This window comes from Homo sapiens, chromosome 9 (genome assembly GCF_000001405.40).
Source record: "Homo sapiens chromosome 9, GRCh38.p14 Primary Assembly".
Taxonomy (NCBI): domain Eukaryota; kingdom Metazoa; phylum Chordata; class Mammalia; order Primates; family Hominidae; genus Homo; species Homo sapiens.
In genome coordinates this window covers 38,835,203-39,411,918 of record NC_000009.12, presented here as the reverse complement: position 1 = coordinate 39,411,918, position 576,716 = coordinate 38,835,203, and the positions used below count along the sequence as shown (strand labels likewise).

General features: G+C 39.8%; 2 protein-coding genes, 5 long non-coding RNA genes and 4 pseudogenes across 11 annotated transcripts, besides 4 other annotated features; 3 read left to right on the top strand and 8 right to left on the bottom strand.

Annotated features, from left to right (window-relative positions):
• Window positions 1–35,002: 35,002 nt before the first annotated feature.
• FAM74A1 (family with sequence similarity 74 member A1) lies at window positions 35,003–40,854 on the bottom strand. Its single transcript, NR_026803.2, has 2 exons — window positions 40,309–40,854; window positions 35,003–35,079 (listed from the first exon to the last, which is right to left on the bottom strand). It is a non-coding gene; the product is annotated as a family with sequence similarity 74 member A1 (long non-coding RNA).
• A 9,102-nt stretch (window positions 40,855–49,956) lies between these two features.
• Window positions 49,957–56,252, bottom strand: SPATA31A1 (SPATA31 subfamily A member 1). Of its 2 annotated transcripts, XM_047423731.1 has the most exons (5): window positions 56,001–56,252; window positions 54,730–54,824; window positions 54,101–54,161; window positions 53,243–53,845; window positions 49,988–52,786 (listed from the first exon to the last, which is right to left on the bottom strand). In XM_047423731.1, the coding sequence occupies exons 1-5, from the start codon at window positions 56,228–56,230 to the stop codon at window positions 50,110–50,112; spliced, it is 3,666 nt and encodes a 1,221-aa protein (XP_047279687.1). In that variant the 5' UTR covers window positions 56,231–56,252; the 3' UTR covers window positions 49,988–50,109. The 2 variants fall into 2 exon arrangements, with proteins under 2 accessions (NP_001078921.3, XP_047279687.1); NM_001085452.4 differs by having other exon boundaries at window positions 49,957–53,845; window positions 54,730–54,787; window positions 56,000–56,250.
• Window positions 82,920–83,464: an enhancer, noted in NCBI's record as "NANOG hESC enhancer chr9:39328452-39328996 (GRCh37/hg19 assembly coordinates)". NCBI's record gives its function as "activates a minimal SCP1, AML or CMV promoter by ChIP-STARR-seq in primed H9 embryonic stem cells {active_cell/tissue: H9 hESC(primed)}" and the evidence as "EXISTENCE:reporter gene assay evidence [ECO:0000049][PMID:30033119]".
• On the bottom strand, window positions 85,962–90,610 carry LOC105376045 (uncharacterized). The gene is made up of 3 exons (XR_929611.3): window positions 90,402–90,610; window positions 90,096–90,312; window positions 85,962–89,985 (listed from the first exon to the last, which is right to left on the bottom strand). It is a non-coding gene; the product is annotated as an uncharacterized LOC105376045 (long non-coding RNA).
• A 33,141-nt stretch (window positions 90,611–123,751) lies between these two features.
• Window positions 123,752–347,209, top strand: CNTNAP3 (contactin associated protein family member 3). Of its 2 annotated transcripts, NM_033655.5 has the most exons (24): window positions 123,752–123,939; window positions 144,913–145,023; window positions 172,733–172,926; window positions 218,644–218,791; window positions 233,559–233,762; window positions 234,417–234,601; window positions 235,827–235,970; window positions 240,289–240,550; window positions 245,843–245,986; window positions 261,942–262,113; window positions 267,573–267,679; window positions 271,281–271,400; window positions 278,784–278,987; window positions 293,660–293,816; window positions 302,632–302,759; window positions 308,005–308,175; window positions 309,204–309,422; window positions 311,769–312,008; window positions 323,272–323,496; window positions 325,070–325,203; window positions 326,096–326,183; window positions 332,999–333,229; window positions 333,463–333,534; window positions 337,908–347,209. In NM_033655.5, exons 1-24 carry the CDS (start codon window positions 123,855–123,857, stop codon window positions 338,027–338,029), a joined length of 3,867 nt encoding a protein of 1,288 aa, NP_387504.2. In that variant the 5' UTR covers window positions 123,752–123,854; the 3' UTR covers window positions 338,030–347,209. The 2 variants fall into 2 exon arrangements, with proteins under 2 accessions (NP_387504.2, NP_001380308.1); NM_001393379.1 differs by lacking the exon at window positions 311,769–312,008 and having other exon boundaries at window positions 278,787–278,987.
• On the top strand, window positions 150,077–150,619 carry LOC100420437 (ubiquitin specific peptidase 12 pseudogene; annotated as a pseudogene).
• RN7SL640P (RNA, 7SL, cytoplasmic 640, pseudogene) lies at window positions 220,559–220,819 on the bottom strand (annotated as a pseudogene).
• On the bottom strand, window positions 256,211–257,897 carry RBM17P1 (RNA binding motif protein 17 pseudogene 1; annotated as a pseudogene).
• Window positions 357,050–357,250: a silencer, noted in NCBI's record as "peak7241 fragment used in MPRA reporter construct". NCBI's record gives its function as "represses an SCP1 promoter by STARR-seq MPRAs in K562 erythroleukemia cells {active_cell/tissue: K562}" and the evidence as "EXISTENCE:reporter gene assay evidence [ECO:0000049][PMID:32103011]".
• Window positions 372,315–385,263, bottom strand: VN2R3P (vomeronasal 2 receptor 3, pseudogene; annotated as a pseudogene).
• Window positions 377,811–378,011: a silencer, noted in NCBI's record as "peak7240 fragment used in MPRA reporter construct". NCBI's record gives its function as "represses an SCP1 promoter by STARR-seq MPRAs in K562 erythroleukemia cells {active_cell/tissue: K562}" and the evidence as "EXISTENCE:reporter gene assay evidence [ECO:0000049][PMID:32103011]".
• LOC124902157 (uncharacterized) lies at window positions 413,156–462,281 on the bottom strand. Of its 3 annotated transcripts, none has more exons than XR_007061492.1 (4): window positions 461,826–461,912; window positions 461,407–461,590; window positions 446,826–446,979; window positions 413,156–413,976 (listed from the first exon to the last, which is right to left on the bottom strand). It is a non-coding gene; the product is annotated as an uncharacterized LOC124902157 (long non-coding RNA). The 3 variants fall into 3 exon arrangements; XR_007061491.1 differs by lacking the exon at window positions 461,826–461,912 and adding an exon at window positions 462,070–462,281 and having other exon boundaries at window positions 413,157–413,976; XR_007061493.1 differs by lacking the exons at window positions 413,156–413,976; window positions 461,826–461,912 and adding exons at window positions 443,544–443,947; window positions 462,070–462,281.
• Window positions 443,584–444,131: an enhancer, noted in NCBI's record as "OCT4-NANOG hESC enhancer chr9:40134136-40134683 (GRCh37/hg19 assembly coordinates)". NCBI's record gives its function as "activates a minimal SCP1, AML or CMV promoter by ChIP-STARR-seq in primed H9 embryonic stem cells {active_cell/tissue: H9 hESC(primed)}" and the evidence as "EXISTENCE:reporter gene assay evidence [ECO:0000049][PMID:30033119]".
• A 46,084-nt stretch (window positions 462,282–508,365) lies between the features above and the next one.
• On the top strand, window positions 508,366–510,758 carry LOC105376044 (uncharacterized). The gene is made up of 4 exons (XR_929609.2): window positions 508,366–508,511; window positions 509,675–509,789; window positions 510,141–510,348; window positions 510,569–510,758. It is a non-coding gene; the product is annotated as an uncharacterized LOC105376044 (long non-coding RNA).
• Window positions 510,759–538,269: 27,511 nt separating this feature from the next.
• On the bottom strand, window positions 538,270–563,370 carry LOC105376043 (uncharacterized). The gene is made up of 4 exons (NR_188596.1): window positions 563,244–563,370; window positions 560,601–560,680; window positions 554,565–554,613; window positions 538,270–540,499 (listed from the first exon to the last, which is right to left on the bottom strand). It is a non-coding gene; the product is annotated as an uncharacterized LOC105376043 (long non-coding RNA).
• Window positions 563,371–576,716: the final 13,346 nt, after the last annotated feature.

The following is a 576,716-nucleotide window of genomic DNA, read 5'->3' as shown; positions in this document are numbered from 1 at the left end:
CACCCTTAGAAATAATACCTTCAAAAACCATGGCCCTTAGCAATAACAAAATTAGAAATAAAGCAATTAGCAACAATGCCCTTACAAAAATGTCCTTTATAGTGGCATTAACAACAGCACTCTTACCAATGGCACCTTAGTAAAAATGCTTTTAGTATCAACTCCTTAGCAATAATGACATCAGCAACAGTGTTGTTGGCAACAGCACACTTTACAGCAATGCCCTAGCTACAAAATACATAATATCAATGAACTTAGCAACAATGGCTCCTGGAGAAATGCTCTGAATGGTAATACTCATAGAACCAACACTCTTAACATCAGTACCATTAGCAAGAAAGGGGTAAACAACTGACCTTAGAAATGACATTCTTAATAATGTCCTTAGTAAAAAAATCATGCGCATCACCCCTATAACCAGTGCCCTTAGCAACAGTGCTCTTATCCAAACTTGCCTTACCAAGAGTTTACCATTGTTTACCTTATAAACAATGGCCCTTAGCAACCACACTCTTTGCAACAATGTCCTAACAATATTACTATTAGCAAAAATCCCCTAAGACCAGCATTCTTGACAACAGCCCTCTTGGCCCTTAGAAGCAATGACTTTAGCAACCAACAGTGAGCCATAAAAATAAAGCCTTGGTAATAATGCTGTTAGCATTGACCTTAGTAAAATGGTCTTAGCAACAGTCTTTAGCAAGAGTGACTCTAGAAATGTCCCCTTCCCAACAATGCCCTTTGAAGAAAATACCTGTAACAACAATGCCTTTAGTCACAATGCCTTCAGCAAAAATGTCCCTTGCCAACATTAACACCCTAGGAACAATGATCTTAGAAACAGTGTCCTTAACAATAATATACAAAAACATTCTAAGCAATAGTACCCTAAGCAACAATATACTTAGCAGTAATACCCTCAGTAACAATACTCTTAGCAACACGAGATTTAGGATCAGTGCTGGTAGAAACAGCATCATGAGAAACACTAGCAATAGTAATAATGCCTTTAGCCACAATGACCTTCAACAGTTCTCTTATGAACATCACCCATAACTACAATGGCTCCAGGAACAATGCACTTAGAAATAACTTCCTTAGCAACAGTGACCTTACTATCGATGCCAATTGAAATATCGCCCTTAGGCACGTGTTCCATGGCAGCAACATCATTAGTAACCACAGCTTTTGTAACAATGACTTTTAGCAAAAACATTAGCATAGTGCCTTAACAAAGGCCCTTAGAAACAATGCAACTACAGGCCGGGCAAGGTGGCTCATGCCTGTAATCCCAAGCACATTGGGAGGCTGAGGTGGGTGGATCACTTGAGGTCAGGAGTTTGAGACCAGCCTGGCCAACATGATGAAACCCCATCTCTACCAAAAATACAAGAATTAGCTGGGCATGGTGGTGCACGCCTGTAATCCCAGCTACTCGGGAGGCTGAGGCAGGAGAATCACTTGAACCTGGGAGGCAGAGGTTGCAGTGAGCTGAGATCATGCCACCACACTCCAGCCTGGGCAACAGAGGGAGAATCCATCTAAAAAAAAAAAGAAAAGAAAAGAAAAGAAAAGAAAAGAAAAGAAAAGAAAAGAAAAGAAAAGAAAAGAAAAGAAAAGAAAAAAGAAACAACGCAATTATCATCAATTCCCTTGGCAACGGATCCTTTAGAACATAATGCTCTTAACAACAGCACCCTTAGCAACAACATCCTTGACAACAGTGTACTTAGCAACAGTGCCTTTAGCTAAAATGGCCTTTAGTAAAATCAACTTTAGCAACAATGCCCTTATAAAAGATGCCCCTTGTAACAGTGTCCTTAGCCAGAATCCCTTTAGGAACAATGCCTTTACCAAAATGTATTTGCAACAATGTCCTTAGCAAGAGTCCTTTTGTAACAATACTCTTAGAAACAATGCTCTTACTAACATTCCCTTAGGAACAACACTGTCGGTGACATTAATGCTCTTAGCAACAATGACCCTTGAAATAATGCCCTTCAAACAATGTCCTTAGAAGCAATTGTACTTAGACACAATGACCTTTCATAACAAATGCCCTTAATAACAACCCCCTCAGCAACAATGCCCTTAGCCTCAGTTCCTTGAGTAACAGTGCTATTAGCAGTAAACCCTTAGGTAAGATGCCTTTACCACAGTGCTTTCAGTAATAACGTGTTTAACTTCAACACCCTTAGAAACAATGTTCTTAGCAAAAATGGCCCTTAGCAACAAAGCTCTTATGGATTCACTAAGAAACAGTCCCCTTAGCAACAGTGCCTTTAGCAATAATCATTTAGCAACAAGACACTTTACTAAAGTGCCTTGCAATAATGTACCTAACATCAACATTCTTAGCCATAATGAGTTGTAGTAAAAATTATCTAAACGTGTTTTTAGCATCAGGGCCCTTAACATCAAAACTCTTAGATTTAACGACCATAACAATAATATCTTTAACACAGTTCCTTCGCAACAGCCCCTAACAATAGCCTTAGGAACAATGCCTTTACTAAAATGCATTTAAGTTCAACGGCCTTAGCAACACTGTCCTTGGCAATATTAGATCTTAGTGGCAATGCTCTCAGCAGCAGTGGTACTCAGCAATGATTTCTCTTACAACACCCTTAGCAACAATACCCATAACAGCAGCACACTTTAAAAAACAGGCTTAGCAACAATGTCCTTAACATCAGTGCCTTTTGGAACATCAACCTCAGCGACAGTTGCACTTACTAAGAGTGCCTTTAGCATCAGTCTCCTTAGCAATACCACCATTCAAACCAACACCCCTTAGCCAAAATGATTCTAATAACGGCACACTTTATTTTCTTTTTGACAGAGTTTCCTTCTTGTTGCCCAGGCTGGAGTGCAATGGCGTGATCTCGGCTCACTGTAACCTCCGCCTCCCAGGTTGAAGCCATTCTCCTGCCTCAGCCTCCCAAGAAGCCAGGATTACAGGTGTGCACCACTACGCCCAGCTGATTTTGTAATTTTCGTAGAGATGGGGTTTCACCATGTTGGTTGGTCAGGCTGGTCTCAAACTCCTGACCTCAAGTGATCCACCGGCCTCGGCCTTCCAGAGTGCTGGGATTACAGGCGTGAGCCAGCGTGCCCGGCCAACAGCACACTTTCAAACAACACCTTAACATCAACATCCTTAACTCTCTTTGCAACAATACCCTTAGGATTAAGTCCCTGAGCAATAGAGTCATTAACAGCAGTGTATTTAGTAGCAATGCCTCTTTACTGTAATACACTTAACAATAATGAACATAGTAACAATGCCCTTAGCCATAAAGGATTTTACAACAACAACCTTAGCAACGACACTCACAGTGACAGTGTCCTTCAAATGAGTTTCTTAGAAACAGTGGTCTTAGGATCAACATTTTAGCATGAATGCTCTTTGCAACAATTATTCTAGGAAAAGTGCTTCTAGCAACTAGCCCTTTAGCAACAACACACTGAACAAGAATGCTCTAGCAAAAATGTACTTAATAACAACATCCTTAGCAAAAATACCCTTAGCAAAAATGAGTCTTAGTAACAGAGCCTTAATGTCAATGTCCTTAGCTACAATGCCCCTAATATCATTGTCAGAGTGACAATATCCTTAGCAACAATAGGCCACATCAACAAAACACCTAGCAGCAAGTTCCTCAGTGACAATGTGCTTAATATAAATATCCTTTATATTTATATAGGATAAAGGACTCACAATGTCCTTTAGCAACTCTTATAGGCAATGGCCTTAACAATAATATTCATAATAATATTTTCCTTACAACAGTACTTAACAACCTTTGCACAGCACCCTTGGAAAAAAGCCAATTTAGCAAAACCTTTCTTGGCTACCAACCATAGCAACAATGCCCTAAGCAATAACACCTTTAGTATCATTTCCCATAGAAACAGTGGCTATAAAACAAGGCCATCAGCAACAGCATGCTTAGCAAAAATATCTTTAGAAACAATACTCTTGGCATCAACACCTTAAAAACAACCTCATTATTATAACTGCCTTTAATAAAAATGCCATGAACAACCAGGCCCTTAGCATTGGTGCAGTATCAACAGTGTCCTTAGAAACAGCACCATTAACAACAACTCTGTGAGCAGCACTATTTGCAGCAATGTCCTTATTAACAATGTATTTAGCTAGAGTACCCTTAGCAATTGGCTCTTAGCAACATCACATTTGGAAACAGTACTCATAACAGCAGCTCCCTTATCAACATCACTTGTAGCAAAATCTGTTTTATTTTCAACACTCTTACTATCAAGGCCTTTAAGAACAATGACTCTAAGAAAATAGCCCATAACAACAATTTCCTTAAATTCAACACTCTTTCCTTAGGAACAGCACCTGTAGCACCAATGATCTTAGCAACAGTAGCCTCTGCAATAGTGGCCACGGCCACAATGTTCTTAGTAACAGCACCTTTAGCAAAAACATCCAACAACAACATTAACATCAATGCCTTTGGCTGGGCACAGTGGCTCATGCCTATAATTCCAGCACTTTGAGAGGTGGGATCGGGAGGATTGCTTTAGACCAAGGGTTCAAGACCAGGTTGGGCAATGTAGTGAGATCTCATCTCTACAAAAAGAAAAATTAAAAAAATTAAAAAGCTAGCTACATGATATGGTTTGGCTGTATCCCCATCCAAATCTCATCTTGCATTGTAGCTCCCATAATTCCCACGTGTTATGGGAGGGACCCAATGGAAGGTAATTGAATCATGGGGGTGGGTCTTTCCCATGCTGTTCTCATAATAGTGAATAAGTCTCATGAAATTTGATGGTTTTATAAAGGGGAGTTTCCCTGCACAAGCTCTCTTGCCTGCTGCCAGGTAAGATGTGACTTTGCTCCTCTTTTGCCTTCCGCCATGATTGCGAGGCCTCTCCAGCCATGGGGACTGTGAGTCAATTAAATGTCTTTCCTTTAAAAATTACCCAGTTTTGGGTATGTCTGTATTAGCAACATGAGAACAGTCTAATACACTAGGCATGGTGGTGTGTGCTTGTTGTCCCAGTTGCTTTGGAGACTGAGGCAGGAGGATCACTTTGAGCACAGGAGTTCAAGCCTGCAGTGAGCTGTGATCACGCAACTGCACTCCAGCTTGGGTGACAGAGTGAGACCCTGTCTCAAAACAAAACAAAACAAAACAAAACAAAACAAAAATGCCTTTAAGAACAGCATGTTTAACGAAAGACCCTCAGCAATGACTTCCTTAGCCACAACAACCTTGGCAAAAATATTATTACTACCATTCTCTTAGCAATTAAGTCCTTAAGAATAATACTCTGAGAAAAAAAGTGCTTTTAGCAACAGTTTCCTTAGAAACACTAGTCATAGCAGTAACACCCTTAGCAAAACTTTCTTTGCACAATAACTTCAAGGCCTTAAAGAACAATGCCCTTACAAAACTTTTTTGACATCAACACCTGCCTTATACCATTTTGTGTTGCTCGAAATAAATACCTGAGGATGGGTAATTTATACAGAAAAACTATTTAGTTGGTTCTCAATTCTGATGGCTGGGAAGTTCAAGATTGGACATCTGTGTCAGGTGAGGGCCTCAGGCTGCTTCCACTCATGGCAGAAGATGAAGGGGAGCTGGTGTGTGCAGAGCTCACATGATGAGAGAGAGAGAGAAAGAGAGCAGAAAGGTCTCAGGCTCTTTTTAACGACCAGCTCTGGCAGGAACTGATAGACGACACACTCAGCCTCAAGGAAGGAGATTAATCTGTTAATACGGGATTTGGTCATATGACCCAAACACTTCCCATTAGGCCCCATCTCCAACATTGGGGATCAAATTTCAACATGAGGTTTAGAGGGGACAAACATCCAAACCATAGCAATACCCTTAAGAATAATAACCTTACCAATAGTACCCTTATCAAAAATGCCCTTAACAACAGCTTTCTTAGCAACAGTAGTTACTAACAGCACTCATAGCAAAACCTTAATCTTCAATAACACTTTTAATATCAATGCCTTTAAGAATGACAATCTTGACCAGATATGGTGACTAATGTCTGTAATCCCAGCACTTTGAAAGGTTGAGGCAGGAAGTTTGCTTGAGGCCAGCAGTTTGAGGTCAGTCTGGGCAATATAGTGAGATGCTGTCTCTACAAAAAATTTTTTAAAAAAGTCAGGTATGGTGACCTGTGCTCGTAGTCCTAGCTACTTGGGAGGCTGAGGTGAGAAAATTGCTGGAGCCCAAGAGTTTGAGGTTAGTGAACCATGATCATAACACTGCACTCCAGCTTGGGCGACAGGGCTAGACTCTGCCTGTTTTTTTTTTTTTTTTTTTTTAAAAAAAGAGGACCTTCAAAATTGCTTCCATCAACAATTACCTTTGCAAACTTTCCATCAGCAGCAATGCTCCTAGCAAGAACATCTTTTGCAACAATGCTTTTAACATATCTCATTTTGCAACATAGAAACAAACGCAGTTAGGAACAGCATCCTTAACAACAACTTTCTTTACAACGATATTAACACAAGAGTCTTGCAACACCCTTAACAACAAGTTTCCTTTGCAACAGGGCCATAACATCAACACTCTTGGTAACTGCATTGGTACCAAAACTTATCTGTGACAATATCTTGAACATTAATGCCTTTAAGAGAAATGCCCTTAAAAATACCTTTAGCAAGCATTTCCTTAGCAAACACGCTCCTAGCAACAGAGAGTAAGTTTTGTAAGGGCATGTGAATACGAAGGCAGAGACTGGAGTGATGCCAAGAAATGTGAAAGATTTCCAGGAGCCATCAGAAGCAAGGAAAAACGCATGGAAAAGATTCCGAGTGCTCAGAAGGAAGCAACCCTACCACCACCTGATTTGGACTTCTAAGCTCCAGAACTGTAAGAGAAATTTCTTTTATTTTAAGCCACCTCGTTTGTGGTACTTTGATATGGCAGCCCTAGGAAACTAATACAATTCTCTTAACAAAAAGGCAACAATTTCCTTAGCAATAATAAACTTAGAAATAATGCCTTCTCAACAATGACTTTGCCAACAGTGGCCATAGCAGCCACACCCTCAGCAAAAGCAACTTAGTGCAGATTTCTTAGCAAAGCACGCCAAAACACACTAACAAACATATTAAGAAAACACAAAACACACTAATACTAACAAAGAAAGTGCCTTTCTAAAAACTGCCTATCAACAATCTTATCAACACATTTCATAGCAAAAATTTCCTTAGCACCTTTGCCCCTAGCAATGTTGCCTTTAGCAACAGTTTTCGTGGCAGCAGTGACCATCCAACCTTGATTTAGCAAATGCATCCTTAGCAAAAACTTTCTTGCAACACCACCCTTAATACTAACACCTTTAAGAACGATGTCTTTAGCATAAGGGCCCTCCCAACAATATCATTAGCAAAAACTTGGCAAAATGTGCTTAGCAACCGCACTCTTTGAAAAAGTTCCATTAATAGCAACATACTTAATAACAATGTCTTTAGCAACAGTGGTCATAGGAATTGCTCCTTCTGCAAGAGTGGCTACTGTAATTGTGACCAGAGCAATAATGGCCATATCAGCCATGCATTTAGCTACAGTGGCAGTAACAACTATGTCCTTGGTGGCAGTATGTGTGGGGAACATTTCTTAGCAACAACACCCTTATCTAAGAGGCCCTAGGAGCAAAATCCATTGCAACACTATATGCAGCAACAATGTCCTTAATTATTAGGTTGATGCAAAGGTGATTGCGATTTTTGCCATTTCAGTGGCAAAAACCGCAATCACCTTTGTACCAACCTAATACAATTCCCTTGGCGACAATCTTAGCAACAACACCCTTGGCAACAAAGCTCTTAGCAATATCCTTAGAAACATTGTCTTTAGCAACATTTCTTAGCAATGGTGCCCATAGCAACAGTTCCCTAGTAACAGCAACCTTAGAAGAAACTCCCTTTGCAAGAGCACATTTAACATCACTGCCTTTAATGAAAAACCACTTAATAAAGAAGTCCTGGCTGGGCGCTCTGGCTCACGCCTGTAATCCCAGCACTTTGGGAGGCCGAGGTGGGCAGATCACGAGGTCAGGAGATCAAGACCATCCTGGCTAACATGGTGAAACCCCGTCTCCACTAAAAATACAAAAAATTACCTGGGCGTGGTGGCAGGCGCCTGTAGTCCCAGTACTCGGGAAGCTGAGGCAGGAGAATGGCGTCAACCCGGGAGGCGGAGCTTGCAGTGAGCGGAGATCGCGCCACTGCACTCCAGCCTGGGCGACAGAGCGAGACTCCATCGATGGCCTGATGGCCTGCAGGTGTCTGTTGGCCTGCTCTTCCGCCAGTGTGCTTTCGATGACCAGCTGCTTGTGTCTTCTTCTGCTGATGTGTTCCTTATGATGTCCAGCTGCTTGCGTCCCTGCCTTGCTAAGGTCTCTGGTTTTTATAGGCCCATGATGGGGGCATGGCAGGCCAGGGTGGTCTTGGAAAATGCTACATTTCGGCATGAAAGCAGAAGTGCCTGTCCTTACCTAGGTCCGTGGGGGTGGAGCCCTAGCCAGGGACCGTGCCCTCCTCTACCCAGCACTTCCCTTCTCCCCTTCCCTATCATTTAAAGGGACCACGCTCTTCCCTTCCCAGCACTTCCATATCAGTTTGGTACACAGGTAAACTTGTGTCATGGAGGTTTGTTGTACAGATTGTTTCATCATCCAGGTATTAAGCCTAATGCCCATTTGTTATTTTTCCCGTTCTTCTCTCTCCTCCTATCCTCCACCCTAATGTTTCCCTCTGTGTGTCCGTATGCTCTCATCGTTTAGCTCCCACTATAAGTGAGAACATGCCGTATTTGGTTTTCTGTTCCTGTATTAGTTTGCTAAGGATAATGGCCTCCAGCTCCATTAATGTTTGTGCAAAGGACATGATCTTATTCTTTTTTATAGCTGCATAGTTTTCCATGGTGTATATGTACTACATTTTCTTTATCCAGTCTATCATTGTTGGGCATTTAGGGTGATTCCATGTCCTTGCTGTTATGAATAGTGCTGCAGTGAACATATGTGTGTATGTGGCTTTATAATAAAATGATTTATGTTCTTTTGGGTATATGCCCAGTAATGGGATTGCTGGGCTGAATGACATTTCTGTCTTTAGGTCTTTGAGGAATCATCACACTGTCTTCCAAAATAGTAGAACTAATTTACACTCCCACCAACATTGTATAATTGTTCCTTTTTCTCCACAACTTCGCCAGCATCTGTTTTTTTTTTTTTTTTTTGCTTTTTGCTTTTTAATAATAGCCATTCTGATGAGAACACATGGACACATAGAGGGTAGCAACACACACTGTGGTATCTCAAAGGGTGGAGGGTGGGAGGAGGGAGAAGGTCAGGAAAGATACCTAATGAGTACTAGGCTTAATACTTGGGAGATGAAATAATCTGTACAATAACCCCCCATGTCACAGGTTTACCTGTATAACAAACCTTCACATGTAACCCTGAACTTAAAATAAAAGTTAAAAAAATAATTACCAATTAAAAGAAGAAATTTCAGGTTTTTAAAAAGAAATTGTAACAGTTCTGCTGAACAATGTTTCAGGATATCATTTTCTCTTAGAAAAACATGTATTCTGCTGCTGTTGGGTGGAGTGTTCTATAAATGTTAGGTATAGTTTATAATGTTTTATTATTTTAAAAAATCACCATTCTGACTGGTGTGAGATGGTATCTCACTGTGGTTTTGATTTGCATTTCTCTAATGATCACTGATATTGAGCTTTTTTCATATGATTGTTGGCCGCATGTATGTCTTCCTTTGAAAAGTATCTGTTCACATCCTTTTCTCACTTTAATGGGGTTGGTTTTTTCTTGTAAATTAGTTTAAGTTCCTTATAGATGCTGGGTATTGGACCTTTGTCAGATGCATAGTTTGCAAATATTTTCTTGCATTCTGTAGGTTGTCTGTTGACTCTGTTGATAGTTTCTTTTGCTGTGCAGAAGGTCTTTAGTTTAATTAGATCCCATTTGTCAATGTTTGTTTCTGTTACAATTGCTTTTTGTGTCTTTATCATGAAATCTTTGCCTGTGACTGTTCTGAATGGTATTGCCTAGGTTGTCTTCCAGGATTTCTATAGTTTTGGGTTTTACATTTAAGTCTTTAATCCATCTTGAGCTAATTTTTTTATATGGTGTAAGGAAGAAGTTCAATTTCAATCTTCTGTGTATGGCTAGCCAGTTATCCTAGCACCATTTATTGAATAGGGAATATTTTCCCCATTGCTTGCTTTTGTCAGGTTTGTTGAAGATCAGATAGTTGTAGGTGTGTGGTCTTACTTGTGGGTTCTCTATTCTGTTCCATTGGTTTATGTGTCTGTACCAATAATAAATTTGTACAAATAAATTTGTACCAGTACTATGTTGTTTTGGTTACTGTAGCCCTGTAGTATAGCTCAAAGTCGGGTAGCGTGATGCCTCCAGCTTTGTTGTTTTTGCTTAAGATTGCCTTGGCTATTCGTGCTCTTATTTGGTTCCATATGAATATTAAAAGAGTTTTTTTATAGTTCTGTGAAGAATGTCAGTGATAGTTTAACAGGCATAGCATTGAATCTGTAAATTGCATTGGGCAGTATGGCCATTTTAACAATATTGACTCTTTTTTTCTCTCTCTCTCTTTTGAGATGGAGTCTGGCTCTGTCGCCAGGTTGGAGTGCAGTGGCACAATCTTGACTCACTGCAACCTCCGCCTCCCAGATTCAAGCGATTCTCCTGCCTCAGCCTCCCGAGTAGCTGGGACTACAGGCGCACAACACCATGCCCAGCTAATTTTTGTATTTTTAGTAGAGACGGGGTTTCACCATGTTGGCCAGGATGGTCTCAATCTCTTGACCTCATGATCTGCCCACCTCAGCCTCCCAAAGTGCTAGGATTACAGGTGTGAGCCACTGTGCCTGGCCAACAATATTGATTCTTCTTATCCATGGGCATAGAATGTTTTTCCATTTGTTTGTGCCTTCTCTGTTTATTTGAGCAGTGGTTTGTAGTTCTCCTTGTAGAGACCTTTCACCTCCCTTGTTAGCTGTATTCTTAGGTATTTTATTCTTTTTGTTGCAGTTGTGAATGGGAGTTTGTTCCTGATTTGGCTCTTGGCTTGACTTTTGTTGGTGTATAGGAATGCTAGTAATTTTTGCACATTGATTTTGTATCCCGAGATTTTCCTGAAGTTGCTTATCAGCTTAATAAGCTTTTGGGTTGAGACTATGGGGTTTTCTAGAAATATGATCATGTCATCTGCAAACAGGGATAATTGACTTCTTCTCTTACTATTTGAAAGTTCTTTATTTCTTTATCTTGCCTGATTGCCCTGGCCAGAACTTCCAATACTATATTTAATAGGAGTAGTGAGAGAGGGCAACCTTGTCTTGTGCCAGTTTCCAAGGGGAATGCTTCCAGCTTTTGCCCATTAAGTATGATATTAGCTGTGGGTTTATCATATATGGTGCTTATTCTTTTGAGGTATGTTTCTTCAATACCTAGTTTATTGAGAGTTTTTAACATGAATGAATGTTGAATTTTATTGAAAGCCTTTTCTGTATCTTTTGAGATAATCATATGGTTTTGGCCTTTAGTTCTGTTTATGTGATGAATAACATTTATTGGTTTGTGTAGGTTGAACCAACCTTGTATCCCGGGGATGAAGTCTACTTGACCGTGGTGGATACGCCTTTTGATCTGCTGCTCAATTCGGTTTGCCAGTATTTTGTTGAGGATTTTTGCATCAACATTCATCAAGAATATTGGCCTGAAGTTTTTTGTTGTTGTTGTTGTTGTATATCTGCCAGGTTTTGGTATCTGGATGATGCTGGCCTCATAGAAGGAGTTTGGGAGGAATCCCTCCTCCTCAACTTTTTTGAATAGTTTTGGTATGAGTAATACCAGCTCTTCTTTGTACATCTGGTAGGATTCAGCTGTGCATCTGTCTGGTCCTGGGCCTTTTTTGGTTGACAGGCTACGTATTACTGATTCAAGTTTGGAGCTTATTTTTGGTCTGTTCGGGGACTCAATTTCTTCCTGGTTCAGTCTTGGGAGGGTGTATGTGTCCAGGCATTTATCCATTTCTACTAGATTTTCTAGTTTATATGCATAGAGGTGTTCATAATATTCTCTGAGAGTTATTTGTATTTCTGTGGGGTCAGTGGTAATATTGCCCTTGTTGTTTCTGATTGTTTATTTGAATCTTCTTTCTTTTCTTTTTTGTTAGTCTAGCTAGTGGTCTATTTTAATTTTTTCAGAAAATCATCTCCTGGATTTCTTGATATTTTGAATGTTTCTTCATGTCTCTATCTCCTTCAGTCTGCCTGTGTGCAGTTCTAGTTTCAGTCTGTTTTAGAGATCAAGCTTGAATACATAAGAAGAAAGAAGAAGACTGAGAAGAAGGAGAAGGAGGGGTGGAAGAGGAGGAATAAGAGAGGAGAAATAAGAAGGAGAGAGAGAGGGAGGGAGGAAGAAGGGAAAGAGGAAGGATGATGAGAGGGAGGGAAGGAAAGAGGAAGGGAAGGAAGGAGGAAATCAAGTTAGGCAAATCACCGCTAGGTCATCCTTCAGGTCCTGAGCTCCATACCAAGTTCAGGGGTACATGTGTAGCTATTGAAATGGGAAAGGTTCCCTTGTCCCTTTTGCAGGGCATGTGATGGAGGTGTGGCTTGCTTCTTCAGTGCTTCAGTGCCCCACTGGTCAAACCTCTAGGGGAGCATACAGACAGGCTGTGGGGCTTCAACCCCATGGCAATGTCTAGGGGTGAATGTTTACTACTCTTATCCAACGTTCAGAGTCTTCTGTTAGTAACATTATGCATTTTGACCATGATTATCAGTGTAATCAGTAGATAAGGCAGAATGTGTTTACTCGATCTGAACCAAACTGGAACTCTGCAATTGGGGTGTGTGCAACTGTGCACCTTCAAAATGTCCATGTTGAAATTTTAGAGCAACTGATTAATATGACCAAAAGTACTTAAGAGAAAAGTTTCAAAACACTAATTCTAATTATACCAGCTCTTGTTCTTTTTTATGTTCATGCTTAATATTTTCCTTCTTTATTTATTTTATTTTTTATTTTTTTGAGACAGAGTCTTGCTCCACCCAGGCTGGAGTGTAGTGGTGCAATCTCAGCTCACTGCAATCTCTGCCTCCTGGGTTCACGCAATTCTCTGCCTCAGCCTCCCGAGTAGCTGGGATTACAGGTGCCTGCCACCGGTCGTAACTAGTTTTTGTATTTTTAGTAAAGATGGGGTTTCGCCATCTTGGCCAAGCTGGTCTTGAACTCTTGACCTCATAATACACCTGCCTTGGCCTCTCAAAGTGCTGGGATTACAGGCATGAGCCACCATGCCCAGCCATACTTAATATTTTAATTTCAAATTTTATATATGAATGTATGTATGTGTCAGTATATATATTCTATGTACATATTGTGTGTGTGTGTATATATATACACACACACAGAGAGAGAGAGAGGGAGGAAGGATATAAAAATTATATCAAAGAAGAATGTAGTGCTATTTAAACCAAAGAACACACGCACAACTCTTACTATTATAATCATAGAAAAAAATTAACTGACATTAAAGGGCATTTTAAATGTTCATATATTTTGTCTCTTTTACTCAGCTACTAAAATACTCAAAATGTGGTAAGATTCTCTAATGTTTATATAGTAGAGGTTTTTTGTTTAACTAGTTGAGTTGGATTGCTTATCATACAATTGAGAGCTTCGAATATCAGAACAGTTACTTACATGCCAAAATTGCTTATGAATGTTCTGTCATGTCAAAGTTGTTCCATTACCATATAGAAGTAAACTCTGATCTGTATAGATACTACCAGATGGGTGTGGTGGCACATGCCTGTAGTCTCAGTTACATGGGAGGCTGAGGTGGAAGGGTCACCTGAGCCTGGGAGGTTGAGGCTGCAGTGAGCTGCGATCACACCACTGTACACCAGACTGAATGACAGAGTGAGACCCTGTCTCAAATGAAAAATAAAATGATATTACTAGAATATACTTGTCTAAACTTTTACTTTGAGAAAACAGAGAATCAAACACATTGTTCTCACGGTGTTAACTTTCAAAGAAATGATCTGTAATTTATCTGGTGGAATTCAATGCAGTTATTTTGTTTATAACATTTTTCAAAAGCTACGGTTTTCCCTGGGTGTGTGTGGGCACAATGCCATTGCGATAACACTCATCTTTTGCAGAGTGCTGAAAGAGTGAGCCAGGACAGCCTTTCGACATTGAACAAGGCAATTCCCAATCTCTTGGTGGGTGAATGGAGGAAGAGTGATATCCTGATTGATGCCTCCACAATTACTTAAAAATATATGGACACTCTAGAAAATTACTCTTTTTGGACCATCCCCTCAGGTCCCTTAAATATCTGTGTCCCTTAAATATCTGTGTCCCTTTACTGAGCAGCAATTTGGGTCAGAAAAAATGGGCTCTGAGGATGCTCAGAAACAAAAGTGTTTTGGGGAGTAAGATATGGTTCTCAAGGCCTGGAGAGGCAAACCATGTCCAGAAAAGGTCCCTGATGATAGAACTCCCTGAGTATTCTTGCAGAAATGAATATCCACCAGGCTTCTTCTTTTTTTTTTTTTTTTTTGAGATGGAGTCTGTCTCTGTCGCCCAGGCTGGCGTGCAATGGTGGGATCTTGGCTCAATGCAAGCTCCGCCTCCCAGGTTCACGCTATTCTCCTGCCTCAGCCTCCCAAGTAGCTGGGACTACAGGTGCCTGCCACCATGCCCAGCTAATTTTTTTTGTATTTTTCGTAGAGACGGGGTTTCACCGTGTTAGCCAGGTTGGTCTCGATCTCCTGACCTCGTGATCCACCCGCCTTGGCCTCCCAAAGTGCTGGGATTACAGGCGTGAGCCACCGCGCCCGGCCCCTTGTTTTTCAATCACAAGATATGAGTCATTGCAGGAAACAAATAAAATGGAACCAACACAGAGAAAGGTAGAGATGGAAGAGGTAAGACTAAATTCTAGAGATGCTGCTTATGCCCTAAGGTCTGTCCTTTAGCATTTTGTAACATGAGTTAAAGTACGTTTGAGTTGTGTCTTTGTCATTTGCATCCAACAGAGCCCTGGCTGTGTTCACTGAATGGATCTAGTCTCTGAAAATTCACCGACATTTTTGGCTTGGCGCTGTGGCTCATGCCTGTAATCCCAGCACTTTGGGAGGTTGAGACGGGAAGATTACGAGGTCAAGAGATCAAGACTATCCTGGGCAACATGATGAAACGCTGTCTCTACTAAAAACACAAAAAATTAGCTGGGTGTGGTGGTGCGAGCCTGTAGTCCCAGCTACTCAGGAGGCTGAAGCAGGAGGATTGCTTGAACCCAGGAGGCGGTGGTTGCAGTGAGCCAAGGTGGCGCCACCGCTCTCCAGCCTGGCAACAGAGCGTGACTCCATCTCAAAAAAAGAAAAAAAAAAATTTCAGGGATATTTATGTAGTGACCTGTTATTTAATTTTTCAATAATATAAATCTGTTTCAAGAAAAAGAAATTTTAAATAAACTCTTATGATTTTCTTTCTCCTGAAAATTATTCCAGAACTTAAAAAAAAAGAAGAAACAAAACAGAGTAAGTACATTAGCTTTATTCAACATAGCATCTTGTCTAGTAGTAAACTACTAAAAACAGTCTCCTGAGTGGAAAAAATATAAATTTTTGTCTATAGCATCAGCGTTGTCCTGCGTGTTCTCATTATTTTCTCCAAATAAATTGGCTCAATATGCTGCTAAGTATTACCATTTATGTTTATTTTGAAGTTCTATATCTTGTCTTTCCTGTTTCATCTGTAAACAGGCAATTATTGCCTCAGTGTGTATTCTGATACATTTTCTCTCTAAATCTATTGTCCAACATCTTGCATATAAAATCTGGCTTTTCTCTCATATATCAAAATCACAGGTCACATAGTCTCAGTGCCAAGAGTTATAAGAACAACTACTTTATTTCACTCCCATCTCTGTGAATACAAAACTTCAATCTCTAAAGTATTTTGTATCTATTTATAACACTATGTTCCTGGTTTATTATTATATTATTTCATTATTAGTTCTTAAAAACTTAACAAGGTGCTGAATAATTTTGTGAAATATTCCATGGAGAACTACCATTAAAATAGTGATTACTTTAATTATATTTCATCACCTCATTTCACAAGTCATTACAAAACTTCTTAATTGTTTAAAAATGAATGTACTTGGGTGGGGCACAGTGGCTCACACCTGTAGTCCCAGCACTTTGGGAGGCCGAGGAGGCCAGATCACCTGAGGTCAGGAGTTTGAGACCAGCCTGGTCAACATGGTGAAACCCCGTCTCTACTCAAATTACAAAAATTAGCCAGGCATGGTGGCACACGCCTGTAATCCCAGCTACTCAGGAGGCTGAGGCAGGAGAATTGCTTGAACCCAGGAGATGGAGGTTGCAGTTAGCCGAGATCATGCCACTCCAGCCTGGCCGACAGAGCAAGACTCTAACAAAAAAAAAAAAAAAAAAAAAAAAAGGAATGTGCTTATCAGTCCAAGGGAAATAACTATCAAATTAGTCACTGCCCAAGTGTACGTCTTTTAGTGAACACAAATTGAGAATTTAGCACTGAATCTCCAAAGATTTAGTTTTTATCTAGGTTTTGAAATTGAATTTTGTTTTGTTTTGTTTTTTGTTTTGAGACAGTGTCGCTCTGTCGCCCAGGCTGGAGTGCAGCCGCGCAATCTCGGCTCACTGCAGGCTCCGCCCCCCGGGTTCACGCCATTCTCTCGCCTCAGCCTCCCGAGTAGCTGGGACTACAGGCGCCCGGCGAATTTTTTGTATTTTTTGTAGAGACGGGGTTTCACCGTGTTAGCCAGGATGGTCTTGATCTCCTGGCCTCGTGATCCGCCTGCCTGGGCCTCCCAAAGTGCTGGGATTACAGGCGTGAGCCACCGCGCCCAGCCTGAAATTGTATTCTTAAGTCTCAGAAGGCTGAAGCTTTCAAGACAGGAAGAAGACAGGGATTCCCGAGTTGAACAGAGAGTGGGCCGGGCGCAGTGGCTAACGCCTGTAATCCCAGCATTTTGGGAGGCCGAGGCGGGTGGATTCCGAGATCAGGAGATCAAGACCATCCTGGCTAACACAGTGAAACCCCATCTCTACTAAAAATACAAAAAATTCGCCGGGCGTGGGGGCTTACGCCTGTAATCCCAGCTACTTGGGAGGCTGAGGCAGGAGAATGGCGTGAACCTGGGAGGTGGAGGTTGCAGTGAGCCGAGATCAGGCCACTGCCCTCCAGACTGGGCGACAGAGCGAGACTGTGTCTCAAAAAAAAAAAAAAAAAAAAAGGCCGGGCGCGGTGGCTCACGCCTGTAATCCCAGCACTTTGGGAGGCTGAGGCGGGTGGATCACAAGGTCAAGAGATCGAGACCATCCTGGCCAACATGGTAAAACCCCGTCTCTATTAAAAATATAAAAATTAGCTGGGCGTGGTGGCAGGCGCCCGTAGTCCCAGCTACTCCGGAGGCTGAGGCAGGAGAATCGCTTGAACCCGGGAAGTGGAGGTTGCATTGAGCCGAGATCATGCCATTGCACTCCAGCCTGGGCAACAGAGTGAGACACCCTCTCGAAAAAGAAAAAACAAAAACAAAACAAAACAAAAAGATAGTAAACAAGAAAATACTAATGTAGTTGTTAACTTTGAGAAGGCAGTAATTTAAGACATGGATGTGAATGCAGATAATGGAAGTAAGGAGAGATCAGTGTAGGCCACAGTCCTGTGCTGAGTGCTGTCTTTACCTGTCTTGTAGGGATGGCTCAGACAAAGTCTTAACAAACAGGCAAATGACTGATTTATCTTTTTAGATTCTAAAGTTCATAAGAATAATAATGAGCTTTATAGTTGACAATAGCTAACTAAAATTTGGTCTAAGGGGAAAAGAGCGCTCAATGTTAATCAGTCAGTTTAATCTTTCTGTAAACCCTCTCAAAAAGCAAAATTGAATTAGATCATTGTGGTGCACAGATTCTTTTGGTATGTGTGTCCCACCTATAATAAAGTTCTGGGCCAGGCGCGGTGGCTCACGCCTGTAACCCCAGCACTTTGGGAGGCCGAGGCGGGCGGATCACAAGGTCAGAAGATCGAGACCATCCTGGCTAATGCGGTGAAACCCCGTCTCTACTTAAGAAATACAAAAATTGGCCGGACGTGGTGGCGGGCGTCTGTAGTCCCAGCTACTCAGGAGGCTGAGGCAGGAGAATGGCGGAGCTTTCAGTGAGCCGAGATCACACCACTGCACTCCAGCCTGGGCGACAGAGCCAGACTCCGTCTCAAAAACATAAATAAATAAAATAATAAATAAATAAAGTTATTGGCCAGGAGCAGTGGCTTACACCTGTAATCCCAGCACTTTGGGTGGCCGAGGTGGGTGGATCACCTGAGGTCAGGAGTTCAAGACCAGCCTGGCCAACATGGTAGAACTTCCCTCTCTACTAAAAATACAAAAATTAGCCAGGCATGGTGGCGCAAATCTGTAATCCCAGCTACTCAGGAGGCTGAGACAGTAGACTCGCTTGAATCCAGGAGGCAGAGGTTGCAGTGGGCCGAGATTGCACCACTGCACTCCAGCCTCGGTGACAGAGTGAGATGCCGTCTCAAAAAAAAAAAAAAAATTTATCTGAGGACTGACCCCACAATGGTGAGCCCTGCCTGCCATGTTTGTGTTATGGAATCATGTCCCATACCTGACCCTATTTATTTAAAGGTAGAACAACTGACCCAACCACATTTTCTCTTTAAAATGTGGGAATTGGGATTGAGAGATACTGGTCTTTCCCTATGGGTCATTTCAACTTAGAATATTTAAGTTTGGGATCGTTGGTGCTTCCATATTTAACCAGCAGCTTAGAAAAGCAGACATAGTCAATCTGTGGAAAGAAAAGCTGAAGTGATGTGGAGAGAGAAGTTGTGAAAAGCGATCAGAGCGCCTGGGAGAGATTTACTTAGGGTAGCTGGAGCTGTTCCTGGAGCTCTTTCCAGACTTTGGTTCTAGCTCTTGAAGCTACCAGGCTTCCAGCCTTTAGAATAATTCCATTTTAACCTCAGAGATTTTGCGCTGGTTCAACACCAAACAAAAGAACACTGAATAAGACAGTAATGTGAGTAGAAAATTCTATGAAATAGAAAAGAAACTTAATGATGCGTCATAGGCCATTGATATTCACTTTCCTCCGTCCCATGTATATAGATCACTTCGCCTCTTCCAAAATTCTTATTTCATAATAAAGATTAACTAGTTATTTAAAAGTTAACCATAGCCTATTTATTGTTTATTAACAAATGTGTTTAAAAGGATCAGGTGCTAAACCTTGGAAGAATATTAAGGCAAGATGTTATGAGATCACAGAAGCTTAGTGCTGAAGGGTGCATGCCTTCACGTGGGTACAGATTCCTCTCTGAGTGCTCATTCACCCATTGTGGTGTGAGCCCTGTGTGAAAACTCTTCAGATGCAGACATGAATAAGACAAGGTGTCTGCTCAAAGTCAACTAGAGGAGACAGTAAGCAAATAATTAGAATGTGGAACATGCCATAATCGAAGTGGATGGGTGTCATGGGAGCACAGATCATGGGGTATCTAACTTTGCTTTGGAGGTTAAAGTATAGCAGTCGTGAAGACTTCAAAGGGGAGGTGGATTTTTATTGGAACTGTTGAGAATAAACAAGGATATACATATTTTCAACTATGGCCTGAGGGTATATGAGCTTTAAGAGCTGAACTGTTGGGGGCATTCCAGACCAAGAGGAAGTCGTGGGCAGAGGCAGGAAGGTGAAAGGAGTATGCTGATTTTGGGAGAAGCATAGTTAGTGCAGAGGGGCTATGACTCAGGGCACACAGGGTGGCAGAGTGTGTCCGGGAGATGAAACTGGCTTACAGGCAGGAAGTGAGGAACAAAGGACCTTCTGAACTTCTTATGGAATTTAGACTTCTATAGATAACAGAGAATCACTGTATGAATACACTCTCATACATTCTTTGAGAGAAAACACATTCATTTTTGAGAATCCTCATTCCTGAGTTCTTCTTTTTGTCTGTGGTACAGCTTCCTGCAGCCCCATCCACCAATTACAGACCTATCTTCTTAGTGTGAGTCTAATGTCTCCTCCATGGGAGGGAGCTGTAGAATTTAAAGTTGACCATCCTGCTCATGCCTGAGTTTTCTCTCTCCTGCAACTAATGCCTTCCTCTCTGTCTGAGACCTGGCATGTCAGGGTAGAAGGCCCTTCACCCTCCTTCTCTTGACAAACTCTGATTTATTGACATCTTACTGAATATCCAATGGCTGGAACTGGGATCAAGCTCTTCAGTGTGGTCTAAAAGCTGGGGGCAGGAGAGACCTCACTCCCTTCAAACTCACTAAGATATGAGGTGACCTCATTATACCACAGGCTTTTGTCAAGGCCACAGGGACATAAACTCAGGTCACTTTTGTTTCACAGGCGTTATTCTAATATTTGTGTTTTTTTGTTTGTTTGTTTGTTTTTTGAGATGGAGTCTCACTCTGTCACCCAGGCTGGAGTGCAGTGGCACGATTCGGCTCACTGCAGCCCCGCCTCCTGGGTTCAAGCGAATCTTCTCCCTCAGCCTCCCGAGTAGCTGGGAGCACAGGTGCACACCACCACACCCAGCTAATTTTTGTATTTTTAGTAGAGACAGAGTTTCACCATATTGGCCAGGCAGGCTGGTCTCGAACTGCTGACCTCATGATCTTCCCACTTCGGCCTCCCAAAGTGCTGAGATTACAGGTGTGAGCCACCACGCCCAGCCTAAATTTGTGTATTTTTAAACTAAAGTGTCAAACTACATTTATCGCCCTCTTCTTAGTTTGGAAAAGTGCTTTGTTTCTGTTAAGATTGTTTTAGGTTTTATCTCTTCACCACACACAGGCTGCTCCTTCCAGTTCAGTATTAGCTGAGGATTTCATTTCAGTCCTCATACAGAGCAGTGATAACAGCTGAATAAACCAGAGCTGAAAGTGGGCCCATGTCCCTCTTTCCTACCTTTCTTTCACACCTGAGTCTGATTGAGTGCAGTATGCAACTTGGATGAGCGTGTATATGCAAAGTGCACGTCAGCAATGACCATAGCTGGAACAGGATGGAGCTAGCCACCTCTTTATCATCTCCCTGCTCATTCTTTGATGCAGAAAACTAACCTTGTCTCAAGCATGTGTAAATAATTCATGCAAAGTTACAAGACATGGTTCAAGTCATGTCCCCTCCAACCACATCAGCACCATGAGCAGTCCTTGAGGGTCTTCAGATAATAACAACACTAAGAGTTAGCATATGTTGAATGCTGTACTATGTATATCATTCTAAGGGGAGAAGCTATGTAGAACCAAAAGTAAGCACAGGCAGCTTCAAGCAGCACAGAGAAACACAACACAGGAGGTGGCTTATTTGATTGTCATTGAAGTTGTGAAAAAGTGTTAAAAACAATAAATACAATAGTTTAAAAAAGAAACAAGGAAAGTATTATATACCATAACAAAGTGGGATGTACTCCGGAATGCAAGCCTAGTTCAACAGTCGAAGATCAGTCCATTATACCAATGGGTTAAAGAAGAAAAATCATGTAATCTTATCAATAGATGCATAAAAAGAATTTGACAATATCTAACAATCATTCATGATAAAAACTTTCAGCAGGCTGGGTGTGGTGGCTCATGCCTGTAATCCCAGCACTTTGGGAGGCCAAGGCAGGCAGATCACGAGGTTAGGAAATCGAGACCATCCTGGCTAACACAGTGAAACCTCATCTCTACTAAAAATACAAAAAAAAAAAAAAAAAAAAAAAAAATTAGCCGGGCATGATAGCGCGCACCTATATCCCAGCTACTCAAGAAGCTGAGACAGGAGAATCGCTTGAACCCAGGAAGCGGAGGTTGCAGTGAGCCGAGATCACACCACTGCACTCCAGCCTGGGGGACAGTGTGAGACTCTGCCTCAAAAAACAAAACAAACAAACAGACAAAACAAAAACTTTCAGCAAACTAGCAATAGAGAGAAACTTCTTCAAATTGATTTTTTAAATCTAAAAAACCCCTCCACTTAACATGATACTCAAGCCTGAAAAGTGAGATACTTTCCCACTAAGAACAGGAACAAAACAAGGATGTCTCCTCTTATCACTCTTATTTAACTTTGTGTGGAAAGTCCTAACTAATGCAATAAGACAGAAAAAAGAAATAAAAGGTATACAGATAAGAAAGGAAGTGATAGCGGGGCGCAGTGGCTAACGCCTGTAATCCCAGCACTTTGGGATATCGAGGGAGGCGGATCACGAGGCCAGGAGATCGAGACCATCCTGGCTAACATGGCGAAACCCCGTCTCTACTAAAAATACAAAAAATTAGCCGGGCGTGGTGGCGGGTGCCTGTAGTCCCAGCTACTCGGGAGACTGAGGCAGGAGAATGGCGTGAATCTGGGAGGCAGAGCTTGCAGTGAGCCGAGATCGAGCCACTGCACTGCAGCCTGGGAGACAGAGCGAGACTCTGTCTCAAAAAAAAAAAAAAGAAGAAAGGAAGTGATAAAACTGTCTTTGTTCATATATGCCATGAGTGCCTATGTAGAAAATCACAAAGAATAAACAAAAAACTCCTAGAATGAATTCTATGTATATAATCTTTTATAAGTTATTACAGCAAGGATGAAGGATACAAAGTTAATTTAAAAAAGTCATTTCTTTTTCTATATGCCATCAATGAACAGTTGAAATTTAAAATTAAAAACACAGTGCCATTTACATTAGCACCAAAAATGAAATACTTAGGTATAAGTCTAACAAAATATGTGTAGTATCTATCTGAGGAAAACTATGAAAATCTGATGAACGAAACCACAGAAGATCTAAAAAATCAACTTACTGCATGTTAATGAATAAGAAAATTCAATATTGTTAAGATATCAGTTCTTTCAACTTGATCTACAGATCAGTATTGGGATCAATGCAGTACTTATCAAAATCCAAGCAAGCTACTTTGTAGATATTGACTAGCTGACTCCAAATCTATAGAAAGTCACGAGATGCAGAAAAGCCAACATAATATTAAAGAAGAACAAAATTAGAGAACTAATGCTTACTGACTTCAAGACTTACTGTAAACTTACAGTAATCAAGAGAGTGTGGTATTGGTAAAGAATAGACAAATAGATCAATGGAATAGAACACAGAGTACAGATAGAGACCCTCACAAATATAGTCAATAGATCTTTGACAAATAAGCAAAGGTAATTCAATGGGAAAAAGATATGCTTCTTAACAAATGGTGTTAAAACTACTGGACAACCACATGTAAAAAAATGAATCTAGATACTGACCTTACACTTCTCACAAAAATTAACTCAAAATGGATCATAGACTTAAATTCAAAGGCAAAACTATAAAACTTCTAAAAGATAGCAGGAGAAAATACAGGTGACCTTGGGTTTGACTATGAGTTTTTAAATACAACCCTATAGTGTGACCTATAGAAGAAAAACTTGCTAAGTGGGACTTTATTATAATTAAAAAAATAAAAAAACTTCTACTGCATGGGTGACACTGTTAAAAGAATTAGAAAACAAGTCACAGGGAGGGAGAACATATCTGATAAAGGGCTAGTATTCAAAATATACAGAGAATACTTGAAACTCTACAATAAGAAAACAAATAATCCAACTTAAAAGTGGGCAAAAGGCCGGGCGTCGTGGCTCACACCTGTAATCCCAGCACTTTGGGAGGCAAAGGTGAGAGGATCACGAGGTCAGGAGTTCAAGACCAGCCTGAACAACACAGTGAAACCTCATCTCTACTGAAAATACAAAAATTAGCTGGGCCTGGTGGCACGTGCCTGTAATCCCAGCTACTGAGGAGGCTGAGGCAGGAGATTTGCTTGAACCTGGGAGGCGGAGGTTGCAGTGAGCCAAGATCACACCACTGCACTCCAGCCTGTGTGACAGAGCAAGACTGCATCTCAAAAAGAAACAAAAAAAAGTAGCTGGAATCATACAGTATATATGTTGATATTATTTTTCCAGCTATATTATAAACTCCACATGGGCAACGTATATTCCCTACCTTATATAATGTATAATATATACAATATGTACCTGGTATAATGTATAATATGTACATATTTAATAAACACTCATTATAAATATTCACAAATAAATATACATAATAAATGTTCTCTAATCAACCACATAGAGTTTTTTTTAACACCTTTGAATAATGCAATAGGAACAATCTATTAAAATAAAACAGAAAAATATTCAAATTTAAATGAAACAAAGCAACTGCCAAATTATTAAATCCAAGTTCCTTATTTTAGGGGTCAAATGCAAATATTCTTATAGCTTTTATTGCACATACATGTTGGCGGTCATGGTAAAAGAAGATACAACTCTCAACTTCAATAAAATGTATTTCAATATTCAATAAAATTTCAATATTATAAGGAAACCAAAATGTTGTGTTAGTACCAGGACAGTTGCGTGTGTACGTACTTGTGATTTCTTTTTCTTTCTTTCTTTTTTTTTTTTCTGAAATGGAGTCTTGCCTTGTTGCCCAGGCTGGAGTGCAGTGACGCCATCTCAGCTCACTGCAAGCTCCGCCTCCCAGGTTCACGCCATTCTCCTGCCACAGTCTCCCGAGTAGCTGGGACTACAGGCGCCCGCCACCATGCCCGGCTAATTTTTTGTATTTTTTTTTTTTAGTAGAGACGGGGTTTCACCGTGTTAGCCAAGGTGGTCTCGATCTCCTGACCCCACGATCCACCCGCCTCCCAAAGTGCTGGGATTACAGGCGTGAGCCACTGCGCCCGACCCATACTTGTGATTTCACGTGCACAGTGAGAGTTTGACTCTTTCATCCTCGCCCAAATACTTTTTCATCCCATGACTGTTGGGCTTTTTTTTCCCTTTCTTTCTTTCTTTTTTTAAGATTGCAACTCTATCAATACTGGGATGTCTATTCAAGCTAGCTAAATATGTTGATTAACTTCTCCACTCCCAGCACCTCCTAGAATCCCACTGCAATAACAACAAATAAGAACAAAGGGGCCGGGCGCATTGGCTCAAGCCTGTAATCCCAGCAGTTTGGGAGGCCGAGGCGAGTGGATCGCTTGAGGCCAGGAGCTCAAGACCAGCCTGGCCAACATGGCAAAACCCCGTCTCTACTGAAAATATAAAAATTAGCCAGGCGTGTTGGTGCGCGCCTGTAATCCCAGCTACTCAGGAAGCTGAGGCAGGAGAAGAGCTTGAACCTGGGAGGCGGAGGTTGCAGTGAGCCCAGATAGCGCCAGTGCACACCAGCCTGGGCCACAGAGTGAGACTCTGTCTCAAAAAATTAAAAGGAACAAAATGAACCCATTTATACAAAGACTACAAGGGTGGAGAGACTTGGATAGCATGCAGGATATTCACAAGCAATTCTGGAAGAAAAATGGCAGATGAGTGCATTCTGTTATTAAAATCACAGCTCAGAGTCCTCCCAGGAAATGGCTGCGGTGTGTAGGGAGCTGTCTTTCACAGTGATGAAAAGAACTCTAGGTTCAGAGTGGGCAGGTATCTGGAAGAACATTTTTTCGCCAGCATCCCTTTATTTATTGATACGTCGATGAGAATAGTACCACAGCCCAATGACATTTATCATTTCAGTTGGCAGTGTCTCTGAGAGCAAGCTGCAAGATTTTCAAGCCTTCACTGAGTCTTCTACTGACATTTAGCTTAATCTTGACAAGTATATCTGACTACTGCAATGTGTTAATGATCAAGGAGTATGTCAAATTATAACATGTCTGCTGCAGGAAATTATGGGGCAATACAGACAGTGTGCACTGGATCAACCATTATCTATGCCTGGTGTTATGACAAAAATGATTGATTTTGGCATCAAAATTAAAGTGTTCGTCTGGTTCAACTTGTTCTTTGTACACCGTCCTTCATTATGACAAGCACATATAGCAAAAATACTGTCTTCAATATGAACTGTTGATTATTGATTAAACAGATCACATTTGGATGGGCTGCAGTTTCTGCATGTCTAACGGATGGGATCCTTCTGAGAATGCTAGAGTAGGGAATCATGACACCGAGCCACTTCAGTCATAGACCTTATTCTTGCACTTTTTTTTCTTGCTGGCAATTTTACATAGCAGGTTGAGAAAGCTACTCTATGCTAGTATAGACTATACACCAATAATTTTGATAATGAGTTCCAGGATGTATTTTTCTCCTTATATATTTTCCTTCCTACCATGATACTAGTAATTTATAAGGGGTCTGTGTAGTTTGAATGTATTTGAATAACTTTAGCTCTACTGTTTGATTTGACCCAAAGAAGCGAAGAGGACGTAAATATTCCCATTTAGAAGCCCAAAGTCAGTGAGATGAAACCCAACATCAAGAAATTGAAGCAAAGTTACTTGTGGATAAACAAAGCATTAGGTAAGTTGTCTAGAGCATAATAATTAGATTTACTGGCTTTCAAAAATTTGGATTGCAATAAGAGGAAACTTCATGCTATTTTTACAATTTTCAGTACAAAGGGGTGTATATCTAGAAACAATAAAGTTGACATATTTGAGTACCTTTTCAAAAAAACGTAACCATAACCTATTTTTTTTTTTTATTAAAAGGACCAGGTGCTAAACCTTGGAAGAATATTAAGGCAAGAGTATTAAGGTATTTTAATTCAGCTTAAGTATCATGTTAAGTGGTGAAATTCAGATGTAATAGAATGCATAAAAGTGTTAATCACCAGTGCTTAAGATGGCCCACAGAGGTTGTTCTACCAGGCATATAGAAATCTTTCTCACTATGCCTGTTTGTGAGCAGGATCAGTGGTTTTGCACTGCAGGCACACATTTCATTTTGTCAAATATTTTTGCAACCTCCCCTCTACTTAATAGTTTAATCACTACATCTATACAAACTACTTGGTCAATGAGGGCCCATTTTACTTGTGTCTTCCAGAAATATTTTGCATTACCCCAAATGACATCTTCCAGCAGATCTTCCTCAGATATAAAGTTTCCAAAAAACTGGCAAATAAAATTACTATCTTCAGAACTTTTCTGTATTTAAAAATAACAATAAAAAGCTATGAATTTACATAAAATTCAAACCATTGTGTTTATAGCCACAGTCCTCCACACAATTTTCATGAGACCATTGGTAAAATCATATATAAGCAACATTCCTGTATTCCTAGAAAGTGTTTATATTTCAAAAGCACTTTATTTTTCCTCAGATATTCCCCTGAAGAAATTTGGAAAGAAATTGAAATTGCCTGTGGTTGTAGCCAGTTCACCTGTAAAGAATATAAAATTCTCCCCATGAACTGGTCATCCCAGTGTCACACTTACAAGTCTGAGAAAAGTGCAAGAGGTTATTCGGAAGTATTCCTTCCTTTTTCAATTTTCTCTTTAATTAGAATAATTGGTAAGAACTAGCAGAATTGGTATCATGTTTTTCTTAAATGTTTGGTAGAATTCTTCACTGAAGCCATTTAGACCTAGCATTGGAGTCTTTGTGGAAAGGTTTTAAATTACAGCTTCAATTTCTTTAATAGATACCGGGCTATTCTGTCTGTTTGTTTTTGAGTAAGACTAGATAATTGTGTCTTTGGAGACATTTGTCCACTTCATCTAAGTTGTCAAATCTGTTGGCACAATGTTGTTCATAATTACCATTTATTATCTCTTTAGCATCTGTTGAATCTGTTGTTATGTTACTTCTCTTATTCCTGATAGGTTGTTTTTGTATTCTCTCTTTTTTTCCTGATAAGCCTGAATAGAAGTTTATCAATACTATGGACCTTCTCAAAGAGACAGAGTTTGGTTTCATTTATTTCCTGTAAATGATTTTTCCTGTTTTCTATTGCATTGATTTCTACACTGATGCTTTTTACTTCCTTTCTTCTGCTTACTGTTGGTTTTATTTTCTTTTCTAGTTTCTTTTTTTTTTTTTGAGATGGAGTTTTGCTCTTGTAGCCCAGGCTGGAGTGCAATGGCAAGATCTGGGCTCACCGCAACCTCCCCCTCCTGGGTTCAAGCGATTTTCCTGCCTCAGCCTCCCGAGTAGCTGGGATTACAGGCATGCATCACCACACCCAGCTAATTTTGTATTTTTAGTAGAGACTGGGTTTCTCCATGTTGGTCAGGCTGGTTGAACTTCTGACCTGAGGTGATCTGCCTGCCTCAGCCTCCCAAAGTGTTGGGATTACAGGCATGAGCCACCATGCCCAGCCTCATACCTGATTTTATTGTGCTTTGCTTTACTGCACTTCTCAGATACTGCATTTTTTATAAATTGAAGGCATGTGGCAACCCTGCATTGAGCAAGTCTATCAGCACCATTTTCTCCAATAGCATGTGCTCACTTTGTGTCACCGTATCACATCTGGTAACTCTTGCAATATTTTAAATTTGTATTATTATGTCTGTTATGTGATCTGTGATCAGTAATCTTTGATGTTACTATTGTAATTGTTTTGGGGTGCCACAACTGTGCCAATATAAGATGACAAACTTGCCAGTAAATGTGTGTATTCTGACTGCTCCACCGACCATCCCCCATCTCTTTTTTCCTCTCTTCAGGCCTCTGTATTCCCTGAAACAGAACAGTATTGAAATTAGGCCAATTAATAATCCTACAATCGCCTCTAAGTGTTCAAATGAAAGGACGAATCACGTATTTCTCACTTTAAGTCAAAAGCTAGAAATGATTGAGCTGAGTGAGGAAGGCATCCTGGAAACCAAGATAGACGGGAAGCTAGGCCTCTTTCACCAAACAGTTGGCCAAGCTGTGCATGCAAAGAGAATGTTCCTGGAGGAAATTAAAAGTGCTACTCCAGTAAACACACAAGTGATGAGAAAGTGAAACGGCCTTATTGCTGATATGGAGAAAGTTTGAGTGCTCTGGACAGAAAATCAAACCAGCCACAACATTCCCTTAAACCAAAGCCTAATCCAGAGGAAGGCCCTAACTCTCTTCAGTTCTATGAAGGCTGAGAGAGGTGAGGAAGCTGAAGAAGAAAAGTTGGAAGGTAGTAGAGGTTGGTTCGTGAGGTTTAAGGAAAGAAGCCATCTCCGTAAATTAGCTTTTAAAACTTTTTTAAGCAGGCAATCTCTGACTTTGCTTCAGTAACATTTCCTTCTCCTGCTCTTTCTCATTTTCCCATTGCTCATGCTTATACCTGCCCATCTTTCTCTAGTATTAAAGTTTGGATAAATATTTGATCTTTGAATACTATTTTATATTGTTATATGCCTCTGATTTTATCCTCTGGACAAACTTGAGAGACAGTGCAAAAATTTCTTTATATCTTTATAATATAAAGAATTATGGCAAATTTTAAAAGAAGTACCAGCTTTATTGAGGTATAATTTACGTATAATAAACTGCACCCTCTCCACCCCCTCCCCTCACTGTCTACCAAAAAATGTCTGATGATATCCTGGCATTCTGACCCTGCCTGGAAAACACCATAGAGAAAGACAGCAATGTGCTTCCTCGCTCTGGAGTTCTATTGGATTTTAATGGCCATAGATGTATTATGAGCCACACAAACCAGCACTAAAGTAGAGAATTTTTTCCAGAAAAGGTGTGCTAAAAAAGCATGTAAATGAAAGCTTTTATTTGTTTTATTTTCAGCAACCAAGACATAAAATTATTAGGTAGGCCATGATACACAAACACTAACCACTGTACCATCCTTTGATGTTCATTGCAATGGATTCAATGTTTGTGCCCCCCACACAAATTCATATGTTGAAATCCTAGCCCCCAAAGTGATGAGATTAGAAGGGAGGATTGCTGAGAAGTGATTCAGTCATGATGGGCCCTCGGAAATGGGATTAGTGCTCTTATCAAAGAGACTAGGAGCACTGGCTTGCCCCTATCACCACATGAGGACACAGCAAGAAAGCACCCATCTATGAACCACAAAGCAGGCCTTCACCAGACACTGAATCTGCCAATGCCATGATCTTGGACTTCCCAGCCTCCAGAACGATAAGAAACACATTTCTGTGGTTTATAAGTCACCCGGTCTATGGTATTTTGTTGTAGCATCCCAAATGGACGAAGACATAGTTCACTGTCAGTTCAATTGGCCATGAAGGATTATGGGGCCTGTGTGTCCCTGGCACTGTGATAGGAACTGGGGAGAACACAGAGGGAAATTAATAATACTTCAGCCTGTATTTTAATAACTTAGAGTTTAGTAGAAATAAACTGAAAGGCATAGCAGGGTGAAAAAAAAAAGTGTAAGTAATGTACTAATATTTGTTGAGCCCCACCATATGCTAGACTCTATTGTCTTACTTATACCTCTCAGCAAACCTATAAGTTAGGTCCTATTAGCTGATTTATAGATGGCAAAATAGGCTCAGTGAGGTCAAGTAACTTGCCCTATGTTATAGAGTTATCAGTGGGAAAGTTGAAAGTGGTCAAGGGCTATTTATAGTCAGGAGAAATTAAGTGAGTTTAGAGTCATTCCTTTTCTGTAGCATTACATTAGTCCTGAAATAAAGCAAAATGTATCAAATTCATATACCATATATAAATATATATTTTATTTTATTATTATTATTTTAAGACAGAGTTTCAGTCTTGTTGCCCAGGCTGGAGTGCAATGGTATGATCTTGGCTCACTGCAACCTCCGCCTCCTGGGTTCAAGTGATTCTCCTGCCTCAGCTTCCTGAGTAGCTGGGATTATAGGCATGGACCAACACATCCGGCTAATTTTGTATTTTTAGTAGAGACATGTTGGTCAGGCTGGTCTCGAACTCCTGACCTCAGGTGATTCACCTGCCTCGGCCTCCCAAAGTACTGGGATTACAGGCATGAGCCACTGCGCCTGGTCCTGTATTTTAGATAAGAAAGATGCTTTATCTGTCTCCCATTGGAATACACTTTTGTTGTTCGTTTTTTTTTAACTTAATTAAACTTGAAAGCCAACTTTTGTCAAAACAGAAGAAAATAAAGCAATTTTTAAAAAAATCCAGTGTTTAAAATACTTGTCATTTATAATATATGCATATAACAGAAAAGTAGAAAATAATTCTGCATTTTAAAAGCTTAGCTTCTACATGGCAAGTGTGGGACATAAAGTTGATACTTGACCATTAACTGGATATATTCTAGATTTTCACATTTAATGATAATGGATGTGTGCGTCTCATGGTCAAACTAAAATGATTTATTTTTTACAAATTATCTTTATCATTAGCAAACCAGTCTTACTTTTATTAGTCAATTATAAGTCCACAGAGATATAGGAGCTCAATTTGTTACAGGGAACTTGAGCATTCCATGGATTATCTGAGCTGAATTTGAAGAATGTACTGTGGAGATCTTCTATGTGATATATATAAAGGACGTAGGTCAACTACTGGTTATTATTTAGAAAATACTTTAGGGAAAAAAATTATCTTCTGGGGCCAATAATTGAGTTCTATTAAACTACAGAGGTAGATAATTTTGAAATGAGAAATCAAAATATATTTTGATTTTATATTACTCATATTTTCATTTTATTCATAAAGTTTTTTGGAAAAAGACAACAGAAATTGTACTTTGTTGAGAAGACTCCTAGAGCCAAATAGTCACAGACTCAGAATACACAGAGACAAGCAAAGATGGTTCCAGCAAGCTCTAAGGACACAGACATGTGAAAGAGGCGCTGAAGACACACGAGGACTGATGCATGGTAGATGTCATCCTGATATGGCTGGGCTTCTGGACTCACTGCCTCCTCCTTCTAGAACCCAGCACCTCCAAGGCTGGGAGAAGAGAAGTTTGGGGTCTATGGGAAATGACCTCTGGAAGTGGCTGTGACTGTTTCCAAAGACAAATACAATCTAGATTCTCGAAACAATGCAAATGAACAAAAAATGTGAGTTTAGCAGTTAGTGAAACATTAAGATGAGATACAGGAGTAAACACATTTTTTTCCATAAAAGTAGTGGATGTTAAATAATGAAATACAGTGGTAAAACAATTACAGCCTGGAGGCTTTAAGATGTAAATCAAAAATGGAGACCAGTGGTGTTAATATCATATGAGAGGATTAAATATGAGCTGCTGGTCCAACTGTGTTCTGCAGGAATTCAGGCAGATGGATGAGAGACAGGCTATGAGTAAAGCATTACCACAGCTGGGGGTGCGGTGTATGGAAGCTCATCCTAGCTAGCACTTGGAGAAGAACTCACACATTGCAAACATATCCGGTTAAAAACTGGCATTTGCTGCAACTAAAAAAGGCAAGTGATGGTCTAGGTGAACTGCCTTTTCTTTCTCTCCTTCCAAAGGACAAAATTAATTTTTTTTTTTTTTTGAGACGGAGTCTTGCTCTGTCACCCAGACTGGAGTGTAGTGGTGTGATCTCGGCTCACTGCAAGCTCTGCCTCCCAGGTTCACACCATTCTCCTGCCTCAGCCTCCCAAGTAGCTGGGACTACAGGTGCCCCCCACCACGCCTGGCTAATTTTTAGTATTTTTTAGTAGAGACGGGGTTTCACCATGTTAGCCAGGATGGTCTCAATCTCCTGACTTCGTGATGTGCCCGCCTCGGCCTCCCAAAGTGCTGGGATTACAGGTGTGAGCCACCGCACCCGGCCCCACAAAATTAAATTCTTAATTAAGGAAACTGTTTCTTTTACATCTATTTTTTTCATCCGAAACTCAAATGCCAAATATTTAGCTATTATACATGTATTCATTTTCTTAGAATACACTCTATCCAGCTTGACATTTCTTTTAAATTTTCCCATTACATAATTAGATTCTTGATCCTCATTTATGTGATGTTTCCATCATGTGCTGGGTTTTATGCTCCAAATACATGTCCTTTCATACTTTAATGGACACAAATGTGCTTTATAAATATTTTGAAATCCATTTTAAGGTAATTTATTGAGTGAAAATTCTGTGCTTGGTATTTTATTGGGGTCAGTGGTGGGGTAGGAGAAGGAAAGGTCATGGCTTTTGCCCTCCAAGGAAGTTGCAGGGAAACTGTCTCTGATTTCATTATCAAAGCGAGGCCCCTTTCTATTTCTCCATTTCAATACCTTTTCTACTGACTTCAGATCTATCAGATGTTATAATTATTTCCCACTTGTGTTTGTGTAACTGTGTTCTGACTATCCACACATTAGGTGTGGGCTCTGTGAAAGCAGGGACCATATTGATCCTGTTCAATGTCATACCATATCCCTAGCATAGAACTAGTAGAGGCATAACAAAGATCTGTGAAAAAGTAAATGCATGCATAAGTCAGTTGATCAATTAATGTACATCACTTGGCAAAAGAATAAAAGGATCACGAGAGCAGAAGAAAGAAGACTTTATATTTTGCAGAAGAAAATTTTCTGTGTCTTCAAATGATCACAAATATAATTAATAAAGTTGATGAGGCTTTCTTCAAAATGGTGCTTGTAGAAAAAGTGAGAGAAAGGCAAAACAAGAGAAATAATATGGATATTTAGCATTCTGGATGTTTGCTAAGTGACAATTTAACCATAAGAATACACTTCACAGGCCGGGAGTGGTGGCTCACACCTGTAATCCCAGCACTTTGGGAAGCTGAGGCAGGCGATCACGAGGTCAGGAGATCAAGACCATCCTGGCTAACATGGGGAAACCCCATCTCTACTAAAAATACAAAAACAAAATTAGCTGGGCGTGATGGTGGGCGCCTGTAGTCCCAGTTACTCAGGAGGCTGAGGCAGGAGAATGGCGTGAACCTGGGAGCTTGCAGTGAGCTGAGATCACGCCACTGCACTCCAGCCTGGGCAACAGAGTGAGACTCCGTCTCAAAAAAAAAAAAAAGAGTACATTTCACTCCATTGTCGAGAGAGAGATATATATATATATAAAATACATATTAAATTATGTGTGTGTATATATATATCTTTTAAGACCAATTTTATTGAGATATAATTTATAGACAGTTAAAGTCACTCATGTTGTGTATAATACAATTAGAATTTTGACAAATGTGTACATACAGTTGTATAATTGGTGCCACAATCAAGATATAAAATATTTCCATTACCCATAAAAAGTTTCCTCAGTCCCTTTTGTGGCCAATGAATCCCCACCTTCCTGCAACCAATGGTTTTCTTTCAGAGACTATAGTTTTTTGTTTTCAAACTTTCTGTGAATAGAATATTACACTGTGTATTTGATAATTGTTTTCTTTCAATCAGCATGGTGTTTTTAAATTCATCTATGTTATGTATATTACTACTTCATCCTCTATTTTTGCTTAGTAGTATTCCTTTTCTAGCTAGAAAGTAGTATCAAGATACTAAAATATATTTGTTCATCACTTGTTGGTAGGCAACTATAAATAAATTTATTGCCATAAGCATGTGTATACAAGCTTTCTGTGAGCATATGTTTTCATTTTTCCTGTATAAATTTCTACAAGTGAGATTTTGGGGTCATATGGTAAATCAGTACCAAAGTATTTTCCAAAGTAATGTATTATTCTTCATTTTCATCAGCAATATGTGGGAGTTCTAGTTGTTCTACATCTTTACTAATATTTGGAATCATCAATCTTCTTAATTTTAGTCATTCTTTTTTTTTTTTTTTTTTTTTTTGAGATGGAGTCTCGCTTTGTCTCCCAGGCTGGAGTGCAATGGCACAATCTTGGCTTATTGCAACCTCTGCCTCTCAGGTTCAAGTGATTCTTCTGCCTCAGCCTCCCAAGTAGCTGGGATTACAGGCGCCTGCCACCACGCCTGGCTAATTTTTGTATTTTTAGTAGAGACAGACAGGGTTTCACCATATTGGCCAGGCTGGTCTTGAACTCCTGACCTCATGATCCGCCCTCCTTGGCCTTCCAAAGTGCTGGGATTACAGGCATGAGCCACCGCGCCCGGCCTTGATGACGTCTCTCTTTCACTTTTGTTCCTGACAGTCCAGACTGCACAATTTCGGATGTGGGAGACTGGGTGATTTCTTTGATCTTCCCAACCAAATATGACTTACTTAAGGATTTTACCTGTAAAATACATTATTAAAGGTTAAGAGAAGGGTGACAATGGTGGCCTCCTTAGCTTAACTGAATGGTTATGGTTTTTAGTTGTAGTTGCAATCTTATGCTTGTGTGGTTCTTTGATTAGTGTTTGCTTTCTCTATCCTATACTATTAGCTTCATGAGAATAGGAAAATTATTCCTCTTTGAACTCACCATTGTATTCCCAATTCTAGCACAGCGCCTGGGATTTCCTCTGTATGTGTTTTTGAAATGCACCCAATAGATCCACAGACAGATTTTAAAAATATAAACATAGAAACAAATCCTTCTGGTCTTGAAGCTTGAAACTTACATTTGTTTTCTCTGAGTTTCTTCCTCAGGAAATGGACTCTCAGCTCTCTCAAAAAGTATCAAAGAAGTGAAATTCATCAGACCACTGTGTCGAGACAATGAGATGCCAGATGCCAGATTCCTTATTTGTCATGATTGCTTCCTTAGCCCTCCCTAGTTCCTGTTTTCCTGCTCATAGTTACATTTCTTCCTTGCTATATAATCCCCTAATTTCGGCTGGTTGAGGAGATGGAATTGAGACTGATATCCCATATCCTTAGCTGTAGCATGCAATTAAAGCCTTCTTCCTTGGCAATATTCATTGTCTCAGTGATTGGCTTTCTGTGTGCAAGTAACAGAACCTAGATTGAACTCCTGGTATTTCAGTAACATTTTGTGTGTAAGAAAGAGGCTGGAGGAAGGAGAGTAGGGGAAATAGGAAGAGTGTCTTAATATTTTTGTTGCTATAACAGAATACCACAGACTGAGTGATTTATAAAGAAAATAAATGTATTTAGCTCTGAGGCCTAGGAATGCCAAGAGCATGATGCTGGCCTCTGGAGAAGGCCTTCTTGCTGCCTAACAACATGGCAGGGGGCATCACATAGTGAGAGAGCAAGAGCAAAAGGGCTTATGATAAGGAACCCACTACTATGCTAGTGACATTAATCCATTCATGAGGGCAGGACTGACATAAATCTATTCATGAGAGAAGAGGGATTAAGTTTCCAATCTACGAACTTTTGGAGGATACATTCAAACCATAGCAGAAAGACAGACAGAGATAGATATGGAAAGAGGGAACAAGCACACATCACACATACAAAAACTGGACAATATTTTTGTAAATGAAATGCCTAGAGCCTCTCTCGTATATTGTATTTGTTGGTATTTTCTCAATTTAAACTTATCACTCCATAATTTCTCTTTTTCTTCCCCAAAATGATGTACATGTTTCTTCCTTATAACCATAAAACACAGTAATTGTTTCCTGGAAAATTTTAAATGTCTCACTACAATTCAAGTATCATACTTACTATATGTTTTTTATCTTCTGTATATTTTGAAAATGTAAGAGCATTATTGTCTTATACAAAATAGGTGCTAGCAGAGTGAAGAGACAACCAAAAATAACTCAATAAGAAATGGACAAATGATCCAAATAGACATTTTTCAAAAGAAGACATACAGGCCAACAGGCATATAAAAAATGCTCAATATTACTAATCATTAGAGAAAGGCAAATTAAAAACACTTTGAGATATCACCCCATACGTGTTAGGATGGTTATTATAAAATGACAAAATATAACAAGTGTTGGAGAAGACTTGAAGGAAAGGCATCATGGAAAATAGCATGGAGGTTCCTTCAAAAATTAAAAATGAACTACCATATGAACCAGCAATCCCACTACTGGGTATATATCCAAAGGAAATGAAATCCGTATGTCGAAGAGATATCTGCAACACCATATACATTAAATCTTATTTATATATTAGCCCAAGATGTGGAAACAATGTAAGTGTCCATCAGTGGATGAATGAATTTTAAAAAGTAGTATATATACACAATGAAATACTATTCAGCCATAAAAAATAATGAAATCTTATTATTTGTGACAACGTGGATGAACCTGGAGGACATTATGTTAAATGAAACAAGCCAGGCACAGAAAGACCATATGATTTCACTTTTATGTCGAATCTGAAAAAGCTGAACTCATAGAAGTAGAGAGTAGACTGGTGGTTACCAGGAGCTGGACTTGGGGTGGGGAGTGGGGATGTTTATCAAAGGATTCAAAATTTCATTTAGGAGAGGGGAAATATTCAAGAAGAGATCTACCGCACAACATGGTCACTATAGTTAATAACAACATATTGTATTTTTGAAAAAAAATGCAAAGAAACAAAGTAAGTATTAAATAAAAACTGGTTCTTTGAAGCTTTGGCACTGTAATATATGAAGGCCAGAAGCCACATTTATATAGTTCCGTTTCTTGAGCATCCAAGACAATGGATGAGATGACAGTGTTGAGGAAGACAGGTCACTCACTGCGAACACTAGATTCAGCTTCTCCCCCTGCTGTTTGACTCATTCTGCAGAAGGTGAGAATTTATCTGAAGGAGTTTACATATTTTTATGTGACAATGTATTCCTGAGAAGATACCAAATTCTTTCTTCTACATCAAAAATACAGCATGAAACTGACAAGAGAGCACATAAATGATGATTTTTTTTTTTAAGTTTCCAGGAATATCACATGTATCATATTACTGAAAAGAAAAAGAGCATTTTATGCCATGAAAAACTTTGGATATCCTTGAATAATGTTGACTAAAAACAGTGAGTTTATTTAGTATTCATTGTGTCTATATTTGGAGTGTATATTTTTAGTATTTGTCATCTTGCTTATCAAACTCCTGAATCTCACTTAAAAAGTATTTTCCAAAGTTTTTGAAATTTCTCCACAAAAGAAGAAAAAACAAAAAAGCAAGTATTGGAAGTCAAATAGGTTTGAGAAATATTATGACACATGTCCTTCTTGCACATCATAAAGCCTCTAACACTTTTCATAGTAAACCAATAAATGAAACTCAGACTTCTTGCTTTGCTTAATCAAAAAATTAAAGTTTTCCAAACTTCTTTGACTACAGAATCTTTTGACAACACAATATTGATCATTGCACACTTTGAGAGATATTACTCTACAAAAGTCACTGCACAGCACCACTAAAATATGGTGACCGATAAAATGGGCAAAGGTCATTCAGTGAAAGTTTCAAAGCAAAGAGAATGAATGAATATATATATATATATATGGATGTCTACTTTTTGGATTACAGTTTTCAGATTATGTTTGTTTTAAATAAGCCAGTCTGCTTTCATAAAAATTATACTTTTAAGCCATTTTCTGATGAGACATTTGTCATCATGAGAACAATGTAGTAAAAGTTTGTTACACTGGGGATTAAGATATTAGAGTTTCCATTCAAGATTCCCTAATACTGGAAGAGGTTCACTTAAATTCCATGATTCTATGAGAGGAGTCAAATCTGAGGTGCAGGCTCTGCACCTTCCCAGGCCTGCAGGGGCTTTGCACCTTCTTGCAGAACATTTGCCAGCTGTTATCGCTTCACTCTTAGGTCACTGCCTTCAGTCAAGTCTTTTTTTTTTTTTTTTTTTTTTAGACAGAATTTCGCTCTTGTTGTCCAGGCTTGAGTGCAGTGGTGCAGTCTCGGCTCACTGCAACCTTCGCTTCCCGGGTTCAAGCAATTCTCCCATCTCAGCCACCTGAGTAGCTGGGATTACAGGCACCCGCCACCAAGCCCAGCTCATTCTTTTTGTATTTTTAGTAGAGATGGGGTTTCATCATGTTGGCCAGGCTGGTCTTGAACTCCTGACCTTGGGTTATGCACCCACCTTGGCCTCCTAAAGTGTAGGGATTACAGGCGTGAGCCACCATGCCCGGCCCCAAGTCAAGTCTTTTTCACAGCCTTGGTTCACCATAAAACTAAGGTGGACAATTGTCATGGACAGAATTGTGTTGCCTCAAATTTATGTTGAAGTCCTCACCTCTAGTACCTCAGAATGGGGCTGTATTTGGAAAGAGGACCTATAAAGAGGTAATTGAGGTAAAATTAGGTTATATGGGTGGGCCCTAATCAGTAAGACTGATTTCCTTGTAAGACAAGGAGATGTGGACAGAGACCACACACAGACCACAGGACAATCATGTGAGGACACAGTAAGAAGGTGGCCATTGGCAAGGGAAAGAGAGAGGCCTCAGAAGAGACCAAATGTGCTGATTCCTTGACCTTGGACTTCCAGCCTCCAAAACTGTGAGAAAAGAAATTTTTTATGGCTGCATAGTATTCCATGGTGTATATGTGCCACATTTTCTTAAAAATGATGAGTTCATGTCCTTTGTAGGGACATGGATGAAATTGGAAATCATCATTCTCAGTAAACTATCGCAAGAACAAAAAACCAAACACCGCATATTCTCACTCATAGGTGGGAATTGAACAATGAGAACACATGGACACAGGAAGGGGAACATCACACTCTGGGGACTGTTGTGGGGTGGGGGGAGGGGGGAGGGATAGCATTGGGAGATATACCTAATGCTAGATGACGAGTTAGTGGGTGCAGCATACCAGCATGGCACAGGTATACATATGTAACTAACCTGCACATTGTGCACATGTACCCTAAAACTTAAAGTATAATAATAATAAATAAACAAAGAAAGAAAGAAAGAAAGAAAGAAATTTATGTTACTTAAGCCACTCAGTCTGTGGTATTTTGTTATGGCAGCCCTAGTAAACTAATACAAATATTTTTAGGGACAACAAACCATGGACTTTGTTATTCTAGTAAGATGACTTTAGCACTATTACCTACTTCTACCTTGAAGTGGTAAAAAAAGGCAGTGAGAAGCATTTCCATGGAGTGTATAAATCGTGTCCCGTGAAACAGAATTAGCTAATAAGGTTAACACCTGTCAGCTGTATATGATGCTGCGTCTCCAATCTCCATCCGGACAGCAAAGGGGAAGGCATGGACAGGAGACCTGCCTTCAGAAGAGCAGCTGACAAAGGGGCCCACAGCCTGGGGACGGTGACGGCAGTAGCCCCCCGAGGCCTGGGATCCCACAGCACAATTGTGAAGGGAAAGTCTTACTTGCTGGGCCCAGATGTGTAATTTTCTCCCACCACTGTTTTTTTTTGTGAAAAATTCTTAAATAAACATGGTGTTGGACATTTTTCTGACTAGGAAGTTAGGATATTTGCTTTTCTAGCATCTTTATTAGATGACTTTTTATGTTTGCAAAGTCACTCAGAAAAAACTTCATCCTCCCAACACCTCCCTGGACCACAGTCCCCACAAATGACATTGAACTCACAACATAAAGGAACTCACCACTAGGTAAATAGGTGCTTGACTGTGATTTAACACCTGAATTACTAAAATTGATTGCAATAATTATCCAAAGAAAAACAGCCAAGTGCAGCAGTAACGACAGCCTCTGAACTCTCTCCACATCTTCTTGCAGACAGCGTCTGAGCTGTTTCCATGTCTTCTCCGGGACAGTCTCTGAGTTTCTGAGCTCTTTCCACGTCTTCTCCGGGACAGCCTCTGAACTCTCTCCACGTCTTCTCTGGGACATCCTCTGAGCTCTCCACGTCTTCTCTGGGACAGCCTCTGAGCTCTTTCCACGTCTTCTCTGGGACAGCCTCTGAGCTGTCTCCACGTCTCCTCCAGGACAGCCTCTGAGCTCCCTCCACATCTTCTCTGGGTCTCCTGTGGAGTCTGATCACCTTTCAGTTAAGGCATCTCCTGTGAGCAGCCCAGTTGGCTACTCTGAGTTCTGGGGGTAGCTGTCCTTGGTTTCTCTGAATTGCCCAGAAACCAACCTTTCTGTTGCCCATCGTAGTGCCTACGTGGCTTAGCTGGAGCCCTACCCTGCTTTTGTTGCCCAACAAATGCCTATGTGACAGAGCTAAATTCCCATTCAGCTTTAACTGCTTAGTTTTAGAAAACAGGATGTCTGGGGTCAGAAGTTCCTTCTTAGGACTAAACTGGCTGAAGCTGGCAAAATCCGCAATGGCAGCTTGACCTCTGAAAAACCTCTAGCTTCATTATGATCCAATTTCCATGCTAAATGACACTCCCACTGGCACCTTGACAGTTGACAATCACCATGACAATGGCCAGAAGAGACCAAAAACAGGCAGAAAAGAGGTGGCTCTTTGATTCCAAAAAAACCTACCTCCCTTCCCAAGAAAAGCTATGAATATTTCTCCCTTTCCTCTGTATACCCAGCCCCTTCATTAAGAATCCTCAGTTCTCAGGCTCTGAGAAGTTGATTTGCAGGCTATGCTCCCACTTCTGCAATTCCATGGCCATTGAAAAAAGCCCACACTGTTTGATACTCACTCTCGGTTTGGTGTATTGGCTTCACACCAAACAAGAAAGAGCTCCTTTAGGGGTAGTCAGGACCCTGATTATATTCCCACATAGAAACTGTTCCCACTCACTACTGGCACAGCAGAACACATAAACTGTCAGATGGCTCCATTTCAATGATTTGACTTGTAATTCTCAATTGTTTCTGTTCCTAAGATTTTAGGACTTTCTATCAACTCATAAAAAAAATCTTTAAAAAGGTAAGGCAACCTTCAAATCTAAGATGCTCAGCTTTAAACTAGTAAGTTCTTAAGGATGTTTTTTTTCCTTCAAGGAAACTATTCTCCTCTTTGCTGAGCAATAATACAGGTTTTAATATTAAATAAGTACACAAAGTAAAAGAAACAGACAAAAATGTCTTCATAGCAAGGCTGTTAACAGATTTCTTTCTTTGTTTTTTATTTTTGAGATGGGGTCTCACTCTGTTGCCCAGGCGGGAGTGCAGTGGCACAATCTCAGCTCACTGCAACCTCTGCCTCCTCAGTTCAAGTGATTCTCCTGCCTCAGCCTCCCAAGTTGCTGGGATCACAGGTGCCTGCCATCACGCCCGGCTAATTTTTTTGTATTTTTAGTAGAGACGGGGTTTTGCCATGTTGGCCAGGCTGGTCTCAAACTGCTGACCTCAGGTGATCCGCCCACCTTGGCCTCCCAAAGTGCTGGGATTACAGGCATGAGCCACCGTGCCTGGCCAGATTTCTAATATACGTAAAGAAAAAAGAAAAATTTTCAAATATTTGTTTAGATAAGTACTGATATTTAAAAAAACAACCAAGCCTAAATCCCTAGATTTACAATTTTTAAAAAATAAGAAAAGCAATGTAATTCACAGAATAAAATCTTTTGGAGTAAAGTAATATAACTCTAACAAATTGGTAAATCTAGGCAAGAAATGACTTGCCCAAGTAACAGACCTAGTAGGTGGAGAGTTCATCTGACTCCAGAAACCACACTCTACAAAATAAACTTATTGACGTGAAGAATGTATATAATCTGTAACTGGTGTGAAACTGTGGCAGAAATACAAAGAGCCGTGGTCTTGCTCATGATGTTCAAAGGCAATATTTGAACTGAGGGATGGCTGTGTGAATTGAAGTGGTCACTGGAGAAACGTGTTTGAGATTGTGAACCATGGGGAACAGGGGGTGGTAATTCTGGATTTTCGGCATAGAGGAGAAAGAAAGAACTGCAAACATCATTACAGTGAAGGAGGGTGAGGCCCTCCGAAAACTGATTGCGTTTCACCAGAAACACTGATCCAGTGGGGGCAGCTGAAGCACGAAAATGATTAGAACCAGAGTGATGTCACCCACTTTTCTTTCTTTCTTTCTTTTTCTTCTTTTTTTTTGAAACAGAGTCTCGCAGTCTCGCTCTGTCTCCCAGGCTGGAGTGCAGTGGCGCGATCTCGGCTCACTGCCAGCTCCGCCTCCTGGGGTCACGTCATTCTCCTGCCTCAGGCTCCCGAGTAGCTGGGACCACAGGCGCCCCCACCATGTCCGGCTAATTTTTTTGTATTTTTAGTAGAGAGGGGGTTTCACCGTGTTAGCCAGGATGGTCTCGATCCCCTGATCTCGTGATCTGCCCGCCTCGACCTCCCAAGGTGCTGAGATTACAGGCGTGAGCCACCGTGCCTGGCCGATGTCACCCACGTTTCTTAGGAAAGACGTTAGCATCCTCTAAATCCTCACCAACTGTGCCTGGCGCAGCATTATTTTGCAGTTTTCTGGGATTTACAGTTGGCATCATTTGCACAGCGGCAGCGTGACGTGGCTGTGGAGAGCACAGAAGCTCTGTCCCCACGGAAGTGGGCTCTTCTGGTTGCAACATGGTGGAGGCCAGCCCGGCCTCAGGTGAGGGAAGATGCCACAGCAAACCTCTGAGCAACCAAGATGACAAGCACCTGCTTGGAAAAGGTGACAAGCCACAAGGCCATAGGCCCAGTTATAAGGATGAATTGTGTTACACGAATGGTTATAAACCTGACCGACCTCAGAAGGTATATGGAGGAGGCAATTATCAAGCCCCTTGGTGGTCTGTGGCTGGATGCACCATACTTTGCCAACGGTGTGAGCATGGCAGAGAATGTAGGTGTGTATATAGGGGAAAACCTCCAGAAAGTTTTTTCTGTGGGAGTTCTTTGTAAAATAATAACAATGCAACTAGAATTATATTGCAATCTATAAAGGGAAATCACTCTTAGGGATCAACATTGTAGAAAGACAACTTGTTTTTTGCTTCTTTGCTCAGTGTTAAGAAGTCATCACATCACTGTCACCCTCCCCACATTCTGTTCTGTAGTGCCCGATTTGTTGAAAGCAGTATGAGGCCTGTTTTAAACATAAATCTATTCTAAATCTAAATTTGTAATACATTCTGAAAGTCATTTAGACAGTCTTTTGCCTGGAGATTAAAAATTACTTTATTTCTAGCAAAGTGCTCTGACGTAAAATATTTTAACAACAAAGAAGATCTGTGTTTGTTGTTTTCTCCATTATCTAATTATTGATATCCATTTCATCTGGGCACATATAAATGGTAAAAATATTTACAAGCTTTGAATTAGGTGAATCTAATTAAAAATAAAATATAGATGTTAATAGAGCCTGGAAATATTGTCAATATCTTTTTAATAGATTGAGCCCCGTTGATTATTTCTTCTGGGGTAAAGGCTCAAATTTATTCTGTGAAATTAGACACTCAAATCATCTGAGGCAATATATGGCAGATGAATATACACTGATTGATGGAAATGTTGCTTTAATGCACATTGTTCATTGCAATTTTGTGTAGATTACTGAACTATGAATTACTATTGAGGAACAGCACATTCAACGTGTCATAGCAATCAACTATTTAGTATGGACATTTTCTATGTTTCTAGATTTTCTGGCCACTCTGAGCAAATTCAAATCAAATGACTGAAGTATAATCACTTATTTTAACTCTGTTAAAACAGTCAACTTGAAAAGTATATTTTTCTGTATGAATTTTTTTTTCTAATTGACTCTATTTTGTTCTGATAACTAAACTTATTTAAGTTGCGCTGTTGAAAAAAACTATAGGCCAAGCGCGGTGGCCCATGCCTGTAATCCCAGCACTTTGGGAGGCCGAGGAGGGTGGATCACGTGGTCAAGAGATCCAGACCATCCGGGCTAACACAGTGAAACCCTCTCTCTACTAAAAAAAAAAAATACAAAAAAATTAGCCAGTCATGGTTGCTGGCGCCTGTAGTCCCAGCTATTCAGGAGGCTGAGGCAGGAGAACGGTGTGAACCCAGGAGGCTGAGCTTGCAGTGAGCCAAGATCACGCCACTGCACTCCAGCCTGGGTGACAGAGCAAGACTCTGTCTCAAAAAAAAAAAAAAAAAAACAACAAAAACAAAACTATATATATATGCATATGTATAATCTGAAGATCCATGTCGATTCCATTATTTTACGATGCAGTGACATTATAAGGAAGTGGAAAAATTAAGTTAAAATTTTTTAATTATGATGAATATAGAAAGGGGATTTCTTGTTGAAACAAATAGGCTAAAAGAGCCTTGATGTCAGCTATGCCTCTCTTAGAGAAAAGACTGTGACCCTGTCATCCCGTTGGATAATCTAGTGATATGCTTTAACAGCTATTGTTAAAATAGATTTTACCAAGGCAAGGACAACAGTTTGCTTATGAGCAATGAGAAGTAAGTAGTCTTACCAGAGTGCACCCTTTGGAAAGTGCTGCGTATATAATTAGTGAGGCCATTCATAATTCATTTTTATTGTACAAATGCTGATTAAATGTATACCTTCTTCCACTCAAATGTTAACGTGTCCCTTCCTCAATACATTTTATTAGGCTATGTATATATCTCAAGCATAGATTAATTTGTTTTGTAAGATTTCAAAACATTCCTTTTTTAGCCCTGTAATGAATATAAAATGGATCCCTACTGCCCATCTTAGAGAATGCGTGTTTCATAGAACTGTTTAAAAAATAAATCCTTTTAAATTGCCCATCTGCTTAAGCTATGTTTGTGGAACATTAGGACTAAGTCATGTCTGACAAACATGTGTCATACTACTATTTGAGGGCATTACTGCATTTTAAGGAATAAAATAATATTATTAAGAAGTATAATTTTTCCAAGTGATACAATAAGAATATTGCTAGAGATTTGACCTATTTGTGAAAAATCTTTGCATGATTATTAGCTTGCTAAAAATAAAATGAACTCTGCAAACGTGATCCAAGCTGTTCTGTATGAAATTATGTGCTAGTTGCACAGTCCCCTGGGAGACCAGTGTGAGTCCAGATGCCTCTTTGCTGGTTTGTTTCATTTCTGGGGTTCATTTTCTAGAGGTTTTTATCATATTTTCAAAGTACAGAAGTCAGGCATCTCAAATTCAAGTCTTGTCTCCCCCAAACTTTAAAAAATATATGACATTGATGTAATTTGGCTGGATAATAACAAACTGAACAAATAAGATATTTTCTTTCATTGAAGGTTGGTAACATTTTCTTCACTTAAAAATTTTTGGTTGGGCACAGTGGCTCATGCCTATAATCTCAGCACTTTGGGAGGCCGAGGCGGGTGGATCACCTGAGGTCAGGAGTTCGAGTCCAGCTGGCCAACATGGTGAAACCCTGTCTCTACTAAAAATACAAAAATTAGCCGAACATGGTAGTGCACACCTATAATCCCAGCTACTCAGGAGGCTGAAGCAGGAGAATCTCTTGAACTCCAGAGGCGGAGGTTGCAGTGAGCCAAGATTATCCCACTGGACTCCAGCCTGGGCGACAGAGCAAGACTCCATCTCAAAAAATAATTTAAAAAAATGAATTTTCTAAATTGTGGGTCAGAATTCAAGCTAATGGAAACCTGTGGAAGAAAGAATTTTGCAGGTCTGCCTGTGGAATCCATAATTCTTTTCAGAGGCAGCGCTATTACAAAAAAAAAAAAAAAAGTGTGAGGATGTCCCCAAGCAGAAAACCGCCTTCACTGCAATGTGGGGAGTGCAACTGATATCCCGGCTGTGCTGCTACTGTGCTGAGTGGTTTTATATCCACTGAGAAGGACGTGTCAACAGGTGGCTGCTCAGGCCCCTAAAGAATGGATGGATGTGAGGTCTCTGTGAAGCCTCTGGGCCAGGTCTCTGAGGAGTATCTGTGAGGGGCATCTCACCTATGGTGAGGACGCTGTGTGAGCGCTGCATGGGAGGCCTCAGTGCCAGGCTCCTGGTGAGAACTCTGAGTGAGGTCTCTGTGGAGCCTCAGTTTGAGGTTTCTGCGTGAGTTCTGTGTGGAAAGTCTCTAAGAAATCCGAGTCAGTTTCTGTACGAGGCCTGTGAGGCCACATGAGGTCTCTGTGGGAGGACTCCATGGGGCAGCAAGAGGGCTCCATTGCCTCTTGTGAGGCCTCTGTATGAGGCCTTTGCAGAAGGTCTGTGTGGGAGGTATCTTCCAGAGGTCTCTGTGGGGTCTCTGTGGGAAGTCCCTGTGTGAAATCTCCGTGCTAGGTCTCTGTGTGAGGGACCATGGACTATATGAAGTCCCTGTGTGAGGACCCTGTGTGAGGACCCTGTGAAAGCCCTACAGAATCTCTGTGTGGAATGTTTGAGGGAATTCTATGTGAGAGGTTTCTGGGCAATGAGTGTGGAGCAACCTGAGGCCTGTGTGAGGAATCTATACAAGGTCTCTGTGGAGAGTGGGAGGTCTCCAGGCAAGGTCTCTGTGTGAGGAGGACTCTGAGAGAGGTCTCTGTGAGGCAGTGGGGGGTGCCGTGTGCCATTTCTGGGGCTGGAGGCCGGAGGTTGCAGTGAGCTGCATGAGTCTCTGCATGAGGTCCCTGTTTTATGACTCTGTGTGAAGTCTCTGAGGTCTTTGTGGGGTCTCTGTGTGAGATCTCCCTGTGAGAACCATGGAAGGTCTCTGACATTTGCGGGAGGTCTCTGTGGGACTGAGTGAAGTCTCTCAGCATGGCCTCTGTGGGGTTCTCTGGGTGAGGACTCTGGGAATCTCTGTGCTAGGTCTCTGTGGGGCACCATGAGGACTCTGAGAGCTCCGTGGGGTCTCTGTGGAGGCTGCAGTGTGTCTCTCTCTGTGGCAGTGAGAGGTCCCCGTGTGCTCACTCTGTACGAGATATCTCTGTGAGGTTCCTGTGGGAGGTCTCCGTGGGTCTCTCCATTGCTGGCCTCGCTGCATGTCATGGGAGACTGAGCTGCAGAAGGGCTAAGGGGTTGTTGTTTCCTGTGTTCTTGCTGGTCTCTCAGTGTTGCCTGTGGCGCTTCTCCTGGCCTGAGCCATGGGCTCCACGTCCAGCTCCTCCACATCCCAGAACTCGCATCTTGGTTTCCTGAGGGAACCCAGCAGCAGCCAGGCATGGCCCATCCTCAGTGGTCAGGGTCCCAGCTCTGTGCCACACTCTCCTGAGCTCCCGGAGGACCGGGGCTGCTCTCTGCTCCAGGTCCCAGCTCCTCCTGCTGATCCTGGCTCCGCTGTCACCGCTGGGCCCACCTTGGAGGCTGCTTCAGTTATCCGGGCCCCAGAGAGGACCTGGCCCCAGGAGAAGCCACAAGCTGGGGACTGTGCCCACTGCCCCCTGCACCCCAGTGCCGGCCAGTCCCACATGTTGGGGGCAGGGCCATTTCCATTGTCATCTAGATCAGTGGCACTGCCTGGCACTGGCCTCTCCACCATTGAAATGAGGCCCCCGGAAGTGGGCCTCTTGCACGCCTGTATGTGGCACAAGGCAGAGAAAACTCCCTCTAGAGACCTGGCTCCTCCTGTCCATGATTTGTGGAGACCTCCTGCTTTCCCATATGGACAGGGCCCAGAGAGGAGGAAAGCTGTGCTGAAAGCAGAGGGAGACAGCAGGGATGGCTCCTGTCCTGCCCATACCCTGCCCATTCTGGACAGGTCACTTCCAGCTCCCTTGTATGTTCAAATCCTGCCTGCCTGCATCTTCCCTTGCTGGTCTCTGGAACAAGCAAGGATGTCAGGAGCCAGGGGAGATTTGCTGTGTGACCCCAGCTCAGCTGCTGGGCCCTTGTAAGTCGCCACCTTTCCCCAGGGAGCAGTCCTGGGGCTACGTGTATATTAAAGGTCACCAGACTTCGACTCATGCCTGGGGTTCTCTAGTCCTTGCTTTTCCACCTATTGTCAACACATCCTTTAAAAAATTCAATAGGTAGGCCAGGCACCATGGCTCATGCCTGTAATCCTAGCTCTTTGGGAGGCTGAGGCCGGTAGATCACCTGAGGCGAGGAGTTCGAGGCCAGCCTGGCCAACATAGCAAAACCCCGTCTCTACTAAAAATATAAAAATTAGTCGGGCATGGTGGTGGGTGCCTATCATCTCAGCCACTTGGGAGGCTGAGGCAGAAGAATCACTTGAACCCAGGGGCCGGAGTTTGCAGTGAGCCAAGATTGCACTACTTCCCTCCAGCCTGGGCAAAACAGTGAAACTCTGTCTCAAAAAAAAAAAAAAAGTTCAATAGATTATTATGTGCAAGCTTATTGAAGATGTTAAGAAATTCATCTTCCTTATTCACTTTGCCTTCTCACTAATATGGCCCTCCGTGTTGGGGGTAAATGTGGTTTTTCTAGGGGTCTGTGATCTGGGAGCTGGAGCAGAGACAGACCCTGGGGTGTGGCCAGGATGAGACACTAGGCCCCTCTAGGCCTGTCTAAGGGGTTGGAATGTCAGAGTCTCCTGGCTCACGGCACCACTGATGGCTCCCTCACACACGCCACTTTGCCTCCTTTTCAATTCTCTGTCTGCATCCCCTGTAGCTCTACAGAGTCCCACCATCAGAAGCCTCTGCACACACAGGCATACCCTACTCCATTCACCCAGAACTACTTCGCTGAAGCTGAGAGACATGTAGGTGAGATAGACAAAGGCCGGTGACCCAGGAGCAGGGTCATTCACTCATCTGGGGCAGGGGAGTTCACGGCCCTCAGCAACCTCCATAAAGGCTGCCCCCCTGACCCCCTAGCCCCCACCTACACATGCACAGAGCTGGAAGGTCTGTCCCCACTGCCACTCCAGAGTGCGAGAAAGGGAGAGGCAGTGGGATGCGGACTCTCTGCTTTGCATGTTGGCTGAGCTAAGAGAGCCCATCTCCATCCCAGCCTTTGTCAGGGAGAGAAGGGGCTTCCCAGGGGCAGACGTTATCTATTCTCCACCAGGATACCCAGGGTCAAGACTTCTCCCACTTCTAAACTCAGGGCCCAGCACTCTCCCACCCAAACTTCCACTATTTTGTGACACATGAAGGTACTCGGCTGTGGCACTTCCTGGAGCCTGCATGGAGATGTTCAGTCCCGTGACATCTCTGCAAACCTTCTCCCTACAGCTGCATGAAGTTTGAGGTAGAGTAAGTAGTGGAAAGATGGGTTGAACCTTATTTCAGAGTGGGACCTTCATAGGTTTTTCTCATCTTGTTTTTAGAATTTTTTGTTGTTTGTGTAAAGACGGTATTACGGAAACATAAGGTTCAGTGAAGGAACTCAGGATGAAGGTGGGCTTACAGCACCACTGTCAACATCCCTCCATGTCCTGTCGCTTCTGGAAACCAAGCCCACACCAAGCATGGCACAAATAAAAGCCATCACCCTCTTATGAATAAAAAACCATATATATTGTGGTATATTAAATGTTCTGCATGTACTAACATGAGAGAAAATATTTTTTCTCTACATAGAGTGAATTTTTTCTTGGGGACTTCTTTTTCTCCAGGGAAGGCTAAAAAAGAATTTGTGACTGACCAAATCAGATACCTTCCCAAAGAAGACAGTGCCTTGGACAGTGGTGATGGTGGCTAGAGGCACCGGATGTCTTCGGCCAGTGCTGAAGGGGACTGACTGGGGATACAGCTTTCTTGGGGTGCAAGATTTGGGGATGTCGCAGGCCCCATTGCTCATTGTTGCACCGCACACTTTTCAAGGGCTGTTGATTTCTGATTTGCCTGTCTCTGTTGGGACAACCCTGGCTCTTGAGAGTGGCTTGTTGACTGCTGGCTGCATAGCTCAGTATTCTGCCGTGTTCTGAGTAGAAGAGGTGCCTGTGGTTGCAGGGAAACCCACAGACTGGGGCTTGAAACTTCTGTTTGTGCTGATTTACCTTCGAGGCATGGCGCGCATGGCAAAGTGACATTTTCTCGTCCAGCATTTGTCCAACTGCCGTCATGAGACCCTGAGCTTCAGCACTGCTGCTGTACACACATGATCTGTTTTTCACTGTTTTTTGGCTCTCAGCAGTGACTGGTGCTGGCTTGCTTTTTTTCTTTGAAAAAATCCACTGAAAAAATTGCTTGATGTTTCCTCCAAAGTGGCTTACTGAAGGAGGCTGTTTCTTTGATGGCAGTAGCTGGACGCCTTCATCCTGATGGGTGTCTTCTGTTTTCCTGACTGGGGTAAGTTGAGGAGTCCTCAATCCTTCAAGCCTTTCTTCATGTTTTTCTAAGTTGGGCTTCCTAGACTTCTCACTCTTGTGAATAGGGGGAAACATTGGCCTTTGGTTCTTGCATGAGCCTTGACAGTTTGGGTTTCTGGGCTCCTCGTGCACCAGTTTGCTCCTTCTGGCTGCCATAAGGTCATGTAGCTCCTGGGAAGCCCGCATGTTCCCAGCAGGCATGCTCTGGAGATGGCCCTGGGGCACTTGAGAAACCAAATTCTCTGAAGCGTGGGGCACAACAGATGCTTGCCCATCTGGAAGGAGCACAACAGCGGCACAAACTTGAGGCTGGGTCTCTGACTTTGTGGCCATTCCAGGCTCAAATTCATTAACAACCTCCTCCATAAGACACAGCTTTCTTGGATCTTGGGAGACAGACACTCTAGGGTGTAGAGAGCTTTTGCTGGTCCCTGGAGCCTCGAAACCATGCATATCCTCACTTGTGGCTTGGAGGTTTGCCAGCATACAGGTTTCCAAGGGGACTCTGCATTGTGGCACTGCCTCCCTTGTCTCTCCAGCCTTTGAAGATTGGGCTCCTAAGCTCCTGCTCTGCTGGGTGCTGCCTGTGAGGCTGTACGTGAGGGGCTTAGATGGCCACCTGCCCTCCTGTCCAGCTGGAGGAGGCTTCAAGGGCCCATGATCATTCCAAGATGGGATTCCTCGCGGTGCCCTCTGGAACTGCTTCCATGCAGGTGAGGAGGCCAGAAGACTCTCTGGCATGTGATCAGATGCTTTGGTCAGCACCTGCTTTCTCAGACTTGCCATTGGTGGCTTTCTAAGGAACATGTCCACCTCAACTTCTGAGCCAGCCCCAGATTCACAGGTGGCTGAGGAGGGACCAGCAAGCTGTGTAAGGGACAAGGATGAAACCTTTTCCAGTTTAAAGCACTGAATGGGCTTGAGGACCCTGAGGGGTAGACCCCACCTGTGTTTGGCCCAAAACCTCACAATATGGGCTCCCAACCCCTGCTGAGTACACGGCTCGAGGAAGGAAAGCACCTGGGCTGTGTTCACACAGGCTTTCCCACTTTTCGGGGCTGCTAGATTGCTGGTTTTCACATGGGTGTTGGACACGGGAAGAGCCTGGTTGACAGCAAGCCAGGATCGACGCACACGCACGGGGATCAAGCCCTCGTTGGTCTGGCCCAAGTTCCTGCCCATGTGGGCTTTCAGGATGTTTTCTATATGAGTCCTCTCTGTGCATCTTAATAAATCACTTCCCGAGTCACTCCTCAAGGGCTTCCTCAAGTTCCTTTCCGACTCCTCAGAAGTCACCCCCAGAACCTTCCGTGGGAAGCTTTTCATGTCCCTGGATAGATTTTGTGGGGTCTCACCCAGAATTTGCCCCAGATGTGGGCACGGGTCCCTCTCTAGCTGGAACTTCACCTTCTGTGCCTCCTTGCTGCTTTCACCTGTGGACATGGAGGACTGCCAGGGACTGGGTTTGCCCTTGGCCTGACTTGTCCCTGGTGATTCGTCCCGAAGCTGCATCAGATCCAGAGACTCTTGGATCCTTCCCAGGTTGCCCCAGTGTTGGATGATCCACTTTTTTATGTGTTGCTCCAGTTGTCTCCGGAGTTCAGGACTGACTGGAAAGTTCTCAGGCAGAATGGATGTCAAACTTTCCTGGGGAAGGTTAGGAGTGGAGACACTAAAGACGTCCTGAGATTTTTGGACCCTAGAGGGTAAAGCCAACCTACCTTCTAGTTGTCTCCTCAACAAAGGCCATTCAGGGTGCTGAGTTTCAGGTAGGGAGAGAGCTTGCACTTTATTCTGCGATGCAGGGCAAGCTACTCCAGTGTTCTTAATCAGGGATGGAAAAGCAGGAGATAGGACTGGGAAAGAAGATTGAAGATGGGCCTGAGCCTCGGCCTGAGCCATAGGTGTGGGCCGGAATTGGGGTGTGGATGAAATAAAGGGTTGGCACTCGGGCCCCAGATGGGACGGGGGCTGGGCCTGGAAAAGCAGTGGGGACATTGTAGTCTCCCTTTGAATTGGGCAGACATTGGACATTTCATTGAACAAGAAAGGAGGAGACTGTAAAGTATAAGACCTGTCAGTTACCCAGGCGTTAGCCACCAGGGACTCGCTGTGCAGAGAGGGGAGGCCCCAGAAAAGCTGGCTATAATTCTTCCAAAAACTTTCCTGCCAGAGCCTAGGATCTGAGAGCTTCTGAGGTCCGGGCAGCTGTTTCGAGTTCTCTCCCATGTTCCAGAAGGGTTTTGGGTTTGTGGTGTCCTGCTCAGCATCCAATGATTTAGCCAAATTCCGCAAAGAATTTAAGTGCTTTTCTGGGGTCATTCGATCTGTAAATGATCCAACATTTTCTTTTTCTTCCCAAATGTTGACCTTGGCTGTTTCTGTGACTTGTATCCCCACGGCATTCTGGCCATCAGAGCTGAGCAAAAACAGGCTACCAGCTTCCATCTGGTAGGTCTCTGGTGGGTGGCGGGAAAGATGATCTTGCTGGACTGATGAGTTAAAGGCGCACGAGGTTCTGGCAGTCTCCTGCCACCGGGAGGAGGCAGAAACATGACTGTTTGAGCCACCAAGGCCTGAGATGGCTGGGACAGAAGCCACCAAATCCTCATGTGGAGACAAGCTTTGAGGGACGGTGCCCAGTGGAAGTGCCACTGAGTCACAGTGAGATGGAGTTATCAGTGTGGAGTCCCGCAGGGGAGGAGCAGTGAAGCCTTTTGGAGGAGGCGGAGAGCAGGCCAGAGGATCAGGGGTGTGTGGTGGGTGAGGGAAAAGTGCAGGTGGCTCGGGTGAGGGGTGTTCTAGGGGAAGGGAAGGTTCTGGTGGCTGGGAGGCACTTAGGGAGGAGACTGAGGTGGTCATTGGGCCTGGTGATGGGGTGGAGGCCAGATCCTGAGGATGCTTGGCTTGAGGATCCGGGGAAGCTAACGGGGAGAGAATGGGAGCAGCATCTTCCATAGGCTCATGAGAGGACTGGGAGGCTCCATCAGGTGCTCTTTCGCCCACTTCACCTGGGGGGTCTGGACCGGAGAGCTGACCAAAGTCACCTTTGTCAAGGTGTGGCCCCAGGAGGCTGCAGGAGACAGGAGACACGAGCTGCAGCCAGGAGCCGGTGGGGCCGGAGGGCAGAGTGGGTGCTCGGGCCACAGCCCCTCCACCACCCCACACCCTGATTGCCCAGTTCTCCTGCTACCCCTCGCCCCAGGGTTTTACTCCCATCCTCTGTACCCCTGGTCTCCCCATCCCAGGTCAGCTCCAGGCTGCCTGTGGCCCTGGGGTCACGTCCCAGCCCTGGTAGGAAGGATGCAGGGAAGGGGAAGTGCCTCACCTCTGCAGTTGTGAAAGCAGGTCCGAAGTCTCCTGCAGGCCTCTCGGGCACTCTCTACCAGCTGGAAATCAGGAGACTGGGTTAGGGCAGTGAGGGAGGGGCCTGGGTTCTCACAGGAGGCTGAGTGGCTGTTTCTTTAGGGAGGACCATGGGGAATTAGACCCTGGGCCCCACCCATCTGTGTCCAAAGCCACATGACCCCGACGTTAATAGCAATGCATGGAGGACAGGGCTTTTTCATTCACAAAGGGCTTCCACACACGGACCCCCCACCCCCACAGTCCTCACAACTGCCCTGTGGGGAGAAAGGACTGAGGTGGTCTCAAAGAGGAATCAGCCTTAGCAGAGTTGGACTGCTGTTCCCAGGGAGCGGGAGGCCCCCTCACCCCCCTCCGCATCCAGGCAGGCATTGGTCTCCCCAGGACACACACACTGCCCCCTGCTGGGTAACGCCCAGTCCCTGGCCCACCATGGCTTCATTCCCGCATGGAATCTGAGAAGGACCCGGGGTTCTGATTTCCTTCCTAGGAGCCCCCACCTCAGGCTTCTTCAACTGACTTCTTCAGAGTCAGTTCCCTCCGGGACAGATGAGATCAAATTAACTCTAGTGTGCTCTGGCAGAGCCTTACCTCTCAGACTGTGGTTTTTCATCCTGCCTCTGGGCCTCCGCCTCCGCCCTACTGGACACTGGGAGACACGATGACGTACGGAGACAAGATGACGCGGAGAGACAAGATGACAATGGGAGACAAGAAAGGGTGAGAAGCTAGGACCGGCTCTCCCTCTCTGCCCCAGCCCAGCCGCAGCATGCTGCACTCAGGAACCGCATGGCTCTCTCTGTCTTGCTCAGGGAGCTCTGTGTGCTTCCTCCCACTCTTGTTTAAATGGATGATAAACTGCTTTTCTTCTTAGAAAAACAGCAAGAGGGGGCTGGGCGTGGTGGCTCACGCCTATAATCCAAGCACTTTGGGAGGCCAAGGTGGGTTGATCACCTGAGGTCAGGAGTTTGAGACCAGCCTGGCCATGGTGAAACCCCGTGTCTACTAAAAATACAAAAATTAGGCAGGCATGGTGGTGGGCGCCTGTAATCCCCAGCTATTCAGGACTCTAAGACAGGAGAATCGCTTGAACTCAGGAAGCAGAGGTTGCAGTGAGCCGATATCACTCCATTTCACTGCAACCTGCACCACAGAGCGAGACTCCATCTCAAAAAATAAAATAAAATAAAATAAAATAAAATAAAATAAAATAAAATAAAATAAAATAAAATAAAATGAAAATAACACACACAAATAAAATAAAAATACACACACACACACACACACACACACACACAGAGGGATTTTCAATATGAGGTCCACCACGGACACCTTCAGTCCCTGTTCCTCTGCTCCAGGAACACCCAAGTTCAGGCCCGCAGGCACTGCTGAGCTATCAGGTAGGATTCTGCTTCCCAGGAGACCAGAGGAGACACCAGGCCCTGGTGGGAGGCCCTCAGGGGCCCAGCACAGGCCCCAGATCACCCCACACAGGGGAGGCTGGGCCCTGAGCCACCTGCACCAGAAAGGGGCTGATGAGCCAGGGCTCAGGGCCTGGTCTCGGACAGAGACCTCCCCAGTCTCATGACTGGTACTGGTGCTGAGTCCACTGGTTTGATTTTGCCTTGATGCCTCCTGTGCTCCCCCACAGATGGACTGAGAGCTTGGGATGGAAATCCCAGTACACTATCTACCCCTACCAACCCCTGGCTGCCCTGCCTCTCCCTGGAAGGATGATGTTCTGGTCTCTTCTGAGACTTCCCATCATAGAAGGCTCTCCACTGGATTTGGAAAAGTGGAACTAATAATAAAAAGAAAGGAGAGAATCAAGCTCTGTGGGTTGGGACTGAGGGTTCCTTACCTTTCTCTTCCCAGGCGATGGTGAGGGTGGGTCATCACAACGGAAGTAAGATAAGTAGGGGAGTAATAGGAAGAAGAACCCCAGGGCAAACACCAAAGTGAGGAAGATATCCAACACCCATGGTGTGGAACTGGGGGCGTTTAGCGATGAGGCACTAAGTAATTTTAAAGGAAAGGGAAGATTCTCCATGTGAATAGGCGCGTTGCTTTCAAGCAACTGAGCTCTGGGCATCCCCGTGGGGACTAGGGACTGGGGCCCAGGCCTGCGTCACAGAGGTGGGGCCTTGATGTCACAAAGGGCTCCTTTGTTGGGGAGGCGCATAGGGAGGGGGAGGTGCAGCAGGAGGGGGAGGAGGAGGGAGAGGGGCAGGGGAGGGGGAGACTGAAGCACAGCCCCTCCCCACCCCCCAAGCTGGGGATCCCTCCACCATCCCACCTTCTAGATCCCTCCTTCCCACTAAGTTTTGTCAGTGATAGCCAATTTTCTATTCTTTCTCCCTGGAATATAGATATTACCTGGTTCCTTTTATCTGTTGGAGACGGTGGCTTGAGGTTACCTATTTTATAGCCCTTGAAAATCTGAAGTTCTGAAATTTTGGCTATGTACCAGGGATTTTTATTCTCAGAATCTCATTCATCCTCAACTCCAGCTTTCCCACACTATGTTTTTGTCTTGTATCAATCCAGGGACAAAATGTAAATTTCTTTTACTCTTATTTAGTTTTGCAAATTTTGAATAGTAAGTTTTAAAAAATTATTTCTATCTCACTTTCAATCAAAGGGAACTACCCACATACAATTAAGATTTTTTTTTGTCTTTTAAAATTTTATGTACTTATGTATTTATTTTATTTTAACTTTCGGGATACATGTGCAGGACATGCAGTTTTCTTACATAGGCAAATATGTACCATGGTGATTTGCTGCACCTATCAACCCATCACTTAGGTATTAAACCCAGCATGCATTAGCTATTTTTCCTGATGCTCTCCCTACCACCGGCCCTCCCTCGACAGGTGCCAGGGTGTGTTGTTTCCCTCCCAGTGTCCATATGTTCTCATTGTTCGGCTCCCACTTGTAAGTGAGAACATGTGGTATTTGGTTTTCTGTTCCTGTGTTAGTTTGCTGAGGATAATGGCTTCCAGCTTCATCCATGTCCCCGCAAAGGACTTGATCTCATTCCTTTTTATGGCTGCATAGTATTCCATGGTGTATATGTACCACATTTTATTTATCCAGTCTATCATTGGTGGGCATTGGGTTGATTCCATGTCTTTGCTATTGGGAACAGTGCTGCAATAAACATACACGTGCATGTATCTTTGTAATAGAATGATTTATATTCCTTTGGATATACAATAATGGTATATCTGCCACAGCCTCTGTACTGCACTGTGGGAATTCTGCCCAGCGCAAACCACCCAGTCTCCCTAGCACTGGTGGGGGAAAACCACCGGCTAGACCCGCAGTAATGGCAGTCACCCTTCCCCCCAGGAACTTGGTCTTCTTAGGCAGACTCCAGGTGCTGTGCTAGCCAGTGGGGATTCCATGCCAGTGGGTCTTAGCTTGTGGGGTTCTGTGGGAGTGGGTCTGCTTGGCTCCCTGGCTTCAGCCCTCTTCTCATGGGAGTTGATGGATCTCCTGCTTCACTGGATTTCTGCGAGCCACCAGAGTACGCAGAAACTCCTACAGCTCAGTACCTGCCCAAGTGGCTGCCAGCTGGAGCCCCTGCTATGGGTCTGCACAGCTTTGTGCTTGGGACCTAAGGCCCTGGTGGTGTGGACTCACAAAGGGATTACCTGTTCTGGGGTTTGCAAAAATCTGTGGGTAAAGCACAGTTCCCCGGTTGGGTAGCACAATCCCTCACTGCCTCCCTTGGCTGGAGGAGGGAGGTCTCTTTGCCCTGTGTAGCTCTTGGGTGAACTGTCGCCCAACTCTGCTTTTCCTTGCTCTCCATGGGTCACACCAACTGCCTAGTCAGTCCCAATGAGGGAATCTGGATACCTCAGTTAGAAATGCAGAATTCACTCGCTGTTTATGTTTGTCTCAGTGGGGGCTGCAGAGTAGAGCTGTTTCTACTCAACCAACTTGGCCCCTCCCCCCAATTAAAATAATTAATATTCAAAATTTGTAATTCTAATTATGAAACAGTTATAAGTAGTTAAACCTTCAAGTGGTATTTCTGTAAATGTATAGCATTCACAGTTCTGGACTTGGTAATGCTTAAAGTGCACGATAACTTATGGGACTGCTACATAGGCATACCTCAGAGATACTGTGGGTTTGGTTTCAGGCCACTGTGGAGATGAGCTCTTTAGGGCAGTGCCCAATGGAAGTGCCATTGAGTCACATTGAGACGGAGTCAGAATGCAGTCCAGCAGTGGGGGAGCAATGAAGGCTTTTGGAGGAGGTGGAGGGCAGGCCAGACAATGGGGGTGGGTATGATGGGTGAGGGGAAAATGCAGGTGGCTTGGGTGAAGGGCGTTCTAGGGGAAGGGAAGATTCTGGTGGCCAGTTCTGCAATAAAACAAATATGGCAATAAGGCAAATCACACAGAATTTTTGGTTTCTCAGTGCATATAAAAGTTAGGTCTATACTATACTGTAGTCTATTAAGTGGGCAATACCATTATGTCTAAAAAAGTCAATGTACATACCTTAGTCAAAAATTATTTTACTGTTTAAAAATGCTATCGATCACCTGAGTCTTCAACATCATGATCTTTTTGCTGGTCAGTGGCCTTGCCTCAGTGTTGTGGCTGCTGACTCATCATGGTGGAAGCTGCTGGAGGTGAGGTGGCTGTGGCAATTTCTTAAAATAAGACAACAATGAAGTTTGCTACATCAGTTGACTATTTCTTTCAAGATTCCTCTGTAGCATGCAATGCTGTTTGATAGCATTTTACCCACAGTAGAGCTTCCTTCAAATCGGAGACAATCCTCTCAAACCCTACCACTGCTTTATCCACTAAGTTTATGCAATTTTCTAAATACTCTGTTGTCATTTCAACAAGATTCACAGCATCTACACCTGGAGTAGTTTCCATCTCAAGAAACCACTTTCTTTGCTCATCCAAGTTCTCATTTGTTAAAATTTTGTCATGAGATTTCAGCAATTCAGCCACATCTTAAGTTCTCTTCACATCTTTTAATCTTAGTTCTCTTGCCATTTCCACCACGTCTGCAGTTACTTCTTGCACTGAAGTCTTGAACCCTCAAAGTCATCCATGAGGATTGGAATCAACTTCTTCCAAATTTCTTTTAATGTTGATATTTTGACCTCCTCCCATGAATCACAAATGTTCTTAATTTTAACCTCCTCCCATGAATTGCAAATGCTTCTAGAATGGTGAAACCTTTCTAGAAGGTTTTCAACTTACTTTGCCCAGATCTATCGAAGGAACTACTATACATGGTGGCTACAGCCTTATGAAATGTATTTCTCAGATAATCAGCCTTGAAAGTCTAAATTACTCATTGATCCCTGGGCTGCAGAATGGATGTTGTATTAGCAGGCATGCAAACAGCTTTAATTTTCTTGTAGTTCTCCATCAGAGCTCTTGGGTGACCAGGTAAATTGTCAATGAACAATAATATTTTGAAAGAGATCTTTTTTTAAAGCAGTAGTTCTCAGGTGTGAGCTTAAAATATTCATGTCGTAACAGATGTGATGTCATTCAGGCTTTGTCCCATTTATAGAGCACAGGCAGAGTAGATGTAGCATAGTTCTTAAGGGCCCTAGAATTTTCAGAATGGTAGATGAGCTTTGGCTTCAGGTTAAGCCCCTAACAAAAGAGTCATCCTGTTCTTTGAAGCATTGAAGTCAGGCATTTATTTTGCTACCTGGCTGTAAAAGTCCTGGATGACATCCTCTTCCAATATAAGGCTGTTTTATCTGCAGTAAAAACCTTTGTTTAGTGTAGCCACCTTTGTTGCTTCTCTTAGCTGATCTTATGGATGACTTGCTGCAGCTTCTACATCAGCACTTGCTGCTTTTCCTTGCAGTTTTATCTTATGGAGAAGACTTCTTTCCTTAAACCTCATGAACCAATCTCTGCTAGCTTCAAACTTTTTTTCTGTGGCTTCCCAACCTCTCTCAGCCTTCAGAGAATTAAGAAGAATTAGGTCCTTGCTCTCGATTAGGGTTTGGCTTAAGGAAATGTTGTGGTTGGGTTGATCTTCTATCCAAACCACTCAAACCTTCTCCATATCAGCGATAAGTCTCTTTCACTTTCATACCACTCATGTGTTCATTGGAGTAATACTTTTAATTTCCTTCAAGAACTTTTTCTTTTCATGCACAGTTTGGCTGTTAGGTGCAGGATGCCTAGTTTTTGGCCTGTTTCAGCTTTTAACATGCCTTCCTCACTCACCTTAATCATTTCTCACTTTTGATTTAAATAAGAGATGTGTGACTCTTACTTTCACTTGAACACATAGAGGCCTTTGTAGAGTTATTAATTGGCCTAATTTCAATATTCCTGTGTCTCAGAAAACAGGGAGACCTGAGGAGTTGGGGGGATGGAGGAAGGGCAGATCAATGGAACCATTCAGACACACATATGTATCAATTAGGCTCATTGTCTTTTGGAGCATGGTTTGTGATGCCCCAAAACAATGACAATAGTAATATTAATAATCACTGATCACAGATTACCGTAACAGATATAATAATAACAAAACATTTGAAATATTGCAAGAATTACAAAAATGTAACACAGAGATACAAAATAAGCACATGCTACCAGAAAAGTGGCACTGGTAGACTTGCTTGATGCAGGGTTGCCATAAACCTTCAACCTGTAAAAAATGCAATATCCGAGAAGCATAATAAAGTGAAGTGCAATAAAACAAGGTAAGCTTGTATATGTATGCATGCACACACCAGTACGCATCCACCTATCCACACACAAATCTTTGTACAAACAAATCCTGTATTTTCAATTCCAACAATACATCATTTGCACCTTAAAAATATCTGTCAACCTTGTAGTATCCTTTTCTGTCTTTGTTATCAGGGTAATGCTGGCCTCATAAAAAATGTTTGTATTCCCTCCTCTTCAACTTTTGGAAGAGTTTGTGAAGAAATGGTACTAATTCTTCTTTAAACATTTGCTAGACTTCTCCACTAAGCTATCTGGTCTTGGATTTTCCTTTTTCAGGAGCTTTTTGACCACTGACTCATTATTTTTACTCATTATTTGTGTTGATTTTCTATTTCTTCATGTTTCAATCTTAGGGGATGTATGTTTCTAGAAATTTCTCTATTTCTTCTAAGTTAAACAATTTGTTGACACATAGTTGTTTAGACTGTTATTATCCTTTGTGTTTCTATGGTACCAATTTTAATATCTGCTTTTTTGTTCTAATTTTATTTATTTGAGGCTTCTCTCTTTTTTCTTAGCCTAGTGAAAGGTTGGTCAATTTTTACTATTTTTATTTTATTTTATTTTATTTTTTTGAGACTCAGTCTGGCTCTGTCTCCCAGGCTGTAGTGCAGTGGCGCAATCTCCGCTCACTGCAAGCTCTGCCTCCTGGGTTCATGCCATTCCCCTGCCTCAGCCTCCCAAGTAGCTGGGACTACAGGCGCACGCTGCCCGGCTCTGCTAATTTTTTGTATATTTAGTAGAGGCGGGGTTTCACCATGTTAGCCAGGATGGTCTTGATCTCTGACCTCGTGATCTGCCCGCCTCCCAAAGTGCTGGGATTACAGGCATGAGCCACCGCGCCCAGCCATTATGTTTTCTTTTTTTTTTTTTTTTTTTTTTTTTGAGACGGAGTCTCGCTCTGTCGCCCAGGCTGGAGTGCAGTGGCGGGATCTCGGCTCACTGCAAGCTCCGCCTCCCGGGTTCACGCCATTCTCCTGCCTCAGCCTCCCAAGTAGCTGGGACTACAGGCGCCCGCCACTACGCCCGGCTAATTTTTTGTATTTTTTAGTAGAGACGGGGTTTCACCGTTTTAGCCGGGATGGTCTCGATCTCCTGACCTCGTGATCCGCCCGCCTCGGCCTCCCAAAGTGCTGGGATTACAGGCGTGAGCCACCGCGCCCGGCCTATGTTTTCAAAAAATCAGCTTTTTGTTTCATTGATCTTTTCTATTGTTTTTCTAGTGTATTTCATTTACTTCTGCTATCATCTTTGTTATTTCCTTCCTTCTTCTAATTTTGGGCTTCATTTTTTTTTTCTTTTCTATTTCTTTGAGGTTTATTGTTTATTTGAGATCTTTTTTCTTCATTTAGCACTTAACCTGTATAAACTTCCCTGTTAGAATTGCTTTTGCTTCATCTCATAAGTTTTAGTATGTTGTGCTTTCATTTTAGTTTGTCTCAAGATATTTTATTTCTTTTTTGATGTTTTCTTTGATCTATTGGTTGTTCAGGAGTGTGTTGGTTGATTTCCACATATTTGTCACTTTTCTAAGTTTTCTTCTGTTTTTAATTTTCAGTTTCATGCCACTGTGGTCAAAAAGAATACTTGATAAGATTTCAATCTTCTTAAATTTGCTAAGACTTGTTTTCTGGCCCAATATATGACCTGTGTAGGAGAATGTACTGTGTATGCTCAAGAATAATGTGTATTTTGCTGTTTTGGAAAGTAATGTCCTGTATATGTCTGGTCCATTTGATCTATAGTGTAGTTCAAGTCATCTGTTTCCTTATTGATTATCTGTCTGAGTGATCAATCCATTGTTGAAAGTGGGTTATGGAAGTCCCCAACTGTTATTGTATTATTGTTGTCACTTCTCTCTTCAGATTTGTTAATATTTGCTTTATACAATTAGGTGTTCCAATGTTGGGAGAATATATATTTGTAGTAATTATATCCTCTTGATGAATTGACCCTTGTATCATTCTATAATGACTTTCTTTCCCTCTTGTTACAGTTTTTGACTTAAAGTCTATTTTGTTTGTTGTAAGAATAGCTACTCTTTCTTTTTTTTTGTTCCCTGTCTTTCCTTTCAGTCTATGTGTGTCTCTAAAGGTGAAGTGAATCTCTTATAGGTGGCATATATTTGGTTATTGTTTTACTGTCCATTCAGCCACTCTGTGTCTTTTCTAATTTGGTCCACTGACATTTAAAGTAACTATTGATAGGCATTTTGCAGTTTCTTTGTTCTTTTATTTCTCTCTTGCTGTGCATGATTTGATTATTTTGATTATTTTCTGTAGTGGTATACTTTGATTCTTTTCTGTGTCTTTGTATTAATTCTTTTTTAAACATATGGTAAAATTCTCATTTGTGTAACTATTACATGTTTTGTCTTTGTGATTATCCTGAGGCTTCCATAAAACATCATATGCTCTCATGTGCCACATAAGGATGTTTTGGTCAATGATGGGCCACATATACAACGGTGGCCCTATAAGGTTATAACATTTTTATTGTATCTTTTATATGTTTAGATACATCTGGATACACAAATGCTTATCATTGTATTATAGTTGCCTATAGCATTCAGTATAGTACAATGCTGTACAGATTTGTAGCTTGGAAGCAATAGGTTATACCATATAGCCTGGGTGTGTAGTAGGTGGTATTATCTAATTTTGTGTAAGTATACTCTATGATATTCACACCATGACAAAATTGCATAATGAGGCATTATTCAGAACATATCCACATTAAGAAATGTATGATTATAGTTATAATGGTCTATTTTAAGTTGATAACAACTTAACTTCAAGCATATACAAAACCCTACACTTTACTCCCCTCCAGTTTTTATGTTTTTTTGATGTCAGCGTTTATTTCTTTGTTTATTTTGTAGTTATATTTATTTGTAATATTTTTTGTCTTTTAACCTTTTAAAAGTTAAAGTGATTATACTCCATCATTACAGTATTAGGAATATTTTGAATTTGACTGTATAGTTACTTTTACTGGTGACTTTTTATAACTACATATGTTTTTGTGATGCTAATTAGTCTTATTGCATTTCAGTTTGAAGAACTCCCTTTAGAATTTCTTATAAAGCAGGTCTAGTGACAATGGACTCCCTTAGATTATTTTGGGGGGTTTCTGAAAAAGTCTGTAAGTCCTAGCCAGAGCAATTAGGTAAGAAAAAGAAATAAAAGGCATCCAAACTGGAAAAGAAGTGAAAGTGTCTCTATTTGAAGATGACATGATCTCATATAGAGAAAATTCTAAAGGCTCCAATTAAAAACTGTTAAAATTAAGAAACAAGCAAATTTGCAGAACACATAATTAACATTAAAAAAAACGTGTTACGTTTTTATATACTAATAGTTGAGTATCCCAGAAAGAAATTAACAAAACAATCTCGGGCCGGGCACAGTGGCTCACGCCTGTAATCCCAGCACTTTGGGAGTCTGAGGTGGGCAGATCACAAGGTCAAGAGATCGAGACCATCTTGGCTAACACGGAGAAACCCTGTCTCTACTAAAAATAGAAAAAATTAGCTGGGCGTGGTGGCGGGAGGCTGAGGCAGGAGATTGGCGTGAACCCGGGAGGCAGAGCTTGCAGTGAGCCAAGATCACACCACTGCACTCCAGCCTGGGCGACAGAGTGAGAGTCCGTCTGAAAGAACACAATCTCATTTACAATAGCATCAAAAAATTAACTACTTAGGAAGAAATTTAAATAAGACAGTAAAATTTGTATATACCAAAAACTATAAAACACTGATGAAAGAATTTGAAGAAGATACATATCCCTATTACTCAGCGCGATCTATAGATATAATGCAACCCCATCAAAATTTCAATGGCATTTTTCAAAGAAATGGAAAAAAGCAGTTGTAAAATTTTTATGCAACCTCAAATGACCCCAGTCAAAACATCCTTCAGCAGAAAAAACAAAAGTGGAAGCATCACATTACCTTATTCCAAACTAAATTATAAAGCTATAGTAATCAAAATAGTATGCTACTGGCATAAAAACAGACATGTAGGCCAAGGGAACAGAATAGAGAGCATAGAAAGAAATAAATCCATGACTTTACAATCAATTGATCTCTAGCATTGGTGCCAAGAGTACACAATGATAAAATTTAGTCTCTTTATTAAATGGTGTTGGGAAAACTGGATATCCACATGCAGAAGAATGAAACTGAACCCTTATCTCACTGTACATACAAAAATTGTCTCAAAATGGATGAAAGACCTCAACATAGGACCAATATTGTAAGACTCTTAGATATAAATATCAGAGAAAAGCTCCTTGATACTGGTATTGGTAATAAATTTTCAGATTTGATACCAAAAGTATAGACAACAAAAGCAAAAATAGACAAATGGGAGTAAATCAAACTAAAAGCTTCAGCACAGCAAAGGAGACAACCAATACAATGAAAAGATAACCTAAAGAATGGGAGAAAATATTTACACACTATACATCTGATAAGAAGTTAATATCCAAATAAATTAGGAACTCAGACAATTCCAAAGGATCTTGTATTAGTCTGTTTTCATGATGCTGATAAAGACATACCAGAGACTGGGTAATTTATAAAGAAAAAGGTTTGGCCAGACACGGTGGCTCACGCCTGTAATCCCAGCACTTTGGGAGGCCGAGGCAGGCAGATCATGAGGTCAGGAGATTGAGATCATCCTGGCTAACATGGTGAAATCCTGTCTCTATTAAAAATACAAAAAATTAGCCAGGTGTGGTGGTGGGTGCCTGTAGTCCCAGCTACTTGGGAGGCTGAGGCAGAAGAATGGCGTGAACCTTGGAGGTGGAGCTTGCAGTGAGCAGAGATCGCGCCACTGCACTCCAGCCTGGGTGACAGAGCCAGACTCCATCTCCAAAAAAAAAAAGAGGTTTAATGGATTCACAGTTCCACGTAGCTGGGGAGGCCTCACAATCACAGTGGAAGGTGAAAGTCATGTCTTACATGACAGCCAGCAAGACAGGATGAAAGCCAAGCAAAAGGGGAAACCCGTTATAAAGCAATCAGATCTCATGAGACTTATTTACTACCACGGGAACAGTATGGGAGAAACTGCCCCCATGATTCAATTGTCTTCCACCAGGTCCCTCCCACAACATGTGGGAATTATGGGAACTACAATTCAAGAGGAGATTTGGGTAGGGACACAGCCGAATCATATCATTCTGCCCCAGCTCCTCCCAAATTTCATGTCTTCACATTTGAAAACAAATTATGCCTTCCCAACAGTCCCTCAACATCTTAACTAATTTCAGTATTAACTCAAAAGTCCACAGTCCAAAGTCTTATCTGAGACAAGGCAAGTCCCTTCCAGCTATGAACTCATAAAGTTAAAAGCAAGTTAGTTACTTTCCAGATACAATGGAGGTACAGGGAGCAGGTAAACATACCTGTTCCAAATGGGTGAATTTGGCCAAAACAAAGGGGCTACAGGCCCCAAGTCCAAAATCCAGCAGGCCTGTCAAATCTTAAAGCTCCAAAATGAACTCCTTTGACTCCATGTCTCACATCCAGGTCACACTTATGCAAGAGGTGGGCTCCCATGGCCTTGGGCAGCTCCACCCCTGTGGCTTTGCAGGACATAGCCCCCCTCTTGGTTGCTTTCATGGACTGGCATTGTCTGTAGCCTTCCTGTGTGCATGATCAAGCTTTTGGTGGCTGTACCATTCTGGGGTCCGGAGGACAGTGGCCTTCTTCTCACAGCTCCAGTAGGCAGTACCTCAGTGGGGACTCTGTGTGGGGGCTTCAACCCCATATTTCCCTTCTGCACTGTCCTAGCAGAGGTTTTCCATTAGGGCACCACCTCTGCAGCAAAATTCTTTCTGGACATCTAGGAGTTTCCATACATCCTCTGAAATCTAGGCAGAGATTCCCAAACCTCAATTCTTGACTTCTGTGCACCCACAGGCTCAGCACCATGTGAAACTGCCAAGGTTTGGGGCTTGCACCACCTGAATCCACAGTCCAAGCTGTACCTTGGACCCTTTTAGCCATGGCTACAGTAGCTGGGATGCAGGGCATCAAGTCACTAGGTGGCAAACAGCAGGGGGCCCCTGAAACCAGCCCAGGAAACCATTTTTTCCTTTTAGGCCTCTTGGCCTGTAATGGGAGGGACTGCTGCAAAGGTCTCTGACATGTCCTGGAGATATTTTCCCCATTGTCTTGGTGATGAACATTTGGGTCCTTGTTGCTTATGCAAATTTCTGCAGCCGGCTTGAATTTCTCCTCAGAAAATTCGTTTTTCTTTTCTATCACATCATTTGGCTGCAAATTTTCCAAAGTTTTATGCTGTTTCCTTTTAAAACTGAATGCTTTTAACAGCACCCAAGTCACCTCTTGAGTGCTTTGCTGCTTAGAAATTTATTCTGCCAGCTACCCTAAATCATCTCCCTCAAGTTCAAAGTTCCACACATCTCCAGGGCAGGGGCAAAATGCTGCCAGTCTCTTTGCTAAAACATAGCAAGATTTTCCTTGACTCCAGTTCCCAACAAGTTCCTCATCACTATCTGAGACAACCTCAGCCTGAATTTCATTGTCCATATCATTATTAGCATTTTGGTCAAAGCTAGTCAACAAATCTCTAGGGAGTTCCAAACTTTTTCACATTTTTCTGTCTTTTTCTGAGCCCTCCAAACTGTTCCAACCCCTGCCTGTTACCCAGTTCCGAAGTTGGTTCCACATTTTTGGATAACTTTACAGCAGCACCCCACTCTACCAGTACCAATTTACTGTATTCATCTGTTTGCATGCTGCTGATAAAGGCATACCAAAGACTGTGTGATTTATAAAGAAAAAGAGGTTTAATGGACTCACAGTTCCATGAGGCTGGGGAGGCCTTACTTATGGTGGGAGGCTAAAGGCACATATTACACAGCAGCAGGCAAGACAGAATGAAAGCCAAGTGAAAAAGGAAATCCCTTATAAAACAATCGGATCTTGTGAGGCTTATTTACTACCACAAAAACAGTATGGGGAAAACCGCTCCCATGATTCAACTATCTCCTACTGGGTCCCTCCCATAACACATGGGAATTATGGGAGCTACAATTCAACATGCGATTTGGGTGGGGACGCAGCCAAAGCATATCAGACCTGAAGAGATACATTTCTAAAGGACATACGATTGACAATAGGTATATATTAAGAAAAAGATGTTTGCCATCACTAATCAGCAGGAAAATGCACAATGAGATATCACCTCGCATCTATTAGGATGGCTTTTATAACAGTAAAAAGGTAACAAATGTTGCTGAGGATATTGAGAAACAGAAACCCTTGTGCTTAGTTGATAGTTGATGGGAATGTAAATTGGTACAGCCATTACAGACAACAGTATGTAGTTTCCTCAAAAAATTAAAAATGGAACTCCCATATAATCCAGCAATCTCACATCTGGGTATATATCCAAAGTAAAGAAAATCACTATCTCAGAGAGATATATATACTTACATGTTTATTACAGTGTTATTTACACAGCCAAGGTATGGAAACTACCTGTGTCCATTGACAGATGAATGGATGTTTTAAATGTATTACACACACACACACACACACAGACACACACACATATGTAATGGAATATCATTTAGCCTTTAAAAATGAGGAAATACTGCCATTTGTAACGAGATGGATAAACCTGGAGTTTATTATGGTAAGTAAAATAAGCCAGGAACAGATGCAAAAAAATCCTGCATGATTTCACTTATATGCATACTAAGAAAATGTCAAACTCATGGTAACAGAGTAAAATAGTGCTTACTAGGGCCTGGGAGTTGGGGGAAAAGAAAAAATGTTTGTCAGAAAGTACAAACTTTCAGTTATAAGATGAATAAGTTCTGGAGATCTAATGTACAGCATAGTGACTAAAGTCAATAATAATGTATACTTGAAATTTGCTGAAAGAGTAGATCTCAAGTGTTCTCCACCACACAAACACAAATAAAAAGGTAACCAGGTGAGGTGATGAATATGTTAGCTTGATTGTGGTAATCATCACTTCACAATGTATATGTATATCAAAATAACACACTGCATACCTTAACTATATACAATTTTTCTTTGTTAATCAATAAAACTGGCAAAAATATCTTTTACATGTTGCCTTGACTCCATTTCTTATTTTGTCAAAATAGATAGTCCTCACTGTTTGCATAAGTTTAGAAACTTGTGCTACATCCAGAAGTCAGGAGTGCAGTAGGGTGAACTAAGTTACTGATTCTTTAGGAAACTTAGGGTGTGAGGTGGGACTGGAGTTCAAGGTCTAGGAGCTCAGTCTGGTCTTGAGCAGCTTCTTTTTCATTTTGTTTTGTTTTGCTTTGAGACTGGGTCTCACATTCTTGCCCAGGCTGGAGTGCAGTGGCAAAATCTGGGCTCTCTGTAACCTCCGCCTCCCAGGCTCAAGCAATCCTCTCACCTCAGCCTCCCATGTAATGGGAACCACAGGCATGTGCCACTATGGCTAGCGAATTTTTTTGTATTTTTGGTAGAGATGGGGTTTCCCTTGCTGCCCAGGCTGGTCCTGAACTCCTGAGCTCAGGTGATCCACCCACCTTGGCCTCCCATAGTGCTGGGATTACAGGTATGAGCCACCATGCCTGGCCATGAGCAGCCTCTTCTGATATCCCTAGTGTGTTCTGTACACATTTTCTTTGTCTGAATGCGCCTTTCCTTTCTCTCTATTGGTCTACAGATTTTTTCCTTCTTTAGGATATTATTAACTTGAATTCAAATTTTTATCAAAAATTGGACCTAGCTCTTTTTATTCATATTTTCCTGCTATATTTTTTACACTAATTTATTTTCGATAGGTTTTATTGAGTGTTTTTTTGACACTTAAAAATTTTACCTGACAATCTTAACCTTTGATTTATGTAATTATTGTTCCATTATGAGTTATTTCTGTCATCTCATTTTATGATTTTTCATACTTTCTTTACTGTTTATTTTTTCCTATTGTACCTTTCACTCTATAGATCAAATCTTTTTCTATTTGTTTGAAATCTGGAAATTTTTAAGATTGTAATGGTGGTTATATCATTATTTATGTTAATTTTCTCAATTTCTGATATGTGTCAAAATTAATATCATCTCAGCAAACAAGATAAGTGCTCTAGCCTCCTCTTGCCACCTCTGGTTTGCTTTCTCTGTTACGACAGCACTTTGTCTAAGGGGGTGCTTTCTGAAGTTTACTTGGGGTTGTTTTCAATATGTTATGTTTTCATTTATTTTTTAGAGTATGATAAACACCACTACCATTGATTCTGGAACCCTCAATTCTAACACCACGGTGTATTTCTCTTCTTAGTGGAGTATGACCTCTAAGCATTTTCAAAGGGATTTATTTGAAATAAAACTTTTGAGGCCTTACTTTTTAATGTCTTTTTCTGGGCTTTCATATTTAAAAGATTGTGGCTGCAAATAATTCAAGGATTAAAATTGGTTTCCTTTTAATCCTTGAAAAATATTACTTCATTTTATTCTTGTCTCCAGCATTGCTGTTGGAAAGGCTGACACCAATCAAAACCAATTTTTCCCTAAAGGATGATCTGTCTTCTCATCATTTTGACAGGATGTAACAAAACAAAGGAGTCTTCAATGTTCTGAGTATAAATCATTTTGCAATTATAAACTTAACTTAATATTAATGCAATACAAAAAGAATTAAAACCTTCTTGAGACATGCAAGTGCACAGGAAAATTAAGTATCATGCACTCATTCAGGAAGAAAAGGTGCAAAAGAAATCTAATGAAAGAGATGGTCGTTAGATGCAAGTGTGGCTGAATGTAGGGATGCGATGCTGACACGTGGCAGCAGGCCTGGCAAGCTGTCTATCCCAATTCAACTACTTCAGAAAGAGAAGAATATTAACTAGGCTATCTTGGTGATGTGCTGAAAAAAGTGCTGTGTTTCCTTTTTAATCATTCAAAACAAAGGTAGTAAAATTCCCGGGAAATAAGAAATAATGCATCATAAATGTATAAAAGTTGAGGAAAATACTATATTTTTATGAATTTAAAATGCCATCTCATTTAGATTGTTATGTCTTTCCAGAAGTGCTTTAAAATTGATGGCACATAGTAAAAAATGGCATAAATTCCAACAATTAATGGAAAAACATTAATCCATCTTCTTGAGTCTTGGAACCAGGATTCTTTTGGGAGGCTTCGGTGTATCTGTGTATCATTTCATTGCCTTCACACAAATCAAATCACGCCACCTGCGACTGTGGTTTGAAAAAAAAAGAAAACATAATAATGATGCTGTCAATTCACTTGAGATTCCATGATCAAAATTAACCTACGAACAAAGCACAGACTTTATTATAATTACAAAATAGGATGTAATTTACATAAAATGTGAAAATATAAGCATAGAACGAAATTTGATACAAGTCGAAAGCTATGACAGGGACTGTTGGAGGGGAGGGAAGTTGTACACTAATCTCCACATCCTACTGAGCCAATCAGTGGTGTTCAAATTGGATGGACCATATATTATCTAAACAGTATATTATTTAAGCAAAGAATTAAGCACTGTAAGTATATTATTTAGAGAAAGCAAATTTTTAAAAAATCCCATAAAATTATATATTAAAGACTAAATTGGAAATATAGTTTTAGAAGAAGAAAGTAGGGTAAAGGAGCTATATTCTCTACCGTTCATAAAAAGTCAAGGGATATTACTTAAAATTGTTAAAACAAAATTAGGTGATTGTATAATATTATTTACAGTTCAAGAGAATAGCATATAGTAAAAAAAGAAAATGATAAACCTTGCCTAACTCTGAAAAACAGGACCAAGGTCTATGGAAGGAAAAAAAAAAGTTTCTGGTTTTCACTGGTTTTTTGCCCATCAAACTGTTTGAATGATTTTCAATGCACATGTGTTGGTTTAATTTTAAAATGTTCTTACTTACAGATCCCCTTGAATTACGTGTAAAATTAGGTTTCCTTTAGTCAATGGTGTATGAAAAGTAATCAACTCATCTAATTGAAGTTAGACATTAATAAATAATAAATTGGGGAGAATATACTCATTAAAAACAACCAGAACATAGCACTTGGCTCTATGTTCTGCTTATCTAGGAAGTGGAATTCTTAAAATTAAAACAAAATAATAAGGAGCTTCACATTTTCTTTTTCTTCTTTTTTTTTTTTTTTTTTTTTGAGATGGAGTCTTGCTCTGTTGCCCAGGCTGGAGTGCAGTGGCACGATCTTGGCTCACTGCAACCTTCACCTCCCGGGTTCAAGCGATTCTCCTGCCTCAGGCTCCCGAGTAGCTGGGACTACATGTGCGCATCACCACGCCCAGCTAATTTTTGTATTTTTAGTAGAGACGGGGTTTCACCAGATTGGACAGGATGGTCTCGATCTCTTGACCTTGTGATCCACCTGCCTCGGCCTCCCAACGAGCTGGGATTACAGGCATGAGCCACTGCACTTGGTCGGAGTTTCACATTTTCTGAAAAATGTTAGAAATAAAAATGCAAGTGTTTCACTTAGATAAAGCTCTCATAATCACTGGTAGACTAAAGTCAATTTAGATTACCATTTATATTTTCAAATTTATAATATGACCAATATTGCCATCAAAATGTTCAGGCACAGAATGGTTTAAAGTAGCTGTCTTATTATTTCTCAATATTCTCTTTTCTTCTATGATTGGCATCACCAATCATGGTTGGAGCATCTTTTTTTTATTTTATTTTTTATTTTATTTTATTTATTTATTTTGAGACGGAGTCTCACTGTGTTGCCCAGGCTGGAGTGCAGTGGCGTGATCTCGGCTGACTGCAAGCTCCACCTCCCAGGTTCTCACCATTCTCCTGCCTCAGCCTCCCGAGTAGCTGGCACTACATGTGCACACCACCATGCCCAGCTAATTGTTTGTATTTTTTAGTAGAGACAGAATTTCACCGTGTTAGCCAGGATAGTCTCAATCTCCTGACTTCGTGATCTGCCCGCCTCAGCCTCCCAAAGTGCTGGGATTACAGGCTTGAGCCACCGCACCCAGCCATGGTTGGAGCATCTTACCAAGGAACTATACTTGTAGTTTTTGAGTGGAAACAAGGGAGAAATTTTATTCATGCCTTGACCTAATTAATAATGCGTAACTAGATTGTGATGGCCATTATCAATAGAACTGTCATCCGATTCAAAGAGCACTGGGCCGGGCGCGGTGGCTCACGCCTGTAATCCCAGCACTTTGGGAGGCCGAGGCGGGTGAATCATGAGGTCAGGAGATCGAGACCATCCTGTCTAACAAGGTGAAACCCCGTCTCTACTAAAAATACAAAAAATTAGCCGGGCGCGGTGGCGGGCGCCTGTAGTCCCAGCTAGTCGGGAGGCTGAGGCAGGAGAATGGCGTGAACCCGGGAAGCGGAGCTTGCAGTGAGCCGAGATTGCGCCACTGCAGTCCGCAGTCCGGCCTGGGCGACAGAGCGAGACTCCGTCTCAAAAAAAAAAAAAAGATTCAAAGAGCACTGTTTGTCTCCTCTAATATGGAGAAATGCCACAAATAAGTGGGAAATAATTTAATGACTGTAGTTCATTTTTAATCATATAGCTGAGTGATATTTTAAGTCTGACAAGAATAGATATTTGAACAAAAATAGCCAATTCTCTGTTACATAATTTAATACATTTGTGTTAAGAGGTTTAGACAATAAAGTTAATTTTGAAATGCATTATAAATAACTGAGTAATTAGCAATCATTAAGTTTATTTTTAAATAAGTATTTAGATAACTAATTAGCAATCATTAAGTTCATTTTTAAATAACTGTTTAGTCCACAAAAAATAAAAAATATATTTTAGAAAGGGAGGGTATTCCAAAATCTGTCTCAGGAGCATTCAATCTCAAATATATTTTAATGAAGCAGAAATGTAAATACATGTTTAGATAATTTAGGTTAAAAAAGGTAAATTTTGGTTGCCTGCTTAACTTTTATGAAACAGATATTTTTCATTCAAGTCCAGCATATATTTTGCTATGACTTTCACATCCTTTCCTCAGAGACTATTTACCTAAACATTAGGGTACCAAAGGAACTAGGAAACAAAAACTTGTTAGAGAGAGAAATTTTAAGTGAGGCACACATTCTGGTGATATTAATTTGTTTTTGACATTTTATTAATATTTTGAGAACACTAAGAAAATAAAATCCAAAGGGGCAAGCAGGTATCATTGTCTCAGCCTGGGCCCTCTTTTGTCATCCTCTGTAAGATGGCAGTCATCAAAGAGCGTGACCCAAGAAGAAAGTAAAACAGTGGAACAAATGAGCATTTCTCTAAATACAAACAGTAGAGTCCCTGAGAAAGAATCCTTTAAGGCCTTAGATTTCTTTAAACATTTTTAGATAAATAGTCTGGCCTATGCAGAACAAAATGAAATGGTGATAATGAACAGGATAGTGAAGTTTTGTACTAACTGACATAAACGACGAGTTGATTAATGCTTAGGATAGTGTGAAAGAAGAATTGAAAGCAAAATGCAAATCAAAAGAAGAAATACCCAGACAGACTCTTTCCTAAAACATGCATCATAAAATATTTAAAAGCATCTGCTTTAATGCATGGGCTGAGTCAAAGTAAGGCAAATTTTCAGATATCTACAAGAGCAAAAAAAGTTTGAATCCAGAGGTGTGAGTGTCTCATCTGGCATTTGCCCTGGGGTGTCTCCCAGGAACTATTGGCCCAGAACCATGAGCGCCTAATTCAGGAGACAGAGACTGATGCCCATGCAGGGAGGAATATAGGCTAAAATGCCTCCTGCATAAATCTAGGATTTCTAAAGAGAAGCATGTTAAGTGGGGCTAGGAAAATCCCACTCCCATAAGAAGAAAGTGAAAATCTATGCTTGTCTTGGTTTCAATAGGGTAGACAAGAAAAAAGAAAAAAAAAATGGTAATTTCTAAGTATAAGTCAATAGACATATTGGTTTGGATTTGAATTCACACTATCTATGGGCCTGAGAAATACCAGGATGGAAATTAGCCTCTGGCAGTGAGAGGTTAGGCCAGCTGCACTTCCTGGGTCGAGTGCGGACTTGGGGAACTTTCCTGTCCTACAAGGAATTTGTAAAATGCACCAATCAGCCTCTGTAAAACACACCAATCAGCAGGATTCTAAAAGTAGTCAATAGTGGAGAGGATTGAAAAAAGGGCACTCTGATAAGACAGAAACGCAACATGGGTGGGAAGAAATAAGGGGATAAAAGCTGGCCACCCGCAACCAGCAGCAGCAACCAGGTGGGGTCACCTTCCAGGGTGTGGAAGTTTTGTTCTTTCGCTCTCAGCAATAAACCTTCCTAGGCTCACTTTTTGGTTCCGTGCCATCTTTAAGAACTGTAACACTCACCAGGAAGGTCCACAGCTGCATTCTTGAAGTCAGGGAGACCACGAACCCACCGGAAGGAACCAACTCTGGACACAGTCCTGCAAACTAGTTAATCTGAGTACAATCATAAAGAGAAATATATTTTGCACTAATACTGGGAAACAGATTTTGTAACACAGCTTTCATTGTTGTTAAGTGAAGATAGTATATTTTACAATAAGCAACACTGGGACCACTGATCTCCATAAGGGAAAAAAATGAAATTGAAACTTAATCCTGGAGAACAAACATAAAAATATATTTTAACGGATAAAGATAGCTTCTCAACATTTTTAGAAAAAAACCTGGGAAGAATTATTTTTTTCTTTTTTGAGATGGAGTCGCTCTGTTGCCCAGGCTGGAGTGCAGTGGCGCGGTCTTGGCTAACTGCAAGCTCCACCTCCTCTCCCATGTTCATGCCATTCTCCTGCTTGAGCCTCCGGAGTAGCTGGGACTACAGGCGCCCGCCACCCCGCCTGGACTAATTTTTTGTATTTTTACTAGAGACAGGGTTTCACCGTGGTAGCCAGGATGGTCTCGATCTCCTGACCTTGTGATCTGCCCACCTCGGCCTCCCAAAGTGCTGAGATTACAGGCGTGAGCCACCGCGCCCGGCCATATCTTTTATCTTTACCTGGGGAGGAAGAACAAACTGAAAGAGGAAAAATTGATTTGATAACACAAAAATTTAATACTTCTGTTTATTAAAGGATACTGCAATGTGAAAAAAAATACCCAAAACTTGGCAGAGCTATTTGCAACACATCTTACCTAGAAAGGTCTGGTATCCAGAATATGCCTCCTATAAATAAGTGAAAAATAACATGTCTGTTGAGAAGTTAGCACAAATATCCCATAAGCATGTAAAAAGTGCTCAACCTCATAATAATCATGAAAATGAAAATTAACAATTAGATATCCTTTCACACATATTGACAATTTTTTTATGAAGTTCCGAAACGTGTGGTATTGGCAAGGATAAAGAAACATGGAAGTATTCATCCCACACACTAAAGTAGGACAGCCATTTGGAAAACAGACAGATGCTGGCTCATACAGCTGATCATAATGTACCCTATGACCCAGTGACTTCACTACAACCTAGTGCAACCTAGTCAGCCTGTTACAGGCCCCAGAAAAATTCTTGCGTTTGTTTACCTAGAGATATATGAGAATGTTCCCAATTTCAAAAACCTGGAAACAATCTAGTTATCTCTCAATATGGGTAGATAGTGGACTGGGTAACTAAATGATCATATATTCCGATAATAGAGTACCTCGCAGCACTAAGAGTGAATGAACTGCAGCTATTCACATTCTCAAATACAGCACTGCAATGAGATACTACTGCATGCGTATTAGAAAGGCAAAAATCCAGAACCCTGACAACACCAAATGCTGATGAGGATGTGAAGCAACAGGAGCTCTCATTCAGTGCTGATAGAAATACAAAATGGAGAACAGTTTTGTGGCTTCTTAGAAAACTAAATCTACTCTTATTATACGACCCAGCAATCTTGTTTCTTGGTATATATCCAAAGGAGTTGAAAACTTATGTCCACACAGAAACCTGCACACAGATGTTTATGGAAGCTTTATTTATAATTGCAAAAACTTGGAGACAAGCAAGATTTCCTTCAGTAGGTGAATTAACAAACTGTGGTACATCCAGACAATTGAATATCATTCAATGATAAAATAAATGAGCTGTTGGCCGGGTGAGATGGCTCACGCTTGTAATCCCAGCACTTTGGGAGGCCGAGGCAGGCAGATCACGAGGTCAGCACATAGAGACCATCCTGGCTACCACGGTGAAACCCCGTGGCTACTAAAAATACAAAAACTTAGCCAGGTGCAGTGGCAGGTGCCTGTAGTCCCAGCTACACGGGAGGCTGAGGCAGGAGAATGGCGTGAACCCGGGAGGTGGAGCTTGGCTTGCAGTGAGTGGAGATCACGCCACTGCCCTCCAGCCTGGGCGACAGAGCAAGACTCCCTCTAAAAAAAAAATAAAAAAATAAAATAAATAAAATAAAAAATAAAAAGAGCTGTCAAGCCACGAAAAGACACAGAGGACGCTTATATGCATATTACAAAGTGAAAGAAGCCAATCTAAAACGGCTACATACTGTCACTTCCAACTATATGACCTTTCTGGAAAAGGTAAAACTATAGAGATAGAAAAAAAAAAATCAGTGGTTTCCAGGAGTTAGGAGGAAGAGAGGAATGAATAACTAGAGCACAGAGGATGCGTAGGGCCCTGAAAGTACATGTATGATATTTTAATAGTGAATACTTGTCATTGTAAATTTGTCCAAGCCCAAGTGTGAACCTTAATGCAAACTATAAGATGTATCATGTATCATTAATTGTAACAAATGCAGCACTCTGGTGGGGGGCGTTTATCATGAGAGAAGCTATGCATGTGTGGGGGGCAGGGAGTATATGGGAAATCTATACCTTCTGCTCAGTTTTGCTGTGAACTTTAAACTGCTCTAAAAAATAATGTGTGTGTACATGTGTGTATATATATATATATATATATATATATGCATACACATGTTTGTGTGTATGCATATCTAATCACAAGAAACAATACATAGTTGGCCAGGCACGGTGGCTCACGCCCGTAATCCCAGCACTTTGGGAGGCTGAGGTGGGCAGATCATGAGGTCAGGAGATCGAGACCATCCTGGCTAACACGGTGAAACCCCGTCTCTACTAAAAAAAATATAAAAAATTAGCCAGGCGTGGTGGTGGGCACCTGTAGTCCCAGCTACTCGGGAGGCTGAGGCAGGAGAATGGCATGAACCCGGGAGGCGGAGCTTGCAGTAAGCGGAGATCACGCCACTGCACTCCAGCCTGGGCAACAGAGGGAGACTACGTCTCAGAAAAAAAACAACAAGAAACAATACACAGTTTCACTTATTAAAAAAGTCAAACATGTGCAAAACTAAACAATATGCAAGTCTATAATGACAAGCAATGGAATGATTAACAGGAAGTTAGGGATAGTGGTTACCTCTTGTGGAAAGAGTGAGTGGCATTGAAGAAGGGCAATGGGAGTTTCTAAGATACTGGAAATATTCTATTTCATAACCTGAAGGAAGGGCGCATATGCTCATTTTATATTCTTCTTAAGCTGTACACACACACTTTTATATTTATGATCTATTTCATTAAGTAACAAGACATATATATGCATTTGTAAATAAGTGAGATTAACACATTTTTGGATACATATAACATATCAAAGTTGACTCAAATAATTAGAAAATCTAGATGGAAATCATACCATTAAAGTAATTGAGTTAATAATTAATAATTCTACAAAGAAAACATGATGCCTAGATGATGTCACCAGTAGCTCCAATGTTACACTAATAATCTGCGAGGGGAAAAAAAAGAGACCATTCTTTAATTCATATGATACTAGGATAACCTTGCTATGGTGTACCTCATCCATGCACACAGACAAATAGTGTAAACAAAATACTAGGAGGTATACCTAGCAAAGTATAAAAACCATGAACAAGCTCGGTTAGTAATGCAAATTTAGTTCAGTGTTAGAAAATCTACTGAAATTATCTCCTTATCAACAAATTAAAGACAAAAATTATATGATTGTCTCAAAAGGCCTATAAAATTATTTTACAGCTGGGCACAGTGGCTCACGTCTGTAATCCCAGCACTTTGGGAGGCTGAGGCGGGTGGATCACGAGGTCAGGAGATTGAGACCATCCTGGCTAACACAATGAAACCCTGTCTCTACTAAAAAAAAAAAAAAATTAGCTGGACGTGGAGGCGGGCGCCTGTAGTCCCAGCTACTCGGGAGGCTGAGCCAGAAGAATGGTGTGAATCCGGGAGGCGGAGCTTGCAGTGAGCCGAGATCCCGCCACTGCACTCCAGCCTGGGCCACAAAGTGAGAATCCCTCTCAAAAAAAAAAAAAAAAAAAATTTACAAAAATTAAATTATTGATATTTCCACCTATGAATAAAGGGTAACTTCCTTAACCTGATAAAAGGAGTCGACAAATAACCTACAGCACCTATCATGTTTTGTGATTAAAAATATTGAAATCACTCCTTTTAAAATCAAGAAAAAGACAAGAGTACCATTGTCACTAAACTGCTTCCAAAGCTTATACGGAAGAGAAAAGGGCCCAGTATAACTAAGACAATCCCATAGAAGACTAAAGTGTGCGAAGGTGGGAGGTGGAGCTTATGTGAGTCTATCTCGTACCAGATTTGCTGTGAAGTTATAATTACCACAGCAGGAATTGCTATTGTGAAAGTGTATGCTTGTGTGAAATCTTGATGTATGCCCTGGCTAACATTACAGAACAGTCAGAAAGGGTCTATATGATCCATGGTATGAGCAATTGGTATCCATATGGGAAAATATCAGAATGCATCTCTATCCCAAAAATGGATCCCTATCACACAAAGGCCAGATCTAAATGGACAAAGGACTTAAATTTGAGATGCAAATATTTAAAAATCTTTTAGAAGAAAATATAAGAGGGTAACTTATTACATGCCACACCTACTATGTGTACTTTGTACGATGCAAGTGTTGGATATGAGTGTAGTATGTAAGTGTAGATGCCTCTAAGCAGTATATGCATGCTTGCTACTTTACACACGTGAAACACTGGGAATGGGAGCATGAGAGGAAACCCTAGGTCATTCTGGTCTCCAGACTGCTGCTCCTGCCCACCCCCGGTTCCAGCACTCCCTTCCCCATTCTCCTATCCAGATCCTCTGTTCCAGGCACAGCCACTTACAGCAGCTCAAGCCAGTGGCACCCACGGAGAGGCCCTCTTCACCCTACTGCTGGGCTGTCATGTCCCCTTTCTTTTCTTTCTGAAAAACAGTTTTCTCTGCCTATGACTCCTCATGTTTCACTCTCTCTAAAGCACACGGAAGCCTGGTTCCCTCCTCTGCTTTATCAGACCTGTTGCTGTGAGTTCCACTAGTGACCCTGCATGACAAATTCGGAGGTTTGCTCCCTTTTGCATAGCATAAAATGTTTACCTCGTGACATACTTGATAAATACAATTTTATAATTGTTAAGCTATCTATATATTCTGTATCTGTTTCAAAAATTATTTATAGGCGAGGCAAGGTGGTTCATGCCTGTAATCTCAGCAGTTTGGGAGGCTGAGGCGAGAGGATCATGAGGTCAGGAGATCGAGGCCATCCTGGACAACATGGTGAAACTCTGTCTCTACTAAAAATACAAAAATTAGCTGGGTGTGGCAGCATGCACCTGTAATCCCAGCTACTCAGGAGGCTGAGGCAGGAGAATAGCTTGAACCCAGGAGGCGGAGATTGCAGTGAGCCAAGATCGTGTCACTGCACTCCAGCCTGGCGACAGAGTGAGACTGCGTCTTCAGCCCCCCCAAAAATATAAAGACAATGTCAATTATGCCACACATAGGTTGTTTTTATTCCATAATATTGCTCTCCATATGTGTAATATGTTTCTACTTCACACATAGTTTTGATCAAAGATTAATCTATTGCACAGATATTTTTCTTAGTAATTAATAAAACTCAGCTTGGATTTCTTTAGCTAGATAAAACACCTTATACTAAGTGAATCAATCAAAGCTCTTTGTTGGAGTGAGATCTGAAAACTTTCGCTCAAGCTGGCTGCCTCAGCTTCACGGCATCAAATAATGGAGGGAGAAGTGGAGGCTGACATGCAGCAAGAATGACTGTGTGTGTGCTGGAGAGATATTTTGTTTAATTCATTTACAAGATACTCATGCCACACTGCTATGTGCCAAACAGCTGTTCTTGCTACTTGGTAAAAATTAATCATCTAATAGTTGAAAAGTTAATTGTTGTAATGTGACTTCAGTACGGCCAATCTCCAGGATTGAGAGCCAAAAAAAAGCATCACCATCATGATTGAGAAATGGAGTTACTGGCAGTAATGGAGCAAACCACGATTCTGCACTTGGACACAGAATTATTCCTGACAAGATCCTGGCTCCTAACTCTTCCACCAAAACCGAGTCTGCAGCTCCCACACTGAAATGCTGCTCATTTCACCCCAAGTGTGTTCCAGCCGTTCCTTCTTCTTCTCCTTCCTACCAGCTCTGTAATGTCTCCATCACAATGCTAAGGTCAGGGTCAATGGCACTTCGTTTCAGAAACTTTCTGAGAGCCCTGGAAAGTAATCTCTTCTTGTTCTTATTCTATGATCTCCTGCACCTTCTTTAAATCACTGATGATCATTTGTGTAGATGAGTTGTCTCCGTGTGTGTCTGACCTTTCTCCCAGTTGGTGAGTTTTGGAATCCAGGAAACATTTTAGTAAAGTAATAGTTTTTAGTAATTTAGTTCACCTCTGTGCACCCTACAGCCGTTTCTCACATGTTGGGGCTGCCCAGTGAGCACTTGTTGAGGGAAACTGCAGGGAGACTTGCAGGTCAGCTTCACTGAGCCAGAAAGTGAAGCAAACTGAGAGGGCAAAGTGCAAGACACTGGCTGAAATATATGAACACACTGGGGAAACAAACATTCCCGGCCTCTGTGGAGGTGGAACACAGTCGCTGAGGTCTGTGATTCAGCAGCACCCACCTGGCAAAGCATGCTCAGCATCGGGCTTCGTTCTCCCATAGTGCTTTCATGGCAAGGAAGAAAAGCTATACATACTAACATGGGCCAGCTGGAAACCACAACTATATAGTATTTCTTTTCAGCTTTTCAGCTGGAATTCCGAAAGAACTCTGAGGTCATGTAGAGTGCGGCATACTGTTAGATGGGGCCTGGGTGGGCTTGGTGTTACAGGACCTGCCCCAGGTCATGGTCTGTGGTGCGGAGGGAGGGTGTGATTTCCCATCCCCTTCTTATCTCTTTGTCCCATACTTTTTGCCCTGTACACACATGATCGTCCTCAATATCTTAAGTGGGATCTCCCATATAGCTAAAATTGATATTGGCATCTGAAGTATGCCTAACTTAGCTGAATATTTGGCCTTTGCCTTTAAAGGATCTGTAAGCTATTGGGATGAGACCAGGGAGAAAAAGGAAGACCATAGATAACTCAAGCATAATCTGCCATCCAATAATTTCATGACATGCTTATCCTTGGAATAAAGTTGGACTGTTGTCAGGAAACTGTCCCACCATTTTTTTTGCATGTAGAGACCTCCATCGCTATGGCCTCCATTGTAATGGGCTGTCATTGGGTTTGAAAAAAGTCTACATGTTGATTTTCATGGCAATAAAAGAGTCAGAGGTGCAAGCTGGAGCAAGGTGCTCGCCAAAGCTAGGCCTTTCCCCTCCCTCAGGAACTGGCAACAAGAGCAAGAGTTAGCTTCCTGAATGTTTGCATTTCAAAGAGACAGCTCTCAGGTCTTTGGGGAGACAATTCTGGGATGTAGATTTACACTTCAAAGGCAGAGAAAAGATTTATAATTGCAAGCTTTCTAAGGTTCTAAGAGGGGATTCAGGGCTCTACCTGCCCATCACCAGGTTTTGCCTGAAACAAACAGTAAATTCTCCTTGCAAGTGAGCTTTCTCAGGCAGTCATTTTAAGGAGGGCTGGGGTCATCCGTGGGACATCCTTGTGCTGCTGGAAGCCTCACTAGAGTTTGGTCCTCTCTTTGGACAGGGGTTTGGAAGGAGTAGTTAAGTACTGCGAGGCCTGCGTTCTCATGACCAAAGTTCACAAATGCCCATTTCCTTCTTTCTTTCTTTTTCTTTTTTTTAATATTTAAAAATCTTTATGTGTCTATTAACACCTTTTGGAAATTTCCATCCCTTTCAAACTATGTTCCAGTCAAACAAAACAAAGTGTGGCCCAGCAGCCCTGGGGAGTCTCTGGGTGAAGGGGAGATGAGCACACAAATGTTGAGAGTTTGAGAACCCCTGGCCTTGATCTTTATGATAGTTGGTCAAGTGGTCATCAGTGAAATCCACAGGGATTCCCTGAGAGTGTATAGCTTTGGCATGATGGTTGCTGTAATCTGAAGGGGAAAGTAGAAGTTTACATGTGAGTACTGAAGAAGCTTGAGACTGTCTCGCTCTGTCACCCAGGCTGGATGCAGTGGGGCCTTCTGGGCTCACTGCAACCTCCACAATTCTCCTGCCTCAGCCTCCCCAGTAGCTGGGATTACAGGTGCCTGCCACCACATCTGGCTAATTATGTTTTTCTTTAAAATTAGTTTTATTTAAAAAGTACAAGTAGCATCTTACTTTTACTTTTGCAAAAAGTAAAGAAATGGTGTTTCGTTGCAAAAATTAAACAAATAAATTTTGGATTGTAGAAAATTCATTAAAAACTCAAATTTTAATTTATTTAAAATCTATCTGGTGCTGTAAGTGTGGCTATTGGCAGATCTCTTTTTATTTATTTTTATTGATTTATTCATATTATCAATAACTAATTTTTAAATTATTATTCGTGAGCCCTTTCCCATGACAGCTTCTTGGAAATTTCTTTCTCTCCCATTAATCTAGTATGATCTCTCAGGCATATTTATTTAAAGTTCTTCCTCTCACTATTCCCTTCTTCACCATCATGCCTAGGTTAGTTACAAAGAACTAATTTAATGACCCATTTATTCTGAAGGGAGGCACAAGAAGTGAAGCTTCTTTCTGAGGCCTGAAGGGATCTCACCTCCTTAAATCTCTGTTTTCCTACCCCTACTTCAGATATTATTGAGACATTATATTTTCTTCCTCTACCTTCAGAAACTTCAGTATCAACAGGTCCAGATCTGCCTAAGCCCTCAGATGAGTCTGCAAACAATCATTGTGTCAACATTTGACTCATGCCTTGCAGATGATCCCAGGCACCGCTGTCTTAACCTGTGAAAACCGCAAATTCTTGGCACAAACAACTTCTTCTGCACATCCCTCCTCCTCATACATACAGTAAGGGACTTGGCCAAATTCCAACACAGCCTCTATCAGCTCAGAGCCACGTCCCTACGATGCCCCATACCCCTCTAAAGCACCTGCCTGGGAACATTCAATTCTGCCAAAAGAATTTACTGTTTGTCCCACCCAAAACTTGACTATAGGCCCCTGACCTCCCATTTCTAAGAGCTTTAACTTTAGAAAACTTGCAATTATGGCCAGGCGTGGTGGCTCAAATCCCATCACTTTCGGAGGCTGAGGAGGGTGGATCTTGAGGTCAAGAGAGCAAGACCATCCTGGCCAACATGGTGAAAACCCGTCTCTACTAAAAATACAAAAATTAGTTGGGCGTGGTGGCACACACATGTAGTCCCAGCTACTTGGGAGGCTGAGGCAGGAGAATCACTTGAACTTGGGAAGCGGAGGTTGCAGTGAGCCGAGATCGCCCCACTACACTCTAGCTTGGTGACAGAGTGAGATTCCGTCTAGAAAAAAAAAAAAACACAAAAAAACAGAAAACCTGTAGTTATAAACCTTTTCTCTGTCCCTTTAAATCTCCTATAACACAGAATGTCTTTCTCAAAGACTTAGGAGCTATCCCTTTGGACTATAAGGATCAAGAAGGATACAGGATTGTCTCCTGGTCTCTGTCTCTGCGTAGGAACCTAACTTTGATAAGCACTATTAGCAAACACAGATGGCCTCATCACATTGACCAACCTTTCCCCAAACATCAGTCCATGCTTTTCCTTTAGCACACTCCAACATTTGCAGAGCCTCTTGCTTTTTGTTTCAGTGGAGTTGAGGCTTTCTAACATACTATAAATTGATATGTCTACTTATTGATTAGAAGACAGAAATTAATCACTGGATTTCATTATCACGCTGACTTTTAGGATTAAAAGCAGCCTGTGGTTACAGATGCAACATCTTTACATTTCGAAGAAAAACAGGAGAGATTTGTCTTTGGCTCCTTTGGACCTCACTGAGTAATAGAAAAGAGAGAATTGAACAGGTTTGGATGATACAGCACAAGTCAGTTTAAAGTTCCAGGCAAAGAAAGCAACGGTTATTTTTCACTCCAGAGAGTGAATCATTCTTTGGGGCCACAAAAGAGAAGATTTGAAGAATAAGCAGGGACATCTAGAAGGTGGCTGAGTGTACTCCATCGGGTTAAATTAAGCTATTTTGTTGTTGTTGTTCAAATAGCTTCCCCACACGGTACATTTCATATCTAAAGTGCTATTCCCTCTCCCATCATTTTATTACGTATGCAATATCTGGCTGAGAACCTCTGTCTTGCCCTCCTTCTTACTGGTTAAGAACACAGACAGTCCTCTCTTTGCACAGCAGTGCAGGGCCATACAAATCACTATGTAAGCTAAAGATCTGTAAAGTGACCTAAACAATCCATGTGAAACATCGACTGTTCTGTGTCATTTAAAAATTTTGGCCAAAACATTAAAAATCTCTTACTGTTGGTTATAAATGTATAAAGAAATGAAACATAGTGAAATTAGTACTTTTTTTTTTTTTTTTTTTGAGATGGAGTCTCGCTCTGTCGCCCAGACTGGAGTGCAGTGGCACGATCTCGGCTCACTGCAAGCTCCACTTCTTGGGTTCAAGCGATTCTTCTGCCTCAGCCTCCCAAGTAGTTGTGGCATGCCACCACACCAGGCTGATTTTTTCTATTTTTAGTACAGACAGGGTTTCACTGTGTTAGCCAGGATGATCTTGATCTCCTGACCTCATTATCCGCCTCAGCCTCCCAAAGTGCTGGGATTACAGGAGTGAGCCACCGTGCCTGGTTGGGAGTACTTCATTTTTACACTGTAATTTAAAACATTAAACAACAGCCAATTAAAGTGCTTTATTTATTTATAGACGTATATCAAGCCCAGTTTGAACAGTGCTTGCCTCCCTCTTGTCGTATAGCTTATGATAAGGAGCCAGCAGTGTTTCTATGCCTTGGTGAACTGTCGTGCTGTTTTCGGAACAGCATCTAACATTGTCAACATTGTCATGCAATATCTACAAGAGTTCCTTTAATATGAAGTTTGTTGCTGTCTTTGCCGGCATCACTTCCTCTGGGGCTTCTTCATCCTTTTCATCACAGCTGCGTTCCTCATTTATGTCAGAACACTGCGTTGCGCCGAGTTCCTCTTGCTGCATTTCCTGTGGTGAGCCAATTCTATGATTCCATTTACATTGTATTTGAATACACTTCCAGGGTTATCACATTTTTTATTTCTTTGCTGCACATCAATGGTTGTTGACCAGTTTTTTCTTCTGATTATTCATATTTATAAATGTCACATGGGTTTCTCACTGGGAGACAAGGAGTCAACACGATTGCAGACTTTGCTGTCTGTGTGCAAACTAGCAGATGCACAGTGAGCAGTCACTGACAGGCTTTGAAGGAAGTGAATTGTGTCCCCCTAAAAAGATATATTTGAAATCCTAATCCCCAATATCTCAAAATAATATGATCTTATTTGGAAATAGCACATTTACAGAGGTTCTCAAGTTAAAATGAGGTCATTAGGGTGGGTCCTAATCCAATAGACTAACTGGTGTCTTATAATAAAGGAGAATTTGGATACAGCTCCAGACACACACACAAAAAAAGACGATGTGAAGACACATAGAGAAAACAGAGTGATATATCTATAGATCAGACAACAACAAGGATGGCTGGCAAACCCAAACAGGAAGGAGAGGGGAAGAAGGATTCTCCCCTAGAGCCAGCAGAGAGCATGAACCTGCCAACACATTGATTTCTGACTTCTAGCCTCCACAACTACGAGTCAATACATTTCTGTTGTTTTAAGCAACCCGGCTTTTCATACTTTGTTGCAGCATCCCCACAAGATTAATACAGTCCCTAATCATGATGCTTGCCTGTTATTTACTCACATAGGCATTTGTGGAATTAAGAGCTGGGAACGAAGTTTGGATTTTATGCAGTTGCTCACAGTTAGCATATTGTGGTAACTGAAATTGTAACCACGTTTTTGGGAGACTAGTGCTATTTAACTAAACTATGTTAATTAAACCTGTGCATATTCAAATGTGCAAAGCCAGGACTGTTTTTACTTAGTTCAGGTATTTAGAGGGAAAGAATGTTTGCCTCTTTTCAGGGCCTTAGAGCATGCCCTGTGCCAGCAGGCCCCTTCCACAGCTACTTAACATCTCTTCTCATCTTGCCAGCCACCTCTCAACTCAGATGACCAGCAAGGCCATCTTTGACTATCAAAATGAAGTAGCCCCTCTCCGCTTTTGACTACGTTCACTTGCTTTATTGTCTTTATAGCATTTTTATTTACTAAAATAACATTTTTTTCATTACTTGATTTTTTTCTTGATTCAGTACTTCTAAAAAATGCAGATTAAAATTCCAATGACAAACCAAGTTAACTAATGTTAAAAAGTGTGATACTGGCCAGGCACGGTGGCTCATGCCTGTAATCCCAGCATTATGGGAGGCTAAGGCAGGCAGATCACAAAGTCAGGAGATCGAGACCAACCTGGCTAACACGGTGAAACCCCGTCTCTAACAAAAATACAAAAAATTAGCCGGGCGTGGTGGTAGGCACCTGTGGTCCCAGCTACTTAGGAGGCTGAGGCAGGAGAATGGTGTGAAACCAGAAGGCGGAGCTTGCAGTGAGCCGAGATCACGCCACTGTACTCCAGCCTGGGTGACAGAGCGAGACTCTGTCTCAAAAAAAAAAAAAAAAAACAAACTGTGATACTATTAGGTATTGTTGAGAATATAGATCTATCAGAACCTTTAACTTCTCATGGGAGCATAAATCGGAAAACAGTTCATTTTAACTTAGTGTACAAATCTTTTGACACAATGATTTGAATGTTGGGTTTATACCTTAGAGAAAATCTAACTCTTATGTCCAGGAGACTCATACAAGAAAAGGACATCTACTTTTTGTAACAGAAAAAAATGGATAATAACCCCAATCTAATAAAATGGAATGCTCATTATAGTATTATCCTGTGATGGAATACTCTAAATCAATGCACAGAAAGTACAGATAAACATATCATAAGAATGAATCTTACAAATTTAATATTGAACCAAAAAGCAATTTCAGAAAAATATATTCAGTGTGATCCCATTTGTTTAAACTGAAAAACATGTAAAACAATAATGTTCAATGTCCTTTACTAATGCATTTATTTTGGCAAAATTATAAAGGCAAGAAATGGGACTAATTAACAGGACAGTGTTAAGGACTCTAAAAATATGGGTAGTTTTTGATTCTTAAGCAGGTAATGTGTACATCAGTGTTCATTTTATTATTTCTTACACTGTGTTCATGACTTACACATAATATTTTGCTAGTTTTAAAACATAAGATGTGATAATAATCTAAACAGACCAAAGGAAAAAATGAATATGTTAAAAAAAAAGACAGAGAATGAGCCCTGTCTGATAGAAAGCATAACAAAGCAAGTAGAAGAACTCTCACGAATGCTTGATCCAATAAAGCTAGGTTTGTGCTCCACAACACTTCAGCATTTTAATGTGATTTTTGATGTTTGCTTTTTGCAACGGTGATTCTCAGTTGCCTCCCTCCTATGTCTTTACAAGCTGAAATCAAGTGAAGCTACTTCTGACTTTTTCTAAAACTAAAACCCAACATGAAGGTCTGCGTATTCTTTCACATGTGCACGTATGTGGCACTTTTCCATGATGCAACAGCAGCGGGTCTCTAGCTAAGCTACAGCAGCAGCTCTAAGAGGCAGAGGACCCTGAAATGAGGCTGAAAGAAAGAATAGTCCATAACTGACATCAGGCAGGCTGCTGTTGTAAGCAAAGAAAGGAGGCTCACAGGGGCGTGGACTCAGGCCAGGTCAGGCTATTGTGGGAGAACACGGAGCACACGTGTCAGCTGGAAAGGGGCCGGCTCAGGAGACAAAATAGGCACGAGAGGAAACCGAAAAATTGACATACGTGACTATCCTTGTAGAAATGTATAAAGGTTTGGATTATTTTGCTTATCGAGTTATAATAAACTTATTCTAAAAATGTTTATGTAAAGTATTATGTACATTTTTGTTTTACCTTATAAAGATTATTTATATTTGAATTGTGTGGTTTTGGAATGACAGTATTTATAAAGTTGGTTTTGACATTCTCTACGATGCTTAATGAAGAAACTGACGTTCAAAGAGATTGGTTAATTCCCTGTGGCCAGTGGCTGAGCTGGGACAGAGTTCAGGTTTTCTGATTCTCAGCCTATGTTGTTTTCTCTTCATTTTAATGTGAACCTAAATAGGTATAGGATCTAGACAAATATGACATGTAGTGCCTTATTTCTTGTTTTCTCTGTAATGAATGCCAGGTGAGATAACTTTATTTACAAAAGCCCATCCAGTGGCTCAGGTTGCATCTGTAGTTGCCTTTGAATCATTTATTCAACGTCAGGATGGTAAAGTGAGGAGCTTCCCCAAACTGAAGCAGAGTGGCATTTGTCCCAGGTTGTAGAGTGTTCCCTGCCATAAATAAAGACATGCTGGTTCTTGTTATTTATACAGGCACTGGGGTTCCCATTAGCTCTTACATTTCATATGCTTAGAGCAAGAAGCTAGAGAGTGACTTAGGATACAGTGTAAATATATTAGTAAATTAAGACAGTTCTGCAAGATTTTTAGGACTTCTATTTTTCTTCTATTCATCATTTATGAAGTATTCTTGCTGGAAATAGTTTATGTCTCTCTATCTTGCTGAGTGATGAATACTCGGCCAGGATGTTAAAATGTGGTTTCATGAAGTATGTTGTGTTTCTGTCTGTTCTTGTTTCCTTCCTTGAAATGTGTAAAAGTGAAAAACGTATTAATCATAAATCAAGCATTCATCATAAGCCTAAAAAAAGATAAAATAATCAGTAGTATCATTGACTAAAATTATTACTCACCAAAAGAAACTCACTCCAAAGTTAGCACAATACTAACAGAGAATCCTAGTTTTGCCAGGAATCACTGAGGCATAGTACCTCACATGGGAAACATGGGAAGTAAAACCACCTGAGGAGCCACTTGATGGTGAGTCAGGCTGTTCCTCGAAGAGCAGGCTGTGACTGCCAAACTTTGTAGGTTAAGGAGTATTTATAATGATCTTTGAGGAAACTGCAACTGACAATTGAGGAAAAAATATGTTAGTTCATGACTGCAAAATACATGACAGAATCACAAAAACTATTTTACAAGTTTAAAAAACAAACCTGATGCTGATGCAGGGCAGGCAAACCCCAAAGTGGGGCTTAGCCTGCAAGGGTTCTTGGCTTCACCCAGGAAAGGATTCAAGGGCGAGCCAGTGGTAAGGTGGAAGAAAACACCTTTATCAAAGCAACACTGTTGCAGCTCCTGTGGGGTCACAGCTCAGTGACTGCTCCCAGGGTTGCCCCATAGGCAGGGTGCCGAGAGTAGTGGCTGAGCCCAGTTTTGCAGTCATATGTATACCTACTTTTAATTACATGCAGATTCAGGGGTGGTTTGTGCAGAAATTGTTAGGAAAAGGGTGGTAATTTTTGGGTCATCAGGTCATTGTTGCTGAAAGGGGTGGTAATGCCTGAGTGTTGCCATGGCAATGGTAAACTGACAGGGCACACTGGTGGGTGTGTCTTACAGAAAGCTGCTTCCTCTCTGTCCTTGTTTAGCTAGCCCTCAATCTTTTGTTTGTAAATTAGCAAGAGAGTCATGGCCTTGGCGTTTTATCCCAGAAGTACAGTGGACCCCAGAGCACTCTAGACCCAGGAGCCAAACCAAATCACAGCATCCCACAGTTGTGTCCAGCCCTCCATCACTGATTGGCTGCAATCCAACAAGTGGCCCAGAGGGGAGGGTTCATTGAAAGCTCTTTGCTAAGTGACAGGCCTTTAAGGAGGAAAAGGCTCTTAAAGATTGGTATGGGATGGGGGAAGTGTTTGTGGTCACCACGGCACCCCAAGGCTGTGGCCTTCTCTGAGCACCCTGAGACTCAGCCATGTCTTTCTCTCTGTTTTCCCACAAAACCAGCCAGTGCTAAAGCATATCCTCCTGGCCTACAAACAGTGGCCATGACTTCCAACTCATCCAGGCTACTTCTGATTTAGTGTTAGGCCGCCCACTTGATGTGTATGTTCCCATGCTGTGTCGACCCTATTGCTTAATGAAAACACACAGCACTTGTTTGCTTCTCAACTTACTTCTCATGAAATATTACTACTCCTCCCCACCCAATCACAATCCTTTGCTGCCAAAAATCCCTTGCTACCCTGTACATTTTGCCCAATAAGGGAACCCCTCAGCACACACACACAATGGCCTCCTCAGAAGGCTGAGTCAGCAGAATCGCATGAACCAGGGAGTTGCAGGTTGCAGTGAGCCAAGATTGCGCCACAGCACTCCAACCTGGCGACAGAGCAAGACTCTGTCTCAAAACAAACAAACAAACAAACAAAAAACAAAAAAAATGCCTCACTCATCTCACTTATGTAATCATGACAGTACCATTAATTGTATTATCCCTATAATACAGATGACAGCTGCCAAAAATATACAGAGAAGGGTTAATTAAACTGCATAACATTACTCAGAGAATGCATTCTTTTTATTCCATAGGTTTTTCTATTACAGTACTACATACACAGAGGCCTTCCATTGGAAATAACTTATAGGAATTATTGTAGGCCTCTTTGCACTTTCTTCAGCTCTTGGTTTAGGTCTCAAATTGTGAGTGATTTCTCTCTTTAGTGAAGTTGTAATGCAATTCATTACCATAGCAGAAAACACAGAAAATATTACCTATTTATTAACTGGAAATGCACTCACATCTTGTATTAGTCCATTCTCATGCTGCTATGAAGAAATATCCAAGACTGGGTAATTATAAAGAAAAGAGGTTTAATTGATTCACAGTTCCACATGGCTAGGGAAGCCTCAGGAAACTTACAATCATGGCAGAAGGCACCTCTTCACATGGTGGCAGCAGAAATAATGAGTTTTGAGCAAAGGGGAAGCCCCTTATAAAATGATCAGATCTCATGAGAACTCACCCACCATCATGAGAACAGCATGGGGGCAACTACCCCATGATTCAATTATGTTCACCTGATCCTACCCTTTACACTTGGGGATTATGGGAACTGCAATTCAAGATGCGATTTGGGTGGGGACACAGAGCCAAATCATATCATTCTGTCCCTGGCCCCCCTCCAAGTCTCATGTCCTCACATTTCAAAACACAATCATACCTTTCCAACAGTTCCCCAGAGTCTTAGCTCATTACAACATTAACCCAAATGTCCAAGTCCAGAGTTTCATCTGAGTCAAGTCCCTTCCACCTATGAGCCTGTAAAATCAAAAGCAAGTTAGTTACTTTGTAGATACAATGGAGACACAGGCATTGGGTAAATACACCCATTCCAAATGGGAGAAATTGGCCAAAACAAAGGGGCTACAGGCCCTATGCAAGTCTGAAATCCAATAAGGCAGTCATTAAACCTTAAAGTTCCAAAATGTTCTCCTTTGATTCCAGGTCTCACATCCAGGTCACACTGATGCAAGAAGTAAGCTCCCATGGCCATGGGCAGCTCCACCCCTGTGGCTTTGCAGGGTACAACCCCCTCCTGGTTGCTTTCATGGGCTGGCATTGAGTGTCTGTGGCTTTTCCAGGGGCACAGTGAAAGTTGTCAGTGGATCTACCATGCTGGGGTCTGGAGGACAGTGACCCTCTTCTCACAGCTCCACTAGGTAGTACCCCAGTGAGGACTCTGTGTGGGGGCTCCAACCCCACATTTCCGTTCTGCACTGTCCTAGCAGAGGTTCTCCATGAGGGCTTTGCCCCTGCAGCAAACTTCTGCCTGGGTATCCAGGCATTTCCATACATCCTCTGAAATCCAGGTGAAGGTTCCCAAACCTCAATTCTTGACTTCTGTGAACCCACAGGCTCAACACCACATGGAAGCCTCCAAGGCTTGGAGCTTGGACCCTCTGAAGCAATGGCCTGAGCTGTACCTTGGCCCCTTTTAACTGTGGCTGGAGCTGAAGCATCTGGGAGACAGGGCACCATGTCTCAAAGCTGCATAGAACAGGGGGTCTTGGGCCCATGAAACCATTTTTCCCTCCTAGGTTTCCAGGCCTGTGATGGGAGAGGCTGCCAAGAAGGTCTCTGACTTGCCCTGGAGACATTTCCCTCATTGTCTTGGTAATTAGTATTCCACTCCTTGTTCTGCAAATTTCTGCAGCTGGCTTGAATTTCTCCCAAGAAAATGGGTTTTTCTTTTCTATCGCCTTGTCAGGCTGCAAGTTTTCCAAACTTTTATGCTCTGCTTCCTCTTGAACACTTTGCTGCTTAGAAATTTATTCCACGAGATACCCTAAATCATCTCTCTCAAGTTCAAACTTCCACAGCTCTCCAGGGCAGGGGCAAAGTGTTGCAGTCTCTTTGCTAAAGCGTAGCAAGAATCACCTTTATCCCAGTTCCCAACAAGTTCCTCATCTCCATCTGAGACCACCTCAGCCTGGACTTCATTTTCCATGTCACTATCAACATTTTGGTAGAAGCCATTCAAGTCTCTAGGAAGTCCCAAACTTTCCCACATCTTCTTGTCTTCCAAGTCCTCCAAGTCTCTAGGAAGTTCCACACTTTCCCACATTCTTCTGTCTTCTTTTTTTTTTTTGAGATGGAGTTTCGCTCTTGTTGCCCAGGCTGGAATGCAGTGGTGCAATCTCTGCTCACTGCAACCTCCACCTCCCATGTTCAAGCCATTCTCCTGCCTCAGCCTCCCAAGTAGCTGGGATTACAGGCATGCATCATGATGCCCAGCTAATTTTATATTTTTAGTAGAGATGGGGTTTCACCATGTTGGCCAGGCTGGTCTCACACTCCTGATCCCAGGTCATCCACCTGCCTCGGTCTCCCAAAGTCCTGGGATTACAGGGATGAGCCACCACACCCAGCCTTTACTGTCTTCTTCTGAACCCTCCAAACTATTCCAACCTCTGCCTGTTGCCCAGTTCCAAAGTCACTTCCACATTTTAGTGTATCCTTATAACAGCACCCTATGTCTGTGGTACCAATTTACTGTATTAGTCTGTTTTCATGCTGTTATGAAGAACTCCTCAAGACTGGGTAATTTATAAAGAAAAGAAGTTTAATTGACTCATAGTTTCACATGGCTGGGGATGCCTCAGGAAACTTACAATCATGGCCAAAGGCACCTCTTCACAGGGTGGCAGCAGAAACAATGAGTTCTGAGTGAAGGAAGAAGCCCCTTATAAAACCGTCAGATCTTGTGAGAACTCACTATCACGAGAACAGCTTGGAGAAAACCACCCCTGTGATTCAATTATGTCCATCTGGTCCCACCCTTGACACATAAGGATTATGGGAATTACAAGATTACACATTAATCTTAAATTACACATTAATAAGTGTGTAATGAAACATCCCCTTTTTTTATTTGAGTTCATTTCAATAGATATGGAAATAATAGAAAATGCATCTGACATCAAATTCCTGGGAAGTACAGACAAAAAAAAAAAACCAAAAACAGATCTTTAAAGGTATTTGAATAAGTAAATGTTGCAGCCAAACCATATCACTTGTTAAAAATGCACGTTAACCATTGAATCAAAACCATATATAAGCTTAGATAATTCAATTTCAACCAGATTATTCCTTTTATTCTTTAAATGATGGAGAACATTATAGCCATAGGCTCGTGCTGACAATTTTTCCTTAAATGAATGAAAAGATGAATTTATTTTTCTCAAAGAATTCTGTACCATTATAGGAATAAAAGATCAGCAGTTGTAACAGGGAATGGCCAAAAAGCCTGAAATAACATTGCTGTTAAGAATTAGCTATTACAAAATCGCCCCAAGAAATCTCAGTGCTCCACAAACTTCACATGGTTGAGGGCCATAATTATTATAAAAGTTGAACTATGTTAATTCAGAGATCACTGTCATTATTACTCTCAAGGATCCGAGAGCCATGCATAATCCCAGAACATTGCATACCTAATCAGGAATGGAGAAGTAATGTCCTTTTGAATTTTATACCTCTGGGGCTGCCCATAAAAATCTTAGGATTTTGAGCTCTTTGAGGGTCATGATGTTTACCTCTATTCTCTTTCTGTCCACAAACATCTAAGATATCAGTAATGTTATTCACTAATTTGCTGACAAAGAGTAAATTGAATAAAATTTAAATATATTTACTCTGAAAGTAATAAAATTTAAATATATTTACTCTGAATATATGATCTTTAGAATAAACTAATTTTTCAGTGATTCATTCTGCACAATTTTAAATCTTTTTCATAGTAACCTCAGTTTGTGTGACTTTAAATGGGAAAACTCACATTTTAAATGTATAATGAAACATCCTCATTTTTGATTTGAGTTCATTTCAATAGATATGGAAATAATAGAAAATGTCCCTGAGGTCAAATTCCTGGGAAGTAGAAGCAAAAAAATACCAGATCTTTAAAGGTATTTGAATAAGTAAATGTTGCAGTCTGTACTTTATCAGTAAGCTATGATACAAAAAACAATGCATGGCAGTTGCTTGTCAATTTTGTGATTTATTCAGAAACATACATCTCTGCATACACTTACAGTTTTATACAGTAGTGCAAAACGTCAAAAGCACTGATGTTGCTCAAAGGAAATGTTAAGGAGCTAAGCCTCGCTGCAAATTCCTTCACAAACCCGTCCAATCCTGTGAGCGTCGAGCGGCCTTCACATCACAGCCTGCATCCTGACAGGCCCGTGAGACCCATCCCGCTTCATGGAACGTGAGTCAGCAGCTCAGGGAAGGACAAGGACATCTACATAATTGGCTTGAAATATTCAACTTTTCAAAATTTTATATTTTCATACATATAAATATATATTCTTAAAATGTATTTTTGTTTTTCTATCCGAACAGAAGTGCAATAATTCTTTAAAAATACTTCTAAACAGACCAGGGCAGTGGCTCACACCTGTAATCCCAGCACTTTGGGAGGCCGAGGCAGGTGGATCACAAGGTCAGGAGATTGAGACCATCCTGGCTAACACGGTGAAACCCTGTCTTTACTAAAAATACAAAAAAATTAGCCAGGTGTGGTGGCGGGCGACTGTAGTCCCAGCTGCTGGGGAGGCTGAGGCAGGAGAATGGCGTGAACCCGGGAGGCGGAGCTTGCAGTGAGCCGAGATCGCGCCACTGCACTCCAGCCTGGGTGACAGAGCGAGATTCTGTCTCAAAAAAAAAAAAAAAAAAGATAGAAAATAGCATTAACCTTGAAGGACGCTTTACGCCAAATGGACCTAATAGACACATACAGAAACTTCACCCAACAGCAGCAGAATACACATTCTTCTCAGGGACACATAGAACATTCTGCAGGATAGACAACAGGTTAGACCACAAGACGAATCTTTGCAAATTTAATATTAGAATCATATCAAGTACCTTTTCAGACAACAATGATATGACACTAGAAACCAACAATAGAAGGAATTCCAGAAAATGTACGAATACGTGGAAACTAAGCAACATGGTGGTGAACCACCAATAGGTCAATGAAGAAATGGAAATTAAAAGAATTAAGCAACATGCTCTTGAACAACCAATAGGTCAATGAAAAAATTAAACAAGAAATGTAAAAATATCTTGAGAAAAACAAAAATGGAAACACAACATACCGAAACTTATGAGATCCAGCAAAAGCATTTCTAAGAGGAAAGTTTATAGCAATAAACATCAAGAGCAAAAAGAAGAAAGATCTCAAATAAACAACTTAGTATTATGCCTCAAGGAAATAGAAAAAGGATATCAAATTCTTCCAATGTTAGCAGAAGGAAATAAAATAATAAAGATCAGAGCAAAAATAAGTGAAATGAAAACTAGAAAATGACACAAAAGATGAACAAAACTAAGTTTCTTAAAAATATAAAACCAATAATCTTTTAGCTAGACTAAGAAAAAAGGAGAGAAGACTCAAATAAATAAAATTAGAAATGAAAAAGGAGACATTATAACTGATACCACAAAAATACAAAGGATCATAAGAGACTGTTACAATTACATGCCTTTACAAAAATCATTTTTTCATTGGCAACAACATTGGAAAATGTTATGCTAAAAGAAATAAGCGAAGCCAAAAAAGACAAAAACTTCATGTTCTCAATTATATGTGGAATCTAAAACAATCAAACTGAAAGAAGCAGAGAGCAGAATGGTCATTAGCAGAGGCTGGAGGTGCGGGGTGGAACGGATAGATATTGGACAAAAGGTACAAAGCCTCATTTATACAAAAGGAATAATAAGGGTTTTTTTTCTTTGAGATATATTGCAAAACTTGGTGAAAATAGTACATAGTAAAGAATTCTACATTTTAAAAATCACTAAGAGAGTAAATTTCAAATGCATTCCCCATTAAAAATGACAAGTATTTGAGGTGGTGGATGTTAATTAGCTTGATATAATTATTCCAAATTGTATTCATAAATTATATCACCATTTTGTACTCCATAAATATACACAACTACGATTTGTCAATTTACAATTTAAAAATAAAAATCAAAGCACAAAACAAAACAAGAAAACACAATACGTGTGTGTGTACCTATGCATGTGTGAGTCCATACAAGTGCACACACACACCCCCTTCACGTCCATTACTTTCCAAAGTGGACAAATGTGTAATTATTTCTAATTAATCATTAGAAATACATCAAGGAACAAGTACAATAAGGCAAGTAAATTTACTGATATCCCATCAGAGATAAGTGGGACATTGCAAATTAACAACAATGGAGGAACAAACCACAGTTTATTTTCTTACTTTATGAGACATCCTTTTTGAATTTTGAAAAATTATAGAGAAGTATCTTTAATTTGGTGTAGATGCTTAGTTATTCAAAAGGGAACTCAGAAAAATTAGAAGCAGACCACTTCATTATTTTTCACAATAATAACCAATATGAAACTTTTCCTGGAAGACTAAAATCTTACCACAAAGAAATTAAGCAAAAACATTGGGCACTTCTTATATAAATACAGCCTGTTTTGAAATGGTATGTTTTTTAATTTTTACAAACATTTTCACTTGCAGATAATTTCGCATGTGCATAAAAGTTGAAAAAATATGCAAAGAACTCCCATATACCTACCCTTTACCCAGGTTTATCAATTGTTAACATTTCATCACACTTGTTTATTCTAGATAGGTATTGATATAGATATACACACACATTTTTCTGAATTATCTAAGAGCAAGATGCAGACAGTATGCCCCTTTATTTCTATACACTAGTGTAGATTTCCTAGGAACAAAGTCATTCCTTAAAGGAGGAAATTCAGTGAGGCCTTCTGCAGTAAATGACATTCTGAGCCAGCTGATTTGGCCTTGTGACCAATATGAGGGACTATTTAACTTCGTATTTTTTTATCTCCTTCTTTATTTACACCCAGTTATATTGTTTTCCATTTCGTTTACTCGCATAAATGTCAGATTTGTCCATGTGATTTATCAGGTTTATCAGAATATCAACTTGAATCTTTTCTTTTCTCTAACATTTATCTAAATATCTCAGGAGACTCTCATCCTTCCTTCTCTCCTTTATTCCATTTGCAAAGTTAAAAAAAAAGCCTCAATTATGGCATTTCAGTATTCATAGTAGTACAGATAATACATTTATATCAAGGAAAAGAAACGCATTTTAGGCCAGGCGCGGTGGCTCACGCCTTTAATCCCAGCACTTTGGGAGGCCAAGGCGAGCGGATCAAGAGGTCAGGAGATGGAGACCATCCTGGCCAACATGATGAAACCCCGTCTCTACTAAAAATACAAGAATTAGCTGGATGTGGTGGCGCGTTCCAGTAGTCCCAGCTACTCCGGAGGCTGAGGCAGGAGAATTGCTTGAACCCGGGAGGCGGAAGTTGCCGTGAGCCGAGATGGTGCCATCGCACTCCAGCCTGGCGACAGAGCGAGATTGTCTCTCAAAAAAAAAAAAAAATGCATTTCAAAGGTAAGGAGACATAATATAGAATTTGTACACCAGATTCTGAACTTATGACTATTTTTAAAGGATAATTTGAAAGTTATACCAGAATATGCTGCTTCTTGATTTGGTCTTATTTTGCTCTTTTTATTTCTTGTTTTTGTTTGTTGTTTGAGGTAGGAATTTAGTTGGTTGAGGACTTTATCACTTCTAATATAAACATTTAGTAATAAAAATTTTCCTCTCACCTCTGCTTCAGCTGCATCTTACATATTTTCATATACCTTATTTTTATTTTAAATCAGTTGTATGCACTTTAGTATATTGTCAACAAGATAATATTTCTAAAATAAAAACCAAGACATCAAGGGTTTACTTTCTGAACATTTCTTAACATTAAATCAGCACAGCATCTTCCCAGATCTTTTCGTTTTTGGATGGCTCCATACTTTATTCCCTACCTACCTCCTCTTTCCTTTAAAGAATGATTAACAGGTTCCATAGACAATATCAAATAAAACCCGAAACATAACCAAAGTAATTGGAAGTAAAAGAGAAGGAAGGGTAAGATAGTTAACATAAACATGAACCAGTTTATACACTTTTTAATAATGTTTTTCTTTTACTTAAAAAATAAGTAGAGTGTAAAGGTAGTCCTTTGTTTAATCACTGAATCTCAAACTGTTTACTACAGAATAAAACAAGTAAAATAATCATCATCCATTATAAGCTTAATCAAGATGAGCACTGTTTAATCCTGATTAATTTATAACTAATTTTCTGCTGCTGGTACACTTTTTAAAAACAGCTTTGTTTAGCCATAATTTAAATTTTGTGTAATTTACTCACTTAAAATGTTTCATACATATTAATATATTCATTCAGTTGTTCAATCATCACCAAAGTTTCATTTTATAACATTTTTGGTACCCTCAAAGAGTCCCAGTACCCATTAGCAGTCACTTCCCATTCCTCCTCCACCTTACATCATTAGGCAACCACTGTCTAAACTTGCCTGTTTGGGAGATTTTATATAAACGGAATAATACAAAATGCACTCTTTGGTTCTGGTTTCTTTTATGCAGCATGATATTTACAAGAATATAATATTTTCACCCAGGTTGCAGCATGTGTTAGTACTTCATTCCTTTTGTTGGTCAATAACATGATATCATATATATGATATATGATACACCATATTGTATTTATCCATTCATCAGTTAATTAACATTGGGGTTGTTTTTACTTTTTGGCTATTATAAGTAATACTGTAATAAATATTAAAATTTTTTTAAGAGCTTGTGAAGAATGGCACTAATTCTTTAAATGATTGGTAGATATTATTCTAGAAATGATATTTCGTCAACATTATCTAATATGTTGACATTCTTTTTTCATAGTACCTTTAATAGTTCTTTTTATTTCTATAAGGTCAATAGTAATGTCCCTCTTTCATTCTTAATTTTAGTAAGTTGAATCTTTCTTTCTCCCTGTAAGTGTAGCTAAAGTTTGTTAATTTTGTTAATCTTTTTAAAGACCCAACTCTTGGTTTTGTTGATTTGCTCTACCATTTTTTCTATTTCTTTAATTTCTATTTCAATGTTTATTATATCCTTTCTTCTGCTTATTTTTCATCATGATCTCATCTCTGACTCATTGGTTATTTAGAAGTATGTAGCTAATTTTTATAAGTTCTGCTTTTCCCAAAGTTCTTTCTGTTTTTAATTTCTAATTTAATTCCACTTTGATCAAAGAACAATCATTTTCTACTTTTTTTGAGGTTTGGTTTTTGGCCTAGCATGTGATCTATTTTAGGAACTGTTCCATGTGCACTTGAGAGTAATGTTCCGCTTTTGGGTGTACTGTACTGTCATCTAGCTAGTTTATACTGTTACTCAAATCCTCCATATTCTTGCTAGCATCTATTTAGCTTTTCTGATTATCGAAAGTGAGATACTGATGTCTGCTATGATTACCATCTCCAACTATTATTGTTGAATTCTACCTTTAATTCACCTTTAATTCTACCTTTAATTTTTGCTTTGTAGATTTTGGAAAAATTTCGTTCAGTGCACATAGGTTTATAATTTTTATACCTTCTTGATATATTGTCTCTTTAACATTACAGCATGTCCTTCTTTATCTCTGATGTATCAGTCTGTTCTCACAGTGCTAATAAAGACATACTTGCGACTGGGTAATTTATAAACGAAAGAGGTTTGACCTGGCTAGGGAGGCCTCACAATCACGGTGTAAGGCAAGGAGGAGCAAAGTCACATCTTACAATCATAGCGGCACGCAAGAAAGCATGCTTTATAAAAGCATCACATGGCCGGGCGCTGTGGCTCACGCCTGTAATCCCAGCACTTTGGGAGGCCGAGGCGGGCGGATCATAAGGTCAGGAGATCAAGACCATCCTGGCTAACACGGTGAAACCCCGTCTCTACTAAAAATACAAAAAAATTAGCCGGGCGAGGTGGCGGGCGCCTGTAGTCCCAGCTACTCGGGAGGCTGAGGCAGGAGAATGGCGTGAACCCCGGGGGGCGGAGTGTGCAGTGAGCCGAGATCGCGCCACTGCACTCCAGCCTGGGCGACAGCGAGACTCCGTCTCAAAAAAACAAAAAAAACAAAAACAAAAACAAACAAAAACAAACAAACAAACAAAAAAGCATCACATAACTGGTCTGAGATAGTATCTCATTGTGGTTTTGATTTGCCTTTCTCTAATGACCAGCGATGATGAGCTTTTCTTCATATGTTTGTTGGCTGCATAAATGTCCTCTTTTGAGAAGTGTCTGTTCATATCCTTTGCCCACATTTTGATGGGGTTGTTTGTCTCTTGTAAATTTGTTTAAGTTCTTTGTAGATTCTAGATATTCGCCTTTTGTCAGATGGACAGATTGTAAAAATTTTCTCCCATTCCGTAGGTTGCCTGTTCACTCTGATGATAGTTTCTTTAGCTGTGCAGAAGCTCTTTAGTTTAACCAGATCCCATTCGTCTATTTTGGCTTTTGTTGCCATTGCTTTTGGTGTTTTAGTCATAAAGTCCTTGCCCATGCCTATGTCCTGGATGGTATTGCCTAGATTTTCTTCTAGGGTTTTTATGGTTTTAGGTCTTATGTTTAAGTCTTTAATCCATCGTGAGTTAAATTTTGTATAAGGTGTAAGGAAGGGGTCCAGTTTCAGTTTTCTGCGTATGGCCAGCCAGTTTTCCCAATACCATTTATTAAATAGGCAATTCTTTCCGCATTGCTTGTTTTTGTCAAGTTTCTCAAAGATCAGATGGTTGTAAATGTGTGGTGTTATTTCTGAGGCCTCTGTTCTGTTCCATTGGTCTATATCTCTGTTTTGGTACCAGTACCATGCTGTTTTGGTCACTGTAGCCTTATAGTATACTTTGAAGTCAGGTAGCATGATGTCTCCAGCTTTGTTCTTTTTACTTTTGCATCTTTTAAAGAAGCTGAGGAAGAAAGGAGGGCAAGTATACATTTGTAAAGTTTGTGATATTAATCTTCTTATCTGCCATTTCTGGTTCTCTTTATTTTTGTACACCTGAAAAACCATCTGGTGTCAACCTCTTGGTTGGTCCAATATAGATTTGCTTCTGCTCATATCCTTTGTGCCATTATTGTCAAATATATTACATTTCCATAGGTTACGAATCCAACAATCTGTGTATATACATATCATTTTATGCAATTGCATTTTAAATCATTTAAGGAAAGAAGACAAAATATCCAATTATACTCTAACAATTATCTACATAATTCAATTTACCAGCCTCTTTGTTTTCTCATATGGGGTTGAACACGTATCAGGAATCAGCTTGGAAATCTTTTGTTAGTGTTAATAAATATCAAGATAAATCTTCCAGCAACACATTTTCTCAATTTTTGTTTATATGAAAATGTCTATTTTTTTTTTTTTTTTTCGAGACAGAGTCTTGCTCTGTTGCCCAGGCTGGAGTGCAGTGGTGCAATCTTGGCTCACTTCAAGCTCCGACTCCCAGGTTCACGCCATTCTCCTGCCTCAGCCTCCCGAGTAGCTGGGACTACAGGCGCCCACCACCACGCCTGGCTAATTTTTTCTATTTTTAGTAGAGACGGGGTTTCACCATGTTAGCTAGGATGGTCTCGATCTCCTGACCTTGTGATCCACCCACCTCTGCCTCCCAAAGTGCTGGGATTACAGGAGTGAGCCATCACGCCCAGCCAGAAAATGTCTATTTAATCTTTAGTCTTAGCATATAGTTTTGCTAGATATAAGATTCTTGGTCTCTTATTTTCTTTAATCACTTTTAATATGTCATTCCACTTTCTTCTGCCTTCTATTACTTATGATGAGCAATTAGTTTTTAATCTTATTGGAGTTTCCTTTATGTGATAAATCTATATATGAATATCAATTGGATCCTGTTGGTGAACTGTGTAGTTCATATTTTTCTATATCTATGCTAATTTTCTGACTAGTAATTCTGTCAGCTAGTGAGAAGTTTGGAATCCCCAACTATAATTGTAGATTTGTCTATTTCTTCTTTCAGTATTCTCTGCTTTTGCTCCATGTATTTTAAAATTCTGTTGGTTTATATACATTTAGGATCATTGTGTCTTCATAGTAGCTTGGCTTTTAAAAATATGTAATATCTTTCTTTGTCTTTAGTAATTTTCCTTACTCTGAAGTCTCTCCATCAGATATTAATATAGCAATTCCTGCATTATTTTGTTAATATTTGCATATTATGTCATTTTCATGCATTTAATTTCAATTTACCTATTTTATTAAATGTAAAGTAGGTTTCTTATAAACAGCTTATGATTAGGATATTTTGAAATCTACTTTGCTAATCTCTCACTTTTTATTAATGTATTTAGATAATTTTAAAAAATAAGATGCTTCATTTTTTACTAAGTTTTAGGTTTACAGAAAAAAAGATGAAAGAAAAAAACAGTTCCCGTATACCTCCCTGCAGTTTCTCCTATTTTTAGCATCTTACATGAGTGTGGCACATTTGTTAGAATCCATGACCCAGTATTGATACACCATTAGTTACTAAAGCCCATAGTTTATATTAAGCTTCACTCTTTGTGATTGACGTTCCATGGGTTTGGACAAATATATAATGGCATGTATCCAAAATTACTGTGTCATACATAACAGTGTTACTATTCTGAAAATCTCTTGTGTTCAATTTACCCCTAGTCCCCTTTCCCTCAAACTCCTGGCAATCACTGAGCTATTTACTGTGTCTGTAATTTTTCATTTTCCAGAATGCCATGTAGTTGGAATCATACAGAAATTAGTTCGTTAGACCTCGAACTTCGTTCTTCTCCTTCAATATTATGTTGGCTGTTCTGGATCTTTTGTCATTTCATATAAACTTTTGAACCAGTTTGTGGATATCCACTTAATAATTTGCTGGAATTTTGATTGGGGTTCCATTAAATCTACAGATCAAGTTTTGAAGAAATGACATTATGACAATATTGAGTCTTCTTATCCATGTACATAGAATATCTCTCCATTTATTTAGATCTTCTTTGATTTCTTTCATCAGTTTGTAGTTTTTTCTCACATAAACTTTGTACATATTTTATTCTATTTATACTCCATTTATTTAGATCTTTGATTTCTTTCACCAGAGTTTGTAGTTTTCTTATATAAACCTGGTACGTATTTTATTCAACTTATGCCTAAACATTTCTCTTTTCAATGCTAAAGTAAATGGTATTATGCTTTTAATTTCAAATTCCAGTTGCCCATTGCTGGTATATCAGAAATCAATTGACTTTTGTACATTAACATTATATTCTACAACCTTACTATAACCACATGTTAGTTCCACAAATGTTTTGGTTGATTTTGGGGGGATTTTTTACATAAACAGTCATGCCATCTGTGAGCAGAGTCTTATTTCTTTCTTCCAAATCTGTTTAACTTTTATGTGTGTTTCATGTTTTATTGCATTAGCTAGGACCCTCAGTATGATGTTGAGTAAGGTGAGAGCAGGCATTCTTTTTTTTTTTTTTTTTTTTTTTTTGAGACGGAGTCTCGCTCTGTCGCCCAGGCTGGAGTGCAGTGGCGGGATCTCGGCTCACTGCAAGCTCCGCCTCCCGGATTCACGCCATTCTCCTGCCTCAGCCTCCCAAGTAGCTGGGACTACAGGCGCCCGACACTACGCCCGGCTAATTTTTTGTATTTTTAGTAGAGACGGGGTTTCACCGTTTTAGCCGGGATGGTCTCGATCTCCTGACCTCGTGATCCGCCCGCCTCGGCCTCCCAAAGTGCTGGGATTACAGGCGGGAGCCACCGCGCCCGGCCGAGCAGGCATTCTTGCCTTGTTTTTCATCTTACCAGGAAAGCATCTAACTTCTTACCAGGGAATATGATGTTAGCTGTAGGTTTCCTATAGACATTGTCACTTTGAGGAAGTTTCCCTCTATTCCTAATTTGCCGAGAGTTATCGTTAATGGATGTTGGATTTTGTCAAATGTTTTTCTGCATCTGGTGATGTGATCTTGTTTTTTTTCTTTTTCTTGTTAATGTGATGAAATATATCAGTTTATTTTCAATTGTTGAACTAGCCTTTCATAATTAGGATAAGGTCCACTTCATCATCTTTTTACACATTATTGGATCCAATTTGCTAATACTTTGTTCAGGATTTTTGCTTAATGAAAGATAGTGCTCTTTGTTTTTTCTTTCTTGTAATGTCTTTGGTTTTGGTGTATGGTAATAATGACCTCATAGAATAACTAGGGAAGCATTCTGTATGCTTCTATTTTTTGGAAAAGATTCTGGAGAATTGTTATAATTTTTCTTTTAAGTGTTAGAATTTACCAGAGAACTCTCTGGGGCTTGGTACTTTCTATTTTATCAGCTTATTAATTATTGATTCAGTTCCTTTGATAGATATAGGACAACTCAGATTGTCTTTTTCTCCTGGTGTGAATTTTAGTAGATTGTATATTTCAAAAAAGTGCTGCATTTTATGTCGTTTATCAAACTTATGAAGTTGTTAATAATATTTCTTTATTTTTTTAAATGTTTTAATGTCCATAGTATCTATAGAGGTGGTTCTTCTTTAAATGTTGATATCAATAATTTGTATTCTTTTTCTCTCTTACTCTGGATAGAGATTTACCAATTTTATTTATCTTTTCAAAGAATCAGATTTTTATTTGTTGATTTTTTTCTATTGATTTTTCTGTCTTCAATTTTATTGATTTTTATATTTTTCTTCTCCTTATTTCGAGTCTAATTTGTTCTTCCTTTACTAGCTTCCTAAGGTGAAAAGTTAGATTATTAATTTTAGACCCTCCTTGGGATGCAACATGTACATTCAATGCTATAATTTTGGTCTAAGCATTGTTTTACTGCATTTCACACACTTCCGTGAGATGTAAGCGAAAATGAAAAGCTATAACCACCCTCTATAACTTACCGCAGTAGCTTTTCCATCCCCTTAATTTTTATCTCTATGGGTCTTCAAATTTAAAGTTGTATTTTCATTTTCATTTAGTTCAAAATATTTTACAATTCCTCTTGAGACTTCCTTGATCCATTTTTTATTTAGAAGTGTGATGTTACGCCTTCATGTATTTTAATGTTTTCCAGTCATCTTGCTGAATTTGATTTCTAGCTTAATTTCACTGTAGTCATAGAGCATAATTTGCATGACTTACATGCTTTTAAATAAGTTGCTTTTTAATGGCCTAGATAGTGATGTGTCTTTGTGAACATTCCATGGGAGCTTCAGAAGCATGTGTATTCTGCTGTTGGGTGAATTATTCTACACATGTCAATTGGATTAATGTCACTGCTGACTTGAATTATAATATGTCTTCCCTAATTTTTTGCCTGCTTAATCTGCTAATTACTAGTAGAGAGATGTTAAAGTCTCAAAGTACAGTAGTAAATTCATCTATTTTTCCTTGAAGTTCTATTAGTTTTTGCCTAACATATAGTGATGCTCTGTTTTTAGGTGTGTAAACACTAAGGATTGTTATGTCTTCTTGGAGAACTGACCGCATTTTTATTATGTAATTACTCTCTTTATTTCTGATAATTCTTCTTGTTCTGAAGTGGGATGTGTCATTAATAGAGCTACTCCTGCTTTCTTTGGATTACTGTTAGCATGCTATTGTTGCCAGTGGGCTGTTTCAGGTTCTTGACTTTGCTGCACAAAAAACTTTGAGAACGAGTCCAAAGTAACAGTAAGCAAAAGAGTTTATTGCAAAGCAAAAGTACACTCTGACAGCTGATCAGAGCAGGCTGCTCAAAGGTGAGACAGCCCTGTCTGATGCAGGGGGATCGCCCTTTATGGGAGATTTACATGATTATTCATGGAGGGGTGGGAAGGGGTGTTCTGATGAGTATGTTATGGGTAGTCCCCTGGCTGCACAGGTGCTGTGGTTGTACATGCTAGGACTTAACATTGCATGTATCATTAGCATCTTAAATCTCCACCCAGGGGTGTTTTTCTTTTACTATTATAGTGAATATAGGTCAGTCCAAGGACACTAATCATGGGTTTCTGTGCTTGTGTGAATTTGGGAATTCTCCCTTCTATTTTTCTACCTCCTTGCTGCAGGATGTTCTAATCCTGAGCCCATGATGTGGTTTGTGCACTGTCGGGTAGTTTATTCTCTCCATCTATTTAGCAAGTTTGTTCTCCTTTAAGGGAGGCTATGACCACCCTTTATAATTTACCTCAGTATCTTTTCCATCCCCTTAATTTTTATCTCTATGAGTCTTCAAATTTAAAATGAGCTTCTTGTAGACAGCTGGGTCTTGTTTTTTGATTTACTATGACAGTCTCTGTATTTTAATTGGTGTGTTTTAGACCATTGACAGTTAAGATGATTATTGATATAGCAATTAATATGTACCATCTGTGTTAATGATTTTTCTTTGCCGTCCTTGCTCTTAGTTATTTTTGTCGCGCATAGTTTTCTACTTTTTGTGTTTTAATTGAGCACTTTATATAATTTCATTTTCTCTCCTCCCTTAGCATATCAATTATACTTTTTTAAAGTTTTAAAACATTAGTCCTAGAGTTCGCAGTATATTTTTACAACTAATCCAAGTACACTTTCAAATGACACTATACCACTTCACAGGTAGAAGATATATTAATAACACAATATTCCTAATTCTTCCTTCCTTTCCCTTTTATCATTGCTATCTCTCACTTCATGTCTACAAAAGTATACAAAAGCATATATATATGCATACATAACCATATATTGTTGCTGTTATTATTTTGAACAAACTATTATGTCTTTGATCAATTAAGAACAAAAAAAGAATGTTTTACTTTACTTTTACTTATTAATTCATTGACTCTCTTCTTTTATTTATGTAGATTGGAGTGTCTGACCTACATCATTTTCTTTCTGAACTTCCGTTAACATTTCTTGCAAGGTAGGTCTACCAGTAACAATGCCTTCAGGTTTTGTTTGTCTGAGAAGAACTTTAGTTCTTATTACTTTTGAAGGATAATTTTACAGGGTGCAGAAATCTAGGCTGGTGGTTTTTCTCTCAACCTCACTCTTCTTGCTTGCATGGTTTCTAAGAAAATTTAAGAAGTAATTCTTATTTTTGCTCCTTTATATGTAAGGTATTTTTCCTCTCTGGCTTCTTTCAAGACTTTTTTTTTCTTATTTTTGATTTTCTGAAGTTGAATATGAAATGCCTAGGTGTAATTTTTCTTTTCATGTATCCTGTTTGGTGTACTCTGAGCTTTCTTGATCTCTGGTTTGGTGTCTGACACTAGTTTGGAAGGAATTTTCAGTCATTATTGTTTCAAATATTGCTTCCATTTTTTTCTCTCTTTCCTGTCCTTTTAAAATTCCCAATATATGTATTAACTCCTTTTGTAGTTTTGTTACAGTTCTTTGATATTCTATTCTGTTTTTACTGAGTAATTTTTTTCCTTGCTCTTTAGTTTTGGAAATTTCTATTATCATATCATCAAACTCAAAGATTCTTTTTTGGCTATGTCCAGTCTATTAATGAGCCCATCAAAGCCCTTCTTTATGTCTATTACAATGTCTTTGATCTCCAGCAATTCTTTTTTGATTTTTTTCTTTGTATCCCCATCTCTCTGTTTACATAATTCATCTGTTCTTGCATGTTGTCTGTTTACTAGAGTCCTTAGCACATTAATCACAATTATTTAAAATATCTGCTTTGATAATTCCAACATTCCTGCCATACTTGACTCTGCTTATGATGCTTGTTCATACTTTTCAAACTGTTTTTTTCTTTGCATTTCAGTCTATCTTGGAATTTTTTTTGTTGAAAAGTGAACACAATGTACTAAGTAAAAGCAGCTATAGTAAATAGGCCTTTAGTAATGTAGTGATAGAGTGTAAGGGGAAGGGGAGCATTCTATAGTCCTATGATTAGGGCTCAGTCTTTTGGTGAGACTGTGCCCCTTGACTGTGAACTTCATCAGTGCTTCTCAGTTCCTCCCCGACTTTAGATGAGACATAATGGCTGAAGGGAGGACGAAGTTGTATATTTCCCTTTTTCCATGTGGAAATCTAAAAGGGATTGTAGTTGAGTGTTTCTCTTCCCCCACATGAAAGGCCAGAAGGAGATGGAGTTATTTATTCCCTTTTGTGCATGTGGAAGGCTACAGCCAGTTGAGTATTTTCCTTCTGTCACATATAGTAGGCTCTGATAAAACCCCAGCAGATTAGGCCCTAGTAAAATAGTTTCTCCTGGTGCAGGTCTTGTGAAAAAGAACTGAATACTCCAGCATGTTTCCAAATGGTTCCTTTCCCCTTCCTCCTGCCAGAAGCATGAGGACATTTTTTCCAACATTCACTGAGAACCTAGTAGAGTTTCTGGAGGCATAATTCACAAAAGTATGGAGACCTTCAATGAGTGTACCCACTTGAAGTTTTTAACTTTCAGAGTTGTTCACATTGAGCTCCAGCAATTTGTTAATTACAGTTTCAGGTTTTTCTACTTCAGCACTGGTGATTTTTTTGTGTGTGTTTTTTTGTTTTTTGTTTTTTCTTTGGTGGAGTTTTGCTCTGTTGCACAAGCTGGAGTACAATGACATGATCTTGCCTCACTGCAATCTCCACCTCCCGGCTTTAAGCAATTCTCCTGCCTCAGCCTCTTGAATAGCTGGGATTACAGGTTCCCGCCAACATGCCCAGCTAATTTTGGTATTTTTAGTAGAGATGCGGTTTCACCGTGTTGGCCAGGCTGGTCTTGAACTCCTGACCTCAGGTGATCTGCCCACTTCGGCCTCCCAAAGTGCTGGGATTACAGGCGTGAGCCACTATGCCCAACCCAGCACTGGGTCTTATGGAGATTTCTGCTCATCATTTCTGCATGAGTTAAGTTTTGCTTCTATGTATCTGCCTGTCTGTCTCTCCAATTTGGGGGTCCTTGGTTTGCTCTCTGATCTCATTTCCATGACAGATCTGAGAAGAGGTGTTGAGTTTTTTGTTTGTTCAACTTTTTACTAGTTGTTAGGATAAAGTATGACTATCAAGCTCCTTACATACTGGTTTAGAACCAGAAGGTTTTCCTCTCATGTTTGAAGGACAGTTTTGCTAATTATAAAATTTTCAGTTGACAATTTTGTTCCTCTGCCTACACTCCTTTTGTTTTATCATACTTGGAGTTCATTGAGATTCTTGGATTTGCATATACATGTCTTAAAAATTTGGGAAATTTTTGATCCTTATGTTACCAGAAAGGAGTCCCGATACAGACCCCAAGAGAGGGTTCTTAGAGCTTACACGATAAAGAATTCAGGGCGAGTCCACAGTGCAAAGTAAAAGCAAGTGGTGAAAGAACAGCTACTCCATAGACAGAGTAGGACATTCCTGAAAGTGAGAGGAAGAACACATCCATCCTAGGTACGATGGTTGCATATATGGGGAGATGTGCTCTCCTACAAGAGTTTTTGATAAAGGATTAATTTTCTTAATTACCATATTTTGCAAGAATCAATATTATTATCTTTAATGAAAAATTAGGAATGCCCTTATTCTCCAGATACTGAGATACCTGGACACTCCCAAGTCTGGGTCTGTTTTAGTAAGCATCATTAATTTGTTCACTGATTCATAAACATCTAGAAGCTAGGAAAATGCCTAATATTCTGAGAATGCAGTCCAGCAAGTCTCTGCCTCATTTTCCTAGCCCTCACTCAAAATGGAGTCGCTCTGGTTTGAACGCCTCTGACACTTATGTTGTCATATAAATCACTGCCTCCTTCTTTCTCTCTTCTGTTTCTGGAACTTCTGTAATGAATAATTGGACTACTCAATGGTGACTCTTAAATACCTTAGACTCTATTCACTTTTTTTTTTTTTTTCCTTTTTGGCCCTTAGACTCACTACTTTTAAATAATCTTTCTTTTTGTTTGCTGCTTCTTTCCACTGCCTGCTAAAGTCTTCTGTTAAAGCTGTCTCATAAATTTTTCAATTCACTTACCATATTTTTCATCTCCAGAATTTCTTGTTGGTTCTTTTAAAATAATTTCTGTCTCTTTGTTGATATTCTCCTTTTGTTCATATATTATTTTCTTCGCTTTTTAGTTATTTGTCTATGTTTTTCTTTAGCTCCTTGAGCATAAGATAGTTGTTTAAAAGTCTTTGTGTAGTATTTCAAATGTCAATGTTTCTTCAGGGACAGTTTCTGCAGCTGTATTTTCTTCTTTGATTGGGCCATGGCTTTCTTGTCTCTTTGAACACCTTGTAATTTGTTATTGTTATTGTTATTGTTATTGTGGAAAATGGGGCATTTAGAAAAAAAGGCATTTCCTCTCCCAATGTTTGCAGACTGAGTCTGTGTAGGAAAAGCTCTTCAATAATTAGAAGGGCATGTTCTTTGACTTTAGATCAGCCTGGTCTGAAGGCTTTCATCTTCTGTGGTCTTTTATCAGACTTCATTTTCTCTGGGCCTGTGTGTGCTTTTATTTATTTTTTCCTTGTGTATACAGCCTTTTAGAAAATGTCTTAATTTCCCTAGGGGTCATAGCCCTGCTTCTTCTCAGAGTCAAGAATATTCTATTTTATTCCTCTATCTGTAATCTCATGCTCCAGGCATTTGCAGGTCTATCATGCATCTCACAGCAGCATTCACGAGCTATGTCTGTTGTCTCTCATTGGTTTTCATAGCCTGAGATATGAGCTGTTCTGATCTTTGCTGTCTGACCTATGAGTTAGAAACAACAGAGACTAATCCAACATGGAGCTTCCAGACAGGTTAGAACATTTCAAATAAAGTCTGGTTTACCCTTCCAGTTCCAGGGAAGGAATTGGAAGCTCAGCTATCACTTTCCTAAGACCATTCTGTGCAGTTCCAGGGATGGGATGTGGCAAAGCCAAGTAAAAATGCCACACAATTTTCTACTGCTTTGGATGTGGCTCCGTTTTGTTTGGATGTTCGTGTGTTTTCTGTAAACCTTGAGCTGTTTTCCATAGTTCCTAAATGTCAGTTTAACCAATTTGTAGTTTTTTCTTTAATGTTTCCATGGGGGACAAAGTTCTAAAGTTTTCTAGTCTGCCATTTTTCTGACATCACTGAGATTAATTTTATGCCCCAGCATATGTTTTTTTCTAGGTAAATATTCTGTGTACATTTAAAAAAAATGTGTATCTGACAGTTGGTATTTGAAATTTTCTATACATGTCAATTAGGTCAAGTGGTAATGTTGGTCAAATCTTTTACACTCTTACTGAATTTTTGACTTCTTGTTGTAGAAGTTTTTGATATAGGGGTATAAAAATGTCTGACTAGGCCAGGCGTGGTGGCTCATGCCTGTAATCCCAGCACTTTGGGTGGCTGAGGTAGGTGGATCACCTGAGGTCGGGAGTTCAAGACCAGCCCGGCCAACATAGTGAAACCCCATCTCTACCAAAAATACAAAAAATTAGCTGGGCGTGGTGGTGGGTGCCTGTAATCTCAGCTACTCAGGAGGCTGAGGCAAGAGAATCACTTGAACCTGGGAGGCGGAGGTTGCAGTGAGGCGAGATCGCACCATTGCACTCCAGCCTGGGGAACAAGAGTGAAACTCAGTCTCAAAACAAACAAACAAACAAAAATCTAACTGTAATTGTGGAAAGAAAAATGTTTATTTTTCTTATAATCTTTATATTTTGCTTCATGTATATTGAATGTACATGATTTGTTATATAAACATTTAGGTTTTTTATTTCTCTTGACAAACTGACCCTTTCGTTATTTTGAAATGACTTTATCTCTAGTAATACCCATTCAACTGAAATTTACTTTGTGTGATACTACTATAGTCACTCCAGATTTCTTTGAGGTAGTGTTTATTATATATTTTTTCGTCTTTTTACTTGTGTTTTTCCATTTAAAGTATGTTTTTTTGGAGGCAGAATACTGTTAGCTTTTGCTTTCTTTGAATCTAATCTGTCAATATTAGAGTTTTTGGGCAATTGATACTAATGTGATTATTAATATGGTTAGATTTAAGTTTATTTTCTTAAAATGGTTTTTCATTTGTTCCCTCTGTGCTTTGTTACTTTTTCTCTTTTTTAGCCCTTTTTAAAGGATAATTGAGAATTTCTTTAAGAATTTCATCTTATCTCTTTGATTGGCTTATCAGCCTTTACTCTTTGTTGGCATATTTTAGTGGTTGGTTTAGGGTATGTAGCATATATTTTTAACTTTTCACAGTGTATATTCAAGTTATAGTATATTACTTCACATATAAAATTTTTGAATAGCATACTTCCATTTTTCTCCTCATAGGCATTGTGCCATCACTGCCATAAATTTGACTTCTACATGTGTTATAAACCTCATGCTATATTGTTATTACTGTTACTTAAACAATTATATTTTAAAAATACTTAAATGATAAGAAAAACATTCCAGAGTTTTATTCATGTAGTTACCATGTCCAGTGTCCCACAGTCCTTTGTATGCATTTATATTTCCATCTAGTATCAGTTTTTCAATTTTCTTCTGCCTAAAAACTTTCTTTAACATTTATTGTAAAGTGGCTATGTTGGAGATGAATTATTTCAGGTTTTCTAAGTCTGAAAAATGTCTTTATTTTCATTTTTTAATGTTTTTTTCACTGCATCTAGAATTTTAAGTAGAAATATTCTTACTTTAAGTACTTAAATAAAATTTCTAGTTATATCATACAATGATTAGATTTTTTAAAAATATTTTTTCACATGTACTTTGAAGTTTTTAATTTCTGTTCGTACAATGCTGCCATTATAATGGCACTTAAATATCACTACAACCCAAGCATTTTTCTGAGTGTCCAGTACGTATCCATTCACTTAATGTTCACAGGAAGATTTGGAGGCATGCCCTGTTATTATCCCCACTTAAGAGGCCAAGAGAGTACTTGCCCAGAGTTGCTCAGTTAGTAAAACATGTTCCATAGGTGAATAAAACTTTGCCTTTGCAAACTTTAAATGTTGAAAGATAGGTTTAAAGGGTGATTATTGCTATTATTTTTTAAGTTTTATTTTAGGTTCAGGGGTACATGTGCTGATTTGTTAGGTAGATTACACATCATGGGGGTTTGGTGTACACATTATTTTGCCACCCAGGTAATAAGCACAGTACTAGATAGGTAGTTTCTCAGTTGTCACCGTCTTCCCTCCCTTTACCCTCAAGTAGGCCCCAGTGCCTGTTGTTCCCTTCTTTGTGTCCATATGTACTCAGTGTTTTGCTCCCACTCATAAGTGAGAACATGCGGCATTTGGTTTCCTGTTCCTGTGTTTGTTTGCTTCGTATAATGGCCTCCAGCTCCATCCATGTTGCTGCAAAGGACATGATCCCGTTCTTTTTTATGGTTGTGTAGTATATTCTGTGGTGTACATGCACCACATTTTCTTTCTTTCTTTTTTTTTTTTTCGAGCGGGAGTCTTGCTCTGTCACCCGGGCTGGAGTGCAGTGGTGCGATCTCGGCTCACTGCAAACTCCGCCTCTGGGGTTCACGCCCTTCTCCTGCCTCAGCCTTCCGAGTAGCTGGGACTACAGGCGCCCACCACCACGCCCGGCTAATGTTTTGTATTTTAAATTGAGACGGGGTTTCACCGTGTTAGCCAGGATGGTCCCCATCTCCTGACCTCGTGATCCACCGGCCTCCACCTCCCAGAGTGCTGGGATTACAGGCGTGAGCCACCGCGCCGGGCCTATGCACCACATTTTCTTTATTCAGTCTACCATTGATGGGCATTTAGGTTGATCCCATGTCTTTGCTATTGTGAATAGTGCTGCAATGAACATACACATGCCTAGGTCTACCATTCTCATTACTGGGTAGAATAGTAATTCTGTTTTGAGTTCTTTGAGAAATCACCAAACTGCTTTTGACACTGGCTGAACTAATTTACATGTCCACCAGTAGTGTCTAAGCATTCAAAATGGTGACTTTTTGTTTGTTTGTTTTTGAGAAAGTCTCACTCTGCTGCCCAGGCTGGAGTGCAGTGGTGCGATCTCGGCTCACTGCAACCCCTGCTTCCTGGGTTCAAGTGATTCTCATGCCCTAGCCTCCCAAGGAGCTGGGATTACAGGCATGCACCACCACGCCTGGCTAATTTTTGTATTTTTTGTGGAGAAGGGGTTTCACCATGTTGGCCAGTCTGGTCTCGAACTCCTAACCTCAAGTGATCCGCCTGCCTTGGCTTCCCAAAATGCCAGCATTACAGGCATGAGCCACCGCACGCAGCCTCAAAAGTGTGATTTTTTAAAGAGCAAATAAAATACATCAAAATTAACTTATATCTGAAAAAAAGAAACCTAATAGACCAGTACTTTGATATGTGATTCAACTAGAGCTTTCATAAAAAAACTTTAGGCTCCCTAAAATGGCTCTTTATTGGATTAGTACAATTGGCTGAATTTTTGTTTAAGGGTAAAATTTGCCCAAGAATGTAGGGCTTTAAAATTTATTTGCCGGCGGGGTGTGGAGGCTCACGCCTGTAATCCCAACACTTTGGGAGGCCGAGGTGGGCGGATCACGAGGTCAGGAGATCGAGAGCATCCTGGCTACGGTGAAACCCCGTCTCTACTAAAAATAAAAAAAAATTGGCCGGGCGCGGTGGTGGGCGCTTGTAGTCCCAGCTACTCTGGACGCTGAGGCAGGAGAATGGCGTGAACCCGGGAGGCGGAGCTTGCAGTGAGCTGAGATCGCACCACTGCACTCCAGCCTGGATGACAGAGCGAGACTCCGTCTCAAAAAAAAAATACACACACACACACACACACACACACACACACTCTCAGCCGGGCGTGGTGGCGGACGCCTGTAGTTACACACACACACACACACACACACACACACACACACACACACTCTCTTAGCCGGGCGTGGTGGCGGGCGCCCGTAGTCCCAGCTACTCGGCAGGCTGAGGCAGGAGAATGGCCTGAACCCGGGAGGCAGAGCTTGCAATGATCCCAGATGGCGCCACTGCACTCCAGCCTGGGTGACAAAGCAAGCCTCCTTCTCAAAAAAAAAAAATAAAGAACAAATCATATGAAACAAAAAAATAGCAGTTCTAACATGAATGTGAATCTGTATTTAATGGCAACTACACTTAGGTGTTTATGAGAGAATATTAAAATTTCATAAATTTACATTGAACGCTTAAGAAAAGAAACATATTGGCACAAAACTCTTTGAACCATGAAAAGTCCACTTTATTCAATATTTATGTGGAAATTATTCTGGCATAACTTCATTCTACACTGCTACAACAGGAAACTATAGGAACATAAGGACAAAATGCCAACATTTAACTGCAGCCTTTCCTGGGAAACATAATATGTTTAAAAAGCCTTTAGAGACAAAGAAGAGTCTATTTAATTTATGGCATGAAAAGAAATGTGACAACAAAGCATTTTGTAGTCATGGTTATCAGTCTTTGAAAAAGTTCTTAATAGGATTTGGGTTTATTTTAATTAATGAAAATAAAATATGAATAATTTATTGAACTCAGTATATTATAGCAGTGGGAACTTCTCATAAATTATTCTCAGATAATTTTCACAAGCTAATCAAAAAAGACATAATTCTGTTTATTATGAAAAATGGGATCCAAGGTTTCGAGAGAACTTTCGTGTCTTGCTATTGTTTCTAAAGTCTCCCTCCAGACCATCTCATTTCTGAGTCACAGACTTTCCTAAATAACAAGTGCAGCCAAATATGTTATCACTTCAGGGTCATTTTTGTTTGTTTGTTTTCTCCCTTTCTCTCTCTCTTTTTTTGTATCCTTATACCCGGCAGCAGTTTCTTTGAAAATTTGGACCAGAAGGTGCATAACAAGTTGTTCTGCAGAAGTTCTTATCTGATATTCTTAGGGAGCTATCCTGCATGTAATCTTCATTTTTTTTTCTCTACCATCATGTAGGCATACTCAGTGTAGACTACCACAATCCTGGATACCTCTCTGCTTAGATTTACAATCTCTGCTAAGATTTGCCACTGCAGAAAGTGTAGTAGTTTCACTACATATGAAAAAAAAGACTGCCTTCTAACTGCGTACTTATTTCTAGCTTCTAGATTGCACATTTACAGTGTTTGCAAAAGCAATAACTATTCTTACCGGTAGGAGATGAATTACACACTCCTTCTTCTTCTATAATAAGAGTTATCTACCTTCTGGTCAAAGTGCTTCCTTAAGGCACTTCGAAGCTCATCTGCTGGCAGGCATGAAGCGTGCTGTTCCCCTGAGCCTTCACGAACTGGATCTACTCAAGACAAAACAGTCTCTGCTTCATTATATTCAGAAATTCAGGCTTGCCATGAGGCTGTTTAGTGTTCTGAAACACAAATGCTGGCAAATCAAAAATTCTCCCAAACACGTATCTACCAATTTTTGCTCCTTAAATAGGAACAGTATTTTCTCATATCCTTAGATTAGCGGAGTTAAAAAGATGCCCCAAACATTGAGTCCCATTATTTTAAGCTTGAAGTTTTATAATTATAGCTTTATCCTTGCCCCATGAGAGACGCATTCTCTATCAAGCCATTCAAGCAAGGATCAGTTTTCAGTTTAGATAAAACTACAAAATGAATAAATTCACTTCTGACATTTAATTAATGCCTTTCTTTACTCTCTCCTACCCCTACACTCCACCCCTTATAGTACTTGCCTCCTCTCATTCTCCCCATCTCCAGCCCAAATCCAGATGACTTCTGCTATATTAAAGTTTGCTTTCAGGAAAAGATCTGAAATCCGTAAGCGGTTTCATACTAAATATTAGCACACTTCAGTGGTAGAACATTGATTTGCTGAAGTCTGGGGTTGATTTCCTAGCCCCTAAAATCACATTCTAACTGTGACTACCTGTTCTTTCTATAAGTTTAACATAGATTTAGGGTGAGACTTATCTTTTTATATAAACGAAAATATGTGGGAGAATGCTTTCTTTGTTTCTTTCTTTTTTTTTTTTTTTTTTTTTTTTGAGACAGAGTCTTGCTCTTTCACCCAGGCTGGAGTGCAGTGGCGTGATCTCGGCTCACTACAAGCTCCGCCTCCGGGGTTCAAGCGATTCTCCTGCCTCAGCCTCCCAAGTAGCTGGGACTACAGGCACTCACTACTATATCCGGCTAATTTTTTGTATTTTTAGTGGAGATGAGGTTTCACCATGTTAGCCAGGATGGTCTCGATTTCCTGACCTCGTGATCCGCCCACCTCGGCCTCCCAAAGTTCTGGGATTACAGGCATGAGCCACCGCACCCAGCCAAGAATGTTTCTTTCATACGTGAGCACATAGGGTATTTCATGTATTAGCATTAATGTTCCTTATCAAATATGCAATCAGGGGCTCTCTATAGAATCAATTTCAATAAAACAGTTAAGCAATTTTTTAATGGAGTAGGCATTGATTATAATTTTCTCCTCTTCTGACTTTTCAATTCTTCCCAATTAGCCAGTGATAAGAAACTGGAAAGAAAATTTCAACTTGTTTACCATTCACTTGTTTTTTTTAACCTACTGTAGTTTGGAAGGATTAAATTTTAGGCTAGCTGATTCATTTCACAAAAAAATTTATAAAATTTATAATTCATTTCGCACAAAAAAAGTTTTAATAAAAAATATTTCCCTTTGTATTTGAGCTCAACTTAATTCCCAATTGGCCCTGAAATGTGAGAATTGTTTTCCTAAAATATTGATGGATGTCAGAAGGCCACAAGAAGTGAGACCTCATCTTTTTTGCTCTATGAGAACATCAATCTTTCTATTTCTGTGAAAAATAAGGAAAGGTAGGTGGACTCTGGTGATTTCCTGATGTTGAAGTTAATAAAAAGCTCCATTCAAAACTACGATATTCGGCACAATTAATCTTCCCTGTTAATATAAACAGAAGAAAGAGTAAACTATTTGACCTCAAAGCTCTGGTTTAATTTCTAGCAAGTACGATTACTTCGGTTCACAATTTAAAAAATAAAAGCTTTAGATTTCTATTCCAAGCCATTACTTGATAAATCATTCATTAAAGAACATGAATGCACAAAACAAAAATAAACTTTTTTTAAAAATTTGGTAAGTGTCAGTGTTCTAGGATGTGCTGGCCATTCTTTGTGGAGGTCCTCAGAACCACCCTCTACTCTTCCAGCCCCAGTGTCACCCTTCCTGCCCGAGTGTCACCCTTCCTGCTCGAGTGTCACCCTGCTCCCCTCCCAGCTGACTTCCAGTTGGTTTTGGCTAATGAGAGACACCCACAGAAACAGTAAGGTTTCAGAAGTCAGAGCTCAAAAAGTTTCTTCCCTACTCACTCCTGTTTCCAGGTTCTGACAAGAAATTCTTTTACTTCTATGACTGTGGCTCCTGCCAGACCTTTGTGTTCCCCGGCTGCTGCCTTCTGGGGATCTGGCAGCAACCGTTCCTCCCTCTGCGCCTCTGCTGTAGGTAGTAAAGGCTTTCTGCTAGTGCTTGTCTTTGGTTGCCACAATGTCACCTGGTGGGTCCCTTCACTTTTCTTTTCAGCCTGTCCCTTTAAACTATCTGAGCAAATCATGCTTTCTTTCTGGGCCTTGACTAATGCAGTAGTGCATTTTAAAAATCTGACTAATATCACATTGCATTGCTTAGAAAAATATCATAAGAAAAATAATTCTTTGAGAAGTAGCATATTTGTGAAAGTAGATCTATTTAGGAATTAAAATGCTATTAGATTGGCAGGCAAATGTTATATTTTTGTATTCTCACTCTATTTTCTAGAACTGAAAACTAAGTTCTAGCTTAGACTGCAATGCACACGGTATACTACAAAGAGAGATGATAAAATTGCAGGATGAGAGTATAAAGTACAAGGTAAAACCTTATTGAAACAAAATAAGCACAACTCTATGTACAGGTTGTATGTGTTTATATATAAGAGCCAAGGCCGGGTGTGATGGCTCACGCCTGTAATCTCAAGACTTTGGGAGGCCAAGGCGGGTGGATCACTTGAGCTCAGGAAGTTCGAGACCAGCCTGGGCAACATGGAAAAACCTTGTCCCTACCAAAAATACAAAAACTTAGCCGGGTGTGGTGGCACTCACTTGTTCTCCCAGCTTCTCAGGAGGCTGAGGCACAAGAATTGCTTGAACCTGGGAGGCAGAGGTTGCAGTGAGCGAAGATCACACCACTACTGCACTCCAGTCTAGGCGACAGAGCGAGACTCTGTCTCAAAAAAAAAAAAGAAGAAGAAGAGCCAAAACAAGGATACATAAGGATACATACCAGCCTGTCAGCCTGTTTTGTATCATTGGTTACCTCAGTGGGGTTGGGGTGATGGTAGTGGCAATTATTAACATTTTCTTTATACAATTCTTTTAAAAATGTTCCTTTTGTAATTCAAAATATTCAAGAACAAATTTCAAAAGAGTCTGTCTTAACAAACATTTACATTCTTATAATCCAGAAGCTAGTCATCAAACACACCTCAGTATCATCATTTGTTCCAATATAAATATACTCACTTCCTAAATATGTGCTATTGCAAAGTAGATCTTATTCCTTTCTTATTCTGGTTGAATCATACAACCATTATCCAGATTGAAATAAAAAATATAATTGTATTTATTATCCATGTTAAGGTTAAATAGAAGGTAAGAAGTTTCAAAGTTTAAATTGCATTATCATGGAAAGTAGGGAAGAAAGGAAATAAAGCAGCAACACATAAAACATTTATATTTGTGATATTCGATATTTTTTCTGGGACATCCAGTGTTCTAGTTACATCGGCCATCTCGAATTCATGTCTTCATTTGTTCAGTAAGTGTGTAGTGTGTGATGATTGTGACGGATGCTTCTCTACTAGGCAAAGTAATTTTTAGAGCCTCACTACTCTTAGTCTGCAAAGTTCATTGCCAGCATTATCACCACAGCAAGTGTCTATGCTGATTTAAATAATAACCATATAGCAGCAATTATAGCCACATAAAATGCATTTCAAGACACACATTTATGTTTAAGGACTTCAAGTCCCCTAACCAAACAACTTAAGTAGAATAAACCTAAATAAGTTTTAAGTCAAAAGCAGGGGAATCAAAACAATTACAAGCCTCCTGTCTTAGAAGAAAATGCTGATGCTTATTGGCTTAACCATATAAAATAGTGTATATACATTTACTAGACATGAACAATTTGGAACAAATTTTGAGTGTACCTATAAGTGTGTAAAATGTATATTTTATGTATTGGGAATAATATTCATAAATATATTCCTCCAATGTTGTAAAAAATGCATGCACCCTCACTACGCTAGTGATTTTACAGTTTAATGAAGCCATTTTGTTTTAATTGCAAATGTCTACCACCGTAGAAGTTTCTTGGCCTTTCTCCATTAAGCCTAACACTTTGAACACCCAAGTTCACTTTTTTTTTTTTTTGTCTTGAGACGGAGTCTGGCTCTGTCGCCAAGCTGGAGTGCAGGGTGCAATGTTGGCTTGCTGCAACCTCTGCCTCCCGGGTTCAAGCAATTCTCCTGCCTCAGCCTCCCGAGTAGCTGGGACTACAGGCAGGCACCACCACGCCCGGTTAATTTTTTGTATTTTAATAGAGACAGGGTTTCACCGTGTTGGCCAGGATGGGCTCCATCTCCTGACCTCTTGGCCTCCTCCGCCTCCCAAAGTGCTGAGATTACAGGCATGAGCCACTGCACCCGGCCAAGTTCACATTTTTAAAGACTCCATCTGATGCCTGACAAATTGGTATAATAATAGATTGACATTTGTTGTTTTACTCTAGGTCCAATTTAGAAAATGATTTCCATTTTCTCTCTTTCTGTCTCACTGAAGGCAACTGATCTGTCAATCAAAACTTTAGATTTATAATTTTTTCTGTAATAAAAGACGTGCTATTTACAGAGTTCTTGTGCAAAAGTAGTTTAAGTGAACCCAATTAATAATTCAAGAATGACTTTGTAAGATTCTTCATCTATTACATTTGAATTCATTTTACATTTTACATCTATTACATTTGAATTCATTTTAATGAAAAAGCCTTTCAAAGTTGTCTTTCTAAAGGGAAGATTAATACACTATTTCTTAGAGATACCATCTAAAAAAGTATCTTTCTTTCTTTTTTCTTTTTTGGAAACTCGCGGTGGTGGTAATGTGAGTGAGTTTGTCAATCTTTGCCCCTACTGTGAATTTGAGAAGCAGAGGAAGAGAAAAAGAGAAAGACCCCCCCCCCCGCCCCCTGCCTCCGCCCCTCCCTCTAGCACACAGTAGGCGCGCAAGGAGTGCAGTGTTAGCTGCTGCTGGACTGAGCTCCTCATCCTACACTTGCAGGGGTTGCTCTTTTGGACAGAAAGCTGGAATAAAACGTAAATTTTAGACTTCCACCAAGGCCAGGACTAGGGTGAAGGGACTAACGCACTAGTCTCAGGAGCAACTGTTAAGTAACGCTAATCCTGAATGAATGAAATAGTTTTAAAATTGAATGTAATCGCAAAGAAAAAAAAACCCATGATAGACAAAATATTAAAACTTTAAATAAAGGCTTGCACTCGCACAACCCAGGCTCACCGGCCTCTCCCTGCTCCTGGCCCGGTTTCCCAGCTTGGTTCTCTACAAGTCAGAATTCCTAGCAAAATCAAAGTGTGCGCGCGTCTGCCCAAGTACACGCCGCAGAGTTATTTCTGCCCCATCTTCCCTATTTGAACTCAAACAGGACAGCATTTTCCTGGGTGCAGCCCCTGCGTTGGGTGAACAGCGCAGTGATAAAGCCTGGCGTTCTCCACCTGCAGGCGGAGGCTGACGGCGCGGTCTTTGGCGCGAGTCCGTGCACCGCGGCCGCCCCGCCCCGGTGGGAGAGAGGGACGGAGGAAGCTGCCGGTATAACGGGAGGAGAGCGCCAGGCGGAGCTGGGGCGTCCCTCCCGCTCGCTTCTTGACTCGCGTTGCTGCCGGCCGCCTCCCGCGCCTAGTGTCCGGGACGCGCCTGAACCTGCCGCCTCCGTGCCTGGGGTGGCGCCGCGCGGCCCCGAGCGCTCCAGAAAGCTGCGGCGCGAGTCCGCGGGGCCGACCTCGGAGACGCAGCTGGGGCCGGGCGCGGCTTGGCGGGAGGGTCTGCAGCGCCGAGGGAGGCTGCTGGTGCGTGAGGAAGAGAGCTAGAGACTGGACAGGGGAGGCAGAGCAGCGTCAGAGCCGCGCAGGGGACGGGAGTGAGAGCAGGAGCGACGCAGAGCGGCCGTCGCCGTGCCCGGGTCTCAGGGCGCCTGGCTGAAGTGAGCATGGCTTCAGTGGCCTGGGCCGTCCTCAAGGTGCTGCTGCTTCTCCCCACTCAGACTTGGAGCCCCGTGGGAGCAGGAAATCCACGTAAGTACAGCAAATGGTTTAAAACTTGCGCTAGGCTGTCTGGAAAACTTTGTTTTTTTTTTTTTATTATCGGTAATATTTGGAAGTGGAATTGCAGAACATGCTCCTGAACATGAAGAACCTTAAAAAAAATTTGGAATTGCAACCCGAAAAAGACGATTTTGTTTACAATAGACTTTCCTCTTGTGGGGGAGTCTAAGATATACCATGCATGTTTTGACTTTTTAATCGATGTACTTGAATATTCATTGAGAAAGTGGACGTTTCTGTAAAACCTGAAAAGCATCTTAATAAGAGATTAGCGTGCAAATGCTGTCATTTATTCCTTTTTAGGATTGTAATATTTTGTAGGAATTAAGTCTAACAGGGAAAAAACTGGCAGACATTACATCATACTGCATCAACTTAGATGTTAGCAGCTTACAGTTTTGCCGACCTTGGCAGCTTCAGAGTTAAAATGCTAATTAACTTCCATGCAGTATAGGGACAGAGCGCCTGTAGGTGAAACTAAATTAATAACCTGTCCTAACTACTAAGGGAATAACACTTGAACACCCCTGTCAGGGGCTTCGTTTCTCATAGTAGAAAGTTCTTGCTTAAAGACAAAACTCAGCCAGTCATTTAGGTGATCTTGAAAATGATTCCTCTCTGGATGCTAATATTTTACATTATTTAATTTGCCATCAGGTTCCCTGTTTTTTATTTTCCTTAATTTGGTAAACACCTAGGAAGCCTTTATTTCTAGAATGGGCTATGATTCTAATGTAATGATGATATTCCAGACAGATGAGCAAAACATAATGTACCCATATTTTATCACACATAAAAATGTTTACACAACATTGCACATTTTTTTTTTGGCTTGGAGTAAATCTCTAGCAGAGAGTTGTCTTTCTTTCTTGATTAATCAAACCATGAGATTAGAATTTTTAAAATGTCTTCCTCTTCCTTCTCAAATCACTTTTATTTTTCTTTCAGTGGCATCTCCCCGCTGTCAGCCTCAGCCCTCTCCTACCAAAATCTCTTTCGAAATAAGTTCCAATAAACGCCAGTGGCCATGTTTGGAAATTTAGATTATTGCAGGATAACCAAGGGTAGCTTTCAGCAGTTCTCCTAAGCTGTCATGAAAAGTTTGCCGTAGCTCAGTGCTGTTCTGCCCGCGGGCTCAAGGGTGGGTTGGTTCTTCACACACAGGGCACGCACATGGGTTCATGAACTCACTGTGCATCATGATTCAGTTGCGCCTCAGTTAATCCTACACTTGGTGTGCCCTTCCAAAAAACAAGCTCCGGATTCCTTTGGTCAGATGCTGTACCGTGTTTCAGATTCAACTTTAATCTGCTTTTGTGAGAAGGCTTTGTGAATAAAACGTTGTTACTTAAATCAAAATCCTTGGGTCTTGTAATGGAAACTGCCGTTTGGCTTAAACAAACATATAAATGAGCTACTTATAGAAAGGCATGCTAGAGTAATTGACCAATCAACTGGCAAAATACAACAACAAAAAAAGTCACTAGAGGTCACTCTTACTATTGAATAAACAGGGCTTCAAAAAGACCTTCCTGGAGAAAAGCAAAGCAATGAAATCTGAGTGAGACCCTGCCACCACCTTTCCTGTTTTTGTTGCATAGTTGTGATTACTTTTTATTCTCAGGATTAGTTGTATTGGTAGTTATTTTGCTTGGAATCCAGTGGAAGGATTACAAAGCCCATAGAAATTAAGCTCTTCTCGTTTATAGTGAACATTCTTTTTGGAGGAGGGGAGGGCAGGGACAGATATTCCAAATGGACTCAGCACCAGACGGGACTCTCGCGAGTTGCTGAGTGACACGTGAAATTTCAATACTACTACTGTGGGTGTTTTCAGTCTTCTTTCGTTGATGAAACTTAGTATCCTCATATCTAATAAATTTTACTAATTTTAAATTACCTTTTAGATCAAGTAATTCTTCCAGATAAAACTATGTAACTGTAATAATTATACCACCTTCAATACCAAGAAGAAAGTCAATAAGGACATCTAAAAGTTTCCTTCTCATGTAGACACCATGAGTTGCTCACGTTATTCACAGCTGGTTTTCGAGAAGCACATTGGCCACCCACGAAGGCAACCTGTTGATGATGGCATGAAATGGCTCTTCATGGGAAGAGCTCTATAGGCCGGGCACAGTGGCTCGCGTCTGTAATCCCAGCACTTTGGGAGGCCGAGGTGGGTGGATCACCTGAGGTCAGGAGTTGGAGACCAGCTTGGCCACCATGGTGAAACCCTGTCTCTACTAAAAATACAAAAATTAGCCGGGCGTGGTGGCAGGCATCTGTAATCCCAGCTTCTCGGGAGGCTGAGGCAGGAGAATCGCTTGAACCTGGGAGATGGAGGTTGCAGTGAGCCGAGATCCCACCATAGCACTCCAGCCTGGGCAACAAGAGGAAAACACAAAACTCTGTCTCAAAAAAAAAAAGCTTTCTAAACATTTGGCATTTTGGGGATTATGTGCAGTTTATCTGAATGTTATTTGACCCGACAAATACATGGGAAAGCTTTGTTAGGAAGATTCTGCATGAAGGGAAATATTTTCCTAACTTCAGTGCCCATAGACTTGCAGTGAGTGAAAGGTCACTTACTGCTCTCATTGAGTCCCTGAAAACAGCAGGAAGCATCAAGAGAAAGATTGAACGCTGGGCACTGATCCCAGGGATACACAAACAAATGGCTGGGCAGATTTTGCAGAAATTCCTGTAACTGGTAAAATGCTGAGTAATAGCCTTTGATGTAACTTTTCAGTGGGTTAATTTATTCATTACTTAGCCTAAAACACTTTTAATTTTAATTGCCTCAATTTTTTCCCCTAAATGGTTATGTTTTGCAAGTTCGCCAGCCAGCCTGGGGAAAGAAGGGTAAGCCTACTATAGAGTGTGTGTGGGTTAGTTAGGAAACTCACTTAGATGTGAAATGTGTCAGGAAAGAGATCTCACAGAGTGTAGGAATAATTATTTTTACAGATGTTTCATTTTGGACCTTTTAGTAATACCATTTAAAGAGAGATTCTGCAGATGAGTAACAGACTCTTAATTTTAGTGTCAAATGGTACTCTATAAAAAATGGAGTTCAGGCCAGGCGCGGTGGCTCACACCTGTAATCCCAGCACTTTGGGAGGCTGAGGTGGGTGGATCAGTTGAGGTCGGGAGTTCGAAACCAGGCTGGACAACACGGTGAAACCCCGTCTCTACTAAAAATATGAAAAAATTTCAGGGCATGGTGGCAGGTGCCTGTGAGGAGGCAGTGAGCTGAGATCGTGCCACTGCACTCCAGCCTGGGTGACAGAGTGAGACTCTGTCTCAAAAAAAAAACCAAAAAATGTAGTTCAGTTGCCTTTATTCATTTTCACCAAACTCTATACAAACAGTACGGAGCATAAGTAGCCCATGGAAGTGATAATCAATTCCAAGACATTGGTTTGATCATGAAAAAAGAAAAATCAAATTACTTGGCGTTCTTCTTCCTCTTCCTCTCCCCTTCTCTTTTTGAACAATTCAGTCCAAGGTCATTCAGTTCAGCTTAGGCATCCATGCTGGGTAGTGGGGAGGCCCAGGACCGTGGCAGAGCATTCAGAAACCAGCAGGGTAAGGAAAGCATCCACAGTGTAGCAAGGGTGGGGACCTGGAGAGACAGGAGACAGCACTGGTGGTGACCTATAGCAAGTTGTCAGAGGTTGAGTGGAGTGAGGAAGGAGGCATTCCAGATTGACGGAGGCTAAGAAAACAAGGCAACTAAATACTACTCTGCATTAAATGCTTATGTTATAAAGGACATGATTGGGAATTGGTGCAACTTGAACAAGATTGGGGATTAAATATTGGAACTTTATCCATGATGACTGGGATGATCATATTATGGTTATATAGGAGAACATCTTTGTTGTAGGAAATGTACATTGAAGTATTCAGGGGTGATACAGCATATTAGCGTAGTTCTTCCATGTTTTCTGTAAATTGGTTTCAAAATCAAATGGTTACTTTAAAAAACCATTCAAAATTGTGTTTAAAGGAAACATGGACCAATAGAAAAACTCAGAATAAGTAAATGTAGTTAAATTGATGCATTTTACCTAAGAGATGTAGATTAAAAATAAAGAGGCTGAAAAAAAAACAGTTATGAGAAATAACAGTTCATTTATGTATGTCTCTAAATCAAATTAGCCTGGATTTCTGAATGACAAAGATGTGATTGGCACTGGGATTGTTCCCCATTCTTTTCGGGAAGTTTATTGCCTAGGACATCTGTATCAGTCTTCAAAGTACTTTTTAAAGCTTGAATATCTGAATGAACCCGTCAGACTGACTGTTATCTGGTCTTCTGTAATGGGCTTCCGCACCTTTGACGAGACTCTTAGCTGAAAGGTTGCTTGTCCCTAGGCCCGGTTGCTCCACGTTGTAAGAGCATTTGCAAACGCTTGGTTGTACATGATTGTGCACATGTCAAGTCTGCTCTGTCACTGTAGAAAAAATATTCCTTTTCACTTGACATATAAAGCATGGAATTGTTTGTTTTAAATGTCTTTTGTCAAGGATTTCATATATCTGCTTGATGTGTTGTACTGTATAAAAGACAAGTGTGAAATTCATTGCTTACTATGATAGCCTTAACAGGACTACAGTAAATCTAGTTTTCTAAAAAATGGAGTATATGCTTAGCTTGGTTAAAATTTTATAATGAAATGACTACTCTGGTAATAAAAATTAAAAAATATCATAAAGTGGGGGCTAAAAAATGATACTGCATGTGTTCCAGTTAATGAACATTTTTGTTGTAATAATACGAAGAGTGATTGAAATCTAAAAACATTTGAGATTTTAAAATAGTTTTAACCTTATAACTACAGGATTGTAATTTAAGTAGCATACCTACTTAATAAGGCAGCAATTAAAATTATTGCTAAGAATTAAATTACCAAGAAGACATGGTCTAGTATGTATTGCCTGGGCTGTGGTTTGAATTACTTTTGATTAAGTATAATCACATTTTTTGAGAGTATAAAAACAGAGGATATTACTTGCTTCTAATTCACAGATGTGTTTATGAACCATTGGCAATTAAAGCATTTGCAATTGAGGCCCTAAGAAAATTTTAGGTTAAAATAACATGTTGAGTTATGCCTTATAACTCAGTATATGCTTATACTTTATATGCTTTACGGAGTTTTGAATATATAATATATATATATAATAGTATATTTTTCCAGGAAATATATAACTTGTAGTTCCTTGACTTATTTTGTAACTAAATCCCATGGAAAAAAGTTTATTGAATGTCATTGTTTCTCAGGCAAATGTAGAGTTAGGAAAATGATATATATACATATTGGGAATCTTTTAGAAGGCTTGGACTTGGTAGCTCAAATCTTCTACAACCTTGAGCTTCAACTTTCTGGCCGGTTCAAGAGATCTCTTCACTGTCCTTTTCATGTAAAGTCAATGTTTATGGAACACTAGACCAAAATGGAAGGATTCCTTTGGAAACTGAACAAACAGTTGAATTAGTCTTTGACTTGATGGAGTGATTTGATCTAAAATATTACCTAACCGTTTTAGATATCTGTTCAATCAGAGCTGCCTCCATATACGCAAATGATAATTTGTCTTGGATTTTTAGATATCTTAGCCCTCAGACAAGCTAATAGAGTTTAAATTGAACCTGGTGTTTTAGGGACAGTTGAATTGTTGGGATGCCCAGGAAAACAGTCACATTTTTCTATAAGTATGTGTTTATTTGGCTGGAATGTGGGTGAGGAAGAAGTTATATGTGAATTAAAAGAAACATTGTCTCAATGTCACATGTTAAATTAAATTAAATTACAGGCAGAACTAAGCGAGTTTACGATTGCTGCCGCTGGGAGCAGAGACTATTTTCAGCTTACATTTATAACAGAAGGAGGGATTTAAAATATAGTATTATGCCTACCCTGATACAGCTAACCTCCTCCACCCGCCCCTCCACACACATACAGCTACATGCTTACCCTCGAACTATGAAAGAAGGGTGTCTCTCAGGCATCCTATATTTAACCCAGCTTTGGACACGTCCCTGGAGTCTAGTCTTTTTGAACACAGCAGTGAAGATAAGGAATGGGGAGGGGGCTTTGATTTCAAGACCACTAGATATAGTAGATTCCTAATTTAATTTCAAAGACAAATCAATTATTAACACAAATACAAAGAGAACAGTATTTTAAGCAAAGCTTCTGTTGTGGCAGATAACCTTTTAAGGTGTCTCCCAGTTGGGTTTCTATTTTAGATGACTTTTTGAAGAATATATCTCTGTAATAGAAATATGTTTGATGATTCTCATCTTTAAGAACTTCACATTTGCTATAATTAAGATATTTATGAATTTATTGTAAGAAGATTGGTAGAAAAAGTAATGCAACATCAAATGGGAAAATAAATATATAATATTATATAGCTGTTCAAATATAGGGTTTATGATTCTTGAGCTAATTTGAACTGCTGTACAACACCAGGAGAAAAGTCCACAGCTGTGTTAAGAAAGCTCTTATAAGCTTATGAAATTTTATAGCACAGGCTGTCACAGAACCTACAATTTACAAACATTTGTAAAAGTTAGGAAAGTTTTGGGTTCCTCAATAGAAAATGATGTTGCTTAGCTTTAAGAAAGTAACTAATTTATCTCTTTTTATTCTTGTCCACTAACAAAGGAACCCAAATGGTCTTTTAAAATTATAATAAAACTAAGCTAGTAAAATATCACATAGATTTTGAGATACTGTGAATAACCATAGAAAATAACAATTTGTTGTTCTTCATGTATAAAAATAAGCTTAACATGCTTATCAATACATCTTGAACCATAAGAGATTTATTTCAGCAGTGTTGCCAAAGGGCAAGCAATGCCTGCTGCCCGTAGAAAACTTTGAATTCCCTAAGCTCAGGGCTCCTCACTTGTCATGTAACCCACTGCGTGTGCACACATCCATCTGTGCCCATCCATATTCCCCCAGAGGACTTGGAGGCAAGGAAATTGATGCAAATATGCTGATGCTCATATTGTTTGCTATGCTGTAAGTAATACAGTCCTTTGCTTTGACCCAGGAGTCTTCTGCCGCAACGATGAAACAAACTGGCAGACTCATTTGTTAGCTTGCAAGTAGGGTAAAATCTCTCCTCACGGTTCTTCACAGTGTACTTGTCTGTGCAATGGTCATCTTCTTCATGAATATAATTATAACATGATATAAGAAATAGTGAGCTCTTACCTATAGATAAGCAAACATTGCAATATAAAAATAGCATATGTTATTTCATAAATCACAGTTGACACATTCTAGAGAAGAGATTGGGCAGCCTTTTTTGGATGTCACAGTTGATTCTACTGTCCTCATTTCTTCTTCTCTTTTCTGGGATATGAGGAAGAATTGCTGTGACAAAGCTCATCTCCTGGGTGGCCAGGGTTGATTGTCAATTTGTTTTGTTCTTGGAAGGCTAGGCAGATGTCCTCTACCTCCTTCTTTATGCCATGTGACGTTCATCCCTTTGATTTTCCTGTTGCATTTTATTTAGTATTTTAGAATACTGCCCACATTCCATTCTGGAAAGTCCACTCTCCCAGCCAGAGTTTTCTTAGACAGCTGAGCCTGTGATGGGCGTTTGTGCAGGTAGCCTCTTTTAGAAAGTGAGCTCATAAAAGAGGGAAGAATGGAATAGAGAAGAAAAATCCACCAAAAGGGGGTGTCATTGAGCTGGTCACTTCTGTGAGCAACTGGGGCATGAACTCCCTGGGAAGCTCTCAGGAAGCCGGTAGAATGTGTTTCACAGCTGTGCCTCTGAGAGACAGCAGGGGGAATGCATTTATCCCAAGTCCTGTCCAGGGATTCAGCACTGCCCTTGGGGCGCTAACTCCTGGCTCTAAGGAGAGGAATATGAATGAATGGGTTGCGACTGGGTTTCTGCAGGCATCACAGAGGCCAAGAGACAGAGAACTCGAACACTGAACTTTTTAATTTTTTATTATTTTATTATTATTATACTTTAAGTTATAGGGTACATGTGCACAACGTGCAGGTTTGTTACATATGTATACATGTGCCATGTTGGTGTGCTGCACCCATTAACTAGTCATTTAGCATTAGGTATATCTCCTAATGCTATCCCTCCCCCGTACCCCCACCCCACGACAGTCCCCGTTGTGTAATGTTCCCCTTCCTGTGTCCATGTGTTCTCATTGTTCAGTTCCCACCTATGAGTGAGAACATGTGGTGTTTGGTTTTTTGTCCTTGCGATAGTTTGCTGAGAATGATGGTTTCCAGCTTCATCCATGTCCCTACAAAGGACATGAACTCATCATTTTTTATGGCTGCATAGTATTCCATGGTGTATATGTGCCACATTTTCTTAATCCAGTCTATCATTGATTGACATTTGGGTTGGTTCCAAGTCTTGTTATTGTGAATAGTGCTGCAATAAACATACGTGTGCATGTGTCTTTATAGCAGCATGATTTATAATCCTTTGGGTATATACCCAGTAATGGGATGGCTGGGTCAAATGGTATTTCTAGTTCTAGATCCCTGAGGAATTGCCACACCGACTTCCACAATGGTTGTACTAGTTTACAGTCCCACCAACAGTGTAAAAGTGTTCCTATTTCTCCACATCCTCTCCAGCACCTGTTGTTTCCTGACTTTTTAATGATTGTCATTCTAACTGGTGTGAGATGGTATCTCATTGTGGTTTTTGATTTGCATTTGATTGCCAGTGGTGATGAGCATTTTTTCATGTGTTTTTTGGCTGCATGGATGTCTTCTTTTGAGAAGTGTCTGTTCATATCCTTTGCCCACTTTTTGATGGGATTGTTGGTTTTTTTCTTGTAAATTTGTTTGAGTTCATTGTAGATTCTGGATATTAGCCCTTTGTCAGATGAGTAGGTTGCAAAAATTTCCTCCCATTCTGTAGGTTGCCTGTTCACTCTGATTGTAGTTTCTTTTGCTCTGTAGAAGCTCTTTAGTTTAATTAGATCCCATTTGTCAATTTTGGCTTTAGTTGCCATTGCTTTTGGTGTTTTAGACATGAAGTCCTTGCCCATGACTGTGTCCTGAATGGTATTGCCTAGGTTTTCTTCTAGGGTTTTTATGGTTTTAGGTCTAACATTTAAGTCTTTAATCCATCTTGAATTAATTTTTGTATAAGGTGTAAGGAAGGGATCCAGTTTCAGCTTTCTACTTATGGCTAGCCAGTTTTCCCAGCACCGTTTATTAAATAGGGAATCCTTTCCCCAATGCTTATTTTTGTCAGGTTTCTCAAAGATCAGATAGTTGTAGATATGCGGCATTATTTCTGAGGGCTCTGTTCTGTTCTGTTCTATATCTCTGTTTTGGTACCAGTACCATGCTGTTTTGGTTACTGTAGCCTTGTAGTATAGTTTGAAGTCAGGTAGTGTGATGCCTCCAGGTTTGTTCTTTTGGCTTAGGATTGACTTGGCAATGCGGGCTCTTTTTTGGTTCCAAATGAACTTTAAAGTAGTTTTTTCCAATTCTGTGAATAAAGTCATTGGTAGCTTGATGGGGATGGCATTGAATCTATAAATTACCTTGGGCAGTATGGCCATTTTCATGATACTGATTCTTCCTACCCATGAGCATGGAATGTTCTTTCGTTTGTTTGTATCCTCTTTTATTTCCTTGAGCAGTGGTTTGTAGTTCTCCTTGAAGAGGTCCTTCACATCCCTTGTAAGTTGGATTCCTAGGTATTTTATCCTCTTTGAAGCAATTGTGAATGGGAGTTCACTCATGATTTGGCTCTCTGTTTGTCTGCTATTGGTGTATAAGAATGCTTGTGATTTTTGCACATTGATTTTGTATCAAATCAAGATACAAAATCTTGAATTTGAGATTTTGCTGAAGTTGCTTATCAGGTTAAGGAGATTTTGGGCTGAGACGATGGGGTTTTCTAGATATACAATCATGTCATCTGCAAACAGGGACAATTTGACTTCCTCTTTTCCTAATTGAATGCCCTTTATTTCCTTCTCCTGCCTGATTGCCCTGGCCAGGACTTCCAACACTATGTTGAATAGGAGTGATGAGAGAGGGCATCCTGTCTTGTGCCAGTTTTCAAAGGGAATGCTTCCAGTTTTTGTCCATTCAGTATGATATTGGCTGTGGGTTTGTCATAGATAGCTCTTATTATTTTGAGATAGGTGCCATCAATACCTAATTTGTTGAGAGTTTTTAGCATGAAGCGTCTTTGAATTTTGTCAAAGGCCTTTTCTGCATCTATTGAGATAATCATGAGGTTTTTGTCTTTGGTTCTGTGTATATGCTGGATTACGTTTATTGATTTTCGTATGTTGAACCAGCCTTGCGTCCCAGGGCTGAAGCCCACTTGATCATGGTGGATAAGCTTTTTGATGTGTTGCTGCATTCGGTTTGCCAGTATTTTATTGAGGATTTTTGCATCAATGTTCATCAAGGATATTGGTCTAAAATTCTCTTTTTTGGTTTTGTCTCTGCCAGGCTTTGGTATCAGGATGATGCTGGCCTCATAAAATGAGTTAGGGAGGATTCCCTCTTTTTCTGTTGATTGGAATAGTTTCAGAAGGAATGGTACCAGTTCCTCCTTGTACCTCTGGTAGAATTGGGCTTGTGAATCCATCTGGTCCTGGACTTTTTTTGGTTGGTAAGCTATTACTTATTACCTCAATTTCAGAGCCTGTTATTGGTCTATTCAGAGATTCATCTTCTTCCTGGTTTAGTCTTGGGAGGATGTATGTGTTGAGGAATTTATCCATTTCTTCTAGATTTTCTAGTTTATTTGCGTAGAGGTGTTTATAGTATTCTCTGATGGTAGTTTGTATTTCTGTGGGATTGGTGGTGATATCCCCTTTGTCATTTTTTATTATGTCTATTTGATTCTTCTCTCTTTTCTTCTTTATTAGTCTTGCTAGCGGTCTATCAATTTTGATGATCTTTTCAAAAAAACCAGCTCTTGGATTCATTGATTTTTTGAAGGGTTTTTTTGTGTCTCTATTTCCTTCAGTTCTGCTCTGATCTTAGTTATTTCTTGCCTTCTGCTAGCTTTTGAATGCGTTTGCTCTTGCTTCTCTGGTTCTTTTAATTGTGATGTTAGGGTGTCAATTTTAGATCTTTCCTGCTTTCTCTTGTGGGCATTTAGTGCTATAAATTTCCCTCTACACACTGCTTTAAATGTGTCCCAGAGATTCTGGTATGTTGTGTGTTTGTTCTCGTTGGTTTCAAAGAACATCTTTATTTCTGCCTTCATTTCTCAATGTACCCAGTAGTCATTCAGGAGCAGGTTGTTCAGTTTCCATGTAGTCGAGCGGTTTTGAGTGAGTTTCTTAATCCTGAGTTCTAGTTTGATTGCACTGTGGTCTGAGAGACAGTTTGTTATAATTTCTGTTCTTTTACATTTGCCGAGGAGTGCTTTACTTCCAACTATGTGGTCAATTTTGGAGTAAGTGTGATGTGGTGCTAAGAAGAATATATATTCTGTTGATTTGGGGTGGAGAGTTCTGTAGATGTCTATTAGGTCTGCTTGGTGCAGAGCTGAGTTCAATTCCTGGATATCCTTTTTAACTTTCTGTCTCGTTGATCTGTCTGTTGTTGACAGTGGTGTGTTAAAGTCTCCCATTATTATTGTGTGGAAGTCTAAGTCTGTTTGTACGTCTCTAAGGACTTGCTTTATGAGTCTGGGTGCTCCTGTACTGGGTGCGTATATATTTAGGATATTTAACTCTTCTTGTTGAATTGATCCCTTTACCATTATGTAATGGCCTTCTTTGTCTCTTTTGATCTTTGTTGGTTTAAAGTCTGTTTTATCAGAGACTAGGATTCCAGCCCCTGCTTTTTTTTTGTTTTCCCTTTGCTTGGCAGACCTTCCTCCATACCTTTATTTTGAGCCTATGTGTGTCTCTGCACGTGAGCAGGGTCTGCTGAGTACAGCACACTGATGGGTCTTGACTTTTTATCCAATTTGCCACTCTGTGTCTTTTAATTGGAGGATTTAGCCTATTTACATTTAAGGTTAATATTGTTATGTGTGAATTTGATCCTGTCATTATGATGTTAGCTGGTTATTTTGCTCATTAGTTGATGCAGTTTCTTCCTAGCCTTGATAGTCTTTACAATTTGGCATGTTTTTGCGGTGGCTGGTACTGGTTGTTCCTTTCCATGTTTAGTGCTTCCTTCAGGAGCTCTTGTAAGGCAGGCCTGGTGGTGACAAAATCTCTCAGCATTTGCTTGTCTGTAAAGGATTTTATTTCTCCTTCAGTTATGAAGCTTAGTTTGGCTGGATGTGAAATTCTGGGTTGAAAATTCTTTTCTTTCAGAATGTTGAATATTGGCCCCCACTCTCTTCTGGCTTGTAGAGTTTCTGCCGAGAGATCCACTGTTAGTCTGATGGGCTTCCCTTTGTGAGTAACCCGACCTTTCTCTCTGGCTGCCCTTAACATTTTTTCCTTCATTTCAACTTTGGGGAATCTGACAATTATGTGTCTTGGAGTTGGTCTTCTCGAGGAGTATCTTTGTGGCATTCTCTGTATTTCCTGAATTTGAATGTTGGCCTGCCTTGCTAGGTTGGGGAAGTTCTCCTGGATAATATCCTGCAGAGTGTTTTCCAACTTGGTTCCTTTCTCCCTGTCACTTTCAGTTACACCAATCAGACGTAGATTTGGTCTTTTCACAGTCACATATTTCTTGGAGGCTTTGTTCGTTTCTTTTTACTCTTTTTTCCCTAAACTTCTTTTCTCGCTTCATTTCATTCATTTGATCTTCAATCACTGATACCCTTTCTTCCAGTTGATCGAATTGGCTACTGAAGCTTGTGCATGTGTCATGTAGTTCTCGTGGTTTTCAGCTCCATCAGGTCATTTAAGGTCTTCTCTACGCTGTTTATTCTAGTTAGCCATTCGTCTAATCCTTTTTCAAGGTTTTTAGCTTCTTTGCGATGGGTTCGAACATCCTCCTTTAGCTCGGAGAAGTTTGTTATTACCGATCATCTGAAACCTTCTTCTCTCAACTCGTCAAAGTCATTCTCCATCCAGCTTTGTTCCGTTGCTGGCGAGGAGTTGCGTTCCTTTGGAGGAGAAGAGGTGCTCTGATTTTTAGAATTTTCAGCTTTTCTGCTCTGGTTTCTCCCCATCTTTGTGGTTTTATGTACCTTTGGTCTTTGATGGTGGTGACGTACAGATGGGGTTTTGTGTGGTTGTCCTTTCTGTTTGTTAGTTTTCCTTCTAAGAGTCAGGACCCTCAGCTGTAGGTCTGTTGGAGTTTGCTGGAGGTCCAGTCCAGACCCTGTTTGCCTGGGCATCACCAGCGGAGGCTGCAGAACAGCAAATATTGCAGAATGGCAAATGTTACTGTCTGATTCTTCCTCTGGAAGCTTCGTCTCAGAGGGGCACCTGGCTGTATGCGGTGTCAGTCAGCCCCTACTGGGAGGTGTCTCCCAGTTAGGCTACTCAGGGGTCAGGGACCCACTTAAGGAGGCAGTCTTTCCATTCTCAGATCTCAAACTCCATGCTGGGAGAACCACTACTGTCACCAAAGCTCAGTCGGAAATTCAGAAATCACCTGTCTTCTGCATCATCCATGCTGGGAGCTGTAGACTGGAGCTGTTCCTATTCGACCATCTTGGATCCAGACCTGTCTATTTTCTTAGCCTTATGAGCTTTGTCAAGAGAGTGCAGCTTCTTCTGGTTTTTCTTATGAGTATACAAATATCTCTTTGATTGCATTTAGCAATGTTTGAAAGTCTTAATTTGTTCTGGGCTTTAACTTACTTTGCTTTATATTGCCTCCTTTTAATGTTCCTTTTCATTGTAAGTATTCCTTTTTTTTTTTCCGGTATGGAGTCTTGCTCTGTCACCTAGGCTGGAGAGCAGTGGCACAATCTTGGCTCACTGCAACCTCCGCCTCCTGGGTTCCAGTGATTCTCCTGCCTCAGCCTCCCGAGTAGCTGGGATTGCAAGTTCCCGCTACCATGCCCAGCTAATTTTTGTATTTTTACTAGAGATGAAGTTTCACCATGTTGGCCAGGCTCGTCTCAAACTCCTGACCTTGTGATCCGCCCATCTTGGCCACTGTGCCCAGCCTCACTGTAAATATTCTTTCCTTGGTTACTTTGCCCATTTCTCTCTTCTTCAGTGGAACATGTTTTTTCTGGATTTCATTTGGGTAGCTTTTCACATTTGATGAACGATGTTGTCCTCAATCATAACAACAGTGTCTCTTTGTATAGTGGTTGCTCGGAGGTCTACAAGGTAGTATTATGTAACATTTCCCATTGTGTTCTAAATACTCTTATCTTTTTAAGTTAAAAAATTGAAGTCAAAGCTGCCTCTAAAGTCACACACATAGCTTGAAATAATAGAGTTGAAATTTGGACATAAAACATATTGCCATGGGATAATGCCTGCTGTTTTCCTAAAGTTTTAAAATTATCTTTTTGACATCTCAAATAAACATTTGTCTATTGACAGGGCTCCTTCCTTGGGCACAATAAATTCTAAGATGTTCTGGTTATTATTTTCTCAAGGATTCTGACACTGCCCCCTTACTAATCATATTAGAGCCAAGTACGGAGTAGTGAACAAGTTCTGATAATTTGCAGGTATATTACTTTGGGCTGAAAAAAATCTAGCTGATGTCATTGGTCTTGTTGGGATCTGTCTTCAGAATGCAATTGGAGTGCATCTCTTAACCCTTACTTAAGTATCACTGAAGTTCTCTTTCTTCAGCTCCCAGATGCTCCGTAGCCTGCTCTGGCCTGTGAGGTCATGACGTCCCTTTAAGATGTTATAAGTTGAACACAGTCTTCTTTCCATCCCTCTGTAACATGTCTTGGGAAGAAGCCATATCCTTCTCATACCTTACATTCTCATTCAGACGCTAGTTCTGTCAACTCTCAGAGGTGCATAGAAAGAATTATTATTATTTTTAATTTTTTTAGCTTTTAATTTTGTGGTTACATAGTAGGTGTATATATCGATGGGCTACATGAGATGTTTTGATACAGGCATGCAATGTGAAATAAGTGCATCAAGAAAAATGGAGTATCCATCCCCTCACGCAATTATCCTTTGAGTTGCAAACAATCCAATTACACTCTTTAAGTTATTTAAAAATGTACAATTAAGTAATTATTGACTATAGTCACCTCTTGTGTTATCAAATACTGGGTGTTATTCATTTTTTCTATTTTTTTGTACCCGTGGAAAGATCATTTATTGCCCTTTATTAGCAGCTCATCTTTATCACTTATATTCCCACAGCTGTGGATACATTCGTAATAACAATTATTAGTGATGACATCTCCACATGATTTTCTTTTTAAATTATATGCACCTGTGTTGTTGTATTTTTTTCTGTGTCGTGTCTGATGTCTTTCTGCAGGACTTAATTTTGTTATTTGGTTTCCTCTCTTTCTACTTAGCAGTAAGTCTCAAAAAAATAGGTTCATCTTATTCTCATATTATATACTTTAGCCAAAAATCTATAGTTTAAAAATAGGTATTGAATTTATCACAGAAGTATAATTTAACTACATAGCAAGAAATTTAGAAATAAAAGGAAAGAGAACAAGATCATCTATTCAGCTTCCTCAGGGAAAAGGAGCTGATCTATGTTTAATCCCTTCTGTGTTTCCAGAGCTGTGTTTGTTGGATTTAACACCCATTATCTCATCTCAATCCAGCAGATCTCTTTGTCCATTATCTTCTCATATGCAGATTTTCCCATCCCATCTCCTTCATCTCTCCACATGTTTAAATAGTTCTTATATTTATTGTTGTAATGACTGTAGAGTAGATCATCAAATTAAGATGCTTAAATTTATGTAAACTTGAGCGGGCATGGTGGCTCACGCCTGTAATCCCAGCACTTTGGGAGGCTGAGGCAGGCGGGTCACGAGGTCAGGAGATCGATACCATCCTGGCTAACATGGTGAAACCCCGTGTCTACTAAAAATACAAAAAAAAATTAGCCTGGGCAACAGGGCAAGGCTCCGTCTCAAAAAAAAAAAAAAAAAAAAAACTATGTAAACTTTCCTCTAGGTCTTCATTTGTGTTGTGTCTTTTGTAGTTCTCATAGAATAAAGTCCTTGGTCCTGGTATGTTAAAATTGGTATGCTGTTGTTATAACTTTATATTTGTAGTGCTGTAAGTCACTTGAAAACACCAATGTCAGGAGGTATTCAATGTTCCTATGCTAGGTTTTCTTTAACAAGTCAAAATATCATCTGGAAGGAGAGACAACGTGTAACCCCTATCTCCTACCCCCTGTAAATTCTAATTTATAGAATTTAAACCTGTTTCTATGTGTCTTCTTCCAGGCCTCATCTGTTCCCACAGGTAGACTGTAGGAATTGTCTGTCATGTCCCGGGAACCAGACACTCATCAGCTGGTCATGCCAGCCTCTCTTCCTCACCCCAGAATCATCAGTCAGCAGGCAAGGCTCCTTTCTCGGGAGTGAGGTTCTCCTGTTCCCTCTCATCCCCATCTGCCGCCACACGTGGCTGCTGTGTGGCTCCCCGTGAGTGAGGTGCTGCTCCTTCTCCAGAGGTGTAATTCATTTTCCATGAGACAGACCTCAGTATTTCAGAAGAGTAAGCCTTACTGGGGCCTTCACACATGTGAGAAGCCTTCAGAGCAGAGACAAAACTTGAGTTGAGCCCTGAAGATAATAAGTGATGGGAACTCGCAGACAGGAGGGGCTGCAATGTCATCGGGTGAGCGGTCAAGGAGCGTTGGTGCATGCATCCCACATTCAGGAAACAGTGAGAAGACCACTCCGATTAAAGGAGGAAGCACATCTGAGAAATGTGTAGGGGATTTGGCTGTAGTGCAGAGAGTGACAGGAAACAGGCGATGGAAGGAATTGAATGCCAGGACCTGAAATTTGAATTTCAGGACAGGTGCAGTGGGGATCCATTGGAGCTGGTTGATATGGCTGTTTGTGTGACTTGCACTCAGCAATAGTTTAAAACCGTTTCTGCTCTGGTGATACGTAAGGTGTGTGTGTGGCTGGGGACAGTCAATAAGGAAGCATTGGCTGTAAGGATTAGTTAGGTCGTTAACATGAGGACCTACAGTGAGATGATGATCATGATAATGGAAAAGCTGCCATATACACACAAAAAGTACATAATCCTTGGCAATTTATTGGCTGTAGAGGGAAGATAAGGGTGGGGGCTCAGGACAGTGTACTTATTGAGCATTTTTCAGTTTCAGGTGACCAGAATCTAAGATCAAATAGACTTGAACAATAAAGGGAACCAAAGTGTCTTGATTGAAGCCAGGCTGAATTTAGGCAATCAGATTCTTTCATCAGCAGTCTGCCTCTTTCCTTCTTGCAGTTTTATTTTCGTCTACAACTGGCCTCATTCTTGGGCAGCTCTGTCTATGCCATAGCTTCAGGCATACCGTTTACCAGCTTAGAAGCGTGACTGTTTTCCTTTATTTCTGTTCTTAGCAATGTTGAGTTCTACAGATATTATGCCTTTATTTGTTTATTCTACTCAGTAGGATAAGCTTCACAGGAGCAGAGACTTTTTCTGTTGTTTATGGTTATATCCCCAGAACATAGGGGCACACCTGGCACAGTATAGATTTTCAACAAATATTTGTTGAATGAATGAATGGGTATTTCTCCCAAGAGTTCAAGCCGAAAGTCCCAGGTTCTGCTGTTATTCATTCGAAAGTCCCAGGTTCTGTTCCCATTCATTCAGCATGGGCTTCCTGACCATCCTGGAACCAGTCCTTTCCAGTAGGACAGGCATGGCATTCAGTTGCCAGGCCTGAGGCGTGTCCCTGTGCTGGCCCCAGGTGGTAGGGTGAGCCCCCTTCAGACCCCATGGAGTGAGATGTAGGGAAGACAGTGACTGAAGATAATCGAATGGAGATCAAGACCATGTAAAACAGAAGTTTTTATATGGAAAAAAGTAGATTTTTACATTGACCATTACTGCTTATGTTCACTGTGAGTAAAATGTGCTTTTTCCGAAGCATTCCCTCTAGATAGCAATGCACAGATCAATTCAGATTCATAACAAGATGAACTTTTGGTACCTTCTAAATAAAAGCTTTATTTAACCTCTCATTAAGATAATGTTAAGGTACATTAAGAACTGAAAAGACAGGTGATGAAATGGGAAGAATGGAATAGCGCCGTATCCAGATGAACATCCAGACGTGGCCTGAAGAAGGTATGGGCACCCCCTTCCCTGTTTGTGATTCGATTCCCGAGGCCGTGCTCCCTACTGACTCAATATGTGGAACCAGAGAGAAGCCTGCTGTGGAGTTAGTGAATTTGACCTAATCGAGACAGTCTGAGAAAGGACAGGAATCTTTTTTTTTCTTTTTTTTTTTTTTTTAGAACAAAGAGGTTTTCTATACATCTGTGATAACACAGTAACCATCTGTTGAACTCTTTAATAGTAGGCTTTGTGTTTTTCTGATAATTCGAAGGTGGTTAAGGTGCCGTCCCCTCATATTAGCAGTTCGGTGGCCCCTTCCCCTCTCCTTCCATCCTTAGGTTCCGCCAACACAGTGGTTAGCTCCTTTCACAGTGAGGAGCAAGTGCAGCCACAAGCATGGGGAGAGCCACAGCCTGGCAGAGTGGCTTAGCATCACGAAGCCCTTCTGAGAAGGAATTGAGTATCTGTGTGATTCAAAGGGATGTTAATCGTATTTTCGTTGGAACTCTCCTGCATTTCCCCTAAAATATCCAATATGTAATTCCATATAAACAGTGTGTTCATTTCCTATGGCCCTTGTGAGAATTGACCATAAACTGGCTGACTTAAAGCAAAAGAATTTATTCTGTCATAGTCTGGAGACCAGAAGTTCCGCATCAGTATCCCTAGTCCAAAATCAAGATGGGCCACACTCCCTACGGAGGCTCTAGGGGGACATCCATTCTTCGTTTCTTCCGGCTTCCTGTGGTTGCCCGTGTGCCTCACCTTGTGGGTGCCTCACTCCATTTTCACACCCTCTTCTCTTTTGTGTGGGGCTCTGTTCATCCTCACCTTTATCTCTCTTACAAGGGCAGTTCTGATGGTATTTAAGACCCAGCCAGATAATTCAAGATAATTTCCTCGTCTCAGGGTCTTTGATCACATCTGGAGAACCTTACCTTCTGAAGTAACCTTCACAGGGTCCCGGGATTGGGGCATAGACATATCTTTGGGAGCCACTGTCAGCCTGTCCTAACACATGTAAGATTCATCTCTGATAAAGGCATTCAACCACAAGTGCAGTGTGGTTTGGTCTTTTAATAAAATCCTTTAAGTAATACTGTAATGAATTCGGAGCTCCATCCGGAGATGCCAGGAGGTGTCCTCATTTGAATGTAAAGCTCCTCCCCATAGCATCAGTTGTCACCCCTCCTTTTGGCTTTTCCCATTTCCTCTGCAGATACGGACAAAATCTGTCCATGTATTATACATGCATTCTTTTTTTTTTCATTCTTATTATCAGATCCCAGAATAATGAATTGCTGTTTGAAAATGCATGGTTTATGTTTATCTTTTCCAGAAGCACTTTTATACGCATCTCTCCCTAGTAGTGTTTGCTCTTTCAGAGGCTGGTTTTGTTCCTAAGCAATTAAGATGCTTCCCTGTGTTTTGGAATAAATAGTAGTATCTAAATATTTTGCTCTTCTGTTTATTTCCTATAACAGATATTTACACATCTCCCTCCCATGTTAGATTCTGGACTTCTTGAACCTAGAACCATGTCTCTCTTTATGCCCCATAATGCTTTGCACATGGTAGGTGCTCAATACACTTTTATTAAATAAGTGCAAGAATTAACATACTCAAATGAAATGCTGTTTTGAAAAGTATATCATCTCTGTCTTAGGTAAGGGCAATTCCTCAAATTGATTTTTTAATCATTTCATATTCATGTGGTAAAAATTGTCGTAAACTAGCACATCTGTGAATGCAATGTTGATTTGTATACAGGAAGCCCTTAGGCTAATTTTAATCTTCTGCTGTCTTTCATGAACATAATACTAAGAAATGGTTTCTGTCCCAAACCCTTCATAGGCACCATGCTGGGAATCACAAAGCATGCTGGGAATACTTGTCAAGGAGAAGTGGGAAGCTAAGAGTGATGCCAGGCAGGGGTCAGGGGACAAATCAAGACCATAGAGTGGGGAGAGAGGAACCTAGGCAGAGCTAATCGCCGAGACTAAATCAACAAGCCTAGGGAAGTGCAGCAAGCCAGAAACCCTCTGGTCTAGCGTGATTTGGAAAGGCAGAGCAAGTTCCTGCAATGCTCAAGTTATCAGGCAAAAAGGAGGAGCCTCCATCTCCTGTAGGCAAGTAGCCCGCAGTGATTCCCTCTGGAGGGGTCTACAGAGTGGGCTTTTTCCAGTTCATCACTACAGGTGTTGCCTTTCATGGGTCCTGGCTTCACGCAGGTAACTCTGACCTGAACACCTGGTGCATTTCACTTTTCCCATCCCCCACAGGTTCTGTGCTGGGGCACTGTGAGAATTTCTAGCCGCTATTGAGGTTTGGGCACACAATTCACACTACCTCTGTGTGTGTGTACCTAAAGAACCTAAGCATCAAATTGAGTTTAAAGTAGTGTTGGATGGGTGATGTACCCAGACATCTTGCAGAATTGAGAAAATGTGGGACATTAGGGAACTTTGAGGGCTAATGGACCTGTTTTATGTCTTCATTATGGTGGAGGTTACAAGGCTGAATGCATTTGTCAAAATGAATAGAGCTGTACACTTTAAAAACATCAAATAAATTCTCTGGAATTTTACTCTCTGTAAATTATACTGCAATGTAAATTTTAAAAATTGTAAAAAATTAAAAAAGGAGTGATGATTGCCATACATCCTAGAATATATTCATATATATTTTTGGACTATTATTTCTCCCAAGCTGCAATCTGAGTGTTAACCATATCACGGTATTTTTCCCGGCAGCTGACTGTGATGCCCCACTGGCCTCTGCCTTGCCTAGGTCATCCTTCAGCAGCTCCTCAGAGCTGTCCAGCAGCCACGGCCCGGGGTTTTCAAGGCTTAATCGAAGAGATGGTGAGTCTGCCTTTTTCCTTGTATTGCTCCTTGGTGACTCTCATTGGATTTTCATTTAACAAAATAATTATAATTCATTTAACAAAATAATTATAATTATAATTATAATTGATTATTACTTTGCAGAAGGAAGTAAAATTCAGAATAAGCATATTTGTTCACATTTGAAACTCCAAGAATGTATTTGACAGGAATAAGTTGATCACTTCGGCTTTCTGGTCCTGCTGGGTTTCCCTTGGTACGATCTTTGTGTGCCTTGAACATGTCACACCTGACTTTGACAGTGTTTGAACTCTTTGTATACCCCTTGCAATATCTGAGTATTATTTATCGAAGACCTTAGATTCTGTCATGTCCTTTTTTTTACCTTGGATTCTTTTGTTCTGCCACAGTATACATTTTGTTGTCCCAGATTATTTAATTATCCCTATTTGGATGAGAAAATTGGCAAAGTAAAGAAGCGTCTAAAAAGATTTTTATTATGTTTTAACTACAACTCTTAGTTTATTTCTTATTATGGCGGACTTGATTCTCTCCTTAGCATCCACTGTAGAGAAATAACCATGTAAAATGGTTTATTCATGCTCCACTGTGACTATTCTTTTGTGTGGGGCTCTGTTCATCCTCACCTTTATCTCTCTTACAAGGGCAGTTCTGATGGTATTTAAGACCCAGCCAGATAATTCAAGATAATTTCCTCGTCTCAGGGTCTTTGATCACATCTGGAGAACCTTACCTTCTGAAGTAACCTTCACAGGGTCCCGGGATTGGGGCATAGACATATCTTTGGGAGCCACTGTCAGCCTGTCCTAACACATGTAAGATTCATCTCTGATAAAGGCATTCAACCACAAGTGCAGTGTGGTTTGGTCTTTTAATAAAATCCTTTAAGTAATACTGTAATGAATTCGGAGCTCCATCCGGAGATGCCAGGAGGTGTCCTCATTTGAATGTAAAGCTCCTCCCCATAGCATCAGTTGTCGCCCCTCCTTTTGGCTTTTCCCATTTCCTCTGCAGATACGGACAAAATCTGTCACCCAGGCTGGAGTGCGGTGGTGCAATCTCAGCTCACCGCAAGCTCTGCCTCCTGGGTTCACGCCATTCTCCTGCCTCAGCCTCCCAAGTAGCTGGGACTACAGGCACCCGCCACCAGGCCCGACTAATTTTTTGTATTTTTTTTTTTTTTTAGTAGATACGGGGTTTCACCATGTTAGCCAAGGTGGTCTGGATCTCCTCACCTCCTGATCCATCCACCTCGGCCTCCTGAAGTGATAGGATTATAGGCGTGAGCCTGTAACCGCGCCCAGCCTTTTTTTTTTTTTTAACTCCCTGTTGCATTTCTTGGTGTTTTCTGTATTTGAGCACATTTAATGCATTGCACATTGGACCAAATAAATATGTTCTGGCATTTGTTATAGGCAGTATGGCTATGAAACATGAACAACTTAACTTTTTGTTTTTCTGTTTATGTTTCTTAAGTCTGTGATTTCATTTGTTGCAGAGATATGGGCTCTGTTTTGTTACTTTAGATTCTATTGCTGCAGAGCCTCAGTGGATGGTCATTATCACTGAAACAGTGACTAAGCCTGGGCACAGGGGGTAAAGGAAAACAAGAGCAATCTCAAGCCATAGCTCTTCTTGATGTCAAATCATATTTTGTACTAAAGTACATGATTATGAGGATTCTTTATCATAGGGATCATTTTTATTCTTAGTTCATGTTCCTGTAACTCCTCGTGCAAAAAAGCATGATATCAATCTTAATAAAATTTATTTTCATGTTAATGAAGTTAGAAAAACAGGCTTACTTTAGTTAGCTATCAACTGAGTTTATTACAAATTCATTGTTGTTGCTTTTTTTAATTGGTTTTGACTTTTTTCTTCTCCCTCATGGTAGCCTGGAGTATTCATCAAAGGAGTTCCAAATTGGGAGTGATTTATTGAAGGCTATAGATTATCTCTAGTGTTTTATTATCCTTTATTAGATTCAGAATGGTCTATGGAAGAGTGACTGAACAAATGTTCTGATCATAAATAATTAAACTAACAAATAATGACCCCCTGTCTCAGACATTAAAGCCTTTCTCCAGTGGAGTGTAAAGATCTCAGAGCTAAAAATTAACAGGCAGAAAACAAGTAGTTTCCCTGTTGTGCAGCCCAGTGCCTTGTACCCATGTGATGGGAAGACGCCATGGAAACAGCTGCGATAGTTACTCAAGCCTTAGCCTGAGGGGTGAGAGGGGAACAAGGTAGCTATGCATCCCGTCTGTCCCAGTGTAAAGAATCAAAATGGACTTTTTGGAGGTGTCTTTCTTCATGCCTCTTGGATACCACAAGTAAACTAGTTCTTCCATGCCACTAAATGATGAACCCATGGGCCAAACAAGTTAATGCACTTTTATAAGCAACTTATTTAATTCCCTTTAATGGGGAAGACTCAGTTTTTCCACCAAAGGTTTCATAAGTTATGAAGCATAATCCAGAATTACTTTCAACTTGTAAAAATGTATTATCATGAATATTGCACAGATTGGATTATAACTAATTAAATATGTTTTTGCTTTCTACATCTTCATAGTTAGAATTTCAGTATAACCTCTAACATGGTATTGGCTAATTTGAGGATAAAGTGACCTGTTGTAAATTTATTTATTTATTTATTTATTTATTTATTTATTTATCGAGATGGAGTCTTGCTGTGTTGCCAGGCTGGAGTGCAGTGGTGCAATCTCGGCTCACTGCAAGCTCCACCTCCTGGGCTCAAGTGATTCACCTGCCTCAGCCTCCCGAGTAGCTGGGACTGCAGGTGCCCGCCACCACACCAGGCTAATTTTTGTATTTTTAGTAGAGGAGGGGTTTCACCATGCTGGCCCAGATGGTCTCAATCTCCTGACCTCGTGGTCTGCCCGCCTCGGCCTCCGAAAGGCGTGAGCCACCGCGCCTGGCCGACCTGTTGTAAATTTAAGAGGCTAAGGGTCAGTGTGCATTTCTACACCTTTCACATTGCATCACTTGAAGCTAAGAAGAACTCTGTGGTATATTACATGTAAAAATAAGACTGAAATAAGCTGACAAAGACTTAGGGCAAAAAAATAAGGTTTTGAGTAGAATTGAAGAAAACATTTTGATAATAATATCAAAGAAATTCCGAGATGCCATTGAAACCATTTAATTATTTAAACATGTTTGTTATTCCTTTTTCTGTAACTTCTTCTGACACTAATCGAAAATTTCAGAAAATTAACCTATAGTTTAAAATGTTTAAAATATGAGACTTCAAACGATACACTGGCACATAGTAAATTCTTAACATTTCAAAATGAATAATGAATGATCTGTATTAGGAAATGAAATCTTTATATGATACACACATACAGTTGTAAAACTTGGTTTTCTCCATAATCAATAATTGGCTTTCAGAGGCAATTTAATTATGCAATGGTTGTCCTTAGTTTTATTATACTTTATAATAAATGGATCGATGCTTTGTTTAGTTGACAAATACAGACATAGGTGAATTAATTTTACCTTTTTCCTTAGGCCTGTCTTCTCATGTGCTTATAGCTGTGTCTGTGTCAAATGAATTTGTGAAAATATAATCTCTTATTTTAGACAATTTCAACAATTAATAAACACTGTGAAGTTGTTATTCCATGACTGTTTGAGATGGAAAACCAGCCGTTTTGGGTATCATTCACATACTGGCTAAAGACATACATTTATTTATGCATTTGCTGCCCTGTGTCTCCTCTGCATTTATTATATTAGCAGTTTCAGTTTAAAGTTTATTTTTCTGTAATTCAGATTCCTTGCTTCTTATGCTGGTTGTCATATGAATATGCCTTTCTAAGATTAGGATAAAACTCTCTTCTTGGTGTTTTCTTTCAGTCCTATCTTGAGTTATTTTTAATCAAAATGCTAGGCTGAGGTCAACTGATTGTAATTTGTTTATAAGGAAAAAATGGAAGGTGACCTGAAGAATTTTCTCTCCTCCCTTTACCCAAAAGTATTTATTCTTATTTTGAAATGAGAAATTCCTTCAGAATTTCCCAAGATCAAAGAGGGCTATCTCACTGACAGCTAAGACCCTGTTGTCTTCATCTGTAACTTGGCTAGTCTTATCCAAAAGAGGCCTCTTCTGGGTTGGAATTGCATTTAGTTTTAAATAAACAATTATGCAGAAAGTGCTTCTTCCATCTTATTAAAATTTCAGAGTTAGAAGAAAAGGCATCTGAAGTTTCCAAGTAGAACTATAACAGACCTAGTGTTTTTTAGTATCCCCATAAGTAAGCATTCTAGCATAAGGGAGGGTTTGCTGGTTGCTCATTGAATGTTGTCTTGGCCACTCACAGACCAACACATGATGAGTGTGAGATAAACTCTTTGGTCTAAAGAGAGAAAACATAAGAGTCTGCAGCTGTAACATGTCTGCTGACCCAAGCTGGAATGCTTTAGTGTATTGTGTCACCTAGTGAGTTTTAGGATTTCCCTCCCCACTTATGAGTTTTCCACCTCAGGTTAAAGGAATGTGGGATATTAAGGAGAATTATTAAGAGAGAAAGGGCAAGCATTTGGAAATGCAAAACCTAGACAAGGTGGAGATGATTTACTGGAGTCAGAGAGGAATTAATAGCGTATTAATATCAACATCATTATGGCCCACATGCATCTATCATGCTCTCTAGTATTGTGTCCAAGGTCCATAGATGGTCACTGTCTTATTATATCCCTGATCATACTAGCTTCACCAGACTTTCAGGTCACCCAGGGGCTACATCTCTTAGACAGCAGAATATTAAGATAATGGAAAACAATAATAAGTTATGACAGTGTGTGAAAAACATGAAAAAGATTTTATATTCTCTCATGATAGATGTGATTCAAGATGCTACTGCAATAAATTAAACAATACATATGCTTTTTTGCAAGGATAACCCCATGTGTTTTCATGGTCTAACGAAGTTAGACAGCATTGTTATTTGTGGCTTGACACCTCTGCAATTGCTCCTTTTTAAAGTCGCAAAATGAATGTACAATAACTAACCATGCGTTAGACCGAAGGAGAGTTTGAGAATTTTTTCAAGGGGCCTTCACTAATGAAGCAAGCTGTCTCATTTGGGGATCTGTAAGCAGCAAAGATAAACATTGCCTAAGACATTTCTGTTGAAATGGCGTAAAACACATGGATTACTTACTTCTTCAGGGATTTTAAATACTTGGAAACAATGCAGTGAACACAGATATTACTGTGAAGAACATTTCAGCAAATGAGTTTACAAAATGGATGAAACCGAAGAAGCGTCTTATGTTTATAGCTTCTCACCTGAAGAGATTAACTATATGGGTGGACCTCATCAACGTTTGAAACTTTCTTTCCAAGAGGTTTTTCCTGTAGAATTTTAGGACTTTCTGGGAAGATGCATGACAGATGCATGCCATTGTTGATGGTGTGGGTCACTGTGGAAACTGCCCTAATGAGGCCATTATGCTGCCTATTTGTGATATTTGGTTATGAGTTGATGACAATATTGTAGAGAAAATAGACACTCAAGCTGCTGAAAAATTTTACAGGTTGTCATCAATTATCACTTAGAACTTTTTTCTCAATTTTCTGAGTGAATGAGGATTGTGTTTAAAAAGATACTTTCTGCCTCATTTCTTCTCCAGTTATTTTGAAAAAGCTCAGGTACTGATTTCTTAGGAAAAGAGGAAAGCAGGGAAACTAGAGGCGGGAATTTGTGCTGCACACAACCTAGCCACGAATCTGGGTGCACCAGCCCTTCGGATCTGGGCAGGTAAGCATTTGCCCAGGTATCAGGCTGCCTGTGTGGCTCCACAGAACAAAGATGGGGAAGCAGAGGCATCAGCTTCTCTTATAGCACAGCACACAGCCTTCCAGGAGTGGATACACACTTTCTTTCTATTATTAGCCCAAATAATTATCTCAACTCAATAGAAAAAATAGCAATCTGTGCCTGATTGTCCTGAAAATGTTTCATTAATTTACTTGTATTCAGTGAATATAAAACCATAGTTGGTGGTTTTTCAGTAAGTACAGAAAACATATTTGGTGGGTTGTTTTCCATGCAGAGTGTAAATATTGTAGGGCCAAAGTCTTAGTTATCTGTTTTTTTTGCTGTTGGGTTTTTTTTTTTTTTTTTTTTTTTTTTTTGGAGACAGAGTCTCGCTCTGTCACCCAGGCTGGAGTGCAGTGGCGCGATCTCTGCTCACTGCAAGCGCCACCTCCCAGGTTCACGCCATTCTCCTGCCTCAGCCTCCCAAGAAGCTGGGACTACAGGCACCCACCACCACGCCTGGCTAACTTTTTTTTTTTTTGTATTTTTAGTAGAGACGGGGTTTCACCATGTTAGCCAGGATGGTCTCAATCTCCTGATCTCGTGATCCACCTTTCTCGGCCTCCCAGAGTGCTGGGATTACAGGCATGAGCCACCACGCCCAGCCTAGTTATCTTTTTGATGGAATAAAACTACAGAGGATAGATTCCAGTGTCAGTAAGACAAAGAGTTTCTGCTTCTCTGAGGAAGTAAGTTTGCTATGTAGACACACACACAGAGAAAATGGTCAAAAGTTGCTTTTATAAACTCCAATAATCAATTTTTTTACATTAACACCTTACTCCATGAAGATCACAGTATATGAATACAAAATAATATGTATGAATGTTGATTTGTGGAAAAAAATCTTAGAGTTATCACTCCCTCCTTTTTCCAAATTCTGTGTATTGTCTGTTGAAACAGTTCATGCTTATGATTCTAATACATCATTTCCATGGATCTCCCCCTCAGCTTAGTCTCTTCATGTCTCACTTGGATTATTTTGAAAGTCCCATGATCGAACTTCAACTTTTGAAGCTTTCCCTAATTAAATAAATGCTTAGCAAAGTCCTCAGTTAATGTTCTTTAAAGTGCTATTCTCTTCTTGTTCCATGCTCAGTTGATGAATCTCAGACACTAACCCCATAGAGCAGTTCTCAAATTCACAAGCCACCTAATGCCCACTGCCATACGTAAGAAGGTGGTCTAGTAAATTTTGGAGTAAAGGCAATATATATTTCACAAAATCAAAATGTAAGATCAATTACAATTCAGCTAATATTTAATTAGGATATAAGGCATCTCAGTGAATGCATTTTTAGTTTCTGAAGTATGTAATTTTTTTTTTAGATTTGTACTTAGCTATTCTTACTAAATTTCGGAAAGTTCCTGCTTTATGGACATGAATCAGTGACTCTAAATGGTTCTTTGAGGTATAAAAACAAAGATAGTAACAAATACAAATTTCACAATCTGAACTAGAAAACATTACTAGTGACCACAACTCAAATACTAATATAAAAAGCATCTTTATTAACCTGGGGTAAAAGCTTCTCTGCGTGGGGCAATTTTACCCAGGCAACTGAACAGGCGGTGCGGGATGAATGTTTGAAAATTGGAACTAACTTGGACGCACTCATCCCCATTTTCCATGCCTGCTGTGCACTCCTGCCAGATGGGAACATGATGTCATATTTTCAGTCAGTTTTCAAACAAAATGGGGATAATCTAATATTTTCTGGAATAACCATAGAATAATGTTTTCCAATGTGAACTTGGTGAATTTTATGAATGAAAGAGAAGCAGATATTGGATCCACACAGCCATCATTGAAGGTGGTACACCTAACATCAAAAACTTCTGTGCAGGACCGGGCACGGTGGTTCACGCCTGTAATCCCAGCACTTTGGGAGGCTGAGGCGGTTGGATCACCTTGAGCCCAGGAGTTGGAGACCAGCCTGGGCAACATCAAAACCCTGTCTCTATTAAAAAAAGAAAAAAAGTTTCATGCCGCTGTTACGGACTAGGAATGTCTAAAATCCATCACAAAGTTAGTATTTTGCTTGGAGGGGCAAGTAGAATGAGCTTTTGGAAAGTTTCTTTAACAATTCTTTGATCTAGTAATTCCTGAAAACCTTTGAGGCTGGTGAAAATACTTTTTCATGTAGGGATGAATCATTCTGTGAGTCCTGGCGTAAGTCAGCCAGAAACTCATGATGGGAGCTTTTGATGAGGGGATATGAGGTTTAAAAATGGAAATCAAAACTTTCTTCACGACACTGATAATTCCTATAAAGGCCATTTCTGTGTGGGATGACATGTACAATTAACATAAATGACCCTGCTTCCAAGCTCACTGAATTTTTTCGCCAGTGCCCTCAGACCTCCGTCTTTGCTCCTAACTCAGATTGTCTTGAGTCTTCTGTAGAGAGAAAAGGGGATCATTGCAGAGACTGTGAACCAAGGCATTAATCTTCACTTCTGAAGTCCAAAAGCATCTTTTGGTCTGAGGTAGAAAAAGTTTGAAAGGGAATTGAGCAGGCTAAAGGTGTTTTAATTTTTCTGCTATCTCGCAGACTAGGAACCCTCAGCAGGACTGCATGATAGGATGCATAGAGAGGTGGGGACTGCCCTGAAGCTCTGCTCTCAAGCAGAGCCTTGCCGGTGGTGGCTTAATGGAAGTCTTCACTGAAGCTCAGGGATCTGAGTGGGCACTCTCATGTGTGTAGTGGAAAGGAGGACGCCAGTCTCCAAGAGCAGCCTGCACGGCATCCTCGTTGTGCTGCGGCACATTCAGTGACAGGACTGGACGCCCTGCTGCAGCTCTGGTGGCCGGTGAGGACAGCCCCAGTTATCCAAGGACACCCTGAGGTACCAAAGGCAGGTGAGCAAGACCATGTTCCTGCCTGAGGTCTGGCAGAGGGAGGAGAAAGGGTCACCAAAACGTTGTGGAGAGCACTGTCCCAGCCTGGGATGGGAGGACTTGGCTCCATCGGCAGCAGGTCGCCATCCCTGAGGACAGTGCAGTGCTGACCTCTACTTGGGGCTTGAACACACTCCCCTCCCCGCTTTACCAAGGCAATTAGCAAAGCCAGAAGAGACCAGAGTTAACTCTGGGGATGAAGGGGAAGTAAAAGAACCCCTGAAGGAATTTTCAAGGGTCTGCGACCAATACAGACACGAACTGACAGGCTTATCCCTTAACTGGACAGAGACACCTGCTGTGACTACTTCCAGTCTGTGTATCAGCCAGAATTCCAGCTCCTACTAGAAAGCTTTCTGGGTTATGGAGAAATGAAGTTACATTTTCCCTCATGAGTTTGTGATTTAAAAATTTATACCTGCAGAATGATTCTGACGGATTTGCTCAAGTGGCTTTTGTCAGGGTTATAGTCCGTATCTTCTCTAGCCTCAAATTAATGTGATGTTGTTGAGGATGACTTAAAATTTTCTTTGAAAGTCTGAAACATGATGCAGAATGCTTGCACCAAAAGAGTTTTACATTTTCCCCACGCTTGTACTTACTAGAGCCAAGTACATCAAAGGTGTGGATTAAAACCCGTGATGCAGGGAACTCTGACACTTGTGATAACATGGATGAACCTGGAGGACATTATGTTAAGTGAAATAAACCAGGCACAGAGAGACAAATACCATATAGTCTCACTTACATGTGGAATTTAAAGACAGTGCTCACAGGAGTAGAGAGTAGCATGGTGGTTACCAGAGGCTAGAGGAGAGGGTGGATAGGGAAGGGGGAGATGTTGGTCAGTAGGTACATAGTTTTGGGTAGATAGGAATAATAATTTCTGTTGTTCTTTTGCACAGCATAGTGAATGTAGTTAATAAGTGTTGTCTGTTTTGAAATATATGAGAGGATTTTAACTATTCTCACCGCTAAAAGAATGATACATATTTGAGGTGACTGATATGCTGATTAGCCTGATTCGATCATTTTACAGTGTATGCATGTATCCAAACATCACATTGCACCTCTTAAAAATGTACAATTATTATTCATCAATTAAAAATAAAATTTAAACATGGGAGTTAGCAAACTTCTGCTGTAAAGAGACAGATGGAAAATGATTTTGGTATTGTGGACCATGTAAGGTCTCTGTTACATTTCTTTTTTTTCTTTTTTCTTTCTCTGTCTTCCTTCCCTCCCTCCCTCCCTTCCTTCTCCTCCTCCTTCCTTCCTTCCTTGCTTTTTTCCTTTCCTCTTTTTTTCTTTTCCCCTCTTCTCTCTTTCTCTTTCTCTTTTTGAAACACAGTCTTGCTCTGTTGCCCAGGTTTGGAGTACAGTGGCAAGATCACAGCTTAGTGTAGCCTCAACCTCTGTGGGCTCAGGTGATCCTCCCACCTCAGCCTCCCGAGTAGCTGGGACCACAGTCACATGTCATAACACCCAGCGAACATTTATATTTTTTGTAAAGATGGGATCTCATTATGTTGCTCAGGCTGGTCTTGAATTCCTGGGCTCAAGCAGTCCAGCCACCTCAGCATCCCAAAATGTTGGGATTACGGGCCTGAGCCACCATACCCAGCCCCCGCCCTCTTTTTTTTTTTTTTTTAAACGCAACGCTTTACAAATGTAAAACCATTCTTAGTTCTCTGGCTGTGTAAAGCAGGTCATAATCTAGATTTTGGCTGCCAGATCTAATCTAGATTTTTACTAAGCCTGCATGCTAAATATGTCTGGCACTTTCCCTTAAAAAGCTCTCAGCATTTATCACATGCCAGTGTGCTTACTAGGTATTTGTATACTTTTCTTACGGTTTGTGCAATTCTAACTTCCTTGAAGGAAGTGTGCTATCTTATCCTTAGTGATTAGGGATAAGCTTGGAATCATCCAGGCTCTACCCCTTACTAGCTGCGTGACTTTGGACAAATTCCTTTATCTCCCTGAGTTTTTGTTTCCTCAGTTATAAAATGGGATTAGTAAAGTACCTATCATGAAATAGTTAACTTGAGTAAAATAGGTTGTGAAGATTAAATGAATTAATACACATAAAATAATTAGGTTATGTTACGCCAATGTTCAGAGCAGATGTATCCGCAAGAGCCAAAAGAGAAACAACCCAAATTTCCATTGATGGACAAACGGAGAAGCCTAGTGCAGTGTAGGAAGAAAATTCTGGCCCGTACTGTAACACAGATGAACTTTCAAGACATTATGCTAAGGAAAATAAGCTAGACACAAAAGGACAACTACTACGTTACTCATTTATATGAGGTACCTAGAGTAGTCAAATTCATAGAGACAAGAAATAGAATAGTTGTTGCCAGGGGCTGGTAATGGAGGTTATTGTTAGTGGGTTCAGCGTTTTCATTTGGGAAGGTGAAAGAGCTCTAGAGATGGATGGTAGTGATGGTTGCACAACGTGAATGTACTTAATGCTACTGAACTTTACATATAAAACAGTTCAAATGGTAAATTTCATGTGATGTGTATTACCATAATTAAAAAATTAGTATATGATCTGATCCAAAGTAGCTAAAATCTACTGAGTGCTGCTGAAGCAAAAATTATAATTAGTAGATTTTTTTTATTTGTTTTGTTTTGTTTTGGTTTTTGAGATGGAGCCTCACCCTGTCACCCAGGCTGGAGTGCAGTGACATGATCTCAGCTGACTGCAACCTCCGCTTCCTGGGTTCAAGTGATTCTCCTGCCTCAGCCTTCTGAGTAACTGGGATTACAGGTGCGCGCCACCACGCCTGGCTAATTTTTTGTATTTTTAGTAGAGTCGAGGTTTCACCATGTTGGCCAGGCTCAACTCCTGACCTCATGATCCGCCTCGGCCTCCCAAAGTGCTGGGATTACAGGCCTGAGCCACCGCGCCCGGCAATTAGTAGTATCAACAGTGGGAGTAAAAGTGGCAGTTAAGCACATTGTTTCACAACATCTAGCTCAGAGCCATGACAAAGCAAACATTAAATAATATGTATAGGTGGAATTAAACTTAAGCTTCTGTAGTAGAATAATTAAGAATAAAACATGAAATAATGCCAGGTAATGTCAGTTGTTACCAAAGAAATGTCCAAACTCTGAAAGAGCTTGTTAAATTAGGTTATGGCAGCCCACGGTGCAGGGGAGGGGACCGTCAGGTGATGTTTAAGTAGTTTACATGGACTGAATCCCCTATGGTTCCATTTAAATTGGCCACCGCACTGCCAGGCATATGACATTGGCAACTTAAACTCGACAGAGAAACCTCTAAGAATAAGATTAATGCATTTCTCATTCTCTGTGTCACAATTATTCAATTTAAAAAAACAGGAAAATATCAAAAATCTTTTTATGAAATGGCTGTACCAGTTTTACCTTCTATAGTATAAATGCAATATGGCTTTTGGTGCGTTTAAATTAATTTTATAAGGAGTCGCAATCAGCTGATGAGTAGTTTTAGAATTGTTCCCATAATTGTCAACCTGGAGAGCTCTTCACTATTTTATTCATACTTCACTGAAAACTAAAGTTCAATTTTATGCCTAATTTTATACATAACGTGTTGTAAAACATCACCATTTGGGTGATGTGTGTATATGTGTATTTTCCTTCCAATAGGATATATATGTGTATTTTCTATTTTATAACTAGCTGACACAGGACCATTCTCATAATCCCATTTGATTTTTGTATTTGTCAGTAGATATAACAATCTCCCTTTGGTTCAGATTGAAAAAACGGAAAATGATGCTGATAATTCTTTGTATACCATTATTTTAGCTTTAAGCTATTTTAAGTGTGGTCCAGTACAAAAGCTGCTTAAGTCAGATACCCCAGTCTCTATGATGTGATTATTATGTATTACATGCCTGTATCAAAATATCTCATGTACCCTATAAATACATACAACTACTACATACCCACAAAAATTAAAAATTAAAAAGGAAAATAAACCAGAAAAAAGTCAGATTTTTAAAAAATTTTACATTTCATTATATTTAGAAAACTTAGCTTTATGGGGTTTTAGAGAACATGGTTTTTCTTCCATGTACCTTCCTATTTATTTTTTATGATGCTCAAAGTTGCTAAGTTTCCACATATTTTAGTAAGAATTAGCAATGCCCTGAATTCCATAGCTTTCATAAAGAATTACCTGTGTACCATCTCATCACCACCTCTTTCCTATTACAGGAAAGCAATAAGAAGATATTCTTTAGTTAATTTAGATTGCTTGCCAAAATAGTTTTAAACTGATTTGTAATTTTTCCTAAAACAGAATGAGGAATTGTATAAAGTATTAATATATATGAAATTGTCACACTACGTTTCAGATGCTTAGGAAATGTAGAGAAATTATTGTAAAATACATTTTAGAAAAGATATTGCAACAAGACGAGGACAGAAGTCTGTGAAGTGTTGTGAGGAGGGCCCAGGGAAGCAGGAGGAAGGTGGGGAGACCACAGGATGACCTGGAGCCAAAGAAGAAGGGCCCAGGTCCCAGGGTCTCTACAGCACTGCCGGCCTTCCAGCCACAGTTTTTCTCAATCTTCCTGTCATATCCCTCAAGGAAGTAAGTGGACATTGTAAAGAGCGAGTAATTATAGCACAGCAAAAATCAAAAGTCATGATTCTGGAAAGCATTATCAGTAAAAAATGGAGAAATAGTTGACATCTCTTCATGTTTCCTCTGGAAATTTCTGATTATGTATGTATACTCTTCCACTCTAATATCCAAACAACTCTCTTACTTCTTTATGCAAAGAAACATGAAAGAATGAAAAGGTTCATCACAAGTGTATGATTAATTTTGTATATATAATTTTGCAAATTAATAGATTTTAATGTGTTCAATAAATGTACATAAATACACAACACATATGTATATATCTGTGTGTGTGTATGTACTGTGTACTAAATATATACTATATGTGTGTGTGTGTGTGTATATATATATATATATATATATTTAGAGAGAGTCAGTGTGTACTTAATAGTCAAATCCAAATTTCAAGAACTTTATATTTTATATAATGGCACCAGTTTTCCTGAAGCTGAATGTATGTGTGTGTGTGTGTGTGTGTGTGTGTGTGTGTGTGTATATTCAGTTGCAGGAATATATACATATATACGGTCAGTGTGAGTGTGTGTATATATATATATACACACACACACATATGTCAGTACATACATGGTCAGTGTGTGTGCATATAAGCACACATATATGTCAGTACATATACACATATACATATATGTTAGTATATACTGACTGTATACTGACTATATATAGTCATAGTCATATATACTGACTATAGTCATAGTCATATACTGACTATATGTGTCAGTATATACATACATATATATTTCAGTATATATATGTATGTATACTGACATATAGGTATAGTCAGATTGTGTATATTCAGCTGCAGGAAAATTGGTGCCATTATATAAAATATGAAATTCTTGAAATTTGGATTTGACTATTAAACCTGACTTTGTTGTCATTAAGTTTACATTGATATTTCCTGGAATTGCACATTGCTAAATTTTTCTGCAAAACCAAGATTTCTAAAATATGATGGGGCATTTGATACAAGAAAAGGCAAATAAAGAAAAAGTAGAGCTCCATTTGTCATTCTTCTTAAGTGTCTCCTTAAGAAAACTATGTGATCCAAAGTTATTTAGACAAAAGCTTAAGAAATAAAACACTTAGTAACTCATGCTAGTACTTGATTATTCTTTTGCTTATCAAGTTTTCTTCTTTTTATGATTATTATACCTTTAATTGCGAACATTCATTGGATTGGCTCAGTAGCATTTTATGTGAGACAACTTTCCATTTTAATAAGTACATATTCTCCTTCGTTAATGTGAAATAGAAGTGCAGGAGTAGGGATGAAATGGATAATTTTGCTAGAAGCAAATTGAAACTGGCTAGGCAAAAGCGTATATGTATTTTGCCCTCTTTTTCTGTTTTTAGAAAGTGCTTGCGTTAACTCTCATTCTCAGCCAGAAGCGTTAATGATTCAAACGGGCTTTATATATTGAAAACCATGAACTCTCACGTGCAGAGTACAATCAGGGAGCAAGCCCGTGGGTTTGAATGGAAATTAACGTTGGTGTATGGGAATGAATTTCGCAGACAAGGATAATTTAGAAACCTGTGTGCTAAACTGCAAACACAGAGCAAATGGAAACATACTGGATCTTTTCCCTCCACTCCTCGAATTTCTCCACTATTCAGATGTCCTTCCATGTGATCATGCTTTCTTGGCACACTGACTAGGTTCAGTGATTAAGAGGCAGAGAAAATAATTACTGAATATTTTTAATACAAAATGAATAGCTCAGGATATTTGTAAGGGCTTTTCAATATCAAGATATTTATTTCCCACATTAGAAAGTATAACTCCTAATGAAAACTTAGCACCATAGTTTAAAATCATATTAATAAATAAAAGCAAAATTCTTACATTGGGGAAATGACCCACAAATGGTTTGTTATAGTATGCGATCTTTAACTACTTGGAATTTCCACTATTCTGCACAGTGCAATATCCCAAAACAGAATAGGATGTGAGATTTCGTTGTTTTGTATGAGGAATCTAGAGGAAAGAAATTGATAAAAATGTATGCAATAATTTAAAAATATAAAGAGTATCAATCTCTGATAGAATAATGTAAATGTAGCAAATATTTAAGATAACTAATCTAATAAGAATTAAATTCCCCTACATTTTTCTTCTCCCCTCCCCTCCCCTCCCTTTTCCCCTTCTTTCCCCTTCTTTCTCCTTTCCCCCTTTCACCCTTTTTCCCTTTCCCTTTCCCTGAATAGCTGGGATTACCCTTGTCCCAAGTAGCTGAGATTACAAGCACCCACCACCAGGCCCGGCTGATTTTTATATCTTCTGGTACAAATGGGGTTTCACCACGTTTACCAGGCTGGTCTCCAACTCCTGGCCTCAGGGGATTCGCCCGCCTTGGCCTTCCAAAGTGCTGGGATTACAGGTGTGAGCCACCACGCCTGGTCCTCATTTTTCATAAAATCAAAATTCTTGCGTATTCCCCTCCTTAGCTTATAGGTCAGAAGCTACACTAAGCTTCCCAATGTGCCTAGGTGTTAGATGTGCCAATTTACATATACAACAAAGGACCTGAAAAGTAGAACATTAATACAACAGAAAATATTTTGCCTGAGGATATTGTTTACTAAATTTTTTATCTGTGCCTTTTAATAGTTCTTAGAACTAGTAAGTCCAATGGCATTCTATTTTTATGCTTTTTTTCCTCAGATTTGTAGCATATGACAATGTGAATATGTTACAAATGTTGAATGATTTAGCTGACTACAGGCCAAACAAAATAGCATCAAGTTATCTATAGCAAAATGTGTTTCGGTTGAAGAAATATGTAGATTTTAAAGAAATTAATCTTATTTACTTACGCAAAGAGTATGCTTCAGCAGCATATGTAACTTTAATTAAAATTCATCTAAAATAGGTTGTTAGTACTATGACAGGAAGTGGCATTCAAACAAACAAAATATTCATAAGGATGTTAATATAGATTAGACATGAGAACAAATATTTGGCTGGTCTGATTCTCTTGGGTCACTTTAAAAATTATTTTTAAAATTTTTGAAATCGAGGCATAACTTAAAATACAATTAAATGCATAAAGTGTGCCATTTGGTTAATATTTACAGATGTATATGCCTGTATTACCAGAGCCCAGATCAAGTTACAGATCATTTCATCACCCCCTTACCATTTGTTAATACTTTTTATTGATTATCTAGGCACCTCCTACCTATCACTGTTCTACTTTCTGTCATATTATTTAGGTTGGCTTGTGCTTTTGAACTTACAAAAAGTCATACAGTACCAAAATCATACAGAAGCTTTTGTATCCAGCTCCCTTTAGTGAGCATAAGGTTTCTGAGATCCATCCACGTTGTTGCGTGGATTTGTGGCACATTTCCTTCTATTGCTGAGTAGATTTCAATTGTGCTGTTTGTTTATCCATTCTTTTTAAAATGGACACTTGTGGCTTGTTTCCAGTATGGATCTATTATGAATAAATTTCTACAAACATTCTTTTACATCACTTTTGGGAGTGGAATTTCAGTATGTGAAACTCTAAAGAAACTGTCAAACTATTTTCAAAAGCCCTTGAACATGTTATACTCTCATTGGCAATGTGTGTCAATTCCAGTTGCTTCTTATCCTGGTCAACATTTGGTATTAAAATCATTAACCATTGGAGAAATATAAGTTAATATCATAGAGAGATAATATGTTCTCTAGGATGGCTAAAATTAAAGAATGACAACACCTGTGAGCTATATTACTCATGGCACCACAAACAACAACATGAGTTTCAGCATATTTGTATCTGTCTCCTTTGCCCCTGAGGCCCACAGGGGCAATGCAATAGGGCACGTATGAATATTACACTCATAGCAGACTTGTATTGCAGCTGAGAAATAATGAGCTTGGGGAATCTACTGCAGTTATAGCAAGTAGTAAGTGAGAAAGCTCTTTGTGTGGAAGAAAATGTAACCTCACCTCTCAAGGTTAACCAGCTGCATAAACAACCATGAAAAAAGGGTCCATAAAAGAGTTTTTAGGCCTTTGTAGTCTTAGCAGACCCAACAAAACATGTAGGAGTGCAAGCTGCTTAAAGTGGACTGTCTCTCCATACATTATTGTGTATGGATAACATGATCCTATATGGAGATCTTCTAAGAAATCTAGAAATCTAAAAGACACCAACTAATAAGTGAATTTTAGCAAGTTAACAGGATACAAGGTTAATATACAAAAATCAATTCTTTTTTATGTAGTAGTAACGATCTGATTATCAAATTAAGAAAAGAATTTCATTCACAATAGCATTAAAAAATAAAATACTTAAATGTAGATCTTACGAAAGGTGTGCAGGACCTGTTCATGGAACACTATAAAACATAGCTATTAGAAAATAAAGAAGACTCAAATAAATTGAGAGACACACTATGTTTATAGATTGGAAGAAACTGGAATTGTCCTAATTGTAATAATCCTAATTGTCATACTTTGTTGGTGGGAATGTAAATGGTGCCACCACCTTGGAGAATAGTTTGGCAGTTTCTTAAAAAGTAAAAGCATGTACTTACCATATAAACCAGCAATTCCACTCCAAAAAATATATGTCCACTCTAAGACTTAAATGTTCCTAGCGGCTGGGCACAGTGGCTCACACCTGTAATGCCGCCAGTTTGAGAGGGCGAGGTGGGTGGATTATTTGAGGTCAGGAGTTCGAGACCAGCCTGGCCAACATGGCGAAACCCCGTGTCCACTAAAAATACAAAAATTAGCTGGACGTGGTGGTGCACGCCAGGAATCCCAGCTACTCGGGTAGCTCAGGCAGGAGAATCGCTTGAACCTGGGAGGTGGAGGTTGCAGTGAGCTGAGATTGCATTGAATCTTGGCCTGGGCAACAGAGCGAGACTCTGCCTGTTGTAAAATGTAAAAAAAAATGTAAAAAAAAAAAAGTAAATGCAAAAATGTAAAAAATGTAAAAAAAAATTTATATATATATATATATATTCATAGCAACATTATTCATAGTAGATGATATGGTTTGGCTGTGTCCCCACTCAGATCTCATCTTGAATTGTAGCTCTCGTAATTCCTAGGTGTTGTGGGAGGGACCCAGTGGGAGATAACTGAATCATGGGGGCGGTTCCCCCATACTGTTCTCGTGGTTGAGAATCAATCTCACAAGGTCTGATGGTTTTATAAGGGGGAACCCCTTTTGCTTGATAGTCATTCTGTCTTGTTTGCTGCCACGTAAAATATGCTTTTCGCCTTCTGCCATGATTGTGAGGCCTCCTCAGCCACATGGAAATGTGAATCCATTAAACCTTTTTTCTTTATGAATTACCCAGTCTCAGATATGTCTTCATCAGCAGTGTGAAAATGGACTAATACAGTAGACAAAAACTGGAAACAACTCAAATGTCCATCAGCCACTGAATGGATAACCACAATGTGGCATATTCATTGAACTGGTTGCTATTTAGTAATAAAATTAAAGCTACCGATAGGCCATGATTTCTTTATGTACTTAATTGTTCCTTAATGTTACCAATTACTCTTAATGAAGAATGCCGTCCCACTCCTCTCTAGGATTTTCGCATCGCTCTCTTACAGTTTGCATTCTTCCTTCTAAAAATGTTGTCGTTTCACTTTTTTCCTGTTCAAAAAAATCCAGTGATAACATGTGACAGCTCAACTGTCATGCAGTTCTTGGCAAGAAAGGTGAGGTTGAATAGGAAACTTCCTATTTACCAGAGGCAACTGGAATCACTCAAGAATAAAGGGACACTGTATTCACCATCATATTGCCAGCTTCTGCTCCGGAGAGATGAAGTACATGTCTTTAATATATTCTTCCTGATAAGTACATTTTAAAAGGCACTTTATATATAAAATAAACATAAGAATGAAAAAATGTAGGGAAGACAGACCATCTAGGAACCTGAGGAATTGAGGAAATTGAGATAGAAAACAAATTAGTGGTTGCTATGTATAACTGTAAAGGGTACCAATGAGGAGGATTGTTGTGGTAGTGAAGTCGTTCTCTTTCTTGATTGTGGTGGGGGTTACGGACCCTAAACGTGTCATACAACTACATAGACACATCGTTTCCTGGTTTTGATATTGTACTGTAATTTTATAAGATGTAACCATTGGTAGAAACTAGGTGAAGAGTACACATCACTTCTCTGTACTATCTTTGCCAATTGATGTGAAGCTATATTTCAAAATAATTTTTTTCTTAAATAACATTTAATTTCTGACTGGCAGTTTAATTTGTGCTTCAAAACGGATTCAAAAGGACTATGACCAATGATGAAAATGGTAAATTACAACAGTTGGTCCTATAACCAACTCTCCTACATTAGTTATTAAAGTCAGTGTTAACGGAGGCATTCCAGAACTTCTGTAGGACATGGTGCAGATTCACCTATTTTCTTTCACATTAATTTTTGCCAACTGGATTTTTTTAGGTTGTCATATTTTTTCCAAAGAATTCAGTGGGACAAACTTTAGCAGAATTCTGATGCCCCACATTGTACCCGATGTGTGCTTGCCTCTAAAAAAATTTCTCTGTTAATAGCAACTTAAAATAAACATTATTGTAATGTTTAGAGGACATTCCTTTTGCATCATATTTTGATAGTGTCCTATTACATGCAATAACAAATGCATGTCTCTTTTCATACGAGGCTTTCACAGCAATTTCATAAACTATAATTAGTTTAACTACATAATATCCTTAGGAAAAATGTAAATATTACCATCTCTTTTTTTTTTAGGGGGTGGGCTAGGGGATTTTGGTTGACTGAGCAATCAATCACATACAGATGGATAATTTGGTATTCACTAAAATATTCACTTCTCAGCATTTCACTCTCGTGTTTCCTTGCATGATATCAATTGTCATTTAATAAGAAAGACAAATACACGTGTTTAATCACTCCCTGAAGAAGGTAAACACACTATCTGTGGGAAATGGAACACAATGAGAGGCGTGCAGTCAGCCTCAGGGTGCCCTGACTCCATTCCAGCCCTCTCCTCATATGCCCCGTTTGCACATCACCCATCACTTTTGCCTAATTGTTTCTACTCACCAAGTGAAGATAATGGCTTCTTTGCCTGCTCAAGTGATAATTTGAGATTATATGTCTCATCAGATAATTTATTGGATGTATGAAAAAATGCACAATGATGGTTTTATTGAATTATGCAGTTAGTTACCAAGATGAATGGAACTACACCTACCCAAAAATCAAGATGTGGTGGAGATAACGGAGGTTATAGGCTGAGTCATTTAACCTTTAGGGCTCTTTCTGATATTTTCTGTGAGGGCCAAGTAGAGTTCTCAGTGGAGTGCATGTGAGTTTCTGCCAATGGCCAGTGGAGCAAGTGCCTGCAAGAGGGAACACTCCCCCAACTTCTGGGGTGATAAAGGATTTCTCACTGTCCCACCAGCCTGCACAGTAGGTTTCACCATTTTGTTAACTATTCCAGCTGAACTTTTCTTACTGACCTCTGGTTTCATCTATGTAAGGTGAGATCCTGCTCACATCTCTCCCTGTGAGGTTCATATCTCTTTAGATTTTAGGCTAGGTGGTGGTTCTGCAAGCTCAACTCTCCAATGCATTTGTAAAAGATCATGAACTTGAAGTTGGTTGTAAGAGTGGAAATGAGGCTCCTTATAGCTTTCTACTTCCTGGGGCAGAAGCCAGAAGTTCCAGCCCATAGATTTTGATAAGTTGTATTTTCATTTTCATTCAGCTTGAAATACTTGCTAATTTCCCTTTTAGTTTCTTCTTTGATTCATTGATTATGAAGTATGTGTTATTAGTTTCCTAATATTCCTGGATTTTTCAGAGAAGTTGCTATTGTTGATTTCTTATTTTAATCTATTGTATATCACAAAGATATACTTTACATGACTTAAATGATTTTAACTTTGTTGAAACTTGTTTAATGACTCGTTTAATGGTCTATTTTGGTAAAAGTTCCAAATGAACTTGAAAAAGAATACATGTTCTTCTGTTAGGTGAAACATTCCATAAATATCAATGAATCATATAGGTTGATAGTGATAATTAATACTTCTGAATCCCTATTTTCTGTCTTCTTGTGCAATCAGTTACCGAGACGGGGTGCTAGAATCTCCTACTGTCATTGTGGATTTATCTATTTCATTCAGTTTTACTAGGTTTCATTTCATGTATTTTGAAGCTCTGTTATTAAGTGTTTGCATGTTTAGGATTATGTCCTATGATGAAAGAACATCTTAATCATTACGAAATAATTTTCTTTACCTTTTATAATAATTTTTGCACTGAAATCTACTTTAATATAGCCAATCCAGCTTTTTTAAAAACTATTATTGGCATAATATATATTTTTCCATGTGTTTACACTTAGGCTATTTGAGCCTTTTTTATTTAAAGTGTGTTTCTTGTAGGCAACATATAGTTGGATCTTGCTTTCTCATCTAATCTGACCATCATTGCCATTTAATAGGAGTGTTTGTACTACTTGCCTTTAATATGATTATATGATTAATTTTAAGTCTAACATCTACTATTTGTTTTTTGTTTATTCTTTGTCCATTTTCAAAGCTACTAGGGAGTGTAGATGCATTTTGTAAGAGAATACATTTTATAAATTGTTATATACACTCTGAGATTTTAACCATAATTGCAGTACTTTTTTTATGAACACATTTTTAGTAGGCTGAATATTCTTTCTGCTTCAACCTGCTAAGATTGAAGGAAATACTGCTGAAATAGAACATGTACACAAAGACAGATTCTGAGGGAGGGTTTCTGTATTTTTTACTTTAAAACAGCATAGTTGAAAAAGACTGTAGTACCTGATTCTATATCTGTGTAGTTAGCCCTTTTTTTTCTAAATGAAATTAGATCTCAGGTAAATGTTTAAATTACCCTCAGCAAAAAGGCAGACCTACTGACAAAAAGCATGGCTGTTTAAAGCCTATAAATCTCAGAAGTGGAATGAGGGAGTTGATTTAAAGCCAGCTTCACTCCTCTTCCCTATAAATTACATATAATCACACTGGAGTGTAGGAGCTGTGACAGTCCCTACCTCACATCTCACTTCCCACCTCCTGCTCACCCCAGGTAATACCTGAAATTTTTAATGTGAATTAAAATGCAATTAGATGAGGAAAGAAACAAATATATCTGGATAAAATCACATTTGAAACAATTTGTTATCTTAGTGGGAAGTGTCTCGTGGGGACAAGGTTGACTTAACTGTGTGTTTGCTTGGTATACAGAAGTCCCTAATAGTGGCTGGCTTTGAACATTTACTTTGTTTACTTATATTTTGTGCCTTCAACATCAAATTTAGTTAAGGAAGGTATAAGATTATGGTGATATGATGATAATTGTAATGATGATGATGATGATTTACCTGTGCATTATTTCCCCTGTAAACAAAGTCAATACATACTCTGTGACAGTGCTGTCACTTATGACTAGATACTATAGTCATGGGAAGTTTTATTGTTGTTAGTCAGAAATAATTAAGGCTCCAGCTGTAGGGTTTCTACTTTTCTTTCACAGAGCCCCCTGCCCCAGATAGTGAAATGTAACTTTGACCTGATGTAAGTGCAGAATTATAACAAACAGATATAACTGTACAAAATAGAGACATAATCATGCCAGATTATTCATAACCAAAAAGTACTAAGTGATTGACAAATCATGTGAATATATTCATGGACAGGGATAAAAATGAAACATAAGCTGATTTTAAAAATAATATCTTTCCATGTGTTTTAATTAGTGATTTTATTTTCTCATCTGTAAGGTAGATACGATAAAGACAACCCACTGAATGCTTTTAGAAATAAAAAATGATAATATGCTTGAAAATATCTGGTCGAATTCTCAGCATACAATATATGCTTCAGAGTTTCTCACTTCCCCCTTTTCCCTTGTTTTCCATTACAAAATAAGTGGCAAAACTTTAATAATTTCCTCAGAACTTGAAAACTTAAAAGTGGATAAAACGGTTCATAAGATAAATCCTATGTTGTGTGAACATTTAGGGACAAAACAGTTAGCGCAGCTCAGCATCTTCACTGTGGTACCAATATCAACCTTTATAAAAACGAATTACCCTTTAAAAAATAACATCTGCTGTCCCTCAAGCCATATAAAGTGTAAGAGAAAGTTTCAGTTGCTCAGCATATTTTAATCTCATTCCAGTAATGGAACATGTGTGTCAGAACATATATTATGAATGGAGGGGATGAGTTTTCATAATTCATAGGATCTGTGGGGTAGAATTGTGACACTTTATTTAACTCAGGTGCAATGTCTTGTCAGAGGCAGGGGGAGGAGGGTGAAGTGGAGAAGAAACATTTGTTATGGGGGAGAGGCTGAGCTTAGAGGACATAACTGCTTCCCCTGTTTTGTGTACAAAGTTTTGTTGACCATAGACTAGAAGGGACTATGAAAAGACACTTCCAGGTTGAAAAGTAGTCAGCACATGTATAATCTTGACTTAACAAATAGAAGACTTTCATTTGTTTTAATTTAAAGACAACAAAAATTGAGTATAACATCACATTTGAATAATAATTTAGTTACAAAGTGCTGTAGTTTCAGTTATCCCATTGTCTTCCTTACAGTCTTGTGACGTGATTTATATGACTGTTAATCCCCCCACTCCCAACTTTATGCTTTTCTTTTTTAAACAAAGGACAACATTTTTGTCTCAGAGAGGCTGAGTGACTGGACAATTACTACACTCTAGTTGGGGGTGGAGTCAGCCAACCTCCTTTCTCTTTCTGTTACCCATAGTGGCCTTCTATACCAACCATCAAAGCTGCCTTTAACAAAGGCACACAGACTAGTGCTATCCAGCAGTGCACAGGTCAGTCACGCTGTGTTTCCCACCATTTCCACTCAGCGTTTAATTAAATTGTGTGCACAGCAGCTTACCCTTAAAACGCATCTGGGATTGCAGATTTCCTGAGGCTACAACATCCTGATGAAATTCTTTGGTAATGCCAGAATTTCATTACTTTATCAGTAATGGCTGAAAATATAGCTTATTTGCATTTGAGTACTACTTCATCAAAGGTAAAATGAAGTCACTGAAATGTGTCATCTGTTACCAGGAGTGCAACCATGAACACCAACAAACTAACAAACTGTGAGGGATGCCGAGAAGAGGGATGGCCAGCGGCTCCCTCTTCATCTGATGAAAACACACCACCCCAGGGTAGCACACCAGAACCGTGCCAACTCATTTTCCTCCTTGTGCTTCTCCACATGTGTTCTCATAGTAATTACTTTTCTAAACCTGGAATGAGAGGGAGTGAAAACACCAAAGAAAGGTTATGAAATACAAGCTGAAGAGGATGCCCTTAACTAAGATGAGGGGAAGAACCAAAAATATTGAATAGTTCCTCAGAAGTTTCAGCTCTGTGTATAAAATTCCCAATGTACAACATCCAGCCTAAGATGATGGGTTGGCTGTTAGCATCTCCCTCACCTTCTCCCAACTCTTTTAAAACAGCCATAAAATAGGCTGGGCCCAGTGGCTCGTGCCTGTAATCCCAGCACTTTGGGAGGCCGAGATGGGCAAATCACTAGGTCAGGAGACCGAGACCATCCTGGCCAACATGGTGAAACCCCTCTCTACTAAAAATACAAAAATTAGCTGGGCGTGGTGGCACGTACCTGTAATCCCGGCTACTTGGGTGGCTGAGGCAGGAGAATTGCTTGAACCAGTTGGAGTTGGAGGTTGCAGTGAGCAGAGATCTCGCCACTGCACTCCAGGCTGGTGACAGAGTGAGACTCCATCTCAAAACAAACAAACAAAAAAAACAACAACAAAAAAAACCCCCATAAAATAGTAATAAGAAAAACAGAAAAGGATACACAGTTTCATTAGTGTTGTACCTAGGACTATTGGTTGCTAGTTAGACCAACCCCAAAAGGATCTCCCACCAATTAAAGTTTACATAGGCTTAGGAGAGAAGAGTAGATCTGGTGGAGTCAACAGGAAGGGCCAGTAGAGAAAACCCCATTGGCACTGCACCCTCAGCTTTCCGAAACCCAGACCTTGCCTGACCAGGAGTAGGAGAGGTTGCCCTGCTGTATGGGGGCTGCTGCCTTAGGTAGCCAGACCTGCTCACTCCCAAACGTCTTTACATCTTTGTTACATTTATTTGAGAAACACCACATCCCATGATTATCATCAAAATAATATAATAGAAATATTTAATTGCACAGGTTCTGGATCCAAAGCTCATGGGCCCCTTGCTAGATGCGTAAACATAGGTGAGCTGCCCACCATATATGGAGGGTAGTAATGAGGCCTTGTCTTTTAAAGGTATGTTAGGAATTAAATGCAAAATTTATTTAAAGGGAACTCTTTGCCTGACCTAGAGTTCTCAAATGCTCGATAAGTGTTCATTGTTAAATTGAGTGATTATGGAAGTGGGTAGGTGGAATTCTGTTACATCCTGAAAAGTTAAGTTGGAAGGAGGAATGAGCAGAGAGAAGAAACTGTGGAAGTAGTTCCTACTGAGGGCTAAAGAAATCTGTGCACTGTCTCTGGCAGGGGCTCACATAAATATTGCTGTAAATCATCCAAGAATAAATATTGCCCGATCTAGGAAACCATGTTGCATGAGTGGAGGATGCCCCTGGTCTGTAGCAGAACATTTAACTTTGAACAAGAGCTGTGTCCACCTCCTAGCTGTCTGGATTAAGAAAATAAATGGAGTATTTTAGTGTCAATCAGATGCACAGTGTTGGTTACCAATAATTTTCCATCTTGTCTACTAGATCAAATTCCTGACTCTTCAATTCAAAACATGGAACAATAAAAAGCAAAACAAACAAAAATTATATATATGTCTGTGTACATACTATATATATAATATAAACTTTAGAGGTGCTTATTGTACATTCAGAGGAAAAATATTTTTGAACAAAGATTCACTACAAAAATATCTTAGAATCTGACTTCTAAGAATCTGTAAACTTGGGAATCATAAGGAAACAGTAGTTAAGTGTGGTCATCAATTCAAATAGGTGCCTAATATTTATATTTATTATTTAAGTATGAATTGTTATTATTTAAATATAAATATTTATATTTCTCAACACTTCCCCATAATAACTTATATTAAAGTATAATGTCCTCACTTATTCGTTTTTACACCTAGCTATATTCTAATAATATCAAACTTTTTTGGACATGTAGTGAAGTACTAAAGACTTTACAAATGAGGACATAATGATAAACCCCTAATAATAAAATACACAGTATAAGTCAATGAATAATAATGAACTGTCTAGAACTTCAGACTTTCTATCAGAGCCTTCAGGTAAGTGGCAGCACCAGGGAATAATAAAAGTGTTCTGACTCCTCGGCTTGGGAATTGTTTATAGAGTACTCTCTTTTTCTAGACATTGATTATTAAAGAAGCTGTGGTTTTCGAGTGTCCCCTAATTCTATTAGACTAGAAAAATAACAAACATCAATAAAACATCAGCGGACATGCCTATGTTTTTGTTTCAGATTTGGCATTGGTCAGAGCAAAAAGCAAATTTTCTGCTCTGCACGCATCTTCTTCAATACCCGACAGTCTCCTTTTCCTTGTCCAAGGTGGATGAGCACTGTGTGAGACTTGCCCCAGTTTCCCTGCAGTACTGCCAGAGAGAGCAGAGTGCACCAGAACCTGCTTAGGACTCACCTTGACCATTTGCTACTCCATACCTTTTTGTATTTTTTTACCAATATCTCCTCCACACCCCAGTTCCTCGTAACCATCACTCTCCTCTGTACTTCTGTGAATTCAGCTTTTTAAAATTCCACATGTAAGTGGGATTGCCTCACAAAGCACTCTATGTTTTAACTCTTCTTTTACATCCATTTCTCCTATGAGACTGTAAGCACTTTGAGTGCAAGGTCAATATATTAACCGTCTTTGTTTTATCAGTGCTTAATGCTGTACTTCCTACTACTGGAATTTAGTCTCTTAGGTTGGCAAAGGGCAAATCTTGCACAAGGGCTATGAAATAACACTAGTTCCAAAAGTTGACAGGAATGCTCTAGTGGCCACCTGCATTAAACAAACATTTTCTGCAGTCAGTAGGACACCTGCCTTCTAGAATGTCAGGGGTCATCTAGCTAAATGTGAACACAATTTAGGGTTCATCCAGTCACATGTAATTCTTCTATTTTTTCTATTGTAAATCGATGATTTTCTTAATATATATTCATAATTTTATAGTTTTCTAATCTAGTAACAGCTATGTTTAAATAACTTCCTCCTCTACCATTTTTATACTTTTTCTGTTTCAATAAAGGAGCTGGTGGCTGGACTCCACTTGTGTCAAATAAATACCAATGGCTGCAAATTGACCTTGGAGAGAGAATGGAGGTCACTGCTGTCGCCACCCAAGGAGGATATGGGAGCTCTGACTGGGTGACCAGCTACCTCCTGATGTTCAGTGATGGTGGGAGAAACTGGAAGCAGTATCGCCGAGAAGAAAGCATCTGGGTATGTTTCTAATAATAATAATTGCTACCTATTGCTGCAAACCTATTAGAAAAACAGAATTTTAAGAATTACTTAGAAAAAAATGTTCTAAGTGAAAGTAAGATACCTATTTCATTGAAAGCATTGAAAGACAATCTTATATTATACCATTAAATAGTGTGGAAGTTAAAAAATAATACAAATCATATATAATTTATTTTTTCTTGGTTTGCTTAATAAAGTAATTTAACATTGCCTCTGCATTATTTTAGAGTGGTAGATTGAATTCATTTATTTTCTCTGATTTGATCTGATGTTTTTGAAAGACACTGAAATTTCAAAATGTAATAAATGAGCAGTTTCTGTGTGTATGACAAGTACAGGAACACAGACTTTGAACTTGAAGAATTGTGTGTCCTTTATTAAGCAGCCAGATTTAGTTTTTCTTGTTTTTTTTTTTTTTGTTTTTTGTTTTTTTTTTATTTTAAGAGACAGAGTTTCGCTGTTATCACCCAGGCTAGAGTGCAGTGGCACAATCTTGGCTCACTGCAGCCTCTGCCTCCCAGGTTCAAGCAATTCTTCTGCGTCAGCCTCCTTAGTAGCTGGGACTACAGGCGTGTGCCACCACACTTGGCTAATTTTTTTTTTTTTTTTTTTTTTTTTGTATTTTTAGTAGAGACAGGGTTTTGCCATTTTGGCCAGGCTGGTCTCGAACTCCTCACCTCAGGTCATCCACCCATCTTGGCCTCCCAAAGTGCTGGGATTACAGGAGTGAGCCACCGCGCCTGGCCAGATTTAGTTTTTCATAGACTACAGATCTCTGTGACATTCTCTGAATCTGTAAATATCCTCATAACAGTGACATTATTTCTGTTTCTGATTATATGTCAGTGCCTCTTTGCCAGGGTAATCACTTTTTGTTTGACTTTTGCAGCTACTTGGGAGGCTGAGGTAGGAGAATCACTTGAACCCGGGAGGCAGAGATTGCAGTGAGCGGAGATCGCACCATTGCACTCCAGCCTGGGCAAAAAAGAGAGAAACTCTGTCTCAATAATAATAATAATAATAATAATAATAAGTATTTATTACATAGTGTTTGAAAGTAACCTGTATCTGTTTAAAATCTTGCTCTGCATTGATTAATAATGTTTAAAATGTTGTGGACAGTTTCCCTATAAAAGAGATGCTGTAAGAGAAGACTCATATAGAGTCTGCATCGTATTTGTAATTTGGCTCTTTCTTCCTCCTAAAAAAAAATACATCAATGACAGAGGTACCGTCAGCATTTTTGTTATCAAGTTAAGCAGTTCAGAGGGAAACCATAGCCAAGGCAATGCCATTTGCCAATTTTGCTTACTCTGAAAGGTTACTAGCCTGCGGGGAAAGAGCGTAAAGGTTAAGGTTCTTACTAATCCAGAACACTTAAAATGACAGATGTCAACTCTCATGATCTTACCTCGTGTAGGAACGTGTTGAGCTTCACTGGAACAAGTGATTTACTTTCCTGGTGCCCGCTCACAGTGTGAGCTTCCTTTCAAAGTCACTGTGCCTGCCTTTCATCCCTGCATCTCTATTCTGGGTTGACTTGTGGTTTCCCAAAAACATATGTTGGAATCCTAACTCCCAGTACCTCAGAATGTGACCTTAATTGGATATAAGGTTTTTACAGAGGTAATCAAGTTAAAGTGTAGTCAGGAGGGTTGACCCTAATCTAATATGACTGGTGTCCTCATCAAGAAGGACCTTTGGACCCAGAGACAGTTATACACACAGGGAACACAGTGCAAGGACACATAGGGAAGCAGCCCTGTGAGGAGGGAGGATTGGGATAATGCATGGACAAGCCACAGAACACCGGAGGCACCAGCAGCTAGGAGATGGGCATGGAACAGATCCCTCCCTAGAGCCTCCGGAGGCAGCATGGCCGGCAGACACCTTGATCTTGGACGTATGGCCTCCATCACTTTAGCTACCTAGTTTGTGGCACTTTGTTACAGCAGTTCTGGAAAACTAACTCAGCCTCTAAAGCCTAACTGTGCCTAACAGGACTAGGACATGAGGAAATGTTTCCTGAATGAATGAGGGAAATTCATCCTCTCCCAGGATGCCTTTTTTGAACAACCACAATGAAAATGGTCCTTCCTGGCTCTGCAGATCTCTAGGACTTGTTTTGGACTAAAACAATGAAATGTAGTGCTATGAGGGTTCAGGACTCAGCCTTCCATCGTTTTGAGCTAAAAGGTTTTTGGGGATAGGGCTTTATCTTTGCATCTCCTTCATCCTCCATCACTGTGACTGGCAAATTGTAACCATTTAATAGCTTCATTTCCTACTCTATGACCAACTATACAGAATTTGCATGGTGAAAAAAATGTTAATGCTACTGAAGAGAGAACCCACAAAACAAACCAGAGATGGTTCTTGTGAGTGTTCAGTTATAAGACACAGACCCGAAGAGACTTGAGAATGGCAGGCCTTGGAGAAAGCGTTACCTCATGGGTTGTTGGAAAACAATTCAGGAGGATATTTCAGAAAGCAAAAGTAATGCAAACAAAACCATGGATAATGGATGAGATACACAAAAAACAGTGAGCTGTAAGATGTGAAATGGCTGTTCAGACTGAGATGGAGAGAATATGGGGAATTTGCTGAAAGTTGTAAAATTGCAAAGAGAGAGGCTGTCAAGTTTGGATTATAAAATACCTATGTAGATATTTGAGTTTCTTTTTTTTAAAAAAACTTTTACTTTTTGTGAGTGCATAGCAGGTGTACACATTTATGGGATTCATGAGATACTTTGATACAGGCATGCAGTGCATAATAATCACATCATATAAAATGGGATATCCATCCCAAGTATTTATCCTTTGTGTTACAGACAATCCAATTATACACTTTTAGTTACTTTAAAATGTACAATTAAATTATTATTGACTATAGTCACCTTGTTGTGCTATCAAATCCTAGGTCTTATTCATTCTTACTATTTTTTTGTGCCCAATAACTATCCCCATCTCCTCCCCAGCCCCCCACGCCCCTTCCCTGCCACTGGTAACCATCATGATTCGTGTTTCTTGAACTGCTACATCAACATCTCAGGGACATATTCTCCATTTGTTTATTCATTAATCCATTCTTTTAGTAAATAAGCAAATAATTATGGTAGAGGTTAGTAATATACTCTTGGGAAATGTGAGCTGAGTCATAGTTATCATATTCTTCACTAGGCATGTCCCTTGTGTCTAGTATTTTTCCTATCAAAGCTACTTCTGTAGAAATAAATTTCACTGACTGTCTCCTATTTATCATTTTCTTAAAAAGATGGGCTGATATTGACTGTCCTCCAGTCTTATCATTGCTGCCTTAACAATAAATTACATCTCTTATTAGAGTTTCTGCCCTTTACCAAGGCATTAATTTTAGAAATGAATGGATGATATTAAAATAACTTAAGATTTATTTTTGATACCTAAAATATTAACACTCTTGATTAATGAAAATTATGTTTTTATAGGCTTATTATCTTTCCCAGCACATTATTATCTTTATTATTATTATCTTTTCCTGACCACAGCTACATCCCCTGCCCTCAGGGTCATCGTATTAACCTTCCTGTACCAGGAGAACAGAATGCATTTCCAGCTCTCTCCTAGGGATCCTGCTGCCTCTACTTTTATGTTAAGGACACGTTAAAAATGCATTCTCCAGTCTTATATATTTCTTGTATGCTCTCCCTCTGTCTTTTTATGGCTTTGTTTTTTTTGGTCTGGTTTTACCCATTACCTATGCTAATGTTTTCTATTATTAAAGATCCACAGTTGCTTATCTGCAATTTTTAATTCTAAAAGCAAAATTCTTAAAATGGTGAACCCTAAGCAGACCCAAATTTATTTAGCAGCAAAATCTGAATGTACTGACTTTGCGGCTATTTGCATTTTTTACTTTCTCTGCTTAATGTGAATATTCATATGTTTTATTGCAAAAATAGTAACATATGTGATTACCACCTAGTCACTCATATTTGGTGTATACACAGTATGACCTTTCTAATATATGAAATGAATCTGAATCTAAAGCAAATCTGATACCAAGGCTTTAGATAAGAGATTGTACAGCTGTCATATCAATCACTGACATTTGATTATCTGAATGGATTAATATATCAATCCACATTCTTACTAATTACATGCTTCACATTGACGCTTCAAGGGCTAGACTGAGTTTGTGTTGAGAAATACCCAAGAAAACTAGATGTAACTGCCAGATTTATGGAATCTTCAGAGTAGTAAAAGCTCCGTTGAAAAGAGAGAATCCCTGTTACTTACAACAGGAATACATGAATCTTTTCTGAGTAACAGAACAAGCTTCATTATGTATTATACTTTCAGTTAACAAAATGTGTTTCAGGACACAGACTCACTTGAGGTGAATAATCTCCTCATCTGCTACATCATTTTAAAAGGTGCCATTACTCAAACAAGGTCAAAAGAATAAACAACAGAAGAGGGAAGATAAAAGATAATTTTCTGGGATAATCATGTGTGTGTGTATATATATATATACATATATATAGTAGTAGTAATAGGAATGGCCTTAAAAAGCCACGTGGCCTAATAAGAACAAATGTTCTGAATCAGAAAGAGAGAAAAGATATTTAGAAATCCACCTAACCATGTCCTGGAATCATGCTGAGAGATTATACCATAACATTCTATTAACCATAGTCCCAGATTAGCAATCACTGACAAGCCATTTTCCCTCATGTCTATTTTTCACTTATTTCTGAAAGAATAAAGAATTAAATCTGCAAGGAAATATAGAACTTTTTAATTCATTGTGAAATTTTCTTCTGGTTGGGATTAGATATATTCAGGATATTATCCATCCCTGACATAGGTTTCAAGTTCCCCTCTGAGCACCAGACTCCATTTCCTTTCGGATGTCAAATAGTCACGTCCAAAACTAAGTTTATTATCTCCATATCCTTCCCATCACCAAACCCTATTGCCCCTGGGCTTCCACCTCTCAGTAAATATCACAGCATTTACCAGTTGTTGGCTTGAGCCAATATGCGTGGAGTTACCAATGACTTCCATTCCTTCACACTCCACGATCAATCCATAGGCATATCCTGTCAACTCAGTCGTTAGACAGATCATGTCAGTCACAGCTTCAGAGTATATGTGGAGTCTGACAACTTTCCCTCACCTCTGTTATTACCATGACAGCCCAGTTGCCCACCATCTCTTACCTGGACCATTGCCACAGCTTCACATCCCATCTTGCTTCTGCCTTTGCAACTGGCTTCCAATTTAAATCTATAGAATTTTATTTTCTTTAATTCTTTCTGTAAATTGCCACATATTTTATGCACCATATGAATGTAGTCATTTTCAATAAAGAACTGACCTTATTTAGATAAAAAGAAATAAGCAACTTCGACCGTATTCTCTGCTTATCTGTGGCTTCAAATATTTTGTGCTATGTTGTTCTTCTAGCTGCTCTTTAAAAATGTCAAGCAAGATCCATCTTTGTACTAGCTATTCAGTATCTCTGAAATTTTCCCCTATAGCATAGATAGCTTCCTCAATTCGTTTCTTGGGTAAATTATCTCTTCCTGATAGAATTCTTCTAGATAACCTAACCCCTAATGTGCACAGAACACACACACGCAGACACGCACGCACACAGCTCCCACTGCCCTCCCCACCCCACCCGCCTCCAGCCTGTGTCTTCCCTGGTTTTGTGTTTCCTTATGGAAGTCGTTATTTCTTGTTCCCATGTATGGAATTTTGTTTTTTCCCTGTCTGTCTCTATTCACTAGGAAGATTTTATGCAAAGAAAGAAAATGTTCTCTGAATAATATTATTGGACTTTGTTTTTTAAAACTTTCTGACAAAGAACATACAATTTGCTATAACTGAATTCTTGTTTCACTGGTCTTTATCAGTGTTGAGAATTTTTGAGATCCAAAATGTAGAACCGCTCTAACTGGGAAATCTAAAAAAGTGTCCACCAGCTGTCATGGGACGTTTTTGGGGCAGTGGACAAAGTGCATTAGTAGATCTCCCATGGCCTGTGTGTATTTGTTCCTAATTGTTATCTTTATTTTCCGGGCCTGACTGGAGCAAATGTGAGTGGAACTAACGGAGGAGGCAGAAGGAAGGTCAGAGGTTGGAGATCTGCCCATCAGCACTGAGCCCAGAGGCAGCAGCTGTCTGGACTGACTCGGTACCTGCTATGAGAGAGCAGGAAAGGATGGCAGACACTGCAGTTAGCACAGAGACAGAAACATTCTCAGTCTGAGTGTGTGTTACATGCCAGACACACAGTTGGTCGACAGTAGGGAAAAGGGAGGCTGAGGGTGTGGCTGGGTAGCTACCAAGCCGTGAGCCAGTGGTGGGCAGCGACACAGTGAGTCAGAGGAAGAGCAGGTCTGCAGGACACGTCAGCCCTGCTGCCAGGTGTGGTGTCATTCCAAACAGCTGCACCTGTGGGTCCAGAGGTGGTCAGCGGATATCTAGTTTCAGTCGGCCTTCATTCTGCCTCTGGCTGTCATGGCCACTGGGTTACTGAAATCATGGCTTGTTTCCTTCTGTATCTCTCCATCTTCATGTACAGCTTCCCTTTATCCAACACGAAGTCAGGCAGATTGTCCTTGTAAGGCAAACTAAACATTAGCAGAGGCAAGTACACACACACAACACTCAGGAAGTTAGAGAACATTCTTTAGTCGCTTGAAGCAAAAGGGCTTTTCCTGGCTAGGAAGCAAAAAGAAAACATTGTTTCTAAACTTGAAGCTAATGCCATCTACCATTTATGAAGAGCTCTTTGTGCATAAGGCTGTGTGCTCTGGGTTTCCAGCACTCCCACATTTAATTCTTGCACAATTCCTGTAAGGGTTACAGTTTCCAAGAAGGTAAAGAAACAGTCTCTGGCTGTGAAAGGGCTCTTTTTCACCTTGTTTCCTAACTCCATTTCTACAATAGCAAAGGAATGAGAGACTTAGTGGTGTATTTGTCCTTATGAAACATTCCCACTTATATATATATATATATACACACATACACACACATAAATGATCCTCCTGCAAAGCAAAATATATGTATATATGTATACACATAATATAGATAAAGATGTATAGATATAAAATCCATCTGAAAAGCAAAGTGTAGAGAAAAAAGAACACAAAATCCTGCTAGGATGTGGTGCCAATTGAATAGGAGACATTTCTTCATGTGGATTTAGAGTTGAGCAGAGTAGCCCAAGCTTTAGAAGTTTGTTTGAGATGGATCTGTGCTAGCAAGGAATGTCACATCAAGTGACACCTCTACAAATGGATCTTTCTAATACTTGTGGGCCTTCTTCACAAATTAAGGGTCAGCATGGTGTGTTGCCAACTTCACAAATTATTCAGAAGATTTGAGTTTCAGCTGTAGGATGAAATGAGTTCAGGGGCTGGATGCAGGTGGTGGTTGAACAACAATGTGAATATATTTAATGCCACTGAACTGTACACTTAAAATGGTTAAAATGGTAGATTTTATGGGATATATATTTTACCACAATAAAAACTATTTTAAAAGGCATCCTATGAGTTAAATAGTCAATGGGCTATATTAGTAGTGCATGAGCTACACAGCCTTGTGTTACTTTTTTTCTCTCTGATTTTAATTGGGTCTGATTATTGGTAATATTGGTAATATTTGGTAATATTTGAGCAACTTGCTTCTAACTGTAGGGTTTTGAAAAAAACCATTTTTTGTGGATTCTTAAATATTGTAGTAAATGGAAACGCCCTTTTTATGGGAGCCTGTGCTGGGGCTTCACAGTCACACAGAGTTGCCTTTGAGAACAAGAATCAGTTATAAACTATGTAAAGTTGGGTAATCTAACTTCTCAAAGTTCTAGCTTTCTCATTTGTAAAATTTTAATTGGGTCTGAGTTTTAATAATAAAACCTTTATTCTGAAGGTTTTATTATATTTTTCAGAATAATAAGACTCCTAAGGTTAATGTTTTTAGTCTGATGTTATTGATTCAGTCCCATTAGTGTGAGGGAGAAGCCTTCTGTGGTATGATGCCACTAGGAACACAGAGGTACCACCTGTCAAGAAGGATTTAAGCCATTGTTGCGGTGACTGAGTGAGATGCCAGTACTCTAAGTTCCATGGGCAAACACGTGACCTTGAGAAATAGCAGAAAAGATTTTAACACATATTTATGTTAGATTAAATGGGTAACTGCCTGGGAATTTTATAGAGTATCCAAAATAGCAACTGTGGGTGAGTGTTATCAAATGATTAAGCATGGAAGTGAAGTACAATAACCATACTCTTTAAGGAGAAGCCCTTCCAGCTCTCTTCCCCACTTTGTGCCCTAATCTGGTGACAACATCTTAGAAAGCACTTGTGATGATATGAATAATAATGGGGCTGATCCAGAATCTAACTGATTTATTCCACAGTAATGGTTCTGTTTTGTCAGGGATTCTGTCGTTTTGTCAAATTTAAAATCAATATAGCACTTCAGTATCATTTTGTTGTTGTAATAGTGAAAATCCTCAGTGATTTCTTTAAGCTGCTCTGTCTTTTAAGAGAACCTCTACCACAGCCCCAAAGGGGACCCTGTCAGTGAAAGTCTGGTTTACCAGCCAAATCCTCAGATATCTCTCTAGTTCCCCATTGGCTGTGAGTCATTTGACCTTCTGAAACAGCTGCCCTAGAATTGTACAGATATCTTAAAAGGTATTAACTTTCATTTTTAAATCAGTGACATTGACAAATCAGAGAAGTGTGCTGGTCTAAGCAGTTTTGTTTCAAGCAGTATCCTCTGTTTTACTTCTATCCCAGACACTGATGAGCAGGGGTGTTTTTCTACACTGAAACTTTGGCTATAGTGATAAATTATCTCAATAGGAAGTATAACCCTCTATATAATTAGTGAAAGTTTTACTTAAACAAAAGTGAATATTCTAGTTTCTGATGAACATTCACTAGATAATGGTTTTCTTGTTTAGAGAGTGTATCTTTGTATGCCTCTGTAGAAAATTCCTGTGAGCTGCTTTTTTTTCCTCTTTCATTGTGATCAATTTTTTTAACGGATTATTCTATTTTAGGTAATATTTGAGCAACTTTCTTTTAACTGTAGGCTTTTGAAAAATCAGTTTTTGTGGATTTTTAAATATTACAGTAAATGGAAATGCCCTTTTTATGGGAGCCTGTGCTGGGGCTTCACAGTCACGCAGAGTTGCCTTTGAGAACAAGAATCAGTTATAAACTATGTAAAGTTGGGTGATTTAACTTCTCAAAGTTCTAGCTTTCTCATTTATAAAATGAGCATAATTGTGTGAGGAAAAATAAGATTATCCACTTAATGAGCTTAACTCTGTGCTTGGCAGATAATAAGCTCCCATAAGACCTTTGTTGTTATATTTTTTCTTCTTATCTCTGTTGCAGCACTTTTCTATTATTTAAAACTTTTTCTATCAAGCAGTATGGTCTGTTATTCTTTCATATAGTTTTGTTCACTTATAGCATACTATGTCAATTTTCATAAACAAGACTGTATCTATATAGATACATGTAATAGAACATGAATATGTGTATCAAACACTGTAAAATTTAAATTTATACATATATAAGGATGCCTATAAAATGACTCATATTGACTATATTTCTTCAAATTGATGAGTTTCTAGAAGGCAAAATAAAAATAACTAGTAGGGAAAGCAAATAGAAAATTTTGTTTGACTCCGTCTTAGGAGTTCAAGGAGAGAGGCCTGACTAAAATTTCTATTCAGAGATACAAAAATGTTTTAATACTTATACGTCACAGTATATTATCAATGCAACACCTCATAATCTCTTTTCCTCTTTCCCTCTTAATGGTGCTATCATATTCTCAAATTCTATGTATGACTTTTTTTATAATTTGGTCTCAGAGAGGCTGAGTTTAGAGTTTCCTTTATTTTGTGGCAATAAAGATTTATTTATTCCTTCATTCCTGTAACCCTGAAAAAGAATTTTAGGCCCTTCTCACTAGGGTCTATCCTTATTTTCCTATGATACAAAGAGTATTTCAATTAGAGAAGAGACTAAACAAGAGGCATAAAAAATAGGAACCAAGTAAAAATTATTATTATTTGATCCTTGAAAACGCACATAAGAAAATCACCTAGGCCGGCGTGGTGCCTCATGCCTGTAATCCCAGCACTTTGGGAGGTTGATCACCTTGATGTCAGGAGTTCGAGACCAGCCTGGCCAACATGCTGAAACCCCATCTCTACTAAAAATACAAAAAAATTAGCCAGACGTGGTGGCGGGCGCCTGTAATCCCAGCTACTCGGAAGGCTGAGTCAGGAGAATCACTTGAACCCGGGAGGCAGAGGTTGTGGTGAGCCGAGATCATGCCACTGCTCTCTAGCCTGGGCAACAAGAGTGAAACTCTGTCTCAAAAAAAAAAAAAAAAGATTCAACGGCTCACAGTTTTTAATACTTTTTTTTGGAAATTAATTTAATAATCAGAAATACCTCCCTTTGTATAAGTTATCAGTTAAAATGAAAAGAAGCAAATACTGTTTATAATAGATTTAGAAGGCATAAAATACCACTGGCAGGCAGGAGAGGGGTAAGAAATGTACAAGCTACATGGGAAAAGAAAAGGTTAAAACATTACTATGAGGTATATAAAGAGATCTGCGTAAATTCTCATTTATGGATATGAAGACTCAGTAATGTAAAGATATTAATCCTCTCTAATTTAACCCATAATAAAATGATGTAATTCAAAATTTTACTTTGAAGAATGTTCATTCAAGAATAAACAAGGCAAGTGTACAGATGCCAGCAAGATGGTGAAATAGGACATTCGTCTGCAGAATCATCAATTTGAACCACTGTTGACATCTGAAAATACCACCAAAAGAGCTAAGTGAACTTAAAGAAAATAGAAAAATAATTCAAAATAGCCAAAGCAATCCAAAGCAAAAAGAACAAAGCCAGAGGTATCACATTACCCAACTTCAAACTAAAAGGTTACAGTAACCTCAACAGTCTGGTACTGGTATTAAAACAGGCACATAGAACAATGGAACAGAATAGAGAACCCAGAAATAAAGCTGCATACCTACAGCCATCTAATCTTTGACAAAGTCAACAAACATAAGCAATGGGGAAAGGACTATCTATTCAATAAATAGTGTTAAGATCACTGGTGAGCCATATGCAGAAGAATGAAGCTAGAACCCTACATTTTACCATATATGAAACTGAACTCAAGGTGGATCAAATATTTAAATGTAAGACCTCAAACTGTAAGAATCCTAGAAGAAAACCTATGGAACACCATTCTGGACATTGGCCTTGGGAAAGGATTTATAAGTCCTAAAAGCAATTGCAACAAAAACAAAAATTGACAAGTGGGATCCAGTTAGACTAAAGAGCTTCTGCACAGCAAAAGAAACTATCAACAAAGTAAACAGACAACGTACAGAAAGGGAGAAAATATTTGCAAACTATGCATCCAACAAAGGTTTAATATTCAAAATTTATGAGGAACTTAAGCAATTAGGCAAGCAAAAAGCAAACAACCCCACTTAAAAATGTACAAAATATATGAACAAACATTTCTCAAAAGAAGGCATAAACATGGCCAATAAACATATGAAAAAGTGTTCCACATCACTTATCATCAGAGAAATGCAAATTAAAACCACAGTAAGATACCATCTCATACCAGTCAGAATGGCTATTACTAAAAAGTCAAAAAACAACAAATGCTGGTGAGGCTGTGGAGAAAAGGGAACACTTACATACTGTTGGTGGGAATGTAAATTAGTTCAGCAACTGTGGAAAAAAATTTGGAGATTTCTCAAAGAACTTAAAAGAGAACTACCATTCAACCTAGCAATCCCATTACTGGGTAGATATCCAAAAGAAATCTAATCATTCTACCAAAAAGACACATGCACTTGTGTGTTCATCATGGCAGTATTCACAATAGCAAAGACATGGAATCAACCTTGGTGCTTATCAGTAGTGGATTGAATAAAGAAAATATGGTATATATATATACACACATATACATACACACCATGGAATACTATGCAGCCATAAAAAGTAATGAAATCATGTCCTTTGTAGCACCATGGACGCAGTTGGAGGCCATTATCCCAAGTGAATTAACACAGGAACAGAAAATCAAATACTGCATGTTTGCACTTGTACGTAGAAGCCAAACATTGATAACTCATGGATATAAGGATGGCAACAATAGACACTAGAGACTACTGGAGGGGAAAAGGAGGGAGTGGGACAGTGGTTGAAAAACTAACTGTTTAGTTAGTACCTGGGTGAAGGGATCATTCATACCCCAAACCTCAGCATTACACAATATACCTAGGTAACAAACCTGCGTATGTACCTCCTGAATCTAAAATAAATGTTGGAAAAAACTAGAGATCTGGAACTGGGACTGCTCTGGTTTGAATGTGTCCCTCAAAATTTATGTTATGAGGGAGTGGGTTTCTTATAAAAGGACCCTACTTTTGTCTCTCTCTCACCCATGTGATGCCTTCTGCCTTGTTATGATACAGCAAGAAGGCCTTCACAGATGCCACCACCTTGATCTTCAGCATCCCAGTCTCCAGAACTGTTACAAGTAAATTTCTGTTTATCTAAAAAAGGAAAAATAATTCAAAAATTAGTAAGTCATTAAATGAATAAAATGAGAAAATTAAAGATTGAAATTATACAAAAAAACTAACAAATTCTGGAGCTGAGAAATGCATGAATGAAATGAAAATTGCAATAGAGAATGTCAACAGCAGAATCAATGAAGCAGAAGAAAGGCTCTGAACTCAAAGACAGTTTAGTGAAATTATACAATTGGAGAAAAAAGAATATAAAGTAATGAAGAATGCTTATGGAACTTACAGGAAAGCATCAAAAGAACAAAACTTAAAAGTATGGACACTGAAAAAGGAGAATAGAGGGACAAAGTTCTAGAAAGTTTAGTTAAAGAAACAATAGGCTGGGTGTCGTGGCTCATACCTATAATGTCAGCGCTTTGGGAGGCCGAGGTGGGAGAGTCGCTTGAGCCCAGGAGTTTGAGGTTGCAGTGAGCTATGATCATGCTATTGCACTCCAGCCTGGCTAATAGAGCAAGTTTTTATTGTAAAGAAAGAGATAGAGGGATAGAGAGAGAGAGGAAACAGTAGCAGAAACAAGGAAGGAGGGAGGGAGCAAAGAAGAAAGTAAGACAGGAAGGAAGGAAAAAAGGCAGTCAGGAAGGCAGGCAGAAAATGTTTTATCAATCTGGGGGAAAATTTACATTTTCATACACAGGAAGGTCAAAGGTGTCTAATCAGATTCAATCCAAGCAAGACTACACCAAGACATATTATTATCAAACTTTGAAAATTCAAGGACAAAAAGAGTATTCTGCAGCAAAAGAGCATCAAGACAAAAGAAGCATGTCACATATAAGGGAATTCCATTAATACTAGAAGCAGACATCACAGCAGAAACCTTACAGGCCAGGGGAGAGCGGGATGATGTATTCCAGTGCTGAAAGGAAAAAAACAAAACATAACAAAAACTGTCAACCAAGAATACACAGCAAAGCTCTTCTACAGAAGGAAAAGAGAAAAGGACTTTTGCAGAGACACACACACACAAAGTCAAGAGTTCATTACTCTCAGAAGTGTCTTACAAGAAATGCTAAAGGAAGTTCTTCAGGCTGAAAGAAAAGGATGTTAATTAGTAACACAAAAATATAAGAAAGTTTGAAACTCACTAGTAAAAGTAAGTACAAAAAGTTTAAGTCAAAAGTAAGTACAAAAGTAAGTCAAATTTTAAAACTGTGGTGGTAGTGTTTAAGTAACATTTATTACAGTGGTTAAAACAAACTATTAAAAATAGTTAAAGCTGCAATAATTCATTAAGGGTTACACAATATAAAAAGCATCAAAAACAAAGTGTGGGTGGGTAAAAATGTTGAATTTTTGTGTGTGATCATGGTTAAGTTGTATTCAAGTTAAAAAAACTTGCTGCAACCCTAAGATATTTTATGTCAGCCTCCTGGTAACCACAAAGCAAAAACCTGTACTAGATATACAGAAAATACAAAGTAAGGAATTAAAGCATGCCACTATAGAAAATTGCCTAATCACAAAGGAAGACGGAAAGAGAAGGAAGGAACAAAGGAAAACAAAGCTAGAAAGAATGAACTAAAGGGCTATAGTCAGGAAACAAAGCCAGAGAAGAATGAACTAAATGACTGTAGTCAATTTTTACCTGGCAACAATTACCTTAAATGTAAATAAATTAAACTATTCAATCAGAAGACATAGTGTGACTTAATGGATTATAAAAACCAGACCCAGCTCTGTGCTACACACAGGGAACTCACTTCACTTATAAGGACACACACAGACTGAAAGCAAAGGGATGGAAAAAAGATACTCCATGCAAAGGAAACCAATAAAGAGCAGAAGTAGCTGTACTTATACCAGATAAAATAGATTTTAAGTCCAAAACTGCCACAAGAGACAAAGTCAGTATGTAATGCTAAAGGGGGCTGGGCGCAGTGGCTCACACCTGTAATCCCAGCACTTTGAGAGGCCGAGGTGGGTGGATCATGAGGTCAGGAGTTCAAGACCAGCCTGACCAACGTGGTGAAACCCCATCTCTACTAAAAAAATACAAAACAATTAGTCGGGCATGGTGGCACACACCTGTAATCCCAGCTACTCAGGAGGCTGGGTCAAGAGAATCACTTGAACCCAGGAGGTGGAGGTTGCAGTGAGCTGAGATTGCACCACTGCACTCCAGCCTGGGCCACAGAGCAAGACTCCGTCTCAAAAAAAAAAAAAAAAAAAAAAAAAAGAAGAAGGATAACGGGATAAGTTAACCCAGAGAATGTAACACTTGTAAATATGTGTGCACCAAATGATGGAATATCTGAATATATAAGGCAAATACTAACAGATCTGAAGGGAGGGGGACTTAATAGGAGGGAAATTCTATATCCTATTTTCAGCAATAGACAGCTCATCCAGACAGAAAATCAGTAAGGAAAAATTAGACTTAAACTATGTGTTAGACCAAATGGACCTACCAGACATAAACTGAACATTGCATCCAACAGCAGCAGAAGACACCTTTTTCAAAAGCACACAGAGAACATTCTCCAGGATAGATCATATGTTAGGCCACAAAACAAGTCTTAATAAATTTAAGGAGATTGAAATCGTATCAGTTATACTTTCTGACCACAATGGTATGATTCTAGAAATCAGTAACTGAAGGAATTTCGGAAAATTTGGCTGGGCGTGGTGGCTCACGCCTGTAATCCCAGCACTTTGGGAGGCCAAGGTGGGCAGATCACGAGATCAGGAGATCGAGACCATTCTGGACAACATGATGAAACCCCATCTCTTCTAAAATACAAAAATCAGCTGGGCGTGGTGCACGCCTGCAGTCCCAGCTACTTGGGAGGCTGAGGTAGGGGAATTGCTTGAGCCCAGGAGGTAGAGATTGCAGTGAGCCAAGCTCATGCCACTGCACTGCAGCCTGGTGACAGAGCGAGACTGTCTCAAAAAAAAAAAAAAAAAAGAAAAAAAATTCAGAAATACATGGAAATGAAACAACATGCTCCTGAACAACCAGTGGGTCAAAGAAGAAATTTAAAGGGAAATTTTAAAATGTCTTTAGACAAACAAAAATTGACCCATGCCATATCAAGACACATGGGATACAGCAAAAGCAATTCTAAGTTTATAGCAATAATGGCCTACATCAGCAAGGAAGAAAGATATCAAATAAACAACCAAACATTACACCCCAAGGAACTAGAATAACAAGAACAAACTAAGCTCAAAGTTAAAGAAGGAAAGAAATAATAAAGATCAGAGCAGAAACAAATAAAATACAGACTAGAAAAACAATTAAAAAATCCATAAAACTAAAAGTCAGGTTTTTAAAAATATATAAATATATATAAAAATATAACATATAAACAAAATAGACAAATCTTTAAGAAAAAAGAAGTCTCAAAATCAGAAATGAAAGAGGCAACATTACAACCAATATTACAGAAATACAAAGGATCTTAACAGACTACTATGAATAAGTATACATCAACAAATTGGACAACCTAGAAGTGGATAAATTTCTGGACATATACAACCTGCCAAAACTGAACCATAAAAAAAAGAAAATCTGAGCAAACCAATAATAAGCAATAAAATTGAATCAGTAGTAAAAAGCTCTAATTAAATAAAGACCTAGGCCCTGATGGCTTCACTGCTGAATTTTACGAGGCATTTAAAGAACTAATACTAATTATTCTCAAACACTTCCAAAAAATGGAAGAGAAGGGAATACTTTCAAACTCATTTTATAAAACCAGCATTATCCTGATACCAAACTCAGAAAGTACACTACAAAAAAAGACAATTATAGGCCAATATCCTCATGAGCATAAATGCAAAAACTCTATGAAATTTTAGCAAACCAAATTCAACAGCATATTAGAAAGATCATTCATGATAATCAAGTGAGATTTATCTGTGGGATGAATTGATGGTCCAATATAGGCAAATCTATAAATGTAACATATCATGTTAATAGAACAAAGGACAAAAAACATGTGATTATCTCAATGGACACAGCAGAAGCATTTGACAAAATCTCTAACAACCTTTTATTCTAAAATCTCTCAACATATTGGGTGTAAAGAGGACAATATAGCTCGACAAAATAAAGGTCACATATGACAAACCCTCAGCTAACATCTTATTCAGCGGTGAAAAGTTGAAAACTCTTCCTCTGAGATCCAAACAAGACAAGGATGCCCACTCTCACCACTTCTTTCAACACAGTACTGAAAGTTCTATCCAGAGCAATTAGACAAGAAAAAGAAGGAAAAAACATCCAAATTTGAAGAAAACAGAATTTAAATTGTCCCTCTTTGCAGATGACATGATCTTATACATAGAAAGCCCTAAAGACTTCAACAAAAAATTATTAGAACTAATGAATAAATTTCAGGCCAGGCATGATGGCTTATGCTTGTAATCTCAGCACTTTGGGAGGCCAAAGTAGGAAGATCACTTGACTCCAGTGGTTTGAGACCTGGACAACATGGCAAGACCCCCATTTCTACAAAAAAATAAACAACGAGCTGGGCATGGTGGCATGTGCCTGTGGTCCCAGATACTCAGGAGGCTGAGGTGGGAGGATCACTTGAGCCCAGGAGGTTCAGGCGGCAGTGAGCTGTGATAGTGCCACTGCACTCCAGCCTGGATGACAGAGCAAGACTCTCAAAAGAAAATAACCCCAAATAACTAATAAATAAATTCAATAAAGTTATAGTACAACATCAACAGAAAAATCAGTTATGTGGTCTATATACTAATAATGAAGTGTCTGAAATCAAGAAAATAATCCAATAAGATACTTATGAATAAATTTAACCAAGGTGGTGAAAGAGTTGTACACTGAGGTTTACAGAATTTTATAGTAGACTATAAAATATTGATGAAAGAACTTAAAGATGACAGGAATCGAAAGATATCCCCATGTTCATGGATTGGAAGAATTAATATTAAAATATTCATAATACCTAAGGTGATCTACAGATTCAGTGCATTACCTATGAAAATTCTAATGACATTTTCCACATAAATAGAGAAAATGATCCTAAAATTTGTGTGTAACCACAAAGGACCTCCAATAACCAAAGCAATCTTGAGCGTAAAGAACAAAGCTGGAGGTATCACACTATCTGACATCAAAATGTACTACAAAGCTGTAGCAATCAAAATAGCATGGTACTGACATAAAAACAGACACATACATAGACCAGTGGAACACAATAGAGAGCCCAGAACTAAATCCAGGCATTTATTGTCTGTTGATTTTTGACAGAGGTGCTAAGAATACACAATGAAGAAAGTTTAGTTTCTTCAGTAAATGGTATTGGGTAAATGGGATATACATGCTTAACAGAATGAAATTAGACCCTTATCTCACACTATATGCAAAAATCAACACAAAATGGGTTAAAGAGTTAAACTTATGACCCATAACTGTGAAACTACTAAGAGAAAACACAGGGGAAAAGCTCCATGATATTGGTCTAGGAAATCATTTTCTGGATACAACCCCAAAAGCATTGGCAATAAAAGCAAAATTAGACAGATTAGGTTATTTCAAACTAATTTTCTGCACCACATAGGAAACAATCAGCAGAGTAAAAAGACAACCTATGGGATCGGAGGAAATATTTTCAAACAATACATCTGATAAGGGGTTAATATTTAAAATACATAGGCAACTCAAACATCTCAATAGCAAGAAAACAAATAACTGTGCTTTTTAAAAATGGGCAAAAGACCTGAAAAGACATTTCTCAAGAAAGATATATGCGTGGCCAACAGGTATATGAAAAAATACTCAATATCACAAATCATCGGGGAAATGCAAGTTAGAACCACAATGAGATATCACCTCGTACTTGTTAGAATGGTTATTATCAAAAAGACAAAAGATAACAAGTGTCGATGAAGATATGAAGAAAAGAGGATCCCTGTATACTGTTGGTGGCAATGTAAATTTGTATATCCATTATGGAAAGCAGTAGGGAGGTTCCTCAAAAAATCAAAAATAGAATTACCAAATGATTCAGCAATCCCACTATTGTGTATGTATCCAAAGGAAATTAAATCCGTATGTCTTTTAGATATCTGTACAACCATGTTCATTGCAGTATTATTCATAATAGCCAAGATTTGGAATCAACTGAAGTGTCCATCTGTGGATGAATGGATAAGGAAAATGTGGTGTACATACACAATGGAATGCTATTTGGCCATAAAATAAAAGAAATCCTATTTATTTGTGAGAACATAGATGAACCTGGAGGACATTATGTTCGGTGTAATAAGTCAGGCACAGAAAGACCAATACTACAGGATCCAGCTTATATGTGGAGTCTAAAAATGTTGAGCCCATAGAAGCAGAAGGTGGAATAGTTGTTACCAGGGACTAGCGAGTTTGGGAGTTGGGGAGATGTTGGTCAAAGGATACAAAATTTCAGTTATGTAGGAGGAATAAGTTCAAGATATCTATTGCACAAAATGGTGACTATAGTTAATAACAAAGTACTGTGTTCTTGAAAATTGCTGAGAATAGATTTTTAGTTTTCTCACCACAAAAATAAGTATGTGAGGTAATGCATATTTAATTAGCTTGATGTACTCATTCAATTATGTATGCATGTTTCAAAACATCAAGTTGTACATAATGCATACATATTTTATTCGTCACATTTAAAAAAATTAATTTTCATAAAAGGATAAGCAGTACAATTGGCAACAAGAAATTGAAAAAGGAGTTAGTCTTACCAATTAGAAAAATACCTAGAGGCTGGACGCGGTGGCTCACGCCTGTAATTCCAGCACTTTGAGAGGCTGAGTTGGGCAGATCACCTGAGGACAGGAGTTCGAGAGCAGCCTAGCTGACGTGGTGAAACCCTGTCTCTACTAAAAATACAGAAATTAGCTGGGTGTGGTGGCGTGCTCCTGTAATTCCAGCTACTTGGTATGCTGAGGCAGGAGAATCTCTTGAACCCTGGAGGTGGAGTTTGCAGTGAGACAAGATTGCGCCACTGCACTCTAGGCTGAGTGACAGAGTGAGTGAGAGTCTGTCTCAAAAAAAAAAAAAGTACATAATAAAGGTTGATTCTATATTTTAGTATGCTTGATATTAATAGCAGTGGAAAAAATAGTATTCACTAACAAATTCAAATATATATGCTGATAAAAGATGTGGCATTTTAAATTAGTAAGAAAAAAATTAATAAATGGTACTGGGGAAACTAGGTATCCCTCAGGAAAAAATTAATAAAACTGGACTATTACCCTATTCCTTGCATCAAAGTAGATTGTAGGTGAATTAAAGATTTTAAAGTAGCCACAGAAACAGTTCTAGAAGATTGTGGGAGAGGTTTGCATATATAATGTGGGAGCGGGCATGTATTTCTATGCAAGATGTAAAACCAAGACCACAGTAAAGGGACTAATAAATGAAATTATTTGAAACTTACCAGAAGATATCAATTTATGAATGGGAAATAATATTTTAATATACATGATAGTTTTTTTATAAAGTGCTCTTATACATCAATGGATAAAGATTAAAAAAAAGCAATGTAAAATTGAGAAGGATTGATAAGCATTCCACATGAAGAAAAAATAGTTTATAAATTTATGAGATAATGCTTGGCACGGTGGCTCACATCCGTAATTCCAGCACTTTGGAAGGCCGAGGTGGGCATATCACGAGGTTAGGAGATCGAGACCATCCTGGCTAACCCGGTGAAACCCCATCTCTACTAAAAATACAAAAAATTAGCCAGGTGTGGTGGCGGGTGCCTGTAGTCCCAGCTACTCAGGAGGCTGAGGCAGGAGAATGCTGTGAACCCGGGAGGTGGAGCTTGCAGTGAGCCGAGATTGCGTCACTGCACTCCAGCCTGGGCGACAGAGCAAGACTCCGTCTCAAATAATAATAATAATAATAATAATAATAATAATAATAAATTCATGAGATAATATTCAACCTTGTTTATAAGTTAAAGAAATGCAAATTAAAACAGCAGTGAGGTACTACTCAATTGATTAGAACAACTAAAACATTTACTGAGGCTGTGTTGCTTAGGACATTACTTTCAACTGTACTTTCATAGTTAATGCATTAAATTTAAAGTCTCTTAAAATCTAAATAGTATGCAAACATGCAATATTATGGATATCATTGCTCAGCATAAGGCTCAGGTTAAAAATAATCAGTTTTAAGAATAAATTTAAGTATGAAGACATTATGTATCTTGAGTGCTTACTGTGCACCAAACATGATTCTTTGTGCTTTGTATATATTAAAATCCTCGCAGAACTCTATGAGCTAGATACTAATATTCTTCCCAGATGAAAACAAGGAAAGCAAAAAGACAGGCTTTATTTATTTGCCCCAATTATAGAGCTAGTTAGTGGTAGCACAATAATTTGAACCCAAGTGGCCTGGCTGCAGAATCTTTACTCACAACCCCTCACCACATCTGGGAATGTTTTAGGTCTGTTTCATGTGTGCACATGAAAAGGTAAAACTCAGATGATTCAATTTCAGGAACTGGTGCCTTTTTATGAATATGATTTCTTGAAGAACCATTTGGCACTATCTATAAAATTAAAGTTCCAAAAAATGATCAACTTGCAGTGTAGTGAATGGAGGTAATGCAAAAAGAGTGATGCTTTCAGTTTCTCTCAATGTATAGTTTACATTAAGCAGCAATGCTACTTCTAGGAATTTATCCCACAGTCATAGTGTAATATATGCATATGTGCATGAAGAGATTAACATTTTATGAATATAATGGTAAATATGTTAGTACAGTTCTCTTTCAGTGGTCATGGTACATTTATACTCTGGAATAGCATGCAGCCTTGAGAAATAATGAGGTAAACATACTTACTGTGAATGAACTTCCAAGATATTTTTCTAAAATCAAAGAATAAGGTAAGATATTCTCCCATTTGAAATTCCCACAATGAATATATATATATATATATATATATATATATATATATATATATACTCATGTAAATATGAAATATTTCTAGAAGGACACATAAGAAAAATAAGAAAAATCATAGCATTTTTCCCCTCTGGGTAATGGGAATGGGATAAAAATATAAAATGGATGCAGATGTGGTTTGAACTATGTGAATCGTATGGCTTTTCAATTAAAAACAAATTGAAATAAACGTAAAAAATAATAATAAGTAGTGATTTTAATGCAATTCTTTTTCCCATTGAAATTTCTCCAGGATGAAAGCCAATCGCTAATGCTCAGTATACTGATATAAAACCTGAAAGTGAACATCAAGACCTTATCTTGATGTGAGAGTGAAGGGCAGTGGCTGGGATGTGTGGGTATCAGTGTACTGGTAAGAAGAAAGACTTTCGTGGGCTTTCAAATGCGAAGGAACAGCCTGGATGTCAGGAGGAGTCCCAGCTAGGGAGGTCATTTGGTATAGCACAGAAGGAGCTTATTAGATTAAAAAAAAACAACGGCTACAAAACTGTATCTCAAGTTAAGTGTCATCCTAACTTTGTAACATTTATTAGTGGATATAACCCAATGGAAAGAAATAGGAGCCTTCAAATTCTAATTGTAATATTTATTTTAGTGGTGTTTTTTAAATTAATGAATCTTTTTTTCTCGTGTTTAATGTTGAATGAATGATACTTATTCATGGCCTGGGTCATCAGTCCTTGACCATCACGTGATGTGGTGCAGACAGCACCTGGCTAAGAGTAACTAACTGAGTGCTGTTTCTAAAATAGCCCCTAACAAACACCTGGCCAAGCACAAGGTGCTCAACACCTGTGAGCTTCCTCCCCTTCGATTACAAAATGCAGGGTGGATGTGGAATCCAGTCACGCACTATAAGGCTGAACCTTGTGAATGTGCTGATATCTAAGTATCTTGACCTACAAAAACAGCAATTTCATATGATCAAGCTAATAAATATACTTTGACTTTCAGGTTTAAAATCACCCATTTCTGCAGCAAAACTGTAAAGGGAGGGCAACACCAGTTTTCCACAGGGGCAGCTGCAGTTGAGACTAACAAGTTCCTATCTAAGTTCTCCTCATTTTTAAATTCACATGGTGTAACTATTTCTCATGCAAACACACACACACACACACACGCACAGAAGTGCTGCAACAAGCTACAATGAAGAAATCCCAAAGTAGACTGAACAATGGGTAATCTACAATAAGGAAGCAGGATGATGTAAATCTTAATATTTTATTGTGCTCTAAAGTAGTATTGAAGTTCAAAGTAAGTTGGCTTTGCTCAGTCCTCTACTTTCTCATCAACCTTTGTGTTGATAGACTCCCAGAGTTCTCACAGGGGATCCATTTGGAAGGGGAAAATGCATCAATACAAGTCTGCCATGGTTTGGGTGGGTGTGCTGGGTAAACCTTGTGAAGAAAGGCAGCGCATCGCTGTCTCAAAATATATGGCTTTGCTGTTGGAGCAGCCCACTCTGTCTGCGACTTTAACCCGGCTTTCTTCTAGGATGGCTTCCTTTTGCATTTCAGCTGCTGACTCGGTTTCTAAGTTGCTGCTACTAGTCAGTCACTAGAGTTTTGCATCTTTACTCTCATGACCATTTCTCCAGTTCTTGCTTTCCTTTGGTGTCAGGTATCACCCCCAAACGTTTGTCATCTCATCACCTCTGAATTAGGTCCTTTGACCAAGAGTAAAGCCATGTGTTTGCCGACTGGTCTCCACCTCAGAAATATTTACTAATTTCTCTTCTGTCATGTAAACGACTTCTGAGATGGCTCCATTTCCAGATGCCTTTCTGAATTACCATGAGCTACAATGGCTTGCCTACTCTTTGCCTGCCAGTATTTGAAACTCAGTTATTTTCCATTCTATCTTACAATTATTCTATGCTGGCCTTTCCCCCAAATTATACGTATGACATCAATTCATGACAAATCTAATTTTATATGCCACTGGCTAAAACATGTCATTTAGGCTATCTTTACATTCAGAATATTATTGCTCATTTCAGATTGTGAATTCCTAATATATGAGTCCCTTTATCAGAAGCATTTGAACCATCTTGCATAGGGGCTGGGAATACTGAGGCTGAGACCTGTTGGGCTCCATTCCTAGGAGGTTAAGGTATTCTTAGTCACAGGATGAGACAAGAGGTCGGCGTAAGATACAGGTCACAAATACCTTGCTGATAAAACAGGATACGGTAAAGAAGCTGGCCAAATCCCACCAAAACCAAGAAGGCTATGAGAGTGACCTCTGGTCATCCTTATTGCTCAGTATAAGTTAATTATAATTCATTAGCATGCTAAAAGACACTTCCACCAGCGCCATGACAGTTTACAAGCGCCATGACAGTTTACAAATGCCATGGCAACGTCCAGAAGTTATGCCATGTGGTCTAAAGTGGGGAGGAACCCTCAGTTCTGGGAATTGCCTGCCCCTTTCTTGGAACACTCATGAATAATCCACCCCTTGTTTAGCATATAATAAAGAAATAACTATATTTATTTGAGCAGCCCATGCTGCTGCTCTGCCTCTGGAGTAGCCATTCTTTCATTCCTTTACTTTCTTAATAAACTTGCTTTCACTTTCTGGACTTGTCCCAATTTGTTTCTTGCACAAGGTCCAAGAACCCTTTTTTGGGATCTGGATCGGGACCCCTTTCAGGTAATACCTTATTTCCTCATATGGATAGATTCTTAAATCATCTCCACAATGAATATTTTCCTAATACTTTAAAAAATAATATGGATAAGAATAAATATAAATAATAATGCCATATTCTTAATGACTCTCTTTTTGATTAAAACGTAATATTATATCTCATTCCGTCACTGCTGGATTACCTTACAGAGGTTTCTGCTTATAAAGAGACATGCGTTTCTCAAGGAAAACTCACCCTCATAAATAGCAGGACCTGAACAACATGGCTTCTCTGCCATCCGGGTTTCCATTTCCTGTCTAAATAGGCTTTGCATAAAATCCTTTGTTTATTGCGTTAGAAATATATTCTTCCTTTCGCAGATGTCCTTGTGGAATAACCTTTGGTGCTGTGGAAAAGATTCAAGTGTCAAGACACTAGTTCTGAAGTAGCCGATTGGTGTCAAGCATGAGAATAAAAGATGGGCATTAAAAACATTAGCACTTAACCTCAGTCAGGATTTTGTCTGTGAAACAGAAAAAATAGAAGAGAAGTCAGATTTGATCTGCATTCTGAAAATGAGAATTTTTTTTATATTTAAACTCCTCTTATTTTGTATTCCTTAATGTCCTTATTAATCATTCATATCAAATGGCTTGTCTTTCTTTCAGAGCCTTGAACATTTTAAAGACACCATGTCATTCTTTTTACAAGAGAGAGAAAAAATTACACAGTTGAAAGAGTTCCCAGGGGAGCTATTGTGCTACACTCTGGCAAAAGTTTTATTAGCTAAACTTCTGACTGAAAGGAAAAATAAATTCAGGTTTAGGAATGGCTTCTATTTATTGTAAGGAAGTTTGCAAAAATTACTGAAAAATATCCCAAGAACACAATGTAAATTTACTCTGGTGGTATTTTTTCCACCCTTGCTTCTCCAAAATAATAAAAAAAGTTAAACGGCCAATAAATTTACATTAACAATCAGTTGTCTACCCTTGAATCAGAATAAATTCATTACTTCGGTAATTAATTAAGCAAGCTCAAATGAAAACTAGGTTCTCCTGAAGAGCTTGCATGTCAGTATTGTCAAGTCACAGTTAAAACATCTCTAAACAGAGAAATTAGCCCTATCACATCTCATTAATTTGTACTATGGGTTTCTTTTATTGTTCTATTTAGAATCTTAATACTAAGATTTTTTTTCTTCATCTGAGCTAAATTCCTTAAGCTATGACACAAAATCTTTTGCGAAAATTATTTCTGAAAGGAAACTGCATTTGTGTGCTGTGACCGGGCAGAGTAAGCTGTAGCTACCTCTGAGTTCAGGTTCAGGAATATGCATTTCTTATCCTTCCCAAATCTTTTTTCATGTTACCTGCTTTGGGCATTGTTTGGAGCTTCTGGTTGCCAGAGGTCCTGTAGGATCACATCTTAGATCAAGGCAGGCCTACCTTCCAGAGCTGCAGAACACTGGGTACTGAGCTGGTCATCCTCACCCTTTCTCTCTTCTCTTCTCTTCTCTTCTCTTCTCTTCTCTCCTCTCCTTTCCTCTCCTTCCTCTCATCTCCTCTATCCCTTCCCCTCTGTGGATCCTTACCCTCCAGCTCCTTGGGTTGTGGCACCAAAAACGTGGCTGGATCTGGTACCCAAGCTAATGTGGTAGAGGAAAATAATTAGTGAAAACCATCAGCACACTCCCTCTGTTCTGGCTTCTTTGTGCATTTTAACAGTGGAGTCTGGAAATAATAGTCCCACTTCAGCTATTTAACCCAAGACTGACTTGAATGCTAGGAATGTCAAATCAGGTAGGGCAGAGTTTTGTCATCAGAGCAAGCAAATGTCAGGTGAATTGGAAGACAAAGCAGGACGTAGGTAAGAATGCAGAGTTTGAGTCAAATCAGTTGGGTTCAAATACTGGGTTCACTGTTTGCTAGCTGTATGAACTTGGATTAGCTGATTAACCACTTTGTACCTTGTTTCTTCATCTATATAATAGGTGTTATTATAGAACATACGTTATAGGATTATTGTGAAAATGAAAACAAAATAATCTGTATAAATTAGTGATAGATCTGAGTTCATCAGTAAATTGATGAATGGATAAGAGTAGATGCCTGATTGCAGAAGACTGAGGAGAGGAAATGAGTTAATGAAAAGGAGAGAGCAAATGATGAATACTTTCTGTAGAAGTCGGGATGCTTAGAAAAAGAGAGTGGGACAGCAGTAGCAAGAGGGACATACACGGGCAGGGGACAGTGTGAAGTGGAAGCTAGAGCGACTAGAGCCTGGTCACTGCCAGGGATGCTGGTGGAACTCCCATGCCCATCAACAGCTTGGAGACAGAAGAAACTCACAGAGTAGCTGAGGGGCAACGTCCCAGAGGGATGGCAGGGAAAAGGATCCAGAACACAGAAGACACTGAAAAACAATGATGTTTTCTGAAACAGGAGGAAAATAGCTAATTATATATGCTTTATTTTAAATTTCTGAAAGGGAGTTTATGGCTGTTCTTATCTACTTGATGTTCAGAAGATTCAAGCTCTGTGATATGAGTGATGAAGGATCCGGTGCTGTGGCTCATACCTGTAATCCCAACACTTTGGTAGGCTGAGGCAGGCAGATCCCTTGAGTGCAGGAGTCTGAGACCAGCCTGGGCAACACAGTGAGACCCCTGTCTCTACAAAAAAATACAAAAATTACCTAGTTGTAGTGGTGTGTGCCTGTAGTCCCAACTACTCGGAAAACTAAGGAAGATTGCTTGAGTCTGGAAGATCGAGGCTGCAATGAGCTGTGATCGAGCCAGTGCACTCCAGCCTGGGTGACAAAGCAAGAGCCTGTCTCAAAAACAAACAAACAAACAAAAAAATGATAAGGGAAAAGTGGAATTAAGGTAGGAAATGTTTATGTGTGTGTAGTAGAGGATGTGGAATGGAAAAAGATTTTGACAGGGAACAACAAGAGTCCCTAGTAATAGTACATTTCTACACTGGAAACACCTGCCCAGACCACTGCCCAGACCACTTAAATCCAAACCTCAAGAGAGTAGGAACTAAGCAGTATGTTAAAGAATCCACCTGATGATTCCCATATTCATTCAAGGCTAAGGACCATTGTCCTCGTAGCATACAGACCCCAGGATGGAGACCATGAATAGGGACCCCACCCGCACAGCTGGGGGGTTTTCCCCAGCAATAGTCAGCTGTTTGCAGAACCTGAGAAGGCAACTGAGAAGACTGACCTAGAATTAGCATCTGCAGGTATGCTGACATGCTGACATTGAGGATTTGGCTACATAAATGCTAACAAATTGGCAAAAGAGTCTGGAAAAAAAGGTACCATGCTGTTTGGGCAATGTGGAGAGGACAGTTAGATCAAGAGAGGCTGATAACGAAAATCAGAAAGAGTCAGCATGTCAAAGAAGCTATAGTGTGGGAGTGAGAGATCTGGGACTATCTAGAGGTGTACAGTCAACACAGAGTTTAAATAAGATTTCAAAGATGGTGCCCCCATCCCAGGTGGTGATGAGGTTGGCCGTGGGAATGAGGCTGAAGTGAAGCAGCTGGAGCTCATTTGCATCAGGGAACTTGAAGTCAAAGGATCTTATTGGTATTCCTCAAGGATGTTCATATTGTGGCTTTGGGATAGAGAAGATGGTGATAAGTGTAAGGGAATGACTCAGAGTTTAGAAAATGAATTACAATGGCCAGGAAGGGTAGAGGGAGCTATAGTCAAATGGCATTTAAGAGAAGAGATAACTTTCTCGTTGTGTGTGTTCAGTTACTTTTGTGAGGAAGTGCAATGTTATGAAATCAAAGGAGATCGGTGAAAATGTGTCCAGACCCCACCACAAATAAGATGAGGGGAAATGAGGAAACTGCATTCCTGAGTGTTACAAGGGCAGGGGTGTCCAAAAGAAAGACCTGAGTTTTAATCAAGGTGTAGATCAGTGTCTGACACCCAATATAACTGAGTATTTATTGTGTACCAGGTGAGATTTTTAGAATTTTAGCTGCATTCTATTATTTACTTTTTCATCATTAACTTGGGATGAAGAAATACAACTTTAGAGAGGCTCAGTAATGAGCTCATGTCACACAAGCAGAGCCTGTACCAGAAACCTTGGGCTGCCCACCTGGGGAGCCAGTCTCAATTTCTAGGCTACACCAGAATATTCTCAGATAAGATTAAAGTAGTCTTTTTTCTTCCTTCTTTCCTCCCCTCAACCTCATCCCCCTTCCCTCTCTTCTTTCTTTTTCCCTTCCCTCCCTTCCCTTCCCCTCCCCTCCTTTTCCCTTCCCTTCTTTATGAGGGTCAAAGAGTGCACAGAAAAAAAACTGTGGGGAAGGAAGAAGAGTAGTGGGGAGTGCATGGGCGGATGGGAGTGTAGAGAGCCCGGAAAAGGACAGATTGACCTGAGGATCAACGGCATACGATTTGAGGACATGTCCGGGGATGACAGGGATGAGAGGCCTGGGGGAATGGCTGCTCTCGGGTCTCTGATTGGAATTCTGGAGTGATGTGGTTTTGCTGCCATCCCAGCCCAGAACGTGTCTCTCTTCAGGGTTCCACACAGAAACATTAATCCCAAACTGTTTGGCACGCTGTGGATTCTATGGATTCTGTCTCCCTGGTGGGAGTGAGGGCGATGATCAGGCACAGCTGTTCCCCCTCAGGTTTGGAATTTATCAGTGAGGACGAGTTTAGTGCTGGGCAAAATGCATTTCCTGCCTTTTAAAGGAATATGGATTTGCTCAGCTGAGGACTCCAGGGCACTTTCATGCAGAAGGGGCAGGAGACTTAGTTCCAGGCCCAAGTTCTTTTCCCTCTGAGTCATAGGAACCCCCTCCTCCTTTCTAGTCCCTCTGGCATTTTGTCCTCTGAAGAAATCTGAACCCAAGTGGTTGGTCCTAAAACACTATCACAAACAGAGAACCAACTGAGAGAGGGAGAAAGGATGAAAAGGAGATGCAGGTGAGAGGGGCGAGGGGCAGGGTGCTGGTGCAGTTCACACCAGAAGGAAGGAAGGAAGGAAGGAAGGGAGGAAGGGGCAGAAGGGGGGAGGGGGGAAGGGGGAGGGAGAAGGGAGGAGTGGGAGAGGGGAGTGGGGGAGGGAGGGAGGGAGGGAGGGAAGGAAGGGAAGGAAGGAAGTCTGAATGTTTTCATCTCACCCCACCCTTCTCCAGGCTGGAGGCTGCAGAACTCGACTAGACTCATTTCTTTCTATTTATAATTTGCTATGTCATTTTAAAATTTAATTTTTAATTTATTTTCCCATTTAAACTTGCTTTGGGATTGAATTTGCTTTGGTTTTGCTTTCTGCTTTTTTCCTCCTGATTTTAGCTTTAGTGACCACTTACTTCTTATTATTGACACTTTACTTTGTATGCTGAAGGCTAATTTTCTGCCTTCATTCAAAGTCTGAACCCTGCAGCGATGCCAAATAATACAGAGAAGTCTGATTGTCCTTTATAAAAACAGCAAAATTTTTTAAGTTAAATCACATTCACCTTGAAAGAAATCATGTGCTCGATAAACCCTGAGAACTGCGGCCCCAGGGACTCACCGTGCCCACATTTTAGTTGTACTTTCACATGCAGATTAATGAATGTGACTAACATCTCATAACTCGTATTTTAAAATGTAATACAGTATTTAATATACATTGCACAATAAAATATCAGGAAGACTGAACCGTGGCTTACGTTGATGAGTACTGTGAGAAACAAATTCTACATTGGGGTGAAAATGAATAAAATTAGAAGTTGGGACTGAGAAGGACTGCAAGCTGCTGTGAGCAAGTGAACAGGAAACTGACCCTCTGCAGACTTGAGTAGGACCAGACGCAACTCTTCGAGAAAGACAGAGTAGGAAAACATCTTCCTTTTCCAAAGTGTATGTAGTTAGAGGCCCCCACCCAATGCATTTTCTTCCATTATTACCTATTTTTTAATATTCTATTTTTCAATCTAATTTCCCTTTTCCAGAGTGGAAAAACAACATTTAACTCTGGGAGAGTTTTAGTGTAATTTTGAAATCTGTTAAGCTTGCTGAAAGTTAAAAAGAAGGGAACATATTTTAAAATTTACATTTTGCTGTGTGGTTTCTGTGGTATGTGTAGGCCTGTTGGCTATGAAACACCCAGCCGCTATCACCTTTCAAACTCCTTTGTGAATTTATTAGAGCAAGACCCAAGAAACAAAAACAAAACCTTGTCTTCCTTATTTTCTTTCAACCTTGCTTCATCCCAAAGTGTACTTGAAGTGGAAATCATTTGAATTTTCCACAGTGCATTATGTTTACTGATATCTATACATCTTCCCTCAGATAAGATCCTAGGAGTAATCACCATTACCTCTATTTTGCAAAAGGAAGATGGGAAATTCAAGGGGGATGAGTGATTTACATCATACTTGGAATTGTGACAGGTCTTGAACTCTGGTTTATTTAGATCTTCCAAGTTAAAAACCCTTCCCCCCAACCCTGCCTCACCACAGAATCCAGCACTGCCTCCCTCAGTTTATAAGTAGGTGACATGTGGACAGAAAGATTCTGGAAAGTCCTGGTTTCTCAGGGTGGCAGCATTTTCTACTGGAAGTTTCTCACAGGCCGGTCCTTGTGTGGTTTGCAAAGTGAGCCCACAGCACTGACTGTGGGGAGGAAGACGGGGACAACAGCTCTGTGGGAAATGAAAGCAGCAGAGAATTCTGACTGTCCTCCATCTACCCCATGGCTGTCCTGCAGCTGCAGGACTCTGTTGGACAGTTCCAGTGGCCCCTGTTGTTCTCCCAGTTGCTCCAACTTGGAAGACGGAATCCCAGAGGACAGGTTGCTATTGGGCCTCTAAGCTCCTCACAGCACTGAGGACCTACAGAAAGTTCAGTGACAGGAAAGTCTGAGCCCCACCGAGATGATATTAAAGATGCAGATTGCTATTCTGTGTTTAACTGAATCTTCAAGGTGTGAATGTCAAGCTGAAAATGACATGCCAATTTAAGACATTAGACCAACTCAGTTTGTGATTTTAAAAATTATACCATATTTTGTTTATCCATTCCACTCATCAGTGGACATTTGGGTTATTTCCACATCTTGGCTGTTGTGGATAATGCTGCAGTGAACATAGGAGAGCCAATATTTCTTTAACATCTTCATTTTATATTGGGGGGGTGTATATACCCGAAAGTAAGATTGCTGGATCATATGATAGTTCTATTTTTAATCTTTTGAGGATTTGCCATAATGTTTTCCATTGCAGCTGCACCATTTACATTCCCACCAATGGTGCAAAAGGGGTTCCTTTTTTTCACATCCTTGCCAACACTTGCTATCTCTTTCGGCATAAATTTCAGTTAAACAAGTTCTAGCGATCTGCTGTACAAAACTGTGCCTATAGTTAATGGTACTGTATTGTTTAAGATGATAGATTTCATGTTAAGTTTCTTACCACAATAAAAATAATTATGCCATAAAATATGCATAAGACTTTTTCAATGAATGTAATACTCAAAATCTGCAACGGAAATGCTTCTTAGCAACAAGGGACCAATAGGAGGATTATATCCTTTCATTCTTCAGCTATACTTAAAATGGGTATTTAGAGTTGAAAAATAATCAGTGTATTTTCACTGTTTTTATTTGGAGTCACTACACAAACAGCTATAAAATTTTGAAGAAAAATAGGCTTATGCAGAAGTATAGAGAGGAAAGATTACATACACCCACAGACCTGACTCCTAGCAAGCGCAACTTGTAAAGTATGAAACAGCTTATATGTTACGAGTGTAATTATAAATTGGCAAAATGTCCTTTTTATCACACTCCAGTACATTTTTATTGCTTTCAGCTTGCTCAAGGTTTTTTATTGCTCAGGATTTGTCTCTGAAATGTACTTGGAGGAGGGAGCTATACATTGTAAAGCCATACACAATCTTAGAAACCCTTACCTCCTGAACCACTTCTTCTGGCACAGGCTTTATCCTTTTCCTTTTCTTGTTAAGTCCACAGAACCATCTCAGGGCAAAATGGTGAAGTGGGCCGACGTAGCCTTTTCTAGTTCTCTGTGTGGTTCACCCGTTCACCGATCTGAATTTCTTCGGACCCCGTCTGAGTCGGTTGTCCTCAGGAGTCGTGTAAAGTCTCTGGGCCCCAGCCTGCGCGCTCCTTGTTTCCTAGTCCAGGGAGTGCCGGTGTTCTGGTTTAATAAACATCCTGGACAAATGAATGAAAAAGGCACTAACTGATAAGAATCCCCATAAAAGGCTATTTAAACTTTAATAATGAACTTTAAAAGGCTTGTAGGCCCAAAACAATGAGTATTTTGATGGTGACAACTCAGATGTGAGAAATGGAGGTGATACTTTGGGAGAAAGTGACTGCAGTAGTCCCCAAATCCCTGGTGGATGCCAGAAACTGCAAACAGTGCTGAACCCTATATGTACTATGTTTTTTTCTTATACATACACACCTGTGATGAAGTTGCTTTTATAAATGAGGCACAGAGATTAACAACAAGAACCACTAATAAAATAGAAAATTGTAGCAATATGCCAGCATCACTACTTGTGCACTTTGGAGCCGTTGTTGATTGAAATAAGAGTGATTTGAACACAAGCACTGTGATACCATGACAACCCACCTGATAACCCAGAGGGCTACTTAAGTGACTAATAGGTGGGTAGCTTATAGGGCATGGATATGCTGGACAAAGGGATGATTCACGTCCCATGCAGGACAGAGCAGGGTGACATGCGTTTTCATCACATTACTCAGGATAGTGAGCAATTTAAAACTTATGAACTGCTTATTTCTGAAATTTTCTATTTAATATTTTCAGGCTGTGATTAACCATGGGTAATTGAAACTATGGAAAGCGAGCAAAACTGCAGATAAGGGGAGACGACTGTATTTCTGATGTACTTCAAATTATACTTTAAAATTTGTCTATAGAAAATTGTTTGTGTTTATTCTTACAGATCTGTGGAACCAATTTTTAAATCTCCTAGGCAGGCTAAAATAATTGCTTTTGCTATCTCATTTTTTATAAACATTTATTTGTGAGATAAATCTTTACTTTTATCTTACAAATAAAAAAGATAAAGAGATAAAGAATATAATAAAATATATTTGCACTTCTAAAATTTGTATTATTAAGCTTTAAATAAAATACAGGAAAATAGTTCTACTATACTAAACTAAGGAATTTTCTTCTAAGCCTCAAATCTAAAAATCTATAAACTAATCTGAAAGAAAAGTAATGAAAATCAGGGTCAGGTGCAGTGGCTCATGCCTGTAATCGCAGCACTTTGGGAGGCCAAGGCAGGTGGATCATCTGAACTTAGTAGTTCCAGACCAGCCTGGCCAACATGGTGAAACCCAGTCTCTACTAAAAATACAAAAATTAGCTGGGCGTGGTGGCAGGCATCTATAATCCCAGCTACTCGAGAGGCTAAGGCAGGAGAATCTCTTGAACCCAGGAGGCGGAGGTTGCAGTGAGCTGAGATCCCACCACTGCACTCCAACCTGGGCAAAGAGCGAGACTGTCTCAAAAAAAAAAAAAAAAGAAAAAAAGAAAATATCAATATTTCTATATAAACTTGGGAATCAGTTGTGCATTTCAGACAAATTTGGGTGAAGGTGATTATGGTTATTATGACAATGAAATACTGACCATCTCTGAGCAAAGGGCTTAAGGAAGTATGTGGGAAGTGCTCAAAAACATAAGCTATGATGATGATGATGATGATGATGATGATGATGATGATTTGAATTTGAGAATATAATCCCATTTTCTTTGGGCTATTCAAAAACTAGCAAAAAGTCAATTAGTTAAAAAAATTTCATTTCAGAAATTAGTTTCTGTGGCCTAGAGGAAAAATACACTGTGTATTCTCATCAATCACTGATTTGAATGGACACTTAAAATACACCTCCATGTGCAGGTAAAAAGAAGTTACTCAATGATGAGCAACCTTGTGGACTAGAAATACAGTCATCCCTGGATATCTGCGGGAGATTCATTCCAGGAGCCCCCCACCCCCAAAGATACCAACATTCATGGATGCCCAAGTCCCTTATATAAAATGGTGTAGTTTTGTATGTAACCTTTGTACAGCCTCCTGTATACTTAAATCATCTCCAGATTACTAATAATACGATGCAAATGCTGTAAAAATAGTCGTTATACTATATTGTTTAAAGAATAATGGCAAGAAAAAAATGGTTGTGCATGTTCAACAAAGTCACAGCCATCCATTTTTTCCCTACTATTCTTAATCACAGTTGGATTCATGAGTGCAGAACCCATGGATATGGAGGGCTGCTGAGTGTACTATATCCCTAGAAAGTTATTCTGAAATAGAGATAAGTAAGCGTAAATCTTACTCATATTTACAGGGTTGCAGCATTGTTTATAAGAGTGAAAATTGACAACTCTCTAATATCTAGAGGTTTATCTATCTAGAACAGGAAGATCATGTTAAATATATACCATCCAAAACTATGCAGATCTTTTTTTTTTATATACTTTAAGTTCTAGGGTACATGTGTACAACGTGCAGGTTTGTTACATATGTATACATGTGCCATGTTGGTGTGCTGCACCCATTAACTCCTCATTTACATCAGGTATATCTCCTAATCCTATCCCTCCTCCCACCACCCCACGACAGGCCCCAGTGTGTGATGTTCCCCATCCTGTGTCCAAGTGTTCTCATTGTTCAGTTCCCACCTATGAGTGAGAACATGTGGTGGTTGGTTTTCTGTCCTTGCGATAGTTTGCCCAGAATGATGGTTTCCAGCTTCATCCATGTCCCTACAAAGGACATGAACTCATCATTTTTTATGGCTGCATTGTATTCCATGGTGTATATGTGCCACATTTTCTTAATCCATTCTGTCATTGATGGACATTTGGGTTGGTTCCAAGTCTTTGCTATTGCGAATAGTGTCGCAATAAACACACGTGCATGTGTCTTTATAGAAGCATGATTTATAATCCTCTGGGTATATACCCAGTAATGGGATGACTGGGTCAAATGGTATTTCTGGTTCTAGATCCTTGAGGAATCGCCACACTGTCTTCCACAATGGTTGAACTAGTTTACAGTCCCACCAACAGTGTAAAAGTGGTCCTATTTCTCCACATCCTCTCCAGCACCTGTTGTTTCCTGACTTTTTAATGATCACCATTCTAACTGGCGTGAGATGTTATCTCATTGTGGTTTTGATTTGCATTTCTCTGATGGCCAGTGATGATGGGCATTTTTTCATGTGTCTGTTGGCTGCATAAATGTCTTCTTTTGAGAAGTGTCTGTTCATATCCTTTGCCCACTTTCTGATGGGGTTGTTTGATTCTTTCTTGTAAATTTGTTTAAATTCTTTGTAGATTCTGGATATTAGCCCTTTGTCAGATGGGTAGATTGCAAAAATTTTCTCCCATTCTGTAGGTTGCCTGTTCACTCTGATGGTAGTTTCTTTTACTATGCAGAAGCTCTTTAGTTTAATTAGATCCCATTTGTCAATTTTGGCTTTAGTTGCCATTGCTTTTGGTGTTTTAGACATGAAGTTCTTGCCCACGCCTATGTCCTGAGTGGTATTGCCTAGGTTTTCTTCTAAGGTTTTTATGGTTTTAGGTCTAACATTTAAGTCTTTAATCTATCTTGCATTAATTTTTATATAAGATGTAAGGAAGGGATCCAGTTTCAGCTTTCTACATATGGCTAGCCAGTTTTCCCAGCACCATTTATTAAATAGGGAATCCTTTCCCCATTTCTTGTTTTTGTCAGGTATGTCAAAGATCAGATGGTTGTAGATATGTGGCATTATTTCTGAGGGCTCTGTTCTGTTCCATTGGTCTATATCTCTGTTTTGGTACCAGTACCATGCTGTTTTGGTTACTGTAGCCTTGTAGTATAGTTTGAAGTCAGGTAGCGTGATGCCTCCAGCTTTGTTCTTTTGGCTTAGTATTGTCTTATCAATGAGGGCTCTTTTTTGGTTCCAGATGAACTTTAAAGTAGTTTTTTCCAATTCTGTGAAGAAAGTCATTGGTAGCTGGATGGGGATGCCATTGAATCTATAAATTACCTTGGGCAGTATGGCCATTTTCACGATATTGATTCTTCTTATCCATGAGCATGGAATGTTCTTCCATTTGTTTGTGTCCTCTTTTATTTGGTTGAGCAGTGGTTTGTAGTTCTCCTTGAAGAGGTCCTTCACATCCCTTGTAAGTTGGATTCCTAGGTATTTTATACTCTTTGAAGCAATTGTGAATGGGAGTTCACTCATGATTTGGCTCTCTGTTTGTCTGTTATTGGTGTATAAGAATGCTTGTGATTTTTGTACATTGATTTTGTATCCTGAGACTTTGCTGAAGTTGTTTATCAGCTTAAGGAGATTTTGGGCTGAGACAATGGGGTTTTCTAAATATACAATCATGTCATCTGCAAACAAAACAAAACAAAACAAAAAACATGGTATTTGCTGTAAAGAGTTTAAATTAACTCAAGGTCGGCCACACCACATTAGAGATGAAGTTATTGTTCAAGTCAGTCTCATCGAAGGCTCATAGATTAGGGATTTTTCAAAGGTAGTTTAGGGGAAGGGCTGGGAGTGGCTAGGAAATGGGTGCTTGCCGCTGATTGGTTGGGGGTGTAATCATAGGGGTGTGGGAAATGATTCTTCTGCATGCTGAGTTACTTATGGGTGGAGCTACGGGAGCTGTTGGCAGGTCCAGTGGAGCCATGGGTAGTCAAACATGCAAAAAACCTGGATATCTCAAAAGGCTAATCTTAGATTCTACAATACTGATGTTATCTGCTGGAATTCATGAGGAAGTTGCATATCTCGTGACCTCTGAACAAATGGCTAGCAATCATTTATGTCTGTATCTTAGCAGAATTTAGGCTCCTCTATTCTCCTAGCCTGGTGGTCTCTCATTAGCTTTAGTTTTGGGGAAGGGCTATTATCATTTAAACTATAAACTAGATGTCTCTCACGGTTGGCTTGCCCAAGCTCAGGAATGATTAAGGGCAACTTGAAGGTCAAGGGCAAGAATGGGGTTAACTAGATCAGGTCTCCCCATTGCCATAATTTTGTCACTGTTAGAATTTGTGCAAAGGCGGTTTCAATTTCACTGTTAGAATTTGTGCGAAGGCGGTTTCCAGAGCTCAGCTTTGACCATAGGACATTGAACTTCCATGTGCCTCATGTTGTTGCTGCTGTTTTACAAATTCATAGACAGAAAATTTCTAGCACACTGCCGGATAAGCTATGAGCAAGTCTTATTATCTCATACTAATATTATTCTAGGCAGGTGGCACCTTTTGAGTCTAGTTACTCTGTAGATCCTAACCAAATAGGAGGATGTGACTGCCTCATAGTCACAGAAAATACTCAACCTAGGCCTGATTCATTCAGTATTCTTATTCCCAATGCTGGCAATATTGTTCATTGATGGATCTGTGTGAGAGACACACAGGAATATACAATTGCATCTTATGCAGTATTTTATAGGTAGAGATGGCTTTTTCTTAGAACGTATTATACATGATTACAAGTGTAAAAATATGGTGAAATAATTTTGTTTGCTTTTCAAATGATTTTTGTTGCTAAAAACTAAAATTAAAAATAGGGAACAAGTATCCTAAATGTTTTTGAAACTATTATCATAGCAATTCTCAGACTATCAAGACTATGAACTATTTTCCATGATAGCACACTAATCATAACAATCATAACCATTTGTATGTGCATATCCAATATCTAATATTCAGGGATAAGGTAATATGGATCACCCAGTTTAATGCTCACAGATTCTTATGTGAAAAAATATATATTTGGTCATAGTTAAAATGGACAAAATAAGTGAATCTGTCTGATGGTCAGATAGTAAATATGTCAAACAAACAAATGATTACAATTTTCAGTTAGAATAACAAAAGCACTTAGATCACTGATTTAATAATAGTGATTCCCTAGCTAATTTTTTCATCTGTGCAGGTTGATTATCAGGGATGAAAAAGTGTGAAAACATTCCAATTAAGTAAATTGCTCTGCAGTTGGTGGGAAGTACTAAGTAATTACTTGTGGTGAGTCCAGAGATGAAGATGGAGTGGGCATCTCTGAGTCACCCAGGCAAAGGAAGACAGGTGCTGCTCCTCACAGCAGAACAAGGAGCTGGGTTTAGAGAGACTGGATAGAATATAGCATTAGGAAGATTATCTCTAACAATCAAGTCAGTGCACCAGCATTTGCCTGGGACCAACTGTGTGTTAAACACTGGTAAATACTGGGAGGGTTAAAGGTGCAGATCTTGGGGAACCTAGCATAAAATTCAACACAGCAGACATTTATTCTCCTTGAAGAATTCCTGATTTTGCAGCAATGCCTATCATGTCCCAGAACGAGGCTGGTTGTTGAAAGTCTCTGAGAAACCAGAGATGGCACCAGCATAATACCCTGAACTTTTATAAGGCACAAAGATTTATAATTATAATAAGGAAATCTGAGAGCAAGAAGACATGCTGATCAATCTCACACAGGAAATTTGTCCCAGATCCAAGTCAAATGACAAGTTAGATGAATTGCCTGCTTTCTAAAAAGGTATTTTAACATTTAACTAACGTGATCATTTAAAGTCAATAGCAATATCTCAGAAAGAACGCCTGTTAAGTTGTGATATATTTAGTTATATGCACTATATACAGAGAGCTAAGTGGCTAGTTCTGCTCTCTTCATTATCTGAATTATTTTAAAAATTACATTTACGTTAATCTTGATTCGTATTTTGGATTGCTTTATGTTTCTGAATGATCATTTCCTCAAAGTTATCAGTAGTGAGCAAACACAAACATTTATTTGTCTTTTTTAAACATGCACTACACTTTGTTTTTCTCTTTTTGACTTATTCAAATATGGTAAATTAATTCATTTTTATTTAAAAAAATGATAGGATGCTCAAGTATCAAACATACAAATGTATTTGCAGTGTTTCATTTTTCAATGATTATGTATATTTAATTAATTAAAGATATGCATAAGTGCATATATACATACATTTTTTCCAATAAGGTACTCTTGCTGTCATTGATTATTCATTTATTTTCTAACATTTCTTTCTTTCTTGACCCGAATATAAACTAACTATTTCAGGCCATGCTCTTTTAGTGCTAGAGAAAACTTTAGATTCCATACTACTTTTTTTTTTTTTTTTGAGATAGAGTCTCACTCTGTCACCAAGGCTGGAGTGCAGTGGTGCAATCTCGGCTCACTGCAACCTCCACCTCCCAGGTTCAAGTGATTCTCCTGCCTCAGCCTCCTGAGTAGCCAGGACTACAGGGGCACACCACCATGCTAGGCTAATTTTTGGTTTTTTTTTTTTTTGAAATAGAGATGGGGTTTCACCATATTGGTCAGGCTGGTCTCAAATTCCTGACCTCAGGTGATCCACCTGCCTCAGCCTCCCAAAGTGCTGAGATTACAGGCATGAGCCACCGTGCCTGGCCCCATAGTACTTTGTAGCATGCTTTCCAGCTAAACTGAAGCCTCAGGTGACATACCATGGCTCTCACAGCTAATTAATGAAAAAGCTGGAACCATCACCCACATTTCTTAATTCCTACTTCAGTTCATTTAATAATGCTAGAATAAGGCAAAGTCACACTTTTCTCATTTTGTGTTGATAAACATTGTATTCTAATGGTTAGTAAAAAATAATGCATTCATGAGCACTTTAAAATAATTAAGTACAACTGTTCACATAGGCAGTTATCGATACTAATTTAAATAAGAAACAGTTTTGCATGTTACACCATTATCTGTAATCTTCTGAAAATAACAGGGACAAAAGCAGTATCATCCTTGCCTAATGTCATCTGCTAGTGAGGGGATGCAGACCTAAGTGATTAAGTTGATTCCGGCTGAGAATCAAAGGAAAAGGTCCATAGATTCATCCTTGCTTTCAAAGAGTAGCATTGTGAGAATGAGTAAGAGGAAATATCACTTAGTATTAACAGATAATAATAAGCAGTGTTTCCTACTAATTGATTATTTACCGTATGCTAGTCCTATGTTAAGAGCTTTAGAGATACGTGAGAGTCTTGTGAGTCCGGATCATCATTCTCCCCAGTGTTCAGAGGAGAAGGCTCTGCGTGGTTGAGTGTCTTGCCCACAGTCACAGAACCAGTATATGTTGGGACTTGGCCTCAGACCCAGGTCTCTCCAGCTTCGCAGCCTGTGTTCATCATATGATATATCACTTACAGGAAACTCCAAAACTGAGCTGAAGTCTTTGACAGTTGCAGGAGCCAGCATCCTGCTGGAGCCGTGGCCTCACAGTCCTGTCTATGTCCTTGGGAGGGCTCTGTGGCAGCCCCAGGTCCCACTTGCCAGGAGTCCCTTCTTCACCCATGAGCATCCTGAGAACAGAGGAGGTTGAGGGGGCAGCAGCAGAGGGTTAACAGCTCTTCAGCAGGCACTGGGTCCACATGCTGGAGCCCTTTTTTGTTTATTTACTATGTTTAGACATCAGATGCCAAGGTTTCCATGAGTCACCTTCCTTAGTGAGTAATCATGAAGGAATGATCGGTCTGGTCTGCATAAGACCCTACTCTTGCCTTGGTGTTCATTCATTCATTAATCATATTTTTTTGTACATGATTCATATTTCCCCAGTCCAATACATTTTATTTGTACATACTCTTTTAAAAATCATAATTCTTTTGTTCACACATATTTACACTTACATATAATATTGTTTTATATCTTTCATTTTGCTTTTTACTGATTAACTCTGCATAAATATAATTGTACTAGTCATACTAAGGTGATAAAGATAATATGCTAATTTTTAATAATCTATAGAAACATTTTAATTGCTTCATAAAATCATCAAGGTATATGTCATGGTAATTATATTATTAATGCTATATACTTAGAATTAATACAATTTCTTCATATAACACTTATAATTAACAAAGTGTCTTAATCAAATAATCTTGTTAACAGGCATTACAGGGAGCAGCTTAGCAATATCTTTCATTTGTATAGTTCCTTAGAATTTTGAAGTCACCTACAGAAACATCTTCCAACAAGCTATAATTGGGCAGAGCAGTTAGTATTATTCCCATGTTACTCATAAAGAAGCTGAGATTACAAGCACTAAAATTTGTATCCAATATCAGCATAGTCTGGCAATTAAGGAAACAGAATTAGAACTCAGGGACTCACGGGCACTTTCTTACCCCACACACAGACAGCTTAAAATAATAACAGCATATTAAAATAAGAATCTCTCGTAGTACATTTAAGTGTTTGGGAAACTAATAATAAACTGAAGCTGCTGAAGAATCTGTTTCTTTTAGACAGGCTTTTCTAACATCTTTGTGAGGACTAACTGAATTGATGTGTGAAATTGCATAGGACAGTGGTGGCCCTATGCATAGTAGAGATTTAATGTTTATTTTAAAATTCAGAGACTCATTTCAGTATCTCGTAATTTAAAATAAAGATTTGATGATAAAAACCCACTAAAACAGAAATGACAAAATGACAAATTTGGAAAAATAACAAATTTCTAACAGTCTTCTTAAAAATAGTTGTTGATGAGTCTTACCTTGACAGATTTTTTTCTGCTTATGGCTGTCAATCTGGGTATTTCATACTCAACCACAACTATCCATGCGCTTAACATTTTGCAGACCAGGATATCACATGAGCACCATCACTGACTGTGACTGTTAGATTTAACTAATGTGACCGCTAAAAATCAAAGTAGAGTGTTGGAAATTTTTCAGTAATGTCATTAATTCCTAAATTATTTATGAAACATATTTCCAGCATGTGAGTGGACTCCAAGCCGCAGATTTCACTCACTTTCATGTATACCTAAGGAACATGTTATGGAAACTGATCATTTTATCTGAAAATACTCATTTTTGATTACTTAATATAATACTTAGCTAGAATGCCCTCAAAGACAGAGAATCCACATCAAACTTAAGTGACTGTCTTTCAATAAGATGGAGCTTTTATACATGAACACACCACACACACAAATTGCAGAGGAATGCTGTAAAAAATAAATGATTTATAATCTTACAAATACATTATATATATTAACTAGTTTAATTCTTACCAAGATTGCCAGATAGATACAATTTTTCTACTTTACAAAGAAAGATGATGATTTCTCCCAAGGTCACATGCCTGCTAAGACAGAAAAGAATTTGAAGGACTATGGCTTCCGAAAACTATTCTGTATACCCTCACTCTCCACAGAGCTGTAACTTTTGCTATTTATGTCTAAAATGAAGACGTAAGCCTCTGCAGAATTGTTGAAGGCTGCATATTTCTATAAAAGCTGGCTTATCCTTCTAGAAGGTTCGTTTTTCCACCTTAATAAAACAAAGCAGGAATAGGTCTTTGTGTTCGCCATTCTTTCTGTCCGTAGTGGTCATGTGCTCACGTATGAACTCATGTCTGCTCTGCAAGCTCTCGAAGCAAACTTTGAATATAATAAATAAGAAACTACACTGCATATTTTTAAGACACACATTATTTTACTGTTATAGATAAGGTTATTTCAATAATAAGCCCTGAATGTTATGACAGTGAAATGCTAGTATAAATCTTTCCTGCCCAAAATGTATTCTCTTTAATTTCTATATCTTTAAAGAACAATGGTTCATTTGGTTGGTATCCCATGAAGCTGGTTATAATTCTATATAAGACAATAATGTGATTTCTGAAATTTCAAATGAATTAATGTGATTATATATATAAACTTTTAAATATATTTTAGTCATATGTAATAAATGTTTGATTTTTTATTGATATCTCTGAAGTTGCAAAGAGTATGTTTCTCATCTGCCTTATTCACAAACTATTAGGTAATGTCTATTTAAAGTTTCTTAAATGTTAATCTATTTAATTAAGCAAAAATTGACATTAAGTTTTATTTTGCTACATGATCCTATTATCACATCACTCAGAAGTATATTTTCCAGAGTTTACACTTTGAAACAAATTGAGAAAGAAGTAACATTTGGCAGATAAAGGTGAAAAAATTCTGTTTTGGTAGGGTTCCTTTGAAAGGTTTTTATTGTATTGTTTTTGCTGAGGTTTACAAAGTTTATTCAGCTACAGAAAAATATGATTTTAATTCTGCAACTGAATTTTAACATTGGAGTCAAAATGCTCATAGGATCTGATGTTCTTGTATTAGCTTGGCTGTATGTCTTAGATATTAAACCCAAATTAGAACCAAAATAAAAGGATGGATCAACCATCTCTACCAACCATGCCAACAATGACCAACCTGGGTCACAATCACAGCAGCCACCTCCACGCAGGTGGTGGGCTGATTGATTTCCAGGTGTTATCTCAATTAGTACTCTGGCCCTTCAAGATCAGTTTCACAGATGGAGAAACTGCAGCTTGCAGCAGAGAGTAGCAGGGTTTGAGGTGGTGGAGCTGGGATATGGCTTCTTTTATATAGGTCAGCCTGGGCTGTCCAGACAGAAGGTTGTGAGTGCAGAGGTTGTGCAAATATTTACCTGAAGTTGGTATAGCGATTGTTAACTCAAAAAATGTCGATGTACATGACCCTTTAGTTGGAACAAGAGTGAAATGATTATCTCTGGCTGGGCATGGTGGCTTAATGACTGTAATCCTAGCATTTTGGGAGGCCCAGGTGGGCAAATTACTTGAGGCTGGGAGTTCGAAACCAGCCTGGCCAACATGGCAAAACCCCGTCTCTACTAAAAATACAAAAATTAGCCAGGTGTGGTGGCATGCTTCTGGAATGCCAGCTACTGGGCAGGCTGAGGCAGGAGAATTGCTTAAATCTGGGAGGCAGAGGTTGTAGTGAGTCTAGATCGCACCACTGCATTCCGGCCTGGAAGACAAAGTGAGACCCTGTCTCAGAAAAAAAAAAAAAAAAAAAAAAAAAAAGGTGAAATGATTATCTTGGAATTGGCACGAATTAACAATAGACGAACTGTTACCAAGTCTGAGCATCAACACTAGCATTTAAAATTGACCACATTCACTAAGGCATTTCCTATATTTTTATTTCCATGTGTTTATACCCAGGGACACCCATTGGTGGTTGGGTATGAGGCAGGCTGATCTTTATTCTCTTTGTTTTGTTGTTAAGCCTGGTACATTCTTTTTTTTTTTTTTTTTTTTTTGTGATGGAGTCTACCTCTGTCGCCCAGGCTGGAGTGCAGTGGCACGATCTTGGCTCACTGCAAGCTCCACCTCCCGGGTTTACACCATTCTCCTGCCTCAGCCTCCTGAGTAGCTGGGACTACAGGGGCCCACCACCATGCCCGGCTAATTTTTTTGTATTTTTAGTAGAGACGGGGTTTCACCGTGTTAGCCAGGATGATCTCGATCTCCTGACCTCGTGATCTGTCCAACTTGGCCTCCCAAAGTGCTGGGATTACAGGCGTGAGCCAACGCGCTGGCCCTAAGCCTGGTACATTCTTTAGTAAAGCAAAATAATTAGGCAGGAAACATTCTTCATTCTTGGTTGAACTAACTGCTGGCCTGTTCCATACATAGATATTAACTATGTGCCCCAGTCATGTTAGGTGATAGCACTTCTAGTGCAAAATAGCATTAACCCTTTCCTTGTTCTCACACATGCCATATTCTTAAAAATCTGAGAACAATGAAAAAAATATCTAAAACAACTTTGTTTGCTTTGCACTCTGATCCTTCCCAATGTTCAGATAGCAAGATGGAGTGAAGAGTGAAAGCCCCTTTGCCTTGGAGCAGATAGTGGCAGTGTGCTCCTCTTGACACCCCCAGGAAACAGGCCACAGGTGCATGGAGCTGTGTTCACTGTGAAGTGGATTCAGCCTGATAACATGGAATCAATGATGCCATTGAAATCAAAGCCAGATGTAATCCTGCCCACACTCTATGATAGCTGTCCTACCTCCAGAGTGTCCTTTCTTCTTCCTAGACTGTAGTTTTTCATTTATAAATTAAGGGTGTGGGGCTGGAATCATGTCTAGGTCCCTTCCAACTCTCTAATTGCAGATTCCAGGATTCTCACTGCAGATCCTTTGCCTGTTACCGTGGTGCTTGATTGCCCTGCCATGTGATGTGGCTTTTTGTGAGCATCTTTACCACTTGATTAGGGAGGAATCTGTGGGATAGCATTTTAGAAAAGTGAACTTCATAGAGGTTGCCATGTTTATAGTCATTTTAATGATGTGGATGAAATTTAAACTACCTTGTAAATAAAGAAAACTTAGACAATGGTGACGAATTCAGGGACTGGAGAGGTTGTCACATCCTTGTTAACCATTAGCAGTGTTTCCTTTAAAACAGCAGCTTTTTGCATATTAGCAAAGCGAGCATACATTGCTCATTGCCATGAGAGGTGACGACATGAAGATGGTGTGTCCTGCAGATACATTGATCCCTTTCTCTGTTTTCTCCTAGGGTTTTCCAGGAAACACAAACGCAGACAGTGTGGTGCACTACAGACTCCAGCCTCCCTTTGAAGCCAGGTTCCTGCGCTTTCTCCCTTTAGCCTGGAACCCTAGGGGCAGGATTGGGATGCGGATCGAAGTGTACGGATGTGCATATAGTAAGTGGCCTTTATTCCCTGTGTGAAATCAAGGTCAGCATGAGATTCTGTCAAAGCCAAACTGTAAAAGCCAATGTCGGCATGAAATGTTGAACTTGACTTTTTCTGTCTTTTTATATAGCTGGGCAAGCAGAACTGGTTTTTATGGAAACACTCTAGTGTCTCCCCATGACAATATGGACTTTAGTTACTGTCTTTTATAGTTGAATTTAGTGGTGGACCTGAACTGAAACTTACCTGTCTTTAGATTCCCAGAGTTTAGCAAAGTACTTGCAATATGGTAGGCATCTGATGAAACGAATACAATTCAAACTAACAACAGATGATGCTGTTTTTTTGAAGCTGAGATGATACGCTGTCTGGGAAAACAGGAGCGGTACTGGGGGCAGGGTGTGATTTCTCGCAATCTCTTGGTTCTCTGTGTTTTTCTCTGCTAACGTCCTCTTTTGCACACTGTGCTGTCGCTTCACTTGATCTTCACTTGGTGGGAACCTGTGTTTAGTCAGCCTCTTTTCTCACCTATTCTTTGTTATAAAAGTGGAAAGGATGGGGCCGACATGAATATAACACAAACAAAAAGCCGGCCGTGAAATTATTTGGTGGTACTCAGTGACACAGTTGCCACTTGATGATCTAGAACATACTTGTATTCTTTCTTTACATTATCATAAAAATGTTTTAAATTATTGTCAAAATGGAATAAAATTGAAAAATACTCCTGTATAAAACTGGAGAACAGGTCAAAGAGCAGCCTGGATGGAAATGTCTTAAGCAGCTTCAATTTGGGTCCGGCCGGATGTTCATATCACACTATTTACACACAGTCACTCCCATTCTCTGCCTACTCACAGCTTTAGCCCTGCAGAATATTAATTTTCTAAAGCATGATAACAACGTCTGTCATTCATACAGCATTTAATATCTCAGATACTATTATTTCCATTTTATTACTTAACTCCTGTACAACCCAGTTCATTTCCTAACTCTGCTTGTTTTTTAGTGTTTACATTTCTACAGGGCTAAATATAATGATGTTGCTTTACCAACAGTCTTTTTTCTTCCTGTTATTGTTCATCTCCTTCCATCCCTGTGTTTTCTGGGACCTATAACTGTGCTCTCTGTTTCAATGGCTAAGATGTCTGATATTTGGAATCTCTCTTTGATGCTGTGAAGTTACCTTCTCCTCTCATTACTCTGAAACAACTTCAGGTTTACTGACTTCAAAGTGGAACATGCTCTTTGATGGCGATTTGCCATTAGCTTGATGTTCCTTCATGAAGAGATATTACTCCAGTTCCTTGGGCTGGAGGTTGGTACCAGGAAGATCAAAGCCCCGTGCCTGATTCCAGGAAGGGCCGGTGAGCGGTGCAGCTGCCATGCAATCTGCTGGCACCGTTAACTTCTGTAAACACATGCTGTTGGCTGTAAGGGACTACTAGTAAAAAAACCCAAACATGCAGACAGATAATATGTGACCACTGCTAACTAGCTAAAAGTAATTCTTTAGAACAAGTGGACATCTACATTGTCTTTTTTTCCTTAGAAGAATAATTGTTCAAGTATGGTGATTTTATTTTTGTTGTTGACAGTAATACAATCCTTTATGACTTATGTTAATAATGGTAGTTTCAGTATTTTCCTTTGTATTTCCACTGCCCTGCTTGTTTTCTAGAACGTTGCTTATAATGACTTATAATATCCCTGCCACGCAGCATCTCTTCCCATTTATTTATTTATGTATTTATCAATTTATCTTTTTTTATTTTAAGAGGCAAGTTCTCATTATGTTGCCCAGGCTGGAGTGCAGTGGCTACAGGCACAATCCCACTGCTGATCAGCACGGGAGTCTTGACCTGCTTCATTTGGGAGCAGGGCTAGTTCACTCTTCCTTAAGCAACCTGATGGTCCTCCGCTCGGAGAGATCACCATTTGATGCTAAAATTTGTTCAGACACCTGATCATCATAGTGCACCCCTGGGCTCCATCGATCCTCTACCTCAGCCTCCTGAGTAGCTGGGACTGCCCAGCCCTAGTGTTACTAGCTTTTCTACACTTCATTTACAGTAATAGATTCATTATTCCTTTAAACTGTGTGTGTTTTCACAGACTCCTGGCTTACTCTATTTATTTCTATTTCCACTTCTAGCCTGGGGATAGGTTGTAGGTTCTCCCAGAGTTGCTGCTCAACTGCAGAATAAAGCCATGAGCACAGATGGCCTCGGGCCCTTCTTGACAGCTGTATTCTCCTGGTTTTCCATGCACCTTTGCATGCTACTCTTCTTGCCACTCCTTAAAGGCTAGCATTATCCACAGATTGGTTCTAGGTCTTTTATCCTGCTCCCAAGCTCTCTCTGAGCCTTTTATCCACTTCCATGAGTTTTCAGTAGCATTTACACACTGTGGCTGATAACTTCCAAATACGTATCCGCAACCTACTCTGAGGAGTTCCAACCTCTGGTACCAACCTCTCTTCACTGGCCCTGTGAGCACTTAAAACTCAGTTGTCTATCTGCTCATTTTCCTTTGTTTTCCATCTTATAAAACGATACCAACAGCCACCTATTGACTGAAACCTGATTCTATCTCCTAAATGTTTTGAATTTCTTTCTCTCCCTCCAGTTTAGCCTAAATGAGCACCAGCCTCCTAAATCAGCTATTTGTCTCTGGTCTTGATCTTTCCAGTTTTTAGTCCACACAATAATCAGGATGATTCCTGGAAAAACATGCACATTCGATTGTTCAAACTCGATTGTTGAGACATGCTTAAAGCTACGCCCAAGACACTAGGATTGTTTCCCAGAGGCCTTAGACAGAAAAATAAATTCCCTATGCTCTACTGCCTGTCCAGGCCTTCGAGGGCATCTCTCAAGAACAAAGGGGAACTCCCAGAATCTTAGGCCAGAACCCTATGGGTCCTTGACGCATCTATCTCTCTTGCCCTCCATGTCCAGTGAGTCACGAAATTCTGTATTCTTCCCTCCAAATTACACCTTGCATGATTTCAGCTCTCTTTAGCTCTACTACCGACTTAATCTAAACTTGGTGTCCCACAAATTATGGAAATTGCCTTCCAAGTTTAGGTCATTCTGTCTCTGTTCATAGCTGACTACATTATATTCTCCACACTGCAACTCAAGTTACCTTTTAAAAATGCAGAACTGATACAATTACGTCCCTGTTTAATACCATCAGTGGCTTTCCATTGTTCCTAAAATAACATCCAGACTCCCAGCAAGGCCTGAAGGAGCTTGTCCCTGAATAACTCTCCAGTGCCACCTCTTGCTGCCGTCACCTGCTACCTGTCCACTGTCAATTGTGTCCGGCTTTTTACTGACTCAAAGCCTTTACGCCTGCGGTCTCCCCTGCTTGAAATGCTCCTTCCCCATGTTCTCAACTGGCTATTTACTCTTCCTCTTTTCGATCTCAGTTTAAATGATGCTTCCTAGGCCCTCACTCTACATTTGTTTCCTCATTATAAGTTCCCAGGAAGCCTATAGTATGACTTCATGTGCTATAGTCACTTTTTATAGTGTATCTGTATCTGTCTTATTAGAGGCCTAGTTTCCTTTTTCCTCATTAGACTTCAGGCTACACTAGGGTAAGGTACATTCATTGCTGTAACATCAGCACCTAATACAGAGCCAGGAACATACTAAGTGCACCATAGCTTTGCATTGAGTGAATGAATGAATGAAGCAATTCAGAAAAAAAGTCTGACAGATGATAATAAAATCTGAATAATGAATCTAAATTTCAGATTATTTCTCTCTTATACTAGCCATCCAGGTAAGGCAGGTATCTTGGAGATTATATTGTTATAAAGTATAGTATTAAAAATTGTAATAACTCTAGTAAAAATAGCAAATATAAGATTTTACAGTTATGTTTCCATTCTTCCATCTGATACTTGATGCATCTTTATGTAGTAGAAAGGCAGTTATTAACACCCAGATGTTCCAAGTACGCAATCTGAGAAGCCACACCAAGGGCCGGCAGTGCAGGAGCTACAAATAGTCACCAGAGACAGGGAGAGGACTCCAGTCCTCTGACTACCAATTCCATGTTCTTGATGGATAATAACTGCCGAGGTTTCATAAAGGATCATTATATTGATACTTGTTTTGATATATTGCTATATTGATTGATGGCGGCAGCTTCTTTTCTACTTTCAGAGAGACAGCATCAAGCTGCATTGTATTGTATATAAACATTTAGTTTTTGATTCTGTGCCTTCCTCCTTTTTATCATGCCAGCTTTAATTATCCTCAATTTCAGAGTTCTTTAAATCACTCCACTTTCTTTGATATTAATGCAAAAAATAGAACAGTCCTCTTCTTGTTGTTTTCTCAAGTGGTTAGTATCCTTTCCATCTCTTTAATTCCCAGTCCGCTAGTGCAGATTTTAAGGGCTTACATTCCACTCCATGCTAGTGTTTTAGTATTTTCATTAGATAACACTCAAACATGGCTTTTGTCTGGTTCATGTTTCTGTTAAACTGAGATTGGGCTTCTATTCCTTTGTAAGTCACGGGCAATAATTCATGAAGGAAAAAGAAAATGGTTAGTATTCAAGGTTGACTTCATAAATAACCAAGAAGAGCTTGGTTCGCCACTTTTTTGGTCCCTTAATGGTGGAAAATTTGGTGGGGGAGGGGGTCTGGGAGTGGTGGATTCTTCTTTAAAATTTTAATACTTGGAGCACAGCCCAGATAATTAACAGAATTCTAAAATGTTCTTTTCACGAAGATTTCTTTTATAATGTCCCAAGTGAAAATCATTTTTTATTACTCACAGGTAATTCTTTATTCATGCATTTTCTGTTACATTTTCTTATAACTTAGTCTTCAAATAGTTTTATATGTCATTCAGACTCTGTCTTACATAGCTATGCTATTACCAATCAGTCCTTTTCTTATTCATCATTCTAGCTTCACTTATAATTGGTTGAACCATATATTTGCCAGTTTTGTAGATCAAATACAGTTGAATATTAGCAGCTTCATCTGGATTAACTGAGTGCTGTACTGTTTTCCGTAGGAACAACAGACGGCAAGTGGAGGTTTCCGGTAAAACAAAACAAATAGAACAAATAGTGACTGGACAAAAGCAAATTTTATTTTCTCCCTTCCAAAATTTTACCTGTCCTTGATTAGAATTTGAGACATGGGAAATTTTCATAACTCCTGAGATGGTCCAAGTTTGTATTTCTTCATTGGTGTTCTAATGAAGTTAGAACTACCTACCTCTGTAAAGTTCCTTTAATTGTTTTATCACTTTTATATATACACGCTGTGCTAGTTTGCATCACTGGCACCAATTCTGCACCTGTTCCTTGCCAGTGCCTGTGAGTGGTGTATGCTTCCCTGCCCCCTGATTTTTGAGCCAGCCAGTGACTTCCTTTGGCTAATGGTAGGCAGAGTCAACTCTACAGTGTACCTACTGTCCTCCTTTGTGTCTACCATTAATAAGCATGCCTGAAATATGAATTCCAGTAAAATGAAAAGAGATACATGCTTTACATATTTTGAAGCTGTTTCATTAAATGCATATAGATTGGGAATTGTTTTATCTTCCTTAAAGTTGATTTTTTGTAATTATGAAATATCCTTGTTTATTTCTAATAATGCCTCCTGCCTGTAAGTCTGCATTCTCTGATGATAGTACTGTATAGCTATGCCAGATTTCTTCTGGTTAGTGTTTTCATGGAATAACTTTTTCCATTCTTTACTTTCAAACTTTTTGTCTTCATATGTAAGGACTCTTTCTTTATTATTTAAACCAAATCTGGAAATCATTGAGTTTTAGTTGGTATATTTAGTCCACTTATATTAAATGTAATTACTGACATATGTGAAATTGTAGCTGACATGTTACTCTCTGTTTTATATTTGGTTCACTTGTTTTATACTCCTTTTTCTCTCCTCTTCTTTTGGGTTAATCAAGTTTAATTTTTCCAGTTTTTCCACTATTGTTTGCTGTTCTAATTTTGTTCTCCTAGGTACTTGAGCTACTACTTTTATCACTTTCCAAACAATACTAGGATTTAAGTACAACTTATGTTAGTTTAGTTAAACTCCTCCCACCATGTGTGCTATGTTGACACATTTTAGTTTCATACATACATGTGTATATGTGTACATATATTTTAATCACAAAATTTAATATAATTTTTTTTGCAATCAGTATTCACTTGAATTTACTCACATATTTACTTTCTCTGCATTTTCATGCTCTTTCTGAATCAAATTCTTTCAGCTAGAAAGACTCCTTTTAATATTTGTCTTAGCCCAGTTCTACTGGTAATAAATTGTCATATAGCTTTTGTTTGCCTGAAAATTGTCTTTATTTTATATGAACTTCTGAAGGCTGTTTCAGCTTGCTGGAGAATACGGTCTGTAGTTATTTTCTTTCGGCCTTTTAAAGATGGCATTCTATTGTTTTCATGATGTTTATTAAGAAATCAATAGGTAATTGATTTTTATCCTATAAGGGAAATGTGTATTTTTCTTCTGGTTACTTTTGAGAATTTATTATTTGTCTTTGATTTTCAGCAGTTTTGCCTTGATGTGGCTATTTTAGTTTTCATTGAATTTGTCCTCTTTGGATTTCACTAAATTTCTTTTTTCTATGCAGTGATTATTAGATTGGGTAATTCTTCACTGTTACTTCTTCAAAATATTGCTTCTGTCTCGCATTTCCTTTCCTCCTTTCTGAGACTCCAATTACATCTGTCTGAGATGTTTGTATCTTATTTTCTTTCTTTGTCTCTCTCTTTCTCCCTCCTCCTGCTTCTCTCTCTCCCTCTCCTCTTTCATCTTTTCTTTCTATTTATGCTGCAGTCTAGACATTGTGTACTGCTTTATCTTCTATACTACTAATCAGATCTTCTGCTGTGACCAATCTGTTGTTGAATATGCCAGTGAGCTATTAATTTTAGTTACTGTGATTTTCAGTTTGGGAATTTCTGTTCATGTATCCTAGTGAAACTCCTTATCTTGCTGCCTATTTTCCTGGAAATATTAATTACAGTTATTTTAAAGATTTTTCGTTAACTTCAATATCTGGATTATCTCTTGATCTTTTCCATTGTCTGGTTTTTGTTTCCGTTTTGATGTCTGATAATTTTGGCTGAATTCTGGACATGTTGGACAGAAATTTGTAGAGGCTAGAGAAGACAAAGTGATCCCCCAGCGAATCCCCACCACAGCCTCTGTTAGGCTTCTAGATTAGGCACAGATGTTAATTCAAATAAGCATTTAACTGACTCAGTGCAGCGTCTCAGTCCCCATGAGGCCTAGTTGATATCTTATATCTGGAGTACAATGCTTCACTAGTCCCAACTGAGATTTGAAGGCCTTTGCCAAAACATTTTTTTGAAAATCTCTGAATTCTGCCATCTGACTCCTAATTATGATGAGTCTACAGAGACCCCTGCTTCGTGACCCAGCCTCATAGCTGTCCTGTCACTTTCTGCTTGGCCACCTTGTCTCTTGCCCATTGCTCCTTGGGAGTTGACCAGTGCTTCAAGGGTAGAAGCAGAAAGAGTGTTCTGAGCTTGTCTTCTAAGATCTTTACATTCTTGAGTCCTGGCAGTCGTAGTAGATCTTTAAAACTTTCAAGAAGATTATTTAAACTTTACTTGGTACACATTTTCTACTTGTCCTTGGTAGGAAGTGTAGTCTTCTGAATGTTTGCTTGTCATAACTGAAAATATAACTAACTGCATTTCTTTTAATGCCATGGGAAATGTGTTGAAGAAAACAAAGTGTATATAATTTTTTCATATAATAATGTGTTTATAATACAATCTACTTAATATTTTGGAAAATTATTTTTCTGTAAAACACTGAAGTGCTAATTAAATTTCAACAAATTTTTTTAAAAATAAATAAAGCTGGTCACAGTGGCTCATGCCTGTAATCCCAGGACTTTAGGAGGCCAAGGCAGGCAGATTACTTGATTGCCCAGCCTGGGCAACACAGCAAAACTCCATCTCTACAAAAAATACAAAAATTATCTGGACATGGTGGTGTGTGCCTGTGGTCCCAGCTACTCAGTGGGCTGAGGTGTGAGGATTGCTTGATCCCAGTGAGGTCAAGGCTGCAGTGAGCCAAGATCATGCCACTGCACTCCAGCCTGCGTGGCAGAGTGAGACCCTGTCTCAAAAAAAAAAAAAATTTGTCATAAAAAAGTAAAATAAATAGAAACTCAAAATAAGATGAAAAAGTAAATCCCTGTCCATCAGAAATAAGTAAGTTGAAGAATTGGAATGTGAACCTACTCACAGAGGATTCCAGACTCTGTGCAATCAACTATCTTTACCAGGAAATGGGAGAAGGAGAAAAGAGAGAGGAAAGAAAAGAAATAGAGAGGAAAGATCATGCATGAAAATTAAAGAGAGAGATCAAGGCCTTTACTGAGAATGCAGAACCAAGGCCTGTTTTCCCTAAGTTCCTCTTATTATGCCCAGAAGGAAAGAAAATATGTGAGTGAATAAAGGCAAATATTTCCTAGGAAAGCTTTGTGTATTCATCGATTGCAGGATTCAATATTCTTATCATCCTCCCCGAATTGATCTACAGAATCCCAATACATCTATTCTAACTTATTATTATATTAAAATGAATCATCACTAGTCTTTAGAGAAATAAAATCACAATGAGAAACCACTATACACCTAGCAGAAAGGCTAAAATTAAAAAGGGTGGAAACACCAAGTGTTTGGCAAAGATATGGAATTCTTATACATTGCTGGTGGGAAATGTGAAAATGATACTATCACTTTGGAAAACAATTTGGCATTCTTCTAAGCTAAATATACACTTAATATATAGCTCAGCAATTCCACTCCCATGTATTTACCCAGCAGAAATGAATGCATATGTCAACATAAAGATGTATGTGTGAATGTGCCTAGCAGCTTTATTTATAATAGTTTAAACCTGGAAACAGTTCAAATGTCTATCAGCAGGTAAATGGATAAACAAGTTGTCAAACAGTTGAATACCCCAAGCAATAAGAAAGAACAGACTGTTGATATATGCAACAGCATGCGTGTATTTCAAAAACGTTACACTTAAGAAGGAACGCAGACACAAAAGAACACATACACGATACAATTTTATGAAATTTTGGAACTGACAAAACTAATCTGTAGTTACGGAATGTAGATCATTGGTTTCCTGGGTCTGGGTCTGGGTGACAGTGTTGGGGGTTTGATGCAAATGGCAATTAGTGAGTTGATATGAAATTGCCTACACCTTGATTTTTTGGCAATAAGGTAGGTATATATATTTATTAAAACTCATTGAACTATAACCTTAAATTTATTGAATATAAATTATAACTCTATGAAAATGATATTCATGTTTCCATATTGGAATTGTGGGTTTTGTTGTTGTTTTTTTGAGAGAGAGTCTCTCTCTGTTGCCCAGGCTGGAGTGCAGTGGAGCAATCCTGGCTCACTGCAACCTCTGCCTCCTGGGTTCAAGCTATTCTCCCACCTCAGCCTCCTGAGTAGCTGAGATCACAGGCATGCACCACTACACCCAGCTGATTTTTTGGTATTTTTAGTAGAAATTTTACCATGTTGCCCAGGCTGGTCTTGAACTCCTGACCTCAAATGATCCACCTGCCTTTGCCTCCTAAAGTGCTAGGATTACAGTGTGAGCCCCTGTGCCTCACCCCATATTGGAATTAACATTCAATTTATTTAGAGAGTAAACCTCTGTAATCTGCCCATTATCCCTGATAAATCATCCTGAAGCCTTCGTGTCATCACAGCTACCTAGTTAGCTTATTAAATATGCAAACCCCTGGGTCTCAACCACAGAAATCCTGATTCCTGGTCTGGTTGAGGCTCACGTTCTAAAGTCTCCAAGTGATCACTCCTAGTCAATCTGAGTGAAGGTGGTTGATAGAACACTTTAAGAAAATTTCTGTGGAATCGTGTTTTTTTTTTTCTTCTGTAAGACATCAGTGTTTGCACCCTATGGAATCTTGCTGTTTTCAAGCAATGTTGATGTTTCCTCTGAAAAGGCAGTACAAGGTAGGATGGGGATGAGACATGCCTGTGCTTAGAATGACAGTGAGAAGCAGAAAAGTAGTAATGAGAAGCCAGAGTTAAGAGTACATTCTGGGTGTGAAAAATGTGAAAGTAGGCCAGGCGGGGTGGCTTATGCCTGTAATCTCAGCACTTTGTGAAGCTGAGGCGGGCAGATTGCTTGAGCCCAGGAATTCAAGACCAGCCTTGGCATCATAGTGAGACCCCCCATCTCTAGAAAAAAAGTAAAAAATTAGCCAGGCATTGTAGTGCATGCCTATAATCCCAGCTACTTGGGAGGCTGAGGCTGGAGGATCACTCTAGCCCAGGAGTTCAAGGCTGCAGTGAGCTGTGAAGATACCACTGCACTACAGCATGGGCAACGGAGTGAGTCTCTGTTTCTAATAAAAGTAAAATGTGAAGGTAAAATATGGCTTAAGGAAATAAAGGAAATAGCAACTCAAAATTACTTATGTCTTAGCTTTTCAGAGACGTCATACTTTGCAGGAGTCTAAAGCAGGTAGACTCCTTCCTTATCCTTTCTTAGAAGTCATTCTGGACCAGATGCCTGTTTACAGAAGCATCACTGTGAATGTGGCAGAAACAATCGTATTTCAGGATTATATGACCTTTTTTCCATACTGTGGGATCCTTAAAAGTAATTCATTGTCTTCTGCATTTTTATCTTTCACCTAGCATATGGAAGGCTTTCAGTGAATATTAGCTGTATGAATGAGGACATAACACATTTTAGCAAAATTACTTCTGACACAGTTCTTCCTTGTATGACAAAGTTCTTTATCTACAAGAATTCGTATTTGGGAACTTTGTGAACACATCTGTCCTTAGCTTTTCCGATATTCTTTGAGGAAGTGTGACAAAAACATTATAATTGCACCAATAATCTTCAAGTATCATTTAAAAACTCTAGTGGTCCTCTAACACAAGAAAATGAGATAGATATATTAATACTTCTGAGTAAGATTTAGGTTACCAGTGATTGAAGTGAGTCAGCCCAGGAACAAGCTGGCTGGCAGAGAAGGAGCTGTGTAAGTGTGGATGAATGGTTGTAAATCTCTTTTTCCTGGTGGAAACTGAAGATTTCCTAGGTCCTTCAAAAATTAAATCCGCTATCATTTTAAGCTGTCTACTTTCCTATATATCCCCTATGTGCTATTTTAAACTCATTTCCACCTCTTTTTCTGCCCAGTGCCCTGACAATAATAATGAAGCCGTCGTTCACTGAAGGTACCCCATGTGCCCAGCACTGTTGTAAAAGTACAAATACTAACTCATTTAACCCTCGCAACGACCTTGTGAGAGAGGAGTGTATGTATTCTCACTTCACTTATGAGTAGACTGAGGCAGAGAGAGGCTATGTAACTTATCCAGGATGGAGCCAGGATTCAAGCCCACGCAGTATATACTCTAGTGTACTAGAAAATGTAGCTCCTGATCTAATGGTGACAGACTAACGTGTCAGGGGTCCACATTGCTAATACTGATTGAGATTCAGCAATCAAAACTATAATCTTAATTAATAAAGCTAATAATTATAAACTAAATTCATGTAAAATTAGAAAAGCACTTCCTGCTTTAAACCACAAGCTAAGTTTTCTTTATTCATTTTGGATAGCAAGGCTTTCATTCTGAAAACTTTGAGGAACGTTGGATTTTATCGTAAACATAATAAGTGACATTAATTTTCCAGTATCCCACTACATTTCCTATTTATATAATTGAATTTCATACAAAGGATTTTTTCCAACAGGTTTCTGAGAAAAGATTATATTAAATGTGTTACTGGAATTATTTTATTTTAGTGTATTATTCAAATATATATTGTAGGGGAATATTTGCATTGATTATGGCTAGGTAGAACTGTTTTTTTCTTGAAATGGGGTCTTGCTGTGTTGCCCAGGCTGGGGTGCAGTGACACAAGCACTGCTCACTGCAGCCTCCATCTCCCAAGCTCAAGCGATCCTCCCACCTCCCCCTTCCAAGTAGCTGGGAATATAAGCAAGTGCGACCAGTCTTGCCATGCTGCCCAGCCTGGTCTCGAACTCTTGGGCCCAAGTGATCTGCCCGCATCAGCCTCCCTAAGGGCTGGGATTACAAGCATGAGCCACTGCACCTGACCAGCTGGGAGAACTTTTCTTTGCTCTTGCAAGTGTTTTAAAATGCTAAAAGTATGACTTTTGTGGACAAGTGGGAAGAGAGTTTACCTTTTAGCATTACTTCTAAGGACCAAGACTTGAAATTTTGCTTCTCCAGTGGGAGGATCTTATTCAAGAGGGACTACATGGGAGTTGTCCCTCTCCAGTGCTGATCTTGGTGGGCTCGTTACTGTTGACTTATTGAACTCAATGCTTTCCATCCCAAACATCATTTTTTGTTTCATATTTTTATGTATTGACTTCATAAATCATAGAATGTTTTATGATTTTTAGAAAGTTTGGATTTGCAATTCATTAATCTGCTTTTATTTTAAAATATGCATAATGAGCTATAAGTATATTCTTAAATTTCTAGATACAAGCACTAGCGATTACAGTAAAGAAAAAATCAAGGTATTAGCTAAAGAACAAAAGAGTTTCAAGGTCATTGCTTTATGTCTCTTTTACTTGATAAGTGTTTTACTATTCTATTTGCCTGAGGGAAACATTCCAGGAACTGTACTTCACATGCCTTAGAAGATCAATACTGCTGTTGGAGAGTAATAGTAAACATAGAATGAGAAAAAGAAATGTATAGGTTGCAATAATCCAGAAAAAACCTTTTCGGGAAGAAAACTTTTTTTGTTAGTCAACTAAAAAAAAAAAATAGCTCAAATATTAGCATTTTCTTTAAGCAACAAATAAAGACATGATTATAAGTATTAGGGCAGTGCTAAAAATGTGAAAGTCTGTAGTCAATCTTTTTCAGGTTTCCCTTAGTTCATGGCCAGGTAATAATAATCTTAGATGTCTTCATTTACATTTGACAGAGAGTTTTGTTTTTATCATGAACATATAATAAGTTATGTAACAAGGAATAATTGTTTAATTTACACATATTTTACTCAGAATGTGTTTATTCATCATGCACTTGATACATTAATTCCTTGTAAGTACATTAACCCAATGTGAGAAAATCAAACTTCTAAATTTTAAAATGATACATAAAATGGAGAACTTTTGAAGTGCAGTTTATTATATGTATTTCAGATAATGTGAATGAAATGGATAGCCATGCAAAAAGTACTAGTAATATTTTTGTGAAATTAAATATAATTAAACAATGCCATCTTATTGGCTTGAATGACATCAGCTAGTCAGCTTCAAATAGTTTCATATTTCACTAGGTTTTCATGCATCTTCATTTATTAAATAAATATATTTTTCAAAGGACAATTGCTTATTTTTCTTTTTACTTTTAAAAAGAAGAGATTTTCTGGGTAATATTAATTTCTTCATGTGATTTTGACAAATATTATCAAATATTATTTTATATTACTGATAAAATGAAACAACTTGTTTTTTGATGAGCTGAACATATGTGACATTTATAGTGAATTTATAAGACCCTGACAGAGTGCTGAGAGAGTGTGGCAGCATTGGAGTTCTGACAAGCTACAGCAGGAAGAACCAAAACAGAGGTGTTAAGGCCATGCTCTCTCAACAAAGCATCCAAGAAAACAAAACCTCTGTGCCTTTGTCAGACAGGGCTCTCCAGAGAAACAGAACCAATAGGATGTCTGTGTGCCTGTGTGTGTGTGTGTGTGTGTGTGTGTGTGTGTGTGTGTGTGTGTGTGTGTGTGTAGAGAGAGAGAGAGTTTTAAGGAATTGGCTTACCTGATTGTAAGGACTGGCAAGTCCTAGGTAAGAGGTGATATTGCAGCTGGAGTCCAGAGGTTGTCTGGAGGCAAAATTCCTTCTTTCCTAGAGAACTTCAGTTTTCTTTCTTTCTCTTACAGCCTTCAACTGATTGGATGAGGCTCACCCACGTTATAGAGTTTAACCTGCTTTACTCAATGTTTACTGATTTAATATTGATTACCTCTAAAAAATACCTGCACTGCAACATCAAGACTAGTGTTTGACCAAAAGCTGTTTACCATGGCCTAGCCAAGTTGACACATTGCAGTGCCCATTAGCAGTACCATTAGCCGAGGGTTGAGAAAAATATTACATGTCAGCTCATTTAAAATACATTTATTACATGTCTAAAGCAGTATTTAATAAGTATGATATGTGTTTCTGTATCTTTACAGACAAAATCTTTAGTAAAGTAGGTACATGTGTAAGAATCAAGAGAAGCCAAAGCTACTGGGAATGAACAAAGGTATTTAAATTGAGTGACACTGATATTTAATATAAGAATGACCTTAAAATAAATAATTTATGTAGTGAAATACAGCTTCTTTCCTGATTGTTTTTAATCAAACAGAATGAGAAGAAATGGGCTGCTCTAAAGATAAGAGCCATTGGGAGTAGATTAATAAAAGCATTTCTAGATGATGAAGTTTGAGAAAATGTTAGAAAATTCTAACGGTGGGTATTACATATATCAACTCATGATGCCACCAGAAAATATATTATTGTCAGTTGTTTCCTTCAATGAATGGCTTAGAAATACAATGTGTGTCTATGTGTGTGTGGTGTGGCATATTGATGCACACATTTTCAATGTGCTACTGTATGACATATTTATATTTAGAATTGCTTTCTAATATCTTCTTTCCTAGAATCTGAGGTGGTTTATTTTGATGGACAAAGTGCTCTGCTGTATAGACTTGATAAAAAACCTTTAAAACCAATAAGAGACGTTATTTCTTTGAAATTTAAAGCCATGCAGAGCAATGGAATTCTACTTCACAGAGAAGGACAACATGGAAATCACATTACTCTGGAATTAATTAAAGGAAAGCTTGTCTTTTTTCTTAATTCAGGTAAAAAAATACTTGAACTTTTATACCAGTAGTTAAAAAAAATCTGTTTACATTTGTTGGTACTCAGTCTTTTCACAGTTAGATAAAATGACCATATAATTCATCATCTAAACCAGAACACCTTTAAGAAATAAAAAATACACAAGTGATAGTTACTCTGGGACAGTAAGTGCAAAGTAGAACTGCAATGAACAAATGTAAATGAAAATTTAAGAGCATTACTACCAGATGCATGCAATACATACATATCCTAAGTATGATTTCTGTAAACAGCATATATTTTGACAAACTGTGCAAGATCACCATATGTGTGTATAATATATATGTAATATATGATTATCCATATCATAAAGACAATACATCATTATAAAATTATGAGATAATGCTGATAATGAGGTTCTAAGAAAGAAAATATTTGCATTGTAAATCCAAATGTCATGAGTAATAGAAAAAATACTAAGAAAAATTTCAACAAAGTGTAGAATTGAACTTAAAAAAAATAAAAACAGGGTAAGGTTATTGTGTTCAAGATAGGGAGAAAGTGAGAAAACAACTCTGTAAGATGGAAAGTTGGATGCAAACTGTGATGCTCAACTAAAAAAGGGAAGCTGTGATTTTGAACAGAAATAACTGTTTTTTTCCTTCTCCTTTAAGGCAATGCTAAGCTGCCTTCCACTATTGCTCCTGTGACCCTCACCCTGGGCAGCCTGCTGGACGACCAGCACTGGCATTCCGTCCTCATCGAGCTCCTCGACACGCAGGTCAACTTCACCGTGGACAAACACACTCATCATTTCCAAGCAAAGGGAGATTCCAGTTACTTGGATCTTAATTTTGAGGTTATTATAGATATATAGTTTAAATTAAATATAACCTGAAAAATAAGGTAGCTGCATAGAGAAATGCCATTTTATAGTAATTCATAACTAAGTTGACTAATAGTAATAGGTATGGTATGTCTGTCCCGGTACTATGAAACTGTTTATGCCTTCTAATAGGTCAGTTTATTATAATAGATCATCTTTTCCACCTTGGAAAGAAGTAAACAGTCAGTGTTAGGTTTAGGAAATCCACAAATGCAGAAATACCAAAGTAGCAAGCATTGTTATTAAATGTACTCATTTGAATATATTTCATTTGAAATTTCATCTGGTATATTACACTTGTTGTTTGACTATGCAGATTCCTGGGGGATTTTTTTTCTTGTCTTGGTGCAATCCTAACCAACATAGCATTATTTAGGATCACTTTGAGAAGTTAACAAGATATACACCAATAGATTTATTAAATAACAAGAAAAGTCAGATGCTCACATATAAATAATATCCTGATATTTTTTAAGTCATTAATGCTTTTTGCAACCCATTGCCCATATGTATCTAAGCTACACTGTTAAATAGCATCTATTCTTTCAGTCCTTTACAGGACACCTTAAAGTGTATGAAGGATCATAACAAACCAGAAAAACTGTGATATTTACTGGCGTAAGTGGCTTTGGCATATAATATTAAACTGAAGATCCTAGTCCTATACCGGATTATTCAGTTTTATTACTTTAATTTAACCATGTAATAGCAAAAGATAATATCTAATGCAGAGGTTGGCAAACTATGGGCATCAGGCCAAGTTTGGACATTTTTTAATTAAAAAAATACAAAGCCTGTTTTTGTTCAAAAGAGAAGGTTTTATTGGAACATGTTCTCTTTCTTTATGTATTGTCCGTGGCCACATTGGTACTTCGTGTCAGAGTTGAGTGCTGCAAAAGAGATCATATGACCCACAAAGGGTAAATTTACTACATGGCTGAAAATTTCAATGTGGCAGAAAATGTGTGTTGACTTCTTCCTTTTAAGTTTGTTCAAAACTGTGTGGTGCCAGAAATAAAGGTATTAACAGCTGTCATTATGATAGAACACTTCATTTGGAATAAGCAAGCATGCAAATATAAGATAATGGGAATGGATTTGTGACAGTTAGTACTAGACCTATTAATTATAAATGCTTTAAACACGTACCATCAGAAAATCACTAAACAATGTTATTTATGTCATTTTTCTTTCTAAGATCAGCTTTGGGGGAATTCCGACACCCGGAAGATCGCGGGCATTCAGACGTAAAAGCTTTCATGGGTGTTTAGAAAATCTTTATTATAATGGAGTGGATGTTACCGAATTAGCCAAGAAACACAAACCACAGATCCTCATGATGGTAAGGAAGCCTAATGGGAAGGAAAGAAAAAAGGACATTTTATTTTTTGCATTTAAAAATTATTCATGTGAAGTCTCCATTTCATCTAATATTTTAAGAATCAGTTCTTACTTTAACAGCTGCCCATGTAATATAGTAATTTAGTTTTATTTATTTATTTATTTTTAAGACAGAGTCTCCCTCTTGTCTCCCAGGTTGGAGTGCAGCGGCGCAATCTCAGCTCACTGCAGCTTACGCCTCCCAGGTTCAAGCAATTCTCCTGCCTCAGCCTCCTGAGTAGCTGGGATTACAGGCGCCCGCCACCATGCCCAGCTAATTTTTGTACTTTTAGTAGAGACGGGGTTTCGCCATGTTGGCCAGGCTAGTCTCGAATTCCTGACCTCAGGTGATCTGCCTGCCTCGGCCTCCCAAAGTGCTGGGATTACAGGTGTGAGCCACTGGGCCTGGGCCAATTTTTTTTTTTTTTTTTTTGAGACGGAGTCTCACTCTGTCGCCCAGACTGGAGTGCAGTGAAGCTCTGCCTCCTGGGTTCACGCCATTCTCCCGCCTCAGCCTCCCGAGTACCTGGGACTACAGGTTCCCACCACCATGCCCGGCTAATTTTTTATATTTTTGGTAGAGACGGGGTTTCACCATGTTAGCCAGGATGGTCTCGATCTCCCAACCTCGTGATCTGCCCACCTCGGCCTCCCAAAGTGCTAGGACCACAGGCGCACTTTTTTTGTTTTTGTTTTTGTTTTTGTTTTGAGATGCAGTCTTGCTCTGTTGCCCAGGCTGGAGTGCAGCGGTACAGTCTTGGCTCACTGCAACCTCCGCCTCCTGGGTTCAAGCCATTCTCCTGCCTCAGCCTTCCGAGTAGCTGGGACTACAGGTGTGTGCCACCACACCCGGCTAATTTTTTTTAGTACAGACAGGGTTTTGCCACATTGGCCAGGCTGGTCTCAAACTCCTGACCTCAGACGATACACTTGCCTCGGCCTCCCAAAATGCTAGGATTACAGGCACGAGCCACCTTGACCCAGCCTAATATAGTAATTTTTATTATGCATAAAAAGTTATAAAGTAAATATGCCTCATGGGACATCGTTGTTTCATTTTTATATGAAATAAAATAACTTTCTATTTTTACATGGAAATCAGAATTCATATGTCTCACGTGTTTTTGGTGTTGTTATCCACAGGAGACCAATCATTTTGCAATGGCAATCCCTAATGATCTATTCCCTAATCAACTGGAAATACTTCCAAATCAGTTAATAAACTTCTTTCAATGTTTAAAGTTTGAAATATCCAAGTTGGGGTTAAAGGGAAAGCTCATGTTTAGTTGTCAGTGTATCTCAGCAGCACATCATGGGAATATTTATTTGTATTGTTGGGAACATGTTTTCTTTCCTGTTATGTGCTGGAGGAGTTGGCTCATGGGTTGCAGGACCAAAACCTGAAAATATCTCTGACTGTGTGTCACCAGACCACACAATGAATACATCACTTAGGTTAGCATGAGAAAAAGGGAAAAACAGCTGTGAAGCCCATGAACTTTCCAAGAAGGTAAAGGAGAAAAAAAAAAAAAAAGATGGGTTTGAAGTCTAAGTTTTACTATGAACAGCACCCTGCTGAGATCATAAAAATGAAAAATACCATCAAGATACATGAAAAAGGAAACACCAAAGGGAAGAGTGATAACAAGGCTCCACAGAGTGCAGTTTCCTTTGACAAGATGAAAAAGAAATGAAAAGAGGAAGGAGATAAATGGAACAGCCCTCTACCTAAAGTTTCTGTCCATGGAGAAACTGACATTTAAGTGCTGCTCAACAGGAAAAAGAAAAAAGACCTGGTTATTGAAGTTGGCTTTGTTGGAGATGCGTTACTCAGATACAGATACAAAGATGGGTTTGGCCAATGGGCATCCGTGTCAAGAAGCCTGACCTAACACGTTCTGAATATTAAGCTACCTTTTATCTGCCAGTCCTTGGTGTTCAGAAGAATCCCTCCTCCTCACCCTAACTTCTATGGGGCTATTTACAAAGACACTGTCATTGAAGTGAGGAAGAGTGAGTTGGGCCTTATGACACAAAGAGACAAGACTATTTGAGGACAACAGACACAGGTTTTCATATACATTCCATGTTATTCTGAATTACTGATGGGTTCACTGATGGAATTATTGAGTATAGCCAATAAGGAGAACCACAATTAAGCTGGTATCTCTGGGTTCTGGATATCATCCTCAAGAAAACTATTTACTAATTACATTGAATGAGGTTATTAAAATGTGTAAGTTTCACACAAAAACAAAAAGACAATTCATTCCAAATTGTGCATATGGATATATAATGTTAATTATGGGAATTCCATTTTAAGAATTACTACAATTCTATGTGTTCTGTATAAAAACAGGAAAATAGTTGTTCCAATATATAAAAGGAAAACATTTAAAAATGTATTTTGTTGGGAAAATCAGTTGCCAGAATTCATTCAGTCAACTAACAAGCACTCCTCTGTGGCAAGAAGCCCTGCCTCTCTGTTGTAGCAGGCAGCTACCCACCTAAATGATGAGGTCAAGAAATATACAGCTGATAAAAAGATAAAAAATATGTAATAGTCCAGTGATTACATGTGTACTATGGATCAGTGCCAATTACTTGTAAGCTTTTGGTATTTAGTTTGTTACAGCAAATGTTTTCTTTTTTAAATTTTCTTCTGCAAATGTTTTCTTGTCATGAAAACTGTTTCCCATTTGGCAGAATTACAAAAACAGTCAAGAAGAAATGTTCTGATTGATGTATACAGTTAGAATGTGTATTAAAGATTATTATAAAATGATAACTGAATTATATCCATTTCTAAAGTATGTTGGGACAGAATTTTTTAAAAATGTGATTCTGTTTTGAAAATTGTTTTACCACTGGATCAGTGTGGTTCTTAAACTTGGCTTTATCTTGGAGTCACCAGAGGAGATTCAAAAGATACCATTACCTGGCTCTACCTCCAGAGATCGGGATTTTAATTGGTCTGTATCTGGATTTTAAGAGCCCTTCTGGTGATTCGACTGTTTAGCTAGGTTTGAGAGCCACTACCCTAGATTATCTGTCCTGCTCCAGTAACATTCTTTTTCTAAAATCATTTATAGTATATTAGAAATAAATCCATGGAAATTCCAAGTAAAATCAGAATTACTGGGGTTTTTCTCTGGAACTGAAATTCCTATGTGTGAATAATGCCCAAGAATTGCTTATTCCTTTCACCAGCCAAACAAAGCAAAACAAACAAACAAACAAAAACCATTTAAAAACCTAGTAAGATGTTGACTTACCAGATATTAAAGCATACTAAAAGCTTCTATACTAGAATCAGTATGGTAGTGGATAGGAACAGAGAAGTCAGTAGAACAGTCAAGATCTCAGAAAGATCCCAGTTTATGTGCAAAGTTGTTAGTAACAAGGAATGTGGCTCAATTCAGTGGAACAGGGATGAATTATTTCTGAAATTCTGCCGGAACAAACAAGTGTCCATAAGGCAGAAAATAAGCATGATCACTATCTTATACACACTAAGAATATGTAAATTAAAGAGGATGAGAAACAAACAACAATCTTAAAGAAAATCTATGAGATTGTATGTAGGACCTAGGGTAGTATGAAACTTTCTTAACAAAGATTGGAAACTCAGAAGCTGTAAAATACAATATAGACATAATTGACTATATAAAAACATCAATGTTTTCATGCTAAAAATACTATATGCAAACATTGCATATAACTATTAGATCTGAAAACCATTTGAAAGGCTGTCAAATATAACTTTCCAACAGCTAAAAATATGACCCATACAAATATCAAATAAGCATGTGTCAAAGATTTAGTCAATTCATTAATGAGGGAACCAGTAAAATAGTAAGCTGGTTCAAAAGAGATTTTGAGGATTGTGTAGAGAAGACCAAATGTTGCTCAGGAGAAAGACTGAGTATGAAAATGTCCTGTTATTTGCTGTATCCTCAGGGCTAGCACAGGGCCTGGAAAATAGCTGGCATAGATTAAACTCCTGTTGAACTAAAATTATATTGAGACTCCTTTACTAATGCTGAGAAGTAGAGAAGTGGAGAATTTCTCACACACACACAGAAAGCCACATGGATGTGTGCCCAATTATAATAATACTTATGTTGAAAGAGAAGATAAATGTTATAGATTTCAGCTTTAGCAGGCAGACTAATCCTGGATTGATAAAAAGCCTTGTACGTCTTCGTAAAATCTGGCTTTAATTAGATAGAAGCACCACCTGTAAGGCTGCTCAATGTGCTCTTTTGTTTTATTTATAGGGAAATGTGTCCTTCTCATGTCCACAGCCACAGACTGTCCCTGTGACTTTTCTGAGCTCCAGGAGTTATCTGGCTCTGCCAGGCAACTCTGGGGAGGACAAAGTGTCTGTCACTTTTCAATTTCGAACGTGGAACAGAGCAGGACATTTGCTTTTCGGCGAACTTCGACGTGGTTCAGGGAGTTTCGTCCTCTTTCTTAAGGATGGCAAGCTCAAACTGAGTCTCTTCCAGCCGGGACAGTCACCAAGGAATGTCACAGCAGGTAACAGTTGTATTCCCATAAACCTGACATATCCACACGGAAATCATTTGGTAATTAGTGAGTGAGTGAGGCAGTGAGATGCTCCATGCCCCCACTAGAGGAACAGATTGCTGTTTCCTTTTAGACTGTTCTGTGTGGTACACCCCGCTGCCACTAAAGTGTTCTTTTGACCAAAATGACTATGTATGAGAAATATGAAATGCATATTTCTGCAGACATACCTTCCCATATACAAGGAATATCCTTGAGCTCCATTTCCTGACAAACATATACCAGCCTCCATCCCAAAGAACTAGGGTCAGGACCTCATGGAACAGACAATACCTAGAGGCACATTCCTCTCCTGTCCTCCTCCTCCTTTCCCTTCTCCGCCCCGCCGCTCAGGGTCTGTGCACAAATATTCTATACACAGTAGGCAATTGATAACTATCACTTTACAGGGAAAGATGCCCGGCAAATACCAAGAGTTCTTATTCTTTCGTTGATGGCTGATTCGTTTTCTGGGATAGCTGGGCACCCTGGAAGAATCTCAGCTCCTCCACTTACTGCCCTTCTGAAATGTAAATCACGAAGCCTCCTAAGCCTCAGCTGTTTTCACTTGTGAAGTGGTAAACCTCAGATCTCCTTTGCAGGGAGAACAATAGGAAGTCTGATTTTATTAGCACAATGCCCACCCCACACACAGGCCCTCACATCCCCACTCCCCATCAGGGCCTGTTTTTGTTGGGCAAATGCTAGGTTAGGGGCTCAAATCCCATGAAGCCAGACTGAGTTACAATAGATGGGAACTAATCTCACATGCAGTCAGATGTGGGCAAGTTTGTTAACTACAGAGCTGCTGGATTTTGATGATTTTGGATTTGCAGATGGGAGGAGCACTGGGTCCTAAATTGACATTGTGCCTAAATTGGCATCGGAACTAAATGGGGGCTTTAAAAAAAAAAAAAAAGCGTAATCTGAAAAAGAAAAAGGCACAGACGAAGAGGCTGACTTCTGCTTGAGACCAGGGGGTAATCATACTCAAAAAAAGATTCCTTTTGGCTGTAAGAGGCACACGTGACTATACTGCTATTAAATGTTGTGGTATAAAAGCACGATTTCAAGACCCGTGAAGAAATTCAGAGGGCGGGGCCTTATCTCAGTACTTCTGGAACAATCAGGCAAGTCCTGGGTGTTAGAATCTATGTCCACCTCACACAGGTGTTTCAGGGGAGATAAAACAGATATTCAGAGGGGACGTATATTTTTTATCTTTTAGAAATGCAAACCTAGTTTCCATTTCCTCACGAATAAGATTTTTTCCAAGAAAGGTTAAAATCGTGACCTACACACAGATACAGAATGAACACATGTCAGAGATTTTCTTTAACTCATTGATGAGAGAACCAGTGTTAGGGAAATAAGTAAAGATAAAATGGCCCACCAACATAGTGAATCAGTTTCACAAGGTAGAAATGAAATAATCTTATTATGGAATAAGTATTAAGCCAGACTGTGATGTACATTTCAGGCAATCGCTAATGTGATTGCAAAGATAAAGAAATTTCATCCATTTATATAGCCAGGCAGATACAACCCATTACATACATGTTCTAAAGATAAAGGACAGCTTGTCCTCAAGTAAGAGGACTTGACAGCGCCGTTTGCTACACAGCCCATCTTACATTCACCTGGTGATTGGGGAGGCACACTCCTTTATGCAAAGGAAAACTAAACTCCATGTCTCTTTGACAAGTGGGTAGTTGCAACTTGGAGCCAGGCACCTACGTTAAACTCCCACGGAGACAAGGAGATAGGAGCACTGCCTTTCTTGGTGTTTACATTTCAAAGAAATGTCTCCAAGGTCCTCAAGAAAAACACTCCTGGAAACAAGAAAGAGGCTAAATAAGATTTTGTTTTAAGATTTTAAAGATGTACAATTACAAGTTTTCTGAAAGAAATGCTCTAAGGAAAAAAAGTGAATGAAAGTGTGTATCCCTTTTAGCACTAAGAAAGCTTTTGTTTGTTTTGGTTTGTGTTTACCCTTACACCAGTAAGGCCTGTTTAAAGAAGTACCACACATTTATAGTCAGAAAAGAGATGCCGACTAGCTAAACTTGTCAATATCCAAAGGGAAAGGCAAATCCCTTCCCTGTACACACTTTGCATCTCTATGGACAAGCATTATTTGCATTATTATCAATGTTCTGCAAGTTAACTTCTGTCACTACACAGCTGTAAAGTAACCTAGTCCAAGATGATGGTTTACAATCCCGTAATATCAGCTAATCTTTCCATTGAAAAGATACCCAGTAATCTCCTTTGCCCATTGCAAAGACTGCCCTCAATTTTTTTCCTATAGTAGTTGGTTCAGTTTTACTGCTGATGAGTTGCATATATTCTGGATTCAATGAAGTGCTGAACAAGCACTTCATCCAGTTCTGGGTTGCACAATAACTAGAATTAAATATAATTAAAGTTCTTAAATCTCATCAGGATTTTGCTTTAGCTCATGGCTTTGTGAGTGTGATATTTTGCCTCTGCAGTTAAAATGTTGTAGTTGTTAACAAGAGATCATCTTCATATCAAATGTGTTTAAAATAACATCTATGTTGTGGGCAATTAATTTAGTAACTTCTCATTGAAATATTTATAGATTCTACTGTATCTGATTTTCTTGTGCATAAACTATGGCCAAAGGCCAAATACAACCTAATAGAAAACAAAAATAAAACAAATGTGGATGATAGACATGAAAACAGTTATACAAAGATCTGCTTTTATTTGTCAAAAGATATTCTTAAAGAGGGCACTTTTTGCAGTTATAAAAAGAACATGTCAAAGATTTTGTTTAACTCATTAGTTTATGAGAGAATCAGTAAGATGTTACTGCTGCAATGATTTTGTGTATAATGTAAAACTGGCTTATTCCATGGGATGGGGTAGAGGAACCAGGAAGAAGTTCAATTGTATTCCTGCCAGACAAAATTCATTTGCATGTCTATGGACAATAATCATTTGCCTGCTTTCAATTTTCTACAATTCACAGGGTGGTAAAAGAATTCAAAGAAGGGGCCAGGTGTGGTGGCTCACGCCTGTAATCCCAGCAGTTTGGGAGGCCAAGGCATGCAGATCACGAGGTCAGGAGATTGAGACCATCCTGGCTAACACGGTGAAACCCCATCTCTACTAAAAATACAAAAAAATTAGCCAGGCGTGGTGGCGGGTGCCTGTAGTCCTAGCTACTCAGGAGGCTGAGGCAGGAGAATGGCTTGAACCCGGAAGGCGGAGCTTGCAGTGAACCGAGATGGCACCACTGCACTCCAGCCTGGGTGACAGAGCGAGACTCCATCTCAAAAAAAAAAAACAAAAACAAAAAAAAACTCAAGGTAAAAGGCACAGAAACCTGCAGAATCATATAATCCTCCAGATTGTGTTTAGACAATGCCTAGTTTTACATTGAAGACATCCAGAATCTTGGTTGATTTTAAAGAATAATTTATTTCCTTACACTTTATTACTACTTCTGTTTCTGTTTCATACATCACTGAAGGTTAAAAGGGAAAGCTAAAATATTAATGTTAATGTTTAATTTTTAAGAAGTACTACATTTGAAATGGTAATAATATACTAACTTCACATAAATGCATGTTAGGAAGAAAAATAAATGAAGCATAGAGTCATTTTAATAATTTACAGGTTTCCCAGGACTATCAAGTAAAATGTTAACTTTATAGGAAAATTTCTATTAGTCTAAAGTTTATTATGATATATGTAACTTCTGAAATAGTTTCAATCTTGGCCTAATTTTAAACTTCAGTGCAAAGTTAATTTAATAGGCCTCATGAAGCTAATCTTATTTTTAGCCCATTTATTGGCATGTATCTTTGACATATTATCAGGTAAAAGAAAGCACAGAATACCTCTAGTGATTTTAAATACCTTAACATTTAACTTTACCATCAAAGACAATTCATTTTGTTACCAAATTATTTGACAGGATTAATTTCATAATTACTACTAAGAATCATAAAATAATGTGGATGTGAGTGTAAATATATAAAAATATTGCACATATATAAAGTACAACTCCAGTTCTTTCCTAAGCATTTTTTATCAAATATTAAATAATAGCTTTATTTTATTTTATTTTATCTTTTTGAGACAGTGTCTCACTCTGTCACCCACACTGGAGTACAGTGGTGTGATCTCAGCACACTGCAACCTCCACCTCCCAGGTTCAAGTGATTCTTGTGCCTCAGCCTCCGAAGTGACTGGGACTATAGGCTAGTGCCACCATGCCCAGCTAATTTTTTGTTTTTTAGTAGAAATGTGGTTTCACCATGTTAGCCAGGCTGGTCTTGAACTCCCGACCTCAGGTGATCTGCCCGCCTCAGCATCCCAAACTGCTGGGATTACAGGCATGAGCCACCATGCCCAGCGAATAATAACTTTTAAAAGACAGTATAATTATATCTATAATCATAATTTGTTAATTCAGAAACACACGAATATATGTTAAAGATTTTAACTAATCTATGAAGAAACCAGTAAGATGTTACAATCAGTTCGGAGGATAATTCAAAGTACTACACATACAGGCAGATAAGAAATGCCAAAATGAATTACAGACAGATATGAAATGGTTCAGTAAGCAACTGCACCTCGCCAGGCACTAGTCATTTGTATTTCTATGGGTACAAGTCATTTTGCATTACTATCAGTTTTCTACAATTTACAGGGCTGTAAAATAGCTCAGACAGTGAAAGCAGGGTTTACCTTAATTAATAGGTGCAGTAAGCCAGACATCCAGTGATCTTCCATTTCAAATCCTGTCACACCCCATAAGTATGTGCAATTATGTGTCAACTTTTTCTAAAAAAAACTTTTCACAATCATTCTTGACGTATTTTTTATCAACTCACTTTCTTGATTCTTGTAAAATGTTTTTGTTAGATTCAGTAAAGCAAGTAAGTTTTGCATTTGAAGATTAAACCAAACTGTGTTGTTTTTATCCCATTGTAAAGGCTCCTACTGTATATATTTGATAATTAAATTCTAGTTACTTTAAGCAAATTACCAGAATTTGTTACAGTGATTCTTCAGAAAGAGTAATATTTTTATTCATGTGTTATTTTCGTAATAAATGAAATTTTTAAATTAAAGATAGGTGGTTAATTTTTTTTTCAGTGATACATGAACATGTAAATACCACTCTTCTCTGACTTATTCAGTGATCTGAATCAAATTGTTTTCAAGTGTTTACAGAGCTCATAATTTAGAGTTGTCTCTGACTGATTGTATTTCCTCCAGGTGCTGGATTAAACGATGGGCAGTGGCACTCTGTGTCCTTCTCTGCCAAGTGGAGCCATATGAATGTGGTGGTGGACGATGACACAGCTGTTCAGCCCCTGGTGGCTGTGCTCATTGATTCAGGTGACACCTATTATTTTGGAGGTAAGAGAAGGCAACTGAATGACACTGGCAGTGGAACCACTTTTTATCTTTATTGCTTTGCATTTTGAGTCTCTAGTCAAATTTAAACCAAGTTGATACTAAGAAATAATTTATCTCTAGCCATGAAATTAATACCTTTTGAGTTTATAAAAAACATGAAACATTTAATCAGTTTTTCTTCCCAATACAAAAATAAGTATCTGCAGAAAGTTTACTTGCTGTTTAAATAACTTCATATTTTCATTTAACATTAAAAGAAAAATATATTTGAGCTACATGTAGTAAATAAGTGGAAACTTTCAAACAATATCATAGTCATATCTCTACAACAGATAAATCCATTTATACTTCTAACAGTTAGCTCATAAAAACAAAACAAATCGTACTGTCTGAAGTCATTGGCTTACATAAAATATTACTTATATATTTAAGTCTACATCTAAATCTATACTATTGAATCATTATTAGTACACAGCTCAGTTTATAGATAGATGGATAAATATTTTTTACATGGAGAAGGCGTAATAGGAAATATACTGATTATGAAGTACTTTCAAAACATTGACAATGTAAACAAATATTAATTAATAGGAGACAAACATATTAAATGAATCCAGTATAATTGGTGTTACACTGGTGCAAAGTATTGAATGTTTGCTTCCCCACCCCAGATTCATATGTTGAAATCCTGACCCCAAAGTCATGGTGTCAGGAGGCTTTGGAGGGTAATTAAGTCAGGAGGGTGGAGCCCTAATGAATGGAATTAGTGCCCTTATAAAAGAGGCCCAAGAGAACTCCCTTGCCTTTCCTGCCATGTGAAGTTATAAGGCGAACACTGTGGTCTGTGAAGCAGACACTGCATCTGCTTTGCCTCAAACTCAGACTTAGACTTTCCAGCATCCAGACTGAGAGAAATAACTGTTTGTTGTGTAAGCCACTCTGTTCATGGGATTCTGTTAATAGCAGCCCAAACTGACTATGAGAACTCATACAGCTAAAGAAATGGAAACAAGTGGATCTTTTGATTATAAAGGAAGTTTGGATTTTTTTAAATTAAAAGAACCACTAGGAATAACAGCAAAACCCTGCTATGTATTCTAGAATGCTCCTGTGAATCCAAAGATTAAGCTTTTATATCTGGAAACCACAGTTAAGAGAAACAATCATGTGAGAAAACTTATCACTTGGGGGCATGGATGCCTGTACATTACAACATTCTGTTATCATCCCATATCACCACATATATGATAAGAAAACTCACTCTCGAGTAAGAAAGTTTTCAACTACGTATGAAATTCCATGCTGGACACAGATACAGAGAGCCACTTGCACTGTACCTAAACACTGAAGTGTTACTGAGGTAACTTAATTACTTGTAATTCTTACTGGAAAGGTAAATATATTCAGCCTTTCTTAGTAATAAAAATTGTATGTAAACAGAAGTATAGATCTAGTAATAGAGACTTGTTATATACATGCAGTCCTGTACATTGCATTTTACCTCATCAGTATTTGTGGTATTTCGCAAAGAATATATACTTTTCCAAATATACAGCCACAGACATTCAAAGACTTCACTGAGCTGTCCTCTGGCACACAGGTGTATTTAAATTGTTAAAGAAAATTAAAATGGCCTGAGGTATCTCTGACCAGACAAAGCCTTTTAAGTGGCGTTAACTTTGCTTGATTTACCAATATAAGCAAAACTTGAGCTATTTCTTGTAAATGTCTTTAAAAATAAAAAAAGTCAAACTTAAGGCTAACCAATCAGAAGCCAATTAACTTATATAACTAGAGACTTTCCAGCAGGATCAACCAAATAAGGCAATTGTATAAGTACAACCAGTGAAAAATTTGCTACTATATTTACCTTACAGAAGCTGTCCCTTTTTGTTCCCTTGAAAGGGTCCCTGAACCAGTTCCCATTTGAAGCTGCTTCAACAGTGATTCATGAATCACTGTTAGCTCAAATAAACTTTTGTGCCTCCATTTACCTTTTATTAATGGATACATTTATATCTGTAGTTGGATGCTTTTTTCCTCTAAGCAGACACAAAGTAAAACTGAAGAGCTTAAGATTTTTATTTATTTATTTATTTTTATTTTTTGAGGCGGAGTCTCGCTGTGTCCCCCAGCCTGGAGTGCAGTGGCGCGATCTCGGCTCACTGCAAGCTCTGCCCCCCCGGTTCACGCCATTCTCCTGCCTCAGCCTCCTGAGTAGCTGGGACTACAGGCACCCACCATCACATCTAGCTAATTTTTTGTATTTTTAGTAGAGACGGGGTTTTCACCATGTTTGCCAGGATGGTCTCGATCTCCTGACCTTGTGATTTGACTGCCTCGGCCTCCCAAAGTTCTGGGATTACAGACATGAGCCACTGTGCCAGGCCAAGATTTTTAAAATTAGTTAATGCCTTCGTGTATCTTGAGTGGATGATAACATAGGAGTCCTCAGAAAAATGCAGACATGCCTGCCAACCTTTTCAGAAGAGCGAAGTTGGCTTAAGGAATCATCATCGGTCCAAGATTGTTAGTGATCTGAGAAATTTCATGTGCTGAGGATGATGCCAAATTAAGGGTTTCCAAGTATGAGTACCAGGATACCTCCTATACCTGCTGTCAGCCATATGTGGTATCGACAATTGCCTCTAACAAAATTTTTCCAAACCAAGTAGAAAAAAACAGTAAACAGAACAGAGATTTTTTTTTTATTAGGATGGGACTGAAATCTGTCCCTCCTTCAGGATGAGGGCTGTAATCTGTGTGACAGAAACAGATGACAGAGTTTGATCCACACTACTTTGTTTTCAGAGCTGCTAGCCCAGATGGAATAGGTCCAGAAAGAAACTAATGAAATAAGCAATAGAAAATCTCAAACATTATAGTCTTTGACAATGTATATTCATATATAATTCCCATTTCCTTCAGAAAATACGTGTTGCTTCTCTTTTTTTTTTAAACTTATTTTAGGTTCAGAGGTATACATGTGCAGGTTTGTTATATAGGTAAATTGCATGTAATGGGGGCTTGGGGTACAGATTATTCCATCACCCAGGTAATGAGCATAGTACCTAGTAGGTAGTTTTTCGATCTTCACCCTCCTCCTACCCTCCACCCTCAAGTAGGCTGTGGTGTCTATTGTTCCCTTCTTTGTGTCATGGGTACTCAATACTAAGCTCCCACTCCTAAGTCAGAATACATGGTATTTGGTTTTCTGTTCCTGTGTTAGTTCACTTTGGATAATGGCCTCCAGCTCCATCCATGTTGCTAGAAATGACATTATCTCATCTTTTTTTATGACTACATAGTATTCCATGGTATATATGTACATTTTCTTTACGCTACTGTTGATGGGTATTTAGGTTGATTCTATGTCATTGCTATTGTGAATGAACATGCACGTCTGTGTGTCTTTATGGTAGAAGGATTATTATTCCTTTGGGTGTGTACTCAATGGGGTTGCTGGGTTGAGTGGCAGCTCTGCTTTAAGTTCTTTGAGAAATCACGAAACTGCTTGCTGCAATGGCTGAACTAATGTATAATTCCCCCAGCAGTGTATAAGCACTCCCTTTTCTCCACAGCTTTACCAGCACCTGTTATTTTTCGCCTTTTAAATAATAGCAATTCTGACTGGCGTGAGATGGTATCTCATTGTGGTTTCGATTTGCATTTATCTCATGACTAGTGATGCCGAGGAGTTTTTCATATGCTTGTTGGCCACATGTATGTCTTCTTTTGAAAAGTGTCTGTTCATGTCCTTTGCCCGTTTTTTAATGGGGTACGTTTTTTTTCTTTCTTGTTAAGTTCCTTATAGATTCCAGACATTAGACCTTTGTCAGATGCATAATTTGTGAATATTTTCTTCCAGTAGGTTGTCTGTTTACTCTGTGGATAGTTTCTTTTGCTGTGCAGAAACCTTTAGTTTAATTAGGTCCCATTTGTCAACTTTTGTTTTTGTTGCAATGTTTTCGGTGTCGTTGTCATGAAATTTTTGCCATGTCCTGTGTCCAAAATGGCATTTCCTATATTTCCTAGGTTATCTTCCAGGATTTTTGTAGTTATAGGCTTTACTTTTTTTTTTTTTTTTTTGAGACTTTAGAGTCAGTCTCACCTGTTGCCCAGGCTGGAGTGCAATGACACGATACAGCCTCAACCTCCCAGGCTTTAAGAGGTTCCCCCACCTCAGCCTCCTGATTAGCCTGGACTACAGGCACGTGCCACCACATCCAGCTAATTTATTATTATTATTATTATTATTATTATTATTATTATTATTGTTTGTAGAGACGAGGTCTCGCTATGTTGCCCAGGCTTGTCTCAAACTCCAAGGCTCAAGCTATCCTCCCACCTCACCCTCCCAAAGTGTTGGGATTATAGGCGTGAGCCACTGCACCTGACACGTTTTACATTTTATTCTTTAATCCATCTTGAGTTGATTTTTGTATATGGTGTAAGGAAGGGGTCTAGGAACTGCTTATGGTTAGCCAGTTATCCCAGCACCATTTATTGAATAGGGAGTCCTTTCCCTACTGCATGTTTTTGTCGACTTTGTTGAAGATCAAATGGTTTTAAGTGTGTGACATTATTTCTGGGCGCTCTATTCTGTTCCATTGGTCTGTGTGTCTGTTTTTGTACCAGTACTATGCTATTTTGGTTACTATAGCCTTGTAGTAGAGGTTGAAGTTGGCTAACGAAATGCCTCCAGATTTGTTCTTTTTGCCTTGGATTCCCTTGGCTATTCAGGCTCTTTTTTGGTTCTATATTAATTTTAAAATAGTTTTTACTGGTTCTTTGAAGAATGCCATTGGTGATTTGATAGGAATAGCATTGAATCTATAAATTGCTTTGGGCAGTATGGTCCAATATGGTTAAAAACCATATTTATTATTCCTATCCGTGATTATGGAATGTTTTTCCATTTGTATGTCATCTATGATTTCTTTGAGCAGTGTTTTGTAATTCTTCTTGTAGAGATCATTCACCTCCCTGGTTAGCTGTATTCCTAGGTAGTTTATTCTTTTTGTGGTCATTGCGAATAGGATTGCATTCTTGATTTGGCTCTCAGCCTGCATGTTGTTGGTATATAGGAATGCTACTAATTTTTGTACATTAATTTTGTATCCTGAAACTTTGCTGAGATTATCAGATCGAGAAGCTTTTGGGCAGAGACGATGGGGTTTTGTAGGTACAGAATCATATCATCTGCAAACAGAGACAGTTTGACCTCTTTTTCTCCTATTTAGATGCCTTTTATTTCTCTCTCTTGCCTGATTGCTCGGGCGAGGACATCCAGTACTATGTTGGGTAGGAATAATGAGAGAGGGTATCCCTGTCTTGTCCCAGTTTTCAAGGGGAATGCTTCACATCTTTTGCCCATTCAGTATGATGCTGGCTGTGGGTTTGTCATAGGTGGCTCTTACTATGTTGAAGTATGTCCTCCAATGCCTCATTTGTTGAGGGTTTTTAACATGAAGGGATGTTGAGAAAATACCTGATGCTTCTCTAGAGACAAATATATGAAAGCAAACAACATTTCATGAAGGAATGAGGAATATTTTGTGGCAGCAAGAATGAGAATGACTCTCCAAGATGCCCTGGAAACTGAATATGTTACATCACATAAGGGATTTTGCAGATGTAATTAAGGTTGCAGACCTTAGGAGACGATCGTGATTCATGCAGTGGGCTCCATGTAATCACATGAGCACTTAAGAGATTTAACTCTGGTTGGAGGCAGAAGAGACACAGAAGAGAGGTGTGGGTGAGGGGAAGCCAGAGAAACTAGAAGCAGGAGAATGTCTCTCTGCACCATTGCTGGTTTAGAAAATGAACTGGGCACTATGAAGAGCAATGCAGGCAGCCTGACATTGCTGAGAGGCCCCAACTACCAGCCAGTGATGAATTGGGACCTCACTCCTACAACTACAAGAAGTTGAATTCTGCTCTAACCTGTATGTGCTTGGACACACATTCTGCCCTAGGGCCTTCATAAGGAGCCCAAGAGCACCTTGATTTTGTCCTTGTAGGACTATAAGCAGAGTCATCAGTCCAGCCCTCCCACACTTCTAAAGTGAGAGATAATAAAGAGAATATTTTAGTGATTTGTTACAGTGATGATTAAAAGCTGATACACATTCCAACCTCCATCAGATCCATTTACAGACATTCCCATTCAGTTCTAAACCCTTGGACAATGGCCAAAAAAAAAAAAAGCTTTCCTCAAACACACCCTGAGAATATACTGAAAAAGATTACATATATCTATCTATCTATCTATCTATCTATCTATCTATCTATCTATCTCCAGGCGTGGTGGCCCACGCCTGTAATCCCAGCACTCTGGGAGGCTGAGGCCGGCGGATCACCTGAGATCAGGAGTTGAAGACGAGCCTGGCTAACATGGTGAAACCCTGTATCTACAAAAATACACACACAAAAAAAATTTAGCCGGGCATGATGGCAGGTGCCTGTAATCCCAGCTACTTGGGAGGCTGAGGCAGGATAATCACTGGAAAAAAAAATATATATATATATAAAATGTTTTTTAAAAATATATATATATATAATATTTTTAAAATATATATATATGACCAAAGAGAATAGTTTCAACAGAAAGTCAAAATAGCCAACACAGTTTCTGTGTTTTATTTTGTTTGGATTGTGTATGGCCTTCGAGTGAAGTAACATACATGATCATGAACCATATAGGGACACAGCGACAGAAATGGGAAGGCTGATCCATGATCATACATGCATACATAGGTACACTATGGATTCCAAAGTCCCCTTTGACCTGAAAGTGTGAGAAGAGCCCATAACCCATTTGAAACAGATACGCAGCAACCACAACCCAAATTGTATATGCATAAGTAAAGTTGTCCTTATTTCAGAGATGATATTATGGATTGAATTGTTTTCCCTCAAATTCATATGAACTCCAGAATGTGACCTTGTTTGGAGATAAGATCTTTGCAGAGGTAATCAAGTTAAAATGAGGTCATTAAGGTGAGCTCCAATCCAATATGACCAGTGTCCTTATGAAAAATGGAAATGGAGGTGCAGAGACACACAGAGAGGGAAGACGCTGGGACAACATGCAGGAACAACGCCTCAGGAAGACAGAGGCCTAAAGTGTTACACCTGCAAGGCCAGAGCTGTTTACTGGGTTCCTCCCTGACGCCACCTCCCACCTGGGGCTGAACCTGACCCAGACCTTACCACCCACTGCTGCTACACTGCCATAAATCCCTTTTTTAAAAAAATTAAAATATTTATTTGACAAATAAAAATTCTGTATATTTAAGGTATACTATGTGACGATTTGATATAGGTATTCACTGCGTTCTGATTACCACAGTCAAGTTGATTAACACATCCATCACATCACACATAGTTACCATGTTGATGGCAGAGGGGAGTGAAGTCATTACAAATCTGCTCTCTTACCAAATTCCAGGTAAATAACACAGTATCATTATGTATCACCATGCTGGATCATCATGCTGGATCCCTTTTGTTTCATGGGGTTGTATCACCATGAAACAGTATCACCATGCTGGATCCCTTTTGTTTCATGGGGTTGTTGAAAAAAGACTACAGATTAAGGACTGAAATGCATGTCTTCCAGATAGGCCTAAATAAAAGATCACACTCAGGAACCGATTTTAAATAGACCACCCTTTATGGAGCTTCCCTTCATCATTCTGCCCAACGGAATTTTAACAGTGCGAAATGAGTGCCGTTACCTTTTCCACTGCTTTATGTGCTGGTTTTATTGCACCATACAGGTATCCCCAGAGACTCGGCTCCTCTGGAGCATCTTATTGATTTCCCACTGCGGCATGAAGAAAGGCCATGCTTTGCCCAAAGTGCCTAATAGTTTTACTCAGTCGGTTATTTCAACTTATTTTTATTGCCCAGTAATGATGCAGTGAAACATTTTACCAAGTCAGGGAGCGCATCAGCCTTTCCTAGACAATAATAAACAGAATATTTGCCAGCTCAGTCAATGATTGAGTACAGCCAAGAGACACTGCAGCCTAAGAGAGGGCAGTCAGAGTGGGGAGGTCACAGAAGGGTGCAATAAATCTTCTCCCCAGGGATGTTTACTCAGAAAGTCCTTGGTCATTAGAAATGTCATTTAACTCTGTAAATAATAAGATACATTTGCTAATCAATGCTTGAGGTGCTTCTTGAGAGTATTAGTATAGTTTTGCATTTTACTATTTTTTTTTCCAGAATCCTTTTAAAATTATGTTGGAGACAGCACAATATGAAAGTAAAATTCGGCCAGGCACAGTGGCTCACGCCTGTAATCCCAGCACTTTGGGAGGCCTAGGCGGGTGGATCACAAGGTCAAGAGATTGAGACCATCGTGGCTAACATGGTGAAACCCCGTCTCTACTAAAAATACAAAAAAAAAAAAATTAGCTGGGCATGGTGGTGGGCGCCTGTAGTCCCAGCTTCTCAGGAGGCTGAGGCAAGAGAATGGCATGAACCTGGGAGGCAGAGCTTATACAGTGAGCTGAGACTGCGCCACTGCACTCCAGCCTGGGTGACAAAGTGAGACTCCGTCTCAAAAAAAAAAGTAAAATTCATCCCTAAAATTGGCTGTCAGCATGGAAATTATAAAACTCATTTTCTAAACTCTAACAGTCCTTCAGAGCAAACTTTCCACAGAGCAACTGTGAAAACAGACAATGTCAATCTGCAAAGTTTCTGATTGTTTTCTTTCCTCATATTCCGAGGTGTGCATATGTGCCTCAAATTGTATTAAAACATTTGCTATAGATGACAGATTTTATAACAAAAAACAAGCCAATATATCCAAGACCTATCATTTCAAAAGTAAAATATTTAGGAAGCACTAAAAGGGATAAGAATGAAAGTACTATTCATTTTTTTAAGTGATACTAAATAAAGTTGATTACAGAAAATGATTTGTCAAAGTATAAATATAGTATCACCTTTAGGGTTTAAATTCTACAGGTGAGATTTTATAACGTCCTGTTATTCAAGAGCCCATTTCCATAAATATATACATGCTAATGTGAGAAATGTTTTTGTGTTATTTTTATGCATATCATAATTTTATTCATTTTTACTGTGAAATAGATCATATATGTACAGTTAAAAATATTGCTAATTTTTCAAAAGAATGTATATATTGTTACATGAATATACCACATTTTATCAGTTCTACTGTCCCATTTTGCTATTGTTAGGCAATTTTCATTTTTGCTTTTAGATTTGCTTTATAAAATTTAGGGGGGTGGTGTTTCGTTGTTTTGCTTTTTTTTAGACAGGGAGTCACTCTGTTGCCCAGGCTGGAGTGCAATGAAGCAATCACAGCTCACTGCAGCTTCTGCCTCTCCAAGCTCAAGCACTTCTTCCACCTCAGCCTCTGGAGTAGCTGGGACTGCAGGCCTGCACCACCACACCCAGCTAATTTTTGTTGTTGTTGTTTTTCTTCGTATTTTGTAGAGACAGAGTTTTGCCATGTTGTTCAGGTTGGTCTGAGGTGATCCACCCACCTCAGCCTCCCAAAGTGCCAGGATTACAGGCATGAGCCACCATGCCCAGCCTAAAATTTAGTTTTTAAAATATTCTTAACATACCTAGTTTTTCCAGTGAATTTTGCATTCCTTGTGTGTGCTTTTGTAACTTTATTTACCCATCTGTATAGTAAACTTCGGGAAACACCAGCTCTAACCACCATGTTTAACAGCATAAGCTGGTTGTTAAATTTTACTGATGTATGTAAACCCAAAATAGATCATTTCTTCACATAGAAACAGCCTTTGGTTCCGCTAGTATTCATTACTCGTTTTAGTAATTTAAAGACCACATGACCCAAATTCTTCTTGAATGCTGTGCAGTGCACTGAAAGAGACTAATAAGCCCTTTTCTGTTTTCTAAGCAAATTTACTTCTTGGGATATTTCTGTTCATATGGTTTCCTATGACACATAGCATCACTAAGAGTCAAATAAGTGAAACTGAAAACATTAAAATTAATCCTGTAATCCAGTTTTAATAATGAGTTCGTTTCATTATGTTTCTTTTTCCTTTCCATTTGTTTTATACTGGCCTGAAGAAAACAGGCTTGATGGATAAAATCCACAGTATTTTCTTCCTAACTAGCTTATATATTTAGAATGGCCTGAATATGTACAGCTGCAGACACTAACTTCATTCCTACAGTATAATATCTACCAATGATTGAAACTAGTCAGCTGCACATTTTATTTATTTATTAAAAAGGATTTGGATTTTTATACAATATTTAAAAACCACAAAATGAAAAGGGATCAATCAACGTATACCTTGGAGGTCCTTCCAAGAGTCTCAGTATCTAACAGCCATGGAGGCTGTGACCTTTTTCCTTCTTTTCTCAGCCTGCTGGTCATTTAAGGGTCACCAGAGATGACTCATGCTCTAGTTCTTAAAATCAAACTTGTTCCACCAAATCCAAGATGCTGAATTTGTACAAATGTAAAAACATCCTCTTGCCACCTGTCCACCAAAATACCTTCTATTCAAGTGAACAACAGCTTTAATTGCTGACTCAACTCTCAAATTCTAAAAAGGTCTGTACTGCTTCATCATCAGGGACACCAAGAATTTCACATATCACACGTTTTCCAACTTTGCCATATTTTTCATGGCAAAATTGGGAAATACCATGGACTTTATCCATCAAGCCTGTTTTCTCTGAGCCAATATAAATTGACAATGGAAAAGAAAAAGAAACATAACAGAATGAACTCATTATGAAAACTAGATTAACTATACTCTTTTCAGTTTCACTTATTTTATCCTTAATGATGCTATGTCTCATAGGAAACCATATCAACTGAAAAATATGTCATCACACATTCTTCTCTGGTTTCAACTTCCAAGTCTTCTTCCACCTCCCCTTCACCAACCATGTTCCTTAGTAGGACCACCTTAGTAGGACTCAAGTATTTCAGTCAGTGGATTTGTACCTGATCCTTCAATGCATCTTTCTCTGCGGCGTCGCCCACGATGATCTTGCCGCCTGATCTGCTAGTCTTCCCCACCGGAAAGGCATCTCGCAGCCCCTGCAGGTGCTCCCCGAGGCCCCGGCCTTCCCGGAAGCCGCGCTTCTGCATGATGTTGTGCGCCACCGTTCCCACCACGTTAGCGAGGAAGGAGCTGCTAGGCCGGTTTGGAGATCTCAGTCTGTCCTGTTCCTCCTTCACTGGGGGAGGAATGGCTGCTTTGGAAGACCATGACTGAGGTCTTGAATCCTCTTCATAAGGAAAATCTCGGGGTGACTCTTGGTCTTTCTCTACCAGAGAAGTGGGAAGGGCAATGGCAGCTCCACCCTACTACTTTTCCTCCTCTCTCCCTCCTAATCTTCCCCTTCATCAGAATCTGGATTTGGTCGCCTTGATCAGAACTCCCCTAACTTCTTGCCTGTCTTCAGGCCTCTTTTCCCTTTCTTCTATTTCCTTTCATATTTCTAGCTCCTGCTGTGTCTGTCGTTCCTCTCTCTGGCACTTCACTACTTTCTCATAATCATAAGGGAACATAGGATCATATTCGTCAGCTAAGGGAATCAGAACGTCCCCTGCAAAAATCCACTGGGAGCAGGATCCTTCAGCCCAGCTGCTGCATGCCGTGGTGTGTCCCCAATTTGCAGGTCATCTGAGGAGCCGCCTGGCCTTAGGTCAATGACTGGCAAGAGCTGCACTGTTTCTAACTTTGGCTCTTTCCCTGAGTGAGAGCTGCCTTCCTCACCTGAAGCTGAGACTGCAGAAGTTTGATGTTTTGGAACCAGCCTTCTGCTTTTGAGTCACTGGTCTCCACTCTCAGGCCATCGTATGGGGGCATCTTTTTTTTTTTTCTATTTAATGTTGCCCTGCTGACTCTACCCATGGGTAGCCAGGTTAATATGAAGAAATGAAGAAGAAGAAAAACCCACCAATTTCCTGATGCCAGATAAATGGAAAATGTTATTTGCACCAAAGAAACCTTGAGAGACTTGGAACAATCACTGGTGGATGTGGATTTCTGGATCTCACTAGATTTATTTTAATAGAAAGTTTAGGCCAGACGCGGTGGCTCTCACCTGTAATCCCAGCACTTTGAGAGGCTGAGGCGGGTGGATCATCTGAGGTTAGTAATTCAAGACCAGCCTGGCCAACATGGTGCAACCTTGTCTCTACTAAAAATACAAAGATTAGCTGGGCATGGTGGCGGGAGCCTGTAGTCCCAGCTACTGGGTAGGCTGAGGCAGGAGAATTGCTTGAACCTGGAAGGCAAAGGTTGCAGTGAACCGAGATGGTGCCACTGCACTCCAGCCTGGCAACAGAGTGAGACTCTGTCAAGAAAGAGAGAGAGAGAGAAAGAAAGAGAAAGTCTAATTCGCAGATGCAGACTTACCTTCTGTACTGTCATTTGTCCATTCTTTTTTTTCTGGTCTGTGATTTCATCTTTTTGAAGTGTTTTTCAAGCAGCACTCTGTACGGTTGCAGGTTGTGCATATAGCCTGCATTTTTTTGCATTCATGCCTGAAATAGAGATTGACTGAAGGTCAAATTCTTTTAAACTTACCTTTATGGAATCTTTCTGCTATTCAATGCCATGCCTCCTTCCATGATATTGAGAATACAAAATTGACTGTTGTGTCGCCAGTCCTCACATCCTTCTTGTAGGAAGCTGCTAGACTGAGAACTTGTGGCAACATTGCATTGAAGTCTGTCACTGCAATAACACACAGTGACAATTTTCTTGCCAACCTCATATGCTTACACAAGTTAAAATAACCGGGCTAAAATTTTCATGGGTCTTAATATCTTTATTTGTTTGATTTCATATCCATGCAGTACTTTATGATTAGAATTTGTCCTGAAAGTTTCATAACTTTTTGTGGGACACCTGGATTTTAGTTTTTTTTTTCTAACAGAGTTATTGAATTCATTTTCTTTTAAGAATAACCTGGCTGGGCGCTGTGGCTTACACCTGTAATCCCAGCACTTTGGGAGGCCGAGGCAGGTGGATCACGAGGTCAGGAGATCAAGACCATCCTGGCTAATATGGTGAAACCCCGTCTCTACTGAAAAAAAATACAAAAAAAAAAAAATTAGCAGGGTGTGGTGGCGCGTGCCTGTAGTCCCAGCCACTCGGGAGGCTGAGGCAGGAGAATGCTGTGAACCTGGGTGGTGGAGCTTGCAGTGAGCAGAGATCACACCACTGCACTGCAGCCTAGGCGACAGCACGAGACTCAGGTCTCAAAAAAAAAAGATAACCTAAGTTATGTGTCAGGAAACACCACATGGTGAAAGAAAGATTAGCAGAACTGTTGATATTCCTATAATTCATTACTGGAAAATATTTATTGAATTAATAATCCTCTTAATTCTTAACTTAATGTGTTTATTTCTTAATGATTAGTGAGATGCAGAATTATACAAAGTTCACTCTCTATCCCATTCTTCAGAAGGTTCTGCTGTACCATTTAAACTTATATTTCTTTTGTAAATATAAAAATATAAAAGATTTTAGTCTTCAAACTTTTAAACAAATATGGTGTTAAATGTTAAACTTCCAAGTGTCTGTGAGGTTATGTATAGTTTCGATAAGCTAAAAAGAAGCCTTAAATATGAGGGAGGCTTTTACTTTAGAAATCTAAAGCAGAAAATATTAAAGTTAAAGAGATAAAGCTTCAGTTATTAAAATAGAAATCTAAACACAACATTTAATTTTTATGGAACTTTCAGGGAGGAAATAAGAGTACAGGCATTGAGGGGTGCTTCATTTATTCCAGTAAGAGGAATCTTCATTGACTATTTTTTGAAATTGTGCTAGTGATTAACAGTATAAGGTCAAAGAGAGGTCAATGAAAAACACATAAGTACAAATTCTATACTTCATTTTTTTCATTTTAGTGAACACTGTAAAGAAAACTCAATCCTCTAGTGATAAATATTGATGTATATTTACTATAATCTTTGGAGAAAAGGGTATTTGCGTGGACTCAAAGTGTCATGCCAATATTAGGTTTAATACCTAATATTTGAATGATTGGGAAAAGAAAGTAAGAAATTATATCTCACAAGTTTGAAAGAGACAATACTTACAGAATCAATATAAGCAGGCTTCTTTTTTAAAATAAGGCAAAGGATAAAATTTTTAAAAGCTATATAATTTCATAATATACAATTTAGTTATTCAATTTCTCTTGTCATTGGCATTACACCATTATGAAATGAGGTGCCTCTTTCATATTTGTATGTTAAAATTAAGTATTCATTTAGATCAGAGGTAGACAAATCACGGTCTATGGCATATTATATAAGCCGAAATGAATAATTGCTTTGTATTTTTATTTATTTATTTTTTTTTATTTGAGAAGAAGTCTCGCTCTGTTGCCCAGGCTGGAGTGCAGTGGCGCCATCTCGGCTCACTGCAAGCTCCGCCTGCTGGGTTCACGCCATTCTCCTGCCTCAGTTTCCCGAGTAACTGGGACTACAGGCACCCACCACCACGCCCAGCTAATTTTTTTTTGTATTTTTAGTAGAGACGGGGTTTCACCGAATTAGCCAGGATGGTCTCGATCTCCTGACGTCATGATCCGCCCGCCTTGGCCTCCCAAAGTGCTGGGTTTACAGGCATGAGCCACCGCGCCCAGCCCTGCTTTGTATTTTTAAAGGGTTATAACAAGAAGGACATGCAACAGAAACCAGGTGTGACCCACAAAACCAAAAGTGTTTACTATCTGCGTTTTACAGAAAACCTTTGCAGACTCCTGACTTAGACAAATGCCTTATGATTTTATTCTGAATTAATATGACTCTTTCTACAAACAGTTGTCTTTAAATAAAAAGATTTTACAGTTATTGTGTTTTCTTTAACTAGAGTGTGTACTTTCATCCTTTTCCTTACTTTTCAAACTTACAGTTCCATTATTAGGTTATATATTGTAACTCAGAGGGTGGGAGTAAGTTCAAGACACTACTTTCCTATATGCTTGGACTGGTGTGGAGTAATACTGCTTACGTCAAAGTCAGGCACTCACCACTGCTTCTTATAAGTACTGTTCTTGTTTCACAAAACAAGCCCACATAGTAAAGGGAAGTGATGTCATAAGCATTGCCATTTGTAATTTAGGTGAAATTAGCTGACGGTTGTAGTGAAACTTTTAATATTTAACTTCTAATATTGGAAATAATCAAATGTCTATTTTATCTCTTTCTATTCATAGAACATTCTGGACTGCAAATTTTTATCCTTATGTACCCTAACAGTGTGTTAGGTCCTGTTACTTTTTGTGTTGTTGTTAACATTAGAATTTAATCTTTAGTTATATATTTGACTAAAGTACCTAATACCAAAGAAAGTGTTACTAGAAAAGCAAATCTAGGTATTTCCACCCAGTCAGTATAAAAAAATACGTTTTTAAATACTCCCAAATATACATACATCGCAACACACAAAAACACCTATAGGGTAGATATTTAACATATTTTAGATAAATGGTAGTACACAATTATATTTTCAGGTAGCATTTTTCACATTTCACAGCATATCCTAAATAAAATTTGGCCTATGATTTCATTTATTTTAATTTAACCTCCACTTTAATTTTTTTCACTTACACTACATAATGCTAAAATGCATGATTATTTCTTAGATGAGATTTCACAAAAGAAGCCAAACCTCTTTTCACTTGGTTGGGAAATAATTCCTGTTATAGGAATTTTAGATCTGAATTTTCCCCCATAATTTCTTATTCTGAATTCCAGGTATTATCTTAAATTTGATCAGTTCTAACCTTGCCCCTTCTCACCTCTCTAATGAATGGTGAAGCTCATCGCATCATACCGATGTCCATAAACAAGCGGGAGCAGCAGTCTTCATATAGTAAATACTGTGGAATAGTTTTGTCATAGTTGTTGCTTTTGTCCTATTTTTGTCTTCATATTTAGGCTGCCTGGACAACAGCTCTGGCTCTGGATGTAAAAGCCCCCTGGGAGGGTTTCAGGGCTGCCTAAGGCTCATCACCATTGGTGACAAAGCGGTGGATCCCATCTTAGTACAGCAGGGGGCGCTGGGGAGTTTCAGGGACCTCCAGATAGACTCCTGCGGCATCACAGACAGGTAAGGGCCATCCTAGGTCACTTTAGCTTGCCTGTTTTCAAAGTTGAAGAAAGCAAATGTAGACAGCTGGAAAAAGGCATTCCGTTCTCTTTTTTGTTGTTGTTATCTTTCGAGAGGGAATGAAATAGTCATAATTACTATGAGGATTAGAAAACTTCATCTTGGCCGGGCGCGGTGGCTCACACCTGTAATGCGGCTGAGGCTGGCGGATCACGAGATCAGGAGATCAACTTCATCCTGGCTAACATGGTGAAACCCCGTCTCTACTAAAAATACAAAAAAAAAAAAATTAGCCAGGCGTGGTGGCGGCCACCTGTAGTCCCAGCTACTGGGGAGGCTGAGGCAGGAGAATGGCGTGAACCCGGGAGGTGGAGCTTGCAGTGAGCAGAGATCGCGCCACTGCACTCCAGCCTGGGCGACAGAGCGAGACTGCGTCTCAAAAAAAAAAACAAAAACAAAAACTGCATCTCTAATGGAATAAATAGCATTTTTTAAATGATAGTATTTTATTAGAAGACATACACCTTATGAATTTTACCTTAATATGATCCCAAGTTGCTCAGCTAATAGTTATCAAGCTCGCTTTTGCAACCCCACACCCATCAGTTGGATGATGTTTTTCCAGGCAGAGGAATTTGCCAGGTTACTATTCATCAGCCACCCAACCCCACATGTTCTGCAGAGAAAATAAAAAGTAATTTCTGCTAGAAAAGTTTGAATCATAAAGATGGATGAAGATGTGTGCAGAAGGACATAATGAAATATGGAGGTTAGACAAGAAAAACATTTAATTCAAATAAGTATTACAACCACAGTTATGCTAGCTGTGCCATAATTTTACAAAGATTTTGGCTGAGAAGAATCATAGGGTCACACCTGGAAAAATAATATTTCTACATACAGTTTGCCCTAGTACATTTGGTATTTACTTTCAGTGAATAAATAAATGCTACAGATTTAAAAATTAAAAAGTGATAATCTGGCCCGGCGCCGTGGCTCACGCCTGTAATCCCAGCTCTTTGGGAGGCCGAGGAGAGCGGATCATGAGGTCAGGAGATCGAGACCATCCTGGCTAACATGGTGAAACCCCGTCTCTACTAAAAATGCAAAAAATTAGCCAGGCATGGTGGCGGGCGCCTGTAGTTCCAGCTACTCGGCAGGCTGAGGCAGGAGAATGGCGTGAACCGTGGAGGCGGAGCTTGCAGTGAATGAGATCGTGCCACTGCACTCCAGCCTGGGTGACAGAGCCAGACTCTTCTCAAAAAAAAAAAAAAAAAAAGTTATATCTGCATCTGGTAGAACTTTCAAAACCTGCCTTCTTCATGGAGTAAATTCAGTTAGTCAATTCTGTTTTAAACATTAACTGTAAAATTATCCTCTCTGGCTAAACAGGTTTTAATTTATAACTCATAGTTAGTGACATACTAAAAAAACGTAATTACTACTAAATGAAAAGTTCATTCATATGGACTGTATTTATTCAGCATGGAATAATTTCCCCCTGTGAACATTCTGTTGATTTGTAGGAAAAATGAATTAATTCAAAGATGAGGAGTATATGAAGTGCAAGAATTTGTCAAGTACCTCTCATTCTTGACCTTGAGATTTGAATTCTTGGCACACAGCTGGGACTGCATTTATATCTCAACACCAGCTCCAGAACCCCACTCTGTAGTCGTGGGAAGGGTAGTTGGGAAGGTTTCTGGCCATTTGCTCACTTAATATAATCCCAAGTTGCTCAGCTAACTAGCCAGGGAGCTCAGCTCTCTCTGAGTTAAGGGGTAATGTCCCATGGGCCCACACTGTGAGTGACAAGAGCTGTCAGCTCAACTGTGATGCAAGTGTGATTTTCTTCACTTGTATGACATTATTTTGATACCTTGTTAATTACTCACAAAATATGATCCATTTGCAGTGTTTCTGTTATGAGATATATATCGTGAGGCTGCCTCTTTTCAGAGATGATCCATGTTGCCTGCTTTGTGCATGTAGCTCCTAAAGTACAAAACTATTGTTTTTACTGTTATAGGCTGTTTTGTTTTAACCTTAAAGTCCCAAGAGTTACATTGGTGCCTAACTTGGTCTCTAAGATCCCACATTTTAAAAAGGCCTCCAAATTGTACCCCAAAGTTACTTGTAAACATGCTCAACTAAGCATGTATGTGTGAGCCACACTTAAACTTCAGTCATGATGTGTACAATAATCATTGCAGATAAGGGTTTTAAGAAAGCACTTTTAAATTATTTTCAAATAGGGCTACAAATAAAGGCTATTTACTATTTCATTCCCAAAGTCAGTAACGTAGAAGACTAGCTCCTCTGAGATTATTTTGAAAACCTGAATTTTATAAAGCAATAAAATTAGAAAACTTTGGGGACACAAAATGACATTCTACAGAGTTAAAATTAAATACCTTTGCTGTTCCCTTTACATTAAGTTTTGAAAACCTGAAAATACTGAAAATTCACTTTTAAGTATCCTGAAAACAGGCCTGTAAGCATGTCAGCCTTTCTTTGTTGTTGTTAACAAACAAACAAAAATCTAATTGTATTAGTCTGTTCTCATGCTGCTAATAAAGATATACCCAAGACTGGGTAATTTATAAAGAAAAAAGGCTTAATGGATTCACAGTTCCACATGGCTGGGGAGGCCTCACAATGATAGCAGAAGGTGAAGGAGAATCAAGACACGTCTTACATGGCAGCATGCAAGAGAACCTGTGCAGGGAAACTCCCCTTTATAAAACCATCAGCTCTCGTGAGACTTATTCACTATCATGAGAACAGCATGAGAAAGATCTGCCCACATGATTCAGTTACCTCCCACAGGTTCCCTCCCATGACACGGTGGGAATTATGAGAACTACAATTCAAGATGAGATTTGGGTGGGGACACAGCCAAACCGTATCACTAATTCACAAAGTAGAAACATATGTTACTCAAATACCAGACCTAAAAATCCTACTTAGGGACAGATAAGGGGTATGAAGTTATCTTTTTTAGTCAAAATTTTAAGCTACACAAAAAATAGCAATGGGCACTTTGGATGACAGAGTCACAAATAATGGATGTTTATGTTTGGATAGGTGTTTGTTTGTTTGCTTGTTTGTTTTTTTGAGACGGAGTCTCGCTCTGTCGCCCAGGCTGGAGTGCAGTGGCACGATCTCGGCTCACTGCAAGCTCCGCCTCCTGGGTTCATGCCATTCTCGTGCCTCAGCCTCCCGAGTAGCTGGAACTACAGGCGCCCGCCACCACACCTGGCTAATTTTTTGTATTTTTAGTAAAGACGGGGTTTCACCGTGTTAGCCAGGATGGTCTCGATCTCCTGACCTCGTCATCCACCCGCGTCAGCTTCCCAAAGTGCTGGGATTACAGGCGTGAGCCACCACACCCGGCCAGGATAGGTTTTAACTTCTTAATCACCTCTTACATCAGACTGCTGTACTCTTTTAAGGTTTGCCCTGTATACCACATGGCAGAGCTTCCAATGGAGTCCTGTGCTGCATTCCAACTGGGGCTCCCTGAGCAGGGAGGCCTCCGTCACCTCCTCACCTGGCTGTGCTGACCAGGCTGCTGACCCCACTCCTGCCCTCCCTCTGCCATCTTCCCCTCTGTTGGTCTTCTGCATGCTAGCTACTTCCTCTATTATTTGTACTACGTGTAAATTTTTCACAATTCATGTTGTGTTTAGTTGAAGAAAAATAGTGTATACTTGTTGGTAGTCTCTAGATCACTTAAATAGTTCTTATTTCCAAATATTTTGAACTAAAGTTATTCTCTCCCTGTTGATATCAAACAGCAGTGGTTTTTAATGTTTTTTAAAATTTGTGGAATCTTCAAGTCAGGTATGATCTTAAGATGCTCCATTATATTAAGAAGGAAGGGGAGGAGAGGGAGAAGGATGTGGGGGAAGAGGAACAGCTGCTCTTTTAAAAATGGTATGAGGGTGGGCCCCCACCCCAGCCAACCTTGCCTGTCACTCCAACTGCCCCTCTTCTGATCAGTTCACACAGGCTTTTCCATGCCTTGGCCTTTGAAATACTTGAAAAGTTGTGATTCTCATGGCCCCTAACTCTTCTCTGAATGCAGACTAAATGCTCATTAACACCATGTAATTATGGAAGTCTTGGCCCTGAGCTGGTGGTGCAGTGCTGGAGAGCCAGGATAGGGGGCTGGGGGCATGGGGAGGGTAGGGAATGCTGCGGATTCTTCCCAGCCCCTCAGGTTCCCCTCAAAGGACCTCTCCCGAGGCCAAATACAGGCCCCTGGGGCTTTCTGTCAACTTCATACCCCAGTTCTCTGCTGGTCGTCCTTCCACCACAGCCAGGAGGCCTGTCACAACCTCCCGGCCCCTCTTCTGTTACTTCTCTGGGTCCCATGGTGAGGGGCACTTGGGTGCTCCCCGCCTCTGCCGCTCCAGCATGGACTATGATGTCCCTCACGGCCTGGAAGGTCAGTGTCCTTTAGAATCTTCACTCTTTACCAGGTCCTTAGCTGTGTACTCAGCAGTGGGAGACAGCGGCCAGAGGCTGAGATCCAACCCTGCTCAAGGCAGAGGTGGGTCATGGTATTCAGGCCAGGCCTCCAGAAGGTCACACTACCTCTTGGTGACACTCTGTGTCAGGTGCTGGTCAGTTTCCATAGTGTACCCTGCTCCCTGTTCCCCTAACAATCCTGAGAGGCAGGCATGCTAGGCCCCCAATATTATAGTGGGCGGCAGCAGATTCCAAGAATTCTGAAAGTGTGAGACCTCCAACTGTTCTTTTTCAAGATTGTTTTGGCTAGTTCAGGGTCCCTTGAGGTTCCCTATGAATTTTAGGATGGATTTTTGTTTTCTGCAAAAAAAGGCATTGGGATTTTAATAAGAATTGTATTGAATTTGTGGATTGCTTTGGGTCATATTGACATATTACCAGTGTTAAGATTGCTTAAAAAGCAATAACCGACTGCTTATTGCAAATCTAAAAGGTGACAAGATGACCTAAATTAAATGTTCTTCAAAATTTCTGAACCTCTGTCACTATGTGACTGAAGCTGTTCCTGTTTCTTTCTTCTCCCCTCTGTATCTTCCTCCCTGTTTCCCCTTCTTTCTTTTAAAAATGACCACAATATAGTAACGGAGCATGCCATATTTCATAGTTTTATGTATGTAATTGGTTTTGCTAGCCACATGTCAAGTTATTGTGTCACTTGGGACAAAGAAAAAAAGAAATGTGTTGAAAATTCAGCTGTCTCAGAAACCTAATAATCAGCTGCATGCTAATGGATATATTTATCTAAAGTTTGTCAATATAATTAGAGAACCTTGATGGCAGACCCAGTAATCACGTCATGTGGGGTTATCTTGCATATGCTGCTCTTTCACATTAACCTGTTTTTGGTTAACCTGTTTTTGGTAAGACACTTATTTTTTGATGATTGAAAAAGGGAAACAGCAGTTGTATCTGTTTTCTTTTAGGTGCTTGCCCAGCTACTGTGAGCATGGGGGCGAGTGTTCCCAGTCGTGGGACACCTTCTCCTGTGACTGTCTAGGCACAGGCTATACGGGCGAGACCTGCCATTCCTGTAAGCCTCACGCCTCCCTCTCGTTTCTGTCAGCATCTCTTTGTCATTTCATTTTGATTAGTTGTTTATATGTATCTGCATATTTGCAATCATGCAAACACATCAGAAGAGATATTTCAGCACTCAATTTCTAGTTTACTTTTAATCCACCTTATTTAATACAAGGTGTTGAGACAGTGCACAGAAATACGTGGTACGCATAGGATTGAAAAAAAGAAACTGGCAAGCAATGGGGAAATAAGTCTAGGAGAATCAGATATAGTAAAAGGTAGAAACTAAATTAAATTAAAAATGCATGATGTAACAGCTTGTTCCATTACTTGAGTTGGACCATACTTTTAATTCTGAGAATCTTCTCAGTCAAAGAAAGGTGGAAAAACAACCCCTTGCCAGGCTGTCAATGCTACATTTAAGGTATTTAAAGATTTTTTAACAATCACTGGGATGATGCAATCATGGGATTGTACATGGTAAGATTTTTGAAGAGGTAATGGGATATCAGCTAGAAACTAGAGGACCTTTAAGATCTCTTACAATGACTGTGATTTTCTTTGGTGGTGGTGATGATGATTGTAAAGTGAATAAGTGTAAAAGTATTAATGTATTGAGTACTTATGTCAGCCCTCTGCTATTGCTTTGCATATATTAACTCATTTAACCCTAAAGAAGCTCCAGGAAGAAAGTACTCTTATTATCTTCATTGCAGAGTTGAGGACAGAAAGAGGTTAAGTAACTTGGCCCCCAGCTAGTTTGTGGGAAGATGAGGAGTTGAGCTAAGGAGGTTGGCTCCACAGCCTTGGCTCCAGGATGCCTGATTGGTGGTCCATGCACCAGCAGCACCCACAGCCCCTGGGAGCCTGTTGCAAGTAAAGACTCTCAGGCCTTACCCAAACTTACTAAATCAGAATCGCTGGAGATGGGGCCCCGAGTCTCTTGTAACCAACCTTCCTCATGCTTCTGGTAGACATTTAAGTGTAAGAACAATGTCTAAGGGATGGCATATTCTAACACTTCTCAACTGCCTCTGCCATATTAAAAATCATCTGTCTTTACTGAAGAATCACCCTCTGAATTTCAAAGGCCATGCCATTTTATTGACCTCTAACCTGTTATAATTAGAACATCACAGAATCTGAAAAGCCTTTTTTTTCCTATTTGTTTTTAACTTTTAAAGTTTTCTTTCTGTATATCTCTACTGACGTTTCTGAGCAACTTCTCCTCAGGAATATTTCGCCCATCCCTGGGTCTTCAAGGAAACAGAGATGCAAAGTCCTCAGTTCCACTTGCTCATCCTGAGTTCCTAATTGAAACTTTTAAGAACTCTTCCGTGAGACATTTGATTTTCACAAAAGCCACAGGAGAAAGGCAGGCTGTGGAGTGTTAAAACCACAGTTCATACATGGAATGAGAATTCTGCGCTCCCAGTCCTGAGGTTCTGTAAAGGATCTGGGCAAAAGAGGAGACAGTCCAGGAGTGACTCTCACAGATTGAAGCATGAAGTATGATTTTTGTACTAGAAGGGTCCCTGTTTATAAAGCCGTGACACATTTTCTTTTTTTTTTTTTTTTGAGACGGAGTCTTGCTCTGTCGCCCAGGCTGGAGCCCAGTGGCATGATCTCAGCTCACTGCAAGTTCTGCCTCCCGGGTTCACGCCATTCTCCTGCCTCAGCCTCCCGAGTAGCTGGGACTACAGGAGCCCACCACCACACCTGGCTAATTTTTTGTATTTTTAGTAGAGACGGGGTTTTGCCATGTTAGCCGGGATGGTCTCGATCTCCTGACCTTGTGATCCACCTGCCTTGGACTTCCAAAGTGCTGGGATTACAGGCATGAGCCACCATGCCCAGCCGCTGTGACACATTTTCTAGGAGTTGAGTGGCCTCTCACACCAGAGGTTGAATGTCTTGATAAGGTCATAGAGTTGGTGCAGGGAGTACATCTTTTACTTCTGTGTATCTTTCATCCTCCAGGCATAGTATCTTACCTAAAAGCAGAAGCCTAATCTTGTGTGTTACCTGGCAAATTTATATCCACCACCACACTCAGCATCATCTGATTGCATTTAATGTTGCAATTAATCAATGAGTTATATTAGTCCATGGTTATTCACTGCAATCAAAATATAACTCCAAAAACTTCTGAGGGAAAATATCAGGAGATTGAAAAAGTATTTCAAGTGTCAGTCTCATCTAATAGTTGACGGCTATAGGTAGAAATTTGCCAAGTCCACAGTCATTCACTGTGAGACTAGACTGCCACACCTAGTTGAATAGGTTATTTTGTATTTCTAATTGTATAACATGTATCAATTATGTGCAACTAATTAATTGTATATAATTATTAATTGTATATAACTCATTAATTGTATTCAATTGATATATACTATACATTAATACATGTGTACATTATCATTTAAAAAGCCAAAAAATTCACATAAAGCACAAATTCTAGTCACTTTCCTCAATATTTGTCTCCATTCCAAACCTAGTCTGTGCCCTATATTTAAGTATTGTTATTAATTTGAGTGAATCCTACCAGACATATACAAATATATGTATCTATTTAAATCAATATGCCATAAGTGGCAAAAAAATAAAGATTAGCAATGTCCATCTCCTGCAGATATTAATTCCATACCTTGTACTTGGTAAAACATTTGCTTGCACAAATGAAAATATTCAATTATGCTAGAGTAAATTTACATTATATAGGGATATCTTTCAAAAAAGTTTCTCTCCTGTTTTGAATTTCAGCTGTCTTGAATTGTCACTTGCAAAATACTTAGGGAAGTTTCTTTTTTAAATCAGCTTTAATTATTTTTTAATGATGAGATGTTGATAGCTTATAAATTCTATTTATCTCTTTAAAATGCTCATTCATATTGTTTTAAAGGAAGCAAAGGGTATAACTGCCGCATAGCTTAAGAAAAACTTTACAGAATGCTTATGGGAAAATACCAGATTATTTAGGCAGTTTAATGTGCTCAGGTATTCAGTTATTACAGGGTGAATGAGGGTTTCTTCCTTAATTATAGAGTTTAATTCTGAGGTATAGTTGCCATGAGTTTGAAAAGAACCATGTTTCAATAGCACGCAGAATTCAGATTCACAAAGTTTTCCTCTCATATCTCTTCAAGTGTTTTACACTGTGCTTCAGAGTTTGCATGCTTTCTTGCCTAAAAGCAAAAGAAAACATTTATGTAGAGAAACTACAGTCTCTAGACATTGCCAAAAGATTGTCTATTGAAGATAGTATCGCATTCCCACTGTAAGCACATCTTCATGTTTGAACACCAACACAATCTTTCCTTCTTCCTCAAAATAGAAATACACTGTGACCAAATATTTATTCAGCATCTAACAACATCCAACATTTGAATGTATTTTGACTAGGTAATTTTTTTCTCCTTTGTTAATAAAAATAGATTTAATTTTTTAAATGTCATTTTTTTGCATCTCATCAAATATACTGTCATACACTATCAAAATGATGTTGGGTCATATGTATCACATGTCTGTAATTCAGAAATGCAAACCTTTGGACACTGACTCAACATCTGGAGATATTTTTTCTGGTTCTTATGGCTGGTGTTCTCCTACAGCTCTCTACGAGCAGTCTTGTGAAGCCCACAAGCACCGAGGGAACCCGTCTGGGCTTTACTATATTGATGCAGATGGAAGTGGCCCCCTGGGACCATTTCTTGTGTACTGCAATATGACAGGTATGTTGATAATCGTTATATGCATATATCAGAATAGACCAAGGAGAAATTTACCTAGTTGGCAGCATTATTAAAACATGCAGTTTGATAGTGTGTACTTGCTAAGTAGAAGCATTAAATATATATTTATTAATTTTGTTGTCAACAAAATTTTCTTGTATTTCTTGTTTGCCTGGGTTGGATTATAGGAAAGATTCAGTGCTCTGCCAAGGCATCTCTCTAGCTCCTACACTCTTCGTAATACATCTGTTCATGTGCATCATGAAAAATACAAACCTCTGATTCGGTAATTTACATGCTTTCTGTATTTAGAAAAAACAGAGGTCTTTAAAAGTGCTAAGAAATAACATAGATATGTTAATGTTCTATGTGCATCTTAAATAATTTAGTGATTTTTATGGCATATAATTTTTTCATAACCAAAGAAACTTGATTATTTCTCGTGCTTTAGATATTAGAAATGAACACTGCTTGGGCTGGGCATGGTGGCTCACGCCTGTAATCTCAGCACTTTGGGAGGCCAAGGCGGGCAGATCACGAGATCCAGAGATTGAGACCATCCTGGCCAACGTGGTGAAACCCCATCTCTACTAAAAATACAAAAATTAGCTGGGCATGGTGGCACCCGCGCCTGTAGTCCCAGCTACTTGGGAGGCTGAGGCAGGAGAATCCCTTGAACCAGGGAGGCAGAGGTTGCAGTGAGCCAAGGTTGCGCCATTGCACTCCAGCCTGACGACAGAGCAAGACTGCATCTCAAAAAAAAAAAAAAAGGAAAAAAAGAAATGAACACAGCTTGATTATAGAAGATTGCACTAGAATGCCTTTTAAATAGTTACATTTTTACAGAAATTTGTTGTCACCTAGCTCTTCCAACTCTCTGCAAAGTGGAAATCTGGAATAAACTGTTCTCATTTATTGTGCTGACAAAAGGTTTCAAAAGTTTCATAAATTTGGACAATAACCAAATGGGTCAGCAAGCATCAAGGAAAAAGAAACAAATAACTGAAATTACATGGGCATTTAAAGTGCCTTAGCAAAGATTGCCAAAAAGTAGTAAAACTTTACAGGGGACGTTCAGAAGATTCAGAGCCACCTGCACAGCAATGTGCTGAAGATAAAGAAACACAGGCGTTCTGCCATAAGATACCAATTACCTCCAAAATCCCCTGACTCAAACAATGAAAGCAAAGTGAGAAATCCCATAAAAATGGTCTTGGTGGATATCAAAAGACTCAACCAAAGTCACAACCAGGAAGGACCTTGGTTGTCATCATTTTAAGATGAGGAAACCAAGGCTCAGAAAAGTTGGTTAGGGAAGTATCTACTGACAAAATCTAGCTAATGATAGGGGAATCACTAAACTCTGGTCTCTTTTCTGCCCTAGAAAATGTCACCTTCTCTTTAGATGCCCCATTGCGCTATAGCCAGTAATAAATTCTCTAGTTGTACAAATCAAGCAATAATGATTATAAAATGTGCAATTTCAAACTACTCTAATAGCTTGAAATGTATATATGGTAATAACCTTCAAAAAGCAGTTGCTTCAGAGCTTGGAAGTCAGCACTCTGTCTTAAGAACAAGTAAAAAGCCAGGCAAACTGAAAAATCAACCAATTTTTTTAGATCCAGCAGAGAAGTGAGGTCACAGAACAAACCACTGCCCCTCAAAATTGGAGAGACAGGCAGGCTTATATACAGAATGACAATTTTCTTCCACAAGCACTAACCTTTGGGGAAACCGTTGTCAAGGTAGGAAAACCTAAACTTAATTGACGAATTGTTGGATGTTCGATGTGGACACATCTGAGAGTTAAAAACTCCAGGAAGACCCAGACAGAGAAGGGTCCCCACACTTCTGTGAGTTTGACACCTAGCTTGACCAGGTTCTCACAGTGAATGTTGGAGAAAAATCTCCTCATGCTTCCAGAAAGGGAAGGTGAAAAGGAACCATCTTGAAGTACACCAGAGCTTTCTGTTCTTCTTAACAAGGTCTTTCCTCAAGGGCAAATATTTCACCTAAGCTACTGGTGTTTTGTTTTCTTGTTTTGTTTTGTTTTGTTTTGTTTTTTGTTTTCAGAGCCTAACCTGCCTGGAGGAAGGAAATTACCCACCTCTGGCCATCCTGTCCCCAAGTAAGGGTGGTGATGGGAGGGAGGGCTGAGAAGCTCTTGTGAAGGTCACAGCCCAGAGGCTAAGGCTCCCTAAAGGACTCAGACCTAATCACAGGGCTATAGAACCTTTCCCCTTCCCACACATGTTACTTATAGTACTGCAGGCCTCTTTACAGCAGTTACAGTTACTTTTACCTGGTACATCACATCTGGTTATCAAGAAAAAATTTCAGCTGGACCTATAATCCTATTACTTTTTGAGAAGCTGAGGAGGGAAGATAGCCTGAGACCAGTTTTAAGACCAGTCTGGGCAACACAGTGAGACCCCCACCTCTACAACAACAACAACAACAAAAAACAGCATTGTGACAACAACAACAACAAAAAACAGCATGGTGACATGTATCTGTAGTCCCAGCTACTTGGGAGGCTGAGGTGGGAGGATCGCTTGAGCCTGGGAGTTGGAGACTGCAGTGAGCCATGGTCACACCACTGCACTCTAGCCTGGGCAACAGAGAAAGACCTTGTCTCCAAAAAAAGAAAAAGAAAAAATTTCAAGGCAAAAAACACACTTTGAAGAGACAGAGCAAGCATTAAAAACAGACGGTGGCTCACGCCTGTAATCCCAGCACTGTGGGAGGCTGAGGCAGGTGGATCACGAGGTCAGGAGATCGAGACCATCCTGGCTAACACGGTGAAACCCTGTCTCTACTAAAAATACAAAAAAAATTAGCTGGGCATAGTGGCGGGTGCCTGTAGTCCCAGCTACTCGGGAGGCTGAGGCAGAAGAATGGCATGAATCCGGGAGGCGGAGCATGCAGTGAGCTGAGATCATGCCACTGAACTCCAGCCTGGGTGACAGAGCAAGACTTTGTCTCAAAAAAACCAAAAAACAAAACAAACAAAAACCAGAGTCAGATATGGCAGGGACATTGGAATTATCAGACCAGGACTTTAAACAACTATAATTAATATGGAAAAAGCTGTAATGGATAAAATAGATAGCATGCAAGACCAGATGAACAATGTAAACAGCAAGATGGAAATTCTAAGAAGCAAAAAGGAGTGCTAGAGATCAAAAACAGCATAACAGAAATGAAGAATGCCTTTGATGGGCTTATTAGTAGACCAGGCACAGCTTTGGAAAGAATCCCTAAGCTTAGAGATACCTCAATAGAAACTTGCAAAACTGAAAAGCAAAGAGAAAAAAAGACTGAACCCAACCCCCCGCAAAAAGAAAACCCAGAACATAATATCTGAGTACAGTGGCACAACTACAAAAGGTGTAACATACGTGTAAAGAGAATTCTAGGAGAAGAAAGAAAGAAAGGAACAGAAGCATATTTGAAGAAATAATGACTGAGAATTCCCACAAATTAGTATCAGACACCAAACCACAAATCCAGGAAGTTTAGAGAACACCAAAGAAGGAGAAATGCCCCCAAAACTCTACCAGGCTTATATTTTCAAACTATAGAATTCAAAGATAAAAGTAAACTCCTTTTTTTGAGATGGAGTTTTACTCTCATTGCCCAGGCTGGAGTGCAATGGTACGATCTTGGCTCACCACAACTCCGCCTACTGGGTTCAGGTGATTCTCCTGCCTCAGCCTCCTGAGTAGCTGGGATTATGGGCATGTGACACCATGCCTGGCTAATTTTTGTATTTTTAGTACAGACAGGGTTTCTCCATGTTGGTAAAGCTGGTCTTGAACTCCCGAACTAAGGTGATCCACCCACCTCAGCCTCCCAAAGTGCTGGGATTACAGGCATGAGCCACCGTGCCCAGGCCAGGTAAAAGTAAATTCTTAAAAATAATCAGAGGAAGAAAGCACCTTACCTACATAGGAGATAAGTATTACAGCGACTTCTCTTCAGAAATCATGCCAGCAAGAATGGAGTGAGATACTTAAAGTGTGAAAGAGAGAAAACAAAACAAAACAAAACCTTCTCCTTGAAAAGTGAAGAAATAAAGATTTTCTCAGACAAATGAAAGGGTCAGTTCTCTAAAAGAGATAACCTTAATATGTATGCTCCTGACAACAGAACAGTGGATCTTATTTTCTTTCTTCTTCTGGGACATATAGGAATGGGTATACCAGATGCTGGGGATTTCATATGATATACTAAGTAAATTTTAAGTGCAGACAATCCCCGTTTACAATGGTTCTACTTACAATATTGCGACTTCACTATGTGAAACCATATGCATCCCTATTTCAAGTACCCATACAACTATTATTTTTATTATTATTATTATTATTATTATTATTATTATTTTGAGACAGAGGCTTGCTCTGTCACCCAGGCTGGAGTACAGTGGCACGATCTCGGCTCACTGCAACCTCCACCTCCCAGGTTCAAGCGATTCTTCTGCCTCGGCCTCCCCGGTAGCTGGGACTACAGGCACGTGCCACCACGCCCGGCTAATTTTTTGTATTTTTAGTAGAGATAGGGTTTTACCATGTTAGCCAGGATGGTCTCGATCTCCTGACCTCGTAATCTGCCTGCCTCGGCCTCCCAAAGTGCTGGGATTACAGGCGTGAGCCACCATGCCTGGCCACAACCATTATTATTATTTTCTTTTTTACTCTCAGTACAGTAGTTAATAAATGACATGAGATATTCAACACTTTATTATAAAATAGGCATTGTGTTAGATGATTTTGCCCAACTGTAGGCTGATTTAAGTGTTCTGAGCACATTTAAGTTAGGCTGGGTTGAGCTAGGTTCAGTAGGTCACATGTATTAAAGTGCATTTTTAATTTATAATAAGTTCATCTGGATGCAACTTCATCATAAATTGAGGAACATCTGTACTGTTAATTCCAATCAAAATCATGAAGTTAAATTAGCTTAATTTTCAAAGTCGGATATTTATTTGAGCAACAGGAGTGGAACAGGGATCAACGTGTTACAGTTACCCTCCTTCTGGGCTAGTGAGACAGCCTCCAGTGTGTTCAGACTCAGCCACACCTCTGATCCCCTTTCCACATTTAGCCACTGTTATAATTAATCTACTCAGGTCCAATTCACTTGAGCCCAGGAGGTCGAGGCTGCAGTAAACTATGAAGGTGCCACTGCACTCCAAGCTGGGCAACAGAGGGAGACCCTATCTCTAATAAAAAAGAAAAAGAAAAATATAAGGGTTATATTAGATGCTCTTTAAGATCCTTTCCAGTTCCAATATGCTTATAATCAATTGAAATAAATTATGAGCAATTAAGGAAACCACAATGGTCTATGTCCTTCTTTGGGTGTTTTACTACTGATATTATAAGGAGAAGTGAGTCAAGTGGAATTTTATAAACACAAATGCATAGCCTATAATGTCCCTGGTTACTATTCTACTCTTCAGAAAAACAAGTTTTACAGATGTATTCTGAACAGTTCCCTTCTCAGTACTGAGGGCATTTCTGTGATCACATCTTAACCATGGGTGACTGCAAATCTATCATACTGCCCACCGGCCTATGTGAACTACTCTGGACCATCATTTCTCTCCCATTGTACAACAAATCATGAACACATGGCCAAAAATGGCATGTGGTTGATCATCTTCAATGCCCAACTTAGTGTTCCATAGGTTTTTCTATATTTGATTCAGTTGATAGGAAAACTCTGAAGGTGAGAGTAGGTGATGTGCACAGAGTAACACCAGGTTGTAAAAATTCTAAAATGAGGCCAGGCGTGGTGGCTCACACCTGTAATCCCAGCACTTTGGGAGGCCAAGGTGGGTGGATCACCTGAGGTTGGGAGTTCAAGACCAGCCTGGCCAACATGGTGAAACCCCCGTCTCTACTAAAAAAATACAAAAATTAGCCAGGTGTGGTGGTGTGTGCCTGTAGTCCCAGCTACTTGGGAGGCTGAGACAGGAGAACTGCTTGAACCCAGGAGGCAGAGGCTGCAGTGAGCTGAGATAGCGCCACTGCACTCCAGCCTGGGCAACAGAGCGAGACTCTTATCTCAAAAATAAATAAATTAAATAAAAAATCTAAAATAAAAAAAATAGAGCAATATTAAAGGAAGAACCCATGGAATTGAAATTACCATAGGCACACTTAGAGCCTCCTTTGGTGAGTACAGTGAGTGGAGTGATAATTTAATTTAAAATTGCATTCATTATTTAAATTTGCAGATTTTTTTCTGTACTTGTGGCTCATTTGTGGATATCACACCTTTCCTCTCCATGGGTTCTGTGACTAAAGAGATATTTCAGTAGCATGGCTGGTTTTCTTTTCCTTCTTTCCTCTGATCTCTGTTGTTAGGCGTGTGTAAGTAACAGTAAGGCTGTGAAATTTGTCTTACGCACAGTTAGCAGCCAAGCCATTAGAAATCCTGAGATGTGAAGGGCTGGCAGGGTGATTTCTCAAGGTAAAATGTATCACATTGTTTTGTTTCGTAGTTCTTAAAAAATCCCCATACGAATGTTTCTTCATTTCTCCAGTTCGGAAAATTTTTATGTAAAATGTCCATTATTCTAAATACATCTTATTAGAGGTTAAAGGACCAGACAGCACCAGCATAGTAGAATTAAAGTGACTTCAAGTCTGGTGGGAGGTCCATTTTTGGGAACACTAAAGAACTCAAGATGCACTTCTTCCCTTTTGAGATTGTGGAGTCATTTTGTTTTTATTTCATCAAAACAATATAAGTAATCAAGTGACAGAGATACATCAGAAATGATGTCAGCAGGCAGTCAGATGCTCAGGGTCACCGCCTGGAAAGTGCTGTTAGAAGCTCAAGGCCTCTGATTCCTCTGGGCTTGGTCACTGATGGATAAGCTGACATAATTAAACCACTTTATTTTAATAGAGCTGCTTCCTATCATACCTGTGAGTATGTGCGTCACATCGTCCCAATATGTATCTTTTATAAATTTATTCGATAATGAAAGAAATAGAGGCACATACAGATGAGGAAAATGCAGATGAGTTTAAAAAGATAAAGGTCCAGGTAGTAACAGTTTGGCCCCATGCTTGTGTTGATATAAAAAAATGGTTTTAACAACTAAAAAGTCATTGCTTACATGATACACTTTTAGGCGTGACGTCACAAAAGTTTGGTCATCAGTTCTTCCAATATGCTTTCTCTTAGAGGCTGAGTTCTGGCTCAGTACATTGTTACACAGGTCCAACTCCTCAAATCGCGGCAAACATGCAGTAATGTAAATTTCAATTAAACGTTAATTCACATAAAAGACAGGTCTGCTTTGCCTCTTGCTGCTGGCCTCTGCCGTCCAGTGATGCCTCTCCTTTGCCCGTTTCTGCTCAGCAGACGCCGCGTGGACGGTGGTGCAGCACGGTGGCCCCGACGCGGTGACCCTCCGAGGTGCCCCCAGCGGGCACCCGCGCTCGGCTGTGTCCTTCGCGTACGCAGCGGGCGCGGGGCAGCTGCGGTCCGCGGTGAACCTGGCGGAGCGCTGCGAGCAGCGGCTGGCTCTGCGCTGCGGGACGGCGCGGCGCCCGGACTCACGAGGTAAGCGCCACTCCTGGAGGCTACAGGGGTTCACGGGGCCGGGGCGCGGCCCTCGGGCTGCGAGATGCGTTTGAGGGAGAAAAGGCCAGGGTCCCTCCCGTGGCTCTTAGTTCAAAGCCCTGACCACTCTCTCCTTCTCTTCCCGCTCTTGGTTGGACCAAAGAGCATTCAAGAGCGCCTTCCTGACCGTTGAGAGACGTTCAGCGCGTTCATATGCAGGACTAGTGACTTGTCCTTTCTTAATCAAGGGAAATTTTGCTGATAACTTATGCCTTAGCTTTCCGTTCACACTGAGGAGATAATGGCTGTAGGGCAGGCTGGGTCTAACAATTCTTCATGAAGACCAGTGGGAACCGGTAACCACCTTACTCTGGTCAAAGTCTTCCTCTAAATCTACCTGGAACGTTTGTTTCCTCCCTTTAGATTAACTGAATATGCCCTTCCTCAGCCCCGCCACTTTCACTGTGGTCTAGGATGAAATAATGACTAGGGTTATTAAAACCTTTTGTCAGTGGGTGTCTCATTTTTTTGAAATTATATCTTGAGAAATGTATACCTTAATCTTCATATATGGAAGTAATGTTTTGGAAACTCTGCCTGCATCAAAACCATCTTCTCCTAAGTTAAAGACCAACTTCCCCCTCCTTTCCGGAATCCCCACAAGTCCCCTGCAGGACTCACTGCTGCTCTCCAACAGTTTCCATATAGTTTCTTGAAAGCACTTTATTGCTAATTATAGTTAAATACTGAAATTTGCCTTTCTTTTTTTAGTTTTAGCAATCCCAAATAGTATATAGGCGGGAGGATCACTGGAGCCCAGGAAGTCCAGGCTGCAGTGAGCTGTGATTGCTTCACTGCCTCCAGCTTGGGCAGCAGAGCAACACCTTGTCTTAAAAAAACAAAAACAGTATATGTCGGTAGCATAATAAAGCCACTTAAATTAAATTTCACTCTTTAATTTTCAATACAAAATCTTTAAGTTGGAAAGTGGTGTATGACTGTCATCTGAAGGTGGTTTGCGCTGATCCGCTAACCCATACCTGCATTGCCTTCCCTAATCTGTCTGGCCAATCAGCCCCTGGAATATGCCAGACCATTTCCTCTGCCTGGATTGGCCTCTCTGTCACCCAGGCTGGAGTGCAGTGGCACGATCTTTGCTCACTGCAACCCCCTCCCCTCCCGGATTCAAGCGATTCTCCTGCCTCAGCCTCCCGAATAGCTGAGAATACAGGCGGGTGCCGCCATGCCCGGCTAATTTTTGTATTTTTAGTAGAGACGGGGTTTCACCGTGTTGGTCAGGCTGTTCTTGAACTCCTGACCTCAGGTGATCCGCCCGCCTCAGCCTCCCAAAGTGTTGGGATTACAGGCGTGAGCCACCGCGCCCGGCCCTCACACTCTTAAATCTTACCCACTGTGCTAGACCTGTGCAGTCGGCATCTGGGTCCCTTCCCAGGGTGATCCCTCTCTCCCCTGGATGCCTGCCAGCCAATTTGGTCTAGTAGAAAGAGCAAAGGTCTGGTTGCATTCAAAGTTTGAAGTTCAAGTGGTAAGTCTGTCACTTAGCAGCTGTGGAAATTTAGGCCATTCCTTAATCTTTCTCAGACTTTGTTTCCTCTTTGATGAAATGGACCCTGTAGTATTGATCTCATGGGGTTTCTTTTATAAATGAGATAGCTTACATAAGTTCAGTAAGTAAGAAACTCTCCTTCCCAGTTCTCCAGTTTTTTAAAGTTGGCATTACAAAACTTAATTATTTGTTAGTTCATTGCTGTTGAATGAAGTGTAGCCTTGGCTTTGGAATTGTTTAAAAAAAAAATCCCCAGGTGATCTTTTGGAAACTACTGGGCTAGGGGCTAAAATAACACAAGAAATGGAATATTCTACTCCCATCAGTGAGAATTTCCCTATTTCTCCTCTTTTGAAAAGATAATTTAAAAAAAAATTTGAGATAATTGTAGATTTACATACACTTGTGAGAAGTAACAGAGAGAACCCGAGTAGCCGTTAAGCAGTTCCCCCACCCCAAGGTGACATCTTGTAGAAGTATAGTGCAATATCACAGCCGGAATCTTGACATCCATACAGTCAAGATACACAGTATTTCCATCAGCACAAGAATTCCTCCTATTGGCCGGGCACGGTGGCTCATGCCTGTAATCCCAACACTTCGGGAGGCCGAGGCGGGCGGATCACGAGGTCAGGAAATCAGACCATCCTGGCTAACATGATGAAACACCGTCTCTACTAAAAATACAAAAAAGTAGCCAGGCTTGGTGGCAGGTGCCTGTAGTCCCAGCTACTTGGGAGGCTGAGGCAGGAGAATGGCGTGAACCCAGGAGGTGGAGCTTGCAGTGAGCCGAGATGGCGCCACTGCACTCCAGCCTGGGCGACAGAGCAAGACTCCGTTCCATCTCAAAAAAAAAAAAAAAAAAAAAAGAATTCCTCCTATTGCTCGTTAATAACCACTAGTATGTTCTCCATTTCTATGGGTTTTTTTAAATTTCAAGAATGTTATGTAAATGAAATTATATAGTATGTACTCTTTGTGGTTGAGTTTTTTTCACTCTGTGTAATCCTCTCTAGATTCATTTGCATAATTGTGTATATCAGTAATTTGTTCCTTTTCATTGCTGATTAGCAATCGGTGGCATGGATATACCAGAGTTTATTCACTCATTGAAGGGCATCTGGGTTGTTTGTTTACAGTTTGGGGCAATTATGAATAAAGCTTTTATGAACATTGTGTACAGGTTTTGTGTGAACATCAGTTTTCATTTCTCTGGAATTAATGCCCCAAAGTGCAATTGGTGGGTCATATATGGTAATTGCATACTTAGTTTTATAAAAAGCTGCCAAATTGTTTTCTAGAATGGTTGTACCATTCCCACCAACAGTGTATGATTTCATTTCCTCCACATGCTCATCAGCATTTGGTGTTGTGACTATTTTTTATTTAAGCTATTCTGATAACTGTGTAGTAATATCTTTATTGTGGTTTTAATTTGTGTCTCCCTGATGTCTAATAATATTGAGCATGTTTTATATGCTTATTTGCCATCTGTATATCGTTTTCAGTGAGATAGATGTCTGTGAATGTGTTTTTGTTGTTGTTCATTTTCTAATTGGATTGTTTGGATTTGTTTTGTTACTGTTGAATTTTCAGTTCTTTATACATTCTAGATACTAGCCCTTTGCTGGATATGTGATTTGCAAATATTTTTTCCCACTCTGTTGCTTGCCTATTCATCGACTCTTAACTGGAATTTTTTAGAGCAAAAGTTTTAATTTTGATGAGATTCAGTTTATCATATTTTCCTTTTATGGGTTGTACACATCGTGTCAATTCTAAAAATTCTTTACCTAACCCTAAATTCCAATTCCAAAGATTTTTGAATTTTTTTCCTAAAAGTTTTCTAGTTTTACCTTTTACTTTTAATTCCATGCCCTATTTTGGGACACATTTTATATAAGATGTGAGAGTTGATTCTCTCTCACTCTCTCTGACTATGAATGTTCAGTTGCTCCAGAACCATTTGTTGAAAAGGCTATCCTTCCTGCATTGAATTGCATTTTAAATATTGTTAAAAATTGGTTGAACTTACTTGTGTGGTGGGTCTGTTTCTGCATTCTTTATCTGTTTCATTAATTTATATGCCTCCACCAATATCACACTGTCTTGAACATGGTAGCTGTATAGCAGGGTTGAGTTATTCCTCCTGCTTTATTCTTCTTTTTCAAGATTGTTTAAGTAAGTCTGTAGCTTGCCTCATTCTGTATAAATTTTGTAATAAATTTGTTTATGTCTACAAACATCTTGCTAGAATTTTTATGGGAATGACATTAAACATAATAGCTCAATGAAGGGAAAATTGGTGTTTCACTGTTTTGAGTCTTCCAATCCATGAACATGAGATATCTTTCCATTTATTTGGATCTTTGATTTCTTGCCTCAGCATTTTGTAATTCTTAGCATCCAGAGATTATATGTTTTATAAGTATGCTTAGGCATTTAGTTAGTTTCTTGATTGATTATAAGTGCTGTTGTGCTTTACATTTTTGTTTACATGTTTCTTGTTAGAATATGAAATATGATTGTTTCATACTAATCTTATAAGCTCTTTTTTGAACTTAATTTTTTTTTAGTTTCCTTGGGATTTTCTATATGGAAAATCATGTCATCTGCAAGTAGAGTCAGCTTTATTTCTGCCTCGTCAATCTGTAGGGAGTTAATTTATTTTTCTTGCTTTATTGCAGTAGCTAGACTTTCAATCCTAGGTTGAACTAGAGTGGTGAGGGCAGACATCCTTGCCTTGTTTCCTGTCTTAGGGGAAAAGCATTCATTCTTGTTTCCTATGTTATGTGGAGGTAGTTCCCTTTTATTCCTGGTTGGCTGACAGTTTTTATTTTGAAAGGACATTGGATTTTTGTCAAATGTCTTTTCTGTGTCAATTGGTATTAAAATATTATATTTCTTCTTTTGTCTGTTGATATGTTGAATCAGCTTTGCATAACTAGAGCAACTCCCATTTTGCCATAATGTATAATTTAAAAAATACATTTCTAATGTGTTTCATTTATTAATATTTTATTGAATATTTTTGCATTCAAATTCATAAGAGATATTGATATGTAGTTTTCTTTTTTCATATTGTCTTTATCTGGTTTCAGTATCAGGACAATACTGCCTACATAAAATGAATTTGGTAACATTCTCTAGTCTCCTGTTTTCTGGAAGAGATTATGTAAAATTGACTTTAATTTTTATTTAAACATTTGGTAGAATTCTCCAGTAAGGCCCGGCAGGGTGGCTCACGCCTGTGATCCCAGCACTGTGGGAGGCTGAGGCAGATGGATCATTTGAGGTCAGGAGTTCGAGACCTGCCTGGCCAACATGGTGAAACCCCGTCTCCACTAAAAATACAAAAATTAGTTGGGCGTGGTGGCGCACACCTATAATCCCAGCTACTCAGGAGGCTGAGGCAGGAGAATCGCTTGAACTTGGGAGGCAGAGGTTGCAGTGAGCCAAGATCACACCACTGCACTCCAGCCTGGGCAACAGAACGAGATTTCATCTCAAAAATAAAAACCAAAAACAAAACAAAACAAAAAGAATTCTCCAGTAAAACCATCTGGGCCAAGAGATTTTTTTTTCAGTAATTTTAAATTATGAATTCAATTTTCTTAATAGTTACAATTACTTAAATTACCTATTTAATGTTAGGTGAATTGTGGTAGTTTGTACTTTTTGAGAAATTTGTCCATTAATCTGAATTGTCAAGTTGATTTGTGTAGAATTATTTATAGTATTTTCTTATTATTTGTTTGATGTCTCCAGCATCTGTAGTGATATCCACTTAAATTTCTCATATTCATAGTTTGTCTCATCTGTTTTTGTCTCTGTCAGTCTTGATAGAAGTTTTTCAATCTTACTGTTTTTTAGAACTAGATTTTCGATTCATGATTTTCTCTATTATTTTTGTTTCAAATTCTATTGAAATCTGCTCTTCTCTTTGTTATCTCCTTCCTTCAGCTTGTATGAGTTAATTTTGTTTTCTAGTTTCTAGAGGTAAGAACTTACATTATTGGCTTTAGGGCTTTCTTCTTTCCTAATGTAGGCATTTAGTGCTACGTTTTCCCTATCAACACAGTTTTACCTACATTTCACATATTTTGATATGTTGTATTCTCATTTTCACTTAGTTTTTCATGTAGTTTCATTTTCATTTAAGTATTTTAATAAATTTCTTTGAAGCATATTCTTTGACCTGTAGCTTATTTAGAAGTGTATTTTTAAAAATTTCTAAGTGTTTAGAGATTTTCTTTTTCTCTTTCTGGTATTGATTTCCAGTTTGATTCCATTATGCTTAGAGAATATACTTTGTATGATTTTAGTTCTTTTAAATATGTTGAGGTTTGTTTGGCTCGCCGGGATATGGTCTGTCTTGTAAATGTTTCATCGGCATTTGAAAAAAAAATGTATATTCTGCTATTCTTAAGTGGAGTATTCTGTATGTATTTCAGTGAGATCCTGTTGTTTGATTATGTTGTTCAGATCTTGTATATCCTTGCTGACTTCTTGTCCAGTAGTTCTGTCAGTTGCTAAGAGAGACATTTTGAAATCTGTACTATAATTGTGGATCTGTTTATTTTTCCATTCTGCTCCATCAGTTTTCTTATATTAATAGGCTTTATATTTTTTAGCAATTTTAAGTTTACATAGAAATTGAGCAGAAAGTACTGGAAGCATATGATTTTTATTCTTTAGCTTGTTGATCTGATGGACTATATTAATTAATTTTCAAATGTTAAAGGCATATCTAGAGTAAATCCCACTTGGTTGTGGTGTTCATTTTTAAAAATTGTTTGGTTCAATTTGCTAATATTTTTTAAGGATTGCTTCATCCATGTTCAAGAGAGATATTTGTTTGCAGTTTACTTTTTTGTAAGGTTTTGCTGGTTTGGGTATTAGGGTAATGCTGGCCCATGGAATGAGTTAAGAAATAGTCACTCTGCTTCTATTTTCTGCAACAGATTGTGGAAAATTGGTATCATTTATTTCTCCAGTGTTGATAGAACTCACCAGTGAATCATCTGGGCTTGGTACCTTCTGTTTGGGAAGGTTATTAATTACTGGCTTAGTTAAAAAATTTTGTTTCTCTCGAGACTTTCTCTTTCACCATGTTTTATTATTTAGAAATGTGTTTTTAAATTTTTTGGTATTTGAGGATATTTCAGCTCTCTTTCTGCTATTATTAGTTTAATTCCATTCTAATTCAAGAACATGCCTTTTGTGATTTCTATTCTTTTAAATTTGGTAAAGTGTTCTGTGGCCTAGAATGTGGTTTAACTTAATGAATTGTGCATTTGTATTTGAGAAGAATGTGTATTCTGCAGTGTCTAGATAAAATATTCTACAACGCTAATTGAATTCTAAAGTATTCAGTTAGATCCAGTTGATTGATGGTGCTGTTCAGTTCAAATCTATCCTTAATGATTTTCTTCCTGCTGAGTCTGTCACTTACTCATAGAGGGGTGTTGAAGTCTCCAGTGGTAATAATGGATGTGTCTCTCTGTCCTTGCAGTTCTATCAGTTTCCCCCTAATATATTTTGACTCTTCTGTTGCTAGGTATATACACATTAAGCATTATTATATCTTCTTGTTATATTGACCCCTTTATTATTGTGTAATACCCTTTTTCATCTCTGATAATTTTCCTTGCTCTGCAGTTGGCTTTGTCTAAAATTAATTTAGATACTCTGGCTTTCTTTTTGGTTAGTGTTACCATGGTATATCTTTCTCTAGCTCTTCAAATCTACCTGCTATTTTATATTTAAAGAGGATTTCAGTAGACAACATGTAGGTGGATCATGGGTTTTGTTGTTGTTGTTTACTCTGACAGTCTCAGTCTTTTATTTTATTATTATCATACCTTAATTTCTAGGGTACATGTGCACAACATGCAGGTTTGTTACATATGTATCCATGTGCCATGTTGGTGTGCTGCACCCATTAACTCATCATTTACATTAGCTATATCTCCTAATGCTATTCCTCCCCTCTCCCCCCACCCCATGACAGGCCCCAGTGTGTGATGTTCCCCTTCCTGTGTCCAAGTGTTCTCATTGTTCAATTCCCACCTATGAGTGAGAACATGCAGTGTTTGTTTTTTTGTCCTTGCGGTAGTTTGCTGAGAATGATGGTTTCCAGCTTCATCCATGGCCCTACAAAGGACATGAACTCATCCTTTTTCATGGCTGCATAGTATTCCATGGTATATATGTGCCACATTTTCTTAATCCAGTCTGTCATTGATGGACATTTGGGTTGGTTCCAAGTCTTTGCTATTGTGAATACTGCCTCAGTAAACATATGTGTGCATGTGTCTTTATAGCAGCATGATTTATAATCCTTTGGGTATATACCTAGTAATGGGATGGCTGGGTCAAATGGTATTTCTAGTTCTAGATCCATGAGGAATCGCAACACTGTCTTCCACAATGGTTGAACTAGTTTACAGTCCCACCAACAGTGTAAAAGTGTTCCTATTTCTCCACATCCTCTCCTGCACCTGTTGTTTCCTGACTTTTTAATGATCATCATTCTAACTGGTGTGAAATGGTATCTCATTGTAGTTTTGATTTGCATTTCTCTGATGGCCAGTGATGATGAGCATTTTTTCATGTGTCTGTTGGCTGCATAAATGTCTTCTTTTGAGAAGTGTCTGTTCATATACTTCGCCCACTTTTTGATGAGGTTGATTTTTTCTTGTAAATTTGTTTAAGTTCTGTGTAGATTCTGGATATTAGCCCTTTGTCAGATGGGTAGATTTCAAAAATTTTCTCCCATTCTATAGGTTGCCTGTTCACTCTGATGGTAGTTTCTTTTGCTGTGCAGAACCTCTTTAGTTTAATTAGATCCCATTTGTCAATTTTGGCTTTTGTTGCCATTGCTTTCTTAATTGGTATATTTAGACTGTTTACATTTAAAGTGATTATTGATACTTGGATTAATATTTGCCATATTGTAACTCTTTTTTATTTGTTGCCCTTGTTTCTTCTTTTTTTCCTGAATTCCCCTGTCACATTTTTTGTTTTAATTGAGCATTTTATATGATTCCATATCCTCACTTCTCCTAGAATATTAATTACATTTCTTGGTCATTGTTTTAGTGGTAGCCTTTGAGTATGAAATATACACTATAACAATCTACTTTCAAACAACACTATTCCACTTCATTAATGGTGCTGGTACTTTATAACACAGCATTTCCAATCCTTCTGTCTTATTTTGTATTACATTATTATCATTCATTTTACTTATTCATAAGCCATAATCACCCAATACATTGTTAGTATTATTTAGAGCTGTTACCTATTACATCAATTAAGAAGAAGACACTAGATTTTATTTTAAATTTTTTCTTCTCTAATGCTCCTACCTTTCTTTATGTATTTCTGTGTTTTTGACCTATATTGTTTTTCTTTTCTCTGAGGAACTTCTATTAACATGGCTTGCAAGGTAGGTCTACTGGAGAAAGATTTCCTCAATTCTGTTTATCTAAGTCTTTATTTCTACTTTACTATTTAGGATAATTTTACTGGATATAGAATTTTATATTAGTGTGTGTTTTCTCTCAACAGTTTAAATATTTCACTTCACTTTCTTCTTGCTTGCATGGTTCCTTAAGGGAAATCTGGCATAATTCTCATTCTTGCTCCTATGTAGGTAAGGTGTTTTATTTTACTCTGGTTTATTTCGAGATTTTATTTTTAAAAGATTTTATTTTAATTTTAAGAAAGTCTTCAATTTTTTGCAATTTGAATATGAGATGCCTAGGTGTGGATTTTTTTGTATTTAACCTGCTTGGTGTTTGCTGAGATTCCTGAACCTATGGTTTCATGTCTGTCATTAATTTTGAAACATTCTCAACTGTCATTATTTTAAATATTTCTTCTGGTTCTCACTCTCTTCCTTCTACTTCTGGTATTCCGATTATGGGTTACATAGGTTACACCGTTTGAAATTGTCCAACAGGGTCGGGCGCGGTGACTCACTTGCCTGTAATCCCAGCACTTTGGGAGGCCGAGGCGGGCGGATCACAAGTTCAGGAGATCCAGACCATCCTGGCTACCACGGGGAAACCACGTCTCTACTAAAAATACAAAAAATTAGCCGGGCGTGGTGGCGGGCGCCTGTAGTCCCAGCTACTCGGGAGGCTGAGGCAGGAGAATGGCATGAACCCAGGAGGCGGAGCTTGCAGTGAGCCGAGATTGCACCACTGCACTCCAGCCTGGGCGACAGAGAGAGACTCCATCTCAAAAAAAAAAAAAAAAAAAAATTATTGTCCAACAGTTTGGATATTATGTTTCATTTTTCATTCTTTTTCTCTTTGTGTTTAATGGAAAAATTTTATTGACGTATCTTCAAACTCACTGATTCTTTCCTCAGCACTTCCCAGTCTTCCCAGACTTTGATGAGGCCATCAAAGACACTCTACAATTTTTACTTTTAATCTCTGTATTTCCTTCTGATTCTTTGAAATTTCATATCTTTGTTTATAGTACCTATCTCTTCTTGCATGTTGCCCACTTTTTCAACATAGAGCCCTTAGCATACTGATTATTATTTCAAATTCTTTATCTGATATTTCCAAATCTGTCATATCTGCATGTTTGCTTGATTTGTCTCATAAGACTGTATTGTTTGGCTTTAGCATACCTTGCAATTTTCTGTTGAAAGCCAGACATGTTGTATTGGCAAAGGAACTGAGGTAAGGAAGCCTTTAATGTAAGGTTTTATGTTTATCTAGTTAGTAGTTAGGCTGAATTTGCTCTTTGCATAACTGTGGTGTCAGAGGCCAAAATTTCCTCTAAGGTTATTTTATTTTTCTTTCTTCCGTTTTGAGTTTTCCCAGAGACTCTGTCTTAAATAGGGTCTAAAATTGACAGCTCTTTCATTTTTAATCTCCTGTTACTATACAGGTAATGTACTGATGTGATTGATGATAAGGTGCGGGAAGAGGAGAAGCATCGTATACTCATTTTTTTTTAATGTTTTTATTTTATTTTAATTTTTTTGAGAGAGTCTCGCTCTGTAGCCCAGGCTGGAGTGCAGTGGCGCCATCTCAGCTCACTGCAAGCTCCGCCTCCTGGGTTCACGTCATTCTCCCGCCTCAGCCTCCCGAGTAGCTGGGACTACAGGCGCCCGCCACCACGCCCGGCTAATTTTTTTCTATTTTTAGTAGATACGGGGTTTCACCATGTTAGCCAGGATGGTCTCGATCTCCTGACCTCATGATCTGCCCGCCTCGGCCTCCCAAAGTGCTGGGATTACAGGCGTGAGCCACCGCGCCCGGCCAGAAGCATCCTGTACTCTTAGGATTAGGTCAGTCTTTTAGAGAACCTGTCTTCCTGGACTGTGACCTTCAGAGTGCTTCTCAGCTTCCTTCCCCTTCCCTTGGGTAAGAAAAGAAGGGTAGAGGGGGCTGGTGCTGGGTATTTCCATTCCCCTAGGTGGTTTAGGCTCTAGTAAACTAGCTTTTTGGGGGATTAGAATGTTGTTAAGGAGAGAACATAATGTTCTGCGCTTATTTCAAAAATGTTTTCTCCTTCCCTCCCCTTATGTCTTAGGACCCCAGGACTGGAGACATAAGAGCATTTTTTTTCCTATCTTTATTCTGAGAACTTGATGGGGCTCTTCCTGGAGATAAAACTCTTGAAGGTGTGTTGACCCTCTAAGGCCTATCCCCCACTCTAGGAGTTTTCAATCTCTGTAGCTTGTCCTTGCTCAGTATCCATCAATTAGTCAGTTACATTCTAAGTGCTTTTACCAGACTCCACCATCTGCTTTGGCTCCATTAGCTGTGATGCTGTTTTCACTTGTCTCTGCAGCTTTAGGAGTAATGTTTGCCCTATGACTTTAACTGTGTAAGAAGAACTGTTTATTTTTAGTTAGTGCAGCTTTTTTCTTGTTGTGAGAATGGGAGCGATGACTTCCAGACTCTTAACGTCATATCAGATTGGAAACCAGAAGTCTCAATTTTTGCCTCATTTTTTTAAGGGTGTATTGTTTCTTGCATATACATTTATGTCTTCCTGGTGATTTTTTTTAAATCATTATGTAATGTCCCTGTTCTAGTATTTTTGTTCTGAAGTCTATTTTATGAGATAGCCATTCTGCTTTCTTTCAAATTTAATTTTTGCAGAGTGTATTTTTTCCATCCTTTTACTTTTAACCTGCCTATGTTTATTTTGAAGTGAGTTTCTTATAAATTTCTCGTTGTGTTATTTTTTTTCAGTTGATTCTGCCAACGTCTAACTTTTGTTATATTTTAACCATTTACATTTAAGGTAATTTTTATAATTTTCTTACTCGTTGCTTGGTATTATAGTTTACATATGTGACTTACCACAGTCAACTTAAATATCTTCACTCTCATAATGAAATATGTAATCCTTATGTCTATTTGGGTCCTTTATCTTCCCCACTTCTAAATATCATTGTCTTGAGTATCATATGGTATTACAATTTTTGTGTCAATTATCATATGTCATTTCAAAAATTGATAAGGATAGTCTATTACATTTATCCATATTTCTTCTCTTTTCATTTTTTTCCTGATGTTCCAAGAATCCTTTGTTATATTTTCCTTTCTTTTTGAAAAACCTCCTTTAGCCATTCTTTAGGGAATGTCTGCTAGCGACAAATTATTTTAGTTTTCTTTTGTGTTAAAAAGGTTTTTTGTTGTTGTTATTGTTTTGGAGATGGAATCTCACTCTGTCGCCCAGGTTGGAGTGCAGTGGCACAATCTCGGCTCACTGCAAGCTCCGCCTCCCGGGTTCACGCCATTCTCCTGCCTCAGCCTCCTGAGTAGCTGGGACTACAGGCTCCCGCCACTACGCTCGTCTATTTTTTGTATTTTTAGTAGAGACGGGGTTTCACCGTGTTAGCCAGGATGGTTTCGATCTGACCTCGTGATCCGCCCACCTCGGCCTCCGAAAGTGCTGGGATTACAGGCGTGAGCCACCGCACCCGGCCTAAAAAGGTTTTATTTCCATTTTATTCTTGAAGGATAGTTTCTCTGGATATATAATTTATAGTTGACAATTCTTTTCTATCAGCCCTGAAAAAAATATGCCATTCCTTCTGGTTCTGTAATTTCAGATGAGTAATCTACTATCATTCAAATTAGGGTTCTTTTACAGGCAGGTAATGTGTTATTCTCTCAGGCTGCTTTCAAGATTTCTGTTTTGTTTTGTTTCCAAAAAGTTCAATTATGATGGATCTTGGTGTCGATATTTTTGGGTTTATCCTTTTTTGGACTTAAACTTTACTTCCTAAATCTCTGGGTTTGTGTCTTTCACCACATGTGGGAAGTTTACAGCCAGTATTTTTTCAGTACTCTTTCAGCACACTTTCTTCTCTCTTTTTGAGATTCGGATGATATTGTCTGATAGGACCCTATGGCTCAGTTCTTTTTATATTCAGTCTGTTTTCTCTTTTTTGGTCAGGTTAGATAAAGCCTATTGATGGGTCCTCAAGTTCAGTGATTCTGTCCTCTGTCTTTTCACTCTATTCTTGAGCCCATTCAGAGTTTTTTAAAAAGTTATGTTATTGTATCTTCCAGTCCTGGGGTCCTAAGCTTCCTCTTTCTACCTTTCAGAATTCTCTTCGGTTGTCTTCTGTATTATTTCCAGAATCTATCATTATACTTGGTGGAAATAGCAGGGATAGACAAGTCTACAAGATCTTTTATCAGTGTAGAAGTTCACCCACTTACATCTTTTTGCTACTGTTTCTAAAAAAAATACATTTTTACTACTTTATGGGGAATATGGGAGATTTAGGTGTAAATTTACACTTGTACATTAGGATATAGTGAGTGTTTTGCTCTTTAATCTGCGACAGTTTAATGGTGAAGTCGGTAACTTTTAAAGTGGCATTCCGAGAAGAGTGTATTAATTTTTAAAAATATCTTTTACGTTGTAGTGACAAGGTTTTAGCACATTTTTAAAAGATTCCTGGTACTAATTCCTCTTTAAATTTTCCCAGATTGCCTTTTTTTTTTTTTTTTTGGCAGAGGGGCAGGTGATGGATAGTGGTGGTGGTAATGAATGCAGAGATCTTATCTATGGATGAGTTATAATTGAGTTGTAATAAGCAGTAAGGTAGAAGCTAAGTTCCAGATCTCAATTCATATTCCAATGGTAACAACCTATTGAAATTTGAAAAACAGCACCACATGATCAAGCATCTTTAAAAAACTGGTTGAGTTAATCCAATTTCATTTTCCTCATGGCCTCATCTGTGATGACTGCAACTTGTGGCCCCTGACCCCCTTCCTTTTTTAAGATAGGTGGCCTGACACCTGCTTTTTAAATTATCCTAACTTTACTGTGATGTGCAGTCAGTCCATCACCCCAATCTTCACTCCCAACCCCTGGCAGCATCCCTTGTCCTAATATGCAGTTCTATAGATCTGAGTTAGTGTCTGACTCTATCATTTAATCATTGTCAGTGCTGAGAAGGAGGTGCACTCGTCAGAGCTGTAGTTGACCCAGGGCACTTTGTTTCTTCGCATGAGAAATCTCTAACCTCAGAGATGAGAAAAGCCTATCAATGTCATTCCTTAACCTCCAAATAAAGAGTCAGGACATCCAATGCAATAAAAACAAATACCTCCAAAAATTAGTAAGTACTGACAGAGAGTACCATATCTTTCCAAATGTGTAATATACAGGTAGTTAGCAAAAAGATGGGATGAGATAAATCAATGTCTTTGTATAATATTAAACTTTCTCAATGAACATTTCATAATTTCAAATAGATTTTATCTTTAGTGTGCAAATTACTCTGGTATTTATTTTAATGGTGAATTTTTTTGAATGTTATTTCTATAGAAAGTATGTATCACATGCAACTGACTGATTTCTAATAGAAGAAAAATAGATGGAATCATTTAAGCCTAGATATTGAAATATTGGGGGAAAAACATTGGTTAGGCTTAAATAAACGTTTCAGAGGTAAAATACAAGTATTTAAGTATAGTTTCATTTTCTCTCTCTCTGTCTCTCACACATACACTTTACACCTGGGAGTAAAGGGAGCTATATGGGGAGGGTGGTAGTGAGGGACAAAGTAGATGTCATGTTTCTTATACTTGTCTTTCAGATGGAACCCCACTGAGCTGGTGGGTTGGAAGAACCAATGAAACACACACTTCCTGGGGAGGTTCTCTGCCTGATGCTCAAAAGTGTACTTGTGGATTAGAGGGGAACTGCATTGATTCTCAGTATTACTGCAACTGTGATGCTGGCCGGAATGAATGGTGATTTCCACATGATTTCCCTGCACAAAAATGTGGTTTTTATTCTTTAATTATGCATAGTTAATTAAATGTCAGACAAGCTGGTACAATAAGGTAACTAAAGTATGTTCAAGCAAGCTGAAATACAAGTTTTGATGAAATATGATCAGTTAATCTAAGGATTAAATTTTATGACCAAAGATTTACTAGTTCGTTGTGAATACTATATAATGTGTTTTTTATTTTTCGTAAAAGAGAAACAGCTGTTAAGTTTTCCACTCACTGGAAATCAAATATCATTCTCTGCGAAGTTTAGTTAATTAATTAACGTAGTATTCATGTGGCAATTCAAAAAGCAAATTCCTCCAAATCTTTGTCTTAAATTGATTTGGGATATAATGCTGCATATTCTATCTTTCTTTTAGAAATTAACATTAACACAAGAAACTCTGAGAGGTCCTGCATAAAAGGACTGTGTTTATTTTGTAGAAGCAACAATTTCCCACACTCATTGAAATCTTCAGTGCAATAGCAAAGCTTCAAGCACCAACTGTTCTGTAGACCATACTTTGAAACAACTAACATAGACTTTCTGGAATTTGAAAATTATTTTGTAAGCTTTCCTTTGAGCAGAAACAATTTTCTCATGTAGATTGCAATGCCTTTTTTTCAGAAGTTCTTTTTGAGGTTACTCTTGAAATGCATATTGGTTTTCTTTTTTTTATTTGTAATATGTAAATGTTTTCAACCTTTGGGTTCATGTCAGCAACTTAAAAAGCATTGTCATAAAACAACTAGATCATGTAGAGTACGTGCTTTAAAAAAAAACTTAGGCCAGGCACTGTGGCTCACGCCTGTAATCACAGCACTTTGGGAGGCCAAGGCAGGTGGATCACCTGAGGTCAGAAGGTTGAGACCAGCCTGGCCAATGTGGCAAAACCCCGTATCCACTGAAAATACAAAAATTAGCCGGGTGTGGCTGTGTGTGCCTGTAGTCCCAGCTGCTCAGGAGGGTGAGACAGGAGAATTGCTTAACCCAGGAGGTAGAGGTTGCAGTGAGCCGAGATCGCGCCACTGCACTCCAGCCTGGGCGACAGAGCAAGACTCCACCTCAAAATAATAATAATAATAATAATTAATAAATAAAAAATGTAATGGTCAATCCAGGTGTCAGTATAATTGATTTGGACATAAAATAGCTAATCTAAGCAGTAATTTGATTCCTAAAAATGGAGTTGTTTGGCCTGCATGGTAGTCCACTTATTTATCTGGCATAAAAAGTCTACTTTGCATCACTTTAAAAAATATTGTGAAGTTGGGAAAACTCACTTGAATCTACTGGAGCTTTCTATAGAATACATACTATACATTTACATGGATATTATTTTTAATCTTCCTCAAGTTCAAAATTACTAAATGATCATACAGATTTATGAGACACTCTTTTTGAATATTTTGATATGCAATCTTAATACAACTTTCTCTTACTTAAAAATGAATGCAGTTTTAGTGCAGTGAGTAACAGGAACAGATCTGATCCATAGTTTCAAATCTGACCACCAGTAAGTTTCAGGTCTGAAGTAATTTCCCATGAGTTAAAATGGTTTTGTACAATATTTTGTATGATGTACATTTTAAAGTGTCTGGTATGATAATGTGATGATGTGTGTTAGCTTTGGGCTCTAATGAGACAAACAGCGACCTTCAAATCTTTTGACGGACATCTTTAACAATCCTAGAGGTTTTCATTTCCTCCATTCCACAAGGGGCTCCTGCCTGTGAGGGCTCCAGCCCTCCAGCTCCTGGCTGTTCAGAAGACCTCCAGCTCATTGGTCTGTCCCCACCCCCATTCTCTACAGGTCAGAGAGGAGAGCATTGGCAGGTTATTACAAGAAAGCCAGAATGGCATATATGCTAGTGGCTTTATAACTTAGTTCGAAGAATGTTAACCGTTTTGTTTTGTTTTTGTTTTGAGACAGAGTCTCTCTCTGTCGCCCAGGCTGGAATGCAGTGGTGCGATCTCAGCTCACTGCAACCTGCGCCTCCCGGATTCAAGCGATTCTCCTGCCTCAGCCTCCCGAGTAACTGGGATTACAGCCGAGTGCCACACCCGGCTAATTTTTGTATTTTTAGTAGAGACTGGGTTTCACTATTGGCCAGGCTGGTCAACTGTTTTTTTGTTACAGAACCTTCTGTTAGTATTAAGTGCATACTTTATTGTAGACTTCACGTATGCTTAGGGCAGTAACCAGAGGAACGTATCACTTGGAGCCACCTGTATTGAGTGACCCTCCCATGAACTGAGTTTGAGGAGGGGAATGGGAGGAACTGAGGTGGGTGCAGGTCCTCTGATACCCTTAGCCATGTCACTTCAGCACCGTCAAGGACTGCACTGGTGTGACAGAAGCCCTGGGCTTTCATTTGGAAAAAAATTTAGGAGAGAAGCAGGTTTTAAAAATTAACTCCCCTCCTACATTCAGAAGGGAGCATTGTGGAGTCATTTGCTTTTTAACCTTATTTTATTTACTTTGCAGCTTCCAGTAGACAGGTCTATCCAACAGTAAGACCACAAGCATTCTGAAATCCTATCCCAACTTTTGTAGATTGTTTTGTAAATGTGGGGGTGTGTATGGGGGTGGGGGGGTGGGAAATTACAATTTCTATTTTAATTTTTCAAATAAAATTGATTTTTCAGTTTATAAAAATGGAATTTACCAGTCTCATGAAATGAAAAGATTTATAATTGTAATAATTTAGATTAAGGTGTAGACATAAGAACATAAATCTTAGTCTTTATTACTTATTTTCTATTACTGAGGTGTGCCTAGTAAGGTTTTCCTGGTGGAAAGTTTATAATAAAAATAGTATTTGGGAATGAAAGTAAAGTGAAAGCTATTTTAAGTCTCTTCAGGCATATGTCCGTTAATGGGGCAGGCAGTATTGTTAATATAAACCATCGCCATTTTTCCGTAAGTTGTCCCTGTAATCAGCAACTCGTCTAAAGCATATTACTTAAAAAAAAGTTTATGATCAGACAGTTCCTCAGGCACAGTAAGAATATTCTATCAAATAACTATAACATGCCAAAGATTTATTATAAAAACAAATATATTTAAAAGGCACTATAATGATTTAAAATATTGAACTATGCTGCAAGTCAATATATGTGTATAAATGTATAGTGGACTATGTTCAAATAGACCAATATATTCTCTAAAATATACATATAACATATAATTCAGCTGTCTGCAAAAATCCACAAGTTGTTTTGCTAATATAATGATGACACATGTAACTGTAATATTATTTTACTTAAGAATTTAAATAGGACTTTTGTGTGATTATCTTAGAGTCTTTAAAAGTAACCACAAAAAAAAGCATAAAATAAGATGGTTTAAATGCATACAAGTGTACAAATAATCATAATAAATATGAGTAAACTCTGTTCATTTAAAAACCAGACATTAGATTTTATCATATTGGATTTTTAAAGAAGCTATAGCTTATTTACAAAAGATAAAATATAAGCACTCAGTGAAGTTGAAACTAAAAGAATAGAAAATATTTACCGAGTAAATACAAATCAAAAGAAAGCAGATACAGCTGTATTATGTCAGACAAAGATGAAAAGCATTGTTAGGGATAAACTTGAACTCTATCTAATGCTGAGATAAACTCACTAGAAAGATCTCACTACACTTGTGTGTATCATCAGATTGTTTAAAATATATAAAGAAGTGGCAGGGCGCCATGGCTCACGCCTGTAATCCCAGCACTTTGGGAGGCTGAGGCGGGCAGATCACGAGGTCAGAAGATCGAGACCATCCTGGCTAACACAGGTGAAACCCCGTCTCTACTAAAAATACAAAAAATATTAGCCAGGCATGGTGGTGGGCGCCTGTAGTCCCAGCTACTCGGGAGGCTGAGGCAGGAGAATGGCGTGAAGCTGGAAGGCAGAGCTTACAGTGAGCCAAGATCACACCACTGCACTCCAGCCTGGGCGACAGACCAAGACTCTGTCTCAAAAAAAAAAAAAAAAAAAGTATGTGTGTGTGTATATATATATATGTGTGTGTGTGTGTGTGTGTATATATGTGTGTATATATATGTGTGTATATATATGTGTGTGTGTATATATATGTGTGTGTGTATATATAGAGAGAGAGAGAATTAACAAATATGCAAAGGCAAATTGACACCCAAAACAGTGGAATAATTAACATAACATTTTTGGGAATGAGTAAGTGAAGCAGGTAAGAATATTTTAATATTATAATTAACAAACTTGATATAGCAGCCATATATCGTTTAGTAAGGAAAAATTATTTCTTTATAGAATGTATTATACATTATTGTTGAATAAGTATAAAAAATTTTGTAAATGGATGGAATCTTAACAAATTTTATGGAATTGTCATGATGGAAACTATATTCTTAACTGTAATCAATAATGAATATATAATTTTTAAAAGTTCATGCGTGTGTCAGTTAAAGACACAAGAGGAAATAAAATAGATGTAAGTGATAAAAAGTTTGGAAAAGAAACAAACCTGGCAGATATTGTAGATAATATGATTGCCTACATAGAAAATCCAAAATAATATAAAGAAATATCAGGAAAAATGAGAGTTCAGTAAGTTTGCTGAATTTATGGTCAGTCAGTATTGAGGAATTACTTGAATTTCTATAAAATCTTAAAATAATTACCATTACACACCTAGAAAAATTTTATTTGCAATATTAACAAAAATGTAAAGTTCTGTGGAATAACTGCAGTACTTTTATGGAAAAAATTACAAAATTACAAAACTTATTCAAGAGAATTAAGGACAGCCAAATAAATGGATTGACTCACTACTGTCGTGGATAGTATGACTCAGTATCTTAAAGCAGTAGTTCTCAATCGGGGGTGATTTCGACTCTTGGGACATTTGGCATTGTCTGAAGACATTTTTGTCATCACACAGAGAGGAAGGTTGTTTATATTAGTGTCTATTAATTAGAAATCAGGGTGCTGCTAAGCATCCTACAGTGCACAGGACAGCCCCCCCATAACAAAAAAAAATTAGCCCAAAATATCAGTAACGCTGCTGTTGAGATACCCTCTTTTAAAGTTGACATTCTCATCAAATTAGTCTGTAATTTTAACAAAATTCAAAAAAATGCCAAGTGGTTTTACTTGTGTGGATTGCAGCAACCTGGTTTTAAAATTCATATGGAAATTAAGGATGAAAGGATAAGCAAGATAATTTTTAAGATGAAAAATAAAGTGAAGAAACTAGTTCTGTTAGCTGTCAAGACATACTGTATTGCTGTAGTAATTAATGCAGGTTGAATTGGCCAGAAGATAGGCAATTAAACAGAAACTGAGAATCTAGAAATTTTTTAAGTGTGTTAGATGTGGATCATAATGATTTTATTATTGCTGACCTACTCCCCCAAAATAATCATTAACAGTTGGGCTGGGCGCGGTGGCTCACACCTGTTATCCCAGCACTTTGGGAGGCCAAGGCGGGCGGATCATGAAGTCAGGAGTTCGAGACCAGCCTGACCAACATGGTGAAACCCCGTCTATACTAAAAATACAAAAATTAGCTGAGCATAGTGGCGCACGCCTGTAATCCCAGCTACTCTGGAGGCTGAGGCAGGAGAATTGCTTGAATCCTGGGGGTGGAGGTTGCAGTGAGCAGAGATCACACCATTGCACTCCAACCTGGGCGACAAGAGTGAGACTCTGTCTCAAAGAAAAAAAAAAAGTTAAAAAGTTGACTTAACATTTCTCCCTTTTAGCTTTCTTTGCAACCTCCCAAACTTATGGCCCTACTTTGCCTTAAATAAAGTTCCCTGGCAAATAATAAGTAGTAGCTTTTAGAAGTTTTCACACTTCCTAGGAAAGTACAATTTCCAGAACCGTAGGAATTTCTAATAAATAAAAATTTTAATAAAATATAAAATAAAAGCAAAAAGTCTTTGAAAGTTCTCTTACTGAATTTTTAATACTGCTGCAAGAGATTATGGTACCTATGAAAGCACTATTTCCAAGTGTAGACTATAGTATAAGCTTTAGAAAATAATAGAAAAGAAAAATGAGATGTCCCTATTAATTAGGAAGTTTTGAGGAAGTCTGATAACTATGACAAATCCTGAGTATTCTATTTTGATCTCCAAAGGTTGGGAATCTGCCTGTAACAATAAGAAACTGGTGAAAAACACTGGCTATCTTTATGCTCAGAATGAAAACACCAGACTTTCCAAAACAACTGAAAAAACAAGACTTTATTATAGTATCTGCCCTAATTAAACTGAAATGTGGATTTCATTTACACATTCTCAATATTTTGCACAGTCAGTATTGAAAATGGAATGAAACTTGGAGCTCCCGTGAAATAGATCTTTTAAAATACAAGCATCCTCCATAAATAATTAAATTGCATTTTCTCTACTAGACTATCTTGCTAAAATGATGATCACAGAAGTTGAAATGGTAATTTTTAATGGCTACCACCACATTAATAAAAAATTTCCTAGACCTACCTCATTCAGCAGGAGACATATTTCTAGCTTGTCTACCATCAATCCACTCTAAAGCTGAATGGTGATGCCTTTAGATAATCCATATTCTGTTCTTTGCATAAAAATGAATAACAGAATCTTAACTAGGTAAAGCAACAGGGTTTTAGTCTGAATTTTAGAAATAAGCTTTCTTTACCATTAAGTGTATTTTTTCAGGGAATAATCTTAAATAATATAGCCACTTTATTTTAGTTTTATATTTTCCAATTTGAAAGTTTGATACCTAAAGTCTTTTATAAAAGAAGTTGATTAATGGGTACAAAAGTCGAGTTAAGTAAAAGAAATTCTAGTATTTGATAGAACTAGAGAAATTATAGTTAACAGTAATTTATTGGATATTTCAAAATAGCCAGAAGAGAATTGTAATGTTCCCACCACAGAGGATAACTGCTCAAAGTGATGGATATCCCAGTTATCCTGATTTGATCATTATGCATTGTATTCTAGTATCAAAATAGCACATGTGCCCCCAGTATATGTACAACTCTGACATGCCAATTTAATTTTTTTTAATTCAGAAAGCCTTATTTTGAAAATACAAAAGTGTTGCAATGATGAAATATCAATTATTGTGATCTTTTGCCACAAATGCATACAAAAGAAGGTTTGAGAACTGGGCAATTTAAAAAATACAGTATTTACTAGATACTGTGGAGTTTCTAACCATAACTGGACTAAGAGTGTTTTGTCTGTAAATCAGAATGTACATGCAGTTGAGACATATATGTGATAAAATATAACCAAAAGTATATAAATATAAGCATTTTGTTATATATGCATATATGCAATATTTATTATTGGCCAAATATTTATTACATATACAGTTACATACACATATATAATAAAATACTTTTGCAGCAGAGTAGACAAATGCCTTTATTTTGGCCAGAGACAAAATTAGTGGCATAGCTAAGACCAGGACCCCAGGTTCCCCTAGGGGATCCTCCAGGTCTCTTTGTATTGGACCCAGACGTGTGCATTTATTTTCCCAGTCACATAATTAATACTCATGGTATTCAATAGGCTGTGTGCTTTCAGAAGGCAGAGACTAAAATATATTTTTTACTCTGTGTCCTCAATTCCCAGGACAATGTCTGTTTGACAAAAGGTGAGCGCTGAGTGTGTGGGGTTTTTTGTTTGTTTTTTGTATTTTTTGAGACAAGGTCTCACTTTGCCACCCAGGCTGGAGTGCAGTGGCGCACACATGGCTCACTACAGCCTCTACCTCCCAGGCTCAAGGGATCCTCCCACCTCAGCCTCCCATGTAGCTGGGACTACAGGTGTGCACCATCACACCCAGCTAATTTTTGTATTTTTTGTAGAGACGGGGCCTCACTATGTTGCCCAGGCTGGTTTCGAACTCCAGAGCTCAAGCAATCTGCCCACCCCAGTCTCCTAAAGTGTTGGGATTACAGGCATGAGCCACTGTGCCCGGCCTGTGTTTGTTGCCTGAACTACTGGGAGCAGTGTTTCACAGACCACTTTCACACTCATTAGTCTATGTATTACTTATAAGGGTGTAGTATGTATTTGGTTTTGAATCTGTGGGATTCATTTTGCATTTACAAAGTTAACAAGGAAAGAAATACCCAGTAATCATAAAAGGACTTTAAAAAATAATGATAAATTAATATTCTGCAAAATGAATATCTAAATCCAGTGTTACTATTTTTATTTGTAATGAATAATCACTTAGATATTATTCTAAGACAATTTTAGAAGGGAAGTTACCTTCTTGATTTTTCCCCTTCTCTGTAATCATTTAGATCAGGAATTGGCAAACGGGTCAGGAGTTGATAACCTCTTGCTTTGGGTGAAATCCAGACCACTAGTCTATTTTTGCATGGCAGTGAGCTAAGAATGTTTTCTTTACATTTTTAAAAGGTTGAAAAATAAAAAGAATATTTCATGTCTTATAAAACTTGTATGAAATTCAGATTTCATATCCATAAATTTTTATTGCAACCCAGCCATGCCTGTGTCTGTGGCTGCTTTCACACTTTGGTGGCAGAGTTGAGTAGTTGCTGTGAGAAGCTGCATGGCCTGCTGAGCTAAGATAGCTTGCTGTATGGTCCTTTACACAAAATGTTTGCCCATCCCTGATTTAGATTCATGGTAGTCTCTGTGCTCTCAAAATATTGAAAATGTTAAGTATTCTGTTAAGCTCTATGATGTTGGTTTCAAATTGAGATAAGAGATCAGAGTTAATTTTGCCCGTATGTTAATCAGAATAATTTTAATGGTTTCGGTTGTTGTTCTTTAGGACTAGTGACACAATAGTCCTTTCCCAAAAGGAGCACCTGCCAGTCACTCAGATTGTGATGACAGACGCAGGCCGACCACATTCCGAAGCAGCTTATACACTGGGGCCACTGCTCTGCCGCGGAGATCGTAAGTAGTGTCAAGAAAAAGCTTTATTTTCATAATAACTTTTTTTGGTTATAAAAGAGTAGACAAATGCCCTTGTTCTTGCCAGAAAGAGAATAGTGGCAGTACTAGGACTGGGGCGAATATCAGGAAAACACACATACCATAAAGGCACAGTCAGTACTGAAGATCTGTGTTTCCTTACTGAAGCATTAGTTTATAGAAAATGAATCATCTTTGTTTTAACTTATTACTTGCTTGGCTGGATTTATTATCAATTGATTGTATTTTTTCCAGAACAATCATGAGATGAACTATTTTCTGAATTCTAAGGGATATTTATTCATTGCCCTTATACTCTTCAGACAACTATAGTGGTAGGAAATTATTGGACACTCTCTATTTTCTGACCTCTGTACATTCTGTTTTACATTACATGGCACCGAATGTGTATTAATCTCTTTCCTGCAGCATTTTCGTTCATGGGTGGCTTTCATGGTCAAGTCCTCGCTCCTCCACCTCAGTGGCACTATAAGCCCAGGGTTCTTAGAGGATCTACCTACTGCGTAGCACGGGAACCACAACTAAGCTAGTAAAAATCTTCTTTCCCTGAGAAAAATTTTAATAGTGTTTCTTACCCACTAGCATCATACATTGCCGTGGAGAAGTCTGAGACTAAATGTATTTTTATTTCCTGCTCTACCTCAATGTGTGGAGGCTACTTCTGAGAGAGGTGGTTCACCAAGGAGCCTGAGCCTCTCTGTACATTCTTGCCGAGTGTGCCAGATGGCGTGGCGTCTCCATCCCCTAATACCAAGCAGTTTCTGTAGCCAGTCGTGTAGGCAGCTAAGTAGTTCAAAGAGAACACAACATCACTATCGATGCGTACTCACTCCCCAGAGAGGGGGGGGACCGGCTTGTCTCCTGCTTGATGAAGGAGTCCCGGACCCTTGTCTGGGGGCTCCTCATCTGAGATGCAGACCTACCCACTGTGTGTGTAGCATCCACCTGGGCTGATGGATTGTGTTGCCCTGTGAAATTTGGAGATAGGGGGAACCAATGCAAATATTCTGACACTCATGCTGCATGCTGTGCTGTGAGCAGTAAAGTTCTTTAACTCTGACCCGGAAATTTTGTGTTTTCTATCAGCATCCATTAATCTGTGGCAAGCTAAATTGTTAGCTTGCAAGTAGGGTGAAATCTCAGACTCCTCACAGCTCTTGACAGATATGTTATCCTTCAATTTCAAAAACTTATCCAGAATATGCCTTGGCATTAATTATTCTGTTAATTTTTTCTAAAATGAAATATGCTTATTTTGACCGAAATATTCTGTTCTCTTTTAAGAAAAAATGGTTTTTATTATGCTTTGAATACTTTGTTTCATTTGTTGGATTCTCTGCATCTGGGACTGTTGACTTGTTTCCTTTGCCCCCCATACATTTTTTCTGTTTCTTCCAATGGCTTTAATCTCTTTGTCCTTCTCCTATGCATTCAATATGATTATTCTAAGCTTCTCCCAATGTCAGTAATTTGTTATCAGCTGTGTTCTCCATTTCCAGATATTTCCGATTTATCTGTTACCTCTGTGATTTTGTTTGGGTCTTTGATTTTTTTTCCTTAAAAATCATCTTTTCTGTTTATCTCATATTTTAGCTCTTATTTTACTGAATTGGTTTTTATATTATTCCCATAGTGTAAAACTCTTATGAAATTTTTCTTTCCTTGTGTTCTCTCTTAATTTCCTTCCTCCATCCCATTCAGATGGCTCCTTCCTTCCTTCCTCCCTCCCTCCCTCCCTCTTTCTCTCCCTCCCTTCCTCCCTCCCATTCAGTCTGGCTTTTATACTCCTTCCTTCCTTCCTTCCTTCCCCACTCCCTCCCTCCCTCTCTTCTTTCTTTCTCTCTCTTTCTTTTCTTTCTTTCTTTTTCTTTCTTTCTTTCCTGTCTTCTTTTTTTCTTTTTCTTTCTCAGTATGTTTGCACTGTTTCAGCGCTTTTTGAAACATTGTTTATACTTGTAGTGTAAGTCTACACCACAGGTCTGTCTGGCAGGTCTGTCCAGACATTTAATTCATTTATATGGAATGGAGTTGAATTCTTCTCGACATTCATCTCTTCACAATCAGACACATACTTCTTGTCCCTTCTGAACTGCAATAGCAGGACTAGAGTTGGTCATCCTATCAATTTTTTTTCCCATAATCTAAGAGCTCAAGGGAGGGATCTGTTGAATTGTATCTGATTTACTGGCCATTCTCTGTGCCGTTTTATCTTCAAGAATTATTAAATGTCCTGTGCCAGGCATCACACTGAAGCATGGAGGGTATATCTGCAGGCTTCAGATGCCTCCCACAGTTCAGTAATAACCCCTGGAAATTTGTAGCTTTTTCCCCTGCCTATTGATACTCTGACATCAAACACTGGTTTCTAGGTACTCTGTACTTCTCAAAAACATTTTCTAGATTATTTTCTCTCTGGAAATTTACCTCAGCCCTTCATTTCTCTCCAAACGTGGCTGTATTTGTGAGACTCTTCAGGATATGTCATTCACCTTCAGTTTATATCCTACTTTCAGCAAGACTTCTGAAAGTATGGAGAAGAGAAAGTGTGATATTTGAAATATTCCCTTCTCTTTTTGGGAGACTGAGATGGGAGGATGGCTTGAGCCTAGGAGTTCAACACAAGCCCGGACAAGATGGTAAGACCCCGTCTCTTACAAAAAAACTAAAAATTAGCTGGGCATGGTGGCCTGTAGTCCTAGCAACTAGGAAGGCTTAGGTGAGATGATCTCTTGAGCCCAGGAATGTGAGGTGGCAGTGAACTATGATCATGCCACTGCACTCCAGCCTGGGTGACAAAGTGAGACCTCATCTCTAAAATAAATAAATAAATTGATTAATGAAGAAAGAAAGAAAAATAAAATATTCTCTTCTGTAAAACTTGTAGATTCCTCTTCCTTTCTCTTTTCCTTTCCTTATCTTCATCTCTGTTTTCTTTAACATAACACTTATTGATTCTTTTCCCTTCTTTTGGGGCAGCTGGGACTAGGGGATCTGCAGGGATAGGGTCAAGGAATGACCACTGGGTTAGAAGCTTGGTTCCACACTGGGGAATGAGCAAATATGTAAATACAGTGAGGAGAGTAGGAGTGACCTTCTCACTGAGGAAAGAGTTATACATGTGGGAAGGAGGAAGACTGTAATGAACCCTGTGGTGCTGGGTTAAAAACGGAGGTATCCACATGAACTCATGGATTTTAATATACATAATAGATAACTGTAGAATACACATAGAAGAGAGAGACTGTGTGTGTGAGAGAGAGAGAGAGAGATACAAATACACATATTTCCTAGCTGACTACTGAGAGGGCTAGAAGCAATGACACCCTAGTAAATAGCCTGCAGATCTCGGCTTCTAAACACCATTTTCTATCATTCTCTGCTAAAAAAGAAACCACGACTCCTTGAAGAAATGGCTGATTCCAGAAATGTGGCAGAGAAAATGTAAGATGAGCCTGGATCATTTTGTTATGACAAAGGGGAAAGAAAAAGCTGAAAAAGGCATGGGTGTCAGCTTAAAGGAGCTGCCACATTTGAGACAACTTAAGCATCAAAATAAGTTATAGAGTATAAACCATTGAATAGAATACAAATTCAAGAGTGATGTGAATAAACCAATGGATAAATACACAAATAAATTAGTAAAAGATCAAGAGAAAAGCTATTTCTTGGTTTGTTTGTTTGTTTGTTTGTTTTTGAGATGGAGAGTTGCTCTGTCACCCAGGCTGGAGTGCAGTGGCATGATCTCACCTCACTGCAAGCTCCGCCTCCCGGGTTCACTCCATTCTCCTGCCTCAGCCTCCCGAGTAGCTGGGACTACAGGCACCCACCACCATGCCTGGCTAATTTTTTGTATTTTTAGTAGAGACGGGGTTTCACCATGTTAGCCAGGATGGTCTGGATCTCCTGACTTCATGATCCGCCCGCCTTGGCCTCCCAAAGTGCTGGGGTTACAGGCGTGAGCCACTGCACCTAGCCGAGAAAAGCTATTTCTGACGGAGGCATGTCAACCAATTAATGTGGAAGGAATGACAGAGCTTAGAAGATCACCACTGGCAGCCATCAGAATAAAAATTCAATCAGGAGCCATCAATATATTGTAAAACCATTGGATGAAGAAATTTTTAACTGGGTAAAGTTGTGTTTCTGTAACCTTAAAGTGTCAAAAATACATGAATTACAAAGAGAAAAATAATAACTTCATGTTGGAGAAAGTGGACAAATGCCACTTTACAAAGCAGTTGAAACTAACAGGACCAGTGATGGGCTGATCAGCATTGCTGCCTGCTGCTGCGACACACTGAGGAGAACACAGCAGCCCTTCTGTGGTATTTTTGACAAAAATGCACAACATGAATCCAATCATGAGTATGTCAGACAAATCCAAGTTGAGGAACATTCTGCAAGTCAACTGAAAAATACCAAAAAGTCAAAAGTACACAAAAGATAAGAAAAGACTCACACACTGTACCAGAATGAAGGACACTAAAGAGGCCTGAGGAATACATGTGATGTGCAGTCCTGTGATGGGTTTTGGACAGAAGGGAACAAATAAGCTTCTTCTTGTTCTTGATTGTTCTTGCCATGAAAGGAATTAAGACAGTGTGTGTGTGTGTGTGTGTGTGTGTGTGTGTGTGTGTGTGTGTATGTGTATGTGCAGGAAGGAAAGCAAGAGTCTGTGTTCTGGCTTCTGGAGTCATTTATCCAACTACCTCCTTCAAATCTCCACTTGGATGCCTAATAGATATCTCAAATGAAACATGTCCCAAACTGAGCTGCTGCTCGAACCTGCCTCTTTAGAATTATTTCCCCTCCCAGTTAGACCAAAAACCCCAAAGTCACCTCAGACTCCACCCTTCTTCTCACATCTTACCGAGTTCTTCAGTAAGTTCTGTTGGTCGTACCTTTGAGGTGATTCTGAACTTGACCCTGTCCCTACTGTGTTGCTGCGCGATCCCCTGACTGGTCTCATTGCTTTTGCTTCGCTTTTGTTTGGCCTTCTCTGAACACAGAATTCTAATCCTCACCATAATCACCATTTAGCTCTTGATGTCATCAGTATATGACATGGATGCTCAGAACCCCCAGTGAAAGCTCATATAGATTCTATTAATGTATTTAGCAGTCATAATCCTGTAAGTATCAAATGTAGCTGTTATTTTTGTTTCATGACTTTTTTTCCTTTTGTCGTTTTCTCTATTGTAAACAGAGTCATTCTGGAATTCAGCTTCCTTCAACACTGAGACTTCATACCTTCATTTCCCTGCTTTCCACGGAGAACTCACTGCTGACGTGTGCTTCTTTTTTAAGACCACAGTTTCCTCCGGGGTGTTTATGGAGAACCTGGGGATCACAGATTTCATCAGGATTGAGCTGCGTGGTAAGCTCGCCACTCTGGACAAGTCACAGGGTACCCATTATTTAGCAATAAAAGCTTTAACTCAACAAAATGTTAGTATTTCATTCTTATTTTGTGATTCTATTTCATTATAAAATACTAAACTTCTATGATTTTAGGTAATTTTTTTTTTTTTGAGAGAGGGAGAGAGGATTTTGCTGTGTCACTCATGCTGGAGTGCAGTGGCATTATCTTGGCTCACTGCAACCTCAGCCTCCTGGGTTCAAGCAATTCTCCTGCCTCAGTCTCCTGAGTAGCTGGGACTATAGGCAGGCACCACCGTGCCCAGCTAATTTTTGTATTTTTGGTAGAGGTGGGGTTTTCCCATGTTGACCAGGCTGGTCTTCAACTCCTGGCCTCAAGTGATCTGCCTGCCTCGGGTTCCCAAAGTGCTGGGATTACAGGTGTGAACTGCCACACCCAGCCAGTAATCATTTTTAAGAGAAAATAAAACAATGAAGCATGAAGCACGTAATAATCCATTAAAATGTCATGCCTTCCCTAGAGTACAGAACAGCAGAGCCAGAGCTTTAAACCAAACTCATCACATTGTTTACTGAATTCCAAAAATATTTGACCAGACATATTGTTTTTTATGTACCCAAAGCTTAATTTATGACTGTCAAAATTTACATTCAGTGTTTATAGAATTAGATGAGACTTTGAGCCGTTTGTAAATAAAATTACTGAAACCTCAAAAACAAATACTATTTGGTATTCTAGCTATAGGTACATAGCTATGGGTAGTCCAGCTATGGGTACATATCTCTACTATTTAGGACTTAACAAGGTTGAATTGTGAACTCTGAGGATAAATATGTTAAAATCCGTTCTGTTTTCCTCCAGGATACAGATTTATTCTGCCCCCACCCCAACTCACAGTCCCGTTTTTCTGCATCGCCGTCATTATCTCCTTCCATCCTGAGCGTGCCTTCATGTTTTCCTGTGTCTGCACAAGACTCAATTTTCTGTGAATTTGCTTGAGCAATATTCATATCTAATATTTCTAGCTCCCACAGAAGTGACCTTTTCCTTCGATGTGGGGAATGGACCTTGTGAGGTCACGGTGCAGTCACCCACTCCCTTTAATGACAATCAGTGGCACCACGTGAGGGCAGAGAGAAATGTTAAAGGAGCGTCTCTTCAAGTTGATCAGCTTCCTCAGAAGATGCAGCCTGCCCCTGCTGATGGGCACGTTCGTTTACAGCTCAACAGCCAGCTCTTCATTGGTGAGTGCTGGTGGTTTATAACTGAATTTAGTGTGAGTCCAGAGAGGGACCAAAAGAAAATAAGAACTGTGATGTACTGAGAGCAACAGTTGCCAACAACAACTACTGCTTATTGGTACTATTTGCTGATAACCTGGTAGGTTCCAGGAGCTTGCTGTGTGCTTCTTATTTGACATTTCTTTTTTTGTTTGTTTGTTTTTGTTTTTGTTTTTGTTTTCAGACAGAGTCTCACTGTGTCGCCCAGGCTGGAGTGCAGTGGTGCAATCTCAGCCCACTGAAACCTCCACCTGCCGGGTTCAAGCGATTCTCCTGCCTCAGCCTCCTGAGTAGCTGGGATTACAGGCGCAGGTGCCACCACGCCTGGCTAATTTTTGTATTTTTCATAGAGACACGGTTTTACCATGTTGGCCAGGATGGTCGTGATCTCTTGACCTGATGATCCACCCACCTCAGCCTCTCAAAGTGCTGGGATTACAGGCGCGAGCCACCGGGCCCTGCAGTATCTCAGTGTTTAGGTATCAATGTTTAGGTATTGTCATCTGTTTACAGATGAGATAGCCAAGCCTCAGAGAAGTGGAGTAACCAGCTAATGAGAGGGATCCCAGGATAGCCGACCCCCAAACTTGAACCATTCACATTGCAGAGGATTGGCATATGTGACAGCTATATTTTATCAACACTATTAGTGAGATCATTAGACATTTTTATCCATTCCTTCAGTTTCACTTCTCGGTGGAGTTAGAGAGCTTGTAATTGGGACAGAAGTCCTCCAGGGTCCACTCAAAACCAGATCGCAGGATACCCGCTGATTGGAAGCAGCACTGCGCACCTCCCCCGCGGCCAGGCTTCCAGGAGCCCACTCCCGGTTTTCCTCGCTGCTGTTCTCACTTCTGGGGCTCTCTCATCACAGGCTCCTTGTTTATAACCTGGTCTGGCTCATCTGTTCTTGCACTCCATTTATTTAAAGGTGATAGCTCTGGAAGTCTTTCCTTTAGTTTGCTTACTTACTGTTTTATCACTGTTGTTTATTTTTCCATATTGCTTTTGAAACTATTCTAACTTAGGAGCTACACAGATTAAAGCTCTCACTTGTTCATTTCTTAAGTGTTTTAAAGTGAATAAGGATGCAATCTAATTAAAACTGGACTAAATCACAAATTATCATCCAACCTAATTTACAGGGAAGGGTAGATACAACTTCCAGGTACTAAATGCTACACGTGAACCCACGTATGTATGTGGATGTGGATGGGGTGTTATACCATGACTTCCTAAAACCTAGCTTCAGGCGTGGTTAGCTCTTCTATTAAGGTGCAGTGAGGCTTTTTCAAAGGACATGAAACCATCAAACTACTGGAAAGGAGGACTACACGGAGGGGTCAAACCAAGAACTTGATTTTCTCACTTGTAATCTTGGAGATTATTTAAGGGAATGCCTAGAAACACAATTAGCGTAAAATTCACCTAGAATCAGCATTCATTGCGGTGGATGAATCACTGGCTTCAGAATCACCCACAAAGCTGATTGATAGTTCAGATTTGGGGCCCCCACCTTAGGCCCACCGAATTGGAATCTCTGGGAGGAGGCTAAAAACTGCATTTTCCAGAAACTCTAGGTAATTTCCATGCTCCTAACATTGAGAATTGTCGCCTTCATAATGGTGTTTGTCACTACACAGGTGTTGTAAACCTCTCTAAATGGTTTCTTCAGCATTCAAGTTTGACATGACAAAATGTGCATGCATGCAGTATTCAATTACTGTTTAGCACTGTACCCTCTGAGAGGAGGAGATCCTGGGGTACGGTGTCACCCCTTCCAACTTCCCCTCCTTTGCCTCTCCATTTCCTTTCACACTTTATTTTTAGAGTCCATCCAAGTAAGAAATTATCCATATATATTTTTATTATTGTGAAAAATTTGGAAGTTCATACCTAACCATTATAATGCACATTCTTATTCATAAAGAAATTAAAATAATGTTTGATGAATACACATTCTTATTCCTAAACAAAGTAGAATAGTGTTTGATGTGGTTTATATTATGTATTTTGTTCTTTGTGAAGGAACTAAAGTGAAATTCTTTCTTACCTGAAGTTAAGGAAATGTTTTAGGACTATTTGCCAGACTCACCATGTTTGAAAGTTATGTAAATAAGTGTTTTATTCAATGTCATTTAAAGCTTCATGTCTCATAACAGTTACATTTTCAAAATTGTGTATGTTCACAAAATTTTTTGACACATTGTGATTATTGCCACTCTCCATAAGGCCTGAGTTTGACATGGACATAAAATCCTGAATAAAATACCAAGGAACACATTTCTATTTGCAGTGTTTCCGTTGTAGGTGGAACGGCCACCAGACAGAGAGGCTTTCTAGGATGCATTCGGTCTCTGCAGTTGAACGGGGTGGCCCTGGATCTGGAAGAAAGAGCCACAGTGACGCCAGGAGTGGAGCCAGGGTGTGCAGGACACTGCAGCACCTATGGACACTTGTGTCGCAATGGAGGGAGATGCAGAGAGAAACGCAGGGGGGTCACCTGTGACTGTGCCTTCTCAGCCTATGATGGGCCGTTCTGCTCCAATGGTAAGTGTGACCAAGGAGCAGGTTATAGGGAAAGTACATGAAACTTAAATAACATGAAGAATGCTTCTGGCATTTGATATTATAAAGAGAGGATAAGATTGAATTATTTGAAATGGAATAATTTCTGTACCAAATTCCTCTATTGAATTTAGAAGGGATATGACTGTTTTTGAAAACTTAAGGCTATCAGTCCTCTCTGGGTTTCTTATTTAGAAGATCTCTGGGTTACCCCTAGCATCTGTTCAATGCTAATCCTCTTGAAATAATTTGGTTTTCAAAACTCTGTCCTTGTACTGTTCTAATTTTAACATCAGTAAACCATCATTGTTATTTTTGTTTTTAATTTTTAGAGACAACGTATTGCTATTCAAGCCTCTCTGTTGCCCAGGCTGGACTTGAACTCCTAGGCTTGAGCAATCGTCTTACCCATTGTCCCTTGTGACAATGACTTGAAGTGATTCAAAAGGCCTTTATAGAAATGTCTTTTCTTATAAAACAAGCATACTAACTAGAAGGGGAAAATAATATTTAAATATTGACAGTCATTAACAGGATCACTCAAACACTGTGCTCTATGATGTTTGACTCTTCTTAGAGGAGTGCAGTGGGGTATCACACAGCTTCTGCTCAGGTACAATCATGTTTTCAAAAGAAAAGGGCTGGGCGTGGTGGCTCATGCCTGTAATCCCAGCACTTTGGGAGGCCAAGGCAGGCGGATCACGAGGTCAGGAATTCAAGACCAGCCTGGCCAACATGGTGAAACCTCATCTTTACTAAAAATACAAAAATTAGCCGGGCATCCCAGCTACTCGGGAGGCTGAGGCAGGAGAATTGCTTGAACCCGGGAGGCAGAGGTTGCAGTGAGTAGAGATCGCACCACTGCACTCACTCCTGGGCGGCAGAGTGAGACTCCGTCTTGGGGAAAAAAAAAAAAAAGAAAAGGAAAAAGGGACTGATTTTAGTATTAAGTACTCTGTACTGACTTATTTAATATATTTATAATACTTTTATGAAACCTCTTACAATATTGAATCATCAGAGCTAAAATGTAGTTGTGTTTTTAAGTGTCTCTGGGCTGTTACACTTACTATTTTTAGCAGCAAAACAGGCTTTAATCACTATAAAATTGTGTGACTTTCAAAAAAATTTTGAGGATTCATTATCTAGAAGTCATTTAAATTTTCAAAAGGTCTTGCATGTGTCTTTTATCATTCCTGAAGATCTCTGTGCTAACAAATCTCATAGCTCTGGTGCAAATACAGAGCCCTTTTTATATCTCAAGCCAACATCAGGAGTAACCACTCCTTCATGAGCACAAGTGCTGATTTCTAAATCATTCCCAATCCACATTTGCTAAGTGCAATTTGAATGTTATTTTATAACCCAAAATTTTCTTAAGGATAGACATTATATAGTAAGTAAATGGAAAATGGTCCTCCAGTGGCTGGGGCATATGTTATAGTTAGATTACCTAATCTAATAAGAATGATCTGGATTTTCAGTAAATTCTTTATATTTTATGGAAATGGAAAGAGTGGAGTAGTATTCCAAGACAATGATCATCACCCAACATTGTCTTTTTATTTACAGATATATTTGGGGGGTGTGTGTATGTGTATGTGTGTACTAAACACATTTTTGGAATTAACTTGATATAAAATTAAAATATCAACCTTTCATAAAGTGTTTTAAGAGAATCTGAAAGCCCTTCAACTTTTCTCTCTCAGAATACTGTAGATACCACTTTGGATTAGCCTTTCTATCCAGACAGTAAATTTGAGAAACATCTTTGGCATAAAAGAACATTTCTAAATTCTGACCTTGAAGGAGGGTTGGTCTTCAAATCACCTTTTCTCTAGTTACTTCAGGAGCTCTGTTTCATGCTTCCTACAAAGCAAATCGATTTTTAAAGAGGAGGTAACATTCAAATAAAAAACCTGGTACTCTGGCATTTCCAGGCTGGCCACATAAGGAGCTCTGTAAACCCTCTCTCATACGAAACAAGCATAACTAGTAAAAATTATTATTTTAAAAAACAACTATTGAAAGTCTTTAGAAGATGTCCTAAGGAAATACATCAAATGAAGAAACATTTATTAATCAGTAATAATAGTGAGAGTTTGAGGCATTTAAGCCAAGACCCTCTCCCAGCACCTCCCCATCCCTAGCTCAGTATGACGGAAGCTCCACTCTATATGGATATAGCCAAGAAGCCAGAGGTTTCCTCTCTACCCAGGTCCTACTCCAGAGATACTGCATTACCCCAAGATTGGGTGCCAGCATTTCTTGTCATCCCCAGTTTTGTAGGACAGAAGCTCTGTCCACGCAGAAACAGCTGAGAAGTCTGGGGTTTCCTTCCTACACCAACTCCTCATTCCAGGACATAAGGTCTTCAGGTGTGGCAGCTGGAAAATCCTGTGTCCCAATTGCCCTCACTCCAGCTTACTTGTAAGGAACAGTTTCTCCACCAGGAGAGGCAAGGCAAGAAGTTACCTTTCCCACCCTGTGCCCTACTTGTAAGCAGAGGTTTTACTACAAAGGAGCAGGCCACTCTCACTCCCCACAGCTTCAGAGCAGTGAGGCACATTCAACCAAGAGGTAGAGGGAGGCCATGAAAATACACAGCTTGGTAGCCCTCCCCAAGTGAACTGATTTCTATTTGGAACAGAGGATGGATAAGTTTAAGCATAGTGGTATGAAGATATTGGCAGTAAGCAATTAAGAGAATTTTGATAACTCCAAGAGAGTAATGAGTTAAGCCAGGGAAGTTTAACAGAGAAAAGAAAAAAGAGTCAGCAAACTTGAAGCAAGATCAATAGAGATTATGTATCCTGAAGAATACAGAGAAATAATAATGAAAAAAATAGATCATCAGAGAAATATCAGACATAACTAAGCACACCAATATATACGTAATTGAAAATACCAGGAGAGAGAGAAAGGATCAGAAAAAAATATTTGAAAAATAATGGTTGAAAACACCCCCAAATTAATAAAAATCATTAATCTAAGATACAGAAACTCAGTGAAATACAGATGACACAAAGAAGTTTATATCCAGACACATCTTATTAAAAACTTTGAAAGCCAAAGTCAAGAAGGAAATTTTAAAAGCAGTAAGAGAAAAATCATATATACAAGGAAACGCCAGGATCAACAGCTACCTTCTAATCTGAAAGAATGGAGGCCACAGGACAGTGAGATAACATATTCAAAGAGATGAAAGAAAACTATTGTCATGAAGAAACTTACACCCAGCAAAACCGTCTTTCATGTTCAGTAGCACAGGATGACTATAGTTAACAATAATTTATTGTATATTTCAAAATAACTAGAAGAGTGGAACTGGAATGTTCCTAACAAAAAGAAATGATAAATGTTTAAGGTGATGGATATCTCAGTTACCCTGATTTGATCATTACACATTGTTTGGTTGTATCAAAATATTACCTCTACCCCATAAATAACGTACAACTATTAGGTATTCATAAAAACTAAAAATTAAAAAAGATAGTAAATATATCCCTACTTACAAAAAACAGAGAATTCACTGCTATTAGCCTGCATTAGAGGAAATAACAAAGAACGTTCCTTCAGGTTGAAGGGATATAACCCAGACAATAATCTGAATCTACACACAAAAAACAAATAGCACTAATAAAGGTAAGTGTGCAGGTAATTATAAAAGAAAGTATAATGTCATATTTCTTACCCTTTTCAGTGCTTAACTATTTTAAAAAGCAATGTATAAAACTATAATAGAGAATATACAAATATATAATGTATATATTTTCATTGTTGGGCCTATAGAAATATATTACAAAAAAACAGCACAGAGGAGACAGATGGGAGCAAGGCTGTACTGAAATAAGGAATGACACCAAATGGTAACATGAGTCAGAGGAACAAAGAAAGAGAACTAGAAATGGTAAATAAGAGAGTTTATAGACAAAGTCTATAAATATTTACTTGATCTTTTTTTTTCTCAGATTTTTTAAAAAGAGAACAAATTATATAAAATAATAATGGGTTTGGTATGCATAAAAATAGTTCCAAAACAGAAGAAATAGAGCTATGTAGAAATAACTTTTCTAAATCTCACTTGTATTAAGTTAATGTAAACCTGAAGCAGATTATTGATAAGATATATATAATGCAAGCTTAGAGCAATCACTAAAGAAAATAAAACATTGTCGTGAAATATATTAAAAGACCTATATACCAAAACGTAGTAGGATTTATCCCAGGATTTCAGGAGTGGTTCAACAAATGAAAATCAGTCAACATATTACACAAGATTAATAGAATGAGAGGGGAAAAAAAACATGATTATCTTAATTGTTGCTGAAAAAAAAACATTTAACAAACTCCAGTAACCTTTCATGATTGAAAAACAAAAACACTCAATAAACTAGGAATAGAAGGGAACTTTCTCAATATGATAAAGGCCATATATGAAAAACCTGCAATTAACATCATACTCAATGGTGAAAGCTTCCGTAAAATAAGAAACACGACAAGTATGCCCAGTTTTACCACCTCTATTTATCATAGTACTGGAAGTTCCAGCTAAAGTCATTAAGCAAGAAGAAGAAATAGAAGGCATCCAAATTTCAATAGAAGGGCTATCTCTCTCTCAGATTACCTTATCTTATATGTAGAAAACTCTTCAGGAAATAAAAGCTGTTAAGAGAAAATAAATAAATTCAGCGAAGTTGCAGGATACAAAATTAACACCAAAAATTTGGTTGTATTTCTCTACACTAGCAATGAAAAATCTGAAAGTGAGATTAAGGAAACAATTCCATTTGCAATATCATCAAAAAGAATAAAAAACTTAGAAATAAACTTAACCGAGAAAGTGAAAGACTTAGACATTGAAAACTATAAAACGTTGTTGAAAGAGATTAAAGAAAGAACTAAATAGATGGAAAGACATTCCATATTCATGAATTGGAAAACTTAAGATTATTAAAATGACAATACAACCCCAGCAGATTCAATCTAATTCTTATCAGAATCCCCAAAGCACTTTTTATACAAATGAAAAAGCCCCTATCAATATTTAAATAAAATTTGAAAAAGCCCAGAATAAGCAAAACAATTTTACAAAAGAACAAAGTTGGAGGATTCACCCTTCTTGACTTCAAAACTTACTATAAACTACATTATTCAAAACAATGTGGCACTGAATGAGGATAAACCTATAAATCAATGGAATAGAGCTGAGAGGCCAGAAATAAACCTACGTACATACAGTCAATTGATGTTTAACATAGTCTTTGTCAAGATCATTCAATAGGGAAGTAACAGTCTATTCAACATAAAGGTAGGAAAAGTGGATGTTCACATGCAAAGATTGAAGTTAGACCCTTACCAAAATTAACTCAAAATGAATCAAAGTTTTAAATCTAAAAGATAAAACTATAAAATTTTTAGAAGATATATAGGCAGATCTTCATGATCTTGGATTTGGCAGTGGTTTTTTAAAAATCACCCCAAAAGCACGGGCAACAACAACAATAAAAATAGATTATTTGGACTTTATCAAAATTAACAACTTCTGTGTATCAAAGAACACTATCAAGAGAGTAAAAAGACAATCCACAGAATGTGATAAAATATTTGCAAATTATGTATCTGATGGAGGTTTACTATCTAGAATATGTTAATAACTTCCACAACTTAACAACAAAAAGTCTAATTGGACAAAGGACTTGATGAGACATTTCTCCAAAAAGATATACAGAGTCAATAATCACATGGAAAGATGATACTCAACATCATTAGTTATTAAAGAAATACAAACGAAAAGTATAATGAGCTGCCTCTTCAAACCTACTAGATTGACAATAAAAATAAATAAATAAATAAAAACAGAAAATAACAAGTTTTGGCAAGAACCTAGAGAAATTGGAACTCTCTTTTGTTACTGGTGGGAAAGTAAATGCCACAGCCACTGTAGAAATTGATTTAGAGTTAACTCAAAGTAGTTAAACATAGAATTACCTTCGAACCCAGCAATTCCACTTCTACATATATAACCAAAACAATTGAAAACAAGAACTCAAGCAGATACTTGTATACAAATGTTCATAGTAGCACTAATCACAATAGTGGAAATAATACAAGTGTCCATCAACACATGAATTGATTAAAAAATGTAGTATATACATATAATGGTATATTGTTCAGCCATTAAAAGGAATGAGGTTCTGATACATGATACAACATTAATTGACATAGAAGACATTATGCTAAGTGAAATAAGCCAGACCCAAGAGGGCAGATATTATATAACTCCATGTTTACTAGATATCAATAGACAAATTTGTAGAGACAAAGTAGATTCAAGGATACCAGCAGCTGAGATGAGGGGGCAATGGAGAGTTATTGCTTAATGAATACAGTTTAATTTTGGGATGATGACAAATTTTGGGTATCAAAAGAGGTGATAATTGCACAACATTGTGAATTTAATGCTACTGAATTTCATATTTTAAATGGTTAAGTGGCAAATTATATATTTATATATTTTACCCCAAAGTATAGTGAAATCAAGAAAGAAATTAAAATGTTACACTCCAAAATATCCACCAACACAAAATAATAAGTCAGAAGGAAAGTGAAAAGAAAACAAATGAAACACATAGAAAAAGAAAAAGAAAATGGCAGATGTAAATCTAACTGTATCAATAATAATATTAAATGTTCATCGATTGAGCAACCCAATCAAAAGACAAATATTGTCAGAATGGATAACAAAAGAAATCTTAACTATATGCTGTCTAAGGACATACAATTTAGATTGAAAGGGGTAATTTAGTTGAAAATAAAAGAAGGGAAAACATGTACCATGCAAAGAGTAACCCTAGAGAGCCAAAGGGACTATACTAATACCAGAAAAAAATAAACTCTAAAACAAAAGGTGCTACTAGAAACAGGGAAACTTTTATAATGATAAAAAGTTAACTCCCTCAAAAAGATATAACAATTACAAACTTATATGCAGTTAATAATATAGCCCCAAATTACATAAAGAATACCTGACAGAACTGAAAAGAGAAATAGAAAAACTAGGAATAAAACCTGGAGGATTCAATACTTCACTTACAATAAAGGATAATTACTCAGAAGATTACCAAGAAAATAGAGTTGAAAAAAATAAAAACGCAATCATTCTAACACACATCTGTAGAACACACCACTTAACAATAGCAGAATGTATATTCTTCTCAAGTGTTCATGGAACATATTCTAGGTTAGACAACATGCTACCTGTAAATCAAGCCTCAACACATTTAAAAGGATTGAAATCATATGAAGGGTCTTTTTAAAACACAATGAGATGAAAATAATAACATAAAGAAATTGTGGAATATCACAAATATGTGGAAATTAAACTATACACTCCGAAATCAAAAGGGAAATTAGAAAAGGTTTTGAGATAAATGAAAGCAAAAATACAACATTACTAAAACATATAGTAACACAGCTAAAGCAGGGTTTAGAGGGAATTTTAAAGCTGTAAACATCAATATTCAAAAAGAAAAATGGTTCCCAAATAAAAAACCTGACCTGCCACCCTAAGACACTGAAAAAAGAAGAGCAAACTAAATCTAATGTAAGGAGAAACAGGAAATAATAAATAAAACAGGAGAAATTTCTCAAATGGATAATATAAAAGTGACAGAAAAAATTAACCAAACCAAAAGTCAGTCCTTTAAAATTGTTAACAAAATTGGCAAACCTTTAGTACAACTGACCAAGAATAAAAGAGATGATTCAAATTACTAGAATGACATATGAAAGAGTGATATTACTACCAACCTTACAGAAATAACATGGATTGCAAGAGAATATAAACAACTGTATGTTGAAAAAAATTACGTAACTTAGATAAAATGGACGAATTCCTAGGATGACACTAACTACAAAATTAACACAAACTACTACTTCTGTTTCAAGAAGGAGGAGAAAATATAAATTGGCCTATAACAATAAAAGGAATGTCTTAATAATATTAAAATACCACACAAAGTAAAGCCCAGGTCCAGATGGTTTCAAACAATTGATGCTATCAACTATCAGAATATATCAACTATTTAAAAATATATCAACTATTTAAATAAGAAGTATTCTTCAAAACTCTTCCAAAAAATAAAAGAGAAAGGAGCATTTTCCAACTTATTCTGTAAGGTCAGTATTTCCCTAATACCAAAGCCAGACATAGATATACAAGTATATATATTTTAAATCTACAGACCAATATCATTTAAGTAGATAGATGTGAAAACCCTGAACAGAGTATTACCAAAGCAAATCCAGTCACATATAAAAATGACTATACATCAAGACAAAGTGGAAATGATCCCAGAAATGGAAAGTTGTTTTAACAGCTGAAAATCAATTAATATAATATACTATATCTTAGAATAAAGGACAGAAACACATGATAGTCTCTACTGATGCAGAAAAGTCATTTGATAAAATCCAACATCCTTTCATGTATTTTTGTTTAAATTCAGTAAACTAATTATAGACGATAACTTCCTCAGTCTAACAAATGGTATTTTTGAAAAACTCATAGCTAAAATTATATTTAGTTTTAAAGACTGAATGTTTTTTTCCTAAGATCAAGAACGAGACAAGAATGTATACTCTCACTAGTTCTATTCAGCATTGTACTAGAGGTTCAGGCCAGACTGATTAGGCAAGAAAATGAAAAAAAAAAAAAAAGAAGAAGAAAAACATCCAAATTAGAAAGGAAATAAAACTATCTCTATTTGAGGATGACATGATTTTTTATATAAAAAAATCCCAAAGAATCTACTTAGAACTATTAAAACTAAAACCAAGTTCAGCAAAATTGCAGAATACAAAAACAATATACAAAATCAATTGTATTTCTACACATTAGCTGTGAACCATCTGAAAATAAAACCAGTAAAACAATTTTATTTACAATAGCATCAAAAAGAATAACATACATAGCAATACATTTAACAAAAGAAATGGAAAACACACTGAAAACTATAAAGCATTGAAAGAAATTAAAGGTAAATAAATGGAGAGATATTTCATGTCATGGATTGAATAATTAATATAAATAAAATACCAGTGTTCTCTAAAGTAATATACAGATTCAGTACAGTTTCAATCAATATCCCAGCTGGCTTCTTTCCTGAAATTGACAAGCTGATTTCATATGAAAATTTAAATGATGCAGAATAGCCAAAACAATCTTTAAGAAGAAGAAATTTGATAGATTCACACTGCCCAATTTCTAAACTTACTGTAAAGCAGTATATAACTGGCCTAAGACTAAACAGATAGCTCATTGGGATAAAATTGAAAGTCCAGATAGATACCTCGCCATTTATGGTCAATGGATTTTACAAGAGTGCCAGGACAACCCAATGGGAAGAAGTAGTCTCTGAGACTACTGAGTATACATGCACATGCAAATGAATGAAATTAGACCTCTATCTCACACATACATAAAAATGTACCAAATAGACCTCGATGTAAGAACTAAAACTATAAAACTCTTAAAACATGGGAGAACAAAAGAGAAGATAACCCACAGAATGGAAGAAAGTATTGCAAATCATGTCTCTTATAAGGGTCTAGTATTCAAATTATTTAAAGAGCTTTTACAACTGAATAAGATGCTGTGCGTGGTGGCTCACACCTGTAATCCCAGCATTTTGGGAGGCCGAGGTGGGCAGATCACGAGGTCAGGAGTTCGAGACCATCCTGGCTAACACAGTGAAACCCCATCTCTACTAAAAATACAAAAAATTAGCCACGCGTAGTGGCGGGCGCCTGTAGTCCCAGCTACTTGGGAGGCTGAGGCAGGAGAATGGTGTGAACCCAGGAGGCAGAGCTTGCAGTGAGCAGAGATCACGCCACTGCACTCCAGCCTGGGCAGCAGAGCGAGACTCTGTCTCAAGAAAACAAAAATAAAAACAAAAAACCAACAACTGAATAAGAAAAAGAAATTTAACCCAATTAAATAATAGGTAAAGCTTATAAATAGATATTTCTTCAGCAAATATGTGTGAATGTCCAATAAAATCATGAAAAAATAGTTGGCAACATTAGCCAGTAGGCAATCAAAGTCACAATGAAATACCTCTTCACACAGACAGGTATAGCTGTAATTTAAAAGAAAGATAATAATAAATGTTGGTGAGGATGTGGAGATATTAAAACCCTCATAATTGCTGTTTGGAATGTAAAATGGTATAGCTATTTTGGAAAAAATATGGCAGCTCCTCAAAATTTTAAAGTTGGTGTTATCATAAGATTGAACAATTTTACTCCTAGGTATATATTCCTAAGAAAAATAAAAACGTGTCCATAGAAAAACTTACACGTGAATTTTCATGGAAGCATTATTTATAATAGTCAAAAAGTAGAAACAACCCAAATGTCTATCAACTGTTAAATAGATCCGCAAAATGTGGCACATCCATTACTATTTACATCCAATGAAATATTAGTCAATAAAACGCATAAAATACTGATACATGCTACAAGATGGATGAACCTTGAAAATACCATGCTAAGTGAAAGAGGCCACATTGAAAAGACCACACGTTATATGATTCCACTGATATGAAATCTCTTGAATAGGAACCTCTGCAGAGACAGAAAGTAAATTAGTAGTTGCCTAGGCTGGGGTGTTGGGGAGAAACAGAGAATGACTGCTAGAGGTTATGGAGGTTTTTGTAGGAGGGAATAAGAAGGTGCTCGGGGGAGGGGAGTGAAAATACTCTAAAATTGATCATGGCAATGTTTGCACATGCCTGCAAATATACTAAAAGACATAGAATTTTACACTGTAATTGGGTCTATTACATGGCATATGGATTATATCTGAATAAAGATGTTTAAAAATTAATAATTTGGGAAAAAATTGGAAACCAAAGATGAGATAAGTCACCTATAAATTATACATTTATACTGAAGAATTAGTTATATGTAAATATAAGATGAGGATGATTTGGAGAATTAAAATCTCTATTAAGTGTTAGTCAATTTTGGGTTATGAGTATATTGGAGTTTGCTACTTTTTCTTCAAGTTGTAGTTTTTAAAAAACTTTAAAAAGTGAAAAATAAAAAAACAGGAAAGGATTTCACTATTACTTTATCTCCCAGGATATTTAAGGTTTGGTCTCATTCTCTAAATGTACTTAAAACAAGACCGTTGGACTTACATTTTGTTAACATAACAAAAATGTATTTATCATTTCAGAGATTTCCGCATATTTTGCAACTGGCTCCTCAATGACATACCATTTTCAAGAACATTACACTTTAAGTGAAAACTCCAGCTCTCTCGTTTCTTCATTACACAGAGATGTAACATTGACCAGAGAAATGATCACACTGAGCTTCCGAACCACACGAACTCCGAGCTTATTGCTGTATGTGAGCTCTTTCTATGAGGAATACCTTTCAGTTATCCTCGCCAACAATGGTGAATATCTTTTGTGTAAAGAAAAAGAGAACCCTGAGTTAGAAAAATAGGACTGTAATGACATGGGTCTTTTCAGCAGTCAAACTACAAACGATGAGAGAAAACTGTATGCCCTCCAATGGGTTTGGTTTTTCAGTGCCTGCCTTAATGGTTATGTATAAAAGCTAGCATTTCAAGATTAAATTAAGATGCTTTTCTCCCATTACATGTTTGATAATTTTACGGAGTTGATATGCAGTTATATTTCTTATTATTGATAGGATGACTTTAATAGTACATGATGACTCAAATTGGTTTTGCAGTTCATTTTGAAATAAGATATCTAGATACATGACATACATTCCCTCCTCATTCTAAGCAAAATAGAGGAGCATTTATGTGGATGTTATAGTACAACTATATAAAAGCCAATTCCTATAAGCAACAGATAAGTACAGCTGTTCTTTATCTCATCAGTGGCTGAAAAACTAGTTATATCACTTTTATAGAAGAAAAGTGTAATGACAACCTCTCAAACAGTGGTAGTTGGGGCATTGCAAGGTTTTTACAGTTGAACAAGAAGACCAAGCTTTAAGTCTGTTAGGTACACAGCACAAAAATTTCATGCCTAGAAAAAAATCTACAAAATCTCTGAGTAGGCTGGATGTGGTGGCTCACGCCTGTAATCGCAGCACTTTGGGAGGCCAAGGCAGGCGGATCACGAGGTCAGGAAATCGAGACCATCCTGGCTAACACAGTGAAACCCCATCTCTACTAAAAATACAAAAAATGAGCCGGGCATGGTGGTGGGCACCTGTAGTCCCAGCTACTCGGGAGGCTGAGGCAGGAGAATGGCGTGAACCCAGGAGGCAGAGCTTGCAGTGAGCCCAGATCGCGCCACTGCACTCCAGCCTGGGTGACAGAGCGAGACTCCACCTCAAACAAACAAACAAAAAAAAAAATCTCCGATTAACAGGATCTTAGTATAAACTAAAAGAGAATTACAGATAATGAGGGCACATCTGTGTAGGAGAGGGGTATGTATATTAGAAGATGTAGATACTATGGAAACCTTGTCTCCTGACAAAACCTTTTCTTGTCCTCATTTTTGGATTATGGCAGAAGACTTAAAATAATCTGGCTATAAAAAAATCTTTATGCACATATCAGTGATACATTAAAATGAGCCTTATTAGAAGTTATAATTACAGGAACTGAATGTTGATACAATATTGCATAGAGTTTCATCATTTCATAAATATCAAAGTCATAATGAATTTAGATCTGAGTTCCAAGCTCATATGCATAATTTAAACCTTTTCATTTTTAAATGAAAAGGTTTGGGGAGACTGCTTATTAACAACACATTTAGTCTTGACTTTTCAAATAGCATCATTGGACTCAGAGTCTGGCACAGGAATAGCACTTAAGTAATCACTGTTCCGGGAAAGATAACTATTGGGTGCATCTAAATTGATGCTAAATAGATTCAAAAGTGCTGTAAGTAAATAATAATAAAAGTGCTCTAGAATCTGTATCAAGAGTTTTATAAAATACCACTTTAATTTTAAATGCCATTTATTTTTCTTTTTAGGAAGTTTGCAGATTAGGTACAAGCTAGATAGACATCAAAATCCTGATGCATTTACCTTTGATTTTAAAAACATGGCTGATGGGCAACTTCACCAAGTGAAGATTAACAGAGAAGAAGCTGTGGTCATGGTAGAGGTAATCCCACAAATGCAAAAGTCAAACTAACTAATATTATTATTTTAAGAACAAATAATCTAATGAAAAAATTTGATAATATTAATAGAAGAGCAACCCATTCAGTGCTGCTCTTCCATAAGTCAAGAAGAAGCCAAATATGGCCAGGATCTGGGAGAGAGGAGGTGGTTGTTTATTCTGTATTGCTTTGTTTTGTTTGTTTAGCAATGCAATTCTGTCAAAGGTATTATTAATATTTTACTATTTAAAATATCAAAATATCTATTTGTTTTACTTTACTCAATAGGGGAATGTTCTCTAGTTTATCATAGTGACTGCTGGTGGAATCTATTCATTGATACTGCAGTGGGAACTTGTCTTATTCTGATTATAAAAGAACAAATACTTTAGCAACTTAAAAACACGGTTTAAAAGCACACAACATAGTTATTAAAATGGGAATAAGTAAGAAAATAGACCTGAGTCACCACAGAGGAAGTAAATTACACATTGTCATCGGCATTGGAAGGAAAATATACTGTATAGAGAACAACAATGCTTGGTTTTATGTTTCAGATTTTCTCCACAGAATGAGTACATATTTAAGTTTAAAACAACCAATTCCATCTTTTTCATGGATTCTGCCAATTATAGATCCTTCCATTATGAAGAAGAGTAAAGCCAGCAAGTGGGTACATCGTGGATAGAGTGGTAGCTGATGGCATCATAGGAATTGCTTATAAAATAGCTTCTCTTTCTAAATGATTAATTATTTGAAGGTGGCTTCTTGAGCTTTTGTAATGGTACTTAAAAGTGATTTATTTTCATCTTTCCTTTCCTCATCTTCCTTTGCTTCCTTATCATTAAAATTGTACTTTCTGTTGATGTTTGCTTCTCATGGGACATCTAATAGGTTAACCAGAGCACAAAGAAACAAGTCATCTTGTCCTCAGGGACAGAATTCAACGCCGTCAAATCTCTCATATTGGGAAAGGTTTTAGGTAAGTAGGAGAAAGAGCTTTTTCCCAAATAAGTGTCATGTCACAAACTCTGGAAGCATTCATCATGCTGAAAGAAGCTCCTTGTCTTACTTGAATAATAATTTCACAGTGAGTGACAATCAAGGTGCAAACTGTACTCTTGCCTGAGTGTACATATAATCATGACTAAGTGCTACCTGTGAGATGTGCAAGGGCGTTCCTGGAAAAATACCTCCACACTTAACCTCTCACTTGGCAATCATGCATAATGAATCACGGTATTTTTCTAATCCTTCTTGAAAAGTGAAATGTTGTCAAAGCTGACACGAAGTTCACAGATTATGTATGTATTAATCAACATCAACTCCGGAGACCATCATTCAATGATAAAACTACGTTTGAGTTGAACACAAGAGAAAAAACTGGTAATCTTATTACAGCAGATGAATACAGTTTTATTTTTCTCTCAAGCCCTGCTTTGCCTGTTGTTTCCATCCTTTTTGACTTTAGTATCTAACAGGAATGGGGAGGCATATTCATAAATATCTGTTACGCAAGGTAGAAAGTTACAGTAATTGTCTATCATATTGTCTATCATAATCTGTTGTAAAAGCACAGTTAGCTTTACATTTAATAAAGGAACTGAGGAAAGTAATCTTTTTTTAAAAAAACCCATCTTATGTAACTCAATTAAGAAAATGAACTATACTTTAATATTAGGATCAAAAAGTTGAATAATATTTATTATATACATCTTTGTTTCCTTCCAAATAAAGGAGACATGGAATTGAAGGTGTTAATGTTTTCATTCAAGGATGGTATATTCAAAGGCATGTAACTTACGGTATAAAAATCTACATTGAAATTCAGCAATGAAGTATATACTCAGAAGCAATTGATCTTAGAAAATTATAAATATTCATTTTGCCTGTCCTTGGAGGTAGAGATAATCATCAAACATTAATAAAACACTTTATACTTTGAACAACTGTATTTTAGGATTGGTTCTGCTATACATTTTTTGCCACTCTCACATCATTTAGTAATTATACCAAAACTACAATTTTATCTTTAAATTTGGAATTATATAGGAAGTGCTTTCCTTAACTTATAGTAAAATAGACCAACAAGTTGGCTAATAGAGAAGCCACTAATTTTACAAAGAAAGTTACCCAAAACACTCTGTTCTAAGTTACCAATATATTTCTCTTGAGTCCCTGTAAATCTTCGATTCATCCCTTCATTTAAAAATATTTGGTGAGTGGCCGGGTGTGGTGGCTTACGCCTGTAATCCCAGCACTTTGGGAGGCTGAGGCAGGCGGATCACGAGGTCAGGAGATCCAGACCATCCTGGCTAACACGGTGAAACCCCGTCTCTACTAAAAATACAAAAAAAATTAGCCGGGCATGGTGGCGGGCGCCTGTAGTCCCAGCTACTCGGGAGGCTGAGGCAGGAGAATGGCGTGAACCCAGGAGGCGGAGCTTGCAGTGAGCAGAGATCCTGCACTCCAGCCTGGATGACAGAGCGAGACTCTGTCTCAAAAAAAAAAAAAAAAAAAAAACTTGGTGAGCATCTGCTATGAACAGTTTATTAAGCACTGAGAAAGCCTCTGAATGAAACACTATACCTACCCACCCTCACTACACTCACATGTTAATAGGTACATAGGCTAATATATGAGCAATTCTAATAAAATAATGCTCATATCCAGCCTAATTTATTATTATGCACCCTAACAATGCCTTAGAAAAAAATGGTCCAAAATCCATCATAATTAAGATGCTGTTTCTGAGCACCTCAATATGATTTTGCCATTTCTGAGTAGTCTTAGTGAATGAAGACCATTCAGATTGATTATCACAAGATCAATTCAGAGTAAACCTATTTAAATATAAGCTTTTTAGATTTTGAATTTTCTATATAGCTTTGAATTTTATCCAAGAGGTAGCTTTAAAGAATGCAGACACCTAAAATACTTTATAATTCAGTAAAGATGATCCATCATAAATTAAGATTTGTTTTTAGATACTTTGGTATTATTGTATTCTTTCTGTTTTGCTTTGTGTGTGTACATGTGCACATGTATTTAAACACTTTTGAGATGAGTATCACTCTGTCGCCCAGGCTGGAGTGCAGTGGCGCAATCTCGGCTCACTGCAACCTCCGCCTCCCAGGTTCACACGATTCTCCTGCCTCAGCTTCCTGAGTAGCTGGGATTACAGGCATGTACCACCACGCCTGGCTAATTTTTGTAGTTTTAGTAGAGACGGGGTTTCATCATGTTGGTCAGGCTGGTCTCGAATTCCTGACCTTGTGATCCACCCGCCTCAGTCTCCCAAAGTGCTGGGATTACAGGTGTGAGCCACCACACCTGGCCCCTTAAACACTATCTTAAAAATTACATATATATATCAAAAAAACAGAGTGCAAAAATGGAAGATGCCTTTTTGTCTGCTCCCAAAAAGTAAAAAAAAATTAGCCTGTAAACAGTTGCATATGAATACAGCTGAGCTTATATACCTTAGGAGGTATACATTCTAGGCTGAAGAAAAGAAAACCCACTGAAGGACTATATTTCAAATAGAGCTCTAGATATGTAAGAATGCCAAATAGTTTTGGTAATTAAATATTTCTGGAAATTGCCTTTTGAGTTTTGTAAGGAGATGTCACATAAGACATACAGTTTTAACATTTTAAAATTCATCAACCTATGTATTTTATATTACTTCTGTGCTATGGTGTTTGTCTCATTTAGAAGAAATGTTTTATGTTGGGTCTGGGATTTGATTTTACCTGATTTACGAGCTAGGAAGTTAACAGCTTTTAACTGTTTTGTGGATGCTGTCCTGGTACAGAGACAAAGGACCCTACTACTCATGGCACAGCAAGCCTCGTGAGCAGCAGTTCATTTGCATTGTTTTCCCTTGGCCCTGAAGCCTTACGGGGCAGTGATGGGTGCAGATGAAGGCTGCACCTGTGGCCAGGTTTCCACTGCAGCAGAGGAACACTGAGTTTGGGGAATCCACCGATTTTGTAACAAGCACTAAGCAAGTCTGTTCTTTGTCCTGGAGGGGGTCATGACCTTATCCCTCAATGTTGCTTGCTTCAATTATAGCCTTGAGAAGTGGCCTGAGTAAAGTGCTGTCAGCATCTTGCACTTCTTGGCAAACCCAGCAAAGCATGAGGAGACACTCAGAGCCAATGGTGGATTGCCTCTTTCAACATTACAGAATGAAAACACCTAAAAACCCTATAAAAAGTCAAGAAGATAGGAGATTTTGTGGGTTTTTTTTTCCAAGAAAGAGCAATGATTATATCAATTAGTCCTTTATTGGTAAAATGAGGAGGCTGCACTAAGTTATCATCAAGATTCTCTTCGATAGAAAATTCTAAGATTGTTCTAACTTGGTCCATTAACCAGGATTCAGTGGGCATCACAGATGTCTTGAGATCTTTGAAAGTATAAGTCAACAAAACTAATGCTGTCCAATAGAACTTTCTGTGATGATGAAAACGTGTAAAGTCTGTGCTGTCCTATGTGGTAGTCCCCAGACTCACTTGAGATAAATGAGTTTTTAAGCACTAGAAATGTGGCTAGTATAACTGAGGGACTAAATTTTACATTTTATTTAATTTTAATTGATTTGAGTTTCTTTGTTTTTTTTTTTTGAGATCGAGTTTCACTCTGTCATCCAGGCTGGAGTACAGTGGCGTGAACTCGGCTCACTGCAAGCTCTGCCTCCCGGGTTCACGCCATTCTCCTGCCTCAGCCTCCCAAGTAGCTGAGACTACAGGCACCCACCACCATGCCCGGCTAATTTTTTTTTTTTTTTGTATTTTTAGTAGAGATGGGGTTTCACCGTGTTAGCCAGGATGGTCTTGATCTCCTGACCTCATCATCCGCCCACCTCGGCCTCCCAAAGTGCTGGGATTACAGGCATGAGCCACCGTGCCTGGCCTGATTTGAATCTCAATGGTCACATGTGGCTAGTGTCTACCGTATTGCACAGTGTAGAAGACTGTCCACTTATCTAGTCGTTTTTTCCTTTAGTTCAACCAAGTGGCACCCTTTTGTAAGGATAGACATCTGTCTATTTGGCATGACTTCAGTGGGCTGGGAAGACAACCCTATCTCAAATATTTTTTTTCCCACAACGTCAAGTGCCAGTATTTCAAATTCTGTATTAGAGATCCATTCTTTTGACTCTTCTGCCAAAATACATATGCCCCTGAAAGTGTTATCAAAAGCCATGACCAGGAATTTGTGCAAACGTGAATTTACTCGGGAGCAGGCTTTGATGGAACAGAATAGAGAATTGGAAGGGGGCTGGGTGCAGGACCCCGAAGTTGAGAAAGCCCAGAAAGGGAGGCAGACAGGTCACCATACATTTTTGATTAGAGCTATTCAGCTAAGAGAAGCAAAAGTGAAGGGTTTTGACCATGTTGCCATGTCAAGGTAATAGACAGGAAACTGTATCTACATGTCACCACAGTTAAGAGTTGAGTTCTACTGAATATTGGTTAACTGATAAACAATAAATAGTAGTGCTGGCTAAAATCTGGGAGTACAGAATCACGAGTTTCTTCCTGGATTGTGGTGTGATTGCCAGGTACACTTCAGAGTGGGCAAAGGAATGCCTTTCTTTCAGATTTTCCAGCTTAAACAAAGTATATATGGTGATCATTTTCTAATTAAGTCATTTATTAAAGATGTAAGAAAGTTCTCTGTTTCATCAGCTCCAAATTAAACAATTGCTCAAGGTTTTTATTCAGGGTTTTAAAGAGAAGTCTGGCCGGGCGCAGTGGCTCATGCCTGTAATCCTGACACTTTGGGAGGCCGAGGTGGGCAGATCACAAGGTCAAGAGATCGAGACCGTCCTGGCCAAAATGGTGAAATCCCGTCTCTACTAAAAATACACAAAAAAAATTAGCTGGGTGTGGTGGTGCATGCCTGTAGTCCCAACTACTTGGGAGGCTGAGGCAGGAGAATCGCTTGTACCTGGGAGGCGGAGGTTGCAGTGAGCCGAGATCGCGCCACTGCACTCCAGCCTGGGGACAGAGTGAGACTCCATCTCAAAAAAAAAAAAAAAAAAAAGGTCTGCCCTAAAATTATGTGATTCTTCTCTAAACTACAATTATTTAATGTAAAACCATCTTGTATCATGTCAAAAGATAAAAATACTCTTGTTAAGATCGTGTGGCAGACTTTATTCAGGACTATGGCAATAGGTATAGGAATTACTGGAATGGAGCTTTGCAGTTGGGGAAAGAGACTGAGCTCAACTTCAAATACAACAAGGAGAAGTGTGGATTCGTAGCCAAGGAGCAGAGTGGCTGGGGTGGGGTGTCTGAGTGGAAAACTACAAAATGGGAGAGTAATTCTTGCTAAACTGACTCACCAGGTTTCCTGGTGATGCCAGGCCAGTGTTGTCAGACATCACCTGCGGGGTGGTGAGAGGGATGAGAAAGGTGATTAGATATTGAGAGTGATCAGATATTGAGGGTGGGAGATTTGGGTTAAAACCAAATTGGCAGGATTCTTGCTAAGCTGGACGATGAAAGACCAAAGGTCAGGCTGGTTGAGCAGAGAGCTTAGAGTAGCCTGACCAACATCTGGTCATAGGGAGAATCTTTGTCCATCATGTCAAAGTTCTTTCTTGGAAAAAATAAATTATGTAAAGATCCTTGAACTGGAAACATCATAGAAAAATAGAAATGTAAGAGAAATTGTCATTCTGGTCAGGATCTAAATGTACTAGAGTAAAACCAAAGAAGAGTAAAAAGGGAAAAGTGAGAGAAGAAAAAGAAAAATTTCCCAAGCCTCTCATTTAGGGAAGAACTGTTGTGGGGAACCCCGCGGTGGTGTGGGAGGGAGGGTGGGGAGAAAGAACCATGCAATCGCTCATCTCACTGTTGGGAATGGGGGAAAGTTGGAAAAAGAGGATCTTGTTTTCATATAACAGTGTGAAGGCATGATTTTGATTGTGAGGGCTAGGGAAGTTGAGCTCTCAAACTCACAAAAGGGAAAGCAGGAAATAAGAAGGAAACTGATTAAACCAGCAAAATAAAAGGAAAAAAAGAAATAATGTGAAATAAATAGTGTAAGATAAAAAATAAAATCAGATATAGTGGTTATTACTCTAAAGACAAATGGACTAAATTCTGTCAAACTAGCTTTAAAATTAACAGTTAAATGCTCTTACAATATTGAAAATGAAGGGGCATGCCAAGAACTAGCAGGCAACAGCTGATAAATTTAAGAAATGCAGCACTACTTTCAGATAAGATTGAATTTAAGATTGGAATATAATCGAATCTTAAATGAGATAAAGAGGGATATTATCTGATGACAAAAGATACAGTTTATTAAGATAATATGAAAGTCATCATACAAAATAGCAACTATAGTATGAAGGATTTCCAGAGCTCTGCCCTCATCTCCAAGAGTCGCTTTTCTGTAATCCTCCGGATTATTGGCTGTGAGCGCCATTAAAATTTTATTTTAATGCTATATTTTAAAAATTAAATGGCAGAGGATTTCTTAAATTTATGCCATGTAACCGCTTTCCTATGAAGCTCTGTTACTTGCAGAGAGCCAGCCATCTGCACTTGAACGAATCTGTTAAAAACCTGCCTTTCATAACCCTGACAATGGAAATAGTTGCCAGACAGGTAAAGATTCACGGTGACCTCTCCTGGAGTGAAGGAACGAGGGGTTCGGAGGGACCTCTCCTGGAGTGAAGGAACGAGGGTCGCTGTCTTGCAGATGCGGGGTGTGCCTGCGCCCCCATCTCCGCCGCTGCGCCCTAACTGTGTGTTCCCCTTCTGTCCTCAGAGGCTGCCGGCGCGGACCCGGACACAAGGCGGGCGGCGACTAGTGGCTTCACTGGCTGCCTCTCGGCGGTGCGCTTCGGCCGCGCTGCTCCCCTGAAGGCGGCGCTGCGCCCCAGCGGCCCCTCCCGGGTCACCGTCCGCGGCCACGTGGCCCCTATGGCCCGCTGCGCAGCGGGGGCGGCGTCCGGCTCCCCGGCGCGGGAACTGGCTCCCCGACTCGCGGGGGGCGCAGGTGTGTGGCCCTCCACCCCTGCGCACCTGAAACTGCGCTTCTCTCAAATGTTTGTGAATTTCTCAAAAGCCTTCTTTTCTCCGTCTCTGTCATCCTTCTTTTTTTCCTTTTTTAAAATACATTTTTGTGATGTTCTTATTTTAATTCACTTTTAATTGACAAGTTTGCTATGTGTAAATTGTGGCGTGATTAAATCAAGCTAATAAACATCATTCTCCCTTTCCCTGTTGTAGGTCGTTCTGGACCAGCGGATGAGGGAGAGCCCTTGGTTAATGCAGACAGAAGAGACTCTGCTGTCATCGGAGGTAACAAGGCCCTGAATGACCTGGTGCTTGTCATTATCGCTTTAGATAATGATACCATTACTTAGCACAATGGGAAATATATGTAAGAATCAATACTCAATGGTGAGGTCAGAGGGGTGCTATGTATTGCGGTTGGTGGTGGTTTTTTGTTTTTTGTTCTTTGTTTTTTTTCTATTTGAGACAAGAGCCTCACGCTGTCACCCAGGCTGGAGTGCAGTGGTGAGATCTCCACTCACTGCAACCTCTGCCTCCCGGGTTCAAGCGATTCTCCTGCCTCAGCCTCCTGAATAGTTAGGGTTATAAGAGTGTGCCACTATGCCTGGCTAATTTGTTGTGTTTTTGGTAGACACAGGGTTTCTCCGTATTGGCCGTGCTGGTTTCGAACTCCTGGCCTCAAGTGATCTGCCCGCCTCAGCCTCCCAAAGTGCTGAGATCACAGGCGTGAGCCACCATGCCCGGCCTTCGTTGATTTTCTAAGGCAATATTTGCTGATTTCAGCTTCCCTGGGGGTTCTCAGCATGTAAGAATTCTGCCGAAACAATTTTTTTTGAAGAACAGTTACAAAGCTAATACTGAAAAGTTATTAATTTGAAAATAGCTGTATTCCCTAGGACATGTGGGATATTTGTCACGGTAATGACAACTGTTGGACGGACCTGAAGTAATTATGTTCAAAGCAATGGAAACCTCAGCTAATTATCAGAGCATACACTTTATGGTACTTTTCTTCAATGACAAATAGTATGATTTAGATACTCCCATGACAGTGTTTCACTTATTTAAGAAGTTTTTTGTTTGTTTGTTTGTTTGTTTGTTTGTTTGTTTTTTGAGACAGAGTCTCGCTGTGTCGCCCAGGCTGGAGTGCAGTGAAGCAATCTCGACTTACTGCAAGCTCCGCCTCCCGGGTTCACGCCATTCTCCTGCCGCAGCCTCCTGAGTAGCTGAAACTACAGGCGCCCGCCACCACGCCTGGCTATTTTTTGTATTTTTAGTAGAGGCGGGGTTTCACCCTGTTAGCCAGGATGGTCTCGATCTCCTGACCTCGTGATCCACCCGCCTCGGCCTCCCAAAGTGCTGGGATTACAGGCGTGATTATTTAAGAAGTTTTAAAGGCACACATTATTTAAAATGTGTTGTTATTTTAAAGTGTATAATTCCCTGTCATTAAGGACATTTACAATGTTGTGCAGCAGTAGCCATTGTATGTTTCACTTTTAATCATACTTTGGAAAGAACTAATCTCATAGGCTAAGAATGTTTTCTGGTTATTTTTAATTGAAGAAAAGTGAAGTTAAGCATAGCTTAAAAATATGTTTTGGCAATGAAAACTTTTTTTCTAAAATATAATTTATTTAGAGCTGGTGCAAAAAATAAGCATTCACCTTTCCTTGTTAATTAATGAGTGAATTATTGAAATCTTTGTTTGTTTGAGAGGGAGTCTCGCTCGTCGCAAAGGCTGGAGTGCAGTGGCGCCATCTTGGCTCACTGCAAGCTCCGCCTCCCATTCTCCTGCCTCAGCAGCCCAAGTAGCTGGGGATACAGGTGCCCACCACCACGCACGGCTAATTTTTTATATTTTTAGTAGAGACGGGGTTTCACCGTGTTAGCCAGAATGGTCTCGATCTCCTGACCTCATGATCCACCTACCTTGGCCTCCCAAAGTGCTAGGATTACAGGCATGAGCCACCATGCCCGGCCGAGTTATTGAAATCTTAATTGTATTCTTATTCTGCAGACTCTCCATAGCACATACAAGAGTAAACTAGTTGTGTTTGTTTCCTTCAAAATGACAGAAAACAATTTCGACATAATAAAGTTCTGACTAAATTTCAGTTGAGGATATTCACATTTCCATCACTATCTCAATTCTTTTTCTCTTAGAAATCAGTAAGGTGTAAATTAAAAATACATGACCTGATGAACAAAAACTGTTTTAAACAGTTTCCAGTGGGAATGTGGTCAATAATGCATATCTAAAAGGTGTACTTTCGTGTTCAATTTTAAATCAAATCCAATCCTAAATCAATCATGCCTTTTTAGGAGATTTTTTTCATTGCAATGCAAAAGCAATTTCAACATGCCGAACATTTTCACGCTAGGTTTCCAAGTCCTACAGACGTTTACACAATGTCAGGGTTAGTACCCAGCTTTTGGTGAGAAGGAAATGGGCAAGTTGATCATAGAACCAGCTCTTATCTTTGGAATTGTATTATATTGCTGGTGGTCAAATATCACTGGCAAGATTGACGGAGTAAACGTAAGGAAACATCTTAGCAGTGTTCTCTTCCGCTGAGAAATTCTTAGCCTGAACGAGGGGATGAAAAGGAGTCTGTGGAAGGCTTCCCCTGGGCTTTCCCAGAGGCAGTTTGCATTTTCTAATAGGGACTGGCTGAAGATATAAATTAATATTTGTGTGAAGTACTTTAAATGTACGATGTAGGCAGTAAAAGCGTGGGGGAGGAAATATAATTTCTCCTCATCATTCCTAACTTTGTAGTTGGGACAGACCTCTGATTAACAAGAGAAAAACAAGCAAGTTTACTAAGGCATGCAGCCCACAGCACGTGGGAGAAACCTCAGTGAAACTCAAAGCGCAGTGGCTTAGAAGTCTGGCTCATCTTCAACAATACATTTGTGGAGAAATGACAGGACAATGGAAAGCAATTTTAGGTGTCCGAAGGCAAGAAACCGTGGGAAGATAAATATATGGGAAGAAACTAGTGGAATACGTGTGTTTGTACATTCTTCTGCTGACATCCCTGAGCTGGTAAGAATGGTCTCCGGTAAAAGAGAATTTACATCCTGTCTTTAGATGAAAAGAGGGGAGGATCTAGAGAGCTCTTCCTCCATTGGCTGCTTCTTAATTGCCTTTACTTCAAAATATTTGTCAAAAAGGCATATTTGGGGGTGACATATTCTGATTACCTTCAGAAGCTTGTCTTTATACACATTTATTTCTTTTAGGGTAGATTTTACTTTCATTTGTCACTAATATGATTGCTTCAGTACACAGCATTCTGTGGCATGGCTTCATGCTTTAGCACTCTGGCTCTGAATTAAAGCCTGAAACAATTTATAAAGATACTGGTATCCAGGCCTTCCATTCATTTATTCTGATTTACTGACTTAGTGTGCAGCTAGAGTCGAGAATCATGGACACTGCTAATGGTTTCAATATTTTAAAACATTTTGCCCAGGTCTTTCAAATAATCCACATTCCAGGTAAAAAAAAAATGAATAAATATGCCTGCAATATTTTTGGTAATAGGGATTGATTACATATATAAGACACTACTGCGTTTGAGAAGTATATTATCGGCCGGGCGCGGTGGCTCACGCCTGTAATCCCAGCACTTTGGGAGGCCGAGGCGGACGGATCATGAGGTCAGGAGATCGAGACCATCCTAGCTAACACGGTGAAACCCCGTCTCTACTAAAAATGCAAAAAGTTAGCCGGGCGCGGTGGCGGGTGCCTGTAGTCCCAGCTACTCAGGAGCCTGAGGCAGGAGAATGGCGTGAACCTGGGAGGCGGAGCTTGCAGTGAGCCGAGATCGCGCCACTGCACTCCAGACTGGGCGACAGAGCAAGACTCCGTCTCAGAAAAAAAAGAAAAGTGTATTATCATAAAAGTATTTGAAAACAATTTCATTAAAATGTATCCATTTCATTGTACTAACAATAACATGTAATGATCTATGATGATGCAAACACTCTATACTTGTAAAATGATTTAACATTTCCCACTTGTTAACTGAAGGATGTACGCGGTCTTAGAGACATGTATGTCTCTATTCTTTTAAATCTGAAAGCATTATCTAAAACCCAATCATCATATACCTGTAGGGAAAAAGCCTAACACAGCCATATCCAAAAGTCATAGTCCGTCAGAAGTATGTTAAATGTTATAAAATTACTTGACCTCAGCATTTCTGAGTTTTGGTGTTTTCAATTTATAATATAATAGGTGTTTGGTTTATTTTAACCAAACTTAAAAAGCAATGATGTCTGCAAAGCCTCTGATTGGACCAAAAGTCACCATTTATACTCTGACATTGAGGCCAGGCACGGTAACTCACACCTGTAATCCCAACAATTTGGGAGACCAAGGTGAGAGGATCACTTTAGCCCAGGAGTTCGAGACCAGCCTGGGCAACACAGCAACACCCCATCTCTACAAAGAATAATTGTAAAAAGAAAAAAAAAAATAAGCTGAACGGTGGAGTGGGCCTATAGTCTCAGCTACTTGGGAGGATCAAGGCTACAGTTAGCTGTGATCATGCCACTGCACTCCAGCGTGGGCGACAGAGTGAGACCCTCTCTCTAAAAAGAAAAAAGAAAAAAAATTATGATGTTTTATTCTTTTCTCTCCCTAGGTGTGATAGCAGTGGTGATATTTATTTTGCTTTGCATCACTGCCATAGCCATACGCATCTATCAACAGAGAAAGTTACGCAAAGAAAATGAGTCAAAAGTCTCAAAAAAAGAAGAGTGCTAGGACAGCTCTAAACAGTGAGCTCGATGTGCAAAACGCAGTCCATGAAAACCAGAAAGAGCGAGTCTTCTGATTGGCAGCTGTGGCTGTCTCTATCATCGTGACTGTGGACTTCCCTGCTGTTGCCATCAGGGTGCACACAAGCAGGTGCAGTGCTGTCACCTGGCTGAAGACCTGCAGCCTCGGAGCCTCTGGGAGGTCCCTTTCTCCCTCGGTGAAACACAGTCCTCCACATCAATTTCCAAACAATGAATTAGGTATGGCCATTCATCACTGTTCAGTAGTTTCCCCGTCCAAAGGCTCTCTTCCAAAACTGCAGTTTGATCTGTGTTAATAATTGTGGGGTTTTAGATGAGAAAATGGCTATAAAGCTGTGGCCCTACTTTATTTTTTAAAAATGACAGAACTTTTGTTCAGATGTAAAAGACAAAATTGCACTTTAATGTTTTTTGTTACTTGAAAACATATCTGGGATCCCTTTTTTTGGTCCTCTGCTGATATTTATAAAACAAGAAATGCTTCTTGGACTACCTTCACTGGCATTTCCATAGTCCTGGAATCCAGAGCCAAGTGGCCTATCTAAAATTCACAGCCCTTTTATTCTCCTGTGTGATGGTTAATACAACACAGTTGAAGCCTGGAAACACTACCATTATTTTTGGTGTATTGCTTTTTCTAATTGACTGTTTTTAATGATTTTGATACATTTTAATGTTGAAATTAATATTGAATGTTAGCTATGAAATTTTAGTATTGAATTTTATAATGGAACAGAACATTGGTAGGTAACAAGATGCAAGAGGATGTCAATACAAGATTGTCTGCCTGTTTTTCTTTGTAATTTGTAATTACAGTTTTTGTAACTTGTGATTATGTTTTTAACTAAATTTACCACCAGATACAAACAATACTTCTTACACAGAGTTATCCTTTATTTATATCATTAAGACGTGAATGAAACATCATCCTAACTTACTTCCCCAAGATATTGAGAGGTCATATCTGTTTTTCTTTATCATTCATTTCTTTTTCTAAAAGTTGTTACTGATATGCTTTTGATTTCCTATGACTCTATTATGTTGTACAGAACATCTTTTCAATTTATTAAAAAAATAGCTTAACTGAAGATCACTAATTCCTTTTCTAAATTTTGAACTGCTCTAGGCATAAATATCATTGTGTATTATCCTTTCATCTAATCACTTTTGGAATGTAAACTGAAGACTGTTCACTCCAAGTTAAGTTAGCATTTACATGATGTTTATTAAATCTGCCAGTCTGATCACAGGTTTATGACCATGGGGCCAAATTCCCATAGATTACCCAAAATTGAATATGTGCAGTTAACTGGAACATGTCTCATTAAGGTTTACATACACACTAAGACAGCAAAGGATTGGAATTAACTTTATGGAGACAGTTCCAGGGACTAGTATTGAAGCAGTGGTTATTTGATAATGCATGGAACCACCATTTGGATTCAATAAACCAATTACATAAAAGCAATGATGCTACACTCTTCATATTCCAGATACCAACTGCCTACCAAGGACTAATGAGATGGTATATTTCTTCCACATCAGGGCAAGCTGAAAATATATTGATTCAGCGTTACTGTTACGTAAATGAATTTCCATCTTGTTATGGAAATTCGTATGTGTTATTTTTGAAAGAATGAATACACTCTCTGTCTTAAATCCGCTCTTAACAAATGATCTCTTCTCAGAATACTACATCTGTATTGAGAGTACAGACAGCCCATTGGTCACTGCACCTTTTGCAAGACAGCGAAACGGATGCATCAAATTGCATTGATACATCATCACCATCAATCTTTTGCACTGATTTTTAGACTTAATCTTCTTATTTGAAAATAAACTCATTTTTAAATAAAATAAAAAATATTTTAGGGAAAGCTCTATAAAATTAAAATTACAGAATTATATGCTTTTTAAAATTTATGCAAAAATGTGCAGACAAATGTATTCTGTATTGGTTTATGTATCACTTTGCCCTTGTATATTTTGAGATTATTAAGATTTGTTGACTTTTTTGGTTTGATATTTATCATCTGTTAAATTTTTCCTTTTAAATTATTAAATGCAAAGTGCAAGAAAAAGAGATAAATATTTACTGATTGCTAGATGTAAAAATATCTATGAATATATATATTTAAACTTCTGCCAAAGAGCAACCATCTAACAGTCAACTTACTAAAATCTAAATTGAGTACTTTTTACTGTTGCAGAGAATTAAGTCACTAAACGTTATTTAGATACATAGATGCTAGTTGCAAGTAACACCCTTTTGTAACATAAAAGTAAAAGCATAATAATTTCCCAACTTTTTTCTTCAAATTAAAAAAGAAAATAGCATATAATTACCATTCTTCATTTGAGAAAGCTGAAGATTCTGATGCTTAAAAACTTCAGAATTCTAATATTAAAAATAGAGTGGTTCATGTGACATTGAAGGCTTATCTCTGTAAAATAGTGACACTGGTGAGTGGTATTATCTCAATATTTTTGTCCAAATTCACCTTAGGAAATCACTGTAAATCTTCATTGTTTACTAAAAGTCATTATTACGGCATAAACTTAACATACTTTGATAGTAGTTACTACTGATACGTGACATATTCTACCCCGTGTCTCTATTACTCTGTCTCTATTACTGTGAAAAGTCACAGTAAATTTAACATTTTCTTCCAGACTGTGTATGATCTTTCATTGTAATAGAGACATGGAGTAGGATAAGTCATGTATTAACATGTAAGATTTTTTTAACCTGCTCCCTCAGTTTTATAGATGAGACAAAGATAAGGTTGTAAGAGCTAATCTCTTCAAGTAGGCAGTACTAGTAAGTTGTCATGCGTGGACTGAACTCCTGGCACTTCTCTCTCTTAACTTCAATCCATAGAGAAGCCCACCTTCCTGCCTTCCCAGTATTATTTAGCAGAGGAGAAAATCATATTAGGCTGTTTGATACTGTTTGCCTAGACTGACCAATAATTCTGGATCTTTGTTCACATCTTCTCTGAAAGAATATTTGATGGGAAATCTTTTTTATTTTTTAATTTTTGTGTACATACTAGGTGTATATATTTATGGAGTACATGAAATGTTTTGATACAGGCATGCACTGTGAAATAAGCACATCATGGAGAATGGGGTATCCATCCCCTCAACATTTATCCTTTGTGTTACAAACAACCTGATTACACTCTGTATTTTAAAATATGCAGTTAAGTTTTTATTGACTATAGTCACCCTATTGTGCTATCATATAGTAAGTTTTACTCATTCTTTCTACTTTTTTTGTACCCATTAACCTATCCCCACCTCTGCCCCACCATTATCTCAGCTGTCTACTACTTTTTTCAGCCTTTACTAACCATCCTTCTACTCTATATCCATGAATTCCGTTGTTTTGATTTTTAGATCCCACAAATAAATGAGAACATGGCAATGTTTGTCTTTCTATGCCTGGCCTATTTCACTTAACATAATGACCTCCAGTTCCATCCATGCTGTCGCAAGTGACAGGATCTCATTCTCTTTTATGGCTGAAGAGTACTCCATTTTGTATGTGAACCACATTTTCTTCATTCATCTGTTGATGAACACTTAGGGTGTTTCCAAATCTTAGCTGTTATAAACAGTATTGCAACAAATAAAAGAGTGCAGATGGAAAATTGATTTTGATGGCTTTTTTCTTTAATAAAACATTAATTTCTTCATGTATAACTGGAAGGCAAACAAATGATCCATTTGCTTAGTTTATTCTTGAATCCATAATATAAGTAACAGAAATGGATTATTAAAATATACTTGAATTTGGGGAAGAATGATATGGACACATTTTAAATCAAAACATGATGAATTGGCTGTTTAACCTACTACCTCATTGGCCAATCTGGGGCAAGATGAAAGTATTTGTAAACACTGTTTTGGCAATTATGTGTAAAGAGAGAACCAATTTTTTAATTAAAAAATTGAATTCTAAGAATTACAGAGCTTTTCTATTGGTAAAGACATTAAATATCATAGAGTCCAACGCTTTTCTCTTCCTTCACATCACTCCCAATGGATGTAGCTCAGGCTAAGTTCATTGCTGATGTGTTGTCAGAACAGCCACTCACGGTTTAAGTTGGTATACTTAAGTGCAAATGTAACCTTAAGAAGGTTACATAAAGTTGCCATTACTAGGAGTAGTAGCAGAATTTATTATGGATTAATCATATCGTCGGGAAAATGTACTGAAGCACTACTTCCTGTGGTATTTTTTTTACAAAATGATAACATAGTTTATTGCCTATAGGTTATGACCTAAAATTATATTTTTGCATTTTATTGTGCCATTATATATTTTAAAATGTGAGGTTCACATGGTTGCATTTGCTCTGTGAATAAAAATGTTTAAAATCATAAGATGAACTTTTAGATTTTGCGATATGAAAATTTCTAACTTAGCTAGCTTGTGATGGTACCTAAAAATTTAAGAAAGCCCTTAAAATAGAACCTCTGTGACTGCATGAGCACTTTGTATGACTCATATCACATTTTAACTCCTTAAGCAAGCCAATGAGGTAAAACATATAATTGTCCCCATTTTTGCAAAATTCACAAAGGCCTTCACTGCTTTGAGAAAACATTACACAGATAATTACTGACAAAAATGGGTTAGAATGCAGGTCCTGAGATGTCTAGTTCCTGACCAATTCTACAGGTTGCCTTGCTCCCATAATATGCTCCAATCTACAATGTTCATCTTAATCTGCAGTGAGTAAACATAATTGATAGCTAAATTTACTTCTTGTTCCAAATCTTTAGGATATGATTCATGTGTGTTATATACATACATATATATATGTGTATGTGTGTTTATACTTACATATATTTCTTTTTCTTATTTTACTTCTGGCTAAGATGGAGTAATAGGGAGCATATTTACCCTCTAACCCTCCTGCATGAAACAACCTCAAACCAGACAAAATATATGAAACTATGGTTTTCAGTACACTGGACATGAGGCACGGAATGTAATCCCTGAAAGACAGGAAACATAAGATGTGTGCTGTGAGTATCCCAGCTTACAACTTGAGAGAATTTGAGACAGCAGTGACAATGGAGATAGATAGCTTAAGGAAGCCTAGCAAGTCTCTGAATGGAGTAGCTGTTGCTGAGAGTTCAGGTACACGAAGGTGGCTAGAGATTGCAGGATAGAGTACCGGCGAGGAAAGAGCTGCATTGGAGAAAACTTTGCAAATCTGGAGAGGGTCGCCCTTCAGTGTGTAACAAAGTGCATGAAACTACCTGAGGCAAGGGAAAGAAACACTCAAAAGAATTACAGCGGCATTTATCAACCTTTAAAAAATTATTATTGACCTCAAGGAATCTTTTTAAACATCTTTTCTAGTCACCTCTCTATGAATTTTTTAATTTTTATTTAATTTAATTTAATTTTATTTTATTTTTGAGACGGAGTCTTGCTCTGTCGCTCAGGCTGGAGTGCAGTGGCGCGATCCTGGCTCACTGCAAGCTCCGCCTCCAGGGTTCATGCCATTCTCCTGCCTCAGCCTCCCGAGTAGCTGGGACTACAGGCACAAGCCAACATGCCCAGCTAATTTTTTTTTTTTTTTTTTTTTTTGTATTTTTAGTGGAGGCAAGGTTTCACCGTGTTAGCCAGGATGGTCTCGATCTCTGGATCTCATGATCTGCCCACCTCAGCCTCCTAAAGCGCTGGTATCACAGGCGTAAGCCACTGCGCCCGCCCTGAAATTTTAATATCGCACATGCACTGCATATCTCTTTAGTACTATACGTATATCTGGGCTTTACACAAAAAGAATATTTTTCTTCTCTTCACTTCTCCCATCCCCCCCAAAAAAACTAATTTCTGTCGTTTTGGGGACAATATTACTCTCACTGAGAGTGCATGTTCACATACAACCATGAATAGAGGTGGTTGCCATGGGCTATACCAGAAATCCCCATAATTAATAGGGCATTAGGTAGAATATTCATAGGGGTCTTGCCTCAGTCCTGGCAAGTCCTAGACCATGTATTACTATGGCGGCCCCACTGAACAAATCTTCAAAGATTTGGAAAAAAAGATCAAACCGTTTCCAATAACTAATTGGCATCTCTGAGCAAAGTTCACATGTATTTCCAGTAACATAAAACTATCCAACACCAGGCCGGGCACAGTGGCTCATGCCTGTAATCCCAGCACTTTGGGAGGTCGAGGCAGGCAGATCACGAGGTCGGGAGATGGAGACCATCCTGCTAACAAGGTGGAAACCCCGTCTCTACTAAACATACAAAAATTAGCCGGGCGTGGTGTTGGGCGCCTGAAGTCCCAGCTACTCGGGAGGCTGGGGCAGGAGAATGGCATGAACCCGGGAGGCAGAGTTTGCAGTGGGCCGAGATTGCGCCATTGCACTCCAGCCTGGGCAACAGAGCCAGACTCCATCAAAAAAAAATCCAACACCCAACGAGGTAAAATCACAATGTCTGGTATACAATAAAAAATTACCAAGTGTGTGAAGAGGCAGAAAAATAGGACCTATAATGAGGATAAAAATCAATCTAAAATGACCCAGCACATACCCAGATGTTAGAATTACTAATGAAAAATATTATGACTATATTCCGTATTTTCAAAGATTAGGATGTGACAAGAAAAGGCTTTAATTAAACTTCGAGAGATGACAATGTTAATGTATAAGATTAAAAAATACAATGGATGTAATTAATGGCAGATGAGAGTTTTCAGAAGAAAATATTAATAAACTTGAATATATATAGCAGTAGAAAGCATCCAAAATGAAACAGAGACAGAAAAAAAACAAAGAATAATCAGAGTATCGGTGATCTGTGGGACAACTTCAGTTGCCTAATCTGTGTGTATTTGGAGTTCTCAAAGGAGAAAAGAGAGTGGATGGATAGAAAAAAATATTTTTAAAAATTAATACATAAGCATTTTCCACATTTGATGCAAACTATAAACCCACAGACCCAGCTCAACATCCCCAAGTAGGGGTGCTATTAAGAAAACCACATCACAACACATCATAAGCAAATGGATCAAAACTCAGTGTGGTAAAGAGAAAAAGACAAGTCTTACACAGAGAAGAAAAACAAGGATGATACCAGACTTCTTTTTGGAAGCAATGCAAGGGGAAGGGCAGTGGAGCAACATCTTTCATGCTTCCAGTGAAACATCTTCCAACCAAAAGCAGAAAACTCTCTCTCCTAGGTTTCTATACCCAGCAAAACCGTCTTTCAAGAAAGGATGAAACAAAGATATTTTTCAGACATAGAAAAGTTAAAAGTAATATATTATCAGCAAACCTGGACTATGAGAACAGTGTAAAAGCCTTTCAGGAAGAAGGAAAATAAAGAATAATATCTTTGTGCAGATAGAAACATGGATCCACACAAAGAAATGAAGAGCACTGGCAATAGTAACACCATAAGTAAATATACAATACCTGCCCTTATTACTTAAATATCTTTTAAAGATAATTGGCTGTTTAGAAATAATAGCAGTGTCATGTGAGTTCTGCAGCATGAGTAAAAGTAAAATATATGACAACAATAACCTAGAGTAAATGGAAATATAGTTTAGTTTGTAAGGTTCTTAGACTGTGTGTAAAGTCGTATAATGCCTATTAAAAGTTGGCTATTACAAGTTATCTTTAAGTTAAAACATCTGTATGGTGTAATCCCTAAAGCAAATGCTAGAGTAACAAAAACAGTGATAATATTACAATATTACACAATAATATTACAATGCAGCGATGAAATAGAATAAATTTTTAAATGCTTGAAAGTAGACAAAAAAGATGAGAAAGAGGACAAAGAACAAATGGGACAAATAGAAAGCAAATAGCAAGATATAAAATAAAAATCTGATAAATTTGACCTTAAGATTAACAACTCTCCTTTTAAAATACATTGTTAAGAGAATAAGAGTCAAGCTACAGACTGGGAGAAAATATTTGCAACACTTTATTTGAATGCTGTAAATTTTTTTCAGAATATAGTTCATAAAGAACTCTTAACAACTCAATAATTAGCAAAAATAAAATGAAAATAATGAATATAAGAAAAAATGACGAAAAGTGCTAGGCCAGTGGACAAAAAGCACACAAAAATGTTCAATATCGTTTTGTCATTAAGGAAATGCAAATTAAAACCACAGTGAGTTATTCTTCCCACTAAAATGGTTATGATTAAAAATATTGTCAGTACCACGTGTTGTTGAGAATATGGAGCAATTATAATTCTCATACATTATTGTTGGAATGTAAAATGCTACAACCACTTAGGAAAAATTGTTTAACATTGTTTTATATAATTAAGCATACATGAAACCTATGACCCAACAATTCCAATCCTAGATTGAAAAGAAATGAAAACTTATGCCCATTATAAGACTTACACAAGAACGTTTATAGCATCTTTACTTATAATATCCCCAAACTGTAAACTGCCTAAAAGACCTTCAACAAGAAAATGGACAAACAATTTGTGTTGTATTAATAATGAAATACTCTTCAGCTATAAAATGGACAAAACTACTGGTAACTGCAACAAACATGGCTGAATCTAAAAAACCTTGTGTTGAATGAATAAATCTAGACACTATAGGGTACATTCTGAAGTCCTAGAACAAGCGAAACTAAGATATAGCAGTAGAAATTGTATCAGTAGTTACCTGGGTTGAGGTGGGATGGGAGTTGACTGCAGAGAAACACAAGGGAAGTTTCTGGAGTGATGGAAATGTTCTATGTCTTGATTGACTATGGTTACATTGGTGTGGACATTTGTCAAAACTCTGAATTTCATATTTGGAATTTGTATATTTTGTATATAAATTATACTTCAATAAATATGTACATGTATATATATGTGTATATATAATACATTTTGATATGTCATGATGTCTATCACTTCACAGCATATTATATTTCTATCATACCATATTTACATAATGGAAAAAGATGAAAAGGATGCTGTATTTTGGGGAAATCACAAGAGATTATCACCTTTATTTATTTTTTATACAAATACATATAAATCTTTCACAGTACAATACAAATGTCAAAATGTGGTATTTTCATTGCTCTATAAATTCTTATATGTTCTATGTATGTAATAAATGTTAAAAACAGTGTTTATATGTTGTATATGTTTATTTGTTCTATGTGTTTACATGTTCACTGTTCTATAAATTCTCATATATTGTATACTATACAATCAGGTGATGAGCTGCTCAGTAAATAAGTGCTGAACACTCTGCATCCCTCATCACGTCAAGCATTTCACATCCCTTTTCCTGTAGGCTTCCACAGTAGACATTTGACTTGCCAATTACATTTTCATCCATCATTCTGGAGAAGCCTGGAGAAACAGCTAGACACAGGGGACATACTCCTATACCTTGCTCATTGTGCCTTGGAATTATACATATTGAAATATTGTAAAGATTTGCTTCATTTGTATCAACATGGCTGTGAAATTAGATGTCAACTCTACCTCAGTTCCAACTTTTAGGAGGAATCCAGATAGTTTATTAGAAAATAGAAGTGCAAAAATGTTTGCTGTTTGATTCTCAGACCATAGCCTGAGATTAGCAATATTAAAAAAAAAAATAGCAGACAGAAGAGGCCCAAGTCTCTCCCAGCTCCTGGGATGCATGGAAGCAATGGGCTGTGATGTCCTACTGAGGTAAAAGAAGTAGTGTTTGTTATAGTCCCACGAGCAGAAGCAGTAAGAACTTGAGGTAGGGTGCACCTAAAACTGAGAACAAGGGAAAGCTGAAGTAGGAAGTGTCACCAGGGAGGGACTATGGGTCCTTACTATGCGAAGAGAGAAAAGGATTTAATTAGGTCCAACAGAATATAATGCCATTTCAAAAACATTTTCTGTTAGGACAGTTTCCAGAGACTCTAAGTGGTTGTTTTTTGTGTGATGATTTTTGAGCTTGGTAGAATTTTTCTAGTCTGACTGGATCAGTTCTAGAAAGCTGCTCAGATGAATATGCAATGAATGCTTTCTCTCTTCACATACTTCTCAGTTAGAAGGAGAATATTTCAGGCCAAAAGGATGCAAGACCGTAGTTATATATGCCACAATCAGATCAGTGATTTTAATTTGCCCACCCTAAAGAAATATGAGTATATACCACTCTAAAGAAATCTGTCTTTCTAACATGTCTATCACTTTCTTCAATGATTCCATAGCAAACAGTTAATGAAAAACAACAATAATAGCACATGTATTAATCTTCACCACTTGTAATTTTCCAAGGAATTTAGACAGATCTATTGCAAAAAAATTCATCAATTCTTATGTTCTTTCCAAATAGTTTTTGCACTAAATGATATTATTCAACATTTCTCCATGTCTACCTGTACCTTCAGACCCTCACTAAATCCAATTAACCAAAACCCAAATTGGTTAGTGATGTTAAGCATTTTATGTCATATATGTCTTCTTTTTATTTTATGCTTATATGTCTTCTTTTGAGAAACATCTGTTCATGTCCTTTGCCCAGTTTTTAATGGGATTTTTTTTCTTACTGAGTTGTTTGAGTTCTTTATTAAAAAAATGCTCAGTATCACGAATCATCGGAGAAATGCAAATCAAAACCAAAATGAGATATCATATTACACTAGTCAAGATGGCTATTACTAAGAAGTCATAAACAACAGATGTTGGCAAGGATGTGGAGACAAAGGAACTCTTATACACTGTTGGTGGAACTATAAATTAGTAAAAACTCTAAGGAAAACAGTATGGAGATTTCTCTAAGAACTAAAAATGGAACTACCGTTCGACCCAGCAGTCCCACTACTGGGCATCTACCCAAAGGAAAAGAAATCATTATATTAAAAAGACGCCCACACTTGTATGTTTATTGCGGCACTATTCACAATAGCAAAGTCATGGAATCAATCTAAGTGTTGCTTGGATAAAGAAAACTTGTGGTAAATATACACTATGGAATACTATGCAGCCATAAAAAGAATAAAATCATGTCCTTTTCAGCAACATGGATGGAGCTGAAAGCCATTATTCTAAGTGAAGTAACTCAGAAAATTAAATACTGCATGTTCCCACTTACAAGTGGGACCTAAACAAAGAATACACATGGACATAAAGATGGAAATAACAGACATAAAATAGGCCTTTTTCAGCCGGGCGCGGTGGCTCAAGCTTGTAATCCCACCACTTTGGGAGGCCGAGGCAGGTGGATCACGAGGTCAGGATATCGAGACCATCCTGGCTAACACGGTGAAACCCTGTCTCTACTAAAAATACAAAAAAAAAAAAAAAAAAAAAGATCAGCCAGGCTTGGTGGCGGGCTCCTGTAGTCCCAGCTACTCGGGAGACTGAGGCAGGAGAATGGCGTGAACCCCGGAGGCGGAGCTTGCAGTGAGCGGAGATCGCGCCACTGCAGTCCAGCCTGGGCGACAGAGCGAGACTCCGTCTCAAAAAAAAAAAATAAGCCTTTTTCTTTAACCAATACAACATCACTATTTCTACTGCAAGTGTTTCAAAAACATCTGTGCTATTTTGAAATATACCAAGTTTAAAACTGTCACAAGAAAAATGTCTTTGCGGCCGGGCGTGGTGGGTCACACCTGTAATCCCAGCACTTTGGGAGGCCGAGGCGAGCGGATCACGAGGTCAGGAGATCGAGACCATCCTGGCTAACATGGTGAAACCCCGTCTCTACTAAAAATACAAAAAAAAACAAAAATTAGCCGGGCGGGGTGATGGGCGCCTGTAGTCCCAGCTACTCGGGAGGCTGAGGCAGGAGAATGGCGTGAACCCTGGAGGCGGAGCTTGCAGTGAGCCAGGATCACGCCACTGCACTCCAGCCTGGACGACAGAGCGAGACTCCGTCTCAAAAAAAAAAAAAAGAAAGAAAGAAAGAAAGATAAATGTCTTTGCTATCTTTCCCAGGTCTCCAGCTGCCTCCACACTGGCGTAAGAAACACTGGAGGAAAAATGACCGCCTCACAGTAGTTTAAGCTGTTCTTTTGCCCATAGATGTACACATTTAAACTTGCTCCTAGCTCTCCAAGATCGCTTATTCGCTGATATGTTGCAATGACAACAAAATACAACTTCTGTTTGATTAAAAATAAAAGCAAGTAAAACATGTTTTCCCTCACTGGGTTCTGAGTTGATTAAATCCAGCTTATCATTGATGTTTTAAAATTGAGGTTATATTATATAGTTTAATTTTCAAAAGAGACTTTGATATATGGAAAATGTAAGCCAAGGAAAATAAAAATATGAAAATTCAGAAATACCATTGCTAGCTCATCACATATGTTTATTTAAATTTGGTTAGTATGCTGGAGAGAATTTGGGATTGAATTCAATTCTTTGTGCTATATACAAAATAAATTTACTAGCAGTTAGATGGAATTGGCTTAGAAACCTAATCCTATATGTAAATATTATAAAAAATTTTAATTCCAAAGTAGCTCAATAAAAAGAACTGGGCTTTGAAATCAACATGCTGGATAAATAGACAACTACTGTAGTTAATTCTAAATAAGCATCCTTACAGCAAAGAGATACACATTTTTACAAGGCTCTTTCTCTCAACTTTGGAAATAACAAGTATCTTTAAATTGCCATTGTCAGTATCTCTTCAGTAGATGCCCCTTGGCAGGGTGTGCTCTGCACTTCTCCGCTGTGATTATGTCTAGAGGAATTGCATCAGGATGGACAAGAATGGTTGTGTGGAAAAAGAATTTAGATTTGCTGTGAAAAATGGACTCCACAATGGATCTTCTGGGTTGATTAGTTAAGCAATTGAAACACGAAACCCAGTGATTTGAAATAACAAAACAAATTGCCTAATTTAGAAATATAATGAAAACACATATATTATTCAAAGACATGTTGCAACAATAGATGGCTAGCTGATGACTAGTTTTTAGTATTTGTAATATAGGGTGTATGTAATTTCTTTTTGAATTTAGCAAAATCCCAGCTTTTTTATATGGTATCTGAGTAAGGAAGATAAACATCTTTTTTTTTGAAATGGAGTCTCGCTCTGTCACCCAGGCTGGAGTGCAGTGGCGTGATCTTGGCTCACTGCAACCTCCACCTCCCAGGTTCAAGCAACTCTCCTGCCTCAGCCTCCCAAGTAGCTGGGATATCTGTATTGGCCAGGCTGGCCTCAAACTCCTGACCTCGTGATCCACCCGCCTCAGCCTCCCAAAGTGCTGGGACCACAGGCGTGAGCCACTGCGCCCGGCCAACATCTTTTTATAGTTTCTGATTTCCAATGTACAATTAAACTCTTGGCTATTAGGAGCATCTATACATCCCCCAACTCAGAGTAACCACTTTAGCTATTCTTAGCCAGTGAAGCCAAAGAACACAGAAGACTGCGCTCCTGTTCTAGTTCTTTTATGTACCTTGTTTTAAGTCTTCCTTGTTCCCCGCTCCCTCTCACCATAAGGACGTGGCTCTGCTGACTTTTCTCTTTAAAACTCTCTATCCTACCCTGCTCCATTCACCTCTTTTATACTAATTAAAGCCTCCTCTTCCTTCTGATCTCAACTTAAGAGACACTGTCTTGAGGCACCTTTCCTTAGCCTTCCAAATCTGGCTCTTTCATAAAACCATCCTACAGATCATCGTTCTTTTTCATCAGCATGGTTGTCTCAATTTGATGACTGATGTGATGATGTGACCGGTGCATGTCTTCAGTGAACTGTCGGAAAGCAGAGCTCGTGTGCACTGGAGAGTGTATTCCTGTGAGTGTATTCCTGTTCCCTTCCAGGTGCGTGTGGATGACCCAGCAGCCAGGTCCAGCACTGGCCTAAGGCTCCAAACTTCTACAGTTAGAAAATTGGCAAAGATACTGATTTAACTTTGGCGCGTTTGTTAGGCTTCTTCTTCTTCTCTTTTTTTTTTTGGATAACACTTTAAATAACATATGATAGAAAATGAGAAGAGTTTAAGGAAAATAATTTTATTAGTGTTTGTGGCCCTTAATGACTTAAGCCCTAAGTAGGGACTTCATAATTTCAAACTTTCAAAAATGTCTTGTAACATGCAGTAAAATGTGTCTTATTCATGAGAGTCATGTCTATTCTAGGCAACTGTTCTCAGTTTCCATGGACAGAGGAAAAATTAGACGTACATATGTTTTATGGGGAGGAATTTGGACTAAACATAAGAAAGAATTACCTGGCCAGGAAGTTGTTGTTCACTATTACATTAACTCATTTTACAGGAATAAAGGAAATAACATGATTTAGGACAAATGTAACCCAGAAAGAGATAATGAATCAGAAGCCCTCCAAGGTTCCTTTGAGATTTGTTTAGCATATGATTATGAGATTTGGTGAAAGTATGTCATTCCCAGTAAGTAGGTGTAATTTAAAATATGTAAGAAGTTCTACATATGTGCTTGGTAATTTTAAGGGTTATTATATATAATCATTACTGAGATCACTACACAGCTATGTCCTGCCAGTAATCCAAAAAGAAAAATCATTCTAGTTGTCATCAATTATATAAGATAATAAAAATAAACTTAAAGTCTTAGGCAATATTTTAGATTTTGCTCAGAAGTACATTTCTTTGTGTTATAATTAATGACCCTCTATGTGTGATTATTCAGATTATTGAAAGTCTTAGTATTAATCATTCATAATAATTAATTTTAAATATTTGAGTAGTCAGTTCTAAAATAATTGAAATCATTAAAACCTGAATGTTATTAAATCAAAATGACTTAGAAATAAAATAATATTATTAAAATAAGGAATTAAAGACTATAAATTTAGACAATGGGGAAATTAGCAGAACCACTTCATGTCTTTGCCTTTATTTGGTAAAGGATAGACTCTTTCATCCAATAACTTTTTTAATTACCATAATTTTGAAAATGTGGGACTTTTTCTTACATCTTACACAGTATATTGCTTGTCTGGCAAATTGAACACGTGGAGAAAAGAAATATCTTTGTCAAAATGAGCGCTTTATGTAGGACACTTTACATTATATTATAAAAATACATTAATAAATAGGTCCATAGTCTGTAGAATATATAATAAATATCCTGAATTAGTTCTTAAGACTAATGAACTTCTTTTGTCCTAATTTTTTTTTTTTTTTTTTTTTTTTTGAGACGGAGTCTTGTTCTGTCACCCAGGCTGGAGTGCAGTGGCCTGCCTGATCTTGGCTCACTGCAAGCTCTGCCTCCCGGGTTCATGCCATTCTCCTGCCTCAGCCTCCCGAGTAGCTGGGACTACAGGTGCCCGCTGCCACGCCCAGCTAATTTTTTGTATTTATAGTAGAGATGGGATTTCACCATGTTAGCCAGGATGGTCTCGATCTCCTGACCTCGTGATCCACCAGCCTTGGCCTCCCAAAGTGCTGGGATTACAGGCGTGAGCCAACGTGCCCGGCCTTGTCCTAATATTTTTATCCGGCAGATGCTATACTTAACACAGCATTGGATTCTTAATGCCATTTGCAATGTAAAATAATAACACCAAACCCCAGTTTTGAGGTGAAATTAGTATAAATGAAGGTACATGGAATATTTGAAATATAACTGCTAATTTCAGCTTATTATTAATTATATATAGTTATTTTAAAGAAGAGCTGAGACTAATAATTTATCATCTCAACTAAGAATGAAGGATGTTTTAAATTCTGCTACCACCAAAGTAAAGTTTTCTGATTTGCCATCTTCTACTAGGGTCCTCCTTGTCTTCAAATTATACCCACTATGATAGTCCCCTTATCATAATCCAGTGGAAAGGGACTGGATTTTACTTTCTCTAAATTGCTAACATCTAGACAGTGGTGTACCACATTTAAATAGCATTCAGTAAATAGATAAATGCATGCATTAATAAAACATTAATATGTCCCCGTTTTTGGCAAATATCTAATAGAAATGTGGAAATTTAGAGGAAGAAATCTACCCTTTGGAACAAATATAATTGGAAATAATAGTCTTTGGATATCTTTATATGGTAATCATAAAATCTCGGGAATTGTCTTAAATGATTTGCATAGATTAAGTCACTGAATCCTCACAGCAACTTTGTGAAGTGAGTTCCTAATATTCCCATTTTATAAATGAAGAGACTGAAGCAGAATTAGTTTAAATAACTTCCCTAGGGTCATTTGTAATCAAACAATCAATGGGCTTGCTACCCAATGTGCATAGAGGCCAATACCATGGCACAGGCTTGAGAAAAGAGAAGCTGTATTGCTGGTTGACTGGCAAGGAGACAGGAGAAAATGCTCAAATCTGTCTCCCTGAGCTGGGGGCTGAGTTGGGTTTTATAGGAATAGGGTAATGAAGTGTTATCTGATTGGGTCTTGTGATGAGATGATGCTGGGAGGCATGATCTGACTGAATCCTGCCATGGGGTACCACAAGGGCTCCATTTGATTGGATCCTGGATCTTGCCATGCAGTGTCCCCTTTTTAATTCAGTCCCACTTCTTGGGCTGAGCACTTAAGTTCCGCCCATCATTGCAAGTTTGGTTCATTTGGGCATGTTCAGGTTATGGGACCTTCAGCCTGGGAGTCCATGGCAACTGAAAAACTATTCATAACTTTTTTACATAAAAGTTGAAGAACCAGACTGGTTTTGTGTGGTTACACATTCACTTAATAAATGACTGAGCTGGAATTTGAACTCAGGCAGTCTGGCTCTTGTCTGACTCCAGCGCCCAATCTCTTAGCCAATATGCACTATTGCCTGTGATAGAGATATTATTTTTGGTTATTGGGATAATGACAGCCAAGGGAATCTACAGAGTATTATTCCACAAAAATAATTCAAAATACAACCAGGTACGGTGGCTCACGCCTGTAATCCCAGCACTTTAGGAGGCCGAGGCGGGTGGATCATGAGGTCAGGAGATCAAGACCATCCTGGCTAACACTTTGAAACCCTGTCTCTACTAAAAATACAAAAAATTAGCCAGGTGTGGTGGTGGGCACCTGTAGTCTCAGCTACTTGGGAGGCTGAGGCAGGAGAATGGCGTGAACCCAGGAGGCGGAGCTTGCAGTGAGCCGAGATCGCGCCACTGCACTCCAGCCTGGGCGACAGAGCGAGATTCCGTCTCAAAAAATAATAATAATAATAGTTCTAAACACATAAAATTTCTCTATAGGATAACTTATTATTTTCTTAATGCTTGACATAATTTATGCCAAATAAGCTCAGTGGTTCAGCAAAAATATTCAGATATTAAGAAATACCATAAATCATTTAACACTGTGTTAAATACATATAATTTAATTGTCCAAAAGTATTTTCCTGAGTGAAAAAATGATGGTGCAAATTTTGGATATCATAAGACAACTTGAAGAAGAGTAGAGTGCAGAAAGAAGTTATATTTTAGGTGGGCTAGAATAACATAACATTTATGCAATAGCCCCAATTTGTGATATAACACTTCATAAAAATGTTCAACAGTTTACAAGTGCTTTATCTGAAAACAATGGAGAATTAATAGCATAAACTGGGAAACTTACTTTATGATTAACAAAGTTTTTTTAATGAAAATGATTAAAAGTAGACTAAATTGTTTTAAGTATTTCTTTTTCATTCAGCATTCAATTGCCAAGTCATTTCATTCACAGTTTTTAAGGATGTTCTGAAAATTCTGCCATAAGACCCAGGAGATGAAATTATTTGCCAAATGTTGATGTATTATGGGAAAAAATGACTCTGTTTACAACTGTAGCCATGTGAAAATTAAAGTTATTTAATCCCAATTTCAATTAGCCAATTACGAGACAAAGGCAAAGAACTAGTGAAATACTACAAAACACTTTTTTGATATATTATACAATTAAGTTATCATTTTGCTCCAATGGATAAGAATAGGGTTGCCATAGGGGTTCATCCTGATGCTAGGAAGCAGACCATAAAATCTAAAATTACTGGTAGAATTTATAGAGCATAGACTCTGACATTAAGATGTAACACAATTTAATTGAGTAGCACAAATATAATTGTCTTGCCTCATGGCTAAGTATCTCTGTAGAACTGCAATTTTAAAAAATGAAACCCAGCCAACAAAGGCAAGTAAAAAGTCCATAAGACTTATGAACTGTGTCAAAGTGAATACAATAGAAGACTCTCAGTCATAATTCTTTAAATCCTTCTAATTCCTTGATATTCAATATCTTTAATTGCCATAAGGCCCTGAGGTTGCTCCCTCTTAGCTCTTAAGCTGACCTCCTACTAATATGTAGCTCTTTGCTGCTTCTCCCTCTTGGTCTTTATTTTCTACAAGCTGACCTCTCAGCCCTTTTCAAATGAAAATTGATCAATTGATCCTATGCTCTTAGAAAACCTGCATCTACTTCAACCCCTTCTCCTGGTCCTATACCTCAAAAGGCCAAGTTCTAGGGGTCTGTAGTCTCTAATAGTGTGATGATATGGCTACCCTGAGAAGCAACATCTCATCCACGAAACCTTGATCAGCATTTTTCTCTGCAAGTGGCATCGCAGGATTGTGAATTGTAAACAGATAAAAGGATTCTTAGTGGTACCTCTGTCAAGCTCATTACACATTCCAGAATCAATCAAGTCTCCTGCTAGCATTTGAAGAATATCACCAAAAAATTGGTAGCTGCGTTGTTTCCTTTGGACATGCAAGTAGATAACTATCAGTAACTACCAATAATAACAGCCAGTCAGCTCAGGCTGCTGTAATAAAATAGCATAGATTGGGCCGGACGCCGTGGCTCACACCTGTAATCCCAGCACTTTTGGAGGCCCTGGCGGGCAGATCACGAGGTCAGGAGATCAAGACCATCCTGGCTAACACGGTGAAACCCAGTCTCTACTAAAAAAAATACAAAAAAAATTAGCCGGGCGTGGTGGCGGGCACCTGTAGTCCCAGCTACTCAGGAGGCTGAGGCAGGAGAATGGCGTGAACCTGGGAGGCGGAGCTTACAGTGAGCTGAGGTCGCACCACTGCACTCCAGCCTGGATGACAGAGCAAAACTATGTCTCAAAAAAAAAAAAAAGAAAAAGAAAAAGAAAAAATAGCATAGATTGGATGGCTTTAACCACAGACATTTATATCTCACAGTTCTGGAGGCAGAGAAGCCTACAATCAAGGTGCTAGTTCATGATCAGGCCTGGCCCCTCGCTTGTGGTCAGCCTCCTTCCCATTGGGCGTCACGTGGCCTTCCCTGAGTGTGTGGGGGATGGCGAGCGATAAGAAGATCTCTGGCTCCTCGTCCTATGAGGACACTAATCTCCTCATGAGGGCCTCCTTCCAGGATCTAACCTAAACCTCATGACCTGTCAGAGGCCCCATCGCCAAATACCATCATATTAGTGGCTAGGGTTTCAACTTAGGAGTTTTAGAGGGACACAGCATTCGGCTCATAACAAACTGTAAATACAGTCAGCTTCACTAGATCACATTTTCTATTTTGAGAGCCCATTTTGAAAATTTTGAAAGCTTTGAGATTTTGAATATGATCAAAAGTACTGAGAACAAAGAAAATTCATTTGGAAAGACAATTGGTAGTCTGCTCACAAATGAATAATCTGGGACACTTAATAATATATCTGAGTTTTGTTCTACGTTAATGAATAATGTAGGTCCTGGCATCATGGAGAATAATTGCACTTTGCTTCTGCAAACTCCTAATAAGTGTTCCGCCAACAGGCAGGAAAGTAGGGTTTTCTATCGCAATGAAATCTGCAGCTTTATGTCTTTAATCGCTGTGGTTTCATAGGAAGGCAGTTCTTTCTATAGGATAAAACTTGAAAAACATGACTGCATTCAGATTTAAGACAAAAAAAAAAACCTAAAATGGAAAGAGTATTAAAACCATGTCAAAGCATATGGTATTGATGCCTCAGTGTTCCCCAGTGTTCCTGAGTTCAACAGAAAGTTCTAGTAAGGTTGACAGATTTCCATCTCAAGAGTCTGCCTTGTCACTGTTCCCAGGGAAGAGTTTTGCATCGAAGATTGGACACATGCAAAAACAACCCAGAATTACATGTGTGTGGCAGGAAGAGGGGACAATGTCCCTGGAGGCGACATCCAACAAATGCGGGATAGCAATCAGTGGACAGGAAGATTCTGAGACACGTTCCATGGGCTGTCTCAGAGAGTCCCCAGAGGGATTAGCTACATAGCAAATAATACCCCACAGTGGTGACTTTTCACATTATAATTTGCCAATGCGTTTATTGAATCCTTTTATCTGTGTCCTCCTAATATGCTCTGGGAAAGAGGTTGAGGTGGCAAATCCCCACAACCCCATTTGAGTTTTTGATAGAACAGCTGCTGTCCACTTCTGATCAACTGAGGCCCTAGAAAAAGCATGTAAGTCCTACTCCCTCACACTTCTGTAGTGTCACATGTATTTGTCCTTATAAACCTGAATCAATCTGGAAATTCATTGCCAAACATAAGGATTCCAGGAAGTCTAACTTTATCTAAAGGACTTTAATGAAATTAATAAAAAGTAGAAACTTTTAAAAATATTGATCTGTAAACTGCTTAGGACAAAATATGTATAAAACTAAACTGAACTATTAAACTTTACATTAAAATCTAGGGAGTAATAAACATCATTTACTATTTAATTTCTCAAATGGAAGTGACATATTGTCATTGATTCGCAACAGTGAGTGTGGTATCAGAATCGTTTCTGGAATCTTTTCAAACTATACCTCCCTGCTGGAAATTCTGTTATATCCTCAAGTTGTGTTTCAGAAGGCAGAAACTATTTCCACAGTGAGGCACTATTTCGGATATATCATCCCTCAAGAGGAATATGTACAGGGAAAAGAGAATATGTACACTTGATAATGAATATATGTTGTCTGATTTAAAAAGTGTGCAGGTTATTAAGTTGGTAAATTAAAGATAATATATTTACCCATTATTTGTTAGTAAAGGTAATTATTTCAAAATTAGAGTTAAAAAGTTTAAATTTATCACCTATTTGAGTATGTTTAACACACACACACGTATATGTATATATATAATTATATCAAGATTAACAGCTTATAAAAATCATTTCGAAATTTTGGTCTTCAAATATAAGTTGTGTGTTTTGGTCAGGATCTTCAATCATTTATGGCAAAGGTTTCTCACTTCTAAGACTTCCTCTTGCTTTGTTTGTTTAAAGTATCATCGCCTATAATAGGTATCCGAAACTAATGTCTAACTTTTGCTGTAATTTCTAGTTTTCTCTAAAATTCTGGGTCTTCCTTTTTTCTTTTCTTTTGTTTTCTTTTCTTCTTTTCTTTTCTCTTCTCTTCTTTTTCTTCCTGTCTCCCATTCTTCTTTCTTTTTGTTGTTTTTGTTTTATAAATTTAAGTTATGAATTCATGGGAATAAAGCTGTTAAATGTTGTTCGTATCTAAAGGTCTTTGGGGTTTCTCAGATAGCTACTGGATAATGCTCTACTCACATTATTCAAGAAGAAATTTGTAAAGTAATTAGATATGTTTGATACTGTCTATATTCTGATTATCTCAACCACTGTATGAGGTCACTAGATCCCATGCCCCAGAGCCTCTGTGCTGTGATTTAGATGCCCAAAAGACTGTGTGTTTGTTAAGCGAACATTACAACAACCCCCAAGTTAGGCACTCCTTTTTTTTTTCTAATTCTCCCAACTTTTATTTTAGGTTCAGGGGGTATATATGCAGGTTTGATACATGGGGAAATTGTGTGTCATGGGGGTTTGATGTGCATATTATTTCATCACTGGAGCAATAAACATAGTACCTGATAAGTAGTTTCTTAATCCTCACTCTACTTTCACCTTCCGCCCTCAAATAGGTCCTATGTCTTGTCCCCTGCTGTGTGTCCATGCATATTCAATGTTTAGCTTCCACTTATAAGTGATAACATTTGGTATTTGGTTTTCTGTTGCTGTGTTAATTCACGTAGGATAATGGCCTCTAGCTGCATTCATGTTGCTGCAAAGAACATGATTTCATTCTTTTTTATGGCTGCGTAGTATTCCATGGTGTATATGTACCATGTTTTCAACTGCTGATGGTCATTTAGGTTGATTCCATGTCTTTGCTATTGTGAATAGTGCTGCAGTGAACATAGATGAGCATGTATCTTTATGATGGAATGACTTACAGTTCTTGGGGTACATACCCAGTAATGGGATTGCTGGATAGAATGGTAGCTCTGTTTTAAGTTCTTTTATAAATTGTCAAACTGTTTTCTACAGTGGCTGAACTAATTTACATTCCCACCAGCAATATGTAAGTGTTCCTTTCCTGCACGACCTTGCCAGCATCTGTTATTTTCTGACTTTTTAGTAATAGCCATTCTGACTGACGTGAGATGGCATCTCATCGTGGTTTTGTATTTCTCTAATGATTACTGATGTAGAGCGTTTTCTTCATATGCTTGTTGGCCATGTGTATGTCTTCTTCAGAAAAGTGTCTGTTCATGTCTTTTGCCCACTATTTAATGGAGTTGTTTGGTTTTGGCTTGTACATTTGTTTAAGATCCTTATAGATTCTGGGTATTAGACCTTTGTTAGGTTCACAGTTTGCAAATATTTTCTCTCATTCTGCAGGTTGCCTGTTTATTCTGATGTTAGTTTCTTTTGCTGTTCAGAAACTCTTTAGTTTAATTAGGTCCCATTTGTCAATTTTTGTTTTTGTTACAATGGTTTTTGGCATCTTAATCATGAAATCTTTGTCAGGCCTATGTCCAGAATGGTAGTTCCTAGGTTTTCTTCTGGGGTTTTCATAGTTTTAGGTTTTACATGTAAGTCTTTAATTCATCTTGAGTTGATTTTTTTATATAGGATAAGGAAGGAGTCCAGTTTCAATCTTCTGCATATGGGTAGCCAATTATCCCAGCACAATTTATTGAATAGGGAGTCTTTTCCACATTGCTTGCTTTTGTCAACTTTGTTGAAGATCAGATAGTTTTACATGTGTGGCTTTATTTCTGGGTTTTCTGTTCTGCTACATTGGTCTGCTATATGTGTCTGTTTCTGTACCAGTGCCAAGTTGTTTTGGTTACTTTAGCTTGATAGTATCATTTGAAGTTGGGAAATGTGATGCCCCCAGCTTTTTTCTTTCTGCTTAGGATTGCCTTGGGCTCTTTTTTGGTTCCATATGAATTTTAGAATAGTTTTTCCTAGTTCCCTGAAGAATGCCTTTGGAAGCTTGATAGAAATAGTAATTAATCTGTAAATTGCCTTGGGCAGTATGGCCATTCTAACAAAGGTGATTCTTCCTATCCATTAGCATGGAATGTTTTCATATTTGTGTCCTCTCTGATTTTTTTCAGCAGCGTTTTTAATTCTTGTTATAGAGATCTTTCACCTCCCTGGTTAGCTGTATTCCTAGGTAATTTTTGGTGTGAGTATTGTAAATGTGATTGCAATCTTGATTTGCCTCTCACCTTGGATGTTGTTGGTATGTAGAAATGCTACAGATTTTTGTGGAATGATTTTGTATCCTGAAATTTTGCTGAAGTTGTATATCAGATCAATGAGCTATTGGGCAGAGACTATGGGGTTTTCTAGGTGTAAAATCATATCATCTGCAAAGAGAGATAGTTTGACTTCCTGTCTTCTTGTTTGAATGCCTTTTATTTCTTTCTCTTGCTTAATTGCTTTGGCTACGACTTCCAGGACTGTGCAGAATAGGTGTGATGTGAGTGGGCCACCTTGTTTTCTTTCAGTTCTCAAGGGAAATGCCTCCACCTTTTGCTTGTTCAGTATGATGTTGGCTGTAGGTTTGTCATAGATAGCTCTTAAATTTTGAGGTATGTTCCTTCAATATCTAGTTTGTTGAGGGTTTTTAACATGACGGAATGTTGAATTTTATCAAAAGCCTTTTCTGTGTCTGTTGAGATGATCATACGGTTTCTGTTTTCAGTTCTGTTTATGTGATGAATCACATTTATTGATTTGCATATGTTGAACCAGCGTTGTACCCAAGAAATAAAGGCTGCTTGATTGTGGTAGATTAGCTTTTTGATGTGCTGCTGGACTTGATTTGCTAGAATTTTGTTGAGGATTTTTGCATCTGTAGTTCAACATGGATATTGGCCTGAAGTTTTCTTTTTTTGTTGTGTCTCTGCCAGGTTTCAGTGTCAGAATGATGCTGGCCTAATAAATGAGTTAGAGAGAAGTTCTTCCTTCTCAATTTTTGGGAATAATTTCAGCAGGAATGGTACCAGTCTTCTTTGTACATCTGCCTGAATTTGGCTGTGAATTTGTCCGATCCAGGGATTTTTCTGGTTGGCAGACTTTTTATTACTGATTCAATTTTGGACCTTGTTATTGGTCTTTCAGGGTTCAATTTCATCCTGGCTCAATCTTGGGAGGCTGCATGATTTCAGGAATTTATCCATTTCTTTTAGGTTTTCTAGTTTATGTGCATACAGGTGTTTGCAATTGTCTCTGAGAGTTGTTTGTATTTCTGTGGAGTCAGTGGTAATGCCCTCTTTGTCATTTCTGACTGTGTTTATTTGAATCTTTTCCCTTTTTTCTTTATTATTCTAGCTATGGGACTATCAATCTTATTTATTATTTCAAGTAACCAGCTGTTGGTTGCACTGATCTTTGTATGATTTTATTCACATCTGGATTTCATTCATTTCAGACCTGATTTTACTCATTTCTTTTCTTCTACTAGCTTTGGTATTGGTTTGCTCTTATTTTTCTAGTTCCACTAGGTGTGATGTTAGGTTTTAATCTGAGATCTTACTAACTTTTTAATGTGAGCATTCAGCACTATAAACTTTCCTCTTAACATTACTTTAGCTGGGGCCGGGCGCGGTGGCTCAAACCTGTAATCCCAGCACTTTGGGAGGCCGAGGCAGGCGGATCACAAGGTCAGGAGATTGAGACCATCCTGGCTAACATGGTGAATACAAAAATACAAAAAAATTAGCCGGGTGTGGTGGCGGGTGCCTGTGGTCCCAGCGATTCGGGAGGCTGAGGCAGGAGAATGGCATGAACCCAGGAGGTGGAGCTTGCAGTGAGCAGAGATGGTGCCACTGCACTCCAGCGAGACTCCGTCTCAAAAAAAAAAAAATTACTTTAGCTGACTCACAGAGATTCTGGAATATTGTATCTTTGTTTTCGTTAGTTTCAAGGAGTTTCTTGACTTCTGTCTTCGTTTCATTGTTTACCCAAAAGTCATTCAGGAGCAGATTGTTTAATTTTCATGTAATTTTATGGTTTTAAGATATTGTCTTCATATTGATTTTTACTTTTATTGCACTGTGGTCCAAGAGTGTGGTTGGTATGATTTTGGTTTTTTTTTAATTTGTTGAGAATTGTTTTATGGTTAATCATGCGGGCAGTTTTTTAGTAAGGGCCATGTGCAGATGAAAAAATATATATAGTCTGCTGTTGAGTGGAGCATTCTGGAAATGTCTGTTAGGTCCATTTGGTCAAGTGTTGAGTTCAGGTCATGAATATCTTTGTTTTCTGCCTTGATGATCTGTTTAATACTGTCAATGGGGTGTTGAAGTCTCCCACTATTATTGTGTGGTTATCTAAGTTTTTTCGTAGGTCTCTAAGAATTTGTTTTATCAATCTGAGTGCTCAGTATTGGGTGCATTTATATTTAGGATTGTTAAGTCTTCTTGTTGAATTGAACTCTTTATCATTATGTGATGCCTTTCTTTGTCTTCTTTTTGGTTGTTATTGGTATAAACTCTGTTTTATCTGAAATTAGAATAGCAACCTTGTTTGTTTTTGTTTTATATTTGCTTGATAGATTTTTCTTTATTCTTTTACTTTGAGCCTATGGGTGTCATTGCATGTGAGATGGGTCTCTTGAAAACTGCATGTCATTGGGTCTTGCTTTATTCAATTGCCACTCTGTGCCTTTTAAGTATGGCCTTTAGCCCTTTTACATTTAAGGTTAATATTGATATGTGCAGATTTGATCCTGTCATGTTGGTAGTTGGTTGTTATGCAGACTGGATTACATAGTTGCTTTATGTCGGTGGTCTATGTACTTCAGTGTGTGTTTGTGGTTGCTGGTAACAGTCTTCTGTTCCCATGTTTAGCACACCCTTAAGGATCTCTTGTAAGGTGAGTCTGATGGTGGTGAATTCCCTTAGCATTTGTTTGTCTGAAAAGGATCTTATTCCTCCTTTGATTATAAAGCTTACTTTGGCTGGATATGAAATTCTTGATTAGAATTTCTTTTCTTTAAGAATGCTGAACATAGGCCCCCTATCTCTTCTGGCTTGTATAGTTCCTGCTGAAAGGTCTGCTGTTAGCCTGATGGGGTTCCTTTTTAAGTGACCTACCCCTTCTCTCTAGTTGTCTTTATTATTTTTTCTTTCAGGTTGACCTTGGAGAATCTAATAAATATGTGTCTTGGGAATGGACATCTTGTGTAGTATCTCAAGGGATTCTTTGCATTTCCTGAATTTGAATGTCGAGCTCTTTAGCAAAGTTGGGGAAATTTTCATGGACAGTTATCATCAAATATGTTTTCCAACTTGCTTGCTCTCTCTTCCTCTCTTTCAGGCCAATGAGCCATAGAATTGGTCTCTTTACATAATCCCATATTTCTCTGAAGTTGTGTTTATGCTTTTTTATTCATTTTTGTCTGATTGAGTTGATTCAAAGATCTGGTCTTCAAGTTCTGAGATTCTTTCCTCAGCTTGGTCTATTCTGCTGTTAACAATTCTGATTGTATTATGAAATTCTTGTAGTGAGTTTTTCAGCTCTGTCAGATGGGTTTCATTCTCAGAACGGTGATTTTGTCGTTCACTTCTTGCATCATTTAAATAAATTCCTTAGATTCCTTTGATTGTGTTTCAACTTACTCCTGAAACTTGGTAATCTTTGTTCCTGTCCCAATGCTGAATTCCATGACTGTCATTTCAGCCTGATTAAGAACCACTGCTGGGTCATTTGGAGGTAAGAAGACATTCTGCTTTTTGAGCTGTCAGAGTTCCTGTACTGGTTCTTTCTCTTCTGTGTGGGCTGATGTTCCTTTAATGTTTGAAGTTGCCGTCCTTTGGATGGGGATTTTCACTTGTATATTCTTTGATTCCCTTGGGGGTTGACTATGGTATAAAGTGAGTTAAGTGAACTGGTTTCATCTCTGGAAATTTTCAGGGGGCCATACCTGGGCTGTGTACTCTTACCCTGGAAGGTGGTACTAGGCTTCCAGCTTTGTTCTCTGGCCCCTCCAGGTTAAGCACCTGTTGCAGGAGGTGCTTGGAGGAGCCAAGGTGTTCCCAGTCCACTGGCAACAAGACTCTGATGGGGAGTGCCAGCCAAAACACTTCACCAGGGTAGTGACAGTAGGGTCCACATTGGCTGGCATTTCTAATGAAAGTAAACCTTCTCCATTATTTGTGCATAGAGATAACATTTTGCTTTATGGTTTAAAAATTGATCACAAGCTCATTACCTACATTAACATTTCTCTTGACCTTGTGACTACGGTTTATTCACTTTGTTTAGTTATAGTGGTAGCCCAGCTGATAAAGTCTTAGCAGACTTCCCTCAGCTCACTCTGCATAGGGTCTTTGACAAGAGTGTCATTAGTATAGAACAACACGTGGCACTTCTAGGAAAACAACATCATTGCTTATATAATCTTTTGTTGGCTACTTCCCCAGAAAACCTTTAAACTCTGCTACTAACTAAATCTAGCTACTGATTGAGGGAAGCAGTCTACCATGAGCCTTGCGTAGTTCTGAAGGTTCTTGCTGGGTATGTCAAGAATGCAAGTCTCCTTACTTCACACCCATTAGGATAATTAATATCAAATGAACAGAAAATAACGAATGCTGATGAAGAGGTAGAGAAACTAGGGCCTTTATGGTTACTGGTGGGAATGCAAAATGATAGAGTTGCTGTGGACCAGAGTATGGTGATTTCCCAAGGAATTAAACACAGAATTACCATATGACCCAGCAATTCCTCCAAAATTAATTTCAAGCAAGGACTCAAACAGATATTTGTACATCAACATCCATATTAGCATTATTCACAGTAGCCAAAAGTAGAAACAACCCAAATATCCATTGGCAGATAAAGAGATAAAATGTGGCATAGACATAGAGTAAAATATAATTCATCCTTAAAAAGAAAGGAAATTCTGCCACATGCTACAATATAGATAAATTTGAAAGACCTTACACTAAGTAAAATAAGGTAGACACAAATGGAGATATATTTTATGATTCTACTGATATGAGGTACCCAGAGTAATCAAATTCATAGAAACAGAAAGTAAAATGGTCATTGCCTGGGGCTGGGGGGAGTAAGGAATTGATAATTAGTGTTAATGGGTACAGAGTTTCAGTTCTGCAAGATGAAAAAAATTCTGGAGATGGATAGTGGTGATGATGGCACAACAATGTGAGTGTGCTTGCCACTGAATTGTACACTTAAAGTCATTAAAATGGTAACATTTCATGTTATGTTTATTTATCACAGTAGAAAATTTGAGATATGTAGATGTAGACAAATAAGAATAAATACCTGTGTCAAAAGGGAAAAAAATTTAAATGCAAGGCTCTGAATGCTCTTTTTCCATACCATTTCTCTAGGTTGTATTTCTAGCAGCAACCTTGAGAGGTGAAAAAATGTTTCCCTTTGGAACGTTAAGCAGACTTGTCTACTGCTTAATGTAAAAGCAGTACATCCCCCAAGCTCAGTGTTTCTTTGCTGCAATACAAATTTATTATAGCATGTTCACCATTGACTTGGGTTCCTCTGCTTTATCCTTGTGAGATTTGGGGGACAAAGTTGACTGATACAACATGACACTCACATTAGCAATGCCGTGAGTAATGAAATGTTTGTCTCTGATCCAGGACTGTTGTGTCTTCCCCCTATTCATGAAACAGTAACAGACTAACTTATTAGCTTATAAATGGGGTAAAATCTCAGACACTACATTTCCTTGTTAATATAGGTGACTGTTATTTGTGTCTACCAACTACTGAAACTTTAATCATGCACTTTTGGGACTAATGTTCCTCTACAGAACCTTGATGTAATATTAATGTGATCCAGGTATATATTTTACAGTATAGGCTATAATTTTTGGATATCTGTTATAGAATCTGCCTTTTTACCAATGCTTAGTTCTTCTCAAATGGTTAAACTGATAGGTCTAGTGTAAGCATACAACCTTGCTATAGCTTTAAGGCTTAGCTACCACAAGTAGAGTAGATATTCCTCTGAGACTTTTTATGAATCTAACAAGCTATGATAACAAAGGAGTTCTCTAATTTCGTTGGGTACTTCAATCAAACACTGAAAATGATTAATGACTTTGAGGGCAACACAATATTCAAAATGAATCTTGGTTATTAAAATTATAGGCTATAATTTAGTTGATATATTAAAAACCACAGAGAACTTTCTAGATGACTACTGTATAAAAGTAGAAGCCCTTATTGGTTTTTCCATCAACTGGTAAAACCAGTTGCTGAAACTGATTTTATTAATCCAAAATACTTATTCATATTTCAAGAAAATCTCAAAGAAAATTTCTTGGAAATAATTTATTTGTACTTAGCATAACCAAGGATCAGTTACCAAAGTGTAAAGTTTTAAAAGTCATTTACCAAAGAAGAAACTTTTCATTTTAATTAAAGCTTTCGTTTGAGCTAAAGTTCTACTCCTAGATAAAATGTTAATGTGATCTTGTCCCAAATTTCTCATAAACTCTCATTTTGTAAATGTTACAAGAAGGTACGTGACTCTTGGCTTGAATCCTGCTCTGACAGATTCCATATCATTGAATTTGTATCCTGTCAGTATTTACAAAATTAATATATGTGCAGTCATGTGCACAATTAATACAAAATGTATTTCCAAGAGGGATATGATTGGATGTATCCCTCCAAGATAATGAGTTTATTGGAAGAAACACACTTAGCATTAGAACTATGCTATAAAAAGCCATTTTGATTATTTTTTTAATCGCAAAGAATCTGTTTAAGCTCTATGAAAAACACTAGAGAAGACATGGTTCTAAGGATAAAAGTGTTTAGGGTCCTATAATCTGGACATCCAGACCCATGTTAAATCTGACCTAGAGGCCTATTAAAAAGCCTCCAGAAGCAGACAACTTCCAGTAGACATATTCCTTCAAGAGTCTACATATCAGGAAGATGACATTAAAAGTATATTCAGTCATATGAAGCTTTCACTCAAGATATTTCAGGTAAAACTTCATGATCAGAAAAACATGCCCTTATTTTGATTCTATTTTATCACTTGGATACCCCTCTTTGTCTCACTTTTTTCATTTTTTCTTAGTTCAAGGTATTAGGCTATGAAAATTGAAATCCCAGTCATTTTTCTCATTTTCTTGACTAATTTCATTCTGATAAACCCTGTGAACTCATTGCAACTTTCCAGAATATTACTAATGCTAAAGCATCTAGACGTTATGGCTAAAATGCAGGTCCTCAAAATTAGCTGCAGTTGCTGATATTTTCTAGAGCCTCATGAGAAAGATAATGGCATATGGAATTAATGATAAATTATGACCAATTATTTTCTCATAAAGCTACACAGAAATCATTGCATGCTTTTTCTAAACTCTGGGATTTTATTCTGAATACAAAAATTAATTAAATTCAGGTGACATTTGATAAATAATTGTGACTATGAAAAACATACTTGTGTCTCCACAAGATATACTCTTGGAATTATTATTCTTATGAAGAAATCATGATTTTCTATAATCATATTCAAACATAAACATTGTTTTGGACATCGTATTCTGGCCTTTCCATTTACTGAAACAAACCATTCAGTTGCTCATATTTTATTGAATCAATGTGGTAGTTTATAAAGAGGGACTCAAGACATCAGAATTTATCATATATATGTACATGTATACATATACGCTTCATTTTGTGTGTGGGTATATGTGTGCTTGTGTGTGTAGGTGTGAGTGTTTGTGTGTAGGTGTTGAGAGGTGACAGCGTGCTGGCAGTCCTCAGAGCCCTCGCTTGCTCTCGGCACCTCCCCTGCCTGGGCTCCCACTTTGGCGGCATTTGAGGAGCCCTTCAGCCCCCACTACACTGTGGGAGCCCCTTTCTGGGCTGGCCAAGGCCGGAGCCCACTCCTTCAGCTTGCAGGGAGGTGTGGAGGGAAAGGCGCAAGCGGGAACCCGGGCTGCATGTGGCGCTTGCGGGCCAGCTGGAGTTCCGGGTGGGCATGGGCTTGGCGGGCCCCGCACTGGGAGCAGCCGGGCAGCCCTGCTGGCCCCGGGCAATGAGGGACTTAGCACCCGGGCCAGCGGCTGCAGAGGGTGTACTGGGTCCCCCAGCAGTGCCGGCCCACCAGTGCTGCGCTCGATTTCTCGCCAGGCCTTAGCTGCCTTCCCACGGGGCAGGGCTGGGGACCTGCAACCCGCCATGCCTGAGCCTCCCACCCACTCCATGGGCTCCTGTGCAGCCCGAGCCTCCCCGACGAGCACCACCCCCTGCTCCACGGCGCCCGGTCCCATCGACCACCCTAGGGCTGAGGAGTGCGAGCGCACGGCGCGGGACTGGCAGGCAGCTCCACCTGCAGCCCCTGTGCGGGATCCACTAGGTGAAGCCAGCTGGGCTCCTGAGTCTGGTGGGGAGGTGGAGAGTCTTTATGTCTAGCTCAGGGATTGTAAATACACCAATCAGCACCCTGTGTTTAGCTCAAGGTTTGTGAATGCACCAATCGACACTGTGTATCTAGCTGCTCTGGTGGGGCCTTGGAGAACCTGTGTGTGGAAACTCTGTATCTAACTAATCTGATGGGGAGGTGGAGAACCTTTGTATCTAGCTCAGGGATTGTAAACGCACCAATCAGCGCCCTGTTAAAACAGGCCACTCGGCTCTACCAATCAGCAGCATGTGGGTGGGGCCAGATAAGAGAATAAAAGCAGGCTGCCCGAGCCAGCATTGGCAACCCGCTCGGGTCCCCTTCCAGACTGTGGAACCTGTGTTCTTTTGCCCTTTGCAATAAATCTTGCTACTGCTCATTCTTTGGGTGCACGCTGCTTTTATAAGCTGTAACACTCACCGTGAAGATTTGCAGCTTCACTCCTGAGCCCAGTGAGACCACCAGCCCACCGGGAGGAACGAACAACTCCAGACGTGCCACCTTAAGAGCTGTAACACTCACCACGAAGGTCTGCAGCTTCACTCCTGAGCCAGCGAGACCACGAACCCACCAGAAGGAAGAAACTCCGAACACATGTGAACGTCAGAAGGGACAGACTTCCAGATGCGCCACCTTAAAAGCTGTAACACTCACCGCGAGGGTCCGCGGCTTCATTCTTGAAGTCAGTGAGACCAAGAACCCACCAATTTCGGGCACAGTGTTAGTGTGTGTGTGTGACTGTGTGTGTGTATGTGTGTAGGTGGGTGTATGTGTGAGTATGTTTGTGTGTGTGTAGGTGTTTCTACCTTATCCAAGTTGTTTCCCAACTAACATGCATGATCCATAATTTATCCTTGACTATGGACTCCGCAGTAAACAAAGCACCTCAGGTTTTAGAAACTCAACAGAATAGCAGCAACGTGTTGACTAGGATAGTCCTAAGTAATAGATAATTGGCAATTTAATGTCCTTCCAAGAGAAAATCTTTACCATACCTGAAATATCTGGAACCTGAATAAACATTAGGTAAGTAAAATTGATTTATTCGATCTTAGGAGTTATTTTTCTGGCTAAGCTAAACCCAAGAAAAACAGATGCTAAGCGAGCTTCAAATATTTCTTAAAATACTTGGGATTATTCCCAAACTTTTTATCTTTTTTAACCTTCCCATTATCTTGATTCCTTTTTTTTTTTTTTTTTGAGATGGAGTCTTGCTCTGTCGCCCAGGCTGGAGTGCAGTGACGCCATCTTGGCTCACTGCAAGCTCCGCCTCCCGGGTTCACGCCATTCTCCTGCCTCAGCCTCCCTAGTAGCTGGGACTATAGGCGCCTGCCACCGCGCCCAGCTAATTTTTTTGTATTTTTAGTAGAGACGGGGTTTCACAGTGTTAGCCAGGATGGTCTGGATCTCCCGACCTCGTGATCCGCCTGCCTCTGCCTCCCAAAGTGCTGGGATTACAGGCGTGAGCCACCGTGCCCAGCCTATCTTGATTCTTATATCTTGCTTCACAGCCATAACCCTGACCTGACATTCAACTCATAATACAGTGTTGAAGAAAAAAATAAAACCTCTATAGGAAAAATCTGTTCATCTGGGAGCTGGATTTTAACCAAAGAAAACAGAGATATAAGATATATTTTAAAGGGATATGATGCAGTCTGATTTAATTGTGTGCAGAGTGGCAATAGAAGGAGAGTGGCACGTAATGCCTGGACACAGTTTGTCCCAGCAGAACTGTCGAGCCTTTTCAGATAATCTAGAAATAACTGAAAGTTTTCTCTGTTGACTATCCCAGAGACTGATCCCTTAGTGTCCCTCTTGTCAGTCAGTATACTCAGGATAAAGAAAACTAAACTAATTTTTCAGACTTTTTTTTTTTAAATGCCTCTGCCCTTTTGTTTTATAAATCCAATTTTTATCTCTGATAACAATCTATTGATTGTTCTCCCACATATATTAAAATTGCTTGTTGATAACTAAACTGACATGGAGTTATTTTTGACAACACAAAAATGTAGAGTACAATACAGTTGCATTTGAAATCAATAAGACAAGTGTAGTCTATTATTATTTAGGGGCAAATGTCTGGTTTGTTTGATAAAAGTAATATTAGACTCCTACCTCCCACAATTTAGATATACAAATTGCAGGTAAATTTTTATAATTTTACATATATTTGTCAGAAGAAAACAGAAAAATATAATAAAGTTCAAATACAAATTATAAATCTTTATGCCATCTGTCCCGCCAATTAGAAAAAAGTCATAAAATTAAATGAGATGTTGAGTGGAGGACTGCCTCAATACTTTCTGCTTAAGATGTGTGTCTAAGACAAAATGGTAGCTAAAGATAGAGATAAAAAGGGTTACTGTGCATATAATGAAGGACAACTTACAGCATTTAATAATAGATTTAACCTGCAGAAAACACACATCAAAGTTAATATTTATATTCACAAACTTGGTGATTGAAGGTATTGTGAATTTCACACTATTTGAATGTAATGGCAGAGTTAAGAGATTATAAACCAGTCTGAAATATTACTTAAATGTGACTGTGTCTCATCTGCATGCAAATAGCAGTTATTTTTTACATTCCTCTTTTTTATTTTTCTAAGGCCAGAAATTAAATATTTATACATGTAAGAACTTGCTTTTTTCCCTTAACTCTCCAAGAGTATTCTTATCTGGTTTTATTAGAATAATACGGCCTCTGGGAGCAAAGATACCGCCTAGCACTCAGCACTGGAAGTCAAGGTGGAGAATATTTCCAAGGCAACCATGACCTTCCCTTTGGTGCTATGTTACACAGTTTGGAAGGTAATTCAAACAGTACATAACATCAGCATGCTGAACATCAAGAACTTGGCTTCATTGAAGGTGTCAGGCAGGCTGCTGGCCAGGAAAGCCAAGATGAAGCTCCCCAGTGCCAAAAAGGTCAAGAATCCCAGAACAGAGTGGAAGGCAAAGAATACCTCATCATTGAGAGTCCTGATGGCACTCTTTGATCCCATGCCAAATTCCAGAGAGTTACTTGGATAAGGAAACAGATGAAAATAACTGTGCTAAATACTCCCAGTCCCCAAAACCACTTTGGCTTTCTCTCTGATGCTGTAGCCTTACAGGCTATAAGCACAGTGATAGTTTTAGCTAACGCAGTTGAAACAACCACAGTAAAAATGATTCCAAATGTTGTCTGTCAGAGGATACAAGTGACTGTGTTTGTACAGCCAGTGAAGAGCAAGGAGCAGAAGAAAACAGACAGAGAGATGTCGCTGAGAGTCTTGACTATGAGTGTGTGTATGTGCTTCACAAAGATCATAAGAACCATGGCTGTATTAGTCCATTTTCACACTGCTGATAAAGATATATCAGAGACTGGGTAATTTATAAAGGAAGAGAGCCTTAATGGACACACAGTTCCAGGTGGCTGGGGAGGCCTCACAATCACGGCTGAAGGTGAAAGGTACGTCTTACCATGGCGGCCTGCAAGGGAGCACGAGAGCCAAGCGAAAGGGGAAACCTTTTAATAAAATTATCAGATCTTGTGAGACTTAGAACAGTATGGGAGCAACTGCGCCCATGATTCAATTATCTCCCACCAGCTCCCTCTCACAACACGTGGGAATTATGGGAGCTATAATTCAAGATGAGATTAGGGTGGGGACACAGCGAAACCATACCAATGGCAGTGAGGACAGAGAAACAGAGAGCTATGCTGGCCAGTGCTGTCCCCAGTGCATCTTCAAAATCCAGGAAGGTCACAACTCTGTGAGGCAGTGATCTCTCTCACTGAATACTGGTTGTCTGGACATTTTGCACATTCATTGGAGTCTGATTTTAAAAAGTCAAAAGCTTATTGTCTCAAGTTCTGAAATGCTTCCTTTTTTCACAGGACTAAACAATGTTAACATTAGTCATCTTAAAGCACATTGTCCACCTATTCATATTTCATGAAATTATAAGATGCTACAAATTAACTCATTCCAGTTTAGCAGTATTTATCCCCCTTGTCATTTGTATGAAGAAAGATTTTTTTATCTTTTACATAGATGTGCATGCTACTCCTATTTTTTATCTGATGATGAGACCATTACAATCTTTAAGACATTCCAAATATCTATTTGGCAGGCTAAGCCTTAAATGTATTCATTTATACAAGAAATTTATTCGTTTACACAAGAAAGCTTTAACTGGCGAGCCAGACCCTTAGTTGAATTCTAGAAATACTGCAATGACCAAGGCATACTGCTTTTTTCAAAATTAAAAAAAACACACCCTCAAACTCCCATTAGATTGACCATGAGACATTAAGTTGCACTGGTCCAGAATCTGGGCATTACTCATGATTTTTTACTTCACAAAAAAACACAACTAATACATCAGTGAATCCTCTTGACTCTCCCATCAAAATACTTCCTAATTCTAATCACTTCTTGTCACTTCCACTTGGCCGTCCTGATCTAAGACAATGTAATCTCTACCTAGATTATTGTAATAAACCCCAGTGGCCTGCCTACTTCCAATTCCCTGAGTCAACTTCAGTCTATTTTGCAAAAAGCAGGCAGTTACTCTTTAACAATCAAATCATTTAACTGCCATGCTCAAAGCTTTCCAATGGCTCTTAATTACACTTTAAATCAAAATTTTTATCATGTTTCTAAATCTCAGACCTCACCTCCTACCACAATTTCTTTTTGCTGTATTTTCCAGCCATCCACATTAGCTGCCTTGATTTACTTTCAAGTTTACAAACTCCTGCCCCAAGGCCTTTGAACTTCTAGTTCTTTTGTCTTGAATATTCTTTCCTCAGAATGTAACAAGACTCATTTACCTACTAATAGTTTTGATATTTGTCTCCTTCAAATCTCATATTGAAATATGATCCCCAATGTTTAAGGCAGGGGCTAATGGGAGGTGTCTGGGTCATAAGGGTGGGTCCCCCCTGGATGGCTTGGTGCCTTCCCTCCAGTAAGGGGTGAGTTCTTGCTCCATTAGTTCATGAGAAAGCTGGCAATGTTCTACTGATTAGAACATTAAATGTATCACATGAATGATCACATGATTGATAAATGAGGGAAAGAATGGCACTTTGTAGGTCTAACCCAAATCCTAATCAATTTTTGTATTAATGGGGACGCTGAAGAACGGCTAGAAACAAATTGTTTGTTGACCTATCTTATTGGAAATCTTACCCTCTAGGTGCTGAGTTCAAACAACATACAGCTTTTCCTTCCTGTGGGGATTTTCTAAATTCTGACCCATAGCTGTGGCTGCACACAAAGTAGAGAGCCTGAAGAAAAGAAACTGGGGGTCGGTGTTCCTCATATATTTAGAATAGATGAATTATAAAATTCCAAAATTAATAATATTGTATTAATTTAAATATTATGATGTGTAATACCTTTTAGAACTATCTGAAACATGCATACTAGAAAATAAAAATTAAGTAGAAACAAAAGCAATGTTTTTGATAAAGGTAAAATAAAGTCGCTGGGGGCAGTGGCTCACACCTGTAATCCCAGCACTTTGGGAGGCCGAGGCAGGTGGATCATGAAGGTCAGGAGATCGAGACCATCCTGGCTAACATGGTGAAACCTCGTCTCTACTAAAAATACAAAAAATTAGCCGGGCGTGGTGGCAGGCGCCTGTAGTCCCAGCTACCCAGGAGGCTGAGGCAGGAGAATGGCATGAATCCGGGAGGCGGAGCTTGCAGTGAGCTGAGATGGGGCCACTGCACTCCAGCCTGGGCGACAGAGCGAGACTCCGTCTCAATAAGTAAATGAATAAATGAATAAATAGAGTCACATTTTTGCATTAAAGGCAAATATCCAAATAATCTAAATTATGTCCACACAAAATGGATAAGCAAGGTGATTGAAAGCCGTATATTGATTAATTGTCCAAAGGATGTATAATGATGCTATCTCTAGTATAATAACAATAACATTGATAACACATATCCGGGCACTCAAGACATTTTATTTTAAAAACTAGCCTAGGCTACTCCTACTGGTGATAATTAGATCAGATATGCAGAATACGAAACAATTAGAATTGGTAGATAAATACAACAAAAGCTTACAAACCTAGCCTAGCTCCAATAATCTATGAGAAGCCTCAAGGAAAAAAATAAAAAAGGAACAGAAACCCAGAACGGGAAAGCTGATCAGCAAGCAAAAGCTATCCTCACAATGTTTGCTAATTAAGATGATCACGGTCACTTGTGTTTTAATGACCAAAACCGAGGGGACAGGAGACAAGACCTTAGGCTTGAGACAATCCATAGAGCTACAACTATTGAAGGCCCACTTTCTTTTTCTTTTCTTTCTTTTTTCTGCGCTCTGTCACCCAGGCTGGAGTGCAGTGGCACAATCTTGGCTCACTGCAAGCTCCGCCTCCTGGGTTCACACCATTCTCCTGCCTCAGCCTCCTGAGTAGCTGGGACTACAGGTGCACACCACCATGCCCGGCTAATTTTTTGTATTTTTTTAGTAGAGACGGGGTTTCACCGTGTTAGCCATGATGGTCTTGATCTCCTGACCTCATGATCCACCTGCCTCCGCCTCCCAAAGTGCTGGGATTACAGGCATGAGCCACCGTGCCCAGCATGAAGGCCTACTTTCATAGGGAAATGATCTAGGAAAAAGAAAACAAAAAAATCTTCTTGCCAGTGAAAGGAGATAAGTTCTCAGCCTCAGTTTGGAGTCTGGGTGGCAAAAGAGAAAAATGTCTCTTCTGAGAAATTTTTATTCAAAAACTTGTCTTCATACTGGTTTGGGATTTAATTTTAAATGTATTTGTATAGTCAAGGAAAACTTTAAGTGCATAAATTAAATGTCTTCTGATTATTAACAACTCAGGTGCTTGGATGAAACACAGGCAATCCTGTAAGAGGGACTGACCCTCGAAATATTTATTACTCACCATGAAGTTATACAGACACTAAGACCAAATGAACATGTAAACCACACAATGAAGAGTCAACATAAACAACAAACAACAAAATGCAACCAGAAGGCATTTTAGACCTTATAATTTTCAGATATAGGATCAAAATATGTATAGGCTTAAACTCTTTAAGGAAACAAATAGGGTGTCAAATTGTGAGCAGGAATTGGGAGATGAACAAAATCAATCAGCAAGATTCTTAAAAAAATAAAAAATATAAATATAAACATTAGAATTATGGGATGAGCTAATATGCATGTTAATAGCCATAGCAATGCTATCAAACAAAGCCACTTCCTCCAAAAATGGGGTCTTTACTTGTTCGGTGCTGCAAAGGCAATACACAAAACTGAAGGTGAGCACCAAGCAGTGCAAGCTTTACTTGATGGCCGTGGACTTGAGAAGGAGAAGCATGGCTCACAAATCACTTCTCGACTAATGAGAGGTGAGGAGGTTAAAATAAAATACAGGGTTTCTCTAATGAAGGGATTGGACATTAAAAGCAAGGGGAAGAATATTCATGCATTTTCCAGGAATGAGCAGCAACTTCACAGAACTCCTAGTGCCACCTTCCTTTTTGAACTTTTATGACTTCTGGTCAGCGTCATGATGATTGTCAAGTGTCATGACACCAGTGGAAGTGTCTTTTTTTCTTTTCTTTCCTTTTTTTCTTGGCGATGGAGTCTCACTCTGTCACCAAGGTTGGAGTGCAGTGGCACGACCTGGGCTCACTGCAACCTCCGCTTCCCGGGTTCAAGCAATTCTCCTGCCTCAGCCTCCCAAATAGCTGGGACTACAGGCGCACGCTGCCACGCCTGGCTATATTTTTTGTATTTTTAGTAGAGATGTGGTTTCACTGTGTTACCCAGGCTGGTCTCGAACTCCTGAACTCAGGCAATCTGCCCGCCTCGGCCTTCCAAAGTGCTAGGATTTCTTTTCTATTTTAAGAGATGGGGCCTTGCTCTGTTGCCCAGGCTTTAGTGCAGTGGTGCAATCATGGCTCGCTGCAGCCTTGAACTCCCGGGCCTAAGTGATCCACCCCCTTTAGCCTTCTGAGTAGCTGAGACGATAGGTGTGTGACACCACACTTGGGTAATTTAAAATTTTTTTTTTTTTTTTTTTTTTTTTGTGGAGACCAGGTCTTATTCTGTTGACCAGGCTGGTCTCAAATTCTTGTGCTCAAGCAATCCTCCTACATTGGCCTCCCAAAGGGCTCGGATTACAGGGATGTACAACCATGCCTGGCCAGGAGTGCCATTTAGCATGGAAATGAGATTATAATGAAGCCTGAGGCTTTAGCTATCCTGGTTCTAACAAGTGTCAGTGGGTCTGGTTACAAAGGGAACTTCCTAGAGCAAGTGTCATGTTTTTTAAAGATAAGCAGAGTTAGGGCAGTGTGGAAATTCAGCTATGTCATGGCAGCATGCTACCACTTAACAGTAATATCTGAAAAATTAGTAACATGGAAATTTTTTGTACATTTTAGACAGATCATATAAAAATACAAAGAAATAATATATGTGATAAATATCAAGTTACATATAAAGTAGAATAAAAATGGCTAAACTATACTGGTTACTTTTTATTTCATGAATTGAACTCAACAGGATATAAGGATTGAGCATCTGCCTTTATATGCATATAGTCCAATTCAAACACAAACTGTGCAGTGGAATAACAAGGAGAAATTGACAAATTTGACAAATCTATCCATGATGGTAGATATCAATGTATCTCCCTCATGAATAAAGAGTTTAATTAGACATAATGTAAAGAAGAATACAAGTAATTTAAGGAACATAATGAATAAGACTGATATAATAAACATGCACAGAACTCTGAACCTCCAAGTCAGTGACTACTCATTTTTCACAAGTACACATGGACAGTTCATTAAAATTGAGCATTCACTGGCTAAAGAGCAAGACTCTTGTCTACAATACAATTAAATTAGTAATCAATCAACAAAATCAAAATCCTAATTTTTTTACATTTTAAATATACGTATAAATAATGGATCAAGAAGAAATAAAAAATTTAAACACAAAACCTATAACTTAGAACTTATACATCAGCTGAAGGAGAAATACAAAGTTAAAATAAACAATATGTATTAGTCCATTTTCACACCGCTATAAAGAACTAGTTGAGGCCGGGCGTGGTGGCTCACGCCTGTAATCCCAGCACTTTGGGAGGCCGAGGCGGGCAGATCACAAGGTCAGGATCCTGATCGAGACCATCATGGCTAACACGGTGAAACCTCGTCTCTACTAAAAATACAAAAAATTGGCCGGGCGTGGTGTCGGGCACCTGTAGTCCCAGCTACTCGGGAGGCTGAGGCAGGAGAATGGCGTGAACCCGGGAGGCGGAGTTTGCAGTGAGCCGAGATCACGCCACTGCACTCCAGCCTGGGTGACAGAGCAAGACTCCGTCTCAAAAGAAAAAAAAAAAACTACTTGAGAGTGGATAACTTACAAAAAAAAAAAAAGAGATTTAATTAACTCACACTTCCACAGGCTTAACAGGAAGCATGACAGGGAGGCCTCAGGAAACCTACAATCATGGCAGAAGGTGAAGGGGAAGCAAGGATCTTCTTCACGTGGTGGCAGGAGAGAGAGAGAGAACAGGGAAGTGCCACACACGTTTAAACCATGAGATCTCATGAGAACTCACCCACTCTCACAGAACAGCAAGGGGGAAATCCACCCCCATGATCCAATTACCTCCCACCAGACCCCTCCTCCAATTCCACCTGAGATTTGGGCAGGGACACAAATCCAACCCATATCACAATAATAATTTAAAATAGAGTTAGTTGTTAAAAATAGAGCCACAAGATACACATCAGAGCCATGTGATCTTATACCCAAATAACAGTGTTCAAGAAATAGTAAATTTTCATCTTTTAATAAATTAGAAAAAGACTCCTCGATTTGAGAAGCTAGCATACCATTGATAACAAAACAAATCGTAGAATGGTAAAGTAAAATTAGAGAACATTTCCAGTTAGGAATATGGATATAAATACCCTGTGTACCACAAAATATTAAAGAAAGCATCCTGGTGGAGAAGGAAGGAGGGATGGATAGGTGGAGCATAAGGGACTTTGAAGGCAGCCATAATATTTTGTCTGATACTGCAATAGTGGATACATGACATTATAAATTTGTCAACACCCATAAAATTCTATAACACAGACTGAACCCTAAAGTATGGATTTCAGTTAATAATAGTGTATCAATGTTGGTTCATCAATTGTAACACATGCATCACCCTAACGCAAAGTGTTATAGAAAATACAAATTATAGAGAAACGGGGAGGAAGGGAGGTATATATACTCTTTGTACTTTCTCTTCAAATTTTTTAAAACGTGAAACTACTCTAAAAAATAATGTCTATCAAAAAATTATGATCAATTTCAGTTTATCCTAGGAAAGCAAGGATAAGTTAATAAGTATACATATATACATATATATAAATTTAATAATCTATACTAACAAATCATTACAGAAAATCATACGCATTTTAGTAGACACCAAACTAACTTGTAATTCATAAAAGAATGTCTGAGTAACCTGTGGCCGGGAGTGGTGGCTCACGCCTGTAATCCCAGCACTTTGGGAGGCTGAGGTGGGCGGATCACGAGGTCAGGAGATCGAGACCATCCTGGCTAACACGGTGAAACCCCGTCTCTACTAAAAATACAAAAAAAATTAGCAGGGCATGGTGGTGGGCACCTGTAACCCCAGCTACTCGGGAGGGTGAGGCAGGAGAATGGCATGAACCTGGGAGGCAGAGCTTGCAGTGAGCTGAGATGGCATCACTGGACTCCAGCCTGGGCGACAGAGCGAGACTCCGTTCCGTCTCAAAAAAAAAAAAGAATGTCTGAGTAACCTAACAGTACAAGTAAAGTTATTACCAGAAATATACAGAAAGCATCAAGGTGAAATATAAGAATTATTCCATTTGAAAGGGGTATGATATGCACAAAGATGAAAATTGAGCTCCTATAAAATAACATAAGGATTTGAAATAAAGACACAAAACTTACTGTTTAGAGTTAGTATCATTGACTATAAAAACCAAGACAATCTTAATTATAACAATGAGGAAGATAACAGAAATTCAGAATATCAAAAATATTTTTATGTAGAAATAAAAACAAAACATTTAATTTTAGAAATATATTATTTAATGCATTTTTGTTACATGTGTAGTGATAAAATAATAAAATAAATTTAGAAAGAAATATATTATTTAATAAGATATAAAAATCTGAGGACCAATACAGTATTGTGGTTAAAACCATGGATTTTGACAGGAACTCCTTTGGTTAAAATTGTGACTCATCACTAAGAGTATAATGGTGAATAAGTTACTTAACGTTCCTTTGCACCCCTTTTCTTATCTAAAACAAATATGAAAGGGATCTGACTCATAGCAGTGTTCTGAGTAATATAACAGACATACATAAAACCACTAAAACAATGCTTGGCACATAGTTAATGATTATTCACTACCATTATTACCATCGTTGTCATTTTATTATGCAATTTAATGTTTGTTCTTCGGTAAGCAATGAATAAGAAATATTAAAAGGTAGAAGCGTGTATAGGTGGGATACGTATCAACATACATATGTATAGGCGTGTGTACATATCAACTACGTAGAGGGTTCAAATCAGGTGAAATTACCTGCATGAATCAACTCTATTCTGGTATCCATATTCAGTAAAAAGCTATCTTTGAAATTGTGACTAACCTCTGAAAACAACAATGGCCCATTTGATCCTTTCCTCGTGTATAGTAAAATCTTGACCACGTGGAAAACACATTCTCCTAGCTTCCCTTGATGTTGGAGACCATCAAGCAAATTACAATAATTCAGAATATCATACTATGCAACAGAGTTCCTATTCTAATCTGGGTACCTGATCATCAGCACTGGTCATAAATTCCGTGGTCCTTAAGAGAGTAAAGCTAAAAGGGATGCATCAGGGAGTAATAAAAACAAATGCATTATGCTATGAAACGTTAACTGAAGCATTGTTCCTCCCTGATCCTTGAAGACTGAAAGCTCAAATTCAACTTTATACTTTGATGAAAATAAAGACAATTGTGGTTTCGATTTCTTTTTTTTTTTTTTTTGAGATGGAGTCTCATTCTGTTGCCCAGGCTGGAGTGTAGTGGCGCGATCTTGGCTTACTGCAACCTCTGCCTCCTGGGTTCAAGCGATTCTCCTGTCTCAGCCTCCCATGTAGCTGGGACTATAGGCACCCGCCACCGCACCCAGCTAATTTTTGTATTTTTAGTAGAGACAGGGTTTCACCATATTGGTCAGGCTGGTCTCAAACTCCTGACCTCAGGTGATCAGCCCCCCTCAGCCTCCCAAAGTGTTGGGATTACAGGAGTGAGCCACTGCACCTGGCCGCTTTCAAATTTTTGATGATCCATTTACAGGCAGTGTGTAAGAATTTTACCGAATGTCTCTGAATATGAGTTTTTCTCATACATAAAATAGAAATAGCAATTCATATCTCTTAATGTTATTTTGAATTAAAAGAAAAAATATAATCACCATTTATGCTGAACACAAAGTAAGGGCTCAAAACTAATTTCTTTTCCCCAGTCATTTCTAGACAGTTAATATCATAGATCAAAAAATTTAAATCAGATTGAAAATGAGTATTGGAAATATGGGACAAACATTTAATCTTAGAACAAATATGACAAAGTTTCTTCTAGCCAGAGATATCTATGTGATGATCATTTACACACACACATACACACACACACACACACACACACACAGATATCAAAACTGAAAACTCTCCGGACTATATATGGTTTCTCATTGTAAAAGCAAGTAGACATATTCATTTTCAGAATTTATATTCAGAATGTAAAATTTCAATGTGTTTTGCCTGCGTTATTATGCAGGTTTTGAGAAAATCTCATTTATGACTATATGTTTCAAGAATCGATGGGCTCCAGGGCCGACAATGCCCTAGCGGAAATCATTACCTGCCAGGGATGAAACAGCACTGCATCTACATTTTCCTCATATCCCACTGTATTTCTAAAAGCAGCACTTAGCATAGGGCATTGGCTGCACACGCAGCATCATAGATGGTCTTAATGAAATCAGATGCAATCCAGTCAAAGCAACGCAAAGGCACAGGACCCAAGAAAGCATTTCGTGGGCATCCTCCCAGGGTTTCACAGCCAGAATCAGAAAGGAAGCAATCCAAGGAAAAAAGCCACAGTTTATTATGGAAAATGTGTTCTGGGTGTACGGAAGGGCTAACTGTCTGAACAAAATGCTGGAAGCCAGGCATCTCACTGTTCTGCTTTGAAAAAGTGAGAGTCCCATGGAATGGATTAAGTATGAAACTTCCCCCATGTGTGATAAAGTCCCACTGGGAGGTGGTAACACACGCTTTCCACGTTTTCAAAGTGTTCCATCCCAGAACGTCAGGAGGATTAGGGGGTCTGTGTCACCACAGACAGCAGTCACATTTGTTGATGGATCTTCAGTCTTGGCCAATGTTATCCTGCCTGCTGATGGCAGAACACCCTCCAAGACAGTTTCTTTGTAAAGCCTGAATAGATGCTTTCCCTGGCCACTTCTCTCAGTTCCTAGAAAAAATGCCCACCTTTTTTTTTTTTTTTTTTTTGAGACGGAGTCTAGCTGTGTCGCCCAGGCTGGAGTGCAGTGGTGCAATCTCGGCTCACAGCAACCTCTGCCTCCCAGGTTAAAGCGATTCTCCCACCTCAGCCTCCTGAGTAGCTGGGATTACAGGCATGCACCACCATACCCAGCTAATTTTTCTATTTTTAGTAGAGACGGGGTTTCTCCATGTTGGTCAGGCTGGTCTCGAACTCCCGACTTCAGGTGATCCACCCGCCTTGGCCCTCCAAAGAGCTGGGATTACAGGCGTGAGCCACCGTGCCTGGCCAAAAATGCCCACCTTTTATGTCATCTGAGACAAGCAGCCCTACCAGGTCTAGCTAAAATGCTGCAACAGCTTCACCATGCCAAGAGGCAAAGATGATTCCTTGGGACCATCTGATACAGAGATGGAAACTGTCCTTCATCACTAGGCAAAGGATCAAATGGACATACATAACTAATCTTAGAGGAAAAGGAAAAACAATATCCATTTGTATTCAGAAGTGATTTGAGGGAGAAGGGCACAAACACAATACATCAGGCACTTCACTTTCTACTCCTAGAAGAAATTCAAAGCTAGCAAGTAAATTACTAGAGAAATTGATGAACGTGTGTAAAGGCAAAATGCTCAGAGTTTTTCTTAACAAGAGTTAAAACTGTACTCAACTCATTCATGAGAAAACCATTTTGAAGACAAAAGTCCTGATTTGTAGAACATTTGAAGAGCAAGGTTTCATATAGCCATTGGCAAACAGGTAAGCTACAATAAAATTTCTAAGAAACATACAAAACTGGTTAATATTATCTAGGGTAATAAAATTGTAAACAAAGTTTCTTCTCTGCCAGCATCCCTTCCCCTCCCCAAAATCTCAGTTTACCAAATCTCCCTATAAGCTAATCTGTGGGTTTACAGGGCTATAAAAATTCCAATTTTGACTATTAGTCAAGGAAACGATTCTGGAGAGAGTCAGAGGATGGTCAAAAATTCTTCGCAAAGCCGGGTGCAGTGGCTCACGCCTGTGATCCCAGCACTTCGGGAGGCTGAGGTGGGCGGACCACCCGAGGTTGGGAGTTCGAGACCAGCCTGACCAACATGAAGAAACCCCGTCTCTACTAAAAATACAAAAATTAGCCAGGCGTGGTGGCGCATGCCTGTAATCGCAGATACTCGGGAGGCTAGGGAAGGAGAATCACTTGAACCCGGGAGGCGGAGGTTGCTGTGAGCTGAGATCGCGCCATCGCACTCCAGCCTGGGCAACAAGAGGGAAACTCTGTCTCAAAAAAAAAAAAAAATTCTTCGGAGATATAGCAGTTAGATAATAACAGCATGATAGTAAAGAATAAAGCAATTATTATTTCACCATTTTGAAGTTGAAGATACTACATTTTCTTTTGGAAAGGGGAAGATTTACTTGTTCATTTTTTTAAATGTATCATCTTCCCTCTGGGAAAAATTAATCTGGAAAGTAAGTGTTCAGATATAGAGTTCCCAGAGCTGGCCTGGCTGTGCCAGCCAGGGATGCCTCACTGCTGCCCATCTCATTCTGTCTCCTTCTTACCCTAAATAAACACTGGCAGTGCAAGGACTTTCTGTCACCTTTGGGGGCTTCAAAGACTGTTCTGAGCCACCTTTTGTTGACATGCCTTGTAATAACAGCAAAGGACATTCAATGTCATCTCTGACCCACCCCATCCTGTCTCACCTGTGGTAGTTTGTAGATTTCCATCAACATCTCCAACTGAGAAACAAATGCTGATATAGTTCCTTCAATCGCTGCTATGGATTTGCTCTGCCTCTCACATGTATAATTGGGAAGGTTCTCGGCCCCTCCTGACAGCCAAAACAGAGGGCCCTCCAAAGTCCTCTGATCAGTGTTGCAGGCATTGTAGACGTGATACCCCAAAGACATGTTGAGTAAGAGCAGCGGGCCCCTGTTGATCTCCTCGATGGCAAAAACGAACACGAAAAGAGTCAAAATGCATGTTTAGAGGACAAACTCTCACACCTCCCACTCAAGGCCTCACAAAAGCCATCTCTACCCTGACCTGAGCATGTGAAAATGAGGTACACAAGACTCAGAGAGCCGTGAATTAGCTGAGTACCAGAGGATAAATCAGTATGCAAAGAGTACAATTTAAGACACTGCAATTTAATGGTGAGTTGGGTTTCCAAAGGAGTCAGTATGGCAGGACTTCAAGGGCGTTTATTCACTTTGTTTACCAAGAAACTAACCAGTGGCTGAAATTGAAACTAAAGTAGACAGTGGGCGTGGGATAAGAAAGGATATTGAGGATAAAAGATCAGGGTCCATATAAGAGGCCAGGCTGGACAAGGAATCAGAGAGGGCAGGTAAGAAAGGAGAATGTATTTTGGAGGAAATGGCCTCACACATTGGCTGGGTTGCGGATGCTTAAACATCATTTGGTTGTGCCTCTTGGGTCAGAAAAAATAAATCCAGGCTTTAGAGTCCTTAGAAAAGAGTGGGGAAGCATGGCATTGTAATGATTCTGGGAGAAGCATAAAGAGGCCAACAATGACTAATCACAAGCAAAGAAAATTCTAAAAGCATTGTGGCCTTTAAAAAAAAATTTATATCACCCAAATACCTCAAGCAATGCTGGCAAGAGCTAAATTCAATTTTCCTTCACTCTTTTTCTGACTTACAGGCAGCCTCATTTCATGTTGAAATGCCTCCCTTCCCCAAAGTTGCAGGATAAGCACAATCCCAACAAATGACCCAATAGAACAAGGACTGCCTTCAGCTATGTTGTTCTTTCTAATTTTCAGTGGAAAAAGCAAATTCTTAAAGGTCTTCAAGAGGTAGAAGGGCTGTAGGAGGCATTCGGGTATTATAATAATTGCAGATTCTATGGTAGCCTACGTATAATATTGTGTGTGATATTCTCAAGCCCACTGCTAAGTACACATAAATATCCACACTTCATATGTGGTAATATTTCCTGAAATAGGATAAATGCAAGATAAATTCTAAGCCCAAATTTAAATGCACTTCTGACTTTAAAACTTGTTATTTCTTATATATCCTTTGACCTCCTTAGAACTGACATTTAACTCCCTAAAAAAATACTAGAGCTTGTTAGTCAGGCAAACTACATTTACTAGACTTACTAGTACTCTCATTGAAGAAACAGTGAGTATATTAGTCCATTCTCACATTGCTATCCAGACACACCCAAGTCTGGGTAATTTATTATTTATTTATTTATCTGAGGCAGAGTCTTGCTCTGTCACCCAAGCTGGAGCGCAGTGGCGCGATCTCGGCTCACTGCAAGTTCCACCTCCCAGGTTCAAGTGATTCTCCTGCCTCAGCCTTCCAAGTAGCTGGGATTACAGGTGTGCACCACCACGCCTGGCTAATTCCATGCCTGGCTCTCTTACTGTAAATGAGAATAAGAATATACTCTGCTCAAAGTCTTAGTATAATAGCATGTCTCAAAATAGAAAATTGGGCAGAGTGTTCATAGGGTTTCAGAGACTCAGCTGGATGTTAAAATCACCCAGGGTCTAGGCTGGGTGCAATGGCTCATGCCTGTAATCCCAGCACTTTGGGAGGCCGAGGCGGGTGGATCACAAGGTCAGGAGATGAAGACCATCCTGGCTAACACCGTGAAACCTCATCTCTACTAAAAATACAAAAAATTAGCCGGGTGTGGTGGCGGGTGCCTGTAGTCTCAGCTACTCGGGAGGCTGAGGCAGGAGAATGGTGTGAACCCAGGAGGCGGAGCTTGCAATGAGCCAAGATCACACCACTGCACTCCAGCCTGGGTGACACAGTGACACTGTCTCAAAAAAAAAAAAAAATTCACCCAGGGTCTTACAAGGAGCAGAACAAGTTGGGACTAATCAGAGTTTCTGATATAACAGCTGTGTACTGCAGGAGCTAGCTAAGTCTTAAAGCAAACCTTAATAAATCAGCTCTTAGTCCAATAAGTAAGTTGTTGAATTGGTTCAGCCTTTTTTTTTTTCCAGGAGCAGTTATTCCCTGCAACAAGCAGTTTTTTTTTCACTTGTTCTCGGTGTTGTTCATCAAAAATAGGACAGTGTGCTTAATCTCAAGACTGTTTAGCACAGAGAGGGATAGAGTATGTTGGCCTCAAAAACTGTTGAACGTTATGACAGGAAACTATGCAGGTTTGTAGCATTATTGAACACAAGAACAATACATTATTTCCATATTTTTGGATTGACAATTGTTAAGGTCAGAAATGTTTGTTTACCCGTGGAATAGATCATTAGGATAGTGGCAAATGTTCATAGGCCATAGGACATGACAGACATTAGCCTAAACCTAAAAGAAACTAAACAAACTAAACAAACAAACAAACCAGTGAAAGATTTCCATTTAAAAACAAAGAAACTATTTTCATTTTAGTTCTCAAAAAATACTTAGAAAAGTAGAAATTACTGGAGTTTAGATGACAATATATTGAAGCTCAAAACAAAAATAAAATTTAACTCCTAACATGCGTACACACGCACGCACATAAAAAACTCACATGTGTGGCCGGGCGCAGTGACTCATGCCTGTAATCCCAGCACTTTGGGAAGCCGAGGTGGGCGGATCATGAGGTCAAGAGATCGAGACCATCCTCGTCAACATGGTGAAACCGTGTCTCTACTAAAAATACAAAAATTAGCTGGGCGTGGTGGTGCATGCCTATAGTCCCAGCTACTCGGAAGGCTGAGGCAGGAGAATCATTTGAACCTGGGAGGTGGAGGTTGCAGTGAGCTGAGATTGCACCACTGCACTACAGCCTGGCGACAGAGCCAGACTCTAAAAAAAAAAAAAAAAAAAAAAAAAAAAACACCTCATGTGCACATGCAAATGCACACAAGTATAGATGGAGGCATCTATCAGTAAATACACGTATTACTCAGACCTGGTGGGTTATCTCCACGGCCTGTCCAAAATCCTGGGGGATTATAATCCTATCCACCAAATTCTTCCTCTGTGTTGATTTAGATTTTCTAAAAAGAGAATGATACTTAAATTGATAACTATAATTTGGACAGATTAACATAGCAAAGTAAAATATTTTGAAAAATAATTGCTTAACCATAATCATTTTTTTAGTAATTTTATTTTGAAATTCTTATGGACTCCTAAGTTTTCTCCACTGTCATCTTCCACATGACTGTAAACAAGGTAGAGGTGTTTGAGACATGGTAGGCCTTTCATTTTGTTTTTATTTTTGCTTTTTAGCAATTATGGTTATAAACTGCCTTGAATCCTTGGGCTGAAAAGCAAAATGTTTTGAGATGCTTAGAGTTTTAAGGAATTAGATCTGAATTTGAAGAAGGCATTTTAGTTTATACCAACGCTCACTGATATGGTTTGAATCTGTGCCTCTGCCCAAATCTCATGTCAAATTGTAATCCCCAGTACTGGAGGTGGGGCCTGGTGGGAGGTCACTGGATCATAGGGGCGGTTTCTCATGAATGGTTTAGAACCATCCCCTTGGTAATCTTCTAGTGATAGTGAGTTCTAAGGAGATCTGATTGTTGAAAAGTGTGTGGCACCTCCCTCCACATTGGTCCTGCTCCTGCCATGAGAGACATCTGGCTACTGCTTTGCCTTCTGCCATGATTGTAAATTTCCTGAAGCCTCTGCAGAAACTGAGCAGATGCCAGCATCATGCTTCCTGTGCAGTCTGTGGAACCATGAGCCAATCACACCTCTTTTCTTTACAAATTACCCAGTCTCAGCGGGGTGCACTGGCTCACACCTGTAATTCCAACATTTTGGGAGGCAGTGGCATTCCTCACTTGAGGTCAGGAGTCCAAGACCAGCCTGGCCAACATGGTGAAACCCCACCTCTACTAAAAATACAAGAATTATCCTGGCATGAAGGTGCACACCTGTAATCCCAGCTACTCAGGAGGCTGAGGCAGAAGAATTGCTTGAACCTGGGAGGCAGAGGTTGTAGTGAGCCAAGATCATGCCACTGCACTCCAGCCTGGGCAACAGAGCAAGTCTTAAATAAATAAATAAATAAATAAATAAATAAATTTATAAAATAAATTACCCAGTCTCAGGTATTTCTTGATAGCAATGAGAGAATGAACTAATATACTCACTCACTATTTCTTCAATGAGAGTACTAATCTTTGTACTGGTAAGGAAAATAAAATATTTTCAAGCCAAAAGCATGAGATTTGGGAGAAATATAAATTTATACCAGAAATGTATAGTAAATTTTTCTTACAAATTGATATTTAATGAAATTTGCATAGATTTTTATCTCCTACATGTCAAATTTCATAAAGTATATATATATATATATATATATATATATATATATATATATATATATAGTTTTTTTTTTGAGACAGAGTCTCACTCTGTGGTCCAGGCTGGAGTGCAGTGGCGCGATCTCGGCTCACTGTGCGCTCTGCTTCCCGGGTTCACGCCATTCTCCTGCCTCAGCCTCCAGAGTAGCTGGGATTACAGGTGCCCGCCATCACACCCAGCTAATTTTTCTATTTTTAGTAGAGACGGGGTTTCACCATGTTAGCCAAGATGGTCTCGATCTCCTGACCTCGTGATCCGCCTGCCTCGGCCTCCCAAAGTGCTGGGATTACAGGCGGGAGCCACCGTGCCAGGCCCATAAAGCATATTTAAAAAATAAGTGATTTTAATTAAAATAAGAAACTTGAATTCAGACCAGTATTTAAATCCAATCCCAGAAATGAACATTAGTTACCGAGAGGCAAAAATATTTAAGGAATCAAATGGGCCTAGAAATATTTAGTGTTTTGCCTTGGATAACTGCATTATTTGCAATGAACCTTCAAAAATCATGTAGTAGGTAATCCCGGTTAACCTAAATTAAATTGTACCCAGATTGATTGATAGCACCTGCCCATTTTCTAGTTAATGGCAGCCATCCACTGAGGAGAGGAACTGCCTACCGTGACTGGGAAGAGTGAATGAGAACTTTATTGTAAAAACTCAAAGTACCCAGTGAAGTTTGAGATAATATTTGAGTCATTCATTCATTCATTCATTCATTCATTCATTCTTTTAACACATATCCAGTGTCTTGTATGCGCCCAGGCACACAATATTCTAGCAAGAAGTTTTATAAAAGTGAGTAAGATAGATTAAAAATTCCTGCTCTAGTTTTATTTGCAATGCATTTAGGGGAAACATTTTTTTAAAGTAAGGCACAGGTGAATTCTGGGGAGACGGGCTGGGCACGGTGGCTCACGCCTGTAATCCCAGCACTTTGGGAGGCTGAGGAGGGCGGATCACAAGGTCAGGAGATCGAGACCATCCTGGCTAACACGGTGAAACCCTGTCTCTACTAAAAATATAAAAAAAGTTAGCTGAGCGTGGTGGCGGGTGCCTGTAGTCCCAGCTACTGGGGAGGCTGAGGCAGGAGAATGGCGTGAACCTGGGAGGCGGAGCTTGCAGTGAGTCGAGATTGCGTCACTGCACTCCAGCCTGGGCGACAGTGTGAGACTTTGTCTCAAAAAAAAAAAAAAAAAAAAAAAGAGTGATGTGATTGGATCAGTTAGTGTGAGTGGAGGATGTAGAGACAGGAGGGTGAGAGGGGAACCTGTAGAAAGAGGACTCCTCTCCTCACTCCCGTCTGTGGCAAGAGCATCCCTGCCCCCACTCTGAGCGCACTCCCCCGCCTCTGCTTTGCTTCAGTCACTTGCATGGTTAGAAACCCCATTTTACGCCGACCGCGGTGACTCACGTCTGTAATCCCAGCACTTTGGGAGGCGGAGGTGGGCGGATCACGAGGTCAGGAGATCGAGACCATCCTGGCTAACACGGTGAAACCCCGTCTCTACTAAAATACAGAAAATTAGCCGGGCGTCCTGGCAGGCGCTTGTAGTCCCAGCTACTCGGGAGGCTGAGGCAAGAGAATGGCGTGAACCCGGGAGGCGGGAGGCAGTGAGCCGAGATCACGCCACTGCACTCCAGCCTGGGCGACAGAGCGAGACTCCATCTCAAAAAAAAAAAAAAAGAAAAAAAAAGAAAGAAACCCCATTTTACCTTAGGCTCACGGGGCACAGACTAGGTCAAATGAGCATTCCATTTTCGTTTTTAAATGTCTAATGTTCTTTCATACAGCACCCTTGGTAAATATTTTATAAAGAGGATTAGAATATGTATTGTTACTAAACAGAATATGTAGTGGAGGAACACTCTTTCTCAATATTAGCTAATAAATATGTATTTTTAATAAGCTGATTAAGGCTTTGTTAGTTTCTCAATGATAACATCGGGCCCATGGTTCTCAATCAGGGTATGATTTTGCCCCTCAGAGGACATTTTGCAATATCTGGAGGCATCTTCAGTTATTATAAGTGGGGCTGGGTGGGTGCTGCTGGCATCTCATGGAGAGAGACCAGAGATGCTGTTAAACATCCTATAATGCACAGGACAGGCCCCCACAACACAGAATTATCCAGCCTAAAATGTCACTAGTGCTGAGGGTGAGAAACTCTGACACATCTATTCAGTCATGTTCTGGCAACAGCCAATAAAGTCAGCAATTAAAAATTTGTATTGTAGGGCCAGGCGCGGTGGCTCACGCCTCTAATCGCAGCACCTTGAGAGGCCAAGGTGGGCAGATCACGAGGTCAAGAGATGGAGACCATCCTGGCCAACATGGTGAAACCCGTCTCTACTAAAAATACAAAAATTAGCTGGGCATGGTGGCATGCGCCTGTAGTCATACTCAGGAGGCTGAGGCAGGAGAATATCTTGAACCCAGGCGGTGGAGGTTTCGGTGAGCCGAGATCGCACCACTGCACCCCAGCCTGGTGGCAGAGCGATACTCTGCCTCAAAAAAAAAAAAATTCATTGTATGAATATTCAAAATTATACATGATTGTAATTATAATTGAGTCATGAAGGCTGAAAATAAAGATAAATGAATGAAGCTTCATTTAAGTAGCAAAATGAAAGCCTCCCCATCCTCCATTATCCAACCAAGAGGAAGCATTTTACATTCCAATGTTTGCAATAAGAGTGTTTTATTTTTGGTCGTTCATGAATAGCAAATAATTGATCTTACAGTCGGCATTAAATAAAGAAAGTTGGTCAGAAAAGCAACCCACTTAATCACCCTCGAACAAAAATTTTGCAAATTGTCCAAGTCATTCAGGTAAAATATTTATTTTAATAAAATCTCTATTATTTTCACTGGAACAAGCCAAGCCTTTCTTTTTCTGGAAGCATCTACCCCTCTTTCAGATTATACATATTTTAAAATAAATGAAACAACGTGGTTGCTGTCTCAGTAGCTTTGGATCATGTGCCTGGCACTCTGCATGCAGCAGTAACCTGTGTGGTTTCCTTGGGTAAAACTGAAAGCATATTTAATTTTTTAAAAGTTTCTTTTCTAATTTAAATCAAAATCTGCTTTTTCTATCAAACTTGTACATTTTACTGTACCATTTTTTTCTCAGCAAATAATAGCTTTGATTCATGAATTTATCAGATTTATTAGAGATTTGGAGGGACGTGATGGTCACAATTTAGAAACAACTCATAAGGCCCTTAGCGATCCCTAACTTAATATTCTATGCTGATGATTGCAGAATGTGTAATAATCAAAACGGTAAATAAACTTTAAGTTTTAAGCCTCTTGGGTTTGGGGTTTGTTCGTTGGTATTGACAAAGATTGCTTGGTGAAACCTTAGTCAGTCAGCATCCCGAACCTTCTCCTAGGCCCATCTATGTATGTCCTTGTAAAATCCAGTTGTAGCAAAAATCCCCACTTAGTCAATTTAGCAAGCACCCCCATGCTGGATATCTGATCATCCTCCATATGAAATCAGGGTCTGCATCTTCCACTGTCCCCCAGGTGAGGTCTGATCACCCCCATCTGGCTTCGGCAGATTTAACCAGAATCCCCCTCACCCCTAATATTTCCTTCCTCTTAGTAACTTTTTATCCACTGACTCCCACACTGCTCCATAGCTACAAATTCCCACCTGCCCATGCTGTATTCAGGGTTAAGCTCAGTCTGTCTCCTCTCCTGCAATATTCTATTGCCTTGATGAATTTGTTAATTAAACATGACTTATTCATTTCACAATGTAAACATATATCAGAACATCACATTGTATCCCACACATATATGCAACTGTTATTTATACATTAAAAATAAGATTTTAAGAAGTCTAAAAACTAAAAAACACACACAAAAATTTAGGAAACAGCACACACACACACAATGGTAACTATATGAAATGATGGTTATGTTAATTATGTTGACTATGGTAATTATTTTACAATGTGTACATATACCAAATCACTATGTACCTTGAGTATATGTAAATTCGTATTTGTCTGTTACACTTCAATAAAGCTGGAAAAAAAATAGCAAACTGAATCCAACACTGTGTGAAAAGAATTATACACCATGACTAAGGGAGATTTATTCTGAGTATACAAGTGATAGGGACAGGATGCAGGGAAATTCTGGGCAGAAGAGGGTGGGTCCCCCATGAGGTCCCCACCCTCAAGCCAAAAAGCCTCTGGACCACGGCCCAAAGTGAGAACTTACATCCCTGTTTTCCCCCTCGAATGTTGCCTTTTCCTAAACCACCCATGGCTCCACCTCCAATCCTGTGCCTATAAAAACCCCAGAGCTCAGCCGGCAGAAAGAGGAGATGCAGCTGGGCATTGGAGACTACGGCTAGACATCGGAGAGAAGCAGCTTGACTTCAGAGGGACATTAGAAGCAGCTTGATGGCGTAGCTTTGGAGAAGAGTCAGCTGCGGACAGCCAGACTCCAGGGGAAGATTACCTTCCTGCTCTGACCCCTTTTCAGCTCCCCTTCCTGTTGAGAGCCACTTTCAACGGCAATAAAATCCCCCACATTTACCATCTTCAATTTCTTTGTGCAACCTCATTCCTCCTGGATGTCAGACAAGAACTCAGGTGCCCTGAGTGTGGGTGCAAAAGGGTGTCACACTGACCCTCCACTGAGGTGTTAACACTTTAGCTCTCCATGAATGGCAAAGCTAAAAGGGCACTGTAACACTTTCTCTGGGGGTTCAGGGGTCGTGGGCACCCTCCCCTAGATGCTGTCACAGGGTCAGTACAGAGTTTACTCTTGCTGGTGCCCAAAAGCACTTGCCCCAGCTCCTACACCTACACCTGCGCTCCCCCTCCGGCGAGGGGTGGAGCAGCAAATGAATGGAGTTCGCCCCTGCAGGCACTCATGCACTCCAGTTCCTACCCATGAAGGGGTCAGGGAAATATACTGCTTTACAAGTTTGACTCAACATTTGAAAATCATTTAATGCAACCCATCATATCAACAGCCTGAAGAAAATGAACCATATGTTCATAGTGATTATATCAATGGAGGCAGCGAGAGAATTTGACAAAATCCAACATCCATTCATGATTTAAAAATTCTCAGCAAACTAAGATGGAGAGGAATATCCTCAACCTCAAAAAGAACATCTGTAAAAAAAAAAACCCTACAACTGATATCATAATTAATGGTGAGAATAAATGCTTTCCTGTAAAGATGCTAAGATCAGGAAGAAGGCAAGGGTGTCTTCTGTCAGTACTTCTATTCAAGTCATACCAGCAGACCAAGCTAATGCAAACAGACAAGACAAGAAAAGAAAAGGTATACAGATTAAGAAGGACAATATAAAATTCTGTTGGTTCACAGATGATATGATTGTCTATGCAGAAAATCTCAAAGAATCAACAATAGAAAAAAAATTCTGGAACTAAATGATTATAGCAATAATTCAAGATACATGTATAATATATGAAAGTCAACTGCTTTTCTTTATGCTAGTAATGATCAATTGGAATTTGAAATTAAAAACAATACCGATTATATTAGCATTGAAGAAAAAGAAATACTAACAGAATGTGAGCAAGATCTATAAGAGGAAAACTATGAAACTCATCAAAAAAGTCAAAGAAGATTCAACAAATTGAGAAACATTCCATGTTCATGTATAGAAAAACTCAATATTATTAATTCCCAATTTGATCTATAAATCCCTCGACTGAAATCCTCACAAGTTATTTTGTGAATATTGTGAGACTGAGCCTAAAATGTATATGAGAAGGCAAAAGACCTACAATAGTCAACACAATGTTGAAGGAAAATAGCACCATCAGAGAACATATACCACCCAACTTCAAGACTTGCTATAAAGCTAGTAATCTAGACAGAGTGGTGTTGGTGAAAGTATAGAAAAATAGGTCAAGAGAACAGAATAATGAGTTCATAAGTAGGTGCACACAACCATAGTCAACAGATCTTTGACAAAGTAGCAGGGGAAAGACAATGTACAAAAAATCTTTTCAAGAATTTATGCTGGAGCAGCTGGACATTCACATACCAAAAAAAAATCGAATCTAAACACAGACTTTATACATTTTACAAAAATTAATTTAAATGTGTCACAGACCAAAATTAAAACACAAAACTATAAAATTCCTATAAGATAACTGAGATAACACAGGGGAAGAGCTACATGATTTTTTTTTTTTTTTTGAGTTGAGATCTCGCTCTGTCGCCCAGGCTGGAGTGTGGTTGGTGCTATCATGGCTCACTGCAGCTTTGAGCTCCTGGGCTTATGTAATCCTCCTGCCTTACCCTGTGGAGTAGCTGAGATTATAGCATAGGTGACTTTTTATTTGGCAGCGACTTTTTACATCCAACACTGAATCCTCGATCCATAAAATTTTTTAAAAAGGTGAATTTCATTAAAATTAAAAATTTCTGAGACTATTCAGAGAATGGAGAGGCAAAAAATTAGGAAACATTTTTGCAAAACACATAAATGATAAATAATTGATGTCCAAAATATACAAAAACTCTTAAAATTAAAAAAAGGAAACAGAAGATCTGAATAGATATCTCACCAAAGATGTTATACACGTGGCAAATAAACATTTACAAGTTGCTCAACATCATATGTCATTAGTTAATTACAAATTGAAACAGTATCGAGAAGCTATACACCTATTAGAATGGGTATAATAAAAAAAAACCTGACAATACCAATTTCTGACAAGGATATGGAGCACCAGAAACTGTCATTCATTCCTGGTGGGAATGCAAAATGATGCAACCACTTTGGAACACAGTTTGAGTCTTGCCAAATGATTCAACGATTTCACTCCTAGGTATTTACCTAAATGGGTTGAAAATACATGTCCACACAAAAGCTGCATATAAATGCTTATTGCAGCTTGATTCATAATTGCCAAAAATTGGAAGGAACCAATCATCATTCAAATTGTGTAAGGGTAAACAAACTTGGTATGTACACACTGAAATATTAGTCAGCAATAAAAAAGTTAATTATCAAGCCATGAAAATACATGGCAAAACCTTAAATGCACATTGCTCAGTGAAAGAAGCCAGTCTGAAAAGATGATATACTGTATGATTTTAATGATAAGGGATTCTGGAAAAGGCCAAATTCTAGAAACATTAAAAAATCAGTCATTGTCAAGTTGTAGGTGCAGAAGAGGAAAGGTATTGATTTAAAATTGTAATATAAAATTTATACAAATAACTAGTGTGGACTATTGCATCCTACCCTAGTTACCACCACTGTTAACATTATTCAGCTGCTCTTTTTCCCTGTCCAGGTCCCATGCCCATATCTACTGTGACAGTCACAGTAGAGCCTCTTGAGGTAGGCCAGCTTCAGCATGACCTGTTTCTCTAGGATGTCTGCATGCAGCTCTGTCTATTACAATGGTGTAATACCTACATGGCAGGCATTTGGCATGAGGAAAGTGTCCCAACTTAAACAAAAGTGTCTGGCAGGCTTATGTCAGAGCAGAAAATCCCCTTTTCAAATCAGAGAATTTCCCAATTTAAAGTTATTTCATCATAGCCTGTCGAGGCCAGATGACATCATAGGTCTCCTCATTCAATCGCTTCATGCTGTGGATGAAGGGACTGAGTCTACAGAAGAGTTGGGTTATCTTCCCTTGCTTTTCATATGATGGAATCTTTAGTCATGCCTGAGTCCAGTGAGTGACTTTTGGGTTCTGAAAGGCTGAACTTCTACCCACAGGATGCTTGGCCTGATAAACAGAAGATTCAGGAGATTGACAACCACATTATGTTTTTTCTTAGCTTCATTCAGCACTGCTTTTTAGTCCATGCTTCAGTTTTCTCAGATCATTCTTAGCCTCAGACACTGGAGGTTAAGTATCTCCAAAAGGCACTCCTGGTTCAATTCCTAATTCCCCTACAGAATTCACTCCCCATTCAATAAATCTTCACCCAGTGTCCAACTGTGTGCCAGACACTATGCTGGGTACTTTGATGGAGCAGTGAAGAAACAGACATGGGGCTATTATATCTGCTATCTGGCCAGGCACGGTGGCTCACACCTACAGTCCCTAGCACTTTGGGAGGCCAAGGTGGGCAGATCACTTCAGGTCAGGAGTTCAAGACCAGCCTGGCCAACGTGATGAAACCCTGTCTCTACTAAAAATACAAAAAATTGGCCGGATGTGGTAGCAGGCGCCTGTAATCCCAGCTATTTGGGAGGCTGAGACATGAGAACCTCTTGAACCCAGGAGGCAGAGGTTGCAGTGAGCCAAGATTGTGCCATTGCACTCCACCCTGGGTGGCAAGAGCGACACTCCATCTCAAAAAAAAAAAAGTTATTTATCCAGTGAAGGAGAGACAATAACAAGGAAACAACTTGGTAAACAAGCAAGTGTAAATGATTTTCAGTGCTGTAAGGAAATGGTTGTAGTGAGACTATGGACAGGGTGTTGGCATCTTCCTAGAGTCAGGCAGCTTGTGTCCAAGAAAGCAGAGCCAGGGGCATGTAAACAGAATTGTGTATATTTAAGGTATACAGGCCTGGCGCGGTGGCTCACGCCTGTAATCCCAGCACTTTGGGGGGCCAAAGCTGGCGAATCACCCCAGGTCAGGAGTTCGAGACCACCCTGGCCAGCATGGTGAAACCGCGTCTCTACTAAAAATACAAAAATTAGCTGGTCGTGGTGGTGGGTGTCTGTAATCCCAGCTACTCAGGAGGCTGAGGCAGAATTGCTTGAACCCAGGAGGGGGAGGTTGCAGTGAGCCAAGATCTCACCACTGCACTCCAGCCTGGGCAACAAAAGTGAGACTCTGTTTCAAAACAAAACAAACATCAAAAAAGGTATACAATCTGATGTTTTGATACACATATACATTGTGAAATGATACCACTACCAAGCTAATGAACATATGCATCACCTCAAATAGTCACCATTTGTGTGTGTGGTGTGCGTGTGTGTGTGTGTGTGTGGTGAGAACATCTGAGAACTGCTTTCAGCAGATTCCAAGTATATAATACAGTATTAACTATAGTCACCATGCTGTAAATAAAATCTCCAGAAATTATTTATCCTGTATAACAGAAACTTTGTACCCTTTAGCCAACATCTCCCCATTTTTCCCATCTTCTGTCCCCTGGTAACTATCATCCTACTGTCTACATCTGTAGGTTTCACTTTTTTTTTTTTCCTTTTTAGATTGCATCTATAAGTAAGATCATTCAGTATTTGTGTTTCTGTGCCTGGTTTAATTCACTCACTATAATGTCCTCCAGCTTCATCCATTGTCACAAATGAGAGGATTTCCTTCTTTTCCAAGACTGAATCATATTCCATGGTACACAAATACTACATTTTATTTATCCAGTGACTTGTTGACAGACACTCAGGTTGTTTCCATATTTTAACTATTATGAATAATGTTGTATTGAATATGGGAGTGCAGTTATCTCTTTGAGATAGTGATTTCATTTCCATTGGATATATAACCACTAGTGGTATTGCTTAATGATATGGTAGTTTATTTTTAATTTTTTTTTTTTTTTTTTTTTTTTTGAGGCAGAGTCTCGCTCTGTTGCCCAGGCTGGAGTGCAGTGGCGGGATCTCGGCTCACTGCAAGCTCCGCCTCCTGGGTTCATGCCATTCTCCTGCCTCAGCCTCCCAAGTAGCTGGGACTACAGGCGCCCGCCACTATACCCGGCTAATTTTTTGTATTTTTAGTAGAGACGGGGTTTCACCGTTTTAGCCGGGATGGTCTCGATCTCCTGACCTCGTGATTCGCCCGCCTCGGCCTCCCAAAGTATTTTTAATTTTTTGCGAAAGCTGTTTTGGAAGAACCAGTCATCACAGAAACCTACACTGTTTTCCATAATAGGGGTACTAAGTAACATTCTCACCAACAGTGTACAAGGGTTCCCATTTCTCCACACCTTCATCAACACTTATCTTTAATCTTTTTTATGATAGCCATTCTAGATGTATGAAATTACACCTCGCTGTGGTTTGACTTACATTTTTTTCTGATGACTAGTGATTTTGATATATCAATATATTGATATTGATATAATACAAATATATTATAAAATTTTTTCATACATTTGTTGGCCAAATAGATATATTCTTTGGAGAAATGTCTACTTAAGTCCCTTGCCCATTTTTAAAACTGGGTTATTTGTTTTCTTGAAATTGAGTTGTATGATTTTAGTATGTATGTTGGATACTGACCCCTTACCAAATATATGGCTCGCAAATATTTTCTCCCATTCTATAAGTTGTTTCTTCACTTTGTTGATTATCGCCTTTGCTATGAAGAAGTTTTTTGGTTTGATGTAATCCCATTTGTCTATTTTTGCTTTTGTTGCCTGTGCTTTTGGAGTCGTATCCAAAAATTTATTCCACAGAATAATGTTACGAAGGTTTTCCCCCAGTATTTTTACATTGTTAGGTGTTAAATTTTTAATCCATTTTGAGTTGATTTTTGCGTGTGGTGTGAGACAAGGGTCCAATTTCATTCTTCTGCATGTAGATATCCAGTTTTTCCTACACCTTTTGCTAAAGAGACTATGTTTTCCATTCTGGGTTCTTAGCACCTTTGTTAAAGATCAATTTACTGTAATTGTATGGATTTATTTCTGAGCTCTCTGTTCTGTTAAATGGTCTATACCTTTGATGCATGCCAATACCATCGTGTTTGATGGCTATAACTCTGTAATATATTATCAAATTAGGTAATATAATTCATTCAGTTTTGTTCTTCTTGCTTAAAATTGCTTTGGTTATTTGGGATCTTTTGTGGTTCCGTATAAGTTTTTTTTTTTTTTTTTTTTGAGGTGGAGTTTCGCTCTTGTTGCCCAGGCTGGAGTGCAATGGTGCAACCTCTGCTCACTGCAACCTCAGCCTCCTGGGTTCAAGCAAATCTCCTGCCTCAGCCTCCTGAGTAGCTGGGATCACAGGCATGCGCCACTATGCCTGGCTGATTTTGTATTTTTTTTTAGTAGAGACAGGGTTTCTTCATGTTGGGCAGGCTGGTCTCGAACTCCCGACCTTAGGTGACCCGCCTGCCTCGGCCTCCCAAAGTGCTGAGATTACAGGCGTGAGCCACTGCGCCCGGCCTCCATATAAGTTTTAACATTGTTATTTGTATTTCTGTGAAAAATGCTGTTGGAAGTTAGATAAATATTTCATTGAATCTGTAGATCATGGTGAGTAGTATGAACATTTTGACAATATTAATTCTTTCAATCCATTATCACAGGATATTGTTTCATTTATTTGTGTCTTATTTCTTCCATCAATATTTTATAGTTTTCAGTGTACATACCTTTTACCTTATTGATTAAATTTACTTTTTTAATTTTTAAATTTATTTATTAAATTTATTTCTAAGTATGTGTTAGGGATTTTTATATATTAGATCATGTCATCTGCAAAGAGAGACAATTTAACTTCTTTCTTTCCAAGCTGGATACCTTTTATTTCTTTTTCTTGTTGACTAGGACACCCACTTGTATGTTGAATAAAAGCGGTAAGAGTGGGCATCCTTGTCTTGTTCCTGATGTTAAAGGAAAAGTTTTCAACTTGATTATACAGTGTCTTGGTGATGATCTCTTTATGTTTAATCTATTTGAAATTCTTTGAACTCATTGGTCTGGATTTTCATATACTTCTCCAGATTTGGGAAATTTTCTGTTATTTTCTTAAAGAAGCCTTTTTCCTCTTTCTATTTCTCTGTTCCTTCTAGGACTTTCTTAATGCATATTAGGTTTGCTTGATGGTGGCCCATAAATCCTGTCGGTCTTCTTCACTCTTTTCATTCTTTTTTTCTTTTGTTCCTCTGACTGGTTAATTTCAAATAAGCAGTGTTTGAGGTCACTGCCTCTTTCTGCTGCTTTATCAAGTTTGCTGTTGAAGATCTCTGAAATTTTTCAGTTCAGTCATTATGTTCTTCAGTTTCAGAATTTCTGTTTGGTTATTTTTTATGTTTTCTCTCTGTCAAACTTTTCATTTTATTCACACATTGTTTTCCTGATTTTGTTTGGTTGGCTGTGTCTTCTTGTGTAGTTCATTGAGCTTCTTCAAGCCAATTAGTTTGAATTCTTCTTCAGGAAGTTCATAGATCTCCATTTCTTTAGATTGGTTATGGGTATTACATTCTTTTTGTGATGTCATGTTTCCCGGATTATTTATGTTCCTTGTGGCTTTGCCTTGGTGTATTCATATTTGAAGAAGTAGGCACCTCTTACAGTCTTTACAGACACTTCAGTGGGAAATCCTTTTACCAGTCAGCTTGTCCGGAGATTCTGGTAAGGCCAACTGGCATGGTCCATGGGTGGGATTATTTTAGGGGGCTGGCCTGGTGCCTGGGTCAGTGGGCATGTGGGCCTGGCTCTTGAGTCCGCAACGGTTGGCCTGGTGCCTTGGCCTGTGGGGGCAGGCCTATAGCCCCAGTCCACTCAGTGGACTATGAGCATGGGTCTACATGGGTAGGTCTGGATCCTGGGTCTGTGGGTGTGGACTGGCTCCTGGGTCTGAGGTGACTGGCCTGGTACCAGAGCCCATGAGAGTAGACTTGGTCTTCAGGGATAGGCCTGGAGCCTGAGTCCATGAGGCCAATCTGGCACTGGGAAGGTCCTTGAGCCTGAGTTCATAGGGGCTATTCTGGTACTGGGTGGGCCCAGAACCTGAGTTTATGAGGCTGGGTTCAGTATAGAATCTATGGCAGCAGCCTGGCCCTAGGGTCAACTGAGACAGGCCTCATATCTGATTCCATTGGGAAAAGCCTAGTACCTAAGACCATGAAAACAGGCCTGGAATTGGGTCCATAGGGGTTGACCTTATGCTGGAGCCTAGAGCTGCAGGGGCCATCCTGGAGCTTGAAGGTGTGGGTGCCAGCATGGCTCTGGATGGGCCTGTTGCCTGAGGTCATGTGAGCTGGCCTGGGGCCTGGAGGCCACAAGGGCTGGTCTAGATCTTGGGGCCACAGAGGCTAACCTGGTGCAGGTATTGGCCTGCAGCTTGGGGATGCAAAGGTTGACCTGGTGCTGGGGCGAACCTGGAAGCTGAACTGGTGCTGGGGTGAGCCTGGAAGCTAAGTCTATGAAAATGAGCCACATATTGAGACCACAGGGATCAGTCTGGCATTAGGCACACTGGTATTAGGGCACACTGGTACCTGATTCCATGGGAACAGGTCTGGTGCCTGAGACCATGAAGGTGGGTCTGTAGCCTGGAACAATGGGACCGGCTTTGTGCCAAGATTCACTGGTAGGAGTCTGGTGCCAAAATCCATGTGAGAGTCAGGCACTCACTTCACTTTCCTTTCCCTATGCAAAAGGTATCTCTCTCTCTACTGTGATGTGCAAACTTGGGGTAGATGTCACATGGGTAATGCAATACTGTCCTTCTTACCTTATTCAATGTGCCTTTTCTTATTTCTATACTCTATCCAGGTGCTGTAATCTCTGACCTGGATTCCTTAGCTCTTGCAAAGGTATTTTCATTCATGGATGGTTGTTCAAATTGATTTTTCTGTGAGATGAGTGCTGAAAATGCCTATTTCACCATCTTGCTGATGTCACACTGAAAATTCAAATTCTGTCTTATGATGCTGGTTTATGGATGGCTTTATAGAAGCCCATCCTGTAAAGAGAGAGGGAATTAACACATTCCAAGCAGAGGAAATGGCAATTGATGGAAGAACTCAGTGGGTTCAGGAAACTGAAATAATGGATATAGATCTCCAATATGTAGAATACAGAGTGACAAAGAGGCCAGGACAGTTAATGGTGGGGATGGAGCGGGTGGGTGATCAGCCATAGGCAACATTGAATGTCATGGTCTGTAGGTAAAAACAATAAATGGTCTCATATTTTTAAAATATAAAATGTATAAAATGATTTCAAAAGTCACCAGGTGATAGATGCAATTCTAAAAAAAAATGTAGATCTTTAGAAAGGTTATTAAAGCAACTAAATGAGCAAGTTCCAGATTTTAACTGATTCTAGAGGTTTGGATATAAAATGAGATATTTCATATTTGGCCTGCTTGTACTGAACATTTACTGACAGATGTGCTTTTCTTCTGAACTAATTCTACCATGTGTGTGCTAATAAATTTTATGTAAAAACGTGTCCACAGTCAATTACATCTGGTAAACGCTAATTTGAAACAGAAGTCTTCTTTGAACCCTTAACCTGGTAAACATTTAAAATCTCCAAAAATAATGTAGAAATGCAGCAGTTACTACATTTACTTGACCATTGCTAATTCTTTTATTGAAGCATCTTGAAAGATTAGATTTTAGGTCACAATATCTGGTTATTTTTGGTTCTAAGAGATAATAGAGACTGTACAACAACAAATGTCACTATAGGGTATTACTTGTGGTAAACTATTTCTGTTATTTATTTCCTGTTAAATTAATTTAGAAAATCATATTCTGAAAGAACACAGTATAAACTTTTTATTTTCTGTGGCAGAGTTGGTAGATTGAATAAAACGACTTATTTGCATGTTGGTTCCAGCAAATGGGGTTGTCACCTGGCTGTGAGAGCAGCAGGAGCTAGCTCCGGCCTGGCATAGAGACAGAGGGCAGGGACTGATCCTCCAGCAGGCAGGAGCCGCTGCTTGCTCTGGCTCACTTTAGCACATTTTAGCAGAGAAATGCCTGCAATCCATATGGATTATAGCAGACAGCACGTTAATTAGGCTCTACATTATGGTGATCAATTATTTTTAAAAATATACCTCAGGCCAGGCTGGACGCAGTGGCTCACGCCTGTAATCCCAGCACTTTGGGAGGCCGAGACGGGCGGATCACGAGGTCAGGAGATCGAGACTATCCTGGTTAACACGGTGAAACCCTGTCTCTACCAAAAATACAAAAAATTAGCCGGGCGTGGTGGCGGGAGCCTGTAGTCCCAGCTACTCCGGAGGCTGAGGCAGGAGAATGGCGTGAACCCAGGAGGCGGAGCTTGCAGTGAGCCGAGATCACGCCACTGCACTCCAGCCTGGGCGACAGAGCGAGACTCCGTCTCAAAACAAACAAACAAACAAAAACCTACCTCAGGCCAGGTGCAGTGGCTCACGCCTGTAATCCCAACACTTTGCGAGGACGAGGTGGAAGGATTGTGTGAGCCCAGGAGTTCAAGACCAACCTGGGCAATAAAGCGAGACCCTGTCTCTACAAAAATTTTTTTAAAAAGTTAGCCAGGCATGGTGGTGTATGCCTATAGTTCCAACTACTCGAGAGGCTGAGGCAGAAGGATCGCTTGAGTCCAGGTGGTCAAGGCTGCAGAGAACCATGGTCACACCACTACACTACATGTCTCATTCTGATGTTACCCAATTTGTTGGCAAAAGCCTGTTAGACGCTTGGTTTTCCTGACTTCAAGGCCCATGTACTTCATCCTTCATGCCCTTGAATCTGCCCTTTTGTATTAGGTTTAATTTGTCATTTGAGCTAAGTTTCAGAAATCTTGGGCAGATTTTAAGTAAACTGAATAAAAAATAGTCCATTCTCTCAAATTTGGATTTTCTTTCTCTAGTTAAAATGGTAGCATTTTCATAACAGTTTAGTAGAGAAAATAATTTCATAAAAAGGGAGTTTTTTAAAAAATCACATCTCTTTATGAATATAATGCCATGCCAAAGGCATGTACCTTTTCTCCTAAACTAGGGCTTTTTAGGGTTATATAGAAAGAATCTTCACAGTCTAAAGCATTTTGAGTATGTTGTGGGCCAGAATACATTAACTGATAATTTACTATGCATGAATCAATTGACTAATGTGTCAGTGAAGGACAGATAGCAAGCAAACACCTGCCTACTATAATTTATTACTCAATATAAATGAAACTTATCACATTCTCTTTTTCTGATTACCAGAAAAAAAATCCTTTTAGTTCATTTTGGAAGAAAATTGAAACCTACATTAAAAGCATTACAATTTTTGGTAAAATATACCCTTGAGCAAATATATATGAAAAATGTTAATTGTAAGTTGGCTGTCATTCCTACCTAACATGTAGTTTATCTCAACACAAAGCTGAGCAGCCAAGCACAAAGATAATGCTAATTTTTTTATAGCCATTAATAGTTAATGCTAGAAAAGCTGTCATATTTTGTTTTAAAATATTCCCTAGAATGTAGTATTTCATATCTATGACATTTCATAGGAATACAAAAATGCATACCTCTCAACATTTATAACAACAACAAAATCCTTCAGTGTGATATTTTGGCAAAAATAAGGGAGAAAGTTCCAAATTTTGAATAAATTAATCTTTAGTACTTTTTCTTATAGTTGAAAAATGAGACAGAAAAATTCTTGTGTAAGACTAGACAAATATTAAACTGCTTTCACATTTTGTCTTAATTACTCACTTGGTTACATTCCTATTGAAGAAAAAGTTTATCAGTGAGTCAGTGAGGCACCAAGATGTCAAAGCATTAATACTACAGAATAAAAAAGCCTAATAAATACAAATGTCCACAGAACTATTTGTACACAAATGTTTATGGCAGCTTTATTTTTAATAGTAAGAAATGAGCCTAGATGTTCATCAACTGTTGAATAGATAAATGCTTGTAGTATAACCGTCCAATGGAATAGTAATCCAATATTTAAAAGGAATGAATTATTAATGCAAATGAGTTAATTTCAAAATAAATATGGTGGCCAGGTGTGGTGGCTCATGCCTGTAATCCCATCACTTTGGGAGGCCAAGGCGGGCAGACCACAAGGTCAGGAGATTGAGACCATCCTGGCTTACACATGGTGAAACCCCGTCTTTACTAAAAATACAAAAAATTAGTCGGGCGTGGTGGCAGGCACCTGTAGTCCAGCTACTCAGGAGGCTGAGGCAGGAGAATGGCATGAACCTGGGAGGCAGAGCTTGCAGTGAGCCAAGATCGTGCCACTGCACTCCAGCCTGGGCGACAGAGCGAGACTCCATCTCAAAAAAATAAATTAATTAAATAAAATAAATAAATACAGTGAGTGAAAAAAGGCAGACAAAAAGAGTACATACTGTAAAAATTGTATTTCTATGAAATTCTAGAAAATTCGAACCAATCTACGGTGACAGAAAAGAAATAAACAGTTGCCTAAGAAGGAGTGGGTACAAAGTGATTACAAAAACAAGCATTGCCAAAGGACAAAGGAAACTTGAGAGTGTGGTGGATGAGTTCCCCTCCTTGAGAGTGGTGTTGGTTTCATGGATGTATGTATGTGCCTATGCTTGTTAAATTGTATACTTTATACGTGTGCAGTTAATTTTACATAAATTTTAACCTCATCAAGCCTGTTAATAAAAGGTTTTTTTTAGATAAATATTAAGGGGAGAAATTGTTCTACCTGTAACCATAGTTGACCAAGATACATTTTCTTGTCACCATTACTAAAATAGTTATAGTGGACATATCTATTTGGATATGTGCTGGCATCTTACTTCCAACATATGTAAATCTTAACTGAAAATAAAGGACTGATTTTTAAAGAATGAGGCTTGTAGTGTGAAGCTAAATGGGCTCTCTAAAACAAAAGGAATGAAACCCCTGATTTGTAGCATTTGCTGATTTCTATTGTGTAAATTCTCTCACCATGGCTTTTATTACAAAGGATATGTCTAATACCTGGCTGGTAAAATTCTCAGATAGCTTCTCGGGAACACCTTCTATGACCAGTCAGGGTAAAGCTGAATTTCTTCTACCCATGGGTTACTCTCTTACCTGTGGACCTGCCTTTTCTTCTCAATTGACCTATAACACATTTATGTTTTTGTTTGAAATAGTCTCCCTATATTGGAATAGAGCCCCTTGGGAGCAATGACTTCAGCTCACGCCTATGTTCCCTTTACCAAGAAGGTCTCAACTCACAAAAGTGTTCAACCATTATTTATTTATTCTCCCAACAAATGTTTTGGACTGGGTGTGGAGCTGGGGGTAAAGAGGTGAGCAAATTAGACATAAATTTGACCTCAAGGAACATACAGTCTATTTGGGGAGAGCTACTTTAATCAAATACACAAATATTGGCAAAATTAAAGCTGCGATTAGTGATTTTAAAAAGACATATGATTCATTGGAAGCATAAAATAGCAGAACATGACTTACTCTAGGGAGTCAGGATTGCTTCTCTGAGGAATGACATTTGAGCTGAGACCTGCAGGATGAAAAAATTAATGTGAGAGTTTTTGTAGTGAGAAGAGCAATTCAGAAAGTAGAAATGGCTTATGTGAAATCGCTGTGGCAGGAGAGCAAGGAGTGTTGGGGGCCTGAGTGAAGGCTGGTGTGGCACAGTGAGCAGAGTGGGGAGCCCTGTGCATGGTGACTTGGGGGGACACAGAAAGACCATACAGGATTTTAGAGGCCTAGCTGAGTCTTTGGACTTTATCTCCTAGGCATTGGAATAACCAGAAGTCCTTGACACCACCGAGATAATGGGAAGCCATTAACACCATTTTGACCTGTGGATGACATGATCAGGCTTCCATCTCAAAGAGAACTGTGGATACACTGGGGATAATAGACAGGAAGGGGTCTGATATGGTTTGGCTCTGTGTTCCCACCCAAATCTCATATTGAATTGTAGTCCCCCATATTGGAGGAGGAACCTGGTGGGAGGTTATTGGACTATGGAGGCAGATCTCTCCTTGCTGTTTTCATGATAGTGAGTGAGTTCTCACGAGATCTGGTTGTGTGAAAGTGGGCAGCACCTCTCCCTTGGCTCTCTCTCTCCCTTCTGCCAGCGATGTGAAGATGTGGTTGCTTCCCTTTGGCCTTCAGCCATGATTGTAAATTTTCTGAGTCCTCTCCAACTATGCTTTCTGTACAGCCTGTGGAACTGTGAGTCAATTAAACCTCTTTTCTTCATAAATTACCCAGTCTCAGGTAGTTCTTTATAGCAGTGTGAGAACAGACTAATACCAGCATCAAGAGTAGCTGGGCGAGATCAGCTGGCCACATGATGGTGTCACTGTGCCCAGGGAGTTGATGGTGGTTAATACAGATAAATTCTAGAGATAAAATTGACTTGATTAAGTAGACATGAATGTGAGGAAGACAGAAGAGTCAGGAATGTCTTTTAGGCTTCTCAACTGCAAAGATGGCAGTCATTTTTGACTCTGAAATTAAGAATAATCACCAAGAGGGGGTAGGAGGAGAGATGGTGACTTTGGCTTTACATACTGTTCTCATGCTTGCTCTCATGTTATTAGAGTCTACGTTACTGCTCCTGGAAAAAATCTTCATCTCCAAATTATAAAAATATGCTTGGTAAAATGCCTGTTAAATTTGAGAGAGACTACAATTTCCTAACAGCATAGTCTAAAACAGTTCTGAAGAATTACTTTAAAATGTTCCTTATAACCTTCATTATACTACCAAATAGTAATTTATTCATACTTGTCTTTATGACTGAGTGGGAGAATTTAGAACTCAAGATTTTTTAAAAAATAATATTTATCATACAGGCTGAATAAAGAAAATGTGGTACATATACACCATGGAATACTATGCAGCCAGAACAAAGAGGAGGATCATGTCCTCTTCAGCAACATCGATGGAGTTGGAGGCCATTATCCTTAGCAAACTAACCCAGAAACAGAAAACCAAATACCGCTTGTTGTCACTTATAAGTGGGAGCTAAATGATGATAACACATGGACACATAGAGGGGAGCAACACACACTGGGGCCTCTCAGAGGGTGGAGAGTGGGAGGAGGGAGAGATTCAGGAAAAATAACTAATGGGTACTAGGCTTAATACCTGGCTGATGAAATAGTCTGTACAACAAACACCCATGACACAAGTTTCCCTATGTGATAAAACTGTACATGTCACACTGAAGTTAAAAGTTAAATAAAATTATCAGGCCGGGCTCGGTGGCTCATGCCTGTAATCTCAGCACTTTGGGAGACTGAGGTGGGCAGATCACGAGGTCAGGAGTTCGAGACCAGCCTGGCCAATATGGTGAAACCCTGTCTCTACTAAAAAAATACAAAAATTAGCTAGGCGTGGTGGCAGGCGTCTGTAGTCCCAGCTACTCGGGAGGCTGAGACAGGAGAATCGCTTGAATCCGGGAGGTGGAGGTTGCAGTGAGCTGAGATTGCACCACTGCACTCCAGCCTGGGCGACAGAGAGACTTCGTCTCAAAAAAAAATTATCATCAAGAGATTAAGTCATGGTATGAACAAGTGATATATTGTCTAAAAATACTTCTCTGTAAGATGCTTTAAAATTTTAATTACTAAGTTGCCATCATTTCTATGGGAAAATCTTATATTATTTGACCTAAAGCACAAATACCAGCACTTAAATATGAGTAAGTAAAAGCAGATAAATAATATAATTGCTTTCCATTTACACTCAGGTTAGAGGCAACCTCAGTGATTTGAGGAGGTGGTAGTGATTGGGCTTTTCTATAAAATGTTTATTTAAACATTTATAGAAAATAAAATGCTAAATCAAATAGGATTTAAACTTAACAATAAACAAAATAACTGAATAATTGTGAAGTTTTTATCTTTTATCTCCATGACTTTTGCTCCATGAAGATAGTCAGATACAAACACTATGCCAGTATCAGAAATTAAAATTGTATACTTATTTTACCTTTTGATTTCAATTTTTGAAGGAAAAAAATATGAGGTTACTTCAGAAAAAAATGTGTCAAAAAGATGTATTTTTTTGTTTTGCACAATTTTTAATTAGGACAGAAGTAGAAGCTGCTCTTAATAACTTTTCACTGACCCGGAGCCACTTGGAAATGTCCTACAGAGGTGAAAAAACAAAAAAAACAAAAAAGCAAGAAAACCACACCTCCTCTGAAGTGAGTCTGACATTAAAGACAATTCAAACTCACTCCAAAGCAGACATTTAGTGACTCAGACATGACACTTTATTGTGTGTGAGACAGGATGGGTAATGGGAACTGGGGTTAGAATCTCTAAGCAACAATTATGAAAAATGAATTACCGGCTGGGCGCAGTGGCTCACGCCTGTAATCCCAGAACTTGGGGAGGCCGAGGTGGGTGAATCACGAGGACAGGAGATCGAGACTATCCTGGCTAACACGGTGAAACCCCATCTCTATTAAAAATACAAAAAATTAGCCGGGCATGATGGTGGGCGCCTGTAGTCTCAGCTACTCAGGAGACTGAGGCAGGAGAATGGCGTGAACCTGGGAGGCGGTGCTTGCAGTGAGCCAAGATCGCGCCACTGCACTCCAGCCCGGGCGACAAAGCGAGACTCCTTCTAAAAAAAAAAAAAAAAAAGGAAAAGAAGAATGAATTACCACTGGATAAATTAATGAGAATCAGTATAAACTAAAATGTGGGATTCTCATGCTTTGCATTTGTTAACTTTTCCCTTTTACCGCATGTGAATTAACACATCTACAAAGACCACCGAAAAGAATATGCACGGTCATCATTTTATTCATCTATGAAAATTACTTCTGAGGAACTATCTACTAAACATTTTTGTGGACATGTCATAGTATAGTGACTTTAAAAAATCTTTGTTTTCTTAAACTTCCATGCTAAGATAATGTTTCATTCAAAAACTAAAAGAGTGTTCATTAATAGTAATCTAGGTGGGCATGCTATTTCTTTTTATAAAAAATTTTACTACTTATTTCTCAACATTTGAAGAGTGTATTTAGTTTCTGACTATTTAAGAACATGTATACCTGCCCCCTAAGAAAATAAATAATCAACATTTTAATTTTGAAATAAATTGTACTGTGTTTTAATTATCAGTCTTGGTCCAAGCGTATCTGCAAATATTTCTTTTATTTAATTAAGTACATCATTCTAATTTTCATATTTCAAGCTCAAACTTTTCCCATATTTCTAGTTTTCTACTGTCATTAGGAACTTTGCATATACCTATATCTGACACAGTTTCTCAGTAAAGTATTAATACATACAAATAATGCTGGCAACAAAATTCTTTCTGGGTTGAATAAAAACACACCACAAGGCCAGGTGCGGTTGCTCACTAATCCCAGCACTTTGGGAGGCTGAGGCGGGCAGATTACGAGGTCAGGAGATCGAGACCATCCTGGCTAACACAGTGAAACCCCGTCTCTACTAAAAATACAAACAATTAGTCGGGTGGGGTGGCGGGCGTCTGTAGTCCCAGCTACTCGGGAGGCTGAGGCAGGAGAATGGCATGAACCCAGGAGGCGGAGCTTGCAGTGAGTCGAGATCGCGCCACTGCACTCAAGCCTGGGTAACAGAGGAGACGCCAGACTCCGTCTCAAAAAACAAAAAACAAAAACAAACAACAACAACAACAAAAACATGCACCACAAATGTTCCCAAAGTGTCTGATAATATTGTTATGGTAGTGATGCTTGAAGAAGAAAATGCTAATATTAGAAGAACTGCTCATAAAAGAGAAAACGGTGGGAAACATGATAAAAACCACAGTGATGGATTATTAGCAGATCATTTCTCCCAAGCTTTAGGTGAAAGCTTCCTTTGGAGTTACAGTGCAAGCGGGCAGGTAAATACTAGGGGTCCTAACAATAGCAGAGAACTGAGAGCAAAATAGCCTCTCACACATTTTCTCAAAAAAAATGTACATCTGAAACTTGCTTGGGGCCCTCTCAAGATAACACCTACAATCTTAATCCACACCTAAATTATCAAATTCAGGAAGTAGCTTTCCTGAATCTCAATTTCAGTTTTCCTGTGCATAGAAAATGCTCAAATCCCAAGTCCGTATTTTCCATGTCCTGAGAAAAGCAGATGTCAGGAGGGTGTGGGGTGACTCACGGGTTAAAATCTGGGTAAGCAGCAGGATAGGGGCAGCGAATGAGCAAGGGATTTTGGAGCAAGAATGCCTGTTCTGTGAAGTGGGGGCCGGGCGAGTGAAGATGCATAGACTAGACAGGAGAGACAGGGTCTCTGTGGTCCCCTCACGGTGCCACATGTCCTCCTGGATTTCTGAAATGGGGAATGTGGAGCGTTGAGGTCCAGGGGTATCCAGGGGCCTTATATGTTCTATAGATGTAAAGGGATAGAGTTCTTAATCAATTGTTATACTTGCCTCTCTATTACAGAAATCTGCAATGACAGCTTTACTGATTTCTGTTTTGAATCCATTTAACCCCTGAGATCGAAAACATTTTGCTGGCCTTAAATGACAGCCTACAGAAAGCTTTAATAAATAAATTCTACTGAAGACTGCACAGTTCTCCTACCCATACCAAGTGTGAATTTTTGTATGTATGTTGAATGTGAATATGTTACAAGATTATCTAGAAAAATCTGGACTATCTATAACAACCTTCCTGGATTATATGGGAAGAAGAGGGCTAGTCTGCCGGAATGGTGCTTCCAGAGCAGTGTATGTCAGTCATGTGGACTCACTCAGCAGCATCCTTGGGCCCAGCTCCTGCTGCAGGCTCTGGAGGGATGCAGGAGACTATGGCCCAAGGCCTGCCTCCCGTTCTCTGGGACCTCACAACCCTGCTGGGGAGACCTGAAACCCCACCTCCAAAGACAGCAGAGCCTGGACTGACTGAGGGTCTGGCTCTCCCTCTGCTTCTCTGTGAAACAGTACTAATCATTTCATGTCTCTGGGAATTTTTCTGTTAAATAAAGGACCAGATTTCATGATTAGCAGGATTCTTTCAAACTCCAAAATTCTCTTTCTATGAGGGCAAGACAGCATATAATAAAATTTCACAGTATGATAATGTAGGGGTAGAAAAGATGTGAAATCTTTCCTTACCCATCATAAAGGTCACAGGCGACACTCCTATAACAAAAGACAGGTTAGCAAAAGTAATGCATGATACATTTATTTAATCAAAGTTTTACATGACATGGAGTCTTCAGAAATGAAGACCCAAAGACCCAGGGGAAACTGTCTATTTTAATGCTTAGGTTCAATGAAGAATGGGCAGCCACGTGAAAAGGTGATTGGACATCTCTTCAGATTCTTCTTGGCCTTTCTGTATGACATTCCTTTCCCTCGGTGTAAAGCAGGACCGCTCTGGAACCAGGGTCTTGTGATCTGCTATCAAACAAGGTAGGTCAGAGAATTTCTTCATGGCCAGCTGCCACACGGAAAGGCAAGGAAGGTTAGAGTGATATTTCCAGGGTGTCACGGCTTGCTTTGGGCAAGAAGAATTCTGGCTTCCAGGACTCACTTCAGGGGAAAAGCAGGGGGTGGAAGACAGGAAGGCAGGAGAAGGTCAGAGGGAAACTTGGCTTCTGGGGCCTTCAATCTCCTATAGTTCAAAGCACTCTGGATGCCAAAGCATCATACTTTGGGGTATAATTTTATGAGCCCCAGCAATAACAGTCTTTGTGGGAATTCAGAGAATGGGGAGGAATGTGTGAGCTGAAAAAGAATGAAGGAAGAGATGTCAACTAAAGTCAGCTTTTACCACGTGGCAAGCATCGTTCTCTTTGGTTTTATGGAACAACAGTTGTGAAACTGGGCAACTTTCAGACAAACCATTTCATTCCTTCAGTAAATATCTAAGCTCTTATTATTGTCTTAAGGTTCAAAACAGGTCTCCCCATCCCATCTGGCCCCTAAAAAGGATATGTACTTAGTTAAAGAACACAAGACAGGGAATTTGAAGAGTGACATTTTCCCCCCAAAGGCCAAATTTCTAACTTTGTGGTTCTTTCTAATGAGCTGTCTGTAGCTCAAGCCATACCCCTAGCAGCTGGATGATAAAAAAGGCTGTTTATTTGATCCTCAGACTGGGGAGGAGCACTAGTGATTTCTTTCCCTGCTTTACTGGCCCTGAGAAGAATACAACTTCTCGCTTGCACTCTGATTAGCAGCAGGTAGAAGAAAAAAGCTAATGTTAGAACTTTTCCCCTGTCCCTGATGCTCCAGACACTGATTCAGCAGAGGTGAAAGCTCTGCTTTCATTGTTCAGAGCTATAGATTTATGAAAATTGCTTCTTTTGATAGGCAGCCAGGCATGAAGCAGCCTTCTGCTTCTAGTCTCAAAAAAAAAAAAAAAATACTGAGGGCTAATGATGTAAATCGAAGATATTGCCATATTTCCTGGATTTGGATCTCATTGCTACTCCTAGAGCAAAGAATGGTTCCTATGACTGAAGACAGAAACCATACAATTCATTCAACATTCTGTCTTTGGTAATCCCTGAAAGCCACACTAGAAATTTAGGATTGTGTTAGCTGTAGGAAGGAAATCTGAAGTTCCCATGGAGAGAGGCAAGTCAAAGTGCAAATGTTGAAGCTGCCGTTTTTCTCCATCAGCTTTCTTGGGAATTGAGGTAGGGACTTAAAACTGTTTTCACTAATGGCTCTTTAGTGCATCATAGTGAGGTTTTTATTCTTCCCATTAGAACTGAAAAATCTAACATGCTGCTGCCTTCACACCTCGTTTTCTGTCTTCATTAGGAAAGTAAATAGTGGCATGCAGGAAGCCTGGTGTAGACTAAATCCTACTTGCCAGGAGGCTCTGCTGAGGTGGCTATTTAGAGGAGCAGAAAGAGCCCTGGACCCCAACTCAGAGGAAGAGTCAGGGCTATGTCTCCAATAGGATGGGAGCAGCAACAGATGGCTTTGCACTTCTGGGTCACGGGACTTCATCTGTGAAATGAGAGGGTGGGAGTGGGCAATTCTTGCAGGAATTTCCCCTACTATTAACATCTCCTGGTACATTTGTTACAATTGATGAGCCAATACTAATACACTATTATTAAGACCATAGTTTACATTAGGGATCACTCTTTGTGTTTTACATTCTATAGCTTATGAGAAACCCACAATGACGTGTATCCATCATTACAGTATCATACAGAATACCTTCACTGCCCAAAAAATCCTCTCTGCTCCACCTATTCATCCCTCCCTTCCCCCAGAGGTCCTAAAGTATGTAGCCTTTTTGGATTGACTTCTTTCACTTAACAACATATATCTAAGTTTCCTCAATGTCTTTACATGTCTCTGCTAGCTCATTTCTATTTATCACTGCATAATATTTGGTTGTCTGGATGTACCACAGGTTATTTATCCATTTAGCTATTAAAAGTCATCTTCCAAGTTTTGGCAATTATGGACAAACCTGCTATAACCATCTGTGTGCAAGTTTTTGTTGAACATATCTTTGTTTTCAATCTCTTTGGGTAAGTACCAAGAACTGCAATTGCTGAAACATGTGGTAAGAGTATGTTTAGTTTTGTAAGATACTGTCGGCCGGGCGTGGTGGCTCACGCCTGTAATCCCAGCACTCTGGGAGGCCCAGGCGGGGGGATCACGAGGTCAAGTTATCGAGACCATCCTGGCCAACATGGTGAAATCCCATCTCTACTAAAAATACAAAAATTAGCTGGGCGTGGTGGCACGCACCTGTAGTCTCAGCTACTTGGGAGGCTGAAGCAGGAGAATTGCTTGAATCCAGGAGGCGGAGGTTGCAGTGAGCTGAGATCGCACCACTGCACTCCAACCTGGCAATAGAGAGAGACTCTGTCTCAAAAAAAAAAAAAGAAAGATACTGTCAAACTGTCATCTAAAGTGGCTATACTATATTGCATTCCTGTCGACAATGGATGGGAGTTCCTGTTGACTCATATCCTCCCCAGCATTTGGTGGTGTCAGTATTTTGAATGTCACCATTCTAATTTGTGTGTAGTAGTATCTCATTGTTATCTCAATTTGCATTTCTCCAATGACATATGATGTGGAGCATCTTCTCATATGCTTGTCATTCTGCATATCTTCTGGGATTAGATGTTTGTTCATATTTTTTACTCATTCTTAAATGTGTTGTTTTCTTCTTGTTGAATTTTAAGGATTCTTTATGTATTCTGGATACTAGTCTTCTATTGGATAAGTGTTATACAAAGATTTTCTCCCAATCTTTGGTTTGTCTTTTTATTGTCTTAACAGTGTCTTACACAGAATGGAAGTTTTAATTTTAATGAATTCCTACTTATCAATTTTTCTTGATGAATCATGCATTTTGATGTTGTACCTAAGGTCATAACCAAAATCAAGGTCAACTAAATATTTTCCTATGTTGTCTTCTAGAAGTTTTATAGTTTTGCACTTTACATTTAGGTCTATGATCCATTTCGACTTAATTTTTGTGACAGGTGTAAGGTCTGTGTATAGATTTATATTTTTGCATGTTGGATGACCAGTTATTCTAGCACCATTTGTTGAGAAGACTACCTTTTCTTTTGAATTGCCCTTGCTTCTGTGTCAGAGATCAGTTCACTACGTACATGTGGGTCTATTTTTTGGCCCGCTGGTATGTTCCATTGATCTATTTTTTTATTCTTTCACCAATACCACACTGTCTTGATCACTATAACTTTATCATAGATTTTGAAGCTATACAGTGTAAGACTTTCAAACTTGTTCTTCTTTAACATTTGTTGGCTAATCTGGATCTTTTGCCTTTTTATATAAACTTTGGAATCAGTTTGTCAATACCCACTAGATAACTTGCTGGGATTTCTATTGGGATTGCTTTTAATCTATAGATGAAATTTGAAAGAACTGACATCTTCACAATATTGAGTCTTTCTATCCATATACTTAGAACAACTCTCCATTTATTTAGATCTTCACTGAATGCCTTCATCACAGTTTGAGTTTTCCTCCTATAGATCTGATAAAATCAGAACAATGATGTGGAGCTATCACTGTCTTTGTTGAAGGAAACAACAAAACATATGTGCTCATTGGGAGAAATATTAGCAAATTATCACACACTCTGATTTGTTTTCTCTTAAATGTCAATTAATAGATGAAATTACAATGTGAAAATAACCATTGTTAACTTGTGTGAAGAAAATATGAGGGAAGATGGCTGACTAGACACAGCCAGGAGGAACAGCTCCCACCAAGGGACCAGGACATTGGGAAGACTGGTGTGCTCCTGGCAGATCTTCAGAGGGAAGGCTTTGAGAGCAGACAGAGGGAAGACACAGATGTTGGGCTGAAGGGGGAGGAAGGCGGGAACCCTGCAAGGGGCAACCGTGCACCAGGACTCATTCCAGGTCCCCAAAATCTCCTGGAGGAGAGGTGAGTTGAACAGGCAAGGGGCAACCTCCTCTTGTCGCAGGCCCCTGAATTCCTGACAGGAGGAGACCCTACAACCACCAGGGACACTTGAGTTGTCAGGAAGACCTGCTTATAAAGTGTTAATGGTAGAATTCCAGACTGTGCAAAGCCCAGAAGGTTTTGTGTGGGAGCATCTGTAGTGGAGAATGGTCAGGGACACCCATTGCCCTAGGCTAAACTTGTTCTCATAGGAGACTTCAGCCCTAGGGGAACTGTCAGACCTGAACTCTGCAGGGCATTCTTGCCCCTGAGACAGGGCCAGTCTGACCTGAGCATCCTTCAGTCTGCTCGCCCCTCCTGGGGCCCCAGCCTGGCCACACCTGCTTGCAGTGCAGCTTCACAGCGGGGTGCAGTGGAGGCTACCTCCTGAGGACCTGCATCATAGTTCCTGTGCTGGCTGACTGTGCCTGACCAGCAGAGATCTGCTGCAGAGTGGCCCCCATGTACACACATCAGCCTAACTGTGCCCTGCCCCCACTGCAGTCTCCCCGTGCCACTTTGCCTGCATGCACTAGCCCACGGCCATCCCCCACATCGTTTTGCCAGTGCATGTGTGTGTGTGTGGACCTTGCCTCCCCTTTCCTGCCACAGTGTGTGTGCCATGCTACTGCTGCCATCCTGAGTGCACTTCACCCTCTCGACCCCCCACCATACTGCCATTACTGTTGGAGCATTGATGAGTGGGCATGAAGCCCGCCAGCCCCGCCCCTGCCAACACCCTGCCCCTGCACCGACACTACCACCAGTGTGACAATAGGCACCGAGAACAGAGGACCCACCCCTGTTCTGAGCGGCTACTACCACCCACGTGAATGTGCAAGGAGAACTCACACAGTCCTGTGCTCACCAGTGCTTCACTCCCATGCTAACACCGCCACCGGCACAAATGCACACAAAGACACAGGGGTGGGGGAGGGGGCAAGCATCCCCCACCCCCAACCCCTGCACCGTGATGCCACAGTTGCTGCTATGAATGCCCACAATGAGGCCAGCATGCTGGCAGCCACTAGCTCCCTGCCGCAGCCAGTGAATGTGCACCACACCTCGCTGCCACTGCTGCTGCTGCTGCTGAAGGTGTGAACCAGGATGGATCTCACTGGCACTGCCCTATGAAGCACTTTGACTGGCACCACCCATCAGAGTGTTGTGACCAGTGGTCTTGGATCATCTTGGTCCTTCCAGCACAGCAGGTTCCTAACCTTTAGGGGCCAGAGACAAAGCCTGGGCCAGAAACCAGTCCCCCAGAGTTAGAGCATGCAGTTTGGGAGTCCTGAGCTGAGCCTGAGCCTCCTAAAATATTCCAGAAATGAAACCAGTCAGTTGAACCCACCTTGTACCAAAACCAAACCCTCAAGGCCATCAAATAGAATAAAATAAAATAAAGCTCAGCCACAGGACATCAACTTAAAAGATTAAAGAAACATCAGCCCACAGAGATGAGAAAGAATCAGCACAGGAATCCTGACAGCTCAAAAGTCAGAGGGCCTTCTTCCCTCCAAATGACCACATCACCTCTCCAGCAAAGATGAGATGGTTGAAGTGACAGAAATGTAATTCAGAATATGGATATGAATGAAGATCATTAAGATTAAGCAGAATGTTGAAACCCAATCTACGGAAGCTAAGAGGCACAATAAAATGATACAGGAGCTGACAGATAAAATAGCTGTAGAGAAAAGAATGTAACCCACCCGATAGAGCTGAAAAACACGCTACAAGAATGTCATAATGCAATGGCAAGTATTAACAGCAGGATAGACCAAGCTGAGGAAAGAATCTCAGAGCTTGAAGACTGGCTTTCTGAAATAAGACAGCCAGACAAGAAGAAAGAAGAAAGAGTGAAAGTAAGAAATCTCTGAGAAACATAGAATTATGTAAAGAGACCGAATCTATGACTCATTGGTGTCTCTGAAAGAGATGGGGAGAATGGAAACTACTTGAAAACATATTTTAGGATTTCATCCATGAGACCTTTCCCAACCTAGCTAAAGAGACCAACATTCAGATTCTGAAAATGCAGAGAACCCTGCAAAATCCTTCACAAGAAAATCATCCCCAAGAGACATGACTATCAGATTCTCCAAGCTTGAAATGAAGCAAAAAAATCTTAAAGGCAGAGAAAAAGTAATGAGAGATAACCTACAAAGGTACAAAGGGAAGTCCATTAGACTAACAGCAGACCTATTAGCAGAAACCTCACAAGCCAGAAGAGGTTGGGAGCCAATATTCAACATTCTTAGATAAATGGAATTCCCACCAAGATTTCAAATCTAACCAACCTGAGCTTCATAAGTGAAGGAGAAATAAGATCCTTTTCAGACAAAGAAGTGCTGAGAAGATTTTTTTTTTTTACCACCAGACATGCCTTATAAGGCTCCTAAAGGAAGTACTAAATATGGAAAGAAAAGCCTGTTACCAGCCACTAAAAAAAAAAATACAGTGAAATACACAGCCCAGTGACACTATAAGGCAACCACATAAGCCAGTCTTTAAAATAACCAGCTAACATTATGATGACAAGATTACATTCACACGTATCAGTATTAATCTTGAATGGAAATGGACTTAATTCCCCAATTTAAAGGCACAGAGTGGCAAGCTGACTGAAAAAGCAATACCCAATGGTATGCTGTCTTTAAAAACCTTATCTCACATGCAATGACATCCATAAATTCAAAACAAAGAGATGGAGGAAAATCTACCAAGCAAATGGAAAACAGAAAAAAAAGCAACTTTAAACCAACAAAGATTAAGAAAGACAAAGAAGGGCATTACGTAATGGTAAAAGGCTCAATTCAACAAGACATTACTATCCTAAATATATATGCTCCCAACACAGGAGCACCCAGATCCATAAAGCAAGTTCTTGGAGACCTTCAGAGACTTAGACTGTCATACAATATTAGTGGGAGACTTCAACACCCTACTGACCATATTAGACAGATCATTGAGGCAGAAAATTAACAAAGATATTCAGGACCTGAACTCAACACTGGACCAATGGACCTGATAGACATCTACAGAACACTCCACCCCAAAACAATAAAATATACATTCTTCTCATTGCCACATGGCACATACTCTGAAATCAACCACACATTGGACATAAAACAATACTCAGCAAATGCAAAAAGAACTGAAATTATACCAACCACACTCTCACACCACAGTGCAGTAAAAACAGAATTCAAGTCTAAGAAAATTGCTCAACACCATACAATTACATGGAACTTAAACAACCTGCTCCAGAATGAGTTTCAGGTAAATAATGAAATTAAGGCAGAAATCAAGAAGTTTTTTGAAACTACTGAAAACAAAGTTACAACATACCAGAATCTCTAGGACACAGCTAAGGCAGTGTTAAGAGGGAAATTTATAGCACTAAAAATCCACATCAAAAAGTTAGAAAGATCTTAAATTAACGACCTAACATCATGACTAAAAGAACTAGAGAAGCAAGAGCAAACTAACCCCAAAGCTAGGAGAAGACAAGAAATAACCAAAATCAGAGCTGAACTGAAGGAATTGAGACATGAAAAACTATTCAAAAGATCAACAAAGCCAGAGCTAATTTTTTGAAAAAGTTAATAAGATAGATAGACCACTAGCCAGAATAATAAAGAAGAAAGAGAGAAGATCCAATTAACACAATCAGAAATGACAAAGAGGATATTAGCACTTACCCCACAGAAATAAAAATAATCATCAGAGAATATTATGAACCCCTCTACACACACAAACTACAAAACCTAGAAGAAATGGATAAATTCCTGGATACATACACCCTCCCAAGACTGAACCAGGAAGACATTGAATCCCTCCACAAACCAATAACAAACTCCAAACTTGAATTGGTAATAAATAGCCTACCAATAAAAAAAAATAAAAATAAAAAAGCCCAGGACCAGATGGATTCACAACTGAATTCTGCCAGCTGTACAAAGAAGAGCTGGTACCATTCCTAGTGAAACTATTTCAACAAATGGAAGAGGAGAGACTCCTCCTCAGCTCATTCTATGAGGCCATCATCATCCTGATATCAAAACCTCTCAGAGACACAAAAATAAAAGAAAACTTCAGGCCAATATCCTTGATGAACATGGAAGCAAAACTTCTCAACAAAATTCTGGCAAACTGAATCCAGCAGCACATCAAAAATTTAATCCACCACTATCAAATAGGCTTTATTCCTGGGATGCAAAGTTGGTTCAACATTTGCAAATCAATCAATGTGATTCGTCACATAGACAAAACTAAAGACAAAAACCACGATTATCTCAATAGACAAAGAAAGACTTTTGATAAAATTTAACATCCCTTTATTTTAAAAACTCTCAATGAACTAGATTAAAGACTTAAATGTAAAACCTAAAACTATAAAAATCCTGGAAGACAACATAGGGAATATCATCCTGGACATAGGAATGGCAAAGATTTCATGACAAAGATGCCAGAAGCAATTGCAATGAAAGCAGATTTGACAAATGGTATCTAGTTAAACTAAAGAGCTTCTGCACAACAAAAGAAACTATCAACAGGGTAAACAGACAACCCACAGAATGGGAGAAAATATTTGCAAATTATGTATCTGACAAAGGTCAAATATCCAGCATCAATAAGAAACTTAAGTAAATTTATAAGAGCAAAACAAACAATCCCATTAAAAAGTAGGCAAAGGACATAAGCAGATGCTTTTCTAAAGAAGACATACATGCGGCCAACAAACATATGAAAAAAAATCCCATTATCACTGATCATTAGAGAAATGCAAATAAAAACCACAATGAGATACCATCTCACACCAGTCAGAATGGCTATAATTAAATGTCAAAAAATTACAGATGCTAGTGAGGTCGCAGTGGGAAAAAAAAACGCTTATGCACTGTTGGTGGGAGTTCAAATTAGTTCAACCATTGTGGAAAGCAGTGTGATGATTCCCCACAGAACTAAAAACAGAACTACCATTTCACCCAACAATCTCATTATTGGGTATATACCCAAAGGAATATATGTCATTCTATCATAAAGACACATGCATGCATATATTCAGAGCAACACAATTCACAATCGCAAAGATTTGGAGTCAATCTAAGTGGCCATCAATGTTAGACTGGATAGAGAAAATGTGGTACATATACACCATGGAATACTATGTAGTCATAAAAAAGAATGAGATCATGTCTTTTGCAGGAACATGGATGGAGCTGGAGGCCATGATGCTTAAACTAATGCAGGAACAGAAAACCAAATACCACATGTTCAAAACCAAATACCACATAATTGGGAGCTAAATGATGAGAACACATGGACACAAAGAGGGGAACAACACACACTGAGGCCTACTTGAGGATGAACGGTGGGAGGAGAGACAGGATCAGGAAAAATAACTATTGGGTACTAGGCTCAGTATCCGGGTGATGAAACAATCTATTTTCCTACATAACAAACCTTCACATGTACCCCTTAATCTAAAATACAAGATTTTTAAAAAAAGAAAATATGAGGAATAGCATACCATTTGGGTTGAGATAAGGAGAAAGAAAACATGCTTCGCTTACAAGATTTTGTTGGAAAACTGCAAAAAAATGTCTTTTACAAAATTGTTAAACATTTTTTTTTTAAATCAACACCACAATCCTTAAGTGCTTTAGTCAAAATACTTGTCAAGTGAGTAAAAAAAACAAATTAGTTGATCTTGCCTCTCCCCAGATTTTAGGTTCTGTCTACACAGGAACTGAGCAATAGATCTTACGTTATGACTTATTTTGGTAAAATAAATGGTCAGCGTAGCAAGAAAATGAGTTTAATTGAAGTTTTTCCTGCCAAAGATTGTAGGTTCCCTCGTTTATAGATACTGTATCATGGAATTTACTTTAGGTAGTTTTTTTTTTTCCTTCTCTGTCTCTGAAAAGACCTTGCATAGTAGTAGGCTTATTTTGGCTTAGTGATTGTCAGCCCTGACTTGATTACTCATTAAAGTAACCTGGAAAGCTTTAAAAATACTGAGGCCAGGCCCCTCCCCACAGATTATATTGAATTGAACTGTGATGGGGCTAGAGAATTAGGATGTTTTTTGAAGCAGCTGGACTTGTGAGTCACTGGTAGCCACACGAAAATATTATTTATTACATGCAGTTGTTTGATTGAATTAAATTTTTGTCTGAATTTCTGACCAGTTTTGATAAAGTATTTCATCCAGTACCCCATGTGCATACAGACTCACTTGTCTACTATAAGAGGAAAGTATTGTGTGACATGTTTTCATGAGTCCCTCACATTTCTGCACACTTTACGAGCAGACACAGACTGCCCTTTGTTTTGACCATCTTTTCAAGCATGTTGGTATCTCCTTCTGGAACAAAGACTAGGCATAGTTAGGGATCTTTACAAGGGATTTGCATTCCCTGAGCTCAGGGCTCGTATCCCGTAATGCATGTGCATTCATCCATCTGAGTCCATCCATGTCCTTCCCGTGGGACTCCAGGGCAAGGACAACTGATACCCTGTTGCTTATGCTGTTTGTTGGTCCATAAATAATAATGTTATTGACTGAGTGTGGTGGCTCACGCCTGTAATCCCAGCACTTTGGGAGGTTCAGGCAGGCAGATCACAAGGTCAGGAGATCGAGACCATCCTGACTAACACGGTGAAACCTTGTCTGTACTAAAAATACAAAAAATTAGCTGGGCATGGTGGTGGGCGCCTGTAGTCCCAGCTACACGGCAGGCTGAGGCAGGAGAATGGCGTGAACGTGGGAGGCAGAGCTTGCAGTGAGCCGAGATCATGCCACTGCACTCTAGCCTGGGCGACAGAGCGAGACTCCATCTCAAAAAAGTAAATAAATAAAATAAAATAATAAAATAATAACAATAATAATAACGTTCTTTGTCTCTGACCTGGGAGTCTTATTTCTTTTGGCAGCATCCATGAGAGTGGCAGGCCAACTTGTTAGATTGTAAGTAGTATAAAATTTCAGACCCTTTACTGTTCTTGCCAGGAAGATGAGTGTTAAATTGGATTAATACTTTGAAAATAAATGCAGAGAAACAATGTCTGGGAATAACTATTAAAAAGACATAATATATAAGGATCTCTGGGGTGTCCCACTTGGTAGAGCTGTAAGGTAACAGGGTGAATGTATCTTCTGAAAAGCCACAGCTTGCCTGTGATGCCACATTACAGGAAGTCATCGCATTTTGCAGGTATTTTGCATTTACGTTTTCTCGCAGCTGAAGGAATAATCGCTGTCTGGAGGTCTTAAAAAATAGATAATTGTCTCTAATACTATATCTTTACTGTTTACATTTCTTGTTATTGAACATCTACATGTCCAGGTGTGGTGGCTCACACCTGTAATCCCAGCAGTTTGAGAGGTCAAGGTGGGAGGATCACTTGAGCCCAAGAGTTCAAGACCAGCCTGGGCAACATAGTGAGACTCCACCTCTACAAAGAAAAAAAAATTAGCCAGGCATGGTGGCATGCACCTGTGGTTCCAGCCACTCAGGAGTCTGAGGTGGGAGGATCACCGGAGCCTGGGAAGTTGAGGCTGCAATGGGTGTGATTGCACCTTTGCACTACAGATTACAGACTGGGACACAGAATGAGACCCCATCTCCGAAAAAAAAAAAAAAAAGAAAATCTACAAAAATATGTGTTTCTGTGGACTAGCTAAATATATTAGTGTTATATTATTAGGGAAATTTGATGAGTTAAACCCATTATTTAAATGCCATAACTAAGGCCACATCACGTCTTTACAGTGTAGTTTTAAACTAGACCATCCAGTTTCTAATGAAGAGACAACTCCGTCAGTTCCGACATGAGCCCAAACAAAACTTTATCCCCCCATAAAGTGGATTACAGATATGCACACACATCAGCAAGGGAAGCATGACAACAGTTCATTTAATGCTGTTATATGCAACCCTATATTGTATTCTGAACACAATGAAAATAAGATGTGGCCCAAGCATGGTGGCTTACGCCTGTAATCCCAGCACTTCGGGAGACCAAGATGGGAAAATCACTTGAGCTCAGGAGTTTGAGACCTGCCTGAGCAACATAGCGAGATCTTGTCTCTGAAAAAATATATTCTTTTAAGTGAAAAAAAAAATAAGATGAGATGTCTGCCCTTCAGCATATAATAATAATAATTTTAGAGCATCTATTCTACACCAGACATTGTGACTAAATGCCATACAAGGCACTGTTATAATTTCCAATGTACATATGGTAGGGCTGAAGTTTAGGAAGTTTAGCTTGTTCAAATGAGAACACATGGACACAGGGAGGGGAACATCACACATCAGGGCCTGTAGGGGGATGAGGGACAAGAGGAGGGAGAGCATTAGGACAAACACCTAATGCATGCGGGGCTTATAACCTAGATGATGGGCTGATAAGTTCAGCAAACCACCATGGCACATGTATACCTATGTAACAAACCTGCACATTCTGCACATGTATCCCAGAACTTAAAAATAAAATAAAATAAAAAAGTTTAGCTTGTTCAGCATCCCATAGTAAGACACTGAGATGCAGGACTCAGGCTCTTAACTGAACAACACCCTATTACACAGATGCTACTTGAAGAAACAGATCAGCCCACCTACCTGACTTGACACCTTATAAATGAAATAGCCCTGTGAGCACACCTCAATGCAATCTCAGAAGATCCTCCCAAGCTATTTCACTTATTTACAAGGGAAATTGGAAATTGTTGCTGTAGCTGACAATATATTTATTGAAAACATTAGAGTGGAAGAAGTAAAGTACAAGTGAATTTGACATTTCAGAACATTTTGGCTTTTTGTCAAAGGTATTTGAAATTGCAAATGAGGCTTTGGCAGTTACTGAAAAGATGTATCAACTGAGTTCAGGAGATGAGTTTTGGGGTCAATCTTGAATTCTCTTCCTAGGGAAGATCTGTGTTGGTGAAGCATAGAGTTTGCAAAGGCATTCCTCTGAATTTGTGCTATTTATACAGAAGAGCTCTCCTTTCCTGTGGATTTCATTTACACGATTGGAAAAATTACCTCTTTATTCGAAATAATCTTTGTGAAATTATATTTTCCAATATATAATAAAAGAGGTGAATCTGGGAAAAGTGTGTAGTAAAAAATTTGACTTGGACATGCCATTAGGTTAAAAGATTGAATTAGGATTTATTTTAAAGATTCAGCATGGCAAAGAGGAAAGTGGCCAACTTTAGGATCTATAAATCCGATGTTGAATACTGGCCTGGCCTCGTCCTCATGCAGTGACCTTGAAGGTTTCTTATGAAAAGAGAACTCTTGTTAGTGCCTGGTATTTGGCTTTTACTCACAAGCTGATCACTGTTGCTCTATTTGTCACTGAGATTTTCATGGTGATAGTGAGGTAATGATGGTGATAATGAGGTTAAATTTTTTAAGTATCTCAGAAATGGGAGAAAATATTACAAGCATTGAATTATAAATGTGTGCCTATTGAGCTTATGCAAGAATAAGGCAGAACTTTCCCTCAAGGTGCATAGGTATTATTGAAGAAATAATACAGACAGAATTACAAACATCGACTATATGATAAACTTTTGAAGTGCACCTTGCGAATAGATCCAAAGGAGGGTTGGGTTTTTGCTAGAAGGATTCATACTCATTTGAACAACTCAATGGAGTATAAATAATTGAAATAAAATACCTTAACATGTTTATTCAATTACCGAAGCCAGTCTTATAAATTATAACACAGAAGCATAGACATATTTTTATTTGGGTATATTGTTTCTTGCCTTTAGGACGTTATAATGAGGTATCACATTTAAACATAAGGCTGACATAAAACGTCAAAACAGATATATGAGGGATATGACTAAAAGTTGTTCTTTCCAAATATAGGTGCACAACTCAAAAATGTCTAACTTATAAGAACTTTCCATCTGTATGAGATTAACCAGTTAACTTGTTATCATACCTAATGAGTACACTCCTGGTATAGTTAACTTTTAAAACAGCTGAACTTTATAATACATGATTATGAGTAGACAATATTTCAGAGATCCTAAAAAGCTTGTTTAAAATGTCTCTTTTGATTAGAATGAAAGATAAACAGTGACAGATGATGCCTATTGTCTCCATGGTAATTACACTAATTAAAAGTAACATGGCTATGCTGTGTAGCTGCCTGGACTTTGAGAAAGACCTCATGCCACAGGGCTGAGGAACATTCCTGTGGATCCCTAGTACACACGGGATCAAAGGGATACCTTAATCTATAGTTTCCTAAAAACAAAGAGTTAAGTTGCTTTTAAAAATTAAAAAATATATATACATTATTTTTATTATTTTAAAAGTATGGAAAGTCACTGGGGAAAGGAGGGGAAAGCATTTATTTTTATACAGTTACTTAATTACCTCCAAAACACAAATTTTGGAAATCATATTTGCTGGTGCAAGTATTTTAATGAACAAGAATCCATATATTGAGGTTATGATTAGAGAGCTCAATGTATGCATTTGCCATCTTGCTTAAGCTCGGCAGAGCATGAAAACCTAAGTTTATTCCCAAAGTATATAACTTCAAATAAAAAAAAAACTTCAAGTTCCAGCCACACACTCTCTCTCTCGCTCCGTACCTCCCTCTTCATCGTCTCTCTATATATCTTACATACTTTAAAGCCCCAGCCAGGTGCAGTGGCTCACACTTGTAATCCCAGAACTTTGGGAGGCCAAGGCAGGTGGATCACCTGAGGTCAGGAGTTCAAGACCAGCCTGGCCAAGATGGCAAAACCCCATCTCTACTAAAAATACAAAAATTAGCTGGGCATGGTGGCACGCCTGTAATCCCAGCTATTTGGGAGGCTGAAGTAGGAGAATTGTTAGAACCCGGGAGGTGGAGGTTGCAGTGAGCCGAGATCACGCCACTGCACTCAGCCTGGGGACAGAGCGAGACTCTGTCTTAAATAAATAAATGAATAAATAAAATAAAATAAAGTCCCACTTCACTTCTCAAATGGGACTTCTGATTAACATTTTGGTTTGTAAACCAGGGAATAACTCCTACATTTTATTCATTCAGGGAGAACAGACTATATGCTGGGTCATATGTTATGTTCATATTTTCTCTGACTCTCATTCATGAAGATGTCTGCCTTTCATTAATTTGTTTTCTTGTCACTCTGTGAAAACATAACTTCAAGACTCACAGACACTGAAAAATACTATTTTTCAACCACTAATTTCTAACGTTGGTGAAGGCAAGCTTCATTTCCCCCAGGAAGCTTTCACTTTGAAGATACAAACTCCCTGAGTGGAACAGGAGTTTTATCTTCACTTTGGAGCTCTAGAGGACCATAGACAGAATCTAGTCCAACATTACAGATAAAGAAACTGAGGCCTAGAGGAGACAGGTGACTTGTAGAAAGGTCCTACAGGGAGTAGCAGAACCCGAACCCACATGCAGTCCACCTAACTCTGAGACCGGGTCGCACTGACAATGCCATGTCCACCTTCATTACAGCACAAAATTCAGGGAATGGGGAGCATCTATAGAGCTCTTGGGAAATAAAACACCAAAGCTTACAGATCCACTGATGAACCCAGTGCTGCATTTATAGACCCACGTTAAGGGTCAAGCACACACGTCAGCTAGTGAAGAAAAGAAATTCTGACCTGGACAGAGTACATTAGCATCCTTATAGTTGCATTTGCTAAATAAGTCTCTTCTAAGCTCAACTCTCTGAAGAACCTCCAGGAGTTATGAGAGGTTTTGAAGAGAAATTGTAATTACTTGGGCCTTGACGAAAAGGATGAAAAAAGGTCTTTAATAGTTTTGTGAAGGAACAAGAGGATTTTGTTCATGGCCATAAAAACTAAACTCAGCAAAGGAGAAAACATAAGGCAATGGAGAAAAAACAGCCTTCTCAACAAACGGTACTGAAACAATGGGACATCCACATGAAAAAATGAGTCTAGACAAAGACCTTATGAGCTTTGCAAAAATTAACTCAGAGTAGATCATAGACCTAAATGTAACATGCAAAACTGTAAAATCCTAGAGGATAACATCAGAGAAAACCTGGATGACCCTGGATACGGTGATGACTTTGCAGATGATCCAGGAATTGCACTCCTTGCTATTTACCCAAAGGAGTTGAAAACTTATGTGCACACAAATACATTCACACAGACATTTATAGCAGCTTTACTCATATTTGCCAAAATATGGAAGAAACCAAGATGTCCTTCATTAACTGGCTGAATAAAAAAACTGTGGTACATTCAGGCAACACCAATGAAAGAAATATTTTGTAAGCTAGAATTTATTAAAGTTAAAAACTGGCTGTGCATGGTGGCTCACGCCTGTAATCCCAGAATTTTGGGAGGCCAAGGCGGGTGGATCACCTGAGGTCAGGAGTTCAAGACAAGCCTGGTCAACATGGTGAAACCCTGTCTCTATTAAATATACAAAAATTAGCTAGGTGTGGTGGCCGGCACCTGTAGTCCCAGCTACTCAAGAAGCTGAGGCAGGAGAATTGCTTGAACCCGGGAGGTGGAGGTTGCGTGAGCTGAGACACCACCACTGCCCTCTGGCCTTGGCGACAAAGCAAGACTCCATCTAAAAAAAAAAAAAAACCATAGATACTATGAGAATGAGAAGACAAGTCACAAACTGGGACAAAGTATATTCAAAAGTCATGTCTGATAGAGGACTGTTATCTGAGTTATATAAAGGACACTTAAAGCTCAACAATAAGAAAACTAACAACCCGATTTTTAAAAGGGCAGAAGACCTGAAAAGATGCCTCATCCAAGAAGATATACAGATGGCAAATGAGTATATGAAAAGATGTACAACATCATATGTCACTGGAAATTGCAAATCAAAACAACAGAGAGACACCACTACACACCTATTAGAATGGCTTAAATCCAAAACACTGACAACACTAAAAACTGGCAAGGATGTGAAGCAACAGGAATTTTCATTCATTTCTGGGCAATGCAAAATAGTACAGCCACTTTAGAAGAGAGTTTGGCAGTTTTAAAAAAACTAGGCCAGGCGCGGTGGCTCACGCCTGTAATCCCAGCACTTTGGGAGGCGGAGGCGGGCAGATCACGAGGTCAGGAGATCGAGACCATCCTGGCTAACATGGTGAAACACCATCTCTACTAAAAATACAAAAAAATTAGCTGGGTGTGGTGGTGGGTGCCTGTAGTCCCAGCTGCTGGGGAGGCTGAGGCAGGAGAATGGCGTGAACCCGGGAAGGCGGAGCTTGCAGTGAGCCGAGATCGCGCCACTGCACTCCAGCCTGGGCGACAGAGTGAGACTCCGTCTCAAAAAAAAAAACAAAAAAAACTGAACATATTCTTACCAGATGATTTAGCAATTGCATTCCTTGATATTTCCCCAAAGGAGGTGAATACTTGGGTCCACACAAAAACCTGCACACAGATGTTTACAGCAGTTTTATTCATAATTGCTAAAATGTGGAAGCAATCAAGACGACCTTCAGTAGCTGAATGGATAAATAATCTGTGGTACATCCAGACAATGGAATATTATTCAACCTAAAAAGATGAGACCTATCAAGCCATGAAAAGACATCAAGAAACCCTAAGTGGACATTACTAAGTAAAAGAAACCCAATCTGAAAAGGCTAACTACTTTTGATTCTAAGTGTATGGCATTCTGGAAAAGGCAAAACTTTGGAGACAGTAAAAAGATCAGCATTTGCCACTTGTTAGGGAGGAGGGAGAGATGAATAGACAAAGCACAGAGGCTTTTGGGGCACTGGAACTATTCTGTATAATACTATAACGGTGGATACATGTCACTACACCTTTGTCAAAACCTATATTATGTACAACGCCAAGATTAAAATCTGTTGCAAACTATAGACTCTGGATGATAATGATGTATCCATGTAAGTTGGTTGTGACAAGTGTACCACTCTGGTGAGGGGTGCTGATTGATCACGGGGGAGGCAGTGCGTGTGTGGAGGCATAGGGTATATGAGAATTCTCTGTACTTTCCACTCTGTTTTGCTGTGAAACTAAAACTATTCTGTGGAATAAAGTGTATTGTTTTTCTTAAAAAGGTAAACTTAGCCGGGCGCGGTGGCTCACGCCTGTAATCCCAGCACTTTGGGAGGCCGAGGCGGGTGGATCACGAGGTCAGGAGATCGAGACCATCCTGGCTAACAAGGTGAAACCCCGTCTCTACTAAAAATACAAAAAATTAGCCGGGCGCGGTGGCGGGCGCCTGTAGTCCCAGCTACTCGGGAGGCTGAGGCAGGAGAATGGCATGAACCCGGGAAGCAGAGCTTGCAGTGAGCCGAGATTGCGCCACTGCAGTCCGCAGTCCGGCCTGGGCGACAGAGCGAGACTCCGCCTCAAAAAAAAAAAAAAAAAAAAAAGGTAAACTTAGTTTAAACCTAATGTGAGACTTAATCATTATCAAAAAAAGGGAAAATGCTTCCAATTGAGAATTCCTGGAATTTACTGGTGTTTAGTAAAATTAAAGGCCAATGATGAAGAAAGTTAAGGTCTGCCACAGGCTGGATATCTTGTAATGACTTTCTTTATAACTAGTGTATTTTGAAAAGTAAAAGAACTTTATGGGTAGCGAAAACTTAATGAAAATTGCAACCGTCTCATTAGATGGTATCACAGGCATTTAGGTATGTTCAAAGGTCTATGGTTGGGCCGGGTGAGGTGGCTCATGCCTGTAATCCCAGCACTTTGGGAGGCCCAGGTGGGCGGATCACGAGGTGAGGAGATCGAGACCATCCTAGCTAACATAGTGAAACCCTGTCTCTACTAAAAATATACAAAAATTAGCTGGGCCTGGTGGCAGGCGCCTGTAGTCCCAGCTACTCCGGAGGCTGAGGCAGGAGAATGGCGTGAACCCGGGAGGCGGAGCTTGCAGTGAGCAGAGATCCCGCCACTGCACTCCAGCCTGGGCGATACAGCGAGACTCCGTCTTAAAATAAATAAATAAATAAATAAACAAAGGTCTATGGTTTACTAAAAGAGTGATATTCCAATTCAATTATATTTAACGTTTTGGTGAGACATATTTTTAAAAACATGAACCAATAAAACCAAACAGTTTTACTTTAAAAAGTACAAGTTAACTAAGCATGCTAACACATTTCTCAAGAGATGGATGAAACCCCACACCTAGTGGGGTCTAGCAAAAAAAAAAAAAAAAAAAAAAAAAAAAAAAGAAGTGCCCATTTTTGGGAATAAAAAGTATTTACCCCAGTCTTTTTTTTTGTTTTGATAAGGAGTCTGGCTCTGTCGCCCAGGCTGGAGTGCAGTGGCGGAATCTCAGCTCACTGCAAGCTCTGCCTCCTGGGCTCACGCCGTTCTCCTGCCTCAGCCTCCCTACCCCAGTCTTTACTATTTAATACAAGATGTCTAGATTTAAAATGAATTACAAGCTACACAAAAAGGCAAGAAACAACCCATTTCCAAGTGGCCGAGCAATCATCAAAACCACACTCAACACTCAGCTCTGACACAAGTGTTTGTTAGAATTTTCTGATAGAAAATTTAAAAACAACTGTAATTAATATGGTAAAAGCTCTAATGAAGAAACTGGCACCATGCAAAATCAGATGAGTAATTTCAGCAGAGATATGGAAACTATAATATGAATAAAATGGAAATGCTAGAAATAAAACTTTGGTAACAGAGATAAAGAATTCCTTTGATAGACTCGTCAATAGACTTCATGTAGCCAAGGAAAGACTCTTGCACTTAAGAAGGGAATCAATAGAACTCGCCCAAACTGAAATACAGAGGAAAACAAGAATGGGGAAAAAATAGAACAGAGCATTCAAGAACTAGGGATATCTATTCCATGTTATTAAACAATCTAGTACAGATATAATTGGAATCTGAGAGACATATGTGAAGAAGTAATGTCCAAGAATATTCCAGAAGTTAACAACAGACTGGAAACCACAAATCCAAGAAAATTGGAGAACATCAAACAAGGAAAATAAAACATAACAACTTGGGTATATAATTGTCAAGCTATTAAAAACAAAAGGCTTCTTCTCCAGATTTCTATATGTTTTTAAGGAATTAAAGGAAAGGCCTTCTGAAGAAACCATAAAAGCCATTACTTTCTTTTGCAAAGGACAAAACTTAAGCAAAGAACTAACTTAAACATGAAGAGGAATTGACTGTCTCATATAAATGAAAAGTAAGATATATTTTCTAATCCAGAATATTTCTGGATTCAGGAATTAAATAGTATCATCAGGATTGTGTGATTCTGTTGCTGACATCTGCCTTTCACCCTGCTGGGGCCCAGAAACCCATACACCAAAATACAGTGCTTTGACATGATGAACTCCAGAAGAAACTTCAAGGTCTCTTTTTTTTTTTTTTTTTTTTTTTGAGACGGAGTCTCGCTCTGTCACCCAGGCTGGAGTGCAGTGGCACGATCTCCTCTTACTACAAGCTCCACCTCCCAGGTTCACGCCATTCTCCTGCCTCAGCCTCCTGAGTAGCTGGGACTACAGGCGCCCGCCACCGCACCCGGCTAATTTTTTGTATTTTTAGTAGAGACGGGGTTTCACTGTGTTAGCCAGGATGGTCTCGATCTCCTGACCTTGTGATCCGCCCACCTCAGCCTCCCAAACTGCTGGGATTACAGGTGTGAGCCACCACGCTCGGCCACTTCAAGGTCTCTTTGACCTTCCCTCCTCTCCTTTCTCTCCCAAAGCACGAGATAAAGTTGTTCTCTGAAGTTTCTTTATAGGCCTAAAGTATGGAACTAACATAGAAGAAAACAATTACCTCTGGTATTCTCCCTGAGTTTTCCTTAACTGAAATCGTATTGAAGGAAGAAAGACTGAAGTCTGCCAACATATCTGGACAGACTTTTGTCACAAACCATTGTCTGCTCTGTGGGCCCGACACACTTGGTCCCAGGTCATTGTATGTTCTTCAAACCCATTGAATCTCCCCCAAAATTATTTACTACCCTTCTAAAATCATTCACACTTCCCTACTTCTCTTTCCCTTAATAAGAGTGAATAATCACCTGTACCCCAATTTGTGGTGGAGCAATCATTCTGTGATTCTCTCTCATATACCCTAGTAAATGTATACGCCATTTATCTCACTAATCTGCCTTTTGTGAGTTGATTTTTCAGTCAATCTACTGAAGGCAAAAAGATAAGCTTTCCCTTGGCCCCTAACTCTATTGGTCAATAGAGTGTGATACTGAAGGATTTGATACAGAATCAAAAATCAATGGTTAGATCATGTCATAGATCCTCCACTTTGATCAATATAGCTTTAAATTCTCTGGGAGTGATTCTTAACTAATGATGGTCATCAGAGTCACGTGGGAACAATTTCTGAAGACAGATTCCAAGATCATATGAATACAAGAATAGGGCTTGAAGATGCACATTCCCAAAATCTCTTCATGGAATTCTGATGACTTCCCTTTTTGTAAACTAGGTTTTTTGAACCCTGTCTACCTCTTAATGTCTATCCAAGAGAAGACAAGATAAAGACCTTTGAAATAATGCTTAAGATTTGCATAATCAGCCAGGTGCAGTGGCTCATGCCTGTAATCCCAGCACTTTGGGAGGCCGAGGTGGGCAGATCACAAGGTTGGGAGATTGAGACCATCCTGGCCAACACGGTGAAACCCCGTCTCTACTGAAAATACAAAAACAAAAAAATTAGCCGGGTGTGGTGGCGGGCACCTGTGGTCCCAGCTACTTGGGAGGCTGAGGCAGGAGCATGGCATGAACCTGGGAGGCAGAGCTTGCGGTGAGCCAAGATCGCGCCACTGCACTCCACCCTGGGAGACACAGCGAGAGTCCGCCTCAAAAAAAAAAAAAAAAAAAAAAGATTTGCATAATGTTAATCATTGTCTAGCTATGCAGATTCTATTAACAGTTTCCAGAAAAGCAACCTGTTCTGGATGTTATTACATGTTTAAGTTAAATGAGCTCTCTTCTTTTAAAAGAAACAGAACCAAGAACCAATGACTTTCAGAGAATGATTAACTCTCCAACAATAGCCCCTGCCAAAAGTAATGTGACATGAGAGTCTAGAAATTATTTTCTACACTGAAATAAAATTTGCATTATACTGGCAATAAACTATTTCTAGATGCATGAAAGTATCTGCATAGTCAAAAGGCTTAGGGAAGTCTCTCCTGGAGAAAAGCATCCCCAGATGAACGTACTTCCTCTGTAATGGGTGATGGGCAGAACAGAAACACCTGAGCACCGGACTGGAGGTGAAAAGTCCTATGTGGGACTGATTAGATTTGGAATCTTGGAAGTTACAAGTCATTTATGAAGTCTCAGATTACCATATGTAAAATGAAGGGTTTTTAATGAATGGCTGCAATCTAGAGTTTCTATTCACAAGTGTTCTTAAATGTGCTGATTCTAATTGGGGTTAGAAAGATGAGCCCCTGACTTCCTCCCTGAGCCCCTGATTTTTGCTAGCCTGTTGCTTTTCTCTGTACTAATTTCCTCTTCCACAGTTTTTATAACAACAGTGTTAAAAAGGCTAATTGGCTGGAGAAGTATGGCAGATAGCGCAAATTCCAATAGAAGAGCCAATAAGAAGACACTTTACAGAGGAGTTGACTGATGAGCACAGGGACCTTGGGAGCTCTAAGCATGCCAAAAGTTTAGGTTGTAAGAAGGAAGGTTTAGCAAACAGAAGATTTCAAGGGCTTTGTGGTCTGTGTTAAGGGTTTTGGGGTTTGTCCTGTGGAGCCACAGGGATGAAATGGAAACCATTACACTCCCTCTGCCTCTCTTGGTTCATGTGTCCAAAAATGACCCACTCAAGCTCCAGTGCCTCTTGCCTGATGCCTTCCTTCATCACTTGCTGGATACACTGTCCTGAAACAGTGACTTTGTCACGCTTTCATTTTTCAAAAACATATTCCTAATGTAGAGAGTCTGGAGAGGAGCAATGGTAAAGGCAAGAAAACGAGTTTGCAAATTGTTGTAAATGATTCATAAAATAGATATTGATGTTGTTAATTAAGGCAGCAGCCTGGGATAAAGAGTCGTCCATGAGTTTGAGAGATGTTAAGAAGGTAGAGTAAGCAGTACTTTCTTTTTTTTTTTTTTTTTTTTGAGACGGAGTCTTGCTCTGTCACCCAGGCTGGAGTGCAGTGGCACGATCTCAGCTCACTGCAACCTCTGTCTCCTGGGTTCAAGCAATTCTCCTGCCTCAGCCTCCCGAGCAGCTGGGACTACAGTCGCACACCACCACGCCCGGCTAACTTTTGTATTTTTAGTAGAGACGGGGTTTCACCATATTGCCCATGCTGGTCTCGAACTCCTGACCTCATGATCCACCCGCCTCGGCCTCCCAAAGTGGTGGGATTACAGGCGTGAGCCACCGCGCCCAGCCAGTACTTTCTTATTAACTGAATATCGAGGTAGAGGATGAGTGGCAGGAGAGATAGTGAAAAAAAAGCTCAGGGTAACTCCACGTCTGACTTACATAACTGAAGGGACATAATGCCATTTATTAAAACAGGGATGTCTGCAAATTATTTGATTGAGGAAACAGAGAAAATGAGTTCAGTTTTGCATATCTGTTTTTGAGATGTTTGTCTTTGGTGCTTAACTATTTGTATAGCATTTGCCCAGGAGATAGAACTGGCCAGAGATTTGGGGTTATCGCCAACTGAGACCAATAAGTAGTTTAGATCCTCACTATTCAAAGTGTGGTGTATGGCCCAGGAGCATGGACATCATTTGAAAGCTTGTTTGAAATGCACGATTTCATCCTTCATCCCAGACCTATTGAATAAGAATATGCATTTTAAGATTCTCAGATAATTTATATGTACATTAAAATTGGAAACCACTGGTTTACATTACTCAGAAGAATACATTGTGAAAAATAAGCTCAAGGATGGAACATGAGAGACATCACATTCAAGAAGCAGGCAGGAAGAATGGTTAGCAATGGAGACCAAGGAGGCACATTCAGAGACCTTAGAAGAGGGTGTGGAAAAACGGTATCATGGAAGCCAGGGAAAGACAGGGTTACAAGATGAAAGGCTTAACACCTGAAAATTCCAGAGTCAGATGAGCTCGGATCTGACTACTGAGGAATTGACGGCTTCAATGTTTATAAGAGTGCGTAGACCCAAGGAAGTGGGTGGAGACCTAACAAGGAAGTGATGGAAGACTTTTTTTTTGGAGAAGTTTGGCCTTGAAGAGGTAATGGCCGTGGCTGAGGGAGAGAGTGGGTGGATAGAAAGCAAGGTCTGAAATGTAGAATTGGTTTTTCTCTTCACAGGAAAAAATGTTGATCATGTTTATAAATTGAAAAGATTAAAAATATATGAAAGGGAAGACTGATGTTAATAATTGGACAGCATCTTGATTATGACTGAGTAAACAATGTGAGGATGGACTGCCTTTGAGCAGAAGGGTTTTTCCCTCCAAGCCTTCTCAGGTTAGAAGACAAGAACGTGAGCGTGATTGCATGCAAATATGGGTAATATCTTGATGTGGTTGGTTGTTTTAGAGCATGACAATGGAGAGACTTTCTGGCTGATAATCAAATTTTCTTTGTGAATGAAAGGCAAAATCTTCTGAGGGGTGGTGAAGATTTGGTAGAGCCATAGGAGAAATGGAAGAGGATGCTGGAAGTTCTGCAAAGCTGCTCCCGTGGCTGTAAATCATGAGACCAACCTCACTTGGTGGGTGAATTCTTGTGGCAACACTCTATAGCCCAGGGACAGGAACGGGAAAAGTCATGGTTGTTTTGATCCAGTTTGAAAGTTGGAGTGTTATGGGTTGAAGCATGTGGAGAGTGCTGATGAACACGATCAGAACCAAAGAGAACAGATTGAAGCTTTGAGGGGGAAACTTGAAAGGGAGTGGAGGGACTGGCAGGATAAGTGAGATGAAAGTGGACACAGTTTAGAGTTTAGAATTTAGAAGGGAATTAGTTCTCAGTACTGGTACCACCTAGTGTGGAGTGGGTAAAGAGACCAGTGAGGGAAACTGAATATAATAGGGTTTCAAGTTACAATCCTGTCAGAATCAGTTTAGAAGTCGTCTTCCAGACTCCAGTAGCCAAGAGACTTCACATCCGAGGCAGGAAAATCTCTGAAAGTATGAGTTCCAGTTTTCTTGTTTCTTATCACCTGCCTTTGAGTGAGTCATGTCACTCAAAGGCAGGTGATGAGGACTTGGAGACACTTGGAGTTCAATGGGCCTGACCCACTGAGTTGCAGATAAAAATTCACTTCTTTATTTAATTCTTAACCAATTAAATATGCAGTGAGTATGTAGGGTACTCAAAAATGTATTTCAACAGTCATCAGAGCTGCTATAAAGACCACTGAAATATGTCTTAATTATCACAGTTTGTCTAAGAAGAGAAGGCTAACACATTTGAAATACGTACAAGAGACTACGTAATTACAGGTAATTGCCAAATTATAAATATTGACTATGGGACAGGAGCAGTGGCTCACACCTGTAATTCCAGCACTTTGGGAGGCTGAGACGTGCAGATCACGAGGTCAGGAGATCGAGACCATGCTGGCTAACATGGTGAAACCCTGTCTCTACTAAAAATACAAAAAATTAGCTGGGCGTGGTGGCGTGCACCTGCAGTCCCAGCTACTTGGGAGACTGAGGCAGGAGAATGGCATGAACCTGGGAGGCAGAGCTTGCAGTGAGCTGAGATCATGCCACTGCACTCCAGCCTGGTGACAGAGTGAGACTCCATATCAAAAAAATAAAAAAATATATAAATAAATAAATAAATAAATATTGACTATGCAAGTTATAGGAGGTTATAGGAGTTCATGTGACTAAGTAAATCAAGGGGAGGAGTGTAATCAAGGCATCTGTCCCCCTGATAGGTAGACTTTGAATGGGTAGAGGAAATAAGAATGGGCAGGCATCTAAGACAGGCCAAATGCCCCAAGGCATAAATGAACATGGTATGTTTGTGTGGAAGAAAAGGGATGGGCCAAATAGATCTGAGGTGCTGAGTTGAAGTGTGTCAAATGATGCTTCTGTAAGGTGTGATAAGGTCAGATTATAGAAGGCTGTGCTAACCTAATGGAGAGAAAAGCTCACAGATAATAAAATGAGGGAGTCACTAGGTCTAAGCAGAGATAAAGAAATACAAACTTTCACAGATTATAAGCAATAGAAGATATTCTTTAAAAAATTAAATGCATACAAATGAAAATATCTGCATAAGAAGACTAGAGCTATATAAGGAACACAACGAAGTTGGGAAATATTGTGAATAATACTACCATCATGAAGACAACTCTCTATATTAAGTAAGTTATTTCAAAAAATAGGAGGAAATTCAAGAGCAGTAAAAAACAAAAGGAAAAAACTCTATTGTCAAGATCACATATGAGATAATGTAAATAGTTTAAAAAGTGGGAAAAATTTTATCTATCTAATAACCATAGACATGCAAGTTACAGTAGTTCAAAGCACCATTTTATGTCTAATTACTAATAAAATCTCTCTGAAAAGATAAGCCTTTCCTGGCAGTCCTGTGGAGAACGGGATGCATCATGTGCTACTTGTGACCTTGTAACCTAATGGGTGCATTCAGAAAGTAACATACAGATGCTATATAATTTATAAAAATTTCATCTTCCTTTAACTAATATCTCACTACCAGGAATTTATCCTAAGACAAGTTTTTTTTCTTTTTTTTGAGACAGAGTCTCGCTCTGTCACCCAGGCTGGAGTGCAGTGGCGCAATCTCCACTCACCGCAACCTCTGCCTCCTGGGTTCACACGATTCTCCAGCCTCAGCCGCCTGAGTAGCTGTGATTACAGGTGCTCGCCACCACACCCGGCTAATTTTTTGTGTTTTTAGTAGAGACGGGGTTTCACTGTGTTAGCCAGAATGTTCTCGATAAATCTCCTGACCTTGTGACCTCCGCCTCCCAAAGTGCTGGGATTACAGGTGTGAGCCACAGCGCCCGGGCGTTTTCGCTTGTTCAAGTGATTCTCCTGCCTCAGCCTCCTGAGTAGCTGGGATTACAGGCACCCACCACCACGCCTGGCTAATTTTTTGTATTTTTAGTAGAGACGGGGTTTCACCGTGTTAGCCAGGATGGTCTCGATCACCCGACCTCATGATCTGCCGGCCTCGGCCTCCCAAAGTGCTGGGATTACAGGCGTGAGCCCCCTTGCCTGGCCCATAGTATGTTTTATAAGTGTTCTGAAATCAAGTAATAAGAGTTTTTTTTAATGAAGGTGAGATAAGTTTCTGGCAAATGTAGAACTTGAGAATTAATGAAGTGTATACTTCTCATTTTCTACTCTAACCTTTTGAAATTAATACAATTTGAACATGAAATATTTCCATGAAATTACAAGAGAACTTTGATGTTTGTTTCTGCATTCTGGGCTCCCAGAAACATGGTGTAGCATGGTCTGACCTGCATATCTTTGGAAATTTATAATAGGTTTCATTGTCTGATCTTAACCAAAACCCAATCCTTAATAAAATAGCCCAGTATATATATGGTTTTTTTCCTCTACTAAATGAATTACAATTCTCTGCTAGCTACCAGCACAGGGAAAATTAAAGAGAAAACCTTTCTTTCCTTACAGTGCATGAATTCTACCAGTGTGGAAGAGTGAGAAGAACCCAAGCTTCAGAGTTTTACAGCCACAGGATCAGATTTTAGTCTATTCCACTACCCAAAACTAGGCAAGTTTTCTGGGGTCATCTAGCCTCTATGACCTCATCGGTAACAACAGGCTTCACTGTGGCTTAAGTGAGATAATGAGTAGAAATGGAATGGTTTGGGCCAGGCACAGTGGTTCACGCCTGTAATCCCAGCACTTTGGGAGGCTGAGGTGGGCAGATCACCTGAGGTCGAGAGTTTGAGACCAGCCTGACCAACATGGAGAAACCCCATCTCTACTAAAAATAGAAAATTAGCCGGGCATGGTGGCATATGCCTGTAATCCCAGCTACTCAGGAGGCTGAGGCAGGAGAATCGTTTGAACCCAGGAGGCGGAGGTTGTGGTGAGCTGAGATTGTGCCATTCCACTCCAGCCTGTGCAACAGGAGCGAAACTCCATCAAGAAAGAAAGGAAGGAGGGAAGGAAGGAAGGAGGGAGGGAGAGAGGGAGGAAGGAAGGAAGGAAGGAAGGAAGGAAGGAAGGAAAAAAAAAAAAAGAAATGTAATAGTCTGGTAGGGTGATTCCCAAACTGCTGCACATTAGAATGAAGTGGGAAGCTTTTAGAAACACAGCGTCCACATTGCACGCAACATCCATGAAGTCAAAATATTAGGCATGGGAACCAGGCATCAACAGTTTTTAAAGATCCAAGATGATTCCATTGTGCAGCAAAATTTGGAAACCAGTGCCTAGCACAAAGCAGGTACTCAGCAAAAGTCAACTTTCTTTATCTTTCAATGTGTGGTGTATTTGCCAGCTTTCGGGTAGCACTTCCTTATCTTCAATCCTTAAAACTCTGCAGCAGAGTGGCACTGCATAGGTAAATGCTACACTGACATCTTGCTGCATGCCGCACTTTACTGCAGTGGAAAATAATGAGGAGCTAGCCAATACCCATTATTAAAGTGTCACACAAGTGTTTCATCCCATCCAGTCACATTTTCCAGGGGCTTCCAATTCACACTTTCGTAAATGCGGCCGTTTCCTCTTCCTGTGACTTAGATGAGATGGAAACAGACATGCTCTCAAGTATCATATTAGCTTTTTTTCAGAACTTCTTTAGTTTTCTGGTGAGGCATCTGTGCCTCCTAGAAATGCACTTTAGACCCTGCTATACAGAAAAGTAAATTTTCTTACAACTGGTCTGAAGCATATGTATTATTCTTTTAGATCTGATGTATCAAATGCCCACGGCCCTAGGTATGCCTGTGTTTCTTTAATCTATAATGATCATTTTATACAATGTTCTGGCACCTTGCCCAGCACACTCCTTTACCTATAGCAGGTTTAGCAGGCTGGGTAATTGCCCCTTTTAAAGTTGTCTGCACTCAACACTGCCCTGTCTGGTAAATGCAATTAGAAGCAAATCCTTGGGTGTATCACCCCAGACTTTTTATTAAGCTCATATGGCATTCTCATTGCCACTATTTCTCACCAGGTTACTCATTAACCACGGGCAGCCAAAGGTCTGGATCATATCAGACGGTGACTTTCCGACCCATGAGACTCCCTTGTTCACCTTAAATATAAACCACATAGAGAAGAAACTGGGGATTTGCATGCCTGAAAGCTGACGGTGGCCATAACAAAAGCAATAAACAGAAATCCTAGAGATAGTGATGACAGAAGAAATGTCAAGGAGTTAGAGGGAGCACTTTGTGTTGGCACTGAAAGCAGCCAGAAGAAGACTCAGAGTGAGACAGAAGTTGACTCATGCAACAAACCTTCACCACTGACAGTCAAACAAAATGACTGAGGAGCGTCTCAATCATGTTAGAGGTTTATTTTGACAAGGTTAAGAACGCACCCGGGAAAAAGGAACACAAAACCACAAGAACAATCTGTGATCCATGCTTTTTCCGAAGAGGGCCTGCGAATTTTAGTATTTAATGGGAAAGAGCAGGCAGTAGGAGAAAGAGGAAGAAAAGAAAAAAGGGGGAGGGTAGATAAAAGGGGCAGGCAGTTGCATTCTGTTGAGTCTTTGATCAGTGTGCACTGAATCCACATTTCACATGTCAAAGGAAGGGGTAGAGAAATAGTCAATTATGCATTCATCTCACACTCAGTGAATCTGCATTTTTACATAAGATAAAATAAACATAAAGTAGAGGAAGTAATCAGATATGCATTTGTGAACCCAGAAAATCTGAGACAGGTCTCAGTTAATTTAGAAAGTTTATTTTGCCAAGGTTGAGGACGCATCCATGACACAGCCTCAGGAGGTCCTGATAGCATGTGCCCAAGGCAGTTGGGGCACAGCTTGATTTTTACATTTAGGGAGACATGAGACATCAATCAATAGATATAAGAAGTACATTGGTTGGGTCTGGAAAGGCAGAACAACTGGAAGCAAAGGCAGGAAGACTCAAAGCTGGGAGGGAGCTTCCAGGTCACAGATAGGTGAGACACAAACAGTTACATTCTTTTCAGTTTCTGATTAGCCTTTCCAAAGGAAGTAATCAGATATGACTCCTTTGGTGCCGGGCGGCGGGTGGGGGGCGCTTTTAGTTCTATCCTTTGTCCTTTGTTCCGGGATCTGTGAAGATAGCTGTTCTCTTGCATTTTCTGGGTGAAATTCAACAGAACTGTTTTAGGGTAAAGATCTTGGGACCCACAAAGAATTTCGTTTTGAGCAAATTGTGAGAGAGGCATGTATCCTTTTAGATCTGTAGCTGTCTTATTTAGGAACAAAATGGGAGGCTGGTTGGCATGACCCAGTTCTCAGCTTGACTGTTCCCTTCAGCTTAGTGAGTTTGGGGTCCAGAGATTTTATGTTCCTTTTACAGCACTCAGGAGGAACTGAGCATAAGCCTATTTCTCACAGCTTTGAGGAGCACTAACTGAAGTGCTCAGTTAGCAGCATTTGAATTAATTATTTCACAGCTCATCCTTAACCAAATTATTTTTTAAATGATTCTAAAACTGGAGTTTTACCTTAAGCTTAGTATTTTGAGGTAATCTTAGCAGCAGGTGGACCTTAGCTCACTAAGAGCATGAGAGCTCTTAGTCACCTCACTCATCAGTGGCTTGGCTCCTCTTTCGGAAGGCATAAAGAACCTCATCCATCAGTGCCCACATACTCCTGTAAGCGCAGGCCCCTGTTCTTTGCTTCTGGGAAGCATCCATCTGGTCCTGTATTGCTGTCGTTCCTTTTCTGTCTGTTTTCCTATGCAAACCAATCTATCATTCTATTTTGTTGCCCCATTTCCAAGTCACTTGACCAGATGGATAACCACATAAAAATGGCTAAATAATTTAAGCTTAAAAATTAGGAGCAGGAAATAATGTAAACTGGAATAGTAAGAAAATGCTGAAGGTGAGACTTGTGGAGGGCTGGCATTGTGGACGTCTTTAAGATATAAGACTTTATTATAACAGTCAAAGCAAAGGGGACACGTAATTAATACAAGACTTTTTATCAAAGAGGAAAAGCTGTCATTTTCTCAGGAATCTAATACTATTCTAAGACTTAGGTTTAAAATGTATCAGGAGTGCCTTCTAAGTGACTGTGGAAAGGGGGAAATAGTAACTATATATTTTGAATGAGTGATTCTAGATCGTGGCTTCTATTTTATGCCTACTCTTCTCCCCTTGTCTCTTGTAAACTCACTTACAACCAGATCATAATAATAAAACTAGAATGCAGAGTGGCCATACAGTACAGTGACTAAGCACGCCAGCTCTGAAGCCAGACCTTTTGGTTGGGATCTCAATACTGTTAATTTCCTCATTTGAAAGACCAGGGTAATATAATCCTTCAAGAGAGGGTTGTTATTAGGGTGGACCTGATAAATAGGGTGGACCATATAATTTGTCATACAGATGGATGCTTTAGAAAGTGCGATAATGTTTACTTGTCAAATTATTATCATGCTATTTTGACTATATTTTCTTATATGCTTTACTTGGAATATTTAAATTAGCCCATATGTAACTAGAGTCTAAAATCCATAGTTCAGGGAAATTGTGGTTGTATTTTGTCCCTTTAAAAAACACAGGGGCATTGGTGCCTAAATCATTGACCCCTGCAAAATGCAACAGGTTGCGTGGAAGTGAAACATAATGCCTCCAACCTGCTAGTTATTTACACATGTTGACCTAAGGAACACACAAGCCAGATATTCTTTAGGTTGTCTCTTTTTATTGTTAGACCACTGAATGGCAAAGTACTTGGTCTGCATTAGATTTATTTACTGTTAAAAGATTTTCAAGAAACTACAATTTAATAACATGTCCCTGAATTTTTTTCACGAGTTGAAATAATAAATATACAGTATCTATTCATCTATCCTGGAAAGCCCCTGATAAAAGCACTGCATTTTCTTAATCAGTTTCCTTTTCTGTAGAATAAATTTCTGTTATGCTTCTTAATCAGCAAAATGACAAACAAATTAAGAAATAACCTCAAACTTAACAAAACAGAACAAAGTCTTCCCTGAAGGTCTTGGAGAACCACGTGAGATCAGATCACAACCCAAGGTCTGCCCTGAGAAATGGGGAAAGCCAGGGACCTGCCACACCTCCCTTCCTCTTGTCTAACTGGAGATGAGAAACTAACTTAATTTTCATGATCTTACTATGTTAGCCTCATACGTAATCATCTTCTCTTTTGTCTAAATGGTTCCCTATTTTCACCTTATACTTAACTATCATATATAGGGCATATGAATATATTTATCTCAGATCCCATTCAGAAGTTGTAAAGGAATACATTATTAATAAATCAAATATTTCTACATTACATGGAAGAAAGTGTGGAACAGTTAAGAGGATGGGTACTGGTCCCAAAGAGTCCAGAGTTTAAACCCTTACTCTATATTATCTACACGATCTGCGCATGTCGCTTATTTTTAATGAGTTTTAGTTTCCTCATTTGCAAACAGCGTGACACTTGTCCCAAAGGATTGAACTGAGGATTTAGTAAGATAACAGGTGTAGAGGGTGTCTTCACAGTGCTGGGCTCGTGTCAGGCCCTCGATAAATATTAATTCAATTCCCCTTCTCCTGCCCTACTACCATCCTTCGGCTCAGAGCAGCCAAAAGCTGGAAAAATAGGCTCCACCCAGAAACTGTAACAAGATAACGATAAAGCACAGTTGGACGGATCAGGGGTAATCTACTGAGTTATCCCTGTTTTAAACCATTGTGTTTGCTTCTGTGCGTAGGAGAATCACCCCATGCTGAAGGGCACGTGGAACATTTGCACAGTTGCCCTTGGGAACATGAAGAACAACCGTTCCCTTAGCCAAGCCTAGGGCAGTGTGGAGAAGAGGGGCACATGGGACGCAGGTCCCTCTGCTACAAGCTTGACTGCCATCGGAAGCTGGGAGACACCAAAGGGTGGCCCCAGGGGCTCTCTGTCATCTTATGGTGACTCAAAAAATGCACATTCCTGCATTGATAACAATGGGTATTTTTATTACATGAAAATCTATGTACTTACTATTTGTGTTCTTCCCAACATTCAACTGACTTTTCTACCTGATGCAAAATGCAGGAGGGCTGTTCACGACTTCTTCCTCTCTTCCTCTTCTCCTCCTATTCTTCCTCTTTCTTCTCCTTCCTTCCTCCTTCCCCTCCTACTGATGTTTTTATTTCTATCAACAAAAATGAGAAAAATCACTTTCAGTTACAAAGTAAGTCTGAAACTATATCAAAATAATTTAGATCTTTAGTAGATTGAGAAAAAACACACGAACTTTTTCAACTTGCAGGAATAAAAATGTCAAGATTATTAACTCTGTTCTTTATTTTTAGTGAACTATAAAAAGGTTTATTGATAATTTCTGTTGAGCAAGATGACTTCAGAGTTTATATCATCTAGGCCTTAAGATTTACTAGAATTTTAATGTATCATTCTAAAGATGTGCTCACAGAATACCCCTCAGTGTTGCTTGACCGATAAGGGTACACGCTACAAACACGTGGAGAAAAACGTGCAGAGCTGTTCGTGCAAGAAATTAGTGGCCATTTAAATTCCTCACTTACCAACAAATTAATAGATTCCTTCATCCTAAAGAGTGCAAGTGTATTTTAGGTCCATGCCATAAATATTTAAAACTATCTCATCTTACTGAAAATTTATATAACACATGACCTTTGCAAAATTGCAACCTTTATTCTTCAAGCAAAACTTGGTTTCTGCTGGTCACCACAATGTGCTTCTTTTGGACACCATGTATAACTGAGATTGAATTGTAACTGTTAGCAGTGGAGAAAGCCTGCGGCAAATCAACTCAATTGAATTTTGTGTTCACAGATGCTTTGAGTTTTACAGAGTCTTATATTCCATTTTCAAGTGCATCATTCAGGACACAGGCCCATTTTCCATATCCCAGATCACCCAACCAGTCCAGGGCTATTTCAGAAACTTTCCTGAGCATATAATATAGACCAACGCTAGGTTGTAAACTACGTATAAAATTCTAAGCCCCCCAACCAACTGAACAGAAACTTCTTGGCCAAGAGGACCCCAGAGAAAACTGAAAAGCTGTTTCTGGCCCTGAAAGAAAGGGAGGTCAGACACACCTCATCATACCTCCTCTGTTTTGGAGTTTGGACTCAACAAGTAACCAGCAGCGGTGTTAAAATAGAGATCCTAAGACTGACAGAACAGACCCCGTGTGGCCATAAGATAACAAATTATGAACAAGCCCTAAGGCCATGCAAGGCAGGTGTAAGTCAGGCCTGCAGGCCATCAGGCTTGCTAACCAGGGCATTTTATTGTGGCTGACTCTGACAGAGCATTCTTACCTTCCTTTCTGTCAACTCTAAGCTGTAGACAGGGCCTTACTCCTTTAACCAATCACAAACCAGAGAATCCCCAAGTCCACCTACAACCTATAAGACCTCTCCTGAAGATAATCCCCCTTTCTGAACCGAACCAGTGTATACCTTCCATGTGTTGATGTCTTTGCCCGTAACTCCTGCCTCCCTGAAATGTATAAAACCAAACCAACCCGGCCACCTCGGAACCACTTACTCAAGCCTTCTTGGTTGCGTGTTTTCTCCAGGCCTCAGTCACTCATATTGGTTCAGAATAAACCTCTTTAAAATATATTACAGTTTGTTTTATCCATTAACAAAGTCAAGCAATTAGTTCTTAGATCTGAAAATATAACTATTACTGCACTAAAATAGATTAATGAAAGAGGATATACTAGATACAGGAATATGAATAGCACAAAATGTGGCACATTTGTGGAACACAGAAAAGGGATTCTATGAGTTAGCCAGTTAAAATAACTAAGGCCATGGCCATTTCACATCCCAGGTCCAGAATTTGAAAGATCAAAGTATCTCCATAAAAAATATATATTTTCCCCTTCGTGCTTGAAGATGCAATAGGCAATGTTATGGTAAAGTCAGGAAACATGAGTCTGTCTTATTTCGTTTCGGACCCTGAGTTGGCTGTTTCACATCTTTCCACCAATTCACAGGCGTGACTTTAATTATCACTCATACCCTGTACTTTTTTTTTTTTTTTTGAGACGGAGTCTTGCTTTGTTGCCAGGCTGGAGTGCAGTGGCGATCTTGACTCACTGCAACCTCCAACTCCCAGATTCCAGCGATTCTCCTGCCTCAGCCTCGCAAGTAGCTGGGATTACAGGTGCATGCCACCATGCCCAGCTAATTTTTGTATTTTTAATAGAGACAGGGTTTCAGCGTACTGGCCAGGATGGTCTCGATCTCCTGACCTCGTGATCCGCCCGCCTCAGCCTCCCAAAGTGCTGGAAATAAAGGAATGAGCCACCGCAACTGGCCGCCCTATTTACTTTTAAATATATATTTCTAGTCCAGACTTTTCTTCCACGCCCATACTTGAATATTCATGCATCTTCTGAATTGTTTCCACTTGGATTTTTCTCAGACACCTAAGATTCAGCCTGTCAATTCTATCCATCATTCTTCCAAATCCTCTTCCTGCCCCTGAGCTCCCCCTCCCAATGCCTAGCAGCATCATTCCCTCCTGACACTTCCTTCTTACCACCCCCCCACCTATGCCCTCCTGCCACAATTAAGTTCTGTGAACCCATTTTCTTAAAAACTCTTTAATTCTTGAATTCATATCATCATGACTTCTCACCTTCGCTATTGTAACAAAATTTAATGATCTCCCTGCTTCTATTTTTTTGATTCCCTCTCACATTTCCTTCATAGCAATCTTTTAAAATTTAAATCTAACCCTGTCACCTTTACTTTAAAATCCCTACAAGGCTTCTTACTGCTTTCAGAGAAAAGTTTAGGCTTCTTAGTTCAGCATAGAAGACATCTGTTGGTTAAATGTTGAGTAAATTAAACTTTGAGCTTTTATTAGGTAAATTAAAATCCTTTAACCTCTAAGAACTCTAGCATCCTAGATGCAATACCAAATCCTCTATCTAGTACTTCCACCAGGGCACCTCCCTCTGCCCATATACTGACCCCATCCCAACTACTTAACAACCCATAGGTTGTCATAAAGAAAACAGAGACTGACAAGGCTTAGAGACCCTTAGAATACTTTTATAACCTCTTCATTTTCATAGTACCTTGAGTGCAAGCTGCTCCATCTGAGACACGACTCTTTAGAGATGAAGCTAATCAAATCAGTACATGTTCAGCCCCCTTGCTATCCAGCTCCTCACCATACCATAACACTCCACATGCCATAACCAGTGCCTACCCCTTCACAAGTACTTGGCAAGGGGCAAAATAAGAAGATTTTGATACCTTCTAGAGAAGACTAAAATCATCACCATGCCCAGTCAGGTTTTTCATCTGTTCTTCTGAGGGCAGCTGCAAGAGGTTGCCTAAGAGACTTTATCTGCATAGTGACAGCCTTTGTTCAGTGCAATTCCACCCCTCACCTTCCCATAACTTGTCCTGTTCAAATTCCAAAGAGAATAATTTATAAACTAATTTCTGTCTCCCAGGCCCATTCAGTTCTCCTGAAAAGCATTTTACTATTCCTCAAAATTACCTGCACACTAATCTCCCCTCTTCCCTACAAAAAGAATGCTATTTAAGCCTCAGCTGTATGGCCCTTCTTTGAGTCTCATATTTATAGGGCTCGCATTTTCATGTACATATTAGCAAATCTGTGTGTGTTTTTCTCCTGTTAATCTATCTATTGTCAATGTATTTTGGCAGGATAACTCAGTTATCACACCTCCAGAGGAAAAGTTTAAACTTCTCTACATGTATTACTCACAATTTTTGCCATGGTCTCCTAATCATTCCAAAGTCTATGTGCCTGCATGATTCAAATAAGCTTGATTCTCTCCTTGCTTGGCACACAATGGAAAAGAATCTATAACTCATATTAATAAGTTTCATTTGTAAATGGGAATCATAGAGACCTTTAAAACCAGCCCTAAATGTGAGGCATTAGATCAATCTAGAGTCATTTGCATTCTAATAGGTCAAAGTTATCTCAATGCTGTATTAATACGTTTTACCATATTTAAAGAAGAACATAAAAATGGAATTGCATTCCGATTTTTTTCATTAAAGTTAATTTAACCAAATTTCATAGCTTAAAGGCACACAATTCAACTATCTAGATGTAACAGTGAAATACAGTTTCTGAACTGCTTTGACTAGTAGACAAGATATATTTCTTAATTCCACTTTTATTTTACTTATTTAATCTTCAGGCTATACAACAGTAAGGAACAAACAATGACATTCTCATCTCAAGGCACAAGCATTTATATTATCATTCCCAGTGGGGATGTTGCAGAAGCAAGTTTTAGGTTAACAAGATTTAATTTGTTTTTACTTCTTTTGAAATCAAATCATAGGGTTTTTTAAAAATAAAATGAGAAGTATACGGAAATAAATCATATATAAAGTTATAGGTTAGACATTGAGCTCAAATGTTAAATAAGACAGAATGAGAAAATCAATTCTCCCCCAAGATTAAGAAAGGTGAGAAAAATGTACCAGCACTAGGAGGATGGTAGGGACAGGCTTCCTCCTGCTTGGTTTTATGTATTTAACAAACCTGTCTTGGCTACTATGTGCTAGACATTGATCTATGCACTTTAGAATATTAATTCACCTTTATAGAAACCAATGAAGAGGTTTAGATATTACTATTTTATCCATTTTTAAATGGGAAAAGGAAAGCCATAGAGATTAGGAGACTTTCTTCAAGTCACGTGCTTAATAAGTGGTAAGTGGCAGGGCAGGGATCAAATCCCAGGTGTCTGGCTTCAGAATTGTCTCAGCCACTGGGCCATGCTGCCTTGGTATCCCTTTATAAAATCACTAACTGGGCACAGAAAATACATCTGGGTATGGGATTTGCAAATGTTTTCTCCAAGTCAGTAGCAAGGCTTTTCATTTTTGTTTCGGTGTCTTTTGAAATCCAATTTATTAATTTGTTATTTTACAGATTGTGCTTTCGTTGCCTTAGCCAAGAAATATTTGACTAACCCGAGGTCACAGAGACTTGCTTCTGTTTCATTCTAGAAGTTTTATAGTTTTAACTTTTACATTTAGGTCTATGAACCATTCTGAGTTCATGTTTACATATAATGCAAGGTAAGGACCAAAGTTCATTTTTTTTTGTATATCTAAAAGTCCCAGTACCATTTGTCACACGGCTCTCCTTTCTCCACTGGACTGCTTTGGTGCTTTTGTTGAAAAATCTATTCTCCATATACATGGGGTTCAAGAAGTATTTTTATCACATTTTATAGGAAAATGGAGGTGTTGGTGAAAAAAGCCAAACTCTGTAGAATATTTAAAGAAGTTTATTTTGTGTTGGGAACAAGCCCCCCAAAATCTGGTCATAAACTGGCCCCAAAACTGGCCATAAACAGGATCTCTGCAGCACCATGACATGTTCATGATGGCCATAATGCCCATGCTGGAAGGTTGTGGGTTTATGGGAATGAGGGCAAGGAACACTTGCCCCGCCCAGGGCAGAAAACCACTTAAAGGCATTCTTAAGCCACAAACAATAGCATGAGCGATCTGTGCCTTAAGGACATGCTCCTGCTGCAGTTAACTAGCCCAACCTCTTCCTTTAATTCGGCCCATCCCTTCCTTTCCCATAAGGGATTCTTTTAGTTAATTTAATATCTGTAGAAACAATGCTAATGACTGGCTTGCTGTTAATAAATACGTGGGTAAATCTCTGTTCGGGGCTCTCAGCTCTGAAGGCTGTGAGACCCCTGATTTCCCACCTCTATATTTCTGTGTGTGTGTCTTTAATTCCTCTAGCTCAGCTGGGTTAGGGTCTCCCTGACCGAGCCGGTCTCAGCAATTCTGGGCCAAATATGAGTGACCATGGCTCAAGGCACAGTCTCAAGAGCTCCTGAGAACATGTGCCCAAGGGAGTCGGGCTACAGCTTGGTTTTATTATTTAGGAAGACATAAGACATCAATCAATACATGTAAGTTATACATTGGTTCGGTCCAGAAAGGCGGGACAACTCAAAGTGGCGGTGGGGGTGGGAGGTGGTTGGGGCTTACAGGTCATAGGTGGATTCAAAGGTTTTTCTGATTGGCAATTGGTTGAAAGGGTTAAGTTACCATCCAAAGGTTTAGAATCAATAGAAAGGAGTGTCTGGATTAAGATAAGAGGTTGTGGAGACTAAGGTTCTTCTTATGTAGATGAGGTCTAATAGGTGGCCACCCTTAGAGAAAAATAGATGGTAAATATTTCCTATTCAGATCTTTAAAAGGTGCTAGACCCTCAGTTAATCTCTTCAGGATTGGGAAGGCCTGGGAGGGGAAAGATCTAGCTATGTTAATAGATGTTCTTTTTTTTTTTTCCGAGACGGGGTCTCACTCTGTTGTCCAGGGTGGAGTGCGGTGGCGTGATCTCGACTCACTGCAACCTCTGCCTCCTGGGTTCAAGCAATTCTCCCACATCAACCTCCCAAGTAGCTGGGGCACCACCATGCCAGGCTAATTTCTGTATTTTTAGTAGAGACAGGGTTTCACCATGTTGGCCAGGCTGGCCTCAAACTCCCAGCCTCAAGTGATCCACCCACCTCAGCCTCCCACAGTGTTGGGATTACAGGCCTGAGCCACTGTGCCCAGCTGGAGATTCTTTATAGATGCAAATCTTGCCCCACAAAAGATGGCTCTGCAGGGCCATTTCAAAATATGGCAAAGAGACATATTTTGGGATAAAATATTTTGATTTCCTTCTTTATCTGTCATGTAATATTATACTAGAGTTGGGTTGAAATGTGGTATCTTGTTACAAAGGTTGTGTTTTGTCAGTGTTATGATCTCTGTTTCAGTGTTAATGTTGGTGGCTTGTGCCTGAACTCCTCCTGTCCTGGCCTGACCTAGCTTTTTAGGTTTCTTTGGGCCCCCTTGGCTAACAGAGGGGTCCATTTTAGTCGGTTGGAGGCTAAGAATTTTATTTTTGGTTTACAAAGATGTCAGACTATTAATTAACTCACTGAAGGTCACACAGAAACTAGACTCCCATCACATCCCAAATCCATTTTTTCTCCGTGACTTCAGCAAGCTACTGAACTCTGCTTTTCTCTTTCCTTAAATATAAGATGAGAATGAGTTCCAGTCCCTACCTACCCGGCTGTCTGACCAAGCTCATTTCTTCCCGATTTCCTATTGATTGACGTTAGACAATTCAGGCCTGTGTCCTGGTTTTCTTTTTTTAAACATGAAGCCCCCATTCCTGTACCGAAGAACCAAAGTGGACCCTGACCAGGAGGAATTGAGGCACCTTGTAGCCTTGGCCTCTCACATTGCCTTTCCAGGAATTGACCTGAGACACCACAAATGGGTTATTCAATGGGAGATGCTGAAGTAGGCCCTGGAAAAAGACTCCTGGAACCAAGGCTGCCCTTTAGGAGCCATCATGATGGAGACTCATACAAAGGAGTAATCAGAAAAGCCTCTTTGCAGAGACACTAAGAAAAAGGGGTGGCCACTTGGAGAGATGCTGAGATGAGAAACCTCAGCTCCTGGGCCTCAGTCCTCTGTTCCAAACACTTAAGAGGCTGATAGTCAGCTGTCTCCTATATTTTTATAAGTTTACTTCATTTTTTACTAGAAGTTAGTTTAAAGGAGTTACTGTCTTATGATGAAATGATCCCTGAGACGAAGGGTTTCTGCAGAGATTAAATATGTTTAAATAAGGAAATATTTAGGTTGAAAAATATAAAATTGCAGATATGTGACCATTTTTAAATAAAAATATTTAAATAAAAAAAGCAATGTCATCTGCTTTAATCTAGCATACACTGCAGTGCTTAGCATGGTACCTGAGAGCATCAGTTCCTCACTAGCCTGGCCTTGTCAGAGCTTGTCTTCATTTGAAATGTTGGTATTTTGCTCATAATGAATTTTTTGCATTCATTTTGATATTTTAATATTATGTTAACTATTTATCTTAATGACTGAATTTTTTGGTGACTTCTCAGTTTTGCACACGAGGCAAATGAGGCAGTTGCTCACCTCAGTCCTGGCCCTGACGCAGAGCTCATCATTAGCTCGTTAATAGTGTACTTGTGGTTGGGTGCGGTGGCTCACGCCTGTAATCCCAGCACTCTGGGAGGCCAAGGCGGGCGGATCATGAGGTTAGGAGATTGAGACCATCCTGGCTAACATGGTGAAACCCCATCTGTACTAAAAATACAAAAAATTAGCCGGGCGTGGTGGTGGCCGCCTGTATTCCCAGCTGCTTGGGAGGCTGAGGCAGGAGAATGGCATGAACTTGGGAATTGGAGCTTAGCTTACAGTGAGCCAAGATCACGCCACTGCACTCCAGCCTGGGTGACAGAGCAAGACTCTGTCTCAAAAAAATAAAAAAAAGTGTACGTGTTTGTTGTATTATTGAAGTTACTCATGGAAAATAACTGGATTGCAATCAACCAGTCCTTTTGTAATCAGTGTATCTGATTCATTAAAAGACAGTCTTAAAAAGTACTCCACACTCTGATGATGGAAAATTGCCCACATATCAGTACTCACACAAGATATACAATCTTTTTTTTTTTTTTTTTTTTTTTGAGTTTCAAGCTGTCAAGTCGTGAAAGAAAGGATATATTTTTAGAATGTGGCTTTAGGGAGGAGTTGAAGAAGAAAAAACATTAATTTAGTGTCTGTTCCCTGCTAGGCACCGTTCAGGTAAATTACAGATGTTAACTCACTGAAACTCAGAGCTACTCTGAAAAGTGGGTGCTGTTACTCTCACTGCAGAGACAAGAAAACTGATTATAATGAATAAATCAAGATCACATAGCAAGTAAATGACAGACATGCAGTTTGATGATTTTAAATATTTTCACAACACCATGCTGTCTCTCATTTAGTTTAGAATAATTTTGTGTCACTCTAGATTATATTTTCACTTTAAAAATCCTAGGAGCCCTAGAGACTATGGTAAAACAATACCCTTTTAAATCAGCACTTTACATAATTCTGGGATTTATTTTTTATTATATTGTTCTTTTTTGAGATGGAGTCTTGCTCTGTCGCCCAGGCTGGAGTGCAAGGGCACGATCTCGACACTCTGCAACCTCTGCTTCCTGGGTTCAAGTGATTCTCCTGTCTCAACCTCCTGAGTGTCAGGCCTCTGAGCGCAAGCTAAGCCATCATATCCCCTGTGACCTGCACATATACATCCAGATGGCCTGAAGTAACTGAAGAATCACAAAAGAAGTGAAAATGGCCTGTTCCTGCCTTAACTGATGACATTACCTTGTGAAATTCCTTCTCCTGGCTCATCCTGGCTCAAAAGCTCCCGCACTGAGCACCTTGTGACCCCTGCCTCTGCCCGCCAGAGAGCAACCCCCTCTTGACTGTAATTTTCCTTTACCTACCTAAATCCTATAAAATGGCCCCACTCCTATCTCCCTTCGCTGACTCTCTTTTTGGACTCAGCCCGCCTGCACCCAGGTGAAATAAACAGCCTTGTTGCTCACACAAAGCTTGTTTGGTGGTCTCCTCACGTGGACACGAGTGAAACCGATAGCTGGGATTACAAGTACCCGCCACTATGCCCAGCTAATTTTTTTTATTTAGTATTTTTAGTACAGACAGGGTTTCACCATGTTGCCTAGGCTGGTCTCGAACTCCTGAGCTCAGGCAATCTACCTGCCTCAGCCTCCCAAAGTGCTGGGATTACAGGCATGAGCCACTGCCTCTGGCCTTATTTTTTAAACTGGGAGTCAATTGCCAGGCTACTGTATACCTTTGCATTTATAAGTCATAAGTGTTCATACGCAGCCATGAGGTGCTAGGAGGAAGAAGCTCTTCCACGGATTCATTCAGGCATTCACCGAACAAATATCTGAGACTTCATGCTGTGCTAGGCCCTAAGAAAATGACAGATTGCTCCTGCCCCACAGGACCTACTTACAACGTAGGGAGACACTGTGTGTTGAAATAATTTGCTGGCCACTTAGAAAAAACATTATGTTTGGACTCCTGTGTCACAACTCACCTCAAAACCAATCCTGGAAGCACATAAGAATTAATGTGAAAATTAAAACATAAAAGAGCTAGGTAAAAGTAAAAAAAAAAATCCTTGTGGCTTACATGTGGACTTTGTAGATATAATACTGAAAGCTAGAAACCATAAAGAAAATATTGTAACTTAAAAGTTCCCTTGACCACGGAGCTCTCTCACCTGAACACTAGTAAAGCACTGCGCAGATTCACAACTCATCCTGTCATTGTTTTCCTTATCAACACTAGCCCTGACAACTGTTGTAAAAACAAAACTTGTCAGCACAATTTTTAATTGCTGCAACTTTTCCATTTTGAAAATTCAGGTTCTGCTCTTCACAGTGTAGCATCAAACAGTCAGAGTTGCTGCTTACCATGATCTCACCAAGCCAAGGGGACCAAGCCTTCTTCCAACTTATTCTCCAGCCTACTGTGAAAAAAGTCATCAGGTAGCGGGAGAGAAAGTAGAGCACGTGCATTTCAAAGAACCTTAACTGGAGTCATCGGAGACTTCAGAACGTCTTGTCATGTTCTTATTTCCTCAGTAAATGCAGAATAATAAGCATGTGGCCACAAGCTTTGGCAATGAACACAGCCTAATCAAAGCTAATGCAAGTCAGGCAGGGCCTCCAAAGAGGCCCTGTCTAATCTTTGCACCGTCCTTTTAATACGTTCGAAGGGCTTCTACACATTTAACCCCAAGAAGCACAAAGGCAGGAGCCTAAATTAAGTTCAAGAAGACGTCTCACCCACCTTGAGTGACAGGTGGGTAGAGAGCACTGGTGACACTGTTGTTCCCTCCCCAACAGCCCCACAGAAATGCAAAGCCAGTCAGATCCAACCCCGACTGCTCATCCTCCTGTCTTTTCTATCTCAGTTAATGAAATGGCCATCTACTCAAATCCTCAAGCCAGAAACTTATCATTGTTTCTCTTTCCTCTCTCCTGGTCCTCACAGCTGTTCTACCTTCTGAATACAATCCATGTCTCACCAGCTCTAAACCAGACTCTGGGCTCTGAGCCAGCATCGTCTGTAGTGGGATGTAGTGGCCCCCTGAGGAGTTTATATCCCCCAACTCCGCCTACAAACATCGAGAGTGATCTTTTGAAAATGTAAATCAGATCATATCACTCCCATGCTTCAAAGCTCTTGAAATGCTCCCCGGCCACTTTGAATGACATACAAATTCCTAGTGGTGGCCTCTAAGACTCTACATGATTTGGTCCTGACTGGGTTTCTGACCTTTGTGATCATGTAGCTATTAAGCAACACTTTAACTGATTATTTGTAGAGGTCCACAATGGATTATAGAATATTATATATAGTTGAGAACAATATTTAAAAGAATATGTAGAGAAATACACACACACAATACACACATGCATATATACGTGTATATACACCTATGATTATATTTTAGAGAATGCATATGCTCATGCCACCATAGGAAGCACACAGGACCAGCCTCCTTGTTGTCACATACTCCCCTTTACAGAAAGAGCCCCAAAACAATTGTTGCCCTCTTCTCAGGGGGCATTTCAGAATCCTTGGGAAGGATATTCACTTAAACGCTTTCCATTTTGGCAATGAATAATATCTTAAGAGGGTTAGAACACTTGTCAACAACCACTTACACATATTTTTTTCCTAAACTTCATGCTCTTCAAAATTGAGAAAAAAAAATTAAGAACTATTCTTGTCTTCAAGAAGACAAAGAATACAGTCTGCCTGAATTGTGAATTCAAAGGTATATTCTCTCATTCAAATTACTATTTCTATTGTGTAGAATTTCTCCTCTCATTCAAAAGAAAGAAATGTGAATCTTCTCATAGGGAGGGATGTGTAGCATTTATGTTCTGGAAAAATCCTCTGTGATGAGCCGCATTGTGCATGTGATGCCCACACCCTTCTCAGGATGTGAATCGCAGAGTCCATCATATCAGTGAGCCAAGAAGCTTGGGTATGTTTGCCAATGACTTAATACACAAGAGTGTGTGTTTTGGAAATTATATCTAACATAATGTTCATTTTGGAAAGCACTTACTCTGTACCAGACAGTGTGCTGAATCTTATGCGTGAATCATCTCTTAGCTCGAGACTTTTTTTTTAAATGAGATTTATATTCTCATTTTACATGCAAGATGAATGAGCCAACTTTAGAGATTGAGCAACAGGTTCCCAGAAACAGAGCATGTACGGTCTATGCTCTGCCGCACCCATGAATTAGCATATATTGAAAACTATGTAGGGGCAACAAATGCACAGTACCCCATATAACTTGCTGGGGACCAGAACACGATACCTCCAAATATGGTGCCTTGGCATTCGAGGAAACTGCAGAACAAGAAAGTCACTCTGACCTCCTCCCACCTTTCTGTGTAAAACATAGTTATAAACGATTTCTCTGACCTTCCTCACCTGAAATTAAGTTGTAAGACCCTCACTCCATAGGAGCCCTGCCCCATTCCCAGGGGGAAGGAATGCTACTCAGAAAGGCCAAGGAGAATCTGAACAAGAGACCTTTCTAAGTTCCCCCCAGTTTATTACCATTATGTCACACCCTTTCATCCAATCATAGTTCTACATGACTGTTTATTCTATATCAAACCTAAGCATACAAGTACACGCTTTTCTCTAGATCTTCATTTCTGAAACCTCCTGTGCCATGCAAAACTTCAGTTAAATAAATTTTTATGCTTTTCTCTTGTTAATCTGTCTTTTGTTATCAAGGTGTCAGCCATGACCCTTGTGATGGGTGAGGAAAAGGTATTGCTTTTTCACCCCTACAAAACCCATAACATGTTAGCTCAGTCAGAGCCTTCCCCCTCAAAAAGTAACATGCTAATTTCTTTTAATTGGGTTCAGTTATGTTACCATAAAATATGGTACCTTGACATTTGAGGAAACTGAAGAAGAAATATCACTCTATGACTGTCCCTGATCCTCCTTCCTAAAAGCATGTCCTAAAACCTAGGATGGATTTTCTGACCTTCTCCTGAAGCAGGTCATAGGACTCTTATTTGAGAGGTTCTCCCTATACCCAGAGGAAAGGAGCATCCTTATCTCCGAAGACACAGGGACACAGAGAAGAACCTGCACAAAAGCCTTGCTAAGTTTCCTTCAGTGTGTTACCATGAGGTCTACCCACCTTGTCCAGTTATATTTCTTCATGACTGTACATCAAATGTAGCATAAGAAATACACGTTTTTTTTTGTTTGTTTGTTTGTTTGTTTTTGGGATGGAGTCTTGCTCAGTCACCCAGGCTGGAGAGCAGTGGCGCGATCTCGGCTCACTGCAAGCTCCGCCTCCCGGGTTCATGCCATTCTCCTGCCTCAGCCTCCCGAGTAGCTGGGACTACAGGCGCCCGCCACCACGCCCGGCTAATTTTTTGTATTTTTAGTAGAGACAGGGTTTCACCGTGTTAGCCAGGATGGTCTGGATCTCCTGACCTTGTGATCTGCCCACCTCGGCCTCCCAAAGTGCTGGGATTACAAGCATGAGCCACCGCGCCAGGTCAATACACAGGTTTTCTACTTCTTTAGTTCTTTATTTTTCATGAAGTCATGTCATGTAAAACTTATTAGTAGGTTTTATGCTTTTCTCTTGTCAATTTGTCTTTTGTTATAGGGGCCTCAGCCATGAACCTAGCAATGGCTGAGGAAAAGATACCTCTTTTCCCCTGCACTTTTAACTATCTATAACAGAAAAAAAAAAAAAACCTCACTTTGACAAGCACACATTGAAGTCTCCCCAGAGAAGGAATCAGAGCCGTAATTTGTTTTTTTCTTTTAATTTAGATTTTACTTCTATCCTAGATCAGTCCCATTCTTTCTGCTATTTCTCTGGTCCCAGACCTCTTTATTTTACCTCACAACTAGTTTACCAGCTCCCTTAAGGTGACCCATCATTAACTTTCTTTTTTAATCTTTCAGCTAGCCTATTGTCAACTACTCCCAAAGCCTGGAAAGAAGCTCTGCCCATTGTCACTCTCCTGCTCTTGATATATCTGATATTGTTTCTGATTCTGCTATTTTCTGACATGCTTATCAAAAAAGGCCTGATTTCCAAATAATGAGAAACACCGAACTAATATATTAAAACATGGAATTTGTGCAGATGCTTTATAGAGAAACAATAACATTCATAATGTCAATATTTGATGGTAAAAGTGAGGACTGAGCCTGGCTCATGAGGGATGCTGGTCTATTTCTCCATTTCACTTGGGATAGCCACACTTGCTTGGTTAAGCTCTTGAACAATTTCCTTGTGAGACAGAACCTTTAAGAACGACGTAGGCTAAGATGAGAAATGGAAACCAGCCAGTTCACTGACCTTAAAGAATACGAACAAAAAACCAGAACACCTGCTTGTTCTTTGGCAGGCACAGCAGCTGTGGTACACCTCTGGCTCCTGGCCTTCCCACCCACCAGCCATCCTAAATATACAGAACACAAAATTGGGAAGGGCTATAAGCGCAGTGAGAAAACTCACTTAACTCACTTAAGGCTATCATTCTTTCTCATGTTTTTTTTTTTTAATACAATTTTAAAATGTTCTCTTATGTAAAATATTAAAAGGAGGAAGAGATTTTATTTACCGTAAGCAGCTATTGAAGAAGAGAGAATGATTCCTTGTTAACTGGATCTTTTCCTTGAGAAACAACAGCAGTGTTTGAAGTCTCTGGCATCTTACTTGGGAGGCTGGTAACAGCTTGAATTCATCATTTCAAATAAAGTTTTCATTGAAACTAATTTTTTTGTTCATTAAACATAAATAGAATCCTATGTAAAAGGAGAAAGTATTTTGTTAAAAAATGTATCTAGTGAAAAGAATATTAAGTTATTCAATTCTGTATTCATCCATCCACCCATCCATCCATCCATGTACTCTCTGTATACATTTGCTGAGAACCTATTGTATGCTGGGCACCATGAGAGGTGTTAAGATATCGAGGTAAACAAGATGCATCTAAGTTAATATATGCTTTCATCTTTTAAAAGTCTACTTCATTCCTACCAAATATTTTTTAGCAACCCTGATGATCAAGCTGAGAAACACTGGTTTCAGACACACACACACACACACACACACACGAGACACACACACACACACACCACCCCCCCACCCCCCCCCGCCCCGATGTAACCCAGTGCAGACTCAGCTGCCCACCGCTTGCAAAGTCAGTAACAAGGAGGAAGTCTGTAGTGAAAGGAAAGTTACTTTGTTTCCAAAGCTAGCAGCAGGGAAGCAGGCTGCTTACCTTACGCCTCCAGAAACCTCTTAAAACTTTAGGCTGGGGAGAAAGGCTTAAAAAGGGGAAATTGGAATGGGAGGCCCGTGGGAGAGTGCATTGCACAAGGTCTGCTGTCTTGTTCTGGTGCCTATTTCAAGCTGTGGTCCACTTGAAGGGCAGGTTGCTGTCATCTCAACAATTGACGAGTTGTTGACAGCCACCTTGAGGTCATCACTGGGACTTTGCAGCGGAGTCTCCATGCTTGGTCTGTCTTTTTTTTTTTTTTTTTTTTTGAGACGGAGTCTCGCTCTGTCGCCCAGGCTGGAGTGCAGTGGCGCGATCTCGGCTCACTGCAAGCTCCGCCTCCCGGGTTCACGCCATTCTCCTGCCTCAGCCTCCCCAGTAGCTGGGACTACAGGCGCCCGCCACCACGCCCGGCTAATTTTTTGTATTTTTAGTAGAAACGGGGTTTCACCGTGTTAGCCAGGATGATCTCGATCTCCTGACCTCGTGATCCACCCACCTCGGCCTCCCAAAGTGCTGGGATTACAGGCATGAGCTACGGCGCCCTGCCGCTTGGTCTGTCGTAACGTTAGGCCCTGGAACTTCTAAATAAGAACATAATTAGATACGTTACGTGCTTAAATAAACTAGATAAATGTGTGTGGGGTATACAAGCATAAAGCTAGATAAATGCACCTGGGGTAAAGGAAAACATGGTGAGAAACGGAAGGAAGTAGGGTTTCAAAGTATCTTTCAAGGCTATATTTTAAGACTAAGGAAAAACATTTCTAGAGATTGTTTCAAGGTTTCAACTTGAGACTGGGAAGAAAGGAAAAAGGAGAAAGAAGTTTTAAAGTGCTTTTTCAGGCAGGGCTGTTCGGTTACACTATTTAGGAGTTGGAGCAGCTGCCTCCAGATTTGTATGCACGCCTCTGCCCCTTTGTTTTCATGGCATGGCCATAGAACATGCCTTTGTCCATATCTTGCCCATAATCAAACCTCAGTTCCTGCAACTGCCCCCATAAACAGGCACTTATAACCCGCACATTCTGTGTGTCTTTATGTCAGCTGCCCCTTTCTGTTCTGGGTTACAGCTATTTACGTAAATGATTTTCTCCCCTCTACATCCTGTACATTACTTTGCAGCACAGAATCCCATCCATAGGTGCCTATCACAGTGCCCAGCACGTGACAGACCTCCATAGTAGGTATTCCATAAATATTTGAAAAATCACAAATTATTCTGAGAGGAGAAAGTGTGACATTGCTCCGGTGGCAGGACTTGTCTTGGAAAGAGAGGAAGAAGAAATTTTCACTCTGAAGGATAGGGAGAAATAAAGAGAAACTGATGTAGGAAACAATTTTTTTATTGAGAAGAGATCAGATACAATGATGCTGCAGAAAAGATCTTGCTGACAATTATTATTAACCACAGTGTTGTTGGTTTAACTTAAAAATCACTGTCCACAGACTTCCTAGAAAAAGGAACACAACATAATTGTATTTGGCAGTTCAGCCCCATCTTCTTCTTTTTTTTGAGACGGAGTCTCACTTTGTCGCCCAGGCTGGCTGGAGTGCGGTGGCGCGATCTCGGCTCACTGCAAGCTCCGCCTCCTGGGTTCACACCATTCTCCCGCCTCAGCCTCCGGAGTAGCTGGGACTACAGGCGCCCGCCACCATGCCCGGCTAATTTTATTTTTGTATTTTTAGTAGAGACGGGGTTTCACCGTGTTAGCCAGGATGGTCTCGATCTCCTGACCTCGTGATCCACCCGCCTCGGCCTCCCAAAGAGCTGGGATTACAGGCGTGAGCCACTGCCCCGGGCCAGCCCCATCTTCTTTAATCCTACGACCTCGATAGCTTTGCCCACAAAATATATTTACATTTTTTCCTTCAGTTTTCTACCTATTTTTCAACTCTTTTTGAAAGTCCTAAGACCCACTCTAAACCAGTTAATCATACAACCCATTGTTGAGTATCATTTATGTGACTAATTTCTGTCTTCCTTTTCATACGATTTCATGACGTTATATCTTACTGCATCCAAGTTTTATCTGTAGCTGTGTGTGCTGGCAGATAAAACATTAAATAAAATATGTGGCAAGATCTAAGTCTGTTGCCGTCATTTATGTGGGTCTTTTTCAGTGAAGTCATTAACATTTCTTTCAACATGTTAGCCATACACTTTTATTTATTATAACTTAATAAATTCACCGATTTGAGCCATTGAGTCACATTTCTTCAGCCTATGGAACACATTTTATAGAGCTATTATTCTCAGAGTAATAAGTTCATAGAGAATTGGGATGGGCAGTTGAAACATGGGTTACTTAACACCAGGAGACAGAAAAGCATGAAGAGCTAACTCGTATGCCTCTGAGTGTGTGGTCACACTGAACATGAGGGGTACCAAGGGCACATCTCCCCTTGCGCGATTCGTCTCCTTTCTGGGGGACCTGGAGAAGGGGAGGTAGGTGAAGAGGCTGGTATGGCTATACAATGTTTCCCACAGTGAGAAGATACCAGTTCAACAGTGCTTTTTAAATTATTCCCCACATCACTTCACCTTTCCTTTTTCCTACCTGATGCCGTGTTCTGGGACAATGGCTGCAACTGCAGGTGCCACAAACAGGAATGCCCCTGAAACAAGAATCTGTAACTATACTTTTAAACTTTGATGTCACAATTTCTAAGAAACTGGTAGAGCAGATTTTACCTTCACCCTGTCTGACAAGGCTGGAATTGACAGGGAATTCTGCTGTACTGCCTAGTGGTCGAGACAGCCCGCTGGTTCTGTACCTATGTAACCCTGCCCCATGGGCATGGGAATGGACGGAGAGGCACTTGCTACACTAGTGTTGCTTCTGGCAATCTGAACCAGCACGGGGGCCTCACCTAACATCCCTTCCGAAGGTAGAAAATTAAAACTAACTGGCTGGGCGTGGTGGCTCATGCCTGTAATCCCAGCAGTTTGGGAGGCCAAGGCAAGGCAGATCACGAGGTCAGGGTATCGAGACCATCCTGGCTAACACGGTGAAACCCCGTCTCTACTAAAAGTACAAAAATTAGCCAGGCATGGTGTCGGGTGCCTGTAGTCCCAGCTACTCGGGAGCCTGAGGCAGGAGAATTGCTTGAACCCGGGAGGTAGAGGTTGCAGTGAGCCGAGATGGAGCCACTGCACTCCAGCCTGCGTGACATAGTGAGACTCTGTCTCAAAAAAAAAATAAAAAAAAATAAAACTAACTGATAACTGGAGAAAAGAAAGAATAATCGGTGAGAGTAAATAAATGAATAAATGGGTTATGCAATGAAAACCCAATATTACATTGGTACCTTGTGTATTAATTGTAGTTTCTTATTTCTATATTCTTGGTGCTCTGGCATTTGGCCCTCACTGACTGTAGAGGGTAAAGCTCACTCCTAGAAATAGCAAACATGGCCCAGAAGCACGCCTTTCATATGCAAACCAGACGACCCACAGCCCAGAGCCCTCAACTCTTTCTTTTATCACGCGCAGACATCCAATCAATATTCCTCTGCCCCAAGTCATCTGAGAGACAGGAACCAGACAACTCTGGACAGCCTCTATACCCCAGGGCCCAGCGAAATTATTCAAATAGCCAATGCTAAATCTGCTTACCTTGCCTCACTCATTCTTTCCCACAGAAATCACAATACAGGCTAGAGCCCAAGAGCCCACATTTTCTTCCTGCTCCCTCTGCCTCCCGACCAACCTGGTGCTTCCCCAGGTGGCCCTGTGTGGCATGGAGTTCCTCTACCCCACTCCCCCAACCATAACTGTGAGTAACCACCCCCTCAACTGTGAGTAACAAGCTGTCTTTTGAAGTGCCTTCATCTCCTGATCTTTTGGCCTCACTATACCTGCATAGCAATGAAACCTAAGTTTTAAAACACCTTGAGATGGCCAGGCGCCGTGGCTCACACCTGTAATCCTAGCACTTTGGGAGGCCAAGGTGGGTGGATCACCTGAGGTCAGGAGTTGAAGACCAGCCTGGCCAACATGGCGAAACCCCGCCTCTACTAAAAATACAAAAGTTAGCTGGGCATATTGGTAGGAGCCAGTAAACCCAGCTACTTGGGAGGCTGAGGCAGGAGAATTGCTTGAACCCTGGAGGTAGAGGTTGCAGTGAGCCAAGATGGTGCCACTGAACTCCAGCCTGGGGGTTACAGCGAGACTCTGTCTCCAAAAAAAAGTAAAATGAAATAAAAAATAAAACACCTTGAGAGTGGCTCAGAGCAAGAAATGTGTTGACCTAGAAGGAGGAAGCTGAGGCAAAATTAGTATCAATGGAGTTTATTTGGGCCAAGCTTAAGATTGCAACCCAGGAGCATAAGATTGAAGTTGCCACCATATACATTCCATTTAGCAGCAGTTACAAGTAGGTTTATAAAGACAAAAAATGGGGGACAGGGAGTGGGCTGATACAAACTGGTTTGTCAGGAATCCTTACTGCTTTACAGAAATAACATTGATTAATGATTCGCTATACATCCTTAAGCTGTAGGGTGTGGCATTATTAAGTTAATTTACAGCTGCTGGTGGCAAAAGCAAGCAGTTCCAAGAGAGGAATACAGAGCTCAAAGCAGGGAGGAGGACGTGACTGCTGCCTCATTTTAATCTCTCTTTGGGCCTGATAATTAAAAGGACTTGCATTTCTCAGATAAGAGTTCTTTTCTTTCCTCAAATAAAATTGTCTCTTAGGAAAGTTATGCCAGTTGCCAGAAAGAGAAGCCAAGACTACTTCTGCTTTTGGAAACTTACAAGGTCAAATGGAAGCCTGCAAACCTGAATAACCAAAGGTCATGAGGCCTAATATGGTAGAAAGTCACTGGCCTGAAATCAGTCATTTCTAGTAATCTCCGGACTAGTTTCCTATTTTCACATTCATGATTCAGTGCTTTGGGGATGTTTTCTTGTGCCTGCAACTTTTACTTTAAGCCCTCACATAATAGCAATAACACGGTTTATTAAGTCTATCACTATGTTAAGCGTTCACATTTATATCTTCTGCAATTGTCCAGGAACCCTTCATGGTAAGCAAAGGTATCTCTACTTTAATAAGATAGAACCTGAGATATATAGAGAAAATAATTTCACAAAGTCACAAAGCTAGCAAGTGACAGAACCAGAGCTGTTTTCTTTGAATTCAGGCTCTATGTCCTTATACCAAAGCCCCTCTCAAGAGTATTTGTTAGATTCTCAAGTCTAGCCAAACAACCTTCTGCAAACCCAAATGATAATAGAGTACCATTCTTTTTTTTTTTTTTTTTTTTTTTTTTGAGATGGAGTCTCGCTCTGTCGCCCAGGCTGGAGTGCAGTGGCGCAATCTGGGCTCACTGCAAGCTCCACCTCCCGGGTTCATGCCATTCTCCTGCCTCAGCCTCCGGAGTAGCTGGGACTACAGGCGCCCGCCACCACGCCCAGCTAAAGTTTCATATTTTTAGTAGAGATGGGGTTTCACCATGTTAGCTAGGATGGTCTCAATCTCCTGACCTCGTGATCCACCCACCCCAGCCTCCCAAAGTGCTGGGATTACAGGTAGAGTACCTTTCTTATAGGATAAGTGTGTGTGTGCCTGTGTGTGTGCATGTGTGTATGTTACTCATTTGATGGGTACCACAGAGTTTTTTGAGTCAAAATGTGACTGGCAAAATGCTCTTAATTGAAGAAAACCACAGATGAACCATGTACAGTCTGAGACTCTTTCAAGTAACTGAAACAGCTCTTGTCCTCCCTTATAAGATCTCTGACAATAAACCTACCAATGTCTTGCATTCACAAAATGTGCTTTTTTTTTTTAGAACGTTGGTATGAATTGTATCTCAGTGAAATTAGAACCATCTCCCTCCTCAATTATGAGATTTGGTTGGTGACCACCGGTTTATTGTATTGATAATGAAATCTCACAATTAACTTCTTTTCTGATCAGGAACCCACCCGATTGGCAAACATTGAAAAGGTGGATGGCATTAAGATTTGCCAAGGATGTGGAGCAACCTAGAGACACACGTTGTTGAGGGAGTATCCATTGCCACAACCACCTTTGAATACAATATTTATTATTTTCATTCAAATAACAGAAAATATACATACTCTACCACTCAAATTTGCCTCTCTTAGTTTTGTATCTTGGAGTAGACTTGTAGAATCGGAAGGCACCATACATAGATATTTACTGAAATATTGTTTTAATCTGTCTAATCAAATGAACAAAAATAATTCAGAGTACATTATCCACAGAATGGATCAATAAATCATGGATATGCACCCAATGGAATACCATAGAGTAGAGAAAAAGAATACATTGCAGCTGTGAGAAACAATGTACATGAAAATCAGGAACATAATACTGCATGAAAGAAGTAAGGCTGCATGAGAGTACATGCAACATGCTTCCATTTATATAAAATGCAAAAAGGCGCAAACCTAACCAATTTAGAAACATTCTGGAGCATGGGAAGTTGCATTTACATACTCAGATGTAGTTTCTACAAATCCGAAATATTTTAAGCAGTATTTTTATTAGTTTACATAGCATATGTAACTCTGAAAGGGAGGCAAGTAGGCATAGATACAAAATAATATTCATAAAATCTATACAACCGACATACAATGACAACATAATGAGCATGAATGTACCGATTCAGTTTTAAAAGTAAACATTCTCGGCCGGGCGCAGCGGCTCACGTCTGTTATCCCAGCACTTTGGGAGGCCAAGTCTGGTGAATCACCAGGTCAGGAGTTCGAGACCAGGCTGGCTAAGATGGTGAAACCCCATCTCTACTAAAAATACAAAATTAGCTGGGTGTCATGGAGGGTGCCTGTAATCCCAGCTACTTGGGAGGCTGAAGCAGGAGAATCACTTGAACCTGGGAGACGGAGGTTTCAATGGGCCAAGATTGCACCTTTGCACTCCAGCCTGAGCGACAGAGCAAGACTCCTCAAAAATAAAATAAAATAAAATAAAACAAAATAAAAATAAACATTCTCACTTTCTGTAGTCTTCTGTGTGCTTTCACCCCTTTCCTCCAAGTAAAAAGAAACCCCATCCTCTATTTTATTTTGTTTCGTATTTTTACTCATTGGTGTGTCCACATCATTTTCTTGCTTTTTAAGACTGGAGATCTCTTTGACAACATTATGTTTCTTTATTTGCTTCCGGCCTTTAGAGCCTGTGCATACTCTACTTACGTGCATGCAGTTTTAACTTGAATGTAATATCTATTACATGAATAATGTTCCATTTCCCAATTCGTATCTATATTCCAGGAGTGGCACATATGTTAGAGCAAGTGCAGAACAAACTACATTTTTCATCACTGCACTTTAGACGTAAGTCACGTTAACATGTCAGGTATCTTGGCGGATACAAGATTACTAATGTCAGGTTATTTAACTAGGTAATTACAAGGAGCCTATATTTAAACTCGATTTTAAAAAGCACGTTTTAAATAAGAAAACTTAACAAGCCATGGGCTGAGTCCTGACAGCTGGGCCCCGCAGCGGCCACGTCACTGAGAGGGAGAGATTGTCTCTGTGACAGTGTGCACCAGGGCTACTGCCACAGGAAGCTGCTCCTCAGACCCAGCACATCACCTGCCGCAGGGAGAGTAGGGGTTGGTAGAAGAGTCCAGGCCCCAGCACCCTTCCTGCCCCAAGAATGTCTGCTTCAGGCTGCTTTATTCATCCAACTTGCAGGTGACATTTCATCTGAAAGACATGTTCTGAAGCAAAAAACTAAACAAATCATTGAACTAGGTATAAGATCTCTCCACTTCTCGACTGTTCTGGTATGACCACTTAAATTGTCACAAGCATAATTATCCAAATAATAGTAAATGTGTGGCTAAATTAAAATAGATAAGCACTACATCTTGATGAATGCTTTTAATCAATTCTCACTAAGCCAAAACAAAATTTGAAAAAAATTGTTTTACTCAATTACCCAAAACTGTATTTTCTTTTTAAATTGATGCATAATATTTGTACATATTTATGGGGTACATAAATATGATATTTCATTGCATGCATGGAATGTGTAGTAATGAAGTCAGGGTATTTGGGGTGTCCACCACCTTTTATCATTTCCATGTGTTGGAAACATTTCAAGTCCTTTCTTCTAGCTGTTTTTGAAATATACAATACATCATTATTAACTATAGTCACCCTACTAATATTTCTGTGATTGAACCCTAGAATGTATTCCTTCTAACTGTATGGTGATACCCATTGACCAACCTCCCCTCATTATCCCATCCCCCTGACCCACGTGCCCTTCCCAGCCTCTCGTATCTATCATTCTACTCTCTACCTCCGTGAGCATCTTTAGCATCCACATGAGTGAGAACCTCTTTAGCATCCACCTGAGTGAGAACATGTAATACAAAAATCGTATTTCCTACACATGTTCACTGTTTCCCAAATAAAACAAATTTTAGAGGATTGACATACAGTCGTGATATTTATTACTGAATTATTATAGCTTTGATATCAAAAACAAGAAAAAATACTTTGTGTTAGTTGACTGACTCACACTCCTCACACTCCTTTATACAATTTAGATATACACATACACACATACCATAACCACCATAACACACAAAAGCTTTTGAGCATTTCAAAGCATTTAGTTCAAATAAAAATTATTCTCAACAATAAAATTTTATTTTTCAAAAATGTCTAGGTATATATTTTTTCTATATTAACCTCTAAAGCTATGTAAACAAATTAAAATATGACTTAAAATATTTTGGATTTGTAGAAATTACATTTTAGTATGTAAATGCCATTTTCTATGCTCCAGAAACACTTATTTTTATTTTTATTTTTATTTTTTTGAGATGAAGTCTTGCTCTGTCGCCCAGGCTGGAGCGCAGTGACGCAATCTTGGCTCACTGCAACCTCTGCCTCCCAGGTTCAAGCAATTCTCCTGCCTCAGCCTCCCAAGTAGTTGGAACTACAGGCATGTGCCACCATGCCCAGCTAACTTTTGTATTTTTTTTAGTAGAGACAATGTTTCACCGTGTTGGCCAGGATGGTCTCGATCTCTTGACCTCGTGATCTGCCCGCCTCAGGCTCCCAAATTGCTGGGATTATAGGCGTGAGCCACCGCGCCCAGCCACTCCAGAAACTTTTCTAAATACAGGGAGTACTTCATATAGGCCAGCAACATTCCTGATTTGTTTATTCAAAGATGACTAAGAAGTTAGTCAGTCAACTTTTTACATTTTACGTGAGATTTTTTCTAGCTTAAGAATTGAGATATAAATGAGTTGGAACAAATTATTAGTATGGAATTACTGTTTAAGGATAAATGGTTTGCGAGTACTAAGTCATCAGTTACACTTGTGAGCTGGCTGACAACCTGGCACAGCTGAAAATACGAATTAATTTTCAATAGTCCAGCCCATCATGAGGAAAAGCAGAAATGCCCATCTGGACACTAAGAGAATCCCTGTGGGCTCTCACTCATTGCATTTCAATTATATTTAGGATGAGAGAAATGGCAAAATAATTAGACCTTTATGAAATTCAGAAATGTGTGAATCTTTTCCAAAACTTTATTAGACTTTAGTCATGCATCACATTCCCAGATTGGATGAGCAGCAGTTTATTGCCACATGGACAACTATCACAGAAAATGTTTAGTGATTGGAAAAGCTTGAACACAAAATGTATTTCCAGTAACTCTGATGGAATTGATATTACATTTGCCCACAAAGTTGTCACTTAGCAGCTTTTAGTGTTTAGGTAATACACACAAGTGATGGGGCAAGGCTCACTGCAGTGATGTAAGACCATAACAGGTCTTAGTTCCTGATGGAATCAATAGAGTAGCTGATAAAAGGGTGCTCTGAGTCACTCGGTGCCTCAGTCCATTTTTGCATTGCTATAAAGGAATATCTGAAGCTGGGAAACTTATAAAGAAAAGACGTGTATTTGACTCAGGGCTCTGCAGGCTGTACCAGAAGCGTGGCACTGACATGTACACCTGGAGAGGGCCTCAAGCTGCTTCCACTCATGCGGGAAGGTGGGGTGGAGTGTGCACAGATCACATGGTGAGAGAGGAGGCAAGAGAGAGGGGAGGTGCCAGGTTCTTCTTAACAACCAGCTCTTGCAGGAGATAACAGAGCGAGAACTCACTCATTACCCCCACTCCCCAGCACCAAGACATCCATGAGGGATCCGACCCCATGACCCAAACACCTCCCATTAGGCCCCACTTCCAACATTGGGATCAAATTTCAACATGAGGTTTGGAGGGTTCAAATATTAGTGACTGGAATGTGGATCATTACATTATTATTTCTTTAGACACATCAGTTACTCTAAGGATTTGCACCATGTATCCATATGAATTGATATCCCCATGGCCAATCCAGGAATGCTTATATATCTGCTCACAATACTTTTTTCAGGCTCATTAGTTCAATGCAATGTAACATTTAGAATACATCACAGAGTAGCATAGTAAGGAAAGGCCTTTATATTTTGTTCTAAGTGTGATACAAATATGCTGGAGGACTTTAATGTGAATTATGAGTTGAGAAGATAAATTGGGCAGCTGCAGAAAAATAGGCTGAAGGTGGGCAAAGGCCAAGGCAAGGATACCAGGTGGGGGCCATGTTGGCAGCCCAGGCAGAAGGAGATGGTCGCTTGATCCAGGGTGAGGGTAGAGGTGAAATGGGGTAAGACTTCAGAAGGAGAGTGAAGTCAGACTCTACAGATTTTATGATCAACTGCATGTAAATTTGAGAGAACCGGAAGAACTGAGGACAACTGTGACATTTGGCCTGAATGGGTGGTGGATGACTTGCTGCCTCTTAGACTGGAAATGCTTAAAGGGAAGGAGATTTGGGAAGTGAAAACCAGGAGTTCATGTTTGAACACGTTAAGCTGGACATGACATTGAGACATCCGAGTGGATGTATGGAGAGGGCTGAGGACTGTGTCACCAGGAGCTCACAGGAGAGGTGGTGGGAGGGAAATCCTGCAGAGACATCAGACTCTGGCTGGGATTTAAGGCTGTGAGAGAGGACAGCGAATCAGCCAAGAGCTGAGCCCTGAGGTCTCCAGCCTTGAGAGGAAGTTGTGACTTCAGCAACAGATTTTCAGTGTTGCTCTCCTTTTTGGCTATAGTTCCATTCGCCCTGCCTCTGCCCCCAACCACCTGCCCTCATGGGTACATATTGAGCAACAGGAAGAACTACTGATCAGATTTTTTTTAAGTGTAAAAACAGCAAAGAAACAACGGACCACTCCTTTCAAAGGCAGAAGCAGGGATGTTTTGCTCCTTGGTTAAGCTAAATCTGGACATGATGCCAGCTTCATGGCCCTTCCCTGAACCCCTACCTACTGATACTGAGGAGTTTGTACAGTTCCAAGAGTGTTTCAGTAAACAATCTTTTTGTGCAAGGTACAGTTACCTACAAGTTAACAGAAAACCCTGTTCACCTGGTTTAAACAGTTAAATCTCACAAGCAAGGATCTGGAAGAGAGAGCAGATTAGGGTCGGTCCGCTCCAGGGCCTGCGGTGTTACCAGAACCTACTATCTCCATCTGTTGGCACTGCCATCCCCAGCACGCACCCTGCCCTCGGGCTCGCTCCTCGCTGGTCCTAAGGTGACCTCACGTCAGTCAGGACAGCACCAGTGGAAGGAGAGCGGTGAACCTCTGCTCTCACTTTTTTATGTCGGTGCGGAACTCTTTCTCAGGGGCTCCCAGATTCCTCATGGCTCCGTTGCCAGAATTCGGTCAGAGGCTCCCCCTAAACCAGAGGTAATAAGGTCAGCATGACTTCATGGTGACTTTGCTCCTAGGCTGGAAATTGGGTCACCTTCTCTTAGCACACATGAGCCAAAGCAAGGCTCTGATGGCAAGTAAGTGGGGGTGGAGGCAGGGGCTCGGCTGCTGTGGAAGAAACAGCAGTGTGGGCTGTGTATAGCTTCAATTTCCGGGTGGGCCCAGCCAATGTGTGTTCCTTCTGGGAAGAGGAACATGAGGTCATTGTGGGGCAGGAAGAGTGGAGACCAAATCCATGCACCCTATGGAATACAAAGCAATGAGGAACGTGGACCAGCCCACAGCTAACAAGCTGGGGAGACAGGAGGCTGAGACCCCGGACACACCCGATCCCAATTGAAAAAGACACTCCTTTTAGGTGACAGATTTTTGGCTGGACCAAAATTTCTTCATTCCCCTGAACGTTCCCCAAGGCCCATCTGTGCACTTCCTTATAAAGTGCAGTTTAGCAAGAACCCTGCTAAGTCAGTTTAGTAAGAACTCCCCACCCTCAATATCTGATCACCGCAATACCCAATCAGGTTTGTCATCCTCCGCTATCCCCCGGTTGATACCTCATCAGCCTGGCCTGTCTTCAGCAAGAATCCTACCAGGGGTAGCTTTAGCCAGAATCCCCCAGCCCTGCTGTTTCCTCTTCATAATTTTCCACCCACTGGCCCCCACCATGCCCTTGGTTATAAATTCCCACTTGCCCATGCTGCATTTGCAGCCCAGTTTCTCTTCTCCACTCTGAAATCCCATTGCCATGGACCCTATACCTGTCTCCATAGATCCCTCCTTCAGGAAAGTCTCTTGTACAGTGCTTTAACGAGTGTACCTGAATATCATTTCTCTGTTACATAAGAGTGAGAAAAGGAAGCCCCACTATGTGGGGCATAATTGAAACATGGATGTGCGTGCATTTCAGCTGATGATTCATTCATTCATTCAGTAAGTAAGTACTAATTAGGCACCTAACTGTGTCTGGAAATGTGCTAACTGCTGGGCACAAAGATTATAAATTTATAGATTATAGATCTATAGGAAGACATGGATATATGTTCAGGTAAACATAGAGTGCCAGGGCAGAGCTCTGGGTAGGCCCAGAAAAGTGATAGACGGCACTTTCCAGTGGGAACAGGATCATGCCACAGAGGGACTTTGTGTGATCTATGCCTAAAAAATGGTTATTTCCATGTCAGAAAGTGGAGAGAAAAGCATTTAGAACATGTAAACATGAACCTAGGCTGAAAACTTAATGTCTACGCATTTTAACACTATTTCTATGTCAACTGCAAATATGTCTACAGTTCATTTTATGACGTGCAAAGACAGGCTGCCTTTCTGCTCAGTCTGGACATTAGTTGAAAAAATACCATGGAACAATACCTAAGAAAATCAGTCAATATTTGGCATAAAAATCAAGCACATCTAGCCCCATGCCTGCTGAGGTTGCCTGCCAAGATTCTCCCACAGAGGAGAAATTCTAGTAATTTTCAATGCACCACTGGCTTTTTTCCTGATTCTGCCAGAAAACATCTGTTTGTTCCACGACTTGTCAGTAGGTTTATTCCCTTTAATTTTCACTTTGTGGCATAGAATGTCTAAGTAACCGATGAAAGAAAAAAAACAGTTGCTGCCACTCAATGATAAGGTCTTTCTCTAGACCAGGGGTTCTCAATCTGGAGGAATTTTGCCCCTCAGGGGACATTTGGCAATGTCTGGAGACATTTTTGATTGTCACGACTTGGGTGGGAGAAATTACAGTTTAAATTGCACTCTTATGTTCAATCATTTTTAAATGAAAGACCTCTTTCTCCTCGTGTGTGTGTGTGTGCACGTGCATCCCCCCCCACACACGCACCCACACTGAAAATAAGGAGAGGTTTTCTATTCACACATCCTTCCCTTCTCTAGCAGGAGCGGGACAGAGCTATCCCTTGCCTTGGCTACCTGTGGTGTGGGTGCAGTCCCCTTTCTCGACTGGCCATGGGTTACCTTTGTGTGGCAGGTGTACAAATAATCATTCCTTCAAGGAGTGACTTTTTGGGATCTTTGCAAGATCTTACGAGCCCAGGGCCTTGTTTCTGCAAAGTTCATTGGCATGGAAGATCCTTCTCAAACTGACATCACATCTCTCCCCAGCTTCTGACCAAACTTCCTTCTGCAGAAATTCCCTTACTCAGTAGGCATTTTTGTGAAGATGGTGGAGCCAGGAAAATGGCTTAACCTCAGCCTCCTGCTGTGGTGCTGTTAACTCCATAGACACGCGTGGACCCTTGCCATGCCCCAGGCTAGAAATGGCTGCTCTTTGAAGACTCCTTTCTCAACCCTCTATGTTCTCTTCTTCCCTTTTCTCCAGCCTCAGCAGCTCATCTTCTCTGCCAACTGTGTAGCTTAGCAACTTCCCAATGAGGGACTCGCCCATTCCGAACTTTAGGGTTTAGGGTCCCAATCTCCAGGAGTAATCCTTTCTCTTAGGGCTATATCCTTTGGCTTTAGAGAGGTGAACAAGACTAGGATCTTTTCAGGAACATAGCACTCCCCAACTAGGTGACCATTCCTCCACCCTAGGTCCTTCTCTGATGTCCACTGTGGGACAAGAGTCTGGGAGAGGGTTTGTTTTCCCGAATTCAGACGTCCCAGCAAGCCTGTGGGAACCTGGGTGTCCTGAGAGGCAGCAATAACTGGAATGCCTTGTTCTCAGCTCTGAGCCTTACCCACAAATTGGCACAATTTTTTTAAAGTCTCTCCTGACACCTAATGCATCCTATTATTCACAAAAGCACTAATTGAAGAGAACATTGTTTTCCAAAAATGTCCAATGATTTACATATTCCTTCTCTACCTTTCACTTCGATTCAGCTATGTATTCATATGCAAAACCTAGAACTCTTAGAACAAAGGCTTTCCACTCCTGTCTCCCTCCATTCAGCCATGGCTGTCAGCAATCTGTCCAACATAAGAGGGACCAGAACCTTCTTCATCATCTCCCTCACAATTTCCAGCAGTTCCAGTTGGCCAAATGTGGTTCAAGACAACAGTTCAGCTTAAGGAACCTCTTTGTTAGATGTCTGATGCCTGATGCATGAAGCTTCCTCTCATCCTTTTTTTCCATTCTAAAATGTATGTACTTGAGTGAAGGGTGGAAGGATAGAGAAGTTAATATAGTCACATAGCAATAACCTAGTTTAGGTGTTTCACAGCTTACTTTTCTAAAAGTAGACAATCTGGCCAGGTGTGGTGGCTCATGCCTGTAATCCCGGCACTTTTGGAGGCTGAGGTGGGTGGATCATGAGGTCAGGAGATCGAGATAATCCTAGCTAATATGGTGAAAACCCATCTCTACTAAAAATACAAAAAATATTAGCCAGGCGTGGTGGCGGACACTTGTAGTCCCAGCTAGTCGGGAGGCTGAGGCAGGAGAATGGCATGAATCTGGGTGGCGGAGCTTGCAGTGAGCCGAGATCATGCCACTGCACTCCAGCCTGGGCGACTGAGCAAGACTCCATCTCAAAAAAATAAATTAATTAATTAAATAAAATAAAAGTAGACAATGCAAAGTATAACTAATGAGTGAAGGAATTTTTACAAGTATTATAACCTTTCTCATTATGTTCAGAAAATAAATATATTGAATAGATTTATATTTTTGTTCTTGTTTCTTACCTGTTTAGTCAACTGATTTTCTTTTTTTCTTTTTCTTGAGATGGAGTCTTGGTCTGTCTCCTATGCTGGAGTGTACTCTGTAGTGGCGCAATCTTGGCTCACTGCAACCTCTGCCTCCTGGGTTCAAGCGATTCTCCTGCCTCAGCCTCCCAAGTAGCTGGGATTACAGGCATACACTATCAAGCCTGGCTAATTTTTGTATTTTTAGTAGAGGCGGGGCTTCCCCATGTTGGCCAGGCTGGCCTTGAACTCCTGACCCCAAATGATTTGCTTGCCTCAGCCTCCCAAAGTGCTGGGATTAGAGGCATGAGCCACCGTGTCTGGCCAATTTATTTTCTTTTGAATTGCATTTAAATGTTGTCAGGTTAAAGTTTTGAAAGGATGGCGATTATTAAAAAGTCAGGAAACAACAGACGCTGGCGAGGCTGTGGAGAAATAGGAACACTTTTACACTGTTGGTGGGAGTGTAAATTAGTTCAACCATTGTAGAAGACAGTGTGGCAATTCCTCGAGGATCTAGATCCAGAAATACCATTTGACCCAGCAATCCCTTTACTGGGTATACACCCAAAGGATTATAAATCATTCTGCTATAAAGACACATACACATGTATGTTTATTGCAGCACTATTTACAAAAGCAAAGATTTGGAACCAACCCAAATGCCCATCAATGATAGACTGGATGAAGAAAATGTGGCACATATACACCATGGAATACTACGCAGCCATAAAAAGAATGAGTTCATGTCCTTTGCAGGGAAATGGATGAAGCTGGAAGCCATCATTCTCAGCAAACTCACACAGGAACATAAAACCAAACACTGCATGTCCTCATTCATAAGTGGGAGTTGAACAATGAGAACACATGGACACAGGGAGGGGAACATCACACACCAGGGCCTGTCCGGGGGTAAGGGAAAAAGGGAGGGAAAGCATTAGGACAAAAACCTAATGCATGTGGGGCTTAAAACCTAGATGACTGGTTGATAGGTGCAGCAAACCACCATGGTACATGGTACGTGTATACCTATGTAACAAAACTGAACATTCTGCATAGGTATCCCAGAACTTAAAGTGAAATAAAAAATTAAAAATTAAAAGATTTAAAAAAATATATACTTTTTTTGAGACAGAGTTTCGCTTTGTCACCAGACTGGAGTGCGGTGGCATGATCTCAGCTCACTGAAACCTCTGCCTCCCCGGTTCAAGCGATTTTCCTGCCTCAGCCTCCTGAGTAGCTGGGACTACAGGCGCACGCCACCACACCTGGCTAATTTTTGTATTGCTAGTAGAGACGAGGTTTCACCATGTTGGCTAGGAAGGTCTCGATCTCTTGATCTAGTGATCCACCCGCCTTAGCCTCCCAAAGTGCTTGGATTACAGGCGTGAGCCACCGCACCCACCGCAAAAAATGAAAATTCTTTTTTTTTTTTTTGAAGATGGAGTCTCGCTCTGTTGCCCAGGCTGGAGTGCAGTGATGCCAGATCGGCTCACTGCAACCTCCGCCTTCTGGATTCAAGCGATTCTCCTGCCTCAGCTTCCTGAGTAGCTGGGATTACAGGCATGCGCCACTACGTCCAGCTAATTTTTGTATTTTTAGTAGAGATGGGGTTTCCTGTGTTAGCCAGGATGGTCTCCATCTCTTGACCTCGTGATCCGCCCACCTCGGCCTCCCAAAGTGCTGGGATTACAGGTGTGAGCCACTGCGCCAGGCCAAAAGAAAGAAAATTCTAATAAAAAATAATAAAAGAATGCAATGAACTGCTTCCATGGGTACTTAAAGTACTAAACCTGTTACAGTTCAAAGCATTCATTATTGATTTTCTTGAACAGATTTTGTCCATACAAAATATTTATGCTAATCTCCCATTCCATAGGTTGCCTCTTGATTTTGTTGATTATTTCCTTTGTTATGCACAAGCTTTATTTCACTTGTTCATTTTTGATTTTCTTGTCTGTGATTTTGATGTCATGTCCAAAAAAATCATTGTCAAGATAAATGTCAAGGAGCTTTCTCCTTCAGTTTTCTAGGCATTTTATGGTTTCAGGTCTTACATTTAATTCTTTAATCCATTTTGAGTTAATTTGTGTGTATTATAAAGGTCCAGTGTCATTCTTTTACAAAACACATAAGTGTTTAATATCCAAAATATATTAGAGACTCATGCAACTGAAATGCAAGAAAACAAATAGCCAATTTTTAAAAATGGGTGAAGGACACGAACAGACATTTCTCAAAAAGACATACAAATGGCAGACAAGCAGCCGGGCGTGGTGGTGGGCACCTGCAGTCCCAGCTACTCGGGAGGCTGAGGCAGTAGAATGGCGTGAACCCGGGAGGTGGAGCTTGCAGCGAGCCGAGATTGCACCACTGCACTCCAGCCTGGGCAACAGAGCGAGACTCTGTCTCAAAAATAAATAAATAAATAAATAAATAAGTAAACCAACAACAACAACAAAACAAATGGCCAACAAGCATATAAAAAATGCTCAGTGTCACTAATCATCAGGAAAATGCAAATCAAAACCACAATGAGGTATCACCTCAGCATTTCTTAGGATTGCTATTATTAAGAAAAGAAAACAAGTCTTGGCAAGGCTGTGGAGAAAAGGAAACCCTTGCGCACTGTTTTTGGGACTGTAAACTGATGTAGCTCTTATGGAAAACAATGTGGTGGTTACTTTAAAAATTAGAAATAGTGGCGGGGCGCGGTGGCTCACGCCTGTAATCCCAGCACTTTGGGAGGCCGAGTTGGGCGGATCACGAGGTCAGGAGATCAAGACCATCCTGGCTAACACTGTGAAACCCCGTCTCTACTAAAAATACAAAAACAAAATTAGCCGGGCGTGGTGGCGGGTGCCTGTAGTCCCAGCTACTCGGGAGGCTGAGGCAGGAGAATGGCTTGAACCCGGGAGGCGGAGCTCGCATTGAGCCGAGATCGCACCACTGCACTCCAGCCTGGTCGACAGAGCGAGACTCCGTCTCAAAAAAAAAAAAAAAAATTAGAAATAGAACTTCCGTATCATCTAACAATGCCACTTCTGGGTATATATTCAGAGGAACTGGAATCAGGATCTCAAGGAGATATCCACACTGCCACGTTCACTGCACCATCATCCACAACAGTTAAGATGTATAAACACCCTAAATGTCCATCAATAGATGAATGGAGAAAGAAATCACAGTTTGTACTGTGAAAGAAAAACTAATCTCGGGACCCCAAAATTAGTAAGCCAAGGGAAAAGTCAGTCTGGGAACTATGTCAGACAAACCTGCCTCCCTTTTGATTCCTAAATAAAATAGCCTACAAAGATAAAAAGCTACATACCTCCCTCACATTTTGCCCATAAGGAAATTCCTTGTGGACAAAGGACAGACAGAACTCAAAATCATTCCTCTGAGGCTCACCTGAGACAAATGCATATCTGATTGCTTCCTCTGCCCTATTGTTTATGTACAAAGCAGATTCACTGAGCCAGACTAAATTGTGTAGTTAGTGGAAGGCGTATCAAGGACTCAAAAGAATGCAACCTTTTTGTCCCATGTCTCTTCTAACCTGGAAGCCTCTTCTAAACCTGGAACCTGGTGGGGGTGGGGGGAGTCGAAGTAAGGTGGAGTTGTCCCACCTTACTGGACCAAATCAATGTACATATTACATATGTTGATTGATGTCTTATGTCTCCCTAAAATGTATAAATCCAAGCTGTGCCCCGACCACCTTGGGCACATGTCATCAGGATCTCCTGAGGCTGTGTCACCGGTGCATCCTTAAACCTTCGTGAAATAAACTTCCTAAATTGACTGAGATCTGTCTCAGATATTTTGGGTTCATAGTACATACAATGGAATATTATTCAGCCTGAAAAAAGAAGGAAATTCTTCCAGTTGCAACAAAATGAGTGGACCTGCAGGGCATAATGCTAGGTGAAATAAGCCAGACACAGAAAGGAAATACTGCATGATCTCACTTATATGTAGAAGCTAAAATAATCACACAAGTAGAAATAGAGAATAGAATAATGGTGATCAGGGGCTAGGGGTTGGGGTAAATGGGAAGGTGATGATTAAGGGGTACGAAGTTTCATTTATGCAAGGTAAATAAGTTCTGGAGATCTGCCATACAGCGTAGTGCCTACGGCTAAGAACACCTTACTGTGTAATTAAAATTGCTAAGAAGGTAGATCTTATGTTAAGTGTTCTCACCAAACAAAATGAAACAGTAACAATAATAAAGAGTCAATAGGAAACTTTGGGAGGTGATGGATATATTTATGGCCATGATAGTGATGTTGGTTTCATAGGCATATTCTTATTCTAAACTCATCAAGACAAATACATTCAATATGTACAACTTTTAAAAAGCAGTAAAACAGAAACAAAATATTTATTCTAGATTTTCCGTGGCAGCAAAGGCTGCCCACTCATCCTCAGGTCTGTCAAAACTTTAGCCAAGTGAATGTGTTTATAACTTATGCAAATCAGGTACCTGAAAATCTGCTCAAATATTTTGATAAAGATAACTACAAGCCCAAGTTTTCATCTTTCCATTTTCTTTGCTACCCAAAATGTAAAAAAAAATCATCGATAAATTAGAGATATTGACACCAGTAACCAATTAGAATCTGACTCTGCCTAAATATTGGCTTTCCTCTCTGCAGTCTTGGATTTTCTTCACCATCAACGGCTCATTTTATGTCTCACGTGGGGTTGTTTCTCACAAAGAACCAAGTAGAAACATAAAATGTGGCTGTATTTGTGGCTTCTAATGACAGAGATTCCACATGCTATGAACAAGCTATCTGGAAAGGAGAAAGAAGAGTGGGATTCCCAGTGTTCACTGAGGGGATGGGGTCTTCTGGAGCTGAGGATGGCCTAATCTTGAAGGGTCTTCAAAGCCATGCAGAGAACCAAGTGATGTCATTGGCTTGAAGTAAGAGTCAGTGTTACAGACAACTAGTGAGACTCACAGGTGAGTTCCTCATGGAGATACTGCGAAGGCATCATCTTCCATTATGCCGTGGATTAGAATTTCTCCTAGAACTTGTCTCCAAAAATTGTGGTTCTTTCCTTGATTAACAGGTGTGTTTTTAAATTGTAGCCAGTTGGGATCTTATGACTGACTCTTGCTCCTTATTCACTCTGCCTACCAAGAACGCAGTACTAAATTGCTCTACTAAAATCAACAGCTGTAAAAGTTTTCATGGCCTGTCATTGTGGGTACCAACTCACTCTAGCTTTTTCTTACTAATCAATCCTCATTTTATCTTTGTCCTAATTTCCTTTGTTTAAACTTAGAGTGCATCCAAAGTGACATAAATTGTCTAATATTTAAAATGATATGGAATATAAATATATGGAAAAGCCTTTTTTTCCCCTTTCCTTTTTTTTCTTTTTCCTTTGAGATGGAGTCTCACTCTGTCACCCAGGCTGGAGTGCAATGGCGTGATCTCGGCTAATTGCAACTTCTGCCTCCTGGGTTCAAGCGATTCTCCAGCCTCAGCCTCCTGAGTAGCTGGGATTACAGGCATGCGCCACCACTCCCGGCTAATTTTGTATTTTTAGTAGAGAAGGAGTTTCTCCGTGTTGACCAGGCTGGTGTCGAACTCCCAGCCTCGGGTAATCCACCCGCCACGGCCTCCCAAAGTGCTAGGATTACAGGTGTGAGCCACCGCGCCCAGCCAGCATTTGTACTTCATAAAGTTAAAAAAAAAAAGTTATCTGTTTATCTTTGTGCTTGTAATATAAATGAACCAGTGGCACTTTGGAATGCCACATGCAGAATGAATAGAAAAAGTTTAAAATATTGGTGCAGGAGGTCAATCAGAAAGATATATATCCATTAGAATATCTAGATATGAGATGATAAAGACATGGAATAAAGTAATAGCTCTTTATTTCTTCCCAAAAATGTTCAATTGCTCTCCTTGAAGTATATCCATTTTCTAAATACTTCCTCTTTATTCTCCTGTAATTCAGTAGGATTTAAGACCAACAGAAGTATTGTGTATTTCTAGTGTAGTCAGTCTGGATTCAAGTCATTTAGAATGTTATACACAGTTGGTTCAACCACCCTACTATGTCTGGAATTGTCTTCTCCCCAGTTGCAACTTTTCTCTCACTTATTCTCTGCCTCCATTGGGAACACAGCTGGGGTGAGAATGGGAATGTTTGCAGGGTGATCCAAACCAGGCCTGAGCATGGTTCTGCCATGGCTTTACCCCACGAATGCTCCAGTCACACCCACGCCCAAGGAATCTGTAGGGGACATGGAAATCCAGCTTAAAGAAGTGGCATTTATGTTTCTGCATGTTTGTTTACTAGGGATGTAACACGGCCATTTAGAGGAGACTAGCACTTTGCAGCAGGCTCCTTGAAAGAAGAGATGGACCCCTTCATCGCAGTTAACCTGCCATGCCAAACAAACATGTTCATGGGCATCACTTTCTCAGTCCAACAGGGCCGTTGGAGCACAGAAGCCAGGCAGACACAAGCGGTATGTTGAAGTCAGAAGTGGTCTGATTCAGGGCCAGGGTGGGGGTGATGTAATGAAGTGCCGAGGGCACAGACCTTAGGGAGACACTCACTGTCACGGTTGTGCAAGTGCAGCATCTCCTTAAATCTTGTCCCCTGTGTGTCTTGTCTTACCCTAGTTCCAAAACACATCTAACTTTTCAGCAAGAGAGAACAGATGTCAGTCATATAAATAGCAGAAATGAGAGAGCCAAGAAAAAGAACAGCTTTGTGTTGAAAAGAAGTGTGGTTAAGAATACACAGCATTTGAGGTAACAAGACTTCCTCCGGATAGGGACTAGGGTTTTCTCTGCATCCAGGCTGGGAATCCCGAGCTCAGAAGAGATGGTGGAGATGTAGGGTTCAGAGACTTTTGCTTGCTTTTCCTAACTCTTGCTAGCCAGAAACACTCTGCAGTTTCACTTTTTTAACCTTTGGATTCATCCCATTTTAGTCCTCTTCTATGCCTTAAAAACACTGAAGATGAGAAGATCAAACCTGATGAAAGTCATGTTCTGTTTTCTGTGCTTTCATCATCCAACATCAATAGACTCTGACGCTGTGGCCTTGTGTGGTGCGTCTGCGTTCGTTGTGAGTTTCAAAGCTGAAGAAAGTTAGTGGGTGTTGGCATGTTCTCACTCATAGGTGGGAATTGAACAATAAGAACACATGGACACAGGAAGGGGAACATCACACACCGGGGCCTGTCGTGGGGTGGGGGGAGGGGGGGATAGCATTAGGAGATATACCTAATGTAAATGACGAGTCACTGGGTGCAGCACACCAACATGGTGCATGTATATATATGTAACTAACCTGCACGTTGTGCACATGTACCCTAGAACCTAAAGTATAATAATAAAAAAAAGAAAGTTAGTGGGTGTCTTTCCCACTCCTGTTCTTCAGTTGTGGTTTTTCAAAAGTTGGCAGACATGTTTGATAAAATTCTATCAAAGAAGTCATCATGATGACATTAGGGTGTCTTCCTTTATGTTTTTCGTCTTTATTCAGTGGTTGTGTGTGATGTTCCTTCTGCTCCATTTTTTTGTTTTGTTTTGAATTTCATGATGTACCATGCGGGAGTGACCCACAGTTCCAGATGATTGATTAAAACCCCTCAGGCTCACACTGCTCACTGTTGACACATCCCTTGAGTTTTGAATGAGATCAGTTACGTTCATCTCCACTGCATTCTGCCTTCTTGTCTTGCTCCCTTCATTATTTACTTTTCTGCCCATTCTTTTATGTTGATAACTAATCTGTGTTCTTTAATCTTATTACCCACACTAACACAGAATAACATTTTAATGTTCAATTTTTAAAACCATTCTACTTTAAGGTGTAAACTCTTTTCACCTGCTAAACAGAGCGCAGCCGTATTTCAGCTAATTAACCCACAGCATGTATACACCTGATAATTCAATCGCACATTTGGCTTACTGCCTTTTAAAGGCTGTCTTAGAGAGGGATTCCTATTAAAATTAAGAAGAGTTTTGAATTTGAAATATGATCAAGTCCTAAATGTTAGAGCTGGAGGAAAGTGTGTGCATTATTTTATTTGAACTCTTGCGTGGTATATATGGAGACCAAAGTGCTGGCACGTGCTCACTCCAGGTCTGTCAACTCAGTAGAGCCACTACCAGACTTCCAGTCTCCCAACTCCTATTCCAGGAGTTTAGCTCTGAGAAAAGAAAAACAAAACAAGACAGAAAATTGTAGTCAATGTATATAATGAACTAATTGTTCATACATTTATGCACAACATGTAAAAAGAAAGTACAATGAGCTTGACCTTAATTATATTAAATAAGTAGAAAAGAGTTCTTAAAATGTACCAAATGGCAGAATGCATCATACTGGAAAATGTATTTATTTAGTACATACCTAGGAGAAGCTTTTCAGAGAATTTGCTTAAAAGGCAGACTCTTAATACATTTTGAACATATTTCACAAAACAAGTTTATCCGAAGAAAAACTTATAGTAAAATACAAAACAGGACATTGTTAACAACACTGAACACACTGAGATAACATTCTATTACTGCTGCCGTGGAGTAGACCAGAAAAATCTGCTTATGCCATTGCCCATGATATTTATGATAATTATTTAAGAGAAGCATTAACTGGGGGAATGGACAGCATCTTATCTACTTTGTAATAGCAGCGTTTAACGGGATGTCCCTGGGTAATACAGAGGAGACACTCTAACAACAATTATTGAATCGATAGGATAAAAAACATAGAGAAACAGACGTCAAGAGCTCAGAACAAATGGAAGAGCAAGGGGCCAGGATGTAAGGAGATTAATAAGCTTTGGGGATTGGGGTGGGAAGTAAAAATAAATTTCATCTGCTTCCTCATTAATTTTCAGTAGAACCAACCCTGCTCATGAAACTGGATTAAGATTTCACGTGGAAACTATCAAGTTAGAGGACTTCAAGAGTGTCAGTGTGGTGATGCACTCACAGGACAGGGCAAAGCTAGCACTCATGTTCAACACTTGAGATAGTCTCTACTGGGAAAATGTGGGAAAATGTCCTCAATCCAATTTGAATGGGAACCATGTTGAGAATTCCTGGTACATTGTATATAGAAAAATAATTAATACTTCCTAGTAGGCATTTAATATCTTATAGATATTATAGTAGAGGTTTTGAATACTCATTTATGTCTGACAATATTCAAATAATATATTTAAAAATAGCAGCTATAATTTATTGCCCGTGTGCCCAGACAGTGGACAGTGTACCAAGAAGCACTGTAATCAATATTTTATATGAATAATCTGATTTATTTTTCTCACTAAACTCCATGAAATATTTTATTCACTTTATTTTGAAGAAGAGGGATGAAACAGTTGCAAAGTAAAACTTTAGGAAGCATCTATTTGTTTATAAATGTATCACAAAGATATTCAGCCCACACTCAGCAGAAGTTTGAACCACTGGGGGACAAGATGAGAAGATCTTTCATTTTGAGACGTGTCCAGGAGCATTTCCCTGGACTGTGAGAAGAACCATGCTGCCTGTCTGTGCTGGGGAGGCCAGAGTTTGTCTGAACCATGAACTTGCCAGGTGCAGGCCTAGGGCTACACTCAGAGCACTCTCCAGACAGGAGAGAGAGCAGCCCTGCTCTGCCTGAACTCTGCCCAGCAGCATAGTCCAGCTGTCCCAAGAGTGCAGCTCTCAACAGTTATTCCTCCTAATGCTGTCACTGCTTTTCCAAGTGTTGGTCCTTTGGAAATTAGTTCCTGCTGTCTTATACACTTGAAGGCACATGATTTTATTTCTATAAAGAGAGGCAAAGTATAGAGTTTATACCTAGTTAAGTTGGCTTTTTCTCCAATTAATTTCACTTAAACTTTATTTTGTACTAGCTTCGTATTAAAATAAATAACTGTTTCTGGAATTTTTCACACTCAGAAAAAAATGGCATTCATATTAGAAATAACATTAGAGTATTTTGATTTAAAATAGTTTGAAACTACATTTTATTAAAATATTTGAATCCTTTAAGGCACAGCCTAGCACCTTAATAAAAAAATTGAATATCTCCCAATATTGCTGGTTATGCAACATAAATGAATAAAAGCTTACTGTAAGAAAAAAAATTCAACTTTTAGATTCAGGGGATACATGTGCAGATTTGTTACATGGGTATAGTGTGGGACTCTGAGGTTTGTGTACAAATGATCTTATTACTCAGGTAGTGAGCATAGTACCCAATAAGTAGCTTTTCAACCCTTACCCTCCCTCCTTCTCTCCCCCTTCTAGGAGTCCCAGTGTCTTTTGTTCCCATCTTTATGCTCATGTGCACCCAATGGTTTGCTCCCATTTATATGTGAGAACATGGTATTTAGTTTTCTGTTGCTTTGTTAATTCACTTAGGGTAATGGCCTCCAGCTGCATCCATGCAGCTGCAAAAGACATGATTTTTTTTTTTTTGGACGGAGTCTTGCTCTGTCGCCCAGGATGGAGTACAGTGGTGTGATCTCAGCTCACTGCAAGCTCTGCCTCCCAGGTTCATGCCATTCTCCTGCCTCAGCCTCCTGAGTAGCTGGGACTACAGGCACCCACCACCATGCCCGGGCTAATTTTTTTGTATTTTTTAGTAGAGACGAGGTTTCACCGTGTTAGCCAGGATGGTCTCGATCTCCTGACCTTGTGATCCACCCGCCTTGGGCTCCCAAAGTGCTGGGACTACAGGTGTGAGCCACCACACCAGGCCGATTTTGTTCTTTTTTATGGTTGCATAATATTCCATGGTGTATATGTACCACATTTTCTTAATTCAATCCACTATTTATGGGCACCTAGTTTAAACCAAAACAGCATGGTACTGGTACAAAAACAGATACATAGACCAATGGAACCGAAGAGAGAACCTAGAAATAAATCCACATACCTACCACCATCTGATCTTTGACAAAGTTGATGAAAATAAGCAATGAGGAAAAGACTCCCTATTCAATAAATAGTGCTGGGATAACTGGTTAGCCATATGCAGAAGAATGAAACTGGACCCCTACATTTTACCATATACAAAAATTAACTCAAGATGGTTTAAAGATTTAAATGTAAGACCTCAAACTATAAAAATCCTAGAAGAAACTTTAGAAAATATCATCCTGGGCTGGGCGCGGTGGCTCATGCCTGTAATCCCAGCACTTTGGGAGGCCAAGGCGGGCGGATCACGAGGTCAGGAGACCGAGACCATACTGACTAACACGGTGAAACCCCATCTCTACTAAAAACATAAAAACAAAATTAGCCAGGCATGGCGGCGGGCTCCTGTAGTCCCAGCTACTCGGGAGGCTGAGGTGGGAGAATGGCATGAACCCGGGAGGCGGAGCTTGCAGTGAGCCGAGATCGCGCCACTGCACTCCAGCCTGGGTGACAGAGGGAGACTCTGTCTCAAAAAAAAAATAAAAATAAAAATAAAAATAACTAAAAATAGAACCACCATTGAACTCAGTAGTCTCACTACTGGATGTCTACCCAAAGAAAAAGAAATTGTTTTATAAAAAAGACACCTGCACTGGTTCGTTCATCACAGCACTATTTACAATAGCAAAGACATGAAAACCTGCCATGTTTGTTTTATGTTTTTGGAATCAGAAACACCAATCAGTCAGGGCCCTTTCTCTGCACTGTTTCTAATCATCCATCCCCATCATGGCAATACAGCCTCATCTGGCCCCAGTAACCTCCAGTTTTCACAGAGCTTCTTTTCCCATGTATCCCCTCTCATGAGAGGCTCAGCGTTAAATTCAAATGCTCTGCGTTACTGCCCACCTCCTTTGAGAGGGAAGATAGCATGAGCTCATTGAATCCTCTTCTGCGGGGTGGCCCAAAACCTGAAAATATTACGGAATATCCATAATAGGTGATTTATTGATACACCATTCCAGTTCGTGATATTACATGACATGAGATACGTAATGGTGTTGATCTGCAATAGCAACAAAAAGTCCAAGATACTGTGCAAAACTACAGTCACCATGGTGCCTTAAGACACACCTTCATCAACCCCTCAGATGTTCCCCATTGAGACATTGCCTCAGATGATTGGTGCCTCTGATTTTCATTGAATAAACCCGCACTTTTTGCATATTCCAGAGAAAGTAATCACGAGGGTTCCGAGCTGAGGAGCATGCAGCCCACTCCTCAGGGCTACATTGTCCATCTCAGTTTTGGAAATTACCAACCATCTGGTTCCTCCCTCCCTTGAAGGAACGGGTGGTATATCTTCTGCGGGAAGCACTCCAGGTGGTGTCCCTTAGCTCATCAACAATGAGTGTTATTGCAACTTAATATGTGAAATATATTAAACACTTGTTTATTTTTCCAAACTTTTGTCCACCCTGTGTTAAGTAGAATGCCCATCTGATCAATGAAGTTCAATCATGATTTTCCAAGTAAATGAAAGACTCAGTGAGTTAGTTCAGCAGTCAGCCAATTCATCAGAAGGCAAGGTCTGTGTTTCTTCCATAAAAGTTAGACCTAAGGGGTAACAGAACTGGACCCATTCATTAGTGAGTTTTATGAAACTGTTTTCATTATGTGTGGTGATGACCACCTCACTTGCTACCTCACAGGTTTTACATACGGCAGCAACAAATGCAGCACCACACTTTTCTCTACTGGTTTTTAACGTGCGGTTCCTGAATGAGCAGTGATAGCACCACACGGGAATTTGTTATAAATGTAAATTCTCAGGCTCCCCTGAGACCTACTGAATTAGGAACTCTAGAACTGGGGCCCAGCAATCTGTATTTTAGTAAGTCCTCCTGTTAATTCCGACATACTCTGAAGTTTAAAAGCCATTGTCTCACATCTCCCCTAGACAGATATTAGTGGAGAATCTTAGTTTTACACTTGGCTGCCCTCACACGGAGCTACAGTGTGATGACTGTCATAAGCAGTGGATTCACAGGCTACTGACCCATTAGGAAGTGCTCCATTTAATCTGAAAGCAAAGCTGAATACGTGAGCACACATTACACAGGAATTTATGCCCTGCAGCATGAACAACAACAACCAAAAACAAACCTAACTTCAAATGTTTAAGTCATTGGCAATTTAGCTGACTGTATGTTCTGAGGAATCAGGCCATGAGTGAGTAAAATATAATCATAAAATATTTGATAAAATATCCAATCTCTATCTTAAAAGCAATGAAATTCTGATATTTTAGGGGAGTTTTGTTTGTTTTTTCAAATAACCAACTATAGATTGTTTGGATACAGACCTTTCGTAATACAAAATAGTTCATTCATTTTTGAATATTTCTGCTTATTTATTGCCAAATAAAAATTGCATACATTTATCATGTAAGACATGTGGTATTGGAATATGTATACATTTTGAAATGGCTAAATTGAGCTAATTGACATATGCATTACATCACATACTTTTCTGTGGTGAGAAGACTTAAAATCTACTGTCTTGGCAATTTTCATCAGTATAATTTTTTATATTAACTATAATATAGTCACCATGTTGTACAAGAGATCTCTTGAACTTATTCCTCCTCTCTAACCTAAATTGTGTATCTTTTTTTTTTTTTTTTTTTTTTTTGAGACAGAGTCTCGCTCTTTCACCCAGGCTGGAGTGCAATGGCGTGATCTCAGCTCACTTCAACCTCTGCCTCCCAAGTTCCCACCATTCTCCCACCTCAGCCTCCCAAGTAGCTGGGACTACAGGCACCCACCACCATGCCTGGCTAATTTTGTTTTTGTATTTTTAGTAGAGACGGGGTTTCACTGTGTTAGCCAGGATGGTCTCGATCTCCTGACCTTATGATCCGCCTGCCTCGGCCTCTCAAAGTGCTAGGATTACAGGCGTGAGCCACCGTGCCCAGCCTAAAATGGCTAAGTCTTTAGGAGAGGAAGAGTGAATAGTCATTCCTCCTTTCATCTCATATTTTAAACAATACTTTCCTTCCTTAAGTTAAAAACAAATCTTTTCCCCCTTAAGTTAAAGATTTAGCAGCTGTCGTGGTTAGGACACAGGGTGATTGATGTGTGAGAGGAGATGAGTGGGAAGACTCAGGGTGGGGCCGACTCTTTTCCAGACTGCGTGCAGGTAGAAATGCCATCAGTCATCGCTTCCTCTGGACAGACTAATTTTTGTCTGTCTCTTCATAGATGCCCATGAGGTTACTCAAAGCCCCATATCGGATTTCCCTGCCCAGGACCTCTGTTTCCAGGACTCTTCAGCCCACATCTCTGACCCACCGTTGCCCTTGCACCGGGTTTGTAATGCTGATCACTTCCAATCAGCAAACTGTAGTGCTTGAGGGCCTCCTGTCCTCTGCCCTTGAGTCAGTCGTTTCCATCTCAAAAATAATCACAAGGGAACTGAGACACACAGCCAGTGTCTTATGACATCATTTTCCCCCTTCCTTCCTATTTCCCCACCAGGAACAGGCCAATATAGTTGCTGCTTATTAAAAGTTTGTGGGAAGAAAAATAAACGCAGACGGTAGTTTCCCTAAATCCTAAATGTTTCTACAGACTCTCTTTGAATTATCAATTTGGGAAGAGCGTTTAGAAGCTGGACCTGGAACTTTCCAGGAAGCTGGCTTAAACCATCCTTACCTGTCTGTCCACTACTAGAGCAGCCTCCAGAACATCTGCTTCAGAGGCCAGGAGCGCTCTGCGCAGCGGTGCAATCTTCAGGTTGTTGGCCCAGGAAATCTTCCAGGACTCGCCATTCCCATTCTTCAAACGCCTTCAGGCAGTGGCTGCATATTGTTCCCACTCAACTTGCCCTCCTATCTTGGAAATATATTTTCATTTTCTTATGCTTTTATTTAATTGTCTGTGTTCACGCTGTTTTACCTCAGTACGTAGCTGCAAACCTTGTAGAACGATACCATATAAAATAGTTAACATCCTCTTGGCAGCACTCTCAACCTCTCCATCTCACTGAGAAACAAGTTGACATACCAGGTTGGAGATCAACACAAACTAACCAAGAAGCTACACTGTTCTAAATTAAATGTTCATCACACTTTAACCGAGATTGCTACCTAAGTAACTTTAATTGCTGAAGTTGCCTTCATGGAAAGCCCTCAGGTAACAGCAATTATAAAGGACACATTTATGACCAGGTAAGAGTCTATCCACATCAGCAGAGAACACAATGACTGTTGTTTAAGTACTTCAGTGTAACAGAAACAGGACATACACTGATGCATGCATTAAAATGCTTATCATCCATGACCTGTGACGGTATCTGATTTGGGCAGCTACATTTGGGGATTGGAGGGAAGGTGACTCAACCAATATGTGGCTTAATCGAGGCACGATAGGGTAGAGAAACACCCTGAAAGGCCAGAGTGAAGTGAATCAAAAGACGTTCTGTGATTTTGGGGGCACCAGGATTCTCCCATGGTCCCTGGCTTCACTTTGACACTGAAGTCCAATGGTTCTGATATTCCCAGAACATCTGTTGCAGCAGTTAGAATCACCTATCTTAGTTCTCCCTAATCCACAGCATGTGCCTGCTGAATTAACTGCTGTTGACATCGAAGTGCTTATTTCAAAAGACTCTTCTGTGTGCAAAGTTCAATCAGAAAAACACAGCGTAGACTTCTGCCTTCCTTCACCAACCTCAGTCTAAGGATAGGTTATTTCTGATCGAAAAATCTCCTCAGACTTGTGACTCCTCCAGTGTAAACAAATGTTCCTGTTCCTTTAGGACAAATGATGGATTGACTTTATGCTTGATGCTATCGGGCCAGAAAATACTTGCTTGTAAATGTGACATTCAAGGTGTTATCTTGGTCAGCCTATGGATAAGATGGGGACAGAAGGGCGTACCAGGCTTTCCTCTTTTCTACAGATCCTTTTTGCTAGAGCTATTCCTTTTCCTTGGGATCCTGGCAGTTCACCATCACCATTTAGTTTTCTAGAAAATCCATTAATTATCACAAATATTATTTACTTTCTCAGGGTTATGCTAGAATATTGTTTAAATCTGTAACAAAAGAAACTCAGGCTCCTTGTGACGCTTACATGTGTAACAGAGGAGTTTTGTAAAAAAATCAATTTGTAGGCATTGATCAGAAATGCAATATGCTACAAAGTTTACCTCTACTGTCTGATACCCTATCATTAATCTACAACAGGATTGTTTAAAAACTGTTACAAACTATTAGTACCCCATTCTGTAATCTCCCTCTCTCTGTCTCTGTCTCTTTCTCTCTCTCTCTTTCTCTCCCTGCTAACCCCATGACATTTATTCAGTAATGACAGCCACAATCACCCTTGGTTCTTTTGGCTGCAGTTTAAAATCAACCGTGACTGAAGGTAGGATTATTTAGCAGGAGAAACGTTGGCCTAGAAAATATGTGTATCCAGATATTTAACTTCCTAATGTTTTCCATTCATTAACAAAACTTATATACATTATTTGCCACGACCTATTAGTTTTTGCAGTCTGAGAAATAGAGACAAGAGTTATATGATCAAATCCCGACTGCCAGGACTTGAATAAGTTATTTAGAACCTCAAGTTAGTTTGTTTCTTTTAAATTTTTGTAGAATTAGCTGACTTTCGGGTTGCCTGTGCACATTAGAACAAAGGAGTATAAAATTGGCAGAGGAAAGACTAGAACATGAGGCAGCACTGTCTCATTCTTATTTACTTAGGGCACAGCCCAGTGACTTTAGGCACTCAATAATCATTTTGTGTATAAATGAATCAATATTTGTGGTTAACACTTTATAAATGTCAACTGTTATTATCGTTTAATACATCATTGAATGTCTTATTACTCTTAATAGAATTTCAAGAAAGATACAATTAAGTTAAATCAGGATTTATTTGGGATAAGCTAAGAATTATTATTATTATTATTATTATTATTATTATTTGAGACATAGTCTCGCTCTGTCGCCCAGGCTGGAGTGCAGTGGCACGATCTCAGCTCCCTGCAAGCTCCTTCTCCTGGGTTCATGCCATTCTCCCGCCTCAGCCTCGTGAGAAGCTGGGACTACAGGCACCCGCCAGCACGCCCGGCTAATTTTGTTTTTGTATTTTTAGTAGAGACAGGGTTTCACTGTGTTAGCCAGGATGGTCTTGATCTCCTGACCTTGTGATCCACCCGCCTTGGCCTCCCAAAGTGCTGGGATTACAGGTGTGAGCCACCGCGCCCGGCCATTATTGGCCTTAATTTACAATCATGGATATACCATAAAAAGAGTGTTAGTGTTTTAGAAGTACTGTATCCATTTGAAGAATGACGGGTGACTAAATGGTCATGGGTCTTCCTCCTCATGTCTTGCTGTGTGCTGTTCCGACTCTCCTGCAATATGGATCAGACTCTGAGCCTATCGTATGGTGAGACTCCCAGATGGATGCTATGTCTAAATATGATGGGTGGTTATGTGTGCACAACCTATGGCATGTACACCACCATACAATATCTGTTACCCCTTAGCCTCCACAATGACGTAACCCATCCACATTAAGCAAAAGTCTCTCTTCATCTTTTATTTTTCTGATTTCCCTCTTTCCTATTTCTCTCCTTCAGTACAGCTTTTCCCTTTGATGCATTGTATTTTTCTCCTGCTATACCTTAGGACAGCTAGTGGTATTTTTGGACGCTATTTACCCAAACATGGAGTATCTTAGGGTTAGGAATGTTTTAGGGTCTTGGTCTATATTTAATATAATCATGTGATAAATATATATCTAGTATCAAAATGGGTAGAAGCATTGAGGTTACAAAGCTTGAATCTTACATAGTATTTGATGACCTCAGTGTCGAAGAGAACAGGCAAACGAGTAAGTTGGTGGCCCCAGCATGTCGGGTAAGGGCTGGAATTCTGAGAGTAGTGAGGAAACCCAGAGGAGCAGGTGTGCAGAGTGATGAACCTCAGTAAACATGTGGTTAGCAGCGAGCTAGCACTCATTTTATTTTGAAAGAGATTTTCCTATCATGCCTTTCCCCCAGATAAAATTATTCAATGGCTCCCCACTAGTAAAAGAAAAACTTCAGCCAAATTAAATTTGAAGGAGTTTAATTGAGCAATGAATGATTCTCAAAATTAGGCAGCCTTCCCAGCCAGACTAGGCTCCCAGACTCCAGCTCAGCCACATGTTGGAAGAAGATTTATGGACAGAAAAAGGAAAGTGAAGTACAGAAAATGGAAGTGAGGCACAGAAACAGCTGGATTGGTTACAGCTTGGCATTTACCTTATTTGAACATGGCTCGAACAGTTGGCTACATTTGATTGGCCAAAACTCGGTGATTGGCACTAGGGTAGGCTACATTCTGCTTACACTTCACTTGTTACAGTTCACAATGTACAGAAAAACCTTTAGGCCAAACTTAAATATGTAAGGAGGCAGCTTTAGATGAAACTTGATTTAATACCATGTTCCCTTGAGTAAATTTTAAAATGTATTTCTTTTCAATGTTATTCAATGTCATCTTCCACGTGCTCCCCTTCCCCTGACATCCTCCCAGTCACATCTACTGCCTGCTGCTACCCACAGCCAAATATCCCTCTGTACGGGCCTTCACATATGCTTCTTATCTGCTAGTCCTGACCCTTTAGCTCATACCTAAAGGGATCTTTCCTCACATTTATGTAGATGGAATGCTGCAAATCCCGGGTTAAATGCTACTTCTCCAGGAAGCTGGCTTTTATGCCCCCATAGTGATTTCTCCATAGAGAAATGTTTACTTCTCCTTACCATTTGTGCCAGAAAATGTGAGACTCACTAGAACAACCCTGAAACAATGGGTTTGGAAAGAGGAAGAATTAAATTAAAAGGCCAACAATGAGGAAACTTTGATTTCTGGGGGGCCACAGGGTCACCCCGATATAAAATTGCATCTGCGTTGTGATCAGTTTCTAAAGGTAAAAGCCACCCATGGAATTCGGAAATAGTGATAGACCCAGCCAATGGAATTGAGAAACAGTGATAGACCCAGCCAATGGAATTCAGAAATAGTGATAGACCAGCTTCTAAAGAGTTGATCTATTGGATGTACAGGGAAGTGCAAAAAAAAAAAAAAAAAAGGAAAAAGTGAAATATATAATCCCTTGGTTCTTGTTATAATAGCTAAACTGAGAGAAAAAAAGGGTGCTGACACCAACCTCAGATTTTGGTCAGTCTGAGATATGGCCACTAGTCTCAAAGCCATCCTCGAAGGGAAAAAATATGCTGGAATATGCTCTGAAACATCTGGTCATCGAAAAGAGAGTCCAGGTAAGACAGGAAAAATCAAGAAACTACTGAAACCAGGGGTGCAGCATGACGAAGTTATATCAACAGTTTATGGAAGAACCTTTACTGAAATAAATGTAGGAGTAATTAATTCAGAGTCAAGTTTCTTTGGTTTTTGAATACTGCAGAATAGAAAAGCATGTTTGGGTTGATACAAGATCCACAGCTCACTATGGAACAATCATAGATCACCACACATGATTCAGACACATAGCAGGTTATTCCCTAGGGATCAATTAGCCTACTAGGCTAAATAAAAGACAGTATAAAGTTGTTTACCCTGAGGAGGACTATCCTATTTCCCCTATAAATGCCCATTGGAACATCCCAGGTGAAGGGGCTGGTATGTTTTGTGTGCAAGCCATGCTGGCTTGGCTTTATGATGCTCAGGATATTCATCCACTGTTTGTTTCCCTTATGCAGGGCATGGTTAATGCTATGGTTAAGGGGCCCCCTTTGTATAATCACTCAGTGTAGCTTTACTGCTGCAAAATCAAGCAACAGTCCAAAGAGCCCTATGGATTTGCTATCTCTGCTTCCCCTTATGTGTCTTAGAGATACACACAACAACAACAAAACATAATTAACAAGAAAATGGAGAGAGAAGAGAATCAAGAGATTCATTTTAGCAGGGTGGAAAACTTTAGATGACTATTAACAAATTGAATAAATAAAGTAAACGTTAATGGTGTTGAAACAAAGGTCTGAATGCAGTGCTATGGAAGGTTGCAGGGACCAACAGGAACCATTGCTGATCCCCCTTTGGCCGGTTTCCCCATTACAGGGCCCTACACAAGTCTATTTGTGTCAGTTTGGAGTAATTTTAAAGGCCAGAAAACAAAGATTCCAATGAGGAACCCAGCCTGGAATCACCTGGACAATGGTCAGGCAGATTAATCAAGATAAAGTTTATGGAGGGGCCAGAGTCCCATAGCTGAACCCCTTGCCGTTTGAGTGGCAATTACTAGCTTGTGATCAGACTTTAATTGAAATGGACTCTATAACTGAAGGACACAAATTAATCTTGAAACCTAAAATATGATCATGGCTTGAGTGATAGTGAAGAAAGGCTTTAATAGGAAGGACAATAAACAGAAAATTTTCGTAGTCAAATGGAATTTGTTTATGGGGACATGCTACCAGGGTGTTTTAGTCCCTTTCTGCTGCTATAACAAACTACCTGAGACTGGGTAATTTATAAAGAACAGAACGGGCCTTTGCGGCTTTGCCTCGTGGAAATGATTTTTCACAGTTCTGTGGACCAGGAAGTCTAAGATCAAGGCTAGTGGAGTTTGTGCCTGGTGAGGACCCATTCCTCATAGTTGGTGGCATCTAGGTGTCCACACATGGCAGAAGGTGAAAGACCAAAGGCCTCAGCTAGATCCCCCCAGTCCTTTTTGTTCTGTTTTGTTTTTGAGTCTCACTCTGTTGCCCAGGCCGGAGTGCAGTGACATGATTTTGGCTCACTGCAAGCTTCGCCTCCTGGGTTCACACCATTCTCCTGCCTCAGCCTCCCAAGTAGCTGGGACTACAGGCACCCACCACCATGCCTGGCTAATTTTTTTGTATTTTTGTAGAGACAGGGTTTCACTGTGTTAGCCAGGTTGGTCTCCATCCCCTGACCTTGTGATCCGCCCGCCTCGGCCTCCTAAAGTGCTGGGATTACAGGTGTGAGCCACTGTGCCTAGACACCCAGCCCTTTTATAAGATGCTAGTCCATTCTTGAGGACAAAGCTCTCATGACTTAGCCACTTTCTAAAAGGTCCCACCTCTTAATACCACCACAATGGGGATTAAATGTCAACATATGAACTTCAAGGGACATCCAGATCATAGCACAGGTCAATGTAAATTTATCCAGCGTGTTCACAGGCAGAGCGACTCTTTTTCCCCTAGGATGGACTTTGGGACCACCTGGGGGTTATGCAGAGGGCAATGGAAAACTGGCCTATGGAGGGCTTGCCTTGTGGAAATGATTACAGGAATTTGAGGGGTGCATTGAAGTGGGACATGCCAATGCCTATCAGAAACCCCCCTTCTAGGATTAGGAGGTACTTGGAGCCAGCAAGAGGATATCCTGGTGTGCTCGCTTGAGATGGCCACTGGGTTCACGTAATGAGTGAATATTGTGAGGCTGCAGCAGCCCAGAGATGGGCTGAATTACATTTATTCCTTTGTACCTTCTGAGGCACAAAATGCTCGTAAAGATTCTTCTTTTTGTTAACAAGAGAGACACAGACTATAGATGGCTATGGAGCAGAGAAGCTGGGAGGAAGGCCCTGTAAGCCGAATGGATGACATTAGTCCTGGGGGGTGGACGAAGGGGTATAGACAGGACTAGACACTTGCTCGAGACTTGGCTTTGCTTACCCAGAAACAGATGCAAATGATCAGAGACAACGGAACAGATTATTCTGCACCAATTTGAATGAACAAGTCATATTTTCTTAGTTCAGGAAACACTTTTGTCCTAACAGTAATGGTTTGATAGAGAATTGAAATGGACAATTAAAACATTGGTCATCGGCTGGGTGCGGTGGCTCATGCCTATAATCCTGGTACTTTGGGAGGCCAAAGCAGGCGGATCACCTGAGGTCGGGAGTTCGAGACCAGCCTGACCAACATGGAGAAACCCCGTCTCTACGAAAAATACAAAATTAGGGCTGGGCACAGTGGCTCAAGCCTGTAATCCCAGCATTTTGGGAGGCAGAGGCGGGCGGATCACGAGGTCAAGAGATCGAAACCATCCTGGCTAACACAGTGAAACCCCGTCTCTACCAAAAATACAAAAAAATTAGCCAGGCGTGGTGGCGGGCACCTGAAGTCCCAGCTACTCCGGACATTGAGGCAGGAGAATGGTATGAACCCGGGAGGTGGAGCTTGCAGTGAGCCGAGATCGAGCCACTCTGCACTTCAGCCTGGGCAACAGAGTGAGACTCTATCTCAAAAAAAAAAAAAAAAAAATTAGCTAGGTGTGGTGGCACATGCTTGTAATCCCAGCTACTCCGGAGGCTGAGGCAGGAGAATCGCTTGAACCTGGGAGGCAGATGTTGCAGTGAGCCAAGATCGTGCCGTTGCACTCCAGCCTGGGTAACAAGAACAAAACTCCATCTCAAAAAAAAGTAAAATAAAATAAAATAAAAAATTTGGTCATCTAAAATAGGGATAAAAATAGGCATGAAGGGCCGCCTTATATGTTTTCTTGAGTGTGTGCTCACATTCAAAATGAGGGCGCCAAGCGGGTGGTCCCACTAGATAGATTCCTCCACTTTTCTGAGGGTCCTAAGGAAGAGGTAGGGCAAATGTTGTGATGAGTATACAATTCTTCTTACAAAGGAGTTGTGATTACAGCTTTCTTTCTTCCCCACATCACCTCAAATTTCTTTTACCTACCTGCTATGGTGGTCTCGGGCCCAGGGCTGCAAAATACCAGAAGGAGGGATAATTCCTAAGTAAAAGCTGTAACTGTGCTTCCTAAGGACCAGATGGGGTAGATTGTGTCTTTACCCCATCTGGCAAGACTGAGGTTGACAGGAAATGCAGATGTATTGCTTAGTGGTTGACACGCCCCCTAGTTCTGTACCTCATCCTATATGAATGGGAGTCCACTGAGTGGAAGGCACTCGCTAAACTTGTATTGCTGCCAGGAATCTAGACCAGCACAATGGCTGAACCTAATGTGCTTTCTAAATGTGGAAAAGCTTAGAAACTCATAACTGGTGAGAAGAAGAAACACTAGTAGATTATAACAATGAATGTCTGGGTTACACAATGAGGAAAATTCAATATTATATTAATACTTTAAGAGGGGCTGAAGGCAAGAGATGATATTGTCTCTTAGCTCAGCGATTCCAGATGCTGGAAAGAGTGAAGCCATATATTGCTGAAAGCACTCCTGCTTGTGGAACTTGAGAGAATTGAACAGAAGCTGCGAACGTGAGTGATGTCACCCTGGGAGACATTTTGGTTACACCATATGATGATGGGCTGTACTAATTATTAATGACTGAATGAGATTCTAGTAATATGTCAATATTTGTTACTCTTATTTTTCAGATTATTTTACCATATTGAAATATGGTCAAACACTGGCATAATCGGTAAAATTATAATACTGGTAATGACAGTCAAATATACTGGGAAATTGAGTTAAAAGCTTTTTATTCGTACTCTACAGTAGCTCCTCCACATTTTAGACATATAAAAGAACCATAGTCAAAAGCCACAGGGTCGCCTGTTGTGTAATGAAGAATTAGACTGGCCTTTGTCCCTGGCCCCTGGAAGACTCTCAAACTCTTGGGAATTCCTGAGTAATAGGAGTGTCATTGTTATTCATGTGCTCCTCGGATCACACCTGAATTTGTGCTTAAGAAAAAGGTAAGCTGTGCCAAAAAGAGCAGCCAAGTGATTGGAGAGTCGGGCTTTGAGACACCAGATGTTAAGTTTGACCTCCAATCTCTGAGGGGTGGGGCTAGAGATTCAGTTAAAATATGTGGCCAATGATTAAGTCAATCCTGCCTTTGTGACACAGTCTCAGTAACAACTGGGGGCGCCGAAGCTCAGGGAAGCTTCCTGGCTGGTAAACATGTGGATATCCTGAGAGGATGACAGGTTCAGATTCCGCACGGAGGGGCATGGAGTCTCTGTGTGTGGACCCTCCCAGACTTTGCCAGATGTGTTTCTTCCTTGGCAGGTCCCAATTTTTATTACTTATAATAAAACTAAGCATAAGTATTTCCTGAGTCCTTTGAGTTGTTCTAGCAAATTATCAAACTCGAAAGGGTCATGGTGATGCCCACATTTCTAGCCAGTTGTTCAGCAGTGCAAGAGGACTGGGGACACCAGAAGTATGGCTGGTGTCTGAAGGAAGGTCAGTCCCTTAAATCTGTGGCACCTGTAGCTAACTCCAGGTGGTAAGCATCAGAACTGTGTTGCAGTGTTCGAACTACCATTTGACATAGTTTTCCCATTATGTTACAACTTCTCATTGCAATCCCTGTAAGCTCCTTGAGGGCAGGGATTATATTTTACACTTCTTTGCCTTGAATGTAGTAAAAATTTAACAAGTGGATTAATAGTAGGTTAAAAGGCATTTTCCAAGAAAAAGACTTGTTTTGCTAATTATTTAGTTATAGAATGCTCTTATTTGTTCTAAAGACAAGGAATAGCCAAACTGAGGCCCGGGAGGTAAGGAGATGGGCTTGGAAGGTCGCTAGGCCTCTAGTTCTGGCAACCCAGTGTAAAATCCCAGGTCTAAAATGCGCTAGCTGAAGGACCTTGGGCAGGTTATTGCATCTTTTTACACCTCAGGTTGCTCATTTACAAAATGGAATAAATACTAATTTTAGGCCATTTTGTGGTGACTATGAAATGCAAGTTCTTAACATAATGCCTAGTTTTATGCTGAATAAGGATTAGCTCATACTAATGGTTAAAAGAAAAAATTGACTCAGGGAAATATGAAGATTGATATTTTTTTAAATGGGGGTTGGTGGTTTGGAAACCAATAAGCACTGTTAGTCTTTCTATTTCTTTTTAATTGAATAAGCAGTAAGCCAAAACAACTATGACTTGCTTGATGTTTTAAAATACTTCTATTATGTAGACCAAACTTAAAACTGTAAGAAAAGCTGTTTGAGACACCATCCTAAAGAATCACACAATTAAAATTCTAGTTTCTCAGATGCTAATGTTTTTTATTATTTTATTATTTTAACCCATCAAGTCTATGAAGAAAGACAAGAAAACTGTAAAACAAATCGAACAGCAAATTAAAAAGAAAGTGGTGAAAATTTACAGTTGAGAAAACAGTGCCCACTCCTGACATATACTCCAGAATAGCTTTATTCTCTCTTCCAATATTTGCATCTTAATTTGTAAACAAAATTATTCATGCAGCTGTCCATTGACATTCCAGAACTTTAAAGGTAGGATGCAAATTAGGATCCAAATTAGGATGTAAAGTCCGTGAACCACTCAAACAAGTTGCAGTGAGATTACACTCCTACCTGGTGATTATTCCTGATTCATCAGAAGAGGCAGTATCTGTTCATTTCAAAACTAACTTGACACTGATTCCTTCCAGGTGCTTAAAAAGTCAGTTTCCAAAGCAATTAAACATGAACAAAGTGCATCAGAACTTCATCTCAGTAATTCATCATAGTAACATAAATTTTTTTCATGCAAAATTATAAAATGGGGATTGGAAATTGGATGCCAAATATTGTTTGAGAACTCATTTTTGATAGCCACATGAGCAGATGGCTGCTAACAGTTGCAAGCAGGGAACCAGGAGCCAGGCAGTCTGCGTTTAAGTCCAGCTCTGCTGCGTACTAGCCCGGCTCCCTCTGTGTCTGTCTTTCAGTGCCTCAGTGTTCTCACCTGTAAATCAGAATCAAAACAGGACCTCCCGCACAGGGCTGTGGTGAGGATTAAATGGATTATTCCATGTCATCAGTATAATGCATGGCACCAAGGAGGCCTCAGGAGATGTTTTGATCATGATCCTGCATATTTATCTCTAAAAGATGAAGACAACTGTTTCAGAAATTACCATGAGATAGACTATTACATTTTCAAATTCCTAAGGTGAAGAATTGAATAGAAAGGCTAGAAAAGTACAGTGAAGCCTTTGTGGACAGAGAGGGTTTACTTCCTCAAGCATTTGTAGGCCCCCAGTCCTGCTGTCATTCGTTTTTTCCCACAAGCAGAAATGTAATTGCCTATCTCCAGTGATAAATAAAGGGTGCTGAGCACCAACCCACTGTGCAGTCTGAGGACTTTCTTCAATGTCACAGGGCTGAGCTTCTAGGATGTCCATAGGAACGAGGCACACACAGGGCTGGAGGGTGTGATGGCTGACTCCCTGTTTTCATGAGCTGCAGGGAGGGTGGGATCTGGACCTGGGCCTCAGACCCAGCATCACCCTCTCTGCTGCTTTTGGGGCCCAGAGTGCATCAGAGAGAAGACAAAGTCCTGTCCCTCCCTGAGCGATGTGGATACACCATCCAGAACTTTGTAGTTTTTTGTTGTTTTTGTTTGTTTTGTTTATTTTTTTGAGACAAAGTCTCGCTCTGTCACCCAGGCTGGAGAGCAGTGGCACGATCTTGGCTCACTGCAACCGCTGCTTCCTAGGTTCAAGCAATTATCCTGCCTCCATCTCTGGAGTAGTTTGGATTACAGGCACCCACCACCATGCCTAGCTAATTTTTTCTATTTTTAGTAGAAATGGGGTTTTATCATGTTGGCCAGACTGGTCTCGATCTCCTGACCTCAAGTGATCTGCCTGCCTCAGCCTCCCAAAGTGCTGGGATTACAGGTGTGAGCCACCGCGCTCAGCCCTCTCAAGAACTTTTGTAATAAGAATGGGTTGTGCATGAAAATAAGCTCCAGTTGTTTGTATCAGAGACTGACATTCACCTAACATATAATCGTTATACATGTGGATGTAAAAGTTATACTGATTATACTATTCACAATAGCCAAAAGGTGGAAACAACCCAAACTTATCCACTGATGAATAAGTGAACAAAGTGTGGTACATTGGCAAAATGAAATATTCTTCAGTCATTTAAAAAGAATGAAGTGTTGGGCCAGGTGCAGTGGCTCACACCTGTATTCCCAGCACATTGGGAAGCCGAGGTGGCTGGACCACCTAAGGTCAGGCGTTCCAGACCAGCCAGGCCAACATGGCCATACGTCGTCTGTACCAAAAATACAAAAAAAAATTAGCTGGGCGCAGTGGTGTGTACCTGTATTCCCAGCTACTAGGGAGGCTGAGGCAGGAGGATCGCTTGAACCTGGGAGGTGGAAGTTGCAGTGAGCTGAGATCACGCCACTGCACTCCAGCCTGGGCAACAAAGTAAGACTCTGTCTCCAAAATAATAATAATAATAATAATAATAAAAAAAAATAAAAACAAAAGAATGAAGTACTGATACAATGTAGATGAACCTCAGAAACATGATGTTTTATGAAAAAGCCAGGTACTGTATGGCCCCTTTACATGAAATATGCAGAATAGGTAAATGCATAGAGACAAGGGGCAGGCTAGTGGTTTCCCAAGGCTGAGGAAGAGGCAAAGGGAGCGATGGCTTTATGTGTATGGAGTTTCCTTGTAAGCTGATAACCATGTTTTGGAACTAAATAGAGGTAATGGTTGCCCAGCACCATGAATGTAGTAAATGCCACTGAACTGTACATGTTAAAATGGTTAATTTTATGTTGGGTAAATTTTACTTTGATTTTTTTAAAAACTGATTTTTATTTATTATTATTATTATTATTACTATTATTATTTTTTATTTATTTTATTTTATTTTATTTTTTTGAGACGGTGTCTGGATCTGTCGCCCAGGCTGGAGTGCAGTGGTGCAATCTCAGCTCACTGCAAGCTCCGCCTCCTGGGTTCACGCCATTCTCCTGCCTCAGCCTCCCAAGTAGCTGGGACTACAGGCACCCGCCACCACGCCTGGCTAATTTTTTTGGTATTTTTAGTAGAGACGGGATTTCATCGTGTTAGCCAGGATGGTCTCGATTTCCTGACCTCGTGATTCGCTCGCCTCGGCCTCCCAAAGTGCTGGGATTACAGGCGTGAGCCACCATGCCCGGCCTAAAAACTGATTTTTAAAAAATCAGGCTCGGTCTGTAAGAATGAGTTAATTCTTCCTGTGAGTGTCAAACGTCCCCTATTAGAGATAACAGGAGTCCTGCAGCTGCTTGGTGAGAAGTTAGACCCGCAGCTCTTCACATTCTTGTGCAGTTTTCAGAGGTCAGAAACATCTTTATCGCACCAAGAAGCCCCCTCACCACCACCACGAAAAATAAATATAAATGCCAGATAAAAAACAAAAAGCAGCTACTTGCCGGTGTCAGAGAGTGATCACAAAGGCCAGGAATGGAAGGGCCAAGAATCCAGGGAGAAGGGAAATGCGTTGAATTGGGTCAGCGTTCTCCCTGCACGTATTTGCTGCTTGTTCAGTATTGAAGGTCAGAGAGACCGAGCAGAATGCTTAGAAACTGTTGACAGTTTCCTAGGTCTGGGGAGATAAAAGTGGAGTTCAGGGCTATAGAGGCAGTGAGCGAAGGCTGGAGGCGCTCAGATCCTCCCGCGGGGAAGGGGTTCTGAGGTGCATCCTAAGGCACTCACCGTTGTCAGTCCGACGAAACTGCTGGAGAGAAGGTGAGGACAAGAGTTCTGAGGGTATTAACTGTGGCCCAAGAAAACTCACCAAGATCCTGGGGAAATGAGAACCTCCAAACAAGGAGGGCAGGCCCCGGGCCTCTGGTGTTGCAGTGGTGGGGGTCCCATGTGGGTACAAGGACAGCTGAACGGACCCGCTCTGTAGCCTCTCGGGCACAGGGTATGGTGAAATACACACCTCCCCATGGCACAGTGAACCCTGAGAGCACTATTTCTAGTCCCTAACGTCCACTCACCGCTGCATGGTTTGGGCTTTCACCTGACCACCTGTCCCTACAGCCTGCCTTTGCTCTCTGCCTTCTCCACCCTCTCCCCATAGCATTCCTTTCCCTGGCTTCCTTCCTCTGGGTTCAGGAGTCGCTGAAAGGCCTGGAATCCCACAAAGGGTCAATATCGTCGTGCCCACTTCAGGCAGGAAGAGATCCATGTTCGCTCCCCACATGATGATAGAAACAAAATCTGTCGGCTGGGCACGGTGGCTCACACCTGTAATCCCAGCACTTTGGGAGGCCGAGGCGAGCGGATCACGAGATCAGGAGATCGAGACCATCCTGGCTAACATGGTGAAACCCCGTCTCTACTAAAAATTACAAAAAATTAGCCGGGCGTGGTGGCGGGCACCTGTAGTCCCAGCTACTCAGGAGGCTGAGGCAGGAGAATGGCCTGAACCCGGGAGGCGGAGCTTGCAGTGAGCCGAGATCGCGCCACTGCACTCCAGCCTGGGAGACAGAGGGAGACTCCCTCCCAAAAAGGAAAAAAAAAGAAAGTCTGTCAGGAGGAGAATTCTGTCCCCTCTGAATGAGGGGAGCCTGGCAGGACCCTCTGCTGAACAGATGCCCAGGGCTTTCTAACCGCAGGCGTCTGTAGCAGGGTGGGAGCGTGTAGGTGCTTCGGGAGCACCCGAAGCAGCTACAAAGGCCCTGGCTGGTGGCTGGTGAGAGAATCCTACAACATCCAGGTGTCCTGAGCGAGGGTGTGCAGGCTGCGGGGAGGGAGCTATGAGTGTTGCTGAGGCCAACCTGGAATGTCTTCTTTGTGAGCACAGACTCCCACCTGGCGGTCCCCCAGGTGCCTGGCTGTCTGTTGGGAAGCCGTTCTCTGCCCCTCGCCCCACCCCCACCTCACCAGTTAGGAAACCTGGCAGGAATCTCCCCACGGATCCCTTCACACCTGCTTGGAAGGTTGGGGAGCAGGATGCTGACCCCTTTGTGTGGTTCCAGGCTATAATAGCTAATTAACCTGGTAAATAACAATTAATCTAGTGAACCTAAATTTGAATACCCTTTATATGAGTTTTCTTTTAATGTGTAGTATTTATCAAAAGAAATAATCTTCTTTAAATTGAACTGTGTGGGGTATCTGATATTTGTGCATACACACACACAAACACACACACACACATATATTGCATGTTCCATGGTACAGCATAGTACAGGAAACCAGGTGAATGGAGGGTCTGCTCTCAGCTGATGACTGGCAGACCAGCCACTGAGGAAGTGAGCAGGGCTGCCGGAGAGCCTGGGAAAGCACTGCATATGGGGAGGGGCGGGGAGGGAGAGGGCAAGGGAGGCTTTAGGGACAGGTGGCAGGAGATGGGGTGGGTGATGTGCGTGGAGTTTCCATCCACCTCTACCTATGAGCAAGAGCAGCCAGGAGAATGCCACACATGCCCCATGTCCTGGGCCTTGTGTGAATAACTCTGGATTCTGCTTCTCTGTAGGTTTTTTTTTCTCAGTTGAGTTTCTCACTAATTCTCTACTGTATTAGTCCATTTTCACACTGCTAATAAAGACATACCTGAGACTGGGCAATTTACAAAAGAAAGAGGTTTAATGGACTTATAGTTACAAGTGGCTGAGGAGGCCTTACAATCAGGGTGGAAGGCAAGGAGGAGCAAGTCATGTCTTACATGGATGGCAGCAGGCAGAGAGAGAGAGAGTTTATGGAGGGAAAATCCTCCTTATAAAGTCATCAGATCTCATGAAACTTTTTCACAATCACAAGAACAGCATGGGAAAGACCTGCCCCCATGATTCAATTACCTCCCACTGTGTGCCTCCCGCAACATGTGGGAATTCAAAATAAGATTTGGGTGGGACGAAGCCAAACCATATCATCTACCCCCACAGAAAAAGATGCATGAGGAAGGGAATCTCAGGAACAAGGAATTGATTCCAGTGTGAAACTTCCTCCTGGATGCACATGCAAAATCTTTAGTTTTGTGTTTCTTCAGGACACAGCTTGGGATCATCTGTGATGTCCTCCTTTCCCCGGCAAAGCGGATAATGCTGCCATGGGGCCAGGCTTGCCCTCATGCAGCTAGGGGTCACATCTGCCTGCACACAGCATGGGAGAGTGTGGAGGAGGAGGGACAGGACCCTATTTCCAGACAATTGTCTAACAGGAAGAGGATCATAAAATCCTAAGATTGGCTAATCAACCTCCCTGTTCTACAGATGAAGAAACTCACACTCCCAGGACAAGTGACCTCTCAGGACCACACAGAAAGAGAGTTGATGTAATAATTGTAGTAAGTGTTAGAACTAGCCAACTCTGATTATGGGCTGACTCATTTCATAGCACCTTATATAAATTATGCCTTTTAAATCTAGAAATTGGGTTCTGCTGTCATTATTCAGAATTTTAAAATGACAAAACTGAAGCCAAGTGAGATGAAATAATTTGCCTAATTTTCTGAACTCAGAAGTGGCAGAGCTGAGCGTTCCACCCAGGCAGCCTCGGCACTTTCAGCTTAGGGACCCAGCCATGTATTCAGTGCACCAGCACGCAAAGCCTGCCATTCCTGAAGGCTGTTTTTGAAAATGTGCAGGTTACTTCCTTGAGACCCACATTTGGCAGACCTGACCCTTCTCACCATAGTGTAATCAATGTTCAGCCCCCTTCTCCAATTTAAAGTGACAATTAGTAGGCTCTGTGAAGAATGAGGCATTTTCAGATGTTTTTGGAGAGAGGGGTCGTGATGCACTTATCTGGAGATTACTTGTCTAGGAAACTAACTACTGAAGTGCATGCAAATGAAACTGTTGCAGACACAACAAAACAGTATACAGTCAACAGCTAGACTATACTCAGCAAAGCGCAATAAAAATCCAGTACACTTAGATTTGCCTAAACTTTAAATGAGTTTTCTTTGAATACCTAGTATTTATCCAAGGGAATTGTTTTTAAACTTAAATGTGTATACGTATCTTGTGTTTGTGTGCACACACACACAAACACCCCCCCACACACACATATTCCATGTTCCATAGTATAGTATAGGAAACAAGGGAACACATCAGCTTTTGCCATCTTCATGACAAGCCAGGAATTAAAACTAAGTAAATTAAATACTAATGAAATATAATCCTTTAATTTCTAAGCAAACATTACTTTGACTTTAATTTAATCAACAAGATTATTTAACGTTCATTGAAAAATCCATATTCCTGCGTTTATACTCATGAAGCTTAACCAATTACAGAAGAATACAATACAAATAGTTTCTAAATGGACATAGAATTTAAATTCAGATTTTAATGAACTAACTTCTGGACATTGTAGAGTAGATAATGTAGTCAGAATTTTGCAAACGTTGGAGTGTATACTTAGTAATGGAGTTGATTAATAAATGTAAATGCAGTAAGATTGAGAATGGAATAGATTAAAACTTTATTTTATTCTTCTTGCCAGCTCTGTGGCTACATGGGTGTGAACCAGAACGAGGCAGAAGGGATCTATTTTTCTATTTAGTGCCAATGAGCCCCCATGGATCTATGCAGGGGCAGGGTGCTTTGTGCAGATGAAGGTAAAATCCCTCCCTGAGAGCAGGTCTGTGCTCAGGGGTGTTGGCTTCTCCATTCACAAGCGTCAGGTGGAGCTTGGGTGGAAACCACCTTGATTCTTCAGGGCAGCTGCTCTGGTTTGTTCCAGTTTTAGAGTTAGATTGTTTCCTTTAAGAGCCCTCTACCTCACAGTAACAGACTCTGGTATGGATTTGCATTAGTTGTTTATTTTGTTTTGTTTTTGCCCAAGTAAGAAATTGCACATTTTTCCTTGCACTCTAAAGTCAAAAAGCCGAAGTGGGAATCATTATAAATGCAACATCTGAGTTTCTGTTATAGCTCCTTGTTCTTGGAAATGTTTCATTTGCATCAAGGTCGTGCCAGACATGGTAATGAAGGCCCTGAACAGAGGGAGAACCATCAGGGACTGCTGTGTGAGCAAAGCGTGGACTTTCATCCTGAAAAATGAGTGCATCCGTAACAACATCCTCAAACATAGACGGCTCTGATTAGCGCTCCAGGAGCCCTCTCTCTAAAAACATCTGAAAATGCCTCCTTCTTCCCGGGGCTCACACGAATGGGGTAAGTCTCACGAAGGAGGGGCCTTGGTGCTCAGGAGGTGAAGCGTGCGCCGTTCTCCAGGTGTGCACGTGGGTCCGAGGAATCAGGAGCTCAGGCCGCACAGCCCCACTGCTGCCGATCACTGCTCACAGCCCCTGAGCCCTGCTCAGAGGCAGCAGCATTTCCTACAAGGGGCAAGGTGCGGCAGTCACCAGGACACCCTGGCTCTTTTTTGCAACAGCTGCTGCATTACCTAATAGCCACCCATGGCTTCACGAGGAGGGATGCTCACAGCCCCCTGCAGAGCAGCCGCCTTGTTCCAGCGCCACAGGGAAGCGTCTGCCTTGACTTCCACCCACGCAGTGTCCGCTTCCACACAATCACCCTGAACGGCAAAGGCTAAACACTTTGGTAATCCAAAACAGTAAACCCCAATTGTGCTACTCATAGTCCAATTTCTAAAATTTTACACTACAGCTGTTGAAAAATTCTAATGTTTATTTCACTGCCAGAATCAGCAGGGTAATGGATGTTTCAGCAATAAACATCATGAGCAACACATGAAATCTAATTAGCATCATTCCAATTTGCAACAGTTAAATAAATTATTACTCTGGGCTTTCTCCCCCCTAGATACCAATGCTTAGATTCCTGTAAAAATGTCAACTCTAGAAAAATCCTCTTTCCACTTCCAATTTTTTCTAATTCAATCTGTTTTCTAGTATTTCTTTAGAAACAAACTAATGAAATTCTCTATCACCCAGCTGTATTTACAACAGAGTAAGCTTTGTGACACCCTATACATGGAGTTTGCACAGCAGCAGTATCCATGGGAAAAAATAGTGGGACTGTGTCCCAGTGATCACAGACGAAGGATGCCAGGACACTCTGTCAAAGGAAACTCAGACCTCCACATAGGATGCTTGACTCAGGTCCCAGGTACTGTCACCATGACTGTCCCCCACAATTTTCCCAGGAGGGAGGCACGAGTAGGAGAGAACAGCCCCTGTGATGTCAGGGCCAACCTGTCTCCAGCCTCCGTTCTGCTAAGTGACTCTAGAAGTTCCTCTCCCATCTCTGGCCCAACTGACCATGTGTCGGATGCCTGGGAAAAGGGAACACAGACTTGATGATGATTCCTGGTTCCGAGCTCATGTCACTGTGCTCCCAGGCTGTTGACACAAGCAGGAGCCCTGGGTTTCTTGGATTCTAGCACATAGTTAATAACACAAACCCTGACAGCCTAGGTTTGAGCTGGGGTTGGTTAGGGGTGGGCGGTGGTAGGGGAATAACTTGGGAAAGTTATTTAACCTGCCTGGGTCTAAATTTCCTTGTCGCAAAGTAGGGAAAATAGTTGTACTTACATGGCACGTCTGTGATGTGAATTAAATGTCTGGCACCTAGAACAGTGCCTGGCCCCCAGGATTTGGTGTGTAAAGAGTCCAGGTATTGGTACGAGTCCATGTCAACTGTCTTCCCTGATCCCCAAACCCAGCTGCACCCATTAGTAACTAAAATGAGGCGGGCAAAGGGGATGAGTGGTGAGTGGCAGTGATTGCTAAAGATAGGTCCAGAGACTATATTTCTTAAGACATTCTGGGTCAGGAATAATTACATATAATCCAGCCAATAATTCCAAATCTATGTATTTATTTAATAAGCTTTTATTTAGGGCACGAAGGTGTCAAATTTTGTCCCAGGCACTTTACATATATTTAATCATTTAGTCTCCTCACAACCCATGAGAAATAACCATACTGTACTATCATTATCTACAAAGAAACATGAAGTAAGACCCTAGAGAGAGCCTCCAGCAAAAGGACATCTGTGGTCATCATACATTTTTCAAAAAAAGTTCAATGACAAAAAACCAGTTTTATAAAGTGTATGTTGAACTGTGATAAACTAGCAGTGCATTTAAGAGTGAAACACTGGCGTTAAAAATGAAAGCATCCTTGGAAAACAATCCAGCCCACCTTTTTGTCTCTGTTTTGGTACAATTGTGTTTTTTGTAAACTTCACAGCAAACAACAATATTTTTACCTTTGCATCCTTCTGTCCTCCCTGAAAGCTAACTCTCTAGAGGGAGAGAAAACAATATGGGGTTTGATGCAAGGCAGTGCCTAGCGCCAGGGCAGAGGGATGCACGTGCCTTATAGGAGCCCTTAGGGGCAGCGGGCGGGGCAGCAGCACAGACGCATACTTGGTGCTGTTCAGAAGGAGGGATGTTCCAGGTGCTGGGCGAAGCAGAGGAGGCGCAGCCGTGGGGCAGGGCACAGTGAGGCTGGGCATGTGGTGGCCCATGGGCACCTTGGTAAACCTGCTTGGGGGCTTCTGAGCCTCCACTTGTTGAAAAACAGAAGAAAGCCAAGGGTTAAGCCAGTAGAGGAAGGAACCACAAAGGTGTTTTTGCATGGTTAAAACAAGGAGATGGTCGAAGTATGATTTCATGGATCTGTGGTTTATCCACATGCAAAGAGAATTTTTTTCTTAGGTTCAGAACACTAAAAGAAGATAACAGTGTGAACAAATCTCCCAGGGAATCCACTCGAGAGATGAGGCACACTGACCACAGATGAGTGAGGTCCTCAATTATTAAAGTCTAGTTGCTCCATTAGGATGAAAGTCTCTGTGGGAAGTAACTTCTAATTAAAGCTGGAGGTGTTCCTTTATACTAGCAGTTCTTGAGGGAAACTGGGTTGGCCATCACAGTGGAGACTAGAGAAGGCTGGGGTGGTCCCTGGATACTAGAGGGAAGTTGGGGAGAAGTGGTGGACAGTGCAGCCCTGTCACAGCACAAGCTCCTGGTCATTGGAGAATGGCTGACAGAGGAAACCCTGCCATGACCTAAGCTCTTAAAGTGTCTGTCAAACTCTTAGGTTTATTAGACTTGAAGTCCAGTAGTCAAGCTCAGTAACTCATACCGGGTCTGATAAGCTGTGATGTCACATTCCCGAGGGGAGGAGAAGTAGCTCCAAGTTCTCATGTATGGGGTCTGATAAGACACCTTGTTCTCCAAGGGAGGGGAAAATACACTCCCAGTCCTTACTAAAGCAAGGCATATGTTGTCCAAAGGACCACCAGAATGGCTTGAGAGTAGAAAAAAGAGTTTTATCAGCAATATCAGTTTGCAAACCAGGGAGAGATCATCTCTGGTGAGAACCAACAGAGCTCTTGAGAGGTGAAGCCAGCTGGACTTCCTGGGTTGCGTGGGGACTTGGAGAACTTTTCTGTCTTACAAGAGGATTGTAAAACGCACCAATCAGTGCTCTGTAGCTAGGATTGTAAAACGCACCAATCAGCGCTCTGTGGCTAGCTAGAGGTGTCTAAAATGGACCAATCAGCACACTATAAAATGGACCAATCTGTGCTCTGTAAAATGGACCAATCAGTGCTCTGTAAAATGGGCCAATCAACAGGACATGGGCAGGGACAAATAAGAGAATAAAAGCTGGTCACCCTAGCCAGCAGTGGCAACCTGATTAGGTCCCCATCCACACTGTGGAAGCTTTGGTCTTTCGCTTTTCACAGTAAATCTTGCTGCTGCTCATTCTTTGGGTCCGTGCCATCTTTAAGAGCTGTAACACTAGGCTGGGCACAGTGGCTCATGCCTGTAATCCCACCACTTTGGGAGGCTGAGGCAGGCGGATCACGACGTCAGGAGATTGAGACCATCCTGGCTAACACTGTGAAACCCCATCTCTACCAAAAATACAAAAAATTAGCCAGATGTGGTGGTGGGCACCTGTAGTCCCAGCTACTTGGGAGGCTGAGCAGGAGAATGGTGTGAACCTGGGAGGTAGAGCTTGCAGTGAGCCGAGATCACGCCACTGCACTCCAGCTTGGGCAACAGAGCAAGACTCCATCTCAAAAAAAAAAAAAAAAAAAAAAAAAAAAAAAACTAACACTCACCAGGAAGGTCCGCACCTTCATTCTTGAAGTCAGCGAAATGACGAACCCACCAGAAGGAACCAACTCCGGACACATCTTGGAGACCACGAAGGGACTATCGCCAAGTGGTGAGTACCACTGGAACCCTTTTGCTTGCTATTCTGTCCTATGTTTCCTTACAATTTGGGGGCTAAACACCAGGCACCTGTTGGCCAGTTAAAAGCGACTAGCACAGCCACCAGACTAAAGACACAGGTGTCAGGCTTTCTGGGAAAGGGCTCTCTAACAATCTCTGACTGTTCAGAGCTGGGAGCATTGGTTTGCCTGGAACCAGCTTCCGCTTTCCCTGTACTTCTGGGCTGAGCTGAGGGTCGATAGAGAGGAAAGCCATTCAGCTCCGGGGTCCCAACAAAAAGTTGGCTGACCCTGCAGCCATGAGTGGAACTCTCAAAGGCATGTCGCCCAAGCAAGACTCACCCATCTACCCTATCTATCCTGACCCTTGTCTCCTGGGTCCTAACGCCTGTCAGACAAACTTCCTCCTGTCTCTCTTCTCCAAGGCTAGTCCTGCTTCTAAAAACCACTCCCTGTCTCTGGTGCTTTTCTAGATTCTCCTATAAGAATGATTTCTAGTATAAATTTTGGGACTCTGTTCCTTTCTTTAGGCACCCAGGCTCACCAATCAGAAAGATATAATCTTTGCCCAAAGTCTTGTTGTGGGGTGGGGGACTATCTGGGATTTTAGGATCCCTCCTCAGACTAGCAGGCCTAACAAAGGTGATTCCCGAAGCTAGGATATGGGGAGCCTCAGAAATTATATCCTTCCTATTCATATGATAAGTGAGGACAAAATGTGTTACTCTTCCAACCTGGGAGATTCCTTCCCTCCTTCAGGGTATAGCCCTCCACTCTGTTTTGGGGGCATATCATCTTTATAGGACAGGGGTAAAGTCCCAATACTAACAGGAGAAAACTCTTAGGATTCTAACAGGTTTTCGAGAATGCATCGGTAAGGGCCACTAAATCTGACATTTCTCGGTCCTCTTTGTGGTATAGGAGGAAAACTAGTGTTTCTGCTGCTGCTTCGGTGAGCGCAACTATTCTGGTCAGCAGGGTCCAGGGACCGTTTCGGGTTACGGGGCAGGGCTTTCGCTCTTCACAATAAATCTTGCAGCTGCTCACTCTTTGGGTCCATGCCACCTTTAATAGCTGTAAAACTCACCGTGAAGGTCCATGGCTTCATTCTTGAAGTCAGCGAGACCACAAACCCACTGGAAGGAACCAACCCTGAACACACTCTCTCTGAAGAACGAAGAGAAGGTTAGAGGTTTTATAAAAAGGAGAAATGTTATGTATTCCTCTTTGAGTAAGTTCATTGGCACTAGGAAGGGTTTGGGGAGCTGGCAAGCTCTGAATAATGAGCAAAGGTGGTGCGAAAAAGTAGTCACAGAATTGTAGCAAGTTATCTCAGAAGCTATGGATAAAACTGGTCTCAAAAGCAGTTCCAGTAGTCAGGCTTGCAGAGATTACATTCTTGGAGCAACATTTTGTAACATGAGTGCTTTATCTCCTGGCTTCTCAACTCTGTTTTAGTTGGATGTGATAAGAATCACATGCACATGTATATTTATTGCAGCACTATTTACAATAGCAAAGACTTGGAACCAACCCAAATGCCCATCAATGATAGACTGGATAAAGAAAATGTGGCACAAATACACCATGGAATACTATGCAGCCATAAAAAAATGGGTTCATGTGCTTTGCAGGGACATGGATGAAGCTGGAAGCCATCATTCTCAGCAAACTAACAGAGGAACAGAAAACCATGCTCTCACTCATAAGTGGGAGTTGAACAATGAGAACACATGGACACAGGGAGGGGAACATCACACACCAGGGCCTGTCCGGGGGTAAGGGAAAAAGGGAGGGAGAGCATTAGGACAAATATCTAATGCATGCAGGGCTTAAAACCTAGATGATGTGTTGGTAGGTGCAGCAAACCACCATGGGACATATAAGAAACCTGCACATTCTGCACATGTATACCAGAAGTTAAAGTAAAATTTAAAAAAGAAAAAGCTAGAAACTGATCTCAGGGCATCTAGAAACAAACAGACAAAAAAAGAATAACCCAATTTGTACAATCAACCTTCACACATGTATCATTCAGGTAGCAAACTATGTAAATGTTTGGAGTAATTTCATAGCTGCATAACCAAAGTAGAGCAGGAGGGCCCAGAAGGGCAGAAGACAGGAACAGGCAGGGACATGCCCAGGCAAAGCCCTGTGGCAGCTTAACAAGAGTTGGGGAACTGAATCCATGTGTGATACGCCTCAAGGAGAAACACTTTCTTTCTTTCTTTTCTTCTCTTTTTCTTTTCTTTTCTTTGTTGAGGCAGAGTCTCACTCTGTAGCCCAGACTGAAGTGCAGTGGTGAGATCACAGCTTACTGCAACCTCTGCTTCCTGGGTTCAAGCGATTTCCCTGCCTCAGCCTCCTGAGTAGCTGGGATTGCAGGCACACACCACCATTCCCGGCTAATTTTTTTTTTTTTTTTTTTTTTTTTTTGAGACAGAGTCTTGCTCTGTCACCCAGCCTAGAGTGCAGTCACGTGACTTTGGCTCACTGCAACCTCCACCTCCTGGGTTCACGCCATTCTCCTACCTCAGCCTCCCAAGTAGCTGGGACTACAGGCACCCACCACCACACCTGGCTAATTTTTTCTATTTTTAGTAGAGATGGGGTTTCACTGTGTTAGCCAGGATGGTCTTGATCTCCTGACCTCGTGATCCGCCCGCCTCGGCCTCCCAAAGATTACAGTCTTGAGCCACCGTGCCCAGCCGAAAATCTTCTTTATTAAAGTAGCTGTGTTAGTCTGTTGGGCCGCCTTAACAAACTACCAGAGACTGAGTGACTTAAACATCAGGAATTTATTCTCACATGATTCTGGAGGCCAGAAGTCTGAGACCATGATTTCAGCAAGGATGGTTTCTCCTGAGGCCTCTCTCCTTGGCTGGCAGGTGCCGTCTTCTCCCTGTGTCTTCACACGGGCTTCCCTCTCAGCATGTCTGTATCCTAATCTTTTCTTAGTAGGACACCAGTCCAGTTGGATTAAGGCTCACCAGATGACCTCATTTTAACTTAATTACCACTTCAAAGACCTTATCACCAAATACAGTCATAGTCTAGGGTACTGCAGGTAAGGGTTTCAACAAATGAATTTTGGGGTAGGAAAAAACTCATCCCATAATAGTGAGATAATTTTATTTGTAAAAAGGTAGTTATAGGTCAAGAAATGCACCTGGAAGTTAAACTTTTCTTTGGAAATAAGAACCCATTAAGAACCCAATTAGGCCCATACAGGCTAATTGCCTGATAAAGATCCACAAAATTATTGTCTAAATAAATGCCTTCACACTTCTCCAATGCTTTACCACAAAAACTCAACATTTTGTGAATTTGGAGTGATTGGGTTCACAGCAAACTTTCCAGCTATATGTGAATTTTTTTGTTACTGATGCCTTATTTAGTAGATTGACCCAGCAGGACTTAATCATTGTTTAAAATGCTTTTTAAAAAAGTGATCAAAATGTATGTCGTGGTGTTATAGGCGGTCGGGGGAACGCCATCATTATGCTGTTCCCAAGCTTGTGTCTTTTTAAAATTATTATTATTTCAATAGCTTTAGGGGTACAAATGGGTTTTGGCTGCATGGATGAATGGTATAGTGGGTGAAGTCTGAGATTTTAGTGCCCTGGTCACCTGAGTAGTGTTAATTGTACCCAATATGTAGTTTTTAAAATCCCACATCCCTCTCCCACCCTTCCTGCTTCTGAGTCTCCAATGTCCATCATAACACTTTATGCCTTTGTCTACCCATAGCCAAGCCTGCAGCTTAAAGGAGTTTCCATGAGATAGGAAAACAGCATGTTCTGATTATTTCTCAAACTCCAAGACAGAGGTACAGATGTGGTAACCTGGATCTGGAGAAAAAATTCCATTAGTTTTGTTCCAGTGGTTTCTGTCCTCTATGCCAGTTGAAATCTAAGAAAAAACAGTTATTCCATCCTAATGAGTTAAGAATGCTTATTAGAAAATGTATTAATGAGCATGGAATTTAGTAAGTATTTGGGGTTTGAAAATGATCTTATATATAATGACATTTAAAAGACTTTCCTACCAAAAATAAATCACATGGATGTACTAAGTAATCTGGAATGAAAGTAACACATATTATTTTTCATTTCAATAGATTCGGGTTAACATTTTGGTCACATTTTTCTCTAATTAGCATTTGAGTGTTAATGTGAGCTTTCCATAAATAGGTGCAAGTTACTTTAACTTTTCCATTGGTTCCCCATGAGAGATCATTGTTGTTCTTATATATGGATCTATTGAGCCCTATACTGTATGTGACACTAAAGCCCTGGGTCTCAGACTTCCTGCTCACGTTAAATATTTACTCTTCTTAGTAAGAGGAGTAAACAAAAATCACAGATGAAAAGCACTTTGAAGGACTCAGAAGATGTTAGAGCAAACTTTCTTTCCCTGTCCTCCTGTTTTCCATGTGGACGCTTCCCTAGTGTAATACTGGCCATCCCTTTCCCTCCAATAGGAGTGAATTCTCTGATTAATCAGTAACAAGGATCTGGCATCCATCTGTTGACATACCTTGACTCAGTGCAGTTAAGGATTTATGAATGAAACACCTCATACATGTTTAGTCACCCTCCCTGTTAGCCAGCAAGCAAGGCAGCATCCTCTCTCGAAGCTGGCTGCCTTCAAAGGGTCTGTTCTGTAAACCAAGGCTGTTTCTCGGACCAACTATCCCAAAACTAGGACGTGCCGAATAAGTAGAAAGAAGTATTTGTCTTATGTTTTAGTCAGAAGTTTCAGATACCAGGATAAAATCACTTTTGTCAGACCTGGATAAAATAAAGTCAGGATAGTATGAAGGAGAGATGGCTCATGCTCACATATGGGAGATAAAAACTGCTTTCAGGGACTTTCTAAAAACCCCACAAGAAACCTTTTTGCATCCTTCATGCATCTCCTGTTTTGACAAGGTTTATCACTAGATATTCTTTAATACTGCAGTAATTCAGATAAGATATCTCAGAACACTCGCCCAGTAATGACATCTCCACCAGTGAACTGACAACAGCTCTCTGGAACCAATGAATTCTATTTCTAAGCTACTTCTATAAAACTCTCTGTTTTTGCTAATGAAAGCTTCCCTTTGCCCTTCCCTCACAGATACATTAGTGGTTTACCATGCCATGCATTCCAGTTATAATAATTGATTCTTACCCCTGAGTAAACTCAATATACCATAGAAATAAATTTTCTCTAGTGTCTTTTTTTAGGTTGACAACAGAGATGTATAGTAAGATATTTATGAGAAATTGGCTCACGTGCTTATGGAGTTTGAGAAGTCTCACCATCTGCTTTCTGTAAGCTGCAGGCCCAGGAAAACTGATGGTCTGGTTGTAGTCCAGACTCAAAACTCTCATAACCTGGGGAGTCAATGATGTAAGTCTCCATCTGAGTCAGAAGCTGGAGAACCAGTAGCACCAATGTCTGAGGGCAGGAGAAGGTGCAGGTGAGAGCAGGAGCTGGTGTCTCAGCTCAGGGAGAGAGCAGATTTTTCCTTCCTCCATCTTTTTGTTCTCTTCAGGATCTCAACAGATTGGATGGTGCCCACACGTATTGCTGAGGGTGATCTTGACTCAGTCTACCTAAACGTTAATATCTTCCAGGAACACCCTCATAGATGCACCCAAAAATAATGTCCTACTAGTTTATCTGGTCATCCGTTGGCCCAGCCAAGTTGATACATAAAATTAACCATCACAACCTAGCATTCCAACCTCATTCTTTCATCCAGCAATACTATCAAAGGTGATAGACTCTCCTACATCTGTTCCATTCCATTAACCCTAAAACCCCAACAGAAGTCTCCATAACTATGATACTGAGTTAGAAGGCAACAGCCTGTGACTTACTGGGCTGTGTCCTTTGGTGCCAATTTGTGCTGTAACCATATCAAGTCATCTGATGCTCAGAAAGAATGCTTTAGGCATACCTCAACTCAAAGTTCAGTTCTGAACATGGGATAAAGCAAGATGAATTAACATAGATTGTAAGAGCACTTCTTTTGAGAGGCCAAGGCAGGCAGATCACGAGATCAGAAGATCGAGACCATCCTGGCTAACACGGTGAAACCCTGTCTCTACTAAAAACACAAAAAATTAGCTGGGTGTGGTGGCGGGCGCCTGTAGTCCCAGCTACTCAGGAGGCCAAAGCAGGAGAATGGCATGAACCCAGGAGGCGGAGGTTGCAGTGAGCCGAGATCACACCGCTGCACTCCAGCCTGGGCGACAGAGAGAGACTCCGTCTCAAAAAAAAAAAAAAGAAAGAAAAGAAAATGAGGCTTTAGCCCCGACATTTATTCTTTTTTTTTTTTTAATCATACTTTAAGTTTTAGGGTACATGTGCACATTGTGCAGGTTAGTTACATATGTATACATGTGCCATGCTGGTGCGCTGCACCCACTAACCCGTCATCTAGCATTAGGTATATCTCCCGATGCTATCCCTCCCCCCTCCCCCCACCCCACAACAGTCCCCAGAGTGTGATATTCCCCTTCCTGTGTCCATGTGATCTCATTGTTCAATTCCCACCTATGAGTGAGAATATGCGGTGTTTGGTTTTTTGTTCTTGCGATAGTTTACTGAAAATGATGATTTCCAATTTCATCCATGTCCCTACAAAGGACATGAACTCATCATTTTTTATGGCTGCATAGTATTCCATGGTGTATATGTGCCTGAAAGGTCGGGTTGCTCTCAAAGGGAAGCCCATCAGACTAGACATTTATTCTTTCATCTCATTTGCTGAGAATGCACGAAGTCCCAGGTCCTGTCCTAGGTGCTGACATCAAACAGTGAACAAGCAAAAGTCCCTGCATCCATGATGTTTCCATTCAAGTGAAGGAGTCAGGCAATAAATAAATAAATATGTACAAAATTGTGACAATTTTATGTATTAACCTGACTGGGCCACAGGATGCTCAGATATCTGGTTAAACATTATTTCTGGCTGTGTCTGTGAGGGTGTTTCCGAAAGAGATTTGTATTTAAATTGGTAGACCGAGTAAAGCAGATGGCCTCCCCAATAGTGAGCGGACATCTTCAAACCCATTCAGGGCTGAAAGTGAACAAAAAGGTCGAGGAAGCCTGAATTCTCTCGCTGCCTGATTGCTTAAGCTCAGACATTGTCCTTCCACTGCCCTCAGACTGGGACTTATCATCCCACACCCCTATTTTTTAGGCCTTTGGACTAGGACTAAACTAAGCCACTGGCTTTCCTGGGTCTCCAGCTTGTAGACAGCAGATTGTGGGACTTAGCCTTCATGAGTTCATGAGCAAATGCCTTGTAATAAATCTCATTTTACACACACATGCACACACACACACACACACACACACACACACACACAGACACATCCTTATTGGTTCATTTTCTCTGGAGAAGCCAAATTTAAAAAATAACATCAGACAGTATTAAGTGGGGACAGAAATCCAAATAAAGTGACAGACAGGTCATCATGTGAAATCTGGAGGGAAAGTATTCCCAGCTGAAGAAACACCAAGTACAAAGGCCCTGAGGTACAGGCAAGAGTGGCATGTCTACTGTTTTGCTACCTTGGTAAAACAAAATAAGAAAAAACAACAAAAACAAAATCACACACAAACACACACACACACACACACACACACACTACAATAATTTGGAATGGAAGAGAAAATATTAGACACCATGAAGGTAACTTTCTACTCTAGCCAAACCCAAGGCTGTCCAGCTACAATTTACCATACTCTAGAACCATTAAGAGGAGAGAAGAAATTGACTTTTAATACTGGTATCTATTAATTAGTGAGCACCTACCATGTACCACAGCGTGAGGCTATTTACATATACAATTGTATATGTACAATACATACGCATATACAATTAGGTCCTTGCGGCCATCAAGTGCCGTAGGAGTTACAATTTCCATTTCATTCTTGAGAATTCCAGAGCTTGTCCTGTTTCCTAATATCAAATTATATACCCTTTGCTGTTTTCAAGGACATATGCTACAGATACATCCTGGCACAATTTGAATTTGGAATAATTATTGTTTTCCTCTTTTATCTAATCTGAGACTAGGCTAAGTGTGACAGAAAGCCATTTCTCTCATACTGCTATAATGTTTGCTTGTATTATAAGTTTTCTGTGTTTTAGTGATGTATTAGAGTGCTGTTCTACAGGGATAGTCAATAAATCCACACATAGTGTGCCATGTGAATCATCATATTGCTTTTTGAAAATCTGTTCTCAAATAGGAGAAAATATAGATATGTGCTAATAATGGTGCATCAATTATTCATTCTTAAAATACACATTAGCTAGGTTTAAAGTTCTATTCATATGTATAAAATGTCAGAAAGATTAAGAGCTCAGGTTGCAATTCCTGAGAATAACCTCTATTCTAATTTTCCTACACTAAGAAAAATTTTCTCTTAGTGGTTGTATTAGTTTCCTACTCCTGCTGATAAACTACCACAAACTTAATGCGTTAAACAAAAATGTATTATCTTACATTCTGCAAGTTATCAGACCAAAGTAGGTATCACCAGGCTGCAATGAAAGTGTTGGAGGAGCTGCATTTCTTTCTGGAGACTCCAGGGGAGAATGTTGTCTTCCTGACTTTTCCAGATTCTAGAAGCTGCTCACATTTCCATGGCTCATGGCCCTCTGCCATCTTCAAAGCCAGCAATGGCCAACTGAGTCTTTCTAACGTCAACTCCCCCTGACTCTTCCACTTTTCAGGACCCTAGTGATTACATTGGATGCACCTGGGTAACCAAGCTCATTGACCTATTTTAACATTAGTGATTAGCTACCTTTACTCCACCTGCAACCTTACTTCCCCTTGGCCATGTCAGGTAACATTCATAGATCCCAGGGCTTAAGGGCATGGGCATCTTTTGGGGGCCATTATTTTGTCTACCACAGTGATTTTCATTCAAATTTATTCAATTAAATTTTGCTTGTCATCATGGCCTGATTAAACAGAGGTATTTTGATGGACTGCTGTGACTAGAGAGGTGCTATAATCTTCCCCACAAGTTTCCTTTATTTCCAGTATACACAACAGATTTCCATTGATTCTAAGGTAAAAATGCACAATTTGATTTAATTGCTCAGATTTGAACTGTAGCATGGTAGTCTCTTAAAAAGTTTTTTAAATAGCATAGAATTTGGGAGGGGGTTATGCTTGAAGACTGCAATGTCCATATACTTCAGGGTCTCCGAAGAGAATGACTTCACTGCTCATAAATCAGCATCTTTCTATTGATTTAGTATCACTGTGAGTTTGGTAGAGTTGGGCAGCTTGCTGATAGTTATTTGTTTTCAACTTTGCCGAGTATAACAATTTCTTATCTATTTCAGCGGTTCCCAGCAATGCCTAAAACAGCTTTACAGTTTCTAAGTCATGTTTCAATAAAAACAGTCCCAGGGCCCTGAAGTTATAAACTGATTGTAAAAGACAAGCAGTACATGGAAGCAAGAGGAAACATTAACAACAAAAACAACAGCAACAAAACCTGCGTCCTTTCTCCTCTCAATCTTCTGTTCTTTTCTCCCCTCTATGGCATTGTCTCCTATCAAATGGGCCATTGTTGTGGTGGCAAGGTGACCAACTGGTGGCCTAGAAGGCTTCTCGTCCTTTCAGAACCTTTTCACCTTGTGTAGAACCTGGTTGCCTTGATTATCTATGTAGATCTTTGCACAATTTATGCATTCATGGGCCATCTAGAATTAATGACTGACTAGATGCTTTTGTTTTTGAACAAATGTATTAGTCCTTCCACAGCATCGTGTAGTTGTTTCTGCTCCTTGGAAATGATCATAGGCTACTTTCAAATTCTCACAGATTTTTTTTTATTTGTTGTACAAATTTATGGGGCACATCTGCAATTTTGTTACCTGCATAGATTGTGTAGTGGTCAAGTCAGGGCTTTTAGGGTATCCATCAACCAAAATAACGTACATTGTACCCATCAACTAATTTCTCATCATCCACTCCTCTCATTCCACCCTCAGCATTCCAAGCCTCCATTGTCTGTCATCCCACTCTCTACATCCATCTATACAGGTTATTTAGCTCCCATTTATGGGTGAGAACATGTGATATTTGACTTTCTTCCCCTGGCTTGTTTCACTTAAGATAATGAACTCTAGTTTCATTCCAGTTGCTACAAAAGACACCTCACAGAATTTTGTTTCTTTGTTTGTTTGTTTTGAGATGGAGTCTCTCCCTGTCGCCCAAGTTGGAGTGCTGTGGCGTGATCTCGGCTCACTGCAACCTCCACCTCCCAGGTTCAAGTGATTCTCCGCCTCAGCCTCCCAAGTAGCTGGGATTACAAGCATGCACCAACATGCCCAGCTAATTTTTGTATTTTTAGTACAGATTCGGTTTCACCATGTTGGCCAGGAGGGACAGAATTTTAAATGCTTATACATACACGTATACCTCTTTATATTTGCCTACACAGAACTAACAAACCTTTGTGAAATGTAACCTACAGGAGATATGATCATATCCAATGCTGGACATGATGCAGATGCAATATACAAATCCATGAGGTAGACCCAGGTATTTCAGATCCTGACCTCGATCTCAGGTTTACTTATTAGACCACAGACCAAAGACTCCCACTGATGTCCCCACAGATTTCACCACCTATTTCTCTTGTCCCACACAGTCTACTCCAAAGTCACCCTCCTCTAGTCCTGTAGGGGATATTCACCTGAGATACTTCAGTGACCCTGCTCACCCTGGAAAATCAGGTGACAGGAATCATCAGTTAAGCCTGTGGACAGTGAGCATCTGTTGGCCTGGATGGTGTGGTGGGTGGAAGGCAGGACCTAATAGGGGCTTTTTATGGTTCCAGCTCCAAACCTCTGATCATGCCAGTCCATGCTGCAGGCTCCCATTCTATTTACGGTCAGGGCCACACGATTTACACTTACTGTCTCAGGTGCTTCTTATAACACTGTCTCCTCCAATTTTTGATAAGCCAATGCTTTTTTGATGGCCCCCCAAAATGCCTTTATCCTAGGCATTTTGATGTTCCCCAAAATGCCTAGGATAAAGTAGTACACAGGATATTATTTGACACCTGTTTTAGAATATATGGCATAATTCTGTTTCAACCTTTGCAACTGATATTCACACACACAAGATGAACTGATGAGCGTTTGGCCTCTCTCGAAACTACAGCTTGGACAACTAGGCTCTTCCTATGAGAGACTTTAAAACTCCTCCCGTGGTTAACAGCAGCTATGCTTATTAGGGCCAGAATGACTTATCTTCTTTTGATCACTCAAGCTGGGAGCCTCAGCCTTGTCAGGCAAATTGTAGTAGAGCTGCGGGGCTTCCTCTTTTCATAGTAGAGGTTGGAACCCTGCAATCAATTTCAGCAACATTTCTGAGATTTAATTTGCTATGTCTCAAGTGAAATCACTGAATCTATTATTACTACAAAGCATTGTAGTCTAGTCTCGCTTTTCAAATGCATTATAAATGTGAACACGGCCATTTAATTCCCATTCTACTTAATATATAATGGTTCTGACTTTTCACTGTTTAGTAGAAACTGATGTCTGTAGTGGTCTCTTCTACAGAAGAGTCTTCATAGTGACTTTAGTTCTCAGATTTCTGGGAAATGCCATGAAAAGACTTCTGAATATGCCACATTATCTTCTTCCTTGGATTTGATGCATTCTATAAAAGATAATTTTTCATATCCTTATAAAACAAGGATTATATATATTATATTCAAATTCATAGCTTTTAGATGTATTATCCAGCAGAAATATATAAAATAACCACCTCTGTCTATAATCAGAATGGTAGGAGCATAATTGATATTTTCTCTAGGTGAAAAATTTCCTGAGAGCACGCCTTTGGAACACTGGCACTGCTAATGCTGTTTGTAGTGGTCGGTCCTTCCCATTAGCTTGTTTTTCCCCTTAATTTATCTTCTCACTCAACCAATTTACATATTTGCAATCTCTATAAATAACTGAGCAGTAGCAATTTTATCAAATTTTTTAATTTAAAAAAGCTTTCACCTCTGTCAGCTTACTTACACTACTGCAGGCTTTTCTAATTCTTGCCCTGTTTTGTAGAAAAATGCATTTAGGCAAAATACCTTTAATCTTCTGATTAGTCATACATTGAATACGCTCAAAAACAAAAGGTAGTGAGACGAAGCATCCTGAAACAGGGTAATTTTCAAAAGTAGAAGAGAAAGCTGCACTTCCTAGACTTTTGTATTATTAGACTATCTCACAGTCTCACCTCCACACAGCAGTGAACAAACTACATTATTGCTTTTAACAAAGAAATGGACTTCTTAAGAGACTTCCAAGAATTTTTTCCTTTGTTAGTGGAAACTCACAGTCAAAATATGAATTAACTTACTCCATTAAATCAAATGACTTGAGTTAATAGGATTACTGAGTCTAGAGGAAAAACAGAAAAAATAAGCATAACAGTATTATTATTATTATGTTATCAATAATGGGAAAGGATTATTGTCATTCCTGTAGGGTAAAAAATGGCTACATAAATAATAAAGAAGAATTCTTAATTCACGTGAAATTGTAATTAATAATATGCACATGATTTTTCTTTTTAGTATTATTTGCACTGGAAGAAGAAATGGCTATCCCAACAATAAATTCTAATTATATAATTCATCAAAATATCAATGGGATTGTTGTGGTTCATATAGATTTGGATTATAACTTTTAAAAATGTAATGAAGTTACTATGCTTGTACTATGTTTCAGACACTGCGCAATGAATAAAACGTTCCCTCTAAACTCAAGATACATACAGAATTGTGGATTTAATAAGCAGCACAGTGGAATTAAAATATACAAAAGGAAAAGGAACCAACACACATGTGGGAAATCAAGTATTGAAATTTAGTTGATTTTTCTTATCTCTGTACTTTTGTAAACCCGCAACACCTAGCGCAGCATTAAGTCGGCCTTAGGTAGTGAGCTCTCCCTCCCTTATTCCAGATGCCACTCTCTCCAAATGGGGAAAAGCTTTCCACTTACAGAAGGACCAGTCTTGAGTCAGGAGTAGCCATGCACTCCTGTGAGAATCACCAACTAGATGCAAATACGTATTGACTGACTTGGGATGCCATATGAGGTAAGTGAAATTAGATGCCTGTTGTGGAAGCCCAACTCTGACAATTTTTATTCATGTGGCCCTGAGGAAATCATTAAGCCTCAGTATCTCTTTTTTTTTTTTTTTTTTTTTTGAGACGGAGTCTCGCTCTGTCACCCAGGCTGGAGTGCAGTGGTATGATCTCGACTCACTGCAAGCTCCGCCTCCCGGGTTCACGCCATTCTCCTGCCTCAAGCCTCCCGAGTAGCTGGGACTACAGGTGCCCGCCACTATACCCGGCTAATTTCTTTTTGTATTTTAGTAGAGACAGGGTTTCACCGTGTTAGCCAAGATGGTCTTGATCTCCTGACCTCGTGATCCGCCCGCCTGGGCCTCCCAAAGTGCTGGGATTACAGGCGTGAGCCACCACACCCGGCCTTTTAACTTTATTTTAGGTTCAGGGGTACATGTGTAGGTTTGGTATATAGGGTTTGGCATGTCATGGTGTATTGCTGTACAGATTATTTCATCACTCAGGTACTGAGCCTAGTACCCAATAGCTGTTTTTCCTGATTCTCTCCCTCCTCCCACCCTCCACCCTCAAGTATGACCCAGTGTCTGTTCCCCACTATGTGTCCATGTGTTCTCATCATTTAGCTCCCACTTTTAAGTGAGAACATGTGGATTTGGTTTTCTGTTCCTGTGTTACTTTGCTAAGGATAATGGCCTCCAGCCCCATCCATGTACCTGCAAAGAATGTGATCACATTCTTTTTTATGGTTGCATAGTATTCCATGATGCATATGTACCATGTTTTCTTTATCCAGTCTATCACTGATGGGTATTTAGGTTGATTCCATGTCTTTGCTATTGTGAATAGTGCTGCAAAGAACATATGTGTGCATGGGTCTTTATGATATAATGAATTATATTCACTTTGGTATATACCCAAGAATGGGATTGCTGGGTTAGATGGTTGTTCTGTTTTTAGCCCTTTGAGGTATCACCACACTGCTTTCCACACTGGTTAAAAGAACTTACACTGCCACCAACAGTGTGTAAGTGGCTCTCAGCGTGGCTGTTGTTGGTTTATAAGAATGCTAGTGATTTTTTGTACATTGATTTTGTATCCTGAAACATTGCTGAAGTTGTTTATCAGATTAAGGAGCTTTGTGGCAAAAACTATGGGGTTTTCTAGATACAGAATCATGTCATCTGCAAACAGGGATAGCTTGACCTCCTCTCTTCCTATTGGATACCCTTTATTACTTTATCTTGCCTAATTGCCCTGTCCAGGACTTCCAATACTATGTTGAATAGGAATGGTGAGAGAGGGCATGCTTGTCTTGTACCAGTTTTCAAGGGTAATGCTTCCAGCTTTTGCCCATTCAGTATGATGTTGTCTGTGTGGGTTTGTCATAGATGGCTCTTATTATTTTGAGGTATGTTCCTTCAATACCTAATTTACTGAGAGTTCTTAACATGAAAGGATATTGAATTTTATTTGAAAGCCCTTTCTACATCTATTGAGACAATCATGGTTTTTGTCTTTAGTTCTGTTTATGTGATGAATCACATTTATTGATCTGTGTATGTTGAATCAGCCTTGAATCTCAGGGATAAAGCCTACTCAATTATGGTGGATTAGCTTTTTAATGTGGTGCTGGAATTGGTTTGCTAGTATTTTGTGGATAATTTTTGTATCAAAGTTCATCAAGAATACTGGCCTGAAGTTTTCTTTTTTGTTGTGGCTTTGCCAGGTTTTAGTATCAGCATGATGCTGGCCTCATAGAATGAATTGGAAAGGAGTCCCTCCTCCTCAATTTTTTGGAATAGTTTCAGTAGAAATAATACCAGTTCTCTGTATATCTGGCAGAATTCAGCTATGAATCTGTCTGGTCCCAGGCTGTTTTTGGTTGGTAGGTTATTTATTACTGACTCAGTTTCAAAGTTCATTATTGATCTACTCAGGGATACAATTTCTTCCTGGTTCAGTCTTGGGGAGGATGTATGTGTCAAGAAATGTATCAATTTGTTCTGGATTTTCTAGTTTGTGTGCACAGAGGCAGTCATAGTAGTCTCTGATGGTAATTTGTATTTCTGTGGGGCCAGTGGTAACATCCCCTTTGTTGTTTCTAAATGTGTTTGTTTGGGTCTCTCTCTTTTCTTCTTTACTAGTCTGGCTAGCACTCTATCTATTTTATTTACTTTTTCAAAAAACCAGCTCCTGCCTTCATTGATCTTTTGAATGGTTTTTTTGTGTCCCATTCTTCAGTTCAGCTCTGATTTTGGTTATTTCTTGTCTTCTTCTAGTTTTGGGGTTGGTTTGCTCTTGCTTCTCTAGTTATTTTAGTTGTGATGTTAGGTTGTTAATTTGAGATCTTTCTAACGTTTTGATGTAAGTGTTTAGCGCTATAAATTTCCTTGTTAACACTGCCTTAGCTGTGTCCCAGAGATTCTGGTATGTTGTATCTCAGTTCTTATTAGTTTTAACGAACTTCTTGATTTCTTCCTTAATTTTACTATATACCCAAAAGTCATTCAGGAGCAGGTTGCTTAATTGCCATATAATTGTATGGTTTCGAGTAATTTTCTTAGTCATGAATTCTATTTTTAATGCACTGTGGTCTGAGAGACTGGTTAATATGATTCTGATTCTTTTGCATTTGCTGAGGAGTGTTTTGTGTTCAACTGTGTGGTCAATTTTAGAATACGTGCCATGCGGTGATAAGAATGTATATTCTATTATTCTTGAGTGGAGACTTTTGTGTATGTCTATCAAGTCTATTTGGTTCAGTGTTAGTTCAGGTCCTGAATATCTTTGTTAATTTTCTGCTTCAATGATCTAATACTGTCAGTGGAATGTTTCCTTCTCCCATTATTACTGTGTGGTATTCTAAGTCTCTTTGAACATCTCTGAGAACATGCTTCATGAATATGGATGCTCCTTAGTTGGGTGCATATATGTTTAAGTTAGTTAGATCTTCTTGTTGAATTGAACCATTTACCATTATGTAATGCCCTTTTTTGTCTTTTTTGATCTTTGTTGGTTTAAAGTCTGTTTTGCCTGAAAGTAGGATTTTTACTCCTGCTTTTTCTCTTTTCCATTTGCTTGGTAGATTTTCCTCCATTCCTCTATTTTGAGTCTATAAGTGTCATTGCATGTGAGATGGGTCTCTTGAAGACAGCATACCATTGAGTCTTGCTTCTTTATCCAGCTTGCCACATTGCATCTCTTAATGGGGCATTTAGCCCATTTACATTCAAGTTTAACATTGATATGTGTGAATTTGATTCTGTCATGTCATTAGCTGGTTCTTATGCAGGCTTCTTTGTGTGGTTGCTTTATCAAATCACTGGTCTGTGTACTTATGTGTGTTTTTGTAGTGGCTGGTGATGATATTTCCTTTTTGTATTTATTGCCTTTTTCAGGAATTTCTGTAAGGAAGATCTGGTGGTAACAAATTCCCTCATCGTTTGCTTGTCTGAAAAGGATCTTGGTTCTCCTTTGTTTATGAAGCTTAGTTTGGCCAAATATGAAATTCTTGGTTGGAATTTCTTTTCTTTAAGAATGCTGAATATAGTCCCCCAATCTCTTCTGGCTTCTAGAGTTTCTTTTGAGAGATCCCCTGTTATCTCATGGACTTCCCTTTGTAGGTGACCTGTCCTTTCTCCCTAGCTGCCTTTAACACTTTTTCTTTCATTTCAACCTTGGAGAATCTGATGATTATGTGTCTTGGAGATGATCTTCTTTTGAAGTATCTTGCAGTGGTTCTCTGCATTTCCTGAATTTTAATGTTGGCCTCTCTAGCTAGGTTTAGGAAGTTCTCATGGATGATATCCTGGAATATGTTTTCCAAGTCGCTTCCATTTTCCCCATCTCTTTCAGGGATGCCAATGAGTAGTAGATTTGGTCTATTTACATCACCCCATATTTCTCCAGAGGTTTTGTTTGCTCTTTTTTATTCTTTTTTCTTCATTCTTATCTGACTGTCTTATTTCAGAAAGCCAGTCTTTAAGCTCTGCAATTATTTTCTAAGCTTGGTCTATTCTGCCATTAATACTTGTGATTGCATTATGAAATTCTTGTAGTGTGTTTTTCATCTTTATCAAGTTGGTCATCTTCTTCTCTATACTGGCTATTTTGTCTGTCAGCTCCTGTATCAGCTTTTGTGTGTGTGATTCTTATCTTCCTTAGATTGGGTTTCATTGTATTCCTGAATCTTGATGATCTTCATTCATATCCATATCCTGAATCGTATTTCTGTCATTTCAGCTATCTCAGCCTGGTTAAGAACTTTTACTTGAAAACTAGTGTGGTTGTTTGGTGGAATGAAGACACCTTGACTTTTTGAGTTGCCAGAGTTTTTGCACTGGTTCTTTCTCATCTTTGTGGACTGATGTTCCTTCAGTCTTTGAGGTTGCTGACCTTGGATGGGTTTTCTTTCTTTTATCCTATTTGATGACCTTGGTGTTTGATTGTGGTTTAAGGTGAGTTCAGTCAACTGGCTTCATTTCTGGAATATTTTAGAGGGCCAAGGCTCAGCTCAGGACTCCTGGACTGCATATTCTAACTCTGGGGGCTGGGATTAGGCCTGGCTTTGCTCTTTGGCTCCTCAAGGGGAAACTGCTGTTTTTGAGGGTCTGAGGTGCTCCCAGACCACAGGTCACAACACTCCAATAAGTGATACCAGCCAAAGCACTTCATAGGGTGGTGACAGTGGGATCCAGCCTCATTTGCATGTGCCAGCAGCAGTGGCAGTGGCAGTGTGGTGGAGTTTGTGTTCATCAGCTGTGGCAGAGTGCTAGCAGTTGCTGGGATGTTGGCCTCCATGTGGAGCAGTGGTGGCACCATGGCTTGGGGATAGAAGGCCCCTGCCAATAATTGTGTGTGTATCCACACTGGTGGTGGTGTTAGCATGGCAGTAGGGCACTGGTGGACACAGGACTGTATTGCCCTCTGTGCACATTCACACAGGTGGCAGTGCCACTCAGGGCAGGGGTGAGTTTGCTGTTCTCCATGTCCAATTTTGCACTGGCAGCAGTGTTGGCACAGGGGCAGGGTGCTGGTGGAGGGAAGGCTCATAGGCTCCATGCCCACCAATCTCCAGTGACAATGGCAATGTTGCAGTGGGGAGGTGGGAGTGGGCAGAGTGCATTAATGCCAACAGCAGTGGCATGGCCAGGTTTATGTGCACAGGTGCAGTGGTGGGGAAGGGAAGGCAAGGTCTGCCCACACACACACAAACCGGCAAAGCAATGTTTGGGTTGGCCATGGGCTACTGCCTGCAGGCAAAGCAACACAAGAGAGGCTACAGTTGAGGGAGTTTGCAGATGGTGTGTATTCACAGGGATCACTCTGCTAGAGCACTCTGCCAGTTAATTGTAGTCCACCAGCACAGGACCTATGGTTCAATCCCCCAGGAGGTACCTGGGGCCTGCACTGCAAGCAGGCATGGCCAGGATGGGCCCCAGGGAAGGCTAGCAGAACCATGGGGTTCTCAGCTCAGACCAGCCTAGTCTGATGGGCAAGACTGCCCTGCAGAGTTAAGGTCCCACAGATCTCACAGGGCTGAAGTTTCCTATGGGAGCAAGCTGAGCCTTGGGGGATGGGTATCCCTGGTGATGCTCCACTACAGAATTTCCCACACCAAACCCTCTGGGCTCTGCACAGTCTGGGGTTCTGCCACTAATACGTCTCCAAGCTGCTCTCCCTGCCAACTCAAGTGTCCACGGTGCTCAAGGGGTCTCCTCCTGCTGCAATTCCAGAGGCCCATGGTGAGAGCAATTTGCCTATTAAACTCACCCCTTTCGCAAGAGTCACTGGAAGCCAGGAAGGAGTCCTGGTGTGCAGTAGCCCCATGCAGGGTTCCCAGCTTCCTCCCCCTTCAGCCCAGCACCTGTGTCTTCCCTCCCTCCACTCTCAATACCTTCTCTCTGAAGATCTGCTAGAAGCGTGCCAGTCTTCCCAATGTCCCAGACCCTCAGTGGGAGATGTTCCTCCTGGCTGCGTCTAGTCAGCCATCTTGGAGCAGCTCTGCATTCACCATTTCTGTTCATATCCCATTGCCAGAATCTAGTCACAAGCCTGCACTTAATGATAAAGGATGTGGGAAATGCAATCTTTAACTGGGTGGCTCTATGCCTACTTAAAACTTAGAGGTTCCATGACCAAAGGAAACAGAAGAGGGTGAACACTGGTCTATAACAAGCAATCGGTCACATCTACTTTTCACACAGTGCTGTGCATATGCAGATATGAGTAAGGATGGGGGTTATTAAGCACTTGTATTTCACCAATGCACAGCTCTGACTTCTTTCTAGTTCCTATCTTGGGACCCCGGCAGGCGTTATTTCTCTGGGAACTCTTTTGCCATTTCTGCTTTGTTGGTGGTCTCCTGCAGTGCCACTGCCTCTGTGAGGTCAGCTTCATGATGGGCTCATGAGATGATGCTTACAGTCATTCCATGATCCACACTAGCAAGTTCACCAGCTAATCAGTGACTCTTAGTTTTGCATCTTTCAATGTGTATCACTGCAGGACTGTCTTTCATCAAGTTCTTAATTCTATTTATCTTTTTTTTTTTACTCAAGCAAAACATAATAAAAGAGCAAAGCCATTTACTGTTAAATGATAGAAAGCTACCTTGTGCCATCAATCAGACTTAGATCCTGTTTCTTTGGCCAGGAGCCAAGGCATAACAATTATAGTTTATTTTTTAAAGTCATCGTTATAAGGTGCATCTGTTGCCCATGATATCCAGTGATAAGGCACTCATAAATCTTGAAAGGCATTGGGGAGGCAAACTCAGCATGTGCCTTCTCATAACTGATGTGAAGGTAATTACTTTCAGTGAGATGTGTTTGTGAGCCTGTGAGCTCAAGAGATTATCTTTCTTCTGAAACCAAGAAGAATGGCAACACTTGATTCTAGAGTTCCTTTTATAACGAATGAAGCATAGCTGATGAGAATGTATTCAGATGTAAAAAAAGCCATGATAAGCAAACCATGACATCCTAATGGTCCAAAATGCCTATTTAAAACACTTGGCACTGACATCTTTCTACCTGTAACAGCTTTCCATGAGTCATTCAAAATTCCCAGGCTGGCACCTTAGTCCTGTCTTTCTGATCAGGAAAATAACCCTAGTCCTCAAGGAAAAACTAAATTGGTTAAGTGTTTGTTTGTTTGTTTGTTCGTTTTTAGACGGAGTCTCGCTCTGTTGCGGAGGCTGGAGTGCAGTGGCACAATCTCGGCTCACTGCAAGCTCCGCCTCCCGGGTTCACGCCATTCTCCTGCCTCAGCCTCCCGAGTAGCTGGGACTACAGGCGCCCACCACCATGCCCAGCTAATTTTTTGTATTTTTAGTACAGATGGGGTTTCACTGTGTTAGCCAGGATGGTCTCGATCTCCTGACCTCGTGATCTACCCACCTCGGCCTCCCAAAGTGCTGGGATTACAATCGTGAGCCACCGCACCCGGCCCTAAATTGGTAAAGTATTTTACCAAAGATTAGGAACATGGGTGTTTCGTTTTGCTAAAATCTATCCAAGATTAATTATTTCCCTCTCATGCCATCTTAAAGAACCAGACAAAATTGGAAATGGCAACAAGCCTTCTCCTTCTCGCTGTCTTAAATCCACCCATTAGATGATTTGAGCACTCCATCTTCACTGGCAAGCATTTAGAAACGAATAGTATTATTGCAGCCTTCCATGCTGCAGCAAGAGTAACAGGAGACAAGCTAAAGCAGTGAAGCAACCATCATAGTCAGGGACTATAGCTCTGCTCGCTGTCTACCAGCAGAACCCCAGCATCTGATGGTCCCTTTCTTGTCTCCATTCAGAAGAAAGAGAACAGCAGGTCACAAGTGCAGACATGCAGGCAAGGTAGGACAGTATGAAGCTAATAATCACTGTAGCTCATCTCTACTGATACGTGTCTTTTTGACTTAGGTAATAAATTATCCAGTTTAAGTGACAAGTGGTTGGGATTGCTAATCGATAATTTTTTTGTTTTTTCAGCTGACACATGGGTGGAAAATGATGATAAATAAACCCCCAGGGTTCGAGGGGAACAGCCAATCATTATTAAAGCTTGGACCTAATCTCAGATGCTAGGCCACAAATCTGAAGCAAATACCAACAGCAGAGTTATTATGGTCAAAGAAATATTTTTATCTCCAGCATTCAAGGCGCTCTTAGGACTGGTGAATTTTGTTTGCTGAAAGACCTCTTCCCACCAAAAGCAGTCGCCAAACTGAAACTCACAAAAATAGTCTTGCACATGCCACACCAGTATCAGAGGCAACATCTTCCTTTACATACTCAGGATCATAAATGGCATTTATAAAAACATATATGAATGTAAGAAAACATAAATGTTATGAATATCCCTGTTAACAAAGGTAGCTCAGTGGATCGGAAAACATTGGTTCCATTTTCACAGAATCCAGATAACGTCACACAAAATGTTCAATGGCCCATCTCTTCATCATCTTTTTGCTTTATAATGTGTTTTAGTTTGGTTTAATTCTGCTTGACAATGAGGATTCATTCTCATTCTCATCTGTGCGCTTGTGCCTGTCATACAGTCTAGAGAGCCGGTGCCTGCCTTTCCCAGAGTTCCCTTCCTCTAGGGTTCTCAGTGCAACCTGACATCTCTCGATGTCAACGAGGTAGACTTGCCTGAGATGTAAAAGCACACACAACACTATTCTCCCTCCTCCCACAGCAATGAACAGAATTGCTGTCTTCAGCAGCCTCTGGGTATTGCCTGTGTCGCCTGTCTCCGCAGTTCTGATGCAAGGTAGCTGGAGTCCACTGTGATTCCCTGCAATATTCTCTCCTGGGCAGCAGCAGCAGCTTCTTGGACCACAGTAACAGTGGCCACCCTGAACAAGAGTGGCAGCCTTCCCTAGCTTTCCCACTCCAGTCCTATCAATAAACACATAACCACGAATATAATCCCTTTCTGCTTGAAATATTTAGAATGCTTTCTATTTTCTGGGCAAACCTGACTAGTATATGATATACCGTCTACTCCCATGACTCAGAAAATGAGCAAGAGAACATTAATGTTTTGTTTTTTAAATCCTCATTTTTAAAAAAGCACAAAGTTAATACCCACTGAAGATGAGTTAATACACACAGTGTTCTTTACACAGAATAATACATGTGCTTTGAATCATCCACTAAAGTTCACATTTTTAAGATGTGAAACCTTGCAATATATATAACACAAATCAGAATCACTGCTGCCCTATTTTAACTCTATTCGTAACATTTATTTTGTGCTTTTTAAACTTCTGACATTTAAAATGTAGTTAATACCGTAAACCCACATGAGTGAGAAAGGAGATTGGGGTTTCCTCATCTGAAAACTTAGTACTTCAGCTCAGTGGTCCTTAGCCTTGGTATATAATATTTCCCTTGGCTGCTTTAAAAAAATGTAGGGGTGGCCAGGCGCAGTGGCTCACACCTGTAATACCAGCACTTTGGGAGGCTGAGGCGAGGGGATTGCCTGAAGTCAGAGTTTGAGACGAGTCTGGCCAACACGGTGAAATCCCGTCTCTACTGAAAATACAAAAATTAGCCGGTCGTGGTGGCAGGCACCTGTAATCCCACCTGCTCTGGAGGCCGAGACAGGAGAATCACTTGAACCCGGGACGTGGGGGTTGCAGTGAGCTGAGATCGCGCCACTGCACTCCAGCCTGGGCAACAGAGTAAGTGTCCATCTAAAAAAAAAAAATGTAGGGATGATTTTAACCCAAGAACAATTAAATCAATCACTGGGGATAATAGGTTGGCCGTTATAAAGGCAGCCCAGGTGTTACTAATGCATTGCCGAGACTGGGAACCACCGCTAACACCAGGGCATCTGCAAAGGACCTTGCCTACCTGGAGACCAGAGGACTTGGACTAAGTGATATCCGCTCCTACCTATCACGTCTACAGTTTTATGGCATATCACTAGCTGCTCTCTTCTAAGGCTACGTAAGATGAAGGGAATAATGAGCATGTTTGCAACTGAGCCAATGTATTGCCAGCTCTAGAAGAAGAGTATCGAGTGAAAACTTTTTTTTTTTTAAGACGGAGTCTCGCTCTGTCGCCAGGCTGGAGTGCAGTGGCGTAATCTCAGCTTACTGCAACCTCTGCCTCCTGGGTTCAAGCAATTCTTCTGCCTCAGCCTCCAGAGTAGCTGGGATTACAGGCCCACGTCACCACCCCCCACTAATTTTTGTATTTTTAATAGAGATGGGGTTTTGTCATATTGGCCAGGCTGGTCTCGAATTCCTGACCTTAAGTGATCTGCCCCCGTCAGCCTCCCAAAATGTTGGGATTACAGGTGTGAGCCACTGCGCCAGGCCAACTTTTTTTTTTTTAACGCCAAAGAAAATATACGCAGGCAACCAAAAACATTGGACTAGAGTTAATGTTAAGCTTAGGATGTCTGCCTTCTGGAAGACTCGCCAGTTAATAATATGCTGTTAGAGAGCCTTAAAATGAGCCTTTTCAAGAGGTTTGGCATAGTTATGATATGAGCCAACTTAGAAATTGTTTAAGACAAAAGGTCATCAAGTGGGACTATCAGAACTGAATTTACAACAGAATTAACTTTTTTTCACTGAGGTTACCTCCGGTTATCCCCCAAAAATGTGACTTTATAAATACATGTGGGTGTTCTAGCTCTGAAGATTATTACTAGACAGCTCTGTTTTGTATTATTAATCTTTTGTTAACTCTAAAACTTACCTGTTTGTTACTCAACAGACAAAATAAATATACACTGCCAATGGGGTAGTTTGTAGTGACCCAAAAGGATTTATTGATCTCTGATATGTTTGTTCTATAAGTGTTTCAAGTTTATATACTGATGGTATACAGCATACTAACTTCATTTTAAAGACCAGAAAATATGTTCAGACTGTAGGTAAAATTTTCCATAAAATTGTACCTTTAAAGACATTGATAAGTAAGCATTGGTAAAATTACAGGTAAGTGAAATTAAAATTATGAACCTACTTAGGCACTGCTTGTGTTTTTATCTGTCATCCTAAAGTACGTAAAAAATCACCCTCCAAAAATCCAATAAACATTTAAGTATAATTATTGAAACAAAAGTTTTCTTTTTGTTTAACTAGAAAGTAATAGGGGCACACTGAATCAACTCGGTTTTTTTTATTTTATTTTTCTCTATTGTGTTGCTCTTTTCAAAGTCATTCATTTCTGATCTTAATTATTGCATTCCTTTTTCTTTGCTATGGTATTTTATTTGTTCCTTCCCGCCCCCCCTCCGCCCCCCACCAGGTCTTTACTGTAAAACTATACCATTAACTTGAGGACTTTCTTCTTGTCAAGTATAAACATTTAATGATATAAATTTCCCCCTATGCACTGCTTTACCTGCATCTCCCAAATTCTTGTATTTGATGTTTCATTTTCATTCAAAATATATTTTAATTTCCCTTGTGACTTTCTTTTTTGCCTATGGGTTGTACAGAAGTGAGTCATTTCATTTCCAAATATTTGGAGGATTTTTCAGACATCTTTCTGCTATTAATTTCCAGTTTGATTCCACTATAGTAACAGAACATTCTTCATATGATTTCAACCCTTTTAAATTTGTTGAGGTTTGTTTTATGTCCCAGTATCTTGGTAAATGTCCCATGAGCCCTTGAAAAGAATGTGTATTCTGCTATTGCTGAATAGAGCATTCAATAAATACCAAATTTGTCAAGTTGCTTAACAATGTAGTTCTAGTCTACATATTTTACTGATTTTCTGTCCATCTGTTCTATTACTGAGAGAGGAATGCTGCAGTCTCTAAGTGTAGGTTTGTCTATTTTTTCTTTCTGTTCTATCAGTTTTGCTTTATGCATTTTAAAGCTCTGTTGTTAGGTGCATACACGTTTAGTCTTTTTCTTCTTGATGAATTGGCCCTTTTACACTATATGTGGTGGCTTTTTATTTCTGAAGATATTCTTTGTTCTGGAATTTCCTGTTATCTAATACTAATAGAGCAACTGTTTGCATGGCATATATGGTATATTTTTCATCCTTTTACTTTTAACCTGTATACTTTTATATTTAATGTGAATTTATTATAGATAGATTATAGTTGATTCTTGCTTTTTTATCTAATTTGATCATCTCTGTGTTTTAGTTGGTATGTTTAGGTCATTTAAATTAAATACAGCTACTGATACAGTTGGATTTTAATGTACTATCTCATATCTTGTTTCTATTTGTTATATTTGTTCTTTGTTCTTTTTCTAACTGATTTTGAATTATTTTTAATGATTCCATTTAATCTCCATTTTTTGTTTTTTTATCATTTATGCTTCTTTTAAAAATATTTTAGTGGTTCCCTAGGTTTATAATATGCACCTTAAAAAATTGTTTTTCGTAGAGACAGAGTCTCACTTTGTTACCCAGGCTGGTCTCAAATTCCTGGCCTCAAGGGATCCTCCTACCTTGGTATCTCAAAGTGCTTGGATTACAGGGATGAGCCACTATGCCTGACCCATGCATCTGTAATTAATGACACCTTACCTATAAATAATAATATACTGCTTCTCATATTGTATCAGTCATGATTCAACTGAGAAACAGAACCAATAAAAGATTTTATGTTTGTGAATATAGGTGTGGAAAAATTTTTATGATATTTGCTATAGGGCCATGATGTTGTTATAACTGTGGGAGCTGCTTAAAGCAATCTCTGCAGGATGTTGTCTTCATGTCTGATGCTGGAGTTTGAAGTCCACAGCACAGACAGGAAGGAGACATGGATGTAGAGGGTAAGACATCAAAGACAAGCTGTATCCCACAGGCAGGAGCCCCAGAAGATGTACTGAAATCCATCAGTTCTTGTTGTTTGTATCTTGATGCTGTCATGGAGCTAAGTACACAAACTTGGCCTAGACGTCAGAGACGCTGAAAGAGTATTCAGGGAAGGTGGAGCTGTTTCAAAGCCAGCCACTGCTCTTAGCCGATGGTATGTGTCAACAGTCAGCAACAGCATGCGTAACCTACAAGACCAAGAATAGATTAACATTACCAGGGAATAGCAACCTTCTGACTGCCTTCAGAGTCATAATAAACTTCCCGAATGCAGGCTTCTTATTTCATTTCTGGTACTGAAGACAGTGCCTAACTTGTAGATAATACTCAGTGACTTGGACACCCTAAAATACATCACATCCTGCATCTAACTAAGTGGTTTTCCATACATCATCTAACTTGTGAGGTAGCCAGTGCAGGTGCACCCATGCTGCTCTTATACAGGAAAGAATGAACAACTCTGAGCAGTTCAGTGATATGTCCAGGACCAGGCAGGCAAGGGGCAGAGCCAAGGCCAGAGTGCAGAACTCATATCTGCTGACTGTTAGGCAAGCAGGGTGATTCTCAAACTCTGTGTACAACAGAATTATCTACAGATCCATCATTTAATTTAATCAAAACCCACATTTCATGGATTTACCCAAGAATTACTGAGTTCAAATCTCTGGAGGTGGAGGCCATGTAATTGTGATATACACCAAAGTTGAGGACCCCTGTGGCAAGACTTTCAGATAAATTGGAAAGATGACTTGGGGCCACATAGTGGACGACTTGGTCTCTGAGATGGTGGCTTTCAGATGTTGGCACATAAGAATGACCTGGGGCCCTCCCACAGTCACCACACTCTGGTTTTCCGGGACAAGCCAGAAATCTGTATCCTAAGAGAAGTGTACCATGTACCACACTCAGTAAACACAGCTCTAAGGAGTTTCTTCCCTTTGGGAAACAGAGGGCTGCTGAATATTTCTTGAGCAAACTTTTTTTTTTGTTCGAGACAGGGTCTCACACTGTCCCCCAGCCTGAAGTACAGTAGTGTGATCACTGCTTACAGCAACCTCAACCTTCCAGGCTCAAGTGATCCTCCCACCTCAGCCTCCCACAGAGCTGGAACTACAGGCATGCACAACCACATCCAGTTATTTTTTTTTTTTTTTTTAGTTTTTGTGGATATGGGGGTCTTGCTATGCTGCCCAGGCTGGTCTCAAACTCCTGGGTTCAAGTGATCCTCCTGCCTCAGCCTCTCAAAGTGCTGGGATTACAGGTGTAAGCCACCACGCCCAACCTATACACATATTTTATATAATGTTTCCATTCTCCAAATATCCAAGCATCTATCATAGAATTTCACAGTGTTAAATGCTTCTAGACATTTTAGTTCTCTCTTAATCTTCATTTGTTTAACCATCAACCAGGTGGGGACACTTTTCATTTTTTTACTGAGGATATAGTCTAGTAATCCAATGGGGAAAAGGGTTCCTCCATAAAAATTATCTTTGTCTCCCTTTGGAGAAAGAGCAAACATTATTATTTTTTAATGCTTTGTTTAAAGTGAATTCAATAATAGTCTTTGTGAAGTCACAGAAAGTACCTTAGAGGCCTCAAAACATTTTGATGATTTCTAAATGTTTTGTTTCTCTCTCTACAGAGAAATCAGATGTTTATACTCACAAAAAAACAATCCTATTGTATTGTTTTTGTCCTTGGAGTATTTTTCCTTGGAGAGGACACATGTACACTGTATGGGGAAAGCCTCAGAGGGTACCATCTTGCTTTCTCAAGTTCATTTTTTTTTTTTTTTTGAGTGCAGTGGTGCGATCTTGGCTCACTGCAACCTCCACCTCCCTGGTTCAAGCAATTCTCCTGCCTCAACTTCCTGAGTAGCTGGGATTACAGGCACCCACCACGATGGCTGGCTAATTTTTTTTTTTGTATTTTTAGTAGAGATGGGGTTTCACCATGTTGGCCAGACTGGTCTCAAACACCTGACTTCAGGCCATCTGCCCACCTCGGCCTCCCAAGTACTGGGATTACAGGCATGAGCCACCGTGCCCAGCCTCTGAAGTTCACTTTCTGAGATTCCTAAGGAATTAATAAAATAAAACCCTGGAAAATAGCCTATGTGTGCCTGAGTGTAAGAAGGAACGCACATGCATGTGCATATGGAGACACAGAATTCCACCAACCCTGCCCTGTCACTCGGTGGGCTCTTGTCACTGTCACACACGTTCAAGAGCTAAGCATGATGCATTCAACGAGAATATGATTAGTCTCGTGCATAAGTCTACAACAATAATGAGCAGCAGACAGAATGACAGTAATAGCAGTTCTTAATTCTCCCATTTATAAGAAAGAAGATTGACTAATGAAGCTGTCTGCCAGTGGCTGCATTGTCTGAATTACTATTAGTTTAGAGGGAATTATGTTAAAAATTTTAATAACATGCAGTATAATAATAACAAAGGTTATTCATCACCAAACAAGCATTTTCAGTGCCAATGAAAGGCCCCTCCACAGCGGCTGCACTGGTGAATCCAAACAGCCTTTTTCTGTGTGATTGCTCTGCACGGGGTCTTTGGCAACAATGAAGAAACTGGTTAGAGAGAACTAAGTTTGTAGACTCACATTTTTCAAATATAGTAATGTAAATATATTTTCCAATCACATTCCATAAGAGATGATTCATGAAATCAGACAAAAGTAAATTATCACAGGCAAGAGTAGAGCTTCCTTCCTCAGATTGGTGTTACCATAAAACATCTTTGGAGCCTTCTCTAAACGATACCAGCTTTTAGCTCATAATTTATGCTCTTCTCTGGAGTTTTTCTCTAGAGTGGAAGCCACAAATTTCTTTACTTGTGATTTAAGATATAGTTTCTCAATTAAATGGCAAGCTTCTACTGCCACCAAAAGAAATGGTAATTCAATCTACCTTAAACACTCTCATTTCTAAAAATGCTCTAAAAGCTTTGGGTAAGATTAGCACAGTTCCTGAGGCAAAAGCTTAACTTTGTTTCATACCTGTTTAAAAACTGGTAAAAAGTCGTATAGATATACTCTACAAGAAAAGTATTATGAAGAGACCCAGTGAGGAATGCTCAACAATGGAGTTAAAGGGGAAGATGTGTAGTTGTTTAACCCTCTATCTAAGATGTGGTCTGTAGCATGTTTGGGCTTATGCTGTTTGGTTGCAAACTCAGGCGTTGAAGAAAGAGGCTGTGATTTATTAAAGCCCGATAACCCCAACCCATGATGTATTGGTTTCCTGGGGCTTCACTAACAAAGTACCACAAAATGGGTGGCTTAATAACAAAACTGTATTTCCTCACAATGCTGGATACCAGAAGTTCAAAGTGCCGGAGGGCTGGTTCCTTCTGAAGGCTTTGAGGGAGAATCCACTCCATGCCTCTCCCCCAGCCTTTGGCATTGTTTGGCTTGTAGATGGTTTTTCCTCTATCTCTTCACATTGTATTCCCTCTATATATGTCTGTCTCTGGGCCCAGATTTCCCCTTCTTATGAGGACACAGTCATATTGGATTAGAGATCACTCTGATGACCTCATCTTAACTTGATCATCTGCACAGATCCTATTTCCGAAGAAAGTCATATTTACACATCATGAGGGTTAGGACTTCAAACACTTTGGAGGGCAAAATTCAACACATAACATATGCTGATGATCTTGTAGTTTACAGATGATGCTGTAACCTTCTGTTTATTTTTTTATTGAAAAACACATGACAAAGTTTATCGTCTTAATGATTTTTAAATGTATAGTACAGTAGTCTTAACTACTAATGTATGTTGTTGTGCAGTTACTCTCCAGAACCTTTTCATCTCTTGTAAAACTGAAACTATGTACCTACGAAACAACCCCCTTTTCCCTCTCCACCCAGCAATCACCGATCCACTTTTTGTTTCTAAAAGTTTGACTGATTTAGATACCTCATAGAGGTGGAATCATGCAGTATTTGCCTTTTTTGTGACTGGTTTATTTCACTTAGCATAATGTCTGTCCTCAAGGTTTGTTCATTCATGTTGTCATGTGTTTAAGAATTTCTTTCTTTTTTAAGATTAAATAATTTTCCATTGTATGTTTATACCACATTTTCTTAATCAATGGGCATTTAGGTTCCTTCCACCTTTTGGCTACTGGGAATAATGCTGCAATGAATATGGGTGAGCAAATACCTCTTTCAGATAATATTTTCAATTCTTTAAAATGTATACTCAGAAGTGAACTGCTGAAAGTTATGAAAATTCTCCATCATACTGCTTCCCATAGTGACCACACCATGTTACATTCCTGTTAACAGTACAAAAGGGTTCCAATTTCTTCACAACCTTGTCAATAGTTGTTATTTTCTATTTTCCTGATGGTAGCCATCCTAACAGGTGTGAGGTGATATCTCATTGCAGTATTCACCTGCACTTCCAGAATGGTTAGTAATGCTGAACATCTTTTCATATGGTTGTTGGCTCTTTGTATGTCTTTTTTGAGAAATGTTTATTCAAGTTCTTTGCCCATTGTTTAATTGGGTTGCTTCTTTGTTTGTTGTTGAATTGTAGGAGTTCTTTATATATTCTGGCTATTAACCCCTTAACAGATGTATGGTTTGCGAACATTTTATCTCATTCCATAGGCTACCTTTTCACTATGTTGATTGTTTCCTTTGACATGCAGAACATTTTTAAGTTTGATATGGTCCAATTTGTCTATTTTTGCTTTTGTTGCCTGTGCTTTTGGTATAATTACCATAAAATCATATCCAAGTTCAATGCCATAAAGTTTTTCCCCTGTGTTTTCTCTTAGAAGGTTTGTATTTTCGGGTCTTACATTTAGGTCTTTACAGGACTTCCCACACTATGTTGAATAGAAGTGGCAAGAATGGGCATCATATGACAAATATCTGCCCAATCCCTGCAGCCCCCATCCCTGGCAACCACCATTCTATTCTCTATCTCTATGAGTTTGACATTTTTAAGTTCCAGATATAAGTGAGATCATGTGGTGTTTGTCTTTCTGTGTCTGGCTTATTTCACTTAGTATAATGTACTCCAGATTATCCCAGATGACAGGATTTCCTGACTGGACAGAATTTGCTTCTTTTTTCAAGACTAAATTACTATTCCCATTGTGTATATATGTTACATTTGCTTTATTCTGTCATTTGATGATGGACACTTAGGTTGATTCCAGACCGTGGCTATTGTGAATAACATGCTGCACTGAACATGGGTGTGCACATACCTTTTTGAGATCCTGATTTCAGTTCCTTTGGCTATATACCAAAAAGTGGGACTGCTGAATTATATGGTATTTCTATTTTTAATTTTTTGAGAATTCTTCATACTGGTCTCCATAATTTCTGTACTAAAATTCTCACCAATGTAACAGAATTCTTTTTTTCCGCATCCTCACCAACACTTACCTTTTATCTTTTTGATAATCGCCATTCTAACTGATGTGAGGTGGTATCTCAATGTAGTTTTAATTTGCATTTCATTAATGGTTAGGGTGATGTTGAGGATTTTTTCAAATACCTGTAGGCCATTTATATGTCTTTTTTTGAGAAATGTCTGTTTAGGTCTTTGCTCCTACATATATAGATATAGATATTGATATAGATATATACATATATCTATATATATAGAGAGAGAGATTTTTTTTTGGAGTCTTGCTCTGTTGCCCAGGCTGGAGTGCAGTGGCGCAATCTTGGCTCACTGCAAGCTCCGCCTCCCAGGTTCACGCCATTCTCCTGCCTCAGCCTCCTGAGTAGCTGGGACTACAGGCGCCCGCCACCATGCCTGGCTAATTTTTTGTATTTTTAGTAGAGACGGGGTTTCATCGTGTTAGCCAGATGGTCTCAATCTCCTGACATCGGGATCCGCCCTCCTCGGCCTCCCAAAGTTCTGGGATTACAGACGTGAGCCGCCACGCCCGGCCCGTCCTTTGCTCCTATTTTTTAATTGGGTTATTTGTTTTCTGGCTATTAAATTGTGTGCTTTTTATATACTCTGTTTATTAACCTCTTATCTTCATGGTTTGCAAATATTTTCTCCCATTCTATAGGGTGCCTCTTCTCTCTCTGATTGTTTCTTTCACTGTGCAGAAGCATTTTATTTTGATGTTATCCCATTTTTTTTTCAGTTAAACAGGAGATATATTGTACAACATGGTGAGTATAGTTAATAACAATGTATTGTATACTTGAAAATTGCTAAGAAAGTAAATTTTAAGTGTTCTCATCACCAAAAATAAGTTTTTGAGGTAATGCACATGTTAATTAGTTTGATTTAGCCATTCCACAATCAGTATATTTTTCAAAACATTGTGTTGTACACCATGAATATATATAATTTTTGTCAATTGAAAAATAAATAATCTTTTTAAAAAATAAAAATCTATAAAATTTTTTAAACAGTGGGCATTCTTGCCTGGCTCCTGATCTTAGAAGGGAAAGAATTCAGTTTTTCACTACTGAATATAATATTAGCTGTAGGCTTGTCATATATGGCCTTTACTATGTTAAAATAATTTCTTTCTCTTTCTAGTTTGTTGAGTGTTTTATGATGCAAGTGTGTTTAATTATGTTAAATTCTTTTTCTGTACCAATTGAGATGATCATATATTTTTTGTCCTTAATGTTGTTAATGTGATATCTTACATTAATTGATTTTCATATGCAAATTATCCTTGCATTCCAGAAATAAATCCCATTTGGCCATCACATATTATCCTTTTAACATATAGTTGAATTTGGCTTGCTAGTATTTTTTTAAGTATTTTTCCATTAATACTCATCAGAGATATTGGCTTGTAGTTTTCTTTCCTTGTATCTTTCTCTGATTTTGATATCAGGATAATGTTGGCCTCATAAAACGAATCAGAAATATTCCTTTCCTTTCAACTTTTTGGAAGAATTTGAGAAAGATTAAAAATTCTTTAAATATTTGGTAAAATTCTCCAGTGAAGCTATCAGGCCCTGGTATTTTCTTTATTGAAAGATTTTTGAATACTGCTTCATTCTCCTTATTTGTTACAGGTCTGGTCAGATTGTCAGTCTTGACAGGCTGTATTCTTCTAGAAATTTTCCATTTCTTATATATTATTCAATTTTTTGCCCATAAGTGTTCATAGTAATTTCTTTTTCCTTTTTCTTTTTTTTGAGAAGGAGTCTCGCTCTGTCACCCAGGCTGGACTGCAGTGGTGCGATCTCGGCTCACTGCAAGCTCTGCCTCCCGGGTGCACGCCATTCTCCTGCCTCAGCCTGCCGAGTAGCTGGGACTACAGGCGCCCGCCACGACTCCTGGCTAATTTTTTGTATTTTTAGTAGAGACGAGGTTTCACTGTGTTAGCCAGGATGGTCTTGATCTCCTGACCTCGTGATCCTCCTGCCTCAGCCTCCCAAAATGCTGGGATTACAGGAGTGAGCTACCGCACCCAGCCCAAGTGTTCATAGTAATTTCTTATGATTCTTTTTATTTCTGTAGTATCAGTTGTAATGTTTTCCCTTTCATTTCTGATCTTTGTTATTTGTGTTTTCTCTCTTTTTTCTTAGTCTAGCTAAGGGTTTGTCAATTTTGTGGATTTTTAAAAAAACGCATTTAAAAGTTTTTTTCTATTATTTTTCCGTTCTCTATTTTATATTTTATTTAGTTCTGCCCTAATTTTTATTATGTTCATTCTTCTGCTAGCTTTAGATTTTCTTTTTTTCTTTTTCTTTTTTTTTGGAGACAGAGTCTCACTCTGTCGCCCAGGCTGGAGTGCAGTGGCACAATCTCGGCTCACTACAAGGTCTGCCTGCCGGGTTCAAGTCATTCTCCTGCCTCAGCCTCCTGAGTAGCTGGGACTACAGGCACCCGCCACCACGCCTGGCTAATTTTTTTGTATTTTTAGTAGAGATGGAGTTTCATCGTGTTAGCCAGGGTGGTCTCGATCTCTTGACCTTGTGATCCACCCACCTCGGCCTCCCAAAGTGCTGGGATTACAGGCATGAGCCACAGTGCCTGGCCAATTTTTTTCTTTTTTATAGGTCCTTGAGGTGTAAAGCTAGGTTGTTAACTGGAGATCTTTCTTCTTTAATGTAAGCATCTGTCGTTATAAACTTTCCTCTTAGTACTGCTTTTGTTGCATCCCATAAGTTTTGATATGTTGTGCATTTATTTTCATTATCCTCAGGATAATTTTATAATTTCCCTTGTGACTTCTCCTTTGACTTCAGTTGTTTAAGAGTGTGTTGTTTGGCTGGGCGCGGTAGCTCACACCTGTAATCCCAGCACTTTGGGAGGCTGAGGCGGGTGGATCATGAGGTCAGGAGATCGAGACCATCCTGGCTAACATGGTGAAATCCCGTCTCTACTGAAAATACAAAAAATTAGTGGGACGTGGTGGCAGGCGCCTGTAGTCCCAGCAACTCGGGAGGCTGAGGCAGGAGAATGGCGTGAATCCGGGAGGCGGAGCTTGCAGTGAGCCGAGATTGCGCCACTGCACTCCAGCCTGGGTGACAGAGCGAGACTTTGTCTCAAAAAAAAAGAGTGTGTTGTTTAATTTCCACCTAATTTTGAATTTTTCGATTTTCCTTCTGCTGTTTATTTCTAGTTTCATTCCATTCCATTGTTGTCAGAAAAGATACTTGCTTGGTCTGATTTCAATATCCTTAAATTTGTTCCATGGACATGGAATATGTTCTATGTGCACTTGAGAAGAATGTATGGTCTGCTGTTGTGTGGAGTGTTCCGCAGGTGTCTGTTAGGTCTAATTGGTCTATAGTGTTGTTCAAGTCCTCTGTGTTCATATTAATCCTCTGTCTGGTTGATATATTCATTATCGAAAATAAGGTATTGAAATCTTCTAATATTATTGTGTTCCTGTCTATTCAATTCTACCATTGTTTGCTTCATATATGTCTGTGTTCTGATGTTAGGTGAATATTTATAATTGTATCTTATTTTATTGATCCTGTTGTCATGTATTGTTTTTCCTTGTCCCTTGTGAAAAGTTTTAGAATTATAGTCTATTTCATCTGATATAAGCATCACAACCTCTGCTCTCTTTTGGTTACCATTTGTATGGAATATCTATTTCCATTTTTTCACATTCATTCTGTGTGTGTCCTTAGAGCTAAAGTGAGTCTTTTGTAGACAGCATACGGTTGGATCTTGTTTCTTTTTCAATCCATTCAGCCATTCTGTGTCTTTTGATTGGAGTGTTTAATTCAATTACATTTAAAGTAATTACTGATAGGAAAGAAATTTTACAATCTCCTGCTGTCTTCTCTTGTGATTTTTTTCAGTGACATGTTTGTATTTCTATCTCATTTTTGTACATCTTTTTAAGATATTTTATTTGTAGTTACCATAGAGATTACATTAAACATCTTATAGTGAACTTGATGAACTTACATGAACTTATAATTATGAACTTAACTTCAATCACACACAAAACTTTACTTCTTTACATGTTACCCTACACACACTTTATGTTCTTGGTGCTATCAATTACATTTTTAACTTTATGTATCAATGTATATAGATTTATAGTTTAGTTATTTTCATGCTTTTATATTTTTAACTACACTAGAATTAAAAATTATTTATGCACCACCATCATAGTATTAGAGGATTCTGTGTTTGCTTAAATATTTACCTTCAGCAAAGAGCTTTATATTTTCATATGATTTCATGTTGCTAGCTAATCTTTTCATTTCATTTTGAAACTCCCTTTAGCTATTCTTCTAAGCCTAATCTAGTGGTGATGAAGTCCCTCAGCTTTTGTTTATTTGGGAAGGTCTGTTTATTTTTGAAGGATAGTTTTACAAGATGTAGTATTTTTGCTAGGCAAGATTTTTTTTTCTTTCAATACTTTGAATATATCATCCCACTCCCTTCTGACCTGTAATGTTTCTGGTGAGAAATCCACTGATAATCTTATGGAAACTCCCTTGTACATGATGAGTCTGTTTTCTCTTGATGTTTTCAAGAATCTCTCTTTGACTTTTGCTTTTGACCAGTTGGTTATTGTGTGTCTTGGTGTGAGACTCTGAGTTCAACTTAATTGGAGTCTTTTGTGATTCCTGAATTTGGATATCCATTTTCTTTCTCAGTTGAGTGGTTTTAAGCCATTATTTCTTCAAATAAACTCTCTTCCCTTTCTTGCTCCCTTCTCCTTCTGGAACTCTCATAATGCCTGTATTGGTCCACTCAGTGGTACCACATAAATCCCACAGACTTTCTTTATTTTCCATCATTCTCTTTTCTATTTGATCCTCTAATTCAATAACTTCAAATGACCTTTCTTTGAGTTCACTGATTCCTTCTTCTGATTGATCACATCTGCTGTTAAATGCTTATAGTGAATATTTCAATTCTGTTATTGCATTATTCAGCTCCATAACTTCTGTTTGGCCTTTATTCTGGTTTCTGTCTCTGTTGATATTCTACATTAGTTTGTGCATTGTTTTCCATTTGTTCTTTTTGTTTGTTTGTTTTTTGTTATTTTGAGATGGAGTCTGGCTCTGTCGCCCAGGCTGGAATGCAGTGGCATGATCTTGGCTCACTGAAAACTCCGCCTCCCGAGTTCACGCCATTCTCCTGCCTCAGCCTCCTGAGTAGCTGGGACTACAGGTGCCTGCCACCATGTCCAGCTAATTTTTTGTATTTTTTAGTAGAGACAGGGTTTCACCATGTTAGCCAGGATGGTCCCGATCTCCTGACCTCATGATCCACCTGCCTCGGCCTCCCAAAGTTCTGGGATTACACGTGTGAGCCACCATGCCTGGCTGTTTTTTTGTTTTTTTGTTTTTTTTTTTTTTTAGATGGAGTTTTGCTCTTGTTGCCTAGGCTGGAATGTAATGGCGTGATCTTGGCTCACTGCAACCTCCAACCTCCACCTCCTGAGTTCAAGCTATTTCCCTGCCTCAGTCTCTTGAGTAGCGAGGACTACAGGCACCTGCCACCACGCCCAGCTAATTTTTGTATTTTTAGTAGAGACGGGGTTTCATCATGTTGGTCAGGCTGATCTCAAACTCCTGACCTCAGGTGATCCACCCACTTCAGTCTCCCAAAGTGATGGGATTACAGGTGTAAGCCACCGTGCCCAGCCTTCCTCTTTGTTTAGTTATATTTCTGTGTTCTCTTGTAATGCATTGAGCTTCTTTAAGGTGATTATTTTGAATTCTTTGTCAAGTAATTCACAGATATCCATTTTTAGGATTATTTTTTCTGGAAGTTTATTTTATTCCTTTGATTGAGTCATGTTTCTATGTTTTTCCATGTGTCTTGTTATTTTTTGCTGTGATGTGTGCATTTAAATATACAGCCACCTCTTCCAATCTTCATAAACTGCCTTCATACAAGGGAAGAGCTTCACCAATCGGCCTGGTTAGAGATTCTGGGGTCCTCCAAAATCTTTTCTGGGGATACATCTTTTCTGAGCTTATGTATCTGATTTCCCAGTTAGAGAGATTTGCAGTTTCTTTTTCAGGAGCTTCTAATCTCTTGCTGACACTGATGTCTGTCTGCAGTACTAGAAATTCTCTGATGTAATATGCAAGCTGCTGAATACCCTATTGTTTTCTGTGACCATAGGCATCCAAAGCATGCAGGTTCTGTCAATGCTCCAAGTCAGGTAAGACAGAACTCTGTTTGTAGGGCAGCCCCCTGACCAAAAAAAAAAAAAAAAAAAAAAAAAAAAATACACTGAATTGCTGGATGCATGTTCCACTCTTCTCTTTTTCTTCCAAACGAGTAGTCATGAGCTGGGCATTTTCTCCCAGTCACTCCAAGCTGTACCAGCTCTTTCATGGTGATAAGGTTCTCTGGGGCCGCATCAAACTGCTGAGCAACCTTTTCTTCTCAGCAGTCCCAAGACATCCATACTATACTGGTTCCTCATCACTGCTTCAAGCCAGGTGAGAGGGAAACCAGTCCCTGAGCAGCCCCCTGAAAAGCTAGAACATTAAACATATGTTCTACTCTTCTCTTTCCCTCTCAAAGGAAAAGGCATGAGCTGGCCTTTTTCTCCTAATTTTGCTGTGTTGTGCCAGCTTGGAGGAGCTACTAAGGTTGAAATAAAATAACCTTTCTTACTCATTATAATGTGGCTGTTCTTGGCTTTGAGCTTGCCTGAGGTGCAATGATTTCTTAACTACTTTCTGGAGTTCTCATAAAGGCTTATTGTTGTCAAGTCAGTTTATCTGTGAGTGAATGAAGCCTGGGGCTTCCTAGTCTATCACTTTACTGACATCACTCTCTACTTTCTGTTTATTTCTTAACAAATTCCCAGATACTTCCTCTGGGCCCAAAAGTACCGAATCCATTTAATCCCATCACTTATTCATTATAAGGAGGAAAGCAAGGAGACCATGTTCTACAAGTCATTTCTGGCACTTTATTTTGCATCCACTCCAATATAATAAGTTCATAGTGAGCAGTGGTGGAGTAAAAACTTTAAAAGATGGAGAGAAAAATCTCTGTGTTAATGAGAGTTTTTCCAATTGACTGTGTTAAAAAAGAACACTGACTTTAGAATCAGACAAATAGCAGACTAGCAATCCCAGCTTGACTACTCAGTATGGAATATGGAGAAATTGAAATTCCCTGAGCCTTAATTTCTTCAGTAAATAATGCTGCCTTCACATAAAGTTGATATGAGTGTTCAATAATGAATGCAAAGTTTCTAGCCTAGAACACAGAACACAGTAGGCATTCACAGTAGGCACTCTCCTCCTCCAGTTAGCCAAATTAGATGAAAAGTATTATAGCAAGGAATAAATCATGTGAATAAGTTCAGTATATACCATATACCTATGGAAAAATATTGTATAATCTAAAGACAAAATTTATATGTGCCTAAACTTTCAAATGATGTCTAGTACCTACTTTACATTTTTATAAACCAGCTGCCACATGCCAGGTAATTTGGTTGTTTGTTCTATGCCAACTAAATACCACAGTGAATTAGTGAGGTTTTTTGTTCTTTTTTTTTTTTGCTTCTCACTAGAAAAGTATTTTAGAATATAAAGCCTGAAAAGAAAGGCCAGATATTTGTAACTGACTGAGCAATACCTGGAAGGTTAAATAGGTACATTGAGGGATGTTGGCCAGAAAGGCTTCAAATGTATACCAAGAGAAAAAAACAAACAAACATAGGTGACATTTTGATATCACCATCAGCTTTACTTTAATAAGTAATAATAAAAGACATGAAGACATTGACATGTCTCTATAAATGTACACAATGCCAAAAGAGTTGGACATTATTTATTAGACTTGAACTGAAAAATATGTAAAGTAAATTTGCGTATTGATTCAATCTACCATTGACTTTCAATATGATTTTTAAAATCTCAAAGAAATATTTCCAATTTGAATAATTAATACAATTCATCCTTCAGATCCTGATAGTCATTTAAAGTACCATTAGCAATACCTGTCTACTCACTCCTACCAATTAAGTGGCAAAAAATAAGCCAGAGTCTAAATACCCAGGAATTTTTAAAACTCACTTCAAAATAAATCATCTCATTAAGGCTTTGCACTGCCTATTAAAGGCAGTAATGTAGATATTCAGCAGAAAATGTAACATGGAAAAGGGGCTGAGTCTGACTATACGGTAAAAACCCGTTATTAGAAAACTCTGCAATTAGCTCTCTTCATTAAGATCTGCTGGCTGGGCCGGGCGCGGTGGCTCACGCCTGTAATCCCAGCACTTTGGGAGGCCGAGGCGGGCGGATCACGAGGTCAGGAAATCGAGACCATCCCGGCTAAAACGGTGAAACCCCGTCTCTACTAAAAATACAAAAAATTAGCCGGGCGTAGTGGCGGGCGCCTGTAGTCCCAGCTACTTGGGAGGCTGAGGCAGGAGAATGGCGTGAACCCGGGAGGCGGAGCTTGCAGTGAGCCGAGATCGAGATCCGGCCACTGCACTCCAGCCTGGGCGACAGAGCGAGACTCCGTCTCAAAAAAAAAATAAAATAAAATAAAAAATAAAATTAAAAAAAAGATCTGCTGGCTGATGGACCAAACACAAAAAAGCAAACAGGTTTTACAGGACTTAGTGCAAATTAATGACAGTTTATATTGCAATTTATTTTGCCCTAGATAACTTCCTTTGCAAAGATGTCAGAGAAAAGGGAGAAGGCAGTATTAACAGACAAATTACAAAATGTGTTACAAGTAACATACAAATATGTGCAAAAGTTCTTTCATTTATTGGTTTATTCACCTTTATGCAACAATTATTGAGCACTTACTATGTGCCAGGAAAGACTTCACAGGACAAGATCTCATGGACAATATATCCTAGTGGGCAAGACAGAAAATAACAGATAAGTAAATATATAAAATAATTTTAAATAGTGATGTATGCTATGAAGAAGATAATCTTATGTTACTGTCCTATCTTGGTAATTTAGCAGTCTCAAACTTTATGAAGCAGGTATAAAGAAAGGCTAACTTACGTGCTTTCATCTGAATCATTACATCAAATGATTGAACCAAGAAAAAGCCTTCCTCAGTTGGCTTCTTCATGAAAGTGACCACATCCTCCTTTCATGGAAACCGTTGGACTCACTCACTGACAGGATTTGACTTATCCTTCATGAATGTTGAAAATAAAATTACAGTTTTTTTGAAGTTTAGGAAACAAAAAAGAGTTTATTCAAGAAATAATGCCTGTGATAAAAAGAGCTCATTTGCACCATTTCTACCTGATTCTGAGTAGGCTAGTTAATGTTTTAGAAATTGCATTTGGGACTCAAGCAAAGCCTTTTGAAATTTAATGTTCTGTATATTCATAAAAGCATAATCAGATGTGTATTATTATTAAAAGTTCCTCTCATGGTTTTCATTTATGGTAAACGGCAATATGAAAGGACATAAAGAATACAAATTGATAAAAAATTTCCCTTAAAAAAAAAAGATTTTAGGATCCCCTTCCTCCTGCAAGACAAGTAGTTTCTGATGAGATTTGATTGACACTATGAGGTCTATGCACCTGGGTTGATATTCGTGTCTGTTTTTGCAATTAGAATACGTATTAGTGCTGACAAGCCTGGAAATTCTTCAGCACTTTAAAAGAAGCACAATTTTAGTCTTGCAAAAAACCTAATTATAATAAACAAAAAAATTATAGCTCTGATCATAGTAACCAGGTTGCAAACTCCTACCCAATAGTAGGAGTTTCAAACAACCTTCATTTAAGTTATTGTATTCACTTCACAGAGGAAAGAAATAGGGCAATTGAGCATTAAACAGTGTTGCAAATATGACTGGAAAACCTCCACCTGATTCAAGGGAAGTGTCTGTCCTCGGTGAAATGGGAAGATTGGTCAGGGGCCTATCCCCCTCTTGGAGGTAAATGAGGCCAAGTATTAATATTATTCTAAGCAGGTGGAGGTCTTACTATATTAGTCGGATAAATTCTAAAAATTAGGTTTATGCTTTAATGAGCTGCAGAAGGTTTGATTTTTTTAATGCTTCAACTGATCTGAATTCCTAACTCACAATACAGAATGGTCTTATGAAATGTCCCTATTCATAAAAGGTGCGTATTTCAATTTCTAGACAATTCATTAGACATTCTTCTCTGTTTAATCCATAAAAATAAAGCCTATTTCATCATGATTTGGATAATTTTGCAAAGGACGATGAGGCATCCCAGAGCTGGTTGCTTGCATAAACTGTTTTCATTTTCATGAATTTGTAAATAAATTACTGCCTGAACAACCAGACTTTTATAAGTCTTCAGGGTAGCTGTATTTAAAAAATTATACATAGTACTCTGACAGTACATTTCTCTAAAGGAAGTCAGAAAATTGTTCAAAAAGTATTTGGATTCAGCTTCTAGGACGTATTTAAGGTAGCAAACCTGCCCACCACCAGAGTATGAAGTAAAACAAGGCTAAGAGTGATAGAAGCATTTTTTTTTCTTTGAGATGGAGTTTTGCTCTTGTTGCTCAGGCTGGAGTACAATGGCACGAAGTTGGCTCACTGCAACCTCCAACTACTGGGTTCAAGACATTCTCTTGCCTCAGCCTCCCAAATAGCTGGGATTACAGGTGCCCACCACCATGCCCAGCTAATTTTTGTATTTTTGGTAGAGACGGGGTTTCACCATGTTGGCCAGGCTGGTCTCAAACTCCTGACCTCAGGTGATCCACCTGCCTTGGCCTCCCAAAGTGCTTGGATTACAGGTGTAAGCCACCACCCCCTGCCAATAGAAGCATTTTTTAACATGAGAGTCATTTAAAATTGCATGAGATCCTACCACGTAACAAACGCTGCATGCGTGCACTTTATGGGTGCATTCACATATGGCACCTCTTCCAAAGGGCATGCGATTTGGATTCCATGAAATTGAATGTTGCAAACTCATCAAAATGCAACCTTTAAAACTAGTTTTCCAAATGAAGAAACATCATAATACAATTTTATAGGCCGATGTGGAAAGGCTGTGTTAAAGACTGAATGCCTGCTCTCTGACACGTTCATCTTGTCAAGGCTTCCCAAAGGCACTGCAGACTTTGCAGCTGTATTAGCAGTGATTCCTTCGTTTGGAATGCCTGTTCCCATGCGCACACACTCTTGCTGCAGCCACATCATATTTAAAATCTGCCCTGATCCTCCTGGTTGACATCAATGTTGTCACTCCTCTTCATTTTCATAGCATTAAGCCCTATTTTGTACTTAACAGAAAGTAAGTTCGGCACAGAGGGAAGAGAATTGGGCCTATTTTGTTCATATCCCATCTCTGGAGCTGAGCATAGTGACAGGTACACAGAAAGCTCTCATCTGGTATTTTGAATACATTATAACATTTTCCCAGTCTTTTCAACATATTGTCTCAGCACTGGTGGGGGAAAAATGCTGCAAAGGCCATGCTTTTCCAGCCTAAATCTTCCCCAGGACTGGCACAGTGAGTGGCACATAGTAGGGGTATTAGTCCCTGTGGCTGCTTAACAAAGTATCACAGCTGGGCTGCTTAAAATAACAGAAATTTATACTTTCATAGTTCTAGAGGCCAGAATTCCAAAATCAATGTGTTGGCAAGACCACACTTTTCCTGGAGTCTACGGGGGTGGACTGGTTCTTTGCCCCTCCCATCTTCTGTTGGCGTCCCTAACTTGTGGCTGCATTACTGCGGTCTCTGCCTCCATGGGCACTTAAGTTCCTCCTCTCCTTTCTGTGCTTTCTCCCTTTGCCTCTCTTTTATAAGGACACTTGTGATCATAATTCAAGGCCACCTGAATAAAGAAGGTTCGTCCCCTCATGCCAAGATCCCTAACTTAATCACGTCTACAAAGACTCTTTTGCCAAACAAGGGAACACTTCCCAGTCCCAGGGATTAGAATCTGAGATCTTTGGATGACCATCTCTCAATCTACTACGGTAGACGTGGAGTAAGTACACGGAGTTTTACCAGTACAAGCACAGTGATACATGATCTGTTGGTTGATTCCATATATCTTGTTTTTGATGCTGTTTGCCAAAAAATATCAAAAGATCACAGCTCTTCTGCAAGGCAGTCATTTAAGCAGAGAAATAAATCCACTGTAACGGTGTTATTTCTCACTGTTGTTTTCTTAGCTGAGTGGCTGGTTTCTTAAGCATAGCCACAGCATCCGATGAACCCTAGAATTTCTGTTGCATTTGCAATCATCTCTCCAGTCACTTGGGTCCTTCTGCACTCGCTTCCTGCTCTGACTTATGTGGCACCATTCCACCATGTGGCAGGACTCCCCATCTTTTTTGTGGCACTGACACGATAGGACACTACACATTTCTAACCTTTATTTTCAACAGATTGTTCCCTCACTCAGCATAAAATTTCATCCAGCATTCTCATCACACGGTGAGGGTTCACTGATTTCAATGGTGTATGAAAATGCAGCTCTGGGCTGGGTGCGATCCGAGCACTTTGGGAGGCCGAGGCGGGTAGATCACGAGGTCAGGAGATCGAGACCATCCTGGCTAACACGGTGAAACCCCGTGTCTACTAAAAATACAAAAAATTAGCCGGGCGTGGTGGCGGGCGCCTGCAGTCCCAGCTACTCAGGAGGCTGAGGCAGGAGAATGGCGTGAACTCAGGAGGCAGAGCTTGCAGTGAGCCGAGATCGTGCCACTGCACTCCAGCCTGGGAGACAGAGCAAGACTTCATCTCAAAACAACAACAACAACAACAACAACAACAACAATGACAAAAGACTCTCTGTTGTATGTGGCGTCAGAGACAGAAGCAGATGGCTAAACTGGCCTGTGCTGGGATCCCAGCACTAAAAGCCAGATGGTGTGGATTTCAGTCAGATCTTTCATAACCAACAAATTTGAGAAACAGATGAGGCAGGGCCAAGAACTACTAATTTTTTCATTTTATAAATAAGCACCATTAAGCTTTTCTTCTATAAAGCCTCTTGATCTAACCACTAACTAAGCTATTTGTCTGAAATCCTCAAGTCAATGTAGTAAATAAGCATTTACTAAATTTAAATTTAATAAAATAAGCATTTTTTTTCCTCTTTTGGCCAATTTAGTTCTTTAGAAGTTGGGTTAACAGAAGCCAACTTCACCACCGTCAAAACATATGTTTGCTTTTACATAAGTAGAGGCATGCTGTTACTTCTTTTTAAAAATAGTTTAGGCCAGGCGCAGTGGCTCACGCCTGTAATCCTAGCACTTTGGGAGGCTGAGGCGGGCAGGTCACGAGGTCAAGAGATTGAGACCATCCTGGCCAACATGGTGAAACCCTGTCTCTACTAAAATTACAAAAATTAGCTGGGTGTGGTGGCGCAGGTGTGTAGTCCCAGCTACTCGGGAGGCTGTGGCAGAAGAATCTCTTGAACCCAAGGAGGTGGAGGTTGCAGTGAGCCGAGATTGCGCCACTGCACTCCAGCTTGGCAACAGAGCAAGATTCTGGCTCAAAAAAAAAAAAAGTTTAGTGTAGAAAATAGTACTTTCAGATTGGGCTACCAGTGTACCATGCATAAATGAAAAGTGTCCTGTGTCATTAAACAGATGCATTTAAAAAAAGAATTTTTTTACAGGTCCACAAACAAGTTTGAAATTAGAAGGAAATTGTGAGCATTCAAATAATAAAGTGGCTTAATACAATCCAAATAAGCTGAAATGTTCAATTACAGAGTATAATATAGTAAAAATATAGATCCATGCTCTCTCAGTGCAAGCTGTCATCCCATGTCACAGCATGCACTATACGCCCTCTTCTTTTCTCTTACTAATATCTTTAAAGCTGCACTTGCACCCTTACCCTCACACGATCCTTCCTTACTTGCATGCTTTTTTTTTTTTGAGACGGAGTCTCGCTCTGTCGCCCAGGCTGGAGTGCAGTGGCGCGATCTCCTCTCACTGCAAGCTCTGCCCCCCAGGTTCATGCCATTCTCCTGCCTCAGCCTCCCGAGTAGCTGGGACTACAGGCGCCTGTGACCATGCCTGGCTAATTTTTTTGTATTTTTAGTTGAGATGGGGTTTCACCATGTTAGCCAGGATGGTCGCGATCTCCTGACCTCGCGATCCGCCCACCTCAGCCTCCCAAAGTGCTGGGATTACAGGCGTGAGCCACCGCACCCGGCCTGCATGCATTTTTAAACTGCATTCAACTCTTTAAATTCTTTTTAAATTTTATTTTTTAATTGACAAATAATACTAGAGGCAATGGTAACCATGAATTCTGAAAGAGATGACTGTTTTATTAAGAGCTTTTATTATTTTATTTTTGATCAACATAAAATAATTATACATCTCTATGGGTTACATAGGGATGTTTTGATACATACAATACAACCTTACTGAATTGTTTATCACATCTAATGGATTTTTGGCAGAGTGTTTAAGTTCTTCTATATATAAGATTATGTTGCCAGCAAATAGGGACAATTTGACTTCCACCTTTCCAATTTGAATAGGCTTTATTTCTTTTTCTTGCCTAATCACCTGCATAAGTTGTTATTGGATACCCACTAGATACTAGGCTGTTTGTTCTATGCTAGATGCTATAAGAATAGAAATATGAAAAAAAAATACCTACCACAAGGAATTTTAGTCCCATGGGCCAGCCCTAAGGCAGAGAGCTAGCTATGAGAGATATTGTGAATGGTACTAAGTGGCCAAGGAACACAGAGAACAGAGATGTGAATTCACATTCACAAGGGCTGGAGGAGGAAAGAGGCAACTGGTAGGTACGTGGCATTTCTAGGCCATTTGGTGTTGGTTAGGCTTTGAGTAGACAGATAAGAAAATAAACGGGTTTTCAGTTGGGAGAACGGTATACCCACAGTATGAAGGCAGAAAGACTCGAAGGTTGTCTACCAAACAGCTTTCAGACCAGTGTGATCCAGGAGACTGGGAGAACTCTCTGAAAAAAAAAAAAAAGAAAGAAAGAAACAGCATAAGTCGGATAACAAGGACCAGACTAAGGTTGGAAGTTTATTCATTAGACCCTAGAGACCCATCAAAATGTTTTGAGCAGCGTTATATTAGATGGGTATCAAATACTTCTGGAATCCATTGGTACTGGATTCATTATATTTTAACCACTCCACCAGGCCTACCATTAGTTACAACATGAGAAGCTAAACGTTATATTCTAACCAACACTTTATCTCCAGTTTTTGCAGAGAAAGCAGTCTGAGCTGCTGCTTTGACTCCACTCAGTAGTTTGTGATTAGTCTGAAATGCTCTACTGCACAGAGCAGGGTCAAGCACATTTCATACACTTGTTTAACAAGTAGCACTCAGGAAGTATATTTTCTGATCCACTTCATAGTATCACAATGCAAGCCGAAAACAATGACTGAAGATGGCAAGATAAAACTATTTGTAATGGAAGCAAATATAAGTTATCCACTTTTATTATTCAGTCCTCTGTTTGGATGGAACACATGAATATTAAAATGGCTGTATTTCATTCCTTTTCAAAAGTAGTAAGAGAAGGATAATCATATGCAATAAAGCATTTTCGGCCTGGGTCTTTATGACAGCTCTAAATGCCTGCCACATTTTAAATACCACAGGTGCAAAACAAATGTATAAATTCCCTGTTACATAATTTTCCATTTATATTGTAGAGAAACAAAATACAGTGTAATGGGGAATTTAATTCTCTGAATAGAAATTATATAATCTCAGCAAGAAAATTCAATAACAGCTTCTACACAGATGGCAAAAATCTGCTGAAAGATCCCAAGAGTAATGGAAGACAACTGGAATTTGCATATAAGATTGGATATCACCTTTCCAAAGCCGTGTCAATAATTTAGTTCCAATGTTTTCTGCGTGATTCACTAATTTTATAATTATAATTTTTGGCAGAATATGGGCTACTCAAAATGGTCCAAATGCAAAAAGTAGCTTTAAGCAGAACATGAAGTAATCTATCATCTTTTTATAAGTAAATAAATAATAATCACATTTGCTATTATTCATATGCTTTGCAAGTTTAGTATTTCTTTGTGTCCTGTAACATGTTCCCTTCAAAGTAATGGAAGATGGAAAATAACAACAATGAAAAGCTGGAACGTGCTCAAAATTTTGACACATCAGCAACACCACCAGTTAAATCCACATACTGCACTAAGATATACAGTTTAGTGAACAGTTGTCAGGCAAATCTATTGTGTGAGTGAACCAGCCAATGTGTTCAGCACTCTTATAACAACTAGTTTAGAACATTTTTTGATTGAGTAACCTGAAGACTCTAGGAGACTGAGAAGTGTGCAGAGACCCAGCCAGTAAAGATCTGGGACAGAAATTAAGAACGTTAGACTCCAGGTTGAGTGTTCGCTCCACGACACAGCAGAAGGGAATTGGAAAGACCCTTGTTTTTATAGTATCTTCATTGTCATAGGCTTCCTAAGAAGAAGAGTTCTAGGGGTAAAAGTCACCAAACGCAGAGGGAAAGTAAGTTTTTTTTCAGTGCTTTTTAATTAGCAAACTCAATAATGTTGGCAAATACATATATTCATCCCCTGAGCTGAGTCAACACAATCTAAATGAAAGAGAATCTGGGGGAGCATAAAGGAGGGAGGCTGTGAATTAACCAGCCTGGGGAAGCCTCAGACATCACTGATCAAGGTGGCCTAAGCATCTCCTGCATCCCAGCACATGTTTGGCTGTGGAGACACACTGTTTCAGAAGGCATACACACAACCACCAACAAAAACAGGTCTAGGTGGGTATTTTGCAGGGGAGACTCACAGGGCTTTCCTGCAGTACCATCTCCTCTCTTTATAAAAATTTAGAATCTTGTTCTGATTAGTCCAAACCCACAACCATGCCCTTCTCCCATTTTATCTGTTTCCCCCCCTATTTGGAAATAAATCTTATGGTTTAAATTACTTTGACAGGTAAATGCCAGTCCAGCATCAGCAAACCTGGTGGGTTGCCATAAGCTACTGGCAAAGTGCAACCACCAGGGGCGCCCGAAACCTGTGGAGGCGGAGATTGTGAGTTTGTCAAAAACAAGGACACCCTTAAAGCAGGCGCATTGCTGGGTGTGAAGCAGGGGAGGGGGCTTTAAAAAGGCCGTACCTTGGTCGGGCTCGGTGTTCACACCTGTAATCCTAGCACTTTGGGAGGCCGAGGCGGGCGGATCACAAGGTCAGGAGATAGAGACCATCCTGGCTAACACGGTGAAACCCCGTCTCTACCAAAAATACAAAAAATCAGCGGGGTGTGGTGGCGGGCGCCTGTAGTCCCAGCTACTCAGGAGACTGAGGCAGGAGAATGGCGTGAACCCAGGAGGTGGAGCTTGCAGTGAGCCAAGAATCGCGCCACTGCAGTACAGCCTGGGCGATAGAGCAAGACTCCGTCTCAAAAAAAAAAAAAAAAAAAAAAAAAAATCCTGTCCTCTATATATTGTCTCTTTTGGGATTCCACGAAGATGACATGCTAGTGTGGGACTGGGTCTCACCTCTCACCTGAAACTGGGAGCTGGAGGTCAATAGTCGTAACCTGGAAGTGCTGGCTGGCAAGGTTTTGGAGCAGGCTCATATAAGGGTGGTTGGAAGGTGCACTTCTTGAGGGTACGGCTGCTACAAAAAAAAATACAATAAAATGCAATGCAATATTTGGGACATACTTATACTAATTAACAGTATTTGTCATTTATCTAAAATCCAAATTTAACTGAGTGTCTTAAATATTCATTTTCTAAATCTTGCAACCCTACTTGTGGTAGAGTGGGGAGGAGTCACAAAAAAAGGAGGTTAAAAAGTCTCCGGGTCTGCTGTGTCGGAGAAACAGAGGTTAATACAGCAAGAGTCTGGGCTGGAAGTGGAGAAGTGGCTGAGATAAGAAGGCCCCTTACCTGACTGCCCTGGATTTAGGGGAATGGATGCTTCACAGTCTGCCCTGGGCATAAGAGTCAAGCAACATTCCTATGATAACCTGAAGAGTTCCATTTTTAACATACTGAATTTTGGATGGTGCAATTAATATCTGTTACACAGTTACCACATTGCAGTGTATCGATCATTTGCACTAATATCTAATTAAATTGTAAGTTCTGGCATTTTATCTTTCCATACCCATATCCTTGGAAAATGCTAGGTACATATTTGTGCTTGCTGATTTTTGAAAAAAAATTCAAAAAATTTTTTAACACATTTACTAATTAACCATAAACTCAGTATCAACCAGTGCTAAAACAGGGAAGAGGGCATGCAGCTACCTGGATATGGCACACAGCTACCTGAACAGACAATATTACAGGAAAGGCAATATACATGGAAAGTCTCTTCTCTCTGCACAAAAACGTATCTCAGAAAATAGTTTTTTCCCTGAGTTCCTGGCTCTGACATTAACAAAGGCAGACTGAGGGTGTCCCAGGTGACATACAGGATGGTGGGGGCTACTGACGCCTTTTCATGTGTAGAAAGATTAAAAGAAGGAAAGACAGGCCGGGCGTGGTGGCTCACGCCTGTAATCCCAGCGCTTTGGGAGGCCGAGGTGGGTGGATCACGAAGTCAGGAGATGGAGACCATCCTGGCTAACATGGTGAAACCCCATCTCTACTAAAAATATGAAAAAATTAGCCGAGCGTGGTGGCGGGCACCTGTAGTCCCAGCTACTCGGGAGGCTAAGGCAGGAGAATGGCATGAACCCGGGAGGCAGAGCTTGCAGTGAGCCAAGATCGTGCCACTGCACTCCAGCCTGGGCGACAGAGGGAGACTCCGTCTCAAAAAAAAAAAAAAGGAAGGAAAGAGAGAAGACAGGAATTAGGAGGTCGTTAGAGACTGTGACATTCACCTGCCAGATCCAGATCCAGGTGAATCTGACTCTTTTTCCAGAAGCCCAGTTTTAAGCATTCAAAGTGCCCAATAATGCAAGACAGCCTCGCAACGGTAACGGGGACCAGGGCTCCTGGCCACTGGAAAAGCTACAGCTGATTCTAGGGGAACAGCCAACAGAGATGTAATACATACCTGCATTTGGGAGGAAGCGAGGACCAGGCATCATTAAAGGCTTGTCTACATTTAAGTGTCTGTGGTTCCAGATGAACCTGTCCCAATGCTTCCCTCACCATTCTCTCTTCCTCAAATCAAGATGGACATAAAACTGAATCACCTCATTACTTACCAAACATTACAGTGAAAGTCTCACTCACCCTCATAATTACTTAAAAAAACCTGCACTTACATGATTCTGAATGGGCAGATAAAAACATTGTATGTTCTGGCTTTATCAGAGGACTGAGGTTAAATGTGACAAGAACAAGCTCAGCTCTGCCCGGGGGATGAAGGGCCTGCCTGTCCCCCACACCCCGGGGATGTGGACTCCCAAAGGTATTCAGACACCTCTATCGCTCCCTGCTGTTCAGGGACCAGTGAATCTTGCTTGTGTCCTGCCTTAATTCCACTTACGACTTTTCTGACGATTGGACTTTATCATCTTTACATTTGCATCACTGCATCTGTGTATATGTCTGTAATATTTTTATGTTTCTCAAAACACTTTATGTTGTTTTTATTTATTCTAAAAATCGTAAGTGGAACTATAACAGAGTAATGATGCAAATTTCACTCACAATTGAAGATTTAAAAATCCAAGCCTCGGTTTTCTTTTCTTTTCTTTTTTTTTTTTTTTTTGACATGGAGTCTTGCTCTTGTCGCCCAGGCTGGAGTGCAATGGCGCGATCTCGGCTCACCACAACCTCTGCCTCCTGGTTTCAAGCGATTCTTCCGCCTCAGCCTCCCAAGTAGCTGAGATTACAAGCGCCTGCCACTACGCCCGGTTAATTTTTGTATTTTAATAGAGACGGGGTTTCACCATGTTGGTCAGGCTGGTCTCAAACTCCTGACCTCAGGTGATCCGCCCACCTCAGCCTCCCAAAGTGCTGGGATTACAGGTGTGAGCCACCGTGCCCGGCTTGGGTTTTCTTTCTTCTTTCCCACAAAGGTCAGTAGGAAACTGTTTGCAACAGGAAATGCCCTGGTCTCCAGGTGCTGCTCCAAGAATTGGCTGACCCATTGCCATGTGTCATTCAAGTGACAGTGTTGAGGGACTAAATATGTCATTCCACGGTTAAAGTTGGCTACAACAAATTTGGCAAGAATTAAAGTGTAAACATTTCGGGGAACATTGTACAATTAAAGCATCAGAAATAAATGGCAAAACAGTTTGCTGCTCCTATAGTCAACCAAATGAAAGTTTAAAACAATAAAGAAACATTAAAGTTTCAGGCCAGGTCACTACTATTAAAGGTTTGTCCATTTCACTTAGAACTCAGTTTCTCTAGCTCAGTATTATTGATATTTTGTACCTGATAATTTTTTTGTAGCAGGGGACTGACTGTCCTGAGTGTAGTAGGACTTTGCAGGCCCTCACCTCTGTCAACAAGATGCCATTTGACTTTGATGAAAATAGGCTACCATGGCCGCAGTTGCCCTTGGATTCCAAGGCAGCGGAACATGAGCAAAAGCTTGGAGCCCTGTCACTTGAGATGGTCCTCAGTGATAAAGAAACAAATTATTTCTGGCCAGGCGCGGTGGCTCACGCCTGTAATCTCAGCACTTTGGGAGGCCGAGGCGGGTGGATCACGAGGTCAAGAGATGGAGACCATCCTGGCCAACAGGGTGAAACCCCGTCTCTACTAAAAACACAAAAATTAGCTGGGTGTGGTGGCGTGTGGCTGTAGTCCCAGCTACGCAGGAGGCTGAGGCAGGAGAATGGCGTGAACCCGGGAGGTGGAGGTTGCAGTGAGCTGAGATTGCACCACTGCACTCCAGCCTGGGCGACAGAGACTCTGTCTCAAAATAAATAAATAAATAATAATGGTAAATTCTATCATGTATATTTTACAACTTTTACAAAGGCATAAAACTTCATAAGAAAATACCTTCTTTGGAGGCAACCTCTGCAAAAGACAATGTGGCTTTGAGGGAACAGGGCATGGTACTGCTGAGACCCAGCAGCGGTGCCAGTGGCCAGGCTCCTGCAAGCCCATCTGTACCCCGATCCCAGCTCTGCCAGCCCGGGGCTCTGCTCTGGGCTCCCCACCAGGGCTGCAAATTGATAAAGCAGCTCTACACATATGAAAATATCTAAGAAACATAAATGATTCTCTAACTTGTATATTATGAATAATTATCCCAAAAGAGCATTTCCTCTTATGTGTGACAGATGTCAGACCATCAATATAGGAGTGTATTAGGGTTCTCTAAAGAAAGGGACCCAATAGAGGAGATATAGATGTATATCGGGTCCCAGAGATAAATACACAAATATTTGTATGTGTACATATGTATATATACAGGAATCAGTTCACGGGATTCTGGAGGCTGCGAAGTTCCATAATCTGCCAACTGAAAGCTGGAAAATCAGGAAAGCCCACAGTGCAATTAAATCTGAGTCCAAAGGCCTGAGAATTAGAGCACTGCTGTCAGAGGGCAGGAGAAGAGAGATGTCCCAGGCCAAATACCAACAAGGGATTCCCCTTTCTCCGCCTTTTTGTTCTACTTGGGCCCTCAGTGGTTCGGATGATATCTGCCCACATTCGTGAGGGTGATCTTCTTTACCGAGTCCACCAATTCAAATGCTCATCTCTTCCAAATCACACTCACAGACACACCCAGAAAGAGTGTTTGGCCAGCTGTGTGGGCATTCCGTAGCCCAGTCAGGTTAACAGATAAAAGTCACCATTATGAGGGGAAAGAGCAAGTGGGGACGTATGGACTATGCACCCTCACCTTCCCAAAGTGGGGACTATCAAAAGTAGATTGAGTTAATCATGCATAATGCAAAATGTAAATCAAGGCTCTGCTTGTTTCATGATAGTATGAAAGATAGTATAAAAGTTACAGTTTTGGCCGGGCGCGGTGGCTCACGCCTGTAATCCCAGCACTTTGGGAGGCCGAGGCGAGTGGATCATGAGGTCAGGAGATCGAGACCATCCTGGCTAACAAGGTGAAACCCCGTCTCTACTAAAAATACAAAAAATTAGCCGGGCGCGGTGGCGGGCGCCTGTAGTCCCAGCTACTCGGGAGGCTGAGGCAGGAGAATGGCATGAACCCGGGAAGCGGAGCTTGCAGTGAACCGAGATTGCGCCACTGCAGTCCGCAGTCCAGCCTGGGCGACAGAGCGAGACTCCGTCTCAAAAAAAAAAAAAAAAAAAAGTTACAGTTTTTAAAGATAAAACAAACACAAAGTAAACAACAAACAAACAAAGCTCAGAGGTTGGAAAGTTTTGTATGAACCAGAATTAGTAGAACTTGTCCTAAACATGAACTCCGGACCTCCTCATAAGTAACTTAGTCACGCAACAACTGTGCTGAAGATGAACAAGCATAAATGTTGAGAATTGTTTGGTTTTCAAATGCAGAATCAAATTAGCTGTAAAGTCATTTCATTATGTAAGCTACGCTGCGTCTCTCCCTATGGTAGTGTATATATGATATTATGGTAAAAGGAAATGGAATAGAGCAGCCTTAAAACCCTTGATTGAATCCAACAAGTCTGGGACAATTACCTCATTCCTCAAATATTTTATTTAATGTCCTGGTGGTATTCACACTCTCATCCCCTAATGTAATTCTGTTTTATAATCAGTATTATCAATGATAAATTGGTATCTTTAATCATAATGAGAATTGTAGGCAAATCTTCTCCCTGCTTCAATAAGAAATCTAATTTTTCTTTTAGAAAAGAAAGGATGTTTTCCTCTAGTGATACATATAACTACACTTCTTATTAAATAATTTCAGCTCTCTTGTGTTTTCTAAAGCTTTCATTTTGCAGTTCAATAGTACTTAAGGTAGGATTGAGTCCCACATCTGTTTTAGCATGCTGGTGCCGCCAAAGTACCACAAACTGGAGGCCCCAGACAACAAAAATGTATTAACTCACAAGTTCTAGAGCCAGAAGTCCAAAATCAAGGCTTTGGCAGTGCTGGCTTCTTCCTGGAGGTTCGGAGGGTGGCTCTGTTCCCTGCCTCTCTCCTGGTGCTTCCCAGCAATCCTTGGCCTACAGCTGCACTAGTGCAGTCTCTGAGCTGTGGTCCATCATGCTTTTCCCTTTGTATCTCTGTGTCTCTTCCTATGAAGACAGGAGTGATTGCAGGAGGGCCCACACTGATCCAGGATGAGCTCATCTTAACTTGATTTTTCTGGCAAAAACCCTATTTCTCAATAAGGTCCCAAGCTGAGCTTCCAGCTGAACAGGAGCTTTGGAGGGACACTATTCAACCCACATGACCTCCCTCTTCTGAAACCAATTTCTAAATAACCTTTCTTGTTATATTTTCCATTGATTTCTGGTTTCTTGCTTCAGTCCATCAGTGTGGTGGTGGATGAACAGCAGTGGCCGAACAGTTTCCATGATCCTGTTAGCACTTGTTCTTGTTACACTCCTTGTCCCTTTCTCTTTCATGGCCTTTGTCACTGTTCAACAGTCAGAGGACTGATGCTAGGTGGACCACCAATACAGCCTGTCCACCAAACCTCAGTGGTCCATCCAGATGAGCAGGGGCGAACTAGAACCCTTACCTGGGACTTAATCTTAGAATTACACAGAAAAGCCTTTTTTCTCTCATCAAAAAGCCTCAACACTTCAGCTGCTATGGCATCAGCCTTATGAAGAAGCTGACCTGGGAGAATAAAGCCAGCACAAGAGAGAATCATAAATGAAAGATAAGAGAGTCCCAACAGCACCCATGTTCCTAACTTCACACATTAAAGCCAGTTTCAAATGACCTAAGATCAATCCACTTTTTTTCTTAGTATTTGCTAATTGCAACCAAAGAATTCTGACTAAAATAGACATCGGAGGTGTTGTGTTATGTTTTCCCAGAGCTGCCACAACATATTATCATAAACTAGGTGGCATGTAAACAGAAATTTATTGGCTCACAATTCCAGAAGATCAAAGCCTGAAGTCAGGTGACAGCAGGGCCATGCTCCCCCTGAAGGCTCCAGCGGGGAATCCTTCCTGCGTCTTCCTGGCTTCAGGTGGTTGCCAGCAATTCTCGGCTCGCAGCTGCATCACTCCAATCTCTCCCTTCATCACTGCATGGCCTTCCACCCTCTCCGTGTCTCTCTGTCTTTCTGTGTCTCCAAATCTCCCTCTCCTTGTAAGGACACCAATCATTTCATTTGGGGCCCACCCTAATCCGATATGACTTCATCTTAACTTCATTACATCTACAAAGACCCTATTTCCAAATAAAGACACAATTCCAGGTTTTGTGTCTACTACATTTACAAGTGACGAACACTAAAATTTGATCTTGGCTGATTCAAGGTGTGACAGAGAACCTTGAATAGGCTCAAGGAGGCAAAACTACTTTGCTGCTTAGTGCACTGTGCATTAAGTTCTTCCCTTTTGTCTCTTGGGAGTCAATCCCCATGCATTCTGAAATGATTTAGGGGACCTTGCAGAAATCAGTGTAGTCAATTGTGTCAACTACTTCCTAAGAAATTCAGTAAGATGCAGTGGAAGCTCTAGAGAGAAGCCACAGGCTCAGCCAACCTGCCTAGACACAGAAATGGAACAGGTGAGCAAACATGCATGGGGAGTAGCATTTAGCCCATGTCCAAATAGCTAACACCATTTAAGGACAATCGTGCAGTGACCAGGAATGAGGACACTCAGGAAGCAGCAGAGTGGACTCCCTTGGGCAAAGGGCAAGGCAGCTGCTGCTGTCAAGGGGCAGAAAAATCCCAGGCCGATCCAGACTTAAGATGTGGTTTGTATACTCTCCTTGCTGTGGGAGATTGGATTATGGTCTATCAAAGATTCACTCTATTCTCTTTAACCTCCATGACAGAAGCATACTTCTCTCCCCATTGATGTTGGCCAATGAGCATTAACAGACTTCACCCAAGCAGGGGCTTGAAATGCTCATGAAATGCCTGTCCCTTGTGCTTCTGCCATTGCCCCAAGGAGAGCACATGCTAAGCAGCACGGCACGGGAACAGCTACATGAAGCTGACTTGAAACCCACCTGCAGCCTGGAGCCAAGCCCAGCCCTGACTTAATCAGCTTAACTCCAAGCAACCTGCTGATGTGCGAGCAAGAAATCAATGGTTGTTGCCATAAGCCATTGAGTTTGGGGGTGGTTTGTTATGCAGCATATTTGTGAGAATAGCTAACTAATAGAATAGCTAATAGAGCTCTGTTCCCGAGATAAAATGGATAGACAACTGATTAGAGCTTTAGAAATTGTATCGTTTTCCAATCCTGGCAAACAGGAATTCAAACCTTATTGTAATTATATTTGCTGAGCCAGAAACATTTCTCTGCCAAAAAAATAAGTTTAAAAATGAATATTCTTAGCGATCCCTGGCCCAAATAAAGCATGATACACATGCTGAGCTAAGTTGCATGTTCTTTATACATTGCTAAATAAGAATTTTCATTATCCTGTTTTTCCTCTACTGTTTCATTTCAGATGGTTGGGTAGCTAAATTTGATATGTGGCAGGATCCCATGAAGCTATTCATCCAGAACTGACCCAGAAAACAAACCTTGGCCACAGTTCTGAGCTCAGAGTTAGACCCAAAGCTGCCTTGCTTTGACATTCATCCTTCCTCATCCTCAGCCTGCCTGTTCCCTGGAGGGTGCTCCTGCGTGCCCTCCTTACGTGGTGCTTGTGTGCCCACCTGCACCCCAGAAGGAGCTCCCAGCTGGCCTGTTCCAGCCCCATGTCACCTCCTACCAGCTTCTGCCCGGGGCAACCCAGAGAACCTCCTCTCAAGCTGGTGAGCTGCAACCACACCTCCAATGAGTCAGAGGCCCAGTCTTGGGGAGTGGGGCCCCTTTTCAAGTTTGTTTCTTCCTTGGGGACTCTCCCAGAGCCCAAATATTTTCTTCAGGTACCCCTTTATTGTTAACCCCATATAACATTTAATATTATTTATATTGATTTTCCTTTCCAAATTACTATGTGGTTTCTGTTTCCTCATTGGATGTTGATTGATTCAATTGCAGAAACTGATACAAGTTTTTCCTAAATAAACATTAATTTTATTAGTGACAGTTACTATTCTCTGGAAACCTAAATGACTTAGTTTTCTTTATTAAAATGTTTTGTTTAATAGCCTAAGCTAGGTAATTTCAAGCTTATTAATTTTCACTACATTTTATTTCAAATACACACTGGTGTATGCAATCTCTCCATCTCAGACTCTATTTAGCTCTCCCAAGCTCCACCGGCCTCACTGTCTCCCTCTGTTTCTAAAGTGGCTAACCCACAGCACAATGTACACAGAGTTTGCAAACACCCTAACCATACTGATCTGAGGAGTAAAAGAAAGGAACTAACAAAATTGTTTTGATTTCTATATTGTTGTTTAATTTCTATAACAACTCTACATAATAAAGTTATATTGTGAAAAAAGCTTCAGATTAATTTGCTCAGAATCATGTGATCATAAGCAAACCTCTATCCTTCAAAACATTTTTTCCACTGTCATGCAACTTTTTCATTAATATTATTTTTAATTGAAAAATCATCATTGTACACATGTATTGGGTACAAAGTGAAGTTCTGATATATGTACATGATGTGGAATGTTAAATCAAGTCAATTTACGTATTCATAATGTCACTTATTTTCTGTGGTGAGACATTTGAAGCTTACTCTTTGAGCATTTTGAAGTGTACTTTTAAAATGGTGGGATCATCATCTGGACTATACAAGAAATCTGTCAGTATGGTTATAGTTTCATAGAATTCCTTATATATGTGCACTAGGCAAAGAGATGGGAACAGAGTATTATTAAACTGGTGACTAGCACACAGTAGATTCACAATAAATACTTATTGAGTAAATAAAAAAAAACAGAAGAGTACAAAGTGAATCTTAGAAGTTACAAAAAAGGTGGCAAATTTGGTCTGGAATCCAAGCAGCAGAGGAACAGGTGGATAATACGCATTGTTAATTTCAGTATCTGAAACTCAATGAATAACGAAAGCAATAAAAACAAAAATGGCTGCCACTTATTGAGGATTTACATATGCCAGATCTCTGTCATATTATTTAACCTTCAATGAAAACTTATTGGAATATAGCCTGTCATTATTCCCAGCCTGCAGATGAGAAAATTGCGGGACATGACCTACCTGGAGACTCAGATTAAGTGGCAAAGTCATGACTGAATCAAAATTCAAACTTTTGGCCGGGTATGGTGGCTCATGCCTGTAATCCGAGCACTTTGGAAGGCCGAAGTGGGTGGATCACCTGAAGTCAGGAGTTCGAGACCATCCTGGCCAACATAGTGAAACCTCGTCTCCACTAAAAATACAAAATTAGCCAGGCGTGGTGGCACATGCCTGTTATCCCAGCTACTCGGGAGGCTGAGGCAGGAGAATTGCTTGAACCCAGGAGGTGGAGGTTGCAGTGAGCCAAGATCATGCTCCATCCAGCCTGGGCAACAAGAGCAAAACTCCATCAAAAAAAAAATAAATCCAAACTCTTAGCTACTGCCCTTATACTAATTGTCAAGAAAGAAGAAAACACAACCCAAATTCTTGAAAGGAACAGGGTGTGGGCAGCCAGGGAGTGCTCCCAGGTGTGTGGGCCCAGCGGCACCAGACTCTGCACACAAGAGTGCCTCCTTTCCACCCAGGCCTGGTTTCATGGAATGCCTGCTTCACCTGCCAGCATTTGCCTCAGACACATAAACTTCCCATGGAGTATATGAGTAAGCTCTGACAGCTCCATTGTTGGTGAGCTACTAGATAGCAGGAATTATAACCCAATTAAATTCAATACTCTATGGAAAAGGAAAAGGCAATGCAGTCCATCTTACTGATAGACAATTTTAGAATAGGTGTCTGTGATAGAACACACACATTATTTAATCCCCAAATAAGGGTAAAGTTTTAAAAGACAGTAAACCATAGCAGGCTCAGATATTATCTCTAAAGATTTTATTTGATATCCAGGATCCAAGAATGAAAAACATCCAACAATTATGAAACCAGCTTTTGCAATGGCTATCATCACCCAGGAAAAGGCATTGTTTAAAAATCCAAAGAAAATGGAGCAATGTTAAAACCAATCAAGCATTCAAGAACAGGTAAGGGATTAAATAAATAATGGTGAATCCATGTTATGAAATATTGGAGCTGTGCAAATGATATTTCAAGTAATCTTTATGACATGGGGAATATTTTCACTATATAATGTCATCTGAAAAAACATGCATAACGCCAATCTGTTTACACAATTTCATCTCAATTATTGAAAAGAACACATATCTATAAGAAAAAAAAAAAAGGAAGAGGCAGACTCCCGTGGAGGGCAGTTGTGCCAAGCAGAGGCATGGCCTGATGGGCTCATTGGCACCACAGACGTTGCTCTGTGGTGGGAAGAGGAGGCTGGGGGGCCAAATTCTAAGACGTGTGGCTCTCTGCATATATAGCTACGCGCGCACACACACACACACACACACACACACACACAAAGGATTTTCAACAGAGATGCAATCTACAAACTTCCTAGTGACAGGTATCATGTAGTGAGTAAACCCCCAAAAGAATCTTATGCCTATGAGGCAGAAAATTACAGATTTATCAAACTTTCCCAATTATCCATATCTGTCCCTGTCCCTTTCCTCCCCTTGGCAGAGGATGTCTCATGCTTGTCTTCTCAAAAAATGACAGTTTTGGAAAGGCCCAATGGCTTCATCCGTGAGTCGCTAAGGTGCCAGAAACCTTGCAGGATTTCCCGTGGTCTTCTGCTTTTTCAGTCTCTTTGAGTTCATATTTAGGGGCAGAAAAGCAGGAGAGCCTGAACTTGAGGCCCTGGAGCTGCTGTCAGTAAACCTGGAGAGAAGGGCTGTGTGTCTACACTCCGAGGTGCTAGATCATTATCCCCTTCAGTCTGGGTGTCTGAGAAGCTTGGTCTATCAGTCTAGCAGAACAGACTGAAGATTCCATAGGAACTCAAGGGGAACTGACTCCCGCCCTCCCTCCAGCCTCCAAACGTGAGAGGGCATCACTAAGTCCTCCTGGGGCTCTGGCTAGAGTTCATCTGGGAGGTCTTAGAAGGCTTAATTTTTCCAAATTCTCCTTCTGCTTTTACAGAATAATCCCAAAGTTGATTTTTTATTGAAGAAAAAAGATCTATATTATAAGGGTTCTTATGTAATTATTACAAAGGTAGCCTACATAGTGCAGAAATTGGAATTTGATTAGTATAAATGCATTTTTATCTGAATTTTTGCAAAGTAAGTTCAATAAGTCATTTGATTTGTTGATATTCAGTGTTTATAATTTTGTAGAGACGTGTTTTAACTTTTACTCTGTATTTCTGTGCTCAGAGAGTTGTTTGATAAGCCTGTGCAACTTGACTTCGGAGTTTTATTTCAAGCATATGTAGTTTGTATCAGGAAATCATATTTTTTTAGAATTATGTATTCATCATAGAAAAATCCTTAATTAGCAGTAGTGAAGGAAAGCTCTTAGACTGAAGACTGATTAGCCCAGCCTCCAGAGGAGATGTACGTTAGTGGGACAATGTCCTCTAATAAAGGAACATTCAAGTCAGAAATCACAGCGAAACACCTTAAATTGTTAACCACGAAGGAAACAGCGCCTCCAAATTGATAAGGCATTTAGATCTGCCTAGGCGTTAAAGAAAGTTTCATAACTGCCCACACATGTATTGCAAATATTGAATCATTAGCAATTACTTTAAATATGTTCTTTGTATTTAAAGTGACAAGAATGTTTTCTCCCTGTGGCATGCTCACCCTGGGTTCTTGGAGAACTTTATACCAATGATGTGGCCAGCGAGTCCCAGCCCAAATCATGAAATTCAAAGACGTGAGAATATGCTGGCACTTACTGCGTGCCGGGAGGGTCTCTCAAAAGGAGAAGGAACTCAGTGGTCACCTGAGGCAGGATCTTTCACACAGCAGCTCTTGTATGCAAAGAGAACATGGCGCAACTCTTTATTAACTACACTGATTTTTTTATTTTTATTTATTTTTAATTTTTTCAGAGCTGCCCCTGCTGATTATAAGGGAAAATTATCTATTAAGATTGAAAACATTAAACTCATAATTTACACTGGTTTCTCAGTTAACGCTCAGTATCCTGTAGGAAAAAGGCCAGTCTGCCAATGTTCTAGGTTACCCAGCCTCGCTGTGACTAGTCAAGATGGCATCAGAAAGGCATCATAGCTCACCAATAGCAAATGTGTGTGTGTGTATGTGTGTGTGTGTGTGTGCACTCTGTTCTTAGGCACTGGGGACACTATTAGGAACAAAATGTCAAACTCTTTGTCTTTACACAGCTCATATTTTAGTAGGGAGTTGAAGAAAGAAAATAAACAAATACATGTGTCATATGGTGATAGGTGTTAAAAAGAAACATGGGACCAGGGGCTATAGTGAAAGTAGTGCAGGGAGAATCATTCTAGAAGAGGTGGTCGGGGAAGCCACACTGATGTGGTGGTGACTGGGAGCAGAGATGTGAATGCAGTAAGCTGGCCATCTGGGCTATGTGGGGAACACATTCCTACAGGGCAGAAGACATAATAGGTGCAAAGGCCCTGAGGTGTGAGGGCACCCCCACCCTGGGTGTTTCACATACAATCTTCATGAAAAGCAGTGGGGCTCATGGGACCTTCAAGCCAAGGGAGAGAGTCAGGATCCTGGGTTGCCACGTCCGGGACAAAGGACCTCCCCATGTCATTTCTTCTTGCCTTGCTGACGTTCTCAGCTAGGTCAAGGCTGGGTGTTGCTCCTGATTTATTTCACTCTGGCCCAAAAACTCAGCAGCCTTCCTGGCTGGTGCAGCCCTACCCAGGTGCACCCTGGCCCTACATCTCATATCTGGCTGCACCTCCAGTTTGGGTCTGGCCCAGCTGGGCCACTCTTCAGCCTCTTCGTCTCTGCCAGGTTTACCCCTCTTGATCCCATATACGTCCAGGAGCCAAGAGAAGC

Excerpts from the sequence above, each read along its gene's own strand:
- SPATA31A1 (NM_001085452.4), bottom strand. The coding sequence starts at position 56,188 with ATGGAGAATCTTCCCTTTCCTTTAAAATTACTTAGTGCCTCATCGCTA. Across the intron at positions 54,162-54,729 it reads GAAAAACCACAGTCTGAGAG|CTGGTAGAGAGTGCCCGAGA; the intron begins GTAAGGCTCTGC and ends CCTGATTTCCAG. Across the intron at positions 53,846-54,100 it reads CTGCTTTCACAACTGCAGAG|CCTCCTGGGGCCACACCTTG; the intron begins GTGAGGCACTTC and ends TGTCTCCTGCAG.
- CNTNAP3 (NM_033655.5), top strand. The coding sequence starts at position 123,855 with ATGGCTTCAGTGGCCTGGGCCGTCCTCAAGGTGCTGCTGCTTCTCCCC. Across the intron at positions 123,940-144,912 it reads CGTGGGAGCAGGAAATCCAC|CTGACTGTGATGCCCCACTG; the intron begins GTAAGTACAGCA and ends TTTTCCCGGCAG. Across the intron at positions 278,988-293,659 it reads GCGGCGCCCGGACTCACGAG|ATGGAACCCCACTGAGCTGG; the intron begins GTAAGCGCCACT and ends CTTGTCTTTCAG.